At 36.6% G+C, this 576,716-nt stretch overlaps 34 protein-coding genes, 1 long non-coding RNA gene and 1 pseudogene across 41 annotated transcripts in view; 15 read left to right on the top strand and 21 right to left on the bottom strand.

The window, feature by feature from the left end:
- The window catches only part of Xpd (general transcription and DNA repair factor IIH helicase subunit XPD), an 11,087-nt gene extending 5,183 nt beyond the window's left edge, over positions 1 to 5,904 (top strand). Inside the window, exons 11-19 of the mRNA XM_073081756.1 lie at positions 13 to 80; positions 1,122 to 1,225; positions 1,704 to 1,802; positions 2,305 to 2,392; positions 2,476 to 2,567; positions 3,396 to 4,070; positions 4,824 to 4,894; positions 5,201 to 5,339; positions 5,746 to 5,904. Coding sequence (XP_072937857.1) covers positions 13 to 80; positions 1,122 to 1,225; positions 1,704 to 1,802; positions 2,305 to 2,392; positions 2,476 to 2,567; positions 3,396 to 4,070; positions 4,824 to 4,894; positions 5,201 to 5,339; positions 5,746 to 5,883 — 1,474 coding nt within the window. The 3' untranslated portion in view covers positions 5,884 to 5,904. The remainder of the gene's footprint in view (positions 1 to 12; positions 81 to 1,121; positions 1,226 to 1,703; positions 1,803 to 2,304; positions 2,393 to 2,475; positions 2,568 to 3,395; positions 4,071 to 4,823; positions 4,895 to 5,200; positions 5,340 to 5,745) is intronic.
- A 7,458-nt stretch (positions 5,905 to 13,362) lies between these two features.
- Positions 13,363 to 23,250, bottom strand: LOC140749014 (3'-5' RNA helicase YTHDC2). Its single transcript, XM_073082013.1, has 12 exons — positions 22,916 to 23,250; positions 21,776 to 22,002; positions 21,218 to 21,319; positions 20,830 to 20,976; positions 20,054 to 20,201; positions 19,219 to 19,366; positions 18,655 to 18,833; positions 18,257 to 18,381; positions 17,956 to 18,097; positions 15,233 to 17,523; positions 14,269 to 14,399; positions 13,363 to 13,778 (listed from the first exon to the last, which is right to left on the bottom strand). Exons 1-12 carry the CDS (start codon positions 23,127 to 23,129, stop codon positions 13,625 to 13,627), a joined length of 4,008 nt encoding a protein of 1,335 aa, XP_072938114.1. The 5' UTR covers positions 23,130 to 23,250; the 3' UTR covers positions 13,363 to 13,624.
- Positions 23,251 to 30,719: 7,469 nt separating this feature from the next.
- Positions 30,720 to 32,337, top strand: LOC140748893 (RNA-binding protein NOB1). Its single transcript, XM_073081803.1, has one exon. It carries the CDS (start codon positions 30,866 to 30,868, stop codon positions 32,219 to 32,221), a length of 1,356 nt encoding a protein of 451 aa, XP_072937904.1. The 5' UTR covers positions 30,720 to 30,865; the 3' UTR covers positions 32,222 to 32,337.
- LOC140748894 (cotranscriptional regulator ARB2A) lies at positions 32,224 to 36,183 on the bottom strand. Of its 3 annotated transcripts, none has more exons than XM_073081806.1 (6): positions 36,072 to 36,183; positions 35,372 to 35,535; positions 34,580 to 34,880; positions 33,628 to 33,982; positions 33,088 to 33,172; positions 32,224 to 32,522 (listed from the first exon to the last, which is right to left on the bottom strand). In XM_073081806.1, exons 2-6 carry the CDS (start codon positions 35,508 to 35,510, stop codon positions 32,440 to 32,442), a joined length of 963 nt encoding a protein of 320 aa, XP_072937907.1. In that variant the 5' UTR covers positions 35,511 to 35,535; positions 36,072 to 36,183; the 3' UTR covers positions 32,224 to 32,439. The 3 variants fall into 3 exon arrangements, with proteins under 3 accessions (XP_072937907.1, XP_072937905.1, XP_072937906.1); XM_073081804.1 differs by lacking the exon at positions 36,072 to 36,183 and adding an exon at positions 35,621 to 35,853; XM_073081805.1 differs by lacking the exon at positions 36,072 to 36,183 and having other exon boundaries at positions 35,372 to 35,614.
- A 1,948-nt stretch (positions 36,184 to 38,131) lies between these two features.
- Positions 38,132 to 40,531, bottom strand: Syx18 (syntaxin 18). Its single transcript, XM_073081898.1, has 2 exons — positions 39,662 to 40,531; positions 38,132 to 38,339 (listed from the first exon to the last, which is right to left on the bottom strand). Exons 1-2 carry the CDS (start codon positions 40,439 to 40,441, stop codon positions 38,151 to 38,153), a joined length of 969 nt encoding a protein of 322 aa, XP_072937999.1. The 5' UTR covers positions 40,442 to 40,531; the 3' UTR covers positions 38,132 to 38,150.
- A 229-nt stretch (positions 40,532 to 40,760) lies between these two features.
- On the top strand, positions 40,761 to 43,618 carry DCP2 (decapping mRNA 2). Its single transcript, XM_073081897.1, has 4 exons — positions 40,761 to 40,989; positions 41,380 to 41,548; positions 41,973 to 42,191; positions 42,815 to 43,618. Exons 1-4 carry the CDS (start codon positions 40,916 to 40,918, stop codon positions 43,511 to 43,513), a joined length of 1,161 nt encoding a protein of 386 aa, XP_072937998.1. The 5' UTR covers positions 40,761 to 40,915; the 3' UTR covers positions 43,514 to 43,618.
- Positions 43,619 to 46,734: 3,116 nt separating this feature from the next.
- On the bottom strand, positions 46,735 to 56,732 carry LOC140748907 (glycosylated lysosomal membrane protein A). Its single transcript, XM_073081824.1, has 8 exons — positions 56,583 to 56,732; positions 54,569 to 54,820; positions 53,438 to 53,626; positions 51,658 to 51,888; positions 50,447 to 50,580; positions 49,803 to 49,940; positions 49,135 to 49,340; positions 46,735 to 48,529 (listed from the first exon to the last, which is right to left on the bottom strand). The coding sequence occupies exons 1-7, from the start codon at positions 56,640 to 56,642 to the stop codon at positions 49,187 to 49,189; spliced, it is 1,158 nt and encodes a 385-aa protein (XP_072937925.1). The 5' UTR covers positions 56,643 to 56,732; the 3' UTR covers positions 46,735 to 48,529; positions 49,135 to 49,186.
- A 1,832-nt stretch (positions 56,733 to 58,564) lies between these two features.
- Trm1 (tRNA methyltransferase 1) lies at positions 58,565 to 69,162 on the bottom strand. Its single transcript, XM_073082145.1, has 10 exons — positions 68,981 to 69,162; positions 68,014 to 68,283; positions 67,410 to 67,621; positions 66,743 to 66,971; positions 66,109 to 66,257; positions 64,431 to 64,599; positions 63,951 to 64,168; positions 60,541 to 60,678; positions 59,816 to 59,983; positions 58,565 to 58,801 (listed from the first exon to the last, which is right to left on the bottom strand). The coding sequence occupies exons 1-10, from the start codon at positions 69,023 to 69,025 to the stop codon at positions 58,579 to 58,581; spliced, it is 1,821 nt and encodes a 606-aa protein (XP_072938246.1). The 5' UTR covers positions 69,026 to 69,162; the 3' UTR covers positions 58,565 to 58,578.
- Positions 69,163 to 69,416: 254 nt separating this feature from the next.
- Lon (lon protease homolog, mitochondrial) lies at positions 69,417 to 82,043 on the top strand. 3 transcript variants are annotated; one of them, XM_073082141.1, is made up of 15 exons: positions 69,417 to 69,986; positions 70,458 to 70,722; positions 71,315 to 71,591; positions 72,109 to 72,238; positions 72,703 to 72,843; positions 73,232 to 73,395; positions 73,920 to 74,149; positions 74,719 to 74,911; positions 75,409 to 75,596; positions 76,027 to 76,202; positions 76,654 to 76,819; positions 77,928 to 78,114; positions 79,249 to 79,435; positions 79,955 to 80,104; positions 81,934 to 82,043. In XM_073082141.1, exons 1-15 carry the CDS (start codon positions 69,606 to 69,608, stop codon positions 81,973 to 81,975), a joined length of 2,877 nt encoding a protein of 958 aa, XP_072938242.1. In that variant the 5' UTR covers positions 69,417 to 69,605; the 3' UTR covers positions 81,976 to 82,043. The 3 variants fall into 3 exon arrangements, with proteins under 3 accessions (XP_072938242.1, XP_072938243.1, XP_072938244.1); XM_073082143.1 differs by having other exon boundaries at positions 69,423 to 69,986; positions 71,369 to 71,591; XM_073082142.1 differs by lacking the exon at positions 81,934 to 82,043 and having other exon boundaries at positions 69,419 to 69,986; positions 79,955 to 81,383.
- A 401-nt stretch (positions 82,044 to 82,444) lies between these two features.
- Positions 82,445 to 84,930, bottom strand: fws (Conserved oligomeric Golgi complex subunit 5 four way stop). Its single transcript, XM_073082144.1, has one exon. It carries the CDS (start codon positions 84,806 to 84,808, stop codon positions 82,568 to 82,570), a length of 2,241 nt encoding a protein of 746 aa, XP_072938245.1. The 5' UTR covers positions 84,809 to 84,930; the 3' UTR covers positions 82,445 to 82,567.
- A 3,294-nt stretch (positions 84,931 to 88,224) lies between these two features.
- Positions 88,225 to 94,030, bottom strand: Ras85D (ras-like protein 1). Its single transcript, XM_073082342.1, has 2 exons — positions 93,383 to 94,030; positions 88,225 to 90,040 (listed from the first exon to the last, which is right to left on the bottom strand). Exons 1-2 carry the CDS (start codon positions 93,776 to 93,778, stop codon positions 89,861 to 89,863), a joined length of 576 nt encoding a protein of 191 aa, XP_072938443.1. The 5' UTR covers positions 93,779 to 94,030; the 3' UTR covers positions 88,225 to 89,860.
- Positions 94,031 to 94,460: 430 nt separating this feature from the next.
- LOC140749304 (uncharacterized) lies at positions 94,461 to 95,487 on the top strand. The gene is made up of 3 exons (XM_073082384.1): positions 94,461 to 94,655; positions 94,933 to 95,062; positions 95,369 to 95,487. Exons 1-3 carry the CDS (start codon positions 94,570 to 94,572, stop codon positions 95,468 to 95,470), a joined length of 318 nt encoding a protein of 105 aa, XP_072938485.1. The 5' UTR covers positions 94,461 to 94,569; the 3' UTR covers positions 95,471 to 95,487.
- A 3,659-nt stretch (positions 95,488 to 99,146) lies between these two features.
- On the top strand, positions 99,147 to 143,917 carry LOC140749302 (cytochrome P450 4C1-like). The gene is made up of 10 exons (XM_073082382.1): positions 99,147 to 99,297; positions 117,843 to 118,007; positions 123,317 to 123,426; positions 134,255 to 134,345; positions 134,814 to 135,005; positions 136,675 to 137,051; positions 140,279 to 140,347; positions 140,710 to 140,878; positions 141,990 to 142,166; positions 143,736 to 143,917. Exons 2-10 carry the CDS (start codon positions 117,857 to 117,859, stop codon positions 143,891 to 143,893), a joined length of 1,494 nt encoding a protein of 497 aa, XP_072938483.1. The 5' UTR covers positions 99,147 to 99,297; positions 117,843 to 117,856; the 3' UTR covers positions 143,894 to 143,917.
- A 3,514-nt stretch (positions 143,918 to 147,431) lies between these two features.
- LOC140749275 (alpha-(1,3)-fucosyltransferase C-like) lies at positions 147,432 to 150,503 on the bottom strand. Its single transcript, XM_073082326.1, has 2 exons — positions 149,402 to 150,503; positions 147,432 to 148,001 (listed from the first exon to the last, which is right to left on the bottom strand). The coding sequence occupies exons 1-2, from the start codon at positions 150,319 to 150,321 to the stop codon at positions 147,731 to 147,733; spliced, it is 1,191 nt and encodes a 396-aa protein (XP_072938427.1). The 5' UTR covers positions 150,322 to 150,503; the 3' UTR covers positions 147,432 to 147,730.
- Positions 150,504 to 153,686: 3,183 nt separating this feature from the next.
- On the bottom strand, positions 153,687 to 155,108 carry LOC140749205 (alpha-(1,3)-fucosyltransferase C-like; annotated as a pseudogene).
- Positions 155,109 to 159,783: 4,675 nt separating this feature from the next.
- On the bottom strand, positions 159,784 to 168,248 carry LOC140749029 (alpha-(1,3)-fucosyltransferase C-like). The gene is made up of 2 exons (XM_073082032.1): positions 167,325 to 168,248; positions 159,784 to 160,777 (listed from the first exon to the last, which is right to left on the bottom strand). The coding sequence occupies exons 1-2, from the start codon at positions 168,227 to 168,229 to the stop codon at positions 160,513 to 160,515; spliced, it is 1,170 nt and encodes a 389-aa protein (XP_072938133.1). The 5' UTR covers positions 168,230 to 168,248; the 3' UTR covers positions 159,784 to 160,512.
- Positions 168,249 to 181,381: 13,133 nt separating this feature from the next.
- On the bottom strand, positions 181,382 to 280,935 carry NGR-A29 (neuropeptide receptor A29). Its single transcript, XM_073082251.1, has 8 exons — positions 280,648 to 280,935; positions 258,056 to 258,177; positions 255,118 to 255,223; positions 234,098 to 234,302; positions 232,210 to 232,357; positions 215,964 to 216,154; positions 201,140 to 201,207; positions 181,382 to 181,952 (listed from the first exon to the last, which is right to left on the bottom strand). Exons 1-8 carry the CDS (start codon positions 280,933 to 280,935, stop codon positions 181,851 to 181,853), a joined length of 1,230 nt encoding a protein of 409 aa, XP_072938352.1. The 3' UTR covers positions 181,382 to 181,850.
- On the bottom strand, positions 187,977 to 190,520 carry LOC140749013 (uncharacterized). Its single transcript, XM_073082012.1, has 2 exons — positions 189,485 to 190,520; positions 187,977 to 188,632 (listed from the first exon to the last, which is right to left on the bottom strand). Exons 1-2 carry the CDS (start codon positions 190,515 to 190,517, stop codon positions 187,977 to 187,979), a joined length of 1,689 nt encoding a protein of 562 aa, XP_072938113.1. The 5' UTR covers positions 190,518 to 190,520.
- Positions 280,936 to 295,939: 15,004 nt separating the features above from the next.
- Positions 295,940 to 322,367, top strand: rb (adaptor related protein complex 3 subunit ruby). Its single transcript, XM_073082344.1, is given in 22 exon segments — positions 295,940 to 296,154; positions 297,115 to 297,222; positions 300,148 to 300,286; positions 305,143 to 305,303; positions 305,610 to 305,753; positions 305,938 to 306,043; positions 306,779 to 306,977; positions 307,549 to 307,658; positions 308,347 to 308,618; positions 309,657 to 309,791; positions 311,217 to 311,328; positions 312,181 to 312,415; positions 313,574 to 313,737; positions 314,260 to 314,360; positions 314,750 to 314,809; positions 315,238 to 315,352; positions 316,388 to 316,559; positions 317,946 to 318,148; positions 318,470 to 318,608; positions 320,067 to 320,176; positions 321,737 to 321,840; positions 322,232 to 322,367. Coding segments are annotated over 22 exon segments (3,132 nt in total). The 5' UTR covers positions 295,940 to 296,047.
- Positions 322,368 to 335,820: 13,453 nt separating this feature from the next.
- LOC140749164 (ras-specific guanine nucleotide-releasing factor 1) lies at positions 335,821 to 374,430 on the top strand. The gene is made up of 33 exons (XM_073082207.1): positions 335,821 to 335,910; positions 338,480 to 338,548; positions 339,955 to 340,068; positions 342,461 to 342,567; positions 357,658 to 357,805; positions 358,961 to 359,083; positions 359,440 to 359,537; positions 360,038 to 360,095; positions 360,306 to 360,477; positions 360,841 to 361,034; positions 361,524 to 361,649; positions 361,970 to 362,072; positions 362,506 to 362,694; positions 363,047 to 363,148; positions 363,311 to 363,562; positions 363,951 to 364,133; positions 364,636 to 364,698; positions 364,852 to 364,919; positions 365,034 to 365,106; positions 365,201 to 365,505; positions 366,123 to 366,307; positions 366,783 to 366,888; positions 367,642 to 367,712; positions 368,044 to 368,064; positions 369,021 to 369,170; positions 369,384 to 369,582; positions 369,886 to 369,983; positions 370,123 to 370,256; positions 371,219 to 371,367; positions 371,718 to 371,797; positions 372,093 to 372,210; positions 372,289 to 372,357; positions 374,230 to 374,430. The coding sequence occupies exons 1-33, from the start codon at positions 335,821 to 335,823 to the stop codon at positions 374,428 to 374,430; spliced, it is 4,218 nt and encodes a 1,405-aa protein (XP_072938308.1).
- Positions 372,879 to 373,901, bottom strand: LOC140748992 (uncharacterized). Its single transcript, XR_012103013.1, has 2 exons — positions 373,826 to 373,901; positions 372,879 to 373,559 (listed from the first exon to the last, which is right to left on the bottom strand). It is a non-coding gene; the product is annotated as an uncharacterized LOC140748992 (long non-coding RNA).
- Positions 374,431 to 385,101: 10,671 nt separating the features above from the next.
- Positions 385,102 to 392,681, bottom strand: LOC140749081 (monocarboxylate transporter 9-like). Its single transcript, XM_073082104.1, has 6 exons — positions 392,525 to 392,681; positions 388,785 to 389,936; positions 387,970 to 388,515; positions 387,324 to 387,539; positions 386,282 to 386,567; positions 385,102 to 385,344 (listed from the first exon to the last, which is right to left on the bottom strand). Exons 2-6 carry the CDS (start codon positions 389,868 to 389,870, stop codon positions 385,163 to 385,165), a joined length of 2,316 nt encoding a protein of 771 aa, XP_072938205.1. The 5' UTR covers positions 389,871 to 389,936; positions 392,525 to 392,681; the 3' UTR covers positions 385,102 to 385,162.
- Positions 392,682 to 395,027: 2,346 nt separating this feature from the next.
- On the bottom strand, positions 395,028 to 398,772 carry LOC140749163 (monocarboxylate transporter 9-like). Its single transcript, XM_073082206.1, has 5 exons — positions 397,632 to 398,772; positions 397,063 to 397,539; positions 396,588 to 396,803; positions 395,800 to 396,085; positions 395,028 to 395,217 (listed from the first exon to the last, which is right to left on the bottom strand). Exons 1-5 carry the CDS (start codon positions 398,748 to 398,750, stop codon positions 395,033 to 395,035), a joined length of 2,283 nt encoding a protein of 760 aa, XP_072938307.1. The 5' UTR covers positions 398,751 to 398,772; the 3' UTR covers positions 395,028 to 395,032.
- Positions 398,773 to 404,798: 6,026 nt separating this feature from the next.
- LOC140749202 (monocarboxylate transporter 9-like) lies at positions 404,799 to 408,009 on the bottom strand. Its single transcript, XM_073082250.1, has 5 exons — positions 406,894 to 408,009; positions 406,366 to 406,800; positions 405,951 to 406,166; positions 405,448 to 405,733; positions 404,799 to 405,169 (listed from the first exon to the last, which is right to left on the bottom strand). The coding sequence occupies exons 1-5, from the start codon at positions 408,007 to 408,009 to the stop codon at positions 404,985 to 404,987; spliced, it is 2,238 nt and encodes a 745-aa protein (XP_072938351.1). The 3' UTR covers positions 404,799 to 404,984.
- Positions 408,010 to 418,073: 10,064 nt separating this feature from the next.
- Positions 418,074 to 427,277, top strand: LOC140749066 (BTB/POZ domain-containing protein 2). Its single transcript, XM_073082085.1, has 4 exons — positions 418,074 to 419,056; positions 423,447 to 423,900; positions 425,449 to 425,595; positions 426,303 to 427,277. Exons 1-4 carry the CDS (start codon positions 418,293 to 418,295, stop codon positions 426,459 to 426,461), a joined length of 1,524 nt encoding a protein of 507 aa, XP_072938186.1. The 5' UTR covers positions 418,074 to 418,292; the 3' UTR covers positions 426,462 to 427,277.
- An 8,946-nt stretch (positions 427,278 to 436,223) lies between these two features.
- Positions 436,224 to 448,834, bottom strand: LOC140749025 (katanin p60 ATPase-containing subunit A-like 2). The gene is made up of 8 exons (XM_073082028.1): positions 448,589 to 448,834; positions 447,816 to 447,980; positions 439,664 to 439,843; positions 439,022 to 439,239; positions 438,553 to 438,736; positions 437,755 to 437,951; positions 437,108 to 437,355; positions 436,224 to 436,393 (listed from the first exon to the last, which is right to left on the bottom strand). The coding sequence occupies exons 1-8, from the start codon at positions 448,634 to 448,636 to the stop codon at positions 436,272 to 436,274; spliced, it is 1,362 nt and encodes a 453-aa protein (XP_072938129.1). The 5' UTR covers positions 448,637 to 448,834; the 3' UTR covers positions 436,224 to 436,271.
- A 2,757-nt stretch (positions 448,835 to 451,591) lies between these two features.
- LOC140749040 (integral membrane protein DGCR2/IDD) lies at positions 451,592 to 491,859 on the top strand. The gene is made up of 3 exons (XM_073082048.1): positions 451,592 to 451,727; positions 485,660 to 485,808; positions 488,496 to 491,859. Exons 1-3 carry the CDS (start codon positions 451,679 to 451,681, stop codon positions 488,697 to 488,699), a joined length of 402 nt encoding a protein of 133 aa, XP_072938149.1. The 5' UTR covers positions 451,592 to 451,678; the 3' UTR covers positions 488,700 to 491,859.
- A 1,472-nt stretch (positions 491,860 to 493,331) lies between these two features.
- Pi3K59F (phosphatidylinositol 3-kinase 59F) lies at positions 493,332 to 516,799 on the top strand. Its single transcript, XM_073081815.1, has 19 exons — positions 493,332 to 493,566; positions 494,816 to 495,004; positions 496,095 to 496,251; positions 499,622 to 499,759; positions 501,574 to 501,696; positions 501,818 to 501,913; positions 502,667 to 502,836; positions 503,778 to 503,845; positions 503,953 to 504,058; positions 504,401 to 504,507; positions 504,775 to 504,882; positions 505,323 to 505,434; positions 506,021 to 506,220; positions 507,608 to 507,828; positions 508,405 to 508,577; positions 509,389 to 509,627; positions 510,847 to 511,060; positions 514,733 to 514,840; positions 515,324 to 516,799. Exons 1-19 carry the CDS (start codon positions 493,496 to 493,498, stop codon positions 515,445 to 515,447), a joined length of 2,724 nt encoding a protein of 907 aa, XP_072937916.1. The 5' UTR covers positions 493,332 to 493,495; the 3' UTR covers positions 515,448 to 516,799.
- On the bottom strand, positions 516,798 to 519,497 carry Vps33B (vacuolar protein sorting 33B). Its single transcript, XM_073081813.1, has 2 exons — positions 519,165 to 519,497; positions 516,798 to 518,937 (listed from the first exon to the last, which is right to left on the bottom strand). Exons 1-2 carry the CDS (start codon positions 519,320 to 519,322, stop codon positions 517,161 to 517,163), a joined length of 1,935 nt encoding a protein of 644 aa, XP_072937914.1. The 5' UTR covers positions 519,323 to 519,497; the 3' UTR covers positions 516,798 to 517,160.
- Positions 519,498 to 519,783: 286 nt separating this feature from the next.
- On the top strand, positions 519,784 to 538,989 carry Idh3a (isocitrate dehydrogenase [NAD] subunit alpha, mitochondrial). Of its 3 annotated transcripts, none has more exons than XM_073082325.1 (7): positions 519,784 to 519,939; positions 520,266 to 520,433; positions 521,769 to 521,947; positions 526,098 to 526,313; positions 529,596 to 529,731; positions 530,494 to 530,607; positions 538,341 to 538,989. In XM_073082325.1, exons 1-7 carry the CDS (start codon positions 519,913 to 519,915, stop codon positions 538,566 to 538,568), a joined length of 1,068 nt encoding a protein of 355 aa, XP_072938426.1. In that variant the 5' UTR covers positions 519,784 to 519,912; the 3' UTR covers positions 538,569 to 538,989. The 3 variants fall into 3 exon arrangements, with proteins under 3 accessions (XP_072938426.1, XP_072938424.1, XP_072938423.1); XM_073082323.1 differs by lacking the exons at positions 519,784 to 519,939; positions 538,341 to 538,989 and adding exons at positions 519,963 to 520,190; positions 533,538 to 533,936; XM_073082322.1 differs by lacking the exon at positions 519,784 to 519,939 and adding an exon at positions 519,967 to 520,190.
- A 588-nt stretch (positions 538,990 to 539,577) lies between these two features.
- Positions 539,578 to 549,849, top strand: Mat89Ba (nucleolar protein 6 Mat89Ba). Its single transcript, XM_073081890.1, has 14 exons — positions 539,578 to 539,713; positions 539,808 to 540,876; positions 541,406 to 541,670; positions 542,147 to 542,365; positions 542,727 to 542,831; positions 543,073 to 543,215; positions 543,900 to 544,079; positions 544,614 to 544,769; positions 545,156 to 545,456; positions 546,181 to 546,434; positions 548,069 to 548,283; positions 548,694 to 548,879; positions 549,173 to 549,274; positions 549,686 to 549,849. Exons 1-14 carry the CDS (start codon positions 539,702 to 539,704, stop codon positions 549,818 to 549,820), a joined length of 3,342 nt encoding a protein of 1,113 aa, XP_072937991.1. The 5' UTR covers positions 539,578 to 539,701; the 3' UTR covers positions 549,821 to 549,849.
- Positions 549,850 to 550,300: 451 nt separating this feature from the next.
- Positions 550,301 to 557,695, bottom strand: LOC140749170 (myogenesis-regulating glycosidase). Its single transcript, XM_073082211.1, has 9 exons — positions 557,607 to 557,695; positions 555,162 to 555,284; positions 554,367 to 554,576; positions 553,321 to 553,981; positions 552,859 to 553,051; positions 552,347 to 552,456; positions 551,908 to 552,163; positions 551,335 to 551,491; positions 550,301 to 550,595 (listed from the first exon to the last, which is right to left on the bottom strand). Exons 1-9 carry the CDS (start codon positions 557,623 to 557,625, stop codon positions 550,411 to 550,413), a joined length of 1,914 nt encoding a protein of 637 aa, XP_072938312.1. The 5' UTR covers positions 557,626 to 557,695; the 3' UTR covers positions 550,301 to 550,410.
- A 1,249-nt stretch (positions 557,696 to 558,944) lies between these two features.
- LOC140749201 (myogenesis-regulating glycosidase) lies at positions 558,945 to 563,337 on the bottom strand. The gene is made up of 9 exons (XM_073082249.1): positions 563,313 to 563,337; positions 562,846 to 562,962; positions 562,280 to 562,486; positions 561,495 to 562,155; positions 561,104 to 561,296; positions 560,723 to 560,832; positions 560,100 to 560,373; positions 559,548 to 559,704; positions 558,945 to 559,222 (listed from the first exon to the last, which is right to left on the bottom strand). The coding sequence occupies exons 1-9, from the start codon at positions 563,335 to 563,337 to the stop codon at positions 558,945 to 558,947; spliced, it is 2,022 nt and encodes a 673-aa protein (XP_072938350.1).
- A 1,134-nt stretch (positions 563,338 to 564,471) lies between these two features.
- Positions 564,472 to 570,077, bottom strand: LOC140749200 (myogenesis-regulating glycosidase). The gene is made up of 9 exons (XM_073082248.1): positions 570,074 to 570,077; positions 568,649 to 568,750; positions 567,952 to 568,119; positions 567,204 to 567,864; positions 566,776 to 566,968; positions 566,345 to 566,454; positions 565,817 to 566,072; positions 565,260 to 565,416; positions 564,472 to 564,687 (listed from the first exon to the last, which is right to left on the bottom strand). The coding sequence occupies exons 1-9, from the start codon at positions 570,075 to 570,077 to the stop codon at positions 564,500 to 564,502; spliced, it is 1,839 nt and encodes a 612-aa protein (XP_072938349.1). The 3' UTR covers positions 564,472 to 564,499.
- Positions 570,078 to 571,434: 1,357 nt separating this feature from the next.
- Positions 571,435 to 572,519, top strand: Tbca (Tubulin binding cofactor A). Its single transcript, XM_073081789.1, has 2 exons — positions 571,435 to 571,707; positions 572,378 to 572,519. Exons 1-2 carry the CDS (start codon positions 571,499 to 571,501, stop codon positions 572,505 to 572,507), a joined length of 339 nt encoding a protein of 112 aa, XP_072937890.1. The 5' UTR covers positions 571,435 to 571,498; the 3' UTR covers positions 572,508 to 572,519.
- A 53-nt stretch (positions 572,520 to 572,572) lies between these two features.
- On the top strand, positions 572,573 to 575,789 carry LOC140748886 (uncharacterized). The gene is made up of 4 exons (XM_073081788.1): positions 572,573 to 573,184; positions 573,465 to 573,651; positions 574,303 to 574,528; positions 574,829 to 575,789. The coding sequence occupies exons 1-4, from the start codon at positions 572,573 to 572,575 to the stop codon at positions 574,911 to 574,913; spliced, it is 1,110 nt and encodes a 369-aa protein (XP_072937889.1). The 3' UTR covers positions 574,914 to 575,789.
- Positions 575,790 to 576,716: the final 927 nt, after the last annotated feature.

Raw genomic sequence — 576,716 nt, 5'->3', positions numbered from 1 at the left:
TAATTGTTCTAGATGTATGGATTCTTCAATAGCTATGCGGCCTGTATTTGCTAGGTTCCAATCGGTTATCATCACCTCAGGTATAATATATTAACTATAACTATTTGAGTGGTATGGGAAAGATACTTATTTGGGGTGTTCCAACTTATAGTATCTAGGATTGATTATAGATGTCCGTAGGCGACAGCAGTCTCTTACCACCAAGCAGACTGCATGCACATTTGCAACTCTAATATTATTTAAAAAATACCTACCTACCAGCTTGTTGGTGGTTTTCACATTTGCAGCCCCATACTAGCCTTCCCTGTGTCGTGTGTGTAGTTGTTAGACCGGAAAGAGACTATGAACTCACATTTAATAATTATTTTATATCGTCAGACACGTAGTGACACTTGATTACAATATCGAAGTTTTCATACGGATCCCTAACACTTGGAAATATTCTATAGCCTATGTTCATCGCGGATAGTCAAGGATTCTAATAGTAAACGAATATTTCAAATCGGTTCAGTAGTCTCGGAGCCTATTCAGTAAAAACAAACAAACACACCCTCTTTATAATATCGGTATAGATTAAACACCCGAGGCTCCGCCGAGCACGTGGAGTGCGTGCGCGTCAGTCCGAGGCTGCGATCCAACTGAGGTGACCTAGCCGGCCGCTCCATTGCGTTACGTCATGATGACGTCATAGTTTGACATTTGTTCAAATAGGGTAGTGGTAGAAAATCACGTCTACAATGCAAGATGCAAGATGGGACTTCATACCCACCGGTCTCTCGTATGCCGCGTCTGCGTTTGTAATATGGGGGTGGGTGGGGATTATTCGGGTCTAGAGGGTACCCTCTTTGCCCGGGCAAATTCTGAACGGGGTGAGTATAATGAGACAACATTAAAATTATACCAACGTGAAGCGGCCCTCCTGATGGTCGGAGGGCTAGCCGGCCGCTCCATTGCTCGGTTATATTTCATAATGACATAATAGTTTGGCATTCTTTCACATAGGGTGGTGTTAGAAAATCCGTCTACTACACTAGTATTATCACGATGACTTCTACGACATATGATTAATTATGTTTATGAATAATTATTGTACTCATGTATGTTGTTTAATATATTATCAGGAACGCTGTCCCCACTGGACATGTACCCCAAGATCCTGGACTTCAACCCGGTCATCATGAGCTCCTTCACCATGACGCTGGCCAGGCCCTGCATACTGCCCATGGTATTCATATTTATGAAATTTATTTACATTTCATCCACACCTACTATTAACTGGTAACAATGGGGATTATTTGAGAATTACACGTCATATTCATAGATTAGTAAAGATTACTCAATCCTAACAAGAAAATGTAACCAGTTTTGACAATTGAAATTATATAATTATAAGAAAATATTTAAAAAATGTAGTTTTTAGATCATTAACGAATGAAACGATATTTCTTTGCACTTTTTCTTCGATTTCGTGATTTTGCACCACTTAACTGCGTATGTCGGCATTGTTCCGCGTAAATTACACCATGACAGCCATTAAATGGCCGACAGCATTGTCAGTCGTTTAACGCTTCCTTCAATAACAAGACGGTGAGATATCTATACTTATGTAAATCGACGCGTATGTCTAAACTTTTTATTCTTAAATTTTGTTGAAATTATCTTATTTTTAAATCAGTTCAACGTTATATGCTTATAATTACTAGATAGTGTCGAAGGGCAGCGACCAGGTGGCCATATCGTCGAAGTACGAGACTCGAGAGGACGTCGCCGTCATCAGGAACTACGGCCAACTGCTCGTCGAGGTGAGCGAAACTTAGTCACACAACATATTTCACAAAGTTATAATTAGATATCTGTTTATCAGCTTCACTATTTAAATAATCCGGATATTATATTTATTACATTATTATAGTCATTTATTTCAGACAATATAAACAAAGATGCAAAAGTATAATTGAATACGGAAATCCATATCATATGGTCTACATATTAATATACAGGGTCAATTTTTCAAATTAACCCTTCAGGGCCTAATCCAAAACTATAAGGATTAGCGAAAAATGGTGAAAGGAGTTACGAGGCCTATTTTGATAAAAACTAAAACTGCATCATTAGTTTTTTAAAATATCTTTTTCCCTAGCCGGGAATCGAACGAGTTAACTTTGAAAAAAAATACACCCTCAATATCATTCCACTATCTGATAGTGTCACTTATAAGGATTAAATTAAATTACAAGCGCTCTGGATTATTCATACATTAATTTTTTTTACACCCATTTTTAAAGCTAAAAAATTGTATTGCAGATATCGGCGTGTGTGCCCGACGGTGTGGTTTGCTTTTTCACGTCTTATATGTACCTGGAGAGCATTGTGGGCGCGTGGTACGATCAAGGTATGTTTAGAATGATATTCGAAACCCCATAGATATAAACAACTATATTAGTAATTTAAAATTAATTATTACAATTGTTATAGGGGTGGTGGCGAGTCTACAGCGGCATAAGTTGCTCTTCATAGAAACGCAAGACTCAGCAGAAACTAGTTTTGCTCTGATTAATTATATCAAGGTAAGAATAATTCAATTACATGTAAAACTAAAATTAAAAGACACATTGAACAAAAAGGTTCATATTTAAGTATTTTTTCTTTGTAGTTAGTAGAAATTGTTTCATAGTCTGAAATAGTCTGAATGATGTTTACGTTGGCAATATTTATATTACTTGTTTTTTTTTGTAAAACTTATTAGGTTCTAATTTTAATGTTCACCAGAGCATAGGTGAGGGGAAAAAGAAAGAAAGAAAGAAAAGAAAGAAAACATTTATTGTGTAAAAGTGGTTTGCTTAATTTTGCTGACTAGGGAAGGAAGGGTTAAAGATGATTTCCGTTTACGTAAACGTTCTAGCGGCTTAAGGGGGGCGGGGGGGGGGGAGCGGGGGCGGAAGAGGCGGTCCGCCCCGGGCCTCCGACGTCCTTAGTCCGTAAACGGCCTGTAACGCTGTTTATTCACCGCCACCGTCACTGAACCGATACCAATAATTAATGACGGCGCCGAAGTAGCGGACATACATTTACTATAGTCGCTTGTCCACCGCACGTCCGTCAACCGAGCACCGTCATCTCGGCCGCCGATATTTCGTGTAGATCGGTGTGACCGCTAGATCGGCACCGAGTTTGACGGGCCGATGTGCCAGTAATACAAAACGCATTGGAACTTGTCCATACACTGCCGTCACACGCGTGACAGAAGGAACAAAACAAACCGGCGATATCGGTCGCAGTGGACAAACTATCGCCGTCACGACATATTAAAATCGGCCCCAAAATAATCTCGCTCTCGGTATCGGCTCGGTGACGGTGCGGTGGACAAGCGACCTGAGCGTTAATGATGTTCCCAGGCGTGCGAGAGCGGGCGCGGCGCGGTGCTGCTGTCGGTGGCGCGCGGCAAGGTGTCGGAGGGCGTGGACTTCGACCACCACCTCGGCCGCGCCGTGCTCATGTTCGGCATCCCCTACGTCTTCACGCAGAGCCGCATCCTCAAGGCGCGCCTCGACTACCTGCGCGACCAGTTCCAGGTACAGTCCGCGCCTGCTGCTGTCGGTGGCGCGCGGCAAGGTGTCGGAGGGCGTGGACTTCGACCACCACCTCGGCCGCGCCGTGCTCATGTTCGGCATCCCCTACGTCTTCACGCAGAGCCGCATCCTCAAGGCGCGCCTCGACTACCTGCGCGACCAGTTCCAGGTACAGTCCGCGCCTGCTGCTGTCGGTGGCGCGCGGCAAGGTGTCGGAGGGCGTGGACTTCGACCACCACCTCGGCCGCGCCGTGCTCATGTTCGGCATCCCCTACGTCTTCACGCAGAGCCGCATCCTCAAGGCGCGCCTCGACTACCTGCGCGACCAGTTCCAGGTACAGTCCGCGCCTGCTGCTGTCGGTGGCGCGCGGCAAGGTGTCGGAGGGCGTGGACTTCGACCACCACCTCGGCCGCGCCGTGCTCATGTTCGGCATCCCCTACGTCTTCACGCAGAGCCGCATCCTCAAGGCGCGCCTCGACTACCTGCGCGACCAGTTCCAGGTACAGTCCGCGCCTGCTGCTGTCGGTGGCGCGCGGCAAGGTGTCGGAGGGCGTGGACTTCGACCACCACCTCGGCCGCGCCGTGCTCATGTTCGGCATCCCCTACGTCTTCACGCAGAGCCGCATCCTCAAGGCGCGCCTCGACTACCTGCGCGACCAGTTCCAGGTACCGCCCCACTTATAGATAGTTGCCTAAAATATAGGCGGAGCAGACACGCAGCCTGCTCGCTCGTCTGCTATTCCTTCCTTAATTAAGATAAGAGTAAATAAAGAGAAAACTACAAAGATAAGGTAAGATTTGTATAGAACAAAGGTATAGAAGTAACAAAAAAAAACAGTCCACATGATAATAAGTGGCTAGTACCGTTCATGGACACCTGTAATCAAGCCTCAACCGAACGAACGGACTAAGCAGAATGCTTTGAAAAAATACGTTTCCCTGACCACACGTTTCAAAACAGAATACAGCACTGTTTAACTTTGCTGTTATCAAGCAGAAATAGTCAACGACTTAGTACAATTATGATATCGACTTAGACTAATCTTAAAATCACTTTAAATCCTCTGTAAACACTACTCCGAATGGTGCTATTACTGAAGACACTGTAACGATCCATATTAATCAGTAGGCTGTAGGACTGATGCCACTACATGTATCATGTGTGCAATCGAATAATTACCATTATCTAGAACTGAAATATCACGGAACAAGATATAATTATTGTAATTTAGTCTCAATTTATTTTATTACAGATTCGTGAGAATGACTTCCTGACATTCGACGCAATGCGCCACGCCGCCCAGTGCGTGGGCAGAGCCCTCAGGTAATATTCTAATACAACAATAATTGTTTGTTTCAGAAAAAGAACTTGTTTATATTTTAGTGGACTGAGGGGGGGAGGGGTTCTCAAGGGGCGCCCGCCCCGGACCCCGGTCCAGGGTGGACTCCAAAAAATGTAATTAGTTAAAACAAGGTCACCGGAATCGTATTTGTCAAACGCAAATAAGTTTCTAAAATCAAATCACTTTTTACTTTGGGAGATTCCATTCAACTGTCCGCTCCGGGCCTCCAACGACCTTAATCCGCTACTGCGTTTATATGACAGTGTGTGACCTCCTGTGGTGTACAGGGGCAAGACGGACTACGGCATCATGGTGTTCGCGGACAAGCGGTTCAGCCGCGCGGACAAGCGCAGCAAGCTGCCGCGCTGGATCCAGGAACACCTGCGTGACGCGCTCTGCAACCTCAGCACCGAGGAGGCTGTGCAGGTACTGGAACTATTGACTTGCTTATCCCATTGCCACTCTTTATATTCCATCGGCATTAGATCATAACCAGAAGAACCCTAGAATTTATTCCGCCACGGTGCAATATTCAACAGTAGAGACAGAAGTACAGGTTGATGGTTAAACTGTGTTGAATATTTTCAAACTATTCATAAACAAACTCTTCGACAACTTTCGACGACTTTAATTTCTAACCGCGCACGACGTTACTAAGCTTTGCAGATCGGTTACCTAATCAGATTGTTTAACAACGACTAAATTGCCAAATAACCCCATATTTTGACAGATTTTTTTCGTTTCGTGACTTAATTACAAACCTATCCATTGTCTCGTTTAGTTTTTAATAGATTTTTTTTATTAGTTAACCCATTGAGCGTTTTCTCCTTAGATCTGCAAGCGGTGGCTCCGCCAGATGGCGCAGCCGTTCTCGCGCGAGGACCAGCTGGGCGTGGCGCTGCTCACGCTGCAGCAGCTGCAGACACGAGAGCAGCAGGAGAAGCTCGGCCAGCAGGCCATACAGAAGTAGCTCGGCCAGCAGGCGATACAGAAGAAGTAGCTCAACGACCTTGAGAAATAATGCTGCGGAAGTAATAGCTGAAGAACATAAATAAGTGCAGAAGTAATTACTGAACAAATTTAACATGCCGCAGACGTGGTTTTCCAATAAACACATGCAAAAGAAGTGTGGAAGTTATTCTTGTACGAACTTAAGAAGTGAATGCCGCTAAAATAGTTTTCCAATGTGCTCGAATAGTGAAGTACTGCTAAAGTGGCATTGGTTAACAAATGCTGCAGAATTGTGCAAAGAGAACGAAGAGTGGAAACACAAAGCAGTCTGCGCATTAAGAAAATGCTGCAGTAAAAGTAACAGCATATGTGATGTTGTTATAATTACAACTGCTGGTCAGTCAACGCATGTATGCCATTGTTTAGTAAGATTGACATTTTCTACAAAATATTGTCTTTGTAACAGATAGACTTGACACATTGATTTGTACAGACATGGAAGTAAAACGTTTGATTATTTTGAATTAAATATTTATTTTTATTGAAACATCCAACAAATCCTTATCAACCAAATTTAAAGTTATTTGCAACTTTGCACTTAGATTTTTAATATTACAGGTGCTATTTTAAATCAATACTTCTAAGAGAAATAAGAAAACGAATGACCTTAAAAAAGAAATTTAAATGAATTTTATATCACGGCGTGCGTAAATGGACGTTTTACGCACGCTTCGCGTGCGCAAAACCCCCATTTCCGACCCCGTAATATAAAATTTTATACAACACGCGGACGAAAAATGTTTTTCTGACTCGTGTGATTCAACTCACACTTGTCAGAAAAAAATTTTTCGTCCTCGTATTGTAATGTACTATTTTTTTGGAAACTATTTTTCTCACGAGCAATGAAACACATTTCAAATATGAATATTTTATTACACATAAAACTAATCCTGTTTAAGATTCAGACATATGATGTACAAAGGGTATCATTTGCTTCACAGTACAACATTTAGTTTTTGTAGGAAATCATATAAATATTATAGCGTTGCGTGAAAATACTTAGCATCTTATTAAATAAATATAAAATAAAATAAAATGGGATTAAGCCGACCCCATTTAGTAACAACATTCGTAAGTATAATAGCTGCCTCCAATCGGGTATCAAAAAGCGTTTCTTTTGCAAGTGTTACTAGTTATTAAAAAGACTTGTGGACTGTAAAAATTGCATTTCGTTATTTTGGCCATCTTGTAAAACAAAAAAGCTAAGATATTTGCCAGTGATATTATCTTGCTGCAAAGAAATGTGTCATCTAACAACACTACTATTTAGCCGCAGAACATCAAACGCGGTCTGGGTTCATACTATATCTGCAAACCACCAGGCTATACTGGGATTGCAACAATTATTGCGCTACATTGTGCAGTATCTCCTCCACGCTTCCTCCTTTACGATCCCTTTCAAGAAATAAACCATTAAAGATTAAAACAAATGTACTTGGCTGGTGTATTCTTAACTTTGTGGAACAAAATACGTTTGACAATAAAATTATAACATACTACAAAAGCGATCCACATACAAGTAATAAAGTCGAATAATAAGTTTATACGAAGCACATAATAATACATTAGTATGAATTTAACGGTGACACTGCCGTTCTTTAAATTTACAGGTCGCAAAAGGCTACATAACGTAGTAATTGACAAATTTTATGCGAAAAGATTAAAATCTAAAAACTCTAAAAAGTAAAAAGAAAAATAAATATTTTTTTTTATTCTTGAGGCATTTAAAAAATATTCGCCTCTTATTTTATTTACTTAACGAATAAAACAAAACAGAATGATCTTAAAAATAATTAAAACGTATTTATATTCCTACAATTTTGTTTTCAGTGTTAAAAATAAGTACAATAACATCAATTCATTAATAATGTTAATACTTCCACAAACTTAATAGAAATCACACTCGAATTTCAAATTCATTTCGAAGAGTTCTTACCTATAATAAAATAATATACATGACTTAAAAATAACTCATAACCTTATACCAACTAAATCCTATCTTCACACATCGATATCCACCTCAGTACAAGGTAAATAGTTGCACGCAAATAAGTTATTCATCTCATTCTAAATTAATACCGCAAACATTGTTACGCTTTTGAAGACTACAATATCAACCTAATAATCACAACACCTCGATAAAAAAGCTTTGAAATCAATTAGCGGAAATACAACATCGAATCAACTGTACCTAACACAGATTGGTTAAAATAGTTATACGTATTTATACACACTTTTATATTAAAGACAATTAGGCCACCTAATTATGTCAAATTGCGGACACAGCTGCGTTGTTTTGCTTTATGTTTAGCACAATATCTAATAAAATGGTTCAGAAATGGTATAGAAAAGGCTTATAGATGAAAGTGACCAGTCTCTTAATGCAAGATGAAGTTGAATAAGAAGTCGATAAACTTGAAAAGGTTTCAATCGATTTAACTCGATTAAGAAGAGAAAAAAACACCAGTTACAACATATTATTAAGGGTTCTTGCCTAAAAGTACGTTGGTCGTTGTGTTGGTTAGTAAATATTATAAAGATTACCACGATCAACGAAAGTTTCACATGCTTAAAACTAGTTCACATAGTGCCTTTACACAGGCCCGAAGTTCTAATTATTGCCGCAATATCAAATGCGCGGGCAATATTGCCGATATGATTAACTATAAATACTCTCGACAATATTTCAAAAGTATTAACCACGTTTATAAACATTTTTATTTATAAATAGACATTCATTGACTAACCTAGCGGTGTTTAAATACCGCAAGTCCAAAATGCACATAAAAATAAAATTGCCCGATACTTAACACTACACTACCGACGACGTCGGACCATATTGCATCAATTTACATATTGCTAGGTAACTCCCGTCAATATAGTTACACAAATCTATATTGAGTTGCCTTGAGAAATCCAAGTAGGATCTTATGTACGACAATAATTAATTTATATTAATATACAACAATAAAATGTTTTAAACGACGGAAACATATAGAAAACACTATTGCATCTTCCAGTCATTAGAAGAGAACATATTAAGGTAGGCTTTATGCAAACCTTAACAATGAATTTTTTACAATTATTTTTATTATCAGACACATTATATTAATGCTTTAACGAAACACTACATAATGGTTACACATGAAATTAAACAATGTATATTGTTAAGGGGAATATGCATAAAATCTACAAATTTATAAAATATTTTTTTCCTTGTACCTCCATCAGTGCAACACCGGTATTTTATTGCATACACTTTATATTGCGGTGCTGCACTGATATCGTCAATAAATTTAATGCAAATTCCCTAGTAAGATAAATTCAACTTGTTTGACCGAATTACAATCCAACAAAGCCATTTAAGAGACAATCGGGCTCATATTCGTAATCTCGAACAGTCAGTTTTTCTGATATCAAACCGAAACGAACAAGCATTCGAATTCGAATATTAAAACTTTGGCCCCAATCCCTTTCAATTTCGTTAAATAGTAACAAACAAGTTTCCCTAACATTGGACCAAATATTTTTGCCAATGTTTGGTCAAATTTAAAACAAACGTTGACGCCTGTGGCACCGAGGTAGTGTATCACCTACATATCTTAGTAACAATAACAAAATATAACTTAATTATATTAATCACATACTTTTAAGGATATTTATCAATGCATCTTTTGCATTTCACGTATAAATAAGAAATAAATATTAGGCTTTAATACTACACTTACAAGTCAACTACAAGTCACTTACAAGTACAAGTACAAGTACTAAACATCGATATTAAAACACTCATAAAAGTGACAGTAAATAAAAATGAATTTACTTCATTTTCAAATATTTAAGAATTATATTTTTTCTTTTAAATCTAAACACATATCTTATCTAGAAGTAATTATGGTTAGTGGACTCGCCCCTCATTTACATACTTGGGACTTTTAGTCTTTGATTATAGTATATTGGACTTTTTATGAATACTACACATAGATAACATATTATTTGCACCCCCCGACACGCTAATAACACGTAACTTTAAGTACTTAAATACTATATACAAGAAAATTTGTCACATGTAGAAATACATCTAGAATACTCGATACTTCGAGATCTCATAGGCCGGAGAATTATTATATAGATGTACATAATATGTAAAGGTAATTCACGATAAGCTATTTTAATTATAATGTTTGTCTAAAAAATAAAAGTGCATAATAATAAAACCGCGTATCGTGCCTTCCCGTTACAAATAACAATGTCTGAATTCCACCATAATGCAAGTCTTAGAACGTAGATGTACATTCATAAGTGAGCCTTGAACCGATTCATATATTCAGATCTTATGAACGAGTCGCTGAGTTGCAGCTCAATTGCAAACTAAACAGCTCACGGTTCACCTGAATCTGTTCTAAATCTGTCTATTCATATTCATACGACTCGTTTTGGTATTTTAAGCTCTAAATGAGTCCATGTATACAGGTACAAAATTGATCTATGAGCTAGTATGCAGCTACAGTTCAAATAGCAGCTAACTTATAGTCAAGTTGCCCATATTTATATTTGCTTTTATATAAAAAAAAATTAACCTTTTTTATATAAAAAATACAAGCTGTATTTTATATTCTAATCCACCAAATTCGAAGTGATCCTGCCTCTCACGAACAATTAACTGCAAATGGTAAAGAAGGCTTACTAGATATTGATCACTCCGGAGAGAGTACTGCCTTATCAAATATGTTAAAAGTGAATAAATGTTATATTGTGTCTGTACACTATTGTTACCCCATTTGCCATAACATAGTCCTATACATATGTAATAAATAAACATATTTCTTTGACACATAATAGCTTCACATACACAAAGCTTTAACAAATATCAATATTTAGAAAATCACAACACTTATTCACTTTCCTAAAACACTCACTGATGTAATTTTTCACTTCTTCTTAGATTTCCTTCCCTTAGTATTCTTCATGTGCTTCGATTTTCGCCGACCTTTTACTATAACTTCCACTTTCGGTTTTCGAGAAGTCTTTTCTTCAGGATCCACTTTATCATCCGGCTTATTTGGAGTAACGTCTTGGTTAAGTGGTTTTTTATCATACTTTGACGCTTTTGCATTTCTGTTCTTACATGGTATTCCGGCTTGTTTTTTAGTAGGTGTTTTATTGTCGGTCTCTTCAGTATCCGGAGCTTTAATGTTATTTTTGTTTGGCTTAATTTTGATAGGATCTTTTGTAATTTTACTTCGATTTGGATTTGTATAGATATCTTTTTCGCAACTTTTTACAGTTACTTTTTTTGTGGGTTGATATTCCTTTTTTCTGGGAGATGGTTGGGGTACAGTTTTATCTTTTGTGTCGGAAGTCATTTGTTCGAATCCTTTATTCTTCCGGAGATTGTTTTGCGAACTACATTCTTTGCTTTCTACATGTTCTAAAACATCGGGACTAACAACACTTTTTTCTTTAGAATCTTTAACTCTATCGGTAGGCATTAATAGAAACTGAAATTCATTCTCCGGTTCATGTTGACTTCCACTTTTTATAGAATCTTCTTTATTTAAAATATCTAAATTTAATTCTTTTTCACCACAAGGTGGCGTAAGCAATTCATTAGGTTCCACAGATTGTGTATTTTCGTTTCCTATCGTTTTCTCCTCTTTTTTGTAAGACCAAATTGGACTTATTTCAGCCCAATCAATTTCATCAGTGGGATCTAGTTGATACTCGGGTATTTCAATTGTTTCATCAGAAATAGTTAAGGCGTTAATTTCCTCTTCAATTTCTTTGAAGGATATTTGGTCTACCGGATCGGTTGCTTTTGTTTCGTAAAATTTACCGTCACTCACCCAATAGGGAAGGAGAGACCATTTTCTTTGCTTCAGAGATTCATCAATTCCGTGAGTATCCTTCATAAGCTTTTCATCAGGTTTATTATTCTGTGGTAGTTCTGCGTGAAACTGATTTTGATCTACATAGTCAATATCGTGAGGAAAATAGCTAGCCGTAGATTCGAGGAACCTGGATTGCTCATGCTCTAAAATATCGTTTGGATTAGGCTGCGTAGCGAAATCCTTACAAAATATTTCGTAAGGTAACAACTGGGCTGAAGTGTAAGTAAGCGAAGAGTATTGATATGGTGTATGTTCTTGGGTTCGATCCGCTTGAGCTGAAGTTACATCTATATTAAGACTCGCAAAGTTTGATTGCGGTCTCGGTGTTTCTTGCAAAGGTGTGTAAAAAGGCTCTCTAGTAATTGCAAAATTTCTGTCTAAATTCAAAGACGGTGTATTTGGTGGGGTATACGTGTTTCGTTGTACATAGCTATTGTACTGGCTACTTTCTAAGGAAAGTGGATTTACTTCCAATCTATTGTCTTGAGCACAGTATTGATTTGATTCCAAGTTTAGAGTTAACGGTGCGAAGTATTGGTTTTCTTGTGTCTGATAGTGTTGCGTCGTTTCTGCAGATTCAAATATCTCGTTTAATAATTTAAAAGGCAATTCCTCATTGTGTTTCTCATTAGTACTTTCGTCTTCTTGTACAAAAATGGGACTCATTTCCTGCAGCGGTTCATCATTAGCCGGTTCGATAGCTTTGTAATGTTCTGCAAAATTTTTGATGTTCGTTGCGAGAGTGATTATTTCACACGCTTTCTTTATTGCGGAGTCGTCGACCTGTTCTAGAGTTTGACACAAGTCCTCGTAGGTCACGACGGTAGGTGGCGGAGGGGAGTCCGAAAATAAATCTGATGGCAACAAGTGCGCGGGCGGTGAAATGTCCCTCGACTTACTTACTTGGGTCCCGTCGGAGCTCATATGGGAATAGTTAGGATAAGTCGGAGGAGCAAATGGATTCTCATGAGATTGAATCTGCCTCAGTCTATTCAATGTTGGATCGTAGGAGAACTGCTCAGCGGTGTTCTGCGACACACCAATTCGTGACAAAGTTTCTGCGTCGAAAGTATACGGAGCATTGAGGCCGTTTCGTCCCCGCCCGCCGGAGCGCCGCGGGGAGGGCGTCGCATCGGTGTCGGCTCGCTGCGAGATCATCGCTTGCGCTCGCTGCTTCTTCGCGGCTTCCCTGACCGATTTTTTGAGTTGGTCCCGTCTCAGCTGAAATGCCAATTTCAAATATTCCTCGAAGAAGACGCGAAATCGCTTCCAATACTGGACGTTGCGGGCGTAGTCGGGATCGTCGGGCGTCGGCGGGGCGTTCACGGTGGCCACGTTCGTCCGCATGGCCTCGATGTCGTCGTAGTAGTCGTGGACCTTGGACATGTCGATGCGACACCGGCCGGAGCCGATGCGGGGGCTGGACGCGCGCGGGCGGGCGGGCGGCAGCGGGGAGGGCGGCGCACGAGGATGGGTGGGGGGCGGCGGCGAGGGCGGCGCACGGGGGCGGGCGGGGGGCGAGGGCGGCTGGGAGCGGCGGCGCGCGCCCACGCGGCGGAGCTGGCTCTCGAAGGGGTTACGTGGGGGCGGCGAGGAGCGGCGAGCGCCCATGCGGTGCGCCTGCGCGTTTTGCGGGGGTAGATTGGGGGAAGTCGGGGGAGAGCGTCGATCGCTTACCCGGCGCGTCCGAGGATCTCGTGGGGGTAGGTCGGGGGAGGGCAGGGAGGGGCGGCGGCCGCTCGCCCGACGCGCCGGGGGGATGTCCGGGGGGAGGGCGGTGCGCGCGCGGGGCGGGGCGGAGGGCCTGTGCTACTCGGGCTCGTGCTTCTGGATGGCGCGCGGCGGGCGGCGGCGCGCGGCGGCCAGCGCGGCCAGCAGCGCGCGGCCGGCGGTGGCGCACAGCTCCGCGCCGTCCCGCGCGCCCGCCGCCCGCGCGCCGCCCGCCAGCGTGTTGCTGATGTGCCTGACGACATACACACATGTTACTTATGAAACATTTACGAAAAAAATCAAATATAAAGCATAGAGTAATATAAGCGAGTATGCGTATGTAAATTGTCTATTCAGTGTATACATTCATCGGTTCTCAGATACTTATATTTTTTTAAAGCCAATCACGAAAGTCTACAACTGCATTCATTCGCAACGTTAACGTTAACTGTTGCATTTACATTTTTATTGCATGCAACACTCGCGAAAAATCGGCCAAGTAACTCCTCGAACAATAAGGAGTATGTAAACACATCGCACAAATACATACCCATAATCTGTTGGTGCACATTAAATAATAAAGGCAAACACAAAAAACCTATATCCTTTCAAATAACCTAAACTCCATCTAAATTGAATCAATAGATTCTAAGAAACAGGCAAACAGACATACAAATTTACATACATGGCGGTCAAATACAGGACCTTCTATTTAAAAGTTTGTTTATAATGAACATGTGTACCTGATGAGGTGGAAGGGCACGGGCGCGGTGCTGATCCACTCGAGGTTCCCGTTGGCGTCGGCCAGCGCCGCGCAGCCCGTGAACCGCGACGCGCTCGCGCACGAGAAGAACACCACCACGCGGCACCCCTCCTGCGGGAACACGGACATGTACTAAATGTACCTCGAAACAAGAACTATAGTCTGATTCATAATAAGGCGTCCAAAATGTAAACAAGGAAATGTCATTGTCAAAATGAACAAAAAACAAAAACTTTAACAAACTCAACAAAAAACTAAAACTTTAACAACTATACACAATTTAACAAACACGCTCTGAAAACGAGAAAATATTCGAGTTCGATCACAATCACGAAAATGAATGACCTATCAAGAAAACACGTTTCAAATGGTAGTTTCTTATTTCTCCCTTATGATAGTTTCATATTTCTTATTCTCCCTTACAGCACCCTTCAAACCAGAACACAGCAGCGCTTAACACTGCTGTTATGACGCAAAAATAGGTGTGGCGGTGGTACCGCCGGAGTCGAACCACAGAGGGTTCTAAAACTTTCAAAAACGTAAATCGTTTTTGAAAAAAGTCACAAAGATGTAAAATCGTACAATTTGTCTACTAGAAATCGTTAAAATTCGATCTTTTATAGGCGTAAAATAAAAAAAAGGGGCGTAAATCAAATGACATTAAATCACCCCTTCGCGACGCACGCATGAAGAAATCATTACTAATGAAACAAGCTACAGTTTTATAAGCTTTCAAAATATTTTAACAGACTCATAAAAGCAAGAGTTTAAATTCATCTTATCTTTTTCATTGGTGTTACACGATATGCAATAATTATAAATAATTATTTTTGTGACCTACATTATGATATCTTTTTTTTTCTTCCAAACCTATGCCAAATATTATATAAAATTATTAAAAAGGACTGCCCTACTTAATCTTGGTAGAAAAATAAACAACTCACCTGTTTAACTTTCTGCAGTCTCTTCGCAGTGTTCTGCGTGAAGGGGTACGGGGAGCCGCTGCTCTGCGCGTTCTCCACTGTATGGATATCGTCGGCCTTCGCCACGAAGTACCTCGTACTCGTATTACTTTCGTTTTGCTCCCCATACTTCTCTATATTCGCTAGGAGTGTCTTCCCGTTGGGGGACATAGGGCTCTTAGGTCCACTGTACGCTTGCGGTGAAAACCCTTGAGGCATGCCATCGTTCCTCCAACCAGGTCGTTGTCCATTCCTGTAATAATTTTGGTTTCCATAGTAGTTCGTATTGTAGTCGCCTTGGCTATAGTGAGGATAGTGTTGACGGTATTCGTCGTTGTTGTCGACCCTTATCCGCCAGTTTCCTGAGTCGACGGTCAAAGGTTTTGGCCGCTGACCTATTCCGGCCGGTTGGCTTAAACCCACGTTCTTCTCCTCCGCACCCAGCACTTGCACCACAGCGTTTAGGATCTGTTCGTCTAGCGGAGACATGGTCTTCATCGGATTGGACATACGCCGGATGACCAGAGCGCAGAGCTTTTGTCTTAGATAATACACACTGATGGCGTCCGATGCGTCTGCTGTGAAGGCGGTCCAATCGTCGAGGGTGAGGACGGCCGTATCTGGCGACGAGTTATTCTCGTCGGCTTCGCTGTCCGAGTCGCTGGATATTCCGGGCGGGTTCGCCCTTTGCGTCAGGGCTCCGGGCTGCAGCCTCAAGGGCCCGCCGAACAGGGCTATCGTCAACGGCGTCACGAGCGTGTTGCAGCGAATGAAGCAAAATCTTCCCACTCGAGAAATTTCCTCAAACACCACCCAGTCTGTGGGTAGGTTTTGGACAGACTTCTGCGAGCCGGACTGTCCGCCACCGCAGTGCAGGGTGGAACTAGGGTGGAAGGCCACGCGGACCTCCTTGGCAGTGCGGAGGGTTCCGCAGTCGCGGTCCACGCGCGCCACGAAGGGATAGAGGCCGCTCACCAGCACCGCCTTTACCACATGCCACTTCTCAGAGTTGGCATTCACGTCCTTGATATCCCCGGAGCCGCGGGACTTCACCAGGCACAGAGCTCTTAACTGAGCAAGCAGCTGAGAGCGATATCCGACGATCATCTCCATGGTTGCGGAACAGATCAGGTTCTTGGCACAGAAGGCTCTTTCGGTGCCGTTCCCGCGGGCGATCTGCCACGCTTGGAAGGCTCGCAGCAACACCATGTGATCGGAGAAGCTGTCCGCACCGAATTCCTTCCTCGCCGTGCTGCCCTTCTTTCTAAACTCCGGAACTGCCGATATTTGGAAGGGCTCCTTATTGGACAAACTACAGACTATGGTCAGCACAGGGTCGAGACACTTCATTACGCAAGCGTAAAGCAGCATCTTTCCTAATTTGGGTTCTATAGTTAAATCTAGCAAATGCTGACCTATTTCGGTCAAATCCTCGTTAGGTGTTAGCGCTCCGATGGTCTTTAGAAGCGATACGGCGTTCCTGACAGCCAAGAACGATGGAGGTTCCAGAGCCTTTGACAGAAAATCTGCTATGGGTGTATTCCCTGGCGCTAGTAGCTTCGTATGAAGGCAGAGCTCCTGTAGAGGCACTCTGAGGATTTCCGGTATGGAATTGAGTGGGAGGGTTTTAAAGCGACGTTTTGAGCACATATGGAAGCAGTGGCCTGGCTTCGTCCTACCCGCTCGACCGGCTCGCTGCTGGCAACATGCTCTGGACGTCCAAACACACTGCAGCGTGCAGACACCTCCATTCGACTCGTAGTATTTTTCCTTAACCTTGCAGGAGTCGACCACATAGACGACGTCATCAATCGTTATCGACGTTTCTGCTATATTCGTAGATATAATTATCTTTCTAGCATGTGGAAGTGGTATGAACACCTTCTTTTGATCTATTGTTTGCATGTTGCTGTGGAGGGTGAATATTTGATACTTTTGCGCGTTCATTTCTGTGCACGTTTGGATCATGTCTCTGAGGGTCATTATGTCGTCATAGCCCGGTAAGAATATTAGGATGCTGCCCTTCGGTAGGTTCAAATGGATATGTTTGATGAGAGCGAGCATCAGTTCGTGGTCGATGACGTCCTCGGTGTGGGAGTGGTGGTAGACGTCCAGAAGGAAGTTGTCTGCTGCATTGTCTTCTTCTTGAGTGTTCTTGATATCCTCCACAGGGTTGAACGTGGCCAGCAGGTTGGCACATTCCGTGTGTCCATTCTCGACGGCGTAATCGTATGCCGTTTTCCCGTTTTTGTCTTTTAATGTTGGATCGGCACCTATGAAAATAAAGGAGAAAATAATGAAATAAATTATTAATGTTATTTTATGGGATTATAAGAACTTTAAGAAAAAAATTAGACATGCTTTAGCACTCGAGATGCTATTACATATTTGAATGACCTAGAGTCTAGACTTCTTTGCATGGTATTTGCATAGAGTAGTAAATGGTTATTCAGAATTACTCGTTATAATTTACTGTGAACATAACAATGGAAGAAATCTTTTCTTTATTTTAATGTAACAAGGTAATTACGTTAATAATAATAAAGAATGATTATACTTACCCGTTGTGCAAATATATGGTTCATTGATGTGTGTGCCTGCGTAAGTGCATGCGAGCCTGTACGTGTGTATGCGTGTGCGTGCAGCGAATGTACACGTGTTTGTGTGGATGCTTGCCTAACGCGCGCGTGTGTGTGTGTACGTACCGATGCGCAGCACCTGCTGCGCGGTGTGCGTGAGGCCGCGCGCGGCGGCGGCCATCAGCCCGGTGCGGGCGCCGCGCGAGGTGGCCGCGTCGGCCGGCACGCCCTCCGACAGGTACATGTACAGCAGCTGGCTGAACGAGTCCTGACGCAATAACATGGAATTAATAAACCACAATTACGCTATCTGTTCCCATAATCCCAAAAATAAGCAAACCATTAAACAAACTTTCAAATTCAGTTTTATAATATACAATACATTGAATACAAAAATATCACGGATTAGTGCTAATGTGAGACTCACCAAGCTGCCCTCGTTGAAGCATTCCTCAAGGAACTCGTCCATGTCGGCCTGTAGCGCCGGCTCCAAGATAGTTTCCACGCCGTCCTTACTAGTACCCGCGCTATCTTCTACGTTAGATTTTTGTCCTATAAACAAAGGATAATTAACCAAACATAAAACAGTAAAATAAACATACACAGTATGTAGAGCAGTGACCAGTTTATTAAGAAGCCTTGCTGTGTTCTGGTTTGAAGGGTATAACTAAGGGAAGACTAGATAGAACGCTTAGGAAGCAACACGTTTATGATCAACCTCAGCAGTCCAATCCTATCTAAGATAGTGGGAGACACTACTACTAGTACATCAGACTGCACATTAATTTGCTGCAACTATTTCATTAATAATAATAATTTTCTCACCTTCCAGATGCGACCAGTAGCTGTGGCTACCTGTCTTGAGCTTATTCTTGAGGTCCCGCTCCACCTGTACCATCTTCTTTGTTCTGTACTGGGTCAGCTTTAGCACATCTTCCAAGTAGTAGCGCTGCACTTCATGAAGCCGGCCGGGGATCGTGATTACTTGGCAGTTATTGAAATACCTGGTAATAATACAACACAGGGTTAATAGATTTAATTACTGTCTTTATTTTACTTTAAGGGTATCCTGGAGGTTTCTTAATTATTGGTTAGTGCAACTATCGATATAATTTTTTTTAAATTTGTTAGTCTATCACATGCAAATCTATATGTAAAGCATATGTAGTGCCTTAAGAGCATTTTGTAGATATTAGCGGGACGTAGAAAGCGCGGTACCCCCCGGTACCAATCTGTTGCTCGCTCTCACCCACGGGTACATAACTGCGTTAGTGTGCCTTCACTTTTGCTACGGAGTATACGCTTGTGGTTGTGTTCGACCGTATTGGTTCTCTGACTACCTGCGCGCAACAACTTCAGAGCGAACTAGAAGTTTGGCGCGGGTTTTACCTGGAGAATATTTGTGTATCCATAGTGGCGGACATGAGCACGAGGCGCAGGTCGCGCGCGCGCGGCAGGGCGTCCCGCAGCGCCACCAGCAGGAAGTCGCTGAACTTGTCGCGCTCGTGCACCTCGTCCACGAAGATGTGAGTCACACCTGTAGCGACGAACACGAACATGTCACGAGGCTAGATCATCATCAACCCTTTACTGTCCCACTGCAGGGCACGGGACTCCTCTCATAATGAGAAGGATTAGGCCATAGTCCACCGTGCTGGCCAAATGTGTATTGGTAGACTTCACATACCTTTGAGATATTTTTTTTTAAATCTCAGGTATACAGGTATCCAGACTGGTATAGAGTCCAAGTGCATTTGATAACATTAAATCTTAACATGAGTTAAAATAAAAACGACTCCTTGTTGGTTCGAAATGACTTGCGAGAGTAGGCATACTAAATTAAGGCTTAAGACCAGACCCAAACCAAGTCTTGACCCTACTTCCCAGCTGACTAAGGGCCCGTTTACAAATATTAGCATCTCTATGATTTCATACACACACCCACACCCATACACACGCGCACACACACACAACGGACACACATACCCTCTCACACACTTTTCTTTTTATAACATACCTCTGCACCGTAACTCCATTGTGACAATCATATTGTGTTGACTAAAATTAGATTTCAAATTGTTAATATCTCCTTGTTTGGAAATGTGGGATACCATGTAACACAGGTTTTTCATCCCAGTACAGGGGCCCTTGCCACTTGTTTTGTAGACACCATTTGAAAGAAATAAACTATTTTTTTTTCTATGATATGTCAACGCTACGTTACCAGTGAGCGCGCTCTCGCCGGCCATGAGCGTGCGCAGCAGCACGCCGTTGGTGCAGTACGTGAGCACCGTGCGCGGGCTCACGCGCGACTCCAGCCGGATCTGGTAGCCCACTGACTGACCCGCCTTCTCCATGCGCTCGTACGCCACCTATACACAATACATTGCTTTTTTTTTATAATATTTTTTATGATGGTAAGTGGCTACTGCCGCCCATGGACATCTGTAATCAACCCCAGATAGGATTAGATATTCCTACCTGAGGTGGGCCACAGATACGCTGATACCACTGAGCACTAAGCTGGAATGCCTCAGAAAAGTCTGTCTCCCTTACCACACCCTTCAAAACGGAACACAACAGTGCCGAACACTGCTGTTATTAGGTAGAAATAGGTGTGGCGGTGGTGCCGCCGGAGTCGAGCCACAAATGGTTCTACCACCTTCAGAATAGTCCAACTCTTCAGCTAATTGTGGGTTGACTGGAAGACTCAGACTGAAAATTAACAAAGCTCAAATATAAAATGAAGAACTATTTGTACAAATATACTCTCATTTCAACTTAATTATTTTATTCATGAACACTCAAAGGTCATAGTGTGGGCTTTAGATTAGTTTCTAGAAAAATATATGTAAATCAAAGGATTGCAGTCGCAATAAAATGATTCCTGACATGATGAAAATATTTGCTTCAGAAACACTTACCGCTTAGTCAACGAATCAACCAATAAACTAAAAGATTTTTTGTGACATAACCTAAAAAGATAATTAGGTATGTTACCCTCTCTGCAACAGATACAGCTGAAATCCTCCTGGGCTGAGTGCAGTAGATGCGTGCGACCTGGTTGTGCTCCTGGCAGTAGTCCAGCACCAGCTGAGGTAGTTGTGTGGTCTTGCCGCAACCTGTCGCGCCCGCTACTATTATCACCTGCAACATTTAAAACAAATTAATTGTGTAATCAATGAAAAAGAAAAGAAATTAATGTGAAGCAGTAAAATGACTGTTAGGAAAATTATTTTGAGCTATTACTTCAGGATATTTTCGCAATATGTAAACACTAATCAAAATTAAAAACATTGGATATAAGCAAGACGAAGGGCTAACAAAAAGAAATTCTGTTTTTTTTTCTATAACAATGAAATATTTAATGGCATAGAATGTAAGCTACCTGATTATGAGTAATGGCATTAATAAGCTCCTGCCTTTGCTCGTAGACAGGAAGTTTTTCCCTGAATTTCATGCACTCGGGATTATAGGTTGTATTGGGAACCTGGAAAAAATAAAAAGCAATAAATATATTTTTTGTAGCAAAATAAGTCCCTGTTGTATAGTTAAAATAAATGTATTAAAATTACTATATTGATAGTAATTTTAATTTTTATGAATTTATTATTTAGTAGATAGTTTGCTTACACTACATTGTGTCATTCATGTGGAATAAACACAAAACTTGACCTTAAAACCAACAAACAAATGACTGCTGAAATTGGCAACATAACCTAACCTATATCTATGCAGTTCAGACAATGATTGCACCATTTGAATTTTCATTAGCTACTTCAATATCATAAAGATATTTTTTTTCATTATTATTGCAAGCTTACATTGGCATCAATCAAAAGTTTGAGATGTTTATCCATTATATGAGGCAAAAGTCCAAATATATCCGTTATATGAGGCAAAAGTCCAATGGGGACCTCCTAAGCATTTTGATAAGGAAATTTACCAGAGCGATCCCATTATTCAGCTGTCCAAGAGACTTGTGTGCGAGTTGGGGACTCCTCTCCTTATCGCCGTTGACGCTGAGGTCATCCTTCTCCTTGTTAGTGATGGGGAATGCATTGAACAGCTCGGATATCGTGCACCGCATATTGGAGTCCAGGATCAGCTTGGCGTCCGACTGGATGATGGTGGAGCCCACACGCTTGTATATTGTTATGTAGCGGTTGACTCCTGTAAAAGAGAAAGTTACAACACTGCTACTAATGAAATTATACAATACTATTTGTTTTCCTCTCGCATTTAACATTGGCATTTCAGATAACAGAGAAATACTATACACACAATAGCATTTTGTATTTTCACTACCATTGCATTGAATAACAAAAATTAAGAAAAAATACAGTGTTAAATAGAAAGCACAGCAACAGTGTTATCTATATTCTTAAAACTTTAAACTCAGCATTAAATTTCGCTTATCAAATTTGAAATTGCATATGGAGCTACATCTACTAACAATCCTAATGAATAATATGATTGTTTGATGTTATCAGTAACATAACTGATCTATCTTTGTTAACTTAGCATCCTCATCAAAAATGTAAGTTTGTTTCAACAAACTTATCCTTATCCATAATCGCTGATGGCTCTCATTCACATAATATTATGTTACTAAAAGCATATAGGAGTGAACATCAAAACAATTTTTATATGTAGACATGTAGGAAGGCCACAATGGTAGTTCCTACTACTATTAGTACATGACATATGTATAATTGAAAAGGGTGTGAAGTGACCCAAGTCAGCCATGTTTATTAGAAATTTGGGAGGAGAAGTAGCTAGCAGATTTAAATATAACTACAATTTGCTTTTACAAATAAATTAAATACAAAACACAAAAAGACAGTTGCGAAATATCATATAGTTTTGTGCAACAGAAAATGCAATTCATCATCAATTTACAAAGACTTGTGAAATATTTTAAGATCATGTTAACATGAAGCTTTATAATCAACTGCATGTATATTTATATTCAAAAAAAGGAGCAAGAATAATTTGTAATGATTAGAGATTTCATAGGCTAATCCTGTTTCAAATTTCAAAAATCGAATAATTAGTACGCGCAACAAGGGGTTGCAAAAATTACCCTTCCCGCGCGACTTCGATTTGAGCCCCAGCTTCGCGACGGTTTGATGCAGAAATCCGCGTTCTTGGGAAGACAGGAACGACGGGAACGATAATTCCGTATCATTTTCATCGGCAAGAAATTTATCTAACTGGATTTTTAGTGCAATACTAACAGACTCGGCTATTGCAAAATGCTTGCCGCCCGCATGCCGTTTACCTCTTTTAGAACTCATATTTATTTACTTTCTACCGGTTTTACGATCAAACACGAACACCATCTGATTTACACAGACGGTATTTATTGTTTACTTTGATAAAAATCAGTATTGGTAATTATTAAATATGAATCGCCATTTAAATTATTTTAAATAAGATGGATGGATCTGTCAAGGTGACACACAATCAAACAGACATACAAAAGTCAATACTCCTTGCACAGACTGTACACAATTTGGAACTCTTAGAAGTTTCGTCATTTTATAGATTATATTGAATACTTTAAAGCTGTAATGTCTCAACAAATAATACAATGTATTTTTATGAAATTAGTGAAAGAATATAAGCAATTTTGGACCTATTAAAAAACTGTTAACTATTAAGCTAATATGAAAAGAACAAAGAAGAAGCTATTATGGAAAAATGAAATGTATTTAATTATTAAGTGTTATACTTTTAATGTTGGTGAACTTAGCATAGCATTTTCCAGCAGAGCACTAAAAAATGAGAGTTCTATTCGCATGCACATGAGTTCTATAGTTCCTGATAGTTTTCAGGAATAGTTCTGGCGATTTCACGGAGATAAAGCAGAATAAAATAATGCTCTGCTAACTTCACAGAGCAGAGCATTTTCTACAAAATTGAAAAAAAAGCTATTGATTAGTGTAATTAGCTTAATATCTAGAGTTCCTAATAGTTTTCAGTGATAGTTCTCGCGAAATAAACTTAAAAAATAATTTATAGATAAAATAAATAGACAAAAATTTAACCAAAAAAAAAAATATGCAAAAAGGTTATTTAAAAGTGGAAACTCGTCGATTTTGCAAAGCCTAGTAATAAAATGATACATTTGTACAATAACTGACCCAGGAACTCACACTAAAGTGCCAGCACACTACAGCATACTAGAATAGTACAAATCGAAAAGATTTTCGAAAAAACTTTTTTTCATATTATTTTCACGTAACCAGGGGGAAGGAACTCAGCGGTTTTACATAGGCTAGTAATATGGCTACAATTTAACACTCACACTAAAGTGCCAGCAGAGCATACTAGAATAACAAAAATCGGATGGAGTTTCGAGAAATATTTTTTTTTAATTATTTCCACGTAACCAGATAGCGGGAACTCATCAGTTTTATATAGACTAGTAACATAGCTACAATTTAAAAATATAACCAATCCCAGAACTCTCACTAAAGTGCCAGCAGAGCATACTAGAATAACAAAAATCGGATGGATTTTCGACAAATATTTTTTTTTTAAATCATGACCACGTAACCAGATGGCGGGAACTCATCGGTTTTATGTAGATTAGTAACATAGCTACAATTTAAAAATATAACCAATCCCAGAACTCACACTAAAGTGCCAGCAGAGCATACTAGAATAGCAAAAATCGGATGGATTTTCGACAAATATTTTTTTTTCAATCATGTCCACGTAACCAGATGGCTGGAACTCATCGGTTTTATGTAAACTAGTAACATAGTTACAATTAAAAAATACAACCAATCCCAGAACTCACACTAAAGTGCCAGCAGAGCATACTAGAATAACAAAAATCGGATGGATTTTCGACAAATATATTTTTACAATCATGTCCACGTAACCAGATGACGAGAACTCATCGGTTTTATGTAGACTAGTAACAAACCTACAATTTAAAAATATAACCAATCCCAGAACTCACACTAAAGTGCCAGCAGAGCATACTAGAATAGCAAAAATCGGATGGATTTTCGACAAATATTTTTTTTCAATCATGTCCACGTAACCAGATGGCGGGAACTCATCGGTTTTATGTAGACTAGTAACATAGCTACAATTTAAAAATACAACCAATCCCAGAACTCACACTAAAGTGCCAGCAGAGCATACTAGAATAACAAAAAACGGATGGAGTTTCGACAAATATTTTTTTTTAATTATTTCCACGTAACCAGATAGCGGCAACTCATCGGTTTTATATAGACTAGTAACATAGCTACAATTCAAAAATATAACTAATCCCAGAACTCACACTAAAGTGCCAGCAGAGCATACTAGAATAGCAAAAATCGGATGGATTTTCGACAAATATTTTTTTTTCCATCATGTCCACGTAACCAGATGGCGGGAACTCATCGGTTTTATGTAGACTAGTAACATAGCTACAATTTAAAATTACAACCAATCCCAGAACTCACACTAAAGTGCCAGCAGAGCATACTAGAATAGCAAAAATCGGATGGAATTTCGACAAATATTTTTTTTTCAATCATGTCCTGGTAACCAGATGGCGAGAACTCATCGGTTTTATGTAGACTAGTAACATAGCTACAATTTAAAAATACAAACAATCCCCGAACTCACACTAAAGTGCCAGCAGAGCATACTAGAATAACAAAAATTAGATGGATTTTCGACAAATATATTTTAACAATCATATCCACGTAACCAGATAGCGAGAACTCATCGGTTTTACATAGACAAGTAACATAGCTACAATTTAAAAATATAACCAATCCCAGAACTCACACTAAAGTGCCAGCAGAGCATACTAGAATAGCAAAAATCGGATGGATTTTCGACAAATATTTTTTTTTCAATTATGTCCACGTAACCATATGGCGAGAACTCATCGGTTTTATGTAGACTAGTAACATAGCTACAATTTAAAAATACAAACAATCCCAGAACTCATACTAAAGTGCCAGCAGAGCATACTAGAATAGCAAAAATCTGATGGATTTTCGACAAATATTTTTTTGAATCATGTCCACGTAACCAGATGGCGGGAACTAATCGGTTTTATGTAGACTAGTAACATAGCTATAATTTAAAAATATAACCAATCCCAGAACTCACACTAAAGTGCCAGCAGAGCATGCTAGAATAACAAAAATCGGATGGATTTTCGACAAATATTTTTTTCAATCATGTCCACGTAACCAGATGGCGGGAACTCATCGGTTTTATGTAGACTAGTAACATAGCTACAATTTAAAAATACAACCAATCCCAGAACTCACACTAAAGTGCCAGCAGAGCATACTAGAATAGCAAAAATCGGATGGAATTTCGACAAATATTTTTTTTTCAATCATGTCCTGGTAACCAGATGGCGAGAACTCATCGGTTTTATGTAGACTAGTAACATAGCTACAATTTAAAAATACAAACAATCCCCGAACTCACACTAAAGTGCCAGCAGAGCATACTAGAATAACAAAAATTAGATGGATTTTCGACAAATATATTTTAACAATCATATCCACGTAACCAGATAGCGAGAACTCATCGGTTTTACATAGACAAGTAACATAGCTACAATTTAAAAATATAACAAATCCCAGAACTCACACTAAAGTGCCAGCAGAGCATACTAGAATAGCAAAAATCGGATGGATTTTCGACAAATATTTTTTTTTCAATCATGTCCACGTAACCAGATGGCGGGAACTCATCGGTTTTATATAGACTAGTAACATAGCTATAATTTAAAAATATAACCAATCCCAGAACTCACACTAAAGTGCCAGCAGAGCATGCTAGAATAACAAAAATCGGATGGATTTTCGACAAATATATTTTTTCAAACATGTCCACGTAACCAGATGACGAGAACTCATCGGTTTTATGTAGACTAGTAACATAGCTACAATTTAAAAATACAACCAATCCCAGAACTCACACTAAAGTGCCAGCAGAGCATACTAGAATAGCAAAAATCTGATGGATTTTCGACAAATATTTTTTTGAATCATGTCCACGTAACTAGATGGCGAGAACTCATCGGTTTTATGTAGACTAGTAATATAGCTACAATTTAAAAATACAAACAATCCCAGAACTCACACTAAAGTGCCAGCAGAGCATACTAGAATAGCAAAAATCGGATGGATTTTCGACGAATATTTTTTTTTCAATCATGTCCACGTAACCAGATGGCGGGAACTCATCGGTTTTATATAGACTAGTAACATAGCTATAATTTAAAAATATAACCAATCCCAGAACTCACACTAAAGTGCCAGCAGAGCATGCTAGAATAACAAAAATCGGATGGATTTTCGACAAATATATTTTTTCAAACATGTCCACGTAACCAGATAACGGGAACTCATCGGTTTTATGTAGAATAGTAACATAGCTACAATTTAAAAATATAACCAATCCCAGAACTCACACTAAAGTGCCAGCAGAGCATACTAGAATAGCAAAAATCGGATGGATTTTCGACAAATATTTTTTTCAATCATGTTCACGTAACCAGATGAAGGAACTCATCGGTTTTATATACAATAGTAACATAGCTACAATTTAAAATTACAACCAATCCCAGAACTCACACTAAAGTGCCAGCAGAGCATACTAGAATAACAAAAATTGGATGGATTTTCGACAAATATATTTTTACAATCATGTCCACGTAACCAGATGACGGGAACTAATCGGTTTTATGTAGACTAGTAACATAGCTTCAATTTAAAAATACAACCAATCCCAGAACTCACACTAAAGTGCCAGCAGAGCATACTAGAATAACAAAAATTGGATGGATTTTCGACAAATATATTTTTACAATCATGTCCACGTGACCAGATAGCGGGAACTCATCGGTTTTATGTAGACTAGTATCATAGCTAATATTTAAAATTACAACCAATCCCAGAACTCACACTAAAGTGCCAGCAGAGCATACTAGAATAGCAAAAATCGGATGGAATTTCGACAAATATTTTTTTTTCAATCATGTCCACGTAACCAGATGGCGGGACTCATCGGTTTTATGTAGACTAGAAACATAGCTACAATTTAAAATTACAACCAATCCCAGAACTCACACTAAAGTGCCAGCAGAGCATACTAGAATAGCAAAAATCGGATGGATTTTCGACAAATATTTTTTTTTCAATCATGTCCACGTAACCAGATGACGAGAACTCATCGGTTTTATGTAGACTAGTTGTTGTATTTTTAAATTGTAGCTATGTTACTAGTCTACATAAAACCGATTAGTTCCCGTCATCTGGTTACGTGGACATGATTGTAAAAATATATTTGTCGAAAATCCATCCAATTTTAGCTATTCTAGTATGCTCTGCTGGCACTTTAGTGTGAGTTCTGGGATTGGTTGTATTTTTAAATTGTAGCTATGTTACTAGTCTACATAAAACCGATGAGTTCTCGCCATCTGGTTACGTGGACATGATTGAAAAAAATATTTGTTGAAAATCCATCCGATTTTTGCTATTCTAGTATGCTCTGCTGGCACTTTAGTGTGAGTTCTGGGATTGGTTATATTTTTAAATTATAGCTATGTTACTAGTCTACATAAAACCGATTAGTTCCCGCCATCTGGTTACGTGGACATGATTCAAAAAAATATTTGTCGAAAATCCATCAGATTTTTGCTATTCTAGTATGCTCTGCTGGCACTTTAGTGTGAGTTCTGGGATTGGTTATATTTTTAAATTGTAGGTTTGTTACTAGTCTACATAAAACCGATGAGTTCTCGTCATCTGGTTACGTGGACATGATTGTAAAAATATATTTGTCGAAAATCCATCCGATTTTTGCTATTCTAGTATGCTCTGCTGGCACTTTAGTGTGAGTTCTGGGATTGGTTATATTTTTAAATTGTAGCTATGTTACTTGTCTATGTAAAACCGATGAGTTCTCGCTATCTGGTTACGTGGATATGATTGTTAAAATATATTTGTCGAAAATCCATCTAATTTTTGTTATTCTAGTATGCTCTGCTGGCACTTTAGTGTGAGTTCGGGGATTGTTTGTATTTTTAAATTGTAGCTATGTTACTAGTCTACATAAAACCGATGAGTTCCTTCATCTGGTTACGTGAACATGATTGAAAAAAATATTTGTCGAAAATCCATCCGACTTTTGCTATTCTAGTATGCTCTGCTGGCACTTTAGTGTGAGTTCTGGGATTGGTTGTATTTTTAAATTGTAGCTATGTTACTAGTCTACATAAAACCGATGAGTTCTCGTCATCTGGTTACGTGGACATGTTTGAAAAAATATATTTGTCGAAAATCCATCCGATTTTTGTTATTCTAGCATGCTCTGCTGGCACTTTAGTGTGAGTTCTGGGATTGGTTATATTTTTAAATTATAGCTATGTTACTAGTCTATATAAAACCGATGAGTTCCCGCCATCTGGTTACGTGGACATGATTGAAAAAAAAATATTTGTCGAAAATCCATCCGATTTTTGCTATTCTAGTATGCTCTGCTGGCACTTTAGTGTGAGTTCTGGGATTTGTTATATTTTTAAATTGTAGCTATGTTACTTGTCTATGTAAAACCGATGAGTTCTCGCTATCTGGTTACGTGGATATGATTGTTAAAATATATTTGTCGAAAATCCATCTAATTTTTGTTATTCTAGTATGCTCTGCTGGCACTTTAGTGTGAGTTCGGGGATTGTTTGTATTTTTAAATTGTAGCTATGTTACTAGTCTACATAAAACCGATGAGTTCTCGCCATCTGGTTACCAGGACATGATTGAAAAAAAAATATTTGTCGAAATTCCATCCGATTTTTGCTATTCTAGTATGCTCTGCTGGCACTTTAGTGTGAGTTCTGGGATTGGTTGTATTTTTAAATTGTAGCTATGTTACTAGTCTACATAAAACCGATGAGTTCCCGCCATCTGGTTACGTGGACATGATTGAAAAAAATATTTGTCGAAAATCCATCCGATTTTTGCTATTCTAGTATGCTCTGCTGGCACTTTAGTATGAGTTCTGGGATTGGTTATATTTTTAAATTGTAGGTTTGTTACTAGTCTACATAAAACCGATGAGTTCCCGCTATCTGGTTACGTGGAAATAATTAAAAAAAAATATTTCTCGAAACTCCATCCGATTTTTGTTATTCTAGTATGCTCTGCTGGCACTTTAGTGTGAGTGTTAAATTGTAGCCATATTACTAGCCTATGTAAAACCGCTGAGTTCCTTCCCCCTGGTTACGTGAAAATAATATGAAAAAAAGTTTTGTCGAAAATCTTTCCGATTTGTACTATTCTAGTATGCTGTAGTGTGCTGGCACTTTAGTGTGAGTTCCTGGGTCAGGTATTGTACAAATGTATCATTTTATTACTAGGCTTTGCAAAATCGACGAGTTTCCACTTTTAAATAACCTTTTTCCATATTTTTTTTTTGGTTAAATTTTTGTTTATTTATTTTATCTATAAATTATTTTTTAAGTTTATTTCGCGAGAACTATCACTGAAAACTATTAGGAACTCCAGATATTAGCTAATTACACTAATCAATAGCTTTTTTTTCAATTTTGTAGAAAATGCTCTGCTCTGTGAAGTTAGCAGAGCATTATTTCATTCTGCTTTATCTCCGTGAAATCGCCAGAACTATTCCTGAAAACTATCAGGAACTATAGAACTCATGTGCATGCGAATAGAACTCTTATTTTTTAGTGCTCTGCTGGCAAATGCTGTGCTAGTTTCACGGACACATACTTTTATCCTAAAATGAAGTGTTTCTAATATTTAAGATCGGCGACACAGGTGCGTAATGCCATAGTAAAGAAAGCATATCTCAATAATCTGTGGACCTTCATGAAAACACTAATGAAAAATGACAATCTATCAGCTTTTTATTTGACAATTTGCACGTGGAGTTACTGCAATATTTGCATTATTTTGTATAAAACTATAAATATTACGGTTCAATAAATAAAGTTCACATCTCGAACCTTAAATTTCGTTACTTATGTAACTCGAAAATGTCGAAAAAGATCAATCATTTGGTCGTGGACACCACGGCGTTTATAAAGGCAGCAAATCTACAGGAGCTCGCTGAAAACGTGTATACAATCCAGGAAGTAATCGACGAGATCACCAACGATAGGCAGCGACGAAAGCTTGTTGTACTTCCCTACGACTTGAAAGTTAAAGATGTTTTCGCCGAAAACATTAAATTTGTTACCGAATTTTCTAAGAAGACTGGTGATTATACCAGTTTGTCGGCTACCGACATCAAGGTTATGGCTCTTGCGTACCAACTCGAGAAAGAAACCGTAGGCATAGCGCATTTGAAAACGACTCCGACAGTCCAAAAATTCGTTAAAGTGACTGGTATTGGTAACTTTAATTTACATCCAGAAAATGCAAACAATCAAATAAAAGACGACAATGTCGATGAAATAAATACCAATAATGAAAATACTGTTCCTTCAGACTCAAATGTAGATCCAGATAGCCTTACTGATGATAATAGCAATACTACTGAAGAAGGAAATAAACCAGACGGTTTAGAATCTACTAAAGATGAAATAGAAGACCAGAATAACACAATTAACAAAGTTGAATTAGAAATAAAAAGTAGTCAAGATGAAGACAACAAACTAACTGAAGATATTATACAACAGATAGAGAACATAGAACTAAGTAATGAAGAAATAGATAATGTAATGGTCAAAGTGTCTGATGAAGAAGAGTCTGAAAGTGAGGAAGAATCTGACAGTGATGAGGGGGAGTGGATAACACCGAGTAATCTGGCAGCGAAAAAGAAAGAAATGGATGTTGGAGAACTTGAGGACAAAAATGTTGAAGTGGCATGCATTACATCAGACTTTGCTATGCAGAATGTCCTTAAACAGATAGGCTTAAATGTAACTGCAATTGATGGCAGGGTCATCCGGCAGCTGCGGACATTCATTTTCAGATGCACCACTTGCTTCAAAACCACAAGCGTTATGACCAAGCTGTTCTGTCCTAAATGTGGTCATGCTACGTTGAAAAAAGTTGGCGTAAGCATCGACGATGAAGGAAACCAACACATACATATAAACGGGCGGAAACCTCTAACAGCCAGGGGAAAACGCTTCAGTTTACCCACACCAAGAGGTGGGCAACACTTCCAGTACCCAATACTGACTGAAGATCAACATATACACAAAAGATTTGCTACAAAATTGGCCAGGAATAAAACAAACGCTTTAGACCCAGATTATACTGCAGGATTCTCACCATTTGTTATGAAGGATGTCAACTCCAAATCTGCAGTCTTAGGTGTAAGAGCTAACAAACAGGATATAAAGTATTGGATGAAGAATTACTCAAAAGGAAAAAAGAAGTGAACACAATGTAGTACATAGTTTTATTATAAAGATGTATATAAAATATTGTCTCATTAACACAGTGTATCATTTTCCTTAACTTTATTGTTTCGAACTCAATAAACTTCTGACTCTGAGTCATGTTTGTTACTCATACATATATATTTTTGTGCTTACAATAGTTATAAGCTTATAGAAAACATACATTCTTATACAAAATACACTTAGATAAGTAACTGCTAGGTTTTTGTCAACATTTCCTCAACAAATTTGAATACAGATTCAAAGCTAGTGTATGATGTCATTTCATGTTTGGGATGACCTGAAAAAATAGAAAATGATATATGTAGACATTCTTATAATACATTGCACTAATCTTGTAGTGCAGATAATAAATATCTTATATATAAAATTCTCGTATCACAATGTTAGTTACCGTACTCCTATGAAACGGCTTTACTGATTTTCACCAAATTTTATATGCATATTTAGTAGGTCTGAGAACCGGCTACTATGTATTTTTTAAACCCCTAAGTGATAAGGGTTTACCCTTTATCTATATGGCAACAACGTTTGCCGGGTCAGCTAGTAAAGACTATAATATTACTACTAGCCAGCAACACCTTGATTTAATGAGAGAAAATTAATTGAAGCTTCAAATGTATAGAAACTTTCTATAACTTGTGTAAATACCAAGAAAAACATGACAAAGAGAAAAACATGAAAATTACAAATCAGAGTTTAAAAAATATTCTGGTGTACTAATTTGCACTTGTAGAGTGGGTTGGACTACGGCCTAAACCTCTGATTGAAGGTGGTAATGGGTTGGTAAAGATAAAATAATGTATTATGGAATATATAAAGTATTCTACCATTAGAATTGTTACCTGCAGAAACTCTTGTAATATCATAATCTGCCGTTTTTATTGGAGTGTCTAGAGGTGATGTGGTTGCTACCCAGTTTTTTGCTACCTGTAGTTAAAATAACAATGTAAAAATGTAAAATATTGTTTTCCAAGGTAAGAAAACGACTTGAGGCATATTAGCTGGTAGAACCCTTTGTGGTTAGACTCTGGCGGCACCACTATTTCTATGTAGCTGTGTTCCGGTTTGAAGGGTGTGGTAAGGGAGACAGACTTTTCCGAGGCGTTCCAGCTTCGTCCTGAGGGGTAGCGGCGCATCTTTGGCCGACCTCAGTGAGGAATATCTAATCCTATCTGGGGTTGATTACTGATGTCCATGGGCGGCAGTAGCCACTTACCATCAGGTGGACTGCATGCTCATCTGCTACTCTTATATTGTAAAAAAAAAGCTTAAATTCACAGTGAATGTGTTAATTTTGCTTTTTGGTGAGTTTAACACCTAAAAATAATGGGATTTTTTCAAAATGTCATAAATTACATTACAAAAAAAAGAATACTACTAACCTTTTTCATAAAATCGGTTAATGGAATTTCAGAAAAATAATGCACAGAGTCAGTAAATGCTATTGCCTTCACTCGCTTTTCAAAGTCCTCCTTCATTTCATTAGCCAAAGCGACGGTTACCACTCCACCATAGCTGTGAGCTACAATCACTATGCTCGAAGCATTTGTATTTGATATGTATGTGTCCCAAACATAGCATGCATGCTCCTCATTTGTCCCAGTACTCGGTTTTTTCGTGCCATCTTCTTGGTAATTGTCGTTTGTGTTCAAAACCATGACTCCATAGTCCTTCTCTAAAGCTTTTTTAATATACGGTATTTGAGTACCCATGTCAATACACTCATTTATTATTAGACTGCAAAACAATGGCATTTAATCATTGAATAGGATCTGATTGTATATTAAACTAATATTTGAAAGGCGGTAGAATGGCAGTTCTAATGGGGAGGTACCACAGACACACCTATTTTAAGCGTGAAGCAGTTCTATGATCTGGTGCAAAAGTATGGATACTGGATGAAATTAAGATCTCAGGACTGGCAAAGCATCTTTGATCAGCTTCAAATAGAATTTGTTTTTATATAATTATTCTATACTAGCTAACCTGGCAAGCTTTGTACTGCCTCAAAATCTATTTATCAAATATATTTCATATAAAATATAGCCTATGTTATTTGTGGATAATGTAGCTTTCGAATGGTGAAAGAATTTTTGAAATCGGTCCAGTAGTTTTTGAGCCTATTCATTACAACCAAACAAACAAACAAAGTTTTCCTCTTTATAATATTAGTGTAGATAAAGTTGATTACAGATGTCCATGGGTGGCAGTACCCACTTACCATCAATGATTGATTGTGTTTACCATAGTTGATCAACAACCCACAACCGACAAACCATATTCCAATATCTAGGTTTTAGCCAATAACTAGATAGTTATGAGAAAAACACTTACGACCTGGCCCACTGCCCAGCCCTCACAGCACCTAATCCATGAATCAAGACCATAAGAACATCTTTTTTATCATAATCCTCAGACACAAATATGAAGGTTCCCAAATTAGGTTCAGCATCTTTAGGTACAGGTAATCTAGTCAAATTAACTTCAGTTTCCAACAGGTGGTAAATGTGCTTAGTGACGGCATGGCCGAGTTCCTCGTAATGATCCTGGCACTCACGGTGCACATCGCTGATATTGAACTGAAATGGTTCTTCAGTGGGTTGACCATCCTCCCCTATTTTACGGAGCTGGCCATCTGAAAGTCAGTAAATTATTTAGTATATTTTCTTTTAGGTTTTCCCCTTGATTCTTTAACTACAAACCAAATAATATAGCAATAAATTTTCAACCCATGTTTTCTCCTAAAGAATTTATTTTTCAAATAAAAGTTAAAGTTCACAATTCTAAACAAAGCTAAAAACATTAAAAAATAAATATAAAAAGTAACCATTTAAAAAAAAAATCTTATAAACTGAGATAAATAAAATCCTATTTAGTTTATCTAACCTTATTAGCAAACAGAATAATATACCAATATACATTCTTAAAATTAATTATTCATCAAGGAATACTATATGCATAAAATGTAAACATTGGGTTTTCCCAGCGATTACTAAAGACCAACAACATTGGGTTTTTCCAATTTACGGGTTATTATTTGACCTTGCCTTTTGAACATAAAATGATAATAAAATGTCATTACTGTTAACTTCTCAAATCAATAAATTATTGTGATTTAATACTTACTGTCGTTAAAAATATATCCCAATTCTTGAATAGTTTTATTTGACATGGCCTTTGGTTTAAAGTTTTCAAGATCTTTTTTCGGAGAATACCTTTTAGATAATACAGCCCATAATTTATTGGAACGTAGTTTTGATAACATTTGAAAAAATTAGGATAAAATCCGTCTGAAACAAGACATAAACATAGTAATTGTAACCAATGCCATTCTAGAATAACATTGAAATAAAATAAATTTGCAAACACTACAACCGTCAGTAAACAAAATCAAAACAAAACACAACACAAACAGCTCTACAAAGCAAAGCACAGATTACTAATGATATTCGTCAATTGGCGCTAGTTTAGTAATCGTTCTAAAATTTTAATTCAGTGCTATTGCTTATACATAGGCCAAATGTCAATATTATGCGTCCAGTAATTTTATTATCGCAGTAGAAACTGTCTGCTGTCGGTAGTGTCGGCCGACAAAATGTGAACGTGCGAATTTACATTGAACTGGCCTGGCCCGCTTGGCTAGCAGAGTAGGTACAGTCAACTGCAAAAGTACACCAACAGTCACCAACACCAAATTTTCAAACCTCTTATAAACATTTAAATAGCGGAACAGAAATAGCTCAAGAATAAAATGCACAGGGTAAAGTGAAAATATGTGAAAGTAGCTGTAGATTATTTAGTGCGTATCGTACGTTACAAATCTCACCAAACTATTTGTTTATGTCTTACAGCCCTTTGTCTAAATTTTGTTTTTAGAATTCACTATAAATTTTTCTTTTTGTTATTATTACTCAAAAAATCAAAAACACCCTTCGCCATATGTGTTCAGTATAATGTGACAAACGGTAAAGGTAATTTTAATGCTTCTTTTTTATTATAATATAGAAATAGCAGACAAACCTCTAATGGTAAATTATTACTGCCGTCCATGTAATCAACCCCAGATAAGATTAGATTCCTACCTAAGGACACAGATGCGTCGCTATTCCTGAGGACTAAGCTGGAATGTCTCGGAAAAATATGCCTCCCTTACCACACCCTCCAAACCAGAACACTGGCGTTTAACATGCTATTATGCAGAAATAGGTGTGGCGGTGTCGCCGAAGCCGCACCACAGAGCATTCTCCCACTAGCTTTTTAAATCGTTATTTAATCTAACTATCTTCTATTTTTAAGATTAATAACGCACGTTATATTAGGTAAGTAAAAGCATAAAGCTCTAATCGAGTAATCCTCGGCCACGAATCCAGATTTTTATATTATTTAAATACGAGTCTGTTGTGGTATTTTACGATGTTCTTCCGCTTTTGACCCAAACTCGTACCGTACTTTAAGCAAGCTTGCTACAATGTATAGCAGTTTTCGAAAATTGGATCTATTCATGAATTTTTCGTGTTAACTGTACATACTTTACAAAACAATGATTAATTTTATATTTAACAAGAAGCATGACAAGTTTTTATTAACAAATTGACAACTTGATAACACTTTAAATATCATATTAAACGTCCATTTTTTGAACACACGTGGTGCACTTTATTGAAGTTCAATGATAGGTATATAAAAACTATCATTGGTGCACATGTCACATGATCTTAAATAAGACTTGTAAAGTAGTAGATGATTACTTATTTGCTTATATATTTTTAAAACATAGATTACTATTGAAGTAGTAATTACTTTTTAGGGTTCCGTACCCAAAGGGTATAAGCGGAACCCCATTACTAAAACTTGGCTGTCTGTCCGTCTGTCACAGGAGCATATCGCCGGAACCGTAATAGATAGACACATGGATTTTTTTACAGAGGATGCATAACGGTGGCCACTATAACAACAAATACGGCATTTTTCCATCTAACTGTTAAACCGTTCTAGGATTATATATTATAATAAATATAAATAAGAACCAAAAACATATTTTAATAGTTATTTTAATTTTTATACGTTGTTTTCTTATCCATTCATCATCACCCCAACGCCATCTATTGTTGTGTCATAAAACTAAGTATTGTTGAAAATCATAAAATGAATAAAAATAACTGAACATTTGGTGGTACAGAAGACTCCATGTGCGAATTCGACTCGTATTTGGCGATATAATTATTTTTTCCGTAAATTGAGTTATCGAAAAACTTACTTACTTACTCCGCTGGCGCAGCGACCCAAAGTGAGTTGGCCTCCATGCCTCCGACACGAGATTTCGCCACTTGTCCCTGATTTGCGCAGTCTCAAGCCAGTTATTGGCTTTAAGTCTTTAAGTTCGCGCAAAGCGTTACAAATCCGACAATGAGAAAGATAAGACCCGATCGAAAAACAATAAAATAAAAATCATAGATCATACAAACACCTGCAAAAATTTGGCTAATAACCGCTATTTCTGAGATAAAATAAAGTGAACAAGTCGTATTCTAAAAAATATGCATACCTTTACACAAAATCTGTAATGCAAATAGAAGCAGTAGGTATCTAAGAATAATTTCCAGGGTTTGAATTTATGGGGACCTTTTATTAGGTTCTTATTTAAGAGTACTCATGAGTGATTGATGAAATTCCTTACCTCTTCACTCCATAATTAAAGTTTGATATTACACCCACCATTGATATAATAAGTTCATATATTATATACAATAAGTTGTTAGCATGTGGAGCACAAAATAACCAACCATACATCCAAGAACTTTTATTTAACATACAATTTTGATATTAATAGACACTATAACTGACACTGATTATACTTTAAATAAAAAGAAAAGAAAAACAACAGAAAACAAAATAAAAAAGCTATTTAATCATTGTACCAGTCTAAAAATAAGAGTGTGAATGACATGACAAGTAAGAAGAATAACACATAGACTCTGAGGCCGGCATTCCTCTGGATGGCTTGCTTGATCTGCTCGTTGGCATCCCTCACATTCTCTGTCACACCCACTACCGTGTTGGCTATTCTGTCCACGTCTTGTTCTTGTTGGAGGACCTGAAATTGAATGTGTATAATGTAATAGAGGTAAAAAGTTATGATTCTTGAATAGACTTTTTCTTTAGTTTAATTGAAAAAAGATTAGAAAATAATATTTATGGCTATAATATTTATAATTTGATTTAAAATACCAATATATAACTAATGACTATGCAAAGTGATATATTTAAATTGAGATGATGTAGTATTATCCTATGCAAAAAATGCATCAGATTTTTTTATAAAAATAACACTAGCCCATATGTATAGAGAAAAAATAAAAAAGCGATAAAACTTCCTTTGCGCCCTACATAAATCGACGGTCCCTACGTATAAAGCGACATGTCAAAAACGCAGGTTTACAGGAGAGCGTAATTAATGTTCAAACCACTCTAAAAATAATTCACTATACAATTCTAAGAATATTTTTTTTATAATGTTACTCTAGCTTTAGAGAGTTTGTAGTTTTGTACTAGTATTTTTAAATATTGTTTTTTTTTTTTTATATTTACCAGAAAAACTGACAGATGACTGTTTCTATGTGAAAAGGCAAATAAAAGCATGCCAGACAAGTCTGAGATACAACTTTATACGTAGGAAACATGAAAACGGTATTGACATCTTACTCAGATTTTACATTGATATCTTACTTTTGAAGGTTAGAAAAACAATAACATTTTTTTTGTGTTCTTACTTATTATTTAAAGTGGAAAATATGCTTTTTAGATGTGATGTTAAGTTAGACATGAACGCGTTCATGCCGAGTGGCGCGCTTTTTAAGACATCGTACAAAACGATAAGTATAGATATCCGTATTTATGACACCTATTTCCTGTAAATGTTATACTTGTTCTCTTATACAAATGGTAAATCTAGTAAAGTACATCATATTTAAAGAAAAATCTTATATAGGCATAAGCGTACGGACAATCCAAAGCCATATATGCAATAAAAAAAATTGCAATTTTTGACATGTCACTTTATACGTAGGGACCGTCGAAATATATACAAGTTTTCAGTCATTTTTGGATATTTAAATCTTAATTAATTTCATATTTACTTTATGGCTCTATTTTCTAACAACCCACATTATCTAGCAGACATCATAGCAATCTAATACACAAAGGGTTCGATTTCTGGATACATAGACACATTTGAATGATGAACATGGATATCTGTTATAGGTGTGGGTGTTCCTATATTCCTCTTTGTGTGTTCATGGCACCCACGACACAGAGAATCCTAGTATAGGGTTCTGTAGAAAACATCTTTTTTAAGGGGACACCCATGAAGCAGGCAAACCTAAGCCAAATTTTAAAATCGAAATTTAAAGTACACACCTTTTCAGTAAATATTTCTTGTAACTCAGCAATATGGAGAACTTTGCTCTCAATCTGCCTGACTTCCTCAGTGGTGCTGTTCAGCTCATTCAGTAGCTGAATGTTCTCTGACTCGAACATCTGCAGTTCCTCTGCACTCAGCTCCCCCTCATCTGACATGATTGCTATTTCATTCTCCGACAGATCCATTTTTGTTTTGGCGGTATCTGGTTCTTCAGTCTCAACCACTTCTTCTTCTGTGAGACTATTCACAAATGCTTTTGGAATGCTGGTTTTGGATTTGGAATGCCCTAGTTCTAGTCGGGACATTTTACGCATGTCAAGCGCACGCTTCACCCTCAAAGCCTTTAGCTCACTATGGATCTTACATACGGCCTTTAAGTACGAGTCTACGATGTCCATGGAGACGTCCATGTATTCCCTGACCTGTGGCGGCACCGCCAGCTTCCGGTTGTCGTTCCTGAACTCCTTGAGAAGGTGCGAACAGGTATTGATTATTCTCTGCGCACCCATGTCTATCTGGTCTCTCTCCGCCTCCGACATCTCGTCTCCGGTCACAACGTCGTAGAAACTCAGGTATCTCTCCCTGTTTTCTAATAAAAAGTTTCGTAATCTAGTTATTTGTGATGTTATATCCTTTGCAGCTGCCATGAATGGAGTCTTCGGCTTAGTTCGCAATATTCGATTTTTATCATCGTGTTGCGGACTCTGGACGCCGAATGTTTTATTTCTCGTCTTTAACGTTTTAACGTAGGCTCGAAAGAGCGGTGTTATTTCCATTTTTATTAATATAAACGTATAGTACCAGCTGTGTTTTGTTTTTCAACAAATTTTTATAACTTGACATTTGACAGTTGGCACCTGTACACAGAATACCTATACTGCTAACAGAGTATATATTTTAGTCATTTAGTCTATTGTTCGCACTGAGAAACGTGTGAAATTTTAATTAAAAATTAATCTAAATTATCAAGTTCTAGTAAGTATAGTTCTAATGAGGTTTAAATTTTAATGAAGTTAAAAAGTTGAAAATAAGAATATATATAAAACTGGTATTTGTTGCTCATGGCTGTACCATGAAATATTAAAAACGAATATATGTATTGTTTTTTTTTTGTATTGTTATCTGTGACGCATGTTGTGAATCTTTTATTTGTGAGAAATTTGGAAAAATATTAAACTTTCTTTCAGAACTTGTGATTGTTTTTCTTGTGTTAAGTCCAAATTATAGTTATAAATAAGTTAAGCAGCAATATGTCTTCAACAAACGGTAACAGCAATAAGAGTAGGCACTCTATTCCTATAGATATTTTGGATGACTTATGCAGGTAAGCTTTTGTGAAAATATTGTATTTTGTCCTTGTTTAACTAAATTTCCTTAAATTTTGATATAAAGAAAGAAAACGTCGACACTACACTTTTAGGCAAACAAACTAGAGTTTAGAAAAATATATTGGGATAGTTTAGTAGTTTGACGCAACTGTTTGACAAAAAGTGGGACTTCACTGTTCATGATTATTCTGTATTCCTTTTTCAAAAACATACTTCCAGGCCTTCGATCATTGTTGATCGAAGTTCCAGGTGTTATTATATCGAGTTCCCACAATTTCAGGAAGTGACGAAAAGAACATTTAAGTACCAAAAATGATAATATAGTATATTAAAATTGAATTACTATTTTTGACAAAAAGTTGTATTATTCATACATTGTGTTCCAGCCGTTTTATAATAAACTTGCCGCCAGAGGACCGAGGCAACCTGGTCAGGATATGCTTCCAGATAGAGCTGGCACACTGGTTCTACCTCGACTATTATTGTAATGACGAGACCACCAAGACTCCACTGAATCCATGTGGTATTAGGGAGTTTGCAGCACATATATTTCAGGTATAACAAAGCTTTAGAATGAAATAAAATAAAAATAAATAATATTTTTCTTGTTGGCCATTCCTTTCTACCCTCTTATTAACAGTCTTCTTAACTTGTAATAATGCATAAATTAATATTATCCATGGTACGGATTAATTTAATATTACAGCCTTTTGGTTATGAGACTTCTACTTATTATTTAAATCCTCACCATCGCACAGAAAAAGTGACCAATATAAATCTTTCAATGCAGCAAGTACATACCTGTGCCTGATGACCTAATAGTAGTGTAGCTCTGCTGTTTTCAAGATTCAATGTGTGTAGGAAAACGAAATAAATGAGACAATTTAAGTTTCTTTCATAACAACAATACAGTACAATTGGATTCTGATAGGATTTCTTTTAGTCACATTGACGAAAATACTATTTATATACATTCCAGCATGTTCCCCAACTCCGAGAGCATGTGAGCAGTTTGGATGAGGTGTTGGATAACTGGAGGGAGTACAAACTGACTGTACCGACATATGGTGCAATACTGCTGGATGATGATCTATCCCATGTGTTGCTTGTACAATCATATTGGGCAAAGTCGTCATGGGGATTCCCCAAAGGGAAGGTGAATGAAGATGAGGAGCCATGGAAATGTGCTGTCAGAGAGGTAAGTGGTAAAGAGTTTGTTGCAATTTATTGATGAAAATAAATATCCTTTTATTTAAATTTTTCTGCACCCTAAATGTGCCACCCTCAAGCGCAAATTGGTTTTAAAGCTCTTCCTATAAATAATGCACATAATAAGGTTGTAAAGTCTGAAAAATTTTTGGAAGGTGTATTAAAAATCAAAAAGAAAAATTAATTTTAATTTTATAAACATTTAGAAAAGATTAATGATTTCCTACCTTTTTAATAAAATTTGCGTCCTATTATTATTCTTAACTTATACAAACAATATTTTTTTATTTTTTTATAGTATAGGTGTAGCAGATGAGCATACAATCCACCTGATGGTAAGTGGCTACTGCCGTCCATGGACATCTGTAATCAACCCCAGATAGGATTGCTACCTGAGGTTGGCCACAGATGCGCCGCTACCCCTGAGCTAAGCCCCCTGACTAAGCTGGAACTCCTCGGAAAAGTCTGTCCCCCTTACCACACCCTTCAAACCGGAACACAGCAGCGCTTAACACTGCTGTTATTAGGCAGAAATAGGTGTGGCGGTGGTACCGCCGCAGCTGAACCACACCCGCAGGGTTCTATCACCTTCAAATATGATTTCTCTTACAGGTGCTCGAAGAAACTGGCTTCGATATAAGCAAGCTAATAAACAAAAACGAATATATCGAGGCGATAATCCACGACCAAATCGTGAGGCTGTACATCATCTCGCATATCCCGCGAGACACCAAGTTCCAGCCGCGGACGCGCTACGAGATTAAAGCTTGCGAGTGGTTCGCGCTCGCGGACCTCCCCTCCAGCAGAAAGGACATGACGCCCAAACTCAAGATGGGCGTCAGTCCAAACTCGTTCTTCATGGTACTCCCGTTCGTCAAACGAATGCGGCGGTGGGTCGCCGAGCGGAACCCCAAGGTGTTCCACAGCACCAGGCGAACGAGACACAAGTCGATGGGTGATATCGAGTTTTCGACGTGCAAGGCCAAGAACGGGAACAAAACTATATCGCAGGGTCTCCAAAACGAGATCCAGGAGTATCAGGAAAGTTCCGGACACAAGTATACTAAGAATGGTCACGGTAACCAGAGTGCGACGAAAGCGAATGGTAGCAATGGGAACAGGAAGGACAAGAAACTGACGAAGCGGCAACTGTTCACTCCTCAAAGCACTCCGACCAACAACTTCTCTCCTATTCAAAAGGAGGAGAGTCCGAGTGAGGAAACGGATGTAAATTCGTTCCTAAACTTCGTGGCGCCGTCGTGGGCCAACTTCAAGTTCGACCGCCGCGCCATCCTCGACTGTCTCACTTGATAATTATGCAGACGGAGGATTGATCTCAAAATCAATGGAAATTTATTGACTACTTATAAAGATCGGCTTTAAACTCGTTATCGAAAATTACAGATTTTAGATGGATATTGTTGTTTTAATATCGTCGTTTATTTACTTAATACAGTTTATTTCAGGGCTATTACCTATTTAATATTCCAGTCGATTCTTCAGAATTACGTAAATTACTTTGTGATTGTAATCATATCTATCTATCAATTGAATAGCTATCAATTGACGCATGTTTTATCAGTGCCTGCCGAAATTAGATTTCAAAATAGTGAACTGGACGTATGCCAGGCACTTTATAAAAATGTTTTACATTTAAAGACCATCTTATTTAAATTATCAATGCTTTCTAGTCGATTTTTGGAAGTCATATCACTGTACCATAGTATGTGTGTATGTGCAAAGTATTGTACTTTCTATGCTATATGAAAGTTTGTCAGTTCCGTAACTCTTGCTAAATTGACGACATAAATATTACTGATAAATTACTTATTTATATACATGGTTATCAACAAAGGAGTATCATTTTCGCCGTGTTATCGGAAACATGAGTATAATGGTTATTGTTTAATTGATGTGTCTGGCCGGGAGAGGTCGACCTCGCGCGTGCTTCGCAGGCTATCAAGGGCTGTTATTATATAACGGTTTCTTGTTTTAAAAATTGCGTGTTATTTCTATAATTATTCCATTTATGTACTTCTGGTACTTTATAATGAAATAAAAAGTTTTCTCGATGATTTAAAAATAATTGCAATTAATTATAAGTTTTATAGTTCATTCATGTTTATCATAGTACATTTATAGCAGTATAGTTGCGACAGGAGGGTTATGCCCATAGATATATGTACTACTAATAAAGACGTTATAGTAGTATATCTATGGTTATGCCTATTTCTTGAACTGGGGCTGTAGCTTGTAAGACAGAATTTGAAAATAAGAGGTCTTCGAAATTCTTCGCTGTAAAACCGCGCGGGGAACGTAAGGTAAAGCTTGAGGCGGGAGTATTTCAATAGTAAAACGAGATTTTTTTTCAATATCTTTATTTAATACCATCAATATATTTTCCGCACTGGCACAGGCCGTCACAAATATCCACGTTGTATATATAATAATAATTTGTCCAGTGCAAGCTATACGTCTACAAAGAGGATAAAATACGATTTATCTAATTAATATCACATCAAAAAAATACATTTCTAAAACATGGTTCGAACTTATAACTGATGCAAATATACAGTTCAACTTATATTACAAACATGAATAGAATTAAAAGTAATCAATAAAATTAAATTAAGGTTTGTTCATTACACCGTGCAATAAATAATATGACCGTGTTACGAACGCAAAGGATGGTCGCAGACGGAACTGTCTTATAGAAGTTTTATAATATCAAACTGAGTTTGTGATAACACAACACTAGTTTTAGAACTCCTTCAAATAATAATTATACATATAGAAGCACGTATTTTCAATTTGTCAGCCTGTCTGTGTGGATTAATATTAAAATTATTAAATCAATTTAGATGGGATTTCCAGGAAATATTGACAGCTATTAAGTTATAGGGCAAATTGTTACCAAAAAAATACATATACAGGTATCAAGAACCTTCATAGAAATTGCTGTTGCAGCAATAATCTTTTACCGATAAGTTATAAAAGTCACGTTCACACTATGGTGACGGTATAATGAGCAACTCCATTACAATATAACCAATATATAACTTTACAACGTATTTGGCTTAACGTACACCCGAAATTCATACTTAACACCATTACAAAGTAAAATTAAAATAAGTACTTATAGGTATATTACGTAGGAATCGCTTCTATGAAAGTACCATTGGTTATAAGAAAAATTTAAAACTATACATAAACATTTCCTATTAAACAAATCGAAGTCACGTCTACGTGCATACTTGTAAGCACATTGAAGACATACATAGGTAGTACATACAGAAACAATTTTGTTAACACCGACATGAAATACCATTAACATTCAAAAGCACAAGGATTGTAAGAAAAATTTCGAGAAACGCCTATTACATCTTCACGGAGTTCTAAGTAAAATTGTTAGGAAAATTCCACGATAGTCACAGATCACTATTCCGCTTATCTAAGGTCCGATAAACAATATTATGCTAGACCATAGTCATCGTAAGAGTACATAAAACAGTTCAGAAAATACTAAAATTGTTGCAATTTTATTACCTACATTTTGAGCAAGGTTTTTTACATATGGAAAAATGTTAAGAAAGTGAAGTGACAAAATAATCCTTTCTCAATGTCGCCAAATTTGATTGCATAAAATTTAAAAGTTACTTTCATCATCTACATTCTTTAATATTCTACACAGATTTTCTGAGTTCTGAGTCTTGTGTTTTATGGTATCTCAAAATAAGATGTTCTCAAGGTACGAGACGATTGAAACAAATTGTAAGCTCAAGGTGTTCCATTCCATAAAAAATATTTTTATAAATAAATATGCACGCAACAAAAGATAATAAAGCTTAGCACCAAGATTCTTGAAAAAATAGCTAATAAAATATAGTGTAAGATACAACGAGTGATATGGACAATTTTTTATAAAAAATATAAACATCTGCAATCAACAGGCATAGGGACAGGCATACTTTAATAATATATTTTTTTATATAAATTAAAATTATAATTGGTATTCTAGCTCATAGACAAAATAATGGGCCGGTAAAGTTATTTAACATGGGTTTGCGGACGCATGCTAAAGTGACTAAAACTGATAAATTAAAAGAAATATTTACTAATAAACTGTTTTGGGTTGCTTTTTAAATCAAATTGAGGATAAGAATGTTGCCTGCAGATTGTTTAAAAACGTTTAAAAGTTAGACTTTGGACCAAAACGAATATAAAAAATATATCTTAAAATGTTTCATAAAATGAATTCTCATAATTTAGTGGCTTTTAAAAATATGATCCGATGACATGCATAGTAGTATTATATGAAGTGATCAAATGGGGGCTAAGATTCATCAAATCAATTACATTTTGCAGGAAATTACATTTAAATGTAAGATATAGTTTCGATACACAATATCAATATACCTACGACTGTTACACACATAATACTTGTCTATTACGTAGAACTATAATGATAACATTGATAAAATCTGTTACATGAATCTATATTAGTTAAATATTTTTTATTATTCACATAAAGATTATAATTCACATAAAGATTTTCACTTTTAAAGCTACACCTATATTGTCAAATAACATAAATGTTTTTCTAATGAAATGTCCTAGATAGTAGTAGTATGTATTAGTAGTTCCATAAATTCCCAAATCCAGCCAAAAATGCTTTTCAGCCCAACGATACAGCCTCTATATAAACCTACATCACATACGGTTTTAACTTTTCATACAGCAACTGTATTCTTACTTATACATTCTTTATAATTCGATACATTCCCGTAGTCTATATCTTATCAGTCCCTCATTCTTTTTAAAATTTTCTTGTATATTTCTTACCCTACCTATATTTACATCTTTCATTTTTTTTTTGTTTTTTTTTTTAACATCAATCTTAACCATCAAAACATCGAGATTAGTGTAATATTAATATCCATTGTAATCTTTGTCAATATTTCATGCAGATTGCGCACTTTGGCAACAACTCGTATTCGTTTTTTAATCATATCTAATTTTTTTAAATCAAAATGTAAGTACATGGAAACAGGTGATTCTTACATAAAATATATGGAAAGAACTTAAACATATTCGAATGTATTTTAGTTAATTCATATATTTCGTTAATCCAAATGCAATATGGATAATATGAATTATTGTGTCCACTACATCATTGGATGGGATGATGGCTGGGTCGGTCATAAAACTTAATACAAAAAATGCAATGTATAAAAACAGTTAATAGCATTTGTAATATGGATTGATATCAGACATTTTCGTAATTAAAATAACGTCATAAAACTATAATCACATACATATGCAATGTGAATCCGCTTTTACATTGCATAAAAAAGAATGTTATTAAAGTTCTTTGTGTCAAAATGAAATGCAATATGTCATACAGTGCTAAGACCGGCAATCACAAAGACTGCATAAAAGTACTGTTACTTAAAAGTACAAATTGTTTAACTTGATAGTCATACGCATAATAATTATGTCGCCTAATATGACACAGATTATAATTGGAAGATAATTATGAACATCCCTGATCCTGATCTAATAAAATTTAAAGTTTAGTAAAGTTGAATTGCTGGAAAAAGTTTTGATAAAATAAAGATGACTAACATGTAATTTACGCGTTGTCTTCGGCGATCAAAACCCACGCGGTGATGACGTCAAACGTGGTGATCAGTTCGGTCTCAGTGAGGGCATGCTCGGAGGGCGCCAGGTCAGAGAGCTCCACACTCGGCTGCGGAAGTAGACGAACGAGCTCCGGGGCGGAGGGCGTAGAGCCAGGGCTTGGGGCAGGGGATATGGGTTTGAAAAGGTGACGAAGGTCCGGAGCGGAAGGTGTGTAGGTAATCTCGGAGGGGCTGTGGTCCGAGGCGGGGTGGCTTAGGTCCGCGGCGGGTTGGCTGTGTTCCGAGGCGGGGTGGGTTAGGTCCGCGGCGGGTTGGCTGTGTTCCGAGGCGGGGTGGCTTAGGTCCGCGGCGGGTTGGCTGAGGCCCGAGGCGGGGTGGCTTAAGTCCGCGGCAGGTTGGCTGAGGTCCGAGGCGGGGTGGCTGGCTTCCGTGGCGGGGTGACTGGCATCCGAGGCGGGGTGACTGGCATCCGAGGCAGGGTGACTGAGGACCGAGGCGGGGTGGCTTAGGTCCGAGGCGGGTTGGCTTAGATTGGCGGTCTCCATGAGGGCCTGATGCAGCTCCCGCAGCGGCTGGCACACGTAGCGCAGACGACGGCCGGAGCGCGGGCTGACGGTTTCGTAACTTAAGGTCATATCAATCATGTTTTGAATTTCTTCCTCTATGATGGTGCCGCGCCTGTTACCTGAAATAATTCTTGGTATGAAATTTATGGCAATAAGCGAGAAAACTCATTGATTACTTTCACTAGGCAAACTTAGATTTTTATCAGTACGTAACATATTTATAGTATGTGTCTAAGGGTCACGCATACGTAAATTAATTTGTTGCAGTGTTTTGCAATCCGCGTGCGCATGCGCATAGCGTATGCATGCCAAGACAGATAAAAATAAAACAGTGATTAAATGTCAATAATGCAATGTGCAATATTTAGTGGCAAGTAAAATAATAATTCAATGTGAAACGCCAGCACCTGAGCCCCAGGCTACCAAGTGTATAGTTATCGCCAAATTGCTAGTCCGCTCTGAAGTCGTTGCAAACAGGTGTAGTCATACATTTTGCTATGGCGACGAGATTCATTTCTATATTCAGAGCGGTCTAGCAGTTTTACGCGGACCATACAGTAACCCACATTTCCCACAAGTATCGTGCAGCAGTGCGCTTAGTCTACAGACTGTGAGCAACACTGCGCCATGCGACCGCCCCCAATCCCCCTCCGCAGCATTCGCCGTGCCCAGCCGCCAGTGGCGCTCTCCGCGACCTCCCCCGCAGTGGTCGGGAAGCCCTTACCATACTGCAGCTGCAGGTTGCAGCGCAGGCCGGGCGCAGGCGGGGTCGCGGGTCAGTTGCGGCGCGCGCGGCTCACCAGCCACACGGAGACGAAGGTCATCCCCACCAGCACCGCGGACGGCACCACCAGCCCCACCACCAGCGCCCCGGTCAGGAACGACGACGTTCTCTCGGTCTCCGGCAAGCCGTAGCCCATCGTCAGGGTCCTGGTACAACGAGTAACTATAGTCGGATCCATAATTAGGTGTTTGAAATGTCCTGACAAAAGAAAATCAAGAAAATACGTTTCAAATGGTTAGTTAATTGAAGTCTGCTGAATTATCCGAATTTTAATTATTAAGGTCTGGTGGAAAGCGAAGCATACTGTTCCAGCTTAGTCCTCAGGGGTAGCGGCGCATCTGTAGCCGACCTCAGCTAGGAATAGCTAATCCTATTTGGGGTTGATTACAGATGTCCATGGGCGGCAGCAGCCACTTACCATCAGGTGGACTGCATGCTCGTCTGCTACTCCTATATTATAAAAAATATATATTAAAACATTTTTACGATTCCATTCGTTACGTATTCAAAATGATAACAGCACAGTCTCATTTCTATAAATTATAAATTAATTAATAATTTTTCAGATTATGTTTATGATTATTATAATTTAGATATTAGTTTCTCACCAGGCCGTGTAGTTGGTCTGCCGGTAGTAGCCGTCGCCGCGGTCGCCGAAGCTGGCCACCGCCTCCTGCACCAGCAGCGTGCCAGGCTCGAAGCTGCCGAAGTAACGCTTCGCCAGACTGCCCGACGGGATTGATGCCCTGGGTGTGAAGAAGAAAATTTGAAGACAGGATGAACATTTAAATCGTTACACATAGGCGACAGGGTCAATGACATGTGATCGCGATCATTTCACGTTAAAATTTTATATAATAGGCATTATAATTAATATCAGTACATACATAACAGCAATGGCGGATTTACACATTTACTGCCTGCTATTCTATTAATGTATTCCGCGAAAATAGGTCATCATGATCATGATTTAAATTAAATAGTCTTTAAAATTTGTTTCTCAAAGACAAGTGTGCACAATAGTCCCAAATTGCCACCCCTAAAAATCTAGATTGTTTATTGATAATTCCGCTACTGCGATATTATACGAACCATTACGGCCTCGTCGATAATGCATTACTTTGAAAAATAGCATTTTATTTAAGCTATTCAAACATAAATATTTTTAATGGGAGATTCTGCAATAAGAATTTCTGAAAATTTCGAAAACTTTCTGAAATTTGAAAATAACAATAAGGGTAGGAGGCCTCACTTGTTGATAGTGTGCATGGAGGCCTGCACGGAGCTGCCCACGGAGCGCTGGCGGGCGGTGTAGGCCACGGGCCGGTACTGCAGGTACCCGCCGGAAGCATTCCAATTGCTCGACGGTGTCAGTAAGTCGATCATCTGAAAACACGTACAGTTAAGTTTATGAGTGTTAGATATCCAGCCATCAGTTGTAAATTCTTGGAGGTTTTTTTTTTAACAACATAGGAGTAGCAGACGAGCATGCAATTTGGATGATAAGTGGCTACTGCCGCCCATGGACTTCTGTAATCAACCCCATATAAGATTAAATTCCTACTACAGATCGCCTAGAGACACGCCGCTACCTTCGAGGACTATGCTGGAATAAATATGTCTCCCTTACCACATCGTTCAAACCAGAACTCAGTAACTCTGAACATTGATGTTACTAGGCAGAAATAGGTGTTGTCCCTGTAGTACCGGGACCAGAATAGGGCTACGGTAACCCTTGCCTGTCGTAAGAGGCGACTAAAAAGGGCTTCCGGGGTTGCGGGCGGCAAGAGTGGGAGCTCAAACCGTCCAGCAAGCGACCCCGGGAAGGACAGCGGTTTGTGTGGTCGCATATCGCTGTAATCACCAGGGGATATGAGAGGAGCGTAAATTGCTCCCCCCACGGCAGAGCCCGATAAAAGGGCATCGCGTTAGGAGGACTCCGGTTGTGTTCCGTTGGAGATCCCGGAGTTCTCCACCAAACGCTGAGGACGGCCACCTGGGGGGTTTTAGTGTGGTAAAAATCCCACATAACCCGGCGTCACTCCCATGGCGTCGGGTACCTTATGAAGGTTTCCCCCTCGTCAAAAAAAAAAAAAAAAAAAGGCAGAAATAGGTGTGGCCGCCGCCTGACTCGAAACATACTGGTTTCTACATTTTCAATAGAATTGAAAAATGTTTATATACAAATGTTTATATAGGTAAGATTTGTTCTATATGAAATTTTATAATCGCTTACTCTTTATCCGGTACTCTTTATGACAGAATGCCACTCTTATTTGATTACAGAGTATGTTTATGACACACTGGCGAGGTATACGGAGACATTGACGGCAGTGAACTTCTACTATCAGGTGGATAACACGTTCCTTAACTACTTATATCCTTCTCATTATGAGAAGAGACCCGTGCCCAGCCGTGGGGCAGTAAGGAGCTGATGATGATGATTGCTACTTATAAACATACCTCGAACACTCCAGGCGTGTATTCATCATCAATTGTCTTGTGCACCATATATTCGAGTTTCCCAGTGGTGCAGTCCTGGCTGATCACCACGTAGCGGACCGCGTACCTCGCCGCCTCGTACTCGCAGAAGGGCGTGAGCCCCACCAGGCCAACGTCGACGAGAGTGGACCGCGGCGACAGGAATAAGCGGGGAAGCTCCTCCCAGCGGGTTTCGGAAGACATCAGTTGGAACTGTTGATGTGTAGTGTTATTGTAATGATTGTTGTAAGGACACTTGTAGTAGGTGAGAATATGTTTGTTTGTTTGCTTTTCGTTTCATATTTCTATTTTCAAACCTCGGACCTTCTCTCTTTAAATGGGACACAGACATATAAAGAGTAACAAACAAAGCATACTGAATAGTAGGACCTTTTTAGCCAACGTACATACAGACAAGATGATGTTAAACCAGTTTTGTATCCCCTTCCCCCTGAACTATGCCCATTACCAAAGACATGTAAGATTTGTCCAAAAGTAATTCCTTAATTTCATGACTTATTTAATTACAGTAATTACCTATATATCATAGCTCTGCCTACACAATTACTTTGTACATAACTAAATAAATTGATTTATATTTAAAGGAACTTCAACAATTATTGTTATACAAGGCCACGATAAGATTACAAGTGTAAATAAAATAAAACTTTCACCTTTCAACAATAATTGACAACATAATTATCATCCTGTAGTAATCAATATGACAAATTGTTTATCTTAAACGCAGCTGCCTTGAGTGACTCACTATTCTCGTGAATAAAAATTATGTCACGACCCGAGTTCATAACACCCGGGCGTATGCAAGTTTGGTAGAGAAATCAAAGAAGAAGAATAAATCATTAGAAATGGCACACAGACCACAGATGGCCCTTTATGCCTTATTCACATATGTACAATAGTAAAGTTTATTGTTTATTCATATTAGAATATCATATGCTTTAACTGTAAACAAAAGCATCTCGAGGAAATGTATATATGTATACCTGAGAGTGAAAGAATATTTTAAACATGTTGATATGCACTTGGCCAGTGTAGTGGATGATGGTCTCAAATTTTAATTGTTCTATTCTGTTTGGAATTCCTCAATCAAATCATTGAGTTTTTGCCAAATTCATTGCATCTTTTATATATTTATTTCTAAACTTATTTAGATTTATACATAGACACAAATAAAATTTGGTAATAATCGCTTAATACAACAAAATATAAATTTCACTTAATTCTAAGTATATTTCTATGCATAATCAATTCTGTAGCAAGAAGTGTTATTTACAATACAATATGCTTGCGTGGATACTCTTGTTTTGATAATATTTACGTTGCAAGCACTAGATAAACTTGGTACAGTATATAACAACATTCACATTTGACCTAATTATATAAAACTGATGCGTAGCTTCAATTATATTGTGAATAGTTATGAGGTAGAATATATTCTGTTTACTACAAACTTATATTTAACTTGCTTTATTAATTTGTATATAAATCGGTAAATGAGACCCATTTTCCGGAATCTGATTGAGCTGAAATTTTTGATCCAAAATCATAAATATCATAATGCATGATTATATTAAGGATGCCACTGTAAAGTGTAAAAGCAAACCGTTTAGGGGTATCCGACACACCACATAATAATAATTATATATTTGTGAATCCCCATGATCAAACAATTTTTTTAGAAAAATAAGAAGAACAAGATGACATTACAGCCATACAAAATCTTTACGAGTAATGGACTTACATTTATTTCCACGGTTCCATTGGTTCCATTTTTTTCACCATGTAAAGATCCATGAACCACGACGCTTGCCTGAATATCAGTCATTACGCTTTCTTGTAGCACCCATGTTACATGAGTGAGAGAAACGTTTCGGTATGGCTGTTTGTAGTTGAAGAACACCGTGTCATTACAGTCATCATATTCAAATAACTGAAACAAATTATACTTTGATAGAACCAATATCTTGTAATCAGAATGAACAAGGTATATTCATAGAGACTTATTATAAAACATAAAACATGACAGTTTAAAATCATAGCCTATGACAATCCCACAAATTGGTTTAATTGGTATGTGTGGTTATATGACATTTAATGGAACAGATTGTAGGTATATACACATTATTCATTGAATCATAACCAGTCCAGCAAAGTATTATAGATTAACTTATACATGATTCATATTTAAATACTAATTTCTATATTAGATTACTTCAATCATGTCCATATGTTAACTGCAATAATAATAATGAATATTAGTTGATTTAAATTGATTCTGGATTCATGAGAAATAATGTAACTGCAATAGAATAAATGTATTTTTTCTTTTTTATATGAACTTCAATAATTTTCCTATCAGTTTTTGGAATTCATAAAGTTATATGTTTATAATAAAAGAAGTGTTTATGTTATTTTTTCCATACAGCAGATAACATTCCATATATGGCAGACTGTCTCATACTCTACATTATAATTACTTAAATAACATCATTTTATCATATTAATACTTATTTGACATAAGACATCTGGTTTTCCTCAATGAAATAATATAAAAAAGTTATATAAACAAGTATACTTTCTTTTGTGATTTCATTCATTAACAGAAATCAATTTTCAATATATTTTCCTCATAGACTCTAGGTACAATATGAACTAGACATACAGACAAATTTAATTACCTGACAAAACAAGTAGAATTTTGTTACTTTACAAACAGAATAACTATGGATTTGCAATACTATAGCACAATTATATTAAGATATTAAAATGTATCATTTTGCTTTTAAGATAACTGTTGTCTAATGTAATTGTGGAAAAACTGACACTCCAATCCATTTTTTATTTATGAATAAATTTTCATTTTTCTACTTACATTGGTAATGCTTATAGCGAAATTGTATATGGCGGGTGTTGAAGTATTTATGCTGATTGGGATTCTATGATCCCATTCAATTTCCAGTGTGGAGTTCTGGTTAGTAATGATATATATGACTGTTGGGTTTGATCCCGTGAAGTCCCAAATTTGATGTAAATCATATTTGGTGTCACTTTGGGGCACCTTTGTGTATACCAGTACATTTTCATTACTAAGACATTCATTACATCCCGGATTCAACGCTGGTATCTGAAAAATAAATTTATAAGGATGGATGAAGACCTGTATTGTGGATTTTTGCTGCTTTTCCCTCTTAAAGTTCTGAGGAAGTGGAAAATTAGGTACCAAAAGTGTGTTTGGGCTCTCCCAAACACTTTGTAGAGATCTAAAGGAATTCTTTTATGATATAAAAGTGGTATATGAAGATACAGTCCACCTTATCAGGTCAGTGGTCACTGCCTCCCATGGACATGTATAATTAACTCCATATAAATGGTGGTTATTCTACCTTAAGGTCATCATAGATTTTTTTATATGTTAAGAAGCTATTGCAGCCATGGATATCTGCAATCAACCCTCGTCAGGACCAGATTCCTACATTAAAACCATAGATGCACCGCTACCCCTGAGGAATATGTTACAATGCCTTGGAAAAGTAGGTCTCTGTTACCACACCTTTCAAACCCAAACATAATAGGGCTTAACACTGCTGTTAATAGGCAGAAGTAGGTGTGGCGGTGAAGAACCGGTGGGTTCTGCCACCTTTCCATATTTATCACAAATAACAAGACATTTGAAGGTGGTAGAAACTGTGACGGCACCTATTTCTGCCTACTAAAATTAGTGTCAAGCACTGCTATGTTCTAAGGGTTTGCTAAGGGAGACATACTTTTCCTAGGTATCCCATCTTAGTCCTCTTAGGGTAGCGGCGCATCTGTGACCGACCTCGGGTAGAAATATATAATCCAGCTGAGGTAAATTACAGATGTCCACGGGCAGCAGTAGCCGCTTACCATCAGGTGGACTGCATGCTCATCTGCTACTCCTATTATATAATAAAAAGAAAAAAAAAACATTACTAGGCGACCATAATATCTTATATTGGTAGAAATAAGATGGTTGCTTAGTATGCTGTTAACACCCTTCCACGGAGAGAAACTAATTCACATTAGAAATAGGTGTGGCAGTGGTCGTGGCTAACTAGCCAAGGTTAAACTTTTGTCTGGTTTGAAAGGTAGTATAACTATACTACCTTTCAAACCAGACAAAAGTTTGACCATAAGACAGCATTTTGGCTACATTTACTATTTTTTTTTAATAAAAAGCAGTGTTCAGGTAATTGGATAACATCTTCTTATCCATTACACCTAAGAACCTGAATTTGAAATGTGAACAGACTCAAAGTCACTCCGCGAAGCTATGAAGAGAGCTATGCTTAAGCTATTTCCCTACACGAAAGAATCAGTAACAATGATCCATTTATTGATGGATAGATGATATTGAATAAATACTTATATTAATTATTATTACATTACTATCCATATGTTAGTGTTTTATATAATTTATAAGGTAACTTGTTCCTGGTTTATAATAGTAATTTCACTAAATAACAATTAGAAAAAGTATTCTGAACAAAGAAATTTCATTTTCTCTACAGAAATAGTAAAGTGGGCGTAGTCTATGTAATGGTAGCAATCCTGGGTAGTTTAAAATAGAACAGTTTATATATATTTGCTTCCTATCTTAAGTTATATAGGTAATTCAATCTTCATAGGATGAAAATTATTTTAGAGATGTGCAAAGTCATGAATTTATGCATGAATAGTAGAAAAAAAATCGCACCACAATCACTTAATATTTGACAATAAAATTAAAAGGACAATAGGTAAAATTATTCTAATCGAATGAACAGTTTTCTGTTCTGAATAAGTAGGAACTACTTTCATATTGAAATAAAAAAAAATGTACTGATTTTGCAAAATATGGATTATGAAAAATAGAAAATACTTACAATGTCTATACCAGCGACGGACGATATAGCCAAAAACGTTAATAGAAGACCACGATGCATTTTTATCAAAAAAGGAAATTTATTTCCACATGTCCTAGGTTTATCACGTCTAGCTCAGTTCACACGTCAAGCACTAATATTGATTGAGACTGCGACAGGCGACTGCGTGCAATCAAGCGTTATAAACAAAAGCGATCGATAACACGTATCTTAATTTTCGTTTTCTAAACCTATACTCTGTAACTATAAATTATTTGTTTAACCAGCTATTTTTCTTGTCAATAAACACTTTTTCTTGCGTATTCAGTACATAATAACACTCCGACATCTGCAATACAACATAAACTCGCGTTGCGTTATCGCCACAGCCCACAACAGAATCAACAGATATCGATTGATTATTACGATACCAATTTGAGATGGTATATATATTTGTATCTTCGTCAACAACATATATTGCGCATCAATCTAGATGCATGTTTTGTAATTAGTCGCATATTCTCAAATTTTGTCTATATATAATACGGTAGGTTTTCATTCGTTCAGAAATTATATTAGTTTTTAGAAATGGTAGTAAATAAATTACAGATACCATAGAACAATATTTTTAGATGGAAAAATAATATTCTGATTGTTATCTCACTCGATACCTTGTAGGTAATAATCCGATTGCAAGTAATACTTGGTATTTACGTGGAAAAATTACTATGATTTGCAGGAGACGCTCGCCTTAGTGTTAGTACAGGAATTTTTAAAATATTACTATGCATCATTGAGCAATAAAATGAATAATATTCAATGTTCAGTGTATAAGCACTGCGCACGATTACAGAAACGTAATCATTTGAATGATACATCCCGCGGAGAAAAGACGAGCATTTCATTAATATTTTATTTACATACTCGTGTCTATTCGTCTGTACTCGTCAAATATCTAAATCTACTTATTGGTGTGAAAACTAGGGTTGCCGCCTTTTTTTAATTATATTCCTTAAAAACATTACAAAAATAAATTACATAGTAATAAAATAAATGTAGTAGGTATATAATATTTCTTCTAAGAATACTTTTCTTGCCGTCGCCAGGTACCGAACAGCAGATTTGTTTAGTTAGATAAAACCAATTTTGTGCGGTTGAAGCAGCCGTCATGGACTCATGGTCGCAAGCAGAGTATTGAAGGTGGTAGAACCATTTGTGGTTGGACGAGTATAGGTGTTCTGTGGGTTGGACTGCGGCGGCAACAACCGCCACAACTATTTCTGCCTAATCACAGCAGTGTTTAAGCGTTGCTGTGTTCTGATTAAAGTGTGTGGAGACATACTTTTCCGAGGCGTTCCAGCTTAAGTCCTCAGGGGTAGCGACGCACCTGTGGCTGACGTCAGGTAGAAATATCTAATTCTATCTGGGGTTGATTACAGATGTCTACGGTCGGCAGTAGCCACTTACCATCAGGTGGACTGCATGCTCGTCTGCTACTCCCATCTTATATAAAAAAAAATATAGAAACGTATGGTCGCAAGTGCCCAGAAAAACAACGTTTGAATTGAGGTGTCAAGCATGTGGCAAGAAATCGATATTTTTCTCATGCATATATGAAGCTCATACAAATCAGTTCAGAAGACCGCTAAATTATGTATTCATTACAATTTATTATTACTCTAATTTCTATTCGTACGTTGAGCAATAACGGAAATGTATGTTTTATAAATTATTTTACTATTTACTTGGTTCTCATAGCCTAATGGTTAAAACTTAATCGGGAGGTTTGAGGTTCGATTCTCGAGCACGCATCTTTGACTGTTCAAGTTATATGCATATAAATAATGAATTATCATAATGCTATAACAGGAAAGAAGGCCATCGTGAGGAAACTTACACACCTGAAAGTTTGTTAAAAAATCTTGTCAGTGTGGAGGACTATGATCTATCTCTCTAACAGAACAGTAAAGGATTAACAACGAACTTCCAAATAAAACTAGATATTGTAATAAATATTTTATTGATTTTCGTTCTCCTTAACTGTATCGGGCTGTTTTTCCTCTATTTCTTCTTCAGGTTTGCTGTCAGTGTCGTCGTCCGAGCCCACATAGATCCGCAATGTGCTTACAGCAACTTTCTTGGAAGGTGTCTGGCTACCCCACGGTGAATGGTGCCTCTTATTAAAAGGCCCCTTTTTTTTGTTCTGGTTCTTTATAGCTTTAGCCTTCCTTTCACCCACACTGTGAATGAATAACAACTCATTGTAACTTTACAGTATCCCACAAAGAGAAATATTTTTTTTTCTTTTTTTTTTTTAACTCCTTATATCCTGCAATCTGCCTCTCAAGGCATTTAGCTGGAGGTTATGTGGTTACTAGTTGGCAGGCATGGTTTACGCCCAGTGGCGCACCCATTTATAAGTGTATCCTTGTAGGCAATTTCTAAGAAGGGAGAAGGTCCTGGGGAGCTCTCCTTTTAAGAGAAATATATAATACACTTTGTACACTCACAGCCTACACTAGAATTCCCTGTATTGTGTGTGCCATGGACACACACATAGACAAATACACAAACACCTGGACCCAGAACAGATATCTAAATTCATCAATTAGATATCAGCCTGGCCAGGGATCGAACCCGGAACCCTCTGTGCATCAGACCGGTATGGTGGTTGCTCCGCCATGCGGATCGTCAATTCAGAAATTTCTCTAATGTTTTGTGCTCTCATTATCATATAAAGGTTTCTAAGTTTAGTCCATGCAGTATTCAGGTAGGTAGTAGTTTTGAAAGTTGTAGAACCCTTTTTGGTTCGACTCCAGCGGCACCATCGCCACACCTATTTCTACCTTATAACAGCAGCGTTAAGCGCTGCTGTGTTCTGGTTTCAAGGGTGTTGTAAGGGAGACATACTTTTCCGAGGCGTTCCAGCTTAGTCCTCAGGAGTAACAGCGCATCTGTGGCTGACCTCAGGTAGGAATATCTAATCCTAGCTGGGGTTGATTACAGATGTCCATGGGAAGCAGTAGCCACTTACCATTAGGACTGCATGCTCGTCTGCTACTCCAATATCATAAAAAAAGACAATGCATCTGATCTTCATAAATCAAATTGCTGCAGCAATTTTCAGGTGTTGCAAATGTTCATGTAAAATATTGTGTCAAAAAAAGTATTGGCCACATTTAATTAGCCAACTTTATGGTGTTGATGTTACTTGTTGGTGTTGTAAAACACTCTCATCACTGCCTAATACTCACTTGATAGCAGCCCTGCAGCCAGGTCCCCAGTGCGGCGTGGGGTTGAACTGGAACCGCAGTTTACCAACCTTCCTGCTCTCGGGGTTGGCATCAGGCCGCATCGTCAAGTCCACCGTTGATGTGATCTCTTGAGATAGGATGTACTTCGCTACTGGGTCCGCCTCTAACCTGGATGATTCATTTATTTTAGAATTGCCATTAATGTGACAAGTCTGTGATATAGGTTGTATATTATAGATTGGTAGTAATATTATTATGTAAATGATTAGATGACAATTTCCCTTTCTTGATGATCAATAATAACTTTTCAAAATTTGATACTTTAGAGGAGACAATATTAGATGAAGTAATGATACAGGTTTCTTTTTCAATCAATAAGAAAAAAATAAAGCATAGTTACTTAGCGGGTTTTGTCCCTGTAGTCCCGGGACAAGAATAGAAATACAGTATCCCCTGCCTGTCGTAAGAGTCTACCAAAAGGGAACAAACCTCCCAAAGGTCCCAAACCTTCAAAAGGTTTCATGCGGGAGCAGTTTTCGCTCCTCCCACACCATCCTTCCCGGGATCGCTTACTGGACGGTTCGAGCCTCTTTTTAGTCGCCTCTTACTAACAGGAAATACCGTAGCCCTATTCTAGTCCCGAAACTACAGGGACAACCGTTGTAAACACCTGTTGTGATAATGTTTCCTCCTCATGAACAAAAAATGAACAAAAGATAATTTACTTGGCAGGTTTAACAGGGTTCTGTTTCTCCCAGGAGCGCACGATGTCCCACAGGAAGCGCGCGGGCGCGTCCGTCTTCACGGACAGCCGCGACGCGTGCGAATACGACACCTTGTAGCCGCCGTTCAGCAACGCTGACCTGTGGGGGAGCATTTATTTAATTGTTGTTATTATTGTCAAGCCTATGACTAAGCGATATTTCTGTAGCTATTCGTGGTACAAGTTTGGTTGTACCACTGATAGACCAATTTCTGCCTTAATGCAACGAAATAAATAAATAAAAAATAAACGAAATAAAACATTACATAACAATAGTTGGAAGGATGTCACAGTGGTGACATGAAGATGTTCCAGCGTAGTCCTCAGGGGTAGCGGCACATCCGTGGCCGACCTCAGATAAGAATATCTATCTGGTGTTGATTACAGATGTCCATGGGCGGCAGTAGCCACTTACCATCAGATGGACGGCATGTAATCCAGCGTGCAGTAGAGCGGCGCGGGCAGCTCCCCGCTGTCCGGCCACACACCTCACGAGCAGCATGGGCATGGAGCCCAGGTGCACGGCCCCGCACAGCCGGTCCAGCGTGCAGTAGAGCGGCGCGGGCAGCTCCCCGCTGTCCGGCCACATACCTCACGAGCAGCATGGGCATGGAGCCCAGGTGCACGGCCCCGCACAGCCGGTCCAGCGTGCAGTAGAGCGGCGCGGGCAGCTCCCCGCTGTCCGGCCACATACCTCACGAGCAGCATGGGCATGGAGCCCAGGTGCACGGCCCCGCACAGCCGGTCCAGCGTGCAGTAGAGCGGCGCGGGCAGCTCCCCGCTGTCCGGCCACATACCTCACGAGCAGCATGGGCATGGAGCCCAGGTGCACGGCCCCGCACAGCCGGTCCAGCGTGCAGTAGAGCGGCGCGGGCAGCTCCCCGCTGTCCGGCCACATACCTCACGAGCAGCATGGGCATGGAGCCCAGGTGCACGGCCCCGCACAGCCGGTCCAGCGTGCAGTAGAGCGGCGCGGGCAGCTCCCCGCTGTCCGGCCACATACCTCACGAGCAGCATGGGCATGGAGCCCAGGTGCACGGCCCCGCACAGCCGGTCCAGCGTGCAGTAGAGCGGCGCGGGCAGCTCCCCGCTGTCCGGCCACATACCTCACGAGCAGCATGGGCATGGAGCCCAGGTGCACGGCCCCGCACAGCCGGTCCAGCGTGCAGTAGAGCGGCGCGGGCAGCTCCCCGCTGTCCGGCCACATACCTCACGAGCAGCATGGGCATGGAGCCCAGGTGCACGGCCCCGCACAGCCGGTCCAGCGTGCAGTAGAGCGGCGCGGGCAGCTCCCCGCTGTCCGGCCACATACCTCACGAGCAGCATGGGCATGGAGCCCAGGTGCACGGCCCCGCACAGCCGGTCCAGCGTGCAGTAGAGCGGCGCGGGCAGCTCCCCGCTGTCCGGCCACATACCTCACGAGCAGCATGGGCATGGAGCCCAGGTGCACGGCCCCGCACAGCCGGTCCAGCGTGCAGTAGAGCGGCGCGGGCAGCTCCCCGCTGTCCGGCCACATACCTCACGAGCAGCATGGGCATGGAGCCCAGGTGCACGGCCCCGCACAGCCGGTCCAGCGTGCAGTAGAGCGGCGCGGGCAGCTCCCCGCTGTCCGGCCACATACCTCACGAGCAGCATGGGCATGGAGCCCAGGTGCACGGCCCCGCACAGCCGGTCCAGCGTGCAGTAGAGCGGCGCGGGCAGCTCCCCGCTGTCCGGCCACATACCTCACGAGCAGCATGGGCATGGAGCCCAGGTGCACGGCCCCGCACAGCCGGTCCAGCGTGCAGTAGAGCGGCGCGGGCAGCTCCCCGCTGTCCGGCCACATACCTCACGAGCAGCATGGGCATGGAGCCCAGGTGCACGGCCCCGCACAGCCGGTCCAGCGTGCAGTAGAGCGGCGCGGGCAGCTCCCCGCTGTCCGGCCACATACCTCACGAGCAGCATGGGCATGGAGCCCAGGTGCACGGCCCCGCACAGCCGGTCCAGCGTGCAGTAGAGCGGCGCGGGCAGCTCCCCGCTGTCCGGCCACATACCTCACGAGCAGCATGGGCATGGAGCCCAGGTGCACGGCCCCGCACAGCCGGTCCAGCGTGCAGTAGAGCGGCGCGGGCAGCTCCCCGCTGTCCGGCCACATACCTCACGAGCAGCATGGGCATGGAGCCCAGGTGCACGGCCCCGCACAGCCGGTCCAGCGTGCAGTAGAGCGGCGCGGGCAGCTCCCCGCTGTCCGGCCACATACCTCACGAGCAGCATGGGCATGGAGCCCAGGTGCACGGCCCCGCACAGCCGGTCCAGCGTGCAGTAGAGCGGCGCGGGCAGCTCCCCGCTGTCCGGCCACATACCTCACGAGCAGCATGGGCATGGAGCCCAGGTGCACGGCCCCGCACAGCCGGTCCAGCGTGCAGTAGAGCGGCGCGGGCAGCTCCCCGCTGTCCGGCCACATACCTCACGAGCAGCATGGGCATGGAGCCCAGGTGCACGGCCCCGCACAGCCGGTCCAGCGTGCAGTAGAGCGGCGCGGGCAGCTCCCCGCTGTCCGGCCACATACCTCACGAGCAGCATGGGCATGGAGCCCAGGTGCACGGCCCCGCACAGCCGGTCCAGCGTGCAGTAGAGCGGCGCGGGCAGCTCCCCGCTGTCCGGCCACATACCTCACGAGCAGCATGGGCATGGAGCCCAGGTGCACGGCCCCGCACAGCCGGTCCAGCGTGCAGTAGAGCGGCGCGGGCAGCTCCCCGCTGTCCGGCCACATACCTCACGAGCAGCATGGGCATGGAGCCCAGGTGCACGGCCCCGCACAGCCGGTCCAGCGTGCAGTAGAGCGGCGCGGGCAGCTCCCCGCTGTCCGGCCACATACCTCACGAGCAGCATGGGCATGGAGCCCAGGTGCACGGCCCCGCACAGCCGGTCCAGCGTGCAGTAGAGCGGCGCGGGCAGCTCCCCGCTGTCCGGCCACATACCTCACGAGCAGCATGGGCATGGAGCCCAGGTGCACGGCCCCGCACAGCCGGTCCAGCGTGCAGTAGAGCGGCGCGGGCAGCTCCCCGCTGTCCGGCCACATACCTCACGAGCAGCATGGGCATGGAGCCCAGGTGCACGGCCCCGCACAGCCGGTCCAGCGTGCAGTAGAGCGGCGCGGGCAGCTCCCCGCTGTCCGGCCACATACCTCACGAGCAGCATGGGCATGGAGCCCAGGTGCACGGCCCCGCACAGCCGGTCCAGCGTGCAGTAGAGCGGCGCGGGCAGCTCCCCGCTGTCCGGCCACATACCTCACGAGCAGCATGGGCATGGAGCCCAGGTGCACGGCCCCGCACAGCCGGTCCAGCGTGCAGTAGAGCGGCGCGGGCAGCTCCCCGCTGTCCGGCCACATACCTCACGAGCAGCATGGGCATGGAGCCCAGGTGCACGGCGCCGCACAGCCGGTCCAGCGTGCAGTAGAGCGGCGCGGGCAGCTCCTCGCGCACGACAGCCAGCAGGCCCTCTATCCTCCGAGCGGTGCCCAGGACATTGTTGCTTTTCTCCACGTACTTCATCACGTCATCCACGAACTCTTCGTCGTGTATCGGCGCCGACCAGATGGGTCCACCTAGCTGTTGTAAAGGAAAAACTCATTAAAACCATACAATCATGTGTGAATGTTGTTCATAATGTACCTAAAACAATGAAATCTACCCACCCAGGGTCAGTTTGGGGACATAAGACCTTATTAATGACTTTATTCCGACTGTATCATATTTCATTTTCATCTTCATGACTTACTAATCGCAAATTTAAGTTAAAATTAATGATAGATATGATTAAATAGTCGTTTTGCACCATTTTATTCACAACAAACAAAAATACCAAACTCACACGATGTCTCTGGTTACAATGTGTACAGAACTCGCCGACAGGGGGCGCCGGGGGCAGGTACGACTTCTCCTGGTCGGGGTTGGAGGGCGAGGGGTTCGGCTTGAACGCGCTCAGCTGTTGCAGGGTTACAGTGTCGCACCCCACACAGTGGTAGACCATCGACATCTTGCTACATGCGTAGAAGGACGAAACAAATTATGATTACGTTCAATTTATAATTTTTTATTTTGTACTTGAAGAGTAAAGTTCCACAAAAGCTTTAAGATAGCACGCCTATTTCTTCTGCCTTACTTAATTTGTTTATTGATAGTACGGATATAGACACACAATGATTACACACACAAAATGATCATTGACACTCAGAACAGAAATTTTAATTTATCAATCTATTGCTCTGTCATTGGTGATTTGACCTTAGAGCCCTGTGCATTTTAGACTTTTTTTTTTTTTTTTTTGTACCGCCTTGAGAGCGGATTTTATCTAGATTTTACTGTTTTGGAGTCCTCGCTATTTGATACGGGCGACTCCAAACAGGATCGTATTTTAAGATAGTGTTTTTAATTTGCGATTACAATTGTTTAAGATAAGACAGAGAAGTGTCTAAAGTAAGACGTGAGTAAATATAAATGAAATAAAAGCAGGAACATCGAAATCAAGTTGATGGGCAGAAGACAAATAAAGACAGTAATTAAAATTTTAGCAAATATAAAATAAAATTGGACGTATGTTACACAAGAGAGACGGTATTTTAAAATAAGAGGTGGAAAAAGAAATGATACACTCCAATTAATCAAAAATTAGCAAAAATTTTTTTTTTTTTTTTTTTTTAGAAAGTTTATTATTGTTGAAATCATGAGAGATAATTTTAAGTATTTAAGAAACAATGATTGGATGCACACTCTAATGATAAAGAGATTGGACAAGTTTTGTAACTGGATAGCTACAGACCGTAGTCCACTCTTTCCATGACCCTGCATCTCATGGACTCCTTTATGGGGCATGAGTACGAGAAGGCTGAGTGGTTGGTGTTTAATTCTGTTTTGGATTTTTTATTTCTGGCGCAGCAGTTGAAGCAACTTCCCACACCAGCATTGGTTTGGACGGGCATTTGTCAAATGAGTGACCCTCTGCGCCACAATGTGAGCAAAGGGTCTCCTCCTTTAGACAGTGTTTTTTGAGGTGCCCAAACTGCAGGCACTTGTGGCACTGCAGCAGGGGCACGAACTCCTCAACGTGGATCTTTTGATGGTCGATGTTAAGCCTTCCCAACTCTATGATCTTTTTCCAGATGGGGGAGGAGGCCAAGAACACTGCGTTGTAAAGATCGTTATTTTTGTTGCGCCTTTCAAATCTTAATTGCAGGTCCTCGGCGCTTGGCCTCAACAACCCCTGTGCATTTTAGACTGGTGGGGCGATTGTTCCATCACGCGGGTTGTCTATCGAAGTTCATAGAATACATGTTATTATGAATTAAGTAATGTTCAAGACTAAAGCAAATTATTGATTGAATAATTAAAGAATTAAGAAGTTAGCATGTTTCACCAACAACCAACTCCTATAACTTAATAAGATGATGGAGAATAATTTTAACAGTTTTAATTCTTATAAAGTTATAACATACAAAAGGAACAATTAGACCAAAACTAAATTAATCTTAACTTTGGCTAAGATATTGTACCTGGCAGATTTCTTGCAGTGTATCGCACCACTTCGTACTTCCACAAACACTCGTATATAAAAGTCGACAGACATGCTTAACAATGGCACTATATACCGACCATATCGGTTTGCATGTTGTTCAATACATTGCAGCAGTATCCTGAGAGCCTGTGGAATAAAAATAATTGTTTATCGTTATTATTTAAATGGCGTGATATTAAGATAGATGTAATGTCAGGTCAAGGCAATATATAGGACTTAATTGGAGTCATGATGTTATTTTTTTATCTGAAAGTGTATATAATTTTATAAAGATTTTAATGTCGTCCTGTAAACCCAGATGTAATGTGTTCATATCACATTCAGGCTAATAAAAGCAGCAATTTTGACGGGTGTAGTAAGGTACAGGGATATATATATTTTAACTTTGTCTCTAGAGATAGCAACACATCTGTGACTGACTAACTGACAATAACTTACTTGGACTGTAGGACTCTAAATTCTCTATCCTCCATCCATGAACTTACCATAGTGTGGAGTGGCCAATTACCATAAGATGGATTGCATGTTCATCTGCGACTTGTATATCATAAAATAAAGAAATGGTAATGTACAGAAAGTCTCATAACAATGCAGGTACTAAAAAAACCTACCATTTCATGACAGGACTTGGTGCGGAGGCTGATAGCTCCGTACTTGGCATGGCATGTGTCAGGCGAGTTGCCGGCCAGTACGGCCATGTCGGTAGCGGTGACCAGGAGCAGCCCGCCGTCCGCCACGCTCTGCACCGCGGAGTCCAGGAATATGGATGGACAGCCGTATGGGTCCAGGTCGATAGCCGTGAACCGTTTTGATGGATGCTTGTGTTTGTACATCAACATGCTGCAAAAAATCTATACATATAAATAAAATTGGAGTGTATGTTTTGAACATTGAAATAACCGCTTTTTACTACATGCATATGATTATACATACAGTACATTTAACAAAATAACATTTTTTACTATTTTTATCTATCTGCCTGTTTGTTCTGGGTAATCTCAGAAATGGCAGGACCGATTTTAACGGGACATTTATTCGCAGGTAGCTGATGTAATAAGGAGTTTTTATCTTTGTTTTTGTTTTGTATTTGCTTTTTGTTTTTTATACATCACAGGTAAAAATCTTACAGAATAGGTGATTGCGAGGAAACCTACTTTATGTTATAATTCTTGGGATTTTCAGAAACATGTGTGTATTATAATAACTTTGGTAGGTAAAAGTATTTGCTAATATAAATAACAGGATTCAGGGACGAAAGAAATACAAAAAAAAAATTACCATGCATCATCATGGCTGACCTCCACCAAATGTCCTACATAGTTGTATTCAATGTTATCTTTTATTGTTTCCACAGCTTGCGCTGATATGTCATTAGCAATGATTTTTGTCACATTCGGCACCTCCTGTGCGTAACGTATGCTCCTCAGTCCGGTAGCTGACAAGGCTTCTAATATAGTGATTGGCACAGGTGCTTGTTCAACTTTAGGTGCCTTAAATCAAAGATAAAAGTTAAAGCAACACAAAAGTCCTGTATGATTATAAATATAAAAAGAAGCTTGGTACAAAATTTCTGTATCGTCCACACAACTCATAAAATTGATTTTGTCTGCAAAATGTGTTATGTTTACTAGCCAACTTCATGGTGTTGATTTTTACAAATCAAATCACGAATAAGTCTGATAGCATAGCACCACCACACCTAATAGCATACCACACCAGATAGCACCACCTATCAGAAAGGACACATTAATACCTTTGGGCTTAAAAAGAGCTAAAGGGTTAAAGTGTATCAATATCTACATGTCCTTCATGCCCTTTGAACCATTATTTAAACAAAAAACCTACTAATCGACCAAACGTAAAAAAATCCCAAAAAACCTACTCGCTCATGTGTTAACGACTCATCCCCTTCCCTGTCCTCGAAGATCTGCCCTTTTGCCTTTTTCTCAGCCTTTTCGAGCTGTTCCTGTTTGTATTTCTTGGTGAAGACTGCCAGCACTGCGATGCTCATGTCTCGATTGAACTCCTGTACTGGGTTGTAGAACACCCTATCAGTTTTCAACCTCATGATGGCACATCCCTCCTTGATGTTTTTGTACTTCCATCTGTCCGGGTCCACTTCTATATCAATCATCTCCATTTTAAATAGTCGCTGCAATAAGCAGTATTATTATTGTTAAAATGTGTGTTAACTTATATACTTATAATTCAAAAGTTACATTTCAGTAGTAATCCTACTAATATGGTATGGTAGTAATATAGTTTGATGTTAATTACAAAGTCATATACACAAGTTATCTATACTAATATTATAAAGAGGAAACTTTGTTTGTTTGTTTGATTGTAATGAAAAGGCTCAAAAACTACTGGACCGATTTCACCATTCAAAATTCTTTCAACATTCGAAAGCTACATTATCCACGAGTAACAGTCAATATTTTATATGAAAAATATTTGATAAATAGATTTTGAGGCTAAGTTTGCCGGGTCAGCTAGTGTTAAATAAAAATACAACAGAGAAATATATCAGAACACTTCACATGGCGTTTTTCAAAAAAGGCATTGATGACTGTTGCAAATGAGTACTTATTTGAGAAAATACGTCTGTATGTGTATAGATTACTAAATAATGTAAATATTATCAATCGCTGTTGTGGCATAGTTTAATCTAAAATCAACACGATTAATTTAATCAATCGTCCTCCACTTTGCAGGATGGGATGTAGGCTATTTGGAAACGAATGATAGTTTATTTTAACTAACAACATCAGACAAAAAACATTTGTAATATTTGCAGTTAGGTTAATAGCAATAGTGCATGCAAAAATCGATAATAGGATGGCTCTTACCTTAAAACGTGCTGTAAATTGTCTGAATTTAAGGAAATATGTCATTCACACACAAAGAGATTGTATTCGTTTGTTATGTAGAGCACATAAGTAATAATAAAAATATTAGGAAAACCTGAAATGTTCAGAAATTGGCACTATTTCACTTACTTTCATTTCATTACAAAATTATAAATGTATCAAATCAAAAAGCACATAACAGATAACACATTGACGGTAACCACAGACAGACTATCAAAGACAATAGTGTCATATTATATTACTATGGTTTTTATATAATTTTATGGTTTATAAAATAAACACACGCAGTACATATATCCAAGAGTATGGTAACCTATTTAAGAACAGTATATTATTTTGGTTTGGTCAAATGACTAGCTCATTCCTTATAGGTTACTATACTCTATGGCTCATTCTATCTTTACATCAAAGTGATTTTAAAACGAAAATATAATTGTCACTGGCGACGTCTGTCAAATAGAGAATTTCTCTAGAGATAATAAGTTCTCTCGGATGGATCTAAGTTTGAATAATCTGGAAAGATAACCTTTGCACATCAAAACTCTTATTTTATTAAATGAAACTGCCCATGAGGACTAACTTACGTCGCTAATAAGAACAGAAAATGCATACAGCGGGGGTGTTAGTGCGAAACGCGTTATTCAATCCGAAATTAAAACCATCAGTTCGCGTAACTCGTAGTGCCACAAGAGTTGCTTTACAGAAGCCGGGCGAGCGGCGTATTTGTTTGAATTACGACTATGTGTCGAGGAGTCGTGTCTGTGGGTTCGGTAATGGTTTTCTGCCGTCGGAAGTGACTTTTAGGCAATATTCGACTACTAATAAGAATGACCCTCCCGAAGAGGATCCCGAGGTGAAGGACGAGACGCCGCTGTTCACGAGCCAGCTGCCCGCCACGGTGGCCGTGCCGGAGGTGTGGCCGCAAGTCCCAGTCATTGCCATCAACAGGAATCCAGTGTTCCCTAGGTTTATTAAACTAATTGAGGTAACTAACTTCTATGTCCTTGGTTGTTCTGTTTATGATGCAATGTTTTGTTAATTCTTGGCATTATAAATTATGAATTTTGTACACATATCATTTGCATATTTTTTATGTACAATTAATTACTCAAATTAATTTTGTAAACTTTCTATATTATAATGTTAATTTGAATTTTAATTATTCATTTTAATTAATGATAGGTAACCCATATAAACTTCTATATTTTCGAGGTACAGGCTTAAATTAACGCTATTATTTTCTGTACCAAGGTCATAAGTAATGCTTTCCTTGAGGACCGAATGGGAATATGCCCATCTTCTCAGTTACGGTTGGGTTTTCATCTTGTAGGAGTATTAACATAATTTTGTGAGTGACAGGCTTATATAAAAAAATAATACATTTTAATTAATGTAATAGGTTATGTTTTGGTTTGCCTTAAGAACTATAAATACTTTACTGTGCTAAATATTCCAGATCTCAAACCCAGCGCTAATAGATCTAATACGACGCAAGGTGAAGCTCAACCAGCCTTACGTGGGCATCTTCCTCCGCAAGAAGGAAGACGAGGGCAAGTCAGATGTGGTGTCCAGTTTGGACGACCTGCACCAGGTGGGGGTGTTTGCCCAGATCCATGAGATGCAGGACATGGACTATAAGCTGCGGTTGGTGGTGATGGCACATCGGAGGATCAAGATCACCGGACAGTTTATTGAGGATGAAATAGAGACGGGACCAGCTGGTGAGATTATGATTATGTTTTTAAAAGAATAACTAGTTTTGTCCTGCGGTTTCACTCGCTTTTAAAAGTAATGTCTTGTGAAAATTACCAGTGATGTTATATAGCCTAAACTATTCTCAATTAATGGGATCTGATTTTCAAAAAGATTTTTTAAATGTACCAGTTACTTACAGAGATTAGCATAATGAAATAATAAAATAATCTTTAGTTTTTTATTTTTTATATTATTTTTGGAAGTTGTGCATATAGTTTTGTGATAAGTGTTTCATCGTTTTCATATTTAGAAATGGACGTCAGGTTACATGTTGGGTACAATTTTCTTCACCGCACAAAAATCTTGTACAAAAAACTCTTTTGTTTTCCTGTAGCATTGCTTGCATTTTAAGTATATTTAAGCAATCTATTTATTATCTCATTCATTACTTGTTTTTTAATTTTTTAAATCCCATTTAAAACAGTTTGAAATAACATTTATTGTTAAGTGCTACATGCTAACTGAATATAAAAAACAGAACTGATCATTTCCTGGACCATTCCCATTACAAACAATAACTTAGCTTTAATTCTGAAATGATTAACATTATCATTTCAGAAATGAAGCTGAAGTTTCCCGTATTTAATGTGGAATTTAACGTTACGCGTGAAGAGTCGGACGCGGAGCGCCGGAGACGGAAGCACAGGAACACCAGGAAGAAGCCGGAGACAGATAAGGAACCTCCGAAAGAGAGACCGGTACCTGACCAGGTGATGATGGTGAAGGTGGAAAACCTCCAGCATGAGAAGTTCCAGCAGAATGAGGAGGTGAAGGCGCTGACACAGGAGGTTATCAAGACTATTAGGGATATTATCAATATGAATCCATTGTACAGGTGAGTGTCAATAAATGATTTTAAGGACTGAATAATAGCTGTGAGGTATATGGGGCAGATTGATGGTAAACTGTAATTGTCGCTGTTATTGGACATCACTGGTTTTGCAGTTATAGACATTTTTAGTATATAATATTCTGTATAGAATTACATGTAGAACAGGGGTCCTACCTGGATTCTTGGCTTGGTTGCCTTATATGTATGTCATTAAGTACCCACAAGGTGGAAGGTCCACTGAAATGCTAGAACTGTATCACAATAAAAATAGGTTTGGCACTGGTACCTTCTCGTCAAAGTCATGTTTGTTACCCTGTAGCAGCATAAGAAAAAAAAACGTAATTGACTATTATTATGTGCCTCAATAGGCCTAAAAAATAAATACACTACATTCAATCATTCACTCGTGGTCAAACCATATTGTCTCTAGTACCTTTCAAAAAACCATATAAAAACAATTACCTTAATTACCTTAAATAAAAATATTTTAACTTGATTCAGTTTGTAATCCCTCGTCCAGGGAGTCGCTCCATCACATGCTGGCACAGGGGCAGCGCGTGGTGGACAACCCGGTGTACCTCAGCGACCTGGGCGCCGCGCTCACCGGCGCTGAGCCTGCTGACCTTCAGGCTATACTTGAGGAGATGGATGTGAGTGTGTATTGTACTATTGATATAAAAGTGGAATTACAAAGCTGGGTTGATGTGTCGACAATCCGGTGTACCTCAGCAATCTGGGATCCGCGCTAACAGGCACTGAGCCTGCAGACTTTCAGGCTATACTTGAGGAGATGGATGTGAGTGTGTTGTGCGATGTGGTCATAAGATGGCATATGCATAAAAGTTGTCAGCAATAATAAGACGTAGCTAACAATCGGGAGGCATAACAAGCAATAATGGAAGATAGTTAGAAACATCAAGGTATGTCTAGCACGAGCAATAGGGCGCGGGATTTAGCAAGACTTGGGAATTTGGGAAAAGTATTGGGATGAAGGATGTAACAATGTTAAAAGTTATTATCATTGTTAATTTGATATACATATATGAAATAACACAATCTTTTTCTTTTTTACTTAAACAATATAAAATTTATTTGCTTCGATTTTTCATTTCAGATCCCAAAAAGACTTATGATGTCGTTATCATTGCTCAAGAAGGAATACGAATTGTCGAAATTGCAGCAAAAGATAGGCAAGGAGGTGGAGGAAAAAGTAAAACAACAGCATCGGAAATATATCTTACATGAACAATTGAAGGTAAGCTATTGAAAAAATATAGGGTGGCCTAGAGTTTTGAAATTAGGACTGTCCAAAGTCTGTTCAAATTCATGGATGCTTTGTTGAGATTCTCAGTATATGTTAGTATTCAAAACTTATTTTTACTTAGTGTAGGTGAAACAAAGTTTTGTAAGGAAATATATTTCGGAATTCTAAAAGGCGTGTAAAGATGAAATACATCAACCACCGCATTGGGTGCTGGCCCAATATCCAGGCCTACTGTGTAAAGCCTCATCACTCAGTTCTCTAATAAAAGTTTTTAAAAGTGTGTGAAGTCTACTAATGTTTACTGAACTAATATACAGGAGAGTAGCCAGGCCCGAAGCTAAATATTGAAACAGTAAACAAACTTCATAAATTGTTTTAGGTGATAAAGAAAGAGCTAGGTCTAGAAAAGGACGATAAGGACGCGATAGGTGAGAAGTTCCGCGAGCGGCTCGCCGACAAGCAGGTGCCGGCCGCCGTGCAGACCGTCATCGACGAGGAGCTCAACAAGCTCAACTTCCTCGAGAGCCACAGCTCAGAGTTCAAGTGAGTCTTGTGATGCTTTTGTGAGGAGCTAGAGCTCAAGAACATCATATGTGATATTAAAGTATTAAAAAAACGTGCAGTTCACCTGTTGATACATGGTTATATCCGCCATGGACCTCTGTTACCCTAGATATGAGTCCCATCTGAGGTTCGCCACAGATGTATAGCTACTCCTGAGGCCTAAGTTGGCATTGCTCATATTGGTGATTCATGCTCATGTTCATTGCTCATGTCGATTTATTCTCAAAGAAATATAAGTTATAATCTTTAACAATACTTAATATTAAATAAGTAGTGTGAAATGGTTATCATGAACACACATAATGAGTAGGCAAATATCCCAATGCAAAGTAAATTTATCATTTAATCTATAAATTATACAAGAAGTTTTTTTTTGAAGCAAACACATTAAAAATATTTATTTAAGGACTACTTAAGTTATATATTTTAAAGGGTATTGGATTAATCGAAATAGAAGTAAACTAATTTGAAACTTGGAGACTAAAGGAAACTCATCATTCTAGCGTAACCCGGTGTTACCTAGACTGGCTGACATCCCTCCCATGGGGGGTGACATCCGAAGAGAACCTGAAGCTGGAGGAGGCCCAGGTGATCCTGGATGAGGACCACTATGGCATGGAGGATATCAAGAAACGTATCCTGGAGTTCATTGCGGTTTCGCAGCTGAAGGGCTCCACGCAAGGGAAGATACTGTGTTTCCATGGACCGCCTGGTGTCGGAAAGACTAGTATAGGTGAGAGATTTACAGTTATATGATGTAACTGTTAGTGGTTATAAAAAATACTTTTGTTATTAGCTATTAGTTAATATCAATAACCATATTTTTAGAGTAGAAAGTAGTTTTATCATTGTAGTGCATTAAATGTGTTGCCATGATATGCCAGCATTATGGTATTATGCCAGCCACTTTGTAGAATGTTAAATCTTTGAATTTCAGTTTGTAATCAGCTAGCAATTGATTAACATTTTTTACTCCATGTATCTTTTTTCAATTCGTTTTCCATTTTCAAAGAACAGGGTAAAGGTCCTGTTATTTTGTCTGAATTATCCAAATTGCTTGTTTTCCATTTCCATCTTGTTTTTCTTTCCCTTAGTTCGTCCTTTTGCTATCCTCTCCCTCCACTATTGCTCTCCATCTTCCCCATTTAACTCACGTCGCCCTTTTATTTCAACAAACAATTTGCCTACTATCTCATTTTAATTTTCTTTGTTCTCTATATTCTTCCGTCTCCTCTCTGCTTCTTTCGTCTCTTCTGTTTACTCTACTCCATCTATATATAAACCTCACAATTTCCATTCCAGCTCGTTCAATAGCCCGCGCACTGAACCGCCAGTACTTCAGGTTCTCTGTGGGTGGTATGACGGACGTGGCGGAGATCAAGGGCCATCGCCGCACCTACGTGGGCGCGATGCCCGGCAAGCTGGTGCAGTGTCTGAAGAAAACTGCTACGGAGAACCCATTGGTGCTCATCGATGAGGTTGATAAGATTGGCAAGTGAGTGGCTATGCAAGTTTCCATTATATTTCCATTCCAGTATATCAAAACGAGGGAATACATATAAATTCCCTCGTTTTGATATAAGTCTTAGGTTAACTCAGTGTTGCATAGGGTACTTTGTGTATAAAATACAGTAAAAGGATATAATGAAATATAAATTAAGAAATAAAATATAAAGACCTATTGTAAGCATTTAAAGTCTGCTGAAAGTAAGCATAATATTTGCGTCAAATTGACCGTCAAATTGACCTGTGTTTGAATGCAACAACTTCCAGTAGTCTTTCTTTAGGTCGGCATTTTATAGAGTGTAATGGAATTTTGTATTTCCCTTATTTACTTATAAACTTTCGTAATATTTGTAATTGACCTAAATATGCGTTTGATGTCCTCGGATATTTGTAGATTTTCCATTTAATATAATGCATAAGATTAAAATGTTTTACCTTAGATTTTGAAACCTTTTCCCCATGTTGTAATAAATCGTATTCTCACAGAGGCGTGCACGGCGACCCATCCTCGGCGCTGCTGGAGCTGCTGGACCCGGAGCAGAACGCCAACTTCCTGGACCACTACCTGGACGTGCCGGTGGACCTCTCCCGCGTGCTGTTCATCTGCACCGCCAACGTCGTGGAGCACATCCCCGAGCCGCTGCGCGACAGGATGGAGCTGATTGACATGTCAGGTTTGTACAGGGTTAGGTTAGAAAAATGTATAATATTAGTTAGAGAAGCAGACGAGCATGTAGTCCACTTCATGTTAAGCGGCTAATATCGCCCATGGACATCTGTTATCAATCCCAGATAAGATTAGATTCCATTGTAAAAATAAAAGTATGGCGCAGCAATAGAATTCTTTGTTTTAGTTGTTTTGTAATTAATTTATGTACGGAAAAGTGTAAGCAGCACAAGCAGAATTTAGTTATATAAGATCCAAACTGCAATAAAATAATAATCATTGAGTAAAGTATAACAACACGAACACAATAAATTGTCTGTCTTATATGTGTGGTATATTCTGCGAGTCTACATTGTTCGCATGAATATTTTTTACCGAAGTTTTAGGTATTTTGTATTCCAATGTACAGATAAATAGGAAATCCCGTGATTCCCCAGGTTACGTGGCAGAGGAGAAGCTGGCCATAGCGCAGCAGTACTTAGTACCGACGGCGCGGAAGAACTGCGGACTCAGCTCTGAGCAGCTGGACTTAACACCGGACTCCCTGCACACACTCATCAAGTCGTATTGCCGGGAGAGTGGTGTTAGGAACTTACAGAAGCATATTGAGAAGGTGCTTCAAAGTTTATTCTACTTTTTATGAACGATTCATTTATTATTTTTTAAATGAGGGAATAATAAACGTGCATCATTATCTATGTGCACTTTGTATGTACTATAATCTATTTACAAAGTTCAGTAACGTTAAGTATGGTTGGTAGTCAAATAAATGTGTAGTAAATGGAGAAGCAAAAAAAGAATGTAACAAAAAAGGATTAAGAGGTAGGAACAAGGAAAGAGAGAAAGCAGATAGGACGGAGAGGGAAGATTTCCGTATCTGCATGCTTATGTTGGCATGAAGGAGACAAAGGGACTGAAAAAAAAAGAGTTCAAAGGATAGTAAAGTTTAAATTTGTCATATAACTACCTGGAACCAACTATATATCTGATAGGGCAGAAACAGCACGGCTTTGTTCACTCTGTTTTCGAACCATGATTAATTTAAATTTTATCTCTCTGTTCAGATAGCGCGCAAAGTGGCGTACAAGATAGTGAAGCAAGAGGCGGAGGCGATGACGATTACAGAGGAGAACCTCGCCGAGCTGGTCGGCAAGCCCACCTTCAAGCACGACCGCATGTATGACGTCACACCGCCCGGCGTCGTTATGGGGCTCGCCTGGACCGCTATGGGTATGGTGGACTGAACAATGCTGATTAAAGCGTAAACATACTGTTGAAGTGCCACAACATCCTCGCGCAAATATACATAATATTGTCTACACTAATATTATAATGAGGAAAACTTTGTTTGTTTGTTTGGTTTTAATGAATAGGCTCAAAAACTACTGGACCGATTTTAAAAATTCTTTCACCATTCGAAAGCTACATTATCTACGAGTAACATAGGCTATATTTTATATGAAATATATTTGCTAAATAGATTTTGAGGCGGTACAAAGTTTGCCGGGTCAGCTAGTTGGTTATAAAAATATATATAGATTTCATTTGAATCAACACGCGAGGCGCTTCACCGGCTAGTATGGCATTTCAATTGTATGTTGCCTTTGCGTACAGTGCTTACCTGTTTGCATTTTGTTATCAAATGAAATTAGCCAAGAGCATAATAACCGATTGATGAAAAATGATTGCCAGTTGCTCATGGCTATTTTTAATCATTCCAAAATAGGATTGGAAACTGATCAGAGCTACACTTGAGGTGTCAAAGACAATGCATTTTTGATGTGAAACATCTATAGCCGCACGTAAAACCGATTTCTGGCGTGGCGACGCATGCCGTGGCGACGATATACGATGGTATATATATACAGTCTATATGCAGTAGTGTGTACGGTGTGGCGACGCGTCCCCATGCGCAATCGAATTCAATAAATAGTCATCGTTATCTGGAAAAAAATCGTAATATTTTATTTTATCATTATGACATATCTAGTTCCTATCACAATATGTTCTTTTCTGCATATTACTTTTACAAAATAATGTCGATGTTTCACATCTGCCAGGCGTCCCGTGACGGCTCACATTTTTTTTTTTATAAAATAGCGTTTTTAAAATCTCGTTTGAATGTTTTAATTAAGTAAGCTGACTACAACTTTCAAACTAGAACACTTAGCTTAGCAGTTCTTAGCACTGGTATAAGGGAAAACGAAAAAAATGATTGATTTGATTTGAAGATGTAATGGGGTACCAGTGCAGTAAATCTGCAGAGGCAATCCTTAAACTCGAGATTTTTTCATAACAAAAATGGAATAGTTATTAAATTGCTACATTCTCCCACCAGGTGGCAGCACATTGTTCATAGAAACAGCGGTTCGTAACACGCACAAAGACGAGAAGGCTCAAATGGGTTCTCTGGAGCTGACCGGCAACCTCGGTGACGTCATGAAGGAGTCTGTCCGGATAGCATTGACTGTCGCCAGGAATTACTTAGCTAAACACTACCCGGAGAATGATTTTCTTAATACTAGGTAATGTATAACTGTTTGTTATTTGTATTTGTATCATAAGTCTAAGTCTAAACGAATCACATCTCCACGTCAAATTTGGTTTCCATTGGTTTTAATATTTCTCATAATATGATTTCCATAACTGATGCTATCTGATGGTGCAATAACGCAGATTAGGAAAATAGATTTTATAAAATTTAATTATGCAATTTTAGTTTTGTATTAAAATTGATTTCCTAACACTTTGAAGTAGTTGTCTCTATTTATGAAATTTTTCTATATAGTCATCCATGTACACTTGAAAAATTAATTATATTGTTTTCTATGATCTCTCCTGAAATAATCGGTTGAATAATAATTAGAGCTCGTATTCTCTTTTTACGTCATTTAAGTAAATGCGTGCAAAATTCTCAATTCTTGCACTTATCGAATCATTTAAGAGGTATAGTCCGCGCCAAACTTCTATTCAGCTTTGAAGTTGTTGCGCACAGGTGTAGTCAGGGAGCCAATGCGGTCGAACACAACTACATGCATATACAACAGTAAGGGTACACTAACGAAGCTATGTCCCCGCGGACGAGAGCGGGCAGCGGGCGGGTGCCTTGGAAATATCGTGCTGTCTTTGTTCCTCTGATATCTACAATTTGCTGTTGCGACGCGACTCGTGTCTATATTCGGAGCGGACTAGCAGTTTTACGCGGACTTAACTATTCTATAAAGCACTTACTTCTATATTTATTTATTTACTCTTTATTGACCATGTTAAAAACAATGTGGTGCATAAGGCGGATTTAATGCTAAATAGCATTTTCTTCCAGTCAACCTTAGGGATGTGCAGAAAAATTAAAGGCGGTACAACTGTACTAAAAATAATAATAATAAATAGGAAATAAAATAAAATGATACAAAAAGGGGAGAAAGGAGAACATAAAAAAGAAAGAATGAGAGAAAGAAAAAGAAAAAAAAAGAAATAAGATATACATATTATTAAAAAAAAAAAAAAAGATAACAAAGTAAATACATTTAAAATAAATTACTACATGAATATGAAGAAAAATGGTGTAGACACCATATTATTATCTAACGATGAACTAAATTACAATAGGGAGCAAAGACATTCTTTTTAAAAGTGTACTTGTCTATACGGTCTCGCAGCCACCTGCACGTGCACGTGCCGGAGGGCGCGACGCCGAAGGACGGCCCGTCGGCCGGCGTCACGCTCGCCACCGCGCTGCTGTCGCTGGCGCTCAGCCGCCGCGTGCGCGCGCTCGCCATGACGGGAGAGCTCTCCCTCACCGGGAAGGTGTTACCCGTTGGTGGCATCAAGGAGAAGATCATCGCGGTACGTAGCCAATTTAATCGATTAGTAGCTAGGCGGCACGACATCGACGCGCCTAGCCGAGATCGCGGTACGTAGCTAGTTTCCTTAAATATCGTAGTTAGTCGACTCACTAACGTACCGACACGTCCGCCCGAGACGACCGTTGAACGCAGACTGCGTCACAAGCGAAGTTTGTCTTATGAAAATAGTGACGTATGCGCTTGAGATAAATCTACCCACTTTCAAATACAGTACTCAGCGCAATGTAAATATGTTTAATTCTTGAGTAAAGCAGTTCTGAGCTGCAGTGGAAGGGTGTAGATTCTAAGTGATTTACGTTCAACGCAACTATCATAATCCTCTGCTTTATCACATTGTATAAACCAGAATACTATATAATTTAACACTGCTTCAATGACTTCTCAACAGAAATTTGATTAACTTCAGATTTATTTACTAAATTAAAAATTAAATTAAATTATTGTTTTAATTTATAATACACAAGTTCGTTTTATTATTACGTTTTATCACTGTTATCAGGCGAAACGTGTGGGCATGAAATGCGTGATCCTACCCGAGGAGAACAGAAGGGACTTCGACGACCTACCGTCCTTTATAAAGGACGACATCGACATACACTTCGTAAATACTTACGACGACGTTTTCAAGATCGCCTTCGAAGAAGAACAGGTTTAAACTTGCAATTTGATTTCGTAGCACATTGGCATAGATTTCACTTTTCATTGTAGCTGTAATAGTATTTTGAATAGCATACAGTATTTTCATGGAGATAATTATTGATTATTTTTTACCTCTAAAAACCGTCCGAACCACACGTGCTACAAAATGGAAATGAATCGCATCATTTGTCATTTAGTTAAATAACGTATTCCCAATAATTCCTTTACATGTAATAAAATTATGCATAAACTGCAAACACATTCTTGCAAAAAATTCTTAACATTTTTGTCATCAAATTGTTACTAAGACATGACCTTAAAGGGTTACGAAGTCAACGATTGTAGTATAGTGTACAGATTGGATTATAAAAGTTCTACAATTTATATTTTATGCATTCATTGGAATTGTATATATTTATTTTAAAAAAAACAATACAAGGTGCTTAAATTACAAAAATCAGATAATATTGTCAAAGACAAACATGTATTATAATGCAAAGATATTTTAAAATACGACGTAATTATTATTATAAAATCGGATTGGAGGAAAAACCAAAAAGTCTCTTATAACAAAGTTGAAAACGCGTAGGCAACTTGCAGTTGTAAATAGTCATAAGGCTATTGTATGACAAGCTCGTCAGATTTATTAAGTAAGGAAAAGACTTATAGATACTAGACTGGTTTGTGAGCATTTCGTTTGTATTATATTAGCACAATGTCCTATATAAATGACTATTTGAATTTAAGAATAAATTACAAAACAAAAAAAAATCTAATAAATAATGTTATAATTAAGGAATGGATTTTCGTAAAATATTCTAATAATCATAGTATACTTTAAAAACAACGTTACGAAAATCGTTAATCTTGATTCCTGACGATCCTAATGAAAAGAAAGGGATAAAACGGGAATGGGTTCTTGATAATTGTTCGAAATTTAAATTAATCTGACAGTTCAAATTGGGTGAAAATCGAGTTCAAAGATTCCGTTACATGCATACATAGGTACAGGTCAAGCTAATAAAAGCGTGGTAAAACTAGGGAGTGTCTCGAAAAATGTTTTGCAAGCTCGGTAGGTGTTTTAAGTACATAACAATTTTATCAGTAAACATTATATAGGCATGTCTAAAATTGTCATTTATGTAGGACATTATTATTTGTACAATAGTTAGCTAGTAATTATGTTGTAGTTATTGTAAGTTATCTGTTATACATGATTTTGGTTGGTATTTTATACAATGTTTGGTGTATGTTGAATTTAGTTGGATAAAATAAATTGAATTATTTAATTTTGTAGTTTTTTTTTATTATTTACCGTAGCATACGCATCTGTTCTTTTGTATTCATACATATATTTATTTAAGCTTTACATTTATCATTGCACTATATGTGTTGTGAGAATCACATGTATGAGAATCAAGAACCTCTAATTTTATTATTTATCGTCATGGTATACAAAGACAACATTTCTGAATAAATCATCTTAAATCCTCATTGCATGTTAAGTATTTGACATGTGTTCAAAAATGTGTTAATTTACCGATCTTCATCTAGCTTAGTGATGACTAAAGCAAGCAACATTACGAGTGCTTTTTGCTGCACTTTGTTGCAAAGTGGATTACCATTTATTTATATCAGTATATTTATTAAACTGCACTGCACTTTGCACATTCAATTTTGTAACATAAATAAGGATTCACAGGTAGGACTTATTATTTTCGTTATATTGAATTTAATCATTCTGATATTTGTAAGCTTTTGTTTTTCTTTGCTATAAAACCAAAAGGTATTTGATTTTTTATTATAATAGAAGTACATGAAATATTATTTTTGTGGCAGGTTGGAATTGGCGGCGCCATCAGAGCTGCAATGCAAAGGTAGAGCTACAATGAAGAGACAATATAAAGTTTTATTTAAATAAATTTTATTTTTAACTAAATAGTTTTATTGATGTGAAACATTTATAGCCGCACGTAAAACCGATTTCTGGCGTGGCGACGCATGCCGTACGCTACCACGCTATACGATGGTATATATATACAGTCTATATGCAGCAGTGTGTACGCCATGCGCAATCGAATTCAATAAATAGTCATCGTTATCTGGAAAAAAATCGTAATATTTTATTTTATCATTATGACATATTTAGTTCCTATCACAATATGTTCTTTTCTGCATATTACTTTTACAAAATAATGTCGATGTTTCACATCTGCCAGGCGTCCCGTGACGGCTCACATTTTTTTTTTATTTCTAGTCTATTAACAATATTTTAAACAATATTCTCTATAATTATAGATAAACATACAGATTAATATATTATCTGTATAACAGTTAAAAAGAAAAATTATCTGTGTAACATTTAAAAAGAAAAAATAACAGACAAGTTTACTTTAATGTTAGAGAATAATTATATTTATATTATTTAGGATATTTTCTATTGTATACTAGCTACACAAATTAAGGTTGTAATTTATTTCTTCATAATCTTCCTCCCATCTTCGAGCATCTGCAGCAATATTGGGTAAACTTCATCATAAGTGGCTATTTGATTCTGTCTGACATGATTCTGGTATCTCTGTAAGGCGCCCGCAACAAACTCTAGTCTATCCCTCTCATTTTTGTGTGACTCCAGCCACTGCATCAGCTTCTGGACATTCCAGCCAGCACATGTGTGTGGTGCTAGCAGTTGTTGCTCTGCATGACTGAATAAAAACATCATAACTAATGAATACGGCAACGATGCACCTTCATATTGACTTTTAGCAATCTCTTGTGGAGTCTTTTCTAACAGTAAATACAATGCTTTCAGCTGGCGATAATGGTCGCCCAATTCCGAAATATCATTAATCAACGGCGCCAGTGACGTTTCTAAGTGCTTACAATCTGCCTGCAGTTTTGCCCGGCCGTACTTGCTCACAGGCCTCACATTACAAACATGTTGGACGAATCTTTCGATGCAAGCCTTTGATATATCCGTACAACATTCATTAAGTGCAGATTTCTCAGTAAACATTGACAAGTAGATATCCTTACATCTAGACACAAACTGTTGCAGCTCTTTCATGTATGGAGAGCATGAGAGAGCTTTGTTACTTGGCTCATCAACTCTGATCAAATCTGGTTCATCATGCATTGTCATCAGGATAATATAAAGAGAGTTTTTGATTGATTCAGCAAATTGTTGAAGAATTGGCAGACTGCTGATATCTTTAAGGCTATTCTGAACAATCTGTACACTTTCTTGTGGCAACATCGAGTTCATATTCACGAGAACTCTTCTTATTTGTGATGAGAAGTAGTGTAACGAATTGCAAAGCTCTGCATTCTTTTGCTGAGAACTTGTTGGTGGTTCTATGATCTGGGCGACATCACTGTCCATGGAGAGTCTTTGCTCCGCTTCCACATTCATTTGTTTAATGCTTTTGGCCACACTGTTTGCCAAACTTATGCTCAAATGCTTATCCCCAAGTGATATGCTAAGGGCCTCTGCTATGATTCTGACAGCATTGTCAATTTGGTCCATGGTTGGTACTTGGTTCAAATGCCACATACTTCTTACTGGTTCCAACAATTTTCCTAATGATTTGGACAAAAAGGCATTCTCCCATTTTGTTAAATATGACCTGTTCATTTCCAAGTTCTTACATTTTAGCCTTGACAGGAGATCATTGAAGCATTTTAGTAGTTTAGGATAATCAATTTCTACAGATTGGCTGACATTTAAAGGACTCTTTTCTAACTCCACACTGAATATTTTGGATAGGTCTGACCAAAAGTTTTTTGCAATATTCCTAAAGTTTCCGATGGCATGCAGCTCTGTTACAACATTTTGCAACATTATCACCTTCATGCAGCCATTGTAGATGTCAACTTTGAACAACTTTTCAATATTTTCCAACAATTTGATCTTGAAATCATGTGAGTTCATAATATTAGCCTTGCCTGGAGCAATACGACCCGAACTGGATTTCTTTACTTCTATGGATACCATCTGTACATTCAATGCATTATTAATTTCTTTCCTCAAGCTATTCAGAATGTTATCGACAGTAGTTTTAATTTGTTGTTCAGTGCACTGCAAGTTGTGGAATACCTTGAAACATTGTAGGAGTTTTGCCTTGTCTCCGCTTAGTAAACTAGCTTGAAGTAACTCAGTTGAGCTTGATAGTAACTCTTGTCGCCTCTGTACCACTTGTTTGAGGACATCGTCTAGAAGAGTTATACCCTCGAAGTCGTAGTCGCTTATCAGTTCGTTGAGCTCGAAGAGAATCATCGCCTCTTTCGCGGGGTTATCATTCACAGAACTAAGTTTATGCCACAGTGATAATATTTTCGCGGTGTGTCTGAGTAAGTTGCACGTGATTTGAACTCGCTCGAGCATGATTGTTTGGTTTTCCAACGAGTAGTACGGTGTATGAACTCTTTCTTTTAGTTTTTCGGCGCCACGCAATAAACCTTGAACTTGTAATCGGACGGCTTCCAGCATTGCCTCCAGATCGGATATGTGGCTCGCTTGAGTCAGCAGGTCGTTGTGCTTCGCTAACACTTGCACTTCTAAACTTTTCGTGAGTTTCTCAATGCCCTGCGCTAGTCTAGTGACTTGTTCTGACACGGAAATGTTTTCGCCGATGATCGGCTTGACCGAGTCGACGAGGAATTTACTGTAGAATTCATCATTTTCTATCTCTACGCACACGTCTTTTGCATCCATTTTTATTATATCTCTGCTAGCAAATATCCATTTATTTACTATAAAAGGTTTAATTATCGGATTACTACACTTCGATGTTATGACGTGAGTGACGTGACAATCTTTCCAACTGACAGTGACAATGTGATAAGCAACCACAGAACACAGTATGAATAACACAACATCATAATTGCAGACTATATATCCTAAGGGCTGACACACAAAAAAGCGTTGCGTGCCGCTCTGCAAAAGATAGCGTTTACTTGAAAAAAGGTTGAATATTTAGCCGTGTAGCAACTCTTTGATTTATATTGACCATATTCGTTTTTTGAGGGTAGGTATCTAAACTGCTTTAGAATCAGTGCAGTATAGTAAAAGTAATGCAAATCTGAACAATTTGAATTTGTGATAGAAAACATAACAAATTCAAAAGTATTAAAGCCGGTAGAATGCCACAATGACCCTTATTTCTGCACAATAATAGAGGTGTTCCACAATTTTGTCTTTTCATCAACTACATGCTGTCGCTATTTGTATGCAAATTATACAGAAGTGTAAATTTACTTGTTATTTGGCTTATATATTTTATTGAAACAAGTCACATGTAATTAAATTGATTTCACTTTAAGGGTAAAATATAAGTCATAATGTTATGAAAAAAAAACAAAGTATTTTGCCAATTTATTTATTTGATTGATTTGCACACATTGTTGTGCTATTATTACAGAATTAATGAATTACAATAGTAATATATAACTTTGAACAAATTGTGCACTAGCATCAAATCGGATCTTAACCATATAGGTACCATTAGGTACTTTAAACTGTGTATAGAATTGCTAAAATACCTTATTATTTTTATCTAAAACAAAATTATAAAAAATACAAGCTATAATGTATAATGAACAGTAATCCACATGGCAAAATGCTGGGTAGTTTTCGCAAACGAATCACATCGCAGCTCATTTTCTTTATTAATAAAATTAATAGTCTAAACTAAGGTACACAAATATTAATATTAGATACTTAAAACTAAAAAAAAATGTCGAAATTATTCACTTAAACTTGAATGTATAAAAAAATTCGTTTAATGATTTCATTGTACCTATGTATTAACCGTAAAAGAATAAACTGACTGACTATTATATCGATCGATATTTTGCACTAGTTCTCACCAAGTAATTAACTAAGACCGAGGTGTGTGTGTAACACTGAAACTTAGCAAAGAAATATAAAATAATTTTATACACATAATTCCCTGATAAAATGGCCATATTTATTACAATATTAATGTTTATGACATTATTTAACAAATTAATTTTCTTCACAAAAGTTGGGAAAAAGGCGGGATCATTTATATAAAGCACTATTAAAAAATGGCGGACTATTCAAGTGTCATATCAACATTTTAGGGTGAAAGTGATGGTATTTTAGTATGAAAACGGATTGACAATTTAATATTATCTAGCTATAAGAAATTAAGTATAATCATATTTTCAAGGTATTTTAGATGCGATTTATAACTAAAGGCGCGCCATGGCCAGATGCCATCATGCGACTTGACGAAAATTGAACTTAACCATTAGCTACAACAACAGTTCCTCTACTGTGCGCTTTAAAATGATATATTTTGTTTATTTAAGAATAAAAAAACATTCATACGCTCAACTACACCGGGTATTAGACATGTAAAATAAGTTTTTAACATTTTTCTAACTCAGTGTTGACAGTAGAAAATTTAGGAATATTCTCCTATAATATTTCACTACAGTAGAAAACATTCAACAACACTAAATGTACATTTATTATCATTAAGAATAATAAAGATTTAAGTATTTAGTCATAATATATTCCTCTAATATTCAGCAGCAGAAGCAGCATTGCTTCTAAATTGTCGAATTCATATTGTAGCTAATGAATGAATATCTTTATATTTATTTTTTCAAAAATCGTAGTTTATTCAGCTTGAGAACATTATTAAAATTGAAATGTAAGTTTTCGGATTTATTTATTATTTCAGCGTACATATTTACATATTTATATATACATTAGGAGATATAATTTTAGTATAAAATGTAGAAAAAGCTTGAGAGATACATAAGAAAATATAAAATAGTTGCCACTCAATTATGAGTTATAATTTTAATATTGTAAATTATTCACATATCTTTTCCGCTCGGAAAATGTTACTTATGTAAGTATTAATTTCTTTTTGTGACAAATTATCATTATCTGAGAAACAGAATTATCAAAAGAAATTACATAAAAAGGCCTTTTAACATTACGTGCAAAAACAGAATAATATAAAACATCTAAGTTTATTAGCAAATAATGGCAACACAGTGGTTTATATTATCTATAAAATATTTGCATGCCATTGTGACTTAATCTCTACACTGATTAGGAGTCTCGTATGCATATAAACACTATTTTATGCGACATTTTCGTTATTAACTATAATGTATAAAAATGTGTGTAGAAATATATAATGCATAGCTTTAGTAAAATACTTCATATTATAACGATAATGAGCCAAACGTATGTACTGGACCAGGCATGCACCATGTATTATTCTCTTGATATATTTAGTCAAATCATACTGTCAAACAATTACCATTGCACTAGTTTTAAAACAATTTTTGGTTGTCATTCTAATTTTGAACAATTAACACTATTTAAAAGACTTTCTACATATTACTGGTATAACAAACAACATATTATGTTTTAATAGTATTAAAAATAATATGAAAACAAGTGTTCTACTGGAACACTAGTTCTCATCTTATTTTTAAGTTATTTCATATTATGAATGAAATAAAAATACAAAATGAAAATGCTGTAAATAAAATGATCACTACTTACAATGAAAGCTATTTGTAATGTTAACTCTACACACAATAAGTAATTTAAGCTATCAGATACAATAAAGAAAACGTTGCTGACATGATAACATACTGCAATTATAGCTGATTATTCCTGTAGTATGATCCTGTATTCATTTTAGCATATTTTAACTACATAGTTTCGTAATGATGGATATTGATAAAACATGTAATTAATTTTCTTACTTTATAAAGTATTAAATTCAATAATTAATTAAACGAAAATATTTATTTATGATATCAAAAAGCGATCTATAATATGGCAACATGTTTTTATGTGTAAAGCACTTTGTGTCAAAATTGAAGGCAATGATTGGAAGTTCAAAAATACACAGTATATATTATTTATTATATTATTTTGCCTATAAATGTGACATTTTCCAGGTACTTTCCACTCTTTACTTCACATAAGACACTTTGTCCTATCTCATAATAAGCAAAAAGTTTGACATAATGTATTGTATGAAAAATTGAAATGTATTTTAATCATTAATTATTTATGGAAGCTCATAAATATATATTTCCGAAGTAAAGGATGCAGTATTGTGATGACTTTAATGAACTTAAAATCATTTGAAGATATAACTAAGATTATTTTCAGCCATTACTTAAGTCGTCGTAGTGTTGCCACAGAAATATACTGGCCTTGAATATTACACTTTAAAGAAATGTTTTCAAAATATTACAAATGGCAATTTTACAATATATTTAATACATTTCGTAGACAATTTGATTAATTTACAGTGTCACTGAATTAGCATGTTGTTATTAAGATTACAACCTATTTGTATGAAAAGAATATAATATATACTTTGTGCACAATCTCTACGGCAAATTCAAAAAATGTATTTTTATTATGAATACTATTTACATGCACAATGGAAATAAAATTCAACATTAGTTATACGTATTACTAAAAATACTTTGAAATAGTTCATAACAATCGTAATATGATAAAGAACTATAAAAGATTTGGCGTACACATGTGTCCACTATTAAGGGTTCATTTATACAGGCACGAAGCGTGTCAGGCGCGTGCCCTGGCAGACAAAAAGTATTGTCTCATACAGTGTACATTAATTTATTTATCTCTGCCGTGTAGGCACGGGAAGTGACTGAGAAAATATTGTATAGAAACATGGTTTTGTCTGCTAAAACCCGTGCCTGTCACGTTCGAGGTAGGTATACATAAATGGGGTCTAAAACCGCATTGAAAGACTTCATATTTTGCTATTTTAGTTTGACTAAGTGATTTTTAAAATGTATTTCTCAGTTAAATATTCAGTTAGAATCAATTACTGAATTGAGTTCTATTGTGCAAAGTGTGCGAAGGTGTGCAAAAATAAATCTATAGTAATCAGTAATCACTAACATCACGGCTTATATGTTCCTAACTTATTCCTTTTGAACAGTGGACACAGAGAGCCAAGCTATATAGACGATGTTTCGAATGCCATTAATAGTTCGATAAATTGAGATACTCGTATTATTTGTTATAGATATACGACTTTACGTTCATGTTATTTACAATTGCAATTTTTAAATATCGATTGTAATTTTAGCAAGAATAAATTACATAAATCAAGTAGGCATAGTCACATGATGTAGTAGTGTGCATAAAAATAAGGTTACAATATTTTTTGCACTACTACAGCAAGATTGAAAGAAAATCTGCCTGTATATCTAAAACAACATACAGCATACTTGGAGTATGTCCAAGTAGACTCTAGAATTGATCAAGTATAAAGTACGGACGCATTTTCATTAGACGATAACATTGAGAAATCAATTGAGATATATGGAATATTGTGGGATAAACAATTGAAATTGATAGTAATTTGAAATTACTTCCTTAGTCCACTTCTACAGAAACATATTACAGTAGAACACAAAGTCTGACGCTTTTTTTTCACGCGACCGGTAAACTTGCCTTCATAAAAAACAATAAAACTAATCTCACACCTTGAAATTATGACGTCAGAACTACTATTTTGTCTATTGGCAATACAGACCATACACAATAGGTTGGCAGCGCCCCTAGTGAGAAAAACTTGCGACCGATTCCCATTTCAATTCAAATATTCCCGTACGATCGTACAAAACCAAAACCGCATCGCCTAATGAAAATGCGCTCCAAGTATGCATCTCGCACGCACATAAAAGATATGGTTACCACGCCCCCATCCGACGTTTATATGAGCGTACACTTATACTTACGGCGGTCGCCGAGCTTGTTGCCCCGCCTGTACTTCTTGCCGCGGCTTTCCTTGTCCTTGCGGATCTCGCGGACTAGCGTGTAGAACGCGTCGTCGACCCCCATGCGGGTCTTGGCTGACGTCTCCACGAATGGGACGCCGTAACTCCGCGCCACCTGGAATTTTAAGGCAAAACGGTTCATAACATTGTACATACATGAGGACCCGCGTGGCGAAGTTATTACTGGTCTCTCGCGCAAGGGTTCGATCCTCGGCGAGATAGACATCTGAGTCATTAATTTGCATATCTGCTCTGGGACTGGGTGTTTGTGTGTCGTGTGTCCATGGCTCCTACCACACAGAGGATCCAAGTGTGGGGCTATGAGTGTAGACTCCGTACACATCTAATGTATGGACTTGGTCAGATGTCGTCCTGCCACAAAAAAGTCTTGATATCAGTGACATCTGTCAAGTCTAAAAGTATTCTTCAATATACTAGTATCTTTCAATATGAAACAGACTTTACCCAAGTCACAGAAAATCACTGATTCATGAACATCAAACTTTTATTGTCTCACTGCTGGGAATGAGTCTCCTTTCTGCAATGAGAAGGATTAGGTAACCTTAGTAACCCTTCCCATAAAGATAGACCCATGCCCAGCAGTAGGACATACAAGAGAGTGGCAGCCAATCATTGACAAGGACATTAGTGAAGGGCCTAGCATTATATGTATATAAAGAACAAAACAATATATCTAAAGGTCAATGTTTTGTCATACATAATGTTAGTTAATTATTTATAGCTGACACATATTTAAAATGTAACAATAGTGTATTTGTTTAAAACAAGCGCTAATTGATAATAATGTTGACTGTAAACATAAAATTATAAATTGTATGCATAGTACATAGAGAATTCCCTTACACATGAATGAGTAACTAATAAGATCAGTTATAAAATAGAATGTGGGGTAAAACTATTATTGAGATCATAACCTTGGGGGGTTTAGGGGTCTAGACCACCTCCCCCTTAGGGTAGCAGAAACAAATTCTTCAAAAAAAACTTGAATTCCATTTATGAGTTAAAATTAGACCACAATCATCAAAATTTTAGTACATATTTTTTATATTGCTATTGATTATTGATTGTCACTAAAGCTCATCATTAGCAGCCAAAAAAAGTAAAGAAAATTGGTTGTCAAACCAAAGACGAAAATATTCTTAACTATTCTGCCATAGGCTATTTATATATATTACTAGCTGACCCGCCAAACGTTATGTTGCCATATAAATAAAAAAATGTTAAGAGTGAATAACCCTTATCACTTAGGGGTATGAAAAATAGATGTTGGCCGATTCTCATAGATACCGGATAAGCACAAAAAATTTAATCAAAATCGGTCAAGCCGTTTTGGAGGAGTATGGCAATGAAAACTGTGACACGAGAATTTTATATTTATATATATTATATTACTAATACCAACAGATTTTATACTTGTATCTGAGTCATACAGTCACAGTAATTAAGATGAGAAAACATTATAATTAATGTATCTCTGAGATGAGTAAAGTTTTATTAATGGTGTTCTTTATCTACAGCTGTGTGTCATCAATTTAGTAAAGTTGAGTGCGGCATGAGCAATCTTGTATGCATCTGTTTTTATTTACAGAGAGTGTTATCCTATCTTTTTGTATATACATGATATATATATGTGTTTCTATGGATAGAAATATTGAAATTTTCATCTGTCATTATAAAATAACAGGCATTTTTGTGAAGAAGCAAACTACCATGCTACCTGATGGTAAGCTACTGTTGCCCAGGGACATCTAATGCTAAGCTTTGGTTTGTTTGCACTTGGCTAGTGAGGTGGACTACGGCTTAAGCCCAGAATTTGAAAATCAATTCAGCATAACGAGCTGGCTTGGTTCTGTTGTGGAATCAGGAAAGCCTAGATTATAACCAGGAAGGAACAACCCAGTGTACCCAGCTCCTATATTAATAGCTACCATCATATCAACTGCTGATTTACTTAAATTGTTGTAACTCTTTGAGATGTGGAAAAATAAAAGCAAGGAGATAATTTATTTGTTTTGGTGAGTTTTGTTTTTAAAGTTATAGTTCGCAACAAACCTACAAGTGGATCTACATTAATTTTTGTCATTATTGTCAGCGATCATCATATCTTTTTTATTTATATCCTATACTGTCAAACATTTGGTAGTCCAGAGCTTGACAAAAATGTTAATTATAAAATAAATGTTAATAATCTCTGCGATAGGGAGCATTCAAGTATTATGTAATGCAATTTTTGAAGATTTTCGCCCCCCCCTCCCCCCCTTGTAATGCACCGTAATGTTTTTCGGTACACCCTCTCCCCCTCTCTAAACATTACGTAACACTCAAGACTATATGTATAATGAGCTGAACTAGGTCCTGGGTATTCTAAGTTAGTCTAAGTATAGTCAAAGCACTGTATACTGCTATACTGTACTATACTTAGTCTAACTCAGGACTTAGTTCGGCTGAACACAATCAAGGGATTCCCCATAAAACGTAAATGAAAAGGGTTGCCAATTTGGGAGTTTAATTCCCTAATTTTTTTATTTAAAAAAAGAAAACAATGTTATGTAACGTGTTGTAAGAAAGACCCCCTTCCCCCCTGTAACGCATCATAACGTTTAACAAGACCCCCTCCCCCTCAAATTGCATTACATAATACACACAACACCCCCATAGAATGATGTATGGGGTTGATCTTGTATATATTGTTTTAGTATTTGATGCGCCCCTGGCAGGCCATATAGAGGCGACAAAATCATATTGTCACCAGAATGGCTAAAACTCTAACATGCAAAGGGGCTTCTTTACTTGTTAGATTCTTAAGCCTGCCTAGTCATGATATTCTTTTATACTTATAGTTTCTGTGCTATATATCTATGCTTATCCCTACATATCTTATACATTGTTACATATGAAAATATATCTGTGTGTCCAAATAATTTAAATTCAAGTGAGTTAATTTAATTTTGTTCGTAAATATTTCATCTCTTAATCACTCTCATGTTAAGTTTGCTCCATGACCCTTAGTAAGGTTAGCCATTCAAGCTTCAAATAGTATCTGCAAGGCAATGTTTTTGTAGTTATGAGTTCAAATCAAATCAAACTTGTTAACACTCATTGTATAGAAGAATACTGTTTTGTCTGCCACAGCGCACATCTGACACATTGTCACACATATGTAAATATTCTTACTCTTATTTATCATTTACCTTATTTCATTTGGGTAGTGTATATGGAAGTACCATTTGCTTTTAACTCATAAATATTGCACTCTGAATCAAAATGTTCTGTATCTGTAATATTATGACTGAAACTGGACTTTAAACCGAACATTTGACAAGTATATGTTGTAAACAAAGCAACAACATGGTTCATGTCCGGGTCATGTCAAGATAGAACTAACCGTAAATCATGAATGATACTGTGATCAAAATAAACAGGTTAGTGAACTTACTTCGCGCGCTTGTGTCATGTCGACGGCCCACGCCTGCAGGTCGCACTTGTTGCCCACCAGCACCATGGGCACCTCCTCCGCGTCCTTCACCCGCTTGATCTGCTCGCGGTACGACCCAATGTCCTCGAAACTCTTTGCGCTGTTCACCGCGAACACCAGCAGGAACCCTTCCCCGGTCCGCATGTACTGGTCTCTCATCGCGGAGTACTCCTCTTGACCCGCGGTATCCAGAATGTCCAGCAAACACGTCTCCCCGTCGATCACAACTTGCTTCCTATACGAGTCCTCTATCGTGGGGTCGTACTCGTCCACGAAGTGGTTCTGGATCAGCTGGATGGTCAGCGCGGACTTCCCCACGCCGCCCGCCCCTACGACCACCAACTTGTACTCTGTCATCTTGCGAGATAGTAGAAATATTTTTTTGTAACACCAAATGTCACTTGCACAGAAAACGCCCCGCTGCGATCCGCCACACCTCTGATATTACTCACATCGGCATGGCTGTCGCGACCTGTTATGTATGTTATTGCACTCACTGTACCCGTAAAACGGCTAATTAATGTATTATTAGAGGCAAATGCAATAAATAACAATGAGGCAGTTCACTCACCCTACTGTCACAGATTATAAAGGTATTGTTTACACGTGACATTACAGATGATATCGATTGAGCTGGATGACTTTTCACGGTCAGTTTAAAATGTTTCAGCTTTGGGTTACAAATAATAATTTACAAAATCTTAAACGTCTAAAAATATATTATCTTACACCTTATTATTTGTAACCTTGTAAATTGTAGTGAGTTAGCCAAATTATCTTTTCGTACTGTAAGAAGACTACCGCACTAATGTTTTTACTGCGGGCAGGTTTAATGTTTCACAAAAGTAAAGCGACACGCGTTAATTTAATAAATTATACGTGAACTTGCTACATTAATAAATGGGAAAATAATGTTAAAATCTTATATAGCTAAGTGTAGTTTAAAAAATATAATAAATAAATAATATCAATAGGTTGTACATTATATACAACCTCATGTATAATACATTTTAGCACTTTTAATAGCTTGTATATACCTATTTTTTTATTTTCCAATTATTGACATTTTGGTATAATAAAATTGTCACCGTAAAATTTTTAACTCAGCGAACTCTATAATAAAAAGGTAATTTGAAGAGGATAACGACATGTCGAAGGAAGTAGATGATGAAGAAGCTGAACCAGAAACTTTGGAAGAAGCCGGTATATTGGAAGCTGATGTGGGAGCTAGATTGTTAGTTTAATAAAACCTTTATTTAATCCTAATCCTTTGCTAATTCGACGATTAAATATATATTTTAAATGAATTTCTGAAGTACAGGAGCACGTCTTCTCCCCAACTATGATCACCTAAATCTAATGATATATTTTATATATCATTGCTTAAACCCATACTTTATTTTAGTAGCAAAATAATGTAATATTTAAATTTATTTCAGACTCTTTAATATCTTATTAGGTATGTGTATTGTTAAACAAGTGACTACTATTACACTATTTATTTATTTCAGTGACCAACAGTTGGCGGGCATCGACCCTAAATTACAGATTAATATGGATCCCCTGGCGCACCAAGACCTTCGCCCCGAGATGATGTTTATCAGAGAGGAGCTCCGGCAAGCGAAACTTCAGACTCTGGCTGTTAGATTAATATTGTACATAAATATTCGGCTATTTTTCTTGTACGTGGTTTGCATGAAACCACCAAATAAACAAATATTGAAGTGGTTGGGTGAAATTTATTTAATAATGAAGTTTTTGTGGCAATTTTACTTTTATGGATAAATGAACCGGGATTTATATACATGACGTCCCAACGGAGTTCTAGGGATAGCTCCTTTCACTTGAAAAACTCAGATAAGGGTTTTCATATGTGTTTTTTATTTTAAATATTCGTGGTTATTTTGTAATAGACATTTAATTAATGATTTATTTTCATCAAATCAGGTCCGTCGCGCCGCGCTGAAACAACTCTTAATGAAGGACTTTCTACAAGAAGATTGCGAGCTCAAGAATATTGGCCTCTCGTACTCACCTCCGGATCCATAAATTTATGTATTGATATTTTTGTAATAAAAACGTTTGCCAGATTGTTGTATTACTTGTATAGGGCGATGTACCTTATTTATTAATGAATATTTGTACTTAATGACTGATTACTAATGCTTGAGTATTATGCGGTACTCTTCAGTTGTAGGTGTAAAGGCACATACACACTATGTAAATAACCACGCGTTTGATTTTACCGGCAACCGCAGTTACTATCGCAAGCGTGTGATCTGGTTGAAATTGTGTGTAGACTGAGAGAATACATTTAGATTAATTGATTAAAGGTTGCGGAACGACGTTTTCACTACGGCGTTTGGGTGGAAACGTTATTGAATAGGTATAGATAGTTAGTTGCATGTCTCTCAAAGTTCTTACTCATTGTATGTGCAAATTTTCAGGTCAATCGGTTCAAAAAAAACTTGTTCAAAATTCTGTTGCAAGACTTTACTCACATACTTATGACTAACCAAAAGTTTTTGTTGCCCACATGTTGCACAAGAAACCTGTTAACACTAAACTTTTGTTCTTTTTTGTTTATAATTCTAATGAATACTGATTGCTTTACCCTTTACCTGTTCTTTCGGTCAATATCCAAGTTTTTGTTTGAACATCTGTAGTTTAGTTGCACGTACTTACAATTACGTATTTATATATTACTTGTATTGTATGTGCGCTATTAAAATTAAACACTTGCCTAATGTTAAATGTAGAATCGTTGTCTTTTTATTATTGTCCCACTTCTGGGCATGGTCTCTTTTAAGAGTATGAAGGCTTTAGACTATAGTTCACTGCGCTGGCCAAGTGATTGATAGACAACTGTTTAAACTTTTTCTTCCCGACCCTGGAGGGTAATCTTTTGTATGATATGTATGTTTGTATGTCTTATTCTTCGGCACGTCCTGCATCCCAAACAGCTTAACTGATTTCAACGTATGGGGTGTCGTTCGATATATCTAAAGTATGGGAGTGAAATAGGCTATATATTTTACTAGCTCTTGCGTTGTGTATAAATCTCTAATTAAGAAATAGACGTGTGCAGATAGTCTCATAATCTAATAGATAATTAAAAATATGCACATAACATGTTTGGATGTAGAGTTCCAGTAATAACCCTGTGGTATACAGTTTATAGGTAATATGTTGTAGGATTTTTTCCTAAGTATATACTTTATTTGTCCTTTTATAATGTTGTAGGTTCAAGTTCAATGTCTATTATAAGTCAAACCACTCTTAACTCAATTACAACGGCGAACGAATCTTTTTTATGTCTTAGCACCGTTTCCAAGAAGTATGGTTATATGATAGGTAGTAATGATTTGATTAGTATAGCTTTAGAATAATTTGTAGGGAATATAATAGTCGTAGCAATCTAGCGTAATTAGCCGTTCAATTAATAGCTTAGCCTCACCAGACGGCGCCATTCAACAAGTGACCTGAATGTTTCTATTGAAATTCAGTTAATCAGTATAATAGGCAAATGATTTTGATTGACAATGATCACTTGCCTGATTGTACAATTATGTTCCAATATAACCTAATCTAATCTATAGCGGTTCTTATAGCCTAGTCTTCAGTGTATCATAATGGAATTTCTGCGTTGGAATATAAAAGAAAATATAAATATAACTCATCTTAGTGAAATATTTATTAGTTTCCACATTGATAGAAAGATTTGCAAGTATTTAGCTTATATATATTTTTTATAATATAGGAGTAGCAGACGAGCATACAGTCCACCTGATGGTAAGTGGCTACTGCCGCCCATGGACATCTGTAATCAATTCAGATAGGATTAGATATTCCTACCTGAGGTCAGCCACAGATGTGCCGCTACCCCTGAGGACTAAGCTGGAACGCCTCGGAAAAGTCTGTCTCCCTTACCACACCCTTCAAATCGGAACACAGCAGCGCCTAACACTGCTGTTATTAGGTAGAAATAGATGTGGCGGTGGTGCCGCCGGAGTCGAACCTCAAACAGTTCTACTATTCTTATATTTATCTTATTCTTATAAGAATTAAGTTATTAGTAATATAATATAAAATATATGTATATTTAATATGGCCACCCTATTTTATGAACCCTATTGTATTGCATGGACTAGGCATCTGTCAGCTAGTTCATTAGTTGTTGTATTATACGCTAAGGCTAAATATCATTCAGGCCACTTGTTGAGCGGCACTTCTTAGTTAATAGGCTAGGCTTTAATTGAATGACTTATTAAGCTAGTTGGCTGCGACATATACATAGTCTACCGCTGTCTACCTACGTGTAAATTCGTAATACATGCATGTCATGATTATATATCTACAACTGGTCTTGATTATTGACCTTGACAAGATCCAAAGTACAACAGGTAACTATCATAATTATCATCATTGAATCATCGATTAAATTAAAACTCCATATAAGTTAAAACATTTCTAGGGTTCCGTACCCAAGGGGTAAAAACGGAACCCTAGTACTAAGCCTCCGCTGTCTGTCCGTCTGTCCGTCTGTCAAAGAGCTGTATCGCTGGTCCTGTAGTACATAGACACTTGCATTTTTTTTATTATTTCATTGAAGTAATAAACGTCACGGTTGGTCATCGATACGTTGCGAACTCTAAGGATTAAGTTGGAAGGATAAGTATGTATCCCATACCCTTAAAAAAACAGAGAATAGCAATCCTTAACATTGTTGTTAATAGGCAGAAAGCGAGGCGTGCCGATGGTTCCTCTTGATTGTGATCATTACCACCTGTAAACACGTTTGTTTTTATTACATTTTAAATATTTTGGGGAGAATATGTAAATGTAGTGTTGCAACACTTTGTTGAAGTGTTTGTTTGAGTGCGTATGAGTTGTTGTGTGAATCATTCTACCGGTTAATTGATTATAGTCAGCTACACACATTGGTGTTATGATTTTAAAAGTAAAAGAAACAGGTGTGAAGGTTAACTGGTAAAATAAGAAGATATTTTGGTGAGCGTTAGGCTATTTATTTAAACACGCTTTATGTAAGAATTCTCCAAATGACGTGTAGTTTTGGGAAATACAAAATATTATATGGGGAAATACAATAAAGCAACTTTGTGTTTTTTTTATTTTGCTGTGTTTTAAAACTACACACTTCAACTCTACATCTGAAAATCTGTTGAAACCATTCCGATCCTAATTATTTCGACCATTACATACCACTACTAGTTCTAACTTTTTTAGTTAAATATATCGAATTCTAGTACTAAATATCAATTTATAATTACATTATTACTATTAAAAACATTTTGTAGTGGTAACCTTGATAGTGTGTTCCTGTGGCTCTACATTCACGTACATTACGTCCAGAATCAGCCCATTTATTATGTGTAAGGATTAAGTTGGTAAACTTTATATTAAATTAAGTAACACAATCTTCTAAAATTATTATTAAATAATAATGATTTTACCTTTAAAAGTATACGTGTTTTCATTTGAATCTCTGTCCTGTATAGAGTTGGTTGCAGATGGTTGGTTCATGATGGTTCTTTAATCTCATGGAAAATACCCAAGCATTTCTAAAAGATGAAAATTTGACAACTGAAACTTTAACAATGGGTACAATAGACTCATCTGTGTCAATATTTATTCGCTTTAAAACAATTGTAGGTGATTTGACTCAATATTCGTTCAATTCAGCTCCAATGTGTGGTTAGGGTACTTGAAAAGCAGTATTATCTGTTGTTCGCTTCACTTCTCAGTTACTATAAAACAGTTGGAGTGAAGTGTTGTTGCAATAAAGTGCGGTCTTCATATGTTTTATCTATATCGGAGAATTGATACGTGTGATTAAGTATCGCTGTTATAACAAGGTACATTTTTTATTCGTTCATAAATGTTATTTGTTTCATTGTGCTATGCATAGATTAGTAAAGATACTTCGTCGCCTTGAAATTGAATGACGCCACAAACGGCTTATTTTAGTAAGTTCTTTTTTGAATTCTTTACAAATAAAAACATTTTTAGAGAAAATTTACGAATAAATAACTAAGATTGCGTAATAAATAAATAATAATTTCAAATATTTTAGGGACATTTTAGCACGGACACTTATTGAAATAGTTGCGCAAAACTTTTTTACGCAACTATTTCAATTCTCAAGACTGGGTACATTTCCTTGTTAGGAGTGAGTAATCTTTACTAATCTATGGTGCTATGTTATAATAATATGAATGACCTACTGGTATTATCTTTAGTAGTTTCGAATTAGTAGCGACCTTCACCGATCTGTTTAATGAATGAAAAGTATTTTATATTGAATTATTATTAATATCGGTATATCGAGTAGATTGGCTAAAAATCTTGAATTCAAATCCTGGAATTCAAATCCATTAGGTCATTGCAGTTTCAAGGTACTGCAGCTTTTGAAATTTTAAAATAATTTCGAAGCGTAAAATTACCGAATTTAAAATTTGGTCATCATTTCCCCTGTGTGACATATAAATATGCTCTTGTTCCATTATGTTCGATGAGTACGAAATGTTATAATTCCGCCACAATGAAATTCTCTCATTTGGGGTTTCGTGAATGAGAAATGGAATATTGGTTTTTGGTTTACGGTATACGTTGGGATTTAGTGGCAGGAAATTATTTCCGAATTATCGTATTTGGTAATGCGTAATGCTGATAGGTACTTTTTATAATATAGACGTAGAGAACGATTAGGCAGACCACTTGATGGTAACTGAAAACTGCCGTTAATAGATCTATAATCAGTCCCAGATACGTTACTACTCTTGAGGACTAAGTTTGAACGCTTTGGATATCTATATCTCTTTCACTGCTGTTATTAGGTACTATATGTACACTTGAAAGTGCAGGAGGAGAGTAAGTTGCTGAGTAGAACGTTCTTTCTGAACAAAGCCTGACATCAGGGGCATCGTGCTAAATGAAATTGCTCCTCAGAGTTATGTATCTGGCTAGTTCATCATCAACCCATTATTGTCCCACTGCTGGGCACGGATCTTCTCTTAGAATGAGAAGGATAAGGCCGTAGTCTACCACGCTGGCCAAGTGCGTATTGGTAGACTTCACATACCGTTGAGATTTTTTTATAAATCTCTCAGGTGTGCACGTCTCCCCACGATGTTTTCCTTGACCGTTTAAAACCACAATTGATAATTTATTTCTAAACGCACATAACTTTGAAAAATCAGAGGTGCGTGCCTGGGATTTGAACCTCGGACCCCTCGTTCGAGAGGCCGAGTTTCTTAACCATTAGGCTATCACTGCTATTTTTTCTTTTATCTGGATAGTAGCGGCATCTTTGAACTTTATTGTTACCCACTTTGAAAGGTCAGATAAATTCTTATTTTGAATAATTATCAAGAACCGATGACAATACACGATTTTGATAATTTTGTTCTCATTGTCCTCGTCACGATCGCTAGGATCAACAATTTTAGTTAATACAATTTTCGACAAAAAGGGTAGATTCAGAAAAGTACCCTGCGAATTGCAAGGAATAACGAACTTGTTATTGTTACTAATGATACGCCCAACAACTAGCGGATACAAGGTAAACAGCGGACAGAATTATTATACAAAGTATTGAATTATTTTACTGAGTTTTAATTAATATATTGATTGATTTTTGTTTTATTCGATTATAGTATTATTTATATTTATCATTTAAGGTGCGTATATAAGTGTATGACTGTGTATGTGTGTGTTTATGTGTTTAACTGGCATATCACAACGGTTCTCGTCTCACTTTGAGAAGTTCTGGGGTAGTTTATCACACGTATTTTGACGTTTACCAAGAGTGCTTAGGTATTGAAATTCATTCAATGTAACATCAAGGGTTTGCTAATAAAGAATACCTATAACTTTTTGTATTAATTAAACCTGTTAATTAAATTTTATGTCGCAATTTTTGAAGATTTTCATTATTTTCGTTTCAATTATTTAAATTGTGTTTGCGTGGTAAGGCGGTCGCCATACCGGTCTGACGCGAAGAGAGTTCCGGGTTCGATCCCCGGCCACACGAAATTTTTTTTCTGGGTGTTCATATTCATATTCGAACTTTTTTACCCACGTTAACTGTGCATGCATCTACTACACAGGGAATTTCAGTGGGCTGAGAGTGTAGAAAGAATCTTTTAAAATTTGTAGCGACTTTCCGCTACTCGTCAAGAGATGGCGCTGCTGAATCGCGCTATAGAAGTTTTCTAAATATCTTGCATATATATATATATATATATATATATATATATATATATATATATATATATATATATATATATATATATATATATATATATATATAAGTTCCGAAATGAGACTGTCGGAGCGCGGCCGCTCCCTGGGCATGATCACCTGACCCGGCGGGAGATCTCCCTTTACCAAAAGTGGTTACCCCGACGTGATGTCGGTACAAACTTAACAATGAATCCTTATTTGTATTTTAATTGCAAGTTCCACCAATGCTCCTGTAATGATTGAATGCTCTATTACAAAAAAAATTTTAACAAAAAAATAAAACCGACTTCTATGTCACTACAAAGTAAAAAATAATTGAAATAAATTTTGGTTTACTACATATTTCTGAAGTCGGCGCTCATATTGGACACGCTGTTTACGCTGTTACCAATTCAATACGAAACACTATAGGCGAGGCTTTATGAGATACTAATTATTGGCTAGGTTAGGTAGGAACGGATAAGTAAATAAATCAAACTAGGTGGTAAAACTCTGTGAGTGAACCGGTCCAATTTACATTAATTCAATAGTTAAGAAAAGAAAAAGGAGTTGAAGGTCAAATTTTTCATCATATGTCTCTGTCTAGCAACTTCATTACAACAAATGTATATTCTATATACTTTACATGGGAGGCACATCTGCATCATCAGGATTGAAGAATTGAAGGTCATATCTTCCATCATATGTCATTTAAGTAATAAATAAATAATTATTTCAAATATTTTAGGGACATTTTAGCACGGAGACGTGGCAAAACTTTTTACGCAACTATTTCAATTCTCAAGACTGGGTACATTTCCTTGTTAGGAGTGAGTAATCTTTACTCATAGATTAGTAAAGATACTTCGCCGCCTTGAAATGAATGAAGCCACAAACGGCTTATTTTAGTAAGTTCATTTTTTGAATCCTTGACAAATAAAAACATTTTTAGAGAAAATTTACGAATAAATAACTAATTTACGTAATAATTACGTCATTTACATAATAAATAAATAATTATTTCAAATATTTTAGGGACATTTTAGCACGGAGACGTGGCAAAACTTTTTACGCAACTATTTCAATTCTCAAAACTGGGTACATTTTCTTGTTAGGAGTGAGTAATCTTTACTAATCTATGTCTTTACTAATCTATGGTGGTATGTTATAATAATATAAATGACCTACTGGTATTATCTTTAGTAGTTTCGAATTAGTAGCGACCTTCACCGATCTGTTTAATGAATGAAAAGTATTTTATATTGAAATATTATTAATATCGGTATATCGAGTAGATTGGCTAAAAATCTTGAATTAAAATCCTGGAATTCAAATCCATTAGGTCATTGCAGTTTCAAGGTATTAAGGTTCACTTCAGCTATTGAAATTTTAAAATAATTTCGAAGCGTAAAATTACCGAATTTAAAATTTGGTCATCATTTCCCCTGTGTGACATATAAATATGCTCTTGTTCCATTATGTTCGATTGAGTACGAAATGTTATAATTCCGTCACAATTAAATTCTCTCATTTGGGGTTTCGTGAATGAGAAATGGAATATTGGTTTTTGGTTTACGGTATACGTTGGGATTTAGTGGCAGGAAATTATTTCCGAATCATCGTATTTGGTAATGCGTAATGCTGATAGGTACTTTTTATAATATAGATGCAGCAAACGATAAAGTGGTCCACCTGATGGTAACTGACAACTGTCGCTAATAGATCTGTAATCAGCCACAGATAACAATAAACTAACTCCTATTCGAGGTCCATCACAGAAGCGTTACTATTATTGAGGACTAAGTTAGAGTGCTTTGGATAACTATATCTCCTTCATCATCCAAAACACAGTGGCACTTAACATTGTTGTTATTAGGTACTAAATGTACACTTGAACGTGCAGGAGGAGAGTAAGTTGCTGAGTAGAACGTTCTTTCTGAACAAAGCCTGACATCAGTGGCATCAGGAGTATCGTGCTAAATGAAATTGCTCCTCAGAGTTATGTATCTGGGTAGTTCATCATCAACCCATTACTGTCCCACTGCTGGGCACGGGTCCCCTCTCAGAATGAGAAGGATAAGGCCATAGTCCACCGCGCTGGCCAAGTGCGTATTGGTAGACTTCACATACCGTTGAGATTTTTTTTTATAAATCTCTCAGGTGTGCAGGTTTCCCCACGATGTTTTCCTTGACCGTTTAAAACCGCAATTGATAATTTATTTCTAAACGCACATAACTTTGACAAATCAGAGGTGCGTGCCTGGGATTTGAACCTCGGACCCCTCGATTGAGAGGCCGAGTATCTTAACCATTAGGCTATCACTGCTATTTTTTCTTTTATCTGGGTAGTAACGGTATCTTTGAACTGTATTGTTATCCACTTTGAAAGGTCAGATAAATTCTCATTTTGAACAATTATGAAGAACCGATGACGATACACGATTTTAATAATTTTGTTCTCATTGTCCTCATCAGGATTGTTAGGATCAACGATTTTCTTTCTGCGATTTAAGCGTGGTATTTAATTTTACAAAGTAACTTTTAGGTAATATTATTACTTATTACGATTAGGTAGCTATATTTTCCTACCATTTAGTTTAACTGACATATCACAACGGCTCTCGTCTCACTTGAGAAGTTCTGATAGGCTATCATACGTTTTGGAGTCCACCAAGAGTGCTTAGGTATTGAAATTCATTAAGTATAACATCAAGGGTTTGCTAATAACGAGTATCTATAACTTTTTGTATTAAAAAACCTGTTAATTAAATTTTATGTCGCAATTTTTGAAGATTATCATTATTTTTATATGGGGAAATACAAATAAATAAACTTTGTGTTTTTGATGTGAAACATCTATAGCCGCACGTAAAACCGATTTCTGGCGTGGCGACGCATGCCGCGTCGCCACGCTATACGATGGTATATATATACAGTCTATATGCATTAGTGTGTACGGTGTGGCGACGCGTCGCCATGCGCAATCGACTGTGCGATTCTCTCCCACTCGATCTGGCGTTAAGCCATCTTTCTCGCTACACTGAGCTCGAATACCTATAGTGTATACTCCGTAGTGTACACAATGTTGTTTACTACAGTAAACATAACCTGTGTTTTACTTGAAAACAAATTATTTTTCTGATAATAAAATGTCTGACCGTGATAATTTAGAGAGTGAAAGTGATCAGTTTGAATTTAATGAAAATAAATGTTTATTCAATAAATAGTCATCGTTATCTGGAAAAAATCGTAATATCTGGAGGCACGGCAGTGCCTCCGCCAAGTCGAGCCAAAAGAAGCGGCACGGCCGTACCATACTTTTCCCGAAGCAATTCGGCCCATTTTTGACCCCCTGTAACTTCGTTGCATATGAAGCTAGAAGCCTGAATTTTCAGGAGCCAAGCAAGCATTGTATAGACACGGTGTATTACCAATTTCATTTAATTTGAACCAGTAGTTTAAGAATTACAAGTAGTCAAAGTTCGTAATTTTGTCACTCACTGACTGACCGATCATCAAAATGTTAAGGCACTTCTAGCAGACATAGAAGGTTAAGATTGAGAATACAATTAGTGTTTAGTATATAACTCACGGAAAAACTATAATATTTTGCAATTTCTTTCCGGTTATCTAGATACACCAACTACATAAAATAACTTTGTATCCTATATAAGTATATAGGATTACAAAGTTACATTTGCAGTTAATGAATCTGTGTTCCTGTTCGCGAAATGTACGAGTAGTAGGGGAGCCCATGATGCTTAATGGGAAGAAACTCGAGCGTCGTTTGGACCTATACGATTGTATGGATTACACTTTAGTGAGTGAAGAAAAGTTTGTATGATATTTTTCGATTCACGGTGGGAATAGCTTCTAGAGGATTCGAAAGATGTAAAAAAAATGAGTCAGACGGACATACTCAAGGCGCAGCAGAAATATGTTTATCTGCTGGTTTGCAGCCATACGAGAGGTAAAAATGGAGAAAAAAATTACACCAGTGCATTAGATTTAAAGGGGATATTAAGTTACCCCAGATGAGTCGCCCATTGAGTCGACTGACGATTCGATTCGACTCTTCGAAAATGCAAAAAAAAAAATCGTTATCTTGACACACTCGAGGGCGTAAGATTATTATACAGGAAATTCCAGCTGATGTTTTTCTTCTCATAACCCTTCATCTGACGATTTAGTGGAGGGGTCTTTTTATACCGACGATTTGAAAAAAAAATGTATTTTCAGTGACGCTATCAGATAGTGTATGTACATATTCTCTTTTTAAATGACTGTTTTTTCACTACATAAACGTGTGGTATGATTATGATGTTACCCGTTTTCTAGCATTATTTCCTTTATATTAAAAAAAATACCGCGCTCAAGTATGTCCAGGTAACGATTTTTTTGCAACCTTATTACGCCACTCTCAAATCGTCAGATTGTTATAAATTTATTGTTTTCAGCATGTAATTAAGCTACTATAGATTACACGATGTTTTCCCCGTGCGAACCCTCCAAATGGATGGTTTAAGATACTCTATAGGATGTAAGGTATCTTCCATATCTTAATCTGCCGCGTTCGAGTCACTCTCGAAATCCCCTCTTGGGCTCCCCTACTATTATAGGCGACGTCAATTGTTTTTATTCTCGAGACAAAAGAAGTATTCAATTCCAACTTCAATTTAACTTCAATACAAATAATGGGTGAAGTGCGAATCGAACTCGTACACCGAGGGTTCCGTACCAAAAAACATGTGTTTTTTATATTTACTAATTGATATTATAGCAGCCATAGAATGCATTGTGAAAATGTCAACTGTAACATCTATTACGGTTCAATAGATAAAAAAAAAACGATAAAATGAAAAACGCCAAAAAATAGCAGGTCCTTATATGTTTGTCCCTGTAGTTCCTGGACTAAAATAGGGCTACGATATCCCCTGCCTGTCGTAAGAGGCGACTAAAAGAGGGCTTCCGGAGTTGGGCGTGGCAAGAGTGGGAGCTCGAACCGTCCTATAAGTGTCCCCGGGAAGGACGGCGGTATGTGTGGTCGCATACCGTCGTGAACACCGGATAGTTTGGGAGGAGCGAAACCTGCTCCCCCAGGGCAGAGCTCGATCGGGGTATCGCGCTTGGAGGACTTCGGTTGCGTTCCGTCGGAGATCCCAGGGTTCTCCAACAAACATTGAGGACGGCCACCGGGGGGTTTTAGTGCGGTAAAAGTCCCACATAACCCCGCGTCACTTCCACGTCATCGGGTACCTTTTGAAGATTTCCCCCTCATAAAGAAAAAAAAACTCTCCTTTATTGGAAAGTTTTTATTTTTATTTTTAGTACTTGTTAAAGTGGCCATCATTATACATATTCCGTAAAAAAATTAAGTTTATATCTATTAAGGTTCCAGAAATAGAGCTCTATGTCAGACAGAAAAACGGACAGCTTAGTAATAGGTTCCGTTTTTACCCTTTAGGTACGGAACCCTAAAAAGTAATATAATATCAAAAACATTCCAAATTTCTGACAAATGTCATGAGATTAAAAATAATATGTTACGGCTAATGTGCCTAATCAGATAAAACGCAGATTAGCTTGCCCATTACCTAAAGTACAAAACGAAGATTGTATCAATTTTCACCCCTTGACGTCGTTTCGTGCATGCCATGATGCCTCGTCGTGTCATGAATTTACGACAAACATTGCATATTTTCAAGAAACAATATCGCTTTGCGGCATGATGTCGCTATGTGTCACGATACGTCGTTATGTCGTAAAAAGGCATATGTTTTAGCCCTAAGAACGAAAGTCGAAACGAACGAAAGAAAGTCTGAAAAGATGTTTCGAATTTTAATACATAGTTAATCTGCATATTATTATCTTCTAGCTAATCTTGAGACTAACTAGTTAATGTATATGCGAACGTATTCTGCAATCTAACGGTAACATACACAAAATACAATAACTGTCGTGAGGTAAAGCAACTGTCACCGTATTATAAAATAATAATAAGTTTGTTTCCAAGGAAACAAATGTTTAGGCAAATTTCGCCCTTGTTGCGCTTAAATAAATGTCTGTATGAAAATAAGCATACATAATTATAAAATTTTACGAAGTTCACAATGTAAAATCCTTAATAACTTTTAAACGGATTACCCTAATTACACAATTCCTTTTGCCCTATCCGTTTTAGACCTAAACCTACCAAATGGCATTAAAGACAAACCAATATCTACACAAACAAAAAATCATGTTTTCAACTTACGTAATATTTGAAAAAAAATACACCCTCTATATTATTCCACTACCTCATAGTGTTGCTTATAAGGATAAAATTCTTGAAAGTAATAATTAAAGACAAAGTAAAGGAAAAGCCTCATTTTTAAGAAAATTTAATTTTTTTCATAATAATTTGGCAGTTAAGTTACCGCCATTCATTAATTTAAACGCGAAAGCGAAAAGCATATTAACAATTTTTTGGCCTTATGTTTTAAATCTTTCGAAAGCGGACGTTTTGTTCTCCAAGAATTTATATTTTTATGTTCGACTTAGTTAAGGTTATTTTTAGGACCATTATAATAGATTTGTAAATTGCTATGCGTTTGTAACTTGCTATGCGTATGCGGAGTTTACATACAGATGTAAAGTTGACAATTTACGAGAATGACTTTTTCGAGTCAAATCCGAGTGATTACTTAACAAAGTGATATTGAAAATCATATTCAACGTTATTACGAAGTTGTAAACAACGAAAAATAAGAATTTACTAATTAATCAGTTATCTATTTTTATTAAAAAATAAATCCTCGGCGGGAACTTAGTTGCCAACCTATTACTTTCTCATACTAAGCCGTAAGTCATGGCCATAACATCGAAGAATTAGTTGATTAACCAACAAATTCTTCAATTTTATGACTTATGTATAGTCCTAAAGAATTAAACATAAGTCATATGTTATGTATAATCCTTAAGGATTAGTATGCCAAGGTATGAAAATATACGATTTTCTTCAAAATTTTCCTTTTACTTTAATTTGTCATAACATAACATTACTTTCCAGAATTGTATCCTTATAAGCGACACTATCATATAGTGGAATAATATAGAGGGTGTATTTTTTTAAAACTGAACTCATTCGATTCCCGGCTAAGGAAAAAGATATTTTAAAAACTAATGATGCAGTTATAGTTTTTATCAAAATCGGCCTCGTAACACCTTTCAGCACTTTTCGCTAATGCACTTTTCGATATTGTTCGGTGAAAAATATGGTCTAGCTGAAAATATTTATTATTAATATACTTTGCAAGTAATAATTTTAAAAATAACTACAGGTTGAATGCAGAACACAAATACAGACTAATAATTTAAGTATGATTTCGTTATTGGTGAGTAAACTTACTGAAAAAGGATTTACTGTTAATTTCCTGAAAAACGGTTGCACTATTAGTAACTCTATGGATAATATCATCGCAACTGGCCACAACGTACATGGTATACATAAATTTGAACAATTTGTCAAATCACTGATATGTGATTTGACAATGTCAAATAAATATTGGCATAGAAGACTAGCCCGTACTAATCCGGAATATATGCGCATTTTAAAGAATATTGTGACTCGTCTTGATGATGTGAACATTACGACGGATATGTCGACTAGTAAGAAACCATTTCCAAAACTCTGAACGGGAGCGAACGATATACTGGAGATCGTACATACAGGTTTATGTGGTCCCATGGAAGCTACTTCATTCAACGGTTCAAGGTACATGTTATTATTTATCGACGATTATACTCGAATGACATATGTTAATTTTCTCAAACATAAGAGTGAGACTTTACAAAATTTAAAAAATATAAAGTTCGCGTTAAAAAGGCAACTAGCAAGTCGAACAAGTGTATGAGATCAGATAGTGGAACGAAGTTTTGTAATAGAGCTTACGATATTTTTTTGTCAACAAATAAAATTCTACATCAGAAGGCGATATATAGTATATACCACCAAACAGAATGGTATAGTTGAAAGAGCTAACAGAACTATTATCGATAAATAAATTGAAGCAAATTTGAGCAAGAGCGTTAAATATTGTGATTTATATCAAAAACCGGAGTCCGACTAAGGCAGTGAAAGACTACGTGCCACTAAAAAAATGGTCTGGGAAACGAGTAGATGTTACCCATTTATGCTTATTTGGATGTGCAGCGTATACTCTTATACCAAACAGAAAAGACGAAAATAGGATGCAAAGTCAAAACCAATGATATTTGTCGGATATTCATAAGAAGATATCGATTATTTAATACGAAGACACGTGAAATCACAATCAGTCGAGGTGTTAAGTTTTTAGACGATGTTTTTCCTGAGGATAACGGGAGTAATTCCAGTTGTCAAAATATTAACTTTTTCGATTTAATTTATTGTCATGTTCGAATGAAAGTGATGATGAATGAAAAGAGTGCATGACTGATGCTGGTGTTACAGGTGATATAGGTGTACGTGTGCCTGCGGTTACAGATACAATTGATGTAAGTAATGTGACTAATGCTATGACGGATGTAAGCGAGTCTGAAGTAATGGAACGTGAATCTGTTGATATAAGTAATGATAGTAATAGGCGTTATCCTGTTAGAGAGAGGAAATAAACTAAATTTTACAACTTTTTAACATGTGATTTAATTTCAGAGAGTGGTCCTGTAACGGCCTGAGTGTAGGCCTGATCGTAATTTGTGCTAAAATAAAATCAAACTTGAGTTCTTGTTGGACCTGCGCGTGATAACATGCTTATAGATGACTGAGTGATTATTTGAGACCAAAAACAATGTATTTTAAAATTATTGCAAGCGTTTGGTATGTCCGTTTGTAAGTCCGTGTCAACTTCAATGGAGGTTGATTTGAAATAAACAAAAGGTAACTCAGATAGTAACAGTAGTCTACCGTGTCAGAGTTTAGTGGAGATTCAACTATTTAGCCAGTTCCACGAAAGAGTTATGTTTGGTAGTATTTATGTAGAGTTTTGTTATAGGTGGGTAATATAGATAAAGGGGGCGTATTGTAAGAACCTTTTTAATATAAATTGTAATCTATATTACTGGTTGTGTATAAAATGATATTGTTCGGTGACTCAAGATTAAAATAGAAATGAATAAAAACGTGGTGTAGCGGAAAATATGTTTTATTAATATACTCTTCAAATAATAATTCTTACAATAACTACAAATATTACCTACAAAAAAGAACGCTCATTCTCGTAAGACAGTGAGAGGGCTTTAAAAAAATCTGTTGTTGACATTTAAGTAATAGAAGGTCCCGGAAAAGAAAAGAAGTAGGCATACCTACAAAAAGGAATGAGATGCCATCAAAAACACTGCTTGTAAAAAAATCCAAGCCTCGCCATTCAGCTCTTCCACCGTAAAAAGTCGTGAGATCCATGCAATCCAAGTCTGTTGATGCAGTCTCTACTTAAGAGACCTTCTGTCTTAAGGTATTATCTCACTATCTAACCTAACAACATCTATGGGACCATATCAATATTAAAAATATTTTATGTTTCAAATAAATAGATTGGACTTGGCAATCGTAGCAATGTTACTCATGTGCTGCGATATGATGCGATTAAAACACAATGTGAACTGTTTGTGGTATCACCGCTTCCAGCACCGGCACCACCGATAGATCATTTTTTGCGTCTTAAGCGCTGCTATGTTCTAGTTTCAAGAGTGCGGTAAGGAATATATACTTTTCCGTGGCGCTCCAGCTCAGTCTGTTTCCTCTATATTATAAAAAAAACAATGTATCTCACAAGTATATGTATATTAAATTAAATTAGTTTGTTTAGTACGATTGCCAAATCCAATCTATTTATTTGAAACATAAAATATTTTAATATTGATATGGTCCCATAGATGTTGTTAGGTTAGATAGTGAGATAATACCTTAAGACAGAAGGTCTCTTAAGTAGAGACTGCATCAACAGACTTGGATTGCATGGATCTCACGACTTTTTACGGTGGAAGAGCTGAATGGCGAGGCTTGGATTTTTTTACAAGCAGTGTTTTTGATGGCATTTTTTTGTTTTGTTGTGTTTTAAAACTACGACCCCTATTTATTTCGACTATTAAGTACCACTACTAGTTCTTATAATCTTTTACTTAAAGACATCGAATTCAAGTACGAAATATCAATCTTTTATTACATTTTCACTATTAAAAAACATTTTGTAGTGTTAACCGTAATAGTGTGTTCCTACCTCTATATTGAACAAGAGTCCAGAATCAGCCCATTTATAATGTGCAAGTATTAACATCAAGGGTTTGCTAACGAGTACCTATAACTTTTTGTATTAATTAAACCTGTTAATTAAATTATAAGTCGCAATTTTTGAAGATTTTCATTATTTTCGTTTTAATTATTTAAATTGTGTTTGCGTGGCAAGGCGGTCGCCATACCGGTCTGACGCGAAGAGAGTTCCGGGTTCGATCCCCGGCCGCACGGAATTTTTATTCTGGGTGTTCATATTCATATTCGACCTTTTTTACCCACGTTAACTGTGCATGCATCTACTACACAGGGAATTTCAGTGGGCTGAGAGTGTAGAAAGAATCTTTTAAAATTTGTAGCGACTTTCCGCTACTCGTCAAGAGATGGCTCTGCTGAATCGCGCTATAGAAGTTTTCTAAATATCTTGCATATAATTATACAAGTTCCGAAATGAGACTGTCGGAGCGCGACCGCTCCCTGGGCATGATCACCTGACCCGGCGGGAGATCTCCCTTTACCAAAAGTGGTTACCCCGACGTGATGTCGGTACAAACTTAACAATGAATCCTTATTTGTATTTTAATTGCAAGTTCCACCAATGCTCCTGTAATGATTGAATGCTCAATTACAAAATAGAGCGTTTAATGACAGCCATTGATGTGGATTGTTCAGCTCGGTTATAATAGAAATAATAATCGTTTCCGACCGAACATTTGATGCTTGAAATAAAAATGGGTCGAATATAGGAAAATTAAATATTTGTTTCAAAATCAAAATCCAAATGTTTATTTGAACTCAAAATGTTTGTTTGCATAACAAAATCTTCTTATCCGCATTTGGCTAGTGGAATACGGCCTAAATCCTTCTTATGGGAAAAGCCCCATGAAGAATTGTGTTGAAGGTGCCAGACATAGGCCATGGCGAATAAAATCATGTTCTTCTATAGAATACTTTGATACTTAGAACCTATATCGGCTGTGTACGGATTGATATAAAGATGTACACATATAGAAAACTACTATTTTGCTTGCTACGGTACGTGTGTGAAACGCTCTAAGTCTGAAGATAAGGGAGACAGACTTTTTCGAGGCGTTCCAGCTTAGTCCTCAGGGGTAGCGGCGCATCTGTGGCCGACCTCAGGTAGGAATATCTAATCCTATCTGGGGTTGATTACAGATGTCCATGGGCGGCAGTAGGCACTTACCATCAGTTGGACTGCATGCTCGTCTGCTACTTCTATATTATATAAAAAAAGATATAATATATAAATCCAAAGGGTTAATGACATTTAGCAAAATTATGTAAGAACTGAAAGAAATGTAACAGAGAGAGGTTTATGTTATCGCTGCGGACACACTCAATAACAAGATATGCTAATGAGACACGAGCGATAATAATATATTAATTTCCATAATTTGCACTTAATAATCGATTAAGTACATGTAATAGTGCGTTATTATTGTGCGTCAATGATTAGGAAACAGTTCATCATTATCATCATCAACCCATTTCTTTCCCACTGCTGGGCATAGGTCGCCTCTCAGAATGAGAAGTATTAGGCCATAGTCTACAGCGCTGGCCAAGTGCGTATTGGCAGACCACACATACCTTTGAAAACTTTTTTTTCTCAGGTATGCAGTTATCCTCACGATGATTTCTTTCACCTCGACCTGAACCTCGGACCCTTCGATCAAGAGGCCGAGTTTCTTAACTAGTGGCTATCACTGCTTCTCAGAAACAATTAGTCAAATTAAAGAGGAAATTATATTGAATTCCCTCTTGGTTTTAGGGTTCCACAAACTCCCATTTAAATAATTTTACCTACGTTAACTGTCAGTTTATTATTTTTTATTTACGTGGACAAAATCTGAATGGGTTCCTCTTAGCCACGGGGCAGCGGAGAGGATATATAAACTTATCGTATATATAAAAACACACACCTAAACACTACTGAATTACAATAAAAATTTTTTTTACGCAGATTTCTATTGGAGTTTAGGCAATAGGTAGTCATTTATAAAATTTCGACATGCATTTAATTCTGTTCCTGCTATGATATCAAATACTAAAAATTAAAATAAATAAATGAAAATTTGTTGAAACGGAACCCTCTGTGTGTGAGTTCAACTCTCACTAGATTCAATCATTGACAGAGCTTTTGTGATGCCCAGCGTCGTGACTCACACATTGAATAAATAATAGTTAAAAACTAAAAAAACACGCTTTTATCGCTAATCGAACTAAAAACTATAAAATAATTTAATTTATTAAAATAATAATTCAATTCAGAGTAAAAATCGAGGGGTGCTTGATAAATGTTACAATCATTCTATTGGCAATAATCTATGAGAGAATAGTTATGAACCGCAGTAAAATGCACCCCACGCTTTTTACTATAAAAAGTGTATTAAAAATACAAGGATATCCAACTAGTAATTTGTCTTATCTATGGGTGCCTCAATTGTGTATCTATGGTTACGATAAAACAAAAACTTATACTCTATGATTATAGAGTTCACAACATTGACTTACTCATATCTATTCACGTAACCTGTTTAGAAGACCTTGATCTAAACGATCCATTTCAATAGGAAAAACAACTTCGTAATACTTATACCTATCTACTATATTAACTATTAAAACCACATAGTAACTATAGAATTTAGCAGAACTACTAACAACTAATCTTACACTCTAACACATATTTCCCTCTAACATAAATGTAGCGCTATTTTCCCGTTCCCGTGGCAGGTACCACACCCTGTTGCCTAATTGTAACTCTGCAGCATACCTATGCAGAGTTATCTAATGATTACAAATTGTATGTCGTCAAATAAGCTTGAAGATGGTAGAGCACTTTGTGGTTCGACTCCGGCGGCACCACCGCCACACCTATTTCTACCTTATAACAGCAATGTTAAGCGCTGCTGCGTTCTAGTTTGAAGGGTAAGGGAGACATACTTATCCGAGGCGTTCTAGCTTAGTCCTCAGGGGTAGCGGTGTATCTGTGGCCGACCTCAGGTAGGAATATCTAATCCTATATGGGGTTAATTATAGATGCCATGTCCAGTAGCCACTTACCATCAGGTGGACTGCATGCTCGTCTGCTACTCCTATATTATAAAAAAGCTTAATATATGTGTATTGTAACCACAGACAGATAGTTCAATATCATTAATTTCACCCATGAAAGTTCTATGTAATGAAAGATGCAAGTTTAAAGGTCCTTGAGGGTTTCACCCTTACAAAGGTTACTCAAAGGGTTTCGCGTTATTGAAGTAACTTCACATAACTTTCTGTATTCAATGTAAAACTTATTAGGAAGTTCAATGGTAACATATATCTTAACGATATTCATATCCACGACTCGAATGTCAATGTATTTAATGATGAATTAAATTCCCATTTACTATGATTTTATTAGCTTCACTTATATAAATATATGTATTTGGGTATGTAACGGAATCTTTGAACTCGGTTTTTACTCACTTTGAACGGTCCAATTAATTCAAAATTTCATTTATTCAAATTTAACAATTAACAAGAACCGATGATAATACACGGATTTAATAATTTTGTATTTTCCTCATTAGGGTTGTCAGGATTAATGATTTTCCTTATGCGATAGTTGTTTTTACTATTTCAAATTTTATTTATAAAATATTATTATAACTTTCATGGTCAATAAATAATACGTAATTATAGTTTTATTATGGATACTTATTCGTTTTTATTTTAACGTTTTATTAGCTTATAAGATTATTTATTATATTTTCTTTTTTATTGTTGTTTGAGACCTTGGCGCAAGTTGCAAACCCGAAAACTTATAATTGTTATTAAACTACGCGAAGTAATACGAAATATACATAAAACCGTTGATGCCTAGGGAAATTGTTTCAACGAAAATCTATATTAAAATGAAAACAACTTCAAAATACAAATACGAGTAAACAATCAAGAATTAATAATGCTTCCTTAAACCTTAAAGTTCACAGTGAGCTGTTCTCCGCAGATCTGTTATTAATCATTTTACATGTGCCTTTGGGGCGGCTAATCGTCCGTTCACGAGTTATTAGTAAAGGTTGTTTAGGTTAAGAAATATAGCTTTGATAGTGTAGGGGTTGAAACATGGCCATCGGAGTGGTCCGAGTTTTGAGTCCCAGGCACCTCTGCTTTTTCAGAGTTATGTGCGTATTAGAAATGCATTGTCAATTGGTTTAACGGTCAAGGAACACATTGTGAAGCAACCTATTTACCTGAGAGATCTTTAAAAAAGTTTCTACAAGTAAGTTTATCAATTCACATTTTGTCTAATCTTGGTGCGGTGTGGTGTACCTAGTGCGGTGGACTATGGGCTAATCCTTGTTTCTAAGAAAAGACCCGTGCTCAGAAATGATAGAGTAAGGGGTTGAAGACGAGGTTAACGAATATTGATAAGTATAGGTAGTATAATAGAGATTAGAACCATGTAGATATTTGGTTAAAGTTATTACTATATTTTATCTATGACTGAGTCGGAACTCTTAGAATTTTCAGTACCTATTCATTCCAGTAAAGAACACTTCGTAGTCTGATTCTGGTGGCAATGTTACAGTTAAAACCAGTTTTTTAGAACGCTTTTTTCCTAGTTAGAACTAGTTTTTACTAAATACGTTTGTTAAAACTAGAAATACTTAGTCGAAACTAGAATTTAGATTTAAACTATAAACCACGTAGTTCAAATGTTTTATATATTACTAATGTCCGTTTTTAATAATCTATCTCTTCAATATTTGACTATGGAGAGATCGACAATCAATAAGGGACGATAGAGATTGCATATATACCTGTACAAATACGAGTATGTATTTTATATCTACATATATACCCACAAAACGTACGTAATATGGAATTTCATAGTTGTAGTGCACTTTAGCCTATTATCTCGCGCTCAAAGCGGATCAAGCAAGCTTTGTATTGCAGGCCATTTCGAATGTTAACTCTATGTAACTTGTAGATATATCGTGTATTGTCTAAAGCTGTGTTCCTAGAGTGTTAGAAACACAGCTTAGGCAAGTTTGTGGCATTATTTTAGGTTTGCATTTGTCAAACTTCGAGGAAATATCGAAAACAATGAGATTGTCTATTCGCTCATTAGCTACTATCGCTTGAGTGAATTGTTAACGTCCGTGATTAATAATCAATCTATCCAATTTTGCCTATCAAAGAATGAAAATTGACAATTGTATAGTCCGCGCCAAACTTCCAGTCCGCTCCGATGTTGCGCGCGTTGGTGTGTGCATACAACTACAAGCATACATATACTCCATAGCAAGAGTAAGGGCACGGTTGTCAAATTTGTTGCTTGATCAACAGTGGCACGTGTTTGATTTAATTGAAAACAACTTCTAACAGGTAATTGTTTACGGGTATGAGAAAACATAAGGTACTAAGTAGTCGCCGAATAGTTTAACAGGAGTTTTAGGACGGATTAACCACTAATACTAAATACCAAATTATTAACCAAAACACTACAACATTAAATGGTTCATTTAATTAGTGACGTGCGTCACTCATGCCACAAGGGAGCATTATTTTCTATTGGCTTTTCCTTAATTTCCTTATTTGGTTACGATTTTGTTTTTCACTTCTATTGGTTATTTTAACATTAGGTATTTAATCGGTTTTAATTACTTTCCTTTTTAATTTGATTTTCCTTTCCGTTTTGATTATAAATGTAGGTTTATTTATTGAATAAATTCACTCCGATTTTACGGTTCTAAGAAGCAACAAGTGATTTTGACTCTACTTATTCAGCTGTCCTTATCAGTGCTCCCGTCCCCAAAAAGGTGACTGCACCATCACTACGTGACACCTGGAATAAGCTAAAATATCTGTGATTGAAAATGAGGATTTTTGAATCGTTTATAACTTAACGATCGTTCTTCACAGGTACAAATGAGAAGATGTTGTGGCAGATCGCGCTACTAGTCGTAGCCCTGACGTGGATATGGAGCCATTTCAGAAACCGTGGAGACAATCCTCTAGACAAGCTCCCTGGACCAAAACGGTTACCGATTATTGGAAATTCGTACGCGTTTATCGGTTTATCGAACCGTGAGTATAAGGTTTTGTTTAATTTAAGATACTTCTTCATTTTGCTTTTTAAACAGCAAAGAAGCGCTTGTAGAGCTAAGCAACCAGAGAATTTTATATTGAATTGTTGTCTATCATAGATAAGTATACAATACAATACAATACAAAAATGCTTTATTGTACACCAACTAATAAATGACAAATATTTACATACATATAATGAAGAGTACAATAGGCGGCCTTATCACTTAAAAGCGATCTCTTCCAGACAACCATAGAGTAATTGAAAGAGAAACATATTAGACACAAGAAACACAGGGTAGGGGTGTACAAATGTAAAAACATACCAACTAGAATTTATCTTTGGACATATCAGCAGCTAGCGTAGAAGGTGAAGAAAGTAAGGGATAGAGATATTACAGAGAATAGGAAAAAAAAAGATAGGATAAATAAATACAAATAATAATAATATTTTAAATATATATCAGGTTAAAGTGCTAGGTAAAATTCCTTCACTTGTCTTTTAAAAGAATCTAGTGACTGTGCGCGACGGATAACAGATGGTAAGGAATTCCATAGGCGCACAGCCACTGCAGTAAAGGATCTGCCGAAGAAGGATGAGGAACAAGGAGTTGAAAGGGAAAGATTTTCATTAGAACGAAGAAAGCGTGTATCGTGAGAAAGATGTAGGTAATGAAATCGTTCTCTTAAGTAATTGGGACTGTTTGAATTAAACAGGACGCAGTATAAAGCAGAAAGAATATGAGTATTCCGACGAAGACGAATAGGGAGCCACTTGAGTTTCTTTCGATACTCTGAAATGTGATCATATTTACGAATTCCAAATATGAACCTGATAAACAAATTTTGAATACGCTCAAGCTTATTAAGTTGCTCCTCAGTTAGATCTAGATAGCAAACATCTGCATAGTCAAGGATGGGATGCAATAATGACATTGACAGGGAGATTTTGGTCGAAACTGGTAAAAAGTTGCGGAGCCTCCGGAGTGATCCCAAAGACAAGAATACTTTCCTGCTGACCTCGTTGATCTGAGGAGTCCAAGACAGACAGCTGTCTAAGTAAATACCCAAGTTTTTTACTGTCTCCTTTAGGGGCACTTGAACACCATCGAGCAAGATCACAGGTAAGGTAGTAAATTCAATTTTATTTAATAATCTTGAGCTTTCGATGATAATAGCTTGGGTTTTTTGAGCATTTACTTGCAATCCGTGCAACTGGCACCAGTTTGAGACAGAAGTCAGATCCGCATTTATAACACCGATGGCTTTCGGTAAGTCCTGAGGTGGGCATTTATAATATATTTGGAGATCACCGGCATAAAGGTGGTAGAGTGAAGATAAGTGAAGGGTTATCGAATTGATATAAATAGAAAAGAGAAGAGGAGACAACACGCCACCTTGCGGTACGCCAGCAGCAACGTTCGACCATGCTGAGTGGTCGTCATTAATCATTGTACGCTGACGGCGCCCATACAAGTAACTCTGAAACCAGTCAATTGCAGTCGGAGATATGTTAAGAGAACGCAAAGTAGCAAGCAACACGTCGAAATTGACAGTGTTAAACGCATTGCTGAAGTCAAGCAACGTCAACACTGTCACCTCCCTGTTATCCATTCCTAAACGGATGTCATCCGTGACTTTCAGTAAGGCAGTAGTCGTACTATGACCAGGTCGGAAACCGGATTGGTAGGGATTTAGAATATTATGTGCGGAGAGAAAGGAACTAAGCTGATGATATATGAGACGCTCAAATACTTTAGATAGGAATGGGAGAATGGATATAGGACGAAAATCGGAACAACAAACAGGACTAGACTTTTTGGGTAAGGGAATAATTTGAGCATCTTTCCACGCTGAGGGGAATGTGCGACAGGAAATAGAAAAGTTAAGGATATGTGTAATGACTGGAGCTAAAAGATCAAGGACGGGAATAATCATATTACGACTAATGCCATCACTGCCCACGGAATCTGAATGGATCGAGAGGATGCTTCTCTCAACATCACAACTGTCGAATAGACTAAATGAAAAAGTAGGATAGTCAGGAGTGGGACACATAGAGAGAGAATTTAAAGTAATTTGTTTTAAATTGCTATCCATGCAAGAAAGATTTGTGAAAAACTGATTCAAACAGTTGAGGCTAATATTAGAAGGAACAGAATTATTACGCGCCTTCCCAACTCCTAGGGACCTAAGAAATTTCCAGACCTTTGCAGGATCTGTATCTTGAACAGATTTGTGAATATAGCGTCGTTGTGCATCTCTACACACCTTTTTGCACCGGTTCCTGATGATTTTGAACTTAAGGTGGTTTTTATTGCTGGGATCTGGGATGGATGGGATGGGATATTTTGATTTAGCGTTGTTTTTCTTCGTAATCAATGCTTTAATTTCCTCAGTCAACCAGGGAGCAGGAAGATGGCGGACACGAACAGGAGCATGCAAATCAAGAATCTGCACTAAAAGAGAGTTAAAAATGGCCACCTGTTCGTCGACGGTGTCAGCGCTATAAATGGAACTCCAATCGGCTTTAGCAACATCAGACCGAAAAGCATTGATATCCATATTTTTGAAATTACGTCGAAGAAGTATCCTTGACTTAGCTTTGGGAGGTTTTAATTTATAAGACAAGTAAATAAGATCATGATATGAGAAGGCATCAGCAGCACATTGACCATGCTTAAAAACATGATCAGTAGAGGATACAAATATCAAGTCAAGAAGTGACGGAATAGAATTGGGAAAAGAGTGAGTCGCAGAGAGAGGAAGAATATGTAAATTAGCTGCATCCGCTAAAGATTTCAATCGAGTAGCTCTTATGTCATTCTTAAGAAGGCATGTATTAAAATCTCCCATAAGTATGGTGTGAGAATAGATGGGACAGAGGTCTTCAAGATTTTTTTCCAGAGTGGAGAAGTAGTCTACGTTTAAAGAAGGACTATAAAAAACTCCTAAGAGTAACTTAGTATTGGAAAACAGAACTTCGACAAAGAGATACTCCGCTTCACTTCCAGATTGAGCTAACGTTGACATACGTAGAATGGAAAATGGGATGTGTGATCGTAAGTATATAGCAACACCGCCACCGCCCCGGTCAGTGCGATCATTGCGAATCAAGTGAAATCCTGGAAGTGAGAAAGATGTAGATGGAAGGCATGGTTTTAACCAAGATTCTGAAACCAGAACTGCATGAATATTTTTGCTATCAAAAGTATAGTATATATCTCACCGCCTTGTAATTGAAGGAAGCCATTAAATGGCTTAAACGGCTGACATTTCTGTCAGCCATTTAATGGCTGTCATGGTGTAATTAACGCGGAACAATGCCGACATGTGCAGTTAAGACACGAAATCGAAGAAAAAGTGCGTAGAAATATCGTTTCATTCGTAAATGATCTAAAAATTACATTTTTTAATATTTTTCAAACACGAAAATAGATGACAGTGACAATTTCAATTGTCAAAACTGGTTACATTGTCTTGTTACGAGTGAGTGATCTTTACTAATCTATGATTATAATATAGAATATATAAATGCACATACATTCCACCTGATGGTAAGTGGGTACTGCCGCCCATGGAGACCGATGCGTTGCTACCTCGACTAAGTTAGAACGTCGTGGATTGCTCGTATATCTTCCTTACACTTTGCAACCCAGAACACAACATCACCTAACAAAAGTTATTAAGCAGAAATAGGTGTGGTAGTGCTGCCTGCGGAATTGACCAACAAACCGTTCCAATCTGCAGCTTCACTGGCTTTTCTTAACTTACCTATGATTTTACGGCAAAAGTTCAATAAATGTTAAAACAGGTTTTTTGATGGAAAATAGTTATCATCACTGCTTATTTTCAACACAATCATCGTTGATTCATCCTCAATTTTATTTTAATAGTCAGCCCACGATCTGTTAAACATAAAATAAAATGAGTAAATAGCATTACACCACGAAATAAATCATCTGAGATCATAACAGGGTGGTAATGGAAACTCGAAGGTCGTTAAACAATGGTGTGTGAGATAACGGATTTATGCTCCATCACCATGATTCTTATTTATAATCATAGGGGAGCGTAATTGATACGTTAACAAAGGAATTGCTGTGTAATTGTGATTTGAGTGCGACGCGAGTTACAAAGGTTTTCTGCGAGAAAACTGTTGTTTTTGATATAATTAATCAAGTTCTACCGAAAATGGCTGAACGTTTCGGCGTTTCTGTGGATAAATTTATTTTGTTTCGATTAATATGTATGTTACATTTACGTCAACACGTTGGAGCGATTAACAGGTCGATGTGATATGAGGGTACTGGGTTCAATCCCCGGTCAGACTTTACATTCTGGTTTGTGTATTCGTTTTTGTACACATGACATCCACGACACAAAAATGTGTATAGAAACTTAAATTATAAAAAAAAAAAAATTGCAATAAAATATCGAATATGTGGCTTTAGACCAGAATTATTTTTATTTATTTCCATTTAATTCAGACCTCAGTAAGTAAGTAAGACATCAGTAAGTATGGAAAATGTATAGTATTTACATTGCACTTAAACACCTATGTTAGTACAATTTATCATAATTAAAAAGAAACAAAAAAAAATAACTAAGAGAACAATAAAACTAAAATTATTCTCTACGCGACATTCCCATGGAGGTATTATAATGGGAAAAATATATAACGGAGTAACAGTTTAAAAAAGCGTGACGTCAGCACCGCTGACGTACATACAATTGAGGCGATATTCTTTATAAGTCAGCCGTATAATGATTTTAGTAAAATAAAGTTAGTTTCAATTCAACATGAAAATATAAGTCGCTTGATTAAAATAGAATGGGGACTCAATTTTTCTGAAGTATTCATTTTGTAAAACTTGATCGTATTTCTCGATTACGACCTATTTCAATGTCGAAGTCTTCATTTTTCTTATTACGAAGTTAACTTACTTCGGAGACAATTTGTGGTGTTGAATTTTCAGGGTATCTCCACACTTACTGACGCGAAGTCGGTATAATCAGAGAAACATAAAAATATTTTTATAATAATTATTTAACTAGCGTATAGTCCGCCTTATGTCAATGTGCAGTTGCACGGCTTTCTTTGGGAACTGAGATGTCCTTCTTTTGAGTCTGCACGTTACCATACACTTCGAACCAGAGCATATAGCGCACGTGATATAGCGTTTAACAATATTTTATAAGGCGTACATATTGTAGTGTGGATGCAGAGCTACTGTAATGGAACCATAGAGTGACTGTACCATTTATAAAGAGTTAAAACTGTATATTTAATGTTTGTTTGATTTCAGGTGAACTTTTTGAGAAGCTCATGGACATGCCTAAACAGTACGGGCACCGTTACGTCATCAACGTCTTCAACCGCTACATCCTTCATATTGCCAATATTAACGATGTTGAGGTAACTACTTTTTATGGATCTGCTATATATGATAGAACGACTGGTCTGACATGGGTCCCGGGTTCGATCGCCGGCAGGATATTTATTTGAATTACGATATCTGTTCAGTACGTTTTGAAAATATGACTGTTTTGGTATTTGTTTACGTATTAGCGCCCCTAGCGGATTGTGTCAGAACTTGGAAATTGTATGGGCCAATACGTAAACAAATACCAAAACAGTCATTTTTGTCAAAACGTAAAAACTCATGGTAAGGGTACTGGGTCTGGGTGTTTGTGTTCTCACCTTTATATGTGTTCCTGGCACCCACGTAACAGGGAATCCTACTGTGGGGAGTGCAGAAAGCGTGAACTAAGCAGCTAATAATCATATCATTTACCTGTTGATAAATGATCATTACTATCAAGGCCTACCGAGCTTAAATATATAGCATTTAGTATGTTACGGCAGCTTTAACCCGGAGACCTATATAACGAGATGTTATGTGCATAGGCACATATAGCATATATAGATAATATGCTTATAGCTTCTGAATATCTGTGATTTACAGTTAGAATTTCAGTTTTTTTTTTTTTTATAATGTAAGAGTAGCAGACGAGCATGCAGTCCACCTGATGGTAAGTGGCTACTGCCGCCCATGGACAGCAGCGCTACACTACTGTTATTAGGTAGAAATAGGTGTGGCGGTGGTGCCGCCGGAGTCGAACCACAATGGGTTCTACCACCTTTATATTTGGAGTTACCTTTATAGTTATATTTGGAGACTCCCTACAGAAGTACGAAACTTATGACTATATCATTACATCTTCTTTAAGGCTACCCGCTCATTGGCAACTATCGTTTGCTACAGCTTATAGATATCTGTGGTTAACGCCACTGTCGGAAGTTGCTCGACGACTATTTAGTAGCTTATGCAGCTATAGAGATGCGTAGACAAGCGATTGTAAACAGATTTCTCGAATTAAAGCAAACATGAGCCGTTCAAACAATAAATCTCGTCCGTTGTTCAAATAATAAATTGGACGACCGAGTGATAGCGGTTGGACGACCGAGTGATAGCGGCTTAAGGAACTGATCAGCTTAACACCTCTCACGCACTAGCGGTTAACCGCGTGAACCTAACCGCGCGTTTAAACCGCTTTTTCAGTTCAATGTGCAACCGCTTGTGATTGTGTGCACTTAATTGCAAGTTGCAACGCTACTGTACTGTTAGCCGACCCTAAGACAAGACCGGTAATACAAGATATGCAACAGGCCCTTGCGTGACTCGCGTCGTCGTCACACATTAACTGTGCCACTGCTGGCCATAGGTCTCCCCCTAGATCGAGAGGGATTGAGGCCATAGTCTACTGCGACTTTGCATATTTTTGAAAACGTTTTTTTAAGATCTCTAAGTTGTTTAGGTTTCCTTCCAATGTTTGATTTCACCGTTGTACTAAGTGATAATCTTATATATAAAATTCTCGTGTCACAATGTTAGTTACCGTACTCCTCCGAAACGGCTTTACCGATTTTCACCAAATGTTATATGCATATTCAGTAGGACTGAGAATCGGCTACTATCTATTTTTCATACCCCCTAAGTGATAAGGGTTGTTCACCTTTAACATTTTTTTATTTATATGGCAACACAACGTTTGCTGGGTCAGCTAGTTAAGTCATAAGTGCCAAAAATTAGAGGTGAGGTGGGTTGAAACTTGGACCTCCCGATCGAGAGGTCGAGTTTTCAATCATTATGTTATCACTGCTTCAATCATACCATAGCACCTAATAGACAGTCAGCCTGAGCGTCACATGAGAAACTTCACACATCATTGTATAAGTTATCGGAAAACTGTCGGAGTTGAAATATTTTCGCGATATTGTTGTTGTTGCTTTCCAAACTTCGACTCGACAACTTTGACTACCGTATTACAGAATTTTTCCTTTTTCTTTCAGGCAACAATCATGTCAATCTTCAGTTATTATTTTTCAATTTGCTCTCTTTTATCATAAATCTTTTCCTATTTCTGTCTTTTATCTATCTTGTCCCCTTCCATTCATAAATCTGTAAAGGTAACTTGAAAGGAAATATTCTAAAGACTTTCCATGGAAATTTTACTTTATACGACTGACGAGGGTATATATTCGAGCGTTTGTCTCATTCTTTGGACGACCGCCCTACAGCCATAACGGCTTGACGGATTATAACATAAGTTTCATAGGATTCTAAGAGTCATATAAGCTGCACTACTTCCTTTTTCTATTGATTTTTTTCAGCAGTTGTTTTTTTGTTTTTATAGTAATTAGAATAGAATGGAATAGAATAGAATAATAATATATTAACGGTAAATAAATAACATGTATATTTACATCTAATAAAAAGCACAACACACTTTTTCATGTAGAAACCATACAATTGCTGGTTATTTATATATTTTTTGGAACATTCAGTCTTGCTCGAGGTGTGATTAATTAGTGGATAAAGAGTTCTTATTAGTGATCGAAGATAAAGATGTATTATTGTAAATGCTGATGTTTATGGAGGAGTATATTATATTTCTGAAATCCCTTCTGAGCGTTTCCATACTAATTATTATTCTTATCTCCCTATATATTTTTCTTTCCTTGCCCCTTCAATACAAATACCCTTGTTTAGTTATTTGTATAGTATATATATTATTCAATTATTCACCTCTTACCCACCGACCATTCGTCTAAAGATGTCCTTATTTTGTTGTTGTTTGGAAGAAATCTCTATTAAGTAATAACATCTCGAGTTGTTTGTGTATTTTCCCTCCGCCTCGTTTTTCATTATTGTTCGTTATTTGTAATAAACACACAGTGAATAGGTTTTCCTATCATACCTTTTTGTACTTTATATTTTTTTACGCCCAATGAGATAGGACTTCGTAGTTTCTCCTTCTCCCTACTAAGGAGTAGGGAAGGCCTTGTAACGCCAAATTTCAATTAAAACTAGTGATGTGTGACGTACTTTCAACTTAAAATATATAGCTTGAATATATTCGATACTGTGTACAATGTTAGCTTAGCCTACTATTATTAATTACTGTTATCGAATACCCATACTCATTTGTAACCATCTTTTACTATCAATTTTATTTCAAACTCATAATTTGTGATTACCTTTTGTTCCGTTACCGTAAAGTGTTTGTTTACAATCAAATACAAATCCTAATTCGATGTTCTAATCTCGCCTATGGTCATGACAGTGACGGATGACAGATAATTTCACCTGTCATACACGGCCGTCACAAACGTCACATTCGTATTAACGTCTCCTTTTTTTTTTTTTTTTTTTTTTTTTTTTTTTTTTTTTTTTTTTTTTTGTTGACGAGGGGGAAACCTCCAAAAGGTACCCGATGCCTTGGGAGCGACACAGGGTTATGTGGGACTCTTACCGCACTAAAACCCCCCCGGTGGCCGTCCTCAGCGCTGCGTAGAGGACTCCGGGATCTCCAAAGGAACGCAACCGGAGTCCTCTTAGCGCATTGCCCCGTCGGGCTCCGCCCAGGTGAGCTTATCGCTCACCGCACCGTCTGGTGCATACGACGGTATGCGACCACACATACCGCCGTCCTTCCCGGGGCCGTTGGCTGGGTGGTTCGAGCTCCCACTCTTGCCACCCACGACCCCAGAAGCCCCCTTTTAGTCGCCTCTTACGACAGGCAGGGGATACCGTATCGTATTAACGTCTCCTAACCGAACACCGATCGGACGCGCGCGCGCTGCTAACGAATCCGTTATTCTTCAAAATTTCGAACCCCATCATCCCAGAACCCGACATCATCAACCATCGAGCTTGTGAACTATCGCCGGTGGGAGTCATCGAGGCTGTATGCAGATTTAAGGTACGTGCCGTGTATGTGCCTGATCTGTTTGGCCTACAGCTAGTGCGAACATCGTCTTTAGATTTTCGATCGTTCAGACTCCTGTCTGTCCCAGCTGTGGGATTAAAGCCATCCGCCCGTCTGGTGGATGCGTATCCTACATCTTTATGGTGCCGAAACCCGGGACCCCACCTAATCTAATTGTGTAATTAACATTGAATACGTGGTATTTCTGGTCATATCGCTAGCTTAGAATTTTATAATCGAACTATCGTTTTAAACTGTACTTATCCATCACATTCTAGGCTATTCCATCCCGTCAGAAGTACATATCAAGTGTTTTGTGTAGTAATATCGTACTTAGTTACACTATAATATGTTCACAAACTAATTATCACCATCGATCAGGTTCTTAAATCGTATTAATCGTAGTTATACACGTAGTAATTATAGTTAATTATTGTGAGATCAAATTAGGCAATCACTTTTCACTTTAACGGTGCTTAATTTAACATCGGCTCGCAATAATATCACTTTTACATACGTTGTTCATCATCATTCTCGTAGCATAACCATTCTTACAAAGAATATTCTCGAAATTAGAATAATAGAATCGAAGTTTTTGTAATTTGCACAATCATCTAGTTTTAACATTTTTGTCACAAAGTGGACGGTATCTCGATATTCTTACGCGTCGGCGCTGCGAAGCGCGTTCGGATACTTGAACTTGCATTCGCACCGTTTGAATAATTGTACTAGCATCCGTTGGTAAACGATTGAATTAATCAAATACTCGTTTATATGTGGAATTATTTTATCGATTTTTTCTTTTGTGTTTAAATAATTTCCGTTATACCAACTGCTTTCGTGAGTCATCGTGAATTATCTTTTATAAAATTAAAATTGTTTTAATATATATTTTTCTATTTTTTTACGAGATCTTTTTCTTTATTTATTAATTCTTAAAATGTCGATTTTAAGAAAACATTCGGCTCGTAAATTAAGTACATTTAAACGATCTAAATCAAAATCGGTTGATATCGATTATACCCATCAAGATTTGCCTTCATTGCGTAGGAAACGAACTATCGCTTATAAACGGTTAACCAAGGCTTTAGAAATAGGTATCTTGGCCACAGATGACTCATCGCAGCGAGATTTGTTTTTATCGTATCATCAGGAAGTTAAACAAATTGCCGCTAATTTCGAAGATGCTCATTTTACAATTTTAGAAATTTTAAATGATCCTGAAAATGAGGATAATGAAATTCAGGAACGTTTTGATGATATGTATTTTCGAGTTTTATCTATTTATCGTAATTTAACTAAAATCGAATCGTCTCAAACTTGTAATAATACGTCATCAAATATTCGGTTACCTAAAATTGCACTTCCGAATTTTTGTGGTAACATCAAAAAATGGCCTGAATATTTCGATACTTTTAACGCATTAATACACAACTCGAATTCGCTTACCGATACCGAGAAGTTTCATTATCTCATTTCTTCGCTCAGCGGCGATGCACTATCGATTGTTAAAACATTTCCTATGACTCACGAACACTACCGTGATGCGTATGAAGCGCTTATCGCGCGTTATAAGAATAAACGCGATCTAGCATTTACTTGTTGGCGCGATATTTTAAACATTGAATTTAAATGCAATAACGCTTATGAATTTCGTAAATCACTTGATCTTTTTGAAGAAAACTTATGCATTCTGAAAACAATTAACTTACCGATTAATCAATGGGATTTCGTTCTTGTGTATCATATTCTATCGAAACTTGACACGGGTCTCCGTCGTAACTTCGAAGAAAAATATTCAGAATGTGAATTGCCTTCATATCAACAATTAAAAGAATTTTTACAATCTAAGTGTGAAGCTTTATTACGCGATAAACATTTTTCTGAGTCAAATAAAATAAATAAATCTTCGCAAAATTTATTACCTACGCAAACTAAACGCAATCATATGTCGCATGTACTTGTTGCTGCGAATAATCAACCTCAAGGCGCGAGTACATCGATATCAAATACGGTTCCGTACACAACAAGCAAGTGTCCGTTCTGTAACAACTTACACTCAATATTAGCATGCTCTGACTTTATCAATAAATCGATCGATGAACGTATGAAGATCGCCAGTGATAAGCGTTGGTGTTTTAATTGTTTGAAGCCTTCTCATCAATTAAAAGACTGCAAATCGGTATTTTCGTGTCGTACGTGCAAACGTAAGCATCATACCTTACTCCATCGCGATAAAATCGAATCAAATCAATCCTCATCGTCTTTGGTTTTAAGGTCCCCTAATCACACAACCGTTTTGCTTGCAACTGCGATCGTACAAGTCAGGGATGCGTCAGGTGTTATGCAATCGTTCCGTGCTTTGTTCGACACAGGTAGCCAAAGTAACTTTATAACGGAATCAGCTGTTAAACGTTTAAATCTTATACCTAATCGGGCTACTTCCAACGTAAGCGGTCTCGGTGATGTACCGACTTCACTTGTTGGTGACGTCACTTGCTGTGTAGGTACTAACGATAAAATTATTTATACTTTAGATATGCATGTCATTTCAAAAATATGTGGTGACCAACCTATCGCTAAATTAAACACTTCTGGTTGGTCACATATCAAATCGTTACCGTTAGCGGACCCCGGCTTCGACGTGCCCGGTTCCATCGATCTATTGTTCGCCGCAGATGTTTTTGCGGAATCGCTTCTTAATCAACGCATAAAGGGAACCTCCAATCAACCCGCTGCCTTTAATTCTGTGTTCGGCTGGCTCCTTTTAGGTAAAATAGGTTTACATTCTACCACTTTAGTGCATACTTCGTCGGATTACAATCCGAGACTGTCATCCTTAATTTCAAATGAAATAAAATCCGAACAACATGTCGTATCCACACATCACTCACGTGACTCATCTGACCATTCAGTTGTTCCCGATTCTGATTGTTTTAAGGGGTCTGTGTCTCTTGACAATTCCGAACTCTCAACCTTAAAGGTTCTTGGACTAAAGTGGGATTCTTCATCAGATTCATTTATTTTTGAATTTAAACCTTTAAATCGGCCTTGTACTAAGCGTTCAATTCTGAGTGAACTCGCTCGAATCTTCGACCCATTGGGATTTTTAGCGCCTATTACAATACAAATCAAATCGTATATCCAAAGGCTTTGGATTCTCGGTATTGGATGGGATCAAACTCCTCCCAATGACGTCATTAGTACTTGGAACTCATATCAAAATCAGTTACCGGAATTAGTTCAACTTCAAATACCGCGTAAATTAACATGTGATAATACTAATTCGTGTGAGCTGCACGGCTTCTGTGACAGCTCAGAGACAGCATACGGCGCTGTTATCTATTTACGCGTTACTAGTAACACCGGTGCAGTTAAAGTTTTCCTTGTGTGTGCGAAGGCTCGAGTAGCCCCGCTTAAACGTATCCAATTGACTTGGTTGGAACTATGCGCGGCCGTGCTTCTCTCCGATTTATATAAATTTGTGCGTGAAACCTACCTTAATCGTATACAAATCGATGCTGTCTATCTGTGGTCGGATTCAACAGTCGTACTGTCCTGGTTACGCTCCCATTCATCACGTTGGGCCACATTCGTTGCAAATCGCGTAAGCCATATCCAAGACCTTACACCTCCTGAATGTTGGCATCATGTATCCTCTGGCGATAACCCAGCCGATATCTGCTCGCGTGGACAGTTTCCTAATCAACTTCTTCATAATTCCTTATGGTGGGCGGGTCCCCGCTGGCTCGCTGAAGATCATAAATATTGGCCTTTAAATACAGACAGCATAACTAATACGACTGATGACGAGGTAATTATTACTTCGGAGGAACGCAAATCAGTGACACTAGTTTCAGGTAACATCAACGAACCCTTAAAAACTGAAGGTAACATTATCGACACATTATTAAATCGTTTTTCTTCGTTGTGTAAAATTGTTAATACTCTAACTTTTCTCAACCGTTTTATTCACAATTCACGACATCCAAAGCAGGCAAACCGTAGTTATTTTCTTAATAATGTTGAACGTCATAAATCATTAATGCAAATCGTTAAACACGTTCAAAATTATTCATTTTCAGTTGAAATATGTAACTTGCAAAATAATAAACCGTTATCTAAACCGTTTCGTAAACTCAATCCGTTTCTCGATGAGCAGGGTGTGCTCAGGGTCGGCGGCAGGATTTCTCGATCAGGATTAGAATATGAACATAAACATCCTGCCTTCCTACCTTCGAATCACGTTCTTACCGACTTAATCATTGATCACATTCATCGAAATTATTTACATCCGGGTATAAACACTACCCATTTCTTACTCCTTCAACGGTTTTGGATCATCGCCGCTAAACGCACTATTCGTCGTCGCCTTTCTAAGTGCATTAAATGTTTCCGAACGAACCCACACCCATTGCAACCTTTCATGAGCGATCTTCCATCATTTCGTCTGAATCAAGTTAAGCCGTTTTCTATAGTAGGAGTGGACTTCGGCGGGCCGTTTCGTATCAAACTCGGTTCTCATCGCGGTGCCAAGTTAGACAAGGCCTATTTGTGTTTATTCGTATGCTTAGCAACAAAGGCGGTCCACTTAGAAGTCGTATCCACATTATCAACCGAAGGCTTAATCGCTGCGTTACGGCGTTTTGTGGGACGCCGCGGTCGTTGTAATGTTATTCATGCGGATTGCGGCACTAACTTTGTCGGCGCTAGAAACCAACTGTCGTCTTTCATGCATCACGCTTCTAGCGCCGAGAATATTGAGTTTAAATTCAACCCTCCGGGTGCCCCCCATTTCGGTGGCGTGTGGGAAATACAAATAAAGGCGGCAAAATCACATTTATATCGAGTGGTCGGTGATCAGGTTCTAACGTTTGAAGAGCTTACAACTCTTTTCGTTCAAATCGAAGCGGTATTAAACTCGCGGCCTTTATGTCCTATCAGTTCTGATCCTAACGATCTCTCCTGTTTAACGCCAGGTCATTTTCTCACTTTAGAGCCTCTAACTGCTGTCCCTGATGAGGATCTCTCTAACATAAATATAAATCGGCTTCATCGGTGGCAGCTGTTACAAGCTTTTCAACAGAACTTTTGGTCCAGATGGAAAAACGAATACTTAAACTCATTAACGCAACGCGCCAAATGGACCAAGGATTCTCAACCGTTATCGATAGGTTCGATGGTGATAATTGAAGATGACAATCGCGGCCCCTTGCAATGGGCTCTCGCCAGAGTGGTGAAGCTCCACTTCGGTGCGGATGGGATAGCCAGAAGTGCTGTGGTTAAAACCGCAAACAATCATCTCCTTCAAAGACCGTTGGTTAAGCTCTGTCTTCTTCCCATAGAAGACTAGCTTAAATCGTTTTAAATCGTATCGTTTTCTTAGCTTAAATCTTTTCACATCGTATTCTAACTTTAGTAATCACATCGCATTAAATCACATTGTAACTTTAGTAATTTAAAAGTAAATCGTATCTATTCTTATCGTATCCTAATTTATCGTTTATTAGTATCGTTTATCATTATCTATATCGTATGTTATCGATTGACCAGAAAATACCATAGGTATTTTGGTGGGCGGGATGTTCCGTTACCGTAAAGTGTTTGTTTACAATCAAATACAAATCCTAATTCGATGTTCTAATCTCGCCTATGGTCATGACAGTGACGGATGACAGATAATTTCACCTGTCATACACGGCCGTCACAAACGTCACATTCGTATTAACGTCTCCTTTTTTTTTTTTTTTTTTTTTTTTGTTGACGAGGGGGAAACCTCCAAAAGGTACCCGATGCCTTGGGAGCGACACAGGGTTATGTGGGACTCTTACCGCACTAAAACCCCCCCGGTGGCCGTCCTCAGCGCTGCGTAGAGGACTCCGGGATCTCCAAAGGAACGCAACCGGAGTCCTCTTAGCGCATTGCCCCGTCGGGCTCCGCCCAGGTGAGCTTATCGCTCACCGCACCGTCTGGTGCATACGACGGTATGCGACCACACATACCGCCGTCCTTCCCGGGGCCGTTGGCTGGGTGGTTCGAGCTCCCACTCTTGCCACCCACGACCCCAGAAGCCCCCTTTTAGTCGCCTCTTACGACAGGCAGGGGATACCGTATCGTATTAACGTCTCCTAACCGAACACCGATCGGACGCGCGCGCGCTGCTAACGAATCCGTTATTCTTCAAAATTTCGAACCCCATCATCCCAGAACCCGACATCATCAACCATCGAGCTTGTGAACTATCGCCGGTGGGAGTCATCGAGGCTGTATGCAGATTTAAGGTACGTGCCGTGTATGTGCCTGATCTGTTTGGCCTACAGCTAGTGCGAACATCGTCTTTAGATTTTCGATCGTTCAGACTCCTGTCTGTCCCAGCTGTGGGATTAAAGCCATCCGCCCGTCTGGTGGATGCGTATCCTACACCTTTAATTATAAGAACAGTTACCTATGCCAAAAAGATTCGATGTAAGTATACCTTATAATTGTGTCATCTGTGTCTTATGTTGGTAATCCATAAATAAATAAATAAAATAAATAAATAACCGAATACATTTAGTATGTAACACTTGAATTTAGGCCTTTATAGTTACTTTTACATGTTGCAATTTTAGAAATTCTAACCAGAAAAAAACTTCAACATTGACAGTCTTCGAATTTTTAGTAAAGTTTGTACTAACTTCGCAAAGGGGATGTCTTGAATAAATAGCATCTAGAATTTCTGATAACAAAAATAGGATCTCCTGTTTAAAAGATTTTCATCACGCTTACGCCAAGGTCTGGCTAGGTTGAGTTACGAGTATATACGCCTCGGGCTGACATTCAGCAAGTATCAACGCCCACGCAGCCAGCCTAATTAACTATTCTGAGAAGGAATCTGTTAGAAACGTCGGTTGTTTGTCCGCTGGTATTAAATATCTTGTGTACCTAACATCGTTGCTACTTTTACTTTTTGACTTAATGAATTTCTGCAGGTGGTACTGTCACACTCGAGGAATATTACGAAGAACAAGCCGTATAAGTTCCTGGAACCGTGGCTTGGAACTGGATTGTTACTCAGCACAGGTAAATGCGATGCACAATTCTGTTTTTCAAATTTATGTAGATATTATTAGAAGATGGTAGAATCCTTTGTGGTTCGACTTCCGTGGTACCACCGCCACACCTATTCCTGCCTTATAATAGCAGTTTTAAGCGCTGCTGTGTCTTGGTTTGACGGGTGTGGAAAGGGCGACATACTTAGGTATATATACCTAAGGTAATTAATTTAGGTATATATGCGTTATAAGGCATTTTAACTTAGTCCTCGGTGGTAGCAACGTGTAAGTGACCATCCTCAGGTAGAGCTCTTATCATATCTGGCATTGATTACATTTGTCCATGGGCGGCAGTAGCCACTTACCAACAGATGGACTGCATGACCCCTTGTTACTAATTATTGTAAAAAATATGTTTTATTTTAGTTCAAATAGAAAGTCATGTTAAAACTATTGTTAAATATATTTTTAAATGTTTTGCCAAAATTGTATTTAGGAAGCAAATGGCACAAACGTCGCAAGATTCTGACGCCATCATTCCATTTCAACATCCTGAAAAACTTCTCCAAAGTGATGGAAGAGAACAGTCAACACATGGTGGAGAAACTTATGGAGAAGGTGAAGAATGGATCGGAGGTGGTCGAGCTGATGCCGTTCATAAGTGACTGCACTTTATGCACTATTTGCGGTAAGTTTTATCTTATTTACATTCTATTATATGTTACAAAGCAATTAATTGCAGTGATAGCCTAGTGGTTAAACTCAGCCGAGGTCCGAGGTTCAAATCCCAGGCACGCACCTCAAACGCTATGTGCGTATTATAAGTTATAATATAACGGTTAAGGAAAACTTCTTGAGGAAACCTGCACCTCCTTAAAGTTCGAAAAAAGTTCTCATTGTTCTCAAGGATATGTGACGTCTACCAATACGCACTTCGCTAGCGCGTTGGAAAATGGCCTAAATTCCTCATTCTGAGAGAAGACGCATGCCCAGCAGTAGGACTGTAATGGGTTGACGACGGTATGGTACAAAGGGAGGACATCCTAGTGGTTTGTAATTCGGACTCTCAATCTGGGAGTCTGAAATTCAAATCAACTCGGATTTTTCAAACCTATGTGCGTATTAGAAATTAATTATAACTTGCTATATAACATTTCATATATATAGTTCTCAAAGATATGTCAAGCCTAGCTATTCACATTTGATCTTTCTTGGTGATCAGATTTCTCTCTCACTGTAAGAGGTTGAGTTGGACATGGGTTGCCTCCACAATGAGAAAGGTTTACGTCATAGTCCATCACCATAACTTTTATACATGTAGATTCTTTAAAATAGTACTACCACAGTACTAAACAGTATAAGGATATATCCTTATACTGTGGTACTACTGATTGAATTGCGGCAGTTCTATTTCTGCCTCAAAGCAGAGGAATTTTCGTGGTACTCTGGTTCAACGAAATGATAGTAATCGGGTTTCAGGCGATATTCGATTTATTCCTTATTTTCGTAGCGATAGGTCTCAGGTAAAATTCTCGTATTATTTGGAACTACTTACAAGTATACATGATTCCATATTAAAAGTGGTAAAACCCGTGTGATTTGACTCCGGCGTGCTAAGCGTTGTTGTGTTCTGGTTTGAAGGGTGTGTAAAGGAAGATATTTCCGAGGTATTCCACCTTAATCCTCAGGGGTAGTGGCGCATGTGTGACCGATTTCTGATAGGAATCGAGTCTTATTTGGACAGATGTTAATGGGTGGCAGTAGCCACTTACCATCAGGTGGATGCACGCTCACCTACTACTCCTAGTATAAAAAAATATATGCTGTGCAGCTGTTTGCCGTGTGACAATGCATTTCTTCACGGTAGTTATTCGTATATTTATCTAATCGATGCTTTGTATCACGCTTTTAAGTACGTAAGCACTTGAGATTTATCTGCTAGATAGATGTTAAGATAGTACACGATATATTTAATTACACCTAACTAATTATACTTACGATAATATGATTATTTTTCCGGTATTAATACCTTTATAACAACAAAAAAAATATAAACAACTTCTAGAATTGGTCTATATATGTGAATGCATTGACACATATTTGAAAATATTTTTTAAAAATAGCTTTGGGGTGTGGTTAGATTTCCTCACGATGTTTTCTTTCACGGTTTAAAAGTTATGTGCACATTAAAAATAAGTATCTTTATTTTTAATGTGCACATAACTTTGAAAACCAGAGGTACCTGGGATTGGTATATCAGACCCTTCGGATGAGATGCGGAGTATCAAACCCTTACGTTATCTCTACTTCAAAAATACTTACTTATACAGAATGCATTTCTTTATAATTCCTTACAGAAACTGCTATGGGTACACAGCTGGGGTCAGACAAATCGAACGCCACTGTAAAGTATAAGGAGGAAATCTTAAACATTGGCATAATTACGATGCAAAGACTGACTAGAATGTGGCTACACACAAACTTCGTGTTCAAAATGTCGACTCTTGGCAAACGATTCGCCAAATGCTTGGATATAGTCCACTCCTTCTCCGACAATGTGATTCTTGAGAGGAAAATGGCGAAACAGAAAGAAGATAAACCGTTTAGTGTAGAAGATGATTCCATTGGTGGGAAAAGAAGATTGGCTCTACTCGATTTACTTCTAGAATCAGAGAGTAAGGGAGAGATAGATCTAGAGGGTATAAGGGAAGAAGTAAACACGTTTATGTTTGAGGTAAGTTTTGGTTTTTAACCGACTTCAAAAAGGAGGTGGTTATCAATTCGGCCGGTATCTTTTTTTTTATGTATGTACACGAATTACTCCGCCGTTAGTGAACCGATTTCAATAATTCTTTTTTTATTGTATAGAGACGAGCTGGAAGTTGGTCCCATTTAAATATGGTTAGGATCCATCGATGGGTTCTGGAGAAAATGAGGGGAACTCCTCCACCCATGTAAATATAACAGCCATAACTTCGCCGTTTATGAACCTATTTTAATGCCTTTAATTTCGTGTGTGTACAATTGCTACAAGTTGGTCCCATTTAAATATGATGAGGATCAGAGTGGGTTCTGGAGACAAAATATGTAACTCCTCAACGGATGGGTTTAATTGAGTTTTGTTTGAAGATATTTGGTGTAGGTTCTAATGAAAATGCAAAACCAGTTTATCATTGACTATTTAAGGGTCTGATAATGTGGCTCGGAGTCAAAATATGTAACTCCTCAACCGATGGGAATAATTGAGTTGTGTTTGAAGATATTTGGTGCAGGTTCATATTGGACACGCTGTTTACATCGTTATCCAACGAAATATATTGAGCGCCGACTTCAGAAATATGTACTAAACCAACATTTATTTCAATTATTTTTTACTTTGTAGTGACATAGAAGTCGGTTGTATTTTTTTGTTAAATTTTTTTTAATCATTTGTATTGTATCAAGTATGTGGATCTAAAACATGAGATCCAAGGCCGGACATCGAGGTTTGGAGGCCCTGGGGCAACAACAGTGCGGAGGTCCCTAATTATTTACCGAATAAAAGGAATAATATTTTTCCGCGAAGTCTCAAAAAAAATATTGCCAACCAATACAATGATTTTAACAAAGAATGTAGTAATTATTTATATGCATGATTTGTCGGTAAATGCGGAAAAAGGGTATTTCGAAAAAAAGCACGTTCAAGTTGCTGTAATTTCAAAATTTGGATACTTTTTATGTTCATGGTCCTATTAAGTATTCCTATTAAGTAGGAGTCGCTCCTCTAAATAAGGATAAGATTATACAGATATTAGCATGGTTAGAAATCGATAACTTCCTACAGATATATGGGTTCATACAATTTAAAAAGTTTCCAAGACAGTAATATAGAGCGTATTATGAATTAAAACGAGTAAATTTTATTAATAGTACTAGTAGTGCCCGCGGCTCTGCCCGCATTTTAAAAAATAACTTGACATACATATAATTGAAAATTTGTACCTTCATTGGAATGACAGTGGCGCCATCTGTCGAAAATTGGTCGTACCAACTCAGAAACTTACTTGGGCTCATGCACAACAACTTTGCTAAAGATCATCACGTAAACAAATTAATAATTAACGCTTCTATAAAGGACATACAGACAAACATTCATTTTTATATATACAGATAGATTGAAATGAAATGTCTTTAAGGAAAGAACAAACGTTTCTCAAACTCAAAGGAAAGAAAGAGGAACAGTATCATATTACGAGAGTCTGAAAATACTAAATGAGAAATCTTTGGATTCCGAGAATCCAGGCTAGATCGGGCTATTAAAGCGACGAGCGAATAGAATAGAAAAAAAGAAAGGTACTTTATTCTAGACAATTGCAACACGATACAATTGCAAGTAAACTAATTCTTTACTAAAAACAAACTGCACGATAAAAAAATATATACAACAATGTGATACAAAAAATAAGGTAAAATATTTTAAGGAATTGAAAACATGGTTTTATGTATAATTTATATAAGTAAAACTACTTATATCGTGTTCAACACTCATAGTTTATTTAGTTTGTATATCTGTTATAGTCAAAGTCCGATACACAGGCTCTTCGCAGAAGGACTGGTTTATCCTAGGTTTGGCCAAAGCCATCAGGCAATCCCCGAAATACATTTCAATTTCGCCCTTTGCCTGAAGTATTTTTAGTCAAACCCAGGAGCTCCTAACTTTTCAGTCAAACGTCGACAGTAAATTATTCTGTTTCGGTTTTGGCCTAGTCAATCCTAGAAGCGACTGCAAAACTCGGTCAAACGTTGATCAGAACATGTTTAAACAGGTTCATAATGTCTCTCGCGGTGTTCCGACCGATAGTTTTGTCATTTCATGTTCGTTCATTGAGCGTGTGGGCTTGTAATTGTGTAAAATTGAAGATGAGTGAGGTTAGGTTAGGTTAGGTTAGGTTTTTTTAAATTATTAAAACAATAAACATCAAAATTTTAAAAATGTTATTTTTTTATTCCTAATCTTACAAAGTAACCTCCGTATATTCCGAAGCATTTATTTATTTATTTTATACTTTATTGCACATCGTACAAAAGGTGGGCCTAATGCCACACGGCATTCTGTCAAAGCATCTCAAATATAAAAGTGAAAATCACGTAAGCTGACCAATCAGGTGTCAGAACTGGCAGAGTTAAGCGGTTCTTAAGACTTGAAAGCTGCTTAAATGATAAAATGCTTCCAAATATACGAAGATAAGACACTTCATACCTATATCGGAGTTTGACTCGTCAAACCCCGATTTAATAAAATTGTGTTTTGACGTTTGCCTGACCAAATTAGTCTCTCCCAGGTTTGACGAAAATTGTTTAGTCAAAGGCCGAAAATTTACATTTGTTTGGGCTTTGACTAAGTCATTCAGTCTGACCTGAGGATTGACCAGTCCAACCTAGGAGCGCCGGAGCTTCGGAGTTTGCCTATAACATATCGATAAAACACGATTAGTGTCAAATTGTTTCTATCGAAAATAGGGGATGAGACAAATAAACCTATTTATGTTACTGTAAGATTCAAAGAGTAATAAAGTTTGATCTGGATCTACGGGAGATATATTCGGATTACCTTAATTCTGCCTTACCTTGAGCCTGGATGTAATAAGGATTAATAGCAAAGCTGTCGCGCCTCTAATTGTTCGGAACAGACACCTGCTCCCTAAACATGTTGATCAGTTTTGCTCTCGGGTAATCTCCATAGGAAATAAAATGACGTAACAATGAGATTCTTATCTCTTGGCAAATTATGTACATTATGCTTACACAGGAATCATCAATTTTAATAGGTCATTGGCGGACATAGGTTTCCTTCAAACAAGTTAGATTTCTTTCTCATACCAAACCACACCATAATAAAATTTAAGGCACCTTTATACCATCTTAAGGATATTATATAGGATAAATCGAGTGTTTAATACGTGTTTTGCAATATGATTTTAGGGTCACGATACAACAGCAATGGCGCTTACATTTGGATTGATGTTGTTAGCAGACCACGAGGAAGTGCAGGTAAATATGTTATTTCTTACAAAATAGTGAAAAGAAATAGCCCTACATTTTGGTTGCGTGTCGATTAGTTCCTGTACTCCATATAAATGCGTGGCGTATTGAAATTAGAAGATAAGTAACATCCTCTTCATCATCATAGGCTTTGTAGAAAAGCATTTGTTATAAACTTAATTGTCACAACTTCATTTTTGTATGGAGTAAAAGTATTCCACGTGTTCATGTACACTTCCGCAAACCACAACTAGACATTTTTTTTTCTAGAAACGACAATTTTTGACGCATTTTGAGTACTCATTTTTTTAATTTATATGAGATCCACGGAAAGAAAGTCCACTCGACTAAATTTTGCATTCTTCATTTAGGAGCGAATCTTTGAGGAGTGCACAACGATTTTTGGTGACTCGAAGCGTACCCCGGGCCTGACTGACCAAGCAGAGATGAAGTACCTGGAGGCTGTGATCAAGGAGATACTGAGGCTGTATCCTAGCGTGCCTTTCGTCGGGAGAGAGCTCACAGAAGACCTCACCTTAGGTAAGATACAAAAAAATCTAATAAACTACATAGAACAGTAGCATTACCATGAGTTGGCATAGAAACGCCACTATAGAAATGGTAAATAGAAAACTATTGTCATTTTGCTAGTGAATAACATAACTACTATCGTTACGGTATTTCTTGACAACGTCTGTCAAATTAATGACTCATGGGACCGAATTTGTATGGCAATAGATCATAATGACATTCGCTAGCGATTTGATTTCGATAGGTTTTTTACGTATCGAGTTACGTCACTACGGATTTTAGTTCTACGAGTAACCACCAGAGGCGCTGTACAATTTTTCATACATTTATTTTACGCAGTCGCTAGCGAGTAATACTTTTGTAAACTCATGGTAGTCCTACTGAGGTCGGCAAACTTGACATTTAAAAAAGCCAAATATAAAGAATACAAAATTAAAATGTCTGACAACTGAAAAGAGACATTTTATTAACGTTAGATTTGAGTTAGTAGAGACATTATTACAAGCTTTTATTTAAATTGCAATGTATGTATGTATGTATGTTAGTTCGTGTCAAATGTTGTTACAAATGTGCATGGGTGGTCCTGACCATATCATAGGGAGGATAAAAAGTTCATTTCACTATGTAAATTTCATAACAACGACATAATCACTTTTTCAGAGGGTAATCTTGTGGTAAAAAAGGGAACAGAAATAGTCGTGCATATTCGCTATGTCAATTTCATAACTAAATTTTACCTAAATCTTTTTCAGAGGGTAATCTTGTGGTAAAAAAGGGAACAGAAATAGTCGTGCATATTCGCTATATCAATTTCATAACTAAATTTTACCTAAATCTTTTTCAGAGGGTAATCTTGTGGTAAAAAAGGGAACAGAAATAGTCGTGCATATTCGCTATGTCAATTTCATAACTAAATTTTACCTAAATCTTTTTCAGAGGGTAATCTTGTGGTAAAAAAGGGAACAGAAATAGTCGTGCATATTCGCTATGTCAATTTCATAACTAAATTTTACCTAAATCTTTTTCAGAGGGTAATCTTGTGGTAAAAAAGGGAACAGAAATAGTCGTGCATATTCGCTATGTCAATTTCATAACTAAATTTTACCTAAATCTTTTTCAGAGGGTAATCTTGTGGTAAAAAAGGGAACAGAAATAGTCGTGCATATTTACGACCTGCACCGACGTGCTGACGTCTATCCTGATCCGGAAGCATTTAAGCCGGAACGATTTTTCGGATCCGAGAATAGGCATCCTTATGCCTTTGTGCCCTTCAGCGCTGGCCCTAGGAACTGCATAGGTGAGTCACGGACCGCGACAAGAAATTTCAATTTCAAAATAATTAAATATTAATTGAAGGTGGTAGAACCCTTTGTGGTTCGACTCCGGCGGCACCACCGCCACACCTATTTCTGCCTAATAACAGCAGTGTTAGGCGCTGCTGTATTGCGTTTTGAAGGGTGTGGTATACTTTTCCGAGGCGTTCCAGCTTAGTCCTCGGGGTAGCGGCGCATCTGTGGCGGACCTCGGGTAGGAATATCTAATCCTATCTGGGGTTGATTACAGTCCATGGACGGCAGTAGCCACTTACCATCAGGTGGACTGCAAGCTCGTCTGCTACTCCTATATTATAAAAAAAAATCTGACGTTGAGTGTGAAGGCTAATAAACGTAAATTAATACACTATAACTAGGTACCACTCTCTTCTTCAGTAAGTTTAAGAAAACTTAGAGGGAATTAACTAGAATTAACTGAATATTATGCATAGTTTATGATAGTTGGTAGCTATAGGTCGGTACTGTAATTAATTAAATTCTTTCAGTAGTATATTTCGTTATGAGTACATTTTATTGTAATTTGAATTAAAAATGTACCTATTTAATATTTTTTATCAATGTAATGTAATTTAATATTTTTTATCATTATCGTCGCCTTGTAAGATGTTTTTCTAAGGAGAAAAAAACCGCGCAAAAATTAAGTAAATACGAGTACAATATCTACAATACTTCATCATCAACCCATTACTGTCCCACTGCTGGGCACGGGTCTCCTCTCAGAATGAGAAGGATTAGGCCATAGTCCACCGCGCCGGCCAAGTGCGTATTGGTAGACTTCACATACCGTTGTGTTTATTTTTTTTTTCTCTACAATACTTACTTGTTTTATATGTCAGGGTTTTATTCATTTATTCTTCTTATTAGTTTTTATATATTTATTTTTATTCCATTTTCTTCGTGTATTTAATTTAAGATTCCATTTATTTATACTCGTAGTTCCTCTAGTGATCGAAATTTGAAATTGTTTTTTTAAAGTTTTATTAAAAAAAATTAATAACCATAGGTCATCACTAACTACGAACTGAAGATATGTTTTGTATTATCCAATGTATACATCATCATCATCATCATCAACCCATTACTGTCCCACTGCTGGGCACGGGTCTCCTCTCAGAATGAGAAGGATCAGGCCATAGTCCACCGCGCTGGCCAAGTGCGTATTGGTAGACTTCACATACCTTTAAGATTTTTTTTTTTTTTTTTTTTATAAATCTCTTAGGTATGCAGGTTTCCTCACGATGTTTTCCTTCACCGTTTAAGCAAGTGATGTATACACTAAACACCAATGTATACACTAAATTGTAAATACTTTTGTGACTCTTAGATATACCTATGTGCATAAAATAATACCTATGGCCTAAGGAGAACTTCAGAAAGTTTTCTTTTTCGCCCTCGTTTCAACTTTTATAAAAGAAATACAAATAAAAATAACGCAGCAACGTTGAAGTAAGGAACCTCCTACTTTTTGAAAAGAATTTGTAAGAAACTTTGAAAATAATTTTCTGTCTTACTTTAAATATTTTTTATTTCAGGCCAGCGCTTCGCAATGCAAGAGATGAAATGTATCCTGTCTCAGGTGATCAGAAACTTTAAATTGGCACCCATCAAGAAGGGAGCAAGACCCGCGCTCATCGCCGACTTGGTTCTGAGGCCCTATGAACCCATTTACGTCAAATTCATTCCACGATAAATATAAATATATTTTTAATTAATTGATTTTAGTTTCAATTTCGTTTTTGAGGGTATTCGTTTGTGAAACCTAGGAAGCCTATACATTACCATTACCCAAGGTATTAATTATAAATAATAATCAATCTACCCGTGTTTTTTTTTCAAATTGCAAAACTTATTAATGTTATCTATTTAAGTTTTGGCTATGAAAGATCGGCGTTTGTGATTTTCATACTACATATTATGTTATAAATGTTCATCTTTGGTCGGCAAATTACTGGATAGGTTGATTCTTGATAACGGGCTCACTTAATCGATAAGACACTTACAGACAGTATTTATGTGAAACTAACTTGTATGTTTAACACAGAAAACGTACCTAATGACGAATAAAATTAATTTAGCATAAGTAATCTTATCAAAGATTTCTAAGGAATACCTTTTCTAGTCATTTCTGATTCGCATACAAACAATTTCGATGTTCGGAGACATAATTATAGTTTAAAAACTAAAGACCACGCTAAAATCGCACAAGAAAAATCGGTAATCCTGATTTCTGACGATCCGGATAAGGAGAATGGGATAAAATTATTACAATCGTGAATTGTCATTGGTTTTTGATAATTGTTCAAAATTTTGAACTAATCGAACGGTGTAAAAACCGAGTTCAAAGATTCAATTACATACATACATACATACAGGTCAAGCTAATAAAAGCGCGGAAATAAAGAACAAAAATTAATCATTAATCTAATATTATTACACTATTGATGTTCAGTAGCACTACCACGAGTTTACAAAAGTATTACTCGCTAGCGACTGCGTAAAATAAATGTATGAAAAATTGTACAGCGCCTCTGGTGGTTACTCGTAGAACTAAAATCCGTAGTGGCGTAACTCGATACGTAAAAAACCTATCGAAATCAAATCGCTAGCGAATGTCATTATGACCTATTGCCATACAAATTCGGTCCCATGAGTCATTAATTTGACAGACGTTGTCAAGAAATACCGTAACGATAGTAGTTATGTTATTCACTAGCAAAATGACAATAGTTTTCTATTTACAATTTCTATAGTGGCGTTTCTATGCCAACTCATGGTAGTGCTACAGAGTTAAATAAGTTATAGTTCTAGAAATTATAGTTGAATCATTGTAGACTTATCATATTTTAAAGATCCCTGAATGAAATAGGAGGACGCATATCATTAATTAAAATTGTTAATCTTATATCAGGAGTTACTTTGCAGAAACCCATGCTATTAAGGATTAAAACTACTTCGCAACAATCCGCTACCAATATGTCGGATGGTAGGTATATATTTGAAACTTGATTTTAAAATTGATTACTCTATCATTTGATTATCCAAATGATATGCGTCCAGCAATTTATTAATTGTCGGCTTTATGTACACACCGGAAGATTCCTTCCGAGCGAGCAAAATAAAGATAACATTATTTAAAGCAGCAAGTTTATTAAGTCGCTTGCAGCCAATATTCTTAATAGCAAAAACAAAAGAGCAGGACACAAACTTGAAGTTCCTGAGCGGAGAAATTCCATAAGATTGAAAGCCTTCAGGCTGTATTAAACATTGCGAACAATGTCTTTGAAATATAAGTATTTGCTTAAGATTAATCACATAAATGAGCTCTTTGCTTCATACAAATGCTATTTCATGTTTAAATCTGTGCTCTCTTTTTATGTCTTTGAAGTTATACTTCTTTTGGAGCTTTTGGGAAACACGCGATTGTTGTTTTACAAAATTAATTGATTATAAGTCGGAACCATAAGGAAAAATTGGTATGTATATAATATGATACGATACGATTTGATACGCGGTCACGATCGATATGTTACGTCACAAATAATTGGGTAATATTTTTTTGTTTTGTATTGTATTGGATCAATTAATTTCTAAAACGCGCATAACAAAGGTATGTGCCTGAGATTTGAACCCCAGACCCTTCGATCAAGAGGCCGAGTTTCTTAAACACTAGGCTATGACGGCTAGCCAGTACTAGCTAGCTGTATACAGGAGTGGCTAGCTGTACGGACCTATAAGCTACTAAAAATAGCCTAGCATATTTTAATAGTCGCCTTAAACAGCACTTTAATCGCCAAATTGACTAGTTGCTCCAGCGATAGTAGCCAATCGACGTTAACTAGATACGCCCAAAATATGAAAAATGGTTTACCAGGCTTGCTTTTTAAAAGCTTTCGTATATTTATTAGTCCAGTCGACGACCGATAGTTAGCTATTGACGCAATCTCCCGGTTTGATGTGTGTTCCGTATCAGATAGATAGGTATCAGAATATTGATTTGTTAGATTACGAGTATTTCCAATCGGCGTGCTGCAGATTACCTATAAATTCAATTAAATTCACTATTACTCCTACTTATTTTATGAAAGTATTTGAATTTTTCATAATAATTCATCGAGGCGTTTTCTAAGTTTACTTTACAAAATGTTCTGAGTTCAAATAAATAATAGTTTAAAAAAACTAAAAAACACGTTTTTTATAGAAAACCGAACTAAAAAATAGAAAATAAATTTAAATGAATTTAAATTAAGAAAATAGTGTTAAAAATTTCAATGAATATAAATTAATAATAGTGTGAATAAAAAAAATATATTTTATTTTAAAAAAAGCGTGGGGTGCATGGTGTCAATGGTTATATTTAACACTATTTTCTTAATTTAAATTTATTTTCTATTTTTTAGTTCGGTTTTCTATAAAAAGCGTGTTTTTTATTTTTTTTAAACTATTATTTATTAATTTTTACGTTTTCATAAAATTTTACCTGTCTTACGACTTAACAAATTATTTATATTCTTTATATATCTCATACACGTTTTCGGTTACTGAGCACCAATAGTCTACTCCCCTACATAAATATGAGCAACGGACGAACGTAGACACGGCAAAATAATTAAACTCAGTCACAGAGACGGTGGCGGACTCTTCGTGGCTCGTGAAATCTAAGTTACATGCGCAGACACTGTTGCAAACTCTAATGCGCATACCTAGTCGGGTGCCGCGGTAGAAGCACGGAACCACCCATATAGGAAAGAACAACGGGCCCAGGCTTGCCCCAGGCTTGGCCCAACTCTGTTAAACTCTGGCCCAAGCTTGCCTTTTTTTTCTAATTTTTTTTAATTCAAATTAATTAAAATTTATTTTCTATTTTTTAGTTTGGTTTTTTATAAAAAAAAGTAGTTTTAGTTTTTTTAAAACTATTATTTATTTTTTACTTTTTACTTTGGTTTCTTTATAAAAGCGTGATTTTTTAATTTTTTTAAACTATTATTTGTTTTGTAGAATTAAAATTCTTTTTAGTATACAAAAATTTGTCAATATTAGAGAAAACGGCTAAAGATAATTATTGGAAATAAAAATTAACATCGAGTCCTGCCTTATCGACTGTAGAGAAAAATTATAGAAAATTTTAATTAATTTTCTTACCTTATCGACTATAGATGAAAATTATATAAATTAACAAAAATCATATTTTGCAAATTAAAAAATGGAATAATTTTATCAAATTAGTGTATTGTCATCGGTCCTCAATAAATCTGCAAAGTTTGAACGAAATCTGGCCGTTTAAAGTGGGTCAAAATCGCGCCCAAAGAAGTCGGTTACAAACAAACATACAAACAAACATACAAACAAACATACAGGTGAAGCTAATAAAAAGCGTGTAAAAAATGTTATTTGTGATTCCACTGTCTTGAAAATCGGCACATTCCACTATTCCTCACTTGGTGTTCACTTTCACCATTTTCGTCATAGCCATGACTATGGAACTGTACAAGCTTGACACAAAAACCCTTTAGCCAAGTTCATAGCGGCGTCACGGACAGTTCTCTTTATACTGCGCGCCGTTCCACCATTCCCTGAAGTTCTGCCAGACGCTGACGGTATTCACCATCTGGTCATCATTGAGGACCTCGCAGAGCTTGCATACATCGGCGTTGTCGGACGTCTCGTTGTACGAGAAGTGGTTCCTCCACCTGAAGAAGTCGTAGTACCTGGTCTTGTTCGCGATGACGTCACTCATGACGCGAGCTAAGTTCTTTGCTCCGAGCTCCCGTGCGTCTAAGTAACTGCCGGGAGGGAGGAACCTGGAACGCAAAAACAAAGTTGTAAGTGAATCGAAGAGACCTGTTTAAAATTTAGTTAATGTCGGAGGAAGTAAGTGAGTTAGTTAAGACTATTGTCCCATTTAACTATGATGCTCATCTGTTATGCCGACCATTCCGTATTTGGATTTCGGATACGGAGTTTTATGGCAAAAATATATAAGCCAAAACAAAACGTATTACACATCTCAATGTGTGTGTGTGTATTACAACATAAATAAATATGTTATCGTTTTCTGAATATTTACCAATCATCACTTGTTTCGTAGATATTTATAATTATGGAAGAATTACCTTGTAAAATAAGTCTCCTTCTAACTAGTCTTTGATACATCACGTTAGCAAGAAAATAATCCACAAATGTATAATTGTTATTGGGCGAAGTCAAATTAACAGTTGAGTCAACGCCGCATGTAAACGGAATGATTAGATAAGCCAAACCAGTTGAAGATAAGGTTAAAAAACACTTTGTAAGAACTTCAAACTAGGAATATGATAAGAAATTTGGAAGACAAACAAGGTATAATGCAAATGCGAATTACTTTTGTCGTTCTAAACATGTTAATATGAAAATGAAAATGAAAATGAAAAAATGATTTATTGATTCACAGATACATAACAAAACGTTGCCAGGGCCCCTGTACTGAGTACAACTCGTATTACTGGGTACCCCGCTCAAACCTCCTAGAATACAATTGAATCAACTTATAATATATTATGTAGAAAACAATAACAAAGTTTGATATATCCACTGTGCGTTTGTGATGTTTGAATGTGCGTGTGTGTATGTGTGGTGTGTGTGTGTGTGTGTGTGAGGATGTGTGTTTGAGTGATGTGCTTTGTGTGTATGGGTGTGTGTGTGTAAGATTGTGTACCTAACGTTAACTAATTTGTTGCCGTTTCTTATTAGTAGATAGTGATTATTTTATTTTATCTTATCAATCAATATAAATAGGAATGCATTTATTTTATTTTATCAATCAATATAAATAGGAATGCAAAATTCAGTACACAAAAACGTCATTAATTAACTATTTATTTGCTAGGAACCTCTTGAGTAGTCAACGTAAGCCTTGTCGGAGACGTCAAACATTGTCAAACAGTATGGAGACATGTAGGTAAATTTTCGATGCTCTTTCTTCGCATAATGTAAATTAGAAATTATATAGTGAAGTTAATAATGAAATCACTCACGTTTCATAATTTTATCAAGACCTTAACCTCTATCATTTATTATACCTTCCGGATATATCTTATGAAAAAAAGTATCGAATTGCAAACTTTCACTTTTTATATCTCTTGAAATAACTTAATTGTATTATTACTTGAATTCTGTACTCGTACCTCTTTGTATTGAAATATTATATAATAAAAATACCTACCTAGAGTAATTCGCGAAACCAAACACAACTGGGACCGCATAGTTATTCAGCGCTGTCAACAGCTTCTCTGTCACATAGTCCTCTGAGAAAGAATTTTCTAACGAGAAATAAAAGTAATAGTCACTTTCCACTTTTTTGAAACAATAATCCGAGTTACTTCTAGGACACGAAAATTCACCACAAGATCCATAAATGTCTATTTTATGTCCATACTGCTCTAGTTCCTTACTCACTTCGTCTACAAAATCTTCTCTTTGGCGTTTTGTTTTACAATGAGAGACGAACCACGCGGCCGCTTTCGATTTACGAGACAATTTCTTCTTTAGATAATTAGTTACAGGTTTCATTTCTTCTGGCCATTTCATATCAACTGCAGGTCCAACTACATTCCCTTCTATATCGTATATCGTAATATATCCCCATCGGAAATCTGAGTCCAATCTATAAGTCCACGTCCAATTGAAGAAATTGTCCAGCGATTCATCACATGCAGGAAAATTGTCAGCGGACTCCATGGCTCCAAATATGTATTTCTGTTTCGGTGACCGATGCGCGGGCATTTGAAAGGGCCATAAATGAATAACATCTCTTCCGTTAAACGCGATAGCATCGAACTCTGTTTGGTCGAGGAAGTAATTGGCGTCGTCTGTCACGAAACAGTTTGTGTACTTGCATTTCTGTTTGACGAAAGCTGAGTTGCCCGAGCCCATGAAGTCGAAGGGCGCACTGAACCTTCTTGTCCATTGAAGGATGTACTTAATTTTTTGATGAATCACGTAAGGCACTTCTTTTCTAGCGGCTCTAATTTCTTGGAGTCGCGAGTTGTACACGTACATAAGGGATAATCCATAGATGACGAAGATCGCTAAAAAGAGCTTGATGAACACATTGGTGCACTCGGTGATACACTTGTCCGACATGGCGGCCTAGCACTACGGATAATAACTGAACGTTTTCCCCATCAAACCACACATTTTAACGTCCTGTCGATATCGCGCCATGATTATCTGTAAGTTTTATCAGGTACGCATGACGTATTGATATAGGTATTTTGTCGTTAAATTTGGAAGTAATGGCTTGCTTTTATGCATTTACGTACGACTTTGGGTAATTCATTCGAAATTAAACAATGACTTCATAATTAATTATACAATGTGACTATTTGTACAGGTACTGGACTAATAAATTATATTTATTCGTACATTTATTCAATTTTTTTTTAAATATATTTATTCGTACATTTGTTCAATTGGTTAGGTTAGGTTAGGTTAGATTAGGTTTTTTTTTTTTAATATATTTATTCGTACATTTATTCAATTGGTTAGGTTAGGTTAGGTTAGGTTTTTTTTTAAAATTGATTTCGAACGGGCTGATGGCGATCGACGTCATTTTTTGATGTTAAGAGCTTAGTTTCTAAAATCGATCGGTAGAGCCGTTTAAAAGTTATTAAAAAAAAAACATTTCAAAAAAAATTTTTTTGTAGTTTTTTTGAGATTTCTCAAAATCTACCGGTTCGAATCGGATAATAATAAATTGTTTGTCCAGTACCAGTATTATTAATTATAAATTATTCGTACGGTAACCGTATTAATAGACTCAGCCTAATTATACACAATGTTTATTCATGTTTTTTTCCTCGTGAAATATTGCCATGATGATCGAATGCTCATAAATTGCTATGCTTATAAATCGATCAAATCAATTTCAATAGACTGGCGATTAAGGTTGAGAACTTTTTTTTGCGCACTCTTCTTATGATTTAACAACAACATGGCCATGGGCCATGATGTCCACTTATCACCAGGTCGATTGCATGCTCGTTGGCTACTTCAAACTTATATAAAACTAGCTGACCCGGCAAACGTTGTGTTGCCATATAAATAAAAAAAAAAATGTTAAGGGTGAACAACCCTTATCACTAAGGGGTATGAAAAATAGATAGTAGCCGATTCTCAGACCTACTGAATATGCATATAAAATTTGGTGAAAATCGGTAAAGCCGTTTCGGAGGAGTACGGCAACTAACATTGTACACGAGTATTTTATATATAAGATACAAAACACGGAATAATGAGGAAAATAAATTTTTACTTATCTTTTTTTTTTTTTTTTTTTTTTTTTTATAATATAAGAGTAGCAGACGAGCATGCAGTCCACCTGATGGTAAGTGAGTACTGCTGCCCATGGACACCTGTAATCAACCCCAGATAGGATTAGATATTCCTACCTGAGGTCGGCCACAGATGCGCCGCTACTCCTGAGGACTAAGCTGGAACGCCTCGATAAAGTCTGTCTCCCTTACCACACCCTTCAAACCGGAACACAGCAGCGCTTAACACTGCTGTTATTTAAAAGATTTAAAGATTTAAAGATTTTTATTGAACATAAAACAATAATTCACAAATAGTAATTGTTCGTAAACGACTGCTATAGTTAAGAACTGTGACGCAGCCATTTACGCCCACCTCTGGACAATGAGGAAGTATGTTCTGCTTACTGAACTAATACAATTTTCTTTTACAACTATAATAAATATATATGATTACAAATACATTTAGTAAATTACGTAATTATAGTTACAATTTTAAGAAGAGAATAGCCAATAACTTTAATATATGTATGTGCATGTGTGCGCGTGTGTGTGTGTGTGTTTGTGTGCGTGTGTGTTTGTGTTTGTGTGTGTGTGTGTGTTTGTGTGTGTGTGTGTGTGTGTGTGTGCATGTGCGTATGTTTGGATGTATGTGTACTGTCATTTTCCTACTATAAGTGTTTCACACTCATTATATGTGAGAGTTTTAAGATATTTTGTAATTTTTGATTTTACTTCCCAGTACGTGAGCGGATAAATATTGATTATTTTGTTAACTGTATTATAAACTCTAGATGCAATATAGTTACAGTTAAAACGTTGGCAATTTTATAAAGTTCTGTGGTAGAAAATAAAATAGGTTTCGATAACATCACTTTTAGCACTGCTCTTTGAGCTCTTTCCAAACGAAGGAAGCTAGTTTTAACAGAGCCACCCCAGGCCGCTATACAGTAAGTGAGAACGGACTGAGTCAAAGAGAAGTATACAGTCATTAGAGTTTTCTGGTCCGCAACTGCTCTTAGGTTTTTAAAGACATATATTAATTTCCTGACTCTAGACGTTGTTGTTTCGATCTGGTTCTTCCATGTCATCAGGCTGTCAACATATACTCCTAAATATTTAACACAAGATGTGAAAGTTATTTCGGGGCAGGAGCAAGGAGTATAACCACTCGTGCACTGATGGGCCACCACAGGAAATGGTTGTTTCGGCAGATTTGAAGAATTAATAGCAAAGGTAGTGAATACAGTTTTAGTTAAATTAATAGTTAGTAAGTTACTATCTAACCATGAAATTACTGCCCTCATTGCAGCTTCAGCATGAAAGCGAGCTTCTTAGGTATTCTATTAGGTAGAAATAGGTGTGGCGGTGGTGCCACCGGAGTCGAACCACAAAGGGTTCTACCACCTTTAAACATACATTTATCATTAACATAGTATACTTATTTGTAATGTTTTAAGTTTTAAAGGTTATGGTAATAATATATCGATTTTTATGGTCGTCTCGTGTTTCTTTACAATACGACCATCATAGTTAACCAGAATACAATATACTTTTATTATATTATTTTGAAGGTGGTAGAACCCTTTGTGGTTCGACTTCGGCGGCACCACCGCCACACCCATTCCTACCTAATAACAGCAGTGTTAGGCGCTGCTGTGTTCCAGTTTGAAGGGTGTGGTAAGGGAGACAGACATTTCCGAGGCGGTCCAGCTTAGTCCTCAGGGGTAGCGGCGCATCTGTGGCCGATCTCAGGTAGGAATATCTAATCCTATCTGGGGTTGATTACAGATGTCCATGGGCGGCAGTAGCCACTTACCATTAGGTGGACTGCATGCTCGTCTACTACTCTTATATTATAAAAGAAAATCAGCTCTACACCAAAATTCATGAAATTACCTGTATCTTTTAAATAGAAGGCAAAACGGTAACGCTACTGGGGAATAAATTCACAGCTGTCACCACCAAATTCATTCATATTGGTGAGGTTGACAGTGTTAATGCACCCTTCAGATCAAAAACACATTAGCTTTACACCACTGAAGCAGGCAGAAATCGGTAAGGAGCTGCAGTAACCAAACGAAAATTTGTTTTAACCAACCACCTTTGCACATGTTTATCGTCCTTATCCACATTTTCCACTGAGGATCAGTTGAGCCGAAGTGATTGAAAAAAATCGTCAAAGTCCACTCATCATTAATATAAGTTTTTACAGATGACGTCAACGTTAGGACTCGCGCCATTCCACCACTTCCTGAAGTCTTTCCAGACGCTGATGGTGTTCACCATTTGCTCGTTGTTAGTACTTCGCAGAGCTTGCATATGTCCTGGTTGTTCGTGGTATCGACGTAGGTGAAATGGTTTCTCCACCTGAAGAACTCGTAGTAACGCGGCTTGCCGGTGATCAGCTAGTTCATCACGCGAGCCAACTTCTTGACACCGAGTTTCCGACCATCCAAGTAGCTGCCGTCGGGAAGGAACCTGGAAATTAACGTGTTTCCTCATATGTATAATAAGTAATATTAAAGTGCTGGCCTACGATTTTTAAAATTAAGTGTTCCTTCACTTGTTCAAATAATTTTAATGTAATTTTGGTTTATCTATAGAGATATGTTGATTTAAACATCATGTCAGCTGAATCATCGATTGTAGTTTCAATTATGTTCCCTAAATGCTTGTATTGTTGTTGATTTGTTACCTTATATTTTACCTTGTGTAATTCGCAGATCCAAATACAACTGGTAAGGCATAATTATTCAACGCTGTTAATAATTTCTCAGTTACATAATCCTCTGAAAAAGAGTTTTCAAATGAAAAATAAAAAAGTAGTCGTTTTCCACGAGCTTAGCGCATTCGCTGTGGTTACTTCTAGGACAGTGTAATTGACCACAAGAGCCATAAATGTCAACTTTCCATCCATATTTCTTGAGTTCTTTATTTACATCAGCTACAAAATGTTCTTTTTTACTATTTGTTTTACAATGGGAGACGAACCACGCTGCTGCTTTTGATTTATGAGAGAGTTTTAATTTTAGTTCCTCACTTACAGGATCCATTCTTTCGGGCCACTTTATATCAATGGCAGGACCTACTTCCTGTCCTTCTTTATTATATATCGTTATGTATCCCGATCAAAAATTGGAATCCAGTTTATATGTCCAGGTCCAATTGAAGAAACTGTCCAACATTTCGTTGCATACAGGAAATCTATCAGCTGATTCTGTGGCTGCGAATATGTACTTCTGTTTAGGCGATCGACTTTTCGGAATTTGTGATATATTCATTTTAATGACGTCTCTACCATTAAAAGCAATAGCGTCGAAGTCTGTTACGTTTAGGAAGTTGACATCATCTGTGACGAAACAGTTTGTATATTTACACTTATTCTTGATAAAAGCAGAGGTGCCTTCGCCCATGAAGTCAAATGGTGCTGGTGTTTTCCCTGTCCATTGAAGGATGTATTTAATGTTTCTCAGCACTCCGTGCGTCTGTTTTTTTGGTCTTATATCCTGGACTCGCATGTTGTACAATACACAGCATAGAAGTCCCGTAAATCAAGAACATTACTAAGAATAGTTTCACGATGTTAGAGTAGTCAGAAGTGCATAGTCCTCGCATTGTCGCGACTTACTAGTCTGTCGTAGCGCTAGTTATTTTAACATACCTTGAATATGAAGTCATTCAGTGAATACAGGTTACACTTCTGTTGACTTACGTAAAAATAAAATTTTGGTATTTGTATGATTATCTGTATGTCCTTTATATAAATGGCTTATTCAATGTTCCTCAAGGTTCCTTAGAAGCTTAATGATAACAAACCGGAATTGATGGATTATAGAACCCTCTGTTGCACGAATTTTCGATCACTTAAGCAACTCCCGATCACGACGTAATTGAATGTTAATATTTCAGCAATGTTAAACACGCTTAATACATTGCGGAGTTTCATGGGTTTCAGTCTACATACTAATTGATCTAAAATTACTTACATTTTATTCGTTTGCTTGTTCAATTACCATTTACAAATGTTACCAACGAGTTAGAAGCGAATACCAGTATCGAAGTTTTGAAACCTGTTTTTTTAACAATTAATTTAAATTGTTTTAAGCGTCTTTATTGGTTCTACTTTTTTATTAAAATTCTTGTGCATGTAATTTTAACATATACTTTTACGCAAAGCCATGACAATTTTTGTCGGTATGTTTGGGTAAAACCCCTTGTGATCTGGAGGCATCATCGTGAAATATAGAAATAGATTTGGGTAGAAACCTAACAACAGTAGTGTTAAGCGCTGGTGTATTCCGGTTTGAAAGGTGTGATGGAGGAGACGTACTTATGCGAGGCTTTCTAAATTAGTCCTCAGAGGTAACAACGCATTTTTGGCCGACCTGAGGTAAGTCTCATAACTTATCTGGGATTGATTATATATGTCCATGGCCAGCAGTGGCTATTAGCAAATACGCTCGTAAAATATGAGGTACCAATTGACATAAGATTTATCAAGTTATTTAAGGCCATACACTTTTTTATAGGTTTTCTCTAGGTAATCTATAAATAAAAAACAATTTTTTACTATTTGTATATTTTCAATATTTTAAGGTTCAATATTTTATGTTTAAGTTTCGGCGATAAAAGGGGAGCAAAGGTATATTTTGTCTTTTTAAAGAAGTTTATATTTATTATAATTATGTAAAATAATATTAAGAAAAAAATATTTTAGACTATCACAATAAGATCGGGGTACAGTCTAAAAATATAACCGTTTAATTCCCCCCTTGATAGCCACTTGTAGATTGAAGAATTTATTTACATTTTATTTATTTAATTTTTGAAACAGCTTAAAATAAGGGTAACAATAACTTAATGCCCAATGGCATTTTATGTGTGCATCTAGGTTACAAAAATGCGTACAACAAACGCTTTCTACACTCACAGCCCCACACTAGGATTCCCTGTATCGTGGGTGCCATGGACACACACATAGACAAATACGCAAATACCCAGACCCAGAAACAGAAATCTAAATTCATCATTTAGATATCCGTCTGGCCGGGGATCGAACCCGGGACCCTCTGCGTGTCAGACCGGTATGGTGACCGCTCCGCCACGCGGGTCGTCAAAATCTCAAATTAATCTGTCCATAAAAAGATCCTATATTATAAAAAAATCTACCTTAATATTGCGAATTTTTATGGTAATTTGGGATAATGAAATGTCTTCAGTATATAATATCGTATAATATAGTCTGAAGCCTGTCATTCATATAATCGATCTATTTAATGTTTCGCTACCAAATACCTAAATTTGACAGTTCTGTTTACTAATAGTTAAAAGTTTAATTATTAATTAAAAGTTTCAACACAATCTGTCTAGGTTCTTACTTCTGCCAAAATGGAATTTAACATAACTTATAATGACTTATTTTTATATAATAGATAATGTACATAAAGTAGCGAATTAAATAAACATAAAGTTGTTTATTGTATTTAGCAATGGACGATCTCGCCGGGCTAGATGACCATGGCCGGAGAGCGGCAGTGCTCCAACAGTCTCAGTACCCTTATCATGAGTTTTCAATTATTCTGTCCCGTTTGCTTAGTAGACTGAGTAAACGTAACAATAAGTAAGTGCTCAAGTCTGTTTGTCTGCCTCACATGTTCGCAAAAAAGAGAGACATTTAATGTTATGTTACTGACACTATAGTTCTGATATAATCCGCTAGGGGCTCTGATTAGAATTTGTATGGGCAAATACGTAAACAAATACTAAAACAGTCATATTTGTAAAAACGTAAAAACTTATGGTAAGGGTACAGTTCGGAGCATGTAAATGTATAAGGTGTTGAGAAAACTTCGATAGCGTGCTTTATATTATACTAGTGGCGCCATCTGTTGACGACTTGATGTTAAGTCGTCACAAGTCTTTTATTATTATTATCTTAATGGCGGTGGAGCCCTTTTTTGTGCCATTCCTGAGGCACTACCACCACATTTATTTCTACCCAATAAGAGCATCGTTAAAAAATTGCCCTAGTTTGAAGGGCGTGGAAAGAGACATACTTATTGAAGGCGTTGATTGCAGATGTCCATACGCCGTCGTAGCTACTTATCATCATGTTGACTACTTGTATACTATAATATACTATACTATACTATACTATACTATACTATACTATACTATACTATACTATACTTCTGCTACTTCTATACTATACTATATCTTGGCCTTATACAAAATACTGATTGATAAGAGTACTTAATCTTTAATGGAGTAAAAAATAAGGTTATTTATTACAAAATAACAGTACTAAGTAAATAGTATGAGTATCTACTTAAAAATTAAATGAATCGTGTAGCTTATTTCTTTGAAATTATGAGTTTTAAAGTTGTTTGAACAGAATTATGTTTAGTAGTCTCGTTTACTTTGAAGTTTACATCTGTGCCTAAACTTATTAATTAATTTAAGGAATTTAGAAAATATAAACATTTTATTAATGTTTAAGACGCTTAATGGACAGATATGTCAATATGTCAGACACAGATTGTTATACATATTTTATTTTATATATAAAAATATTTATATTATTTGTGTACGAACTCGGAGAGAGGTGAGGGGGATTGACCGGTTGTTAGTAACCATACTTGAATAAAACCACACTTTATGTCCCACTGAATATATCTTAATAAATTTACAAGGGGCCTCTTATAGTATCTACGAAAGGTTGTTTTAGCAGCGCCATCTAGTTTAATGTTACGGAACTATAATATACAAATTATTTGAATATTGAACTCAAATTTGAATATTGAACAATTTACCTGTCATATTTGTAAAATGGCAGGGAAGTGGTATCGTTCTTTATTGAAAATTATTCCCAATATTAAGATATTTTCGTTAATAACTCTCTAAATCTTATTTAAAACAAAAGGTATAGAACAAAAATTGTAGAATTCAATTTATGACCATATTTGTTCTTACAAATTTTCTGTGCGAAATAGGTATAGTTTGCCTGATGTAACGTGAAAACGCTTCGCATCCCTTATTCAGGAATGCGGGCGAGGGATAAGAGTTACGTTCCCACAATCTTTAATTTAGCTTCACACAAATTCCTTCTTGACATCCAAAAAGTAAAATGCGTTCTTTGACTTTTGCGCGGTAAGGACCAAAAGTAATAACATTTGAATGGACTATCCCACAGTTACAAAGATTTGTATCATTCACCAATATGTTGTCGTCGTCAACTTATTACTCTGCTCTCAGGATGCGAAGGGTTACGACGTAATCCACCATATAAATCACACATTTGATCCAGGATGCAAAGAATTACGACTTAGAATTCAAACACATTTAAGAAACTCTAAAAACCTCCCAAGTGTGTAGCTTCCTCACGATGTTTTACTTAACCATTATAGTGAGTGATAATAATCTTTAATAGGCACAAAACTATGAAAAAGCGGAACGAGCTGGGGATTCGAACCTCGGACCCCGATTGAGAGAAAAGTTCAACCACTAGGCTATCACTACACTGCGGTAGTTATTTTTGTGACACTTTCATTTTTACCTATAAGTACATAAATAAACCATTGCATTTGTACGTTTTCAAATACATTACGAAGAATATCATTAGCTTTATGTTTCATTTATACTTTTTTTTCTTTTTTGACGTGACAACGTCTTAAATTAGGTTGCGGCTGGGAGTCACTTATGAAAAAGTGTAACGCCCGGTAACGTTACGATGAGTCACCGAACGAGAGAGAGGCCCGCCGAATGCCTTGCGTCTCTCTCCCACTCAACTATGATCGGTCTGCCGCGCGCGCAGCACTAGAGAATTAGGCGCATTGAATCGGCGCATGCTTGTGTCTCTGTCTTTGTCTTTCTCGAACGTTCTTGGCGTTGGAAAAACAAGAAAGCGTCACAATACAAGTTCACACGTGTGGTTAAAGTATCGTCAGCTGTGTCTGTAGTGAAAATATGGAGTGCTTAGATTCGTCATTTATCATTTACAACAACTACAACAATAAAGGTAAATAATTGTACACTGATATTTCATTATCGTAAACTATGATTGATTGATTAATTGTTAGATTGACACAAAAGTTGAGAAACTGAGTTTATAGGTTATGTCATACTATTGATAAATGTTGATAGTGTTAAGTAAATTATTAGTTTAAAATTAATTAATTAATTATTATTATTTTACAAATTTCTTTTGAAAAATGCAACCATTCCATCAGTATTTTCATATGACGTTGTCACGTTCAACTATCGTCAGTAAACCGACTTTACAGACAACCGATTTTTTGTTTTTTTTTTTTGTTTCCGAGGGGGAAACCTTCAAAAGGTGCCCTGTGCTATATGGGATTACCGCACTAAAACCCCCCTGGTGGCCGTACTCAGCGTTTGGTGGAGAACTCCGGGATCTCCAACGGAACTCAACCGGAGTCCTCCTAACGCGATGCCCTTCTATCGTACTCTGCCTTGGGGGAGCAATTTATGCTCCTCTCACATCCCCTGATGATTACAGCGATATGGGACCACACAAACTGCTGTCCTTTCCGGGGTCGCTTGCTGGACGGTTTGAGCTCCCACTCTTGCCGCCCGCAACCCCGGAAGCCCCTTTTAGTCGTCTCTTACGATAGGCAGGGGATACCGTAGCCCTATTCTGGTCCCGGAACTACAGGGACAAAGTTTCATTTATACCTACATACATAAAACGTGCCAGCCACATGCTATAGCAGACAAAATAATATTTTTCTATACAATATTTTGACAGAAATTGCCCATTTCTGTGCGGCTACGCTTAATAAATACATTAATACACATTGTTTAAGAGTTATATTGTCTGTCACGACACGTGTCTGACACGTTTTATGTCTGTAGATATAAATGTAACTTAATCGTTGTGTTTACCCGTTTTAAAATATATCATAAAGATTAACGTTACTTTTAATTGTAAAGGAAATTCTGATACTTTCATTTCCATTTCTTAAAAGTAGAAATTATATTAAAATTTGACTAAATTTGGTTACGAACATCGTATATGACTCTCTCCATTCCACCACTTCCTAAAGTCTTTCCACACACTGGCAGTGTTCACCATTTGTTCATCGTTGAGGACTTCGCATAACGTGCACACATCCGTTCTGTGTGTGTCGGCGTAGGTGAAGTGGTTCCTCCACCTGAAGAACTCGTAGTAGCGGGGCTTGTCGGCGATCAGCTCGTTCATCACGAGAGCCAACTTCTTAGGACCGAGCTTCCGACCGTCCAAGTAGCTGCCGTCGGGGAGGAACCTGGAAATTGATATATATATATATTATAATATAGGAGTAGCAGATGCGCATGCAGTCCACCTAATGGTAAGTGGCTACTGCCGCCTATGGTCATCTGTAATGAACCCCAGACCTGATAATCTTATCAAGTCTGGAGTTGATTACAGATAAGATTATCAGACTTGATAAGATTATCAGGTCTGGGGTTGATTACAGACAGATATCTAATCTGGGTGAGGTCGGCCACTGATGTGCGCTGTGATGAGGACTAAGCTGGAACGCCCAGAAAAGTATTTCTCCCTTACCACACCCTTCAAACCAGAACAGCAGCGCTTACCACTACTGTTATAAGGCAGATATAGGAGTGGCAGTGTTGCCGCCGGAGTTGAACCATAGAGGATCCTGTCACCTTTAAAACTTTAGGTATTTCTGGGGATTAGGGATGCAGTGATATATCGAAAATTCGCTAATATTTACCTCAAAATATCAAAACATCTTAGGGGAAAGCGATTGATAGCGAATTCGAAATTTTCAAATATTTTTGCAATACAACTAAGTTGGCAAACCATGTTGAAAATTTCCCCAATAGGTGCTACGGTTTAGGTAAGGGCTGACCACAACCTTCAAACTAGGTCATACTGAAAATCAGTTAATAGGGTAGGAAGGGAAGTACGGCCCCTTTCGGTTTAAATGCTAATAATGCTGGTACCTGATAATTCAGTGAAACTTTTCATTTCTCATAGTTTGGGATATTGTGAGCGTTCTGACCCAGTTAAAGGAACTAGTTTGTGAGTTCTGAAATGAACGATTGCCGGAATTTGAACGAGTGTCGCACGGTCATTTAAAAAAAATCCGACGTTCGTACATTTTATACGGAAAATCATGCTATTTCTGAAGGCTCATCTGTGATCATTCTGCGGTATTGTACATATCGCGATGAATCACATATTCTACAAATTTGTATTGTTATACGAAATTAACGATATACATAATTATGTTTCATTGCGATACGTGGAAAACTATGAGCATACGATAAGGAACTCAACAACAAACAACAACAACAACTCAATGTGTATTAAAATATTAATCCAGAAGCCGTGGAATTTTAAATATAAAACTATACATGAAGATAGATAATATTAACATAGATCTGCCTGCTCTCCAGTCTAAACATAGGTATGAATAGCTGACATGATATTGTCTGCTGCTCATGGTCATCTGTAATCAACCCTAGATAAGATTAGACAATCCTACCTGAGAACGGTTACAGATGCGCCTGAGGACTAAGTTGGAATGCCTCGGAAAAGTATGTCTCCCTTACCACACTTTTCAAACCAGACGACAGCCGCACATAACGCTGCTGTTATAAAGCATAAATAGGTGTGGCGGTGGTGCCGCCGGAGACGAACCACAAAGGGTTCAACGACTATGAACCACCTTCAAAACAATAAATAAATTATAAAACATATAGAATAATAGAAAGCACTAAAGTAGTTTAAGCCTAGGATTTATATCAATAAACGGCAGTAATAATAAATAATAATAGCTACTTATTATCAGATGACATCAGATGGACTGCTTGCTCGTTTGCTACTTCTATATTATAAAAAAATATTCACGATTTAAAGCTAGTAGCTTCCATATATGAAATATGGAATACTTTTTCATCGACCTACTTCCTACGCGGAATATCTCTACTCATGCGTGAAACGGCGCGTTTTAGGCAGCCTATATGAGCGGAGGTTTATTACTTTTAATTCCGTACTCAAAGGGTAAAAACGGAATCCTATTACTAAGCCTCTACCAACAAATACCAAAAATAAAAATAGCTTACAAATAAATGGGGGTCTCTATGCAAGACACCGATATTTTTCGGCTAAATTCGATTTCGAAAAAAAATATAATTTTAATTAACCGTCGGTATTTTCATTTCGCCTAAAACAGGGAAGCTTTCGTCTTGGCTGACACACGGTAGTGTCGCAGTCAAGTTGGGAATTGTTCCTTCTATGCTTCGAGTGGATACTAAATTAATAAAGACACGGACCAATGGTGAACATTCTCCATAGAAAAACTAGGTGACCCGGCAAACGTTGTACTGACATATAAATAAAAAAATGTTAAGGGTGAACAACTCCTATCACTTAGGGGTATGAAAAATAGATAGTAGCCGATTCTCAGACCTACCGAATATGCATATAAAATTTGGTGAAAATCGGTAAAGAACTTTCGGAGGAGTACGGTAACTAACATTGTGACACGAGAATTTTATATATAAGATATAATAGGTTTGACGTTGAAAGTCTATAGATATAAATGGGTAGTTTGTATGATAAGACCATACTTATACAGGTGTTCCAAACTATTCCGCGGCATTACCTCAATTGCGATCCATTAGATTTGATAAGATAATCTCATTAGCAGCGATGCTATCAATTCAGGGAGCACAAATATCCTATTACTGGTAGCTTATTCATTACTATTTGATTCGCAATGTTTTACCCGCGATAAAAAAATCAATGTTCGATATGGTACGATCGTTTTGGTACCATCGATTTACCACTAGTAAATAATTGGCCAAGTACAACTCCAATTCGCATATGAGGAGTTCCGTACCACCAATATTTTCATTATTTTTTAAAATACTTTTAGTCTTCGTTATTATAATAACAATTGAAATAAATGCATTGTTGAAAATTTGAACTGTGAATTCTTATATTATGGTTATATTTTGCTTTTTAGTTTGTTTGATTAACTATAAAAGCGTGGTTTTTAGTTTTTTAAACTATAATTTATTTTTTATCCAGAGTACGAAACATTTAACAATCATCATAAAGATAACTTGATTTTCACACCTGATGGAACGTATATGGAACCAAGGGAATGAAATATTTTTCCCTTTCATATGGGAATATAACTAAATTTGAAGAAATATTTCCGATTGAGTCACCGAAATAAAAAGATCTTCCTTGAAGGAGGAATAGAAAATGAAGTATCCGGTCCTTCTGCCTATTTTTTCCGTATTTCGTTTTCGTAAATCTCGAAAATAACTGTTGTTGTAACACGGGTCTCGTCTCTGAAAGAGAAGGATTAGCACATAGTCCACCGCGGTGGCCAAGTGTGTATTGGTAGACTTTTCATACCTTTGAAAACTTTTTTTAGATTTCTCAGGTATGCAGGTTTCCTCACGAAGTGTTCCTTCACCGTTTATGTAATCACATGTAAACTCACTTCGATATTCTAACGAGCAAGAAAACTATATATACTTTCCTAATATCCATATCACACAAGACCCACACCCAAGCGTCTTGGGAACCTTACCCAGAGATGTTGCCCAAAGCGATGGTGCAATTTTATATGGTAGTGAATTTGTTTATATATTTTTGTTCTTCGTTTTCGTATATCTATATGTAAAATTTGAAAATAAGTTCTTTTTTTTAGTTAATAGTTTATTTTTCACCAGATATTTTTTTTATATTTTATTTTATTAAGACTATATTAAATACTAATTAAAATAAATTGAACTATATACAAATAATTAAATTACCTAAACATAACCATTTTAAATTAAAATATAAATAATAACAAGTTAATAGTTTATTATATTTTTTGCTTGAATTTTTAAGCGATTAGTAATCGTAACTATAGAAGTAGACCCAGACACAATAATAATTGCAACTTTAGATTAATGTAATCAGATACAATATTACAAATTATAAAATTTGTAAGACAGCTGATAAGATCGTAGATTATAAGCACGTACATGGAATTGTCGGTTCAATTTATTGTAGATAGCTCTTAAGCAAGCTTTATACGAAATGTTTACATTAATTCTGTATTTCGGAATCAAATTAATAAAATATCATAGCAATTGATATCAAGGACCTTACGCTTTTAGAACAGTATAGTTCTCGCCAAACTGCTAGTCCACTCTGAAATTGTTGCGAGCAGGTGTAGTCATACAATTTGCTAAATGGCGACGCGATTCATTTCTGTATTCAGAGCGGGCTGGCAATTTTACGCGGACTGTAACATTGATCATCAATCTCAATCATTTTATTCTTACATTAAAAATTAATCTTTACTTTTTAGTTTGAATACGATAAAAGCGTGGTTTGTAGTTTTTTAAACTAATATTTATTTTTTACTTTCTAGTTGTTTTAGGATTAATGTTTCTCAGGTCACGTTCCCGGAGGAAAATTGGTAATCCTGATGATCCTGATGACGGCAATGGGATAAAATTATTAAAATCGTGTAATGTCAGTGATTCTTAATAATTATGTAAAATTTCTAAATTTTATCTGACCGTCCAAAGTGGATAAAAATCGAGTTTAAAGATTCCTTTGCATATCCACATACATACATACATACATACATAGAGATCAAGTTAGTAAAAGTGTGGTGAAAAGACAAGCAATTGACTCATATTTATAAATGAAAAAATGAATGAGATTGAACAAATATAACGGTAACGACACCTCGGCACAGTTGAGTTAACAACACTTTGTCTGAACCATAGATATATTATACTAATAGATTGGCAATCCGAAAGAGTCAGAGCATAGTATACGTGTGTGTTAGAGCGAGATAGACAGGCGAGACCATTCACGTATAGGCTATCAGCCTGTATCAGCCTGGCGTCTGTTATCGTAAAAATAAATCGCGCTTATTTTTAAAGATTTCTAATCAAAAACAGTTAAAACAGTGCTTGGTAAAAGTGTTTGGCCATGGTTACGTGTGCTATACTTGGATGTAACTCATCCAAGAAAGAAAACCCACAAAAAAACTCATTTCACATGTAAGTACGAGGAGTACAATAATTGTTTAGCTGTTTGAATGCAATATTTTACATTTATTACGAAAGTGTTATATACCAAAAGATAGAAAAAATCTTCAAATTTTATCACATAATCACTAGAAATGCACAGAAATACAAATAAAAAAAATAATAAATACGTGAATAGTCGCTATTTCTTACCAAATTTTTGGTGTTGCGTATTGACAATATCGATAAAAAATTATCGATATTTCTAATTCTAAAGTATGTATATATATTAAATAGGTTGCGTGCAACTTATATAACATCTTATCCGACCTCACTTTTTATTATTGTTCGATTAATATTTTTGGGTGATTTTATCTATGTAAATTTTGATAACGTCTTGTTAAACTTATTTTTATTTAAATTATATCATAGGGCAATCTATACTAGTAGGATAATATATCTATGGTCTGAACAACGCTTTGACAATGACATCTAAGGAAATTATAATTACGTTCACACAACACAATTTATTGTAAACATCACGCTCATGTCACAGTACAATGTGCTCATGTGTTTCGTGTAACCGCACGTCCACATACTCGTCGCATGACGAAGGAAACAGCAAGGGAAGTGGGCGTGGACGTTGTGTGGCCGGGCTCTGTTATCCCGCTCGTCATGCCGAATTTTGTCGGATTTTTAAGGTTGCCACTGGTTCGAAAATATAAAGTATTGTATTACATTAAAGTCAATTGTACCATATTGTAGAGAAATAATTATACCATAAATCATTTTGTACCAAATATACTATAGTATCATTGATAATCCAGATGTCGTAGTCATCCCCTAAATTCGTTTCATGATAATATTTTCAAAAAGAGGTCATCTGAAAAACATAATATACGTCTTCTTGGTGTATATTATTAGAAAGAGATTATCAGAAAAATATAAAATATGTCTTCTTAGCGTATATTATAGAAAATAGTTATCAAAAAATGTATGTACTCATAGTTACGAGTACTTTAAAATTGATCGGCGAAAACTAAAGGTGCACCGCACCTACTATATTTTTTCCTAAAGAACTTATTATATTTTTGTAAAAAATACTATTTCTTCAGAAGTGGCAGCCCTACCGACGCGAGCAGAGCAGTGTGTGGCCACGAGGAAAATAATTGCGGCAACACGAGGAGCACCAAAAATAGTGGCCCCCACCATCTCAGGCTAGTTTGACCTCGGTACTGAATAAATTAAACTGATGAGGCGCCCTTGGGTGGCACGAAGAGATAAATAACATATTCCTTTCTAGATTTGGATTGAAAATTATAATTGGTATATATGGGAGTCTTAGTACATAATATAATATGCTCAAAATTCATATATTGTGTATGAAACAGTTGTATATTATTGACGTTCGAAAATAACTCTGGAAATAATTTAATTTTAATAACTGCAGCGTTTAATGATGTCAATTAATAAATCAATATTTTAGTAAGTACCATTGTATAGATAGTATCTATTAGATAGCCAATATTCGTGACAACAAAATCGTTGCAATAAACGAAAAATAATATGAAAACAATAAAGGTGCAAAACATGTAGATTGTAGAGTAGATTATATTTCTAAGAAGTATTATAACCCTACAATACTTATACAAACGGACAGAAGCTAAAAGGATTATTGCGGTTCCATCTGTCTGTCTGTAAAATAATAAGATAGTGATAGCGAAAAGAAAGCATATTCAACGAACATGCGAATAAAACGGATTACTATAATTTAAATTATTGGTATTAGCATCGATAACAAAATACCTTGAATAATTCGCGGATCCATACACCACCGGCACAGCATAATTATTCAAAGCTGTCAATAACTTCTCAGTCACATAATCCTCCGAAAATGAGTTTTCAAGGGAAAAATAGAAAAAATATTCATTCTTCAACATTTTATCGCACTCGCGCCAATTACTCCTAGGACATTTGAAGGTACCACAAGCACCATACACATCAATATCCCATCCATATTTCTTCAATTCTTTAGAGACATTTGCAACAAATTCTTCTCTCTTGCTATTAGTGTTGCAATGTGACACGAACCACGCTGCCGCTTTCGATTTACGTGATAAGTTTAATTTAAGATCATCACTAACAGGATCCATTTTTTCAGGCCATTTCATATCAATGGCAGGCCCAACTTTCTTTCCTGACATATCATGTATCGTTATGTATCCCCATCGTAAATCTGATTCCAGTTTGTATGTCCACGTCCAATTGAAAAAGTTATCGTACATTTCGTTGCATACTGGAAATCTATCAGCTGACTCCGTGGCCGCGAAAATATACTTCTGTTTCGACGCGCGACTCGTGGGAATCTGTGACGATTCTAATTTAACGACGTCTCGGCCATTAAAAACGATTGCGTCGAACTCTGATTCGTGAACGAAGGTGACATTATCTGTGACGAAACAGTTCGTGTGTTTACACAAATTTTTGACGAAAGCGGCATTGCCCGATTCCATGTAACTAAACGGTGCTAATGTCTTTTTTGTCCATTGTAGAATGTACTTTTTATTTCGTTGAACTTCGTAACGTTTTCTCGGTTTTATTTCTTGGAGTTTGTTGTTGTACAGGATCATTATAGAAATTCCGCAGATTAAGAATATTGCTAAGAATACTTTGTGCGTGTTGTGACATTGAGCGGCGCACGCGGCCCTCATGGTCGCGAGTGCGCGGACGTAGCGCGCGTTTTCGACTGCTGTCTCGACATTTTTATTTGTAACGCGTAACTAGCACTTTGTCTTATCTTTTATTATATTCAATATCAGGCGTCTAGTTGATACATTAATATTTGAAGTGGTCCGTTTTGACACATATTATCTTTAAAGTTTTGAACTAACTTCGTATGAACATATCACACGTAATTGAAGCGTCAAATACGTGTAAATATACAATTACGTTATGATTTGTAAACAAGATTAATTAGTAAAATTTATAAATTGTATTACACATTTTACTTCAGTAAAAAGGTGTCCAGAAAATAATTTATCGTACATTAAAAAGTATATTATAGGGCGTCGTTGCAACATAATAGCTAGGCTAGAGCTTGCGGCTTCAAACCATTCGAAAGAAAGCATAATCGATTAACTTTGAAATAATGGAAACTTAGAAGTACCAATAATTAATACCTTTTTCATCATAACAACTATGAAACAAATAAATGAGACTTTGTTCCTTAGTGAATGATAAAATGAAAAAATACACATTACGATAGCACGAGCGATGCTTTATTTAATTTTCTGAAAATGTTTAAATTTTTAAATTACGACATAATTTATTTTCTTTTCTCCTTTTTATTAATTCTTTAGATGATTTAGAAGAATATTAAACAAATATTCTGTTTACGAAATATTAAGTAATCTATGGGGTTGTAATAGAATTGTCGTAAAAATCGGTTTCCCATTAAATTGCGACGACTATAGCTGTTACTTACAATGTTAGTATTGTTCTGAGACAATGGCCTTATTTTTCGAATCGTTGTTGTTAGTGTACTGTTTGTGTCCTGGTATTATCGAAGTGACGAAGATGGGTGACGAGCGAGCCGCTAAACGGAACGCAACTAACTTGTGCACGTCTTGTGGAAAAAAAACGAAAAGTGTAAAAAAATCGCATCTATCGATATACAATTTACACAAATCGAAAGCCTATCATCCAAAGAACAAAGTGATATAAAACAGTGGAAAATTCATCGAATAATATTTAAATTATAAAGTGTCAAAAACTACAACCGACGTTAACTTAAAAGATCAACGTAACACGTCACAAAGTTCATCGAGCAAGAGTTCAGCGACCCCAATCCCCACTACAACGCACAAGACCAGCGAAGCGCTGCGGCGAGAAATAACATCGAACGTCAAAATCAAGTAACTTTACCCTAAAATTTGCTCTAAAATGGATTGTGCAGCATGTAAACAAAAGATTTTACATAAAATGGACATATTAAAATGTACACTATGTCAACAAACATACCATTACTTATGTTTAAATATCACACAAGCAGACTACTTAAGTAATAAAACAAAGCTAAAGAAATGTTGGCACTGCCCCCTGTGTGAAAATTTTACCCGGCGCATTAGGAACGACAATACACCAATTAGAAATCATCAGTCATCAAACGCCGAAAGTATAGCTACGTTAATTAACGACTCCGTAGAATCAATTGAAAATAATAACACAACCCCAGAACCAAAATCACCCATAACTATTAACACGAGCAGTCCCCATGCAAAGACAACCCTATACTAGAAAAGATTACCTTCTTATTGGATAAAAAACTTGAGGAAAATAAACAATTAATTTTAAGCGAAATAAAATACACTATACAAAATGAAATACAGCTAACCACTGATAAAATACTTCAAGATGTAAATAAAAAGACGAATACAATATTAAAGGAACAGTCAAATATCAATAAACAAATAAACACTATAAATACAATGATCAAAAACTTTGACGAAGAAAAACAAAGATTAGAAGAAGAAGTAGCGCGATGGCAGGGGCAGCGGGGGGCACTGCTCGCGTACATGTGAAGTGCCTGGAGCTGGCGGATGTGCGTCGCGCGCTTGCGCGACTCCCGCCGAAGCGTTCGGTAGGGCCCGACGGCATCCCGCCTTTTATTTTCAAGGACTGCCGTTCCGCATTGGAGGAGCCTCTGCTGCACGTCTTTAACGTCTGCCTAGAGTCTGCGACCTTTCCAGACTGTTGGAAACTCACCCGGGTGGTGCCGGTGCCGAAGGGAAGGGGGGGTCCAGAGCCGGGCGATTACAGACCGGTCGCACTTCTATGTACTCCAGCCAAGGTATTCGAGTCCGCCATTCATAACTCATTGCAAGCTCAAGTTAGATCCCAGTTGTCCGACGCTCAGCACGGCTTCCGTCCGGGGCGGGGGACCGCTGGGAACTTGTTACAGTTAATGTCGCGGGTGGTGCCGGTGGTCGATGCCGGACGGCAGGTGGATGTCGCCTACTTCGACTTCAGGAAGGCATTCGATACAGTCGATGGCGACGTCCTGCTCGCAAAGCTGGCCGGCGTGGGCTGTACGCCACACACGCTATCATTCTTCGCCAGCTACTTGCGGGACCGACGTCAGTATGTCGACTGTGGCGGATGTCATTCGGACGAGTACCTAACAAGATCAGGCGTCAGCCAAGGCAGTAATTTGGGCCCCCTCCAGTTTGTCATTATGATCAATGACTTGCCGGAGGTGATCCATGAGTCAACATGCCTCCTATTTGCTGACGACCTGAAATTGTTTCGTGAAGTGGGTGATATTTCCGACCACGCTAGCTTACAGCGTGACATAGATAGGATAGTGGAATGGAGTCACGAGAACAAGCTGTACTTCAACGTGGCCAAGTGCTCCGTTTTATCATTCAGCCGAGCGCGCGCTCCACGGCACCATCTGTACCACATCGATGGTGAGCCGCTGCAGCGCGTTACAGAGGTTAAGGATCTGGGCGTCCGATTTACCGCTGATCTTCACTTCCGAGACCATATAGCCGAAGTATGCAAAAAAGCGTACAAAAACCTTGGCTTCATATTAAGGCAATCAAGCGCCTTTACCAACTTTAGTGCTCTGCGTGCCTTATATGAAGCTTTGGTAAAAAGTCACTTGGAGTATAATTCGGTTATATGGGCTCCTTGTGAGATCAAGTACAAATCGATGCTGGAACGCATCCAAAACAAATTCTGTCGGTTCCTGTACTCAAAATTATATGGTGTGTATCCTGGGTATCCACTTCTGTATCCAACGTTGTTCGTGCTCGGCATGGTGGGATACAGTAAACTGGACACGAGGCGTGAAGTTTTCCTTGCCAAGTACCTCTTCAAGGTATTACGGGGGAAAATTGAAAGTCCAGCCATCCTGGAAGAGATTAAGCTGTGTGTGTTGGATGACGCAGCAGGACAGCGTCGGCGGCCACAGCTGCTGGCGTTGCCGCGCGCACGCACTAACTTGCTGCGCGAGGCGCCGCTCACGCGAGCGCTGCGCACGCTAAACACGGTTGCAGACCGTATTGACATCTTTAGCTGTACACTGAATGAGTTCACGAGGGTTGCGTATAGTGTTGCATCAAATTAATTGTATTTAATTATATTTAATTCTATTTGTGACTTGTAACGATATTCAATTTATTTCCTTATTTATTTTATTATTGTTGACATGGAATTATGTATTGATTTTATTTTTATTTTTGTTTGACATTGTTATAAATGAATTGTTATTATAATTGCAATTAATTAATTTATTATTTCTCGGTGATTATTTTTTTACGATAACCATTTAATATATTTAATAGTTATTATGACATTGAATTATTGTTTTTATAGTTGATTGAATTTGTGAAATTGTTTTTTTGGATTAATTGTATAATTTGAAATTAGGAGAACTAACGACTTGGGGTTACCTGTAATGTTAGTTTTAAGCCTATGTATGTATAAATAAATAAATAAATAAATAAATAAATAAAGTAAGACAACTACAAAATAAATTGAATAATATCAATATAAATACATCGGATAAAGAAAAATCTATCATTATGGACAACTCAAAGAGATTTGTATTATATGGCCTATCGGAATATGATCACGAAACAGAAAATCACCTAATGTACAGAATAGTCAATATCTTTCAAGATTTATTTTACGTAGACCTGACCGGCTACATTGAAGAAGTAAGCCGAATTGGTAGAAAATCTCTATGTAGACCGATTATAGTTGAGCTTCTCAGTAAGAAAATGACCAAATTTATTTTACAAAACGGACGATACCTTAAAAATACTGGACTGTATATATCAGAATACCTCGACGAAAACGCATTACATCACAGAAGGAACCTACAGGAACATTTACGAGAAGCAAGAAAAAATGGACATCACGCAATTATAAAAAATAATAAATTAATCATAAATGGTAAAATTGACAATTCAACTCACCTTCATTCAATTCAACCGCTTCAACAAAATCAACCCGGGTCTTCAACAATCCACAGCCCTGCCAGCCACAATAATAACTCCGTACACATCACAACCGAACAAAACACGACTCTAAAACGGCATACATTTCGCTCACAAAGAAAATAACTTTAACATATTATACCAAAATATGCAAAGTATGTACAATAAAGTTCCTACAATAAAGGCATTTCTTGAAGAAAAACCTACGAAACACGCGTTATGTATTACGGAAACATGGTTATCTTCGGAAAAATTGAAACTCATAAATTGTCACGGCTACAACATCGCCTCATCCTTCTGTAGACTAAACCACGCAGGAGGTGGGGTATGCATATTATTGAGAGACGACTTTGAATTTACCGAAAGAAAAGATATAGAGGATATGACAATCGAATATATAATTGAAGTTAGTGCAACCAGTGTCCCTAAACTGAATTTACTAATAATTGTTATATACTGGAATAGCAGAGAGACCGATTTATTTTATAGCCAATTGATAAAAATATTAGAATTACTAAATAAAAAATATAATCATATGAATATCGTTATCGGCGGCGACTTCAACGTAAATATATTACAAAATAATCAGCAATCAACTGCATTACTACAATTAATGTTAGAGTACAATTTTAAACAATATGTAAATGAACCAACCCGTGTAACAAAAGACAAATCCTCTTGCATAGATTTATTATTTACAAATATACATGAAAATAATTTGCACACATACGTCTACGATTATGGGTTCTCAGACCATAAAGGAGTAATCGTAAAAATAAAAAGCTTATTTGATACAGAAATTAAATATGTACAATGGGAAATAGAAAAAAGAATATTTAACCAACAAAATATAAACAAATTTAAAAATTGCCTAAAATCTATAGATTGGCCAACTGTATTAGATAATAAAAAAACAGTAAACGAGAATTACACTATTTTTAATAAAATTTTACAAGAAATACTAAACAAATGTATTCCGAGAAAACGACTAATATTAAAACAAAATAAAAAATATACATGGCTAACCCGTGGTAAAAAAATCTCATGTAAAAATAAACGGCTACTAAAATCAATAGTTAATCATTGCAAACATCCCGTTCTTATTAACTATTACAACCAATACACAAAAATATTAAAAAAAACAGTTATAAATTCAAAACGTAATCAATATATAGCTGAAATGGAAAAATATCGTAACAAAACCAAGACCATGTGGAAAATAATTAAATAACGTACAAATAAGAATATAAAAAAAACAAAGAATAACATTTTTTTTTTTTATAATTTAAGAATAGTAGACGAGCATGCAGTCCACCTGACGGGGCTACTACCGCCCATGGACATCTGTAATCAACTCCAGATAGGATTGGATATTCCTACCTGAGGTCGGCCACAGATGCGCCGCTACCCCTGAGGACTAAGCTGGAACGCCTCGGAAAAGTCTGTCTCCCTTACCACACCCTTCAAACCGGAACACAGCAGCGCCTAACACTGCTGTTATTAGGTAGAAATAGGTGTGGCGGTGGTGCCGCCGGAGTCGAACCACAAAGGGTTCTACCACCTTCAACATAAAACTAAAAATCCATAACGATATAACGTCGGACCCTTGTATAGTGGCGAATCATTTTAACGAGTTCTTCGCGTCGGTAGGAGGTGCCGACAGTGCAGTAGGCGCACGCGCACCTACCGGACGCCCGCAGATGCACCGTGTTGAAAATACGATGTTTCTGAGCCCAGTCGAACCGCGCGAAGTACTTCACATAATTAAAAATCTTAAAAGTAAATATAGCTATGGTGTGGATGAGCTGCCACCTATTCTAATTAAAAACTGTGCGGATGAGCTAACCCTACCTTATCATTTATTGATCAACCAATCATTATCACAGGGGACTTTTCCAGACTTACTTAAAATTTCTCTGATAAAGCCAGTACACAAAAAATTATCCAAAACAGACCCTAATAACTACAGACCAATAGCCCTACTACCCACATCTTCAAAATTTTTTGAAAAAGCAATGCAAAAACGGCTCAATCTATTTTGTGAAAAATATAATATTTATGACGAGTCTCAAAACGGATTTCGGAAAAATCGTTCAACAATATTGACCATCTACAAATATATGCAACAAGTGCTTGACATAATAAATAATAAAAAATACGCTATAGGAATATTATTAGACATGACGAAAGCATATGATAAAGTACAATTTAAAATACTATTAAACAAACTGTTCCATTTAGGTATACGAGGAATATCGTATGATTGGTTCAAATCTTACCTGCACAACCGAAAACAGATTGTAGAAATAGAGTAGGTACTTCGAACCTAATATCGGGAAAATCCATAATATTAAATCAAAAATTATACAAACAAAAAATTCAATCCCGCAGGGAAGTGTCCTTGGATGTATTGTATTTTTATTATATATAAATGACCTTCCAAAAGTATTAAATAACTTTTGTGTACTATTTGCTTATGACATTTCACTATTAACATCTTGTAATAACAATATTAATTTAAATAATAATCTTACTGACATTCTAAATAATATAATTGACTGGATGAATGACCATAATCTTGACATAAACTTCCAAAAGACTAAAATAATGCAATTTAGACCATATCAAAAACCTCTTGACATAAATTTTACATTTAATAATTCAATAATACAATCTACTGACATATTTACTCTATTAGGATTACAAATTGATTCAAATATTAACTGGAAACAGCACGTAAAATTAATTCGATCTAAATTATCAAATTTTATATATGCACTCAGAGAATTAAGAAAAGCAACAAACTTGAAAACCACCCTGTCCGCATACTATGCGTACGCACATGCATGGCTCAAATGCGGCATTCTACTTTGGGGAAATAGTGTGGATGCCCATCATGTTTTCACCCTACAAAAAAATGCGTACGTATCCTAGAAAATATTAAGGAACCCGTCAGTTGTAAACCTTATTTTATTAAAAATCGAATACTCACACTGACAGCAGTATACATTATAGAAGTATGCAAATTTGTAAAGCAGTATCCGCAGTTTTTTCAAAAACGAGAAGAGTGCCTTCAACGTTATCAGAGTCGACAGAAAAACAAATTGTTATTTCCAACTGCCAAACTTAAAATTTATAGCACTGGTCCCAATTTCATGTGCGTAAAAATTTATAATAAATTGCCCGAAAAAATAAGATCAGCCAAAAACGACAAGGAGTTCTACGTCAACCTAAAGGATTTTTTAATAAAAAATGCATATTACAAATTAAGCGAATATTTGGAAAACTAATATATGAAAAATAAAATAAAAATAATAATAATTAACAAAGAAATAAATGCTAATCAAATTAAATAATTTTGTAAATCTGATATCAATGTTTAATTGTTAATATAAATCGGCCGCTCTCATATTCATTGCTACACCCATTGTGGGTTCATGTGTTCCTAGAATTGTAAATGATTTTTATAGATCAATTGTAAACCATGATTGCAATAAAGAATTGAGTATTGAGTATTGAGTATAAGTATCGGCTCACTGCTGTATACACCACACGCGCACGTCTGTCCTGTCTGGCAGCTCCGAGCAGAATGAATAAATGTGTGAGGGAGAGGGGGTATGCCCCGCTCCCTCTCTATGCTACAGTGTGCGGCGTATAAGCATGACACGACAGACCATTCACATACACTATAGTCCGATTCATAATTAGGTGTCCAAAATGAAAACAAAGGTGTTGACCTATCAAGAAAATATGTTTCAAATGATAGTTTCTTATTTTTGACAATATTAAACTAATACAACAATAATAAAATAATAATCTAAATAAATTAAAATCAATTCACATTTTCCAATATTTATATTACCTGAATTTCATTTCATACCGTAATAATAATAAAAAACAAGATTTATGGTAGAAAATTAAATTGTGACAATGGCAACACAATCGGGATCCAAAACATTTTTTGTGCCGCCATTTTTTAGTTTCGTAGATGATATTATTCATATTCGTGATCGTGGTCGAACTCTAATATTTTCTAGTTTTCATAGCGCGTTTTTTTTAAATTGTGTGCAGTTATTAAAATTTTGTCTTTTGTTGAGTTTGTGAAAGTTTTCGTTTCTTGTTAATTTGTAAGGGTTTGCAATACCTGTAATCTTATTTTGACAGTGACATTTCTTTGTTTACATTTTGGACACCTAATTATGAATCAGACTATACATAACTGTAGTTTAGTATTTAGTATTATAAGTGAAAATTAGACTAGAGTTGTGCTTAAGATTTACCCATGACGGTAAATCATCTGACTCGTACATCCGACACTTTGTATCGTCACCTAGTAAAAATATACGTCGTAATGCTAATTTTATATCGTTTATTACACAGTTTTATAGAGCTGATACTTATAATGAATGGTGTTAGAAACAAATTGGCATTTCACATTGAATATAATTTTTATATTTTTTCTTCTTTTTCTTTAAATTAAAATTTCAAGTAGGTATCTGGTTTTTAGTATAGGTATGGGGTGAATTCCAATGCCAAGGGCGCGTGGATAGCCAAATTTTATCATTTTAAAGATTTCCTTTATAAAGATCTAATTTTCAAAAGAAATGGGAAATTTATTATAGCTTTGTACATAGATTAGTACTACTGCTAGTAGTATACTACTGATCTATTGCTTTGTATTGTTAACTATCTATTTTGAAAGTAATCGACATACGACGACAGATATCGAAAAAACATTTAGATAAGGTTTTTTAATAGGTCTAGTTTGTCTTGTTTTATTATATTATTTCCCAGAATCGAGAAATAGATTATAAACACCTAAATATGCAGATTTTTTCATCATAATTCTTTCAGCATTTATCGCTATTGCATAAACTTAGTTTTGGATTTAGACATTCACGCACACTTGAAAAATTAATCCCTGTATACACTACAAACGAAGGCTTAACTTTAAATCTTAAATCAGGTAAATAAAACAAAAAAGTTCTGTTTTAATTTCTTTTATTTCGATGTTAACATTGAACATTTAATTTTATTATTAACTTTCTTCTGTTATTTTTCTATATTTTTGCGATGAAATGAAATAGTAACAGTATATCGTCACTTAATTACAATTTTACACAAATATGTATAGATTTAAATAGCTTACTTCACATTGAATATAACAATAAGCACAGGTAACATCTCTTACCCGTAGTAATCATCAATTTTAACTAATTTTTGCCTACCAAAGTTCAGAAAAAAACTTTAAAATTTTGAACTTTAGTAAGCCAAAATAAGTTAGACTTGATACAATACTGACGGGTGTTAGATTAGAGAAGAGACCCAGGTAGATTACAATTAAGATTTAAAGACAATAAAGCATAAAGGCTAAGGAAATGTTATATTTGATTTAGTTAAAACTTACTAACTGACAAGAAAAGAAGTATTCAATTGTCTGTATTTTTCTTCTGTTCATGTTTTATTCATGTTTTGTTTTGTTCCCTTACCATGAGTTTTTACGTTTTGACAAATATAACGGTATTTGTTTACGTATTTGCCCATACAATTTCCAATCAGCGCCCCTAGCGGATTGTATCAGAACTATAGTGTCAGTAACGTAACATTAAATGTCTAAATTGACAAATGGCGCTTTATGGTTTGTTTCTCTTTTTTTGCGAACATGTGAGGTAGATAAAAAGACTTGAGCACTTACTTATTGTTATGTTTACTCAGTCTACTGAACAAACAAAACAGAATAATGCATTGAGTAAACGTAATGTAAAATTAAATTGTGGGATGTTTTGAAAACTCATGGTAAGGGTACTGACCCTTACCATGAGTTTTCATAGTGTACCATGAGTTTCACTGTTATGTTATGAAAATTCATATGAGTTTTCTAACATAACAGTTTATGTTCATGTTTTAACGCGATATCTTCGCCGATTGTAGGGTTATCTTAAAGAAACAATACACTCCCAAAAGTGGATATACATAATGTGAATATTTTTAGAAGTTGTTGTTTTTAAATTAGTACTTTAGGTGTTGGGTATAACGTGAATTCCAACAAATAAATGGAGTTTGTATGTTGTATTGTAAAATTTAGTTATACACAATTACTTAGGAATTTTTATATCACAATTAACTAATATGAGGTTGGTTGTATAAACTAGTAAAAATTTTTTTTTATGATCTTCACAGTAAAAAAGTATTTTTCAATATGTTGTGACATTTTAAGCTTTTATCGCGGGCTTTGAGCGCGGCGACCGAATCGAGAAATTCCGTAATGTATAGATGGCAGTAATACATATTTTTTTATAATCTGTGCGGAAATCTTAAAAAATTGTTTAGTATTTTTTTATATTCCTATTAAATTGTATTCAAAAATATATTACTACATTATCCAAATAATATGTTTTATCAACATAAGTTATGTTTAAATTCTGGATTGATAAAAATGTAAAAGAGTGTTTGTAATTTTTAAACGTACAATTACAACTGACAGATTTGGCAGTAAAAAATCTTTTTGTTTGTTCTTTCGTGGTGTTTACTTGTGTGTGTGTGCTTTGTGTATTGTGGAATTATTAAAAAAAATATGACTTTTGGCTTTCTCCTAACTCCGATTTGACTCTGCTATATACATTGTGACCTTGGCTTCGTTTGGACTCCGATTACTTTCGTATATCTGTTAAATAAATGCCGAACGTTTTTTTTTATATCACTTGAGTTTGCATCTGCATTCATTTCTATATGTCTGTTATTCATAACCATTCTATCCGATTTTTGGCTACTAAAGATCGAACTACCAATCTTTGATAATTCTCTACCTCTCGTATTAGTCAAATTTCGATAATTGGCAGTCAAAACATTGGATAAATTGTTTATTAATAACCGACAACCATCTGTTCTAACATTTGTAATTTAGTAAAGTTATAACATACATTTAATACAATACAAAACTTGGACCATTCCCTGTATGGATTCACACGTATACTTCACAAACTACATACAGACATACCTACATACATACATTAAACTTCAGTCCTCCTTAATTGTTATATAACCAAGCTGGTAGTGCCACTAATTGATTTTCAGAGTGACGCGTAGTTTTCTCTTAAGACTAATTAAGGAACAAGCCTCTATAGTCTGATTCATAATTAGGTGTCCAAAATGTAAACAAAGAAATGTCATTGTCAAAATTCGATTACAGGCATTGCAAACCTTAACAAATTAACAAGAAACGAAAAATTTCACAAAATAGAACATAAAACAAAAACTTAATAACTGTACACAATTAAAAAAACGCGCTAAGAAAACTAGAAAAAAATCGAGTTCGATCACGATCACGAAAATGAATAATATCAACTACGAAACTTAAAAATGGCGGCACAAAAAATGTTTTGGATGCCGATTGTGTGACCATTATCAAATTTAATTTTCTCTCATAAATGTTGTTTTTTATTATTATTACTGTATGAAATGAAATTGAGTTAATATAAATATTGGAAAATGTGAATTGATTTTAATTTATTTAGATTATTATTTTATTATCGATGTATTAATTTAATATTGTCAAAAATAAGAAACTGCCATTTGACACATATTTTCAACACCTTTGTTTACATTTTGGACACCTAATTATGAATCGGACTATATCTATATATACAAAGTGAAAGACAAACAGTTTAGTTCTTTGTATTTTGTAAGTCCAGCGATTTTCTTTCCTTTTGTTTGGTAGCGACGTGCTAGTGTTAGGTATTTTTTTAATATTCAGATGTCCTAGTGGGCAAAATTCGATCATTATCATGTGGAATCTTTGACTAATATGAAATAGAGTACAACTAAATTGGAAGTTAATAGTGTTATCTTCGTTAATAAGAAGCTTGGATGACGATATCGCATTTTTATAACATTACATTAAAGTAATAAGTGTCTCATTTGATACTACAGTCTAAGTCGAATAACGGAGATACTTGTGTAGTTATAATACTACTAATCACTAGTGTGAACTTACTTACGTATAGTTGTTATATCGTAACTCTGTATCTTTTATGTGACTATATTATTACATAACTTCAGGACCTTCAAGATGACTCTCATTTGATAAGATTACAGATATAGAGGACGTCCCGTAAGTACCAAAACAAACGTGGGGAAAATATAGGTTAGAGCGGACCTCTCAAAGAAAAAAAATATCGATAGTTCAAAAACAGTGACACTTTTACTAATATAACTTTTTCTCTGAGAGTCAGCCTCTAGCCTATGTTCTCCCTAAGTTTGTCGTGTTACTTACGGGACTTCCTGTACATCTGTAAACTATAAAATTCCAATTTAGTTCTGCTCCATTTCATTGTAGAGTTGATATCTGTATTTATCCATCCATCCATCAACCTTTAACAGTCCACTGCTGGACATAGACCCCCAAATCTGTATTTATATTTGTGTGTAAAACACTAAAGTTATCATCTTTATTGTTAACACGAGACTTTCCTACGGTTAAATGTTTAGAATGATAAATAGGTCACAGTCCATTACGTCGACTTTGAACAGACTTCACACTTTGAGAACTTTCGGGTAAACTTTCACGCTTCCGTTCACCGCAATCTTGAAGCAATTATAGCTACTTAAAGCTATTAAAGCAAGTTATTATTATTTCTTATGTATGTACAAATGTATGGGCGCATGTAAGGAAGGAGAAATTAACAGAAGCCTCTCTCCTATTAGCATAGGTAAGAAAAAGAAGATAGGATACCTTTTTGTATGCGCAAGTGTAATTAGTATTTATGTATGATCTATGTATTCATACACATAGATATTCCTAACACACACAGATTAATATTTACAGATTAACTGTAATATGATAATTATAATGCTCTTAGATAATTATATTATATAGCTTAGAGCTTTATAATTATCATATTAAAGTAATAAATCTACACAGTTTATAAACTGAAAATATTTCGTTCAATACTCCGTCACATTAATAGTCATAACTTATAGTATTCTGACAATTTCTGCACCACTTACATAGTCGTAACATTTTATTTACAAAATATTTAAAATTTTAAGTACATGCCGTTAAATTATTACAGAATCACATCGTTTTCTATTACTTTGTAAGCTTTAAAAATTATCTGCCAATGAAGAAAGAAAGAAAGCTTTCTTAGCTTTCACTAATAAAGAACAGAACATGTTTGTCAATAGAGAACTTTTGTCCGTGTACACAGTTCGTATAACGCCATAGTAACCAGTGTAATCCGGTTCACACCGGCGTGGCGCGGCTCTTGTAATACTCGCTGAGCACCCGGCAGCGCTCGTGGCGGGCGCAGTGGAGGCGCGCGGGCGGCTGTCAGGCGGGCGCACGTGGCCGGGGCACCTCCAGCCGGTCGGCTGCCACCGTCAGCGACGTCTCCGCGAAACGGACGCCTAAACGGGGACGCACGCGACCGTTCTGAAACAGATGTCCGGTTAAAGTTGGTATAGTGCGCGTAAAACTGCTAGTCCGCTCTGAATATAGAAATGAATCGCGTCGCTATATCAAATTGTATGACTACACCTGCTCGGAACAACTTCAGAGCGGACTTGCATTTTCACGATAATCTTCGTCCAACATTTGTCACTTGTCTAATATCTTTGTCCAAGATTTCTTTATAATTTCCAAAGTTGAGAAAATTTAAGATCCTGGAGCGACTGTTCTTGGCGTTTTTTTTAACCTGGAACCGTGTTCTACCTGAAAAAATCTTTGATCAAATATCGTTGCTGCTAGTAAATTGGATGAAGTCATCCAATTTATTTGATCAAATGTACATTGGACAAAGATATTTGACGAGTGGAATATCACCCTTATACCGCCTAGATATAGGACCTCAAAATACACAATGTCAGATTTAAATCATGACTAATGCTTATCTGCGTATGTGTGCTGTAATAGTAAAATCATCGATATACTACTAATAAAAGTAAAATTGATATATTTCAATTTAATCATTTTACATCTATCTATGAAATATATGTATTTATAACAAGAAAAATGAATATATAAACGTAACAAATATGTAGGTGCCAATAAATACGATATTTTGTGCAAATATTGCTTAAGCGTTGTGGTGAGAAAAATATTTTTTATATAGGTTCACATATCTCTTTCTCACGCTTTATTGGTCTTTGGCGTAGTGAAAATAAAATCAGTGTATGTTTATATTTCAAAGGAGTGGCTTTTTCGTGATGAGAAGTTGCGAACAAGATTTCTTTAACACTCATATAGGGTTTGACATTGGCATCATTCACATAGAAACGTCTTTGTATCGGCTGTAGATAAAATTGTTGGATTTCTAAAGAATTAAAGTTTTAGGGCTATTTGGTTATTGTATTATAAATCTTGAACAACTAATTAATATTCAATATTTATGATTGTTCATAAACAAATTTAAATTTAAGATTAAAAGCCTCACAATGTCTAAGCAAAGTTTATTGGTCTGGGGGATTACTACCATCTCTTAACATAATATTACTTTAATCATTTTCCCTTTTTTCCAGAAAACTTAACTTTTAAGCAAAATATGACAATTTCAGTTGGTTTTATACAATGGATAAGCGAACAATTAATAAGGGTTTAAGTTTGTTTACCTGTGTATACACGCTTTCTACACTCACAGCCACACATTGTGTATGACGGAATATTTTACTGTTTTAAGCAGGAAATAAAACTTTCCTGAACTATAATGGTTTTAAAAAGATGGTGGTAAGCCCCCTGAACACTTAGGGTTCAAATCATTAGTATGCGCGTGAACCTCTGATTTTTCGAAGTGCGCAAAAATTAATAATCAAATAAATGACTATTGACAAGGTTTAAGGAATTTTACACGACTAAGATTTCGGAGAAAAGGTCTTAAATATGTGTAATTTTATTTCATGGTGATCTGAAATAAAATTGAGAATTACAATGTAGTATCCTTCTTCCCACTCGTCGGCATCGCGATTGTTTAGCCTTTAAAAACAAAAAAGTTTTAAGACCACTGACACTGCGTATGACAGTGACACTATATTGACAGCTACCTCACTTCTTTTTCGCGCTTCCAAGGCATCGTGATATTATTTTTACCCGGCTGTCAAGGAAGGGTTATGTTTTTCGCGCGTATCTTGTATGTTTGTCTTTCTTTATTTGATCCGATCTAACAAAAGGCTGGATGAATTTCAACAGTTAAGGTGTCATTATATTTGTCTCAATGACCCGAGTGTCCTTAGATAGGTATTAGTAAAAAAAAATCAAAATGGCGGATTTTTGGCGCGAAATAGTAACACATTTAAAAAAAAAGTTAACCGAACCTATCGAGTAGGGTATCAAATGAAAGGAAATTAAACGGAGATTGTAAAAAACATATTTGTATATATATAAAACAGCAAGGTGACTGACTGACTGACTAAGTAATGACTTTTTCATTTTTCATAAATCAACGTAAAGCCTAAACCAAGGACCTTACAGTTCTGAAATTTTGCTCATAGGTTCACTATATAGCGTGAATAAGTACTTAGAAAGGCCTTTTGGAAATTCTTCCCTTAAGGGGGTAAAATAGGGGAAAACAGTTCTTTTGAAATCCTTTAATTTTGAAACAACTACTATAAAATATTGTATTTGGCTTTCTGGATAAGAACAAGGACGCACTTATGTATCCCCCTCCGAAAAATCAACCCCATAGAGGGTAAAATAAGGGTTAAAAGTTCATTTGAACAATCGTCAATTTTGAAGCAAACATTATGAAATTTTGTATTAGGCTTGTTGGATAAAAATAATGAAATTCTAGCTATAACGAGGTAAAATAATGACCGAAACTTTGATTTACTGAAGTTATATATTTTATAGACCGTAAATGGTGGATTTTGTCACGAAATAGCAACACGTTTTAAAAAAAGTTTTAACTAAACCTATCGAGTAGGGTGTCAAAATAAAGGAATTTAAGAGGAGATTACACATACATTATATAATATATCTTATATATAAAATTCTCGTGTTAGTAACCGTACTCCTCTGAAACGGCTTCACCAATTTTCACCAAATTTTATATACGAGTACATATTCAATAGGTCTGAGAATCGGCCACTATCTATTTTTTACCCGTAAGTGATAAGGGTTGTTCACCCTTAACATTTTTTATTTATATCGCAACACAACGTTTGCCGGGTCAGCTAGTACATATATACTCGTATATACACATCGAGATGACATTCTGACTAAATGAATGAGTTGCTGTGCCAGAGATCAACGCAAAGGGAAACCGCTGAAATTAAGCGTGCTGGAATTTTACACATAGGTTCTTTATATAGCGTAAATGAGCACTACGAGGATAAAATAGGATAATATCTTTTGTTTTTGAAACAGACACCTACTACGAAACCTTGTATTTGGCTTTCTGGATAAAAACAATGAAATGCCTATTTCACTGCTTTTGGAAATTCTTCTTCATCACTTTTTGGTGCAGTCGGGTTTTTGATTTTTTTAAATTAATTACTTGTTTCAAAGTTTTGTTAAACGTGTATAGTGAAGCAAAACTAGTGAAAAAATGGAAACTAGGAATGAAGAATCACGTCCGCGTAGTTGTGGTCGCAGTAGCAAGAATTTACGAAGCAATTCCTCGGATTGGATCACCGGTTCATAGGTTATGTACAAATCACTTACCAGGTATGTAAGAAAATAATGTATTCATTTTTTACAGTTATGTGTGCACAACTATAAAAATGCCTAAATAACTAACATATGCTTAGAAAGAAACTATATTGTTTGAAAAACTTTCTCGTATCTACAACTTCAAAACTATTCACGCACGCCAATCTCGCTCTTGCACGTTACAGACACCAAACGGTGCTCATATTCGCCATTAACCGTAAGATGCTTGCATTTTTATGCATATAACTTAGCAATTAATGGTCCAAATATAAAATGCACCCGAGCCACGAGTACCACCCACCCGAGTACGAGATACTCGTGGCGTCGCTTTGTCGACACTAAATGGTTCCCATGTTCACCATTAAGCACGAGATGCTGGCCCTAACATTTATATGTGACAAATGTTCGAATATTCAAAGAGTCACAACCGTCTAGTACGAGATACTCCTAGTTTTACTTTGTTGACACTAAACGGTTCACTCATTCGCCATTGAGTACGAGATACTCGCGCTAACATTTCTATGTGGCAAGTGGTCGAATATACAAAGCATCAGAACCGTCGAGTACAAGATACTCCAAGTGTTACTTTGTTGACACTAAACCTTTCACTCATTCGCCATTGAGTACGAGATACCTGCGCTAACATTTATATGTGGCAAATGGCTTGAATGCTCCCATCACTAGCTATTGCACTAACAATACACAGTATAAAGCATGAATGATTTATAAGCACCAAGCTAGAGCTGCTACAACACAAGGTTATGCCAACCCTGTTATACCAACTCTGACAAAATAATTTTCAGAACCAGCTATAATTTCAGGAATCATTCATGGAGTTATTGCAAATAGCAAAACATATTTGTAACTATATGACAAAACAGTGTCCTAACAGAAATGGAAAATATTATGTCAACATACTGGGACAACGAGTGAATACAATAATATCATCAGAGTTCTCTAAAATTGGGAGGTATGTGTGAAGCAACTGGATGGATGACATATTCCAATGAGAACTGAGGAAATCAACCTGGTACATTTTGATGCTCTTCTCAGAATAACACTTTAACTAGTGCTACCTATAAAGGTCATAATAGGTCATTTATGCTCCACCACAATACACACGATAAAAATATATGTAATACATGGTGGAGAACAGAAATCATCACATTGCTGGTGCGCTAACCCAAAACAAATATAACCCCGTGCATATAAGAATCTTATCAGGATTCACTGCACAGCATGATGCTCATGAGCTCATGTAACGGAATCATACTGAAGACATTGAAACTCACTTAGCTGCATTACAAATGATAGAAGACTAGCTATCTTATCAGAAAACAATGTCTAAAATAGACATTTGTGACATAAATGTTTTATGCAGCACCCCGTTGCCAATTTGAAATTGGTTGAGATCGGTTGTTGCACACAAATCAATTGTGTTATATGATATTAAAATTGATTATATGTCATCAAGATAAAAATCTTACAACATTGATGACAAAATTATTTTTGTATACTAGTTAATCCAATGCTCGATCTCAAATGGTAATAGATGTGCTCTTCACATTATCACATACACACTGGCGTATATACATGACAACTGTTTCATGTTAACCTGATATAGAACAGAAGGCATGCTCTCTCAAAAGAACCACCTCAGGAGGACAATGATTAAGCAAACAAGACTCCGGCTTATTGATACTGACACATATCTGTCCAATATATTTTTAGTCACATGAAGAAAGAATACTATAAGTATCCCATATATTGGATCCAGCGTCTGAAGTCCTAGCTTTGATAGTAGCATTCTGTGTTAATACCTCAACACAATTGAGCAGAGTTCATTGATTTGTTATGGATACCCTATAGTTCCTACTCAATTTCAGCTGTTTTATAAGCAAATAACAGGTACCTATACATGGCTCAAAGTAAACAATATTACATGGGTTATATTGTAGTACCTCTTACTCACATATATACAAATTATGTATAATAAAATTTAATCAGTTACCAGCTATATAAAGCTGTTTGATTTGATATCTTGTGGGCTAGGTATATGAATATCCTAACATCCAGATTAGGTGTATTTCAAGATATTGCGGATTTCAGGAAATACTCGTATTATTAAGGTATAACTCTAAGGAGATTTGTATCAAGGAGTACAATCAGAACTATAATGCACCACTTAACTACTGGTACAGAGTACCTACTTAAAGTCATTGAGCTTACATAATATATATAACTCTATTATATATAGATGTAACTTGAAGTTTTTAAATTATCTATTTAATACACTGGTTTACAGTGATAATCAATCCAGAAGTCTGGAGTTGTCTTTGGACACAAATACCTTTATGATTTATTCTAAGGCCAGGTACTATAACAATACCTGTAATACTATAACATTACAAATGTGCTAAATAATAAATGTCCATACTTGTAAATAATTCAAAAACCTTGTTTAGTATTACTTATTTATGTGGCATATGTGACATAAATGCAAATATGTGAATGTCAAGAGTGAACTTTATGTACAAATGTGAGAATTTATACAAAATTAACATTTGTAAATGATTCAACTGAGGGCGGGAGACACGGAATGATAGTCGGTTGGTACTTGCACAAAAGCGTGTATTCATAAAGACGGCGTAAAGCGGACTGGCGCGGCGAACGGGGGAACGGTCGAACGCGACTCGCGGCGCCGGAGACGTTAGGTAAAGGCGCGAGCGAACCGATGCAATATAAAGCCGCGCTACAATCTCCCCCTTTTGACCTAGTCAAGTGCCCTCACGACAGGTCAAACACCAGTAAAACTTACGCGACAGGATTACGACGACGACAGCGCGGTCTTTTCGGACCTACAGGCTCCGGCTGATCGTCCTGACGAGCGTGGTAGCGTCGCAGATCCCTGGTGTGGTACTTCCCCAGAATTTCGTCGGAACTACCACAACGAGACAAGATGTATGTAGTTGAACTAACCTTTTTAGTGATAACATACGGACCATCTTGCCGTGGGGCGAGTTTGGAACTGAACCCCTTACTACTTAACATATGACCGCGTAACAAGACTAAGTCACCTGGAACATAACCCTCGGCGTTTTGACGAGCCTTGTTCTGAACGCGTTTCCTCTTTTCTTGCTCGTACTCGACGCTTCCTTTAGGAGCTATGAGTGGACCGGCTAGCTTGAGCAAATGAGGTGTAATCTGAGGGACGTAATTCTCGGTCTTAGGACCTCCCCCTTCCTTAAAAACGTCTTCATACTCCTGACGTTGTTCAGCGAGGATTGTACGTTCATGTGGTTCCAGCATCGTACCCTTGAATGCCCTCTGAAAATCCGCGGAAGCACACACCATAGGGCTGCGGGACCTCTCCCAGTGCAAGCGGTGAGTGACATGAGGTCGATCAGCCGTGAACCATGTATTACGATGCATGTTAATAGTAATGCGTGCTTTGCGCAAGAAATCTATGCCTAGAAGAGTTTCATTGTTGACGGCGTGCGGAAAGATAACGAAGGTGGTAGGTATTACTGCATCAGTTCGATCGAGCCCTACCTTTACATCTACGAGTTTGACATCCCGTGTTTGAACGACTCCGTCCGCGAGCTTGACTGACATGACACTATCGCGAAAAGGTAAGTTGAGCCTTTGGAATAGTGCATAAAGTGAGGCTCCGGCAACGCAACGCTTGGCAGCCGTGTCAACTAAACCCGTACCGGTGTTACCACAAATCTCGATATAAAGAATGGGACGGCCCTTACTAGAATCTGAAACACGCGATTCGGTCGGTCGCCCCGTCCGCAAAACCGTTCCGCTCATAGGCAAACATGCATAAGTAGGTACAACATCATTCTTAGATACATTATTATTATTACCGTTGAAAGGTAACTTGTCTTCCAGAGGCAAAAGTTCGCGAGTAGGTATGTTATCACACATTGAAGACTCAAAATCATTAGCCTTGGACGCTGTCGGCATGCGTTTGAGTTTCGACTCGGGCCGTGAAGACAAGTGTCCTTGAACCTTACACTTTTTCAAATTTCTTTTACACATTTTATCTTTTGTAACATTACGTACATAAACAGAATCATGATTTAAACGATTACAAACAGAAACATCACTCAAACATTTGCAACCCGAGTTAGAGTTCTGTAAAACATTAAAGGACGCGAAAGAGTTACATTTTACGCAGTTAGAACGGATAACACCAATTCGACCGCAACCGTAACACGAAATTTGAGAACCGGACACTTCACTCTTACTTTTAATTTTCGGACACAAATCGCGCGAATGTCCCGATTTACGACAATAAACACAGAAAAGTTTACCTGCACTCGACGAAAGTCTTACTACTTTAGTCGTGTCGTCACTCGTAGAAGTAGCGGTCAGCACCGGCGCGTTTGATGCGTTTCCCGCGCTTCTAACCGACGCGACGGCCGGCGGCGGCGGCACGCTCGCACAAAGGGCGGGCGACGGCGCGGCGGCGATCAAAGTCGGCGGCGGCGCGCTACAAAGGGCTGGCGGCGGCACGCTTGTATTCAAAGCGGGCGCCGCAAAGCCGCGCGCGGCGAACGAAGGGAGCGTTTTCTTTTGATACACATGAAAACCGCGCAAAGTACCGACAGTACTTGGATACGCTGGCGCTTCATTGATGGTGTCCTCTATGTGTCTGGCTTTACTTATCAAATCTTCGATGCTGTGAACGGATTCTCTACTGACACGTTCACGAATTATGTTGTTGAGTAAACCGTAAATCATATCTAACTGTATTCTTTCTTCGATGGTATAGGGTAGTTTCGCCATCAGAGCACGGAGGCGAGTCACGAAGACCTCTGCACGTTCGGAGCGCTGGTCTGACGCGAAGATGTCCCTAAAAATCTTATGCGGAGGCCTAGGAGCTCCATACATTGAACGTAGGCGCTTGAGTGCGTCGTCCCACGATGCGATCGACGCTTTAACTCCCCTGAACCAAACAGCGGCCTCTCCCTCTAGGAGCATCGGAAGGCCACGTAGTGCATGGTCGTCACTGATGTTAGTGCACTCCTTGTACACACATATAGCGTCGACGAATGCTTCTACGACTTCTGAGTCCTGCTTTGATCCATTGAAACGAGCGGTACAATTCGCGAAGTTTCCAGTCTGAACCATTGATGACATGCCTGGAGACGTAGGGCTGGTAGAGCTCTGGTTGAGCGTGTGCGAGTTCAGAATAGATTCAATAAGCTCACGATTCGACTGAGCTTGAGCTCTGGCGAACGCTGACAACAACGGCTCCAGCCGATCCTCGTATGACGAGTCCAAGTTCTTGTCAGTGCCCTCTGCACTGTCCAAGGATTGTCTCCTACGACGTGGTCGAGGCATGTTTAAAACTAACACTTAACACAAGTACACGAACACGATAAACTATAGTCACAGACGTGTCAACACAGTTGAACACGATCGTTAACACTAATTAATTTACGAATGTGCGTTCGAAAAATTAGATGCCACGAGTTGGGACGCCACTGTAAATGATTCAACTGAGGGCGGGAGACACGGAATGATAGTCGGTTGGTACTTGTACAAAAGCGTGTATTCATAAAGACGGCGTAAAGCGGACTGGCGCGGCGAACGGGGGAACGGTCGAACGCGACTCGCGGCGCCGGAGACGTTAGGTAAAGGCGCGAGCGAACCGATGCAATATAAAGCCGCGCTACACATTTTGAATTTCGTTACACTCATCTTTCAGTGACTCAATAGGAATAAATACAGTAATAATTAAAGGTTTGGAAGTTCAGTCCACAAACATACGGATAATTATTAAATATCTGCACATATTTTTTTCACTTTTACTGTACATAACTGCTTAAAATATGAGGTTGATCATCATGAAAAAATTTACTAAAGATTGGTAGTACCTATGTAATGTTCTACAACAGAAGCCTGGTACTCCCAACATTACAAAAAGCAATCAAATAATAATATATTATTTATATTGTTGCTTAAACATTTCCTTCAGCAACACCGGGTTTATATAGAAACATGCATCATACATTTATACACCAGTCATCAGGTCAACAAATAACACAGCAGTCCATTAATCCTGGAATAAAGACAAGCATAATATGAGAATTGCTATTGCACTTAAGCCTTCATAATGTCTATGTTAGTTACACTAAAGCTGAAATTGTTATCATTTCATAATGAAGCTTAGGCTAAGGGTAAATAATGTCCACCATGGTAATATGTGACACATTAATGATATAAAATTAATAACAATAATATTATATCGTGTGAATGACCAGCCATTAATATGATATCTTCTTTGGGTTTTTTATGCCTAGTGTGTATACCTAGATGCTCTTATAAAACATAAAACAACAAAGAAAGTAAGCTGCATGTCCAATCAATTTTCAAATGTAAATCTAGCATCCCTAGAATTAATAGGAATTCCTTAGGGGTATGTGTGATGAACGTTACTATATAGGACTCTAACATTACTATATAGGACACACATGACAGACATCTTGCCTGGAACAAAGAAAACTATATTATATATATAAATTATTATTATAATTATAATATATAGAAGATTTATCTACTTTCCTGTTCTTAAAGAATTAAGATGGAGAAAAATGTGGGTAACTTAACTTAACTTGTGGGTAAAATAACTTTATAATTTATCACTGTCAGAGCTGTAACTAGAACCAGTTGTGTTAGTAATCATTACAGGCTAAGTAAGCCAGAACCCCATGGAAGTTAAAAAATATTTGACTTATTAAAACTGAATTAATCCTGGGAATGCTCAGCATAAATACTTTTGAGTAAAGATAAGCTTTTCTGCTCTAGTCATGAATGGGGTTTGAAATAATCATATACATAAATACTGTTATGAAAACTGATATCAACTTATACATACACATAACTGATAGTTACACACATTTTTAGGAAAAGATGTTAGATCGAAAGTCAGATTGGATTTCAAAAGGAAACGCATCATAAGCTTTCCAACCAACCATATAGATATGTAACTTTACTGAGGGCATGCATAAGCATGGTACAGCATAAAGTATAAGTAACTTTTGCAAATCCGATACATACCTACAAAAACAGGAAGTCATATAAAACTAAAATGTTTCATTGATCTAAGAATGATCATGTCCCTCTTGAACATGAATACTAATATAATGAAACAAAGTAGGTATAACACCCAATATTATACCGAGTATACCTACAACATAAAATATAAATTGATCTCACATGGGGCATATATCCTCCCAAGATCAAATCAAATACCCAATCATAATTTGTCAATAAATAATGGTATTAATTCCTTAATATTCAACATGGGATGGCTTCCTATTTTAATAATATTGGAATACATACAATGTACCTACTGGTACATATAAGTATAGTATTATATAAAAGTACATTATTATATAGTGCACATCACATATGAAACATATTTATACATATATTGCTTTATAGCAAAGGAAATAGTATTATTTGTGTCAATAAAATTGACCAAGTAATTCATTCTACACATAATTATGACATACTATGGAGGGTAGAAAACATATTTTCGACCTTGTATGTATTTATTTTTTGCAAGGTGCAAAAGCTTGAATTGAATAATCATTAATACTGACTAAATTACAATATTACTATTATTATTATTGTTGGCCAATTTTAGTAATAATATATTTAGAGAAAAATATTGCATTATTATTGCACTGAATATTATTTCATCTAATTCAGAGGGAATCTCACTTAGTACTATGTGTTTCAGAACATTTCATCCATATTATACAGTAAGAGTAAATATTCAGTTAGCAATCCTAATAATTACATATATTTTATAATTATACCTAATTAAGAGAAAAAAATCTTATTAATATGATATTTTCATATTGTATTTTTATATATATTTTTCTTATTATTGAGAATAAATCTCACTAAGCACTATGGATTTCACAACATCTCATCCATATGATGCAGAACGAATAAATATTCAGCAATGTAATTAAATCCATATAATAATATATATGTATGGTAATAAATCTTTAATTTAATTACATGTCCCATTGTTGCAGTTGTCTCTAAACATCTACATTGTAATTCTCAATTATATTTCAGATCACCATGAAATAAAATTGAAAATTAGACGAGCTTACCTGTAAGCGAAGTCTGATTATAATTTTATGAATGGTGATCTGAAATATAATTACCCACCCTCCCAAAATCAAAACCCATACTGCAACAATAAGAACAAAAGAGTCTCCTAGATATAGACAGCATGCATATTATCAAGGAGACTAAGTTGGAAATGATAGACTCTAAATTAAGTGAGGTAGCTGTCAATATAGTGTCACTGTCATACGCAGTGTCAGTGGTCTTAAAACTTTTTTGTTTTTAAAGGCTAAACAATCGCGATGCCGACGAGTGGGAAGAAGGATACTACATTGTAATTCTCAATTATATTTCAGATCACCATTCATAAAATTATAATCAGACTTCGCTTACAGGTAAGCTCGTCTAATTTTCAATTAAACATAATTAAACTTAATGTAACACTTATTACTAAACAAATAAATGCATTGGACGATTCAATACAATAGCAAATTAATGAATGTATAGTAAATCTTCTTATATATAAAATTCTCGTGTCACAATGCTAGTTACCGTACTCCTCCGAAACGGCTTTACCGATTTTTACCAAATTTTATATGCATATTCAGTAGGTCTGAGAATCGGCTACTGTCTATTTTTAATACCCCTAAGTGATAAGGGTTGTTCACCCTTAACATTTTTTTATTTATATGGCTACACAACGTTTGCCGGGTCAGCTAGTATTTTATATTAATGTTTGTTACTATTCTCATATAAGTACATTAATTTTTTTGAGAATAAAGTTCTTTAAACATATACATCTTAAACATGTCTTGGCTAGCGTATTAGACTACCAATGAATTTACCCTTTTCACTGAAAAGACTCGTGCCCAACAGTGGAACAAACCTAAGTTGATCATGGTAAAGGTAAAAGGTAAATGGTAAAGTCAAAGAATAAATGCTGTTTCATAATCTTGAACAAGAAATTCAAGCGTCAATCAATTTATCCAATAATTTTGTTAAGTAAGTTTATTTTTAACATTGTGGAAAAGAAGCTTGTTCTAGATAATCTATAATATCTTCGTCGTTCTACGTATATATACACTCCAGTGCATAAAGTTTTTATATAAATAATAAATAAATAATAAACGCTTTCTACACTTACAGCCCACACTAGGATTCCCTGTGTCGTGGGTGCCATGGGCACGCACATTGACAAATACACAAACACCCAGACCCAGAAACAGAAATCTAAATTCATGATTTAGATATCTGTCTGGCCGGGGATCGAATCCGGGACCCTTTGCGCGTCAGACCGGTATGGTGGCCGCTCCGCCACGCGGGGTATATGTAAAATCTAACCGTTTTATAAAAAACAAAAAAGTCTGCGGTTGCTAAAATGGCCAATAACTGCACCCGTGTCCCTAAATATTTGATTATCCTTCGAATATAATATCTACGTTTCGATATTAAGTAAGCGACGTATCCGCGAATTGGACGTACCGGACCGTTCTGGTATAAATATTACAAAGTTTATTCCTAGAAGAACGTCATTTAAATATTCGTTTAATCCTCGAAGACGTCATTACGTACTTTCGGACGCCTTATTACGATTGCAAATGACCATGCTGCTAAGAACAAACCCCGTGGACATCCAAATCCATCAGAGCACAGCAACAAATGAGTAAGTGCCGCCAATTTATAATTACTCTGAAACCACGTGTTTTATTCTTAGGCTTGTTGTAACTGATGAAGTATTATTATTATTTTTTAATATTTGTGTGGCGAATGGCGATACTTGATTTACCCATGTTCGTTGACGACGACAAGTAGCGCTATGTCATGGGGCTCTTCAAAAAAGGTGCAAAAAGAGCTCTCCTTCAAAGCCGGCGATGCATTGGCGACTCCTCTGGTGTTGCAAATGTCCATAGGCGACGTTGACTACTTTCCATCAGGTAGCACGTCTGCTTTATCGTCAGGTTCAAATATAAAAAAAAAAGAAAAAAAAAAAAAAGTAGATAACATTATCACAAAGTCACGGAAAACATAATCTATATATATATAAGAGATTTCCACGTATATAGTCACTCATCACGATATCTCTGGAACCATTAGAGCTAAAGACTTGAAATTTGGTAGGAATATTCTTTTCACCGAGTAGAGGTCAGCTAAGAACGGATTTTTTGATATTCCACCGTTAAGGGGGTTAAATGGGGGTTGGAAGTTAATATGAAAGTCCGTCAGATTTAAAGCAAACTAGATGAAAATTGGTATTTAGCTTTCTGATTTAAAGTAATAAAAATCTAATCTAAGGGTTTTTCCAAAATCAACCCTAAAGGTGGTTAAATAGGGGTTGACAGGTTATTTTAAATTTTGCCATTTTGGAAGCCAGCACTATGAAAGTTAGCCATTGCTTTGCTGGTTAGATATAAAATAACTTTAGTTCTACCGTTTTTGGAAAATCAACCCCTATGTGGGTTAAATAAGGGTTGTAAGTTTGTATAGAATTCCCCCAGTTTTGATGTAAACGCTATCAAAATCGGTATTTAGGTTTTCGATTAAAAATAATTAAATACCTATTTCACCATTTTTGGAAAATCAACCCTTAAGTTGGTAAAATAAGGGTTAACAGCTTATTTTAAAATTTGCCAATTTGAAAGCCAGCACTATGTAAGTTAGCCATTGGCTCACTGGTTAGATACAGTGGAACTATAATTCTACCGTTTAGAAAATGAACCCTCATTTGGGTTAAATAAGGGTTGTAAGTTTGTATGAGAGTCCCCCAGTTTTGATGTAAACTGTATACAAATCGGTATCTGGGTTTCGATAGAAAATAATTAATCATCTATTTCATTGTTTTTGGAAAATCATCCCTTAAGTTCGTTAAATGGGGGTTGGAATTTTATTTCAAACTCCGTTAATTCGGAAGCAAGGACTATAAAAACTTGCATTTGGCTTCCTGTTGGAAATAATAGAACTTTTTTAACACCATTTATGGAAAATCTATCCTCAAGAGGGTAAAATAGGGGTTGTAAGTTTGTATGAAAGTCCACCAGTTTTGAAGTAAACTGTATAAAAATCGGTATTTGGGTTTTCAATAGAAAATAATTAAACACTTATTTCATTTTTTTTTGGAAAATCATCCCTTAAGGTCGTTAATTGGGGGTTGGAATTTTATTCCAAACTCCGTTAATTCGGAAGCAAGGACTATAAAAACTTGCATTTGGTTTTCCTGTTAGAAATAATAGAACTTTTTAACACCATTTATGGAAAATCTACCCTCAAGAGGGTAAAAAAGGGGATGTAAGTTTGTATGAAAGTCCTCCAGTTTTAATGTAAACTGTATAAAAATCGGTATTTGGGTTTTCGATAGAAAATAATTAAACACCTATACCATTATTTTTGGAAAATCATCCCTTAAGGTCGTTAAATGGGGGTTGGAATTTTATTTCAAACTCCGTTAATGCGGGAGCGACCACTATGAAAAATTATCATTACAATCAATGAAGCATCTGAGTCACAGTTTTTTTTAGATTTTTACATCAACCCTTAAGACTGCTATAGAAGGGTGTATGCATTATGCCTTTCTGTTTACACATCTGTTTCAGCATTTTAGCAACTCAACAATCAACCACCATTAGGGTACTATTTTTTTTATACTATAGAAGTAGAAGACGAGCATGCAGTCCACCTGATGGTAAGTGGCTACTGCCGCCCATGGACATCTGTAATCAACCCCAGATAGGATTAGATATTCCTACCTGAGGTCAGCCACAGATGCGCCGCTACCCCTGAGGACTAAGTTGGAACGCCTCGGAAAAGTCTGTCTCCCTTACCACACCCTTAAAAACGGAACACAGCAGCGCCTAACACTGCTGTTATTAGGTAGAAATAGGTGTGGCGGTGGTGCCGCCGGAGTCGAACCACAAAGGGTTCTACCACCTTTAGAAACCTATAAGTAAAGGAAGATTCTTTAAAAACCGTTGTTGAAGTTACTTCCTTTGGCGTGTCTGGAAAAAGAACAGAGTGCAGAGAGGTTTAGTGTAGGGTGAAATTCCACGGGCCATCGTAACATATATTTTTAACATGGGAATGTATTACGCGTGTTGAAGTGCACATCGAAGGTTTTTTAGGGTTCCGTACATAAAGGATAAAAACGGAACTCTATTACTAAGACTTCACTGTCTGTCCGTCTGTCCGTGTGTCACAGGGCTCTATCTCTGAAACCGTAATAGATAGACATTTGAAATTCTTACAGAGGATGCATAACGGTGGCCGCTATAACAACAAATACTAAAAATAAAAAAGTTGAAAACAAAAAGGGGTCCCCATACAACAAACTGCTATTCGATATATTTCCAACTAACTTTTAAACCGTTAGAGGTAGACAGTTGAAATTTTCACAAAATGTGTAAATAAAAATTTTAGTTGTACGGAATGCTCAAGGTGCGGGTTGGACTTGCACTTGGTAAATTATTAGTAACGCGCAGACCCGCGGGCCACAAGGAAAAGTCGCGGGCCATACACCACCCGTGGGTGTCGGCTTGCCGACCGCAGGTGTTGAATTAGCTTTCAGAAATTTGATGATAAAGTATTTATTGATACATATGTACATAGGAATGTTTTTGAAATTCTACTAAGGAGGTAAAAGAAGTGTTATATGTATATATACGGGAATCTTTTAGGTTCGAAGTTAGAAACGTAAAATTTCAGATAACGTCTATTCAGACAAATACACGACAACGTGGACGGGTGCAAATTTCATATATGATAATGCGTAATTTTGGTATACTGATTAGGTACATCGCAACTACTTTGGACACACTGCGTGCCAACATTTTGTCCTGCCGTGGGGTATGGTTGTGGTTATGCGTGGATTAGTGATGGTTATGTGATAGACACATAGGCCTTGGATTAAAATTTTGGGCTAGAACAGGGCTACAGTATCCCCTGCCTGTCGTACGAGACTAAAGGGGGACTTCAGGATTTGCGGGCAGCAAGAATGGGAGCTCTAACCGCCCAGCCAGCTACCCTGGAAAGAACCACTGTATGTAAGGCCACATATAACATGGACGGTTCCTATAGAATAGAGTAAATAATAATTATTGTATCCTACATGAAACTTATATTTTAAAGAAAGTTTCATTACAGTCCACTAATTAGAATTTTAGTGTATGTTTCTGAAGAAAGCTTGACCAATTTAGTTACACAGTGAAGAAAAAAAGCTTTTATTAATTAAATATTAATGCTATTTTATCGTTAAAATTGTTAAAGGTACAAATTTACGATTACAGTTACGAGTATTTGTCTGTTATATCATATTTTTTTTACGCGGGCGAAGCCGCGGGGTTCTGCTAGTATTATTATATAGGAGTAATGTATTTGTATTCGAATAACATTATTATACGTCCCTACTTGTTGGAAATCAATGAGGAATTCCTCAATCCTTATCTTTATCCTTACTAATATTATTAATCCGAAAGTAACTCTGTCTGTCTGCTTGGATGTCTCTTCTTCACGCCTAAACCACTGAACCGATTTTAATGAAATTTTGTACAAGGAGAGTCTGAGACCCGAAAAAGGACATAGGATAGTTTTTATCCCTGAAATCCCACGGGTACTAGGGATGGCGATCTAAAATCGATTAAGCAGAGAATCGGTCTGTTGGACCCAAAACATCGATTATTTTAATCGATATTAGTAAGGATTGAATCGTAAACTATGCATTTGTTCAAGTGATGATCTTTAGCTAAGTTGAAGGTACGAATTTTCAGTTTTATGTATGTTAGTATGTCATATTATTTTCTTTTAAACGCGGGCGAAGCCGCGGGCAGAAACTAGTTTCTTATATGTGGATACGAATATGATTACGTTATAGATATTTTCATAAAAGCATTTGTCGCCATACACGTTCTATATATAAGCATATACTTTAATTGATAGAGTGTCGTTCGATAAACGGTTTAATGAGAGTTATGAGGTAAAAATATACAGCAAATTAATTCTAAAAATAGGAACTTAGCAGGAAAGCTACTAGGAGGTAATTCACTAACATAATTATTGGCTATGCTCGATATCAGCCAGCCTTTAATTCGTCGTCATTATTTTTGCTTAGTGAATACCATACTGAAGGTGGTAGAACCCTTTGTGGTTCGACTCCGGCATTTTTAATAACAGCAGTGTTAGGCGCTGCTGTGTTCCGGTTTGAAGGGTGTGGTAAGGGAGACAGACTTTTCCGAGGTGTTCCAGCTTAGTCCTCAGGGGTAGCGGCGCATCTGTGGCCGACCTCAGGTAGGAATATCTAATCCTATCTGGGGTTAATTACAGATGTCCATGGGCGGCAGTAACCACTTACCATCAGGGGGACTGCATGCTCGTCTGCTACTCTTATATTATATTATATAAAAAAAACTTTTTCATATAGAAATTCTCAAATAGTGTCAAACTATTCCGACCGTGAGTAGTTCTACTAAAAACCGTAAATTCTTGTGTTGCTTGTGGTGCATAATAGTAATTAGTAGAGATGCGCCGAATAGTGGTTTCACCGAATAACCGAATACCGAATAATATTCGGTTTAACCTTTACCGAACCGAATATTCAGCCAAATTATTCGGTTTACCCTTTGTTTATTGTCAATTTGCCAGTTATGTGTGTTCATTCACACTTTAAAATGTTGATTTGAGTTTAAAAAATGAATACTGATTTAAGATTTAAAATAAATGTTGACTATACTAACCATAGATTAAATAATAAATGTGTTACTTGAGGTATCAAAATAAATGTTAGTTTGAAGTGTAATTGCTTTATTTTATTAGCCTTATTCAACACATTCTTCATACGATTTGAGTTTGACTTATAATATAACATAAATCTTACATAAGAAATTTTGTGTTTTAGTCTTGTACCATGTCGTGTACGCAAGAAAATAGAAATACTCGAACCGAATATATTCGGCACCAAAACCGAATAATTCGGCCGAATACAAATAGCAAAAAAGATGCCGAATACGCCGAATACCGAAAACCAAACGAATATTCGGCGCATCTCTAGTAATTAGTGAAGACGAAAACGTTACTCCATGTTGGCGGGGCGTTGAACTCAACGCTGTTTTCCTTACGGAATTGCCTAGCTGAAAAGTTAATTAGGCCATCGCAAAATGTTGTTTACTGTTTACAAAATGGCAGCACCACCGCCACACCTACTTCTGCCTAACAACAGCAGTGTTAGGCGCGGCTACCCTTAGTACAAGTGCTCGAAAACGTTTACCGTTTACGTATTACACTATAACGGTAATAAAAAGAAAAGTACACACTCTTCACACCAGTACCCTTACCACGAGTTTTTACGTTTTGACAAATATAGGTTTTGGTATTTGTTTACGTATTTGCCCATACAATTTCCATTCAGCGCCCCTAGCGGATTGTATCAGAATTATAGTGTCAGTAACATTAAATGTCTAAAGTGACAAAATGTGCTTTATGTTTTGTCTCTGTTTTTTTGCGAACATGTGAGGCAGTAAAAAGACTTGAGTTTGCACTTATTTATTGTTACTTTTACTCAGTCTACTAAGCAAACGGAACAGAATAATGGATTGAGTAAACGTAACGTAAGATTGTGGGATATTTTGAAAATTCATGGTAAGGGAACAGAACACAGCAGTGTTTAACACTGTTTTTATTAGGCAGAAATAAGTGGGGTGGTGGTGCCGCCGGAGTCGAACCACAGAAGGTTTAAACCTTCAAAATTATGTCTGTGTGCAAAATTTTAAATTATTCTATTGGCGACTTAGGTTAAAGTGGATTATAATTAATTTTAAAGACTTAAATAGTTAAATACAAATTAACAAAGCAAGTAAAACAAAAGCTTGTACAATTACAATAGTTTTCTTATTTACCTTAACAGGTTTCATCAAAGACGCTTCCAGATTAAGGTTTCTGTTTTTCAGAGAACTTGACGAGTTGCCTGCGAACAATGAAATTATTATTAAACAAAGCCTTATACAAATTGATTAATAATGTATAAAATTTATTAAAATGTACCATAGAGTAAAGAGTTCATAGAAAAGTCGTTTTCACATAATCATAAACGGTATAAATATAAAGATCTTTTATGTAATTGTTATATATATTTATCTCCAAACAGTGAACGCATCAGACACGTGTCGTGGCAAGCAATATAATATTATTTTGCAAATTGCTAACGTATTTATATGTATCGTTACCCGGCCGCGCAAACAAGCCGTACCTGACAAAATAGTCTATAGAATAATCGGCCAAGTGTAAGTCGAACTCGCACTTAGACGGTTCCGTACCATCAAAATCGTCTTAATTTTTTATTTTTAGTATTTGTTATAATAGCTGCCATTGAAGTTTGCATTGTAAAAGTTTGAACTGTCTACGGTACTACGGTTCCGGATTCAATACATAAAGCGAAAAAGGCCGAAAAATAGGTTATTTTTTTGAATGGCGACCCCCATTTACTTTCAATATTAATTTTTATTTTTAGTCATAGATTAGTAAATAAATATATAAAAACATTTTTAGAGAAAATTAACGAATAAATAAATAATACTGCGTAATTTACGTAATAAATAAATAATTATTTCAAATATTTTAGGGACATTTTAGCACGGAGACGTGGCAAAACTTTTTACGCAACTATTTCAATTCTCACAACTGTAGGACTACCATGAGTTTACAAAAGTATTACTCGCTAGCGACTGCGTAAAATAAATGTATGAAAAATTGTACAGCGCCTCTGGTGGTTACTCGTAGAACTAAAATCCGTAGTGACGTAACTCGATACGTAAAAAACCTATCGAAATCAAATCGCTAGCGAATGTCATTATGATCTATTGCCATACAAATTCGGTCCCATGAGTCATTAATTTGACAGACGTTGTCAAGAAATACCGTAACGATAGTAGTTATGTTATTCACTAGCAAAATGACAATAGTTTTCTATTTACCATTTCTATAGTGGCGTTTCTATGCCAACTCATGGTAATGCTACTGGGTACATTTTCTTGTTAGGAGTGAGTAATCTTTACTCATCTATGTTTTAGTATGTGTTGTTATAGCGGCCACCATTATACATATTATGTTAAAATTTCAAGTGCTTATCTATTACGGTTCCAGAGATGAGCCCTGTGACAGACTGACAGAAGGGGCTTAGTGTTTTCTGATTTTACCCTGTGGGTACGTAACCCTAAAAATAGCATTTTTAGTACACGGTACCCGTCTAATACACTGATGTATACTCTGTAAGTGAACCGTAATTAATTAAAAAAGTTAGCGGAAACTGTATATTTAATACCTACAAAATGCCTTGGAAATCTTATAACAAATATAACTACAAGATTATTAGCTATAGTTTACTTATAATGGATTCAATTGATGCTTCTGTAAATTTTCTTTAAAACTTTGGAAATATGGAACTAAGTACTATTACTATTATGTATTACGAGACGTACGTCAACCTTACTGTCCCCCTGCCGGGACCGGGTCTTCTCTCAGAATGAGACGGGTTAGGTCATAGTCCACGCAAGTCCACCGCGCTGGTCAAGTTCGGATTTGTAGACTTCACACACCTTTAAGAACTTTTTAGTCTCTTATCTTAGAATATCTTAGAATCTTAGTCCAGAAGAGACAATGCATGCTTGATCGGCTTTAGGTAGGCCCTGTTCTTGTCCCTGTAGTTTCGGAACCAGAGTAGGGCTACGGTATCCCCTGCCTGTCGTAGGAGGCGACTAAAAGGGGGCTTCCGGGGTTGCGGCAAGAGTGGGAGCTCGAACCGTCCAGCAAGCGACCCCGGGAAGGACGGCGGTATGTGTGGTCGCATACCGTCGTAAACACCAGACGGTGTGGAGAGCGCCTGGGCTCACCTGGGCGGAGCCTGTTGGGGCAATACGTTCAGAGGGCTCCGGTTGCGTTTCGTTGGAGATCCCGGAGTCCCCTTCGCAGCGCTGAGGATGATCACCGGGGGGGTTTTAGTGCGGTAAAAATCCCACATAACCCCGTGTCGCTCCCACAACGTGTCCCTCCCACTGGGTACCTTTTGAAGGTTTGCCCCTCGTCAAAAAAAAAAGACTGTAGATCAAGATCTAGTACAGCCGTGGGCTTATTATTAGATATTTCTCCGTAATTCTAAGTTTCTCAGGTCTTACTAATATGTACATTTTCAAAACTATCACAAACATAATTACTCAGCGACTTCGTTCGCGTAATTATGAACATAAATATAATACAAATTTAAAATCCCAGAATGCAGAAAGCTTGCTTCAAAATTGGCAGATTTTCGAAGAAGCTGTATAATCCCCTTAGGGGTGGAGTGTCAAAAAATCCTTCCATAGTGGGTATGTCATAACAGGACATACATTTCATGCTTAATCTGCGGTAGTTTAGGCTTGAGATGATAAATCAGTCGGTCTGAACTAATAAAGTTTTCTTATTTTTGTAAGTATAGGCAATTAAATATTTTTTCTCAGAATCGTGTTCAAGGTATTGAAACAATAAAGGCTTTTCGCTCCTGTTCCTAAACATTTCTGGAGCCTGCCGTGTTAACCATGTTATCTTAGTATTAATTAGCATAAACATCTCGAAACTTTTGCTCCCAACGTTAATATAAAGATTATATTAATAATTATAATAATGGTACCATATGGCAACATTATTTACATTTTTTTTGGGATATAAGTAAAAAATAAATAAAGTGATGAAGATATAAAGATAATGTATTTAGTAATAGGGTACAGATAAAGATAATAAGGTTAAAAAACTGCGTAAGTGAGACTCGCAAACGAAGGGTTCTGTTCATAAAATTTGTAACTGGTGATATGAACTGGAATGGTTCAACTTAAATTACTTTAAAAATATTACTTTCAATATTAACAAAATATATAATTATAACCGCCACATCAAGATCTATCATTTTATATATCACTATACAAAGTTTCATTTATATACATTATTAGTACATTAGTTTATTACTATCATAGAGATACATATGAAGGTGGTAGAACCCTTTGTGGTTCGACTCCGGCGGCACCACCGCCACACCTATTTCTGACAATAACAGCAATGTTTAACACTGCTGTTATTGCCAGAAATAGGTTAAACACTGCTGTGTTCCGTTTTGAAGGGTGTGGTAAGGGAGACATACTTTTCCTAGGCATTCCAGCTTAGTCCTCAGGGGTAGCAGGGCATTTGTGGCCCACCTTAGGTAGGAATATCTAATCCTATCTGGGGTTGATTACAGATGTCCATAGGCGGCAGTAGTCACTTACCATCAGGTGGACTGCATGCTCGTCTGCTACTCCATTATTATTAAAAAAAAACATATGGACACTAAATTTCAACTTAATCGGTGCTGCCAATCTACTGGCAGCAAATCGGACGGGATGAATGGACAGACAGACACACGAGTAATCATAGGGTTTTTAGGGTTTTTTATGTCATCGTTTTGAAGCACATAGCCCTAAAAAGTAGATACAAAAAGTTATAAAACAAATCAAATATTACTAAAAATGACACTGAAAACATACATATGAGGAAAAATGTAATATATTTTATTTTAACACTCATAGCATTTAAGAGATCTAAATCCCTCATCATACTACGAGCTACTTTTGTGCTATTAAGCTTTCTCTATCTATTTATGGAGTATAAAGCAACATACGTTTTCATTTTATGCACAATAAACGGTGGAATGGAAACACCCACATTGAGCTAGATTTAAACTGAGCTGAGTTGAGCTATTGGTTCTAACTTTTTATGAAGTTGCAAATAACAACAATGCAGTCCATCTGATAGCGTACAAATTCTGCAAACTACAATGACTTCAAATAGGATCGAAAACCTACTAAAGTTCGATCATAAATGCATTTGACCTTTGAGAACTAAGATCGCATCGTATAAATATAACTCGGGTTGCTAGAAAGTATTTAGGCCCCTTATTATTGTACTTTATCCACATTTTATTCATCCACGATCGTAAATTTGTCAATTTTAGTATTGCCGTATGAAAAATATGCCGAATATATGCCGAAAGAAACTCCGTATGTGCGCAATTTAAAATCTTTTAAAAGTATGTACTCGTTTTATACAATGTTATGAGATGAATTGCTTAATAGTTTGTTTGTACGGGATGATGTGTTCGCCCAGCGAAAAAATTCCAATCTTAATTAAAAATAAATAAATAGTATTGCCGTATTAATAATCAATCTATCTAATGTTTAGACTACTAAAGATTTCTTTGTACTTTTGAAAATTTCTTCATACGATATTTTTCATACGAATTTTGATCTTAAGTAGGTAAAAGTTGGATACCAATTTATTAATAACTAATAGCGTATGAAGATTTACAAATGGCTATTTTAAGAAAGAAAAACCTTAAGAGAAACCAGGGCCGGATTTAGAGGTATAGAGGCCTTGGGGCAACAAAGGAGTGGAGGCCCCCTGGCCCCAAATTATTTTCCGAATAAAATGATAATTTTTTTGAGTTGAGTTTTTCAACAAATATTTTATTGTGAAGCGCAGGTAGATTCTTCTAGTATTCAGGTTTGTACAAAGTACTGTAGATAAAGGTAAAACAGCGGAAAAAGGAAAATATTACTTTTTTTTACTAGTGTTTACTAGTCGGAATTAAAAAAAAATCCGACGTCTCTATTGTGGGGGCCCCTCTTTTGTGGGGGCCCCGGGGCTGCCGCCCCGTTTGCCCTCCCTTAAATCCGGCCCTGAGAGAAACCGAAAGAGATATATTATATAATAATTGCCGATAGTGAACTAAGAATCTGAAATTGGCATTTAATATGTCGTTCAATATACGGTACCCGAAATGTTCGTCTATTTTTGTAACAAATATAAATTGAAACGTCGTCATCGCTTCACTAGACATTGTGTTCGACGGCCCAGCAAATAATGAAGAAATATTAGTAATCGAATTTTGATCAGGGCCACATATGGTAACCGAATTGATAGAGCACATGAGGCGACCTATGATTGGCATGTAGTCATGTGAACATGTGCGTGGGAGGCCTAAGTGTCTCTGCGTGTTTTAGGGTTCCGTGCGAAAAAACAAAAACTGAACCCTTTTTTATTTGAACACTCATAGCATTTAAGAGATGAGAGCTAATTCCCTTATCTTATAGCTACTTCTGCTATTAAACTTTCTATTTATGGAGTATAAAGTGTGTCACTCGTGTGTTTGTCCTTCTGTCAATTTGTTTCGAAATGACTGGAAAAAATGAATGAATTTGAAAACAATTGTATTGAATTGAAATGCGACTTTTAGGGCGAGAAATAAAAAATGTAAAAAAAAATATTTTACGAACTCCATTGAGTGGCATATCTAATGAAATGCCTCTTGCTATATTTTTGCGTAATTACTACGCTTTTATTAGCTAAACCTATATGTATGTACGAGTATGTATCTGGGTAGATATATAAGAGAATCTTGGAAATAATTTTTACCCACTTTGAACGGTCAGATTCATTCAAAATTTTGAACAATTATCAAGTACCGATGACATACACAACTTTAATAATTTTGTACCATTTTCCTCAACGGTAGTCATGATTAACGATTTTCCTTGTGCTATTTTAGCGTGGGTTTTAAACTATATTTACCTACTATAATATAGAAAGCAACATACATGCAATGCACCTGATGGTAAGTATGACCTACATAGCTACGAGCATGGCGTAGTTTTTTTTTTATAATATAGGAGCAGCAGACGAGCATGCAGTCCACCTGATGGTAAGTGGCTACTGCCGCCCATGGACATCTGTAATCAACCCCGGATAGGATTAGGTATACCTACCTGAGGTCGGCCACAGATGCGCCGCTACCCCTGAGGACTAAGCTGGAACGCCTCGAAAAAGTATGTCTCCCTTACCACACCCTTCAAACCGGAACACAGCAGCGCCTAACACTGCGGTTATTAGGTATTAATAGGTGTGGCGGTGGTGCCGCCGGAGTCGAACCACAAAGGGTTCTACCACCTTCAAAAAGTAGTTATAGGGTACACCACGTTACATAATGTGATATCATTTAATAACTTCCTCGTGTATATAATTTCTATAATGAAGTTCATTAAACTTCTAAGTTATCACGTTGGAATTAATATAGTAAAGTTTATCAATTAAAGTAAACGGAGGATGGCGACAGATGTTATTAATAATGTAGTCATGGAAGCAGTAGACTATTGGTTAAAGCTTTGCCTCTCGATCATAGACCGGTTCGATTCCAGGCGAGCACCGTTGAATTTTCAAAAATTTGTCGCCGGTAAAGGAGCTTCCTGCACACCTGAGAGATTTATATAAAAAAACCTCAAAGATATGTGAAGTTTACCAATATACACTTGGCCAGCGCGGTGGACTACGGCCCAATCCTCATTTTGAGAAGAGACCTGTGCCCAGCAGTGGGACAATAACGGGTTGATGATGATGATGAAGTCTACTAATAAGCATTTGGTTTGCGCAGGAGGCTACGAACATCTTTCTCTCTTTGAGAGCAAGCCCGTGTATTGTGGCGATGAAGTATCTAAAGACAAAGTATTATAAATAATTATTATAACACTACAAATCCGGACTTGGCCGCCGTGGTAGATTGTTATGACCTAAATCCCTGTGACTCATAGTTAGTTAGGGATATGCGTGGTACCTAAGCCACGAATGTGTGTTAAACTCACCAGTATGATTGCCTGAGTTTGAACATAATTTCAACCGGAGTCCTAAGTGCGTTGCCCCGTCGGTCTCCGCCTAGGTATAGCCCAGCATAAGCTCGCTACACCACTTGTTGTGTACGACCATGATGGTGTATGCGGCCACACATGCCACCGTCCGTCCCGGGGACCTGGCCGTGTGGTTGGAGCTCCTACTTTTGCCGCCGGCTGTCCCGGAAGTCCCCTTTTAATCGCCTCTTACAAGCAGGGGATGCCGTAACCATATTCTAGTCCCGGAACTACAGAGACAATAGCTTAGTATCTTGCACATCTTTGGTGAAAAGGCACCCTTATGGGTTGACGACGATCACAAGGAAATAATATTTTTCACGTTATTTTGAATCTAGACCGGAGCTAAGGTTGTTAAAGCGAGGAATCCTTACTTCCTTACTAATATTATAAATTCGAAAGTAACTCTGTCTGTCTGTCTGTCTGTCTGTCTGGTTGTCTCTTCTTCCCGCCTAAACCACTGAACCGATTTTAATGAAATTTTGTACAAAGATAGTCTGAGACCCGAGAGAGGACATAGGATAGTTTTATGCCGGAAATCCCACGGGACCTAGGGATGGCGATCTAAGATCGATTAATCGGAGAAACGATCTTTTGGACCAAATAATCGATTATTTTTCATATCATAATCGATTATAATATGTCATATTATTTTCTATTAAACGCAGGCGAAGCCACGGGAAAAAACTAGTTCAATATAAATAGCTGGAGGAAAATAATTTTACGGTCAAGTGACACCCTTTATTCATTCCCAACTGCGGAAGCAAGAAATAAAAGCCCTTTTTAGATATTTATACAAGACTTCTATAAAAGACTTGTAACTGCGACTTTGATTTTACAATTTCAAAAGAAGGAACCTTTAGATCCAATTTATTCAGTTACTTCACTTTTAGTGACTAATTATGAGCGTTGTTATTCATCTCATTCATTCATTTGATTTTAAGGAGATTTTAAAAAGTTTACTATTGTTGTTTTTTGTTAGATATACAGGTATTTTATACAATAATTTAAACAGATGTTCTTCCCTTTATTTAAAAACATAGTAGGAAGTGCCGGTTACCAATCCTTACGTCATAACTATATTGATTACTGTACTTTTAGAATAAGCGTATTTTTTATACTTAATAATAAATATAGTTCAAAAAACTAAAAAAACACGCTTTTATAATAAAATCAACTAAAAAGTAGATAATAATTTTCAATCTAAGAATCAATTAAGGAACAGTAATTAGTATAATGGTGAAAAAAACGTGGGGTGCTCCATTTACGAGTATCAGGTTCGAAAAGCGCCCCATACTTTTTAAGGTGCTAGTAAGGCTTAGTAAGTTGCTAGTAGTTGCATAGTAAGGCGCTTGAACAATCTCGCCTCGAAAATCGTTAATCCTGAGGATGTTGATAAGGACAATGGTACAAAATTATTAAAATCGTGTATTGTCATCGGTTTTTGGTCATAATTCTTCAAAATTTTGAATTAAACTGAACGTTCAAAGTGGATAGAAATCGGGTTCAAAGATTCCGTTACTTGTTACTTACATACATACAAACATACATACATACAAACATACATACATACAAACATACAACCCAAGCTAATAAAAGCGTGTTAAAAATAGGTCTTCTCTTTGTTTGATCTCAATACTTGTATTCCTATTGCAACGCTCATTACTTCTACGAAAGTCGCTTGGAGAATAGTCTCTTCCTTTGAAATTCTCTTGAAGAAAAGGACTCTTCAAGTCTTCAAGAAAGTAGTGAAAAGACCAATCCTGCTCGTATTAAAGAACTAATATTGTTTCCGAATAAATAAATTTTACTGTATATCCAATTCGCTCTCTTAATTAATTTTGGATTACGAATTCGTTTTCGTTGAAAAATCATTCAAATATAATTTCCCAGATCTTCAATAAAACATGTTTATTGTTTATTTTAAACGTGTGTTCGTTTCATTAAATCAAGCTGGTTCGGCGCCGAAATAATATATGACGTCACTGTAAACAAAATCAAATGTTACAGTTGTACAATTAAATTGATACAGTGAAATTGATCAAATGTAATTTGTATATGTTTTTTTATTACATTGATATACCAAACTCACTTGAACTCACTTGATGGTAAGTGGCTACTGTAACATGGATATCTGTGATCAATCCCTGATAAGTTTAAACTCCTACCTGAAGTTTGCAACCAATGATACTACCCCTACCTTTGAATACAGCAACGCTAAACATTGTTGTTGTTAGGTTAGGTGAGCTTGAACTCACTTGATGGTAAGTGGCTACTGTAACCCATGGATATCTGTAATTAACCCCTGATAAGATTAAACTCCTACCTGAAGTTTGCAACCAATGATACTACCCCTACCTTTTAAACCAGAATACAGCAACTTAAACATTATTGTTGTTAGGTAGAAATAGTCGTGGCGGTGGTGCCGCCGGAGTCTAACCATAGAAGGTTTTACCACCTTCAAATATCCTGGTGAGTTGAAATTTGGGCCCTCATGTGTGGTGACATTTTTGAACTCATTGTTGTCTGTGATCTGCACTCAGCTTCATATATAACTTACAGAACAAAGGCTCTACCTAAAGCCGATCACAGACTGACATTCTGAAGACTACGATATGTCATGCATCAAACCGATCCACCCAAACCCAAACCCCTACACCCGGTAGGGGTTATACCTCCCCAGTCGAACCACCTGTCAGTTAAGGCAGAAACTGAAATGACAATATCAATATGTATCTCATGACCGAAGTCGTGACTGAAAGATCTCTATGTGATTTCAAAGAACTGGTTTTTATTAACACTGCACTTCCCATACAAGGTTCATATGACAAATGAGCTTTATGTTTACAGCTATTTACGTATTTTACTAACTTTGCTCTTCTTATACATATTTACCTACTTAAAGATATACTTTATTCTCTTTACCTACTCCGCCCACAATAAAGATTTATGGTTGTTCTTTTAAAAGTTTTTACAACGTAAATACAGGCCTATTTAGTAAGTTTACTTAGCTTGGCTAGCAAGCTCTTCGGTCTGTTTAGTTCGTTATTTGTATTGGATGTTTTTAAAGTTTTACTTCTTTTGGAGCGCTTGGAAAAAATAAGAATATTTTTTTAAACTAAAATAGGCACTGTAAAATTGGCTAGTGAATGTCGAAAGTTTTAGAGAAATACCTTTTTTTTTTTTGTTTACGAGGGGGAAACCTTCAAAAGGTACCCAGTGTCGTAGGAGCGACACGGGGTTATGTGGGATATATCTAGCAGCAAAGTAGTTTAAAATGTTTTATTTTAAGTATGACCATATGATATAAGATAGGATGCGATTCGATATGATACGAAGCGTACCAATCCTTTCGTAAAACTTTTGTTTGTAATCCTTCACCATTAAGCAAGTAATAATTGATTTCTAATTCGCACGTAAATTATAAAATCAGAGTGACGTACATACATGTGTAAATAAATAAATATAACAGAGCTTGCCAATTCAGTTATTAGGAAGAATTTACATAGGTGACACCTTGGTTCCAAGAAATATCTAGTTTTCTCGTTGGGTTTGTGAAACTTTACGAGTACGGCGGCGACGCGGGGAATCTACTCGTGCCTCATATTTCATCTCTCGATTTCCGCAGACAATCTAGCAAGTGAAGCCTTTCAGCGATCAATTTTGCGAACATGCCCATAGTTTATAGTACAAGATCCATGAATAATAAATTTTTGGCTTCCAAATATTAAATTTCAAAATGCCCGCTTAACATCTGAGGGACAAGGATGTGGCTGAAAAACAGCGCTGCACGGAACCCTGACTCTGTGTCAGCAAACGCTGAGCCACCTCCTTTTGCCTCTACAATCTTATGTTTGTTTCTTTTTTTGTAAATCTTAATTGTAATTCTTATTGTTTTGTATATTGAGGCAATAAAGTATTATATTATTATTATTATTATTAAATAATAATGAGGAATGTTTGACTGAAAGATCTTTGGTGTAAGACATTAGAAAGTTTCATTATTAACGAGCGTAAATGATTTTTAAGTCCATTCGATTTTATGATTCAAAATATAATTGTTATGAAATATTATTTTATAGATAATGATTTTTTGTTTGATGTTTTATGGATGTCTCTTTATATTTTTTTGTAGTGTAAATAAAATATCTAAGTAGTAAGTTTCGTCGCTTGTATTACAAGTCTAAGCTCTTTAGTTTGTTTTTTCAAGTTTATATTCGTGTATTTTATAATATTGAAGTAGCAGATGAATATGCAGTACACGTAATGGCCTTACCATTCTTCTGCCATCGGCTTCTGCCATCCATGGACATCTGCAGTCAGCCTTTGATAACCCTGAGGTCTAAGATGGAACGCCTCGAAAACGTCTCTCTTACCACATTCTTCAAACCGGAACATGGTAGCAGAAATAGGTATATATATGACAACACTGTTGTCCCAGAAACTACCTATCTATTATAATTATCATGTTGGTATTGAGAAACTGTACACAGGTTGCACGTGGGAATAATCCCTCATGTTTTGTCGATTTCCGCCTGTCAAACTGTCTTGTAAGTGAAGTTACCGATCATTTTATGAACATGTCTAGGGTACAATTATAGTACAGGAGGCGACTACGTTATTTCAATTTCAATTTTTAGGGTTTTGCAGCCCAAAGTTATAGCCTGACTTTTTAGGTAGAACATTTTAGGGTAAATGACCTCGGGTGGCAGGAGCCACATAACGGACGATAGACGGACTGCATTCCCGTTTTGCTAGGAGTAGTATAAATTTAAACTACTAAGAAAGCTTAGTATTTTATACTCGGCCTCTCAGTTGGGGGTCCGAGGTTATCCCACCTCTGAACCTGCATGCACCTCTGACTGGTAAATCGGGACTCTATTACTAAGCCTCCACTTTCTCTCTATCCGTCCGTCTGTCTATTTGTCTCAGAGCTCTATTTCTTGATACATAATAGATTGCGCTTGTAAAAGTGCCACATTGTGTGTAAATTGTTTCTAATAAATAATTTTATATATTGTTGGGGGTATCTCCAATGAAAGACTTGAATCCAGCTAGTTATTTTTAATTAATTCCATGACCTCCACACACATCGTCCTTGACATCTGCCGTTTCCCGCCATAATCCACTTTTGTTTTTTTAAATCACGAATACAGCGTTACAGCCAATTTAAATATGTGGCCAGCATTATTTTTCGAGTGAAAGGTTTTAAACTTATTTTAATTTTATTTATTTTTATAATGTTAAACTAATGCAATAAGGTATAATAATAAATGTAACCTTACAATCGTAACTTAATATTATAAATGTGTTTGTTTCTTTACTTGTTTCTTTGCTACGTTTACTACGTTTGCTACGCTTGCCTTAACTACGAAACCGATTGTCATAAAATTTTGTACACACGTTGTCAGGGGTCCAGAAAAGGACATAGGGTAACTTTTATACTGAAATTACTGTTCACGTGGAATGAAAAACCAACTATGGTCATCAACCTGTGATGGTGAGCGAAACCGCTTGTAAAAGCTAGTCGAGTATAAATACTAGTTACTTGTGAAATAACATTATTTAGGTATGAACGACTCTATAAACGTACGAGTATTTAAATTAAAATCAGATGGGTGTACAAATCATGCAGTCGGCTCTTAGACTATGCCACGGTACACGTACGCCTATGTCAGTATTGGCACGTGCCCGTGAGTAGGTACAACGATGCTGATGTGTGTTTATCATTCGTTCGTTCAACTTGTTTACGGAAACTAGCGTTCAACAGATGATTTTGATAAAACATACCGTGTTGTTAGCACGCTACGCCCACACATGTTATGTAGTTACATGTTAACTAACTGTCATGTCATGTCATGCCACATCACATCACATCACATCACATCACATCACATCACATCACATCACATCACATCACATCACATCACATCACATCACATCACATCACATCACATCACATCACATCACATCACATCACATCACATCACATCACATCACATCACATCACATCACATCACATCACATCACATCTCATCACATCACATCACATCACATGACATCACATCACATCACATCACTACTACAAAAATTCTGTGTGGGTGGTGTCTAAAATTGACGAAACATCAATATAGATTACATAGTCAAATAATAGAGAATATGTCTCTGAGTCGTAACTAATCACGAATTGGTAATAAGATGTCCTCAAATATATGTACACCTATTTCTACCTAATAACAGCAGTGTTAGGCGCTGCTGTGTTCCGGTTTGTAAGGGTGTGGTAAGGGAGACAGACTTTTCCGAGGCGTTCCAGCTCAGTCCTCAGGGGTAGCGGCGCATCTGTGGCCGACCTCAGGTAGGAATATCTAATCCTATCTGGGGTTGATTACAGATGTGCATGGGCGGCAGTAGCCACTTACCATCAGGTGGCCTGCATGCTCGTCTGCTACTCTCATATTATAAAAAAAAAAAAAAATGTCACGCGTCAATCAATCAGAATTAAGTAGTGTGTGAACTGGGATGAAAGTTTCTATAATATAATATATAATAACTAAAGATCCCATAATCAGACTATATTCATGTCAAGGTACGAAAGTATCGCAATGAAACACCCTTTCAAATAAAAAAAAGAAAATTGCAATTGGTCCAAGAATACTCGAGTTATATAAGTTTATAAGACACCATGTTTTTTTCCGATTTTCCGGGAAAACTAACAAACATTTTCCAATTTCCACGTAATGGGATCATTTGAAACTAGTCCCATACAATGGCGTTTGAATCATGTCTATCGGTTGCAGTATCGCAAAACAATCGCTGAACATGCGTAAAAAATATACGCAACGAATAGATAACCTTGGAATTTACTTTGGAAAGTCGGTTAAAAAGATTCGTGCTATAAAAAATAGGTATACGTTAATATGTTATGTGCTAGGATATAATTACCGAACGATCATGAAGTCCAGCTAATGGTACTGGACTACTGCCATCCTTGGACAATTGTAATCAAACCCAGATAAGGTCTGGAAGGACTGAAGTCAGGTAAACCCTAACCTTTGTACCCCTGAGGATGCATCAATGAAATCAAATCAAGTCAAATCAAAATCACTAAAACTTGATTTGACACGCAAGGAAATCATACTAAGGAGACTTTACGCTTGAAAAAAATTGAATGTGTGTGAAGTCTACCAGTAGACTATGTTTTTTTTTTATAATATAAGAGTAGCAGACGAGCATGCAGTCCACCTGATGGTAAGTGGCTACTGCCGCCCATGGAACTCTGTAATCAACCCCAGATAGGATTAGATATTCCTACCTGAGGTCGGCCACAGTTGCGCTGCTACCCCTGAGGACTAAGCTGGAACGCCTCGGAATAGTCTGTCTCCCTTACCACACCCTTCAAACCGGAACACAGCAGCGCCTAACACTGCTGTTATTAGGTAGAAATAGGTGTGGCGGTGGTGCCGCCGGAGTCGAACCACAAAGGGTTTTACCACCTTCAAGTATGTCCTAAACTTTCACTCTGAGAGGAGACCCGTGCCCAGCAGTGGGACAGTAATTAATGACAAGGTACGTAGATCAAACCACAAAGTTACCACCTAATTATCTTTCTCATTTAATGTGCGGTTAAATGTTAACATACCTATAACTCCGGTAATATGCAAGTAATATAAGAGTTATCTCATGAGCTTTATTTAATCAACTTTTTTTTGAATGAGACTTGAATAATTAATGAGAATTGTATAATTACTTTCTCTTTGAGTCGGTTCGTATTTAATCATGTATCGGATAATTTAATTTATCATTGTAGATATGTATATAATATATATAAATATGTCGTGTCAAGGACAGACGCAAAGACGAATACGCAAACACCCAGACCCAGAACAAAAATCTAAATTTATTTGGCCGGGAATCGAACCCGAAGCTCATTACGTGTCAGTCAAGTACGGTGATCGCGCGGTCACGCTGGTTGGCTAAAGTTACTTACCCAATGTCTCTGATGCAGCTGTGGACCTGCAGCACAGATTCCTGAGGATCCTCTTCAGGACGCCCCTCAGTCTCAGGGTGTAGGAGCCGTACACCAGCGGGTTCATGCAGGAGTTGGAGACGGCCATCGCGAACAGCAGGTCCTGGACCTGGGGCGAGACCCGTGACGCTGAGTCACGGTCTACCATGTACCTGGGAATCAAATTAGAATTTGAATTCGACTTTAGTGCTAGCCATACATTGGTAGTGCATATAGCGGTATAGTGATAGCCTAAAGTAGTTATCACTTCCTTTAATATACATAGAACATAGATTTTGAAGGTGGTAGAACCCTTTGTGGTTCGACTCCGGTGGCACCACCGCCACACCTATTTCTACCTAATAACAACAGTGTTAGGCGCTGTTGTGTTCCGGTTTGAAGGGTGTGGTAAGGGAGACAGACTTTTCCGAGGCGTTCCAGCTTAGTCCTCAGGGGTAGCGGCGCATCTGTTGCCGACCTCAGGTAGGAATATCTAATCCTGTCTGGGGTTGATAACAGATGTCCATGGGCGGCAGTAGCCACTTACCATCAGGTGGACTGCATGCTCGTTTGCTACTCTTATATTGTAAAAAAAAAAAAACATAGAACATATGGGCAGCGAGGCATTTTATAATATATAATATTAATTTTTATCATGTTAATTTTGATTGTCAATGTGGAATTAATATTTAGATTAAAATATGGACGACTTCCGGTAGTACTTCAAAACACTTTGTTAGTTATACCAAATAAATTATAATAATATTAAAATATTTATCCTCGTATTTTTAAAAAAATATTTCCAATATAATGTTATTTCATGAATAGTTAAATTTATTGTGAATCACGTCACTTGTTACAACAAAACAAGTGATATGAGAGGGTAGTTTTTAGGCTGTTTGTCACTTAAGTATTTAAGTCCACGCGCTGGTAGGGCGTGGCTCATTCGCATTTAATCAGTCGTGTAAGCCGTTACTCTGCCCAAATTGTAAATAAAAGTGATTCTCATATTAAACTCGTTTCGTTCATTTTATTAATATGGAACCAAATAAGTGCGGTAGTGGGAACTCGCCGACAAACACAGCGAAGAATACATCGCGAGGAAACCTACTCTACCGAAGTCTGAAATCTACTAATCAGAACTTGGGCAGTGCGGTCGACTATGGATTTGTTCGTTTCACTCTGGGAGGAGACCCGTGCCCAACAGCGGGACAGTTATGTTGAGAACATTGGTTCGGACATCGAGTTGGTTTCTCAGTCATGTCCATATTTCAAACTAGTTTTTGCCCGCGGCTTCGCCCGCGTTTTGAAAGAAAATAATATGATATACTAACATACATAAAACTAAAAGTTCGTACCTTCATTGGAATACCAGTGGCGCCATCTGGCGAAAATTTGTCGTACCAACTCAGAAACCTTCGTGGGCTCATGGACAACAACTTTGTTAAAGATCATCACTTAATCAAATGCAAAGTTTACGATTCGATCTTTACTAATATCGATTAAAATAATCGAGTTTTTTGGTCCAAAAGATCGATTCTCCCATTAATCGATCTTAGATCGCCATTCCTAGTTCCCGTGGGATTTCCGGGATAAAAACTATCCTATGTCCTTCCTCGGGTCTTAGACTATCTTTGTACAAAATTTCATTAAAATCGGTTCAGTGGTTTAGGCGTGAAGAAAAGACAACCAGACAGACAGACAGAGTTACATTCGGTTTTATAATATTAGTAAGGATAAGGATAATAACGAGAATGATATAAAAAAAATAAGTTATAACTTCTTGTCAAAATATTGAGAGATAAAAAAGTAAAAAAAAAATTAAGTTAATAGGTTTTATATTGCAGATAAATGTACTAAAAGCTAAAAAATAATTTCATGGATACAGTCATGGGTACCGATATGTATACATTGTTATATTTTCAAAATAAAGTAACTCGTAACCTACTCACTTTCTGGAAATATCTATGGTCACATAAATTCCTAAAAATGCAAAATACATTTATGTAAACACCTATAACAAAAGATGTCATTTTTGAAATATACAAATTTTAAACATATGCATTGATTAAACTAAAATAAAATCGTGGGGCACGTTTAGCGTATACTTATACGACGGCGTGATCCACAGTGCTGCCCTGCATTTTATGCACCGTGGAAGCCCATGACAATATTAAGGGCAACATTCGTCTTTCAGCCGTCCCGTAATTAAATTTGGCTGGAAACTGTATGGCTTTCGGGTGTATAAGATGTACGCCGTCTCTTGCAAAGTCGATTCGAACCGAAGGTACGTCTGTTGCGTATATCTGAGTTCGACGAAATAGGGGCCAAACGATTTCGTTGATATATTCTATAGCGCCATTAACTAATCCCTTTGAAACGTCAATATTGGACCGCAACATGACTTTTGCTCCCACAAATATTTCTAATTCTGCTGGTAAGCCCCCAGTCTTATTGATATCAGCTGGTATTATAGTAGGTATATCCACATTGTGGGAGATTCTTATTGTAATTTTGTATAGTATACTGTATTATACCTACCAAGCACTTTATTTTGATACCCATATTGATGGGATTGAAAACTACATTATCCGCCATTTTGTAGCAGTGGCCATCTTTGATTTTGATTTTGTATAGTGCACTGAATTCTACTTGACAAGCCCTTTCAAATGAAATCAAATGATACCCTTATTGATGGTATTGAAAAAAACTAAGTTCTCCGCCATCTTGTAGCGGCGGCCATCTTGGATTCACAATAATATTGAATATGGATAATTGTATTGTCACCAGAATCAAAGGCAAACAAATTTCAGATCAATCGGTTAACGGAAAGAGGGTTAAATTTCAATTACTAAATTTGACCCAAACAAACAAACGGGGTGAGCTAAATAAAACCGTTTAATAATAATTAATAAAAAATGCGGCCAGTGCCGTAGCTTTTAGTACATGAGATATACGAGTACATTGCGTACTAAAAGCATAGACATAGAAATCATGTAGCCGTAACTGAGACTATAAGAGCAATACCAGCCCACTCAGCTATTCTGATTAATCAGAGATGGCACAGGCTGAAACTTGGACGTAAGTAATAGTGCAGCTGAGTGTAGCGTAGCAGTAGTGATGCACGTTTATGAAATTATCGATATCGATGTCGATATTTATATCGAAGACATTAAAATTACTGTAAACGATAACATCGGAAATTGCATGCGATATTATCTATACTTATATGAATTAACAAAAAAAAAAAAAAAATTCTTTTTTCACCGACCTTTTTTTCTATAATATGGCAGTAGCAGACGAGCATGCAGTCCACCTGATGGTAAGTGTCTACTGCCGCCCATGGACATCTGTAATAAACCCCAGATAGGATTAGATATTCCTACCTGAGGTCGGCCACAGATGCGCCGCTACCCCTGAGGACTAAGCTGGAATGCCTCGGAAAAGTCTTTCTCCCTTTCCACACCCTTCAAACCGGAACACAGCAGCACCTAACACTTCAGTTATTAGGTAGAAATAGGTGTGGCGGTGGTGCCGCCGGAGTCGAACCACAAAGGGTTCTACCACCTTCAAACTACCGTATGTCACCCTTACCACACCATACACAGATAAATTTCGTGTATCTATAATGAGTCTACATATATTAAACTATCGATCGAATCGCCACCCGAAGCCTCGCTAGGGAGTTGTGCGGCAAACATACAGTTAATTGGTATTTTCCAAATGAATTTGCTGAAAATAGAACTGAAGTATATACCTATGTTTGCGACATTTAATAATTTCCTTCCTAGAGTTGTTTATTAGCAAGAAACAAAATATATAATTATGTCATTTTAAGACATTTTCTGTTCGATTCTTCGGTATTTTAATTTCTAGTAAAATGTGCAAGAAAATCTTAGAAATAACCAGACACATTAAACTTTATAATGTAAATAGCCCACGTACAGCGAAGAAGGGTCGTTCACGACTTATTACCAATTGGTTTTAAGTTGTTCTGAAATGTATGTAAACATCAATCAACCGAAGTTGGTATAAGTGAATGTGGATGTTATAGTGCGAATAACTGTTGTCATTCACTAATGTTAGTTACATCACTAGTATGTGGCCAGCTTTGTGGAAAGCATGTAAAATAATAGTGATGGGTGGCCATATCGAAAATTTGATAATAATGATCTTAAAATATGGATATTAATATAGATATTGAACCATCGCCGATACTATATCATCGTATTGAAAATGAAATCACATCGATATTTCTCTATTATTCTTCGGTATCGATATACCGAAGATTGTAAATATTTTACGTAATGTATTATGTTACGAAAAAGGTTTCTGATATTTTATTATTTTGTATTTAATCTATATATATATAAGAGATTTCCACGTATATAGTCACTCATCACGATATCTCTGGAACCATTAGAGCTAAAGACTTGAAATTTGGTAGGAATATTCTTTTCACCGAGTAGAGGTCAGCTAAGAACGGATTTGACGAAATTCCACCCCCAAGAAGGGTTGCGGGGGTGTTAATTAAAAAAATTCACATTTTAAAACTACAGCTCTTATAGGTATGAAACTTAGTCAGGATATTCTTTTTGGCATGTTTGAATTTACTAAAAACTAATTTTATGACATTCCTCCCCCAGAGGGGAGTGCGGGGGCGTTGAAAATTAAAAAAAAAAAAATATCTTCCAATCTATCGCTTTTAAAACTCTGAAACTTGACCAAAAAAATTTTTTAAGCATCTATGAGTTTACTAAGAACAAATTTTATCATGTTTCACCCCCAGAGGGCTGTGCGGGGGCGTTAAAAATTTAAAAAAAAATGTTTTTTCCAATCTATAGCTTTTGGAACTCTGAAACTTGGCCAGAATATTTCTTTTGGCATGTTTGAATGACCAGAGAGCTGGCACTCACCTCGGACAGCGAATTAGCCTCGCTATCCAACGAGCGAATGTTGCCAGCATTCTGGGAACACATCCCAGGGACAGCAATTTAGATGTAGCTTTAATTTGATGTATATTTGATTTAAAATATGCTTGTATTATTTATTCTCTTTTTTATATTATTTTGATTATTATATTGTTTTTGTAGTATTTATTATTGTACCAAGTCTTGAAAATAAAAATTCCCATATATACGGATAATATCGCGTGATTTGTTTTCATGATGTCGGTATACCTATCGATAATTAGGCCGTTATTACCTACATATATCGACAGTTACATCCATAACTTGCATCTCTATTCCTTATGCTGAAATTACACGGTGCCTAGATATATAGAAACCTTTGTGCAAGGAAGCATTTAGCTGTCGCAGCGAGTCACAGAAAACTATATAATATATACATACGTAGCATGTAACGTATACATATACACACATGGATGTATATTGTATGTGCATGTTGTATGTTTTATGTGTATCATGGGCATTGGGAATGACACACATACAAATACAATGAAATAAGCGCATTCGCCGCAAAAAGCAGTGATACCCTAGTGGTTAAGAAACTGTGCCTTATGATCGAGGGGTCCGAGGTTCAAATCTCAGGCACGCACCTCTGATTTTTCAAAATTATGTGCGTATTAGAAATTAATTATCGCTTGATTAACGGTGAAGGAAAACATCGTGAGGAAACCTGCATACCTGAGAGATTTATAAAAAAAATAAATCTCAAAGCTATGTGAAGTCTACCAATACGCACGTGGCTAGCTCGTTGGACTATGGCTTAATCCTTCTGAGATGAGACCCGTGCTCAGCAGTGGGACAATAATGGGTTGATGATGATGAAGCGCATTCGCTGGGAATACATTCTAAGTACAAGTATTAATATGTGATGAATACACTGTAATCTGCGTAATGTTATTAGGTCTATTGAATTCTGTAGTCTCGGGACCAGAATAGAGCTACGGTACTACCCGCCTGTCCTTGAAGGCGACTAAAAGTGCTACTGTATTCTGATATGAATGTAAGGGTTACCCTTACCTTCAGATTTTAGGCGATCCAACTTAGTCCGCAGGGCTACCCCTGAGAACTAAGCTGGAAAGCTTCGTATTGGAACGCATTTGTTGTCAACTTCAGGTAGGACTTTAATCTTATTGTGTGTCGATTACAGATGTCCATGGGTTGCAGTAATCAACTACAAATAACATATGAATCCTTCCTGAGGTCGGCTAAAGGTAACTTAGAACCCCTAAGAAGCACAGATGACCTTGTAGAAAAAGTTTAGAATATTTAAAACTAATTATGAATAGACTTTGTTTAAACCCAAAACCCTTTGAAAGGAGTAGAACCAGTATGGTTCGACCGGGACACGTACCGTCACAACTAAGTCTATACCATCTTTGAGCTATGTTTACAGCGCAAAGTCTCAGTATATTGCATCGGAAAAGTGGGAAATTGATTGTAAAATTCCGGCTTGATTGTAAAAACGAACGACAAAACGGAAAGTTTATGAGAACGGGGAAAAAATAAATCGGAATTGAAGCGGCGAAATGGACAAAAGCATTCCAAAATCAAGCACAGAAATACGATGGTTTCATTAAATTAAAATTATGAATCCATAACAGAACGGTATATTACTTGTGTGGGTTACATCCATAAATGCCAAACGGTAAATGAAAATGCGTAAAAACTTAATTGTAATTGTAAAAACAAAAATCTTGACACCTTAAATCTAAACACATGAAAAAGCATATGGTCTATGTTACTACTACAGTGTAGAAGGATCAAAGATCAAACGACACCTTATATATTAAAATTTGTTGCACTTTAAAGCTAAGTCAAAGAATGAGATACACATACATACAATCGGAAACATTACCATTCCTTTGCATTCCCAGTGAAATATCAAATGATAAACGATTATCAACAACGATAATATACCAATTAACAGAAGAACAAAACAACAGAAAATAAAAGGCTATCTTATCGCTAAATCAGTTATCTGTCGCAGACAAGCGTAGGCTAGAGTCTAGAGGAAATTAATAATGTGCCAAGTGCGTGTTGAACTCGCTTCCGGAGGGTTCTGTATCACCAAAATTTAATTTAATTTTCATTTTTAGTATAGCAGCTATAGAAGTCAATATTACCTTAGAAATGTGCCGAGTCAGGTACTCGAGTACTTAAACTCGCATACTCGAGTAGTAATAAGTGATACTCGAGTACCAGTGATACCAGTCTTATGTACCTTATATAGGCAAACGAGTGAATACAGCAGCAATTGTGCAAGTAACAACTTGTTTAATATTGTTTAGTTGACGGCCTTTTTTTTGGTCTTCGTGCTATTGGACTGTGTTACAAAGTACTCGAGTACTTCGTAACTAACTCGAGTACATTGTGAATACTCTGGACTCGAGTATTGACTCGATTCTTTTTTATATGAGTACTAAAGTATTCGAATACCAAAAATGGCCGACTCGGCATTATATTACATCGGCTACAGACTCATGCCGAGAACCCCTGAGAAAACCCGAGAAGCGGAATGTGATCACATTCTTGCCTACTCGTTTTCGCTCTCGCCTGTTCTTCGATTGGTGTCGGTATTTTGCCCGCTTCAAAAATCTGTGAGTCTGTAGCCGGCTTTACGGTTTAATAGAAAAAGATTTCGAAAAATTCAGAAAAATAGTGGCTTCGTGTGGCCGAAAATCGAAAATGGAGTGTTTTCCGAAAACCATAAAATTTTCCTTTTTTTACTTTAGTATTAGTTGTACAGTAGTCGTTTGTAGACACGGTTCAAAAGATACACCTGAAAACGCCGAAAAATAGCGGTTTCTTGTATGACGACCCCTATTTATTTTTATTTTTTAGTATTAGTTGTTATAACGGTTTTGGATTTACCATAGGTTTGACGGTTAGGCTTTTGTGGACGTTAAAGTTACTTGATACAATCCACCCTGAGAAACATTTACTTTATGGTAAAGTTACAATAACCAAATTGTCTGTTTGGTCCTTATACATAGGTCACATCGAAATAAGTTACCCAATCATAACAATGTAATCATATCAATAACTTTGGGAGGTACATAATGATATCGCTTAGGGGCACGATATAATTGAGTGGGTCATTGATATAATATTTGGTCATTTATATTTATATATCTATTTGAATCTCACAGAAAAAAAAGTTCAAACATGTCGTTAAACAAACGCTATGTAAAAAAACTGACTATAAACTAAGTGATTATTTGACTGACAAAACGGTGTGGTCTGCAGTAGTTCCAGCTCCACGTGTACTATTAGGTTAAGTTTAACATTGTAAAAAACATTTTTTAAAAAGATGTGTGTTATGGAGTTTCTTTCGCCGCTTCTTCTCCATAACGAAACACCTTGTGAAGAGGTGGTAGTTTTATTGACATTCAAAAAGTGCTGTGTAAAGAACCTATTTTGAACAAAAAAAATTGATTTGATTTATTATCGTCACTACACCTTATTGGCCCTCTGCAGGATACGGGTCTTATAGTGGAAAAGATTAGGCCATAATATACCACCCTGGTCGAGCGGGCTTGTAATTTGTTGGAGTGGTCACCATAACAGTCAGACACGTAGGGTTCCGGGTTCGATTCCCGGTCAGACAGTGATCTACGTGATAAAATTAAATATATGTTCTAGGTGTGAGTGTTTGTGTATTCATCTTTGTATATGTACATGGCATCCATTCATGAAATCCTAATGTGAGGCAGTAAGTGTAGAAAGCGTCTTATGTTCGAAATATCATACATGCCCGGGATGTGAACCCCGGACCTCAGGCGTAAGAGGTGAAAGTTCACACCACTAAAGTATAACTGTTATTATAAAGGATATACTATTATGTACGTGTTAATACACGTACATTATGTATCCTGACTTCGGATACATTATGACCATTCTGATCCATTATATATGTTATATGATATTCCATTATGATCATTGACCTGTTTTACACGGCACCTGCTGTGTTTCTTAGAACAGCTAGCGACTATGTTCAATTACTTGTTAATTCTTGTAAAACTAATTGAACGCATTAGGTTAAGAATATCTATAATGTTTAGTTAGTATTTCGATGCAAAAAATATAAATAAATAAATAATAGCATATTCGTACATACTAATGTATGTAATGGAACCGAAGATAAAAACTTCGCTTTTATAATATTGTCAGCTTTCAATTACAATCTAATCTTGTAGGCTCCTGAAGCGGTTTTATAAAACTTTACCGATGTAATCCTCGGGGCTTTAAGGAAATTAATGTATTTCCTTTTTATTTAAACGGTGTTTGCCTAAAAAGACTTAAATTCAGAAACAAGTGAGCAGAATATTGTTAGGTTGCTTTACATAAATACTTGGGTAAGTGATAGTCGAACTCGCACGGTGGGTTCTATATCAAAGAAAGGAGAATGCCCATTCTTGGTACTGAGTTTTCTCATGCGTCAAAATGAAAGTAATATTAAAATATTTTTTTTTTGTTTATTTTACATAATTTGTCGATCAGAATAGTTTCTTTGAACAGGGGATTCCATTTAAGATAAAATAAGACGAAATGTTGATTGTTGTTCTTAAAAATTAAAATGGCGGTATTTTATACTCGGAATTCATTTTTTAGGTTTTTAGGATTATTTTAGGTTTTTTTACCTACCACCTTTAAAAGTAAATGGAATATGTTAATCGAACTACATTATAGGTACCTACTATCAGTTAAAATCGACCATCAATCTATCGTCGGATATTTTCGATTTTGAGGTTATGTAACATTTCGGTAAATAACTTCAAAACCCGGGTGCTGATCTAAAAAATAAGTATTTGTTAATTATATATCGTCCACAACAAGTTTCAATTTGAAGCAACTCTGAATGGCGGTCCATACTTTCATGGGCATTGTCCTTTCATTTGTTTTTTATTTTTTGTATTTGTTGTCACAGCAACTATAGAAATTGAATGTATTGTGAGAATTAGCATTGTCTGCCTGTTACGGCTTAATCGATAAAACGAAAAAGCTGAAAAATAGTGACTTTTGGATTTATTTTGGAGATTTTTTTTTATTTTTAGTATTTTTAGTTATAGCGGTTATCATTATACATATTCTGTAAAAAATAAGTGTAGTTTTCTTTTTAACCTTTTGGGTACGGATCCCTAAAACGTTTTTCATGTCATAGAAATATAAAACGCTCCATTTCTATATACGGAAAACCACAAACCGTTTGATGGTTATTTAATTTCGAAAGTATTTTCGGCTTACATTTTCAAAGCGAACGAAAGTAAAGAATCCACACAAAATATTTTGTGTATTCGCACATGACAGACGTCCGGAGAAAAAAAAGACAAACGAAAACGATTGAAATCGTTCACTCGAATTTTTAAAACAACTCGGTTAGACTTCGTGGTCATGTTAAAAGTAAAAAACAATAGCGATTTGTTGTATGGCAAACCCTGTCTATTTTTAGGATTATTTTATTTTTTGTATTTGTCGTTACAACAACTAGTTTAGAAATAGAGCCCTGTGACAGTCTGACAGACGGACAAACGGCCAAACGGACAGACAACGGAGGCGTAGTTATAGGGCTCCGTTTTAACCCTTTGCGTACAGAACCCTAAAAATACAACCGACTTCAGTATCACTACAAAGTGTAAAATAATTTAAATTTAAGTAAGACACACACACTTTTGTGGCCTTTTTAAAGATTCCTCAGGTGCATAGGTTTCACGATGTATTTATTTACTATTAAAGCATGTGATAATCTCAGATTGTTTGTAAAAGTTATTACATAAAGCAAACGAGCAAGAACCCTACATCATGTTTAATTTCCATGCTCTTTGAAGTTTAACATTTAACCAAATTCAAAAGGTGTCATCTGAATTCGTATAATTTTAAGGGCGAATTAAGGGGGAAGGGGCGTGCGAAAGAGGGAGAGGGACCTCCTATCCAAGGGGGGCCCTGAAACACAGTTGCTAATCCATCCGAACTAAATAGCAGTTGGGTGAAATGTTCATATAAATGTCATGTCTATATATGTAATGTGTTATTAGCTAAAAAAAGGTGGTCAGGATCGAATTATCCGTGACATACGAGTAGGTATATGTTAGCAATGTCCCTGTAGTCCCGGGACTAGAATAGGGCTACGGTATCCCCTGTCTGTCGTAGGAGGCGATTAAAAAGGGGCTTCCGGGGTTGCGGGCGGCAAGAGTGGGAGCTTGAACCGTCCAGCCAGCGACCCTGGGAAGGCCTGCGGTATGTGTGGTCGCATACCGTCGTAAACACTACATGGTGTGGGAGGAGCGAAAACTGCTCCCCCAGGGCTTTGAGGGCTCCGGTTGTGTCCCGTCGGAGATCCCGGAGTTCTCCAACAAGCGTTGAGGACGGCCACCGGGGGGGTTTTAGTGCGGTAAAAATCCCACATAACCCGGCGTCGCTCCCACGTCGTCGGATACCTTTTGAAGATTCCCCCTCGAGAAAAAAAAAAAGAAAAAAAAGGTATATATCAGCAAAAAAAAGGTCGCCCGAATGAAACCAACATTGAAATACTGGGAGGAGGCCCCATTCAACTTTTCGCCCTTCCTTCCCAGGCCTCATTGAACATTTCCGAGCCGGGCATCAGACAACCACAGTTCGCCAGTGCTAAGTGCTAAGGAGCTTAAGCCTCAAAATCGGCATATATAAGTACACCTGGGACCAATCTTAATTTAAACTTGATACTACTTTACCACAGCGGCTCGCTTCGGGCGGCAGGGCGGAAAAATTGTGACATATTTGGCCCTACGACCTATTTCCACGGACAGCGGTAAATTCAATTTCTGCCCCGGATTAAAAGCCACTCTTTACGGATCAATTTTTATTAGTTTTTTGTCGAACTAAAGTATATTATTTTTTACTGTGAGAGTTTTTTTATAATATAGGAGTAGCAGACGAGAATGCAGTCCACCTGATAACTAGTGGCTACTGCCGCCCAGTATCCAGATAGGATTAGATATTCCTACGGAAGCAGGCCACAGATTCGCCGCTACTCCTGAAGACTAAGGTGGAACGCCTCGAAAAATGTCTTACCGCACTTTTCAAACCAGAACACAGCAGCGTTTTCCACTGCTGTTATGAGGCAGAAATAAGTGTGGCAGTGGTACCGCCGGAGTTGAACCACAAAGGGTTCTACCAGCTTCTAAGTGTCTTGATAAATCCTGGATTCACCAATGATTATGTAACAATCCCAAAATAGGGAACACTAGTGCCGCTATAAGAAAAATATATAACTGGGTGTGGACAGCCCTAGTCAATCCATTAAAACTTCTACCTTAGTTAATAAAGTTTTCAGATTCAGTTCCTTTTAACCAACTTCCTCGAGAAAAGATGTTATCTGTTCGTCGTGTCTATACTTTCTGCGATGTCTTAATGAATACGGCAATTCTTTTTATAAGATTGATGACTAGTCTATATGGTTGCAAGTGATAACTGGCACCCATATCTGTACCCTTAGTATTAGTTATTATGTTTTTACAAAAATTACTGATGAATAGATATTTTTTATTTATTTGTTTACGTATTTGCCCATACATTTGCAAACAGGGCCCCTGGCGGACTGTAGTAGTGTTGGTAATATATGGTATGTTCATCATCAACCCATTACTGTTCCACTGCTTGGCACGGGTCTCCCCTCGGAATGAGAAGGATTAAGCCATAGTCCACCGCGCTGGCCAAGTGTGTATTGGTAGACTTCACATACCTTTGAGATTTTTTTTTATAAATCTCTCAGGTATGCAGGTTTCCTCACGATGTTTTCCTTCACCGTTTAAGCAAGTGATAATTAATTTCTAAGGTATGTTGTCAGTTGTTTTTTATGGAACATTTCTATTTCAAAGTTTCATGCTTTTTTGGGATACGTTTTTACGTGGGGAAATTTATTTTCAAAGTATAATGATAATACTTTTTGTATTTCAGAGGATCATGTTCAATAATTAAGCTTTTTGCTGGAATCATAATGTCGTTTAGATTGGTCAGTGGATTGGTTGACACAAAACTCCTCATTGATGAGTTGACTAATTTCTTCTTTCTTCATCAACACTACTACAGGACTGTATCAACTCGATTGGAAATATATGGGAAATACGTAAACAAATACAAAAACAGTCATTTTCGTAAAAACGTAAAAAGTCATACTAAGGGTAGATACTGTAATAAACTCCATATAGAACTATGGTTCTACCTGAAGCCTATTAAAGGTGCATTACCACTTCCCAGAAATATAGTAATTTCTTTCTAAAGTCGCTTCATATGTAAATTAGCTGGTATTACATGTGACTTGTTTTATAAATATAGAGGTAGCAGACGAGCATGCAGTTCATCTGAAGTTAAATAGCTTCATCGACCATCGAACCAACCCCAGACAAGGCAAGATTCACAACTAACCTCGGCCACAGATGCGCCGCTACTCCTGAGGACTAAGCTGGAAAGCCTCGGAACAGTATGAGTCCCTTACTACATCCTTGAAACCAGAACACAGCACAGTTATTTCCCTATAACTCAAATGTACTGAAACATATGCCATCTTGTAGAATGATGTTTAGGATTCCGTACTCAAAGGGTAAAACGAAACCGCTGTCTGTTCGTGAGTCACGGGGCTTTATCTTAAGCCGTAATAGATAGACACTTGATTTTTTTACAGACGGTGCATAATGATGGTCGCTATAACAACAAATACTAAAAATTAATAAAATAAATATAGTTAAAAAAAACATGCTTTTATGATAAAATCAACTAAAAAGTAGAAAATAATTTTCAATGTAGGAATCAATTAAGGAACAGTAAATAGTATAATTGTGAAAATATTTAGTTGATTTTATTATAAAAGCGGTATTTTTAGTTTTTTGAACTATATTTATTAAATCTGATCTTATTTCGTGAAACGTTCAAACGTAGCAGCATTTCTAGAAAATACAATATTACTTCTAGTGGACGTTTACATTCGATCGGATTTCAATATCGTTTGAAGTTGGTTGATGAAACGCTACCAGCTACCGACTTCTATTGACAGAGCAATCGAACCAGTGACCATAGAATAATAAATATACTGTGTACAGCCAGCTCCAAAAGTAGATGAAAATATCAAGGTTCCAAAAATACGTATTCACTCAAGCCTTCATTAGTAACTGAACACAACTAGCACCATAATTAGATGAACACAATAAAGTTTCTAAAGTAGATTAATACTACAGTGAACAATGACATATCATGAAAGTAGCTGATCAATGACATATCATATTAGGGACCTTATACGGTGTCCAAATACTTTTGACGCGTTAGCGTTCATCTAATTTTGACACTTTATGATGTTCATTTAATTATGATGTTAGGGGTGTTTAGCTTGTCCCTGTAGTTCCGGGACTAGGATAGGGCTACGGTAGCCCCTGCCTGTCGTAAGATGCGACGAAATGGGGGCTTCCGGGGTTGGTGGTGGTTAGAGTGGGAGCTCGAACCGCCCGGACAGCGACCCCGGGAAGGACGGCGGTATGTGTGGTCGCATACCGTCGTAATCACCAGATGTTGTGGGAGGAGCGAACACTTCCCCAGGGCAGAGCCCGATCGGGGCATCGCGCTTGGAAGACTCCGGTTGTGTTCCGTCGGCGAACCCAGAGTTCTCCAACAAGCGTTGAGGAAGGCCACCGAGGGTTTTAGTGCGGTAAAAATACCACATAACCCGGCGTCGCTTCCACGTGGTTAGGGTACCTTTTGAAGGTTTCCCCTCGAAAAAAAGGGGTGTTCAGCTGTTTATGGACGCTTGGGTGTATAGTTATTTTTGAAACCTTAGTTTGTTCATCTACTTTTGAAGCTGACTGTACATGACGAACAATTTCGATTTGTCGTTAACTACAAATTGTTATCATTGGGACTTACTAAGAAATACGTTTAGTTATTTTCGGATATTCTGACTGGGATAATGAAAACTATTCGATTTGATTTGGAATATTTTACAGATCGCTGATTTTAGATTTTATCAGTAATATTTAATAACTCAAGTAACTTATTCCCAAAGTATAATGATCAATTAATTTATATGATAGATAAACGTGTAAATCACATTGAAAATGTGAAAATATGCACTTTAATAATTTATCCTTTATTTTTGCTACAATTGTTCTGAGTACTGATGAGTCGCAGTTTGATAAACACAGAAAGGATGTGAGAATAAATACCTACATAAAACATAGAACTTCCTCCTTTTTGAAGTTGGTTAAAAAGTATACGTTGGGGGACCCTCGTCAAGAAACTTCCTTAATTATTAATGTTGCAACGGAAAAACCATAGAAAATTTAAAAACAAATAAGTTTTAATAATTCAGTAATTAAGGTTATACTCGTACAAGCAGCCGCGCATGATGCTCATGCTCGAATTTTGCTACACTCTACATACATACATATAACAGGAAAAGAGATAGGGAATTTTATTGTAACCACAAGAAAATAATCATTTAGGTTATTTATTGAAAAGGTTCCTGCATGACTTGTTTACCATCAAAATCTAGAATAGATCTATGGACAGTTATTAAACTTTCGTAGAGTCCGCGCCAAACTGCTAGTCCGCTCCGAATATAGAAACGAGTGGCGTCGCAATAGCAAATTGTAGATATTAGCGGGACGAGGACAGCGCGGGACCCCTCGCGACCGTCCACTGCCTGTTCTTACCCACGAGTAAATAGCTGTTAGTGTATACTTACGTTGCAACGGAGTATATGCTTGTAGTTGTGTTCACCGCATTGGCTCTCTGACTGACACCTGCGCGCATTAACTTCAGAGCGGACTTGAAGTTTGGCGCGGACTATACTGTACTTTATTGTATCGTATCATATCCCATCACATCATCTTATATTTATATGTCGTGGATATCGATATCGTTGTTTGATAAGATTGCTAATTTTATTATTTGTACCTCAGGTAGATGCCATGACGTCACTTTTATTTAAAAAAGGAGCGCCATGCGGACAGTCGTATTCGAGAACGAGGGTAGTTTACCGTGAGACACGGACCCGGTCACATCTCCAATGCGAAACTGTCGGTTTACCTAACTAACGCATTTGATCGCTATTGTTATTTAGCTATATTCTTGACCGACTGACTATGATAACTTATTTTATTATTACTGAATTACTGACTGACGTTTCCCTTTGATGTCTGTATTTTCCCCGATATATGTATTTTTTTATTAATATGGCAACACAACGTTTGCCGGGTCAGCTAGTATTGTATCGTATCACGCAAATGGTGGTTACTCACCACATAGCCATGGTAGCGTACGGTAGCCAGCAGAGCGCGAACACGCATACGATGGTAACGGTCATGCGCAGTGTGCGGCGACGGGCACGCTCCAACACCCGCCGGTCCGACCTGCGCAGGCGCATCTCGTTGTGGTGCACGCATTTCTCTGTCAGAACAATTAATTATGGTTGATGTATAGTCTGATTCATAATTAGGTGTCCAAAATGTAAACAAACAAATGTCACTGTCAAAATTAACAAGAAATAAAAACTTTAACAAACTCAACAAGAAACGAAAACTTTACAATTATTCCCAATTTAACAAACGCGCTATAAAAACGATAATACATTCGAGTTTGATTACAATCACGAAAATTAATAACATCAGCTACGAAACTTAAAAATGACGGCACAAGAAATGTTTTGGGTTCCATTTGTGTTACCACTATCACATTTTAATTTTCTACCATAAACCTTGTTTTTTATTATTATTACTGTATGGAACGAAATTGAGTTAATATAAATATTAGAAAATGTGAATTGATCTTAATTTATTTAGATTATTATTTTATTTTTGTTGTATTAATTTAATATTGTCAAAAATAAGAAACTACCATTTGAAACGTATTTTCTTGATAGGTCAACACCTTTGTTTACATTTTGAACACCTAATTATGAATCAGACTATAGTGTATTAGTAAGTACGCTCATAATTAGACACTAAACATAGATACGAGTACTGGTTTGGCGTGCGGTAGTGGTGCGCATCTGGCGACATCGAGTTAGCTGTCAGTTGATCTGGTACGTCACTCTTAGTGTGGACGGCGTGCGGGTAGGACGGTAGTGAACCGATTTGCATTATATTTCAACTAACCGAACCAGTACAGTTGATAATTATGCTTCTGTAGGACTTTGTAATCATTTATCATGATCAAGCCATCAATGTCACACTGCTGGGCACAGGTTTCGTCTCAGAATGAGAAGGCCATAGTCCACCGCGCTGGCCAAGTGCGAATTGGTAGACTTCACATCTTCACCTTGAAAAACATTCTCAGGTATGCAGGTTCCCTTACGATGTTTTCCTTCACCGTTAAGCAAGTGATAATTAATTTCTATTACGCACATATATTTGAAAAAATAGAGGTCTGGGATTTGCACCTCGGACCCCTTGATCAAGAGGCCAAGTGTCTTAACCACTATTAATGAATACACCCAATTAAGTTAAATATTTGTTTACGCATATTTTTATGCATAAGAATATTTGTTTTATAAACGTTTTATTATTGACTTATTCGGTTATATACATTATCGCTTAAATAATTGCTTAAAAGCTGGAGTGTCAAAAATTAAAAATCCATTCACATGATGCAATTTTTAAGCGCAATTATTGACTTTTGTTTTAAAGAGAATCAAGTTGTACATAAGAATTTCATACATTTTGAATAGAACAATTGCCCAGTAGACCAAGAAAGTGACGTTTTGTTTCAAAAATGCTACAAAAAAAAACTTTAATAGGTATTATTTTATACAACAGGCAAAAATCTTGCAATATGTAGTTTATTATAATCCAAGAGTAACAGACGAGCATGCAGCCAACCATGGAAAGTAGATATTGACGCCAATGGACGTTTATAACCAACTAGATAAGAATATTTTTGTACCTGCGGGCGGCTACAGATCCGGCGCCACTCTTGAAGATTAAGCTGGAATGTGTTGGAAAGGTATGTCTTCCTTATTTATTTTTATTTCTCTATATTTAAACACCTTAAGGTTACAAGGGTTACAAAGAGTAAACTTAATATCTAATGGTTTTAAGTTTCAGTCAACCCTGGGTGATAGCGATAACTGGTGGCATATACAGTAAGAATAAAATAACCTTAAATGAGCACTATTAAGTATTAACTTACCATCCAGCTCGTGGCTGCTGCGGCGGATCTCGCAAAAGATGCACACGTAGCAGACAGTGATGACCAGTAAGGGCACGAAGTACATAGCACACAAACAGAACACGTTGTAGGCGACCTCAAGCCTCGCGCTCGGGAACGCGTCGAAAGCCACGCACTGTTCGAAGCCGGCGACGTAAGGGTGACGCATCACGCGGAACACGGCACTCTGTTGACAACGAATTTTCAATTAGAACAATTTTCAAAATTGTCATTTTAATAATAATGTCATATTTCAAAACAGGTGCAATTTTCAAAACAAACGCATTAAAAATATGTGCGTTTTTGAAATTAGTTTTTTTTTTTTTTATTTTAATAATCTCATTCTTATTAGTGGTCGAAGCATTTTAAAGAAAAACACCTGTTTTAAACTCTGCTATTCTTAAAACAATAATTATAATAGAATTACATTTCAAATACTTACAAAACATTTTTCATACTTATTGCAATTTTGAAATCAGATATACAGTTATCATAGATTAGTAAAGATTAATCACTCCTAACAAGAAAATGTACCCAGTTTTGAGAATTGAAATAGTTGCGTAAAAAAGTTTTGCCACGTCTCCGTGCTAAAATGTCCCTTAAATATTTGAAATAATTATTTATTTATTATGTAAATTACGCAGTATTAGTTATTTGTTCGTAATTTTTCTCTAAAAATGTTTTTATTTGTCAAGAATTCAAAAAAAATAACTTACTAATAAGCCGTTTGTGGCTTCATTCAATTTCAAGGCGGCGAAGTATCTTTACTAATCTATGACAGTTCCAATAAAAAATTCAAATTTTAACACAACTGCAAGTAAAAATAATATCAATTCGGAAAGTAACCGAAACTATTGAAACAAATGCTATTTTTTATTTTCGTAACAGTCATATTCCAAATAACTGTAGTTTAAAAAGTACTTTCACAATATAAGGGGGCTAGCCACGTTGACATTCTTCAATCGCTTGCGCTTGTTGGGAGTTAGTGATATACCCAGGGGCACCAGCTATCATGCGAAGCATTTTCGATTAGAAGCGTTTTTTTTATAATATAGGAGTAGCAGACGAGCATGCAGTCCGCCTGATGGTAAGTGGCTACTGCCGCCCATGGACATCTGTGATAAACCCCAGATAGGATTAGATATTCCTACCTGAGGTCGGCCACAGATGCGCCGCTACCCCTGAGGACTAAGTTGCAACTCCTCGGAAAAGTATGTCTTCCTTACCACACCCTTCAAACCAGAACACAGCAGTGCTTAACACTGCTGTTATAAGGCAGAAATAGGTGTGGCGGTGGTGCCGCCGGAGTCGAACCACAAAGGGTTCTACCACCTTCACCTACAATACATATGTTATATTTTTTATGTATATTATGATGTTATATTGTAATATTACTATTAAATAATTAATCATTATCATGTAAGTATTTTGGCTGGTGTAGAAACCTGACGATATTGTATTTAAGGGCTAATTGATATTAAATGTGATCGCTAAACCATAGACTTATCGTATATGTAGAATGACATTTGCGAACCAATAGAATAGAAAACGAATAGAATGCAAAGTTTGTAACATGACTAGCCCCCCAGTTATTTACGTAACTCAGATGCTTATTTGTACGGAAGTAAGACATAAAACTCCGTTTACAAATGATTGTTCTTCTAACTCTATTTGTCTCTTTGCGACGCCCTATTATTTTTAAAAGTTTGAATCACGATACTTAAGCTACGGTATCATTATATAACTTTACTGAGCACTAAATAACTTATATGGGCTACTAAGTCAACTAAATGACTTGCATAGATACTGATAAGGATACGATATCAAATAGAATATCGATACTGTATTTGTTCTGCATATGCCCTATCGAAAAATGTATTGTACTCTTAAAACTAGAATTAGAAGGTGGTAGAACCCTTTGTGGTTCGACTCCGGTGGCACCACCGCCATACCTATTTCTACCTTTTTTTTTTTTTTTCTCTCGAGGGGGAAACCTTCAAAAGGTACCCGACGACGTGGGAGCAACGCCGGGTTATGTGGGATTTTTACCGCACTAAAACCCCCCCGGTGGCCGTCCTCAACGCTTGTTGGAGAACTCCGGGATCTCCAACGGAACACAACCGGAGCCCTCCAAGCGCGATGCCCAACGGGCTCTACCCTGGGGGAGCAGTTTTCGCTCCTCCCACACCATGTATGTTTACGACGGTATGCGACCACACATACCGCCGTCCTTCCCGGGGTCACTTGCTGGGCGGTTCGAGCTCCCACTCTTGCCGTCCGCAACCCCGGAAGCCCCCTTTTAGTCGCCTCCTACGACAGGCAGGGGATACCGTAGCCCTATTCTAGTCCCGGAACTACAGGGACAATACCTATTTCTACCTAATAACAGCAGTGTTAGACGCTGCTGTGTTCCGGTTTGAAGGGTGTGGTAAGGGAGATAGACTTTTCCGAGGCGTTCCAGCTAAGTCCTCAGGGGTAGCGGCGCATCTGTGGCCGACCTCAGGTAGGAATATCTAATCCTATCTGGGGTTGATTACAGATGTCCATGGGCGGCAGTAGCCACTTACCATCAGGTGGACTGCATGCTCGTCTGCTACTCTCATATTATAAAAAAAAAAAAAAACTTTTGAAAGTGGTAGAAGCCTTTGTGGTTCGACTCCGGCGGCAACACCGCTACACCTTTTCTGCCTATTAAGTAGCGTTAAGCGCTGATGTGTAGTGGTTTGAATGGTGTGGTAAGTTCTCAGGGGTAGCGGCGCATCTGTGGCTGACATCTTAATCCTATCTGAGGTTGATTACAGAAGTCTATGGGCGGCAGCCACTTAACTTTAGGTAAACTGCATGCTCGTCTACTACTAACATAGTATATAAGAAAAACTACAAAAAAAAGTATCGATACTTGTTGTTAGAGCCCAATGCCCACACATATAAATGAAATATGTAGATTGTGATGAAAAAATACCGTCAGCGTTTACTAGGACTACTTACTTTTAGAATAATGCCGATTCTAAATATGCCCCGAATACAGTGATGTCAACTTCAGTTTTCCCCTAAATTTCGTGACGACCTTGTTTTCGCTTTTAAATTTCAGGGACTATTTGTGTTTCTGCCTTCAGGGCCCGTTTCGCTGCCCAATTCAGAATACGGCCCGCTATTATTCGAGTAGCTATACTGTGTTCAAAACTAAATAACGAAACTTGCCAGCTAGGTTTTAATTAAGTACGTCATTTCTATAATTTATTCGAAACAATACTTGACGAAGAAGTACTCGTTGATTACAAGTATCGAATACAAAGTATTGAGTATAAAAGTATCGGTATCGAAGTACTTGATACCATAAGGTATCCAATCTACAGTATATAGATTTTTTTTCGTGCCTTTCTTACCTACGGTATAATTTGTATTAATGTTTAACAGTAAATTGTTAATAAAAATGTTGTAATAATGGGTTACTTAGGAGTGTAATTTCTAAAAATAATTAAATGAAATTCTTGTAAAAATACATTATGTTAAAGTATCGAAGTATGCGTATTGCAGTACTCAATACTACAAAGTATCCATACTACAAAGCATATCGATATTTGGCTGTGCCTTGATTTAGCTATAGCTATATTTGGCATATGTCTAACAGTATATCGTCATTCAGATTTGATGTACTAATGGGTTCCGTAGGAGCTTCATGTATAACTATTGTGCTGAAGTATTCCTTTGTGTATTTGAATTCTGAAATCTTGATAATATCAAGCGACAGGACCTAATACAACTTTAATTGCATTGAATGTTGCATAGTGTTCCTATTAGTGCTACCATCTCAATAATTAAAGAGGACTTTGTTGACTGTTCGTAATAATAACGCTTTGTTCCTTTAAGCTGATATTAGTTCTGTGCAGTGTAGTGTCAGGCCTTTGAACTGTGACTGAAAACATAGTGTGGAAGCCTGAGAATTATTTTTTAAAAAAATCCTAAAGATGTGTAAACTCTATCAATCCAAGTATTAAAAATGACGGTATTAGGGTAGCCACGAATATAAACAAACACTTAGGTACCCAGAACAGGCGCATTAATTTGAAATTTAGACAGCCTGGGAATCGAACGTGAAACTGCAAAAATACGGACATTTATTACTCCAATAAAATAAATGTTGAAAGGATGAGCTTTTCGTCGTTTATATATTCACTCTAGAGTTTATCATGTTTTTAGGGTTCCTTACCCAAAGGGTAAAACGGAACCCTATTACTAAGACTTCGCTGTCTGTCCGTCTGTCACAGGGCTATATCTCCGGAACCGTATTAAATAGGTACATGAAATTGTTACAGAGGATGCATAACGGTGGTCGCTATAACAACAAATACTAAAAATAAAATAAAGTTGAATATTAATGGGGGTCTCCATACAACAAACCGGTATTTTTCGGCATTTTTCGATCTAACTATTAAACCGTGAAATTTTTACTAATCTCTAACTGGTATTATAATAAATACAAATAAGAACCATAAAACATATTTTAATATAGTTATTTTCATTTGATTATACGTTGTTTAAACAATGATACGTAACACGTATTATTCATCATCACCACAACGCCGTCTATTGTTGTGTCATATATCTAAGTATTGTTGAAAATAATAATAAAATTAATAAAAATAAGTAAAAGATAATGAACATTTGGTGGTACGGAAGCCTCCAAGTGCGAGTTCGACTCGTACTTGGCGAATTATTATTTTTTTTTTTTGATGTGAAACATCTATAGCCGCACGTAAAACCGATTTCTGGCGTGGCGTCACCACCGCGCGTCGCCACGCTATACGATGGTATATATATACAGTCTATATGCAGTAGTGTGTATGGTGTGGCGACGCGTCGCCATGCGCAATCGACTGTGCGATAATTAAGTAGTCACGATTTGAAATAAATTCGTAAATTTTTGTATTTAATGAAAATAAATGTTTATTCAATAAATAGTCATCGTTATCTGGAAAAAAATCGTAATATTTTATTTTATCATTATGACATATTTAGTTCCTATCACAATATGTTCTTTTCTGCATATAACTTTTACAAAATAATGTCGATGTTTCACATCTGCCAGGCGTCCCGTGACGGCTCACATTTTTTTTTTTTTTTTTATAATATAGGAGTAGCAGACGAGCATGCACTCCACCTGACGGTAAGTGGCTACTGCCGCCTGCCTGAGGTTGGCACAGAGATGGCCGCTACCCCTGAGGACTAAGCTGGAACGCCTCGGAAAAGTCTGTCTCCCTTACCACACCCTTGAAAACGGAACACAGCAGCGCTTAACACTGTTGTTATTAGGTAGAAATAGGTGTGGCGGTGGTGCCGCCGGAGTCGAACCGCAAGGGTTCTACCACCTTCAGAATATATTCACTTGAAATTACTTTTTATGTATCTCTTTGATCATCAACAATCAGAATATATAATTATAAATATATAGATTTATAAAGGTAAATATCTTGATGAGCCGTTAAATAAGTAAATAATAAATACTATTTTTTTGAACAAAAAGTTCGATTCTGAAAATATATCACATTTTCTTACAATGTGTTACATGAGCTATAGTTAATTTAGGAACAGCTTTTATTTTTATTAAGGCTCAATGAGTAGCTGATCTCTAAATAATTAGGTAATTGGATAACATAAAAATGAAATATTCTTTACCTTGGTGATAGCAAAATTAGATAAAGCGAGTGTCGAAATCTCTCTCAGTTTTATTGTCTCAAATTGACCTCAAGCCAGTCTCGTCTTACTAACCTCAGGGTACATTTGATTGGGTATTTTTGGACGTACTCATAATTATATCATTTTCTTAGTATTTCACCAATGTAGGTCGTCGTCAAGTCATTATTGTAGGGCTCGGGTTTCCTCTCAGTTGTAGGCCATGGTCCAACGCCAAGTGCGAATTGGTAGACTTCATACAACATTGAAAATTTTCTTTTAAAGAACTTTCAGGCACGTAAGTTTCCTCAAGATGTTTTCCGTCACTGTTTAAGCAAGTGATCACTATTATTTTCTTATATTAAATTTTAATTTATTCATGATATGAAAGTACTCGTAATTCTTCCGGAAACTATTTTTTATTATATACCATATATCTCCCTTACGACATTGGATTTGAACCACGGAGGGTTCTATCACCTCTCAAATCTTATAAATGGTCCTGTAATATAATTTTTCGAACAAAGAGTTATTAGAAGATATTTGAAGTTCAGTGAGCTAACACTAAAACTTTAAATAACTATAGGGCTTATATAAATAATAGTCTTTAGATTGTAAAGCTCACTAAAATTTAATTAAATTTTACAGAAACCTAACTTTTTGTTGCTGATAATAAGTAGCAATGAAAAGGGAATGAAACAGGGGACAAAGTTGAGATAATAGTGACAAGATTTGACAACGTAAACGTTTTTGCTATAAAATCGTGCAGCTCTAAATATTACGACGGAAAATCTAGACCCTAATTAAGGCTTACAAAAAACGTAATAAGTTTAATTAGTTTTGAACAAGACGTCATTAGCTTTGACATTATACATGATGACCATTTTTATATTATTTTCAAATAGGACTCATTTTCTTTATTACCTATTTTGGATAGAAAGTCGATTATGTATGAAACATTTTATTTCAGTTGCGTTGATATGCGCTGGCCGGGCTAAAAGTAAAAACGTCGATCTTTATAAGGATTTAGTCAAAAGTAGTATTTATTATAAGAATTCTGAAATACCTAAAATAAAGTACTTTAAGAAAAAATTATTTAGTATAGTCACGCCCATAAACAAAACGAATCAAACGCCACCTAACATGTTGAAATCCCCGAAGCGGTTTGGGCTATATGGTATGCAAAGACTGAGAGACATACGTACATATATCGCTTCATATTCGCACACTCTCGAAACATATTGCGCTTCGCAGTACGGTTACGATAGGAAGAGTGAATAAATTGTCTCGGAAATGTGTACCTCTGCAATTTGTCGGGGAATAAAAAGTCCTCCTATATTTACAATTTTGTGACGAACCTCCGCTATTTTCATTTTTCCTGACACGGGACTTTTCACGTCCGTGTATTGTGCTTTGGGATTGGGACAGAGTAGCTGAAAACAGGATAGTCCTGTTTAAAAGGGAACGTATGGTCACGTTAAGTACCAATAAAAAAGCGAAGTAAAAAAATAGAAAATACTAAATAAATATAAATTATTCCTTGAGTTATCGTGGTGACAGTATATCGTATTTTGTTTTTGATTTTCTGTGGAATAAAGTGAAGTGAGGCGCGCAGCTCTATTCCTATTAATAGATAACTCATTTTGAGTCCCCGAGGCTGGAACGTGGGTGTAATCATTTTGAATCCTGTGTGTGTGTTAACTTCAATGTAAAACGTTTCAATTTTTCTGCGAAATAAGGATCGCTTGTTGAAAGATTTTCTTTTGTCTATGTTTAAGAGAAAGGGGTCTGGGCATACCCTTCCCTTTATATTTGACTATGATAACATCGTATCTGTGACTGATTTCAGGTAGAAAACATAATACCTTTTTAGCCGACTTAAAAAGGAAGTTATGTATTCGACCGCTATGTATGTTTATACACTTGTATGTCCGCCATTTTCTCATAACCTACTGATCAAATTTGGATGGAGTTTAGGTTATTACGTAATTATACATTTGAGACACATTTTTTAACTAAGCGATATAGTCCGCATAAAACTGCTAGTCCGCTCTGAATATAGAAATGAATCGCGTCGCCATAGCTAATTGTATGACTACACCTACTCGCAACAACTTCAAAGCGGACTAGCAGTTTGGCGCATACTATACAAAAATAATTATAAAATCAAATAATGAATTTATATGTCTTTTAAATACAAAAATCTTAATTTATTTATATACAATACTTATGGATTTTATATTCTTAACACAATAAAAAATAAGTTTACAAATAGCGGAGAATAGGGGGTCGGGAAAGGCTTTTACACTAAGGGTGTCGAGACTTATGTTCACATAATAAAAGGGTCGTAACATGAAAATGATTGAAAAACACTGAATTAAGGGATTGCCTTTTACATGCGTTTAAGCTCGTCTGAGCATTTGATGTGGGGATGACACACAATAATGGATGGCCTAGCAGTGGCGTAACTATACCGTTCGAGGCCCGTGGCAAATTCATCGGATGGGCCCCTCCCCCCAATTTAAAAAAAATGAACCAACAATAATAATATTTTTTTATTTTATAATACTTATTTATACACTTTTACTTGTAAGAGTACAATAATAAATCACTACGTTAAGTAGGTACATACAAACTTTATAATTATACTTAGGTACTTGATTTTCTAATAATTCACTTTAAAATAAAAATACCTAATTATAACCCTGGGTGTTTCAAAAGTAACGTGAATAGGCATCTTCTGGGTAAGCTCGCTCCATCGTAGACCACATCATAGCTTAGACATGATTGTGGTCAAGAGCAAGCCCATTTCAAATAAAAAAAAAAAAAAAAAAAGTACAGTCAGCATCTTATTGATATGGGCACATAGAGTAGTCAAAATGATTTGAACAACAAAAAAAGCAATTTGATATACGCAGTCCGAATAATCATATTGTTAAAAGCACACAAGTTGTTCAAAATATAAAATGTTAATTATTAAAATTCCTTCCTTCGGACTTTCTGTTCAGCAAAAGTGGTAATGATATCATCAAAGTTCAAATTTCGGGCCATAGAATTTTCGATGGATAGAATAGCTAAGTTGCTTAACCTGTCTTGTCCCATAGAATTTCTTAAATAAGTTTTTATCAATTTCAGTTTTGAAAACGATCGCTCGGCACTAGCCGTAGTCACAGGAATGGTGAGAAATAATAGAAATGCAGTGCACACTTCAGGAAAGCTTGAAGATATAAAATGATTTTTTATTATTAATAAGTCAGCAAGTTCTCTTATAGAAGATGATGTTTCTATTTCGTGTCTAAAAGAGGATCGAAAACTGAGAATTTCCTTGCAAAACGAGATGGATATATCTTCTTTATATAGATGGACAAATGCTAAAGCCTTCTCCAACAAATCAGTATCGTTCAAATTTTGTAAAGTGGCAGGTTGCAAGACACTGAAATTGGAAACAATTTCATTCATTCCAAGGAAACGCGATCTCAGTTGATTAATGATTATGTCTAATACACGATAGAATACGTTCACTTTAAACAAGCTTTCAGGATCTTGGAGACGTTCATCCTCACAAATTTCATCAAAATGACGTTTCACTTTTCTCTGACGAGTTTTAGGAAATTCAGGGTTTATAGACCATTTCGTTGCAATACTATTTGCCTCCATTTTTAAATCTTCAAATTCATTTCGATACTTTTCAAGTTGTTCTAGACATACTTGTAAACGCTTTGAAGCATTTGAAAGATCGATGGCTTTAGACTGAAGTGCTTTAGAAGCCGCGTCTATAGTTTGCAAGACTTTGCAATGGAAAACTAACAACATAATAAAATTGTAGTTTTCTATCTTCTTCTTCAGCAAGATAGCTTCATTTCTCTCATCTGTTTTGGAATTTAATAAAATAGTTTTTGTAAGCGCTTTTTGAACATCAACAAACCGAACTTTTAAAGCAAACATGGCATCGAAGCGTCCTGCCCATCTAGTTGGATTCATTGTTTTTAATGTTACTGAATTTGATGATACCCGGGTCTCTCCTTTATTGTCAGATATAAAACTAGATAATATATTCCATCGTTTAATACTATGGCCAAAAAAATTATAAATTTGTTGCACAGTTTCGAATAATGTTTGTATTTCTATGACCTCTTTTACTGCATCATTTACCACCAAATTTAAATTATGAGCAGCACAATGGACATAAACTGCATTTGGCTCTACATCTCTTATGAGTTTTTGAACTCCGCCATAAGTGCCTTTCATGGTATTAGCTCCGTCGTATCCTTGTCCACGGCACTTATTGAGAGAAATACTTTTGTCATTTATGGATTTTATTATCTGCTTGGACATTGCTAAGGCAGTTTGATCCTTAACCTCATGAAATCCTAAAAATGACTCTTTAATTACAAGAGTCTTTGGAGTTCCATTTTCATCTTTCTCGATTATACAGTAACGGTAAAGTTCACACAATTGATCTGTTTTGGAAATATCTTGAGTAGTATCAAATAAAATGGAATAAAATGGTGCGGTTACTATTTCATTTACCAGAGCATTTTCCACTTTTTGAACCAGAACAGCAATGAGCTCATTTTGTATTTTTGGACTTAAGTATTTAATCTGGCCCTTAGGTTTGCTTAGCAACTCTTGTAAAATAGGATCGTATTTGGCTAATAACTCAACAATACTCAAAAAATTTCCTTTTGGACCTGAATCGTGGGCATATACCAGTTCTCTATGGCCACGAAAAGCTAAATTACAAGTTGAAAGTGTTAGAGTAACATCAAGGAGTCTAGTGAGTACCTGGCGCCAAAAATTTTTTTCTCTCTTGATAATGGACTCTTGCTCTTCATCTAGTGTTCCATGTAATTGCCACTGTCGATGTACAAAGCATGAATGCAAATGTTCTTTCGATGTCTCATGTCTTTCTATGGCTTCCACAATATGTTTCCAATCATCATAGCCTTCCATCCAAATATTTTGTATATTTTTAGATGCCCTACTTGTGAATAACCAACATGGTTCACAATATGCTTTTTGCAGCAATAGGGAATAGCACAGCCACGTACGTTCTAACTTTACGCCAGATTTAGAAATACTGTAATAATATCTATCCAAGAAAGATCTTTTGTTACTATCCCTTAAAAAGGAGCCTTTTGGTTTACAGGGTCCGTTTTCGATCACAAACCGTTTTACTTGATCATTGAGTTCTTTGAAGTTACCTTTATCAGTAACGTACGGTAAAGATTTTAATTTTTCTATATTTAAAAATGATTCGTTTGAAGATTTGCTCGTACCGGGTTGTGGTTGCTCTGAATCTAAATATTCACTGTTATCGGGCTCTGCGATATTACCACTTATGACGACATCATTTTCTGCCCTTCTGACGCACTGTTCATTTGATTGTTCTTCTATACTATCTTCATTCTTAAAGTACTGACTTATTTTAGGTAACTTTTTGTTTTGTTCTTCAGACTCCTTCTTTCGCTTTCGTTTTTCGCTTCCACTCTGATACTTTCTAAAACAACACCGTAAAAAGTTTGTAATAATACTATAGTTTTTATAAAATGAAAAATCTGATTGCTAAGAAATGCCAAAAAAGCGACCGTACAAATGTATGTAACGAGAGTCCACCAGTTTGTTCAATGCTTAATTCAAGCGTGCAATTTTATAATTATTGAAAGAACGATGAACATAGGTAAATAGTTTCGGTAGTTACGAAATATCAAAATAGTGATTTGTGCTTTTATAGGTAGATTAAAAATTAAAATGATTGTTATCTTATAAATTATTTTAAATATTAGAATAAAATTCTTACCGCGTAGACATAGTCAACCTATTTTCCCAATTGACTTATTAAATATATTCTCACTTGCAATAAACACCCAATTCTTACAATAATAAACAGCTAACTGCTTGAGAGCTTGCGTAATAATAGAATAGTGGACTCTTTCTTATATACAAACTTGATTCCCCGAGAGCGTCAAATTGTCGGGACGCGTAGGTAAGTATACTCAAAGCGCTGTTGACCGAAACTTACAGCGGGAATTCCCCGAACATCCGCAGTAATACCAACACGCGTGGCATCGGATACGTTCTAAAACTGGGTTACAACTTTTTTTTTACAAATCCTTTGAATTTTTAATACATTTTTGAACTTGCTTATGCAACTCAGTAGGTAAAAAAAAAATCAAAGACGAAACTTTTTTTACTAAACATGTATGATAAATAATAAATGCTGGGAGTTGGGGTTCTCCTCTGACCGGGGGCCCCTTCCAGCTGGGGGCCCGTGGCATTTTGCCGACTTGCCACCCTGTAGTTACGCCACTGTGGCCTAGCCAAACGAGAAATACACGATCAAATTTCGTCATGAATATGGCAGGGAATTATGGGGACGAAAATTATTTACCTTTTTATGTCTACTGTTATTCGAAGTATTATTGTACAAAACTGGAAACTATCAAATATTTATGCTTTTATCTTAAAGAAATGACAACTTTCAACCGGAACCACTACTGACGTCTATTTTAAAAGGTGGTACGGTGGTAGTTTTTTTTATAATATAAGAGTAGCAGACGAGCATGCAGTCCACCTGATGGTAAATGGCTACTGCCGCCCATGGACATCTGTTATCAACCCCAGTTAGGATTAGATATTCCTACATGAGGTCGGCTACAAATGCGCCGCTGCCTCTGAGGACTAAGCTGCAACGCCTCGGAAACGTATGTCTCCCTTACCACACCCTGCTGTGTTCTGGACACAGCAGCGCTTAATTACTGTTATGAGGCAGAAATAGCTGTAGCGGTGGTGCCGACGGAGTCGAACCACAAAGGGTTCTACCACAGTATATGAATTTTATAAAAGAAATTATAGATCACATTCACGAAATAATTTGTAATGAAATATAAATGGAAGAGTAAACGGCGGAGATTTATAATAGGAATCCTAAAAGGAATGTTGTACAAAGCTAATCCCTTTGCTTAACATGTTTTCAATTTACATAATATTATGATATCCACAAGTTTCTTTTACATGGTAAAATATTAACATATTTTGTATAATAAAAGGGTTCTTCCTATTGAGGCATGAACATATGTTGTTTCATATAGCACATATGTTACGTCGTATGTACAGTCAGCTTCAAAAGTAGATCAACAGATTAAGGTTTCTAAAATACCCCAAGCGTTCTTAAATAGCTGAACACCCAAGCATCATAATAAAAAATAAAAAAAACGCTTTCTGCACTCACGGTCCACTCTAGGATTCCCTGTGTAGTGGGTGCCATGGACACACACATAGACAAATACACAAACACCCAGACCCAGAAACAGAAATCTAAATTCATTATTTAGATGTCTGGCCGGGGATCGAACCCGGGACCCTGTGGGCGTCAGACCGGTATGGTGACCGCTCTGCCACGCGGGTCGTCGTAATTAGAACACTAACGGGTCAAAAGTAGCTGAACACCGTACTTCCCTTATGCAGCGATCATCTTAGTTCACAAGAGTGCTATCACATCTGCGTTTGGTTTCATTTGTTATCCGTGTTGTATAGAAGTACAGTCACGAGCATAAATATATGACTACGGGCAGATCAGCAAAAATATCTGACCCAAGAACGAGTTCAGTAATATTTGCCTGCAAGAACGCAGCAAAAATATCTGACATTAATAGGCAGCAAAAATATGTGATGATAAGGTTGATCAAATAATTGTGACATGTGACGTCAACTAAGGTGTATCTGACATAATTTATGCTCGTGACTGAACATGGGTGGCCACTCAATGAACTGCATGCGAGTTTGCTTCTTTAAAGTTATAAAAAAAAGTCTAGACGTTCGCAGCTAAATTACTCGTATAGGGCTAATGTTTATCTATGCGGCATAAATAGTGGTATATCTCTCATTATGAGTTAGGAAACAGGTCGGAGCCCGCTTATAAAGTTGACTGCGAACACAGCGCTTAATTTGCTCACGTTATAATAACTATGTCGACGTGATAAACCTGGTGTCATAGGTATTTGACACACTAATAGCGGTAAGCGATGAGTTAACTTTCAATAACATTTTTTGTGTGATTGAAGTACATGATCTGTCTACCTGATGATAAGTGGTGTCTGCCTCCCATAGAAATCTGTAACCAACTCCATATACAACATCTTGAAGGTAGAACCCTTTGTGATTCGACTCCGGCGGCACCACCGCCACACCTATTTCTGTCTTATAACAGCAGTGTTAGGCGCTGCTGTGTTCCGGTTTGAAGGGTGTGGTAAGGGAGACATACTTTTCCGAGGCGTTCCAGCTTAGTCCTCAGGGGTAGCGGCGCATCTGTGGCCAACCTCAGGAATATCTAATCCTATCTGGGGTTGATTACAGATGTCCATGGGTGGCAGTAGCCATTTACCATCAGGTGCATGCTCGTCTGCTACTCCTATATTATAAAAAAAATGTTGTTCTTGAAGTTCTTGTTACGCGTTGCTACTTCTGAGGACTAAATCGCCTCATATGTAATTTAGACGGCATCCATAACATTCCACTGAAATTCAGAACTCCGTCATGTTAGATATAGGTACCACTCCGGTCGCAATATATTTCTACCACCTTATAAAAAATAATCGTCAAACTAAAAAAATATGATCACAGGTGAGGTGAAAGAGAACAATATATTATCAGAGGTCCGTTAGGAAGGAGGTTATTACTCTTCATGACAAAATTACAATAATAAAGCTCACGTATTACTAAAACAAAATAAATATAGTTCAAAAAACTAAAAAACATGGTACTCCATTTATCAGGTTCGAAAAGCGCCCCACACTTTTTCCACAATTATACTATATTTACTGTTCCTTAATTGATTCTTAGATTGAAAATTATTTTCTACTTTTTAGTTGATTTTGTCATAAAAGCGTATTTTTTAGTTTTTTGAACTATATTTATTTTATGAATTTTTAGTATTTGTTGTTATAGCGACCACCATTATGCATTGTTTGTAAAAAAAAATCAAGTGTCTATCTATTACGGTTTAAGAGATAAAGCCCAGTGACACACGAACAGACAGCGGAGGGTTTCGTTTTACCCTTTCAGTACGGAATCCTAAAAATCATTATACAAGATGGCATTATAGATATGTTTCAGTACATTTGAGTTATAGGGAAATAACATTATTATTTTTCAAAACTAAAAATCAATCTAGTAACTTTGCGACGAACTTTCTCTAAGGTGCTTGAACAATCTCGCCTCGAAAATCGTTAATCCTGAGGATGTTGATAAGTACCCTTTGAGTACGGAATCCTAAAAATCATTCTACAAGAGGGTATTATAGATATGTTTCAGAACATTTGAGTTTTAGGGAAATAACATTATTATTTTCTAAACTAAAAATCACGTTATAACAGTTACGCCTTATTGATACTAAAAAAACAATAATTATTTGCAATCTAGTAACTTGCGATGAACTTTCTCTAAGGCGCATGAATAATCTCGCATCGAAAATCGTTAATCCTGAGGATGTTGATAAGGACAAAGGTACAAAATTATTAAAATCGTGTATTGCATCGGTTTTTGATAATTCTTCAAAATTTTAAATTAAACTGAACTTTCAAAGTGGATAGAAATCGGGTTAAAAGATTCCGTTACTTGTTACTTACATACATACCTACATACATAAACACATACAACCCAAGCTAATAAAAGCGTGTTAAAAATAAGAATAAGTTTAACGAAATTATGCTCTCAGTATTGAGGTTACAAGCCGGCTGCGAGCCGAATCTTGATTCACACATGCACGTACAAACTTACAAACACACTCGTACATTAGAATAGAATTAGAAAGAGTGGGCGAGAGATCTCTCTCGAAAGAAAGGCATGAAAGAGGCATAAAAACGCTTTTTCTTTACGTGATTGCCATTCAACGCCTACTGCAATCCCCATTAAATAACTTCGTTCCATTATAAAGACGAAACAACATTTGATTTGAAAAACAGACCTGTATTTGTACCCAATATAGGTCTGTGGATTTAAAGCAATCAAAGTTCTAACTCGCTTTCTAAATAAAAAAGAAGTTTGTCGGCACGTGAATTTTATACAGTGCTTTGATAGGGGACTCTCACACTTGTTGTTGATCTAGCTAAAGTTTGTTCGTGTTTGATTATAAGGACTCGTTCTCCCTTAACTATACCACTGCAGGGCAAAGGATTTTATGAGAATGAGAACAAATTAGAGTACTATACTGACCTAGTGATTATTATAGAAAGAGACGGAGAAAAAGAGAAGAAGGTATAAAGCTTATTCCTTACGTGACGATTCCTACCACCCAACTCCAACCACAATATTTATTTATTTTTGCATTAAATAAAAAAAATCTACATTACATTATAAAAAAAAACAATTTAAATCAATCAAAGTTCTAAATCAGTTTCTAGATACAATAGAAATTTCTCGGCTTCCATCTGAATAGCTGCACGTAAACTTTATGTAGAGCTTTTGATCGGCTAAAGTTTGTTCATGTTTGATTACAAGGACTTATAATTCGTCCTCGTCCCTTTATTGTCCCACTGCTGGGCACAGGTCTTCTCTTAAAATGAGAGTGAGTTTGGATTGTTAGACTTCACACACCTTTGCAATTATTTTAATGATTCTCACGTGTCATATAACAAGAAATATAAACTTTAAAACATATTTTTGCGAAGATTCTAATTAAAAGGGATTTGATGGCATAATCTAGAAAAATAAAATTTTCGATACATATCTGTAATTTATTTAACCGATACACAAATTATGAAAATAAATAAAAATATGGTACGTATGTCACGTATTACGCAAAATAATAAAATAAATTAGTATGTCTCCCTTACCACACCCTGCAAACCAGGACACATCAGCGCTTAACACTGCTGTTATTAGGTAGATATAGTTGTGGCGGTAGTGCCGCCGGAGTCGAACCACAAAGAGTTCTACCACTTTCAGTTGGTAAACACTGGACTAACAAGCTACCTTCAATTGGTAAACTCTAAACTAAGCTCTTAGGTCCGGATGCTTGGCAGTTGTTTAAACAGCTGTCAACTCGTTTGATCGACGTCTCTGGGGACCCGAGAGCTGGCATGCATTTTGCTCAAAGAATTGGTATAGCAATTCAGAGAGGAAATGCTGCCAGCGTCTTGGGAACCTTGCCCAAAGACAGTGATGGTGACAATTTTTTATGGTAGTGTTTTTGTTTTTATATTTTTGTTTTTCATTTTTGTATATATGTAAATTTTGTAAATAAGTTGTTTTATATTTACTTATAGTTTGTTTTATTATATTTAATCTTCTATAAATTTAATTATAATCGTAAATAAATAAATTAAGTAATTATAAGTAATTAAAATAACTATATTAAAATATGTTTTAGCTCTTACTAATTCTCTCCTAGCCTACGAATATTGTGTATAGCTACTACACCGCTACGCTACTAGAACAAGAGACTAAAGTCTGTGGCATCTTACGATGGGAAACGGTTCGCTTGGTACTGAGCACTTAATCTTGTGCTCAGTACCAAGCGAACCACAGTGTTGTGGTTTATTATATTTAGCTTTGGAAGCTGGTTGAATCAATATATAATAGTATGTGTACGATTGGGGAGATACGACCTCTATTTCTGGCTACTTCTAATGAAATGCAATTCTGATTTTCGGTAAACGCTTTTGAATGACTTACATTTGAGGACGGTCGTCTTGTATATAAGTAGTTGACTGGACTATCGCAAAGCAGGAGTAGCTCATCAGTGACTTCAGATAGAAGCCTTGTACTTAAAGGAGATGCTTAGAAATGTCCTCGGGCAGCGATGACACTTACCATTAGATAGATAGATAGATTATTTATTTCAAAAACATAAGCAACAACAACAAATTATAATAAACCACTCATAATAAACCATGAAATCCAAAACATACCTATAAAAACACAAACGAAACTTATGAACTAAATTTTCTTAAGAAATAAAGTTACATAAATATAAACACTAAAAATAAAAACTAAATACATAATCGAGTGCTACAGCTAAATTAATGAAAAAAGGGTTCCGGAGCTCAGAAAAAACCGAGATTGGATCACGGAAACTGATTAGCAAATCGGAACATATGCGAACGTAGCTCGGAAGGCTCTACATCATACGAACACGTGTCATGAGTCGTTTTCGATCTAACTAAACCGTACTAGGAAGACGGTTGAAATTTTTACTATCCATTTACTACTATAACTGGTATTATAATAAATAAGAAGGTAACAAATAAGAACCATAAAACATATTTTAATACTATCTGTATTATATTTTAATCTTATTATACGTTGTTTGCGTAACATTCATCATCACCCCAACGCCATCTATTTTTGTATCATATAACTAAGTATTGTTGAAAATAATAAAAGGAATTAAAATAATGAATATTTGGTGGTACGGAAGCCTCCATGTGCGAGTTCGACTCGTACTTGGCGAATTAAAAAAAAAACGAGTATACGAGTATTATAAAACGAAATGTTAGTATATTTATATTCTTTCCTTATTCGAGTAACTCAGTATTAGGCAAATTGCAAGCTCGTTCGCTCTTATAGCTTGATGATTTATTACGATTTCCTGGTAAGCTAACACGTTGTTGTTAACCGTTTTATTTTTGGTGACGAGTGCGAAACCTTCAAAAGGTTCCCAACGCCGCGGGAGCGGTGACAGGTTGTGTGGGACTTTTACGGCACTAAAACCCCCCCGGTGACCGTCCTCGGCGCTGCGAGGAGGACTCCGGGTTCTCCAAAGGAATGCAACCGGAGTTCTCTTAGCGCGTTGCCCCGTTGCTCCGCCCAGATGATCATGAAGCTCGCCCCTCCTTGTCGAGCGTACGACGGTATGCGGTCACACATACCATCGTTCTTCCTAGGGTCGCTAGTCGGGCGGTTAGAGCTCCCACTCTTGCCGCCTGCAATCCCAGAAGCCCACTTTTAGTCGCCTCTTACGAGAGGCAGGGGATACCGTAGCCCTATTCTGGTCCCGGAATTACAGTCGATCATCGTGGAAATTTTCCATTTGTCATTTTCCATTTTTCATTTACAACGCGAGTACTGTCAGAATGAAATGGTAAACTGCTTCTTTTCATATTCTGTTAGAAGTCAGCTTATATTCCATAAGATTTCCATTTATATAACACCACAATACTAGTGTCCTGCTTTGTACGTTAGTTCAAAACTATGTAGCTACTGCATTTGTCATAGAAACCCAATCTGAAACGCAGTCATGAATATGCAAGTAGGGTTCCCACGTGGGCTCAGAAATAGATGCTAAGTATTCCTGTGTATTTCGCAACTATATATTGTATTGTTACTGGGAATACAAATGTAACATAATTCTGTGTCATCATGGTCCTATTGTCTGTGCTCTGTTTAAGCTGAAACAAACTTTTTACATGTGATGTATAAAGGGTAATTAGAACTAACGGACTTAATAATGTTTCACTAGTAATTCGACGACGCGCGTGGCGGAGCGGTCACCATACCGGTCTAACGCGCAAAGAGTTCCGGGTTCAATCCCCGGCCAGACATATCTCAATGAGGAATTTAGATACCTGTTTTGGGTCTGGGTGTTTGTGTCCATGGCACCCACGATACAGGGAATGCTAGTGTGACTGTGAGTGTAGAATTCGTTTATTTATTTATTATTTATATCTTAAACATAAGCTTCTTTGTAAACATCGCTTGTACGTTACTATTTTAATTCTGAGCATCGATGCCCTTTAGAATAAAAAATAATTATTTCATAATCTAGGTATTATTTATCTGCTGAGCATAAATTCTTTGTAAGAATAAAAATAAAATCATAATCGACTTTATATTGTAGGAGTAGCAAACGAGAATGCGAGGTAAGTGGCAACTGCCGCCCATGAACACGTAGAGGGGTAACTTGGTACGCTTCATTAAATGTATCTATTCTTTAACTCCTCATTCGGTTGTCTGGAAGAGATCGCTGTTTTAGCGATAAGACCGCCTTTTGTATCGTCCAAAATTGTATGTTTTATTTTGTGTTCTTCTTTTGGGAACAATAAAAAATATATTATTATTATTATCTCCCTTAACATTTTTAAGGACTTACCTACTGTTTATCTAGGAGTATTGAAGTATTTATTTTTTACTTATTGTTAGTTACAACAGTATAGGACTTTAATATAACCAAAGAATCCGTCAAACTACAAATGCAGTTTGTAAATTGATTGATGTACATTAAGAAAGTCTGATATGTAAGGTTTCGTGCCTCTCTACCATACCCTTCAAACCGAAATATACCAGCGCTTTATACTGTTATTAGACAGAAATAGGTAGCGTTGGCGCCTTCGGAGTACAACCATAAGGTTATTTGCCATTTTCAAAAAGTACTTATTGTATTCGTTAGAACAAGTAAATACGCCAACTCGAGAGATTTACTAGTCGACCTTAAAGGTAATAAATATTGTTAGGAACGTCAATAGAACATTTTTTTTTTTTAATTTTTATTCTGCCACTAAGTGGCTTACAAATATACATGTTATCTAAAAACTGTTAATATAATTTTAATTCTAACAATTATGACATTCAATTGACTTGATAACAAATTGGATTACTTATTTTTATCGCTCAAAAAGGATAGGATATAGAAGGAAGGAAAAAATTTAATTATCAATTGAGGGTATTAACTAAAAATGGGTATGTGAGGGCACTTCAGCTCGCCTTCCAAGTAGCTATTTTCCGATTTTTGTAAAAAACGTTATTCTGCCACTTTTGCTGTCGAATCTACAATTTTTATGCTTACTTGTTATTTTGTTAACTTTGTAAAGTAAAAATGTTCTCGGTTTATAAAGGTTGTTTTTAAATAATTTCCTAATGAGTTTTTCCTGACAATAGTAACACAATAACTTAGGTAAAACGGACATTGTCCCTGTAGTTACGGGACTAGAATAGGGCTACGGTATCCCCTGCCTGTCGTAGGAGGCGACTAAAAGGGGGCTGCGGGCGGCAAGAGTGGGAGCTCGAACCGTCCAGCAAGCGACCCCGGGAAGGACGGCAGTATGTGTGGTCGCATACCGTCGTAAACACTACATGGTGTGGGAGTGACGAAAACTGCTTCCCCAGGGTAGAGCCCGTTGGGCATAGCGCTTGGAGGGCTCCGGTTGTATTCCGTCGGAGATCCCGGAGTTCAACAAGCGTTGAGGACGGCCACCGGGGTGGTTTTAGTGCGGTAAGAATCCCACATAACCTGGCGTCGCTCCCACGTCGTCGGGTACCTTTTGAAGGTTTCCCCCCTCGAGAAAAAAAAGGTAAAACGGACATTGTAATACTGTTTTAATGACGTAACAAACCTGCGGTAAACTGCATCCCAAGGCGACCACCCAGGCACACCAGAGCATTTGCTTGCTTCTTCTTCTTGCTACGGGCAGCCGTAGAGGGTATAGTACTGCAAAGAACCTGAAATAAAATGTATGTGATTACTTTCGAATGATACTTTGCTTAGTTCTGGGATGTAGATTGCAAATTTAGGCAACGCTAAGCAATCGATAAGATAGATTTTTTTAATAATACAGATAAGCATGCAGTTCACCTGTACCCTTACCAGGAGTTTTTACGTTTCGACAAATATGACTGTTTTGTTATTTGTTTAGGTATGGGCCAATACGATTTCCTAGTTCTGACACAATCCGCTAGGGGCGCTGATTGGAATTTGTATGGGCAAATACGTAAACAAATACCAAAACAGTCATATTTGTCGAAACGTAAAATCTCCTGGTAAGGGTACTGATCTTGCTACTGCCACCCATAGACATCTGCAATTACTCGAGACGGATTGCGTTGCCCAAAAAATGCGCCGCTACGACTGAGGACTAAGTTTATTCGCCTCGGATCTGTATTAAACCCCTCAAACTAGAATACAGCAGGGCAACACAACATAGTTTAAAAACTAAAAACCACGCTAAAATCGGGCAAGGAAAATCGTTAATCCTGATGATCCTGATGATGAGAATTACAAGTGACAGGGACAACAATATTCAAATCGTGTATTACCACCGGTTCTTGATAAGAGTTCAAAATTTTAAATTAATCCGACCATTAAGAAAATCGAGTTTAAAAATTCCGTTACATACAGGTCAAGCTAATAAAAGCCTGGAAAAAGATGTGGTGCCTCCACTCAATTTTCAAAATTAGATTTAACAGGCAAATTTTATGCGCAGAAGAGCAAATACGTAGGAAGGCGAGGGACCCGGTTGTTATCTTTATTCCGCCTTTGAAACTTGCCAGAGGCTTGTGGGCGGTTCGACAACATTCGATACTGGTTGGCAATTAACGTATTGCTCCCAATTCACGTTGGAGTAACGTCGAGGAGAATGCCTCATACCTCGTCTATTTGTAGAGACAGACCGTATTTGTAGAGATGCCCCACTGTGGGATATAAATACTAAGAAACTTGGCCTCTCGGTCCGAGGTTCAAATCCCAGGCACGCACCTGTGATTTTTCAAAATTATGTGTGTATTAGAAGTTAATTATCACTTGCTTAATCAGCGAAGGAAAACATATATACCTGTGAGACTTATAAAAAAAAACTCAAAGGTATGTAAAGTCTAATAATACGAACTTGGCCAGCGCGGTGGACTATGGCCTAATCTTCATTCTGAGAGGAGACCCGTGCCCAGGAGTGGGACAATAAATAGTTGGTGATGATGACGATGGGATATAAATTAAGGATGGCAGCTAAAAGGCACGTATATTTTCCTTGAAACGCTATTGATAGTTTGCACAAAATTGTGTATAAAATTACTTCTATACAAGTTTCCGCTGGACTTTAGATTACGGGGCAAGTAAGTGCTCGTAAATTGCCCGGTTAAAGTAAAGTGGATTACGTAAAAGCCTTTTCCATGAAAAATACTTACATACCTACTTTGTTTTATGGTGACCGGTTAAACGGTGTTGGAATTTACCGATCTCAAATATTCTTTTAACATATTATTATGTAGATCAAATCAATTCAAATTGAACTATTGTTTTCAGAAATAAATTTCAACCTCCGCAGACAAAACATGCTCGCTTTAATTTAAAAAAGTTATGTTAAAGAAATTATTATAATAAAACTTTTGAATTGAGTTAATTCATAAAGTGTGATATATGGGAAACTGGGGACACTTGATCCCCCCTTTTGTTGACTTGATCCATATATATGTCTGACTTGATCCCCCCCCCCCTCTGGAACACTTGATCCTGAGGGAAATAAGTCTCCTATATTTTCATATGATACCAAAATGATAAAAAAATATGTTTAGATTGATTTATCATTGATTTATTTGCTTAGTAGATAAAGTAGAAACAACAACAACAACAACATATCCACTGTTTTGATAAATCACATATATGAGTAACTATGTTTTCAGCTAACATTACTGAATGTTCCTATTATCACAGAATCTTATGGTTGATATTTTTTTTCTTGCACCTTCTATTGTTTTATATACTCTAGGCATATTGAACCCTGAAATTATTCAAAACTAAACATTAGTGGATGCTTGATGCGGGGGGATCATATCTCCCATAAGAAAGTGTACCAAGTGTACCCTAGCTATACTGTGGTTATAAAAAGATATTGTAAAAAAATCGACTACTATTAACACTATTCTATGAAACAGACGTTTAAAAACATAGATAATGAATAGTTTAAAAATGTTACTTACCCAAAATAAGTTTACTAACCAATTATTTAATCAAAATGAAAACTTACGAAAATAATTTTCCTGCGACACGAAACACACAATCATCCGCCATCTGCTTAAATATCAAATTGGACAAGACTACCAAGTTTAGAAAGTTATAACGTATCACAGACAACCAATGTTGCCACACTAAAATCATATAGCGTTCACAGAAGCTCTGTAAATCCAGTGTACCAAGTCTCCCGTAAGGATCAAGTGTCCCCAGTTTCCCCTGTACACATGAAGGGTATGATAACATAATTTTCCGAGGCATTTCAGTTTAGTCCTCAGGGAACACCTGTGGGCGAACTCAAGCAGTAATCTAATCTTATCTGGGGTTGATCACCGATGTCCATGGGCGGCAGTAGACCCTAAGCATCAGGTAGACTCATGCTCATCTGCTTCTCTTGTGTTATAAAAAAATATGATATTTTTGCTCACTGATCAACAGATATGTAGGCCAGCACGTTAGAGTACAGGTACAAGCCAAACGCTCTCATCACAAACAGCACTTTTACTCTTATACGAATATTATAAACAAGAAATATGTGATATTTTACTCACCGATCAACAGATATGCAGACCAGCACGTTAGAGGAGAGGTACAAGCCAAATGCTCTCATCACAAGTAGCACTTTGCACGGCAGGTTGCCTGCTAGCCACGCGTTGGTGTACTTCCAACCAATCTGTAGGAAAAATAACGAAATTTATATTCATTTTATTATGCATTCATAATGATTTTAATAATTATTATTGTTTAAAAACTAAAAACTACGCTAAAATCGCACAAGGAAAAGCGTAAATCCTGATTTCTGACGATCTTGATGAGGTGAACGGGATAAAATTATTTAAATCGTGTATTGGCATCGGTTTTTGATAATTGTTCAAAATTTTAAATAAATTGGACCGTTCAAAATGGGTCCAAAACGAATTCAAAGATTCCATTACATACATATATACAGGTCAAGCTAATAAAAGCGATTTCTAGGGGTGTAAGGTTCGAGTCCCAGACACAAATTTCAGAATTTTGAAAACAATAGTTTCGTCTGAGGGTCGTCGAAAAAAAAGTCGACTTGTGTGTTTAATTGTCATAATTAAAGTCCGCTGATTTTCAAAACTTTACCGCCCTCGTACAATTTGTTTATTTTTTCTTTCAAAAATGTAACTCCTTCTCATTTATATTAACCCATTAATAGGATTTTTATAACTTATTACAATGGAACTTATAATAAAATGGACCGTTTCTAAATATAGTAATGCGTGGGACAAAGATTAATATGATTCTTACGTAACAAGCTTTATATTGTATCGTCTATAAATATACACTTTTCAATTTATTTTGATGAAAAGCATTGTGATCACGTTGATTCATCCTCTAAGAGAACGAAGGTGGTAGAACCCATTGTGGTTCGACTCCGGCGGCACCACCGCCACATCTTTTTCTACCTAATAACAGCAGTGTTAGGCGCTGCTGTGTTCCGGTTTGAAGGGTGTGGTAAGGGAGACAGACTTTTCCGAGGCTTTCCAGCTTAGTCCTCAGGGGTAGCAGCGCATCTGTGGCTGACCTCAGGTAGGAATATCTAATCCTATCTGGAGTTGATTACAGATGTCCATGGGCGGCAGTAGCCACTTACCATCAGGTGGACTGCATGCTCGTCTGCTACTCCTATAATATATATAAAAAAAAAGAGGGTGGGATTAGGCACTTAACGTACATCCGTGTTTTAACGACTTAGGAACGTAATACATTTGCGTCTTTGAGCGTGATAAACGAGCGTTAGTAGTCAGCGATCGTGGCTGACTGTCGTTCATTGTCGCTGCTTGTCGTCAATGAAAGTCGACGACAGTCTGCAAGTGGCGGCGGAAGTCGGCGACAGTTTGCAACTTGCGGTGTAAGCCGACGACAGTTTGCAACTGACGTGCGTTTTCACAACTTTACAGTAGAGCGATTTGAATGTTCTAATGCGTGTAACTTTAACATTATTCAATGTACATAGTTAAAATTTTAAAATATTATAATTGAATCCTTTTGAAAAAAAACTGCATTTATAATTCTTAATAAATTCTGAAACTTTGGAAAATAGCTTAACTTGCATTTGTGAAGCTTGTTTTTCTTAAAGTGCCCCAACGCGTATACTGGTATAAGATGCACTTACACCAGTTCACACTGTTGCATAATTTGTTTAAAATTATGACTTTAAAATAATAAATCATTACTTAAACTATTTTATGCTTCATCGTGTTAACGTAGTTATGGCCTAAAAATTAGAAACAAAAATATTATTAAATATACTATTTCTTTGAATATAGAATAAAAATAACGCAAGCTATTTCCACTTACAGCAGTGTGACGCGTGGGCGCGGTAGCGTCGCAAGCGTGTTACCTGGTGTTACTGGTGTAACCTTCACTTGCACTCGGGCGTCGCGCAGTTCGGGACCACGTAGACTAGTATAAGGGACTTACACCAGTATTCACAGTCCTTTAGCGCAAAATAGTATTATTTGCACCAGTTTTCACATTTTTATCTCCGAAACCTTATTGATTTTTGGAAAATATTTTTTCAGGATATTAAAGAATGGGTTATTTAAGCGCGAATGATGCAATAAAAACGTTTTTGACATTTTGCTACTTGTACCAGTATACGTAGGACCCGACGATATATGTCACGCAGAAAAAAAAAATTTAGAAAGAAAGATTAATAAAGACCCATTCTATTTGTTGATTTCTTAAGGTACCCAAATCACTCTCGTTACCAAGCGAATCAAACGACATCTCATATATAAAAATCCATCGAGCGATGTAGGCAACAACATACACGTAAATATACTTAGGTCGCAGTTCGTCGCATCAATCGACTAACATATATATAATCGTCGTGGTTCGACTTCGGAGACACCACGGCCACACCTATTTCTACATAATGCCAGTAGTGTTAAGTGCTTCTGTGTTTTGGTTTAAAAGCTTCGTTAGGGACACTATACAGGGGTAAAAGTGCATCTGTGGCCAACTTCAGACAAGAATCAAGGGGTTGATCAGACATCATGGGCGGCAATAGCCACTTACTATTAGGTGGACGGCATGCTCGTCTGCTACTTCTATATCATAAACAAAAACTGTAATCCTACCTGAGGTTAATTATAGATGTCTATAATCAGCACGGCCATGTACCATTATTTAGTTACTACATCTATAACGTAATAAAAAATTGTGAGTGACAACTCACTACATTAAAACTTACTACAATAAGACTAAAAATTTAATGATAATAATAATAATAATAAACGTTTATTGTCATAATAACACAGTTTACATAAAGAATAAATGTACATTTTACAGTAATATTAATATGACAAAAGGAATTCGGCTCAGCATTGCTGTTTCAGAATCAGGGATTCGAGTAGCGCTGTTTTTCAGCCTACATTGATACATTGTCATTGGTAATTGCATACCCATTAATTTTATTACACATATCCCGAGGTGTTTTTTTATATAGCATCATACGACAAAAACATTTTTGTTCAAAAATATTAATATCGTTCTGTTGAAAAATTGAAAAAAAAACGAGTCTTTTTAAGTAATGATATTTTTCACAACTGAAATATTGTGTAACAAAGGGGTTTTTTCGGAATTCTCTGTCCAATTTCGCAAATTGATAAACGTTATATAAAAATAAGCGAGAGAACCTTTAAAATTTTCACCGGAAAATGCATTGTAACATTTCTAAGGTTAAATATTATTACGGTTCCGTACATAAAGGAATTATAAACGGTTTGTATGTTTCGCCGTCTTACTTGGACGAGTACCTTAATATTTCATTTATATTTTAATACATGAGGCGAAAACTTCAAAGCCTTTATACGCATTTGCTCGGAGGAGTTTAGACTCCTTTGGCCCTGTTCAAGTTTATGTGGAAGATTTGTGCAGAAAGCCAATATGTATACATAATATATAATATGTTTCACAAGACCTCAAATTAACTAGTTAAATGTATCAGGCGTTACTTTGCGGAAATCCGTGCTATTAATAAGTTATATATAAGTTAACTTAACGATTAACCGTCGTAGAGTCAACTTACCCTGATGATGCTCCGTTTTGGAGTGAAACACGGTTTGGTGGTGGTATGTATTGTGGCGTATATTTTTATTTTTTTGCATCTACACGTATCCTTTGTGGGAGGCAGGGTGGTACATACTGCATGGTTTAAAATATATACCATCATACATATTTGTAGCGGATTGTTGCGAAGTAGTTTTAATATTAACTTAATACTTAAATTAACTACAATAAAACATTTTTTTACTAACATACTACCAATTTAACAATAGTAAAATATTAACATTGCCAAACGTGATTAATATAGCTTACTACGGTGGACCATGACGTAATCCTTCTCATTCTGAGAGGGGACCCGTGCCCAGCAGTGGGACATTATTGGGTGGGTGAGCCCAAGTATAAGTCGAACTCTCATATTGAGGGTTTCGTACCACAAGGGCTTTTATTAATTTTTATAATTAATTTTAGTATTTGTTATCATAGCAGCCGTAGAAGTAAAGCACTTACTTTATTAGAGTCCAGTGACAGACGGACAGACAGCGGAGGCTTAGTAATAGGGTTCAGTTTTTACCGTTTGGGTAAGGAAACCTAAAAACGGATTTACTTTCAAATACTTTTCTAATTTCAAACACTGCAACAGGTTTTTTTTTGTTCACAAGGGGGAAACCTTGAAAAGGTAGCCGATGCCGTGGGAGAGACACAGGGTTATGTGGAACTCTTACCGCACTAAAACCCCCCCGGTGGCCGTCCGCAGCGCTGCGTAGAGGACTCCGGAATCTCCAAAGGAATGCAACCGGAGTCCTCTTAGCGCATTGCCCCGTCGGGCTCCGCCCAGGTGAGCTTATCGCTCACCGCACCGTCTGGTGCGTACGACGGTATGCGACCACACATACCGCCGTCCTTCCCGGTGCCGTTGGCCGGGCACTGCAACAGGTCTAGTAATACCTAAAGTGGTTTCGTAAATACGCTTCGTTGTGGCTGTCTAATAACATTTATTAAGGAAATAGATGGAAGTTTCGTTCCCATTTTCGTAAGAAATGAAAACACTAAAACGTTGCATTTCTATATACGAGATTTTTCGTTTTATACACACATTACAACACATCCTTTGGAGACAACGGCAGCTGAGTGTGTGTGTTTTTGTTGCATTATTTGTGTGAGTTTATTTGTATAACTGTTGAGACGTACGTAGCAAATTTGCATTGCAGAATAAATGCAAATCTAAATATCACCGTGCGAACTTGTTCCTTTGTATGTCTTAAAATATATACTCGTATGTCCTGAGAGAATATCGTCGAGAAATTCCTTAATGTCACATGCAATATTACAATAATTAAGTATAGAACTTTTGTGTGCTTTAAAATTAAAATACATACTTTTTACCGCAATGTCCACACGTTTGGTATTTAGGTTAGGTTATACGAGTATAATCGACTGTGCCCGATGCTTGTCTACCCGAAGTTCAACACTAGCACCCACAAATATAAAGAGACACAGCGAAAGAGGAAAAGAAATAATCCAAAGAGTTAATAAATGTAGGTAATAGAATCCGTTGTGGTTTGACTCCAAAGGCTCCACCGCCACACCTATTTCAGCTTAATAACAGCAGTGTTCCTGTCTAGTTTGAAAGGTGTGGTGCCTAAGGCATATTTATTGGAGGCGTTCCAACCTAGACCTCAAAAGCAGCAACGTATCTGTGCCCAATCTATCAGGGGTTGATTATAAATTTTCATGGAAGGTAGCCACTTACCATCACGTGGCATGGTCGTTTGCTATTTCTATCATATAGAAAAAAAAACACAAATACTTTTTCTTTATTAACCTCTTACCGTGGTTGTAGGTACAAAAACAATAATACAGAAATTATTTACCCAACTTTCTTGTACTTATTTCAGTGGTGTAACTGACATCTACGTTAATATAAATTCTTTTCAGCGGCAGATTATCGAGGGCTTCCTCCCCTTTTCATGTTGGAACCAAATAATGGAAATGTTTAATGTAAATCAGTAACGTATGGAAATTGTCATTTACGAAGTTCACTTAAGGTAAATTTATTTGTATGTTATATTTACGTTTATATTTTTAAACTTACTATAATATGACAGATTCAGATATATTTTATTATATAACGGGTACTCACGGTATGCGTTTTTTACCGATATTTCGACCTAGTTGCATGGATCGTGGTCACGGCGAAACTGAGGTGTGGTGGTGTGAGGTGGCATTTCGTGAGTACCCGTTACATAATAAAATGTCTCAATTCCGCGATAATTTCAGTGTAAAATCATAGATTCAGATATATTAATAATATCCAAATCAACACTTACTAGAAGGTAAACCCGTGTTTTAATAAATGTACGAGTAAGATTTTCTCTTAAAAATGAATCCTTTCTTATAGGTTCTTATGTATCATTATTTTCTAGAATTTGATGTTTATGAACGACACTATCAGATGGATACAGAATTTTGTTTCTTTCCAAAATTAATTTGATCAACAATACTTAGATAAAGATATAGGTTTTGCAGAAATCTAAGCATTTAGTTTTAGATTTTGTTAAATTGTCTTCAATGAGTATGATCTTTGAAATATTGCACGCCTCATAAGCGAAGCGTTGAGGTTGTGCTCTACTCTCGACATTTCAAAAAAAGCAGTTTTCTCGAAACTGAAATTGATTTTTTGTTATTTATATTGCACTTATAGGTTAATTTGAGTGCACTGATATTAAGTCAAATAATTAATCAGGCACATAAAATATATTTTAATAACAATTTTTTTGTTTAACATAGTAAATAATAATATTAAACATAATCTTTTCTGGACGTCCGTGTATGGACGGGTTTATGTGGCATCAAAATTGGTCGAAAAAATGATCGTATCGGAATATATTTTTTTTAATTATCTAAAGTAACACACGAAATAATTTCTTAGTCAATATGAGCGTTTAATTCACTGTCATTAAATTATTATTTATAAAAAACTAATACAACAACAATAAAAAAAAAAAAAATTGCTAAACTTCTTTAAAATCATTTTTTTTATTTGTTTATATTTATATAATATACACTTTTACAAATAATCAATTTCATTGTAAAAAAAAAAATAGATTATGAGGCGTGCACTTTTGGATTTTCCAAACTTTCTTGTTATCCTTTATAGTTTTCGATTTAGCAATCTACCCACATGAGACCCGGAGCTTTTTTGTTGACGAGGAAGAAACCTTCAAAAGCTACTTAGTGCCGTGGTAGCGATACTGGATTATGTGAGATTTTTACTAGGTCGCCTGTATGGCGGTTCCAAAACCCACTCTTGCCGCCCACAACCCCGAAAGCTCCCTTTTAGTCACCTTATACGATACCATAGCTCTTTTTTGATCCCAAAAATACAGGGACAATTACTCTGTATATCTTTTTGTGTTAACGAGGGGGAAACCTTCAAAAGGTACCGATGCCGTCGGATTCCCGGTGGCCGTCCTCGGAGGGTACGTGACTACACATACTGCCGTCTTTCCCGGGGTCGCTTACCGGGCGGTTCGAGCTTCCACTCTTGCCGTCCAGAAGCGTCCTTTTAGTCACCTCTTACGACAGGCAGCGGATACCGCAGCCCTATTCTAGTCCCGGAACTACAGGGACATTCTCTATATACCTAACCGTCCCATAATCCGGTAATACCCCTACACTTGTAGTTGAAATAAGAAATCCGTGAAAGCACACGAAGGGAGAGATTTCATTAGCGTTATCAATGTATCAATACAGCGTACAATAGGGGTTGAAAGGAACTCATTAAGTGTTTCGCTTCCGGGATTATTAGGTTTATCCTGTAGTCACAGCCTGTATACGTCTTTGATATATTTGTTGTATATACAGGGTGTCCTGGAAGTACCACGACAAACTTGGGGAGAAGATAGACTGAGAATAAAAATACCTTAGGAAAAGTGTCACCGGTTTTGCACTATCGATTGTTTTATATTTTTTGAAAAATTCAGCCCTCTTCATAATCTTTCGTTAACTGCGTGTACAGATTTGAGACTGATTGTGAGTAAAGAATAATTAGAGATTAATACTGTTCGGGTAGTGGTTCAAATTCAATTATAATCATTATTAGAATTTAAGGCTTTTAAATGATAACATTAAGGGTTAATACATAGAAGTTTGAAACGGTGCGATATGAATTCGACCCATAGAAAACTTTGATGCAAATCGCAACGGTGGGATTTATTGCAGCAAGGTTCTCCCCCCTGTCTCTGTAGGGCTACTACAGGGGATACCGTCCCCTGTCCTGTGGTAAGAGGAGACTAAAAGGGGGGTTCCACCAGCTCTGAACGCCCGGTCAGCTACTTGGGGTTGGTTGTAGCATGATAAAATTGATATATGAGTTTAAGTTCTATTACAAGCCTTTTTGTATAGTTTTTTTTAAGTAAATTGATGGTTTAGTAAAATCAAAATAAATTATTTCCTGCATCCTGCTAAGCTGTGTCAGGATTTTCAATTTATTCTATTTTTCTAAACATTTTCAAGATAAAAAATAGCCAATTAAATTCTGTAAGTTCCGCTCAAATTGGTTCCAGATCTCAAATAAGACAAATAAATCCGTAATAGTGGATAGATAAACATTTTTAAAAATAATGTTACATTCGTAGTGCAAATGAGCAAAGAAAATAAAACGAGAAAAACTTAGTAAGCGAAGCGTTGGAAATGGCATGTTTGTACTTTAACGTTGAGTAAAGAGTAAATACATATGACAGAGTAAATAAAGAGTAAATACGTATGACAGTTGTACTTAGGTATATACGCGTTTGTTTTGTTTTTGAAAATATTGAAATAGCAAACGAGCATGCAGGGCATTTGATGGTGGCTTTTTTGCAGGAAATTTAACTTTTTAAGTAAAATATGACAATTTCAGTTGGTTCTATACAATGGATAAGCGAAAAATTAATAAGGATTTAAGTTTGTTCAACTGTGTATGAAGGAATATTTTACTGTTTTAAGGCCGACCTCAGGTAGGAATATCTAATTCTATCTGGGGTTGATTACAGACGTCCATGGGCGGCAGTAGCCACTTACCATCAGGTGGACTGCATGCTCGTCTGCTACTCTTATATTATAAAAAAAGGAGGAAATAAAACTTTCCTGAACTATGATGGTATTAAAAGCTGGTGGTAGGCCTCGTGTAATAAACTCTATATAAGATTAGAGTCTTAGAGTTTGCCCACAGGAATGTTGCTATCTCTGAGGACTAAGTTGGAATGCCTCGGATAAATAAGTCTCTATTACCACACCCCTTAAATTGAAAGACAGCGGAGCTTAACTTTCATATTGCTTGCTTGAAATAGCCAGATTTTATCAAACAAATGTTTTACCCCTTTAGGGGTGGCTTATCACAAAATCCTTTCTTTGTGGTCTAAATAATAAAATGAACCCCTTGCTCAAAGGTGGTTCTAGCTTTTATAGTTCAGGCTTTGCGGTGATTTGTAAGTGAATACAGTGCAGAGTGAGTATGTTCGCTTTATTTTTACACATACAGGATGATTTTTTCTAGTGTGTTTAGCGATATCCTACACAATAAGGATTAGCGAAAATGATGAATGGAGTTTTGAAGCCGATTTCTATAAAAAGTAAATAAATGTTTAAAAAAAGGTGATACAATTTGAGTTTTGATCGAATTCAGAATCGAAAATAATTCAGAATTTATCGCTAATCCTTATAAGGGTAGTTTCGGATTTTACAATTCACTCACACTTAAAAAATATACAGGATGTCTCGTGATACACGTCGGAGCGTTTAATGGGAAAAATACACTCAATGTTATCCAGGAAACAATAAAAAAGATTTTATCAACAGATCAGCAGTTATTTTATAACCCTTTATAACCATATAATCATTCCACTGTATAGTTCCACGGTTCTGTTTGCACGGTCATTTACGTCGCGTACATGGAAAATGTGGAATGAATTTCTTCCCGAAGTATTCTCTGAGTGCTATGACATGGGAATATTTAAGAAAGGTGCAAAAAGAGCTCTTCTACAAAGCCGGCGATGCATTGGCGACTTCTCTGGTGTTGTGAATGTACGTACATAGGCGACGGTAGCTGCTTTCCATTATGTAAAGGTTTGAAGGTGATAGAACCCTTTGTGATTCGACTCTGACGGCACCACGATTGCACCTATCTCTGCATAATAACAGCAGTGTTAAGCGCTGTGTTCTGGTTTGAAGGGTGTGGTAAAAGAGACATACTTTTCCGTGGCGTTCCAGTCCGTCCGCCTTATCGTTAGGTATACAGTTATATATACAAACAAGTATACATTGATGAATAAAAAATTGACTCCTACCATCCATTAGGACGCACCTCATTAAATACTTGTCTTAACCTTTCAGAATCGCGTCATGCCTTTGATGTCTTCATTAAATTTGTGATACGTACTTTTAGTACGAGCTTATGAAAACAGAAAGTACCTTTATTAATTTCAGTGAAAATTTGAATATAATATTTATTATCTTAGTATTCTTAAAAGATGGTCAGGTCATATCAGGTTGTCGTCTGGGGAATGAATGTCCTTGAGAATATTATTAAATTCATTCTCTTAAATAAGAAGAAAACAGAAAATATATTTTTCATTTTAATAGGCTTATCAAACATTGGTCTTTAGGAGCAACTTGGATTAATTCAATATAAGAATGAAAAGATAGTTCATTTGTTTGTGATTTACAGTTTCATGCAGATAAATAGACGGATACATAATATGTTATAGAGCAGTGTTCCACAAACTTTTTGTGTTCAAGATACATCTAGGAAAACTAAATTTTTTGGAAGTACACCACAAATTAAAAATTAGTTTTTAAGTAATATTAATCAACATTTATTGAAACCAAAGAATTATATGAACGAATCAAACCTCGCTCGTGCGCTCGCGTGATTTGTGTAGGTATTTTACTTACCCTTACTTACTAAAATAATTTTATAAGATAACCTTATTTTTCCGCGGCACACCAACCAATTATCCCAATTATCCGATTGTGGTGTGATTGGGGATGTTACACATATTTTGATGGAATGTGTTCGAAATGAAACATTTCGGAATTTATATTTGGGAGTAAAGTCTGCACATGTTGGCTATCTGAATAGCATTCTGGCTTCCCCGATGTCGGAGGAAGCTAGGGTGCTATTTAGGTTAGCTGACTTAGGTTTAGCAAAAAAATAATTTGGGTTCTATTCTATTTTTTTATTATTATTTTATCTAAAATCATATTCAAATTTGGTTTATTCAAAATTGATTAATATTGATTTTTTTTCGAACATTAACAAAATACCACCGCTTTGGATAGTGGTTCGTTATGGAGAGGAAGTGGCGAAAGAAACTCCGTATGTGCGCAATTGAAAATCTTTCAAAAGTATGTACTCGTTTTATACAATGTTATAAGAATTGCTTAATAGTTTGTTTGTACGGGATGATGTGTTCGCCCAGCGAAAAAATCCCACTTTTAATTAAAAATAAATAAATAAATTATCCCGGTACACCAGTGTGCCACGGTACACGCTTTGCGGAACACTGTTTTAGAGCACTTTTCTAAAACATCGACAGAGATGCACAACTATCTACTTACATGAGGTCGACCACAGATGCGTTACTACCCCTGAGAATTAAGTTAGAATGCATCAGGAAAGTATATCTCTCTTACCACACACTTCAATCCAGAACATAGCGCTTAACATTGCTGTCATTGCTGTCATAGGTGAGGCGGTCGTGTCTCCGCAGACGAACCAGAAAGAGTTCTACCACCTTCAGAGTTAACAAGTCTGACAGTGATAGACTAGTGGTTAAGAAACTCGGACTCTTGATCGAAGGGTTCGAGGTTCAAATCCCAGGCCAAACCTCTGATTTTTCAAAGATATGTGCGTATTAAAAATATCACTTGCTTAAACAGTGAAGGAAAACATCGTGACGAAACTTTCATACCTGAGAAATAAAAAAAACTTTTGAAAGGTATGGTACCAATACGCACTTGGCCAGCGCGGTGGCCGATGGCCTTATCTTTCTCACACTGAGAGGAGACCCGTGCCCACCAGTGGGATAGTAATCGGTTGATGATGATGATTATGTAAAGGTTCATATTTTTAAACCCTACCCGACGTACATTATGTAGCGATAAATAAACGTTTCAAACATAAATAAAGTTCTCGTTGTTGAGGATAGCTAAACTAGTGAGATGAGGGAGATCGATTATTGCATCGCTTAATATATATGTATAGCTAATCAGAATTTTATTGGCGTCCAACAAAGGTGTCAACAGCAGCGCATTATTTCAAGCTTATTGCGTTCGTGCTACTTTGTTTATTAATCATTTTCAAAATGAACTTTGACTAAGTAATTAAAGGTAGAACCTTCTGTGGTTCGAGTCCAGCGGCACCACCGCTACACCTTATTCTGCCTCATAACAGCAGTGTTACGCGCTGCTGCGTTCTGGTTTGAAGGGTTTGGTAAGGGAGACATACTTTTCCGAGGTATTCCAGCTTAGTCTCTCATTCTCAACTAGGAAACTAATCTAATCTGACGTTGTCCATAGGCGGCAGTGCCCCCTTACCATCATCTTGTCAGCTACTCCTATATAAGTTGGTTCAAACTCGGCCTCTGAGTCTCACACTTAGTACGTGTTCGAATCTCAGATATGCAACACTGCTTTTTCAAAATCATTTGGGTATTAAAAATTACTTATTATTTGCTATTATAGCAACAGCAAGTGAAGAAAACATCGTGAGGGATCCTTTGCTAGAGAGTTCTATAAAAAATGTTCTATAAAGTGAGTGAAATCTACCAATTGATATCTATCAACACAGCAACGCTTAAAATTGTTGTTTTACGAAAATAAGTGAGGCGTTGATACTTCCGGGATCAAACTTCGAAGGGATCTAACCTTTTCATTCATTATTATTTATTATAATTGATTTGAATAACACTTTCTAAAAACAATATTGTGTCTAACAAATTGTAATTGCCTTCGTAATTTGTTTATACAATATAAATGAATTTCATTATTTATTCCTTGCCCAAATTATTAAGAATAGCATTTATAAGTAGCTCGAAATGTTTTACGAAACAATATATTTCCGGACCCTGTCATCTGTTATTGTAAAGCCGAACAAAGGCACAAGAAAAATTGTGAATTACGTCATAATAATAATCAGTGAGGCCAATCTGAATGCCTTCGAATTTTGTTATTTCTGAAATTATGTTAATTATGTAGCTACTTAGTGCAAAAATAACCTTTTGGTACTTAGACGCTTCTTACACTCACAGCCCTACACTGGGATATGTCCCAGTAAGCTGTCGTCGACACAGTAAGCTGTGTCGTGGTTGCTATGGACACACACAAAGACGAATACACTAACACCCAGACCAGAAGAGAAATCTAAATTCATCATTCAGACAACAGTCTAGCCGGGGATCGAACCCGGAACCCTTTGCGCGTCAGACTGGTATGGTGATCCGCACCGCTATGCGGGTCTCCAGTTGCTCTTTTTTTTTGCCAACCGATTTAGTTTTGTGGTTTCAATGACTTTCACTAAAAAAAATAGTAACACATTTCTGTATGATTATTGAATTTTGACAACGGGGTTTACTTAAGAATAAACAGTACCCTTAGTATGAGTTTTTACGTTTTACAAAAATGTCTGTTTTTGTATTTGTTTACGTATTTCTTATATATTTCCAATCAGTTCTGATATAGTCCGTTCCTTCCATTCAATAACTATGTGTGAACCAATACTTTGTAAGTACATCTCATGTACTTGACTAGATTTGGAGGCTTATCCGATGTTAACCATCAATGTAGCCTTCCCCGGGGATTATACTGAAACGTATAGAACATAACTTGTCCCTTTAGTTTAGATAACTAGGGTACTATTAGTGAGGGTCTGTTAAATACGTGTAAACTTCGAAACTTACTCAATTGTATTTGATGTTATAATTGAGGTAACGTTAATAACTATTCGTTTATTTATGTATTGCAAACATATTTATTATTATATAAACGCTTAAACGCTTTCTACACTCACAGCCCCACACTAGGATTCCCTGTGTCGTCCACACATAGACAAATACACAAACACCCAGACCCAGAAACAGAAATCTAAATTCACCATTTAGATATCTGTCGGGCCAGGGATCGAAACTATTTGCGCGTCAGACCGGCATGGTGACCGCTCCGCCACGCGGGTCGTCAAGTCACATCTCAATAATAATATTTTAATATGTTAAGTACAACGTTATGCACATTTGTTAAATAAATAGTTTTTTCCACAAACGAAATAAAAAATCTTTATTAAATTAAATTTATTTCAATCGATATTTGCCTACGACAGTTCAAAGTTTGTCAATTTAGTTAAACCAGAACCCTTTGTGGTGCGACTTCGGCGGCACCACCTACACACCTACAGTGTTAAGCGTTGTGTTCCCATTTGAAGGGATTTTCCCTTATGGTAAGGGAGTCATAGTTATCCGCTTGATTTGGCTTTCCAATTTAGTCTTATGATGAAGCAACGCGTTTCGCGTCAACTTCAGGTAGGAATTTAATCTGGGGTTGATACAGATGTCTATGGGCGGCAGTAGCCATTTACTATGTGTGGACGATGGACTGCATGCTAGTTTGCTCCTGCTACCTATAATATCTGCATAAACTGACAAATTCCGACCTCTGGTAGACTAATAAAATGATTTAAGTCATAGACTTCGACTTTTTTCGCTACGCTATATGACATCCTATATCTATGATTTAAGTTGATCATTATTACTATTTATAAGTATAGATATCTCACCGCCTTGTAATTGAAGGAAGCCATTAAATGGCTTAAACGGCTGACAATTCTATCAGCCATTTATTGGCTGTCATGGTGTAATTTACGCGAAACTATGCCGACATGCGCAGTTAAGTAGTGCAAAAACACGAAATCGAAGAAAAAGTGCAAATAAATATCGTTTCAATCGTAAATGATCTAAAAACCACATTTTTTAATATTTTTCAAAGACCAAAATAGATGACAGAGACAATTTCAATTGACAAAACTGGTTAAATTTTTTTTGTAAGGGAGTGAGTAATCTTTACTAATCTATGACTATTACTATTTTTATTTATTTATTTATTTATTTTGACCATATTAAAAATAATGTGGTGCAAAACGGCAAAATGGCGGACTTAATGCTAAATAACATTTTCTCCCAGTCAACCTTAGGGATGTGCAGAAAAATTAAAGGCGGTACATCTATTCCAAAAAAGAAAACTACTATTATCTGACGGGCGTAGCATTAGTAATTGGATATGTGACAATATTGATGTTTTGTCGGACAATATATGTGGCCGGTGATGAAATGTAAATATAAATTTGGAATTCATGAGAGCGTAGTGCAATACAATTACAGTAGCAAAAATGATGGAAACAAGTGAAATTTTATTTTTCGATGAAAATTTATTCTCTTTGTTAAAATTATTGATGTTGACATTCATTTTAAAGAACATTAAGATGAATGTACGAAATGTAATTGTGTTATAATTACTTTTAGTTCGAGAGGAGTGGAGAGGATAATTATTTTAATTAACAGTTCGAGAGGAGAGGATTGGAGAGGATAATTATAAGAAATTTATAATAACAAAAACCCGCTGGTATTAAAAAATAACTAAAAGGGAAATACAAGAAGTGCAGTAATTTGTATATTTAAATAGAAATTAAATATTAAAAGATAATGGATGCGGACAAAATTTTTGTAGTAGTTTTTTCTACAATTGTTGTTAATCGAAAAAGTACTTAGTGTAAAATCTAAATATAATATAACTCAAAGGTGACTGACTGACATAGTGATCTATCAACGCACAGCCCAAACCTCTGGACGGAAGGGCTGAAATTTGGCATCCAGGTAGATGTTATGACGTAGGCATCCGTTAAGAAAGGATTTTGATCAATTCTACCCCCAAGGGGGAAAAATAGGGGATGAAAATATTACTTCGTAACGCGAACGAAGCCGCGGGCAAACGCTCGTTTATTATAAAATTACAGCCGAACAGACAAGATTGAAATCAAGATAATAAAAGCGTTGATAATACTTCGCAGAATTACACTGATGCCTATCTCCTGAATTTAATCTTTTAAGACGACTAAAGGATTAAGTGATTAAATCTAGCGATTAAATCCGATGATATTTTTGGGCAACGGACGGGTGTTCTAAGCTAAGGGTCAACGACACGCGGCCCGCGGGCTGTATGTGGTCCGCGACCCTCCTCCTTGCGGTCCGCGGAACTCGAAGGCTCGTTGCATATTTCTCAACTACCTTTTGCGAGTGACTTCGTAAGCGTAAAACCTTTCTTTAAACCCCAATTGGGTTATCCCTTAGTGTTGATTTTCCAAAAGTGAAATATGTATTATTTCTAAAGAATCTTACTAAGTTTTACAAATTTTTCTTCAGAATTGACGGACTTTACCAACTTTTAACCACTTTTTCACACGTTAAAGATTAATTTAATAAATAAAATAAAATGTAAATTCTTTCTTAATTCTCGTCTTCGTCCTCAACAACTTCTGTGAATAAAGACAGATTTCTTGGTCCATGGGTTTATTCTGGGCGTTGATAAGTCAGTCAGTGAGTGAGTAAGGACCATTTAAATTATGTGATTCCCCGCCCATATCCCTTATGAACATTAAAACCGAAATTTACAAATAGGACTAGTTAATTTTAGAGACAACTTAAATTCTTCTGACAAACCTTTTCTATTTTTCGCCAAAACGCTCTTCATTACCTCCTTTAGCTATCACGTGGCCATTGTAATATATCATGAAGCTGTTATCATTAATTTGCTTTTGTTTATGTTATCCTTATTTCGCTTATTTCAACATTTTTTGCGTACAATAATGATTGACCTTTAGTCAATCATTATTATAAGCAAAAATAAATATTTAGTAAAGAGATATTTTTGCTCCTAAGTTCTCAAAGATTTTCTAATAATAATTATTTCTACCCACGCGTGGAAATATGATCCTATGTTCGATGTATTACTTAATTAGTTCTTTATTGAAAATTAAAAGGAAACCTTTGAAGCGTTCTCTTATATAAAAATGTTATTAGAAAAGGTGTATTAAGTGTAACGTAATTCTTTCGTATACGGTGTATATTTCATGGTGATAATATTTTAAATTGCTGATTATTGGCAACAGTAGTTAATAGATTTTATTGCGTTATTATCATCATCAACCCATTACTGTCCCACTGCTGGGCACGGGTCTTCTCTCCGAATGAGAAGGATTAGGCCATAGTCCACTGCGCTGGCCAAGTGCGTATTGGTAGACTTCACATACCTTTAAGATTTTTTTATAAATCTCTTAGGTATGCAGGTTTCCTCACGATGTTTTCCTTCACCGTTTAAGCAAGTGATAATTAATTTCTAATACGCACGTAAATTTGAAAATCAGAGGTGCGTGCCTGGGATTTGAACCTCGGACCCCTTGATCGAGAGGCTGCGCTTCTTAACCACTAGGCTATCACTGCTTTTAATATTATTAGACAAAAAAGTAAAATAAGAATCTTAATGAAGTCAAGAATCACACACAAAAGTCTAGAAAGACTTTTTTTATAATTTAGAAGTAGGCACTTAGCACACGCGTCTACCAGGTAAGGCTACTGCCGCCCGAAGACATCTGTAATCAACCTCTGTTAAGATTCGATCCCTATCTGTGGTTGGCAACAGATGCGTTGCTACCCCTGAGAACTAAGTTCAAAAGCCTCGGAGTACATATCTACTTTACCAGAAAAACCAGCAGCGCTTAACACTACTACTAACTTACTATAAGTGTAAGCATTTTTTTTATAATATAGGAGTAGCAGACGAGCATGCAGTCCACCTGATGGTAAGTGGCTACAGCCGCCCATGGACATCTGTAATCAATCTCAGATAGGATCGGATATTCCTACCTGAGGTCGGCCACAAAATATTAATATTTGATTAAATTTTGTTGGCATATACCTATAAACGTATACATAATTATAATAGAGACGCAACTAATATGTTCGGTAATGACGCGTTCCTCGAAATAATTATGTGTGACATACAGTGAGGCAATAACGCAAAATGGAAATTTGAATTTCGATGTTATTGACGAATTTCAGAGTAAAAAGCGGTTAAAATTGAGTGGAATTAATGCTGCCATAGAATTTCAATATGCGGTGACCAAAAATAGTGGTTTCATTGAAGTGGCATGTATTCAAAAAGTTATTACATATTTCATTTTCATTTCATTTCATTTTAATGCCAAAAGGAATGCATGTATCAGATTGTTACAAAGCCCTTATTGTATGAGCCCGAGCCAGATTTCAAAGGGCTTATTGATTGAAATATTATAAAGGAACTTTGTCTCATTAAGATGAAAACATCAATATACTTATACAAGATATTTTTAGAACAGTAGATAGAGCCTTTATTTGATTCGGTGGATATGTTTATTATATATGGTTATTTTTATACTTCGTTTATAATATAAAAGTAGCGAACGAGTATGATAATTGGCTACTGCTGTCCATGGAGAAATGAAATATATTTATTTTCTATAGGCCAACGACGGCACTTACAAATTGTCAGTTACAATATTTTTCTTAAACTACTACCGGATCGGAACGCGACCTCAGAAGATCCGGTAAGAAACTCAGTGGGTTTGTCTATTTTTTTTAATAATATTTTTTTTTTGTAATCAACCCTAGAAAAGATCAGTGTCCTTACCATGACTTTTAAAAAAATCCCACAATTTTGATTGGATTTGATTTGATTTGAATTTTACGTTACGTTTACTCAATCCATTATTCTGTTCCGTTTGCTTCAGTAAAATGAGTTATCGAAAGCGCACCGCTGAGTAAACGTAACAATAAGTAAGTGCTTAAGTGACGATGAACTTTTTGTCTCCCTCACATGTTTGCAAAAAAGAGAGACAAAACATAAAGCGCCATTTTGTCAATTTAGACATTTAATGTTACGTTACTGACACTATAGTTCTGATACAATCCGCTAGGGGCGCGGATTGGAAATTGTATGGGGCAATACGTAAAAAAATACCAAAACAGTCATATTTATCAAAACGTAAAAACTCGTGGTAAGGGTACAGAGTCTTACAGGTCAGCTAAAGATGCGTTGCCGCCCTTGAAGACTAAGCTGGAAAGCCTCGGATATTAGACAGAAATGGTAGTGGTGGTAGTGTTTCTGATTGAACCTTACCATTCCTACTCCAAACATTTCTACCTAAAAAGTAATTCAAATACCCTTTAACTCGCATATTGTTGAGACCCTATTAGGCAGACGGATAATTAAATTTCATCTCAATTACACGAATGACAGGAAATAAAGGCTTCGACGGTCTTTGTGGTTTGGGAACATTAGTGCCGAGCCTATTTCGATTAGAAATGATTGCTTTACTGTTGTTCGGATATCCTGAAGCTTATTAAATATTAATATGGGGGTTTTACTTGGAATAAGTTAAATCTATTACAGATGATCTATAGCAGTAGGTATGAAGGTGGTAGAACCCTTTGTGGTCGACTCCGACGGCATCCCCGCCACACCTATTCCTGCCTAATAACAGCAATGGTAAGCGCTGCTGTGTTCTGGTTTTGAAGGGTATGGTAAGGGAGATGTACGTTCCGGGGTATGTCCGCTCAGTCTTCTGGCATAGTGGCTGCTACTCTTATAATATAAAAGGGGTATCAAGCCGTTTGCTCCTTTTCTTACAAAAAGAATTACTGATACGACTAAAGGTGCTGTGACTGGGCAACAACGAAATAATATTTTACTAAAATGTTTAAATTTAATTATATGTACGAACCTACCCCTATCACTGTAGACATATCGTCTGATCAATAAATAAATGTATGAAAAAATAACGTTTTGAACATTTCTTTTGAAAAAGAGTTCTGTATATTAAATAAGTAAAGATGTTTTTGAAATCAAACTCAGACTCGACTCAAAATCTCAGCGTAGAGTACAGGGTACATCCCTATGAATTACAACTGTCTCGTGTAATATAATGTATATTTCTAATAGTAGGACTTGTCAAACTCATCTTGCGCCCTTTTCAAATGGGGGGACCTTTTTACCGACACTTAGTGACTATTTATTCTTGGCAATCATCCTTTTTTCGCATACCTATATAAGGGTCGTTAAATTGAACTTCCGTTCTGGGTGTAGCACCCCCCACGCTACACCAAAGCTGATTTTATACATTTTACTCTCTTATGGATTCTTTGGTGGCATTTAGAAAAATCATGAGAGTTTTCCGATAGCTAAAATCGAGACCATAAAGTTAGCTAGTGAGGTTTAATCTTATATATAAAATTTTCGTGTCACAATGTTAGTTACCGTACTCCTCCGAAACGGCATAACCGATTTTCACCAAATTTTATATGCATATTCAGTAGGTCTGAGAATCGGCTACTATTTATTTTTCATACCCCTAATTGATAAAGGTTGTTTACCGTGTAACATTTATTTATTTATATGGCAACACAACGTTTGCCGGGTCAGCTAGTATTAATGAATATGATACGATACGTAGTACGTACCAACAATCTTGTAGCATTATTTTGTACTTGTTTTTGCCCGCGGCTTCGCCCACGTTTAAAAGAAACGAATATAAGATACTAACATACATAAAACTGAAAATTCGTACCTTCAACTTTGCTAAAGATCATCACTTGATCAAATGCATAGTTTACGATTCAATCCTAATTCAATACTAATATCGATTTAAATAATCGATGTTTTGGGTCCAAAAGATCGATTCTCCTATTAATCGATCTTAGATCGCCATCGCTAGTTCCCGTGGGATTTCCGGGATAAAAACTATCCTATGTCCTTTCTAGGGTCTCAGAATATCTTTATAAAAAAAACATTAAAATCGGTTCAGTGGTTTGGGCGTGAAGAAGAGACAACCAGACAGACATACAGACAGACAGACAGAGTTACTTTCGGATTTATAATATTAGTATAGTAAGGACTCAAAGACGGTATAACATAAACAACAGAATTTTGAAATGAGAGGTGACTTTTGGGGGGCGAAATGAAAGATGTAAAAAAATGAAAGCTGTATCGAGTGGCATATCACATGAAAGTACTTGTTGTAGAGAAGTCAAATATATGTTTGTTATAGTTTTACAAAATCCCCCTCTCCCATTATCTCCGAAACTACTGTGGTTACAGTTTTTATAAAATGCAGAAAATAATTTACTTATTACTAAAAACTTTACTTATATATTTTATTAAACCCAAAGAGTACATTTATTTTTCTCGCAAACATTGTACATACACGAGAAATTCAAGAAAGAACGGTGAAAAGGAATCCGTTAACCACGAACAAAATGCGGCCGCAAATTATCCAGTTCAAAACGAATCAAATGAAACAAAGTTAATTTCACCTTTGAGAGCTGTGTGGTTTTGTGTGCCTGTAATGTTTAGAATGTTGTTTATGTATATAAGTTTTACAAAATGTAAATATTTATGTGTTATCCCAATAAAGACATAAACGTTAGTAATTATATCATCAACGCGAGACATACGAGTACTTCCGAGACGTTCCAGCTTAGTCAGGGGAAGCGGCGTATTTGACCGACCTCAGGTAGAAATCTTATTAAAAGGTAGTGGAGCCAATATAATATGATCGTGTAGTTACCATTTCTAGCGTGAAACGTTCTGTGATCGACTATAAGAAGAACCTGTTTTATATGAAGGTGATCACAGATTTTCTTAAACATTGATCTCAGATGTCTTGTAAAAAAGAAAATCTTTTTGAACGTCAATAATATTAAAACGAGACGCGATGGCGATTTGATATAGACCAGTGAGCAGGAAGAGAAAAATGTTCTGAGTTGCCACAAATAAAATTAAAAACATAATTTTAATTTCTGCTGCCCTCCTATAATTATTAATTTGAAATTACAAATCTGTGTCATTCGAATTGGGATTACGTAATTCTGAATGACTCTATTACTTATTCATACGATGCTAATGAAGTATAAATTGTAATAACATTATTACACATAAATATTACATATTTTAACTATTATAATATTATAAATAGTTAAAATATGTAATATTTCTACCTATTAACACTATTGTTAAGCGCTGCTATGTTTTGGTTTGAAGGGTGTGGCAAGGGAGACATTCTTTAGTACTCAGGGGTAGCGGCGCATCTGTGGCCGACCTTAGGTAGGAATATCTAATCTTATCTGGGGTTGATTACAACGTCCATGGGCGGCAGTAGCCACTTATCATCAGGTGGTCTGCATGCTCGTCTGCCATTCCTATATAATAGAAAAACCTTCGTACGTTGAAGTTCCGGGATCGAATCGTAGACAAACACCACATGTACAGTGTACACAGAACTCAATTAACTTCTTGTTATGGTTGCGGTGTGCTCGCGTACATAAATTTACCCCGATAATTGGGTTGATATTATAAAGCCGGAGGGAATGTCGACACATCAAAATGATTTATCTTTATACAAGGTGTTCAAGCGATAATAGCACAGTGGTCTGAGTTTCGGTCTCTCAATCTAATGGTACGGGGTTCAAGTACTTTTGATTTTGATTTTTCAGTTATATGCATATTAGAAATTAATTATCGCATGTTTTAACGGTACAGAAAAACATCCTGAAAGTGAGAGTTTAAAAGTATTTTTAATATTTAAGTAGCAGGCGAGCATGCAGTCCGTCTGATGTTAGGTAGCTAAAGCCGCCCATGAACATCTGAAACCCCAGCTGAGAACGGATTTCCACCTAAGGTCCACCATAGATATGGCGCTATCCCTGAGGTCTAAGTTGGAATGTCTCGGAAAAGTATGTCTCCCTTGCCACATCCTTCAAACCAGAACACTTGATCCACAGAAGGTGGTACGTGGTGGACCGTGGTAGAAACCACGTATATATTTATATCTCAAAGGTATGTAAAGTCTTCCAATCCTCAATTGGCTATGGCTAACTCAGTTGACTATGAACTAAGTAAACCCTTCTAATTCTGAGAAGATACCCTTCCTGGGTGGTGGTAAAATAAACGACAACTAACACTAACAATCAAACATAAAATAACTTACTTCTAGAGGTATAACACCACACGTAACGCAGACATCAGCTACCGCTAGATGTGTCATCAGCAAATCCACTCTAGATCTTCTCCTTCTGGATTTAGCTAGAGTGGCGAGCACCGCCAAGTTGCCAATAGCTCCCACGGTCATCAACACTCCGTAGGTGGCTAATACAGCTCCTTGATCCCGAGGCATTATGTCCTCGAACGTGATGTTGAAGCTAGGAGACTCTTCGAAGTAGTCCCAGAATTGTTTGTCGATGTAAAGTGTAGATGTTTCGAGTGTTAGATTAGACATTTTTATTTTTGACTTAAAATTTCCTTTAATATAGTGGTTATCATTGACATGATTTGTATGTACCAAAAGGGTAGCTTTCAATAATTTTTGATTAAAAAATAAATTTCACAAAAAATCACTCATTGTTTTTTCCCCGAGGTTTTTTCTAGAAATTGTGATTGTTTTAGTGTCAAACTTCCTTGTCATCAACAAAATCCATTTAACGTAACTTTTTTCGTTTTCTCGTAATAAGTTAAAGATTACATTGTCCTCATTCGTGACAATTAAAAGTTGGAAAGTTATTTCAAGTTCAAAACACCATTTGGGTCAGCTTCATTCATCTTTTAATTTCAGCTTTTTATGTTATTCACTACTTTGTAATTGGAAGTTTATGTAAAATGCATAATAAACTTTGAAAACAATTTTTAACGATTTTTATGAATGTTATAAAAAACGAAGTTAATTAAAACAAATAAACCAATTATTTTTTAACTTCGAAAATTGTTAAATATGTTTTACACTACACAAACACACAAATAAATTAATATATAACAACAACATCACAACACAATTGCACTATTATTTATAATTCAAACACAGTTTTAAAATGTATAATCCAAGTTTACTTTTGCCGTGTTTCGCGGAGGACAGTGCTACGAGCCTACGTCCACGTCCTCTACGCGTCGTAGCGGCTACGAACTGCCGCGTAGCATGAATGATATTCCTATCAAGCTATCTACGTTACGTAGCACAGATTTTAGCTACGTGAAACAATGTTCTTTAAGAACTACCAATATCAAAGAGACCTGTGACTATCGAATCGAATGAATGGTAGAATGTACGAGTAGTTAGCAAATGAATTGGACGAAGATTTTTATATCGTTGTGTATTGTATATGGAATGGCTGCAACCTTTTTTATTTGTAATTGAATGCGGATTTGTTCCTATAAGTAGAGAGCATATTTGAAGTTTAATAGAAATCTATGGTCGATACGTTTCGCAACTTTTAAACAACCATTCACAAATATTTTATATAAATATATATATAACTCAAAGGTGACTGACATAGTAATCTATCAACGCACAGCCCAAACTACTGGACGGATCGGGCTGAAATTTGGCATGCAGGTATATGTTATGACGTAGGCATCTGCTAAGAAAGGATTTTGATCAATTCTACCCTCAAGGGGATAAAATAGGGGATGAAAATATTACTTTGTAACGCGAGCGAAGCCGCGGGCAAAAGCTCGTATAACATACGATTACATTTTATGAAAGTGTTTTTTATGTTTTACTAATATCTAAGGTATATTCGACCGGGCGTCAGTGGGTAGACTTATGTGTTACAACCAGGTCATAGAGTTGCTAAGATTACAAATATTGATAACGTTTTCTCCAAGCCCATAAGATTTTCAATGTCGTGGGGCCCAGATACATAAGGACAGGTGTATACTCACAAAAAGAATCGAATCCGGAGCTTCTTGTTACAGAAAGAGATCCTTACATCACGCGATTCTCTGTAATTATGTAATGTGGATGTCTGTAAGTATGTAGTTACTTATTCATAGCGACGCTCGTGTTAACATTTCAACCCTTAAGTTTGAAATCAACGCAAAAATGTGACATTCCCATCCACAATTATTATTTGTCTTAAAGTTTCCTAGAAGTGAAACTTTGATAATAATTTATCAAGGAAACAAACAATTTAGAGGCTAAATGATATCAGGAGAACTATTTCAGAGAGGAAATTGTGCATGAATTGTTTAAAGGTGGTAGAACCCTTTGTGGTTCGACTTGATGTCACCGCCACACCTATTTCTGCCTAAAAACAGCAGTGTTATGCCCTGCTGTGTTCTGGTTTGAAGGGTGTGGTAAAGGAAACTTACTTTTCCGGGCATTTCAATTTCGTCCTCAGATGTAGTAACACATATGTGGTTTATCCGGGTTTAAAAAATGCGCATGGGCGGCGGCTTGTATGCTACTTCTATATTATAATACACAGTTTACACTTTATAAAATATACAGTTAGTATATTGTTATCATACAGGTACAGTGCTAGGTTTAAAATAAAATTCTGAACGAGGAGTCCGAGGTTCGAATCTGATGCTCACATTTGATTTTTGAAAATTATGTGCGTATGAGAAATAAATTATAACTTCTACCCACGTGCACGGCTACCTACACTCCCGAACCCGCGACAAAATGAACCACGGAAGCTTATTATAGAAAATATTAATGAGTAAAAGGTGCGAGAAATTAATTTTCAATAATGCCTTTGTACAACGACTGATTGAAACAATAATAAGTAAACAATGATTAGGCACGTTCAATGGTTTCTGTTTGACACAAATACAAATAAATGCGAAGCCTACCAAAGGTAATAATTGGTCAGGTGCAAGTCGAACTCGTATACGGTGGGTTCCGTACCACCAACATTTTTATATATTTTTTATTTTTAAGTAGTAGTAGTAGTGTTAATTATTATAGCAGCCATTGAAGTAAATGCATTGTGAAAATTTGAACTGTCCACCTATTACGGTTCAATAGGTAAAGCGGAAAACGTTAAAATATGGTTTATTGTATGAAGACGCTCCTTTATTTTGAACTTTTTTATTTTTAGTATGTGTTGTTATATACTCTTTAAAAATTAAAAGTGTCTATCTATTACAGTTCAGGAGATAAAGCCCTGTGACGGACGGACAAACGGCGGAGCTGTCTAATAGGATTCCGGTTTTATCCTTTGGGTACGGAACCCTAAAAATCGATTGACGTTGCCATTTACTATATTACAATCTTTTATTTAACTTGCCTTGTTAGTGTGTGTGAGGATGAAATGTAACAATTGAATTTTAAACCCAGTTAATCCCAACCGAGTGAGCTGAAATTTTGCATTTATACATTTAGTTTTAAGGACTAGCAAAAAGCGAAGCTTTATAAGGGCTCGCGTATCGTGCATGGAATATTCAGTTAGAGATCCTATATTTGGTCACTTATTAATTAACAATAAATTTATTAAATCTACCTTTCGTCAGAAGGCATACGAAGAGCAAAGCTACTTTTGATCCAGAACCATGGCCACTTTAAATGCTTATTTTATTTTTATTTTATTTATTTATTTAGACATACCAACAGCAAAACATATAAACACATTTACATTGAACATACAACCAGACAGATAATACTTATATGTAAGCCAATTATAGGCATGTACAGCAATCTAAGAGATTGCTGTACATGTAATCTAGTATTACTGTTAAAGCAGTTACAATTTAGTTATTAATAGTATATAATATAAGTAAAATATAAAGAAAAAATTGTATGTAAATGTAGAGATACTATTTATAAATGCTTGTGGTGGATAACTTACATTAGATTCATTTTTTTGGGATTGGATTTATCCTTGGTATCTTTATACTCTTACATTTAAACTCCGTTATACGATATAAAATCATTGCATCTGATTTGTAAAAAATATTTTTAAGTATATACAGTACGAGTATAATAAGCTATTGTGGATGTCTGAAACGCAGTACATTTTAAGATAATCTGGAGTCTGTTACCAATCACCAATTATTATTATTCTCTTCATGTCGATTTTGGTCATTTATCACTGAATGTTGAATTCGCCATAACGACTTCCTTAATTAACTAAAGCTCCGAGGAATACATTCCGTAAAGCCACGAATGAGCTGCTAATTAATTCTATTAAATAACATGTTTATCAATTGTCAATTTAACTATTGAATTTATGAATTATGTGTGTGGCCTACTCGATTCGTTTTGTATTTTCTTTTATGTTTCGACCTAACATAACCAATTCTATATAATACGGGAACGTACTCCCGGAAAACACAATGTGTTAGTCGCTAAATTGTAAAATTTATCACTGGCCTTTTTGTCACGATCAAAGTATTTTTTGACCATGGAAATGAAATTTGCGGATAGATTCTAAACAAAAGCTTAGATAAATCGGACACGTGGAGTTTTTGAAACTGCACCGCATCAAAACCTTAATAATATCCATCGAATATTAAAAAGTCGAAAGTTTGTGAGTATGGATGGATGTTTGTGCGTTATATTAATCGGATTTGAATGATACTTTACAATTACAATATACAAGAATTCAATTCATAAAGATGTGTTTTGGCTGTACTATACTTAGCTGTCAGAGCAATCTTTATGTACGGTACGATGATACGTACATTTTATATGGAAGCCACATAGCCAAAATAATCATGCATAAATTACTATTAATAAAGATACATTTTCGCTACGCATATTGTAATTATATTAACTTTTTCTTTGACACTAAATAAATCGGACGGATAGTTTAAGTTAAAGTGGTAGAACCCTATGTGGTGCGACTTCGGCGGCATCACCGCCACACCTATTTCTGCCTCATAACTGCAGCGTTAAGCGCTGCTGTGTTCTGTACCCTTTAATTTAACAAATTCCAATTAGCGCCCCTAGTGGATTATGTCAGAACTAGGAAATCGTATGGGCCAATACGTAAACAAATACCAAAACAGTCATATTGATCGAAACGTAAAAACTCCTGGTAAGGGCAATAGTTTGAAGGGTGTGGTAATGGAGATATACTTTTCCGAGGCGTTCCAGCGTAGTCCAGGGGTAGCGGCGTATCTGTGGTCGACCTCAGGTAGGAATATGTAATCCTTCATGCTCGTCTGCTTCTTATATATTATTAAATAATTCTCCACTTATCAATTTTCGAAAAGCACCCCACACTTTTTCCACAATTATACAATTTACTGTTCCTTAATTGATTCCTAGATTGAAAATTATTTTCTACTTTTTAGTTGATTTTATCATAAAAGCGTGTTTTTTAGTTTTTTGAACTATAATTATTTTATTAATTTTTTGTATTTGTTATTATAGCGACCATCATTATGCATCGTTTGTAAAAAAATCAAGTGTATATCTATTACGGTTTAAGAGATAAAGCACTGTGACTCACGAACAGACAGCGGAAGGTTTCGTTTTATCCTTTGAGTACGGAATTCTAAAAATCATTCTACAAGATGGCATTATAGATATGTTTCAGTACATTTGAGTTATAGGGAAATAACATTATTATTTTTCAAAACTAAAAATCAATCTAGTAACTCTGGCTGAAGTCTCCCTAAGGCGCCGCGCGAAAATCGTTAATCCTGAGGATGTTGATAAGGACAATGGTACAAAATTATTAAAATCGTGTATTGTCATCGGTTTTTGATAATTCTTCAAAATTTTGAATTAAACTGAACGTTCAAAGTGGATAGAAATCGGGTTCAGGAAATCGGTAAAGCTTGCAAGATTTTCGAATTATAGAGGACTCGCTTCGCTCGCCCTAACAATGTATGATTAGATTAGTGACGTCATTCTAAATCGAATTTGGCGGACCAATTATATTTTTTTTCACCCGTTTAATAAGGATACCAAATAAAAGCGATTTTTTGAAAAGTATACGATAAACAAAGTGAAGTTACCAAAAAGTTGGTTTTTAAATGTTACTTCTATATTTTTATATGTAATTAAACGTTATATAACTAGTAACATAGCAAATTATAAATATAGCAAAAAGAAGATTCGCACTACAAATTAATTCTCATTAGCTATCACAGTGAAAGAATACATGGTGAGAAAACCTACATTCCATGAGTTACATAAAACGTTCTCCAAAGTGTGTGAAGCCTGCTACCGTTTTGGAAAGTGGTTCGTTATAGAGAGGAAGTTGCGAAAGAAACTCCGTATGTGCGCAATTTAAAATCTTTTAAAAGAAAATGTACTCGTATTATACAATCTTATGAGATGAATTGCTTAATAGTTTGTTTGTACGGGATGATGTGTTCTCACAGCTAAAAAATACCACTTTAAATTAAAAATAAATAAATAAAGGTGTGTGAAGTCTACAGATTACTAAGTAAAGATTTAGTGAGTATAGATGACTTTATGGAAAGATCCGTGCCTAGCAGTGGGATAGTAATGCATTGAGAATACTAGCCAATTACAAATTTGCAAACTTAATTCACTGTCAAGAACGTTGAAGCATGTCTGTAATGTAACGATGTATTCCTTCACTGTTAAAATAAGTGTTTATTTGTATGAAAACGTAACTCCGAAAATCTGTTGTGCTAACTTGACAGGAAACATATTGCGTATTTTAAAGATGACATGCATGGTATTTTAATGGTTTTTCCGAGCCATATACAGAAAAAGACACAGTAAAAGCTTTAGAAGGTCGCAACACGATATAATAAAGTAACAATTAATTTACTCATAATTAATTCACTCACGCACATTTTATCTTTTTATTTTAGCGTTTAATGATGATGTGGTGAAATAAAAACCTTACATTTCCTTCGTTATAAATCTAGGTATGTTCTTTAGAAAGTTATAAACCAAGGCTGTAAAGAGCAAAAGTAAAAATAAAACAAAATAAAAATATGCGTATTGTACTGGACAGGTTGACATTTATAGTAATTGTAAAATGTGAAGTAAACGTTTATTTAAATTCAAAGGCATATGTTAGGTCATAATCTCATTATGACAACATGATTAAAACAAAAGATGACTAAAACGAAATATAGAGAGATGTGACATTTGGGCAAAAAAGATATTTATGTGTGGATAAAACATGATGTATGAGAATGACAAGATGGAGGAATTGTGCCATACATTTTCAGAAAGGAAAAATATTACACGAAAAGAGCGCGCGGACAGACCCTTAATTTATTTGATTACTTTAGGGAGAGTAGATGCGAAAGCTCAATATCAAAAGAAAATCAAAAGATGATTAATAAATATTAGTGAAGTACTTAAGTAGAAAGATAAATTATTAACTTTCATAAAAGCTAGGAGAGGTGGATTGACTTTGTGCTTTATTCTATTACATAATTTATACTTATATTAAAATTTTAATGGACTACAAAACAAAGGTGTTAAGTGCAAAAATGGTACTTTTGCCAATAAGGAGGGTTGAGGGGATAAGCAAATAAAAGGTACAGTTAACTTTGGCCTTAACTTCTAAAACCACAATAACTATACAAACATATATTATTGTGGTTTTAGAAGTTACAGCCCTTTGTACCACCTAATTACAGCAGTGTTAGGCGCTGCTGTGTTCCGTTTTGAAGGGTGTGGTAAGGGAGACAGACTTTTCCGAGGCGTTCCAGCTTAGTCTTCAGGGGTAGCGGCGCATCTGTGGCCGACCTTAGGTAGGAATATTTAATCCTATCTGGGGTTGATTACAGATGTCCATGGGCGGCAGTACTTACCATCAGGTGGACTGCATGCTCGTCTGCTACTCCTATATTATAAAGAAAATAAAGTATATCATTTTATGGTGGGTTATATGGTATTGTGGAGTTTACTTTACGATTTAACGTCATAAAAAGTAATTTATTAGGAAAAAGTTAAAAAGTTTAAAGACCATTCGAAAATGTCTCAAAACCACGGAAACCAAACGCAATTATTGGATGCGAATCTCTCAATGATAGTTCATAAAAAGCTTGTATGTTGCAGTCGCAGCAAAATTAATTAAATCAAATGTAATAAAAGAGCATAAAAGCCGAATGCTTAAAATTAATTAACTTAGTGAAAAGGGAATAATAAGTATTACGATTAATTTAATTATCAATTAATTTATAACCATTAAAGATAACGTAGTTTTGGTCGGTTTTTCTGTAATTGTTGTTTGCCCCACTTTTTTTGGTAATTGGGGAGAAATTTGAAGGTAGAACCCTTTGTGGTTCGACTCCGGCGGCACCACCGCCACACCTATTTCTACCTAATAACAGCAGTGTTAGGCGCTGCTGTGTTCCGGTTCGAAGGAGACAGACTTTTCCGAGGCGTTCCAGCTTAGTCCTCAGGGGTAGCGGCGCATCTGTGGCCGACCTCAGGTAGGTATATCTAATCCTATCTGGGATTGATTACAGACGTCCATGGGGGGCAGTAGTCACTTACCATCAGGTGGACTGCATGCTCGTCTGCTACTCCTATATTATAAAAAAAAATCTTCTAAACATACTCGACCTTTTGGGGTGACTAACGATCTTTACTGACCCTGCCTTGGCGTCCCTTCTTCATCGTTAACTCGTAGTTTCTTGAAGTTTGGCAAACGTCAGACTTTTTGTTATAAAACTCTTCTTTCCGTGTAAAAAAGTTATGAAATTTATCATCAATCTGGTATAAAAAGTGTAACTTGCTTCAGTAAAAAAATCTGTCATGGCGGCTTTTGCTTTGTGTTTGTTTATAAGAATGTCGTAGCAAACGAGAATAGGTGGTCACTGTTGTGTGGACATGTGTAACCAACTCCATATGTCAGAGGCTCTTCGAAGTAAGTTACAGGCGCATCGCTAACTGAGGACTGAGATGGTCAAATATAAGCAAGTCAATCGGTATCTACTCATCCATCGAATGGGTGAAGTTAGAATTACTTAGCGCTAGAAATAGAATACTAATGTATCAGTGCAACCACAATGGTCCTACCTCTTATAGAACACATCTATACATATAAATAAAATTGGAGTGTCTGTTTTTAATATTGAAATAACCGCTTTTACTACATGCATATGAATATACATACGGTACATACACCAAAATAATATTTTTTTAAATTTTTGTCTGTCTGTCTGTTTGTTCTGAGTAGTCTCTGAAATGGCTGAATCGATTATGACTTTTATTGGCAGGTAGCAATAAGGAGTAACTTAGGTTACTTATATCTTAGAACTAGCTGTGCCCCGCGATTTCATCCGCGCTATTTTCTTTTAACGCGGGTGAAACCGCGGGGCACAGGTAGTGTAAGATATAAACATATACGTTTTGGGGGAGCAATCTTCGGAGTCGTGACTTTTTGATTCTATAATATAGGTGTAGCAAGGCGAGCATGCAAAACTGTACTGTAGCCCATTGATATCTGTAATTAAATACACTTGAGATAGGCCACAGATGCGCCGCTGTTCCTGAGGACTAAGGTGGAACGCCTCGAAAAAGTATTTATTTTGATATTTGTAAATGTAAGTCATTGCAAACTTAGATTAAAAATTAATTGAGAAGATGTAATAATAATTCATCATAATAATTCTCCTCTCGGAATATAACAAATCAAATATTGGTACAATAAACTCGAGCAATATAATGAATTTCAATTTCCGAGCTTCCATTCCCGTCGTAAGCTGCTTTACTACTAATATTCTCATGCAATCAAATACAATCATGATCTATTATTAATATACGACCTATGCTCTGACTAATCCGCATATAAAAGTGTTAAACAGTCCGGAAGTTTCATGAGCGTAATGTTTATGCGTGGCTTATTTTTAATCCTAATTATTTTTATAAAATAAAAGTAGCCCAAGTTATAGTCCGCGCCAAACTGCTAGTCCACTCTGAAGTTGTTGCGCGCAGGTTTAGTTAGCATATAGGTACTCCGTAACGTAAGGGCACACTAACGCAGAATGTATCTGTGGGCGAGAGCGGGCAGCGGACGGGCGCCGAGGGGGTAGCCGCGCTGTCTTCGTCCCGCTAATATCTACAATTTTATATTGTGACGCGACTCGTTTCTATATTCGGAGCGGACTAGTAGCTTGGCGTAAACTCTACTCGTTATAACATCGGCTTACAGTCAGTGACAGTACTGATAAAAGTGATCCAGCGGTGTAGGAGATTACCCTCAACAATCAGACCGACAGTCAGACAGAAGTGATCACTTACCATCTGATGGACTGCACGCGCGTTTGCAACTTCAATTTCATAAAAACAAATCAAACTCTCTTAACATGCTCTGCATGGCTACCTACGGTATTTTGCTCCGAAACTCTTAACAATTCGATAGCAAAAAATGGTTGTTTGATAAGCACTTTTAAATTACGTTATATTTAGCTCAGGGCACATCAGGATAAATAAGAAAAGGAAGTGCTGCGGGCAGTGACGTAAATAATCTTGTATAATATAAATGAAGATAAGAGTTTAATGAAATGGACTATTTTCGTCCCAAGGAGGTAAATTCTTGATACATTTTCTTTCAACCGGAAATTTCATTAGATATTGATTTTTAATCATATATATTAAAATTTCTCGTGTCACAATGTTAGTTACCGTACTCCTCCGAAACGGCTTTACCGTTTTTGACGAAATTTTATATGCAAATTCAGTAGGTCGGAGAATCGGCTACTATCTATTTTTCATACCCCGATGTGATAAGGGTTGTTTAGTAAAATAAAGCTCGACCTGTATGTAAATGGGTATTTATATAAAATTCAAATTTTTGAACAATTATTAAGAACCGAGGACATTGCACGATATTAATAATTTTGTCCCATTGTCTTACCCGTTTTATCTTCTTAATTTTTTCAAAGTATCGGACAGTTTTATAGCTTCAGTATTTTTACACGACGACGAAGAATCTTTCTATTTTTAGCATACTTTTATGCACAAATCCCTTAGAAAAATATAAATAAAAGTGATTATTTAAAGTGGATTTTTAAGAAAATTGTCTTTGAAGAGAAATTTGAATTTTTTAATTAACGCTTTCTACACTTTTTAATTATTCATTTAATGACCATTTTATTTTAAGAGTGTGTGTATTTTATTGTTAAAGTGTGTATATCTCTATTTTTAAGCAGTTTAGCAGTATAGTATAGCAGATAGTTTTATATTTGTAAATCGGTCTCTCAATCCTGGTTTCAAGGCTTGAACCTAGGTACTTACGCATTTCTGATAACACGCACCTCTTTTTCAAATAAATGATAACACGTTTAACTGCAAAAAAAATGTGAGAAAATATAAACAAACTGAGACTTTCTTCTAGAAAGTTGTCAAGAGTGTGTGAAGTCTACCAATCCACACTTGGTTATCCTGATGGATGGCCCAAGTCCCTCGGAGAAGAGACCCGTGTCCAGCAGTGAAAGCAATGCTTTGGTGACTTAATCTCTTATTACTTCTAAATTATGAAGGTGGTAGAACCCTTTGTGGTTCGACTCCGGCGGCACCACCGCCACACCTATTTCTACCTAATAATAGCAGTGTTAGGCGCTGCTGTGTTCCGTTTTGAAGGGTGTGGTAAGGGAGTCAGACTTTTCCGAGGCGTTCCAGATTAGTCCTCAGGGGTACGGTCGCATCTGTGCCCGATCACAGGTAGGAATATCTAATACTATCTGGGGTTGATTACAGATGTCCATAGGCGGCAGTAGCCACTTACCGTCAGATGGACTGCATGCTCGTCTGCTACTCCTATATTAAAAAATAAAAATATATTATGCAACCACCTTCCTTTAATTAAGTTTATCGGTTTATCCCGTATCAGAAACCCCATTGAATGTATAAATTTAGTAGCATAATTAACATGAACTTTTAGGTGAAATTTAATTCGAGAACCCTTAATTATTTATTCCGGAAGCACCCACTGATAAATCGTATCAAAAACCCAAGATTAATATACATTGCCTTGCGTGAATCTGTTAAGGAATTAATTAAATTTAAGTATAAGGTTTAAATGAAACAGGTTAAGATATATCAGTTATATTTTAGGGTAAATTTAGAGAAAACAAAATATATTTTTAACTAGTTTTTACCCGCGGCTTCGCCCGCGTTTAAAAGAAATAATATGACGTACTAACATACATAAAACTGAAAATAGGTACCTTCATTGGAATGACAGTGGCGCCATCTGGAGAAAATTGGTTGTACCATCTCTGAAACCTTCGTGGGCTCATAGACAACAACTTTGCTAAAGATCATCACTTGATCTAATATCGATTAAAATAATCGATTTTTTTGGTCCAAAAGATCGATTCTCCGATTAATCGATTTTAGATCGCCATCCCTAGTTCCCGTGGGATTTCCAGGATAAAAACTATCCTATGTCCTTTCTCGGGTCTTAGACTATCTTTGTACAAAATTTCATTAAAATCGGTTCAGTGGTTTAGGCGTGAAGAAGAGACAACCAGACAGACAGTTACTTTCGGATTTATAATATTAGTAAGGATAAAAAGTTATGTATATATAACTTGTATCAAGAAAAAAATATGCGTTCGTTATTCTATTATTTAGAACACAATATTGATGCAAATAAAAGGTAATTAATTAATCAAAAAATACATGAGAATTATATTATTGTATCGAACCAAATCAAAACACTTTAAGTACCTAAATAATAGTTGAAAAAGTCAGCGCCTCTCCCGGAGCTATACATGCATAGAACACCTATACTCCTAACGGAGCTCCTTTGAAACCGGCGATCCAATGACAACTTCTCTGATGTTGCAAATGTCTGGCAACGTTGACTACTTTCCATCAGGTAGCACGTCTGTTTTATCGTTAGACTCAAATATAAAAAGTCAAGTAGTCCACAAACATTTTACCTAAATTGAAAAATCCTTCATGAAGCTGATAACAAACGAGTTTTTTCGAAAATCACCACTTGCACGCGAAACGTTTGTCAGGCTATATGTATATTATTCTATTTTTTTTGCATATATAAAGTACCGAATATAGAAACAAGTCGCGTCGAATAGCAAATTGTAGATATTAGCGGGACGAAAACAGCGCGGGTCCCCTGTGAGAGTGAGCAGCGGCAGCACCCACGGGAACATAGCTGCGTTAGTATGCCCTTACGTTACTATGGAATATATGCATGTAGTTGTGCGCAACAACTTCAGAACGGACTAGCAGCTTAGCGCGGACTATACTTTATATTAATTACAATGTAGCCTAATAATATTATCCTATATCTTATTATTTTATATGGATAAGGTCTATAAAATTACTTGAATATAGCAATTCCCAAAGGATATAAAATTTATATTGGGTAGCTAATTACAGGTAAGTTTAATGAGTTCAATCAAATAAGTCCAAAGGCAGAAATAAATATCTGATTTTCATTTTGCGTCCTCTTGTAATTTAGTTCTAGCTACGGCGCAGATGTCATAATACCTAGATATGACACGTTGACCTTAATAAGAGCGTATTGCCACGGCTTTCACACAGATCTTAATGAGCACTAATTATATTCTGAGCCTGCGCTATGGTATAAGGAACCGTTTTCAATCTGAATAGGTACTAATGCCGCGTTGATTGCGTCGTAATAAACAAGCAAAACGTATCTCTGATGATTGGATTCGAACCGGCTCCTTTTATGAGGGACACCAAAATTAGTGTAATATTTTTTAGGTACCTATTGCTTAAAAGTCGGTTAAAAACGCTATCCAAGTTGAATATGTAGTTTCTGATAAATCCGCAGACATACATGTTTACTTACTATTTATATAGCGAACAGAACCTCCTTTTATGAAGTCAATTAAAAATATTAGCATAATGAGTAGTAGGACTTCAGAAGTGCGGCTTCTGTACGCTTAGTAATTTATACCTACTATTTACTGAATTCATTTCTACGTGTCCTAAGTTCTGTAGCTTAAGAGAAGATGACAGACATTCCATAGATATGAAAATTGTGATAAGGGTACCTACATACCTAAAACTTCCTAATGTTGACCCAAATTTCTTTACGCTTTTACGTCAAGATTTGGGGTCTGATTAACGGTCTTTGATACAGGGTTAGTGATAATCTATAATGTGCGTTCGAGAAATCGTAACTCTGTTGTGTATATCGGAATCCATATTATTGCATTAACACGTGTTTAGGACGGTAGAAATCTTCGTGATTCCACTCCGAAGGCACCACTGTTACACCTATTTCTGCCTAACAATAGCAGTGTTAAGGGTGTGGTAAGGGAGACATACTTTACCGAGGCATTCCACCTGAGTCCTCAGGGGTAGCGGCGCATCTGTGGCCCACCTCCGGTAGGAATCAAATTTTATCTGGGGTAGATTATAGATGTCCATGGACGGCAGTATCCACTTACCATTAGGTGGACTGCATGCTACTTCTATATTATTTATAAAAAAACATTGGTTGACATTAAACATTCTCAATCTATGGTTGATACACGTACTATCGAACACAGTTATGTAGGTACTTTAGGTATCAAAAGATTGAAGAAGTAACTAGTTCGGAAATGTTTGACCTTTAAAAGCACTTAAGATGCCATGATCCATCATTATTTAGGTTCTGCCGAACGAAGTGAATAACTTGATCCACTTACTTAACCTAACTTTAGTTTCTGACTTAATTAGTATTGTAGTGTTAGAAGTTCACGCTTCGTGTTCACTAGAATATTATTAGGACCGGATTTGAAAGTTTAGAGGCTCTGAGGATTTGGTAAAGTAGCGCGGTCCCTAATTATTTTCCGAATGAAAGAAAAAATATTTCCGTCAAGTATTTCAAAATTGTACTTATTTTATTTTTAAAGCATAATTAAACAGTCTAAATTACGGTAATTAAGTAGAATACAAACCTAATAAAAACATACATAATTGGTAAAAATGTGATAAAATACTATTTGGAAAAAAATCTATTGTGGAAGTTCTCTCTTGTGAAAGTGCCGGAGCAATAGAACAAATCCGGCCCTTGAAATAAGTATTTCTGCAGGTTCCATCTGTAATCTTTAGTTAGGAATCGTTATACTTTGTAGGAAATTCCTAAAAACGTTCCTAGAAATATTCCATATATTAAGTAATTGGTTACTAATTCAATTAGCTGCTAATACATTTTCCTTATTACGATAAAAGTCGAATATAGAAACAAAAGCATTAGAGCACTAAGGGTATTAAGCTGTGTATTGTACATAACATAATCATTCATTTATTACAGAATTGTTTTAATAAAAATACATACATCATTTCTAAATTATTTTTATTTGCAAGTCACACGTGATACAAGTACGCAGTGCGGACGACTTTGTTTTTTGACTTATATACTGTGTGCGTGTGTTTACACCAAGTATTAATAATAACTTGCTGACTCAATTTGTAAAGATTGCTGAAAATATTCTGCAGTTTTCTTTTTCAGATCAATTAAATAGCGCAGTTTATTGTTAAAACAGGTTACTATACTCTTTGGTAAAAACATTTCTAAACGATTACATATCTGTCAGATATGTCAACGTCACGAAAAGTCGCCAACAAATAGATCTTTATGTCATCTGTCAAGTGTCAGTAAGAAAACTACGATTTCTCTCGTGAGCCGTATAGTTTTCAAATGTTAAAATATTATCGATTAGACTAGTGAAATAGCAAAATGAGTGGGAATTCATCATATAACAATGATAAGGTGGTCACGGGTGAGGTGGAGTACCCAGCCAACGACCCGGCTTCCGGCGCTTTCTTCCAATCGGATTATAAGAAGTTTGTTACCGTTTTAGTCTTAATACTTCTGTTTTAATCCTCAAATTAATTACAAAATGTTCTTTATATAGCGGCAAGAGTATTATAGCTTATTTAAGACTCATAAAGATTACAAAACAATAGCTTTGGTCACCTAAAGATGGCCACATACGTGTTGATTTATTTTTCACCCCCTCTCATAATTTACACCCTTATTTACATTGAATACATCATTATATTGATCATCCTTTCTAAATTATGATGGCCCTGATTTTATCTCCATCACTTTTAGCGCTTTATGCTTCCAGAAACCTGTTTCTGATGTATTTTACATATATACTCCATTAGTTTGCTACAAGAATGAATTTATTTATCAACTAACAACTAGCAATAATTATCACAATAGAAAACTTGATTGCTTAAAAATATAGTCTATGTTTCTTCCACATTTTAGACAAACTCAATGAAACCTCATATGTTAAAATCCATTGACCCGTTTGGGCTGTACCGTGTGTCAAAGTATGATATATATACATGTCGGGGACAGATCTAAAAACTTTGAAAATGAACTAAGCTCCTACCTACCAATTTCCTTTACCTGCTCTTGCTATAAAAATGTTTGTAACATTTGATCATTACGCATTTAATTTGAATGCGACTTAGTGCATGGGTTGCTGTCTGTTTCAATAGACTGCCCGAGCCCTCTCTATGGTTATCTTGACAGACTGACTATGGTAACTAATTTTATTATTACAGAATTACTGATTGACGTGTCACTTTTGATTTACAGAATTCCCCTTTGCCTAAATACATATACTGAATAACATTACTCTCCATTGACAGCCCATATTACAGCCATCTCCTTTCCTTTTGCAATGATCCCTGGCCAGCCAGATTAAGTATCCTTTATCAAAGGTTCCCTTAGTTTTAGCAACAAATTAGCGTGACCTATCCTAACTACCTTAAATTATATTTTTTTAGGAATGAAGATCTCAAGATGATGCTGGATGGTTCAAAGGACTCACTGAAGCTGGAGGCCATGAAGAGGATAATAGGGATGATTGCAAAAGGTCGAGATGCATCCGACTTGTAAGGGTTCCATATTATATCAGTTTTTTTATAATATATAAATAGTAAACAAGCATGGTTGATAGTAAATAGGGACAGCAGACTATGGACGTCTATATTCAATCTCAGATAAAATTAGTCTTAACTAAGGTCGGCTATACTCATAGGAAACTCCTCTCCTTGATAGAAGGGTCTAAGGTTCAAATTCCAGGCATGCTCCTCTGATTTGCCAAAGTTTGCTGGGCACGGGTCTCCTGTCATAATGAGAAGGATTAGGCCTATATTTATTAATTTATTTAAGTTTTGTGCATACTAGACATTTATTGTCACTTGTTTAAACGGCGAAAGAATACCTTGTGGGGAAACCTGCATACCTGACAAATCTAAAAAAAAAGTTTCAAAGGCAAGTGAAATCTACCAATACGTACTTGACCAGTGCGGTGGACAGTGGCCTGATCCTTCTCTTTCAGAGGGGATATTGGTTTCATGATGATCAAGGTTCGCTATAGATTTCTACTTCTGAGGACTTAGTTGGCAAGTCTCGGATATTATTAAGCACTTGTATATTCTAGTTTGAAGATTGTGGCAAGATATATATCCCTGAGGTGTTCCCACTTAGTCGTCAGAAGTAGCAATGCATCATACACTGGCCCCAGGTCGGAGTCTAATTTTACCTCAAATCAAATCAAATCAAATCAAAATTTTTTATTCAAAATAGGTTCTTTACAGATTACTTTTTGAATGTCAAAGCAACTACCACCACTTCAAAAGGTGTTTCGTTATGGAGAAGAAGCGGCGAAAGAAACTCCATAACACACATCTTTTAAAAAAAAAAATGTTTTTGACAATGTTAACTTAACGTAATGGTACATGTGGAGCTGGAGCTAATTCAGACCACACCGTTTTGTCAGTCAAATAATCACTTACTTTATAGTACGCTTTTTTACATAGCGTTAGTTTAACGACATGTTTAAACTTTTTTTCTGTGAGATTCAAAATGTGGTCGGGTATTTTATTGTAGTAGCGAATACAGTTGCCCACGAAAGATCTAGCCACCTTACATAATCTATGTTTAGGAATTGCTAATTTATTTCTATTTCTGGTATTAAAGTTATGGTGGTTACTATTTTTTTCAAACATATCAGTGTGTTTTCTTACATACATAATATTTTCATAAATGTATTGACTATGCACCGTCAATATATTAATAGTGGGAAACAGTTCTCTTAGGGACTCACCACGCCGCAGACTATATATTGACCTTATTGCTCTTTTTTGAATAGTAAATATAGAGTCTATGTCAGCAGCACTGCCCCACAGTAGAATGCCATAAGACATAATGCTGTGAAAGTAACTGAAATAGACAAGTCTGGCAGTGGGTATGTCTGTTAACTGTCTAATTCTTCTGACTGCAAAAGCTGCAGTACTAAGTCTGCTGGACAAAGCAGAGATGTGGGGACCCCACTGGAGTTTAGAATCAATGGTAATCCCCAAGAAAACAGTTTCATTGACGAATTGCAAAGTCTCACCATTTAGAGCGACATTCATCCCCGTACTCCTTACATTTGGTAGCATAAATTTAATACATTTAGTTTTATTAGAATTTAAGAGTAGGTTGTTTGCATCAAACCAGTTCTGAATCCAGCAAAGAGTTTCATTAATATCGTTCGTATCCTGTGATTGTCGTTTTACTCTAAACACCAAGGAAGTGTCATCAGCAAACAAAACAACCTCAGATAAATCCTTTACTACATTTGGCAAATCATTTATATAAACTAAAAATAGAAACGGACCTAGGATGGAGCCCTGAGGTACACCTATTTTAATATTAGAACCTGCTGATAATGCTCCATTTACTTGCACTCGTTGGACTCTATTGTTTAAATAAGAATTTATCAACTTTAGAGAATTTCCCTGAATACCATAATATTGTAATTTTAACAATAAGGTTTTATGATCAACACAATCAAAAGCTTTAGACAAGTCACAAAAAAATACCTATAGCATCATGTGCTTGTTCCCAACAATCAAAAATATGTCGCAGCAATTGAACACCAGCATCTGTGGTAGAACGGCCTTTAGTAAAGCCAAATTGCTTTTGATGTAAAAGATTATTTCGTTTAAAATGAAGCAACATTTGGTGTAAGAGGATCTTTTCAAAAATTTTACTTAGAACAGGCAGTACTGAGATGGGTCTATAATTGTTGGGATCTTTAGTATCACCTGCCTTAAACAATGGAATTATTTTGCTATGTTTCATTAAATCAGGGAAACAGCCCTGATCAACACACATATTAAAAATAGTGACTAAGTAGGGAGCTAAAGTTTTAATGATTGATATACAAACTTTTACTGACATTCCCCAAATGTCCTCTGTATTTTTAACAGTTAATTCTTTAAAAGCTTTTAATATGTCATTAATTGAAATATGTCTAAATTTAAATTTAATGTGACACTGACTTAAATTCTCTTTAAGGATGGTCACTGCTTTAATTGGGGATGATTTTAAAAATTTAGTAGTATTAAATGGTATATTCGAGAAAAAAGTTTCAAATTCTTGTGCAATTTCTTTATCTGAGGTAATCTGACCACGTTCAGTAGTAAGAGATACTTTACTGATACTTAATCTACAAGTTCGTGTTTCGGCATTAATTATTTTCCAAATTGTTTTAATTTTATTATCAGCATTTTTTATTTTATTATGTATGAACTTAGATTTAGCTGTCATACAAACTGATTTAAATATTTTAGAATATTTACGAACATATTCATTGAAGTGAGGGCTACAGTTATTCTCTCTTTCACTATAATTACTACCTGGGTTTGACTACAGGTATCCATGGGTGGCTGTAGTCACTTACCAACATGCAAACGGCATGCTTGTCTGCTACTTCTATACCATAAGAAAAAAATATATAAATTTATACACCTCTTTTGTCTGTTAAGGTTTCCAGCAGTAGTAAAGAATGTGGTGTCTAAGAACATAGAGGTGAAGAAGCTGGTCTACGTATACCTGGTGCGGTATGCTGAGGAGCAGCAGGACCTAGCTCTGCTGTCCATTAGCACCTTCCAGAGGGCTTTGAAGGTAATTTTTCTTCTATAATAATAACTTCAATAGTAAAAAATTTACCTATAAAAATACAATAAGTTAGAGTAGATTTATTCATTTGTCTTTATCATTCCTATTAGGTTAAATTGTAATTAAAATAAAGTATAATCCGCGCACAACTGCTAGTTCCCTCTGAATAAAGAAACTAGTAGTGTCGCAATAGCAAATTCTACGTATTAGCTGAACGAAGACAGAGGGGGAACCCCACAGCACCCGTTTGTTGCCTGCTCTCTCGCTCACGTTCATAGCTGCGTTAGCGTGCCCTTACGTTGGTATGGAGTATATGCTTGTAGTTGTGTTCGAACGCATTGGCTCTCTGACTCATAGATTAGTAAAGATACTTCGCCGCCTTGAAATTGAATGAAGCCACAAATGGCTTATTTTAGTAAGTTCTTTTTTTGAATCCTTGACAAATAAAAACATTTTTAGAGAAAATTTACGAATAAATAAGTCATTTACGTAATAATTACGTAATTTACGTAATAAATAAATAATTATTTCAAATATTTTAGGGACATTTTAGCACGGAGACGTGGCAAAACTTTTTTACGCAACTATTTCAATTCTCAAAACTGGGTTCATTTTCTTGTTAGGCGTGAGTAATCTTTACTAATCTATGCTCTGACTACACCTGCACGCATTAACTTCAGAGCGGACTTGAAGTTTTGTGCGGACTATACCTTATTACTTATTCCGTACTTCCTACATGCAAAAAAAGGACTCTTGTGATGTGATGTTGTGATGCTTTAATGCTATAAATGCAATAAGCAAATGAAATAAATTGCTTATTTTTATACATTTTTATGCAATGTTAAATGACTTTACATTAACTGACATAGTAGAAAGTGTCCGTATTGCAATGTGAAGAATATTTAGTATAGTAAATATGAAAATGTAATATGACTTCTACAGTATAGTGAATACTTACTTATCTATGAATCTTATTTAATAGGCAAGTTTAGAAATACTGATTTATATGTATTAGTGGCCTCGTTTGACTGTTAAATACGGAAATAAAACTTGACAATTGTTGTTCAGTGTTGCCCTAAAATTGAGCTTAAATTTTGCATACAAATTTGGTTTGAATGTCACTACATGATTAATTTATGTGTAAATCAAATATGTTGCACATCTTACCTCTCTAAAATTATGGACAAACTAGCAGAACCCGCGGCTTCGCCCGCGTAAAAAAATATGATATGACATACAAATAACTGTAATCGTAAATTTGTACCTTTAACAATTTTAACGATAAAGTAGCATTAATATTTAATTAATAAAAGCTTTTTTTTCGTCACTGTGTACCTAAATTGGTTAAGCTTTCTTCAGAAATATACACTAAAACTCTAATTAGTGGACTGTAATGAAACTTCTTTAAAATATAAGTTTCATGTAGAATACAATAATTATCATTTACACATAGGAACCGTCCATGTTATATGCGGCCTTACATACAGTGATTATTTCCAAGGTCGCTGGCTGGGCGGTTAGAGCTCCCATTCTTGCCGCCCGCAACTCCAGAAGTCCCCCTATAGTCCCGTACAACAGGCAGGTGATACTGTAGCCCTGTTCTAGCCCAAAATTTTAATCCAAGGTCTATATGTCTAGAAAATCACCATCACTAATCCACGCATAACCACAACCATATGCCACATGGCACGCAGTGTGTCCAAAGTAGTAGCGATGTCCCTAATCAGTATACCAAAATGTAGGCCAATTTGAATAAAATTACGCATTATCACATATGAAATTTGCACCCGTCCACGTTGTCGTGTATTTGTCTGAATAGACGTTATTTGAAATTTCACGTTTTTAACTTCGAACCTAAAAGATTCCCGTATACATACACATAACACTGCTTTTACCTCCTTAGTAGAATTTCAAAAACATTCCTATGTACATATACATCAATAAATACTTTATCAGCAAATTTCTGAAAGATAATATTCAACACCAGCGGTGGGCAACCCGACATCCACAACTGGTGTGTGGCCCGCGACTTTCCCTTGTGGCCCGCGGGTCTGCGCGTTACTAATAATTGGCCAAGTGCAAGTCAAACCTGCACCTGCAGGGTTCCGTACAACCAACATTTTCATTTTTTTTTAATTTATAGTATTTACTATTGCAGCAGGCATTAAAGTACACACATTGTGAAAAATTGAATTGTCTACCTCCAACGGTTCAAAAGTTAGTTGGAAAAATATCGAATAGCAGTTTGTTGTATGGGGACCCCTTTTTGTTTTCAACTTTTTTTTATTTTTAGTATTTGTTGTTATAGCGGCCACAGTTGTGCATCCTCTGTACGAATTTCAAATGTCTATCTATTACAGTTCCAGAGATAGAGCCCTGTGACACACGGACAGAAGGACAAACAGCGAAGTCTTAGTAATAGGGTTCCGTTTTTATCCTTTAGGTACGGAACCTTAAAAAACCGCTGTTCTGCAGTTCAGCACGCGCAATACATTCCCATGTTAAAAATATATGTTACATCGGCCCGTGGAATTTCGCCCTACACTAAACTTCTCTGCTTTTTTCTTCTATGTTCTTTTTTTCAGACACGCCAAAGGAAGTAACTTCAATAACGGTTTTTAAAGAAACTTTCTTTACTAATAGTACCCTAATGGGGTTGATTGTTGAGTTGCTAAAAATGCTGAAACAGATGTGTAAACAGAAAGGCATAATGCATACACACTTTTATAGCCGTCCTAAGGGTTTATCTAAAAAAACAGTGACTCAGATGCTTTATTGAGTCTAATGATAATTTTTCATAGTGGTTGCTTCCAAATTAACGGATTATAAAATAAAGTTCCAACCCCTATTTAACGACCTTAAGGGTTGATTTTCAAAAAATGGAAAAATAAGTAATTTATTATATTCAACCAGAAAGCAAAATACCAATTTTCATAGACTTTGCTTCAAAATCTGCGGACTTCTAAACGAAGTTTCCACCCCTATTTAACCTTCTTAAGGGTAGATTCTCCATAAAGGGTGTTAAAGAAGCTCTATTATTTTGAACCAGAAAGCTAAATGCTATTTTTACAATCCTTGTTTCCAAATTAACGGATTTTAAAATAAATTTATATTCCCTATTAATCGAACTTAAGGGTTGATTTTCCAAAAACGGTAAAATAGGTATTCTATTATTTTCAATCAAAAAGCTGAATACCAATTTTCATAGACTTTGTTTCAAAATCTGCGGACTTCCCAACAAACTTTCAACCCCTATTTAACCCACATTAGGGTTGATTTTCCAAAGACGGTAGAATTAAAGTTCCACTATATCTAACCAGTAAGGCAATGACTAACTTTCGTAGTGCTAGCTTTCAAATTGGCAAATTTTAAAATAAGCTCTCAACCCTTATTTTACCAACTTAAGGGTTGATTTTCCAAAAATGATGAAATAGGTGTTTAATTATTTTCTCTCGAAAACCCAAATACCGATTTTCATACAGTTTACATCAAAACTGGGGGACTTTCATACAAACTTAAAACCCTTATTGAACCCATATAAGGGTTGATTTTCCAAAAACGGTATAATTAAAGTTCCACTATATCTAATCAGTAAAGCAATGACTAACTTTCGTAGTGCTGGCTTTCAAATTGGCAAATTTTAAAATAAGCTCTCAACCCTACTTTACCAACTTAAGGGTAGATTTTCCAAAAACAATGAAATAGGTGTTTAATTATTTTCTATCGAAAACCCAAATACCGATTTTCATACAGTTTACATCAAAACTGGAGGACTTTCATACAAACTTACAACCCTTATTTAACCCACCAAATCAACCCTTATGATTTTCCAAAAACGGTACAATTAAAGTTCCACTATATCTTACCAGCGGCAGTGATAGCCTAGTGGTTAAGAAACGCGGCCTCTCGATCGAGGGGTCCGAGGTTCAAATCCCAGGCACGCACCTCTGATTTTCAAATTTATCTGCGTATTAGAAATTAATTATCACTTGCTTAAACGGTGAAGGAAAACATCGTGAGGAAACCTGCATACCTGAGAGATTTATAAAAAATCTTAAAGGTATGTGAAGTCTACCAATACGCACTTGGCCAGCGCGGTGGACTATGGCCTAATCCTTCTCATTCTGAGAGGAGACCCGTGCCCAGCAGTGGGACAGTAATGGGTTGATGATGATGATGATGATATCTTACCAGTATAACAATGGCTGACTTTCATAGTGCTAGCTTTCAAATTGGCAAATTTTAAAATAAGCTGTCAACCCTTATTTTACCAACTTAAGGGTTGATTTTCCAAAAATGGTGAAATAGGTGTTTAATTATTTTTAATCAAAAACCCAAATACCGATTTTCATAGAGTTTACATCAAAACTGGGGGAATTCCATACAAACTTACAACCCTTATTTTACCCACATAGGGGTTGATTTTCCAAAAACGGTAGAACTAAAGTTCTATTATATCTAACCAGTAAAGCAATGGCTAACTTTCATAGTGCTGGCTTCCAAAATGGAAAAATTAAAAAAAAGCTGCCAACCCCTATTTAACCACCTTTAGGGTTGATTTTGGAAAAACCCTCAGATTAGATTTTTATTACTTTAAATCGGAAAGCTAAATACCAATTTTCATCCAGTTTGCTTTAAAACTGACGGACTTTCATACTAACTTTCGACCCCCATTTAACCCCCTTAACGACGGAATATCAAAAAATCCGTTCTTAGTGCGCATCTACATTATAAAATGAAACTATGTTTCAAATTTCATGATTGTAGCTTCAGCAGTTTAGTCAAAACCTTGATTAATACGTTTTGAACGTGAGTATCTTTTCGCTTTTATATATATAGATAATATTTAATAATTTCTCTAGGATCCAAACCAGCTGATCCGGGCCAGTGCTCTCCGTGTCCTCTCATCCATCAGGGTGACAATGATCGTACCTATTGTGATGTTGGCCATACGTGACTCCGCGTCTGATATGAGCCCATATGTCAGGAAGACCGCTGCTCATGCGATACCTAAACTTTACAGGTAATATGCTTGTGACGAAAAACTCATTCTTATTTAATTAACAGTAGAAGGAACACATAGGATTTGCTTTCAGCTGCATTTGTCTTTTTGTTAGGTTTAGATAATGAATGTATGGACATTTTTATGGAACTTGATATTCAAAAACTTATTTTTGGTGTGTTAAGTCTTAAAAGAAATAAGTCCTGCATGTGATGAGTTTGTAAGTGTGTTATATGGGATTTTTGTAAATGAAAAATATTTTACAGATGGCCCGTTATTTATTTTATTTTTATTAATCACATGTACTCATTGCATATGTTTTAACAGTCTCGATCCAGAGCAGAAAGAAGAGCTAGTGTCAATAATAGACAAGTTACTGTCGGACAAGGCGCCTCTAGTCGTCGGGTCGGCGGCGATGGCGTTCTCTGAAGTCTGCGGGGATAGAATGAGTCTCATACACAGGAGTTACAGGTAATCTTTACCCATATCTATATTTACCAATACTACTTCTATGTAATCAATATTGGCCAATGGAAATATTGTCCAGTGTTGACCAAAACCATTAATTACGTGAGATTTTTTAGCGGGTTCTCCCTACCTAATCTCATTTATTATGTTTTTGTTGTTTTCAAAAAAATGTTTTTATTTTTTTTAGGAAATTGTGCTCTCTATTGGCCGATGTAGATGAATGGGGTCAACTAGCGTTACTAAACGTACTCACTGTGTACGCTAAGACGTGCTTCCCGGACCCCAATAGTGAAGTAAGTACAAAAAAGTTTATAGGCCTGCTTTTTAATACCATTACGACATTTTTATTACGAATGTACAGGGCATGTCACAGGACTTGTGGCGCGCATAAATCTATAATTTAGTTTAGATATTGCTGAATGCCCATATATGGACAGATTATTCGCTTATCAGCAATAACATCTGGTGGGAAAAAAAATATTTTGAAGTATTTTATTTCTATTATTTTATATAGTAGCGTTAGTGCTGCTGTGGAAGGTTTGGTAAGAGAGAAATATTTGTATGAGATTTTATTAGCTTAATCTTAGCTTAGTGACCTCTACTAAGATTCTAATTCTATTTTGGGGTAATTAGATGTCTAAGGCCGGCATTGACCACTTACTTTAGATAGTACCTCAACACTATTCGAGAGTGGAATAATACACGGTGTGTTTTTTTTTTCAAAATGAACTCGTCCGATTCCCGGCTAGAAAAATATATTAAAATACAATCTAATAATGCAGTTATAGTTTTATCAAAATCGGCCTCATAACTTTTTATAGATTTTTTTTTTTACTTGTACTTTCGGATTTAGCCCTAAAGGCCCATTTGAAATATTCACCCTGCATACAACCCTATCAACAATAAACCTATCAACCTACCAACAATAAATTAGCGTGGAGTGCGTTACCAAATGTTGGCAATGCATGCAGCACTGTGCACGAAAGCAACCTGTTATTTCCTGTATTATTACTCCCTTCATCCCCTAGAGCTACTCCAGCGAGAGCGAGGGTGAGAAGCCGTTCTACGACTCTGACAGCGAGAGCAGCAACCCTCGCAAGTCGTCCACGTCGCCCAGCCTCGACCCTGACCTCCGGCTGCTGCTCCGCGCTGCTAAACCCCTGCTGCAGAGCAGGAACGCTGGGGTGGTCATGGCGGTTGCGCAGCTGTTCTATCATTGTGGGCCTTGTGAGTGCAATGTGTTTATCCTTTGAAAGTGGTAGAACCCTCTGAGGTTCGACTCCGGCAGGATCCCCGCCATACCTATTTCTGCCTCATAACGCTGTGTGTTCTGGTTTGAAGGGTGTGGTAAGGGAGACATACTTTTCCGAAGCGTTTCAGCTTAGTTCTCAGGAGTAGCGAAACAGAACAAAGATAACAGAGGGAGTAGCTCCAGCTCCAACCTGGGCCCGGACGCAGACAAACGCCGTCAGAACTGCGGATGATTGTTATTAGCGTACCAGTGGTTTCGACAAAGGGCGTCCTAAAGAACACTATGGGGTTTTAGTCTCTACGAGTCTGATATATTGTCTCTACTCTAATGTTAAAAAAAACGGTCTCTAATCTTTTCCAAAATAAAATTATATGTAACACACCCTTACAAAGATTACTATTTTCGTTTCACTTGTACTCGAACCTCAGCCCCATTCACCACTGTCAGTATACTTAGAAGTTGATACCCTACCCCTACTATACTATACTACTACCCCTGATATATTAACACCCCCTTTGCCGCGCTCTAAACAGTAATTTATTTCAGCACAAGAGCTCCCGCCCGTGGCCAAGGCGATGATTCGTTTGCTGCGCGCACCGATAGAAGTACAGAGTGTTGTTCTCAACTCCATCGCAGCTCTCACTGTTACTAAGCGCGTGAGTACTCCTAAATCCCTTTTATTTTCTCTTGACTAGGGTCCTTCTTGGCCTTTAAATGGTATAGGTACGGTACGGTAGGAGCTACAACAGGATATGTGCAATTTTTACCTACTAAAACTTTCCGGTGGGCAACCTCAACGTTGTGTAGGGGACTTCGAGATCTCCAGAAAACAGCTGGAGTCCTCCGAGCGCAGTTCGTTTCAGATGATTACGATGATATGCGACTACACAAACACATACATTAAAACGTGGTTCAACTAGCGCCATCATATTCATTTCTCCCTAATAACAGCAGTGTTAAGCTCTGCTGTGTTCTACTTTAAAAATGTGGTAAGGGAGACATATTTATCCGGGGCTTTCCAACTTAGTCCTCAGGCTTAGGAACGCAATTACTACCATAGTAGAGTACCATAGTAACATAGATAATGAAGATTCAATGCGAATTATTAGACCATTAGATTACCATAGTAACATAGATAATGAAGATTCAATGCAAATATATTATATTTTTTTGCATACATGAAAACATATTGTAGTGTACTAAGGCGTCCTAATATAAGATATAGTCTGCACCAAACTTCTAGTCCGCTCTGAAGTTGTTGCGAGCAGGTGTAGTCAAACAATTTGCTATGGCGACGTGATTCATTTCTATATTATATACAATACTATGTAATGTTGGTTGCAGTCTCTCTTCGAACCGTTCCTCAAGTCTTTCTTCGTCCGCAACTCCGACCCCACTCACATCAAACTCCTCAAGCTGGAGATACTAACGAACCTGGCCACTGAGGCCAGTGCGCCCGTGGTCCTTCGGGAGTACCAGACCTATGTGACGTCTAGTGATAAGGCCTTCGCAGGAGCCACTATCCAGGCTATCGGCAGATTGGCAGTGGCCATACAGACTGAAACGGAGACTTGTTTGAATGGCTTGTTGCATCTGCTGTCGAGCAAAGATGGTTAGTATATGAAACGTTAATGAACTTATTAAATAGACTTTATTTATAATAGACCTTTTTGTACGTTATCATTAGAATAAATATTTTTTTTCATTTATTTAATAAAGAAGACTTAAAATGAACAACATTTAAAATCTGCCGAACTGTAGGCCAGTTTGTCGGCAGTACACACCTAGTTCTCGTGGTCCTCATTTACACTTAGGTACATACTTATATTTACTATTACAATATAACAAGTTTTACACACAATTACAATATCTTACGCCAACAGAAATCTTACACAAAGTATAAAGGATATAAATACTCATAATACTCAAAAAGATATAAAGAATCATAAATATCAAAGTCGAAGTCAAAAATATTTAAATCTTGACCAACCTGGCCACTGAGGCCAGTGCGCCCGTGGTGCTCCGCTAGTACCAGACCTATGTGACGTCTAGTGATAAGGCCTTCGCCGGAGCCACTATCCAGGCTATCAGCAGATTGGCAGTGGCCATACAGACTGAAACGGAGACCTGTTTGAATGGGTTGTTGCATCTGCTGTCGAGCAAGGATGGTTAGTATATGAAACGTAATGAAGTTATTGAATAGATTTCTATTATATGTCAGATGTTTGTATGTTAATCAGTAGAATAAATTATCCTTTTAATGCAGAATCCTTTTATGTAGAACTAAGAAATACTACTTTTCTTTTTTGGTCTGTACTTTTTGGTATTTGCAATTGGTGCTCATATTTACATCACGAATTACGAACATTTACATCACATTGTTCTGTTCTATTGCGGGCATGAATCTCTCACAGATGAGACAAGGGTAGAAAATAAAGTGCAACTACCAGGCAACAAAAAGTGAAATGGGGATAGGAATAAATGTGAATTTAGGGGTAGAAATGGTATTTCAAGATTTCCATCGATATTTCCATAATTATTTTCAGTATAAGTATCATTAATATTTCCTTAAATTGCATTTATGGAATGTTGTATCCAGTTTATCAGATACAAACATTTGCCAGCTGATTTTTGATTGGTTGATTTACATAGAGACATATTACATATATTTGTGGTGCAGAATGGGTGGTGTGCGAGGCGGTGGTGGTGGTGAAGAGAGTGGTCGGCGGTGGCGCCAGCTCTGCAAGGGCTGCAGTCTGTCGAGCTGCTAAACTGCTACGGTCTGATAGGTAAGTGAACTTCAAGTATTACAATACGTGTAGCGACTTCCCGCTACTCGTCTAGAGATGGCGCTGCTGAATCACGCTATAGACGTGTTCGAATCATCTTTTATATATACAAGCATATATACGAGGTATTCCCGGAGCGCTACGACTAATGATACTTACTTACTACTTACTTACTTACATATTTTAGTACTCATATAAAAAAGAATCGAGTCAGTACTCGAGTCCAAAGTATTCATAAAGTACTCCAGTATTTTATATTTTGCACAACATAGTCCAATAGCACGGAAGAGCAAAAAAAAAAAAACGCCACTCACTACACAAAATTAATCAAGTTTTTACTTGTACGAGTCGTAGTTGTAGTGTACGAGTATCGTCAGTATTCGAGTATTACTGGTACTCTAGTATCACTATTGGTACTCGAGTATGCGAGTTTATGTAAGTACTCAAGTACTGACTCGAGTCGACCTGACTCGGCACATCTCTAGCTACGACATGGGGCTCTTCAAAAAAGGTGCCAAAAGAGCTCTCCTTCCAAGCCGGCGATGCATTGGCGACTCCTCTGGTGTTGCAAATGTTGATAGGCGACGTTAACTACTTTCCATCAGGAAGCACGTCTGCTTTATCGTCCTTGAGTTCCGAACTGAGACTGTTGGGGCACGGCCGCTCCCTGGGCATGATCACCTAGCCCGGCAGGAGATCTCCCTTGGCCAAAACACGTTTTTTTAGTTCCTCTGTTGGTCGTTTGTCAGCTAATAAAAATTGAATGAATAATATTTGTTACGCTAGAGAATGCTTATGGGCGTAAATATATTTTTATATGGAGGTGTAAATGAGCATGTAGTCTATTTGATGTTAAGTGATAACTGACGCTTATTGATATTTATATTGTACAATTGTACAACATAGATAACCAACCAGTTTTTATACTGGAGATCTATCTGAAATTGATCAAAGATTCACTGCTGCCCTTGTGGACAATCTCACTCAGGACTAAGTAGGAGATCGCCTCGCAAAATTATGTCTCCATTATCACAATTTCTGTGTATAAGCGTATAAGCGTGGCGGTGTTTTCGCCAGAGTGGAACCACAAAAGATTTAATGGGTTCTAATATCTAAACATTAGTTAGTAATATCTTAGAATTAGTTTGTACGTTCGCTCGAAAACGATTATTTTTTACGTTTTCGCTTATACAGCTCCTCGTTAACCGTGTCGGTACGAAAATTTCGCTGTAATAGATTCAAAAACGGAACAATCAACCATTACGTTTTCGAGCAAACGTAAAAAGGCATACTAAGGGTACAGAATACAGTAGCGCTTAACATGTCTGTTATTAGGCAAGTATAGGCGTAGCGGTGTTGCCACCGGAGTGGAACCCACAAAGGCTTTAAAAGGTTCTACCGCCTGTTCTCTTTGTGTATGTGTAGACTGGCGGGCAACGCTCGCGCGGCGGCGGTGTGGCTGGTGGCCGAGCACGGCGCCAAGCACCCGCGAGCCGCCGCCATACTGGCGCACATGGCTGCCAACTTCGCTGACCAGGTGACTTACATTGCGGACTTAGTGACAGCACTGTATAACATTTGATTTACATTGCGTACTTAGCTTTAGCACTGTATAACATTTGAGTTACATTGCGGACTTAGCTTTAACACTGTATAACATTTGAGTTATATTGCGGACTTAGCTTTAACACTGTATAACATTTGAGTTATATTGCGGACTTAGCTTTAACACTGTATAACATTTGAGTTATATTGCGGACTTGCTTTAACACTGTATACGATTGATGTGTAAGGATGTTCCAAAACACTGATTTAGAATGTCTTTTAATACTAGCTCACATGGCTGCCAACTTTGCTGATCAGGTGACCATTTACATTGCAGACACATTTGAGTTATATTGCGGACTTGCTTTAACACTATACGATTGAGGTGTAAGGATGTTGCGAAATATCGATTTAGAATGTCTTTTATCATCATTTTGTGATTTAATAATTTCTACTGTGTTACGAAATTCCATTTATTCGTTTGTATGAAAATATGCATTTTTTACGTTAAATCGAATTCTTTATCGGTTTTTAACAATATTTTTTTTTTAATAAAAAAGCTGATATGGACTTATACAAACGATAGTATCTATTAAATAGCTTGCTGTTAAAAATGCTAGTATAAACATTATTTATTAAACCTTGTTGTTCGCCTTGTTGTTGTTAATTTAAATTAAACGCCAAGTCTCCATTTACAAGTACATAGTAACTTACAAGTGGTGATAAAAGTAATTTATTAATATTCTCTCTCGTTCTAGTGGCAGGACAGTGACATAAAATTGCAGTTCACCTAGTATATAAAATATGTAACAATTAACCTTAACCTTTTTCTTACCATTACTAGGACGAGCTGGTAAAACTGCAGCTGCTATCCTTAGCAGCGAAGTTAGCAGTAACCCAACCGAGCACGGAGCCGCTGTGTCGCTACACAATGTCCCTAGCGCGCTACGATAGCAGCTACGACGTACGAGACCGTGCGAGACTGCTACGCCGCATGGCGGAACGCCCCGCTCTACGAACCGCCGCTGGGCTATTTTGTGCTGAGAAACCTAAGCCGGCTGTGCGAAGCGCATATAGAGGTAAGAGCTATGAAAACTGCAGTGACACAATCGAGTACGGAGCCGCTGTGTCGCTACACAATGTCCCTAGCGCGCTACGACAGCAGCTACGACGTACGAGACCGTGCGAGACTGCTATGCCGGCTTGCAGAACGCCCCGCTCTACGAACCGCCGCTGGGCTATTTTGTGCTGAGAAACCTAAGCCGGCTGTGCGAAGCGCATATAGAGGTAAGAGCTATGAAAACTGCAGTGACACAATCGAGTACGGAGCCGCTGTGTCGCTACACAATGTCCCTAGCCCGCTACCATAATAGCTACGACGTACGAGACCGAGCGAGACTGCTACGCCGCTTGGCGCAACGCCCTACGTACTGCTGCTGGGCTCTTCTGCGCTGAGAAACCTAAGCCTGCTGTGCGTAGCGCTTACAGAGGTAAGTTATTTTTTATTGTTGAATGGGGCGGGGCTATATATCTTAGGTTATGCACTACGTCAGGAGGATCATAGGTTATGGCGAAACGCCTACTTGCGTAGCGCGTACAGAGGTTAGTGATGTCTTTGTTGAGGGGGGTCGGGCGATAGTTCATACAATCATGCTACGACAGCAACTTCATGCAGGACCGCGCCCATTTGCTACGTTGCGTGACTGAACGCTCCGCCCTATACAGTGTTTTGACAATGGTGTTTTCAAATCTACCGTACGTATCGCGTACTTGATGAAGTAAAAAATAAAAAGAAATAAACCTGAATACAACGTTTGTTTATTCGTTGTTATCCTTACTAATATTATAAATCCGAAAGTAACTCTGTCTGTCTGTCTATCTGGTTGTCTCTTATTCACGCCTAAACCACTGAACCGATTTTAATGAAATTTTGTACAAAGATAGTTTGAGACCCGAGAAAGGACATAGGATAGTTTTTATCCCGGAAATCCCACAGGAACTAAGAATGGCGATCTAAGATCGATTAATCGGAGAATCGATCTTTTGGACCAAAAAGTCGATTATTTTATTCGATATGAGTAAGGATTGAATCGTAAACTATGCATTTGATCAAGTGATGATTTTTAGCAAAGTTGAAGGTACTAATTTTCAGTTTTATGTATGTTAGTATGTTATGTTTATTAAAGCGGGCGAAGCCGCGGGCAAAAACTAGTAATTAATAATATTGTTACATCCAGATCGCCAGCAGTACACAGTGGGCTCGCTGTCCCAGTACATCGGCTCCGCGGCGGTCGGCTACCGCCCTCTGCCCGTCGCGCCCAAGACAGTGTTCGATAGCACCTTGCGAGACACGCCCACGCAAACCACACAAGCGACCACGCAAGGGAGCGATGAAGTACAGGTGTGTTAGATTTAGCAGTTTGTGTACTGCATAGGTAGGTCTTTTGCTGAAGCCGCCTTAAAAAATACAGAAATTCATTATTTACTTACTTTCTTGCTGATAAATAATCAAAGACTAAATACAGATTGGTATAATGACTACTGTGCCATGTGGGTAGCATAATTTAGCTACATATTTTTTTTAATTAGTAAGCCCGGAAAAACAAAAGTATTTAAGAAACATGATTAGTAAACCCGAAAATACAACAATACTGTTTAAGAAACATTATGTCAACCCATTATTCTCCCACTGGGCATGGTCCCTGTCTTAGAGTGAAGGCATAGGCCATAATCCATTACGCTAACCAAGTGATAAACTTCACATAACTGCGAAAACATTAAAATATAAAATTAAGATTTTATCTCAAGGTCTTTGCCTACTCATATTTCTGTGTATTCAGAAATACACGACACAAGATATACAATGTAGAGTCAGTAACAACAGGAGTATAGAACATGTTATTAACTTTATTGTGTATTACAGAAAAACAAGAGTTTCTATTCGGAACCGGAAAGCGACGGGTCGGAGAGTTCCTCCTCTGGTTCATCGGGCTCCTCCAGCGGCTCGGAGGACCAATCTGATGAGTGAGTGTTTATTTAATTATATATTGATTAACAATACTAAAACTGCTTTAATATAGCTGAGCCGCTAAAATACGCGATTAGAAGTAAAGATATTTTTTTTTTGTGAAAATTATGAAATATAATGATTAAAATACTTAAAAATAACATTTAGTAAAGGGCTTTACTGTACGCTATTTTGTGTAATTATTTCAAAATAGTTATATCAAATTTTGCATTTTTAAACAATATGTTGCTATGCCTTGCTTATAGGTACATGTTTGGTATTTGGACATTTTAGCGTTTGTACTCTTATATATTTTTAATTTCGTATATTATGCAATGTGTAGTGTGAATATTATGTAAAATATATAAATAGTGTAAAGATTTTTAATCAATCTTCTTTGTATTAGGGAGGAGAGCAACGTCAAGCCCACTAAGCAGGAGAAACCGAAGGAAACCAATAATTACAAGTATGTATAGGACATTTTAATACTTAAAATATACATTGTAAGAAAGATAGATATGTAATAATATGTATCCTTTTCCAGTATGGATAAAGCCATGTATTGTGTTTTAAGTTAATTAATTTCTGCCTTATAGTGCTATGAATGGAGCCAAAATTATGTGTATTTTTTATATTTAAAAGAAGCAAACTTTTTTGAAATAAAATCAGATTTTCTTGACGAAAATTAAAAAAATTAAAATAAACTACCTTTAATAGAATCAGAATTTTATAAAAAATTTATACATTTTAATTCGCATAAATAGACTATTTTAAATAAATTCAAAACCAGCTAAAAATCTTTTTCAAATAAATTCAAAATCGCACAAAGCATCAACTTTGAACAAAAACAGAATAGAACAGAATAAACTTCGATGATTAAATGTGTCCAACCAGATCATCGAACTCGGGAACGTCCGACAGCGAGTCGGACAGCGCGAGCTCCAGCTCCGAGAGCTCCGACAGCTCCGACGAGAGCTCGGATGATGAGCCACAGCAGAAGAATGAGAAGGTTTGATTTTTATAATATAAGAGTAGCAGACGAGCATGCAGTCCACCTGATGGTAAGTGGCTACTGCCGCCCATGGACATCTGTAATCAACCCCAGATAGGATTAGATATTCCTACCTGAGGTCGGCCACAGATGCGCCGCTACCACTGAGAACTAAGCTGGAACGCCTCGGAAAAGTATGTCTCCGTTATATACCACACCCTTCAAACCAGAACCCAGGAGCGCTTTACGCTGCTGTTATAAAGCAGAAAAAGGTATGGCGGTGGTGCCGCCGGAGTCGAACCACAAAGAGTTCTACCTCCTTTAAAAATAGAGTTTATAAATAGAATCTATTAATGTTTGTAAGAAGTGAAACTATGACAAGACAAACAAAGTGTAAACTGATGGTACATATCATATCGCGGCATATAATCATATAACTGTATGAATTATATGATATATAGAATATCATATTCAGTGTTCAGGTTTTGTTAAAAATTTAAAACTAACCTTATTTTCTTTTTCCTTGCTCCATTTTATATCTATAATAGTATAAAAAGAAGAAAAGAGGATCAAGTACAATATTTATACACCAAAGACAAGATCTTCTAAACGGTAACGTAATTATATTTGGGTTTATTTAAGTATTATTTTAGATATTTGACATAATAACGTATACTTATTTTATACTATGTAGGTAGGAATTGTTAAGTAGGATATTGTTAAATATAATGATTGACGACCCGTGTGGCGGAGCGGCCACCATACCGGTATGACGCGCAAAGGGTCCCGGGTTCGATCCCCGGCCAGACAGAAATCTAAATGATGAATTTAGATTTCTGTTTCTGGGTCTGGGTGTTTCTGGGTGGGTGTGTATTTGTCTATGTGTGTGTCCATGGCACCCATGACACAGGGAATCCTAGTGTGGGGCTGTGAGTGTAGAAAGCGTTTTATTTTATTTAATGTAAAAGGTTATGCTGAAAATTTTATATTATAGACAACAGAAGAAAATTTTATTTATTTGTATAGATTTATTCATTTTCTTTATCTATATAGCCAGTGCCAAAAGAGCCGACACCGGAAGTAGAACAAAAGAAGAACGAGAAATCAAATTTGGAACTGCTTTTGGAATTGGACGAAGTTGCCAACTCGTTGCCCACGATGACGCCTACTTGTGGGGGATTCCTCTCCCCACAAACCAATTCAACTTCATATGGCTTCAGTGACGGTAAGATTTGGTTTGATTTTATTATAAATTTTCATGGCACAGTCCGTAATTAATAATTATATTTATGTATTTAAGAGATTATGAACAGAAAGATTATATCTAAGTCTACGAGAATAGAATATTGAACGGCAATAATTGGGTTTATGAGTCATGGTGGTATAAATTTAATAAATGAAGGAACTAATAATAGAATATTAGAATCATAGATTAAGTTGAATTAATGTAGAATCAACCTACTTTTTATACTATTAGATTGGGTATTCAAGTATTACGTAAGCAGATTTCTTACAAATATTTACCCCCATCCCCCTTCTCAGCAAAAGTAAGCAAAGTTCTTACCCCCCTCCCCCATGCTTACGTAAACATTTTTCAATTAATGTTTTTTTTTTTAAATATTATAATTATAATTTTAAAAATGTCTAAACTTATGCATTACTTGCGGATATCTCCGAAAATGCGTTTCGTTTTCAAGCAAAGACCATTGTCTTTGCTCTAAGGTTGAGGGTTGCCATTCGTGTAAACAACTACCGATGACGTAATCATCATCTAGACTCCCCTACCCCCCATGTCATCCAAAATAAGCAAAGCAAAGAAATAGTGCTCACGTAATACTTGAATGGCCCCATTAGCAAATGACCTTACAGTTCTGATGGTAAGTGGTCGTCGCTGCCTATGGGCGTATCTAACTTAATATTATCATAGATCTATCACAAGCCGCGCGTAGCGGAGCGGTTATCATACCGGTCTGAAGCGCAGACTGTTCTGGGTTCGAGTCCCGGCCAGACAAATACTTAATTGATGAATTTAGATATCTGTACTGGGTCTGAGTGTTTGTCCATACGTCTATGTGTTTGCCCATAGCACTCACGGCACAGGGAATCGTTGTATGAGGCTGTGAGTGTACAAAATGTATTTATGATGGTCGCCTTATGTATATTATATTAATGGGCATGATGACAAATTTTGATGTCCCCTTCTATAATGTAGGTACATGTCTACTGATTCCAAAAATCGTATTATTTCGGCAATAAATACAGTATTAACGGAAATATTAGCATTTTTAAAACAAATTTTTAATTAAGCGCGAAATCGCTCACGGGTGTCATGGCGTTCGCGAGTGACGTCACGCTTCAATATCCCATAGAAAAGTTCAAGCAATACGGTGACACGCCAAAAAAATGACGTCATTTCGCCCCGATTAGCGCTTTAGACAAGATAGCCGACTGCATTATTTTGTACTATTATTCTATTGAAAATATAATTAATCCTAATTTTTTTATTAAAACTGGGCTATTTTTGAGAATGTTTTCAACATATTGTTTTTAAGTAAATCATTTATTATTCGATTTTTTAATACTGCCATCATGCCCATTCTCTTATCTCCAGTGGACGCGATAACCCCAGTGGGTCCGTGCTTCTCCCCGTCCACGTGTATGGACCTGCTGTCCCGCGGGCGCGGCGGCGGCCTCTCCGCCACGCGGCGCTGGACGCGGACACCGCACCTGTTCTCGCACACCATGGCCACCATAGAGATCGTGTTCAGCAACCACACGCAGCAGGACATCACCAACATACACCTCAGCAAGAAGGTTGGTGAGCTTCACCTCATAGGTTCTGTCGTGACGTCACCAACATACACCTCAGCAAGAAGGTTGGTAAGCTTCATCTCATAGGTTCTGCCGTGACGTCACCAATATCCACCTCAACATGAGGCTCTGTAATATCTACGCAGCGAGATGTACCCATGTAACGATTTGTCATGATGTCACCAATATTCCATATCTTGATTTTTTTATTATTTATATACACCTGATCGATAAGGAAAGATGTATTGGTCGTGACGTCACAAATTTACACCTTAACTAGAGAAAGATTTGGATTTATATTAAATACTATCTCCGCTTGTACAGACACTGACGGGCAAGCGAGCGGTGCATGACTTCGCACGCGTCGCTCAGCTGGCTCCCGGGGCGAACGCAACCGCCGTGCTCGGTGTAGACTTCGCGGACTCCATCCAGCCTATCGAGTTCACCATCGCCAGCTCGCTGGGTAAGCAACGCACATGTGTATAACATCTCATACATGTATATAACCGTACACAGTTGTGCGTATACACGTGCAAAATCACGCATGCACATACTCATGCATGCACACAAAGACACACTAGCACGCGCACACACACCCACGAATGTGCTTACTAATCTCACATAATATTATAATCATTACGCTCACCCACGCAATGACCCACACGCAAAAACGTGTAAGCATGCGCGCGTCACTCAACTTGCGTCCGGAGTGAACGCGCGCGTGGTTCTCGGAGTTGACTTCGCGGACTCCATCCAGCCTGTCGAGTTCACCGTCGCCAGCTCACTGGGTAAATAAGTCACACAAACGCACCTACACACATACACACACGCACGCACACACAGACAGACACACACACACACACAAACACACACACACACAAAAGCGCACACGCGCGCGCGTGCCCGAGTATATAGATAGACGCGCACACACACACACACACACACACACACACACACACACACACACACACACACACACACACATGCATACACGCACGAGTGCGCATGTTAATGACGCTCACCAAACATGCTAACACATACAAGCGTATGCACGCACGCGACAATCAATTCGCGCCCGGAAAGAATGCGGTTTTCGCTCGGCGTTGACTTCGAGAACTTGATCCATCCTGTCGAGTTCACCGTTGCCAACTTGCGTGGTCGGCCACAACAGATGCATACATTCATACACACGCTCACACGAACCGGTGTACACGCGCACGATCACAGGTACACACACACGTAAAAACAATCATATATACACACGTGTGTATGATATTTATTGTACAAATACATATCGTCATAGTCGTAGAAAAAGTCGGATTTAACAAATACCAAACTTTACAGGGCAGCCATTTCAAGTAATTCACAAAAATAATTTTACTATGAGCGCATTTCAAATCCGTCGTTATATCGACTGATTAATTTGAAAACTAAAATAAATAGATTTTTTTCTGTAATACAGTAATAATATTTAGACAATATGTTATCAAAATATGATAAAAAGTGAATTTCGCATTTTTGTCAAATCCGTCTTTGTTCTATGACTATGGCGATATATCCGTACGCACGAGTACATACATTTACACGTACACACCCAATAACACTACTTGCAGAGGAAAAGAAATAAAGAGAAAATGAGAAAGGGTGAGAGTTGTTCAGAAAGACACACATATACCTACCTACCCTAAACGCAAGCTTACTTACCAACGCAATCACACAAGAAGGACCTTTTTTCTTTTAAGACTACTACATGAAAATATGAGATGGAGTATGAAATACGAGAACGTATGATATTGAAATACACACAGACATAAACCCGCGTGACATGAAAAACGCCCAGAGACATGAGAGAATGAAGAAAGAAAACACGCACGCAGGGACTATCTCAATAACAATAACAACTAACAATTTTATTTAACAGGCGAAGTGGCGGTGTCGATAACCCCATCAGTGGGCGAGCTGATGCGTGCGGTGACGATGTCGGAGGCGCGCTGGGAGGCCGAGCGGAACAAACTGAGAGGGTTGAATGAGGTAACGCCTAAATGAATGAATGAATGAATGAACGGTAGTGGTTCAGCTGTATGGACTTTCCATATTTGGTTTCTTTTAGCAACACTAAAATATAAACTAATGAGAGATATTTGTTGTTATGGTCCAGTAAGTTTGTAAACTAGCTCACACATATAATAGTGTGATTTTGATAAGTGATTTTAGCAAAAACCCGTTTCAAAAAAGATATGCGATTCGCTATGGTGTTCTTTCGTGGAGGATATTTTACGAGGTTTTTATTTTTCTGTAATTTGTTAATATTTTTTGATGATTTCTTTCCACTTAATTACCCGCTTAAGCATAAATTATCAGCCTACATACGATTTTCAATGAACCTTTTGCACAGTATATGTATGTGATTTGATTTACATATACAGGGTGAATTTTTCAAATAGGCCTTCAGGACCAAATCCGAAACTATAAGGATTACCGAAAAATGCTGAAAGGAGTTACGAGGCCGATTTTGGTAAAAACTAAAACCACATCATCAGTTTTTTAAAATATCTTTTTACCTAGCCTGGAATCGAACGAGTTCATTTTGAAAAAAAATTATATCTGATAGTGTCGCTTATAAGGATCAATTTCTGGGAAGTAATGTTATGTGACAAATTAAAGGAAAAGAAACATTTTGAAAAAATTCATATTTTTCGATATATTGGCATACTAATCCTTAAGGATTATACAAAACAAATGATTTATGTATAATTATTTGGAGACATACATAAGTCATACCATTGAAGAATTTGTTGGTTAATCAACTAATTATTCGATGTTATGACCATGACATATGGCTGAGTATGAGAAAGTAATAGTTTGGCAAATAAGTTACCGCTGTTGTTAGGATTTATTTTTTAATAAAAATAGATAACTGATTAAATAGTAAATTCTTATTGTTTGTTGTTTACAACTTCGTTTCAACGTTAAATATTATTTTCTATATTTCTTTGTTAAGTAATCACTCGGATTTGACCCCAAAAAGTCATTCTCGCAAATTGTCAACTTTACATCTGTATTAAACGAAACTCCGTTCATAGCAAGTTAAATCTATTATAATGGTCCTAAAAATAACCTTAACGAAGTTGGACATAAAAATATAAATTCTTGCGAGATCAAAGTGTCCGTTTCGAATGATTTGAAACATTGAGCAAAAAAAAATGTTAATACGCGAAATATTTAAATTGATGAATGGCGGGAACTTAACTGCCAAATGAATATGAAAAAATATGTATTTTCTTAAAATTGCGGCTTTTCCTTTAGTTTGCCATTTATCATTACTTCCCAGATTTTGATCCTTATAAGCAACACTATCAGATAGTTGAATAATATAGAGGGTGTATTTTTTTTCAAAATGAACTCGTTCGATTCCCGGCTAGGGAAAAAGTTATTTTAAAAAAGTAATGATGCAGTTTTAGTTGTTATCAAAATCGGCCTCGTAACTCCTTTCAGCATTTTTCGCTAATCCTTATAGTTTCGGATTTGGTCCTGAAGGCCCGTTTGAAAAATTCAGCCTGTATACAAACATTTATTATTGTGTTATTTTAGTGTGAGAAGAGAGCAGCGGTGGTTGAGGATGATAAGGAAGTCTGCCGACGAATCTATGAAGCTGCGAATGTGTACCCCATCACCTCGAGCGGGAGTTTCCTAAGGTATGTACAATATTTATTTGCCTTTTGCTAGAAGGTGGTAGAACCCTTTGTGGTTCGACTCTGGCGGTACCACCGCCATACCTATGTCTATCTCATAACAGTAGTGTTAAACGCTGCTGTGTTCTGGTTTGAAGGGTATGGTAAGGGAGATATACTTATTCGAGGCGTTCCAGTTTAGTCCTCAGGGGCAGCGGCGCATCTGTGGCCAACCTCAGGTAGGAATATCTAATCCTATCAGGGGTTGATTATGGATGTCCATGGGCGGCAGTAGCAACTTATCATCAGGTGGACTGCATGCTCGTCTGCTACTAGAAGTGTTTTGTCGTAGGTTCGCGGGTCGCATGCTCTCCTCCCAGCAGCTGGTGTACTAACAAGAAGTGTTTTGTCGCAGGTTCGCGGCTCGCATGCTGTCCTCGCAGCAGCTGGTGCTGTTGTCGGTCCGGCGGGGGATAGTAGCGGGCAGTTGCAGCAACCCGGCGGTGGCGGCGCTGCTGGCGGCGGAGGCGGCGGCCGCGCTCGCCAGCTAGGCCACGCCCCGCTCGCCCGACCACACTCTGCACCTCGTGGATATGGACCAACCGCTCTCCGTGCACGGGTTTCAGCGTGATGGCTTCGGGTGGGGTGATGAGTGGGATGTGGAGCTGGGAGCAGACGGGTTTGAGCTCGGTGATGGCGAGCTCGAGTGTAGTGATGTGGAGCTGAGAGCAGACGGATATGAGCTCGGTGATGGCGAGTTCGAGTGTAGTGATATTGACGAGTTTTTTGAAGACTGTATTGTGGACCAGGAGTTTGGTGGAGACTTTGATGAGTGTCGTGATGTGGGCCAAGAGTTGGTTGGTGAAGGCTTTGAAAAAGAATGTAGTGATGTGGATCAGGAGTTTGTAGATGAAGACGAAGAGTGTATTGATGTGGATCAGGAGTTGGTTGGTGAAGACTTTGAAGAGGAAGAATATAATGATGTGGACCAGGAGTTCGTCAGTGAAGGCTTCGAAGAGGAAGAGTGTAGTGATGTGGATCAGGAGTTTGTCGGTGAAGGCTTCGAAGAGGAAGAGTGTAGTGATGTGGATCAGGAGTTTGTCGGTGAAGGCTTCGAAGAGGAAGAGTGTAGTGATGTAGACGAAGAGTTCATCGGTGAAGCCATTGACGAGGAAGAATGTATTGATGTGGACTTGGAGCGCATCGGTAAAAAGCTTTGAAGAGTCTTGTGATTAGAGGTTATGGACCAGTGGAAGAAAACAAGGAAATAGTAGAGTATAGCAGTATATTAAGTGCAGAGCAAGAATCAACACAAATTCTTAATTCAAAGCAGAGTTTGTCTACAGAATTATATTTATGGTTTAGAAAACAGTATGATATCAATATCCAACAAGGTGCTTGTCGGTGAGGGATTTGACAAGTGTAGCAATTAGTGGAGTGATGGCATATGACATGTTGAAGAGGTGTTAGTAAGTATCGGGTGTTTGGGATTGTTTTTAGGTGATGATCCTTGAATACATAAAAAAAGGTTCAAATTGAAAATGAACAAAGTAATGTAACATACTGTACCGTACATTTTATATGACAGACAAAAAAATTCTACTTTTACTTTGTACTTTTTTGTCATATAAAAAAATTATAATAATAATATGGTTCTAACAAAATATGCACCGATTAATGCGCGCGGCGTGTCAGTGAATTGTTTAAATAGAAAATGTCGTTTTATAAATATAAAGGGGAATAAAGTATGTCAATTTGCAACCTTTATAACAAAATAATATAAATACTCTATTTCTATTGTACATAAATTAAAGTTTCAAGTTTCTTTTAACATTTTTTATGGATTATATAATATGTTTATTTAGTTACTACAAAGTATAGAAAAAAGTTATTTCACAATTTAAAAATTGTTTACCCAATTTCGTTATAATCAACTATTATTTAAATGTTTTATTGTTGATTGTTTCATGTTTTAAGTTTTGTAGTACCTATATATTTTGTAGGTAATTCTAATATTAATATGCATAAAGGAATAATGTCACATTATCTCGTATTATAAATGTATAATTAAAATTAAATAATTAGTTAATTACCTAAGAAGATAAGGATTTAGGTATATAAAATGAAAATTTACTTTTCCTCAAATGAGAGAAAAAATAGAATATTATTCTAAATAAATATAGTAAATAAATGCTCATATTATGTAATATAAAATGTTTGAACTACTTTGTTAGTATAACATTGCTTCAATATTATATAGTTTTAAGTATATTATACCCTTTATTATCTTCCAATTTATAGAACTTAAGATAGTTAAATTAATATTTGTAAATTTATGGAAACTTTAACTTACCCTCATTAGAAAAATGTTGTCTAACGAAAACAATGGTTCATACTATATTTGTGGTGTTCTGGACCTTCAATTGTATATAAAACCATAAAATATATACTGATAAAACAAAATAAAAAATTACCAACCCCACTGTCCAATATAGGGTACTCTTTTCAGTTGTGAAGTCGAATAAATAACTCATGATTGACTTTGGGTTAGTTTCACAATATTTTTCTGATGAGGTGGTACTATCTCAATTACATGTATGAACAATTAATGTGTAGTTAGGAATTAAATTGTAAACTTACGCATAAATAAAATTGATGTCTCAAGAAATCTTGTTTCTTTTAATTCTATTTGCTTTATAAAAAACTTATTTATTTCACATGTATGATATAGAATCATAATATTGTGTTCATTTCGCCTTTAGTTCGTTCTGTATAATGTATGAGCGAGAAACATATATCGGACTTCACGGAGACACTGCCATTTTGATTTCATTTTTAATTGCAACAAGTTATATACCACTTCTTTCCTCGCACATTGTAGCTGTGCTTCTAAAGTACAATTAAAATAAAATAAACTGCAATAAATTCTTAAATATTTTAATAATTAATCTCTTAACACATTGTGCGTTAGAAAAATAAAGTAAAATATAACCTACATTTAAATATAAAAATGACATAAACGTCGTTAGTGCGTATATAAGTAATATCAAGAAGGAACAAAAGATCACAATCAATTACTAGTTTTTTTTTAATTTATGCCCATAATAAAAAAATACATAGACATATACATGAAAACATCCTTCTTGATAAAAAGTACACAAAAAAAAAGTATATTTTTAATTATACATACTGTATAATATATTTTTGATAAAAGTTCATTTACACTTAATAAAGATTCACATATAAACAAATTAGAACACAACCACACTCAATACATAATACTGATTACACGATTGTACTTCAAAATGGCGACATTTAAGCTTACAACCGCACAGACCATTCAGTTCTACTTGAATGTGTATGGGGGTACTTATTAGGCTTTAAAAATAAAGTTCCTCCTTAACCCCTGCGGTTAACTTTCACAATTTGAGAAACATTGTTCTGTAATGTGGAAATGAATAAGTCGCCATTTTGGATTACATTTTCATCGAAACAAATAGTCGTTTTTAAGACACTAATAAGATACATATTTTATAATAAATTTTGTACAATTGTTAGATTGTTTTGAAATTGATCACATAGTCTAATAGATAATATGCATGTCTAATATATATTTTTTATTACAATTATCGTACTTCTAATAGTTAAGACATTAGTTTTAGGTCTAAATTTAAAGAATACAAAAATATTTTAAAGTCCTGATAGCTTTTAATTGTTCTTTGATCGACAAGGACTTGAATGTCATGGTGTAGTCTACTCCCAACAGCCTCTTATGATCAATTCATACATGCTCCAACCACATCACACAACAACCACATATAATATGCAGTTGCAGTGAGGTTATGGTATGGTACTTGTGAAGTACAATTTGATTCATAGACTATTCAGATGTCAACATAATTATAAATTTTAATTTAAATCTGTAGCCTATATTGTCATGGATAATATTGACAGTACTAAGATTAATATAATCTTTATTATTATTTCATTTTCTAGATAGTATCTTCTTATAGTAGTTCTTAATTTATTTACATCTCTAGGAGCTACCAACCAATGTAGCTGCTAAGATCGCTATAAATGTGATGTCATGTAAACGGTTTTATGTTTTTCTTGACTACTTTGTTTTTTTTTCATATTTTTATATCAAAATTAGGGTTATTAATATCTTCAAACATTGAATATGTACTGTCAGAGAAAATTTATATTTTTCTTTATAATATTATTTGACAGGTATAGTCATCGTCAAATTGCTAGTCCGCTCTGAAGTTGTTGCGAGCAGGTGTAGTCATACAATTTGCTATGGCGACGCGATTCATTTCTATATTCAGAGCGGACTAGCAGTTTTACGCAGACAGTATTATGCAACATATAAGTACGACTAAAGACATTGTATCAAATGAAAATGATTTTACCACACAGTGTCTGTCGTGTATGATCCTTGTATATTACTGAAATGTAAAGCTGGGACTTTTATCTAAAGGTGAAGAATGTGCGTTTGAGATCGTTTTAGTATACAGAAATAATAATTGAACGCTCTTATTAGTTTCAATGTTGTGGATAGTGTCCCCAGCCCGGTGCAACTCCTAATCCGTACGGGTTTGTATTCATCACTATTCGTGGCCTCTTTGGGTCCTCGTGTAGACTGTGGGTCGGTGCAACTGGCATTAGAGGTTGCAGTTGTGGTTGGTGAGTTTCTAGGATCCTGTCTTTCTTTGTCACCCGTTTCTTTGGAGCATTAGCTCCTGATTCGGGGGCAACCCGTCGTTCACTCCACAACCTCTCTATTAGGAGCGCTCTGGATTGGATACCATTCGGATCTTCCTCTTGTTTCCTTGAAATCGGGCCATTGGCTACACGCTGTTTCATCTCCTCTAGCCTTTCTTCAGCCGGAGTCATTTGGACCACCGCAAGCCCGTTCCTATTACAAATATTATGCAATATACAGCAAGCTACGATTATTCTTGAGACCGTCGCGGCGTCGAATTGTCGGTTGCAGGTCGCCTGTAAGCATTTCCACCTCGCCTTTAAATGTTTCATGACATCTGCGACCGCTGCGTGTGTTTGTGAGTGCATGGTCGTGTAATGTTTTTCAGGAGAAATAGGACTCTTCTTTGTGATTTTCGGCACCGGTGTCATTAGGTACGGCTTTTGTGTGTAGTATGAACTACCTGTAAGAACAATTAAAATTCATTGCTACACCCACTTGCATTTTGAAGATTTTTCATTATTAACAGCAACAAAATTGGCATCACTCTCACATCTCATCAATGAATATCACAAAATAACAAAAACTAGTTTTTACTTTTTATAAATACAAATCTAATTATTTAAAAACAATGCTAGTGCTATACACAAAAATTATTACCATGTGTACTATGTTACAACCAAAACACAAACTTTTACCATTCTCTTTATTCGTGACAGTTTTAGATATAACACAATATATAAAACCTTGAATCTGAAATTCTCACCAATAAGCCAACACAGCTCCCTGTCATGATTGAGACTCTCCAGGTCTATCCTGACTGCGTGCCTGTTCAGGATGGCGTCGTGCGAGTTCGACCCGCCAGGGGTAGCCTCTACACTTAATATGTTAAGATCACTGTCACATATCTGGAAAGGTAAGTATTAGAATTACTAACACTAACACATTAGAATAACTACTTCATAAAGATGCAATGCATTCACACAATAAGTACTACTAATGTCTGTCTAGTCTCTGTTTATTATTGTTGTTGTACCTAATATTGGGTAATATTTTATTATTTTTCTTTTCTTGTGTCGTGATATGGAACCTAGAAAAGAAAAACGAACTAGACGTAGGGTAGATAGATTAATCAACCACTAGTACTTGTCAACGGTTTCTCCCCACCACTGCAGTTTCGCTGCGACCATGATCCATGCAACTGGGTCAAAATATCAGCAATAAAGAAATTAAAAAATGCATATTGTGAGTACCCACTTCATAATAAAATGTCTCAATTCCGTTTTTTTTTCTTCTTAACAAGTTAAATATTGGACATACTTACAATCTGTGCCTTTTTAGAGTGATAAGACTTGTTGTAATATTTCTTTTGGTCCTCCTCTGGCCGCATGATAGGCACATGGGTGCAGTCAATGCAACCGACTACATTTGGTATACCATACTTCATATAGAACCTTGAAAAATGTAATAAATCTCTTATATAATTAACAAAAAATGTGGTGCTTTATTTTGATAGGGGTTTGAAATTCCATCTGAAGGTCTGGGGTTCAAGGAATCCTATATGCTTGAAAATGATTTAAAAAAGTTCCAAAAAGTGTGAGAAATATACCAATCTGCACTATGAAGTTGTTAGAACCCTGTGGTTTGACTTTGGTGGTACTACTGCCACACCTATTTATACCTAATAAAATCAGTGTTAAAGACTGCTGTATTCTGGTTTGAAGGATGGTAAGAAAAAAGGTAAGAAAGACATACTTTTTTGAGGCATTCTAGTGAAATCTTCAGAGGTAGCGGCACATCTGAACTGACGGCACATCTGGCTGTTTTTAGGTATAAATCTAATTTTATCTGCAAATATTCATGGGCAGCAGTATCATCTTACCATCAGGTTGATTGCAAACTCATCTGCTAGTTCTATATTAAATAATTTAAATTATATCATTCACATACATAAATATGTCAGAAATTTTTACAGCATAAGTGGATACATACCTAGCCTTTATAACATCCCTCTCACCCCTTAAATGTGGGAAGTGTATGTACTTCTTGACGATGTTGGGGTGGTTCATAGCCTCGGTCACCTGTATCACAGCAGTGGATACGAAGTACTGTGTTATACTCGGGTCAGTCTTGCCTGCTATCGACTTTTGGTACTTGCCTGTTGCGAAGAATGATAGGGTTGCCAGAACCTAAAAATAGAAATCTAAAGTAATTATTACGACGACGATGGTATGTGAGACCAGTATGGTGATTGTTCCACCATGTGAATGCGAAAAATAAATAAATAGCAGTCGCAAATGATTCAATAATATACAATGTTAAGAGGTTACTCTAGCCCATTCTTATGATACACCATGATATTTTATTATATGACATTTTGTAATAAGTATGTCATTCATAAAAGCACTTATAATAACTATTTAAGCTGTAAATGAATCATATTTTGAGAATTATGACCAATTTTTATAATACTTTATATAGGTCCACAATATGAAAAAATATAATTTAAATTTGCCTGATTCAGGATTAAACCAGGGTCATTCGCACATCTAACTGGCATGTTAACTACTGTGTTATTTGGGCCATAATAATAAAGAAGTAGAAATAAAAGGAAACCAAATCTTGGGCATGAAAAATAGAACATTTTAAAAATAAATGTTAAAAAAGAATCTTAAAAAGTAACACAAAGATAAAGCAAAACGTTCAACAATAACAAGTAAACATACCTTTGTCTCGACAGGAAATTCAATAGATTTGGTAGAATCTGGCATAGTAGGCGTAATTTCTTCGATCAAGTTTCGCGCTAAATCCTTGGTGATCCGGTACGTGTCTATGAACGCCTGGTCTGTCAAATTGAACGGATCCGAGTCCTCCCGAGGCTTCGGAACTTTTTTCTCCGGACTCTTTGCTTTTTCCAAATTCCTAATCTCAAATCTCTTTTGTGTTTGCGACGCATCCCACTTGAGTAGCTCGAAAATTTCCGGTTCCTCGTCAACTACTGATATATAGCCTTCCTCTGGCGGCTTATCAGCCATTTTTGTGGCGTTCTTCAATATTTATTTTAACACAATAAATTGATTTACAATTACAGCAAGCGCAGCTTGGGTTTGACGAAATTTGACATTTTGTTTACAGTGTTGTCAGTACGCATTATTAAATTGAATCAATATTTTTGATTTATTTTAGTACAGGCAACAATGCTTTACTCTAAAAATATTATTTATGTCTAGAACTCTAGAATATGATTATTTATTTAAAAATGGGAGCCTTATTATCTTAGATTAAATTCTAGTAAACAGATACATTCATGGTAAGTACACAAATGTATGCATGAATTTAGATGATAATGTAGACGAAGATGATATCATAATAAGTACAAGGTATTCTAGGGGCTCATTTACACCGGGTAGTAAGTACGCAAAAACTATTTCGTCTCCTTAAGGTGATAGATTTCTTATATCAAGTGAATTCGGCGAGTGACTTCGCCTTATCGTGATCGCAATGGACTGACTGCTGCCTTCAAAGAAATTCGGTTGACAATCGCTTACTAAAGACGCTCGTATAGTCAAATGTTAACTAAAGACTGCCAAATTAAACAAAGTCGTCAAATGCTGAGATGTTTACACTTGGTCTGAATCTGCAGATTGTCCTGGTATATAAGAAGGAGGGAGGGCAAAGACGTTTTAGCGTGGAGTAGCGTGGCCCAGGGCGAAAATGGAACTTTTTGATACTTATACAAGAATAGATCAGGGGGGTTATTACCATCTCTTAAAACGATATTATTTTTTGCAGGAAATTTAACTCTTTAAGCAAAATATGACAATTTGAATTGGTTTTATACAATGGATAAGCCAAAAATTAATAAGGGTTTAAGTTTGTTCAACTGTGTATGACGGAATATTTTACTGTTTTAAGGAGGAAATAAAACTTTCCTGAACTATGATGGTTTTTAAAGATGGTGGCAGTCCCCCAGCGTTAAACAGTTCCTCGTTATTGATATTTTATCGCCTTCTAAAATTCCGCGATTTTTTTTCACCTACGTTTTTCTGTCACGGAAAGTAAAAAAAATCTTAGAATAATTGTTTATCACTATACCTAATTATATTTTATGTTAGGACATATCTGTGAATAATACATAATGCGAGTATATATATAATAATCTTGACTAATAATACGAAAATAAATTTTCTAAAACATTCTTGAAGTTTGTAAAAGGTATCTATAACAGAGCGTATATTTAGTTATTCTCGGCTCATGCTCATGTTACCTATTAAAATGTTATGTAAATCTCATGTACCTAAACTTACTGGAGGTATACCTAAGGTAACAATTTTCTATGCAAGGGCTTTCTGCAATGGAATGCCTGGTATCCAGTATCGTATGCTGTTATTAAACGAGCTTCAGTGTGCTAACGAGCACGTGTAGCGAAAATTGTAACATAGAATTTTACTATGAAAATAGCTAATTTTTTTAGAATTTAAGTTATTTTAACGTAAGATCGGTATACTTTTCTACAGGGTTGTTTATACAAATGTTTGTAATGTTTACCCAGTCATCTTATGGACGATACGTGCATATTGTTCTGCATTATAAAATTTCTGATTATACTAATGACAAAACACTGATGGGACTGATCAATAACAAAATTGTTAGTTAATGAAGGAAATGTCAAAGTGTAGCGTATCTTGCTGAACAAACTTCTTTTTTTAGGTAAATGAAAAGCAAGATACTGTAGCTAATGCTTTATTAATTATATGTAAAAATAATGACATTTATAGAAAAGGGAAAAAGAGAAAAATAATTATTAAAAAAAAGACAACCCCACTGAGTTTCTTACCGGATCTTCTCAGTAGAGGTCGCGTTCCGATCCGGTAGTAGTTTAAGAAAATATTGCAACTGACAATTTGTAAGTGCCGTCGTTGCATATACAAAAATAAATATATTTCATTTCATTTCATTTCATCTCATCTCATCTCATCTCATTTCATTTCGTTTCATAACTTTGACCAAAGGAAGTGTTGTTTTAAAAGTATTACTAATTATATTGCTGAAATGTATATATAGCCTATGTTACACCCCAGGACTAAGACTACAAAAAAATGTGTTTATGTAGCCTATGTTACTCTTACAACTCAGACTACTAAAACAGTGATAATAAGGGGAAAGGAGTCACAAGGTACGAAATCCAGAACCCCTTCATAGCATAAGCGAGTAAAGAAAAAAGATTGAAATAGGAGGACCTTTTTGTTAACATGCTTTTAATGTATTTCCTTAACAAAATTCAGTAACTATTTCTCTTTTAGGCTGGAGAGAAGAAACCTTAATAGATTGTTAACCTTTTTTCGCCAACTTCGACTATGCCACTGATTTTGGTCCCCCTTAAAAAGCGTAAGCTACGCTCATGAACATGTTATATTCAAATTGGAGTTAATGAGATCATGCGTTGCTACTGCAAAATTGTGGTAACGTGTCATCTGTAAAATAGAAAGAATCTGCTAATCGAAACAAAAAACCGCTGCAAACCAATGATTTTAAGTAGAAAAATGCGACCTACTCGACATATGCGACATATTATCGACATACTGTCTCACTTACTATAGACATACAAAACTTAAGTATATTGTGTATAAAGCGCCTACTTACTAGATTCGCTTACGGAGTGTGTAAAACAAAGATACCCTAGCTTGGGAGTTTTATTGCCGCGGAAACTGTGTCTCGCTGAGCACAAGCAGACTTATGTATGAATAGAATTGAACCTTTGGGCCATTGTTTATTCAAACCTTTTTTGGCAAAGGGAGATCTCCCTACGGCCTGGGTGATCAACCCTGGGGAGCGGCCGTGCTCCGACTGAATTAGTTTGGAGCTTGTATATGTACAAGATATCGAGAAAACTTCGATAGCGTGATTCAGAACACTCGTGACGCTATCTCTGGATGAGTAGCGGGAAGTCCCTACATGTTTATCATTGTTCTCGTCATCAGCCCACCAATCCACATGGGTTTTGTTTTTGGGAACTTCAAACAGTGCACTAAAACCGTGTGTGCGTACTGAGTGGCTGTCTGCTGCGTACAGACTGGCACTAATGGCGTGCGAACGCTGCGTGCGATCCGCGGTAAAAACTGATCGCATACGCGCGCGTCGAATGCGCCAATATTTTTCAATACTTAGACACGCGAGCTTGCATTCACTCCTTGTCATTCTGAGAGGAACCCGTGCCCAGCAGTGGGACAATAATAAGTTGATCATGAAGCTGAATTTTAGCTGGCGCACTACAAATAAGATTAATTTATTTTTTTGCTCCGATCCCCAAAAATATTAATATTATTTTTAATTGAAGTTGAAATAAGTATACGTAACAGCACAGAGACAGTAACAGAGTTAGATCCAAACAGAATAAGTTCAGTTTGAACGTCTGTTGTCTCTTCGTCACTAGTCATTATACTCGTCAAACCAGGGCAGTGCAACGCTTAACACTGCTTTAATTAAATAGAAATAAATGCCGCAACTGGCAAACCACGAAGAGAGTACCTTTAAATTTACTTGTTATTGGGAGAGGTATCCTTTATTTCGTCTAACCTTGCAATTGCCTTGAAATTGTCTTTTCATCAGTTCATTTCTGGTATCCCGTAGGCCTGTAGCATATTTCGTACGTCATCAGGTGCACGCACGCGCGTGACGGTCGATCCAGCTAACAGGTGCGGGCCCGGCAGTCGAACTGTCGCCTTCGACAGGGAAACATCACAGTCCTCGTTAAGCAATAAGTAAATACCGAGGCGATGCCTTTCATGACAGACTGATGTGTCTTAGTTCTTATCATACGAAACCAGTATTCTAAATCACTTCAGACTACCCGTTGCGCCTGTAATTAATGTACGAGCAATAATTTATCTCGAGCTCAAGCTGCGTTGAGTTTACAATTCAACAGGCGCGCATAATTGTTCCAAGTTTCAAGCTTATGACTAGTGTAAATAAATCTTTGAGGCTGCATTTTAACGTTGTCTATTTCTATACTGTTGTTGATAATTCTTATGTGTTGTCTATTGATTCTAAAAGTGTGATATACAAGTATATAGAGCATGTTGAATAAAATATTAATCAATTGATGGCTGGTAAATGGTACTGCGCGGCGGAGCGCTAAAAACAGAAGATTATTAAGAAAATGAAGACTTAAATTAACAGTAAGTAGACTTATTACAGTCCTTTTCTTTAGAAAAAATTGATTCTGGTAGTAATAAGACCCTATAATACAACATTTTGGCTGGTTTATTGTACAGGGTACTATTATAACACGCGCAAAGCAACACATTCTGGAATGTTGTATTTACGGTTGAAATATCAGGATTGTGAATAAAATAGTAAGTTTAAAAGGTATTTACAAAATATCAAGGCATTATTTAACGATTTTGGTGCTTCAAGTCATACATTTTGGTACTTTAGCTTTTAGAACGATTCAGGTTTATAAAATAACATCGTTATAAACAATATGGAGATGTTTTAAAGTCTTAATAAATGACAGGATGGTTTTAAAGATACATTGAGCCTAAAATTTGTCTCCATCATCATTTTAGAATTGATGTTTTCAAATAATATACATATTTTTAAATTATTTGCTTTAATTATAAGAAGGCGCGTTATAGCTTTCTCGATGTACGAAGATCTAATTATATTGAAGCAGGATCGGTTGCAGCTTCTCTCTGACAGATTTAGCTATGGTTATTGGCTTGAACAAGTAATTCGTGTAATAATAGACACCAATAATATTTGTAGGCGTGGTCTTACATAAGATCTATTTAACTGATGTATGATTTAACAGTTTGGATGACTAAAAATGAGAATGGGTTTTAATGACAAAGTAAATTAAATCTAATGACTTGATTCTGTTCCAATACAGAATTTACCAGCGGTCTGCCCCGTGCGGCACTTTTTACTCGGGGCGGCAAAATCTTATAAACACCAGATTTTTTTGGTGGTGAATTAAACTTGCATTTCTGGTCAGCATGTTTAAGGGGCGGCAAAACTTTATATCAGTGAAATTCTTAGTCACAGATTTATAATATAAAATCATTGAAATATAATACAAGTATTTTACCTTGCATTAAAAAATTGAGGTTCAGTACCACCAAATCTTATTTGTTCTTTTACTATTTATATTGTTATTGTAACCGCTATAGAATAGTATGGAGACATGACAGACAGACAGACGAGATGTCCAGACGGACAGATACCGGAGGCTTAGTGACATGGTTCTGTTCTTACCCTTTCTGTATAGAACCCTAAAATATTACAAAACCTAATAAATTGTTATTGTCCCATCACTTATGATCTTACACAATTTCACTTCATTGCCTATACAATAATACCTCCAGGGTTTTGGTACTAGGTACTTAGTAAATTAAACTTTCAATGATCAAATGGTAACCTTGATTACCTAGGTACAGGTACGTTGACGATCGATCAGCTACCGACACTGAATTTAAATATTGATAGTGATTGCCTTTAACTTTTACAACCCCGTGTTTTATTTAGTATCGATAGGTACAAGAAATATTATTTTTAATTTTGGAGCTATACTAGCTGACCCGGCAAACGTTGTGTTGCCATATAAATAAAAAAAATTAAGGGTGAAAAATAGATAGTGGCTGATTCTCAGACTTACTGAATATGCATATAAAATTTGATGAAAACCGGTAAAGCCGTTTCGGAGGAGTACGGTAACTAACATTGTGACATGAGATTTTTATATATGAGATAAATATTTTATTGTTGCTGCTAACTTACCTACATATGAGGTGGTAATCTTATCTCAGTCGTTAGGGTGGTTACTGTTGGTTACAAAAGCCTATAGGTCATCGCAACCATCTTATGAGGATATAAAATACATGACGACTAAGTTGAAATGCCTTGGACCTAAGTAGGTACATATTATGTCTCCCTTACCATATCCATCAAACAGTTGGAGTTATAAAACATAAGCAGGTGTTCTATTTCTGCCTAACAACAGCAGAGTTAAGCGCTGCTATGTTGTGGTTTGAAGGGTGTGGTAAGGGAGACAGACTTTTCCGAGGCGTTCCAGCTTAGTCCTCAGGGGTAGAGGCGCATCTATGGCTTACCTCAGGTGGGAATATTTAATCCTATCTAGGGTTGATTACAGATATCATTGGGCGCCAGTTGCCTCTTACCAATGTGGACTGCTCGTCTGCTAGTCCTATATTATAAAAAAGGTATGACGGTCCTGCCTCCGGAGTACCACTTGACTTGACATTTTATTAAGTATATATGTTGTTGCAGCCGTCGTAATGATGCTGAGCCCGAAGATCCAGCGCTCGATCCGAGTTAACGACGCTCAGCTGATCGCGCTATCTGATCGAGCGCAGTATGATCACTCTCAGGTATGGTCTATATATGGTCATTTATATAAAACTAGCTGACCCGGCAAACGTTGTGTTGCCATATAAATAAAAAAAATGTTAAAGGTGAACAACCCTTATCTTACGGGTTTGAAAAATAGATAGAATATTTGAAACTGCGATAGTAGCGAAGTCTGTCGAATCCAATGTGAAACTTTCTAATCGACAACTACTTACGAATTAAAAATTAATTAAAAAAACCTTTTCCCACGGACTAAATTGTGAATCTAAACCATTCTCAAGTTCCCTTGAACACACACAACAAATTTCATCAAAATCAGTCCAGTCGTTTAGGAGGAGTTCAGTGACATACACACGCACATAAGAAATATAAATATATAAAGATTAGCCAAAACGATATCAGTAGTCAAATCATTTAAATGTAATAATTAATAAAACTTGCGCCCGTCATTGATAATCAATCTCACCAATTCATACCAACCTGAGATCGAAATTTCACAAAGTTAGTATTATTAGTATGAAGAGATCGTTACATGTTAATCTTTCGTGGTTTGTGTAAATATAATCAGTTAAAACGATTAAAATTAAGAACTTGAACACATACGTACATCATATTTTTATTCAGCTGCTGGACACTGACTACAGACTTAGAAGAGTTTAGGCTGCAATGGACATCTGTAATCAACCTCAGATAAAATTAGATTCCTACCTGTGGTCAGCCACAGGCCGCTACACGTACACACATCCTGCCTCCCGTCCCATTTAGTTTGAGAGCATGCGTCACTATGCCTCTCGCTGACACGAGGGAAGCATTTAATTTCCCCTTTGTCGGATGTTGAACGTCGGGTGACAGACATAAACCTACAAACGACTATAGTCTACTCATTCTAGTGAAGCCTAGTGCAGGGGCTATAAAGGAAATTTGGTTCGACTCTAGTGGCACTGACGCCACACTTGTTTTGTTGTATAGTAAGTGTTAAGCAAGACAGCAGCGCAAAACACAGGTTTTGGTTTAAAGAGGTGGTAAAGGAAAATATATTTACTTTTATATTCCTCGCAAGTTCTCAAGGGTACAACGCATTTGTAGCTCTCAAGTAGGACTAAACTATTCTTTATAAGCATTATAAGCGACGAGCATGCCGTCCACCTGATGGTAAGGGGCTACTGCCGTTTATGGATATCTATAATCAACCCAGATAAGATTAAATTCCTACTCGTGGCCACAGATGTACCGCTACCTCTGAGAACTAAGCTGATATATCCCGGAAAAGTCTCCCTTACCACACAAAATTTACATTTCACAATTATATACATCCTGCCTCCCGTCCTATTAGTTTGAGAGCATGCGTCACTATGCCTCTCGCTGACACGAGGAAAGCATTTAATTTCCCCTTTGTCGGATGTTGAACGTTGGGTGACAGACGCCGGCTTTTACTCGACATAAACCTACGACTATAGTCTAGTCATTCTAATGAAGTCTAGTGTGAGGGCTATAAAGGAAATGTGGTTCGACTCTAGTGGCTTTGTTGACACACCTGGTTTGTTGTATAATAAGTTAAGCGCTACTATTTTGGTTTGAAGAAGTGATAAAGTTAAATATATTTACTCGTATATCCCGTCTAAGTCTTTAAGATTCCTATTTGGATTGATTACAGATCTTCTTCATTAGGACTTGGGTTGCAATTTAGTTTATTACTTCAATTTCAAAGTTTCATACGAAACTGAGAGTCCTAGCTAGGGGCTGTAAGTGTGGAAAGTGTTACTTAACTATTATGATTAAAGAGAAAAATATTTCCGTTTTACCTTTTAAACCCGTTGTCGTTCAGTTTTTGAACATGAAACCTTGTTGAATCCAAGGACGATGTAGAAATAAATCGAATGATGTTGTTCGTTTTAGTTCGAATTTCATTCAGAAGTTCGAAATTCCGTACGGATCCATATGAAATAAGAAAAGCAATATCACTTTCACTACTTTCCCGATCCTGAAGCATCCAACATTTTCTTCACTTACGATATATGAGCGACTTGATCGAATATCAAACGGTGCTGAATTAAATTCTCCAGCCTTTCATTTTAAGGGTATTTCTATCAAGATGCCTAACACGAGCAATAACGTATTTGTGGCTTAGGATTCCAATCCTACTCAGGGTTCATTACAGGGATGCATGAGCGACATTGATCACTTAATGTCATATGGACGGCAAGTTAATTGCTTATTAGTTTTATAATAATTAAAAAAATATTTTTAATCAATTTGAATTCAACAATGTGTCGTCGTCCTCAACACATTATTGTCCCACTTTGCACAGGTCACACACCTGAGAGAAGCCTCAAGTGTAAGAGTTTTATATTGTATTGCCTGATACAATTAACTATCTAAGAGTTTTATATTATAGTTTGTCCAATTCCTTCTATGAGACCGAGTTTCAACCTTAGGCTATCACTGCCTGCTAAAATAAAACCAAATACACGTATAGGCAACCTATTACAATTCGTTTCTGTGGGTTTATGAACATCAGGGTAAGGGCTGAGGGACAGTAGATACACGCCTTAATCTTTGGTGTATTTTTTAACATAATGTTTGTTTCAGGCCGGATATTTGCATAAACGCAGCGCGGACAACTCAAAATGGCAACTCCGATGGTTCATACTGTACCAGGTTAGTAGTCAGCACAAAGTAAACAAAATAACTTGATATTTAATGCAAGAAAACCTTGTCAGTTTAAATGTACGTTCAAGTCTTTTATAACTTTTTAACCGACTTGAAATTTAAAAGCAGATTCTGTACTTGACCATTTTGTGTGTATGTATGGATTCTTATATATGTAGATCTGTGAAAATATAATATGTTATTTTACTTCTAGTAAATAGTTAATTTAGAATAGTTTTTTTTTGCAATGGGGGAACGATCTGATGGGATTTTAAGCAAAAAGTTATATTAATACATATGTATTATGTAAATATTTGATTTCTTGACAATTAAATTTTAAAATTTGATTATGTCGGAGTTTAACTTGGATACTTAAATTTTAAAAGATTATCCAGTATAATATGGTGTTTAAGATGAGATTTGGTAGGTATTTTTGCTTCAACAATGAGATTTATTGAATGTTTTTAACTTATTAGTCGCAGTCGATTTCAATCCGATGCTTATTAACAAGATCTTGAAATATTCATTTTTAAACGCCTCAAATTTCATAATTATCTTTATATTGGTTTTTAGTCATTGCATATCACAGAAATGTTTAAAATAGGTTCGAGAATAACAACATTTAACAGCCATTTATGCTTTCCTTTACATTTAAAATATCCTTCAGTTTAATGGAAACCTCTAAAGTTATTTGCCGAGTAATTCCGCTCCAATATCGTAGCAATTTTCATTAGAGTAGCTTCGAATACCAAAATAACAGTTGCTAGACGTAGTTCGCTTCAAATTAGCTCGAATTGCAAATATCTACGGAGAAATTACTAAAATGTTGAGAGCATTATTTGTATTAAATGTTGAGTTGAATGATATCTTCAAATGTTTATAGCTTTTTACATCTGGGTATCTCTTTGTGAATAAAAAGAGATGAAGCCTAAAAATCATAATCAATATTAATCATTGAATATAATTCCAGAATTAGTGATATTATATCTACATTCAACGGTCAGACAAAATCATATTCTCCGTACAATATCTAGACAGGCACGGCCCATATGAGCAGTTTCATTATAAGATACATGTAAATACATTCTTATACACTTTTCAAATTATATAATGTCGTCTTGCCCTACAGTGTTTGACATGTACCCTCGACATCCAGCCACGAGCCACATACCTTAGTAATTGATGAGGATTCAGTTGGTTTCCCACGATATCTTGATATTCAAAGCATACTATGCAAATTATTTTCATACTTATTCGTCTCTGATCTTGATATATAACTAAACTTTGCTATAATATAACGTCATGGAAAGCCTTCTACGTTTATTTATTGTAGAAGTATTACATTCGAAGAAGGTGTATATCGGCAGAGTTTTTGAAGATCGGTACCGGAATTAACGTTTATTTCTTTGTCATAGAACATCCTGTTCTACTACGAGTCGGAGAACAATACGCGGCCCACTGGAGTCCTTCTACTAGAAGGCTCCTACTGCGAGAGACTCAGCAAGACTCCCATGGAACGAAACGCTTCGGTAAGTTCTTAAGTATTGAAGTAGTTCTTTTATATAGGAGTAGCAGAGGAGCATGCAGTTCACTTAATGGTAAGAGGCCACTGCTGCCCAAGAACATCTATAATCAACGCCAGATAAGTTTTCTAACTGAGTTCGCCCACAGATGCGCCAATAAACCTATGGACTAAGCTCCTCACATAGTGTTAAGTGTTCTGAACACAGCAGCACTTAAGACTGCTTTTTCAGGCAGAAATAGGTGTGGTGGTGGTGTCGTAGTCGAAGAATAATTCAAACACTGGATCCCAAGTATAATAGGATTTTCAAACCATTATACTATCACTCCTAATCACTTGTTATGGAAGTGAAAACTAATTGTAAATTTAGTCAACGGAAAATCTCAGTTATTCCCGACATAACGAGAAGTTTCCGACACTACACTAAAAATCGATAGGCTAATACAAAAGCCTCGATTTAGTGTTACTGCTGGCTTATTGGCTCTTGGGCGCAATGAGCATGAAGGTAAATTGTGCTAATGCTCGTTAAACCTGGCTTAAACACGATGTAGCGTTATGGCTGTACCGTAGGGTTTTTGTTGAACTATACATGTATAATGTGTTACAGACTTAACGTATGTGTTACAGTTACAAATGTTACCGTAAAATCATTGTTGTTTCACTGCTTGTCATGGGTTTCCCCACATAATAAAAAGAGGTTAGTTCACTATGCTAGCTAAGTATCGTAAATGCTAGAAGTATCATTACGGAGGTAATCATGAAATTCATAATAACAGTGATAGTATTGAATCCTCAATCTAGTGATCTAAGATTATAGTACCTTTGATTTTTCTAAATTATGTATCAGAATTTTTAACAGCAAAGAAAAATATCGTGAGTAAACCTCTACTTCTGAAAGATCTTAAAGTTTTCAAAAGTCTATCAGTAAATCAGCATTCAGACAACGGTTGGCACTTGGGGGGATGCCATCTAAGCTTTTCCTTTAAGAGGAGACCCGTGCCCAGTAGTGGGACAGTAATGGTTTGAAGACGAGAAATAACATTCCTCAAAATGTTTGACGACCCGCGTGGCGGAGCGATCACCGTACCGGTCTGACGCGCAGAGGGTCCCGGGTTCGATCCCCGGCCAGACAGATATCTACATAATTAACTTAGACTTTTGTTTCTGGATCTGGGTGTTTGTGTATTTGTCTATGTGTGTGTTCATAGCACCTACACAGGGGATCCTAGTGTGCGGCTGTGAGTGTAGAAAGCGTCATAGAAGACCCCAAGATAATTCGTAGGTGGAAAGAGTCTTATTAACATATGACCTTTAATTCAGTTAATAACTAATAATCCACAGTAGATACCGACTAGATAGCATACAGCATTAACTTGTACTTTGAACGCCCGCGCTACTTTCTACTACTCTCCCTGACGCCCGTGGGAGTTGTATAGGACAAGGACTTAGGATCAACTTGACAATAATTAAAAACTTAAAGGTTAAGCTTATGTAGGTTTCACGTCATGTGAATCCGTCAGTTTTATTTACTAAAGGGCTTGTATTTGAAATTAGTGAAAGTGTACTTCGGTTGTGTTCTGTACCCTTACCATGAGTTTTCAAAACATCCCACAATTTTACGTTACGTTTACTCAAGCCATTATTCTGTTCCGTTTGCCTCAGAAGACTGAGTAAACGTAATAATAAGTAAGTGCTCAAGTAACTTGAACTTTTGTCAAAAGAGAGACATAAAGAAAACATAAAGCGCCATTTTGTCAATTTAGACATTTAATGTTACGTTACTGACACTATAGTTCTGATACAATCCGCTAGGGGCGCTGATTGGAAATTGTATGGGCAAATACGAAAACAAATACCACAACAGTGATATTTGTCAAAACGTAAAAACTCACGATAAGGGTACTGGTTTGAAGGATAATGACGATATACTTTGGTGTGGTAAGGCTTTAAATGTCATTCCAGCTTAGTCCTCAAAGGTAACGGCGCATCTGTGACCTTAGGTGGGAATCTCGTTTTGTTTAGGTTGTTTGCAGATGTCCATGAGCTATTTACCATCAGGCGGAATGCACGCTCGTCTGCTACTTTTCTATTATTTAAATAAATACTTACACAAGGCTTTTCGATAGTCCTAAGGGTCCTAAGGGTCCCATCTGTATTAGTCTTCAGAGTCCTAAGTTAAGAAAAGCTAGATGCATATTTAGAACTGATTACAGCTGTTCACAATCATCAATTGAACTGCATTGTCACTTGCTATTGCAATTTTCATCGAATTGATTTCATAAGCCCAGGTCAGGTTTCCAACACGCCAACTATAACTTCAAACTTCATTGAAATTTGCTATAATCCACATATAATGTTTTCTTTGACCAAAAATTGACCAAGTTTCCATTTGTACCCAGTTCTGCTTCACAATATCGTACCGTCGGGAGAGTCAGCGGTCGTACGAGTTGCGAGCGGCTTCCGAAGTGGACTGCGTGCATTGGGTCGACGCCATCCGTGAAGCCAGGTGAGTACATCTTGTAAGGTAAGCTAAGCAATACGAGTTTATGCCTTTGGAATGTGGTACTAGAAAGTGTTGTTGAATAGCTTGGAGAGCTCACAAAATTAATGCTTCCAACCTACAAGAACTTAAAATAATGAGACTACATGTAGATGTCAAGTTGTCCACCATCTGCCGCCAAAGGATTAGATATATAATATGTTCTTTCGTCATATCGCTACACGTAGAGGGTATACTTTAGGAATTGTTCTGGTAATCGACAAAATTGAGTACAAAAGACCTCTGAGGCATAGTTCAATGGGTAGACTCATATTATTTTTTTTTATGGTATGGTAATGCGATGGTTGGATCATATCAGCACAAATTAGGATATTTCTATATGCGAGGTTTCTAGTATCTGAAAATAGTGATACGAGTACATAACAAGGAATAAGAAACTGAAAGGACAATTAATAAAGGCTACTATCAGCATCATCTACCTAATATCAGTATTGAGCATACGCTGACTGATTTGTCAAAGTTATTTGCGTATTAAAAATAACTTATCATTTGCCGTAACGATGAAGGAAAACATCATGATGAAACTTACACGCCTGAGAAAAAAATCTAAAAGATGTGTGAATTTTTCTAATCCGCACTTGGCCTACGAGGTGGACTATGGCCTAACCCCTTTGACTTCGAGAGAAGCATGCCCAGCAGTGGGACATAAATGGGTTGACAACGATACTACTCCCACGGGAGCCTTACTAAGCGGAATTGTACAAATGGGAACAAAGGACCCATTTCCTTATTCTCCCTGAAAAGTAAGTAATAAATACTGATATTATATCCTGTGAGAATATAGCAGTGCCTTTAATATTTTTTATTATTCCTCAGATAAGGAAGAAACTCGAGGCCCATATTTTATATTTACCTTTATGTGTTTCTTCATAACATATTCTTTCGTTATACACATGATCGTTATCGTGATAAGTGATACAGACCAAATATAGATACGTATCCGTTTTGTGGCTAAGACTGATATTGATATTACGTAATTAAAATAGTATTTTAGTCCCACAGATAAACAAATAAAGCGGACATTGTCAAGATATGCATAAAATACTTTCAACCCGCTTCATATTGATAGCACCTCGGATTATTTAATTATTCATTTATTGTCAAACAGAACGGGTTTTCAGAACCAAGTACACTATTCGATATACACAAATAAAATAAAATTATTAAAACATTTCGATGTACACATAATAATAATAATATTAAATCAAGTCGAATGAAAAGTATATTAATAATTTCAAAATAAAAAGAATCTTTGGAACGTAATAATAATAGTAAGAATAGTGACGAATTTAATATTATTATGATTATTTAGTAGGCTTCACGTGAACACAAGACAAAGTCAAGACGAAGTTAGGAAAGGCTTTTCCAGAAGTGCTTGTATTTTATGTTTGACCTATATTTCAACTTGTAATCAATTAGTACTTTAAAAAATCTTCGCAAAGATATGCGAAGTCTACCAATACGTACTTGACCAGCGTGGTAGACTATGGCCTATTGCTTCTCATTCTGAAAGGAGCATATGTCCAACAGTGAGACAGTAATGGTTTGATGGGGGTAGCCTTTTAGCCCCGTCTTTGATTTGATCACTTCGTACACAATCTAAATATATATACCTAACTCAAAGGTGACTGACTGACATAGTGATCTATCAACGCACAGCCCAAACCACTGGACGGATCGGGCTGAAATTTGGCATGCAGGTAGATGTTATAACGCAGGCATCCGCTAAGAAAGGATTTTGATCAATTCTACCCCCAAGTGTATAAATTAGGGGATGAAATTATTACTTCGAAACGCGAGCGAAGCCGCGGGCAAAATCTCGCATTAAATACCTCTACAACATTTAACAACCAAAAAGTATTGCAAGGTTCAGATGAATAAAATTTTCATATGCTCATTCGATTGGCTTCACGGCCCACGGAGGCATGATGCATGAAATATTCAGTTCAGGTTGCACTGGACGTTACAAAAACGTGTACCCCTAAATGTCAACGTTTGACATTTATAGCGTTTAGTGTTTTGTGAAGTTGCCGGCAATTAATTAAATTAAATTGACAGCCGAGTGGATTGAAAGTTGGTTGTGCAATGGATTGCTCTCGTGATGTTATTAATATTCATTCCGATATTTTAATAAACATCGAAATTTAACATTTATAAAGGTTTCGATCTTTGGTAGCAAACATTGGATAGATTGGTTATTAAAAACGTGTGTCAATGAAAGGGTTTGTGCCTCGAACTTCATGCCCTTAACCTTCCCTAGGGCTCTGTCTTTCCAGAAGAATTAGATTGTAAATATGGTAGAAAAACCACTGAACACCACCGCCCTTCCCTTCTGTTTTTGTCGTGTTAAGCGTCCTGTGTTCTGCTTTGAAAGGTGTGATAAAATAGAGTCGTTTTGACTTATCCTTGGGGTAGCATCACATCCTCCGTCTTTAGGTAGTAATACAATCCTATTTGGAATATAAAGTCGGCAGTGACCACCAGAGTTGGGCGAAGTTAACTACAATTTGTAATCTGGTTACTAACTACGATTAAAGTAGTTAACTTTACAATGTATTTAACTACTTTTAGTAGATTACAATGTATTTAACTACTTTTAATCGTAACATAACTTAACTACAGTAATCAAACTACACGATGTAGTTATTAATTTGATTGCTGCAATCTAGTAGTTATAACTACTGATTATTTGAATTCTATGGACTTATATTTTGTAATTAAATAAAACGGAATAAGAGTACAGCCTGTACAACTACCCGAGTTAAAACCCGAAGGTGTGGGTTCGATTCCCGCCTATGGTCTGTTTGATAGTTAATTGTATCAGGCGTTACTTTGCGGAAATCCATGCTATTAAGTTAAGATTAAAACTACTTCGCAACAATTCGCTACAAATATGTATGATGGTATATATTTTAAACCATGCAGTATGTACCACCCTCCCTCCCTCAAAGGATGCATGCAGATGCAAAAATTAAAAATATACACCACCATACATACCACCACCAACACGTGTTTCGCTCCAAAACGGAGCATCATCAGGGTAAGTTGACTCTACGACGGTTAATCGCTAAGTGACGCTGTCAACCTAATGCATGCCTTTTATAATGGTATCCAGCCCTCCCCTCCACAATGAAATGTAAACAACTGATGACAGTTGTGTTGTATGGTCTGTTTGGTGGTAGGACTTAGCGCTGCACTCTCGCTCTAACAGGCTCTTAACTAACTACCTAGCAAACGACCAGTACATGAACGACTCGCACGTGTGTATGCGATTTTTAAAGGCCCAACGTCATTTTAAATATGTAGTTATGAAAAGTAATCATGTAATCGTGATTGCAACTACAATTATAAGTTAGTAATCAAAATCTTAACAACTTTTTATGATTACTTTTTGTAATCGGTAGTTATAATTATGATTACTATATGTAATCGTGGTTAGTAATCAGTAGTTAGATTACATATTGCCCAACACTGGTGACCACATACAACAAGGCCTACTGTTTGTTCGTTTACTTGAATATCATCAAAAATGTTTAAGTATTTTTGGAAAGATTTCCCCGTAACATAATGAAAGGATGAAAACACCGTCGTAACATGTTTTAAACTTAACCGTTTCATATATCGAGCGGTGGATAGTACGCCACACGCGATATAACAATTTGTGACATTGGATACCTGTAATTGTTGTCATGTTGTCACGATGATATGGAATGACACTAACTCTTTGTTTCTTTGTATTTCTAAGTAATTCGTTATATAATTTTATGTTATTTTATAATTTAGGAGTCGCAGACAAGCAATCAGTCCACCTGATGGTAAGTGGCTACTGCCGCTCATGGACATCTGTAATCAACCTCAGATAGGATTAGATATTCCTACCTAGGATCGGTCACAGGTCCACCGCTACCCCTGAGGACTAAGCTGGAACGCCTCGGAAAAGTATGTCTCCCTTTCCACACCCTTCAAACCCGAATACAGCAGCGTTTAACACTGCTGTTATGATGCAGAAATAGGTGTGGCGGTGGTGCCGCCAGAGTCAAACATCAAAACCGTTCTTTTTCTTTTTTATGTTAACTGATACAATCGTACCCGCCAGTGATTAAATAAATAAGAACTTAATATTATGAAAATATCACATCATGAAAATAATAATTAAAATAATACTACTTAATAATAAAATAATATAAATAGACTTCTAACAGGTGTAGAGTGATTATTTCATTAAGCTGTTAGTATTTATTAAAATTTCTTTTATTAAATTTTATCATTATCAAATTCGCGTGTAGATCTGTTTAATACATCTAAAATATGTTTGTATTTACTTCAACGGTTGTAGAAAATAAATGAGACCATTATTAATTTACGATCGCATAATTTTTTTCTCTTACGTTGTAAATTTTAATAAGTAAGTGCTATAGAAAATAATTTTGTTTACTTAACAACATTAAATGCTACTTATTTTGTACTTTTTAATATATATTTAAAATGCTATCTTTTATATTTTATTGTTTACCTCGTTCTTATTAGTGATCGAAGTTTACCTCGGTTCCTTATTTATATATTTGATGTTTAAATGAATTTTTAGTTCAAAATGGCGACTTTTCTATTATTTTCATTCTCATGTCCTTTCCCTCGCTCGCTGGTTTTCAATCTTATTTAAACAAATTAACCATTAAACTACTTGAATATACTAAACTACTAAACTACTAGAAAAAAACACATGCAATTTAGATTTCTAAATGTACAATAAAAAATAATAACAAAATAAACTGGCATATCGTATTAAATTCATTTTTAATTGTTGTACGTACAAAAATAACAACATAACATAAAATTTCCGAACCTTTCACCAGAAGAAGCTTGCAAAACAATTTACATTTCCGAGTGTTATTGTAAAGTTAGCCAGAACTCGACACGAAATACTTTTCCCGTACTTTCAATCAATAACAAGCAACAATTGGCAAGCTGGAAACGGATCCAAATAGAAATTTAACGACGCTTCAATGGTTGCTCCCGTTGTCATGGTAACGGATTAGGGTCACTCCGGCCGTGACCCGGGAGGCTGCAAGGTCCTGACGCGCTCTTAAGATCGCTGCTGAAAGTGATACTAATAGTAGTGTATTTAAGTACAATACAAATGATTACCAAGCTACTATTTATGTACATCTGTACATCTAATATACTCAGTTGTAAAGAGAAAAACGACGCTTCTATGGTAACCATTGCCTAAGTACAGGTTTTGGGTCACTCCGGCCTTGACCCGGGAGGCTGCTTGATCCTGACATGTTCTTAATATCACTAGTAGAAATAATATTAACAGAAGTTGAGTATAGAAGTGCACACAAGTTACTGTTACTGTTACAATGATTGCATATAGAAAAGGAGGCTTCTACAGTTGCTCACGTTGCTATAGCAACGGATTAAGGACACTCCGGCCGTGACCCGGGAGGCTGCAAGATCCTGTAAGCGTCATAACATAAAGTTGTATTTATAGAGCTAGGTGATCTATGGATTTATACCATATAATAACAATTAATAAATAAATATACTAATTTAGGGCATAGGATATAGTAGTAATTTATTATAATAATTTTAATAGTCGTTTTATGATAATGTTATAAAATGATTAGGATGCATATCTATTGTATCGTCGTAAGTTTAACTTATTAAAAACTTTAATCACAAGAACTTTGAATGGCGCGACATTCAAATTTGGAATTTGGAACAGGCTTGGAATACTATAGACCAGGGCCGAAGCCTTTAAAAATGGTAAAAAATGAAAAAAAATTACAATAGAATGAAACCCATTGGAAAAGGAAGGGAATATGATCGAATAGAAAGGAAAAATAAATTACGGTCGATCCGAGTTCGGGAAGTGGGAGGGGGTGGGTTTTAAGGGTAAAAAATGGTTTATCTTGATTTCCGGCTAAACTACACGTCCTATGCGAAAATGTTAAATGGCAAAGTTGTAGGTAATAAAAAGATCTACAACTTTTGTATTAGCAATTTTTTCACATAACCTCAAAATTTGGGTGAAAAATTCAAAAAACCAAGTTATTGGTTTTTTATTTATATCTTTTTCAAAAATTTATTTTTTTTTACGAAATTTGGTGAAAACTTACCTTATTATGTCCCAAATACACTGTAATTTATTTGATTAAAAATATTTATTTTTTCGCCTTATTTTCACTTAATATCAAAAAAGCACCCTAATTTTTAATCGAAAATTCTGACGTCAAAATATCAGCTTTTTTCAAAAAGTTTGGGGGCTTTTTGTTCGTTGAAATATCTACTTTCTGATGGTGTAAAAAAAATATACATTACCATAGGAAATGTTCTCAGAAAATGCAAAAAATTGAAAAAAACCCAAATTCGAAAAAATTTTTTTTATCATTATGTACAATTGTTTGTCATCTGACTTATTGCAGATTATACAAACAGATCCATCCATACTGATAATCTGAAAAGACAAAATTAAATTAATAATGCCTTCAAAGTTTTATCATGAGTATAACTAAATTTGTTTGTATAAAATAAACGAAATTACTATTTTTTATTCTTGTACTAAAATATCATTCAATTTTAATTTTTTAGGTTATGTTATGTTAAACATACTATTTATGAAAGAAAATATTACTATTTTTATTCTAAAGTTGATTAATATAGATTAAAATACAGATTGTATTTACCTTGCTATGTAGATTCCAAACGATTTTTTGAATAAAGTAAATTTCTCACAAGTCACTTAGAGTAACTGAGCCTGCACGTGTATTTTTAAAAACGATGTTGTACACTGCTCTGTATCTCGAATACTGGCTAACGGTTTTTACAGCTGCTACGAAATAGCAGGTATGTAGTACGGCCCAGACCCTCCTAGGTCCGTCCCCACTTCTCTATGAAATAACTTACAATGGGCTAAAATTTACCGAAGGTCACTCAGGTATATAAATTATCTTAAAACAGCAGTAAATAGACATCTACAAATATTATTTAAATAAGATTCTACAACTTTTTCAAAATATTGTAGATGTCTTATTAAATATTAACTTTATTAACTTATTTGTTTGTTAATTATTGAAGTATATTTTAATTTGCAACTTTTTTATTTATCAATAAAACATGAAATCTTACGTTTTTTGAGTAATTAAAGTGTAAATTTTAATAAATACCTCAACATTGTACATAATGATAAACATTTTTCGAATTTGGGTTTTTTTCAATTTTTTGCATTTTCTGAGAACATTTCCTATAGTAATGTATATTTTTTTACACCATCAGAAAGTAGATTGTTCAACGAACAAAAAGCCCCCAAACTTTTTGAAAAAAACTGATATTTTGACGTCAGAATTTTCGATTGAAAATTAGGGTGCTTTTTTGATATTAAGTGAAAATAAGGCGAAAAAATAAATATTTTTAATCAAATAAATTACAGTGTATTTGGGACATAATAAGGTAAGTTTTCACCAAATTTCGTAAAAAAAAAATTTTTTTTGAAGAAGATATAAATAAAAAACCAAAAACTTGGTTTTTTGAATTTTTCACCCAAATTTTGAGGTTATGTGAAAAAATTGCAAATACAAAAGTTGTAGATCTTTTTATTACCTACAACTTTGCCATTTAACTTTTTCGCATAGGACGTGTAGTTTAGCCGGAAATCAAGATAAACCATTTTTTACCCTTAAAACCCACCCCCTCCCACTTCCCGAACTCGGATCGACCGTAATTTATTTTTCCTTTCTATTTGATCATATTCCCCTCCTTTTCCAATGGGTTTCATTCTATTGTAATTTTTTTTGGTTTCAAAAATTATCGACACTGGTCTACTACGCAATTACGCATGATAGAAAAATAATGGTTGATAAATTAATATTGTGGAAAATAGACAAATAAATAGAGAAAATATTATTGATACATGTGACAATTATGATAAATAAATTATTTATTAATGGATTTTGTTTGAACATTTGTCCGTCGATAAAAAATCTAACATGCTCTTAACATCACTAGTAGTGAATATCAACAGTAGTAGTGTAATGAAGTACAATACAAATTATTACCGAGGTACTACTTATGTACTTCTAAGATACTTTGTCGTAAATAGAAAATGACGTCTCAACGGTTGTTCCTGTTGCCATGGTAACGGATTAGGGTCGCTCCGGCCGTGACCCGGGAGGCTGCAAGGTCCAGACGTGCTCTTAAGATCGCTGCTGACAGGAATACTAGTAGTAGTAGCGTATTGAAGTACAATACAAATTTATAATTTGTTATAATGATTGCAAATAAAAATATAACGCTTCGACTGTTCCTCTCGTTGCCATGGTAACGGATTAAGGTCACTCTGGCCGTGGGCCGGGAGGCTGCAGGTTCCCAACCGACTCTAAACATTACCAGTAGTTAGAATATTAACAGTAGTTGTGTATTGAAGTACAATACAAATTACTGTTACTGTTAAAATGGTTGTAAATAGAAAACGATATCTGGACGGTTGTTTCCATTGCCATGGTAACGGATTAGGGTCACTCTGGCCGTGACCCAGGATGCTGCAAGGTCCCAACCTGCTCCTTACATCATTAGTCAAGTGGTGAACATCAACAGTCCTAGTGTATTGAAGTACAAATACATACTTATCAGAGGGGTTCCAACTTAGTCCTTAGCCTTTTGTGGCCAATCTCAAGTGGGTATTTTATATTATTATCTGCGGTTGATTACAGATGGCCATTGGTGGCAGCAGCCACTAACCAGTACCCTTACCAGGAGTTTTTTCGTTTCGACAAATATGACTGTTTCGGTATTTGTTTGCGTATTGGCCCATACGATTTCCTAGTTCTGACACGATCCGCTAGGGGCGCTGATTGGAATTTTTATGCGCAAATACGTAAACAAATACCAAAACAGTCATATTTGTCGAAACGTAAAAACTCCTGGTAAGGGTACAGGTGGACTATATGGTCGTTTGCTACTTCGATATTGTAAATAAGAAGTCGGCATGAAGTGCTTTACAAGCATTCTATTGTATTCATATAAACCCTTTTATATTAGAGATAAATAGAAGGTGCCTTTAGTTGAGCTTGTCAAAGAGAAACTGTATAAGAACTCCACGTAGTTATTTATACTTGGCCGTATCTATAAATATCTATTCACTGAGAATTTTATGACGCATTGGATTCTATCTGGTAGAAACTTACAAGCACACACTTTTAGTATAATATGAAATGTCATAATATGAAAATCCATATTAACTCACTTGGTGAAATTAAGACGCTTTAGAGCAACTAGTTAGTAGTTTTCGGATATATAATTCTATTTGATGATAACTGAGAACATATTGCACTAATAATAATATCTAAATGAAATATATGTAATTTTTATCTTCGACATTGATTAAATTTTGTATTTCTTACCTATAATTAAATTTATGTAATTTTAATTAAATTTATGTACATCATTTTTATCATTCACATTGTAATTTTTTTTCTTTTTTTGTATATATTTTTTGTATTTCTTATAATTATTATATGTCCGCTTGCGGGAATGTAGAGGCATATTATTTTATGACTGTACATGTACCTAGTTTACCTACATTCCATAATAAACGAATTTGATTTGATTAGTATTATCTTAAACTATTTGTATCGTGTGCTACGTATAGACTACGGCTACGACGCTACGGCGTAACTAAATAACTCATAGGAAAACATATTCAGTAAATTATGATGCTTTAAAACACATATTTTAATAAGAAATTATTTAATTTTGTTTCGTGCGCTACGTAAATGCTACGGCTATTATGCTACGGCGTAGCTACTTGTAATTAACTCACATGACAACATATTGGTTAAAGTATAGCTAGTTATGTTTTGCGTCGAGATGCAGCCGCCAGGATACAGAAAAACCGAATTACTTATTATATATGTATTTAATCAAAACTGAATGTTACAAATTTTGATTAAATCTAACCTAAATTATATCTAACTAGCCTAAGTGACTTGCCTGGGCTATATTAGAACCCAGTACCCTTACCATGAGTTTTCAAAACATCCCACAATTTTACGTTTACTCAATCCATTATTCTGTTCCGTTTGCTTCAGTACACTGAGTAAACGAAACAATAAGTGCTCAAGTCTTTTTGTCTGTCTCACATGTTCGCAAAAAAGAGAGACAAAACATAAAGCGCCATTTTGTTCATTTAGACATTTAATGTTACGTTACTGACACTATAGTTCTGATACAATCCGCTAGGGACGCTAATTGGAATTTGTATGGGCAAAGACGTAAACAAATACCAAAACAGTCATAACTGTCAAAACGTTAAAACTCATGGTAAGGGTACACAACAAGTTCCCACGTTCGGGACTATATGGTGGAAATGGGAGCGGTGGTACAGGATCGGATGTATTTCTGATAATTTGTTTAAAGCGAATGCCCAACAATCTTGGTTAAGGCCGATATATAAGACGCTTAAAACAGTTTTTTTAATATATTTTTTTTGTATCGTGTGTTACGTATAGACTACGGCTACGACGCTACGGCGTAGCTTCTGTTAACAAATAACTTGATTGTTTATTGCTATTTACGAGTCCTTGAGGACTGATTATTTCCCATAAGCAGTGCAATAAGCGTAGATTGGTGGTTCGAATCTGGAGGCAGCAACGTCACTCCTTGCCTTGTAACGTGGTAATATACTCCTTGCATTGTGCTAATATACACTTACACAAGGCATATAAATATCCTCAGGCCTCAGGGAGGAACTTCTATTTTTTTAAGATGTAGTGCCAAAAGAACTTGCAGTCCACCTGAGTAAGTCTGTAAATATACAGGACGATGTTCTCCCTAAAGTTAAACAAAGATGCTTATGCAAGTTAGCTGACATCCACGTCCTCCCATCAAAACGTAAAAACTGCTTCACATCAGAAATAGTTGTGGTAGTAGCACCCCTGGTTGAACCATACTGGTTCTATTTGAGTTAGATTACTATGACAATTACTACAAAATTAATAATTAGGTGTTACTAGTACATAGGACTACAATACCTTTAGTTATTTCAATATAACAGACCACACACATACATAATTAATACATAGAACACAATAATAAAGCAGAGTAAGATTAATCAATCGTCAGAATAATGGATTTGTGCGGCAGAGTACTGCGGATGTGTTTGTACCGTTGCGGTTACCCCTAATCTAAAAATACTTGCGGTTTGCGTACAGAGTGAACTAAAACAATGGTTGACTTGTAGAATGTGTTTGCGGTTTTGTGCCTTTGATTTGTAGCGTTATACAAATAGAGTAATAGAAACTCCGGCAGCACCACCGCCACACTGTCTTCATAATAACAGCAGTGTTAAACGTAGTGTTTTAGTCCTTAGGAATAGCGGCGCTTCTCTGGCCGACCTCAGGTAGTAATCTCATCTTACCTGGGGTTGATTACAGAAGTCCATGGGCTATGGTAACCACTTACCATCAGATGGAATGTATAGAAGACGAGCGCTACTCCTATATTACATAAAAAATCTTAAAAAAAGTCAATATTCAAGGCATTTCTAGTAATTATTCAGACTGTGGTCTTCATAAGAGTCTGGCAGCTGTGGACCGCTAATCACCGGGAAATGGAAGTGCGTGGCGTGGTTACAGCTTTGCGGCTACTTCATGTAAGCACCTTGCTAATAAGTACAAGAAATTCGTTTTAGTGCCGTACTTTCAAAACGAAATGAGTTTTTCCATGTATGCGGAATATATGGAAAGACACATTTTCTCGCATTCATGGTCTTTGTCTCGACATGAGGTTGCTTTAAAGAGGTCAAAATAATTTTATTTGTAATTGAAACTAACCGACTTCTTTGACTATCGGGTATGTATCGGGTATGTAAAACAATTTAGAATACTATTATTTTACACTTTGTGTCAGCGTGTAAGTACTGTGTTAAATGTGTTCTCTAAATATGTATTCATATTTGTGTTTTTTTTTTCATATATATATGTATATGTTTGGACATGGATATGTGTATCTAACTAAAGAGTTAGAAAAAGCAGGCCACACCATCTTATTTAATTTATCCCATAGATGGATAAGGGTTTCCAAAAACGAGAAGGTTCAGATCAAAGATCAAAACAAACCATTGAAAAATCTAAATATATATAACTCAAAGGTGACTGACTGACATCTATCAACGCACAGCCCAAACCACTAGACGGATCAGGCTGAAATTAGGCATGCAGGTAGATGTTATGACGTAGGCATCCACTAAGTAGGGATTTTGATCAATTCTACCCCCAAGGGGATACAATAGGGGATGAAAATATTACTTCGTAACGCGAGCGAAGCCGCGGGCAAAAGCTCGTAGGGGAGATATTGTGCGGAGAGCGAGTGAAAGAGGCTAGACGCAAACAAAGCCGCGGGGAGAAACTAGCAAGGAATAAATGAACGAAGAAAGGACCGCGTTTGTCTAGCTGCATTCATATTAAAACCCGCCAATGCAAGTCGGGCCGCACAAGGGTGGTTCCATAACTTTTTTATTAATACCATTCGGAGGATAATCTAATATATAAAATTCTCGTGAGACAATGTTAGTTACCATACTCCTCCGAAACGGCTTCACCGATTTTCACCAAATTTTATATGCATATTAAGTAGGTCTGAGAATCGGCTACTATCTATTTTTCATGCCCCTAACTGATAAGGGTTGTTCATCCTTAACATTTTATTATTTATACGGCAACACAACTATTTTCAGCTAGCGTTATTGTATATTCTTTGCTCATTCTTTTATAGATAGGTATGAGGTGCTGTTGGTTTTTTTTTATTATTTTGTTATTATAGTAGTTTTGATTATTAGTGCCTATTTGTTATTACGGTAGCATGCAGTCCACCCTATGGTAAGAATGACATCTGGAATCAACCCCAGATAGGATTAGATATTCCTACCTGAGGTCGGCCACAGACGCGCCGCTGCTCCGGCGCTGGTGTGTTCCGTTTTGAAGGGTGTGATAAGGGAGACATGCTTTTCCGAGGCGTTCCAGCTTAGTCCTCAGAGGTAACGGCGCATCTGTCGCCGACCTCAGGTAGGAATATCTAATCCTATCTGGGATTGATTACAAATGTCCATGGGCGGCAGTAACCACTTACCATCAGGTGGACTGCTTGCTCGTCTGCTACTCCTATATTATAAAAAAAAACCTTATCCAGTCCGTTCCGTTTACCCTTAGGGCACGGAACCCTAAAGTATACATGTCAACCATTGCAGCGTCGCCATCTGCAGCCGAATATCAAACAAACAATGGAGTTGTTTGTTTGCTTTGTCATCTACGCTGAAACCTATTGTTTGAAATTCATCGAATTTTTCATCTATTTATAAAGCCTTTATTTAGCTTTCAGCGTTTGGCAGTGCAGAATAATACGTTTTGTTTGTTTGTTTTATTTATTTATTCGTTTTGTACCTTTAAACAATACAGGAACGGTACATAAAAGTTAATTATCAATTATCAACTGCTGGGCACGGGTATCCTCTGAGAATGAGAAGGATTAGACCATAGTCCACCACGCTGGCCAAGTGAAAATTGGTAGACTTCACAATTCACATACCTTTGAAAGCTTTTTTTACGATTTCTCAAGTGTGCAGGCTTCCTCACGATGGTTTCCTCAACCGTCTAAGAAAGTTATAATTAATTACTTATACGTAAATAACGTTGAAAAATCAGTGCGTGCCTGGAATTTGAACTTCGGACCCCTCGATCAAAAGGTTGAGTTTCTTAACCACTAAGCTGTCATTGCTATTTACCGCTACTACACCTATTTCTGCCTAATAACAGCAGAGTTAAGCGGTGCTATTTCTATGAAGAAAGGGTGTGTTAACATTCAATTTTCTGTCACATATTAAGAATAGCAGAACAGAATAGAATAAGTAGTGATAGCCTAGTGGTTAAGAAACTCGGCCTTTTGATCGAGGGGTCCGATGTTCAAATCCCAGGCACGCACCTCTGATTTTTCGAAATTATGTGCGTATTGGAAATTAATTATCACTTGCCAAAACGGTGAAGGAAAACATCGTGAGGAAACCTGCATACCAGAGAGATTTATAAAAAAAAATTCAAAAGGTATGTGAAGTCTACCAATACGCACTTGGCCAGCGCGGTGGACTATGACCTAATCCTTCTCATTCTGAGAGGAGACCCGTGCCCAGCAGTGGGACAATAATGGGTTGATGATGATTAAGAATAGAGGACTTAAGTCCTCTGAATTGGACCTGAAGAATGAAGTTTGAATCGGACCTGAATAGATGCAACCGTATTAGTTCGATAGTTAAAGATTTTTAGTAAAGGGAGATCTCTTATTAAATTAGAGTTTTGGATTGCGAGCGCATATTTTTTGTAACATGTTCCAAAACCTGAAAACCTGAGATTCAAGACCATGTGGCGCCATCTATTACCCAATAGCGAAAAGCCACTAGTTAACAATGATATATGAGTATACTGCATAATAACATCAGGAGAATTGTAACATGACGCTCCAATTTGTACGCTAATCACACCGAAATGAATAGGCAGGATTGTATTGTAGGGAGTGGATGTGGTTAGACGCCATATGTTTTGTCATAGTGACTTTGAATTTATTAATTCAAAATTACAGATTTATTAAAAAATTAAATAGGGTTTTGTAATTGATATGAAAAATTGTCGTTGAGAATAAATATATATTTTGCCTACGTAATTTTAAGGTGCGTAATAAGGGAAAACGTATTCTTGTCAATATACGAGTAAATAAACCATTTGGTTGTTTTATAAAAAAAATCAAACGTTTTCAAATTGCTCGATACTGAAAGATAACATAATTCAAAACGAGCATGCAGTCTACCTGATGCTACGTGGTCACCGTCGCTCATTGACATCTGATATCAACTCCAAATAAAGGTGGGTCATACCTGAGATTAGCCATAGTGGCCTTACTAATTCAAGATCACTAGGATACAGCAGCGCCAATGCCGTAGCATGGTATCGCTGTCGAACCACGAAGAGTATAACTATCTCTAATTATTTCCAGTTTCAACAAGCTCCTGCTCCAGAAAGAGGAGTTGGAGCAGAAGCAGCTCCACCTGCTCCAGATAGTGGAGAGCGAGCGCACGTCCCGTTGGCAGTACGCGCAGCAATGCGACGAGCTCAGCAGCGAAGTGAAGAAGCTCAGGACCGAGGTATACGAAAAACTGAAATACTTTGCTTAAAGTAGAATCTGTGTTTTAGGTATTTTAGGTAATTTTAATAATACACTGCTTAACGTAGACATCTGTATAAGTAAAGACAACCCCAGATATCATTAGGGTTCTACGAGTGACTACTGACGAATTAGCTAAAATGTCTCGGATATAACGCTTTCTATACTAACAGCCTCACACTAGGATTCCCTGTATCGTGGGTGCCATGGACACACACAGAGACAAATACACAAACACCCAGACCCAGAAACAGAACTCTAAATTCATCACTTAGAAATCTGTCTGGCCGGGGATCGAACCCGGGACCATCTGCGCGTCAGACCGGCATGGTTACCGCTCCGCCACGCGGGTCGTCTATATCTTCCTTACTCCTTCAAATCAGAATACAGTAGGGATTAAAATAGGTATGGCGATGCAAAGCATAAATAAGTATGGCGATGGTGCCATTAGAGTCAAACCACAGAGAGTTCTACGAGTACCACCTTCAAAGAACTTTAGAATATCAGCCAGCTGTAAGCACTTTGCATGATTGTAGAGAGGAGTAACGCAAGGTTACAGGTAATATTGTGTATATGTTCTCTGAAACGTTGAAATGACGTTGCTGACCTAAATTTGAAAAAGGTAAGTAGATACCTGATTACAAGTAGAACTGTGATTACTACTTAATGTCATGTAATCCTGCAGGCTGTAAAAGCTATGCTCCAAAAGCCAGTTGTTTAATTTTTATTTAAACGTATGATTCGGTAAATCTTTAAGAAACACTGGTAATTTGTTATATATTCTTATTATGCAATACTGGGCATTCTTTTTAAGCGTTTGTGCCGACATTTGGGTATTAACAATTTGTGCCTGTCCATATGTCCCTTTAACCTTTGTGAGTGGGGTTGTGCTTTTAATGTAAAGTATCCGGGATTTTCTTTAACAAACATGCATGATGCTTCATATGAGTAAGTTGGATACTAAGTTTCCAAGCCAGATTTACCAGAGCTAGCTGAATATTCCTGATAAGCAAATGGATTGGTGGTGGTGCTACCGTTGGACCAAAATGACCTGCTACCTGACCTTGACCTGCTTCTGACCTTCACTAGCTGACAGTACCTAGTTACCTTCTTTATGACGGATAATATGTTTTAGCTGTGCGCATATAAGAAGGAGCATGAGCCCACGAACACCAGAGCGAACTCTACAACCAGTCTATCCCCGAGTGACTCCGAAGATATTGATCCTGCTGAGTTGCGGAAGATCAAGAAAGTCCAGGTATGATCGCATTACATTATAAATGTAACTCATCACATTTATTTTATTGTGGTTGACACATTTGCTCAAAACGGTGAATAGTTGCAAATACACTTCAAACTTTGAATATTACGAATCAAGGATCACTCAAGTTTTCTCAAAATGTGCAGATATGAATGAAGAAATAATTTATTTCTTATACCATATAATGTTTTTCTACTGTAAAATACTTTTGAGTTTTGAGTGGTCGATATGAAACCAAAGTAGAAAACATTTTGTGACCTTACCTATTTTGTAAAGTTTCTCTTGTTAAAACATTAGGTAAAAGCGTTTGTATATAGAAAATGAAGTAGGTACTATCAATTTTATTTTAATAGAGTTTCTTCCGCGGTTGGTTATGTCGACGGCGCTGGAAGCAAATCGTGGACCAGTACATCAAGAGCCCTCACGCTGAGAGCATGAGGAAGAGAAACAGGTACGGTGAACGTTCAGAACACTTTTATCAAACTTTTACTTTACGTTGAAGTAAGCTTCACGGAAGTTAACAAGGTAGTTAACAATTTATAAAACTTTTTACAATTCCTAAGTTGGCCCTTTTCAATAGAAGCTTTATGCCATAGGGGTCTTAATTCAGTACCATTGTTACAATACCTTAAAGGTACAAATACCAGGATTGTAGTGTTATTAAGTTGCTGTGAGTATTTATTTATATCTGGTTTGTTGGCTGCCGTAAGATAGATATACAAACGCGTTGCGTTGTGCCTCAAGTAATTCAGGTATATTTTTGTTAAAGTTCACTTATTCCTTTTCTATTTGAAGTTGTTTTCAAATAATAATAAGCTACAGAAAGTACTCAAAATCTACACTCATAGTAAGGCCTGTACCTACTCAATGTACTTACTATGAACAACACTTCAAATTACTGTTTATTCTACATTTATTCTACATATACATTTAGCTGTTTTTGTATTGCAGTTTGGTATTCAAAATGGTGGAAGCTGAGGAAGAATACCTCGAACAAATGGAAATATTGGTAAGACAATAGTCAACTCAAATAATAAATAATCTTTACTTACTTAAGTAAGTAAATTAAAAAAAGAAATGTAATTGTAGCTGCAGTTGCAGTGGCTAGCTAATACTTAAATTCATTCCTGATCTAAAAGTCTCGGATGAACCGCATAAGAGAACAACTTTGGTCTGAGCTGTAATATTGATATCATTTGAATATTTTTCTCATTCAAAGGTAACTTGCTTTCTACGCCCGTTCAAAATGGCGGCCAGCTCAAAGAAGCCACCGTGCACCCATGAAGATGTGAACTCCATCTTCTTGAACAGCGAGACTGTTCTGTTTCTGCACCAGATATTCTTCAAAGGCCTCACTTCCCGTATGGAGTCCTGGCCCACACTTGTATTAGGTGAGAATCTTGACTGCCTTAATGGTAACATGCTGCACTACATTAATTATTATGTCATTTTTGTTTTTTTTTTTACTTAAGATTAAATGCTAGATCAGAAACCTCTTTTCTTCATTAACACTGAAGTATTTCTTTATAATCTTAACTATTACAATGTCTCCTAAAGACTCTTTTATTTCAATATTCTTTATTCTTTACAAACTGTAGAGTTCTACGGCGTAAACCCCAGGTGCATTCCAACACTTAAGATAAAACAATTCAACGACTCTTAGAGAATTTTAGCTGAAAATAAGTGTAATCGTAGCAATTCCGCAGGGAATCGCACCAATTCTAAACATATACTTAGTAGTTGGTTGCATACAGGAGACCTATTCGACATGCTGCTGCCGATGCTGACCATCTACCAGGAGTACGTGCGGAACCACCACTACTCGCTGCAAGTGTTGACTGAGTGCAAGCAGACCCAGCCCTTCGCGCAACTCCTCACGCGGCTGGAAAGCAAGCCGGCCTGCCAGAGTCGGTCACTGGAGACTTTTTTGACATATCCTATGCATCAGGTAAGAAATGTAAAACAGACACTTGTAAAAATAATTGCATGAAATCGGAAGCTCAGAGTGCTTGGGCTGGATTTCTTGACCTGATCTCCTGATTTTAGGATTGTACTCATTAGGCAAAATCTTATGCGACTACCTTATGAAAGGTGCTAATATAAATAACAAATATTATTGATGTCCACCGATCTTAAGTGGTCTATGAAAATGTTCACTAGCGATCTAATCTAAATAAAATGAAAACCATAGATACATTAATACCTTTGAAAACAAAGGACCACATCTTGTAAGCAAGTGTACACCCTATAAACCAGAATACAGCAGTGCTACGCTGCTTCTCATGCTAGCTCTTCATCAGAACCTACGTGGATCATGAATAAAATTGTTTAAATAATAATATTAAATATTTTAATTTCTTTACAATGGCCACGTTCTTCCTATTGGTCTTCCGGAATGTTATGTCCTATTCTTTCAACAATACAATTATTCCAATAGATCCCACGCTACATAATAACGCTACACGAGCTGTTGGCGCATACACCACACGACCACGTGGAGCGACGCAGTCTGCAACATGCGCGGGCGCAGCTTGAAGAATTATCACGACAAATGCACGACGAGGTAATATTTAAGGATCTTCTCTCAGTCTATGAAAGATACCCATAGTCATCATTATGTTAAATATGAACCTCCCGCCAAAGTGAGAATCTTAGGGAGGTAAAACAACAGTTCATGTAGACGAAAGTCGCCAACAGTCGCTGACGGTCAACGATATCGACGGTCACTCGTGTATATTATAGATATTTAGAAATATGCCTTAAAGAAATTAAGCTACTTAATTAAGTTTGATTGACTTCAAACATTTGAACTTCACTTAACTTAGTTCTTAATACAAGTAAGTAATGTATTTTTCTATGAATGTTTCTATTTATGTTTTTAAGGTGAGCGAGACAGAAAATCTGAGAAAAAATCTGGCCGTGGAACGAATGATTATCGAAGGCTGCGACATCCTTCTTGATGTCAACCAAGTCTTTATACGTCAAGGTATGGTGTCTCAGTTCTTGTGAGGATGTTTTAGTATATACGCATCATTATTATCAACCGACTATTAGCAGCTACATATTGCCTGAGATCTAGAGTTCTATATTCATAAAATCCAGAGCAGAGAGATCTCAACTATTTTAATTTACTACTGTTGGTGTGTACATTCGAACCTGGAAAATTCTTATAACACTTGGTTTTTAGTCCTTACTTGCCTGATATACGCTATAGACGCCACTAACCCTTAAAACTATTCATTTCCATAACCTTGTGCCACATCTGTGTCGGTATCCATCCCTAGTTCGATTTCATCTTGATCTTCAGATTCTTCGGATTTCTCATCTGTTCCCGTATCTATATTTATTTCATTAAATACAGCTATTACCAGGGTTTATTTATAGAATTCACTTATTATTCTCCAACAATTTCCGTCCAGGAACTCTATCCCAAGTGGTGGGCAAGGGCCGTCGCGCGTCCCCGCAGGCGCGGCAGGCGTTCCTGTTCAGCAACCACCTGCTGCTGACGACGCGCGCGGCGGGCGGCCGCCTGCACCTGCCCGCGGCGGGCCGCCTGCCGCTGCACGACGCGCTGCTTGTCGAGGACCCCTCGAACCATGATGATGATGGTATTGGTCTTTTCCCAGCTTTTATAAAGCAGGTTCTCGTTAAAAATCCTGTCCTGGTTGCCTGTCTATGGACTGAAAATTTGAATCTGTCTGTAAGTACAAAATAATACCATTAAGAAGGAGGTAGGTATACGTTTCTTTAATAATGTGAATAGTGTGTACTGTATCTATGTGGGTAATTTGAAAATGATTGAAGGGGTTTTTCGTATTTTCTCTAAAGGACGATTGAAGAAGTGTTATGGACTACTTTTTACCCAAAGATCCATCGGATTCAATGTTAAAAAGCCTAAAATTAGAGATATATTGATTAATATTACTGAGTTTTGTCTTGACAAAACTAATATTCTTTCAGATTCTACATCAGTCTGTTCGTCACCTGGTGGAGACATATATCAAGGAAAAGACTTCAAAATACTAGTCGAAGTCAAGGGCGAACAGATTTGTGCTCATTTGGGTAAGTTTAATTATACATACAACTAAAAACTTATAAAATTTACTTCTAAACGTATTACTACTTAAATAACATTCAAGAAATTATTCTGCTGTAAGTACTTATTCAAACTTACTAGCCATTTAATTAAATAACTTAAGTGTACTTCATATTACCTTGCTATAGTGGCAGCAACATTAGAAGAGAAAGCCGCTTGGACCAGTGAGCTGGCTCAATGCATGGAGAGCGCAGCGCTAACAGAACTGCTCCGTGCCTGTGGTTCCTGTGGTGCAGCATCAGCTAGCCTTCCCGCCTGCCGGTCAGACAGGGCGCTCTTCACCGATGACGTGGATATACGCTTCAGTAGGACCTTGAACTCTTGTAAGGTGCCGCAGATCAGATCGGCAACACCGCAACGTTTATTACAGAGACTTACTGGTAAGATAACCAAGGATCAATATTTTATGAGTCTATATTCAAGTATTCTTGACATCATTCTAAATGTTTCCTGCAAGATATGGACATATCTTACATTTTAATTTAAAGTATAAGCAGAAAATTATGCGCAAACGGATGCATTATCCATAAAGTGCCGTCGATAGGTCTTAATTAACTCTATTTAGAAAAGGAGTTCTGACATTGATCACACATCCATTTTAATATTTGTGAACCGACATAGAACGACAGAAAGTTGTGATTCTGCATTATTTGTGATAAACCATAACAATTAAAGTTTATATTTATGCTTATAAAGTATTTATATAACCCTTCCAGAACAGTCTGGTAAAAATCAAGTACTTCGTATTCTTATTTTTTGTTTCTGTAGATCTCCGATTCCTGTCAGTCGATTTTCTGAACACCTTCTTGCTGACATACCGCGTGTTTACCGACGGTGTAACAGTGCTGGAGGCTTTGAAGCAAGTCTTCTACGAACAGTCCCAGCAAGAGTTTGATCTGGCTCCTCCACCTGACGCCACTAGAAAGACCAGCGCTGCGAGCACAGTATCAGGTACCGTACTTAGATACTAGTCGAAAATCAAATTTTAAAAATCATCAAAACAGCTTTCATTTGGTTTTATATGGCCATTGAAATGATGGTCTGTTATAGTTCTGTTTGCCATTTGTTTTTGTGATGTTCGGAATTACAGTAGTAGAGTCCGCGCCAAACTTCTAGTCCGCTCTAAATATAGAAACAAGTCGCGTCGCAACACCATATTGACCCCCCCGGCACCCTCCGCTGCCCGCTCTCGCCCACGGGTACATAGCTGCGTTAGTGTGCCCTTACGTTGCTACGGAGTATATGCTTGTGGTTGTGTTCGATAGCATTGGCTCTCTGACTACACCTGCGCGAAACAACTTCAGAGCGGATTACAAGTTCGGCGCGGACTATAATACATTTTACTGTACCCTGGATGTTCTGCATTCAAATGAACAGTTATATTCCCGGCAAAATTTACTTCCTGAAATTTAAATTAAGATTCTGCATTTGTCTAACTCTATCATTGTTTCAGGTTATGGATCAGAATACAGCGATAGAGATTGGCAAGCAAGGTTTTGGAGGGCATCCAGGAAAAGTGAGACCTATACGATCTTCTTCTATCTTTCCTCTCATATCTTCTTCTCTTCTTAGTTCATTAAGTAATCTATACTTTTGTAATTTAATAGCATTATGAGACTTTTATAAAAAGTGTTTATACATTTTTACGTATTTGTTAAAATACTTTTAGGTGAGGAGGATGATAAATTATCACCATACTTGATCGCACCGTCGCGCCGTCAATCTTCTGTGTCTAAGGTAATATGGGTTTTAGTTATTTTATAGCTTGTCTCTTCAAAAGTCAATAATTTAAAATTAAGGCGCTGATTAACTTGTAATTGTCACTTGTTTATCCCATGCTTACTAACAAAGGTGGAGGAAGATAGTAGTCATTTGACTATACCTAAAATAATGGCAACATCTTCGAGCAACGAGACTTTAAAAGGTAATAATTCTAAATCCAATTTATGATTCTAACCTGTACCAAATCCCTTTACTAAAATGTACATTTCTATATCTAATACAATATAATCTACCAGGTACATCCCCATCTTCCCCTGGCGCCCTCAGCTCAGTAACTCTTGTCGGTAGTCCTAAGAGAGCGAGTCCTGAAAATCGGGTGGACAAAACGGATGACGATAAGAGATCTCCAGCAAGAGATAATGACAAAGAAAACGCAAAGATAATGAAGAATATAAGAGATAATAATGCTGCTATGATGAAAGATGAAAGCATTGAGTTGGTTGATCAGAGTGACGAAGATATCAAGTACAAGGAGGAGGAACAAGAAAAGAATAAGTTTAAAGTGGATGAAAAGTTTAAAATTTCGCAAAGGTTTTCAGAGGTATTTCATTCATTTCTTATTCTCCGTACATTGTGTTCTCACTTACCTATATTTTTTACTATGTTGCTTTTACGTGAATTTTACTAATAAAAACATACATATAATTATTGTCTACCTTACAGACATGTCAGGTCTGTGGTCTACGTATTATAATTTCTAAGCAATTATTTTACTATATTTTCTTTCTAAATATTGTCTAGAAGAAATCATCTTCCAGTGATAAAACGTTTCTCCTGGTTTTTTCTTTCTCTGCATTATCGTGCCCTTTGCAGTAATGTATACAATAAGTACCAATCACATCGTGTTTATTTCTTTATTTATTGGATTATCGACATAAGAAGCAGTGACTACAATCTAGTATTTAAAATTATTTAAATAGGTACATTTTACTGTTCATACAATATGGCTAATCACTTCATGCCTTAATTTGTTAAAGTTTACACATTTTACAAATATTCTAGAACATTTTAAATATCTAGAAATAAGAAATATAAAAGGTGGAATTTAATAATTAAAATTATTTTAATTTTCAATATACGATACATTGTCGATATTACATTAATTATTCAATAAGGAGTATTGCGTCACTATTGTGTTGGATGTTAAAGTACAACAAGATGCAACGCAACCGCACGATGTCGGAGAGCCCGCGGCGTCTGCACCCGTCCGCGGGGGCGGCGGCCGAGGCCCGTCGGCGCTCGGAGGGCGCGCGCGAGGCCGCTGAGCGCGCCGCGGCGGAGGCCGAGCCGCGCAGGGCTTCGGACTCGGGTGCTACGCGCTGTGTACCGAGACGATCTGTGAGGTAACTGTTAAACAAAGCACGAAAATAGAATTATGCATAATATTCTATTCTATTCTATTTTTCATATTAATAGCACAGTACTTTAGGCTCTTCTTAAGTAAGTATATTTGCGTGTGTGTCGTTAAAATCCATCTACCCACTTGAATTTTTTTTTTTCAAAAATAAAAAGAAGGTTTAGATATCTATTTAAATCACCAGAACAATAGTGGTTATTCCATTACTACGAGTCTCCTTTTAAAGTGAGCTAAGGCAATAGTTCACCATTCTGATCAATTGCTCATTGGCAGACGTCAATCACCCTTAAAAATATTTTTACAGGATTCTTAAAGTTCTCGTATCTTACGATATTTATATTTAAGAATTAAACAAACTTAGGTCCGATATTGAGAGACTGTCGTCGTCGTCGACATGTCGATGGCATTAGGCTGCTGAAAAATGACAAGAAAATATAAAAGCTAAAATTGGTTTACTACAGCGAGAGACGATGCACCAGTTCTTCGATCAACAGCGAACGGCGTCGCTACTGGGGCGGATCCGAGCCTCGAACTTCAGTCACATCTCAAGCCTCTCAGATGGCTCAGGTAATTTACCGAATAATATTATCTTTATGAGCCAAAAAGCCCCTGCAAGATGTTACACAAACTTGTGTTCTTCATTGTTCACAAGAAAAACAAGCAGGAAGATCAGGATTTTACTTTTAGTCGCAGCATCGTAATATTACGAGTATGATGCTGTAATTAAGTAACATACATTTAATCTCATATTTTAAGAAAACCTTACCGAATGGCTCTTTCGCTTTGCATAAACCTTGCTGATCCATCGTATATATTTATAGCTTAAGTACATAGATTAGTAAAGATTCCTCACTCCTAACAAGAAAATGTAACCAGTTTTGACAATTGAAATTGTCACTGTCATCTATTTCGTGTTTGAAAAATATTAAAGAAATGTCGTTTTTAGATCATTTACGAATGAAATGATATTTCTTCGCACTTTGCTTCGATTTAGTGTTTTTGCACCACTTAACTGCGCATGTAGGAATTGTTCCGCGAAAATTACACTATGACAGCCATCAAATGGCTGACAGAATTGTTAGCCGTTTAAGCCATTCAATGGCTTCCTTCAATTTCAAGGCGGTGACATATCTATACTTATCTATGCTTAAGTTAACAATATTATTTTTATTGTATTCTACTTTGAAGTAACGACTCGCTGCTTTAATACTATATAGATTTTAGATTTTTACACCTTAGTCATATGATGTATTTGTAGTGCCAATAGACCATTCCGTTGATCCACAATTGCGGCAATTTATATATGTAATATTATTTTAGACGTATCGTCGTGACACTGGACAGCCGAAAGCCGGAGTGGTCATCACATCCTTCAGACAATCTCATAGGAGGTAAGACACGTCCAATAATTTGAAATATTTCCAAAATATTATCCGTACAGTCCATTTTGTTAATAATACGTTTCAATTCATAACATCATATGTTACTATTTTAGCACAAACTGGGAGCTCACAATTCACTCTAAGTGTTGTGGCATGTAACTTTTCTTTGAACTCATTCTACAATTTACCAAAGTGTCATGAAAGCTTTGCACGATGTTCCATACGACTTTCAAATGACTCTAGAATTTCAACTTTACTTCTTTCATGGTTCATAAATTATTTTATGCTTAGATTCGGCGGTGTTTGAAAATGATAAGTAATTGACTAATTCATTTAACAGCTTTGGAAAAGACCTGTTGTGGTGAGTGCTCGGTGGAGGTAAAGAAGTAGCGAGCGCAGTTTGTAGAGCTGCCGTAGAGGAGTACTTTGGATAATTTGCTTCACCTAGAGTATTTGCAATTTACCCTTTTTATCAAAATTTTTATGTATTCGATTGGATTGTAGTTGCTAACTCCCGAGGGTCACGGTTTATGTCACCAAAAATCACTTTGGATTCTGGATATCTCCTCCACAGTTAATTGTAACGAATTTTGAACCAGCACACGAATGTGTTTCATCCTATGAAATCACCTCCTGACACATTCCCTAATACCTGATCTGAAGCATCGTTCTACGAGTTTGTTTACTACTATAATGTTTCATGCTTCAAGTGTATTTTTATTTATCTGAATTCTACGAGGACGATTTTGGGGAATACAGACTCAAGGCGTTGGGTTTGAGCTTAATATGTAATATTTTGGATTATGTAGTCATTAATTACGCTTAAACTTGGCGTGTAGGTGCCCTGAAGTAGCTTAGGCAGGGCAAATACACGCGCATTTTTTCTCTCACGGTATTGATGTTAGACATAAAATTTAAGTACACGATAAATTTTGATTATTGTAGAACTATATCAAAGCTACGTATAAATTATTAGTTTGAATTAAAATTACTGATAGATTAGGTAGTAACGTCCTATTAAATAAATCGTTTTCAAAATTTGCATGCAACTCACCTTTTATTTTCGAAATAACTTTCTTTTCCTCTCACTCTTGTACCTTATTTTTATCTGTCTTGTAAATGTCTTTATTACGCATGATAATATTTCTAATATTCTTCACATTTATTTCTTTTCACCTTCCAATTGGCTGACAACAAAATAAATCGTGAAATAATAACCTCATCAAATTATAAAGCATCTAAATAAATATCAATAAATAAAACTGCACTTTTGTATTCTTGCTTAGTTCTGATTGATAGCTGTTTGTTTTGGTGTAGGAGCAGTACTTCGACCGCAGCGGTTGCGTTTGCGGTGGCGACGTCTGCTTCGTCTAACCCGAGGTCTCCTCCGCCAACCTCACCACCTCACGCTCGACGAGACTCCGTTATATCTACGGCTGCCACCATGAGAGTACTAAACGTTTTGAGGTACGATAAATCATTGTTTTCCGTATCTTCTGCTATATCTAAATTATTACGTATGAGTATGAGTTATTTATGAAAATGATGAAAATCTCTGTTGTATTTACAATGCTGCTATCAAAATATTTTGTGACGATATTCTTACAATCTGAATTATTAATTTCCTGAATATTCTCAAATTCTTCAATTACACGTTATTACTAATGTGTTATTTACCAGGCATTGGATATCGAAGCATTCCTCGGACTTTTGGTCGGACGAGCGTCTTCGTGGGCTCACCATGGACTTCCTGAAGGAGATCGAAGGGAGTCCGGGGCTACTGCCAGCTGAACACAAGGCAGCCGCGCAGTTGCTGCGTCTGCTAGAACGAGCTCCTGACAGAAATGTTGATTTGCAAGCTCTCTTTTCTCCACCTTATGTAAGCTATATAAAATTATATAATACTAAGGTATTTTATAAGTAAAACGAGATTGTTGTACAGTTTTCTAATATACTTAGTTAATTAAGAGATTACCTAAAATTAAGAGATAGGCAGTAGTATCTTTCTTTAATGTAATCTGCTGTGTCATTAGTTGTATTTATTAACAGTGTGAATAAGGAGGTTTCATTTATTATTTAAAAACTAATGAAATAGAAATTTATTAAATTATTTGGAGGTTTATTGGGACAAAGCTAATACTTAGGTTGAACTGGGGGACTTATATGAGTATTATGTTTGCAGGTACCAACAAAGGAGAATGTAGAAACGCTCTCGGCTTTGGAAATAGCGGAACAAATGACGTATCTGGATTATCAGATATTTAGCGCAATCCACAGCGAGTAAGTCAAAAAACTTTTTATTAACTAAAATAACTTGAATTACTTAAGAAACTAAAAAGAAATACAGTTACTACAGAGATAACTAAAGACATACTTCAATACCAAAATATATAGGTTAATAAAATCTTTATAAATTTAGGGAATTTCTGGGGCAAGCGTGGACAAAAAGCGACAAAGCGGAACGAGCTCCCCACATCCTGATGATGACGGCTCATTTCAACCACATCTCCAATCTCGTCATCTCGGAGATTTTGAGAAAATACACTTTGATGGGTAAGTTAAAAAAATATATGTGTCTTATAAGTCAAGATTCACTTGTTTGAACACGCTCATATGCTAATAATCATAAATTTTCATGAGGTTAGTTTTTTACCCGATAATTAGCGCAGTCGTCGAAACCTAGACCCGGAAACACTAGTATTACTATATGAACGAATACAATGGGCATGATGACAAATTTTGAAAACCCGTCTATAAATGTATGTACAGATTTTTGGAATCTGTACTTACATGTCTACAGATTCCAAAAATCGTATTATTTCTGCAAACAAATTCAGTATTAACAAAATTAAAGCAAATTTTTACACTTATTTTGAATTAAGCGCGCAATCGCTCGCGGGTGTCATGGCGTCCGTTGGTATTTGACATTAGAAAATCCCATACAAAAGTTCAAGCAATGCAATGACATACCCATTCGCGCCCCGATTAGCGTTTCAGAGATGTCCGACTGCAGTATTTTATATTTTCATCTTATTGAAAATATAATAAATCTTAAAGTTATCTTTTTAAACTTTTAAATTTTTGAGAATCCTTTCAATATATTGTTTTACTTAAATCATTTATTCTTTGAATTTTGAATACTGTCATCATGCATGTCTATAATTTCAAAATTATTGATTTACATGTACGATTGTGTGTCTACTAACAGCGTCTACATAATCAGGGATCCCTGATTATGGGATAAATTATTATTCAGGGACATATTGATATATCATAGGCTCTTTATTCCGTAAACAATTATTTAGATTCTACTGCATCTTACAGCTATCGAAATAAATTAAACAGACATGACAATTAAAACATGTTTTATTTAAAATCCTATACTTCTTTTAAAGACTTTTACAGAGTAAAATTGAAGAAATATCAGAGGTTTTACGTGTTTCTTTTAACTATTTATATTTAGTTATCCTTTAATTATTTAAGTAATTATGACATTATACCTACTTTTCGTACAGGTCGCGTAGCAACTATAGAGAAGTGGGCAGCAGTGGCCGACATTGCTCGTTGCTTACACAACTTCAACGGAGTGTTGCAAGTGTGTGCAGCTCTCTCCAACGCATCCATATATCGCCTGAAGAAAACTTGGGACAAAGTTTCTAAGACCGTAAGTGTTTTGGTTATGAGTCCCTAAAAAATAAAATATTTAATTTAATTTATTTTATTTGATTAATAATTGATCCATCCGTTTAATTATTTCCTCAACTATTTTTAATAAAATGATAGAAAATTATTCATTAAATTTAATTATTGAAAGAATTATTAATTTAATGAATCACTTACAATTTTTAATGGTAATTTAAAAGTTATTAATATAATTAATACTAATAATACATTGATGTAATTACGTAATAAGTTTTTTAATTTAACTAGAAAAAAGGCAGTAAATAAAAAAAAAATAAGAATTCGTAAATGAGGATTAATTATTCAGTGTACAAATGTCATTGTAAATTGCAGAGCAAGTCCACGATTGAGAAGATGCAGACTATCACGTCATCGGAGTGTCGATTCAGAATTCTGAGGGATGCATTACACAGGTATACTATCTGGATTTTTATGATACTATTTTGCTAGCTTTGTAGATTGGCAAACTGAGGGAAATTGGAAATAGCGAGAAAATCTTGAGGTAACGGTAAAAATAATTGTAGATGAACATACTGTGTATTTATTAAATGAATATTCCATAAAAAACTTTACGGAGGTGCAACAACCGCGCCTATGACCTTATTTATTTTAGTTACAAGTTTTTGTACACGGAAAAATAATAATAGTAAACATTATAGCAAACATTATTTCGAAACAATTCTGTTTGAAATTGTCATTGTCTTTCAGATGTGACCCGCCATGCATCCCATACCTAGGGATGTACCTCTCGGATTTGTCCTTCATCGAAGAAGGCACATCAAACTACACACCGGATGGTCTCCTCAATTTTTCAAAGATGAGAATGGTAAATTCTTTTTATAACTTAGATACATATTTGGTAAGGAATAATGATGATATTGATATTGGTATTGATTTCTTGTAGATTGCTCACGTGATTCGAGAGATACGGAACTTCCAACAAACACCATACAAAATTGATCATATTCCGAAGGTAAGCAAGGTTTTAAAAACTTTTAAGAACGTAAAGGACAAAGGTCCTATTCATATTATTTCTATTTTATAATGCAGTTAGGTTGTAATCACGAGAGGTTTTGGGAGCTTCATAATTCTGTTATTTTTTCATTAATTCAAATTCGTAGAGCGACATGGATGATACTTTAGATACCCGATTTTTTATAAAATAATTCTGGAGGTAATATAAACATAGTTATTAACAATGCTAATCAAGTAATAGCAAAATAAATAATTTTGCTCAATGGCAATAGCCCTTTACACCCGAAGATTTTTTTTCGCAATTTCCGATTCAAAACGTTTATTACGGCTTTTTATATAGCTTAAGGGATCCACAAAAAATAGGAAAAAAAATCCACAGTTTATACCTAATCCAGAAATCGACCCGCACGATCGTGAAACCGGTGATCTCCGGTGGGAACTGTCACACTCACGATCGTGAAAATTGCAAAAAAAAATAGTTTTTTATCAAAAAATATTACAAAATTAAAACAATTTAGAGATATTTAACATCACTGTCTTTATTTTCATTAGTCTTTATAAAAAATCTGTCTTGGCAATGAAACCTAAACTACGTAATTCTATGAAAATCAACATTCTTCTTTCTTCCGTTATTGCCTCCGTCTTCAATCCAGGTCTCCAAGGCGTAGGTATTCTTGGCTAGGGAATGCATCCAATGATAATGCAGAAAGAGAAAACTTTAGCCATATCTATTGCAATTAAATTAAGTTTTCGACCGGTTCTTCTTAGATAATATAAATTTGTGCATCTGGTTACATATCAAGAGCCTCACAATTAAAATATTAATAAAAATATTTCTTTGTAAACTTTACTGGAGATGTTGGTAGGGATGTATAGACCTTTTCAAGACAGAAAACGTATTCTTTTCCAAGCTATTTTTCGATGTGTTGGACGTGAAGATGCTCGGCGGCGAGAAATTTCTAGGGATGATTTTGAAGTAGATGGTTGAGGTTCAGGCTCAAGTTCCAGATCCAATTCTAGGTTAGTTTCTATTTGAGGGTCTGCATGTGCTTCTGGATCTGTTTCAGGGCACAATTCTTCAAATTGAAACTCTTCTAATCTATTTGGATGAAGCTCTTCACTTTCATGAAGATCTTCAATGTCCGATATATTTCTCCTCACCCCGCACTTGCAAAATCTGATCGTCATTTAAATGTACCCCTAAAATTGAAACAAACAAAATTGTTATTGACGAAACTTACACATAACTGGTAATAGCAATAAAAACATTTTCATCAAACGTTATTCTGCACCAACAACCGTAGGCACACGATCGTAACAGTTGAGATTTGCAACCTAATTGTATCTAAATTGCAAGTTAATCGAATAAACTACTAAAGTCCACGTATTTAGTGTTCTTTTATCTTTTAAATTAGCAATAATTAATAATTGATACTTAACATTTAATACCAAAAATAATTATATACCTGTGACAGTGCGCGGGTCGAAAAAATCTGCCATCTTTGGACGAGTCCCTAGCACAACTGACCGCCTGCACCCCGCTCACTTAGCTGGTAACACGTGCGATACTCTCCTCACGATCGATCGGCATCGGTTGCGTTTCGAAAAATAAGAAGCTATCACGTGGGATTTTTTTTAAAGTGAAACTCACGCTCATATCATCTCGGGTGTAAAGGGATAGTAACGTGTTGCACATAATTATGCCACATTATAACCTTACCGTAGTATACCGTTAGTACGGAAATAATAATTGTGCTAAATGGCAACACTAAGATGTTGGACATAATTATGCTAAATTACAACTTTACCGTTTACACCGTAAGTAAAACATTACCGGACTAACATATCGTTTTAAATGCCACCTCACCAGGTATGCGACTTCCTCCTGGACCGGTCGCTGGTAATCCCCGAGGAGCGTCAGTACACGCTTTCGTTGGAGTTAGAGCCGCGCTGCTCCCGCGGCTCGGCGGGCGGGCTGCCGGCCGCGCCCGCGTCGCCCGCCTCGCCCGCCGCGCAGCGCCGCCGCCGCGCCTCCCTCGCCGCGCTCGCGCCGCTGCGCGCTGACCGCTAGACACCGTAACAACAACCCTAATGAACTGTGACGTCACTGCTTAGTAATACAATGCGACGGCCGCGCGCTGACCGCTAGACAACATAACACTGAGACAGTGCAGTGTGACGTCATTGTATTGTAACATATTGCGACAACTGCACACTGACTAATTGACCCAACACAACGTGGCGCAATATGCCGTCACCGCATTTTAACTGCATATCGATTGCTAAAAACTGGGAGATATCGCAACATCAAGACGACATAGAGCACTGTCACGTCACGGCATAGTAACACGTTATGACAGATGTACACTTACTACTAGACACTGTGAGACACCGTTACATCAAGACAAGAGCACTGTGACGTCACGGCATAGTAACATATTACGACTGCTCGACACTGTGAGACACCGTAACACCGAGACAGTGAACTGTGATATCACCGCATTGTAACACATTGCACTAGCTACAAACCGAGATACCGTAAGACCGCGACAACTCTGCGTACTATACTGTGACGTCACTATACCACAATATTAGACACTGACTTTACTACGTCGCAATTCCGCCACTACTTCCCAGGCTGTTACACATTCTTAAATGTAGGTACACCTTCTTGCATACTGTTATTTCGCTATACAACAACATCGTTATACCAAATATTACAATAATACTACTCAGCAATAACACGTTATAGTTACATCGTAATGACACGACTCTACGTCGTATACTTTAGCATCATATCACCGCAATACCGCAAAATCACTACAAAAATGATATAATACCTCTATTTCTCAACATATTTACACTGAAACATTCCTAAACTGCTCTGCTACACCGCTATGTGACGGCTATACGGCTTACTACATCACATCACACAAAGAACATAGAAAACAATGCATTGACATAAAACACGGTATAATTTTCACAAGTTGTGACTTGTGAATGAGTAAAAACTAAATTATTCAAATTAATAATATAATTATTGTTCATCTACATGTAACATGGCTTGTAGTCCTTAACAAAATATATAATGAAATTTATAATTATTCAATTCGTATATTACGAAATATTATACAATTTTGAGGTTTCCGCATTTCGGAAAATTGCAATTTCATATTTTATTTTCATTTCAATATAATTTTCCGGCCTTCATCCTATCGCGCGGACTCCGCTTAAAAACAAAATTTGGTTGGTTAGTAGTTAACAAAACTCACATAATAAACTTCATAAAATATTTTTACATACCATAACATTTATAAATACATAACTGAAATAACATATTACTAATACTAAAATCATAAAGCAATAAAGGAATTCATTCTATACACAAAGAAATAAATATTTACATTAATTATAAGACTTGAAATGTACTACTTAATTATTCAAATTTAATTATAAAGCGAACATATTTATGAACACATCCTTTGAGCTTAATCGTATATTCTAAAATAAGTATTTCCCTTGCCTTACATCAAGTATTAATCTGGTTGTTCTAAGATAGGTCGTTCACATAAACAATTAATAATTTAATTATATAACTCTTCTAAATATGAAGATTATTGATATTACTATTAAATAATAATTATTAAAAAATAACAAAAAAATATATTTTTGTTGGTAGAAAAATCAGAAGATAATTAGCTGTTAATTAAATAATTAATCAAATTATATGAAGTGCACCCTATTTACCGCGACACGGCTTCTATTTTTGTAAATATTACTTCTACTTCTATGTCAATTACCTTGAAAACAATATTAAACACATATCACTTGAATTCAAGTACGGTGAATATTTAATAAAAAAATACACACCTATATTCCATATAAAATACACAATAACCCACAGACAAAATATAAAATAATAATCCTTAAACTTTACATCAAATAATACATTAAAAATTATATTTAATAATAATAATAATAAAAGATCTTATTAATTAATATACCGTCAATTTGTTTCGCACAAAACTTAGGAATTTCAAGACATTTCCCACGTGACGCTTCCAAAACTTTTACAAACTAGTTAGGTACTCTATTCCTTTATGATTAAAATCAGTGTAACTAATGTAGAACTGAGAATTGTAAGATACATTGAATTTAGCAAAGTATAGAGGCAATAAGATTCCTACAAACGTGCTACTAATGACAGTCATAAATTAGTAGCGACTGAAAAAATGACTCTAATAAAAGCTATCGCAAGAAGCACGTGTGTAGGAAACTTAACGTTTGTCTGGGCACGCAATACTCAATGCTGTAATCACAAATTTAGTAAATTATACACTTCCATTTACATATTACAAAACTGAAAGTGGATATCATTCTATTTCTATTATAAGGCGGTCGTCTGCTATCCATACACCTGGACGTGAAAATGGCTGCAATGTTGAAGTACTTTCTTTATACGACACTTCAATATAAATTAATGAGTGGATAGAGTTGTTACTGCTGAATTCGTGTAATTATATCATTTTAATGATATTATGTGAGCATAACGAGACTTGACAACGATATCTGGATAAATGTTCCCTACGGCGTTAGACCTACTGTACGTTCGATTTTAGCAGCCAGCATGCCGTCCTGCAAGCTGGATAGTGGGCGTTCTGCCTAACTGTTGAAACATCGCCTGTTACCCGTTGCGATGATTGTTATCTTATATTTCGATAACTTTTATACAATCCTGTACATTTCCTGTTATTCCAAAATGCTTGTTAATATAAAAATGTTGAACACGTTAAATTTTCTATGACAATTAACTAAGAAGTATTAAATGTTCTAAATTTTAGATTCTAATTCCCTGTTTACCTTCTTAAATAGGTCTTAGTATTAAAACCTTTAATAAAATTATGTTAGTAAATAAGTGTTAATGTGTAACGGAGAATAATTTAATGAACGTCTTTGCTTGTCAATCTTTCATTAAAAGATATTTTTGGCCAAAAGATAAAGATAAAATTACAGAAAACAAAATCAAAATTCGTAAATTAAAGAACTAGAAAACAAGTTCATCTTAATTACCATTGCCTAGAAGATCTAACCAAGAATGTCTACAAAATGTGCTAGATGGGTTGTGGTGTACTTTTTGAGAACTTTATATTTTGGTCAGAAAAACAAAATTATTGTCCGAAGTAACCTAAGGTGATTTCCAGTGAGAGTAGGCTCGTCTAAGTCTTTTCTACGTCCTTTTCTATGTGGTTTAATGTTAGCGTTACTGAGGGAGGCCTATCACACAGTCACTGGAGCTTAATGAGGCCTAGTTTTATATACAGTTAACTAAGTAGTTTAACAATTCTCTCCGAAAACATACTTCTCTGGGGCCGTGATATAGATTTTGCCGTCAATTTAACTTTTACTGGAATAGTTAGCTAATATTCTGAATAATACTATGTAATGCTTGAGTATGTACTCAAACAGCTGGGGTAGATAACAGACTAGTTCGAGGGAGCATTGTCTATTTAGAAGCAGCTTGGCATGTGTTCAAGTCGCCCGGGGCACTAATTGAAGTTGCCGCCCTTTAGGAACAGGTTGGCAAAAAAATACGTACAGCCGCACATAGTACTTCTTCCTTTTTGAAGTCGTTTAAAAAATATATTCTTGTTCTATGTAAAACGAATATAAATTTAATTGGTTGAATGATGTCTTCGAAATAAGTTGACATAAAATGTGGTAATAGAAGAAATGTGACAATATTTTGCCGCCCTTAACGCAAGATTCTTATGCCACCCAATCTCCATAATTACACCCATGGGAAGCATACTTCCTAATAATTCACTGATTAAATAATTAACTGAATTAACGTTAAGTTTATAGTTATAGCGAACCGAAGACAATTATAGTACATCTCCATGTAACCATGTCTGCCTTATAGTTAAGTAGTATAATATTCCTGTATATAAGACTAGGCCTTCATTATTTTTGTACTGAAAGGGTCAGTTATTACAAACTGGTTGTGTCAAAGGCTAAGATTAAAATTAAGGTATTAATAAAATCTTAAGCTCTATTCAAATTTACAGACACTGTGGTGGACACGTATAAGTGTATGTTATAATACTGGTTTCATTATCGGAGATGATTTGACTGTTGCTATTTGCAAGTTCTTGTATAAAAATTGGGTCGCAATTGAATAACGCAAATTAATTGCAAATAATGAATTGTCTGATTGCAGTCTATGATTGTCAGTCGGCCTTGTAAGAGCCTATGTCCGCATATAGTCTGTATGTGTGCCATTCGCATCGGGTCATAAATATTTTTCCTGTTGACGAGGATACATTTCAGCGGGTTAATTCATGAATGCGGTGAGACGTGTGTCTCACACGCACATAAACCCGCGTAATAAGAAAGTGGTTTTTTCTTATTAATCAATAGAGACAAAACATTCATTTGTGTAACGCTACGTGTCTGTAAATATGAATAGAGCTTTATGCGTGTAGTAAGTAGTAAGAACCTGTTGCGTATTGTAAAACGGTTGTTTTCAAATTTGACTATTACTAGTATTATAAAAACACTTGCAATTTTTGATTCAACTTTTCCACTCATTTTCAAATGTGCGCACTTTTTTGGAGTTAAGCACTAAGCTATTTACATATCTTTGAAGGGCTCGACTCAAATGTTAGTGAGTGAAATTTTGTATATAATAATTTGTTTCCATTAAAAAATCGTCTTCCCTTGTACTATCTTCACCTTTTGATATGGCATTGTAGTGACAAAATAATTAAAATATTAATTAAACATTGAAAATAAAGTTATAATTGTGAGTTAATTAAATAATTCATTTATAATTATAATAATGTTTTTGTAAATTAATTATTAATTATTTTTACTAATTGTGATTGGTAGCTTATATTTCATGGAAATTATTAAATATACTTGCATTAAGATATCTTTTAGAGGTCATGAGTGGTTGAATAGGTAATAGGTATCTAAATAAGTGACGAATGCGTAGTAATAATTTTATTTTGACCTTAATTCCCGTGAGTTTAAATTATATTTTGGTGATAAAAGTGTATATGTTAACCCATTTTATCTGCTTTCTTTTTATGCTGTCTTAGTACATTTTCTTATTTAAACAATAAAAATACCTAAATAAAAATGTTATTTTTGAAAAAAAAAACTACTATGAAACTTTACATCTGTAATGTTTACAACTTTAAGGAAATAAATATATTATTTGTGTAAAGAAATTGTGAGTACTTGTAAGCGAATCTTAAAAATGCTCTATTTTCTAGACAATATTTTTTTATTCATTAACACAGACTTATTATAAACCTGTAAACGAATGACGAGGATATAGCAAAAAGATATAACAATAGCAAAATGAAATAGCAATAGCAAAATCGATATAGTGAATTTATTGTACATGTCAAATTAAAAAGCTCATTTCCATGAAGTTGGTTAAATAGATTAATGTAATTCGCAGCAAATTAATAATTACATTCTTCACAGAAGTACTACCGTTTATGTTAAATTGCGAGATAAATAACAAATCTTCTTACCTATATTATTCCAGACGTAAAATACCAATAGTATTGCTCTATAATCTAAAAACAACAGTTAATCTTTACATCCGTTTCTGATTTATGGTATGGTATAGAGCCGCGTTTCCCAACTGTGGTCCGTGGACCCCTGGGGATCCGCGAGTATATGTAAAGGGGTCCGCGGTGTCATCTCCGGACCATACATAAATTGCGCATTAAATGCAAAATAGTCGCTAAACGAAAAATCAGCAAACCAGTTTTATTAGAGAAAACGTGATATGATGAAGAGCAAAAAAAAAAACAAGAACAACATACATAAATTGGTCTTTCAAATCATGTTTTGGTTCGGATTGTTTTTTTTGCTCTTCATTTTATTAAGGGGGTCCGTGAAAATGTGCTTGATTTCCTAAGGGTCCGTGGACTGAAAAAGGTTGGGAAACGCTGGTATAGAGCAAAGTTATGTGTTCTGGTATGAAGGCCAGACAAAGTACAAGAGAGTAAATATTATTGATATGTCCTCGTCAATTGCCTACTCGTATTTATTAACGGAAGCAATTTTTATGGGAAAAAGTATTTCATTGAAAATACGTGGTTTTATGAAAGTTGACTCATATTGTTTGAGATCCAATTATTATTGGTGCCGTTTTGAGCTCTCTAGCCCTAGCACTTTGCATTCAAGATATTTTAGCACGAGTGCTATAATTTTTTATTCCGATCCTTATAAATTTATATTCCGATCTTAAATTTAAAGTATAGAGTTTGACTGCACTTATCCTATTTTATTCAAAATGAAATACGTAACAAAACAAAAGTAATCTGAAGCGCTAGGGTCTTTTGAGTTTACCTGTTATAATCAAAGTTATTTCCGAAGTAACCGTATATTATAAAATAGGGTATTTACAAGGTAAAATACGTGTCACCAGCTTGTAAACATAAACACGCTTAAACATTTCGTGTAATATACACAATAATACACTTAGCGTGTATTTCTTAGAAAACTTCCGAGAATTTGGTGGACGCACTGCCGTGCGTCGAGATAAGTTTTCATTTGCAGATAAGCTAGGGATAGCCGATCTCTACGGATCGCTTGCAATATGAATCAACTTTAACAAACTCTTTATTAAAACTTTTCTTGTAGTAATTATTCTTTGAACTAAAAACAACTCATGTGTAGAAAATCGAATCCAAGAAATACGCTTCAAAAATAAATCTCTTATGAATACTCATGTAAGACGTTTTAATACGTAATTATATGAAATATAATTAATAATTAATAGTAGTGACTATGTCTCTTCTGAATCTACCTCTTCGCTCATATTCTAAATATTATATTTATAACACAAATTATGTAAATAATAAATATACTTATACCGTTCGTTGGATGTTATTTAACTATATAATGCTCAATATATCTTGTTTATTAATGTTTTAAATTATTAATATAATACAATTATTAAATATACCTAAAGGTGTTGTGACACTGCAGTTATAACATGTTAGAAAGCATTATTGATAAATGATGAAGTCATTTAATATTTTGGCGTTTCGGTAAACGGTGTGGATGCCACCATGCTTTTGAGATGGCTACATTACACGGTAGTGGCAACTCATCTGCGAGCAATTTCAGGTGGAACTCTTCTGAACCATGTGCGGCAGTAATTACATTCCACCAGGTGGACTATATGCTCGTTTGCTACTTAAATCTTACGGCCAATGAAGGTATTTTCATACAAACATTTTATAAGTGCAGTGTGGTAGCACCTTCATACTTTGGTTATAATATTTAGCCTTTGTTAATTAATTCAAATGTCACATTATTATAATTGAAAAAATGTATTATATTTATATATCATTATTATTATTAATCAAAATAAAAGTTTCATTTATGAATTCTGTAGGGGTCTTAACATACTAATTACTTTTAGCATCGATGATTTAGCTGTTTTTCGGAAACTGGATGCAGCGATCAAATGCTGAACTCGCGCTTTTGAAACGGCGGTCGCAACTAATTTTGAACGCTCAATGCATTAACTGAACACCATGAACGCTATGCACCACCTAGTCGCGAAAACACATGTTATCGATACCGCTACCTAACTCAGCTAGTAGCCGAAACGCAAGACGCCGATGCTAAAAGTAATTGAGAAGTCTGTTACCCCTCCTACGTAATAGCGTTAACCGCGCATCTTTCATCACCATCATTTTGTGGCGGTTAAGTGCGTACTATCAAGCTGTTGCCTATTAAACTGGAAAAACGGTTAGCCGTCCCCACGGTTAATCGCTAGTGTGTAGGGGTAAGACCCGTAATTTCTCAAGCAATGTTTTTTGATATTATTAACAATGGAAACTAATACAGCAGCATTATACAAAAATCCTCATATTTATGAAATCTAGTATAAGTAAATTCGTGTTATGTAGTTTACAGAATTATTATATGTATTATATTTAATGTCTATATGTTATTATTGTTTTCTTGCTGTTAGTATAGATAGAATTTCAGTGAAGTTTAAAATATAAATCAAAACATATTCGAAAATTGCTAAAGCAAAGTATAAAACTAGTTGATTTTTTTCTACAAGAGTATAATTTTAATACTTCACTTTAAATCTATTTTTCAATAACCTGAAGTCCATGTTACAATGTTATTAATACCCTGAATTTGGCGGACGCATAGCCATGCGATAGGTTTTGTAATTTTACAAAAATTTAGAAAACTGTTGTGCCAAAATAATTCAATACAAAATGATTTACTGTTTTATGTCGGAACGTCAAAAACAATTGGTTTACAATTACCAATTTCCATTGTTATTATGAGTAAAAGATAAATTTTAACTGGATTCTGATTAAATGTATTTTAATTGCATAAGAATCTGTTAGCTTTTACGTATCTATGGGATATTATTAATTTGGCCAACATGAAAATTTGAAGGAGGAATTTTAGTTATTTTTAATAGCTCTACATCTATTCCTTTAAATTGGTTTGTCGACCTTTTTTTAATCAAATCATAACATTTTTTTTTATTTAAAATATGTTTTTTACAGAGCACTTTTTGAATGTCATTACATCTACTCGTACCACCACTTCACTAGGTGTTTCGTTATGGAGAAGAAGTTAATAATCTATCTAATTATCCATTTTATTCGACCAAAGATTAAAATTTTACATTTTAAAGACTATAAAAATGATTTGAATATTATTAAATGACATCGTGACATGGACTTAACTTAAACCTTAAATTAAACCTAAATCTGTACTGTAGAACTCGCTATACTGTGGTTGTTGAAAGTCTGACCTCATCATATTGTTGTTCTCTTCACAATAAAGTTGTCATTGTGTAAAGTTTATGGTTATTTTATTATATCTTTGATTAAGATATCTTTTGTTGTTGTTAATAATCATTATAAATCAAATCATATTTTTTATTCAAAATAGGTTCTTTACAGAGCACTTTTTTAATGTCAATACAACTACCACCACTTCACAAGGTGTTTTGTTATGGAAAAGAAGCGGCGAAAGAAACTCCATAACACACATCTTTTAAAAAAAATGTTTTTTACAATGTCAAACTTAACCTAATGGTACATGTAGAGCTGGAACTACTTCAGACCACACCGTTTTGTCAGTCAAATAATCTCTTAGTTTATAGTACGCTATAAATAATTGTAACATCTATTTCTGTCTTAGAACAATAGTTTCGTCACTGTTGTGTCTTTTTTTATAATATAGAAATAGCGTACAGTCCCCTGATTGTAATAATTAGGCAGAGATAGGTGTGGCGGTGGTGCCGTCGGAGCCGAACCACAAAGGGTTCTACAACCATCACTTCCTCCTATCTGGCATACTTATCATGAGGTTGACTGTTTGCTCGTTTGCTACTTAGGTATATACAACAGACAACTTCCTACCTAAGGGCTCGTACACAAAACTGCGATGCGACGTCGCGTCGTAAAAATCGGCGAGCTCCCTCGACGCATCGCACGGACTTGCGAATTAATTCGCATCGCACATTCCTGCGATGTTTCGTCACACTTGTTGACGCCATTTTTAGTTCGTTCTGAGACAGCGTGTGGGGAAGACGTATACTTTAATGTAAAAAAATTACAAATTACGTCGTTGACTTTTTTATTACTGATTGAGGAACGCCCTGTTCTTTGGGAAACTAAATATAAAATAAATTATATATGATCAATGGATGAACCCAACATTTTCTTTGTTACTCTTTCCTGTATCTCTTAAGCAATAACAAAAGTGCACACTTCTTTTTACGATCCATGTCACGACCTAATTTTCCAAATACGTTCCGTGCGGTTGACGGTTGTCGAAAGAATGGTCACCCTGGGAGACGCTATGCCGCACGATATCGCATCGCAGCAATTCGTGTCGCAATTTTCTGTGTTGCGAATTCGCATCGCGTCGCGTCGCAGTTTTGTGTACGAGCCCTAACTAAATATAGATGAAAGAAAAGGTTCTATTCTAGGCCGGTACACAAGGCAACTCGTTTTATTAATATAAACAGTTCAAAGATTACACAATATATATTTAGGTCAAGAATACAAAATCAGGTAACTACCGTCATAATGATAAAGTTTATTTGAATTCGATCTGACTGTCTGATAAGTTATTTATATAAAACAATAAGGATTTACAGTGTTTATTGTGACAATCGCGACCTTAATGATGTGTCGTATAGGGCTTAGGCTATTTATGATTTAGTTAACGTTTATTTTCTTAGGAATTTCCTTTTTGATTCAAACATTCGTACGCTTTCTTACATTTTGTATAGCGAATCGTAGTTTCAATTCCCCATAAATTTAAGTTACGAATCCAAGTTCAAATTAGGCTAGATAGTTATATCTAAAGAATTTTGACTAAAATAAGAACGGTATACTTTCTTCAGTCCGTATCCAACTTTTTAGTCTATTCTTATAAACATATATATCTAACAATAGGTATACAAAGAAATGATATGGAATTATGAAACGTATTTTGTATTGGCCTACTAACGAAACACTGTATACATAGTTATAATAATTATTTCATTCCTAAACAAAGACCGCATTTCTTTGCAACTGCTTAACCTTACTGTAGAGACGGGTACAGATTTTTTCTAGCGTTAAGGCGGAATCACAAAAGACGGTTTGTACCAATTTCTAAGGTATAATACTTAAAGTTTTAGATAATAAATACTGGGATAAGAGAAAAAAAACAACAAAAATCAACCAAAACACAATATATTTATGTTTATTTATTTAAATTAGTTACAAAAATTTGGCAATTTAAACAAGAGATTCTGTGCGGCTTTTTGCCTCCTCAGCTTCCTTCAAGAGTGGTGATTTGCCACACAAGCGCATGTTGTTCGTGTACGGTATGATACCCACACAGCCTCCCGAGATGATGATCCAGAGGCCTCCTATGTGGAATGTGAGGTCCCAACTACCGGAGACATCGTACATAAGACCTAGAAACAAAAAAGTTGTATGATGCATTTTTATTAAAGAAATATTTTTTATTTTTTTCTTCTTTATTTTACTTAATTTTAGTAAGAAAATAAATTTTATGAATATTTGTATTGAATTCATTTTAATCCTCTTTTAAGATATAATTGGTGGAAATGAGTTTCGGCCATCATTTTATAAGCAACCTAAATTAGTATAATCTCTATATTGTTATGAGTAAAAAACGCTTTCGCTTTCTACACTCACAGCCCCACACTAGGATTCCCTGTATCGTGGGTGCTATGGACACACACAGAGACAAATACACAAACACCCAGACCCAGAAACAGAAATCTAAATTCATCATTTAGAAATCTGTCTTGGCCGGGGATCGAACCCGGGACCCTCTGCGCGTCAGACCGGCATGGTGACCGCTCCGCCACTCGGGTCGTCAACTAACGCGGGTCGTAAAAAACTATTATAATTTTTGCTGCGTTGCAATCTAAGTGAGGTATTTATGACTCCTTTAAGTCTATCTCTATCCCGTACCATAGTATAATTAAGGAACAAGAATCTGATACTATTATTATAAAATCTTGTGATATCACGGCGCCAAAACACAAACAATTATATACTATGGTGTTAACATAATTCATGTAAACATATTTCATTTGCATAAGCATTACAGTGTTTATCATAAACTAAGTGAGGTAATATCTAAATATGTTACAGCAATAAAACATAATATTTATATATACCTACTTACTACGTAAAATTTAAACAGAAAATATGATTTGGTAGATTTTTTTTAGACAATTAATACTTAAACATGTTAATAAAAATAATTTCCGTCTTTTTATGGTCTATGAATAGTATCTATAGCAAAAATTTAGTCTACTGTATTGCATGTTCGTTTGCTTCTATATTATATAAAAACATCCTATATAACAGAGAACGTACCGCCCAAAGGTGGTCCAATCAGATGCCCAATTCCTTGGCTCAGCAAAATCATTCCATAGCCCATGGTAAAGTAATCAATTGGCACTAATTCCATTAAAATCGCCGGAGTGTAGGAGTAGGAGCTGGCGAAGGATAGCCCAAAGACAGCTGACACGATGATCAGTGGCCAATAGTTGGTGATGACGAATGGCATCACGGCGACAGACAGACCGCATATTAGAAGACATATGGCATACGCTTTGGTAACGTTGAACCAGGGTTGGTCGCCCGCCCAGCCAAGAAGTATCTGAGAAGGATAATAAAATAATAATTACAACAGTTGGTCATTAAGGGCTCTATTTGGCACTTTGATACAAATCGAATAGGCAGATTGACATCTGACTTTAGTTAGTTTTAGACAACTAAATGACTGTAGTTGTCTAGAACTAACTTAGTAGTTGAGCAAAAATATACTGCAGAAGTAAGTGGCACGCTTTATACTTTCTAATTAGTTAGAACTCTTAGTTATTCTATTCCGGAGATACCACCGCAACAAGTATGTCTGCCTAATGACTACAGTGTCAAGCGCTAATGTATATTGGAAGGATGTATAAAGAAGACATACTTGAAGGTGGTAGAACCCTTTGTGGTTTGACTCCGGTGGCACCACCGCCACACCTATTTCTGCCTAATAACAGCAGTGTTACGCGCTGCTGTGTTCCCTTTTGAAGGGTGTGGTAAGGGAGACAGACTTTTCCGAGGCGTTTCAGCTTAGTCCTCAGGGGTAGCGGCGCATCTGTGGCCGACCTCAGGTAGAAATATTTATCCTATCTGAGGTTGATTACAGATGTCCATGGGCGGCAGGAGCCACTTACCATCAGGTGGACTGCACGCTCGTCTGCTACTCCAATATAATAAAAAAAAAACTTATCCGAGGCTTTCCCACTCAGGTATCAGGGACAGCAACATCAGTGACCGACTTCAGGTAGAAATCTAATTTTAATGGGTTTGTGCTTGTGTCGGTGGCCACATTTACAGCAATAATGGAAAAATAAACACTTACGATTCCAAAACCACTTGCAATTCCAATCACACTGATCATGACGGCACTGCCCTCCATTTTATTCTCCACCATGAAGGACGCGAGGAAGAAGTACGGGATGATGGACCAGAGCGACATGAGCAGTGACGCTATGTTTATCACCAAGAAATGTAGCTCCGTGAACACTTTGAAATCAAAAGTTTCTTTCAAAACCTCTATTACTCGGTCGTACCATTTCTGAAAAACGAAGTATGCTACATTATAATTAGGAATTTATATGAATTACCTAATCTATAAAAGAAACTCGAAAAGTTTTCTCTAAAACCGGGCAGCATTGTTATGTTCTGTTGTTGCAAATGTCTACTCGTATACGCGACGGCGACTGATAAAACCAACTTCAGGATTAACAATAAAATAAATAATAAAAATAGAATAAACCTCTTGGTTAAGGTTTTCTTAAAGTCCTCAAAGGTTTTATTAAAGACTTAAAAATATGTTGAATGATTTTCTCATTTTATTTGAGGTACTTTAATGAAGTAATTAAGATAAGGAGGTTAGACATATTTCATCACTTCATCTACACTCATAACCCTGTATTAGGATTCACTGTGCCCTGAGGGCCGTCAAAGATATGTTTAAAACATCTAGATAAATGTAAGATACATACCCTTTCATCATCAGAGTCTGACCATACAGACCAATAGGAATTTTTATATATATTTGGCAAAGAAGAAGCTCTAAGCTTATATCTTGGTATATTCAGCATAGCACCACGATGTACAATCGTATTCTTGTATATAGGAACATCTCGTAAGTAATGATGACCAGTACTTAACCTCCTCGTAGTCCAGTTGGCATTTAAAGCTTTGTTCTGATTTTTATTCAAAACTTCAATTTTACTTTCCTTGACTGGTTCAATTATATTTTCTGGTTTTTGTGCTATTTCCACGTCTACTTTAGGAGTTGGTTCAACATTAACTTTTAGTATTCCTTCTATTTCTTTAGTTTCTAAGAGCTTTTCAACTTTATTAACAGGCTTCTTAGCTTTGACTGTGACTGGCAGCTGTGCTGGATTGTTTTTGTGTTGTGGCGCTTCTTCTACGTTCAAATTGACATCGGACTTTCTTCGTTGTATAACATGTGGGTAAGCTTGCACCAGTATGTTATAAATTCGCTTATTAGACATCAGTTTCTCTATAACTTCGGCAGGTACCTGAAAAACGATATTGAAGTGATTGTTATGCTTAATCTAGAAACAAATTCCTAAACAGTATCTGAGTTAAGAAAATTACTTGTTCGTAAACATTGAAAAATGAAGTTCTAATAAAGTATTTTGTTTATGATTTGTGCATTTAAGTGGCATTCGAGTATTGAAAATTTAATAAGGTAAAGTGACTACATTAGGTAAGCATGTCCTTTTTAGTACATAAAGACTTTAAGCCTAAAAAATCAATAAAAAGATTTACACATTCTAATAATTACCTGTTCATTTCCTTGAATAAATGTGGGCAACGCAACATCAGAATGTACTCTTTTATGAGTTATTTCTGCGTTCATTTGTGTAGTTGCTTCCAATTGTTCGGCTTCAGCTAAAGTAGACGTTAAAGTTGCAAGAATGAATTCTGGACTTTTTCCACTTTTCACCAAGTCATTTAATTCATCTGCCGATAAAAACATTGACTCGCCACCAATTGATTTAGAAGAAATAGATCCAGCACTTGATGATTTTCTAGATCTTGTTTTAGCAACTTTCTTCTCACGTTGCTCCTTTAAAATTATCCAGTCTGGATCTCTCAACAACGCTCCGCAAACGCTTACATTTAAAATAGTACCAGCTAACAAAATTAAGGTACTTCTCCAGGCGTACTCTTTAACGAAAAATTCGGTCATCGGAGAATAAATAAAAGTTCCAAACCCGATCCCACATGAAGCGAGAGAGACTGCTAAGGTTCTTCTTTTATCAAACCAAAACGCCACCGCAACTACTGATGTCACATATAAGACACCCATCGACAGACCACTAATTACGCCTAGAGTCAAGCACATAATTTCAACTGAATTGCTTACAGCTGCTAGTAAAAAACCAAAAGTTGATATAACACTAGCGGTAATTGTCATAATCCTGCATCCATATCTATCAACCAAAGCGCTCATTATCGGTCCTGACAATAACGGAATTGACACGAAAAGGCTGCCGATTAAGGAAGTCTTTGATTGTGACTCTGCGAAGTAAATAATGAATTCTTGGTGGAGTATACCAAATGAATATGCTAATCCATCGGCACAGGTGGCAGTCATAAACGCAGCAAAAACAACAACCCATCCCCATCCTCCATCAGGAATAGGTGGCAGTTCCTCAGAACAAATACTGTCTTTGTCGCTAATACCTTCAAACTTTACTCTGTCCTCCGTAACTGATTTACTATCATTACTCTTGTTATCATATTGAACACGATATTCTGCTATTTCTTTGTTTTCTAATTTCAGTGCATTAACTTTGTTTAAGTCTTCGTTTCCTTTATCACCAATTACGTTTTTAACTGACCCGTTCTGCTCATTTCCTTCCATGCTGTGTCTGCTGTTACGGTATAAGCTTTAATTATACCACTTAATCTTACCATGTGACGGTGATTACTGAAATGTAAATAGTTGTTTGTTAATGACGCTAAATATATACATATAACCTTACACAAATATTGTAGATTAAATGGTGATGACTTAGATAATTAAATTCTTATGGTAGACATCTGTAGTTAAATGCGTAAAATTTAACAATTTATCTTGTTCTTCTATCTGTTTGTACGTCCATTTATCACATTCTTATTTAGACTAGAAATGCTTATATTACAGCTATGTAGTGAAATTAAACAAAAACTAATAATTAGCCAAGTGCGAGTCGATCTTGCACACGGAGGGTTCTGTTCCGTGTAATTTTCATTTATTATTACTTTCAGGATTTTATTTCATAGAAGTCATAGAACTAAAGGGTTTGTGATAATTTAATTCGTCTACCTATTACATAAAGAGAAAAACGTCGAATAATAGAAGATTTTTGTATGGCGAGCACTATTAATTTTTAAGCTTTTTTATTTTTAGTAATTGTCATTATAACTGCCACCGTTACCTACACATATACCTACTGTAAGAAATCTTATGTCTATCAATTATGGTTCAAGTGATAGAACCCTGTGTCAGACGGACAAACAGCTAGGCTAAGCCTAGTAAGTAGGGTCCATTTCGGCAGTTTGGGTACGGAACCCTAAAAACATCTTAGTTTTTCACAGAGTCTTGAAAAAATATTGCGAAATACCCGCTTATGTGTGACGCCAGCAAAAACCTTCCATATTCCCTGAGACCTAAAGTAGGCCAAAATCATACTCACTTTACTACATTGGTATGCTAACAAATCATATGTTAAGTAAATACTGCGAGTTCACTTGTATTTACCTACACATCTTCACAGTGTACATGTCTGTGTGTACAACTAATTAGCATGTTTACAAAATTATTTCCGATCCGCTCTATGTGTTCGATGGATTTTGATATAATATAATAAGTGATTTATAAAAGATGGATTTTACTATCATAATTGTAATAAACTTTATATAATTAGTAAAGTATACTGTCCCTATAGCTCAGGAGTAAAATACGTGCTATGGTATTCCCTGCCTGCCGTAAGAGGTGACAAAAAGGGTCTTTCAGTGTTGCGGGTCGGAAGAGTAGGAACTCGAACCGACCAGCGACCTCGGAAAGGACAATTGTATATATCGCAATCGCTGACACCTGAAGGTGCAAATCAACATTAGTTCTTGCCCGGGTTGAGTCCAAAAATGGTGTTGCGATAAGACGATTCTAATGCATTCGGTTGAGGATCCCTTGTACATTGTTAAGCGCTACGCCACAAAGGGATTTTAGTGCAGTAAGGATCCTGCATATCGCAGAGTATTTCTTGAAATGACGTCATATATTGCGTCAAATAACATAATATATAGGATATTTCGTATTCCTATCCTGTTTTGTGGTCTAAAATAAATTATTACTCAGCTCATAAACATTGACTTGATGAACAGGAAATTTTACAGTAAATTAAATACAAACGCGAATGGATCCTGCAATGCATTTCTACCCCACTGCGGGGCACGGTCTCTTCTCACGATCAACAGTGTACCATAGTTCACCACGCTCATTAAAGATATTGGTAAACTTTACATGACTTGGATTACTTTGAGAATTTGAATAGTATTTTTTTCTTACATCGTTTTTCTTTTTTTCAGCATAGCCTAGTGGCTATTACTCGGCCTCTCGATCAGGGAGTTTAAGAGTCAAATCCGATTTTTCAAAGACAAAAAGTTATTAAAGGTATGTGAACCAATACGCAAGTGGCCAGCGCGGCATCCTAATCCTGCTCACTCTGAGAGGAGACCCGTACCCAGTAGTGGGGCACAAATAGGTTACTTAGGAACTAACAGTTTCTAATAAGCATATAACTTCTAAATCAAAGGGACTCGACCCTGAAGCCTCAGTGAGACGTCCCCATTTTTCAAACCACTAGGCTACCGCGACAAGCATAATCTATTTATTAACTTTGAACTCAAAAGGAACCACAAATGGAATTTTTTCATGACCAATCCTGTATATTTCCTATAAGTCAATCGCAGTTATTACTATTAGGCTATAGGCGAATCGTGATGAGGTCATACTAAGCTGACACTCGAGGGATACAGGTACGATGCCAGGTCAGAAATATACATAATGATTTTGGATTTGTCATTTCAGTACTCTCTTTAGAGTGAGTCTCATCTTTCAGGAAACTTATTGTAGGGTCATCATCATCATTACAAAAAGGGCTTAGCATAACTTACTTTCTAATCAAAGTTTCAGTACACTTATCTTAAAATGAGAGAAATATTTAAGAATACACTCGTATCGTTTCAGATATATTAACTGATAGACAATAATTAATAATATACACAAAAACGGGACTCTATTACTAAGCCTCAGCGTAATAAAATAATACTAATACAGCGTAATATAATAATAGATACTCAAAAAAATCACAATGCGTGTTCTTCTATAATAACAAATTGTAAAAATATTATTGTTAACTATATAGTGTTAAATATTCCATACGGAACCCTAAGTGTGCATGTTCGACACGCACTTAGCTGATTATTTCTAAGACAAAGTATACTTAAAATACAAATAGCTAAAAATTAACATACCTTAATTCACAGTCGTCCCTAACAGCTTCCGATGATTTATTTGTACCTGAATCCTTTTAATCGAATGTGAATGTTCAATAATCTGTTAATTGGAAAAGTAGTAGTGAAGGCGTGGGAATACAGCCTCATATTGCCCGAACACCTCTGCTCGTGCCGTTTGCTGAAACCCGACTGAAATTCATGGGTTTATATATTGGCGCCTCCGTCTGACTCATCGTAGGGTGACTATGATGGTTATTATAATAGGAAAATGTAAGGACACATGTGAACAAAATTTTATCAGAATTTAATTAAAAGATATTTAAATTACAGGCATAAAATAAGAAAAGTATAATTAAAGTAAGTAAATCAAAAATAAATAAAAGTATTAAAATGTTAAAAGTATAATAGTACATTACGGTACGCGTGGCCAAAGAAGCCTATTTTTGCACGGCGTGAAGTTAGCGCCCGAGCGCAGCGAGGGTAGTGTATTGATATTCGCACGGTGTAAAAATCGGCTACTTTGGGCACGGAAAAGCGTGGCTAAAATGCGGGTTTAGGTCACAGAGTGCTATAAAATAAATTGAAATGTAGTAAAAACTACAGTAAAAAAAACAATTATACGGTTATGATACTTATGAGTAGTATGCCCACGTTTTATTTTTATGAAAAACATAGTGGAAATGCTTACATTAGTAACATCACTCACATTATAAGTTAGATTTATAATCTCCTCTAATTTTGAAATCAATTAAATATACAAATTTAATCCTACCTGATATAATAGCTTATACTCATTATCCATTTGAACGGTTGATCCAGCATACTTAAGCCGAGGAGGCACCGCCACCACACCTATTTCTAGCGTGATGTAGTTTGTCGTTTAGATGCAAGGGTGTGGATGACAGCTGACTTAAATATTAGACAATCATCATAGTCCTTAAAAATGTCGATGCATCAGTGATCGGATTTAAATAAAAGTAGTTTTTTTATAATATAGACTCCTATATTATAAAAAATAAAAACTACTAGCAGACGAGCACGCAGTCCACCTGATGGTAAGTGGCTACTGCCGCCCATGGACATTTGTAATCAACCCCAAATAGAATTAGATATTCCTACCTGAGGTCGGCCACAGATGCGCCGCTACCCCTGAAGACTAAGCTGGAACGCCTCCGAAAAGTCTGTCTCCCTTACCACCGGAACACAGCAGCGCCTAACACTGCTGTTATTAGGTAAAAATAGGTGTGGCGGTGGTGCCGCCGGAGTCGAACCGCAAAGGGTTCTACCACCTTTAAAAGAATTAGAATTAGTTAGTTACAGATGACGACTACTGAAGTACTGAAGCCTCTTTGTGCGAGTTCGACACGTTCTTGGCGAATTATTATTAATCTCCAATATTGCAAGGCTGTGGTTATCTGGCAACCGATATTATAAACAGTTAATTGCTGAGTGGAAAGATCTGTAGTGCTAATTTTATACCCACACTACACTCATGGCGACCAGAGTGTTTTATTGCTCCAGACGATCATATTACCGCCTGATTTCAGTTATAATGTAAATATGATTAGTTCATCCGTTCATAAATAATGGGTTTAGATATTTATTTCTCATTAAGAATTAATGACATTCACTTACATGAGAAAGTTTACAAAAATGTACTATGCTATTACAATTCATTAGAGAGCGTACAAACAAACAAAAGCGGTAGTAATAAAAACACACATATCGGGTACCCACAAAGTTTGCATGCATGCATAATACAAGTAATATTAGTTACTTAATTAGGTAAAAATTATAACAGCGAATTATAACACCGATAGATTTTGGATATAGATCAATATTAGATCTCGCAACTTTTTGTCTTTTTATGCATTTCCTACATTTTATATTATTTTTTATGGGATTATGTTCTGTGGTGAGAATTTGTCATTGTTTTTTTCGCTGGCCAAGGGCAAAGTAGACTTCGCACTCTTTTGACATCCCCTACAAAAAATATTCAATTAATGATTTATCCTACAAGAGCTCTTCGGGATAAAATCGCGCAAATAAATAAAGGCAATTTACTATTATTATTCGTAAATAAAAAAACAAAATCAGTTGTACGTACGTTTTATTTATATATCCAGCTTACATTAGTATAGTATCACAATTGGTTTGTGCCTATTTACCTCTATGATATTAAAGTAACTTTACATACCTAGTTATTAGTCATAGCATTAGTGTTCGATACGTAACATTTAACATATTTTAGATCTTTCGTTATTGTTGAGTAACACGATAACATGATTCCACAAATGTTTCTACTTTGGCATCTATTACCATGGAACCGTTTTATTTAAATTAAAGTACCTAAGTTATGTTAATTAAACACAATACGAGGATAAGTATTTATATTTACAATTATAAATCGACTGTCTTATTAAATTGTATCTTTTAATCACCTTAAAAATTATAATAATTTGTTTCCTTCTTTCATATGTTCTTAACCTCTTACATCAAATAAATAACTCCTATATTATTGTAATTTTAAACATTGTTCCCTGCATCCTGATTCTTCAGTTTCTCCGCATCCAGTAGTAGAGTCTCCTTGCCAATGATCCGTACATTCTTTATATACGCGATGGTAGCCACACACAGTCCAGAGATTACCAGAAATCCTCCTCCCACGTAAAAAGTTAGATCCCAGCTTTCCGATATATCGAAGAGGAGACCTGGAGAGAAAGTAAAAATATTTTTTCAGTTGTATTCAGATCTATTCGATTTATTTTTAATTAATCTACACTAATATTATAAAGAGGAAAACTTTGTTTGTTTGTTTGGTTCTAATGAATAGGCTCAAAAACTATTTGACCGATTTTAAAAATTCTTTCACCATTCGAAAGCTACATTATCTACGAGTAACATAGGCTATATTTTATATAAAATATATTTGATAAATAGATTTTGAGGCGGTAAAAAGTTTGCCGGGTCAACTAGTACTATATAATACTGTTATGAATATATACAGGATGTTGTGGTTCGACAGGACACCACCACCTTATAAATTTCTTCGTAATATCAGGAGCGTTAAGTGCTACTGTTTTCTGCTTTGAAGAGTGTGGTACTTGTCCAAGGCGTTTCAACTTAGTCTTCAGAAGTAGCATCAGTAGGCAACTCTAAGAAGGAACGTAATCCTATCTGGGGTAGAATACAAATGTCCATGGGCGGTGGTTACCACTGCTTACCAGTGGACTGCATTCTCGTTCATTATTTTAATGTTAATAAAATATAACTCTATAGACACAAAGGCTTACCACCAATAGGAGGTCCAATCAGATTGCCAACGCCTTGACAAAGCAAGACCATTCCGTACCCCGAAGTGAAGTGATCAATTGGCACGAGTTCTATGAGGATAGCTGGCGTGTAGGAGTAGGTACTGGCGAAGGACACACCGAAGACTATGGACACAGCGATCAATAGTGGGAAGTTGTTTATCACGAAGGGATAGACAGCCACCGCGACCCCACATAGGGCAAGAAGAACGGCATATGCCTTGGTCACATTAAACCAGGGTCTATCACCGAACCAACCAAGGACGATCTGAAAATTGAAATTATGGAATTAGACTTATTCAGTCGTAGAGTGACTGTTAAGTGTTCAATTTTTTATCACTTGAAATTGGTGACGGTGATGGTGACGGTGCATGGAAGTCTCATTAGATCTACCGAATACCTATTTTGCCCACATCAGCTACAGCAGCGTTAAGCGCTGTGGTAAGAATGGTGTGAGTGTGGTGTGGCTTCTGAGGTGTCTGATCTCTGAGTATTAAGTTGGATACTCAGAAGTAGCAACATATCTATTGCCGATGTCAGATAGTAATCTAATATTATCAGGCGTTGATTAAAAATATCCATGAGCGGCAGTAGCCACTTATCATCAGATGCTTAACTTAACAAAACTTAAGAACAGCATGTACGTTCCTTACTTCTAGCTTATAAAAAATACTGCTTTTTAGTAACTTTTCGCATCTGCATCTTAGTAAATTTTAACGGCAAGGATAATTAATAAGGAAGTTAAGATAATAATCAATCTCAACACTTACAATACCAATTCCATTGGCTATCCCAATGATACTCATGACTGTTGGAGCGCCTTCGATCGCAAGGTCCGTCATGTAAGACTTGAGGAAGAAGAAGGGAATAATGGACCACACCGACATGAGCAGCGATGTGATACTGAACATCAAGAAATGGAATTCGGTGAACAAATTGAAGTTGAAGTTTTTCTTTAGCACCTTCACCACAGGATCGTACCATTTCTGAAAATGAAAAATGAAATATAGAATATTTCTCAGTATTCATAAATCTGAATCATCGCATCTAATTTAACTTTATTCCCGTCTTTGTATGTTTTTATCTATATAAGGATATTTCTATAAAGGTAGATATTTATGTTCTAGATTTACAACAATTTGTGAATAACAAAAATTTTAATTACTTACGTAATTATTTGTCAATTTCTCTTTGTCTAATTTTAAAATATAAGAGCTATAAAGTAACAAAATAATATTAAAATACCTTTTCATCTTCAGATTTTGACCAAATTGACGCGGCAGAATTTTTGTAAATATCAGGTAATGAGGCAGACCGTAATTTGTGCTGGGGAATGTCCATCAGCGCACGTCGATTCACGACAGGATTTCTGTATAGCGCTAAGCCTTTAGTAACTAACTGATCAACTTTTTTATCTTTAGGATGCACCATATTGTTGTTCAAGTCTATATCTACATTCTTTAATTTGTTTTCTAATTTTGGAATAACTCCAACAGATTTCAGATCTAACTCTTCACTTTTATGTTTTAGAGTTGATTGTGGACTTATAGCTTTTAATGACGACGGGTGAAGACCAGAATCGTTTGAACTCTTACGTGATGCACCTCCAATACCAAAATTTACTTCAGATGGTTTACGAGTGATTCGATGCGGATAGTTTTGCAGTATGATACTGTAAAGATTCCTATTTTCCATTATGTTTGCCATAACTTCAGGAGGGACCTATAAACACATGTGAACTCATTAATTAGTACATATTCAAATAAAATATTATTTGTCCAATTTACAAAATATTCGTAAAACGAGATACATACCGGTTCATTCTGATGAATAAATGTAGGCAAATCTACTACTGAATGATTCCTTTTATGAGTCATTTCAGCATTCATTTGAGTGATTTCTTCCAGCTCTTTAGATTCAGCTAAAGCTGATGTCAAAATTGATAATACGTACTCAGGACTATGCCCACTTTTTACTAATTCATTAAGCTCATTTAATCCTAAAACTATTGATTCACCACCCACAGATTTAACCGAAATTGATCCTAGACTTGATGACTTCTTTAGTTTGGCTTTTTTCGCCTTCTTCTGTTGCGCTTCCCGTTTGTCTTTAATTATTACCCAGTCTGGTTCTCTCATTAGAGCTCCACAAACACACATATTTAAAACAGTTCCTGAGAGTAAAACTAAAGTGTTCCTCCAATCATAATTTTGCAAAAAGAAGTTAGTTAAAGGTGAGTATATGAGTGTTCCAAAACCGATTCCACAAGATGCGATTGAAACTGCTAATGTTCTTTTTTTATCGAACCAAAAGGCTACTGAAACCACAGAGGTCACGTACAGAATACCCATGGAGAGACCGCTGATAATGCCCAAAGTTACGCATAAAAGTTCAACTGAGTTACTTATTGCTGCTAGCAGGAAGCCGCCTGTTGATACAACGCTAGCAACCATTGTCGTGGTTCTGCATCCAAATCTTTCTATTAAAGCACTCATAATCGGGCCAGATATTAAGGGGACTGCTATAAAAAGACTGCCGATCCACGACGTCTTCGCTTGTGATTCTCCGAAATATCGGATAAATTCGTCATGCAAAATTCCAAATGAATATGCTAAGCCGTCAGAGCATACTGATGTTAGGAACGCAGCGAATACGACCACCCAGCCCCATCCACCATCAGGAATCGGAGGCAGCTTCTTCTCTGGTAGTTCCGAATCTATACTATCCTTATCATCTACACCCTTAAACTTAACTTGCATTGAATCTTGACTATTTCTCCTATTGTTTTTTTCATTTACATTTACATGTTGAGGTAGTTCATTATTCGAGATGGTTTCTGATTTTAGTGCGTTAAATTTGTTGCTATCTTCTCTTAAATGATCACCTTCGGTCTGGCTCTTCCCTCGAATGATATTACATTCATTTCCGTCCATTTTTTTTTTCTTAATTTACTTTTCTGATATACTTATTTAATATTAATATAATTAAAATCTGAAAAGAAAGATAATAGCACCAATTAAACAGTTATTAGTACTGCAATATCTATGATTTAATATTAAGTAAAAATATTAAACATTGTGCATTATCTTAGATTAATAAATTTTGTGAAGATAGGTAATCAGATATAATCTTCATTTTACAATCTATCTTTCGATAAACGTTTCATCTTATCATTAAATTTATGTACATATATTAGAAAAAAAAAATATAAAGTGATTTCATTGAACATAATTTTGCAACTAAAAGCATAAAGTATTAATTATTGAACTTTTAAAGATCTTATTTTTTAGTTTTACTTATCTTTATGGACATATATTTTATTTTTTATTAATAAGGCTGTAGAATAATTATAAAACTGAAAAGTAGACTGCGAAAAATTAACTCTTTTGATTCCTGCGCCTCTTTGAAACCTAACCGAATTATACATTTTTCGTTTTAATCAATATCGGCTACAGGATTTCCTATTTCTGCTGTTCCTTTTACTTTTAGATTTTGCAGTCCGCGCCCAGATTAATAATTCACGATTTTAAGGACCTGTTTCCTGTCACGCGAATTAATGTAATTAACTTAATCACGTATGCGTGTGTCAGCCGCACGCGTGAATCAAGTTTCTTTAAGCTCCCCGCGTCCTGCGTGTGACTTATATGACTGTAAAAATATGTATGAAACACTTTCATCACTTGGGTAATCATTTTTCACTCATTAGTGCACTTTGATCACCTGGCACATCACCTGGGTGATCATAGGACGCTTCAACTTCAGGTGATCAAAGGGGACTATGAAACAATAGGATGCGTGGCATGCGTGCCTAGATCCGTGATAAGAAAAAGCCCCTTAAAGATAATATTTCTGATAGATATCTCATTATTTATTAATATATGACATTTTTTATCAACGCGATGGTCATGATATAAATCTAATGTATATTACCTATCTCTAATGGAATATTTCTCGATAAAGTGCTATATTTATCGGACAAAACTATCTGTTCACTGATTTCCGTATGTCTTTTGCTTTGACGGCAAAATATTTGATAATATTATTTTATCTTTTTGTATTTTAGCCGCATCATTGAAACAAAATCCAAAACCACTAGAATAAATTATAATATAAACAACCTCTTAATGAATCTTAAATTGCAACAAATTACAATGGGGATATACGGAGAATATACGCTAGAGGTCGCTAGCTATAGAATACACTACAGGAATACATCAAGTATAAGAAAAGTTTTAGAGTTCAGACTGAATTTAGTCCTGAAAAGCGCTAGGACTTTTAAATAAGCAAATTGGACATACCTCTCTCTTTCAGGCCGAATTTTCCTCATACAGTCTACAGGTGTATCCTCCTAATAATACGTTCTATACACAGAAGTCGGATATCAAAAACGGTATTACGTAAGTTGTTAGTTAAACCCAACTTCATATCGTACACGGTTGCCGTGTCCATATATGTGAAAACGTAAATGAGAAAGCATTGGGCAATGGACAGTTTATATACCCGTATCGCTGATGTGATTTGTCGATATGATGTACGTTTACTGTCTATTATTGATAACGATTTTTTCAAACTGAAACGTAATTTTTATTATTGTAAGTTAAAGGTGGTAGAACCCCTTATAGTTCAACTCCGGCGGCACCATCGCCTCACCTATTTCTGCCTATTAACAGAAGTGTTAAGCGCTACTGTGTTCTGGTTTGAAGGATGTGGTAAAAAGACATACTTTTCAAGAGATATTCCAAGTCCTCAGGGATAGCGGCTCATTTGTGGCCGACCACAGGTAGGCTAATCTTGTCTGAGGTTGATTACAGATGTCTGTGGGCGGCAGTAGCCACTTATCATCAGGTGGTCTGCATGCTCGTCTGCTACTCCTATATTATAAAAATGTAGGGAGGGTTAGTAACCCCTAATCCACAAAATGTCTATAACTTATGGTACGTATGGAAATTAACATTGTTGCGATTTTTATTGCGTACAGATTCTTGCTTGTACGTTGGGAAAATAGTTCATGAATTGCGTAATACGGGGAAAAATTATATCGGAAAATGTTTTATTTTGTATTTATTTGGTTTGTAGGATTTACAAAATTTATTTTAATACTTATAGGTAGTGAAAAAATGTCGTGCGTTTAATGAAGTACCTATCACATACCTTTGATTATTTAGGTATGAAAACTTAATCGCAAGTATGTATTTTCGTATATAAAACGTTGAAAACACTTCTGTTAGATTTAATCCTTTATCAGTTTGGGTAACGTGACCGATTGACTGACGTACAATAAACTTAGTACCTACATCGAAAAAACACTTCTTATGTAACTATAATTTTTATGTTGTGCTTTCAAAGTACCCATTATTATAACGAGAATGCGTAGGACTAAGCTCTTTAAATAAGATTGAACTGCAAACGACCTTTACAGTCCACCTATTCATGGTAAGTAGTCCATGTTAAATATATAGTTAGACTTCGGTATCCAACTCCATATAGAGCAGGGGTCCCCGGTTGAAGCATATTTGTTCTGCGACCTTAAAGGGTCTTCGCTTACCTAACCAATTCAATTATGGTTTAATACTTGGTGGTTTAATGATACAAGAAAGATAGAAACTGAGGGAAAAATATACTTCAAACACGATATAAGATATTTTAAAATATTGCACAAAAAGTTTTTTTTAATATTTTACATAATGTCAGCTTGTATTTCGGCATATGCAAATAACATAGGTACATAACAGTAGTGGATTGTCTTATACAGTAGTTAAGACCTTTTTTGAAAACGAGCGTAAGTCAAAGACATCGCATTGATTTAAGATAATCCACGTAAGGGAAACATTAAGTATATTTTTGGTTTAATTAAAAATAGCTATCAATTAGACAATACAAGTGCATCATATCGCTGAATCACATCAGCGATACGGGTATATATACTGTCCGTCTCCCGATACTTTCTCATACGTTCATGGACACGGCAATCGTGTACGACATGAAGTTAGGTTCAACCGACGTCTTATGTATTACCGTTTTTATTATCCGGCTCCTGTCTATATACATTATATTAGGAGATACGTCTATACAGAATATGTGTCAGTAAGAGGAAGATTCCGCCTTAAAAAGGTATGTCTCATTTGCTTGTTAAAAGTTCTTTCGTTTTTTAGGATTGTATCAATTGAACACAGAAGTTTTTTTTTTATTGTATGTAATTAAATTCAAAATATATTTAATCGTGGTATAAGAAAATTGACTATTTTAAGTACAATAATAAACGATATTTTGAAAAGTCACCTCCTCACTTTTTTTTTTTTTTTTTTTTTTTTTTTATAATATAAGAGTAGCAGACGAGCATGCAGTCCACCTGATGGTAAGTGGCTACTGCCGCCCATGGACATCTGTAATCAACCCCAGATAGGATTAGATATTCCTACCTGAGGTCGGCCACAGATGCGCCGCTACCCCTGAGGACTAAGCTGGAACGCCTCGGAAAAGTCTGTCTCCCTTACCACACCCTTCAAACCGGAACACAGCAGCGCTTAACACTGCTATTATTAGGTAGAAATAGGTGTGGCGGTGGTGCCGCCGGAGTCGAACCACAAAGAGTTCTACCACCTTTAATAAACTTTACTTATAGATCTTGCCATCAAATGCCACCAAAAAACGGAAGTACTCCAATAGAACATACTTTCAAATAAAGCAGAGAATGGATATCAGCTTATAAACAGTGGACTTATTGCTGATAATACGAATCTGTTTTATCAGTTTTCTAGGAAAGATGGCAATTGTCGGATTTGAATAGATCGTATCTTTTGACAATAGTCAATAGAAGAATATTTCTTCATAATATACGCATCGAATAGATAAACACATTCCATTGAGTCCAATTAATATTATTTAAGTAAAGCTAATGCTTTATATATTATTTAAGTAATAACTAATATGTAAGTAATAACTAATGATTTACTTAAAAAATATTAATTGGACTCAACAACTCATTCTTGGATTTATAAATACAAGAATGTTCCAATGGTATATAATTAAAACAAAGCATAACAACTTTTAGCAAAAGACCATTAAAATACAACCCACTAATACTACAAAATAAAGTAAAACAAATGTACATGTGTATGAAATATTTATTTCAAGCATGGAACAGAAATTAAAGTTATTCTAAAGTTAAAACGTAAATTTTAATTATTAACAAATATTTAAATATTATTAATAGATCAATTTTTATTTTTGCGCAATAATATACTCAAATTATAGTTTAATTATATAATAATATACTGTCAGAAATTTATCAAAATTAACTTACTATTAGCATTATTTTAATTAATCTTTCTTATATATAAAACTCGTGTCACAATGTTAGTTACCGTACTCCTTCGAAACGGCTTTATCGATTTTCACCAAATTTTATATGCGTATTCAGTAGATCTGAGAATCGGCTACTATCTATTTTTCATACCCCTAAGTGATAAGGGATGTTTACCCTTAACATTTTTTTATATATATGGCAACACAACGTTTGCCGGGTCAGCTAGTTATTTTATATTATTTTCATGATGTGTTATTTTTATAAGTTATGTTCTTATTTATATACTCACTGGCTGGTACGATTGTATGAGTAGCAAAAAAAAGAAAAAGAACACTCTTGACGTTTGATTTGTATATTGCGCGGGAATAATAAAAGTTATAGTTTTGTTCTTTCAATATTTACAACATTTTAAAAATGCATTTCATATAATACACGGGTGATTATCTAGTCGCATGCAAACTTCTTCTGTGCTTTAAATTTGTCTGCCCATATTGTACAATTCCACCAATACTGCTGTAAGGCAAAAAAGTGTAGAGCACATAAAACAGCTATACACTGTAAGTAATACTTTTACTTTACCATATTAGATACGATATACGAAATCTGATTAAGCTTTTTGAAAATGTAGTCTCAACTTAACTTTTTCATTTTATATCACAGTCAATATATGCCAAGGAATATAGAGGTTTTAATTTTGTTTAGTTAATTGAATTTGTTGAACATTCACACGGACGGAAATGCATAATTGTTTTCGAAAGATTTGTAGCATATATTATAGCATAGTGAATGCCATTACGTAACCCTTTTACGTAAATAATATTACGGTTCAAGAGGTGACAGAGCCCTGTGACGGACGGATAGACAGCGGAGTCGTAGTAATAGGGTTCCGTATTTAACCTTTGTATGACAAGGTGTAGATAATATAATTATTAATTATATATGTATCCGGGATGTATGGAATACACGATGAGGTTTGGGTGATCTGGATCTTGGGCGATAGTAAGCCTTTTATTTACTTCAATACCTTGACTCTTATCTTATCCTATACTTTAATAATTTACGTAGTTACTTCACTAATTGTACGTAATACCTATGCGTACGTAATACCTATAAAATATATGAGGCACTACCTCATATATTTTTCGTCACTTTTTGAAATTATTCCTTAGTTTGTAGCAACACAGACATCAGTGGATTTTTTTATATTAAATGTTTTTCCTGTAAGTGAAGAGTTATAAAACCTTTTATTGTTTATTTATCGTATATAAGTCTACGTGACAGAAAATAAATTTTATCACAGACGACTCTACCGAAAACCTTTCTCGAGTACCTACATCCTCGTTATGATAAAGAAGACACAGATTTTTCTTATAAAATTTTATTGAAATATTTAACTTAAATAATACAATAATTACCAAAATTCTTACAAAATACCTTAACTTATTATAATATTATTATTGTAGATCTTTCGGAACTAGTCTTGAGATGAGTGACACGATAACATGATTCCATAAGCGTGCAATAATGTTTGATCTTCTACTTTGCAAATGTTTACTTAACTATTGTATTTTAATTAAATGCATGTATTATATTTATCAGATGATGAAAATCATGACATATATCTATAGCTTCTATTTTACGGACTTCATTTATATTTTGTCACAATCGCTAAGTAATGGACATTTCATGTTATAAAATTCTTAGCAAAGTTATCATTATTATCTTTTGGTATCATTGATATCATTGTGCCATAAAAATGAGAATGTTCAAATTATCATTTTCCTCCGTCCTTCTTATAACCATATAATTGTCTTATCTTATATATCAAATAAATAACTGCTATGTCATGTTATTGCGAATTTCACACATTGTTGGCTGCGCCCTGATTTTTTAGTTTTTCCACCTCCAACAGCAAGGGTTCCTTGCCAATTATCCTTACATTCTTTATATACGCGATGGTAGCCACACACAGTCCAGAGATTACCAGAAATCCTCCTCCCACGTAAAATGTTAAATCCCAGCTTTCAGATATGTCGAAGAGAAGACCTGCAGAGAAAGAAGGATAATTAGCTTAAAATTGTTTCTAGAATTATTAAAATCTATGTAGTTTAACATTTCAAGAGAGTTCAAATTGATCAAACTAACACTAATAAAACTAATGAAACAATTTAAGTAATATTCATTTGTAATTAACAGATTAAAAGGAAAAAGATTTGAACAGTTATTTTTTCACTGCTGTGCACTTATCTCTCCACATTATGGTGAAGACCTTTTTCAGAACTTCGTTTGTCAAAAAATAACTGTTATATTCTACAAAAACTTACCACCAATCGGAGGTCCAATCAGATTGCCGATGCCTTGACTCAGCAAGACCATCCCATAGCCTGTTGTAAAGTGATCAATTGGCACCAGCTCGATCAGAATCGCTGGCGTGTAGGAGTATGAACTGGCAAAGGTTACGCCGAAGCCTATAGACACGACGATCAATAGTGGGAAGTTGGTGATCACGAAGGGATAGGCAGCCACCGACACTCCACATAAGACTAGACAAACAGCATAAGCTTTGGTCACATTGTACCAGGGTTTGTCCCCGAACCAACCAAGAGCTACCTGCAAATTAAAATTATTGGATTAGACTTATTCATTCATAAAATTAATAATATTTAAAAGGATCAATGTAGAGGACAAACTAGAACCCATAAAATTAATTTCAAATTGATGGTACATTCATTTTCATAATTTTGTTCTATGTATTTGCAACGAACACTTAATTATTTATTAATTTATGTCATTCACATTTAAAATGATTAATTAAATCAAAACTTACAATTCCAACGCCGCTAGCTATACCAATGATGCTGATGACTAAAGCGCCACCTTCCATCTCAAGGTCTGACATGTAAGACTTGAGGAAGAAGAAAGGTATGATGGACCACACCGACATGAGAACCGCCGTAATATTGAACATTAGGAAATGGAATTCGGTAAACAACTTGAAGTTGAAATTTTTCTTCAGCATTTTCACCACCGGATCATACCATTTCTAAAAATAACGTAAGAACATTAAATAGTATTCTAATAAATATAATTTTGTGGTTTATCTCTGTAATATTATTATCAATCTTGTTATACTTAGCATTTATTATTTTTTTCAATTACTTACAAACTCGAAGTTAGTAATAAACTGATTAAAATGAAAGTAAAATATACAATGAATATGAATATTAATAATAAAAACATACCTTTTCTTCATCAGATTTTGACCATACTGATGCGGTAGAGTTCTTGTAAATGTCAGGTAACGAGTTAGATCGTAATCTGTTCTGAGGAATATTCATCAAAGCTCGTCTGTGTACGACCGGATTTCTATATACAGGTAAATCTATTATACCCATCTTATCAATTTTATTCTCTTCAAGGCATACCAAATTGTTGTTTAAATCTCTAGGAATAGATTTTTGGTCAAAGTCTAAGTTTTTATACTTGAGTGTTGATTGTGGGCTTATAGTTTCTAGTGATGGCGGGTATATACCAGAATCATTTGAATTTCTACTCGATGTACCAATACCAAAATTCACATCAGATGTTCTACGAGAGATTAAATGAGGATAGTTTTGCAGTATGATACTGTAAAGGGTCTTATTTGCCATTATATTTTCCATTACTTCTGGATGGATCTGTAAAAAATAAATTTAACAATTACTTAGTTTTGATTTAAAATACAATTGAGTGATATTTATAAAATAGTTTTAAAGATGCAAGATAAATACCTCTTCTTTTTGATTTATAAATGTGGGCAAATCGACATTTGAATTATTCCTTTTGTGTGAAAGTTCAGCATTCATTTGCGTAGTTGCCTCGAGCTCTTTCGATTCAGCCACAGCCGATGTTAAAATAGATAAAATATATTCAGGACTGTGCCCACTTTTCACTAATTCATTAAGTTCATTTAATCCTAAGACGATCGATTCACCACCCATAGATTTAACCGAAATTGTTCCAATACTTGATGACTTCCTTAGTTTGGATTTTTTCGCCTTCTTCCTTTTCTTTTCTCGTTTATCCTTAATTATTACCCAGTCTGGATCTCTCATTAAAGCTCCACAAATACACATATTTAAAATAGTTCCCGAGAGTAAAACTAAGGTGTTTCTCCAATCAAAAATTTGAAGAAAGAAATTAGTTAAAGGTGAGTATACGACTGTTCCAAATCCGATTCCACAAGATGCGAGCGATACTGCTAACGTTCTTCTTTTATCGAACCAAAAGGCCACTGCAACTACAGAGGTCACATACAGGACGCCCATCGCGAGACCGCTAATGATGCCCAATGTTACGCATAAAAGTTCAACTGAGTTACTTATAGCAGCTAACAAGAAACCGCATGTTGATACGAGGCTAGCTAACATTGTCATTTTTCTGCATCCAAATCTGTCTACTAAGGCACTCATAATAGGCCCAGATATTAAAGGTACTGCTATAAAAAGACTGCCGATCCATGATGTCTTCGCTTGTGATTCTCCAAAATAGTTAATAAATTCTTCATGCAAGATACCAAATGAATATGCTAAGCCGTCAGAACATGCTGACGTTAGGAATGCAGCGAATACCACAACCCAACCCCATCCACCATCAGGAATTGGAGGCAGCTTCTTCTCTGGTACTTCTGAACATATTCTATCCTTATCATCTACACCCTTGAACTTAACTACTAGCGTTGAGTCTTGACTATTACTCCTATTTTTTTCATTTACACTAAAATATAGTGCTAGATCATTATTTAAATTCTTTTCCGATTTGAGTGTGTTAAATTTGTTGCTATCTTCTCTTAAATGATCTTCGATCTGCCTGTCGCTTTGAACATTGTTACATTCATTTCCAACCATTTTCCTAAATTTATTTTCTGATATACTTTCTTTCACCGCTGTACGTAATATTACACAACTTTATCTCTAGGTATAATGAAAATCTGTAAAGAAAAATAATAAAATCAATTAAACAATTATTAACATTCAAGCAATCTAATAATTTTAATCCTTAATTGCATTTGTTAAATATTTCCTATTATCTAAGTTTATATAATTTTTGTTTTCAGATATTATCTTGATTTTATAATCTAGCTTCCGATAGAAGTTGTATCTCATGATAATATTTATAGTGTAAATGAAAAAAACAAACTTTTTGCTATTGCATAAATTTGAGCTGAAAACTAAAAATACAAAACGAAATTAATTAAGCGATTGAACCCTATTTATACTCGTGTTTATTCACCTATAATTCTTTCAATCAAAATAAATAATATATATACATATCTCTTAATTATGTAGGTATTACCTCATTATATAGATTATCTTATTTATCAAAGTCAGACGAATATACCTACTTATATGTTATCAGCTGATGATTTTAAATATTAACGTTATCGCTAAATCCTATCACATTTATAAAAGGATAATCGTAAAGAATAATCCATGCAAAAGTTTATTATATTTAGGTATGACTTATTCAAATATTGGATAACTGTCGGAAATGCAGTATGGAATGGAATGTTATAAGCTATGTTAAATTCCCTGAACTCTAAAAATGTTTGTCTAGTTTACGCATTATGTATTAGCTAAATCTGATCGCACGCCAGTACAGCCTAGAATTATAGGAATTCCCAGTCCCTTGGGCACTTTGCTATCAAACGTATACAAAATTTTGATAAAAATATATATTTTTTTAATTCAAGTCTATCTATTGACTACTTTTGAATCTTACAAACATACTTACATACATACAGAAATATATATACAGTATCTGATTTTTTATTATACATAAAATGACTTTATCATTTTATCTCTTTCCAAAATGTTTATATTTCGACCACTAGACTAAAAGTAGTATAGATAAAATTTCGATCGAATATCTCATTATGAATAAATACATGACAGATATTATCAGTGGTAGTTACATAAATCTAATATATATTACCATTATTGTGATATAGAGTATTAAGGTCGATAACAGTGTTATCTTTATATTTATTTACTAAACAAACCAATCTAAGCTGTTTCGGTTTGCAGTTTGTTTTGATTTTTGACGTCATTCAAAAAATCATCATCACATAAAAAAGGGCTTATAATAATATTTTATCTTGTAATTAAGTTGCATTATTAAAAAAACCATAAGCTATTTTTATAAATTAAAACTATTAAATTCTTATAAAGCTGTATTGTATCAAAAATATTAATAAAATTAAGTTAAATAATAACAAGATATGTTTTATCTTGTTATTCTTTAACGTTTGTATAAGTATTTAACGTTTATATAGTATTGAAATATATAATGCTGATAAAAATATGACGTAACATAAAAGACAATATGTAATAAATAAATGATCTAAAGTTCCCGTCACAGAAAAACTGTAATGGCTGCCGCGCAGACATCAGAAAATGTACGCTAGATGGCGGTAGTTGATATGGAGTTCATCAAACATAGGAAAAGTTTTCAGGATTTAAAATGGAGTCAATTATGAAAAGTGCCAGGACTTTTTAATAAACAAATCAGACATACCTTTCCCTTTCAGGATGGATCTTCGTCCTACAGTCTACCTATAGGTGTATCCCCTTAATATAATGTATATAGACAGGAGGCGGATAACAAAAACGGTATTACATAAGTCGTCGGTTGAACCAAACTTCATATCGTACACGATTGCCGTGTCCATGAACGTATGAGAAAGTATCGGGAGACCGACAGTATATATACCCGTATCGCTGATATGATTCAGCGATATAAAGTAGGTATACTGTCTAATATTGATAGCGGTTTTTATTTCAGCCATAAATCCATTTCATAGGTAATTTTAGAGGGACTTATTTATTGCAATCCTTAATCCCCGTAATGTCCATGACTTAATGGATAAAATTGTCGATGCATATGTTGTTTACGTATGGGAAAATACAAGCTAAAGATGTAATAATCAAAAACGCTACGTAATTTTGATCATAACACGGTCAAATTATTTACTGCGCAATAAATTAATTTAGTTCAACACGTGGGGACTATTTCTTAATCTGTGGTACAGCGTAGGTAGACATCGGGTAAACTTGGTAGAACTCTTTGTGATTCGACTACGAAAGCACTACAGCCACGCCTATTGTTGTTATAACAAAGAAGCCTTATAACAACGGTGTCCAGTACCCTTACCATGAGTTTTCAAAACATCCCACAACTTTACGTTACGTTTACTCAATACATTATTCTGTTCCGTTTGCTTCAGTGGACTGAGTAAACGTAACAATAAATAAGTGCTCAAGTCATTTTGACTGCCTCATATGTTCGCAAAAAAGAGAGACAAAACGTAAAGCGCCATTTTGTCAATTTAGACATTTAATGTCACGTTACTGACACTACAGTTCTGATACAATCCGCTAGGGGCGCTGATTGGAAATTGTATGAGCAAATACATAAACAAATACCAAAACAGTCATATTTGTCAAAACGTAAAAACTCATGGTAAGATGGTTCATGTTCATGGTGGTCATGGTAAGAAGATTGATATGTGTGGAATTTATTTCTCTAGGATAGCAACGCAGCCGTGTCCATACCACCGGTGGTAGGTACTGTAATTTAATATGGAGTTGATTACAGGTGTCCATGGGTGGACGCGTTACTACCACCCTGAAATTAAAACTCAACAGCTTTTAAAACTATGTCAGCTATTACCTACGTGTTGATGATTATCAAATCAAATCAAATCAAATCAAATCAGTTTAGATGTGAATAAGGTGGTAACATATAATGGCTGTTGGATGTGAAAACAATTTTGGATGATCGCTTATTCTACCACTGAGTGGCTTACAAAAATATATATGTAGGTTAAACAATCTAATTTTTAAATTCAAAATTCATATTTTCATTATAACAAATTCAAAATAATTAAAATATTTATAATACATTATAACCTCTACGTAATTCATAGGAAGTAAGAAAAAGTTGTTATTCTAGTCTCATGGTACATGCAACATCAGAGCGAATTATGAGTGCCCTTAGCTTAAATTTTAAGGGAGGAGTACTTTTCCGAGGTATTTCAGCTTAATCCTCAGATGAAGCTTCATCTTCAATTCTTCAGCTTAAGCCTCAGTGCCCGACCTCAGGCAGGAATCTCATCTTAACTGGGGTTGATTACATGTCCATGGGAAACTGTAGCCACTTCATCAGATGAACTGCATGCTAGTCTACTATTTTCATATTATAAAAAAAAGAAAACATAATTTATTTATCTTATGTTTTCAGCAACATTTGCCCTCTGAACAACGCCCTTTTCAGCCGCCCTTGCGGCCAACCCTTACTACGTGTAAGCTTATATAGTAAAGATACTAAATGTACAATTTCGTCGCCATGTGTATTTTTTTACCATGGCCATATAGCACGACGGGAAGACGACTGCCTGGAGAAGATCATGATTGTTGGGAAAGTGGAAGGTAAAAGACCTCGAGGCAGATCGCCAACAAGATGGTCTGACCAGATCAAGGACTTCACTAAGATGTCTGTCACAGAATGCCTAAGAGAAGCAGAAGACCGAGCACTTTGGCGAAATTTGCAGCTCACCTGCTCAGTAGACCACCACAGACGACACGACATTCAGCAATGAAGAAGCGACTCAGAAGATAAAAATACGATTAAGAGTTCTAATGTCCACCACGCTAAGTACACTTTGGTATACATCATGCAGGTTTAATAGAATTAACTTTTTTTTTAAATATAGGAGTAGCAGACGAGCATGCAGTCCACCTGATGGTAAGTACTGCCGCCCATGGGCATTTGTAATCAACCCCAGATAAGATTAGATATTCCTACCTGAGGTCGGCTACAGATGCGCCGCTACCCCTGAGGACTAAGCTGGAACACCTCAGAAAACTCTGTCTCCCTTACCTACAGCAGCGGCTAACACTGCTGTTATTAGGTAGAAATAGGTGTGGCGGTGGTGCCGCCGGAGTCGAACCACAAAGTGTTCTACCACCTTCAAACAATTAACTCTGAGTTCTTCGCGATTTATGACGTTATTATGTATTTTTTGGACATAGGTCATTTTAATGTGCGACAGTCGACCGGTCACGTAGTCCATATTGATAAAGGATTAAGAAAGGACATAATAAAATATTTTTTCATTGTAAATTACCTACTTATATTAAGGCGATTATGTCGTATCTATCTAATTAAGGACACGTGTAAGTAAGGACGAGTGTCCTTACGCTTCTAAGGACACTTGGTAGCAGGGCTGCCACCTTTTGGGAAATGAAAATCTTGAAAATATCCACAGAGAATTTCACAATTATATTCAAACGAGCATTTGCCCGCGGCTTCGCTCGTGTTACGAAGTAATTTTTTCATCCCCTATTTTATCCCCTTGCGGGTAGAATTGATCAAAATCCTTTCTTAGCGGATGCCTACGTCATAACATGTATCTGCTTGCCAAATTTCAGCCCGATCCGTCCAGTGGTTAAGGCTGTGCGTTGATAGATCACTATGTCAGTCAGTCATCTTTGAGTTATATATATTTAGATTTAAGTCATCAAAAAGGCTGCAGGATTATTTTTTAGGTTATTCTTAATTTGGCACATTTCGCAAAAATGAGGAACTTGAATAATTATAACACCAAGAACTTAAAGCGATACCATAAAGTTAGCTAGTAGGTAAATGACACAATTTTTATAATTTCAAGGAATTATGAAATGCAGATTTTTGTTACAATTTCAATATCTACAATATCGATATAAATACAGAAGTGATATAGTCACTAAATTACTTTATCAAATAAAATTAAAAGAAAAAGTTATATAATAGTTATTTTCTTTGATGATATTTTATTATGCGTCAGTCAGGTCACGTGGTCCAATTCGATAAAGGATTTAAAACAGGACATAGATAAAATAATCCTTCGTACGTAATAATACCTTAATGTTATTGAGATTATATTTTCGTATCTATATAATTAATCAAGGACACGTGTAAGTGTAAAGACAAAGGTCCTTACTTCTTAGGTACACTTTTAAGGTTTTTTTTTATAATATAGAAGTAGCAGACGGGCATGCAGTCCACCTGATGGTAAATGGCTACTGCCGCCCATGGACATCTGTAATCAACCCCAGATGGGATTAGATATTCCTACCTGCCTACATAATAGATATATGGTACATATTCTACAAATTACTGTTACTAATTTATTAATAATCAATCTTTCCCTATAAAATATCAAATTTTTGCCAATTTCCATATGCAACAATTGGGAGCCAAGCATGTACGATGTAAACTCCAACAATGTTCTACGAACACAGTAACAGCGCCATCTATTATTAAGTAGCTAATATTAATGCGTGTGCATTGTAGAGTGTAAAGTTTTTTCTGTTCCGTGATTGTAGCATTTAGCGTGATATGAGATGTTTTAGCGAATTATTATATACTTTTAGGTATCGTCAGCATCTACGTATTAGTTATAAATTATAGAAATTGGTAGGGTCAGTGATAGAGTCACATTATGACGGCCCAGCAATTTTACAGGACGACGAAGGAGTCGATGATTACATTTTTTTATAATATTGAAATAGCGAACGAGCATGCAAGTAAACATAATGTAAAATTGTGGGATGTTTTGAAAACTCATGGTAAGGGTACTGATCACTGATGTTGGCGACAGATGCATTTAAAATAGCAAAACCATGCAAACCAAACACTTTTAATTACTGACGACTATTATTTCTAGTACATATTTAAGAGACAGAGTGTCAGCAGCCAGAGTCAAGCCTCGAAGGAAGAGTTCTGCCAGCCTACCATAATTATACACTTAAAAAAGTGTCTTAAAAAACCAAAAGGGGAAGCCACTAAAATCCAATCCATAATTACTTATGAGCAAGTATTAAAGGATTATACATTCGTTATTAGTTCAGATTTATTAATACGAAGTAGAGGGACTTTCCTTAAAGCTGATAAGAGCTCGATAATTAATTAAAGGACATTAAAATAATCGCAATGATACAAGCATATACACTACGCCACAACTTAGAAGACACATTGATGGCTAATAATAAATTATGATTAATAGGATAACAAATTTCGATAAAATTTGTTATCCTATTAATCATAATCGAATAAATTATATAAATAATATTCGATAAATATTGTTAATCAAGTAATATATAATTTATGAGTAGCAGACGAGCATGCAGTCCACCTGATGGTAAGTGGCTACTGTCGCCCATAAACATCTGTAATCAACAAATATGATTAGGTTCCTACCTGAGATCAGCTATAGATGCGCCGCTACCCCTGAGGGCTAAGCTGATATGCATCCCAAAAGTATGTCTCCCTTACCACACCCTTCAAACCATAATACAGCAGCACTCAACACTCCTTTTTTGGGCAGAAATAGGAGTAGCGGTGGTGCCGCTGGAGTCGAACCACAGGGTTCCTACCACCTTTAAAATATACAATCAAATTTTGGCATGTCGTAGATTAACATAGATAAGTTATTAATAAGGGACAAAAAATAGTCTAAGGACAAAAAGGAAATATAATGATTAACGGCCTGCAATGGAAATCTCAAGGTGAACCTTGACTAAAGTTGGCTAATCGATAAATGAATTCTTTTCTTATCTTAGACAGGTGAAACCCCGCGACGTTTCGGCAAAGTTATTTGACTAATCTCCAAAACCCAGCTGTCACTCAATATGTCTAGAGCGACTAACCGGAATTCCCCGATTTTGATCAAATCAAAACTTTGTATTCAAAGTCAAAACTTGGAATACGAAAAATGTTTTTTTTAATATTTTTTATAAGATTTGCAGTAAGTCACGGGGTTGTAAATACACCTGTTACCAACTCCTTAGGAACAGAAGTACCTGAAGCCGATCACAAGTACATTACCACTCCTGAGATTGTACATTTAATAGTTCTTTATAAGTTGCACTAGTAATATTTTACTAGGTAATTGTAAGTATACCTACTAAAACAGAAGTTACTGAAATAGGTTTTTAGAAAGCAGTACATTTATCTGTATAATTGGCTGTACTGGTTGAATTTGATAATTAAAAACAAATCAGAAAACAATTATATGGACCAAAAAGTACTCAATCACTTCATGCATCATTAGATGGAAATCACATCTTATCGTTTCAGCTGCTTTATATTATTTATCGCCACAAAATCTTAAGCATTCGAAACTAATTACCCACAGATTTTTATTTATAAGATTGAACGAACAACTGAGCATATGCTATGGACATCTAACCAACTCACATGGAACAGGAGTAAACTAAAGTCGCTCACAGATGCGTCAGTGCCAAACTAAGATCGTCGGAGGGAAATTTTGGGGCGGAAAAATTAAATGAGGCCCTCGGTTATAACAACTTGATTTCATTCAATGATTAGACGTTACAAAAAAAAAAAAAAAAGATACCGGCCGAATTGATAACCTCCTCCTTTTTGAAGTCGGTTAAAAATGACAAATGTGTACAAATGACTTTATCGCCGACAAATACGTATTACAGTGATTGTATGACTCCGGCGACTTTTGTTTTCGCTGACGATCTTTGGGGGCCTCCCAGGATCAGGAGCGATAGTCCGCTAGAGAGATGCTTTGCCATTTCTGAAAACCAGGATGACCGCCTCATATCAAACTTAACCGGAATCCACACCCATCTACCAAAAGGCAAAAAGTCTTCGCATTAAGAATAGGCGTCATAGTTTCTCCTCGATCAAACCCTGAGCTGGTGGGGTTGCCACTTTCTAGAATCTTTTCTAGAATCTCATAACTCCGTTATTGCGGCTATTAAGTCACATTATTTATGCATACGTATCACTCACTATCAATTTTGATAATCTGGTCAGTCAAGTGCGATTCGCGAAATCCGAGGTCGATTTAGATTAGGCGAATTATCTGATGTCTGCGCTTACCGATTGATGTCTAGGGAATGCACAAACACTGATAATCCTCAGACGGGACTTATTATTTTGTATTTATAACCTAGTTTACTACCCATACGCCATCATCACTTACCAATTACTGCTGGACACGGGTCTCCTCTTAGCCCGACAGATTTAGGCAATAGTCCACCCTCTGGCCAAGAGACAATTGAAAGACTTCACGCATTATTGAGATTATTTTCTTTATTTCTCAGACATGCAGCGTTTCTCATGATGTTTACGTTCGCCATTTAAACAAGTGATAATTAATTTGTAATACACACATAACTTTAAAAATCAAGGGCCTGTCTAGCGAGGTGTAAGTTTCTAATGACTCATTCATATCAATGTATTATCCATGCATGATCTTCAACAGCCAATTATTGTCCAATTATTGCCTTACTGCATCAGCAACGCTACATTAAAAAGGTGATGCGCAGAGCACCAAGACGTCTACTGGTGGAAAGATGAACCTTGAAGATAACAGAGTCGAGATGGTGGCGAGAAGAGGTTAGATAAAAACAGCGCAAGACTTAGTGTGGAATAGTGGTGAAAAGAACTTCATCCAGGTATGGATGGCGACGGGCTAAAGAAGAGAAGAGATTGGTATACACCTTTTATAACGGTATGTTTTAGGGATCTTAATAATGTAAAGAATGTTACGATATTTTTCTTTCATCGTTAAAACATGTCTTATTTAAAATTCTCGTGTCACAATGTTAGTTACCGTACTCCTCCGAAACGGCTTTACCGATTTTCACCAAATTTTTATATGCATATACAATAGGTTTGAGAATCGGCTAACCCTAAGTGATTAGGGTTATTCACCCTTAACGTTTTTATTTATATGGCAACACAACGTTTGCCGGGTCAGCTAGTAATTAGACATTTTTTAATAAGTACGCAACTACGCAACATAACTTTGAAAAGAAGGGTAACGTCGATACGCGAGTTGCGAATCACAAATGCAGCATAAGAAACCGAATTTAATAACGATAATTAGATCATATACACTACATTAATACATCGCAGTCTGAAAAGTCTGACACGTTGAAGTTAGGTCATAGGGAATTAAATAGGTATGTAGTTCAACCGGAATATATGCGTTCCCACCCTTGGCAAATTTGTTTTTATATCCAAACTGCATATATATATTATTTGCTCTACTGTATCCTGTTATCTGTCTGAAGCCTGGACTAAATATAGATATGGTCGCCAATACTGTTGTTATATTTGTAAAGTGAGATTGCAATTTATTTATTTTCATAACAGATTTCAATGCAATAAAGATGTTATTGAAATATAGGGTTGGTACCAACGTTAGAAGCCTATATATTTATTAAAGATCTCTGTAATAAAATAAGTTGATGTTATTTTACTACATACAAAACCATGTTTTAGGTACGTGAAAAGGCCAAAGGGTTATTTGGACACATAATATAATATTACTGAAAGTAAAATAAAAATCAGTTGCATTGTTTACTATGTATGCAATTTTATGTATGCTATTATGCAACAGCGCCTGCAACTTTCTTAAAACCGATTTTACCTGATGATAAAAGTACCTATCATCCATATATTATGAAATACATGAAGTGTACTACTTATCTTACTTTATGATTTAAAAGGTATACGCATGTAATCAGAATTATTAAAATCGATCATATTAAATAGAACGAAGCGTGGCAGCTCTCTAAAGTCGCCTAACATCAAAAAAATACATACTTTTACTATCACTTGCTTTTGCGATTATGGAAAATATTATGAGATACATGTTTAAAGCACTAGCCAACACGATGGTCAGTAATTGGTCAAATAAACTGGCTAGCGTGGTGAACCATGAGCTGAAGTCGATTTATTCTGAGAAGATATCCTTGCTTAACAGTGCATAGTAATCGATGACGATAAAACGAATGCAATAATTTTCGATATATATAACATTTAAGTTGGCAGAACAGATATTATCTTTTGCTAATTAAAAAAGCACGAATGTCACAATTATAATTTGTCAAACAGAGTTGTCAGTGTCACGTCAAAAGAAAACTTAAAGAAGCGAGATTTGGTAAAATCAAAAGATCGTTTCGGTCAATAAACAAATTCGGGCTTCGTCTAGTTAAGTAATCGAGTGCCATTCACAAATATCGGTGTTAAATAGTGTACATTGGAATAAATTTAGCGCGCTGTGAGTTCTGTGCCGGCAATCGTGTGATGTTCTATTAGAAAAATGGCTTCAGGTTCCAAGAACGACATTGTAAACAGACTGCTTAACGTTAGGATGGACGAGGCGTCGAGTACGGATGATACGCCGCCGCAAAACATGCTTCCTAGTAACCAATTGGCACGACAAAACGCGAATATTCAAGACGAGGAAAACGGTCAGCCGAGCGAGCCTATGCCTTCGTCGTCTGCTATAGAGAATCTCCAGCCTAGTAACAACTCGGGCGGCCGTTTACATAACTGGCAGGCCACGAAGACGACAGTCAAGGAGCGTTTGTCGTTTTTATTCAACAACGAAATACTTTGCGATGTCCATTTTATCGTGGGTAAAGACGCGAATCAGCAAGTGATCCCCGCGCACAAGTTCGTGCTGTCTGTCGGGAGCGCGGTCTTCGATGCCATGTTCAATGGGGTGCTGGCGACGAAGTCCCACGAAGTCGAGCTTCCTGATGTGGAGCCGGCAGCTTTTCTACATCTACTCAAGTTCCTGTATTCAGACGAAGTTAGAATTGGGCCGGAGAGCGTGATGACGACGTTGTACACAGCTAAGAAGTACGCTGTCGCGGCATTGGAAGAGCATTGCGTTGATTTTCTCAAGAGGAATTTAGGAACGGACAATGCTTTCCTGTTGTTGACGCAAGCGAGGTTGTTTGATGAGCCGCAGCTTGCTGCGTTGTGCTTGGAGATGATAGATAAGAACACAGCTGATGCACTGAACGCTGAAGGCTTTACAGATATCGATCAGGACACTTTGAATGCTGTACTCGAAAGGTATGTAATATGTTTGTTTTTTAATTGATAAATGTGTTATACTTCTGCCATAGTTATTTTAGCAGAAATGTAATGCTTGTTCTCATTTGAAGGGTCTGGTAAAGGAGTGACACAGGGCTTCTATTATTTGTCAAGGATTGAGGCATATGTGTATGAGTTTGTAAGGAACTCCTCTACAATTGTGGTTGGTTACAGATGTTCAAGAGTGACAGTTTACTATCGGTGGATTGCATGCTTAATTTCTACTTTGAAGTTGGTTAAGTATAGGGTTGAAGAGTTGTTTTCAATACTTCATACTTCTCCATGTATACTAAAGTGTTAGTCTCAGTTCAGTTATGTTTATATTAGCATTAAATTGGTTATTTTGAAACATTTTTCATTTTTAGAGGATAAATAAATAAAGAAATTCTTACCTACTACTATAAATTCTATTAATTACTAATATTGAAGTTTTTTAAAATGGTATTAATTATAATACTAATTCCTTTATTTTATGTTTTCATTTTTTATTAGTCTAGAATTTCATAAATATTTTAAATGTTATTTTTATTGATATTAAATTAAAAATATTGTGATGGCTGTAATATCCCATAGCAAGAACAATAATAAATTATAGGCGAAATTATTTACTTTTTTATGCACATTGGATGAAAACATATTTTTTACTTAGTTTTATGTACTTAACTTAGTACTAAAAATAAAACATATTTATAAATAAATTGGAACTGCAACTGAAACTCTTATAATAAATTCCAATAAACAAGAATATAAATATTAATAAAATAGCAATAATATTTAATTTTATACGATGTTTTTAAGTAGACCACAAAAATATACTTACATTATTCATTTATGATAAGGAAATAAATTAATTAAATTTATAATAAAATATTCATATTTGAATAAATTCATATTTGATTTCACTAAACTCATTAAATAATACATACTTAAATTCATTGAATATTCTACATTTATTGCATTGAATAATAGAATTTATTTTTATTCAATTATCCTTTTCTATGCTTAAATAAATAATTCTAACACCAATTAAATAAAAAGGACGCACCAATTCAATGTATGCACTGCAGCTCCCAATATGAACACTAACTTGTTATGGGTCATATAACACAACACTAGACTAGTATTGAATGTATTTATTGCTTTTTAATTAATGATAACAGTCCATAAGCTTCAGACAGACAGTTGGAATCATAGGGTTGTCAAAATGATAATATGATAAATGTCTAATAATAAATATCTATTCTTAAGATAACGAAATAGGTTACAATCAGTATGCTTTTATATCCCTAAGAATAAATTTAGTATGTTTTATCTTTATTATATATAATATACGGTTAGCATACGGGCAACCTGTCCAACTGATGGTAAGTGACTACTGCCGCCCGTGGACATCTGTAATCAACCTCAGATAAGATTAGACTACTACCTGAGGTTGGCCATAGATGCGCTGCTACCCGAAAGCGCTAAGCTGGAACACCATGGAAAAATATGTCTCCCTTACCACACCCTTCAAACTTAACACAGCAACATTTAACAATTAGAGGGATAAATTCTGATATAGTATTATAAATTGATAATCACATACTTTTCCAGGTAAGGATAACTTTGTATTAAGAACTCCATTTAAGGTAAAACTGAAAGTTCTCAAAAGTGTGTAAAGTCCATTAATTTGCACTTGGCAACTGCGGTGAGTTATGCCCTTAATCCCTCTTTGAGAGGAAAGCCGTGCCCTAAAGTGGGTCTATAATGGCAATATATTTTGTATCTTATTTTGTGTTCAATAATTTGCTAGCATTTTTTTATCACATAAAATATTAGTTTAGGAATAGTCAACCCTGACACTTCAAATCAAAAATTGTAATCTTTTACACAGAATGAGTAATATTATCAAAATAGCAATATACAATTATTGTTGACAATAAAGACATTTTACAATTTTATTTCAAGTTTAAATATTGACTAAGATGAGGAATCTCAGTCCTCAGAGTGGCGATATATCTTTTTTTTTTTTTTAATAATATAGGAGTAGCAGACGAGCATGCCTACCTAGTGTCTACTGCCACCCATGAACTTCTGGAATCAACCCCAGTTAAGATTAATATTCATTAACATTAAATATAATCAATTAATCATGTGATAAGGACAACAAAAAATGTTGTCGTCCTATAAAACCTATATGTCGTCGTCAACCCACTATTGCCCCAATGCTGGGCACGAGTCCCATCTCAGAGTGAGAGAGGCTTAAGCTATACTCCATCGCATTGGTCAAATGCAGATTGGTAGACTTCAGTGTTTTCCTTCGCCGTTTCAGTAACTTCTAATTCATTTTTAATATGCATCTACATATGCACATACACAGACATATATACATATACAGAGGGTCCCGGGTTCGATCCCCGGCCAGACGGATATCTAAATGATGAATTTAGATTTCTGTTTCTGGGTCTGGGTGTTTGTGTATTTGTCTATGTGTGTGTCCATGGCACCCACGATACAGGGAATCCTAGTGTGGGGCTGTGAGTGTAGAAAGCGTTTGTTTGTTTGTTTGTTTGTATGCTGAAATTTAGTATTCTATACCATGGGTTAATAACTTGAAATAAATCATTAAAGGAGTTGCAAGGTTCCTTACTAAACTTTTTGCCTTTGCCAAGATTGAGATATAAAAACAAAAATGAAAATTAACAACCTATGTTATTCTACTCACAAGTAGATATAAAAATAAAGAGTTTTCTGATATTATAATACATGAAATCTGACCATGACGTCACTACTTCGATAACAGTATTTGGTCAGCTATTTCCGCCGCTAATGCAAAAATATTTATCTACATTCGATAACTAAAAACATTAGAGACAATCTTCAAATGGTACTTCACAAAATATCTGTATGCAAATAAATTACGAGTAAATTGAGATATCTGCCTGTGATTCTAAAAGAAACTGCTATTTCCTAATATATATATTTTTTTATATGTAACCTAACGATAAGGCAGACGGGCTACCTGATGGAAAGCAGTCACCGTCGCCCATGGACATTTGCAACACCAGAGGAGTCGCCAATGCATCGCCGGCTTTATTATTTCGAATTATTTATTATTTCGAAATTAAAATAAAACAAGGATTGATTTTATATTGATGATTGATTGATAGGATTGATTATGGAAATTAAAATAAAATAATTGATTTTATGAAATCGAAATAGAAAACCCATGCACTCCTTCCGATTGTAAGTAATTCTGAAAATGGGTAACTAGCTTCGTATAAAACTTTAACAGATGTGTTGCCATTCTTGAAGACTAAGATAGTGGCTTCATATGTAAGTCTACACACCCTTCCTCTGAAATACATAAATTGTTATAAGCTAGAAATAAGTGTGGCGGCAGTAAATCCCTGGTCGAATCATAGGACCTTTTGAAATTGCGACAAAAGTGCTATAGGATTCAAACCCGGGAAGGACAACGGTATGTGTGGCCTTCCGACTGTAAACACTCGAAGAAAACAGAGGACTTTGATAGTGTTTTATCGGAGATCCCAGAGTCCTCCACGTAGCGCTTAGGACTGCCACCGGAGGGTTTTGTGGGTAATAATCCCAAATAACCCAATGTCACTCCCACGGCTCCGGTACCTTTTGAAGATTCCTCACTTGTCAAAAAAAGGATTCAAACTCGAGCTTCTGGTACTTCATACCTAATTAAGATTTATTTTGCTGATAAAACGATTCGAGATTTCCTATGATGTAAAAATTATATAAAAAATTGATGAAAAAAGAAATATCATCTATTGATCAAAAGCTTTTAAGTACCCTTATCTGGGAATTCCCTGAGCCAAAGATACAATTACCTTCCGTACAATTAAATATATTACTTTAAAAATAATTCGCTATCACTTTTATCTTGAAGTAATTAGCATTTGATAACACTGAACGAAAATACATTTTTAGATTTTGAAATTAAATATTGTTTATTTATGGAAGGGTGTGGTCCCCGCGTGACACTGCCATCACCATACTCGGTGTAATGAGCTGAGAGATCCGGGTTCGATCCCTGACCATACATATGAATGTTGAATTTAAGTTTTTGTTGCTATTTTTGTGCTAATACTAATGTATCCTAGGCACTTTCGTTTATATTATAAATGTTGCATTATTCAAGTGTGCGTGGATTGCCAAATTCTGAACTAACTATAATTATAAGAGTTAATGTTTAAAGGAGAAAACTGCTTAATTACATTCCAAAAAAATGTATTTAAACCAGGCCAGAATCGAATATTTTTGAAAAAAAATTGGAATGTGTTGCATGAAGTCTCAATAAAACGATTATTCTCAAAGTTGTGTAAACTTAATCTAACTTCAGTCTTCTTCTTCTTTCTAGGGACACACTTCGCATACGAGAAGCAAAGATATTCGCAGCAGTCCTCCGGTGGTCGGAGGCGGAGTGCATACGCCGGCAGCTTCCAGTCACACCGACTCACCAGCGCATGGTGTTGGGTCGAGCGTTCCACGCCATCCGATTCCCCTTGATGTCCGTCGAGGAATTCGCGATGGGACCAGCGCAAAGCGGTCTTCTCGACGACCGGGAGATCGTGCAACTGTTCCTCTACTTCACGGTTAATCCAAAGCCGAACGTGGGGTTTCTGGACACGCCGCGGTGCTGCATGACCGGCAAGGAGCTGACGGTGAACAGGTTCTCGCAGACGGAGTCGAGGTGGGGCTACAGTGGGACTACGGATAGGATCAGGTTCACGGTGGATCAGCGGATCTTTGTCGTCGGCTTCGGGCTATATGGATCGTATTTCGGACCAACGGAGTATGAAGTTCATTTGCAGGTATGTGGGAATTTATTTTTTAATTGTAATAGGATAAAGTTTGGCCGTACATTTGGTGGAAAGCGATAATGCACATAAAGACTAGGTACATGCTTGAAAAATACACTTTTAGGTGGATGTAGTGGCACCACCGTCACATCTAAAGTTTCATTTATATCCAAAGACATCGGTCGTGCCAGACATACCATCTCAGACACCGACAATCATCATTGATCTAATATAGAAGTAGCAGACGAACAAGTAATCTACCTGATGTTATGTAGTTACTGCCGCCCATGGATATATGCGATCAACCCCAGACGAAACCAAGAGAACGAGAAAGACGAAACCCACCTCACGACGTACAAATAATATATAAATAAATGCGCCGCTATCCCTGAGGACTGAACCGGAATGACTCGGCAAAGTGTGTTTCCCTTACGACACCCTTCAAACTAGAACACAAGAGTGTTTAACACTGCTGATATTAGACAGAAATAGGCGTGGCGTGGCGGTGTTGCCGCCAGAGTCGATTCACAGAGGGTTCTACCACCTTCAAAACTACGCAAAAAATATTTTACTGCCCGAGCACTGCCTATCAGTACAAAAGATATAAACGGGCCCTTATTCTGCCTTATAGCAACATAATATGTAGTTTGCATGTGTGTGCATAAATATGCAAACAGATGACGCATGCCAACTTCACAGGGTAGCAACGATCTGCGATCGATCGATTGATATTTGATGTAAGTTATTGACGTCAATGTGTTGCACTAATCTATGATATGTACCTACATTACGTTGAGTCAGGGCTGCGTTGTTGCCATTAAACCTACATGATTCAGCTGTCATCGGCCTTATATCACTGTCATCGGCCCTGTATCATTCTTCTGCGCCGTGGCTTAGGTCTGACGTCATTTTAACGACTTACTCTTGAGGTCCTTAAAATAGTAGTTTAGGGTTGAAGCAAAAACACATGCAGTGCACCTAATATTAAGTGGCAGAATGCACTTAATAGTGGCAGAAGAAGCCACTTAATATTAGGCGCACCTACATGTGGCAACGTTTCCACGTCTGAGGACTAAAATCCGAGGAGGCCGAGACGCAAACACTGAAACTGAAACTGCTACATATCACTGATTTAGGGGGAACAAGTTGGGTAATTGCTCAGAGCGGCAAAAGTGGGGGGCGGCAAAATACTACACCTATTTCTATAAAGAGCAACACCAACCTCCACTCTCCGGCACTAATGACTTATAAAGTCTCAGTGTGACGATCCCCATGGTGGAACGGTCACCATACAGTACTAACACGCAAAAGGTTCCGGGTTCAATCCTCGGCCAGACTTACATCTAAATGATGAATTGCGATATCTGTTCTGAGTCTGGATTCTACTTTACTAATATTTGTGTGTGTGGTACCCGCCACTTGTGACACACTTACAACCCCACTAAGTTAGGATAGGAAAGTGTCCTGTAAAGGGTGGCTAAGGACTTTTTGCCCGGGGCGGCTACATAGCTACAATGAGCTCTGAACAATTACACTTATATTACTATTTAATGGTCACAGATCATCCACCTGGCGACGAAGAAGGTGTGCGGCTCGAACACGACGACGTTCTGCTGCGACGGCACCGACGACACCTTCCGCGCGATGTTCAAGGAGCCGGTGGAGATACTGCCCAACACTTCATACATCGCCAGTGCTAAACTCAAGGTATGGTTCACGGTCTAAGGAGGTAGAGTCTGCGCAAAACTTCTAGTCCGCTCTGAATATAGAAACGAGTCGCGTCGCAACAGCAAATTGTAGTTATTAGCGGGATGAAGACAACGCGGGACCCCCCGGCACCCTCCACTGCCCGGTCTCGCTCACGGGTACATAGCTGCGTTAGTGTGCCCTTACTATTGCTACGGAGAATATACTTTTAGTTGTGTTCAACCGCATTGGCTTTCTGACTGACACCTGCGCGCAACAACATCAGAGCGGACTAGAAGTTTGACGCGGACTATATGCTACTTTGCGACAGTGATTCACGCTTTGTTGTTGTTGAGCATTCTGCATAATGTTTTGAAAACTTGTTTTGTTCGGTCGCGGTATAGAAAACGCTTGTTTTAGCGACTGCGTTGCTACTGCATCGAGCGGCCAAATATAGCTGCGGGCACTCAAACTTGTGCGGGGTGTAGCGTTTAATCATTCTATCTAGCTTCCAAAAAATCTACCCAAGTCAGCAATGTTATGTTTAAATCGGTCCAAATTCGTGGAATCCAATTTTGCACAGTATATTAAAAAATAAATATTTTGTCTTAGCCTATTTATGTACAGATAAAATATTGTGTCAATATAGTATGTTAAATGCTAATTCGACAAGTTCGAATACTTTCAAATTATTTCACATAATATCACAATAATTTCTCTGATTTCAGGGCACAGATTCGTACTACGGCACAAAAGGACTAAGGCGCGTTTCAGTGGACTGCAACAATGGCGAAAGGGTAGTATTCCAGTTCTCGTACGCGGCAGGTAACAATAACGGTACTTCGGTTGAAGATGGCCAAATACCAGCCATCATATTCTACATATAGGATGAACAAATCTGTAACATTTAAACTGAACGCATCCTAAAATCACACCAATGTGTTAAGGTTTTTGAAAATAGAACGGCCAAAATATAAGCATCCAAAATATAAATCTCTATAACCGTGCTCCACTTGATAAAAAATGCATCGTCACTATTAGTTTCATGTTCCACTTGTTCACCGGAAATATCACTGATCACATATGATGATATATGTGATATATGAATAAAAGTTTCGGGTTCGTTTGCGTCATTAAGTGGAACGCGGCGAAATGTCACTTTAAGCTACTGTCACTGTCACATAGGTTAGTTATGATCAATAAAATTATACAGGCTTATCGCTAGGGTTTTTATGCAACGTATCAAAGGTTATAGGTTTAAAAATTTGTAGTTAGTAGTAAATTTAATAATTAGAAACTTTAAATGAAAATTAAATTTAAGACGCTGGCAACATTGTCGGCATAATAATTGAGAGTTCCCTGTTTAAAAATACAAATGGTTCTGCTTTAATTATTATGAAACAAAATCTGATGAGCGGTGTTTTCTAGTATTTTTCTATTTATTTTATTTTAAATTCCTTTAAATGTTTCATATAATGTTCCTACAAAAGGCGAAATGATTGTAAAAAATTGACTGATTTTTATCAAGAATGGATGTTGAACATCGAAGTTATTTCTTTGTTTATTTAAATTTTGTGTGCCTTAAATCTTAAGAATAAACAAATTTTATTTAAATCGATAATATTATTTATTTCGTCTTCATTTTTTATGTTATTAGTGATCCTTATGTAAGTTATTTGTATATTAAAATCAGTTTCAAATCATGCGTATGTTTATAATTTTTATTTTAGTCTCAGACCAAAAAAGTTAGACAAACTCTCGAATAAAGTATAGAAGGGTTTAAAAATTATATATAATACCCACGAAAACCTAGAATTGAGCACTTACAGATAGAATGCAAATTATAACCATTGCGTTCAGTACAAAAAATAATTAACTTACATTGTATTACGATCAAATGCTTATAAAAATACCATAATGTATCAAACAATTCAATACACACCGTGATTTAATAAATTTACGGGCGCTCTAAGTCACAAAAATGCAATTTATGTTTCAAACCAAAGTTCGTCGAGGCGTTGTCTTTCTTTTTTGGTCTCAGTCTATGATCATTTCTTATACATATAATAAAATTTCACATCTTGCACAAATATTACCAAAATAGGTTTAGAAAATAACAGCTTCCCTTTAAAATGTACTTTACATCTTTTGTTAACACTTTAATAAACTAATAAAATAACCCAAAACCAGGACATTGGGTACGTATTTAATTTTTATGTTGTCCGTAAAAGACATAGATTAGTAAAGATACTCCGCCGCCTTGAAATTGAATGACGCCACAAACGGCTTATTAGTAAGTTCTTTTTTTGAATTCTTGACAAATAAAAACATTTTTAGAGAAAATTTACGAATAAATTTTAGCACGGAGACGTGGCATAACTTTTTTACGCAACTATTTCAAATCTCAAAACTGGGTACATTTTCTTGTTAGGAGTGAGTAATCTTTACCAATCTATGGTAAAAGATATCATATTTATTAATTAATAAATGAGGACACTAATTAATATAGGTGATCCATAATCACTCTTAGCTTCAAAGTTTAAATATTTAAATTACACCCGTTATTATTAATCTACTCATTCTTCCCCATAGATTAGTAAAGATAACTCACTCCTAACAAGAAAATTAGTTACCAGTACCACCAGTTTTGACAATTGAATGTAGAAAATGTAGTTTTTACATCATTTACGAATGAAACTATATTTCTTCGCACTTTTTCTTCGACTTCGTGTCTTAACTGCGCATGTTGGCATCGTTCTGTGTAAATTACACCATGGCAGCCATTAAATGGCTGACAGAATTGTCAGCCGTTTAAGTCATTTAGTGGCTTCCTTTAATTACAAGGCGGTGAGATATCTATACTTATCTGTTCCTAACAAAGATCTAAATTTAACAACGTCTAGTATGAAGAAATTGTCCAATATCTTATTTGGGATACAAAACGGCTGTGAATCAACAAGATGCCACTATAGATACCTATATTTTGTCTATCAATCTTAAGTTTATGCAAATGGGCATTATGACAAATTTTGAAGTTCCCACCTATAATGTAGGTACATGTCTACTGATTCTAAAAATCGTATTATTTCGGCAATAAATTTAGTATTGACGGAAATATTAGCATTTTTAAAACAAATTTTGAATTAAGCGCGAAAACACTCACGGGTTTCATGGCGTCCGCGAGTGACGTCACGCTTCAATATCCCATAGAAAAGTTCAAGCAATACGGTAACACGCCAAAAATATGACGTCATATCGCCCCGATTAGCGTTTTACACAAGATGGCCGACTGCATTATTTTATACTTTTATTTTATTGAAAATATAATGAATCCTAAAGCTTTTATTAAAACTGGGCTATTTTTGAGAATGCTTTCAAGATATTGTTTTTAAGTAAATCATTTATTCTTGGATTTTTTAATACTGTCATCATGCCCACTGTATTGTACAAACTTTAAAACTTATCGTTTTCCATAGCTAACCACTTTTTTACATCATTCATGGATTTCGATATTCATATCACAGCGTATTTCTAATTGGTCGAAAATGTATCTTTTCATTCTTTCATTCATTAATTTATCCATTCTAATAATCGAGACATTATTTCTGAAAGTATGTACTATTTAAACTTTAAAATTTCAATAAAATTTCAAAAATAGTGTTTCATCTTGGTGTTTAACAATATCAAAATTAAAACAAGTGATGTCATTTTGTATATTATATAAACAAAATTCCTTAAATAAGTGTTTAAAACAAGTTCCTCAAACAATATTCGTAGATATATGTAACATATCAGATCTGCTTAAATAATTATGTTGCATATATAAGACATATAAATTATTTAAATATAACACTTGTAGGAGGCGTTCCAACTTAGTCCTCAGGAGTAGCAAGGCATCTGTGGCCGACCTCAGGTAGGAATCTAATCCTATCTGAGATTGATTACAGATGTCCATACGACAGTAGCTTGTCATCAGTTGGACTGCATGCTCGTCAGCTACTTTTGTAAATAAATATAAAATTTAAGCAGTTTTTTTGAAATATCAATCTGTAATATCAAAACAACTGCTTAGTTTAATGATACCAAAACATAAAAAACAACTATTTTGCTTTTCACCTAATTATTTTTATTTTTCAACTATTTGTATTGAACTTCAATCAAAAATGGAGTATATTACAGAGAGTAATAAGAACTGTTTAACTCTGATTAAATTTGATTCAAGTTCTCTACACGGAATGATTAGAACATCTTAGACTCGCTATTTGATAAGATCCATCCCTATCAGTGGCGGATTGAGGGGGCATCCATTAATTACGTTCTTAGCGAATTTTCGATCCCCTCGCCCCTGGTCAGAAGTCGTGAGATTTGGCACAACACCCTCCCCCAACCCCTAATCTCACGTAATATTTTTCAAGACGTGTGTTTCTTGTGTTAGGCTCGTTATAGATAAGTGATAATTAATTTGTAATGACTTCGAAAAATGAGATGCGTGCCTGGGATTCGAACCTCAGACTCATCGATCGAGAGGCCGTGTTTCAACCTCCATCACTGCTCCACAATATTCTTTTTACGCAAATATACACCGTGTCGATATCGCTTTATAGGTACAGGCAGTCCTCGACTTACGTCGTTTCGTGATTTCAAGTTACGTCGAACAATGTTTTGATACCTCCTCGAGGTCAATATAATTATTTTAGAATTTTATAGGTACAATTATTTTAATTTAGAGTCCGTGTGGATCCCAGCGTTCGTCCACCGCCGCCGTCACCGAGAACGAGATGACGGCGCCCAAGTAGCGGTACATACATTTACTATAGCCACCTGTCCACCGCACGTCCGTCACCCGAGCACCGTTATCTCGGCCGCCGATATTTCGGGTAGATCGGCGTGACCGCTAGATCGGCACCGAGATTTTGACAACGGTGGACAAACAGCCTTAGGCCGTTTGTCCACCGCAACCATCACCGAGCCGATACCGAGAACGACGTTATTTTGGGGCCGATTTTAATATGTCGTTACGGCGATAGTTTGTCCACCGCGACCGATATCGGCGGTTTATTTTGTTCCAGCTGCCACGCGTGGGACGGAAGTGTATGGACAAGTTATAACGTGTTTTATATTGTCGGCACATCGGCCCGTCAAAATCTCGGTGCCGATTTATCGGTCACGCCGATCTAGAAATATCGGCGGCCGGGATGACGGTGCTCGGGTGACGGACGTTCGGTGGACAAGCTGCTATAGTAAATGTATGTACGCTACTTCGGCGTCGTCATTAATTATCGGTATCGGCTCGATGACGGTTGCGGTGGACAAACACGTAACCCTTGAGTTTACATTTAAACGTAATATGAAAAAATATGTCTCGATTTACGTCGCGCATTTCGAGAACCTAACATGCCGTAAGAGAACTGCTTGTATATGATTAATAGATAAGTAACTTATTTAATTGGTTCATCAGACTGACAAAGTTGTAATTTTTGTTTATCTCGTAAATAATTGTAAATTTGGTGGATTATTTGGCGAATTGATCTGTGATATAGCATGGATGGTACCCATAGATTAGTAAAGATTACTCGTTCCTAACAAGAAAATGTAACCTTTTGACAATTTTCACTGTCAATTATTTGTTTGTTTAAAAAATATTAAAAAAAATAGTTTTAGATCGTTTACGGATGAAACGATATTTCTTTGCACTTATTCTTCGATTTCGTGTCTTAACTGCGCATGTCGGCATTATTCCGCGTAAATTACACCATGACAGCCATCGGCTGACAGAATTGTCAGCTGTTTAAGTCATTTAATGGCTTCCTTCAATTACAAGGCGATGAGATATCTATACTTATCTATGATGGTACCTGGGGGAATACCCAAAAACGATAGACATGGTGTAAACTGAACACACGCAATAATATTGTATAGATGATTAATATTGACTTAAAGTAAAAAAAGAAACATGTAGCGTTTTGTAAGCTTTTTAATAGTTACTTTTTTAGGTATTTGGACACCAAATATGTAGAAATTCTATTCACTCCAATTAGACTAGATTTCCAAAAATAAAAATTGAGAACAAAATTGATTTATCCTGTGATCTTTTTGATGGTAGCCAATTGATATATTTTTTTTGAGATTTTCTATAATTTTACTATAAAGCATAGAAATGTCTTCATTTGAGTCAAACACATGCATACTATACGTTGTTGACACGTTGTTACATCATGTCGTGGAAATGTACGACGCGCATCGTGAAATATTACGACACGACATCAGATCGTATGATACTCGGCTTGACATCGTATCGTACAATAAGTAAACAAATAAAATCGTGGCAAATCGTAATTTGTTTCTGTACCTTCTTCAAAAGTATTTTTAATATCAGCCGGAGAAAAATACGACTAGAACTGTCTATATCTTCCAATCAACTGTGATATTTTATTCACTAAACTATTATTCTTTAAACAATTATATCGTATTGACAATATTGCAAATGTTTTTAACGACGCACATCGTAAAATTCCACGACACGACATCGCATCGCTACACGACGTTTCAAAGTGTCAAGGTGCGACTTCGCATCTTATGTATAAGGTAGGATTATCCTCTATCAATTTGTTAATATTTTAACATGTTTTTATTTTTGTATTAAAATCCTCATTAAACATTGAGACATTAAACATTGAGACATTGCATACCTTCCTATGACTAACCGCAGATTCGACCATCATTTGCTACTACTTATTGGAGGAGCGTATTTTCGTTATAAGTATAACCTCCAAGACTTAAATAATATATTCATTCGCGCCAAGGCTCATATCGTGTAGAAAAAGAACTATTACCGAATGTACCCGAATAATATGTTTACATAACCGTATTTGTGCCTATTCCTCCATTCTCGGCGAGTAGTCAAATATGGCATATGGCTTTAAGCTGTTCCGGGAAATTTAATATGACAGTTGCTTCATCATCAATAGATGTAACAAATCTTTAGATCAGATTGGAAACTTCTTTGATGCACCTTATTCTTCCATTTTTCTTAACAGTAAGTACGTGCAAAATTAAACTATTTTGAATTCCCTTTGTTTTTACAAACACAAGACCTGAAAGTTATATTTATAAATAAAAAAAAAAACAATTCCTTCGGGTAGAGAACTGATATATGATTATTTCGAAAATATGTTTCTTCGAATAAATAAGGGGTTAGTATGAAATTATCCTGAACCGTTAGATCTAGTATTAGTATATAGTGATGTAATTGTTGTTTCTACCCTTCTTGTATTGTATTAGCTTTTGCTTGTGTAGGTATTTTAATAATAATTCTGTGATAGATGTGTGAGAACCGTGTGAGAGTAAGGAATAATCTGAGCTTCATTTATACATCTTTATTATAAGGCTGACTTTCCACTGGCTACTATTGCTTAAGCGATAGTTGCGTAGGCAACTATCATGTCGCAAAAATTACTGATAAGTTGCTTAAGATGCGACCGCTCGTTTATTTTTTTTTTTGTTTGAGCGAACGAAGAGATTGTTGATTGATTTTGTTAAAAAAATCTGTGAACTATCGATTATCTAGATGCATAAGCTACTAAAGTCGCCAAAACAATCGACAGTTATGTTAACCACAGTAAATTACTTCCACTATTCGCTCTAGCGATGGTACCCAATGATTGGTCAGTCTAAAAGTAGACGCCCACAGTGCATTGTATAATCCGCTTAAAACTGCTAGTCCGCTCTAAATATAGAAATGCTCTACCTGCTCGCATCAACTTCAGAGCGGACTAGCAGTTTGGCGCGGACTGTTCGCATCGTAACAAACGTAAAGCCATATACCACAAAAAATCTCGAAAGATACATGTGATCCGTCGTTATCCGTGCGGATCAGTAAATGCAAACGAATTTCAATGTCCGAATAATAAGATCAGCTTCGATGCTTACAATGCGAGCCTGTGGACGACTACCTTTAATATATTCTATACTTATAAATCGTTAATTAGAACATTGTTTAACATTTCCTTAAAGTTTTCTGTACCTGTACCTTTCAATTTAACAAATTAACAGATACATTGTTATATTATGTAAACTTTTGATAAAACTAAATTATAACTGAAACTGTGATGTAAACAGAAACAGAAGTGTCGGAAATAATTTATTGTTATAAAAATATTAAATACATTTTTTGTTTATAATTGATCGGTCCTTATACCAAGCAGTAACTGTTATTTTGTTTTCAATAATCAGTAAATAGTTTTCTAAACTTAATTTAATGTGTCGACAAAATCTTTTTTTTTTCTAAAAAAAATATTGATAGGTCCGGACCGCAGGCCGTGTTCCAATAAATATATAAAATTATATGATACTCATTCGATTTAATTTGATCAAAAATAATAACCTACCGTTCAAGAGGTTGTCAATGAGTTACCTAAGGAAATAAATAAAAAATCGTAAATTAAAGTATAAAAACAATGAATACTATTGATATTATCCACGTAACGCAAAATTGTATTAAGCTGATTTTAAATGTTATTTTATTTAATGACGTCATAATATAGACTAAAAATAAATAGACACAATTGATGAATTAACGTGCCAAAAATATCTCACCACCGGTTTATCGTTTCCTTTCAAATTGTTGTCATTATTACAAAATTCTTTGTTGATAATTTATATATATTTTTTTAAATAAATTGAATAGAAATTTAATCGAACTAAATGTTATAAAGTTTAATTTAAAGTTCATGGGTCGTATAAGTTTTATTATTTTTGATCAAGGGCTGCTTTTAATGGTACGATTATTGGTTTTAAAAATATTTTTATTTAGAATTGGACCATTCTTTCGTGAATCGATTAGTAGTCTAGTCAAATAAGTCAAAAGATACTTACGTTATGTCTAAATATTTTTCTTTATTTTATTTAAATCATTATTTTTATCGAAATATAGCTGTTAATATTATTTAACGTATAAATTAAACATAGCTTTGTACTAACGAATTAAAAGCCATGCAATAACTGTATACAATATGATTAACAGGCAAATTAAAAATCGAATTTATACGTTATAGTGAAGTGATTAGCCATAATTTTAAACACAAAACGGTTTTATCTCTGTTTTACAGTTTTCTTATAATCTCAGATCAAAAAAGAGAGACATAGTTTCAAAGAAAATATTGAAGCGTATCAATTTTAATAATTTGACAGCATATAAAAAGTTCAAATTTGCAACATTTTCCAAATCCAATATGGCGCTGGGTGCACACAACAAAATGCAAATTATGCTTCTATACAATGTTTTATGAGGCGCTATCGTCTTTTTTTTGGTCTGAGCTAACAATAATCTTTGAAGAAAATTAATGTATGTAACATATTATGTATTGGATTGGAATTGATGTAAGTATGTGTATGTATGTAAGAAATGGTGAAATGTGTATTTTTAAATATTTTGTATAGAGGAATCTTAGATGTCTTTAATAAATGATAAATAATTACATTTTTGTTTTATTTGTAGAGTAATAATAAAAGTAACAAAAGTAGGTAAATAATAAACTTAGATAAAGTAAATTAAGATAAATTACTAATAAAATGTTGTTTAGGACATAATATTATATACACAATATATATACATTTCTTAATTTATCTGATGGATAAATGAGTAAATCAACGGGTGTTACGAATAACTGCCCTGAAGTGATTTCCGATTTATTAACTTATTCACGTTTCGTATGAAATTATTATTGTATCATAGTAATATATATAGTATACTAGCTGACCCGGCAAACGTTGTGTTGCCATATAAATAAAAAAAATTAAGGGTGAACAACCCTTATCACTTACGTGTTTGAAAAATAGATAGAATATTTGAAACTGCGATGGTAGCGAAGTCTGTCAAATCCAATGTGAAACATTCCAAAATCAACAACTACTTACGAATTATAAATTAATTAAAAAAACCTCTTACCACGGACTAAATTGTGAATCTAAACCATTCTCAAGTCCCCTTGAACACACAAAACAAATTTCATTAAAATCAGTCCAGTCGTTTAGGAGGAGTTCAGTGACATACACACGCACATAAGAAATATATATATAAAGATTTTAACCAAATCATATATACCTGCATTAAATTTATGAATGAATTCTCATATTTTATTGGATATTTTATTTGTGTTACCTCCAAAATATCAAATATATTTCGTTACTTTTAGTAATATTTATGTTTCGAAAAACTAAAGACCGCGAGACACAAAGAGCCATTAATATTGCGAACAACAAAATAATACAAAGACAAAGAAATTATAAATATATGTATAGGGTCATGAAGCAGACATTGTCAAGACTTCCATATACAAACTTTCATCCCACTTCATATTGACACACATTATAGTAGACATTCGGATGACTGTTCCCGCATGTCCGATTTTTTTTTTATAATATAAGGGTAACAGACGAGCATGCAGTCCACCTGATGGTAAGTGGCTACTGCCGCCCATGGACATCTGTAATCAACCCCAGATAGGATTAGATATTCCTACCTGAGGTCGGCCACAGATGCGCCGCTACCCCTGAGGACTAAGCTGGAACGCCTCGGAAAAGTATGTCTCCCTTACCACACCCTTCAAACCGGAACACAGCAGCGCCTAACACTGCTGTTATTAGGTAGAAATAGGTGTAGGTAGAAATGTCCGATTTATTACTACTTTATAGTTATACTAAGACGATCCCATCTCATTCTGCCACTCCGCGTGTTTTCTTGCTGAATTCTTGGATACCGGTTTCGTTTTTTCTACCGCTATCAATATATCTTGGAAAGACAGCTTGTCCTTGCGGGTACCTGGAAAATAAATTGATAAATGTTTTCCTAGCTACTCTATCTAAGATTATTGTAAAGTAAATGCTTTTTAACGACTAAGGCTGTTTGTCCATTGCACCGTCACCGAGTCGATACCGAGAACGACATTTATTTCGGGCCGATTTGAATATGTCGTGACGGCGATTGTTTGTCCACCACAACCGATATCGGCGGTTTATTTTGTTCCAGCTGCCACGCGTGTAACGGCAGTGGATGGACCCGAGCACCGTCATCCCGGCCGCCGATATTTCGAGTAGATCGGCGTGACCGCTAGATCGGCACCAAGATTTTGACGGACCGATGTCACGACATATTAAAATCGGCCCCAAAATAATCTCGGTATCGGCTCGGTGTCGGTGCGGTGGACAAACAGCCTTAAGTTAGTAGGACCTTGTTTCGTTGCAGAAGGGGCGTAAATTACAGCAATTTTTACGCAACCATCATGGTCCTAAAGAGTTGCAAGGTCAGGCTTCAGATAGAGTCTATTCTATAAAGAGTTGGTCACAGATCCACGTGCGGTAGTGACCAATTACCATTAAGTCGACTGCAATCGTTTAAAAAATACATGATTACTTAAATTAATTAAATTCGCCTGCTTTCGTTCATTTACCTTTAGTTTAAAAGTAGTTACAGTAGGTAGAACGAAATCAGGTCCTATCTTTATCTTCTTAATTATATTGTTTTTTATATTAATACCTTTTCCTCCCATATTGGGCAGCATCTTCCTCACTGTCGCCATCAGAGCCTCCTTGCAAACCAGCTTGATATCGCTCCCGGAGTACCCTTCCGTCCTCCGTGCTAACTCCTCAAAGTCTACCGGAGGAACCAGTTCTATGTTCTTCGTACTGAGAAGGGTCTCGAAGAGTGCTGCCCTTGTCTTAACGTCTGGTAATGGAATGTAGATTCTTTTCTCTAGTCTTCTGAGCATAGCTGCATCGATTTCCCTGGAATATCGGTTTTAGTTATTGTATTCCTGCTGCTGTTCTAATAGAGTAGGTATTAGATATAAAACAAGTTATGTATAACAAGTAGTTTCAGTCTGTAAAATCAGGGAGGTAGACATGTAAATAAGTAATTTAGATATTATGTAGTAAATATTAATGTGTGGATGTAACTATTTGTGTATTCCTATAACTCATTACACAGAGATTTGTAATTTGTAGTGTTATAAATATGGAAAACGAAATTTTTAAATGTTGTTTTCAATTTTCGCCTGAAATCGCTTAATGCATATTCTATGAGCTTCAGGTAAGTGTCTTTTCCTTAGATTTCCTTTCAGATGCCTATATGCCGCTTGCTACTTCGTATATACACTACTAAGATCCTTCAAGTTAGTCACTCACCAGGGCATGTTGGAATTAGCCAACAAGAACACGACGCCATCCCGTTGCGTGATTCCATCCAGCTCGGTGAGCAACTGCGACTTCAAGCGTCGTGAGGCCTCATGCTCGCCCGGCGCTGACCGGTCTGATGCCAGCGTCTCCACCTCATCGATGAAGATTATCGAGGGAGAATAATAGGATGCCATTTCAAATAGTACCTATGAAGAATAGTTACAAGTGTTCAGAAGTAAACTACCCAATTAAAACTTTGCTTCCTCTAATGGGTTGGGGTAGTTTAATGTATAAAAATCAATTGCTGTTCGTTAGTCTCACTAAACTCGGGAACAGTTGGACCGATTTGGCTAATTTTAGTTTAGAATAATTTGCGGAAGTCCAGGGAAGGTTTAAAGGTTGAGTAAATATGAAATATATTTCATAAATAGATTCTGAGGCGGTATAAAATTTGCCGGGTCAGCTAGTCATAAATAGAAACAAGGGTAGTGGATGCAAGTATGATTTATATAACATCCCATTTTAAAAAGTAAAGATTTATCTTCAATCGCAGCCATATACCTATTATGGACAAGTGCACAGTATCCACAGAAGAGACAAGAGAAAGCTATACTCTGCACCTAACTCGTGTGGTGTCCACTGCGCACATAACGTACGGATGTAACAAACTACAACGTAGTATTTTTTTTATTACAGCACTATCATGTAGGTATCATCTAGACTCTCCTAATTCCCTAACCTGCTAATTTTACCATTTAAACTGATAAAAAAGCTCCAAACTCCAATCTCCCTCTCTACAAACATTACCTTCACAATCTTCTCAGAATCGCCTCTCCACTTATTAACAACAGTGCTGCACGTGATATTGAAGAAGGTGCAGCCGCTTTCACTGGCCACGGCGCGAGCCAGCATCGTCTTCCCTGTACCCGGGGGCCCGTGGAGCAGCACGCCGCGCCAGGGCTCCAGCAAACCGGTGAAGACCTCTGGATATCTGCGAAAATCCAATTATCAATAACAAATTTCTTCCCACAACATCATCTAGTTATAATATTTTAGGGCAAAAAACCTTTATGTGAAGCCTTCAATATTTACATGAATCTTCGTAATTGGTTCAACTGTTTGCCAAATAGCTTAGAAAGAATTAATTATTTTGCAGGTTTTTACTGCACATATGTTCCAAAAATGGTACAGTTTCACGCATAATTTCAGTGTTTTTTATGAAAACCTATAAAAGTTACGCCGGAGCCTACAAAAAATTAAATATCTCTCAGATTACCTTACGGGATAAACAACAGACTCCATCAATATGGTCTTAGCGGTCGTTAAGCCCTTGATATCGTCCCAGGTGGCACCGGTCGGCCGTATGATGTCCTGGTACAGAAATTCTGCTAACTGCTTAGCCTCTGAAGATACGTTGCGGAGAAATCCTGCCAGAGGCTTCCGTTCTATGGTTGGTATGCTGTCGATATTATCCACATTTTCTTGGAGATTGTCCTAGAAACATATTTATGTTTGTTAGCTATTATTGATGTATACTCAAGTAAGTAAATTGTCTATGTTTGTTTTTCTTAGACATGCGGTCTACCTGGTCCTAAGTTATGTCGTCGATGGGCATTTTCAATAACCGAGGCATAGAATCGAGGAGCCGACATTTATAACCAATTTTAAAGTGGGTTCTTATCACTACTTTTGAAAAACTTCAACGCTTAGATCGAATTTTTCAAACAGTTGTATTTTGAGAATATCTCGAAATAAAATACGTTTATCGATTGATGTAGATGTAGCCAATTGATGGAGATTTAGTACCATTCTTCGGCGAGTAAAGATGCCATAGGCACCAACTCAAACCTTGGAAACTCACAATTCATTCAGTCATTCAAAGAGTTCAATCAGTTTAGATCTTTAACCATTATCTTACCTTTAACAACTTAGTAACGGTGAAGCTGGAAGGTAGATCTGGTTCTTCCTCCTTCACTGGCAGCACCATATCAGGTCTACTGCGCCTGGTCTGCGGACGCCTCACCGGCTGCGTGGCCTCCACCTTGCGGCAGAACTGCGGCTGCTTGTTGAACCGTATTAGATAGTAGCTGCAGTAGTCCTGCAATTGAAGAATAGGTATATATTTCCCATATTTTCTTTGGAAGAAACTTGAAACTAAGAAATATGTTTATCTTATATATAAAATTCTTTTTTCACAATGTTAGTTACCGTACTCCTCCGAAACGGCTTTACCGATGTTCACCAAATTTTATATGCATATTCAGTAGGTCTGAGAATCGGCTACTATCTATGTATTTTTCATACCCTTAAGTGATAAGAGTTGTTCACCCTTAACATTTTTTTTATTTATATGGCAACACGACGTTTGCCGGGTCAACTAGTTTACTATAAAAAATATTAATTCTCGATGTATTTTCAGAATTAAAGCAATTTGTATTTTTTATATACTTTAGAGAGAAATGTTTTGATCAAAACTAACATAATAATTGTTATTACCTGGGCCTAGAGATAGGCAGAGGGTTTAAACCCATCGGGAATAAACCCGGTTTTTACCCGGTCGTTGGGAAGAAATATGGTTGAAACCGAAAATGGGTTTTTATTCGGGTATTTACTATTTTCATGCATATCTTTACTTTTTTAAACGCAATTATTACTTTGATAATGATACTGTGCTAAATATGCACTGTAAAAAGACATTTACAGCGCCAAAATGCCATTTTATCACGCCATTATAGAAACCCTTCTGTGGCAGTCTGGTTAAAAAGTAGGTAAAACCTCAAAAATATAACATTAAAAGACGTTGAAAATACCATAGAAACTTCTAGTATATCTATTCAATAAATATTTGAACTATTTTAAAAACTGTCTACAGATTTTATGAAATCATTTTTAAATACCCCGTGGGAGGGTATAAACGGGTCTTTATCGGGTTTAAACCCAGTACTGGGTTTAAACCGGGTGTTTTGCCCATCACTACCTGGACCTGACATGCGGAGAGTCCCAGATTCGAAGTGAAACATTTGTGGGAAGCTACATTTTTATGTATGTGATCATAACTTTTATTTATGGATCACATCAAAATCTCATTGACGCAACAACTACTTACTATAGAATGAATGAAAATAGTTTATTTATCTCACAATTATGTTAAATTACATGATTACAACATACTCGTATTAATATCTTAAATATTACGTAATGAGAGACTGGTGCCTATTGTAGGTAAAAAATACCTGAATTACAGGTCACCAGTTTTCTCCCGCAGAAGACTAAACGATAAACATTTGTGTGAATTCGACTATTTTACTTGTTTTGTACCCACCTTCTTGCAAGGAAAATAAAATACTACCCACATACTCCCCTATCGATGTAAAATACTACAAAAAGAACTCAAACAGCAATAAATAAAGTAGTGTAACTTATCTGGAAACATACCTCAATGCCCTGGAAAGATAGAACTATAAAATAGGTTATACTTATTCAGTGGTAAGAAATCTGGAACCGAGCTGACGTCAATATCTTGGCAAATGCTATATTTCGGATGCGATGGTAAGTTTAATTCGTTATATCGTCTTCATATAGGCAAAATATTTGTGTTAAAGTAAATGGAGCACTATGGATACAGTCATGGGACGAAGTTCTGGAATAGTTTTGGACTCAATGGGGATAACCATCGTCTCATTAGCTTTGGGCTATATTTTTGGCAAGTTTGCACGTTATGGAAATGTTTGCGCCTTTATTCCGAAGGTCTACTCTACGCATCAGGAGATACAAACATACGGGTCGGTCGGTTGTAGGTGCCCATGGCACGTGTCTTGATAGTATGTGTCCATGACACACATAGACAAATACACAAACACCCAGACCCAGAAACTGATATATAAATTCATCATTTAGATGTCTGTTTGTGCTAATTCATCATTTAGATATCTGTCTGGCCGTGAATCGAATCCGGGACCCTCTATGAGTCAAATCGGTATGGTGACCGCTCCGCCACGCGGTTCACGGGTTTTAACGCGCGCTTCCATGTTCTGGCTTTTCTATCCATTAACGTATGTAACCGTCTTTTCAAATTTTCTAACGGATCTCTCATCAGCCTCATCAACTACTAAGTATTTGAGTACAAGTTCATTATTACATTTGTTAAAGAAAATGACGTCACCAATCACTCCCAATTAAATACTTCTCCCAGAAGCAAAAATAAACAGATGACTTCTAAATGTAATAAATGTAAGAATCGAAAGCAGCATTGGCCAGTGCATTTCCACGTGGGCCTGGCGTCCGGGAGTCTCTCCAGCGACGTGGCAACCGTCCAAACTCGCGCACAGTCACCACAAATATTGCTGAAGTTGGGACATTTTAAATGTCTCTTGTGCCAAGTGCATTGAGGTAATGTGGCATAACTTACGGTACGGGTACTTAAATATTTAATGAATTAAACTTATTAATATATATTAAAAAAATAATAATAATTTAAATGGCTTGTTAGTTATATAGTTAGTTATTAAAATCGATCAAAGTCAGTAAGCTCCGGCCGCCAAAATGGCGGTTGATTCGAAACGATGACTAGGAATAAAGAGACTTTTGTCCCTGTAGTTCCGGGACTAGAATAGGGCTACGGTATCCCCTGCCTGTCGTAGGAGGCGACTAAAAGGGGGCTTCCGGGGTTGCGGACGGCAAGAGTGGGAGCTCGAACCGTCCAGCAAGCGACCCCGGGAAGGACGGCGGTATGTGTGGTCGCTTACCGTCGTAAACATACATGGTGTGGGAGGAGCGAAGACTGCTCCCCAGGGTAGAGCCCGTTGGGCATCGCGCTTGGAGGGCTCCGGTTGTGTTCCGTTGGAGATCCCGGAGTTCTCCAACAAGCGTTGAGGACGGCCACCGGGGGGGTTTTAGTGCGGTAAAAATCCCACATAACCCGGCGTCGCTCCCACGTCGTCGGGTACCTTTTGAAGGTTTCCCCCTCGAAAAAAAAAAAAAAAAAGGAATAAAGAGACTTCAGAAGAAATTCAGACTATCTCTCAAATCTGTAAATAATAATTGTGTAATATTATATTACATATTACATAGCGTATATTTTTACAGGATAGCTTTAGTTATACGCTTAATTCACGATTACGAAACTGCTTTTACATACTCCCGCAAAAATCATATAATGTTGTATTAAGTATTGGGCGCGGGTCTCTATTTAAATTAAGAAGTGGCTACATTCGACTATAGTAGATGTAGTTGGCCAAAACCACTAAACCCGAATTAGAAGCCGAACACTATCCTATTTTTATCTGTTATCATGGCCACACTCCCAGTTTTAGACGAAATGAGCTATATTTCCAGTGTAATCGTAAATAGACCGCTAAAATTTCATCTGTCTGTCGCGCAATATGTTCCACTTACGTTACAATAAAATCTTTATGAGGTTGTTAGGTGTCAAGTAGACTGGCTACTTGAAATTTTCATTTTAAATGATCATCATCAATCCACTACTGTCCCACTGCTGGGCACGGGTCTCCTCTCAGAGTAAGAAGGATAAGCCCGCCGCGCTGGCCAAGTGCGAATCGATAGACATCACATACCTTTGATAACATTTTAAGCAGCATACTTAAGGTATCTCAAGTATGCAGATTTCCTCACGACTTTTTTCTTCACCGTTAAAGCAGTGATAATTATTTTGAAATACGCACAAAATTTCGAAAAATCATAGATACGTGTCTGGAATTCGAAGCTCGGACCTTTCGATCGAAAGGCTATGTTTCAACTATTAGGCTATCACATTGATGTCCCTGTAGTTCCGGGACTAGAATAGAGCTACGGTATCCCCTGCCTGTCGTAAGAGGCGACTAAAAGGGGGCTTCCGGGGTTGCGCGCGGCAAGAGTGGGAGCTCGAATCGTCCAGTATGCTACCCCGGAAAGAACGGCGGTATGTGTGATCGCATACCGTCGAAATCACCAGATGTTGTGGGAGGAGCGAACGCTCCCCCAGGGCAGAGCCCGATGCGGGCATCGCGCTTGGAGGACTCCGATTGTGTTCCGTTGGAGATCCCGGAGTTCTCCAACAAGCGCTGAGGACGGCCGCCGGGGGGTTTTTAGTGCGGTAAAAATCCCACATAACCCGGCGTCGCTCCCACGTCGTTGGGTACCTTTTGAAGGTTTCCCCTCGAAACGAAAAAAAAAGGCTATCACATTGAAATTATAGATGAATGTTAAAAACTAATTCACAACGAACCGTTACCAACATGTATGATGGCATGTATCCTTTTCCGAGGCATTCCAGCTCAGTCCTCAGGGGTAGCGGCGCAGCTGTGGCCGACCTCGGCTAAGAGTCTATCTGGAGTAATTGCAGATATCCATGGGCGACAGAAACCACTTACCATCTTGTGGACTACACGTTCCTTTTATGTTCCTAAATCATAAATTAAAAATGGCCACATAGATGTAAGGAGTGAGGAGGCTCATGCACAGAAGCGGGACACTAACGGCTTTATAATGACACGTGTCGCTTAAACAAATTGTTCTTTCACTTCACATGTGTTTCTGTTCTTGTTTTGACATTTAAAACAGAACGTCACTTCAGGTGCATTTGGCAAATTGTTAGAGAATTGTTAAGACATGCTCACACTAAACCTGACGTAAAAAAATATCTGCATATAAGTTCATGAATTTCTTTTTCTTATATTTGTATACGCCGTTCTCATGTAATATACCATAGAGTTATGACAAGAACAGATGCCCTATGAGTCAGGTTATGTGGATGACCGCCTGCAGCATGTGGCTGACTGCACATTGGCAACTATCGACGACCCGCGTGGCCGAGCGGTCACCACACCGGTCTGACGCGCAGAGGGTCCCGGGTTCGATCCCCGGCCAGACAGATATCTAAATGATGAACTTAGGTCTCTGTTTCTGGGTCTGGGTGTTTGTGTATTTGTCACTGTGTGTGTCAATGGCACCCACGAGTGTAACAAGCGTTTATTTTTATCGTACAAGCGAGCTGCATAGGCGACAATCTTGTCACATACGCTACAGTTGCTTAATACTCTATGGCTCGATCGTCCAATTTGTTGTTTACTCAACCGATGAGCGGTACATGTTGAATTTAGAGAATGAGTGAATGGATTTATTTATTTGTAAAAGCATATACTACCTATATAAGCGTCGGTATATTCGCTAATCAATAGTCGCCGAACAACTTTTAACAGTGTTCGGCAGTACAGCAACTTTAAACATTCATCACTGTTTAATCGCTGAATAATAAAAATATTTAAATTATATAATACAGAACAATTTATTAGTAATTGGTAATAATTTATAAATTTCACTTTTCTTCCTCGTGTCTGGTCTATTTCTGTATAGCTAATTTTCTAGTGTTGATTACTGAATTAAGTGTTTAAGCTATACCAATATTACATCTGCAGGGTTTTATTAAATTTGTTTTAATTATCATTTGAATCAAGATAAAATAAACTCAATGGAGTGTGAGAGTGGAATTAAAGAGAAACTGAGTCGCGCTATGGACGCCATAGCCAAGAGTCGTCTCGTACCCCAACCTTGACTTCTTGCCCTCTTTCCGTGGAACGAGAACATTTCTCCATAACGTAGAAAGTTTGCCAGTTTTCAATGACCAATATTTTTGATATATTTTACAAGCTTTTTATTAACTTGCAATTTTGTGTGCATTGCAAATGTTGCAAGTAAAATTAACGATTTTCACTTAGCAATGGGGCTGAAGTTTGGAAATCTTATGTGACTACGATTATAATGTCATGTTGTTGTTATTGAGCTAATGTAATGTTAGACACAATGACATATGCTAGCAATAGAAGATGTCACAACTTCTTTACTTTTGTATCAGGTTGGAGTTGTACAAAAGGTTGCAGTCCACTTGATGGTAATTGATATAGAGCAGATTCTACCTGAAGCCTATTACAGATGGCTTTTCTTGAGGACTAAAATCATCCACCCATATTTACGTCAACATACATCCACACTTTTCCATTGAATCGCAGAACTGAGTGGTTGTGGCAAAAATGAGTGAGATTCCCCGGATGAATCATACCGACTCTATCACCTTTCATCTGTTACACGTTTCCCTGGAATACTTATTCTATATTATATGGTAAACTGATATGGACAACATTTTGGACAACTTTTGTGAATATTAATTCGTACATAAATTATTACCATGAATATTTATAACCCAACGTCAAACATAATAGTTGAACCATTATAGCGGGAACACATCAGCTGAAACGCCTGAAACTCATTTAAGCGAGCGTTTCCGCTATATGAGCGCAGATTGAGGCTTGGGAACGCTCGTGAGGCAAGCGAGCGCACCCTGCTGAATATGTAAACACTGCGCTGTACAGAAATAGGGGTGTCAACGATTTATGAAAGGGTTGAACTTAACTGTTTATGAAAACTACACTCCCGTCTGATAAAGATATTTTCTACGTCACAGCGCTACATTAGGATTCTCTGTCTGTGGGTGTCATGGACATACACAAAGACTAATACATTATCATCATGACCCAGAACAGATTTCATTTTTTGGGTATAGTCCGCGTAAAACTGCTAGTCCACTCTGAATATAGAAATAAACCGCGTCGCCATAGCAAATTGTATGACCTACACCTTCGCGCAACAACTTCAGAGCGGACTAGCAGTTTGGCGCGGAGTATATCTATCTCTGGGATTGAATGTGGAACTCCGTGCGCGTCATAGTTTGAGCAAAAAATTTAAGTAATGCAATTATATTTTTCATGAAGTTTGCACCCCTGTAGAAAATCGTAAACGACTCCAAATATTGAGCTTTGCACGCTAAGATGATAATTGAACTTAAGATTTCATCACGTAAACTCGGATGTGATGTAAAATATGGATTCCTTCTCTCTGAACAAATATAAAACAAACATGTAGAATCCAAACCATGGTTAGATTTTTCGATACTCTTGGGATTTTTTTATATAATTATTATATACCTAGTCGAATAAGTGAAGGATGCAGAAAGATGGTTATATTAGTGGTGACTGTTTACTTATTAATGATCAGCTTATATCAATTATTTTTAAACTGCTCCTATGGCCTCAGACAAGTTTTAATTAGTGCTCTCCAATACTTATCATGTGTCCTCCAAAGCGAGCGTGAAAAGCCGCTATTGGTCCACCCATCTTACTACCAACCAAAACCGATGTTTAACTTCATAGATCGGTTAAGATTAGTAAAAACCGCAGTACTACGCTACGTGAATTTTTCAAATGGCCCTTGAGGACCAAATCGGAAACTATAAGATAAAAATTAAAATTGCATCATACGTCTGTACTTTGAAATTCACCCCATATACAATTGTACAATATACATATTTTTATATACCTACGTTTTGAACGCTTATTTCCGCCAGAGAGAATCATTGGACTGCAAAACTTAATGAAATGAAACATTCCACTCAATGAACTCGAATTAAATGACGAGCAAAGCCGCAAGATTCGTTCTTACCCATGATGAATAATTAGAACGTCTTGTGCATTACCTGTACAATGTGACTTTAGTATCTTTAGAAAAAATAAAAAAGGTACCAAATAATTGGCCAAATGCGATTTGCACTCGGATATGGAAGGTTCCGTATCACCAAATTCTCATTTAAGTATATTTAATTTTAAGTATTTGTTAGCAGCCATAGAAGGAAATGTATTTAATAAAAATTAACTGTCTACCTCTATTGAATACCTTTTCAATAATTAAAAGAAAAAACGCCGAAAAATAGCGGTTTTTTCAATGGCGGCCCCATTTATTAACAGACTTCAAAAACGTAGGTTCTGTATTCGACCGCCATGTATCTAAACTTGTAGTCTTTTCGCGATTTTCTCAGAAACGACTGATCCAATTTAGACGAAGTTTTGGTTATTTTAAACCTATTTTTACTTTTAGTATTATAGCGGCCACCAAATTTCAAGAGTCTATATATTAGAGATAGAGCCCTGTGACAGACGGACAGACAGCGGAGGCTTAGCATTAGGGTTCTATTTTTACCCTTTGTGTACGGAATCCTAAAATTAACAATAATGTTAAAATCAAACCTGCAAGATAATATCCAGATCGATGTTATCACAAAGCTCGTATTCGCTGGTGAGCGCCGCCTCCGCCGCGAAGGTATCTGCGGAGTGGAGCAGCCCCTCCTGCTTCATGAAGCCGTGCACCAGGTACTTCAGGATACGCTTACGGGTACGGAAGAGGGCTTCTTTCTGGAAGAATATGCCCATTAGGTAATGGGTGGTAGAACTATTAACGAAAATACGGAAGAACTTTTATAATTGAAAAGTAATAAACGAGCAATCCCCTGATGGTAAGTAGCTACTGCCACCCATGGAATACAGATTATGGGCAAACCACTTATACCTACCACCTGTACTAGCCTATCTACCACCGCCTGAACTGTAAACGAGGGTGGTAGAACTATTTTTGTAATAAAAAAGTAGAAAACAAGCAGTCCATCTGATGGTAAGTGGCTTCTGTCGCTCATGGATATCTGTAATCAACCCCATATAAGATAAGAGGCCTAGGTGAGTTTGGCAACAGATGAGATGCATTCCTGAGGACTGAGTTACAACGCTTCGGATAAGTATAATTGTGTGACGTTTGGTCGATAGATCGCAGAGCCAGTATGATACCACCGGGAAGGCACCACTATACATGTTTTTAGCGAAAAGCAATTTTTTCAGAAGGGTGTCGATGACTAACTTACTTATGAGGCGAGATGTAGAGATATGTGGTGCTACAAACAAAAAAGTTCAAATATATTTTATATATTCAGTCTCTTTGGCTATAAAGAAAAATAGACTGAGATACCTACCGTTTCCATTTTCCTCGTCTGACTCATAGGTCGATTGCTTCCTGACATTTTGATAATTTAAATGCTTTAATAAATAAATTGATATCGTTTTGTAGTATATTTTAATACATAAGTTATACACAACAAACTGTAAACAATGATGATAAACGTTGCACAGAGCACTTTATTTTGTTGAAACTCAAAAAACGCAATGATTATATTCTCTTTGAAACTCAATTGCATATCAAATTGGTTGCTAAGGGTTGTTTGTTGCTATGTTACGGCTAAAATGTCAAGGGTGTCATTGCTTGAGAGGTCACAAGGGCAGTGATGTGAATGAACTGGATTGCCGTAATATTGTAATGGTAGGTTTAGACACTCGAGTGCAGACGAATAGACGCGAGTACGAGTATGTAAATGACCCACTTGGAATCACGCCCTCAACAGGGGGATGATAGATATTTTTAATATTTGTTCATTATTCTATTATGTTTTAAATAAAATTATATTATTATGAATAAATATCAAGAATCCGGGGGGTATTCACCACCTGAGAATCTGCCCGGGCAAAGAGGGTATCCTCGAGACCCGAAATTCCATGCCCACCGCCCTTATGTTAACATTGCCTTAGCATATGAGAGACCCGGAGGGTATGACGTCCCACTACTGACTGACTGACCCACTTGGTAACCTCGGTTGCTCGTCTGTTTCAGCGTGATTTTTCAACGCGTTCAAAGAATCGGGTGATGCATGACGCCTGTCACCATGCGTAGTTTATACTCGTCAATGTTCGGCAACTTATTTGGCCGATTATTCACGACTTTATACAATTCATATTATTCGGCAATTGCTGTCAATAACCTGAGTATCCCGATATGGGTTGTACAAAGAATGACCGACAAATTAACAATTTTACATTAAAAATGTAATAAAGTAAGTAGTGCTTAATTCCTTAAAGAAACGTTACAACGCATCTTTCACACCGTAAGTAAAACTTCTATTACGTATACGTAGTTGGTTCCAGATGTCTATAATCTAACTAAAGATTAGACCAAATGGCTTAAAAGAAGCTTAAAAAATACGGATTTATGGTAATTTTAGTTAACCCTAGAGTGCTCGCGCTATGAGCATTTTGCCGTCCGCGGTGAAAAAATCCTAATATTATAAATACGGTGCATTTGTCAAGATCAAGCTTCCTAGTAGCTGCCCCCTCGTGCCTAACCTACTTATTTTAGAAATTAGAAGAAGTTTAGGGCGCGGGCCACCGCAGGAGGAAGCGATTATTGGTGGTGTGTCGCGTTTGGCGGCAAAATGCTAACTGCGCGACTACTCACGTCGGTAAAATTAATGTGCCTGGTTTTTAGTGCAGTTCAAATATTATTAGTTTTAATTCTATTTATTTTAATATATAACGTTATTTCGTGTAAATATCGTAACACCATTGATATTTATTATGTTTTTGTGAATTATGGGCGATTTTTTATATTTTATTTTTATCTACTAAATAATATTTTTTAGGTAAGTGACACCGGTAAACTACAAGAAAATGAACAAGTAACACTTACAAATATAAACCATCGGGTAAAGAAGGTATATGCGCAGTATGTCCATCAAAAACAAAAAAAGAAGAACCAAAAAAAGGGTGCAATAGATGTGGAAAGTTACTGTGCAACAAACATTGTATGTTTATCTTTCAGGATTGTTTTGCTACAGTACATATCGAAGATACTGAAAACGTTTAATTTTGTTATCTAGTTTAATTTTTTTATGTGTAAGGTAAACATATTGCAAAAAGTTAAAAAAGTACCCAAGATATCCTAAAACATTTTTTTAAAATAATTTCTAAGTACAAAAATTTAGTAAAAGATAATTTATGAAAGCTTATGTTTTATTCTATTCCTTTAAAAATATTATTAATTTATTAAACTAAAATTAGCAAACATAAACATGTGCGGCAAAATGCTCACCACGCGAGCACTCCCGTTACATGGAAAGGCGCGACTACTCTAGGGTTAAGTAATGATCTAAAACGCCACTAAGGTGCAATACTAAAGCCACGCGTGTTAATTGAATGCGGGGAGAGACCAACTATGAGTGCGTATGTCCATTTGTACATGGATTAATTGATTTATAAATATTTTTTTTATTTTATAGAAGTAGCAAACTAGCATGCATTTACCTGGTGGTAAGTGACATGTATTCAACCCTGAATAAAATTAGCGTCCTACGTGAGGTCATAGATGCGTTGTTAACCTTGAGGACTAAGTTGGAACGCCTCGGATAAGAATGTCTTTCAAAGCGGAACACAGCAGCGATTATCACTGCTGCTGCTGCAGAAATTGGTTTGGTGCCTATGCTATACTATCGTGCTTTTCTGACTTAAAAAGTAGTAGCGCAAAGTAGACCGAAGTTCTTATGCGTAATTCAGTGATTCTAAGCTGTGTCGAAGCCAATGGTAAACGCTAAGTGCAGTGAAATTGGAAGTGCGTTTCACGCGTAGTTTACACTTTACAGATGTAATTCAGTGCGTGTGAGCAGTATCGGAGCCAATGATTAATGCAGTAAAATACGACTTTAGCCGTATCCCAAAAATTAATAGAAGTGTATTTCATATGTGGTTTACTGGTTTAGTTCAGTATGTAAGTCGTGTCAGAGCCAACGGTAAATACTAGGTGCAGCGAAAACTTTAACTGTACACTGAAAATTACAAGAAGTGCGTTTCAGGCATACTTTACACTTCACAGGTGTAATTCACTGAGTGTGAGCTGTGTCGGAGCCGAAAAATTAATGGAAGTTTTTTTATAGTCAACAAGTAAGCAGTCACCGTCGCCTATGGACATTTGCAACACCAGAGGGGTCGCCAATGCAGCGACTTTGAAGGAGAGCTTTTTTTGCACTCCTTTTAAAGAGCTCTATGTCATAGCGATCAGGGAATACTCAGGAAGAAGTTCATTCCACAAGTTCGCAGAAAATGCGTTTCATGGGTGGTTTACAGGTGTAGTTCAGTATATGAGCTGTGTCGGAGCCAATGGTAAATTAGAGCGAGCGCAATGCCGCATTCGGGGGCGCGGGGCGGCCCTCAGCCAGTCGTGTTGCGGCCGAGCTCGCGAGATGGCGCGCGCGGCGGCCGCCGTACTCGCGCTCCTTGCTTCATTCGTCGGTGAGTTCTTGTTTTGTTTTCAAGTGATATATTCTAGCTTTATATTGTGTTTATTTATAAAAAAGATTGGAGAAATTATACATTAAGTTTTTTTTGTATACGTTAGGTAGATTATTTGAATTGAACAGATTTATTGTTTTGTTGTTGCGAAGTGTAACTGATTAAATTAGTGTTATAACAAAAGTAATAGCATTAAAATTGATAAAACGTTACGAAATATTATAAAGAAGAGGTCTGAATACTTTTTATTGGAAAATTTTCATGTAGTATGATGAAAATAGTACGCTTAAAGCTGAATATTTATGTACAAATGAAAAACGTGCGAAAAACATGGATTGTGTAATATTTATGATCAACTCAATAACTATTTTTGTAGTTAATGCCATACAATACTGTTACAATAATAATAAAGGTATCAGTAAAGGTAGTTTATGAATTCTTTTGAGAATAAAATATTCTTATTCAAATTCTCTAAATTGAAATTCTTAAAAAGATATAACCGCTGATTTGGCTTTAACATTTTTCTTGATTAACTGATTGGTAAACACACTTTCATTAACTTTTTTAATACTTCCTCAATAATCGAAATCATCCATACACAATAATAAATTTAACAGCGTAATAATTGCAACGATTCGTTACTTCATTTACTTCATATTTTGTAAGGCAATACCGTTATTATCTCGATAAATTATGAACTCTGTTTAATAATATTAATAACCTATATATCACAACATAATTATAGTGATTAAGTTATCGTAAACATTGAAGTAACCGACATAAATATTTGAAAAATATGATAAAGAACTCAGTATTCACCATTTTAACAATCTAGAAAAAATATATTAGATGAAATTTTAAAATTTTGGTAAGAACTACTTAAATTAAAAAAATCTCAATGCTAATGTACACAATATAACAGTTGTCTGAATTCTTAACGAATTACAAACTATTATAAATTATCTGTTGTATGCAGTACAGAAATAAACAAAATTACATACCGAAATTAAATTATCTGCATTTTTAAATAGGCAAGTAATTTTCCAAAAACAAAAGAGCTGACGGAGTTAACGGATATGGGTCGGATATTTCATTCTCTTTATTTTCCGTGATCGTCGCCGAAAGTTGTTAATCAATTTTTCACCCATTCGGTCAAGATTTTAATCATCATAGCATTTTATTTCATTTCATAATTTTCAGCGTCCAGCTTCACTATCCTTATACTTCTTCAAGTCTATGACCTCTGGCAAAGTTTGCCAAAATGCTACAAAATTAATGACCTTATAAGTTTCTGTATGCGTAGGTTGTCCGGATAACATACAAAGAATTGCCTTTATTAATGTAAGTTTCCTACGGAACCTTACTTTAGTTATATTAGTAGTCTTGTCTGCAACGCGTCGTTAGGTCCAGGGTAACATATGTGAAAACTACAAGTACATAATAATGTATAGAAATTAGCTGACCCGGCAAACGTTGTGTTGCCATATAAATAAAAATGTTAAGGGTGAACAACCCTTATCACTTAGGGGTATGAAAAATAGATAGTAGCCGATTCTCAGACCTACTGAATATGCATATAAAATTTGGTGAAAATCGGTAAAGCCATTTCGGAGGAGTACGGTAACTAACATTGTGACACGAGAATTTTATATATAAGATTTAAAAAATTAAAGTGTTTGTTTTTTTCCTCAAAATAACTTTTTTACTAATTGCATATGAAGACTTATTTCGTTTGATATGAAAGATCTCTCTATATGGGGGTACCTATAACAAATCAACAATTATTAAAATGTTTGTCTGTCCATTTGTTTGTTCTGGCTAATCTCTGAAACATCTGGAGCGATTTTGACGAGACTTTCATTGGCAGTTAGCTGATGTTATAAGGAGTAACTTAGGCTATGTATTTTAGAAAAAGAAATAATATGAAGCGCAATAAAATCAAATTTCATAAAATCTCCAGAGTATTTAAACACGGGTGAAACTGCGGGGCAAGACTCGTTCTTACTTAGTAAGGCAGTAGTCTTGTGTTTAGCCTGCAAATTTGTAGCCCCAGTAGTAGTCCCAGCATGTTACCGACAATCCGAATAGCTACTTAGATGCATAATACATGTTTTCTCTGGATTTTGCGACATTTCTGCCGCATAGGTTCCCCGGTCGTAAGGAATCTTCTATGATACGTGTTCTATTTTTGGTCCGTTGACCAATATACCAATATTCTTTGAATATCTTAGTAGTTGTTTCATCTTACCGACTTACCGAGAACTGAATAAATCTGCATAGCGCGAGATAAAAAACTTAAAAGAGAGTTCCCAGGGATTTAAGAAGACTAATCCGCTCTTTGTCAGCGTGGCGGACTATAGTCTAATTCTTCTCTTTCTGAGAGGAGATCCATTAGCACCAGCAAGACAGGAAAAGGTTGGAGACGATGGTGTATAGGATATGTCTATCAGATATTTTTCGGTACTAGTTCAAATATATTTTGGATTATTATAGGTTTCAGGAAGAGATCCTAACGTATTTTGACAAAGATACCTAAATTTGTATCAGTATTTTGGCATAGCAATGACCATTTAGCATCATATAAGCTGTATTTTCGTTTATTAAAAAATAAAAATGTTTGCAATAGATGTTCCTTTTTTTTAACGAGAGGAACACCTTCCAAAGGTACAAAGCCGTGGGAGCGACACATCCTCCTTTTAGTTGCCTCTTACGACAGACAAGGGATACCGTAGCGCTATTCTGGTCCTGGAACTACAGAGACTAACGGTGATGGTTCTACCTGCAAAATCCTATGAACATAAGCAAAAGGATCCTCGAATATGATGGATAGACGTGACCCAATTTATTGGCTATCATCAACAGACCATTATCGGTTAAAACAAAGGATAAGTCCTTTGTTGTAAACGACAATAGCCAATACAGCCATAGCCACGTCTGAGGACAAAAAGGGCGATAATATAATGTGAACCGAAAAACAAACATAAACACTGTCTTTGATATTACGAATTTTTAGAAAAGTGTTTGTATGTGTATCTGTACTTGCCGTTTTGACTTCCTGCATGTTGGTCTGCATTATTGTGCTCTTATTTAATTGGCCTTATTCTAGTTTTTTTTTTTTTTATAAAACTTCAAGTAACATATGGGCATGCAGTCAAGTGGTAAGTTGTCACTGCCTATAATTGTACCCATTACCCAAAAACTTACCAAGAACCAGTGAACATAGAACCTGAACCCGATTACAGATGCGTTGTCACTCCTGAAGGCTAAGATGGCTGTATGTCCCCATTCACACTCTTACACTAAAACGCAAGAAGTGCTTGACGTGGTAAATAACTCTCCTGTTAATAATAATAACAATAATGTAGCGACTTCCCGCTACTCGTCAAGAGACGGCGCTGCTGAATCACGCTATCGAAGTTTTCTAAATATCTTGCATATAAACAAGCTCCGAACTGAGACTGTTGGAGCACGACCGCTCCCCGGGCATGATCACCTAGCCCGGCGGGAGATCTCCCTTTGCCAAAATAATGTTTTTATTCCAGATCACATGTGTTATGTCCATAAAATAGTGTTAGTACAGAGTGACTTGTCCTTTTTTTCTCGAGGGGGAAACCTTCAAAAGGTACCCGACGACGTGGGAGCGACGCCGGGTTATGTGGGATTTTTACCGCACTAAAACCTCCCCGGTGGCCGTCCTCAACGCTTGTTGGAGAACTCCGGGATCTCCGACCGAACACAACCGGAGCCCTCCAAGCGCTATTCCCCGATCGGGCTCTACCCTGGGGGAGCAGTTTTCGCTCCTCCCACACCATGTAGTGTTTACGACGGTATGCGACGACACATACCGCCGTCCTTCCCGAGGTCGCTTACTGGACGGTTCGAGCTCCCACTCTTGCCGCCCGCAACCCCGGAAGCCCCCTTTTAGTCGCCTCTTAGGGATACATGTTAATAATACTTTTAGTGGTGACAATGCTGATGATTATAATGATTTAATAAAGGTACTCTATACATAAACATATGATAGTGGAAGCTTAAAAATAATGTTTCACATATAACAGAGTCATTTCAAATACCCTCATTACTATGCATAGATTAATTATACAGCACCATTCATCGATATGAATACATTGGAAAAATATCTTTAAAATAAATGAGGGCGAGATAAAATGGAATAAAAGTAGGTATTAGTTTCCAACGAGGACTGATCGAATGCAACTCAATGGTCATTGAAATTCGAGCGGGAGGAATTAATTGGAACCAATTTGTAGGTAACCACTATGTTTACGAGTAGAGCATAATAAATTATAATAGTGTTGAGTGTGTACTCTAATGAAGTAACAAATCCTTAATTAATGACTTCCTCATTTTCTATACTTAAAACTGAAATAGTAAACTAACATGCTATTATACGTGATAGCAAATTAGTAGTCATAGCGTCATAGAGGTTTTTAATTTCAGAAGTAGCAAACGAGCACGCAGTCCACCTGTAATCTTACCATGAGTTTTCAAAACATCCCACAATTTTACGTTACGTTTACTCAACCCATTATTCTGTTCCGTTTACTCAGTAGACTGAGTAAACGTAAAAATTAGTAAGTACTCAAGTCTTTTTCTCTGGATCACATGTTCGCAAAAAAGAGAGACGAAACATAATGCGCCATTTTGTCAAACATTTAATGTTACGTTACTGAAACTATAGTTCTGATACAATCCGCTAGGGGCGCTGATTGGAATTTGTATGGGCAAATACGTAAACAAATACCAATACAGGAGTTGTGGTGGTGCCTGCGGAGACGACCAACAAAAGGTTTCCACCACATACAATTCTGAATCTGAGTGCTTATATACACCAGGTGTCTCTATAGCAGGGCACAGGCAATCACAATATATATCTGTGAAGGTGTAAACTTTACGATATTGGTTATTTCCGTAAACATTTGGCAACAAACAAATGAGTCATTATCATGGTGTTTGTGTGATGTGACGGAGATACCGTGGCTATGGGAAAACATATCTTCTTGTAAATATCCACATGAATTCTTTCTCGAAGTACTGATAACCGAGAAAAAAGTCTTGGAGTGGTGATCATGCCTAAGTAACAAAGCACTGACAACCGGAGGAAAATCTCGTTGATTGGCGATCATTTCACAGCAGAGGAGGTTGAAAAATAGTAGGAAGTGGTACGTTACTAACACCGTTGTCAATACATAATTACGAGTATGATATTCCGTAGACATTCACACTTTGATAAGTAAAATAGAAAGATAGTTCACCACCTTAAAATTGAATAAAGCCACAAGAGGATAATTTTATTATTTGTAGAGAAAATTTACGTATAAATGTAATACTACGTAATTTATGTAATAAATAAATAAGTATTTCTAACACTTTAGGGACATTTTAGAACGGAGACGTGGCAAAACTTTATTTACGCAACAATGTCAATCAAAACTGATTACATTTTTTTAATAGGAGTGATCAATCTATGTATTTTACTCATCTAAGCATGCACAATAAAATATTCAAGTCTACGCAATCACTTCGAAATCTTAGACATTACGTACCTGACATATAAAATATTTATATAGAGGTTTGTCTCGGAAACTACGAAGATGCAGAGTTCTACAAAGCAACGACCTGCTTTCCATTTCCGGAAAATGGCGCTAGCTTTCAAGCTCTCAGCTTTGTTTCAGTGCATGTCAGATGCCCTCGGGAATGTTCGAAAGGGTTTTAGGTTACAGTTGCTTACCGTCTCACGTAGGTACTTAAAAGGGAAATAAAACTGGAGAAGTGCGAGTCGGATGCATAGGAAGGGTTCCGTAGTACTATGTAGCAGATGAATAGCAAACCCTTAATAATAGGATAGGAGGATAATAGGAGGATTCTGATTGATAAAATAAAGTGGTCCCTTAAGTGTTCCGTTTTATCCTTTCGAGGTATGGAACCCCAAAAAATTAAAAAACCTTAGGTAAAAACATTAACATGATTTACTTGGTAGAAATAGCATACAAGAATTTGATCCACTTGACAAAGGGGTCAGTATTATGTATGGATATCTATAATTACGTGAAATAGGTCAAGACTCCGACACGAAGATGATAGATGCTCTGCCAACTTGAAAACTAAGATGGAACATTACGAAAAAGTTAATCTTACGTACCGCACTCTTCAAATTGAGCAGCAACACATTGCTTCATCGTCATCAATATTACTGTCCCACTGCTGGGCACGGATATCTTTCTAAGTGAGAGGTATTTATGCCACCTTGCTTAAGGAATTCTGGTAGACTATTGTAACTACGATACGTACTTCACACAACATTGAAATTTTATAAGGCTTTGGAGTTTTTCATGTGTCTTGATGGTATTTTTATTTTATAATGTAGAAGTAGCAGACGAGCATGCAGTCCACCTGATGGTAAGTGGCTACTGCCGCCCATGGACATCTGTAATCAACCCTAAATAGGATTCCTACCTGAGGTCGGCCACAGATGCGCCGCTACCCCTGAGGACTAAGCTGGAACGCCTCGGAAAAGTCTGTCTCCCTTACTACATCCTTCAAACCGGAACACAACAGCGCCTAACACTGCTGTTATTAGGTAGAAATAGGTGTGGCGGTGGTGCCGCCGCAGTCGAACCGCAAAGGGTTCTACCACCTTCAAAATTTCATTCGCCATTATAACGAATGCTAATTTATTCTTATTACGGAAATAACTTTGCAAAATCGAAGAATGTGCCTGAGATTCAAACTCCGACCCTAGATTAAAAAGCAAAGTTTTTAACCACTACGCTATCAATACATTGCTGTTATTAAGCAAAAATACTTGGTACAAACATTAACACTTTTACGGCATCTATCACTAATAAATGTGTTCAGTATCTCATAATATCGCCTTGAAGAAACTAGTTTTATTGGATTATGAAGTATCTATCATTATTTAATCTTATTGTGGATAGGTGCGACAGAATACGCTTAGTTGCAACTTATTTGTCACCGATATTTTATGTAGGTACTCGTATTTGTGTCATAAAAGCTGTGGCGGATTTATCAGCAGGCTGAGTAGGCTTCAGCCTGGGGCGGCAGATTTTTGAGGCGGCAAATTTGGGGACCGAAATTTTTTTTCGTTCATGCCTTAAACATGCCATGAACTGGCGTGACGAGCAAAAAAAAAAGGAACTGTGTCCTGAGCCGGCGCGGTGAGCAATAAAAAAAATAAACGGGAACCGTATCATAAGACAGCGCGACGAGCAAAAAACAACGGGAAACTGTTCTGAGCCGACGTGGCGAGCAAAAAAAAAAAACAGGAGCGCAAACTACCTAATCCGATATAGCAATATACTACCTAGTCCGATAAACTACCTACTCCAGAAACTACCTAGTCCGATAAACTACCTAGTCCAGAAACTACCTAGTCCGATAAACTACCTAGTCCAGAAACTACCTAGTCCGATAAACTACCTAGTCCAGAAACTACCTAGTCCGATAAACTACCTAGTCCAGAAACTACCTAGTCCGATAAACTACCTAGTCCAGAAACTACCTAGTCCAGAAACTACCTAGTCCGATAAACTACCTAGTCCAGAAACTACCTAGTCCGATAAACTACCTAGTCCAGAAACTACCTAGTCCGATAAACTACCTAGTCCAGAAACTACCTAGTCCGATAAACTACCTAGTCCAGAAACTACCTAGTCCGATAAACTACCTAGTCCAGAAACTACCTAGTCCGATAAACTACCTAGTCCAGAAACTACCTAGTCCGATAAACTACCTAGTCCAGAAACTACCTAGTCCGATAAACTACCTAGTCCAGAAACTACCTAGTCCGATAAACTACCTAGTCCAGAAACTACCTAGTCCGATAAACTACCTAGTCCAGAAACTACCTAGTCCGATAAACTACCTAGTCCAGAAACTACCTAGTCCGATAAACTACCTAGTCCAGAAACTACCTAGTCCGATAAACTACCTAGTCCAGAAACTACCTAGTCCGATAAACTACCTAGTCCAGAAACTACCTAGTCCGATAAACTACCTAGTCCAGAAACTACCTAGTCCAGAAACTACCTAGTCCGATAAACCACCTAGTCCAGAAACTACCTAGTCCGATAAACTACCTAGTCCAGAAACTACCTAGTCCGATAAACTACCTAGTCCAGAAACTACCTAGTCCGATAAACTACCTAGTCCAGAAACTACCTAGTCCGATAAACTACCTAGTCCAGAAACTACCTAGTCCAGAAACTACCTAGTCCAGAAACTACCTAGTCCAGAAACTACCTAGTCCGATAAACTACCTAGTCCAGAAACTACCTAGTCCGATAAACTACCTAGTCCAGAAACTACCTAGTCCGATAAACTACCTAGTCCAGAAACTACCTAGTCCGATAAACTACCTAGTCCAGAAACTACCTAGTCCGGGAAACTACCTAGTCCAGAAACTACCTAGTCCGATAAACTACCTAGTCCAGAAACTACCTAGTCCGATAAACTACCTAGTCCAGAAACTACCTAGTCCGGGAAACTACCTAGTCCAGAAACTACCTAGTCCGGGAAACTACCTAGTCCAGAAACTACCTAGTCCGATAAACTACCTAGTCCAGAAACTACCTAGTCCGATAAACTACCTAGTCCAGAAACTACCTAGTCCGATAAACTACCTAGTCCAGAAACTACCTAGTCCGATAAACTACCTAGTCCAGAAACTACCTAGTCCGATAAACTACCTAGTCCAGAAACTACCTAGTCCGATAAACTACCTAGTCCAGAAACTACCTAGTCCGATAAACTACCTAGTCCAGAAACTACCTAGTCCGATAAACTACCTAGTCCAGAAACTACCTAGTCCGATAAACTACCTAGTCCAGAAACTACCTAGTCCGATAAACTACCTAGTCCAGAAACTACCTAGTCCGATAAACTACCTAGTCCAGAAACTACCTAGTCCGATAAACTACCTAGTCCAGAAACTACCTAGTCCGATAAACTACCTAGTCCAGAAACTACCTAGTCCGATAAACTACCTAGTCCAGAAACTGCCTAGTCCGGAAAACTACCTAGTCCCTGAACCTGTTCCAGTATATACTCCTCACCTCTAGTAAGACATGACAATTGTAGAAGCAGGGGCACCAAAAACTATACAGCCTAGACCTTAATTTTTTTTTAATTCACCACTGCATAAAAGTCAACACTGAATATTATGTAAGAAAAAGGGATTACTATACTAGTTTACTACTCAAAATTATAAAAATCTCCCTTCAATGCAACTCTAAAAAACCTCACTTTTATCGTAACAACATTTTATAATAAAACATTTTCATAACTATTTACGTTATATATTTTTTCGAGTCGAGCTATTTTCTTCAGCATCTATTTAGACACAATCCAATAATAGCTACAACGTAAACATTTTTCAATGCTATTATATTCCATAATTTCGACTATTCCCGGACACAGCGTGAAATAATTTATTGAAGTTATTTTAGATATTTTAGTTTCTGACGCCAAAATCACCCGTGAACAGGTGTGTTTGAAATTATACTGGTTAAAATTAGTAATTTACAGACGGTTATATTGAGAGAATTATGCTTTGAATTTTCTTCAATGTCCTCCACTTAGGGATCTCCAATGGGATACAATGATGCGACCATACATACTGTAGGTTTCCGGGAGGGACAGTTAGATGGACGGTTCCAGTTCCCACTCTTGACGCGCACAACCCTGAAAGTCCCCTTTAGCCAGGCATGCCGTTCGTAGCTGGTCTACTTATGATCTGGTCTGGTCTCGAGACTACACCAAGCTCCATAAATCCATTGATAGCATGAAATTCGGTCGCAGTGTCTTCCAGACGTTGCAAACAAGAAACCGCTTCCATATATATTCCTTTATATAAGCAAAAGCTTTAGTTTACTAAAGCTACTCTGTTTATTCGCTCTATGTCAAGCTTAGAGCTTTGAGCGCCAATATTTGCGGAACATAACCGTTATTTTTGTTTATACGATATTTCGACGATAACTCGCGAAATCTATCTATGCTATGACTTTGAAATAACTTTTTTTTTCTTTTTAAGTTTGTAATAGCAAGTGAGCAGGCTGTAGGCCTGATGGTTACTGACCGCTGCCATCCACAAACATCTGTTATATCTGAATAGAACAGGGATCCTATCTAAAACCGATCACAAACGCTTTGCCACTTCTGGAAACCGAGATGATTAAAGATTGATGTAAGTTATTGCCTGTAAAATAATGTAAGGTTTTTGAAAATTCATCTCCTAAAGAACCCAAATATGAATATTTTATAAAAATAATTGAACTCCTGAGCGAGATTTTAATAAACTTAACTGCCGATTTTCAATGCTACGTTTTTTCATATAAATACTAGCTGACCCATCAAACGTTGTGTTGCCAAATAAATAAAAAAATGTTAAGGGTGAAGAACCCCTTATCACTTAGATAGATAGAAAGAAAATAGATAGTAGCCGATTCTCAGACCTACTGAATATGCATATAAAATTTGGTGAAAATCGGTCAAGCCGTTTCGGAGGACTACGGTAACTAACATTGTGACACGAGAATTTTATATATAAGATGTTAACCTTAAAATCTGAAACACCGCATCGCACTACTGCAGTTATAAAGCAGAAATAACTCTCAACTTACGAGTTAACTATACTAGTTAAATAACTTAAAAATCGGCGAAGGCATAAATGTAAATTTCAAGGTTTCGTATACATAAGTACTTATAGGTACATTTCTACATTCCAATTCGTTAGAAGGTTTGCGAGACGCCTAAAATGTCTCAAGGCTGACCTCAGACCGGGGTGGAATGAAAAACAGCTTGAGCCCCCAAATACACTCTGAAACATTTATATACTACTAAAATACTAACGTGTTAGAAGCCAAAGCTAAAATAAGGGTAACATTTAGTTACACTTATTAGATGCAGTGAAATATTTACTAAAGCTATAGGTATAACCAGCTATAGGTATGACGACCCGCGTGGCGGAGCGGCCACCATACCGGTCTGACGCGCAAAGGGTCCCGGGTTCGATCCCCGGCCAGACAGATATCTAAATGATGAATTTAGATTTCTGTTTCTGGGTCTGGGTGTTTGTGTATTTGTCTATGTGTGTGTCCATGGCACCCACGACACAGGGAATCCTAGTGTGGGGCTGTGAGTGTAGAAAGCGTTTAATAAGTACTGTATTTTAGTACAATTGTTTTAAGAGTAATAAATATTTGTGTAAACACTGCATACTAAGTAAGAAGGGATTTTAATAGCAAGTATAGTGGTAGAACCCCCTGTGGTTCAACTCCGGCGGCACCATTTCCATACTTATTTCTGCCTATTAATGCAGTGTTAAACGCTTATGGAGGGACAATGTAGATTATATTTTAGGTAACGTAAATTATTTTTCTAAAGTTTAACAAAACAAGCTTTTTAGCAACGTTATAATAATCTTCAATATTTATAGTAATGGCTCTTAGCGTAGCTCTTTCCACAATTCACGTGCATAAGTGCAAGCCAATCATCATCTTTGACACGTTTATACGTAATAAATTAATTAAGAATATACGAAAATACTTAAGTATTATATAGTGACGTTTAAGTAAAGCTATGAACTCATTTTAACAAAGAAACGGTTACAGAAAGACTATCTGGGAAGTTTGAATTGCTAATATTCGATAACATCGTGTATGTACAGTAGTGTAAAGTTGTATGTAATTGCGTAATACATTTTCATTTATTATTCTAAGGAAGTACAAAAGTTTATAGTAAACATGTAACTATCTTTATTATATACATACACGATAAAACAAAATACATATAAATAATCTGAAGAATTATATTTTTACTGTTAAAAAAGCTGTAAGAGTAACTTAATAAAAATAAATAACGCCAGTAGTTTCTAGAGAAATATAAGTTATGTATTTTGTAATAAATTTGCGAAAGCGGTGAAAAAATATTCATAAGTAAAATAAAAATTATTCTTAATGACTGGCACCTTGAATTTAAATTACCTGTAGAACAGTCAAAATATATTTAATAACTTCGAAAGTATTTTATTTTTAGTTTTTGCACGCAAAAAAACTGTTTTTAGTAAACAAGAGCTTTTCTGTTCCCAACTTCCCGGCACCTGGGCAGCTAAGTGAGCTTTCCGCACTTGAAAATTGAATGGAAAGCGAATTTGCACTTTTTCGAACCAAAGTTTTAATAGTTACCACTATGTAGTTCGATTGCTTTTAAAGTTAAGCATGACATTATTCAAGTTTGTCCGGGAAATCTAGATATTTTTCATAATATAAAACGTACAAGAAAAAGATACTGATACTTAAACATATAAAATTCCCGTATATAATGCGAAAAGACTGTAACAAAACGTTATTCAAAAGACGGAAAAGTCTTTCATCGCCGATAGAGGCACTACAGCGGCACCAAAACCTTTTTACATTATAACAGCAACGTTAAAGTTGTTACCTTATAGAATACTTTAAACTATTACTACTAAACAAACATACACAGCGCAATCCAGCTAGTCTTCAAAAGTATTTATGACTGACCTATGTACAGATCTCTAATTATTGTTTGGGATGGATATAATCACTTACCACTTATAATCTTACTTATATATTTTTTTCTTATAATATAAGAGTAGCAGACGAGCATGCAGTCCACCTGATGGTAAGTGGCTACTGCCGCCCATGGACATCTGTAATCAACCCCAGATAGTATTAGATATTCCTACCTGAGGTCTGCCACAGATGCGCCGCTACCCCTGAGGACTAAGCTGGAATGCCTCGGCAAAGTCTGTCTCCCTTACCACACCCTTCAAACCGGAACACAGCAGCGCCTGACACTGCTGTTATTAGGTAGAAATAGGTGTGGCGGTGGTGCCGCAGGAGTTGAACCACAAAGGATTCTACCACCAAACTAGGGTTTAGATTGTATATTCTTTTGAATGTTTATTTTCAAGACTTGTAACACTAAAAATTACAGCAAAAACATTATAACAATTAAAATAATATAAAAAAGAGAATCAAAAAATATAACTATTGATTCCATTTAATCAATAACATTCCTTTGATATTTAAGTGTCTTAAAAATACGTACAACGTTATATTTATTTAAATTAATAGGGGAAATAAGATCAAGGAAAGAAATAAAAATACATTTAATATTAAGTGTTGACTTAACAGTGACGTAAGGATAATGGAGGATGTCTTGGGAATTGTCGGGAAGGCGGGAATTAAGTTATTTCCTCGATAAAAGTGACAAGCGTCCTGATAGAACGGCTCTCCGACTCTAATTGTAACTTTCATTCGTGGGAAATTGAAATTCCCGGGAATTGTAGAGCAATATTATTTCTCCTTCAAAATTTCAGTTTCCGTGACTGTTTTCGTTTCAATGTATGTTTCAGCTGAAAACAGAGTTGTTTTAACTGAAATTCTGCTACACTTTGCTCATTTGCATTATGTGTCTGAAATAGATTGAAATGTCCATAATTTCAAAATATGCACATCAATCTATTTCAGACACCTAACAATGCAAATGAGATAAAATATTAATAATTCTTTTTATTCCTTTAATTTTCTATTCGTCCATAAAAGTTTTAATGTGTTTTAGTTGTTGCATTTCATTAAAGATAGTATAGCTGACTTTGGAGACCTAACACAAAGGGCTACCACCTTATAATCTACCACTGTATCATTACTTATTCTACCATATTTTCAAAGAAAAATAAACGCTTTCTACACTCACAGCCACTAGTATTCCCTACATCGTGAATACTATGGACACACATAAAGACGAATACACAAACACCAGGCGTGGATCGAATCAGGAACCCTTTGCGCGTCAGACCGATAGGACGACCGCTCCGCCACGTGAGTTGCCAAACTGTGATTGTAGCAAAACATTGTCATTACCACGCTTTTATTAGCTTGGGTTGTATATATGTATGTTTGTATGTATGTATGTAACGGAATCTTTGAACTCAAATTTAACCCACTTTGAACGGTCTGATTAATTTAAAATTTTGAACAATCATCAAGAACCTATGACAATACACTATTTTAATAATTTTATCCCATTCTCCTCATCAAAATCGTCAGGAATCACCATTAACGATTTTCCTTGCGCGATTTTAGCGTGGTTTTTAGTTTTTAAACTATAATTATTTTTAATAATTCATTCAGACTCCAAAACTCACCATGACGTAAATTTTAAACGAGGCAACAGATTTAAAATCTTTATAAAGCTGAAAGTTCTCGTCTCAACTGGAATCGGTTATGAGCAAGTTGTTTATTTTGCGACCGCATTATAAAAGTTTTCGTTGCGAAGTGGCTTCCATTGTTCCACGTCCGTTATCTTTTAACTAGAGAAATCTAATGCAACCTTTAAAAACTTTAAATAAAATAAAAGTTTAAATAAAAATAACAGTGTTAAGCGTAACTACAACTACTTCTGTACTTTTTTTTTGTTATCGAAAAGGTACCCGGTGCCGTAGGAGCGACACAGAGTTATTTGGGATTCTTGCCGCACTAAAACCCCCGGTGGCCGTCCTCGGCGCTGCATAGAGGGCTCCGGGATCTCCAAAGGAACGCAACCGGAGCCCTCTTAGCGCGGTGCCCCGTCGGGCTCCGCCCAGGTGAGCTTGACGCTCGTCACACCGTTTGGTGTGCACGACGGTATGCGACCACACATACCGACGTCCTTCCCGGGGCCGCTGGCCGGGCGGTTCGAGCTACCACTCTTTCCGCCCGCAATCTTTGCAATCTTTTTTGAAGGTGGTAGAACCCTTTGTGGTTCGACTCCGGTGGCACCACCGCCACACCTATTTCTGCCTAATAACAGCAGTGTTAGGCGCTGCTGTGTTCCGGTTTGAAGGGTGTGGTAAGGGAGACAGACTTTTCCGAGGCGTACCACCTTTGTCCTCATGGGTAGCAGCGCATCTGTGGCCGACCTCAGGTAGGAATATCTAATCCTATCTGGGGTTGATTACAGATGTCCATGGGCGGTAGTAGCCACTTACCATCAGGTGGACTGCATGCTCGTCTGCTAATCCCATACTATAAAAAAAAAAAAAACCTGCCGGAAGCGACCTTTTAGTCGCCTCTTACGACAGGCAGGGGATACCGTAGCCCTATTCTAGTCCCGGAACAACTACTTCTGTACTGTCCTACGTTCTGAGTTGAAGTAAAGGAACAGGTAACGAAGGTAGTAGAACGCTATGCCTATTTCTGCCCAATAAGTGTTAAACACTGTGTTCTGCTCTTAAGGCTGTGGTAAGAGACATACCTACCCGAAGCTTTCGAACTTACTTCTCAGGATTAGCAAAGCATCCAAGGCCAACCTTAGGTAGAAATATTATTATATCCGGGATTGATTACAGATCCACGGGCGGTAGTATCTACTTTCCATCAGGTGGACTGCATGCTCGTTACTTTCTATCACAACCCGCGTGGCAGCGGCCGTTCTAATTGGATTAATAAAATAAATAAATAAATCATATCGGTCTGATGCGCTGATAGTCCTGAATTCGATCCCCGGCCAGACACATTTCTGAATGGTGAATGTAGATTCTGAGTCTGGATGTTTGTGTATTCTTAACTTTATAACTTTGTGTGTGTCCATGGCATCTCATTACACAGGAAATCCTAGTGTGGGGCTGTGAGTATAGAAAGAGTCTTTTTAAACGTCTTTTATATCATAAAAAAATCCAAATCTGCCAAATTAACGGTTAACCCCATATAAAAGGCTCTTTGCCATTTTAATATCGGTCCAAAGTTACCAACAATATGCTGGAGCGTCATTACGCTATTTCCATATTAGAAATTCTTGGAAGTCTCAAACTTTGCTCTTAAATCATATTCACCTCATACCTGTCAGCCTGGGCCATTTCTCTCAAAGTCAAATTTGACTTGTAGAGGTAATGGGACATATTACCATTAAGTATTATTACTAAGTGATGTCAACCTAAGCCGCGATTTTGAACGCCTCGGCTAAGTATGTCATTACCGAGTGCAACAAACCACAACACAGTAGCGTAAAACACTGCTGTTAAAAGGCAGATTGTGTGGCTGTGGTGCCGTAGATGAACTACAAAGAATTCTAGCACCTTCAAATCCCAGGCAGTTTATGTGAGTGTTAAAATTGACCACTCGCTTTGACAGTGAAGGAAAACGTGGTAGATTTCCTTCGCGCTTGATTTTTTTTTTTAAATATAAGGAGCCTATGCACCAGCGTGGACTTCACCTTGGCTCCATTTGAATTTGAGAGCAGAGCCGTGCCCGGCAGTGGGGCATTAATGATTTTTTATTTATAAACTCTAACACCGTTTGACCGAATTGTATGAAAAATGACGAATACAAATAGAAATAAAAAAAATACAAATCTTTTTTATGGAGAAGTTTTATGCCGTTCAGTTTGTTTTAACTTTCATCGCTACTAAAATATCGCTACATTAGTACATGAACACAAGTGGCTCTGTTAGCAGAATATAGTGCCTGGTAGTAGATTTTCTTAAAGGGATTTCCTTAACTATTTATTCCGTAAGCTCACATAGAATTTAATGTAAAAAAAGCTTATTTGCTAATAACTCGATAACAAACACAAAAAAATCAAGGGTAATATTACGGATAAGTACTTGTGATTTTAATATTTTTTTTACAGCAAATGGGGCTAAGATTAATTAATTGCTCGCTATCTAGTTGGAGGGGCCATTAATCACTATTTGACGGGAGGGACCAGCGACAGAAAAACTGAGATTTAATATCCCTCGAGCGATAAGTCTAAGGTATAAAATTACAATAATATTATGGTTATCCTTACGGGTAATTTATTTTGTTATTACCCGACTGCCCAGGAAGGGTTATGTTTTTTGCGCGAATCTTGTATGTTTGTCTTTCTTTATTCGGTTGGATCTATAAAACAGCTGGATGAATTTCGACAGTTAAGGTGTCATTATATTCGTCTTAATGACCCGAGTGTCCTTAGATAGGTGTTAGATATACAAATTCAAAATGGTGATTTTTTTATTACTGTTCTTACTAATAGTCTCTATAATGAGAAGATAGGCTACCATAATGTCCAAGTCCTAATGGATAGAATTTTCACGATTTTGATAATAGTGGGACAAGTGTGAGTTGAACTCGCAAATAAAAGGTTCTGTACCAACAAATTTTCATTTATTTTTTATTTTTAGTATCTGTTGTTATTATGGCCATCGTTATAAGTAGGTACATACTCGGAAAATATCTATATTTTATCTATTACGGTTCAAGAGAGAGCCCTGTGACAGACGGAGAGACAGCGGAGGCTTAGTATAGGGTTCCGTTTACTCTTCAGTACGAAACCGTAAAAAGTATCTATGACCCGAAACTGAAAAGGAAAACATTCTCTCAAAGTTACATATTAAGTGATATTTCTAAAATTTATTCCGGGAAAGCAAATTATTACTCTCATAGATTTGACATTAATTTATTCTAATTTAAGGAACCTATTTCCACACAAAATTGTAATTAAACTACTGACACGGCAATTAATTATTCCTGTGATTCGTAAGTAAATATCATTAGTACACATCAGCTTTTGTTTACTTGACCAAACAGATTATATATGCAAACGTCAAAATGTTTAATTAATTGCGTGTGTGTTTGTAGAATACATTGGTCATTCACACAGAAGTATCATTGTGAAAGTGGAAGGAATTGTCGAAATAGTGGTTGTAATTAGGGGAGCATCCATTTATGGAAAATTCAATAATACCGACCCTAAAATATCGATATTTTTATCGATATAGTATTACTGCAGATATAAGATAATTATGTAAGAACGAAATAATATAAGAAATGAAATGAATACCCATTTTAGAAATATTATATAGTAAAACAACTGTTCGGCGAAAAAATTTAATTAGAATTAAAGCTAGTTAAATCTTATGAATATAGACGAGTTATATAAACGAAAGAATATTTTTTTCATTATTTATAGTATCGTGAGAAATTTTCGATGTGATGGATATGTTAGATCTTCGCCATAATTATGGATATTAGTGTCGCTAATTTCACCAATTGGTTATAATTGTAATAACAGCAAGAGGTGTAATCAATTTTCAACAATACCTAAAACAATAACACAACCATATTTTTATAATTCATATATCTATGCCTACACCGGGATTAAACCCGGATTAAACCCTTGGCAGACTGACTGACTGCCGGGAACGCCGTGCCTGATAAACCTACACACCTTCGTTTAAGGAAAATAAAGTCTAAAAACTTCACTGTCGCCAGCAGACGCTATTCCCACAGTTTTAACTAGAGTCATTACTCGAGAGGATTTTTAGTTTTAAGTACAAGTAATTACAGGAAAGCAAGAACGTCTGGGTAAGCTCTGGGGAACAACTATAAAACTGAAAGGAATAAAAATCTTTGCGAGAAAAGTACTATAACGAATAAAACTGGTTTCTCAAGCTGGTGCATTTATTTTAAGAATAGATTCTACGTTTTACAAAATATTGTTAGGCATGAAGAGGATAAGAAAGTATATAATTATAGTTCAAAAAACTAAAAAACACGCTTTTATGATAAAATCAACTAAAAAGTAGAAAATAATTTTCAATCTAAGAATCAATTAAGGAACAGTAAATAGTATAATTGTGGAAAAAGTGTGGGGTGCTTTTCGAACCTGATAAATGGAGCACCCCACACTTTTTCCACAATTATACTATTTACTGTTCCTTAATTGATTCTTAGATTGAAAATTATTTTCTACTTTTTAGTTGATTTTATCATAAAAGCGTGTTTTTTAGTTTTTTGAACTATAATTATTTATTAATTTTTAGTATTTCTCGTTATAGCGACCACCATTATTCATCGTTTGTAAAAAAATGAAGTGTCTATCTATTACGATTTAAGAGATAAAGCCCAACGACAGACGAACAGACCGCAGAGGGTTTCGTTTTAACCTTTGAGTACGGAATCCTAAAAATCATTCTACAAGAGGGCATTATAGATATGTTTCAGAACATTTGAGTTATAGGGAAATAACATTATTATTTTCTAAACTAAAAATCACGATATAAAAGTTACGCCTATTGAAACTAAATAGCAATAATTATTTGCAATCTAAACTTGCGATGAACTTTGCTGAAGGTGTTTGAAAAATCTCGCCTCGAAAATCGTTAATCCAGAGGATGTTGATAACGACAATGGTACAAAACTATTAATTAATGTTTAAAATATTGAATTGTCATCGGTCCTTAATAAGTATGCCAAATTTCGAGTTAATCCGACGTTTTGAAAGGGGTTAAATCATGTTGAAAGATTCCGTTACATACTAACATACTAACATACCAACATACCAACATACATACGTCTGAAGCTAATAAAAGCGTGTTAAAAAAGCTTAAGGCTAATAATTTTCTTACAATCAATCAACAAATTTGGTAAACGAATGCTGGTGTAAGAATAAAACCAACATACGATTTTTCCATATTACTTAAACTAGTAAATGAGCATAAAGTCCACCAGATAGTACCTAAGTGGCTACTGTCACCCATTTACATCTTAAATACCCACCTAAGGTTGCGTTGTTACCCGTGACAACTAAGTTGGAAAGCTTCTTATAAGTATGTCTCCTTTCCCTTCAAAGTTGAATACAGCACCGCTTGACATTGCTGTTATTAAGCAGAAATTAATAGGATTTACCACCTCTAAATATGCAAACATTTATATTTACTTACTGGTACCAATCGTTCAATATGTTAATTGAATGCAGTCAGTAGACTTAAGTATTTTTATCGGTAGCAATAAAACCTCGCTACTAAGTTTTGAACATTTAACTTTCAATGACTTGTGTTATAAATTCATTATTTGCCTGCATTGCAGAACCGACGATAAAACATTGCCAATAAGGAAAATAAAAGTAATGTATACTTGCGAGTTACATAGTTTGATTTGGGTGGATTTCATGGTTAGCAACCTGCCCGCGGTAGGGTTGACAAGCTTGCATAAAACCCAATTAATACTCAAAGATGACGTCATACTCATTCATATGCATGCACGTGTAACTGCACGCATCGAGCGTACTCTTCCATATGCACACACGTTAAAATGCAATGTGTCTGATACAATTTACATGCGTAGACATTATTCAAAGCTTCTATCCAATTTGAATATCCAATGGGCGGCTCCGACCATTCAACAAGAGAAACAGTAGTTCAAAAGGGGATAACTCCCCGCCACGGAGGACAGGATACCTCCATCGAAGTAGTACTGCTTTTTGGTAGAAAAGCATGCATACTGTCTGACCTACATATAAGGCACCATCTGAATCCTCCGCAGAGGAAAAACATCTGTCTGAGGTTTTACATGGTCCGCTTCATGTAAAACCTCATGTATTTGGTCATAGATGTCCATGGGTGGCAGTGACTACTTACCATCAGATGGACTACAAGAATGCCACGCCAATCTTATAAAAAATGCACTGCATGCAAACTGCTTCCATTACAAAAATTACATAATATTATGCTAACCCTAATTTGTGTTGACATTTCGTTATGAGTAAATTGGCCCCGCGTGTACCACGGTTCACTGGAACTGCCGACGTATTGAATATAGTACTCAGTCATGCGATACTGTCACTGCCTGCATTAACTGGGCCGATAGTTTTATCTACTGTAATAACTTTTATACCTAAACCAGCAATGTTGAGAGTACCAAAGGTAGATGAGTTAGCGGATTTAACAATTCTTAACTTTCTACACTCACATTCTTCATAAAGTTTTAAAAAGTATTAAATTTATTAATTCAAAATTAGCCAATGTGATTATATTTCAAACCTGATATTCTTATAAGACGCGGAATGATAACAGCTTGATAACTATGAAAACTACTAGAACTCCTCTATCTCCAAAGGGTGCAAGACAATGTGGATGAAAACTTAATGATTAAGATTAAAGGTCTCCTATGAACTTTGGAAAATTTGAGCACTTTCAATTTAATCATAGAGACTTCAACTTTTTCCACCACTTTTCTGCATATTCTTAAAGAAATTGTGCACTATCGAAAGAAATAATTAAAGAAAAATCTTAAAATACTTAGTTTTTCTCTCCTAAAGTGATGCCAATTTGATAGTAACTTTGCATCATTATAAGACAGCAGCGTCTACTGCGTAGTTAACTTTAAGTACAATTACTCATGTTTTGAACTATTATTGAAGACTACTTTTTACTTCCAATAGACTCTGCAGGAAGTACAATGTTTGCTAATGCTCCGCGCGTCAATCGCGTAATTTGTATTAGTAGAAGTTCTCCACGCGTCAACGGCGTAATCTAAACACAAATATCGTATACCCGGTATACCTTCTAAATTTGTTAGACGATTATTATAAAACAGAATCAAACTACAACAGACAAACTCGCCGACTGCGTCAGAGGTGCCTGTTAAATAAAATGCTCCTTTTTATTTTAGTTATCCGGAGACCGGGCGTCTCTGCCAAGTGCTATTAAAAATGATTTAGTGCGCACGAAGCTAACCCAGTGCCCTACGCCTTAGATACGAAAGACTCGGATGACGTTTTTCGCACGCTTAATCATTAGAATTAAATAAAATTATATTATACGGGTAATTCTCGAACAGTAATTATAAGGAAGGTTAAACATTTTCGAGATAAAAATTGAGTTTGAGATAAGATGATGAGAAAGTCTTAATTGCCTGTTAGTTATAATTAATCTTAAGCAATTATTGCCTAGACAAAGCTCGAAATTTGTGAGTGTTTACAGAATAAATTATGTAGTTATGGCGTAAAATCGTTGCAAACAAACAAACTCACTTTCGCAATTATAATATTAGTTAGGATGGTGATATGATAAATCGACATCAACCCATTACTGCCTCATTGCTGGACACGAGTTTCTTCTCAAAATGAGAAGGATTAGCCCGTAGTCCACCGTACTGGCCAATTGCGTATAGGTAGACCTGTAAGATTTTTTTTCATATCTCTCAGGTATGCAGGTTTTCTCACGATGTTTTCCTTAACCGTTAAAGCAAGTGAAAAATAATTTCTAAAACGCAACTTTGATAAATCAGAGGTGCCTGATATCGTAAATACTTTTTAATAATTATCTACTATTCAGTAATAATATTGAACCATACTAATTAATCAGTATGTCAGTCATTTTCTTACACTAAAACCTTCTACCAAAACTGACGGCCTTACCAGTAATGGAATCCAAATTTAATAACGCATTTAGGTGATTAAATTACAGCCATCTCGGGACCGAGGTACTTGAGCTGTAAAACCGTGCCGGAATATCATATTAGTTAAATTAATGAGGATTGCCGACATGCTAAAGTGATACTTAGATGCCTTAGATGACATACATATCATACTCACATGAGTACATTAATATGTAAATGGGTTGCTATAACTAAGATACAAATGGGATTTTCGTGGTTTTACCAGACGAGTATGATTCTAATTGTTCAGTGGTCATGCTGCCAATCTATTACTGTCCATTGCAGGCTATGGATGGCCTCTCAGAGTGTGAGACGCAAAGCAAATTGATGGAAGGAAGATGAAAGGACTTCACAGATCTCTCAGACATGTTTCACAACTTTTTTCTGAATAACAAGTGATAATTGGTTTCAATATGCACTTTAATTCGAAAAAATAGACGTGCATTCCTGGGATTTAAACTTCGGACTCCAAGATTGAATTACCGGATTTCAAAACACTAGGCTATCACTATTTACAAATATTGATACTATAAAACAAAAATGACCAGAGTCGAACCGCAAAGGGTTCTGCAATCTTGTAGAGCCATTTACGATATAACAACCATTTGACGACCCGCGTGGCGGAGCGGTCACCATACCGGTCTGACGCGCTGAGGGTGCCGGGTTCGATCCCGAGCTAGACAGATTCTAAATGATGAATTTAGATTTCTGGATCTGGGTGTTTGTGTATATGTCTGCGTGTGTGTCCATGGCACCCACGACACAGGGAATCCTAGAGTGGAGCTGTGAGTGTAGAAAGCGTAAAAACAGTTAACCCTTATCAGGGGTCTTCCATACCGCAGCTGAAGTAGTTGTGGTGAACATACATCCGGCACGATGGCCAAAAATGTTGTGAATTCGGCTCCGAGACCGAAAATATTAAGATTTCCGCGGCCGTTAGAACAAATAAGGAACCGAATGTTCCTCTCTTCGATGGACAGGATGACCGTGTCCCGAAGAAGGTTAAGTGGACTGTATATACGAAAATACGATGCAAAGTGCTATAGGGTCACGCACTCACCTGCTGCTGATGGGCGCAGCCTCTTGTACTAGGTATAAGGCACCTTCAACTCACCCTAAGCTCGAGCTAGCTAGTCTTACCTCGGAATGGTCTACCGGTTACCTCTACCTTCTTCCTCTTCTCACGTGGCGTCGATCTTACAGCACGTTGCACCGCGAACAATGAAGTTAACGCGAATTTAAAGGAAACGCTACGAATACGAATAGTGGCTTCTACTTCGGAGTATAACTAAAACGACAAATATGCGCGAGAGCGACCGACGACTCCGAAGCTTCTCGAACAAGTTTTATCCCGGTGGCGGCATACACCACCGCGAACGACACGACGACAACGACACTACAACGAACTATTTCAAACTATAAATCTCTATGCTTTTAAACCTACAGATTAAAATTAATACCAACGACAGATAATTAATACGTAGAACCATAGACAAAACTGAACATACCGCCCACCTAAATACTACGTATTTACGAAAACAAATAGACATTACTTAACCTACAACAAGAAAGAGTTACGTTGAAACGTAACTAGTTCACGAAAACGACAAGAAAGACTTCTAAATTCTCACACCACGCTCACGAAAGAGAGCAACAACTGCAGAACAAATAGCTCGTTTAGGCGAGAGAATCCAAAAATCTTGCGAAAGTAAATTTTGTAGAGTTTGAGCACCAGGATGCATAAATTTCTTATGGTACTCATCGATAATAAGAAATGTTAATCTATGATTACGAGGTAAAAGAATAGGATGTCTAACGGTAAACTCTACATTAGCGTTAGCTAACCGACCGCCCACCCTCAAAATACCCGCGTCATCAACGAAAGGAGACAATTTACGCAAGGCTTTGGGTAGCGAATTAGGCGAACCTTTACTTAGACAATCCAATTCAAACGAAAACGACTCTACTTGTGCTTGCTTTATGAGCAACTCAAAAGCTTGACGTAGCTCACAAGGCTGTAATGCACCGACAAATTTATTTTTATAATCTCTCAAATTATGAGCGAAACGAAAACAAAATGACAAAACACGCTTTACTTTCGAAAGCGACGAAAAACGATTTAACAAATCGCTAACGAGATTCACCTTTTCCGGTGACAGAAGGCTAAGAATCCTTTGTTCTTCTGCGATAGAGTCTGTGTCCTGTTCTACCAATAATGAAGAAGGCCAATCATTCTCTGGCTCTACAAGCCATGAAGGGCCCTTCCACCACATGGAACAGTCAACGAGGTCAGCTGGAAGCGTACCACGAGAACCAATATCAGCAGCATTCGAACTAGAGCTCACGTGACGCCAATGGTCAGGAGCTACTCTACTCTGAATGTGGCTGACTCTATTCGCCACAAACGTTTTCCACTTGGATGGACAAGATTTAATCCAAGCCAAAGTGACAGTAGAGTCAGACCATGCGTAAAGTTCTTGAACTGCATGAAATGGTTTTAAAGCCTCTACCACTGATTCCATTAAAGTAGATAACAAGACAGCAGCTAAAAGTTCCAATCTTGGAATCGACAATTTTCGCAAAGGCGCGACTTTCGACTTTGCGCAACAAAAATGAACGGATGTAGAGCCATCCGCCTCAACGACACGAAAGAATGTGACAGCACAATAGCCACGTTCTGAAGCGTCACAGAAGCCATGCAACTGTAACGACACGAAAGAATTTACCATACGCCGAGGAATGGTAATCGAAACTAACGACGACAATTGAGACTTAAATCGCAACCACTCGTGTGCAATGTGAGGTGGCACATTATCGTCCCATGAAACTCCCGAAGTCCAAAGAAGTTGCATAAGATATTTAGCATAAAACGTAATCGGCGCTAGAAATCCCAAAGGGTCATAAATCCGCGCAATATGGGAGAGTATGGTACGTTTGGTGCACCTAGAGTCATCGGGGTTGATGACACGAAATCTAAAATCATCCGATTGCGGATGCCATAAAAGTCCCAAAATTTTTAAGGAGAGGTCTGACATCTCTTCGAAATGTTTAAATTCTTCTGAGTATAAGTCAGAAGATGGAAGATCAACGAAAAACTCACTACAATTAGATGTCCACTTTCTTAAATGGAAACCACCAGACGACAAAATTTTGGTGAGTTCCGAGCGCAATTGTAGAGCTTGCTCTACCGAGTCAGCGCCCGACACGATATCATCGACATAAATGTCTCTACTAAGAACTGTAGAAGCAGCCGGAAGTTCTTGGGTAGAGTCTTCTGCTAGTTGAGCGATCGCACGAAGAGCCTGAAACGGTGCAGATGATACGCCATAAGTGACCGTGCGAAGCCTATAGTCACGTATAGGACCGTCAGCAGATGGGCGCCACAGAATGCGTAGGTACTCGGTGTCATCTCTACAAACCAAGATTTGTCTATACATCTGTTTGACATCACCAGTAAAAACGACAGCATGCCAACGGAACCGAATAAGTAAATCGAAAATATTAGTTTGCAGTTTAGGCCCAGCAAGTAGCGTATCATTCAAAGACAATCCATTAGCATCTCTACAACTTGCATCGAACACAGTACGAAGTGGGGTGCTAACAGAATCTGGTCGCAATACTCCGTGATGAGGGATATAATAAAACTTCCCAACGCTTGAAGTCGGGGGATCCACCTGCTCCATATGACCGGCAACCTCATACTCATTCATGAACCGAACGTAGGCATCTCTAAATTCAACATTTATATTAAGTCTTCGCTCGAGAGAGAGAAATCTTTTTAAAGCAATTTCACGGGAATGTGAGAACGATGGCTTTACTGCAGGATTCATGAATGGAAGAGGCACCACAAATCTACCATCATCGTTACGACTATAATTATTAGTAAAATAATTTTCACAGGCTTGATCCTCCTTCGAAAGGATTTTACAGACAGGAGTGCGAACCTCTTCTGTTTCCCAGAATCTTTTTAAAGTGTTATCTAATTTTATATTTGATAAATAAGAGTTATCGACGAAAAAACAATCACTCTGTTTACCATTACGACAGTTGTGTGTGTGATCTACCTCACACTCACCCATTAGAATCCAACCAAATATAGTATTTAGAGCCTTTGGTTGTCCCGGCCTCCCTCGTCTCAGACCAGGTATGAGAGATGAAGCAAATATATCCGCATTCAATAGCATGTCAATAGCCCCTGGACGAGCGAAGTCTGGATCAGCCAAAGGTAAATTCCTAATATGTGACCAACCACAAAAATCAACAAAATGTGCAGGTTGGTCACTACATATCGACGACAAAACAAAAGCTTCAAACTTAAAATCGATTTTATTTGAGTTATAGGATTTTATTTCACAACATAGTGAACCACGAGACTCAGCAACAGAAGATCCGATTCCATTTATTGATTGTTTAGTGTTTTTAATACATAACCCGAGGCGCTTTGCACATGGTACCGAAATAAAGTTGCAAGCGCTTGCACAATCCAACAACACCCTTACAGGTTGAAAGTTTCCCCAACTATCTTTTATAAGAACCTTAGCTGTAGAAAACAAGATTGTACTTTTACCACCGACAGAAGTTAAAACAATATTACTCGGTTGTGCATTATTATTAATGGAACTAACAACTTCAGTATCAGGTTGGGAATTGCTATCAGCGGACGGTGTAAACGATTTTTTAAAATGTAACAATGTGTTATGTGAACACCCACATACACCACAACTTATAGGGACTCGACAAGTTTTTACCCTATGAGTTTTCGAAAAGCAACGGATACAAAGATTTTTATTTTTAATGAATTTAAATCGAGAATCTATATCTAAATATAGAAAATTCTTACATGATGAAAGACTATTTTGGCCAGTACAAAAGTCACAAGTCACTCCCGACACGACAAATGAGGATTTGGACTTTTTAAAGTTACTTGGTTTCGGTTCTTTTGATATTCCTACATTACTTAATATTGGGTTCGGAGTTACCTCACTTAATGCCCTAACTTGTTTCTCAACAAAATCCTGAACTTGAGTGAACTCTGGTATCTCATCTGAATTAAATTCTAATTGAAATGATTCTTTTGTGGCCCGATCTAATTTTGACCAAAATAAATGGAACAACATGAAGTTCTTATCTGGTAATCCAAACTTTTCCAAAACACTTAAATTCTCCACAAAAGTTCTATGAACACGCTCAAGTTCTACAGCTGATTTTGTTTTCACTGGCTCACATGACAACAACTTTTGATAATAGGAGGCCGTTATATAGCGCTTCTTATTATAATATTTATTAAGTGTTTCATATGCGTCTATATAATTCTCATCCGTGAGTGGAAAGTTCCTGATTAAATCATACGCTTTATTTTCGACACAAGTTAACAAGTAATGTAACTTTTCCACATTAGGAATATTTCTATTATGGATCAACGACTCAAATAATTGTTTAAAAGATAACCAATTTTCTAGCTTACCATCGAATGGCTTAATGTTAATTTTAGGCAGCTTAGCAAAACCCGAAACTACTTCTTGTTTAATCTGACGGTCACTATTTAAATGCCGCAGACGGGCCAAAACACTTCTAAATTTTGTATCAAATGATGCAGTTACACCAATTTCAGACTGGCGTTGGGCAGCACTTAATGAACGCAATAAATTTATTTGCGCTTTATGGAATTCATTTGAAAGTTCCCTAAGGTCCTCCTCAACGCAGCCTGTCATATCCGATCCCGCGATATACTCCAATCGCATCATACTGTAATCCCGGGCAATCCTATTAACGTCCCCATCACTTGCGCCACTTTCGTTGCTCCCAGTAGACATTGTCATTAATTGATATAAGTTTATAAACTTAACGAAATCGACAACAATAGCAAATAATTGCAATGTCACTGACAGCTGACTTCGACACAATAATACGTCAAAGTCTAATACAATTTGACAGTATTGACAATATGACCAACGACAAATAAATATGGCGCAATGCAATACTGACAACCAACGACTGTTAATAAAAATAGCGCAAAGATGGCGGGACCTAAGTACAACTAACAAAGTGATGAGTTGTAAAGAATCACACCCACCCTCAACATAAAATGTTAATCGACAAAACGAAAATTACGAAATTTTATAGAAATGCAATACAAAATAGCAAATCTAATACGAAATACGACACGAAACGACAAATTTAGAAGCCACTTTACGTAAATGTTCGTTCCTTTAGCGAAATACGACACGATAAAATTAATTTCAATGTTCGTTATGTTCGGTCGACGGAAAATAGCAAAAATGGTGTTTAGGACGATGGAACAATTAAGATCCGCCGAAGTGACCAAAAATGTGGTGAACATACATCCGGCACGATGGCCAAAAATGTTGTGAATTCGGCTCCGAGACCGAAAATATTAAGATTTCCGCGGCCGTTAGAACAAATAAGGAACCGAATGTTCCTCTCTTCGATGGACAGGATGACCGTGTCCCGAAGAAGGTTAAGTGGACTGTATATACGAAAATACGATGCAAAGTGCTATAGGGTCACGCACTCACCTGCTGCTGATGGGCGCAGCCTCTTGTACTAGGTATAAGGCACCTTCAACTCACCCTAAGCTCGAGCTAGCTAGTCTTACCTCGGAATGGTCTACCGGTTACCTCTACCTTCTTCCTCTTCTCACGTGGCGTCGATCTTACAGCACGTTGCACCGCGAACAATGAAGTTAACGCGAATTTAAAGGAAACGCTACGAATACGAATAGTGGCTTCTACTTCGGAGTATAACTAAAACGACAAATATGCGCGAGAGCGACCGACGACTCCGAAGCTTCTCGAACAAGTTTTATCCCGGTGGCGGCATACACCACCGCGAACGACACGACGACAACGACACTACAACGAACTATTTCAAACTATAAATCTCTATGCTTTTAAACCTACAGATTAAAATTAATACCAACGACAGATAATTAATACGTAGAACCATAGACAAAACTGAACAGTAGTAGACTGCCGTATCAAGCATACTCGACTAAACCGTTCCATAACTTACAGTATAATTATCTACCTGCACGTAATAATAATTTCTACACTCATAACTTCACTACTCAGGTAGTGTTGCCTTATATAGCCAATAAAACAAATACTCAAACCCAGGATACATATATTTAACTCCATGAACCTTAGCCCTTTTCCCGGAAATCCTTAACTTTCGAGAACATATAGTGACTACTCAACCACAGATTCATTTAATTTTAAACAATTTTATAGCATAAAAGAAGAGAACATATGCTAAAAAATATAAAATATTCAGAATTTTGTATTTCAAGTTAAATTTACATAGCGAATTTTCACTTTAGTAATGGAAGTCCGTAAGAATAATTTTTCGTTTTGCATGTGGGATGAAGTTGAGCCATAGGCCGTTTGTCCACCGCCACCGTCACCGAACCGATACCGAGAACGAGATTATTTCGGGCCGATTTTAATATGACGTGACGGCGATTGTTTGTCTACCGCGACTCATATTGCCGGTTTAATTTCTTCCAGCTGTCACGCGTGTAACGGCAGTGTATGGACAAGTTCGAACGTGTTTTATATTGCCGGCACATAGGCCCGTCAAAATCTTGGTGCCGATCTAGCGGACACGTTGATCTACTCGAAATCTCGATGGCTGCGATGACGGTGCTCGGATGACGGACATGCGGTGGACAGGCGGCTATAGTAAATGTATGTACCGCTACTTCGGCGCCGTCATCTCGTTGTCAGTATCGGTTCGGTGACGGTGGCGGTGGACAAACGGCCATACACTTATGACACAGACGGCGTAGGTATAAATGTGGAGACGAAAGTTTTGCATAATGACCCTCTTTATGTTTCGGTCTCTCACGTGTGGCTACGTCTGCAACATTTGTGTTTTTACTGATTCCTGAAATAATGTAGTTGTTGTTTTAATACTGATGTTTTAGAGATTGAGTTCGTGGTTAGATTTTGATGGCACATTACATTTAGCAAAAGTCGTAATTACATTTATAGTCTGTTTACTGTCTACTTCAGTACTAAAAAACATGTAACTTTTCCACTCTGGACCCAATTCTTTGAGTTGTGAGGTGCCATGAAATTGCAATAAAAATAAACATACAAAAATCCACACACATACATAGCAAAGCTGAGTACACAAATATCCAGAACAAAAAATCGTACTTCATTTTTTTAAATTGGTTGGTCTAAGGTGAAACTCGGAACCGTCTTCTTGGCATACCGGTATAGGGATCGCTAGGTCAAGTTTGTGATATTTTGTTTTCTTGCATTAAGGAAATCCGTGCAAAACAGTATAATAAAGAACATGATGTATATCTACGGTGCCCAGAAGATCCTTGTAGCTCTGAACATTTTTTCACAAAACAGTCATCACTTTACTTACAACTAATACTTGTCACTGACGGGAATTTATATCGTCCTAGATCCTGGGAGGATCCTCCAAATCCCACGTAAGCTCTAAGAAAAATGCCGGGTAACTGAAACATTCGTCAACCGAAGATTTGACCTGTCGGTGAATTCCGCAAATAAATTTATTCGCGATGTCCGAGGTAACATTTATTAGTGCCCAAGTAACATTTCATTTTCATGAAATTATATTTTACGGTAACATTGCGCGTATGCGGCAAATTACAGTTCTTCGTTTGATATGGTTTTTGTTCGAAGTACGAAGTTGAGATTGCGGCAACGGCAAAATATGCTTTTGGCTTTTGATACAGTGATTTTTTACTCTGTTACTGAGCATAATATTGTGGATATGCAGGATATGCGGCAAATTATATATTATTATAGTAATATCGTAAGTGTTTTTCCGCCCTATTGCTGACGTGTTTTTATACGGCAAAATATTTAATCTACATGTAATGCCATGTTTTATTATTTCGATTTTTCAGAGATATAGCGCGTATACACCCAAGAATGGTATTTGCTTTTGATAAGTTATAACGTAGTTATATGATTTCAGCGCGTTGTATGATTCCTCCGTGCTGAAATGAAAATATGAATTTAGTAAGAGTTTGCCACTTGAGTGATTAAATATTAATTATCACTTGCTCTTACGACGAAGGAATCGGTACATAATAAATTATAATATCACTTGATAGTTTTACATGGCCTCAAATATATAAGGCTATACCCATCGATATACTACTAATTAAGTATAAAATGTCATTGGCTATACCACGATAATAACTTAATAATCTGCGAAAAGAATCGTGCCCTAAAATTGGTTTAATGGGTTAAGATGACAACTTCGTAGCAATCGTAGCACTTATTCACCATCTTATTCACCAAACGAATTAGCACATCAATAATACATAGTGCCGACTAACCCAATTTCACATTCAAATAACAAGATAATTGTACTTGGTAACCCTCAGGCGCTTCGCTACGAACTAAATTGAGTTACCATGATGCTAACATAAATTGTAGGGGAAGTGGAAATTGTGGAATTGGCTTCTATCAACATTTAGACTTGACGAGTGATTTTGACACTATAATTGCGTAGCGCGTAGCATGATGCAAGGTCTCTACGAAATACGTAGATGGTCCTCTACGCCGTAGGCTAACTTACCAATTAAGGTCTACGTACTGTGCGTAACTATGACTGGTATAAAATATATGTACTTTTGCTAACTTTCATAAAAATAAATATTTGTACCAAAATGGAGTAATATTTTCGAGACGTTTTTCACTAATATGTACAGCGTTATTGTAACAAAGTTGAAGTAGCTTTTAAGATATCTACAAAGTGACATAAGATTTATTTATTGCATATACTCCTTAGATCTTTATCCCGCTAAAAATGTAATTATTATTTTACGAAATAAAAAGATTTATTCTAGCTATAATATCTAAGTAACTGTATTTTATTTATGGGACAACTCTTTGTTATATGTTTGCGAAATAAAATATATAAATGATGTTTCCGTCTCCTTTTCCATTATTAATGTATTTTATATATAACTCGCGAGTAGTGCGAGACGCCGCAATGCGCCGCGTTAACATTTAAGAATGCGCTAAATAAAGTGTTCAAAGTGTGAATAGAATAACAAACGGCCTGTCAAGTTATCTTATATGTTATCACAGTCAAATAGGGATTTTCATTGTTTTAAAACAAATGTTCTTAGCGTAACGGTTTCTAGTTTTTAATAGTCTTTATATATCCTATTTATTACGCGACTGGCATTCTTTATACGATTGCATTAATAAACAACATGAAGTCCGCCTTATCATAAGTGGCTAGCGCCGCCTATGGACGTCTGTCATCAACCCTAAATACAATTGGGATTGTACCTACAGTCGGTCACACATACGTTCCTGTACCTGCTATGCCTAAAATCTAAATCCAACACGGCGTTTAAGTATGTATCCCTTACCACAATCATCAAATCAGAATACAGCAGCGCTAAACACTGCTGTTAAAGGACATAAATAAGTGTGGTGATGGTGCCATCGAAATAAAACCACGAAGGGTCCTACCACCTTCATGTATAATCTTAAAACATCTCATAGTTAAGAGGATTATTCTCTGACCTAATACCGTTTTACTTTAGACAAATTACTTAGATAGCGCTAGGTAGGTACGTTAAATATAATGACCGTCAGAGAATTTAATAGAGCAATTAAGTAAACCACTACGGCGTTAGTTAACCACAAACACACCAGAATGGTGGACCATAATTTACTGTTCGGACAATTTAATTAATGTTCGATTACGTTACCTACATTATGAATGCAAATATTCTGAATAATGTGCTTTGCGCAATGCATAACCTAATGGTGATTAAAGTTGATATTATATGCCCTTTGATTGATATAACTATATGTTTTTTGTAATATATGAGTAGCAGACGAGCATGCAGTCTACCTGATGAAGTGGCTACTGCTGACCATGGACATCTGTAATCAACTCCAGATAACATCAGAGTCCTACCTGAGGGCGCCCACAAATGTGTCGCTATCTCTGAAGACTAAGTTGGAACTCCTCAGTTATCCCTCACCACACCATATTCCCTCTTCATCACAATACACTTTCTCTTTCAAAGGGACACAGCAGCTTTGTACCCTGCTGTTATTAGAAATTAAATATTCTTAATAAAATAAAAGGTGGTAAAGATAAAGATAAAGATAAAGATAATTTATTTGCTTTGAACAGTTAGAAAAGTTGTTACATACAATATTAATAGTCTCTTATTCAGCCTTTTCAAGCATGCAAATTGAATTAAATGAAATGAAATTAAATGTGTAATGGTAGAACCCTTTGTGGTTCGACTCCGGCGGCACCACCGCCACACCTATTTCTACCTAATAACAGCAGTGTTAAGCGCTGCTGTGTTCCAGTTTGAAGGGTGTGGTAAGGGAGACAGACTTTTCCGAGGCGTTCCAGCTTAGTCCTCAGGGGTAGCGGCGCATCTGTGGCCGACCTCAGGTAGGAATATCTAATCCTATCTGGGGTTGATTACAGATGTCCATGGGCGGCAGTAGCCACTTACCATCAGGTGGACTGCATGCTCGTCTGCTACTCTTATATTATTAAAAAAAAAAAAAAGTATGGTCATGCCTCCGTCTAATCACAAATGTTTCTACCATCTTCAACTACTTCTACTGTCGGAGCTGTGTGAAAAACTACTAAGTATATTACTATATCTAAAATGTAAATTATTATTGCTTCCAGCGTGCGTCGAAGAAGAGTGTATAGACTGGGAGGGCAAGTCGGTTCCACATGGCTTGCTGTACGTCCCCGGGCCGGGGGTGTGTTCCCTCTGCGTGTGCTACCACGCCGAGCCCAAGTGGTGCAAAGCGATATACTGCGATCCACCTTATGTAAGTAAATACAATACATATATCTAAATGTAACATAATTATCTAAATATAACCTTTCTCACTTGTCTTTGGCCTCTTAGAATGATTTGCACTATTTCAATTTTGGCCTATTACAAGGCACGGTATAAGCCGTGATAGCCTAGTGGTTGAGTTGGTCTGTAAATCGGCAGTTCGAGGTTCGAATCCTAGGCACTTACCACTGATTTTTCAAAGTTATATGCACATTAAAAAGTAATTATACCTCGTTTTAACGGTGCAGGAAACATCGTGTGGACACCTACAGGCCTGAGAGTTGTTTAATGAAAGTTCCCTAAGTTATGTGAAGTACTAATTGGCACTTTACCAGCGTGGTGAAGTATGATATGGCCTAATCCTTCCAATTCTGAAAGGAGGCCCGGCTGAGCCCGTGCCCAGCAATGGGATCATAATGGGTCGACGACGACCAGTCACGGGTACCCGCCACGCTAGCTAAGTGTCAAGTAGTCGAGTTCATCATTATTAATTCATCATTTTCCCACAGCTAGGCTGGGGTTTCACACGATGAAATAACCTCGTAAAATCAGAGGTGCGATACTACTATATGACCCTCAGAACTCCAACCTGAGAGGCCGTATTTTACACGACTAGATTATAACTTCTTTCATAATATACGATGGTTATAAGCGGTAGCACTTACTCTTAAGTGAAGTGTACCTACGCTGCTGCTTCAGTTTTATGAAACATACATAAACCTATTATATACATGTACTTACTTACTTACAATATCGATAAGGCTAATTCCGTAATATTGCGACCAAGGTTCACATATCAAGGTATTACATGATCGTATTAAAGAGATCTTTTACACGCAAACATTTATACATTCTAGAAATATAAGTATGTGGTTACTAATCTATGTATGTGATGTACATATTGTTAGAAATATATTCAAATTATTTAAATATAGTTCTAGTTAATTAATAATTTTGTATTACATTTTCATGATGTGTTTTTTTTTAAATAATAAGTGCCCATTTGTTTAGTCACTGGCTGGTACGATTGTATGAGTTAGAATAAAAAAGAAAAAGAATGCTCGTGACGTTTGAGTTGTATTTTGCGCGGGAATAATAAAATGTTGTAAATTGGTTCAAGAAATAGTTTTATTCTATTAATACTTATAATTTATTATACTGTGCGTTATTTTTTACCGTTTATTTGTCTGGGCTAATCTTAGACACAACAGAATCGATTTAGACAGGTCTTACACAAAAACATAGTGGATAGAAAGTGACATTCGCCATTCGCCTATCTGCACCAGCTAATCTTAGCACTAAAGTGTTATTGAAATACGTAATATGCTATTATGCACCACACATTTATCGTCCTAGGAAAAGACGGTCCGACCAAATTTACCTGAACCTTACGCTTGTGATTAGACATTCGATCCATATTTTGCCTACTATATGGATAGATTGGTTATTAAAAATGGGCGTTAGATATGTCAAACAATTTTAACAGAAAATATAGATTTCACGGAGGTTGTCAAAACTTACTTTTCCCCCTAAAACACCTTTAAAACCGTTAAAAATCGCGCAGTTCTTAACAAGAACGGATACAAGTTATTTAACATACATACAAGTTATTAAAGAACCTAGTTATACATATTTTAAATAACAGAAATTTATTAAATTAAACACGAGAAGCTCTGCAAGAAGTCATTAGTTTTATTGGATTATTCACGTAACGGTAATTATAAACATACTTGCAGTATGAATCAACTAGGATTCTTTGCTTATTGCAGTTAATCTGTTGTGACGTAACTAAACTTTTCTTACATATTATAGAAAAAGCAAACGAGCATGCAGTCCATCTAATATAAAGTGGTAATGTCGGCGCCAAACTGCTAGTCCGCTATGTAGTCATACAATTTGTTACGGCGTCGCGATTCATTTATATATTCAGAACGGACTAGCAGTTTGACGCGGACTATAACTGTCGCCCACGGACAATTCAATATTACAGATAAGATTAGAGTGCTACCTGAGGTAGGTACGATCTTACAAGAGACACCCTTACTTCTTTGAATAAAAAAAAGCAGTCCTACACTGCTGATGTACCACAAACCACAAAGAGATCCACCACTTTCCATAACTCGGAATATTATACATAGAACTACATTTCTTCTTTACTTTCTCATAAGAAATACATAAATAAAATCACAAAATTGGATTATATTATTGAATTGAATGAAATCATACGATTTCATTTACATAAGAAAATTAAATTAATCAATTCGATTGAACTTTATGATTTCATTCATGCTATCAGCTAGTTCAAATATTTTCAGATGAAGGAAATTTTTACTAGTTCAACAGTTGAACTTCAGAGAACCTTACTTGCCGCTGGCCCTTTCAGAATGAAAAGGGTTAAAGGTCAATAGTTCATCATGTATAGCAAAGTAAGGGTTGATAGACTTCACACGCCCCAGAATAATCTGAAGTAGGTTTCAAGATAAAGTTTTCCTTGAAGCAAGCAAATTACTTACCTATATATTATAAGGAGTGTGTCTGTTTCATGCTTGTTTATCTGTTCCATGGTTTAATGTGCGAAATGTCATGTAAAAACAATAATTTCTATTGAGGTACTGTTATAAAGTATGTACATTTACTTAGCACATTCTCACTAATATTATATCTACTTATCCACAGTTTTGCAAGAATTTCCGAGTCGGGGAGCGCTGCTGTGAATTCGAATGTTTGGACCCTCCAGGCGAAGACACCAGGTACAGAGAGCGGCAGCGTCTACGGGCTCTGATCCTCGCCGGGAACTCCTCAGCACCACAAGTGGCTCCCTCTATGAAACTTAAAGCTAGCATCTCCTTGCTAGCCGTCGCAGTGGCCAGATTCGTATGAAACATGATTGAGTTGTCAATCTGTTCCTGTGTTTATGCGCGCAAGTTGAGCAGTAGGTATTGTATGATTGTAAATGCCGGTAAATGGGTAGAAAGAATGTGTTTTGATAAAGCCCCTATGTAAAAGTAGATCCGATGTATTGTAAATGAATAATTGCTAAAGACATGAGATGGATTGTTATAATCAATCCTCATTTGGGTTTAGAGAAAGCCGTCAGATACGGATAAGGTAAATTGTAATTACAATGTAAAGTAGCGAATGAAGGTTTTCGAAAAATGCATGTACCAAGTAACTTTTCAAATAATTCAATTGCCAAATACTACACCACTGTACCTCTCGCTAGATATTCTAAAGATAAATTTGACTTCTATAATTCACACAAGTCACTAGTTATAAGAATATTATTTATGGAATCTTCCCCAAAAAAATATAGCTAAATATTACACCCATGGAATATTAATCCTAATAATATCGATAATGATAAGTATAAGCACCTAATTTATTTATCTAAAATAATAATTCTCCCATAATAAATGTTTTATTGTTGTTTTTTCATTTATACAATGTAAAAAATATATTATATACAGTTACAGACCTTCATATTTACAGTTAAGTGTACTAATGTACTTGACGCTTGCGTTTTATTGTATATATTTTTAGTGCGAAAAGAATCAAATAATACTACGTATTTGAGAAACAAATTCAAATTCTCTGCAACTCTTATGAATCCCCATGTTATACTTATTTTAAGTTTCAGATAATAATTAGATACGAATAACATTTCGGACCAATTTTATGTAACCGAGTAGCATCGTGTCGTTCATATTTGTTTCCATAACTTCAGTGTTATATGTATTGTGATTGGTAGAATAATTTGATGTGTAGCTGTCATCTGATAACGTATTCTTATCAGATAAGCAATCGCCAATGTTGCTGTCGACTGAAATTGTACCAAAGTTGTGTCTGGTCTAAACACAAGTTACCCTGCGTAGATTATAAAGTCCTGTGCCTTAAAAATGGGATCTAATTGTAGAATCGTCGGCCAGCACCACTACACTCGATATTGACCCGTTACTATGAAAGAATGTATTGAGTATTAAATATAAGAGGTTCATTCTTTATTACCATTACATGTATTTCTTACGTTCTTAATATTTAAACCATCATTCTCATCTTAATTTGTGGATTAACAATGTTAAACGTTGCATTAAAACAATTATGGAAGTAGTAGCTTATTAAATATGGATAATATCTACACTTCTTAATACCTCACGTAGTTAGGCACATTTCAAAATTGTAGCTTTAAAATAACTCACGTCATATCATCAGCTACTTAGAATTAATCTAGAGAAGTACCAGTCACAAGGTAGAAAATATAGGTAGTGTATTTAACTAGTAATTGCTCAATATGAGAAAATCAACAAGCTCAACGGACAGAGCAATTCGATTAGCACTAATAGCTAGTAATTCTTAGAATCACGATTATGAGTAAATTAAATATCCTATAAAATATTTGCCTAAAAAAGATCATTGTTGTAAATCTGTTTCGACCATTAATAGACTCCAAGAAGCAGATAACCTGTGCAGTCAACACATATTTGTGGGGCCTATTTAATCAACAAAAGCTAAAAGAAGCTAAGTATTTCTTACGTTTTGTTTTTTTTTCGTATTAACACCTTTTTTTTTCTATTTCTAGCTAGATGTGAAACAAATGTTTTCAGCAGTTAGACCTATTCTGGTTTAATAGATCCCTTTTCCTAAAAGTAGAGCTAAGACCCATATCATACCAAATTTTACGTAATATACAGGTACTAAGGATATTGTTAAGGCCTAGATGGAGTGTCGGGCTTAGAAATCCAAAAACATCGTAGTTATAGGTATTCCTACTGCGCCTATATTTTTTGTAGGAAGCTCTAAAAACTTAAAGAATGAGCAAAAAATATATAAAGCAACCTATTTTTTGTTATTCATTTATTCGTAAATGGAATGTGCCCATAAATAATATCCTTGACCTGAACATACCTAGGATAATTACTCCATTTTGCGTGTCATACGCTAATCAAACTTTTAACGAATTTTAAATAGCTTCGACAATAAAAGCACGACTTTAGGTGCATATTTAAATGTATGCTACACCACTTTCAATATTACTTCTAAATCGTAAGCGACTTTTAATTTAATTTCACATGAAGTAAATTCACGCCATTAGTAAAATTCATAAATATAAAAAATAATAAATCCTAAATTAATCAAAACAATAAATTATCTTTGTACTTTTGTGTAGCTACTTTAAAAATAGCATGTCTATAATTAGAGACCAATAATAATATTTAGTATTTTTTAAATACTTATGTGCACTCACAATAGTCGCAATGCTTTTGATTTATTTAGATTTTTTTAAATACATAGAAGTGGTAAAATAGAAAAATATTAACAATGTATTGCTATAAATAAAATTTGAGGCACATGTTAATTTAATTATTATAATTTCACACATTATATAAACTTATCACATTATTTAAACACTAATATTCTACCATTTTTTCTGATTTTACAAGATATCTGCCCATTATTCTTCCATGTTATTCTTCTTCCAGCCATATTATTCTTCTTATACCTCCTGGTAATTTTAAATAATTGTATGTGATATAATGTCGGTTGTTATACTTTGCGTAATTAATTAGGAAAACAGCTTTAAAGTTAGATTTAAGGCACCATGAATGTGGTGAGAAAATACAAAAAAAAACCTTTTCATTTAATTAAGTTAAAAATTGTCCAAATTTAAGTTAGTATACTTATCTGCATAAGTAAAAATATCGAAGTATGTGTAATATATTTGAAATACTTAAGAAATTTTATGACAACTTTTAATATCAATGCAACATAATGCAAGCTTATAAAGTTGTATTTACTGCTATATTGATGATATTTAGTTATTAAATCTTCCATTATACACATATTTTTTATGCACTGAATTACAACCATCAATATCATATTGTACCTTGAAAGAGAAATATGTACCTACACCATATTGTTTAATGAATACCAATCAAAATATTTATGTGGTCAAAGAATTGTATTTTTTAAATAATTACAACTGTAAATACTTATTATATGCAATTACTTTTATTTAGCTCAAATAAATCTAGTTATAATGTGATTCTGACTTTTATTTCACACTTTAAAAACATTACCTAATATGTGTATTTGATAAAAACCTCTTTATTGCTTGGTACCAAGCAAGCAGTGCTACAGTCCGCGCCACACTGCTAGTCCGCTCTGAAATTGTTGCAAGCAGGTGTAGTTATACAATTTGTTAAGGTGACGCAATTCATTTCTATATTTAGACCAGACTAGCAGTTTTACGCAGACTATACCAAAGTATGAAACATGAAATAGTTAAAAAAATACAAAGTAAAGGAACAATATATAATTTATTGACTATTTATTATAGTACAAAACATATGATAAATTATAACTTAACCTATATTGGAATGTTCACTACCAACGCAGCCCTTTATCATGCAGGTCCCGTTTAGCTTCTAATATCTCCTCGTGGAGCTCTTTAGCTGCCTCTTCACAGTTATTGAAAGTAAATACTCTGTACAGTACAATAAATACAGCGTACAATCCAAAAAGAATGACAAAGAAGATTGGTGAGAGTAGAATGATGGTCATGTTGGTTTCAATTAGTGGGTGCTTCACGTAGCCACCGACTAGACAGTACCAGACTGCGAAAGCAGCTGATAGGACTGACAACCATTCTAGAAGCTTTGTCATTTTCTGGAAATAAAAAAATAATTTAGTATTAAAAAAACAGTTCAATAATTATGGAATAGTAATAATAAGGATGTTCAAAGGTTACAATGCCACAAATATACCATAATGTATAAGTCCGAGCCAAACTGCGCGCCAAAACTTCATTTCCATATTCAGAGCGGACTAGCAGTTTGGTGCGGACTATACTTAACGATATATTTTTATTCTACGGCATTCCTATAGCCACAAAATAAACATGAGCAAAATGGTACATAAATTTCATGCACATAAATAAGGGCTTTACGAACAGCCAATTATATAAAAACAATGCATTGCGACATGATTCTTACATCAATATATCTGTCGCAACGTAACGCGATAGTTAAGCACTCCTAGAGAAATGTATCTACAAGAATATTTTTACATACCTTACTTTTGTATTTATACCACGAAATGAATCACTCTTTATAAATATACTATATATTTTCCACAGTTTACAAGAAAATAATACTTTTACGAAAGATTTCCAAGCCCGAAAAAACACCGCTATATAATACAAAACAAATTTATGTCAAAATAAAATATCAATAGGTTGTCAATATTGTCATTAGTCACTACGTCACCTTGACTAATCCGTTTCGTTCGAAAATAATAAAATTTATAATACTATTTTATTTCATTATTTTATTTATTTTAAAAATAGATTTACACCGAAACTTAAATTGGTGTTTTTACTAAATACTTACTTAAACTTATCTGAAAAATATACTTAAAGTACTTACTTTTTTATATACTAATCAGGTCAAGTGCTGCAATTTATTAAAAAATAAAATGTCACTGTCATTTGTTGTGTCAATAAATGTTTGATGATTGTCAAGTTGTTATTGTCAGAATTGCAGCAGCTGGTATTTGACAGGATAAGAAACAATACGATATACAGTAAATTATTGTTTAAATTTAAAGGAAGCAAATCTATAATCGTTTCTGAGTTAATTTCGGTGTAAAATTGTCATTCGAAAGGAGGTGCAACAGTTGCAATGAACGAGATCGACGATAAGTTTTACTATGTTTACAGTTCGTCTCTCGATCACAAAGTCGAGATAAAAATGTAAGTAAAATTATCTTTTTCCGTTACATTAATTGCGTTTAAATATATTACAAGCTACTTACGCACCACATAATACTTTCTAGTCATGTTATATCTTTCATACTCTTTTCGAATCTAAACAGTTATGAAAAAGTACAATTACGATAATTTTACCTAAAAAAATATATATTTTCTACTAGACTTTTATATTATGTGTATATCAAACTAGCGTAACTAATCGGTTACATATTATTAGAAGGCACTGAATGCACAATACTAAATATATTTACTGTACACCACCTCTACTTAATAACTTGAAACAAAATAGTTTTGTACAGTTTAAACAAAGGAAAATCATCACCGAGACAGTCTTACATCCTAATTATAAAAAATAAATATGTAAATCCCAACATGAAAAATATAACTCCATTTTCATAGTAAAATAGAAAATACAGTTTCACAACCATTTAGTATCTTGAAGGTTAGCATGTTTCTTAACTTGATTTCAAATATTGCTTAACCTCATCTAAATTCAAACTGTTATATTTTTTATGTAATTGCCTCTATAGTAGATTGGTTTAAAAATGAACAAAAACAACATTGCTTTTAAAATTTAAAATTATAACACATGCCTAATATCAATGTGTAATTCTATATTTTTTATTTTGCTCTTTTGTTATGAAAGGCATAAATATGCAGAATAAAAATTAAGCATGGAGTCAATCTGATTTTAAGTAGTCACTGCTAACCATTAATATCTGTTAGCAAACTTGCGAGGATGGGAATCCCACACAAGGTCGACCATGCATTGCTAAGCCTTGAGAACCAAGTTAGAACATGTCATGTAATTTATCTCTATTTCACATCCTCAAATAATAAAAAACAGCAATACTAAGGACACCTATGCTACCCTCTTATAGTAACACAAAAATAATCACCTATTTTAGCCTTTGCAATTCGCGGTGTAAGAGTCAGATGAACGTATCTACATTTTGTCAATTTTACAGGAGAGCAAAAATAGTGTGAAAATTCACCACTGCAAACTTTACCAGATTATTAATAGAGATAATCTACAGTATTTGAATTAAAAATATTGAATATAAGCGTTACGTCGTTTTGCCATTTCATAAAAGACTACATTGTGGACTGTTTTGTTAAAAAGAAACCATTTTTTATTTTTTTGTACATATGTTCATCTGACTATTACACCGCGAATTAAACCATGGGTAAACTATCTACCACTTAAAGAAAAATAACAATTTACTTTCAGTGGCACACTAGAAGGCAAGCGCACCAAGCCAGAATATGACAAGCTCCTCTCGGACCCAATGCTCAAGTTCTCCGGCCTTTACCAGGAGGGCTGCTCAGACCTGTATGTCACGTGCCAGGTCCTCTGCGATGGGCTACCCCTGGCACTACCAGTTACTACTTCTTACAAGGCATTCACTAATAGATGGAAGTGAGTTAAAATGTCTTTTGTATAATATAGGAGAAGCAGACGAGTATGAGGCCCACCTGATGGTAAGTGGCAGACTGTCGCCCTTGGACATTCGTAATCAACTCCAGATACGATTAGATATTCCTACCTGAGGTCGGCCACAGATGCGCCACTACCCCTGAGGACTAGGCTGGAACGCCTCAGATAAGTATGTCTGCCTTACAAAACCCTTCAAACCAGAAAACAGTAGCGCTTAACTCTGCTGTTATAAGGTAGAAATAGGTGTGGCAGTGGTACTGCTGGAGTTGAACCATAAAAGGTTCTACAACCTTCAAAAATGTATCTAAAAATCCAAAGATTTTTTAAAAAGTAATGATGCAGTTTTAGTTTTATCCGAATCGTCCTCACAACACCTTTCAGCATTTTCCGCTAATTCTTATAGTTTGGTATTTGGCCCGAAGGCACATTTAAAAAATTCACTCTATATAGTATTAGTGTTCTATTCTATTCTATTCTATTCTATTCTATTCTATTCTATTCTATTCTAAGCCTATATTTAATTTACAAAAATAAAATTAAATCTATATATAATATAAGTTAATTTTAAGAGTAAGAAGAATTTCAAGACTCATTTTTATGACCCTAAATAACAAATGAAACATGTATAGCAGTAGTAAAAAGTCAGAAGTTATGGTCAATTAAAGAAGTCATAAAAGTAGTTGACAGTTGTTCACAGATACTTTATTACCCAATAATATTGGAATGGAATGCATTAAAATCCAGAGTGAATTGAAATAGTGTACCAGACAAAAACACAGCAAATAAAAGTATTTGGCTTGCTGAGTTTCCATAAAATATATACTTTTTTAATGCTAGAGTAACAGACAACAGTCCACCTAATGGTAAGTGGCTACTGGCGCCGATGGATATCTGTAATCAATGCCAAATAACATTAGATTAGGAACTGGAATGTCTCGGAAGAGTATATCTCCCCAAACACACTCTTATAGTACTATTAGCCAGAAATAGGTGTTGCCGTGGTACCATCGGAGACGAACCACATAGGTTTCTACCACAAAGATACATATTCTGAACTATTAATATATTTCAGCTGGAATGAATGGGTGACCCTCCCGGTATACTTCAGTGACCTCCCTCGTAACGCGATACTGGCGATGACCATCTACGACTGCGCAGGACCCGGCAAGGTCATGGTGGTTGGTGGTACCACCATATCACTCTTCGGGAAACATGGCATGCTTAGACAGGTATGTATTAAACCCTTACCAATGTCTTAACTTAACATTTACTTAAATACTGAATGTGGCATAGTCCGTGCTCAAAAACGTCCGAACTGAAAGAGCTACAGAACTGAAAATGCGCATTAGTTGTTCTCAAACAACAGAGCCAAAGTTGCTAAAATTATATAATGTAAAATTAATACAAAAAATATTATTCTTGCTGTGTTCGAGTTTGAATCGTGTGACTTAATATAAATAGAAATAATAAAATAATGACTCAAATGTAGCGTAAAAATGTTTCCGCATTTTTCCACTTAACACAGTTACGTTTGTTAGGTTTGTTACTTCGTATAGTCACGCAATATTTCGCCTGCGAATAAAAAACGTATTTTAAACTTGGCATAGTTTTTCTGTATTTGTGCGAGAATATTACATTCACCTTGGGAATAAATGATTGGTGTATTTGCGTATTGTAAAAAAATATGTAAATATCGACCGTTTAAATGTTTTTTCTAAGATTAAGTTATGAAACAGGCAGTATGACCGTTTCTCTTTATGTTTTAATTATATTACTGTGATGCTATTGGTAAAATGTTTTTTTTTTATCAAATAGAAGTAGCAGACGAGCATGCAATCCACCACATAGTAAGTGGATACTCCCGCGCGTGGACATCCGTAATCAACTTCAGATAAGATTCGATTCCTACCTAAGGTGGGCCATAGATGCGCTGCTATCCCTGTGGACTAAGCTCGAATGCTTTAGAAAAGTATGTCTCCCTTACCACACCCTTCAAACCAGAACATAGCAACTCTGAACATTGCTGATATTGGGCAGAAAAAGGTGTGGCGATGCTGCTTCCTGGGTTGACCCGCAGAAGCTTCTACCTTTGGTAATTACTAATATAAAGGCATATTATAAAATATGCAACTATAAAATGATTCGTAACGGTTTCCTTTTTAACTGATAGTGTATTATACTGTGAGTACTTTACTGATATCTTATCTAACAACTTCTAACAAAGAAACCGTTGGAAAATACTTGATGGTACTTGAAAAATATCCCTAAAATAAACACAAGAGTCTGATTATGTAAGTATATGTGAATGTCTTCTTTATTACGATTATAACTGAGATCGGCACTTATGTCATGTATACGTTTATTATCTTTAAACATAAACACATATACAGAATGACCAATTTTAATTATAAAATTATTATAAAACAAAAAACTGGTTTAAAGACTGGTTTTAAAATATACCCTAAGCCACTCTTGTTTCTTTATGTTTTTGTTATAGCACAAACGGTTTGACGCATTTTAATATATAAGGTGTCGTAAAATCCCTCAAAATTTTAAGAAGGAATTAAAACAGGAATATTTTTAAGCAGACCGGTTTTCTTAATTTTATATAGAGTCTTGATTTTTAATTTAGGACAATAATAGAATTATTGTTATAATAAAAGCTAAAATGCAAAAGACAGTCGTCTTATGAAGATTGGAGTCTATTATAACAACATTCAAAAATGTGACCCTATTAAAGTTTATTCTTGTCTCTTAAATGTCTCTAAATTATACCCTAATTGATGTGACTAATTAGGTAATATTAGGTAGACCCAATGTTCCGTTTTTGGTCCCTACAGAATTGATTGCTAGTAAATAGGAGTGTTTTGTAATCGCTACATGAAATAATTCCGATTAAGTGCTCATTTCATATGTATTTTTTTCAAAAATTTATATAAACATTTTTTTTATTCTGTTCGTGTACCTGTAAGTGTTGATCTTTGAACTACTAGACAAAGGTAAGTTTAAAGGTAAAATTTTACTATGAAAATGTTGTAAAATACCTTCATAAGTTACCCATTGATTGGATGGAAGCGGACGGAGCCTATCTGATATTTTATATACATCAAATATGTGTTATATAAATATAATTCATCGGCGACATATTCTCTTGACATTTTCCTAAGTCGTAATTATTTCCTGAACATTTACAGTGCGTAGACTATAGATTTATACATGTGTAGACTACAGATTTATTTATTTATAAACACGAATGCTTAATTCAGTTAAACTTAAGACTCATAAATAAATCTATTAATATTTCTCCTTTTTTTAAAATAACGTTAAGTGGTCATCAACGTTTGTCTAGACATCCGAGGTAAATTAAAAACATTTCCATAATTTATTCCACTGCGATCTTTTATCCTTCTAATAATAAAATTATATTAATTATCTGATACGAGTATGTTAATTTATAATCATAGACTGTGTTCGAAATTTCATAAAAACTCATAGAGAAGTTTTGCGTGATTAAATAACAAACATACGAACATTTCCATTATAATATTATTCTAAGTAGGATGACATAACATGGCATACATATGTATATATTTTTGTATACATTAAATACAAAGTATAGAAAGTCTTACAAAGTATGTTTAATTAATGGCATATAGCAACAATTTATGCAAACAACAAAGTTATTTATATCGTAAACTGTTTATTGCTGTTTCGCTGGAAACTGCCACTGGTCGATTTAGTCCACCGTGCTCTCTCTACCGGTTATATACTCTGTGTATAATAATTTCGTACAAATAAGAATTTATTCAGAAATCGTGCTTTTGTTAGTAGTGCAAGTTATGTGAAATAAGTAGATGGTTGTGTTGATTTTTAGAAGTGTACCTACGAATAAATGTCTGTTTTCTTGGTGTTATTTAAGTGTTTAGTAAAATAATTTTACATTTACAATTAATATGAATAATATATTATGATCCAAAATAGTAATATATGTGAAGCGTAAAATAGTATAAGATCTAATATATCTCTATATAATCATGGGTGCCTCTGTGAGTACTTTAGGGTTGTACAAAGTGTTATATTTGTACCTAGTCGGTCGCCTAAAGAGAGTGCATTTCGGTTTTAATAGATTTCGCAAGAGGCCCCCTAAATCCGTACGTATATTGATTATATTTTAACACCTAAGGAGGGATAAATCCTTGTCTTCAAAATTCCACAGATGGACGCAAGTCTCCTCTAAAACAGAAGGCTGAGTTTGGATTTTTTTGGTTACATTTAATTCAATGAAAATTCCACTTTTCATCTTTTACTCGCCCCTTGCGATATACGAGTAACATTATTGAATAATTTTAAATAGCGGTAGTCTTGTCTAGTAATTTGAATTTAAATCTTAAGGTGTCGATTTTCATGTTGTCTTTTGGAAAATTAATCACCTTTTAATGGTGAACGGAAACATCTTGTGGAAACCACACCCTAAAATGCGAACAAATGTTTATTAAGGTTTTGTGAACTAAACCATTTTACCCTGGAATAAACTCCCTGGACGGAGGCTTCAAAGTAGGACCGAAATGTTGTGACTATGATGATGATTCTTCTTTCCAGGGCATGTTCGACCTGCGCGTGTGGCCAGGAGTGGAAGGTAGTGAGAAGACACCCGGCAAGGCGCCCGACCGCGGCAAGGAACAAATGCAGAGACTCGCCAAACTCGCTAAGAAGCATCGAAACGGACATATACCTAAGGTAGGCAATATTACGTATCATATTTTAAATAACATCATATCAACAACTTAATTCATTGCGCTCCTCCGCGGTTTGAAATTTGAATATTCTTACCATGTCGAAGTACTCCTAGTGTTATGATATGGGGAATTAAAAAAAAATTCTTCAAAACTGACAAAGCGGATGCGACTCCACTGTGTTCTTTTACTTGTCGGCCATTGGTCCAATGTCGACGGCGGCCACTTTCCATCAGGCAGCCAATCTGCCTTTTTCTTCATTCTTAATATATTTAATAATAATAATAATAATAATTTAGCCTTTTTATTTCCTTAATAACATTAAATTTTACAATTGATAATTTAATACGTCATGCAATTTATGAATTAATATAATATAATAAATAAATAAAGAAAAATTGTACATATTTAAATTAAAAATTTGACTACATTATTATTAATAGAAAATTGATTTAAAAAATTATGTTTATCTTTATAATATTTAAATTAATGTTTATATATCTTCTTATTTATTTATTTCTTTATTTATTAAGGACCTCTCTGTAGAGTAAAGGCCTCCTCCATTTTGCTCCACTCAATTCTGTCACTCGCTTTTGTAATCCAATATTTTCCCGCTGCTTTTAAAATTACATCGAGCCATCTCTCCGCCGGTCTTCCTCTGGTTCTCTTTCCGACAGGTCCCTTCCATAGAGTTATCTTTTTAGCCCACCTGTCCTCGCTCATACGTGCAATATGGCCGGCCCACTTCCATTTATTCATTATTCTTAATAATATTTTTATGTAAATATAAATGACAAGACAATGTCTTCGTACACGCTAATCTCCGGAATGGCCTAGAAATGGATTTCAATGAAATTTTATGGCTCTGTATGGTTGATCGCAGCTGAAAAGATTGGAGTCTTTTAGATTCAATAGATTTCGCTATATTCGATCTTTTTTGTGATAGGTATTTGCCTGGGCTTTCTAGTATACCTAAAAAAGCACCTTATAACAGTATATAAATAAGAATTACGGACATTCTTGTTATCTATATTTTATTGCAAGCTTTTATCTACCTCCTGTTGTCATTCGGAGGCGTTGCTTACTGATAAATGACGTCACGGTGTCACCCGATAACAAAGTTCTAGGCGGTTGCCAGATACAAAGTAGAAAGTACTTCGAGGAATACATATACTAATGTGTATGGTAACTATAATCGGTGGGTTTGTCAGACTTCGTCTTACGACATCGTTATTGTTGGCTACTGGCTTTAACTATATAGGTTTAGGTTCATTCATTAGTATACGATTCACGATTAACCGTCGTATAGTCAACTTATCCTGATGATGCTCCGTTTTGGAGCGAAACACGTGTTGGTGGTGGTATAGATGGTGGTGTATATTTTTATTTTTGCATCTGCACGTATCCTTTGTGGGAGGCAGGGTGGTACATACTGCATGGTTTAAAATATATACCTTCATACATATTTGTAGCGGATTGTTGCGAAGTAGTTTTAATCTTAACTTAATAAATCGTCATTCATAGATATAAATTCATTCAAAGTAACAACATTCTGAAATATCTAAATAAGTGAAATTGGAGTATTCTCTTTTAGTTTTTAGCCATTTATGAAATTATTCCTGATTTTTACGCTTGAATAAGGTATTTATATTTTTTTAAGATGCTAAGCGTGGTTAGCAATTACGATCAAGTGAAATTTATGCTCGATTTCTATCATCATCAATCCCTTATTGTCTCCCTACTGGGCATGGAGCTTTTCTCAGAATGAGAAACACTCGTTCCATACTTGAAATCAATGAAAATACGCTTCTTGTTCAGGTGGATTGGCTCGACAGACTGACCTTCAGGGAAATAGAGATGATCAATGAAAAAGAGAAAAGGAGCTCCGACTACATGTACCTCATGATTGAGTTCCCCACAGTGCAGATAGACGGCATTAATGTAAGTACACTTAGTACAAATATACAAATTTGGAGGAAATCTTTTAGGTTTGACATTTTTTTGATTCATTTATAGATAATAAAGAGTGTAATTTTAAATTGAAACGTGTCTTTGTTTGTAGCACGCAGTTGTATATTATGAACAAGATGGCGACGAAATGTACCAATTCAGAGCTCAAGCGGAAATTGTGACTGTACCCGACTATGAAATCCTACAGGTACTGTTATCTATATAATTTTAAATACTAATTATTTAGAAATAAAAACTTACATCTATAGGTTATTACATTTAAAAAAATACATGTGACAAAATTTTACTAATTTAAAAATAACACTTATGAATTAACGCTTTACTGTGCGAGACGGCATGGTCACGCATTTTTTTTTATAATATAGGAGTAGCAGACGAGCATGCAGTCCACCTGATGGTAAGTGGCTACTGCCGCCCATGAACATCTGTAATCAACCCCAGATGGGATTAGATATTCCTACTTGAGTCGAACCACAAAGGTTCTACCACCTTGTAAAATATGCTTAATATGTTCTAATATGCCTTTATTGCATACTTTACCTGTCCCAAGATCTCAACTATACTTTATTTTTTATTGTGAATTTAGTAGTCGAGTAGGGCCGAATGGACATCTTTTATTACTAAATATTTTTTCATACATTTAATATTAGAGTCCAAACCTTGTATCCACTGGTCGACAACGAACTGGGACGTCCGACCCTCCGGGTTTCTCCGGGCAGATTATTGGTTGGTGAATACCCTCCGAATTCTTGATATTTATTCATAATAATATAATGTTATTTAATACATTATAAAATAATGACGAAATACAAATAATATATGATCCCACTGTTAAGCGGGCGATTTACTTATGCGTCGTTATCGAGCGGACGGTCGGCCTCCTGATGGTCGGAGGTATATCGTCTATCCACTGGTCACTAAATCACGTGTCTCTCCCCAGGAAAACCTAGTGGAGAGCAAGCAGCACCGTCTCGCGCGATCGCTCCGCTGCGCGCCGCCCGGGCGCGACGCCAAGCCGTCCGCGGCGGAGCGCGACCAGCTCGCCGCCGTCGTGGCCGCGCCCGCCCGCCCGCTCGCCGCCGACGAACAGGACCTGCTCTGGAAGTTCCGGTACGGAGGGGGGTCACGCTGAGCAAACGACTGAGAGAGAAGGAAGGAAAGGACATGCATACAGAGGAAAAGAGCGAAAACCGCATATAAACACACGGACACACATAGTACACGCATAAACTAACATACAAACAATTATGGGAAAAATAAAAAAATGAGAAATAAAATTAAAAAGACACAGATTAAATGACAAATAAACACCCTTACACCCACACACACACACACTCACACACACGCATGCACGCACGCATGCACACACATGTATACAAATAGAAAAGAAAAGATAAATACCTACAAATGCACAAAAAAATAATATAAATAAAATGAGTACACACGTGCGCATGCTCAAATCCATTTACATATACACTCACGCATACAGATCATGACTCACTCACTGCTCTGGTAGTTCCGGTAAGGGGGAGATCTCTCCAGAGTGTGTGTGTTTACACACACTGAGCAAAGAAATAAGAAAAAGAGAAAAAATGTATACACAGGAAAAGCGAAAAGACGCATTTAACGACACACGTACATACATAATACACGCATGAAACATTAGACATATGAAATAGACACATAAAAATAGAGAAAGAGAAATAAAACTGGCAGAAAGTAAATAACAAAGAAACGTACATACAAACAAACATACATACAAATACAAAAAAATATCAAGAAAAATAAAATGAATTACATACACACTGAAATAAAGAAAAAAAAAGAACCACGCTTATACACGTTCAAGAACACGCACATTCGAAGACACACAAATTTACATACACATACACGTGAACTTATTCAACTTAAAACAAAAACACAAACTACACTCAATATCATTTTAAATTGCTTCAATTTAAATGTTGAATTTTCCATTCATAATTTTGAAATTAGTATATTTTTAATAAAAGTAGAAAGTCAGTATTATTTATCGTCATATATTTTTTCAGATTCTATTTATCCTCGCATCGTCGGGCACTCACAAAGTTCTTGGAATGCGTTAATTGGAACCGTCCAGGTAAAAAAATATAATATAATGTTTTATCTACAATGTTCTTATAAAACATGTAAATAACATAGACAAATAACTTATTGATCTTAATGTAATTTTTTTTTGGTACACAGGTGAGGTACGGCAAGCATTGTCTATGATGAAGCAATGGGCACCAATGGATGTAGAGGACGCTTTGGAACTATTAACGCCGAAGTTCACACATCCCGCTGTTAGGAAGTAAGTATGACGACGAAAATGTATAGAAAACTTCGATAGCGTGATTCAGAGTACATGTAGCCATCTCTTGGGGAGTTGAGACATTTTCATGAACGGTTGTGATTTTTTTAATAATATAACAGTAGCAGACGAGCATGCAGTCCACCAAAATGGCAAGTGGTTACTGCCACCCATTACCACCTGTAATCAACACCAGATAGCATTACATTTCTACCTGAGAAATACTCTGAAATGCCTCGGAAAAGTCTCCCTTGCCACATCCTTCAAACCAGAAATAGGTGTGGCGGTGGTGCCGCTGGAGTCGATACACAAGGGGTTCTACCGCCTTCAATTTCCTTTCAGATACGCCATATCAAGACTAAAACAAGCACCAGATGAAGATCTGCTACTATATTTGTTGCAACTAGTCCAAGCTTTGAAATATGAAGATTTTGCTGAAATTCACGAAGGTATGTACAATATTACAAAATTTCTCCTTTTTGCTTTTAAAACTTTTTAAACCCCATTTTTTTATGAAAAAAAAATAATTTGGAAGATTAAATGTATAACTATCTCTCAATTTAAAATGTTTTATTAGTTATGTTATGAGATATGTAATGTCCAAGAACGGATACGTTACTATGCAATCTCACATTTTGAGTAGATATTTTCGTGGCTTAATCCACGAAAATATATTTTCTTGTGATATTTTATTGATATGTTCCATTATATTACAGAGTACGCAAGAATATGTGGTAAAGAAGTACCGGTGTATTCAGATGCCGATGGTAAACTAGTCCCGGGTGGCTCACGGGGCAGTCAAGCGAGCCTTCTGTCTGCTTCAGGTAAGGTATATGAGGGTAGAAAGGGGGCATGCCTCTCATAGAAATTAAAAAGAGTCTTGTGGTTAGAGACCATTTATTCTCAAAATAATCGGTTACAATTCACTTATATGAGAACTTATAATAAATAAATTACATTCATAAGTAATGTGCATGAGGGTAGACTGCAAATAAACATTGTATTTCTACCGTCAAACGTCGCTAAGAGGGACGCAAGTGCTCCGTCCCTTCCTCTCCCTTAGTAATGCAAAAATATTCCATTCACTAACTACTCTCCCCTAGATTATCGGTGAGCGACGCTCTTTTTTCTAAATTGATTTTCAAAAGTGACTAGTCGGATGTAAATAAACTTTTGTCGAAAAGTGCTTTTGTGCAAACTTTTCGAAACTTTCGAACTTTTGCGGGATTTTCGAAAGGATAAGGACGTAATTTGTTAATTACAGTGATAACGGCAAGTGAAATGACGACATCTACAATAAGCCGACACTCCGACGTGGAAGAGGGCGCCGCGGCCGACAGCGTCGGGGGCGCTAACATCGATAATAATGACTATGGGTAAGTTTCCCAAATAATGAGTTTTAGATACAATTTTTGATTTTTGGTATCCGTTAACATCAGTCAATCAATCCACCTAACCATCAGTATATTCTTCCATTCATCCATTAATTTTATTCCATCCATACATTCAAATCTTTCCATGTAATCAATTCTTTATTCATTCATGCAAAATGTGTGTGTGTGCGTGCGCTAGTATGGTTGCGCGGGTGTATATGTGCGCGTGCCCTCAAATGTGTATTTGCATGTGTGTGTGTATGTATATGTACACACATATGTATGTGGGGGCGCGCGCGCGCTTATGAGTGAGTGAGTGAATGACATAAGTTTTTGAGAAACAACGCTGGATTTTTTGTCATTCTTAATTCTTCGACTATACAGTCGAATCCCTGTTCACACTATACACTATACAGTGTGAACAGGGATTCGGTTGCGATTAGTGGTGCCTGCATCTGTATCACAGCTTTTGTTCGACTTTTTCTTTCAAATTAATGTCGAGAGAAATAAATATGATTTTAGAGAAACACCTCTCAAACATTCGGCATATGATGTGGATGTAAAGCAATGAAATGACACTCTTTTATAGGGACAACGACCCGACCGAAGAGCAGCTGAACCTCGCGAGCTTCCTGATCGCGCGTGCGTGTGGCAACAGCGTGGTCGGCAACTACCTGTACTGGTACCTGCTGATAGAGTGCGAGCAGCCCGCCGCCGCGCCGCGCGAGCTGGCCGCCCGGAACATGTACCTCGCCGTCATGCGCCGCTTCTCGCACCAGCTGGCGCACGGTGAGCCGCCACCCCCACACGTGCGCAGTGGCCACTGTCCAGTGCGAGCTGGCCGCCCGGAACATGTACCTCGCCGTCATGCGCCGCTTCTCGCACCAGCTGGCGCACGGTGAGCCGCCACCCCCACACGTGCGCAGTGGCCACTGTCCAGTGCGAGCTGGCCGCCCGGAACATGTACCTCGCCGTCATGCGCCGCTTCTCGCACCAGCTGGCGCACGGTGAGCCGCCACCCCCACACGTGCGCAGTGGCCACTGTCCAGTGCGAGCTGGCCGCCCGGAACATGTACCTCGCCGTCATGCGCCGCTTCTCGCACCAGCTGGCGCACGGTGAGCCGCCACCCCCACACGTGCGCAGTGGCCACTGTCCAGTGCGAGCTGGCCGCCCGGAACATGTACCTCGCCGTCATGCGCCGCTTCTCGCACCAGCTGGCGCACGGTGAGCCGCCACCCCCACACGTGCGCAGTGGCCACTGTCCAGTGCGAGCTGGCCGCCCGGAACATGTACCTCGCCGTCATGCGCCGCTTCTCGCACCAGCTGGCGCACGGTGAGCCGCCACCCCCACACGTGCGCAGTGGCCACTGTCCAGTGCGAGCTGGCCGCCCGGAACATGTACCTCGCCGTCATGCGCCGCTTCTCGCACCAGCTGGCGCACGGTGAGCCGCCACCCCCACACGTGCGCAGTGGCCACTGTCCAGTGCGAGCTGGCCGCCCGGAACATGTACCTCGCCGTCATGCGCCGCTTCTCGCACCAGCTGGCGCACGGTGAGCCGCCACCCCCACACGTGCGCAGTGGCCACTGTCCAGTGCGAGCTGGCCGCCCGGAACATGTGCCTCGCCGTCATGCGCCGCTTCTCGCACCAGCTGGCGCACGGTGAGCCGCCACCCCCACACGTGCGCAGTGGCCACTGTCCAGTGCGAGCTGGCCGCCCGGAACATGTACCTCGCCGTCATGCGCCGCTTCTCGCACCAGCTGGCGCACGGTGAGCCGCCACCCCCACACGTGCGCAGTGGCCACTGTCCAGTGCGAGCAGCCTTAGCACCACCGTCACACCTACTTCTGTTATAATAGCAATGTTGATTACAGATGTCCATGGGCGGTAGTAGCCACTTACGATCAAGTTGACTGCACGCTCGTCTGCTACTGTTGTAATATAAACAGAAAACCCTGCACGCGTGTACGACTATGATAATCCATATAATCATCATCATCATCAATCTATTATCGTCCCACTGCTAGGCATAGGTCTCCTCTCAGAATGAGATGAATGAAGACTTCACATAGCTTATGAGATTTTTATATAAATCGCAGGTGTAATCTTACTATTTTTACATCCAGGTAACGCGAACCTCCGAATTATTACTGACGGATTATATATTTATACCCAGGTAACGCAGACCTCCAACGCACGCGGTCCTTCCTCGCCCGGCAACAAGTGTTCATCGACAAGCTGGTGAAGTTGGTGAAGAGCGTGGCGCGCGAGAGCGGCAACCGCAACAAGAAGGCGGAGCGGCTGCAGCAGCTGCTGGCCGACCCGGACGCCTTCAAGTTCAACTTCGCCAACTTCGAGCCCATGCCCTTCCCGCTCGACCCCAACGTCAACATCAAGGTGAGTCGCGAGGAACACGACCGGGGTGATAGTGCTACAGAACAGTAGATAGTGTTTTATTCCCCAATTGACTTGCTTTTCAAGCTGAGGGGGAATTCCCCAACAACTGAGCGTTTGACATCAAAACTGTCTCCGGAGTAAAAGTACTACAAAACAAAAAACGTGCTACTATTTTTTCAAAATTAAATTCTTCTTAATTACATGTTATATTACGTTAGGAAAACGTCCGGGATAAAAGTGCTCCAAATCAAATAAAGTACTACAATCTCGCGCTAACATTACACTACACACGCGCTACATTTTTGACACCATCGACAAACTAGTATACGTTGGCGCTTGACGTTGAAAATGTCCTGAATAAAAGTACTACATAACAATAAAAAATCGATGAATGAATAAAAAAAAATATCTTATTAATAAATGAAATAAATTAAATATTATGTTTTTTATTATGATGGTGGCACTTCAACCTTTCAGAGATTGCTACCAATCTTATCAGATAGATTGCTACCAAGTTACCACCATACTATTTTTTAACATTGATTTCTTTAAATAAATATTGTGTTTTACGTTCAGGGTATAGTTGCGAAGAAGGCGCACCTGTTCAAGTCAGCGTTGATGCCGTCCAAGCTGACGTTCCTCACGACGGGCGGCGCGGAGTACGAGGCCATCTTCAAGCACGGGGACGATCTGCGGCAGGACCAGCTCATCCTGCAGATGATCACGCTCATGGACAAGCTGCTCAGGAGGTGGGTATCGTACCAGGAGGTAGAAGTTGTTTTAATCGAAACCGGGCAAAAGCCATAGGAAAGAGGTGGTAGAACTCCCAGTGCTTCGACTCTTGCGGCACTACCGCCCCAATTATTTATAATAACACCTAATAATAACAGTGTTAAGTCCTGCTTTGTTCTGGTTTGAATGGTGTGGTGAGGAATGCATACTTTTCCTAGGCGTTCCAGCTTAGTTCTTAGGGGTAGCGGCGCATCTGTGGTCGACTTCGGGTAGGAATTTAAAAAAAAAAAAGGATATCGTAGTAGAAAATAATTTATATCACGGCGTGCGTAAATTGACGTTTTACGCACGCTTCGCGTGCGCAAAACCCCCATTTCCGACCCCGTAATATAAAATTTTAATACAACACGCGGACGAAAAATGTTTTTCTGACTCGTGTGATTGCAGTCCTCGCCTGCGGCTCGGCCTGCAAACTCACACTTGTCAGAAAAAAATTTTTCGTCCTCGTATTGTAATGTACTATTTTCATTAACAGTTCAACTCAAAAACAAAATTATTTTTACCTTATTTCATGCAGTGCATAAGAATATCTTAAATGTATAAGAGAAATTTTAGAAGTTTTTTGCCCACCAAAATATGCCGCCCTTGCTCAAGGTACGCCCTGTGACACTATTGGTATTTTTCCTTATTTAAATATTCGTAATTAGGCATGCAACTCAAAAGACAATATTTATGAATCATGTGAAAAAATTACACTATGATCGTTATAATCCTAATCTAGGATGGATGGATGGATGAATAAATTTAGAAATTAACTCTTTTTTTCAGAGAAAACCTCGACCTTAAACTGACACCCTACAAGGTCCTAGCGACCAGTTCGAAGCACGGCTTCCTTCAGTTCATCGAGTCTGTGACAGTGGCAGAGGCGCTGGCCACTGAAGGCAGTATCCAGAACTTCTTCAGAAAGCACAATCCCTGTGAGGGCGCGCCCTACGGGATCCGGCCGGAGACTATGGACACGTATATCAGGAGCTGTGCGGGATACTGTGTTATCACGTATTTGTTAGGTAAGTGTATACTGCTTTATATTCTCATAGATACTCACTGCTGTATTTCTATGTACGGTGCCAGTGTGACCAACTGGCGTCTACGCTTACTTCTTTTGTTTATTTTTCATAGCCCGACTAAATTCTTATATTTTTAAAATATGTGTCTATGTATTTATCTCTGACTGCTTACATAAGACTGCTTAATCTCATGCTGTTAGTACGTATAGTCTGCGCCAAATTACTAGTCCGCTCTGGATATACAGGGTGTCCCGTAAGTACCACGACAAACTTGGGGAGAACATAGGTGAGGGTCTGACCTCTCTGAGAAAAAAAAAATAACCTTAGTAAAACTGTCACCGTTTTTGCACTATCGATTGTTTTATATTTTTTGAAAAATTCAGTACTCATCATCTTCTTTCGTTAACTGCGTGTACAAATTTGATGACGCAGTGTTTATTTTTTCTGTTAAATACTATCAGATAGTTGGTCTACCATTAAAAAATATAAATTGGTTAAAGGATGTAAAGGAACCATGACAAAAAATGGGGGTATTTTTAGATTTTGAATTTTTCACTATTTTTTCCTCAACTTTGACTATTCGCCGTGAAAAAAAATGTACTGAACTATAAGTGCACATTGCCCAAAAAATATGTCTAGTTAATAGAGATTTCAAAAAGGTACCTCACATACTATTTAAAGTTGAAGAAAAAAAGTTAAGGCTGTTTTTGCATGAAAGGGACTGAAACCAACTAAAACGTAATGATCGAGTTTTTATTTAAATTACACTTACTACCAACTCAAAACGTGTCAAACAGTATGAAATAACATCATTGACTAGTAAGACACCTAAAAATATCCTTCTTCAGTTGTAAAAAAACAAGTAAGTAACTAACTAGCAAACAAAGTAATACAATTTTTCAAGTGAATTTTTACCTACTTTTAACTGTCATGTTGAAGTGAAACTTCATATTTGTATGTGATTTGAATGACAATTCCATAATTTGGTATCTTGGAATTGACCTGATGATAGAGCTAAGACATGGATGGTAGATCTCCTACCAGTTTTTACCCTTAGGCGCTGAAGAGTTGGAGTATCACCCCTGGCTCCATCATCAGATCAGTATATGCTTGTAGTCGTGTTCGACGTCATTGGCTCGCTGATTACACTTGCGCGCAACAACTTCAGAGCGGACTATCAGTTTGGTGCGGACTATACTTATCCTCTACTCGTACGCAGGTGTAGGCGACCGTCACCTGGACAACCTGCTGCTGACGCGCGCGGGCGCGCTGTTCCACATCGACTTCGGCTACATCCTCGGCCGCGACCCCAAGCCGCTGCCGCCGCCCATGAAGCTCAGCCGCGAGATGCTGGACGCCATGGGCGGGCCCCACTCCGACCACTACCACGAGTTCCGCAAGCAGTGCTACACCGCCTTCCTGCACCTCCGGCGGTACGTAGCACCCCATACTGTCCTCGCCCTAAGCTCGGCCGCGAGATGCTGGACGCCATGGGCGGGCCCCACTCCGACCACTACCACGAGTTCCGCAAGCAGTGCTACACCGCCTTCCTGCACCTCCGGCGGTACGTAGCACCCCATACTGTCCTCGCCCTAAGCTCGGCCGCGAGATGCTGGACGCCATGGGCGGGCCCCACTCCGACCACTACCACGAGTTCCGCAAGCAGTGCTACACCGCCTTCCTGCACCTCCGGCGGTACGTAGCACCCCATACTGTCCTCGCCCTAAGCTCGGCCGCGAGATGCTGGACGCCATGGGCGGGCCCCACTCCGACCACTACCACGAGTTCCGCAAGCAGTGCTACACCGCCTTCCTGCACCTCCGGCGGTACGTAGCACCCCATACTGTCCTCGCCCTAAGCTCGGCCGCGAGATGCTGGACGCCATGGGCGGGCCCCACTCCGACCACTACCACGAGTTCCGCAAGCAGTGCTACACCGCCTTCCTGCACCTCCGGCGGTACGTAGCACCCCATACTGTCCTCGCCCTAAGCTCGGCCGCGAGATGCTGGACGCCATGGGCGGGCCCCACTCCGACCACTACCACGAGTTCCGCAAGCAGTGCTACACCGCCTTCCTGCACCTCCGGCGGTACGTAGCACCCCATACTGTCCTCGCCCTAAGCTCGGCCGCGAGATGCTGGACGCCATGGGCGGGCCCCACTCCGACCACTACCACGAGTTCCGCAAGCAGTGCTACACCGCCTTCCTGCACCTCCGGCGGTACGTAGCACCCCATACTGTCCTCGCCCTAAGCTCGGCCGCGAGATGCTGGACGCCATGGGCGGGCCCCACTCCGACCACTACCACGAGTTCCGCAAGCAGTGCTACACCGCCTTCCTGCACCTCCGGCGGTACGTAGCACCCCATACTGTCCTCGCCCTAAGCTCGGCCGCGAGATGCTGGACGCCATGGGCGGGCCCCACTCCGACCACTACCACGAGTTCCGCAAGCAGTGCTACACCGCCTTCCTGCACCTCCGGCGGTACGTAGCACCCCATACTGTCCTCGCCCTAAGCTCGGCCGCGAGATGCTGGACGCCATGGGCGGGCCCCACTCCGACCACTACCACGAGTTCCGCAAGCAGTGCTACACCGCCTTCCTGCACCTCCGGCGGTACGTAGCACCCCATACTGTCCTCGCCCTAAGCTCGGCCGCGAGATGCTGGACGCCATGGGCGGGCCCCACTCCGACCACTACCACGAGTTCCGCAAGCAGTGCTACACCGCCTTCCTGCACCTCCGGCGGTACGTAGCACCCCATACTGTCCTCGCCCTAAGCTCGGCCGCGAGATGCTGGACGCCATGGGCGGGCCCCACTCCGACCACTACCACGAGTTCCGCAAGCAGTGCTACACCGCCTTCCTGCACCTCCGGCGGTACGTAGCACCCCATACTGTCCTCGCCCTAAGCTCGGCCGCGAGATGCTGGACGCCATGGGCGGGCCCCACTCCGACCACTACCACGAGTTCCGCAAGCAGTGCTACACCGCCTTCCTGCACCTCCGGCGGTACGTAGCACCCCATACTGTCCTCGCCCTAAGCTCGGCCGCGAGATGCTGGACGCCATGGGCGGGCCCCACTCCGACCACTACCACGAGTTCCGCAAGCAGTGCTACACCGCCTTCCTGCACCTCCGGCGGTACGTAGCACCCCATACTGTCCTCGCCCTAAGCTCGGCCGCGAGATGCTGGACGCCATGGGCGGGCCCCACTCCGACCACTACCACGAGTTCCGCAAGCAGTGCTACACCGCCTTCCTGCACCTCCGGCGGTACGTAGCACCCCATACTGTCCTCGCCCTAAGCTCGGCCGCGAGATGCTGGACGCCATGGGCGGGCCCCACTCCGACCACTACCACGAGTTCCGCAAGCAGTGCTACACCGCCTTCCTGCACCTCCGGCGGTACGTAGCACCCCATACTGTCCTCGCCCTAAGCTCGGCCGCGAGATGCTGGACGCCATGGGCGGGCCCCACTCCGACCACTACCACGAGTTCCGCAAGCAGTGCTACACCGCCTTCCTGCACCTCCGGCGGTACGTAGCACCCCATACTGTCCTCGCCCTAAGCTCGGCCGCGAGATGCTGGACGCCATGGGCGGGCCCCACTCCGACCACTACCACGAGTTCCGCAAGCAGTGCTACACCGCCTTCCTGCACCTCCGGCGGTACGTAGCACCCCATACTGTCCTCGCCCTAAGCTCGGCCGCGAGATGCTGGACGCCATGGGCGGGCCCCACTCCGACCACTACCACGAGTTCCGCAAGCAGTGCTACACCGCCTTCCTGCACCTCCGGCGGTACGTAGCACCCCATACTGTCCTCGCCCTAAGCTCGGCCGCGAGATGCTGGACGCCATGGGCGGGCCCCACTCCGACCACTACCACGAGTTCCGCAAGCAGTGCTACACCGCCTTCCTGCACCTCCGGCGGTACGTAGCACCCCATACTGTCCTCGCCCTAAGCTCGGCCGCGAGATGCTGGACGCCATGGGCGGGCCCCACTCCGACCACTACCACGAGTTCCGCAAGCAGTGCTACACCGCCTTCCTGCACCTCCGGCGGTACGTAGCACCCCATACTGTCCTCGCCCTAAGCTCGGCCGCGAGATGCTGGACGCCATGGGCGGGCCCCACTCCGACCACTACCACGAGTTCCGCAAGCAGTGCTACACCGCCTTCCTGCACCTCCGGCGGTACGTAGCACCCCATACTGTCCTCGCCCTAAGCTCGGCCGCGAGATGCTGGACGCCATGGGCGGGCCCCACTCCGACCACTACCACGAGTTCCGCAAGCAGTGCTACACCGCCTTCCTGCACCTCCGGCGGTACGTAGCACCCCATACTGTCCTCGCCCTAAGCTCGGCCGCGAGATGCTGGACGCCATGGGCGGGCCCCACTCCGACCACTACCACGAGTTCCGCAAGCAGTGCTACACCGCCTTCCTGCACCTCCGGCGGTATGTTGTACTGCATCCGTCGTTCGGTGATCAGCACCTGCGACAATATGTCTCCTTATCCTAAGCAACTTACATTAATTTTTCTTTATAGACAAAAAGCCCTACCCTATCTTGTCTTACCCTATCTATCTTGTGCATTTTACCCTAATTGCTGTGGACGATGGTAGGGCCCTTATAATTGAATTCCAACGACACCACCCCCACAGCTATTCCTGCTTAATAATAGCAATGTTAAGTGCTGTATTCTGGTTAGAAGGGTATAAGGTAAGAAAGATTTTTCAGAGGCGGTCCAACGTAATAAACAAAGGTAATGGTGCTTTACGGCCAAATTAAGGTAAGAAACTAATCTTATCTGAGATTGACTAAAGATGGCGACACTAGCTACTTACTACTGGTGAACTACATGCTCGTTTGCTACTCCTAAAAAAACATTTAAAACGTATATAACTCGAACTCGAATGTTTTCTCGTTTACTTAAAGTTTGTTTAATTAAAAGTTTTCGTTTTTTGTTGAGTTTGTTAAAGTTTCTTGTTAATTTTGACAGTGACATTTCTTTGTTTACATTTTGGACACCTAATTATGAATCAGACTATACACGTCTTAACTTACAAAGTTACTCCCGTGTGGCCGTAATCTTATTATGTATTATGTTATTGCAGCCACGCCAACCTGATGCTGAACCTGTTCTCGTTGATGGCGGATGCCTCCGTGCCAGACATCGCGCTGGAGCCCGACAAGGCCGTCAAGAAAGTGCAGGACAAACTACGGTAAATATATTTATATCTCTATATACTTTTGTATACACTTCTTTAAGTCTTTAATCAGTGTAATTGGTTGGCAGTTGTAAAGTCTATCAGTCAGTTTAATTGGCAACTGATTGTAATATTTATTACTTGTCAGATACATTGTGTTTTCATCGCATCACATTGCATTACAGAAGTAAGATATTATATTGTTTAGTACGATTGCCAAGGCAAAGAATTTGAATATTGATATGGTCTCATAAGATGTTGTTAAATTAGCTAATTACGAAATAATTTAAGACAGAAGGTCCCCTAAAAAGGGACGGAAGGAATTAACCGAATTGGAATGTAATACATGGATCGCACAACTTTTTACGGTAGAAGAATCAAATTGTGAGACTTGGTTCTTTTTACAAGTTATATTTTTGATGGCATTTAAAGAGAACTGTACCCAAGACTGGATTGATAGTGATCAATCTACAATTTTAACCAAGTTATCAATTGCAGGTTAGACCTCGGCGACGAGGAGGCAGTTCACTACCTGCAGAACCTGCTGGACATGTCGGTGACGGCCGTCATGGCGGTGCTCGTGGAGCAGTTCCACAAGTTCGCGCAGTACTGGCGCAAGTAGCTCGGGTTATCACTGGCTGGTATATCAACTAGTGTCCATTATTAATAATGAATCTGTCAAATTTTACCTACTAAAAATAAATTTGACAGTTATAGTAGGCAGAAACTGTCAAATTTCGATCTTTGGTAGGAAAACATAGATAGATTGATAATTAATAACAGACCTACGTAAGCAGGGAGTTATCTCATGGATATCTCGATCTGTTGTTTCTTAAATTGAATATTATGTAATTGTTTTAAAAGTGCCTGTGACATCCTCGATAAGTTAACTGAGGGTTTCTATCCTCGCTTATATATTTTATTCTTATCAAATTTATGTTCTAAAATTTGTATATGCTGTACTCGTTTTTGAGGTTGTATGTGCCACCTTCAATACAATGTACAGTGAATTAAAGTTTATGAATTTTATTGTTTTCATATAAACAGTCGACTAGAGTAACGATGAATTCCAAAAATAAGCTTTCGCTTTGGGAAGCTTTGATCAATAAATGACTTTTATATATAAACATTTTTGTGAAATTCTAAATACTTCTAGTTAGCATAATCAATAATCGTTTGCTTTCAGTTTTTTATCATATAAATGATATGAAAGACTTATGCTAATAATACTTATCTTAAACGTTTAATTATAAATAAATATAATAGGTGTTCAAAGTGTTCTTGTACTATTATATACTGTATAAAATATATTTAAACTTTAATAGTATATTTTGTTGCATTCAAATGTTACTTTTGTTAAAAATCTCTATTTTTCATCTTTATTTACTTGTTATTTAAATGTGAAGGATTATTTTTATATTAATTTAATATTCTTTTTTGCAACTCATTTATTTTAGATAGAAAGAAAATGGAATCATTGATACAGAAAGTACAATGGTTGCTCTTGTTAACAAAAATAAAAGGCTTATACCTGTGAAAAATCCACATTTGACAATTTTTGCCCACTTGAAATTGGGTAGTTAATGATTAATCAAAGGCGGTAGCAAATAAACTGTTGCAATAATTGTGAGACACTGTGCTATATATGCACCTAAGGGGTCATCCATATAGCCATTTTATTAAAAAAAAATGTAAAATTCATTCAATGTTCAAATTAATTTAATTTGATATTGTCAAGAATCTTTGACCCTATCATGCTTTATGAAATTTCACATATTTTGGACTCCGAAAATGTGGAATTGTAGACCATATAATGCTTATATTTTCCTATAATAATTGTTTTACTTATTTTATCAGCTGCTACCCTTCAATTTGTATGCCAATAAAAACCTTATAAATATAGTCATAAGATACATTTGTAATTTTCTACTGTGATATTTTATGTATTGGTAAAATAAAATATTTTCACAAATATGTATAATTTTTTATTTAACAGTTATTTTATTTTAAATAATTCGTATAAATATGGTATAAATAATACGCTTAATAATTACTTTTATGTCATCTACATACTTAGTTCAGGTTGTGATATACTTGGCTCTCTTTTGGTGGTGACAGGCATCCTAAAGTGGCAATGCATCAGCTGGAATATATGCTCAATTACTACTTCATACAAATATACTTTATGAATGCAGTAAAAACCCTTTCGATCAAGCAAATGTATATAAAATATGTACATAATCATTGTTGATGTAGCAAATGTCACAAATAGCAATAAAAATTGCAGAAAAAAAACATAGTTCCGTATAAAATATACATATTGTGATACTTGTCTTCAAGTAGTGGCTGCCATCAAGTCGCTGCCACTTGCGATACAATCACTAGCAATATAAATCTTTCCGCCGGTCATAGTTTGGACAACATCGCACGCTGCTATCTCTGCATATGTCACACCACCAACCACATACACCAACACTGACTGTGGTTTTAATGGAAAACCAAATGTCTTGTTATCATTCTTCAGAACTTTTAGCAAACTCTTTGCATCTCTACAACCATATGCTGTATCCGATAGTTTCAGATTTGACAACTTGTCTAGTGTATCTATACTATCCTTGAATTTGTCTATTATCTTACCTCCCACTTTCAATTCGGATAGGGGCGACAATTTTGTTAGAAGTTCCATCAACGATTCTGAAGTAAGCATAGCACTACATAACGCAGCTATTAAAGGAACATAGCCACCATTAAAGACATAACTTGGAGATTTACCCGTATCTGTTTGAGACGGTAGTTGTTTCAACTTATTTGCTGTAGTTTGGAATGTAGTCTGCCATTTGGGTAGCCTCTCACTCAAAGTGCCAAGGTTCGAGATATTTAATGAGAGCTTAGGACTAGAAGGTTGTACTAACAACCCAGCGTTTACCAAATTATTAAATACATACAAGTATTTATAACCAAAGGCTAATAAGTATTTGCTAACTAGAGAATTATATTCCTCGTAACTCAAACCCTGTGTTAAACTTAACAAGCACATAAGACGCAAGCTATTGTAAATATGAACATCGGTGCCAAAATTCTCATCTACATATGTGAAGTTTGATTTCTTATTTCTATTATTTAGCATGTCACTCTCAGTCAGTGTCAGATTCTCAAATTTATTATTCATTTCTGATATAATAGTCTCACAGGCCAAAACATGGTTGACTAGGTTCTGTTTAAATAACGAAATTTGTTGAAGCTTGGTCGCAACAAAGTGCTTCATTTCCTGTATTCCGAGAGCTTTAATATCTTCATTCTTTAGCAATTTGGCTTTTGAGCTCAAAACACTGAGCACTTCTGAGAAATGCCTGTGTTTGATCTCTCCATACAAGCTGTCTAGTGAACTATCTAAAGTTATGACGGTATTCTTTGTGGATTTTGTGTCTTCAGGCACCAACATTAATTTTCCTTTTTTCAGTTTAGTTTCCTTAACATTCAGATCTAGATGTCCACAGTTGATATTGAAGATTTCACTCAACAGCCCACTATATGTGGCCGGTGTTAACAAACTGGAGGCATAGTCCTGATCTCTGTCAACTATTATCAGTGCCCCAATGTCTTCTGAATTTTCAGTGCTAACAAAATCTCTTACATACGTCTCCTCTTGTACTTCTAAAATATCCAATACGCTCGCAGATATTTTACCAACAGATAGTATAGCTTTAGGGCGTCCAGTCACATGAAATAGACTCCACAGAGACATTGAAACACTTGACAGTAAGGAATGGTTATGTTCTACATATAGCTGCTTGAATAAAAATGGTAATTCGAGACTCAGTAGCTGCTCATCCAGGCTCATCAGCTCCCAAGCAAAGGAATGTAACTTTACAATTCCATACAATCCTCTATTTTCTAAGAGGGAATCATATAAGCAGAGAACTTTAGGTACTATTATTATGTTGAAGCAGTTTGCATCGGCCAGTGATGGATTTTGGCTCAGGAGGGATGATATCTGGTCGAGAACACATTTGTACTTCTGAATGCAGGCCGGGATGAAGTATGTTCTGATAGTGTTAGCTGTAGCACCGAGATGGGGATCCATCTTATATATCTTATCAATGCCATTTTGTCTGTAATGATATAAAATTTACTTCTGTTTAAACTTAAATTACAATAAAAATTTACTTAAATTTTAACAATACAATTTTAACTGACAATAGTCATCTAGTAATCTAAAATTATGTTTTTCCAGGACTTATCCTTATCGCGTAATTAAATTAACATAATTAAAATAAGGATAAAATTTAAATATTAATTACATTTTAACATAATACATAATCATGATATGTTTCCTTACCTCAGCCAACTAATCCCACATATCCTCTCTAAAGGTTTAATTAAAGCAGGGTCTATGATAAAATCCATCTTATCACCGCATTGTGATAAAATATTCTCCAATTTATGTTGTGAAATTAGACCAAGTGATGATAATTTCGCTGACAGTGGAAAATCCATAATTTTTATATTAACTTACTTAATTACTTTAGTTATCAGCCTTATATCGGTAAGGTATATAATATAAGCCTTTTAAAGGTTATTATTTTAATGAGAGATTCTTTATAAAGACAAAAATACAAAACATATTGGAAACATCAGTATGTCCAGTAAACATCAAACAGAACATAAAAGTTTGACGGCTGAATGACGTATATTGACAAAAATACCAATTGTCAAAACATTGACGTTTGCATTCAAACAAAAATTATCACAATCTTGGAGCCCTGAACGAATATCCGTTAGACTTCTAATATTTTTTAATTAAAAATATTAATATTTTGTACTGAAAAAATATGACTCTACTAGTTATTATTACAAACAATAATAAAAGAAGGTTATGAATCATTTCAATTCAGAAAATAAACTTTGTTTCGTTCCGTTTCAGGTAATATTCATTGCATAATGTTTTGCGCATAATTGACAGTAGTGTCCTTGGCGCAATGTTTCCGGTCATGCGTCGTTGTCGGATTCGCCACTTCCTCCCCTCTCCGCCTCCTCGCCGCGGAGAATCGCTCGTCCCGTATAGCGTATAGTCAAAAATTTGTGAAATGGCAGCGAGATTAATAAGGAAAATTGTAAGTTTGTAGATCAGTGTAAAAAATTGCAGTTTGTGTTGCATTGCATGTACATCCCACCCTTTTAACCCTCGCAGGCTGCTAGCTAATTTCTTTTGCCATCCAAAAATAGCCCTATAGTTATGTCGAAGAATTACATAAAAGCGCTGTTGAAGCCTTTTCGTGAGAGTAAAGTTGTCGAAAGCTTGCTGAAACTGTTCGAGTCGGGGGCGAATAGGGGCGTCGGAGGGGTTGAGGTCGTGAAAAATGAGGTTAACATGGTTTTTTGTGGATTTTGCATTGTTATATGAGTTGAGGTTATAAGTCTGGTATTCTGTTGGTACCAGGTGCCAGCGGGCAGGGCGGGCGCGGCGCAGTACAGCACGGGGGTGCGGAGGGTGACCCTCATCCCCGGGCACGGCATCGGCCCCGAGATCACGGTGGCCGTACAGAAAATCTTCGAGGCCGCCAAAGTGCCTATCGAATGGGATGAGGTGGACGTCACAGCTGTTCGGGTAAGTACCGCGATGTTTGATGATTTCATGTTTTAGAACATAACTTTATCCCTTTTACATATTTTGTTTATATTTGTAGTTTGTAAAGTATAACTTGATCGATTTTTTTAACATTAGGTCAGTAAAGTATTGTCATGTTTTGTGACACATGTTCTTGAATTAAAAAGTTATACCACATTGTGTTACTGCTGTTTAAATAAATATTTATATATTTCACTATGAAATAAAAGTAATTATTTAATTTTACAATTTACAAGAAATTATTTACATGCCTTTATTTTCATACGACATTTTACATGCATACCATAGCATAATGTTACTTTATTATAATTATTAATTTAAATTGAAATCTTTGTGCAAGTAATGTCATTTATAAGTATTTAAATACAGAGTGAAATAAATTAATTTCTATAAAAAACCTATAAAAAATATATATATTTTTTTAATTAAAAGCTTGGTTAAGATATTTTCCTATAATGAGTCTCTATTATGTACCTAACATAAAAATTTAACAATATTTATCATACAAATTACTTGAATATTTCATTTTCCTTTTACTCCATTGCAAACACTCATGCCTTAATTGGAATGGGAAAATCCATTCTTTTATAGCTTTACGGCATTATTCAAATTGCAGTTTTTTCTAGTTAAGTCTCATTTCATTACAATGACATATAAGATTATAGTTTGCAGTTAAGTGAGTCATAAAATATGATATCTCATTAATAATATAATAGATGCGTCGTTATTCATATAACTTTATATCTAATGCGAATGAATAATAGTAATTATATCTCATTTACAGACAACTACAAATGTATCAATAAAATTGTGTGATTAATTGCTCCACTTAGATTATTTTATGAAATTTTAATGTTACTTTAATTATGTGAATGAAAATTAGTCTCAATTTTCATTCTCATAAAAACCTAAAATGTAAAAACCAGCCTAAAATTCTTGTCTGTCCATTACATAGTAATAGTAATGGGATTAACACAATAGGTTAAGGCAAGCAAAAGGTTTCTTATTAGTATAGTAATACATTCCATTTATACCAAAAGAAAACCAAACATTCAAGAACTTCATCTTCATTTATTTATTTACTTCAATATATTAAGATTTCTGAAATTTTAACAACTTTTAAAAAAAGAAAGCAAACCTTTATTTTCGAAATGCATAATAAATATGACAGCCACAGCTGTAACATAAAACCGTGAAAACAAACTAGGAAAACTTACTTTTCTGTGCTGGTTAACAAAGAAGTCACATACAAAAGAAAAATATAATAGGTCTTCACAATATTTCCTTGTTTTTGACTGTGCCTAATTATTCTAGGGTCCAGATGGCAAGTTTGGCATCCCACAGAAGGCCATAGACTCGGTCAATGCCAACAAGATAGGCCTGAAGGGGCCACTCATGACTCCCGTCGGCAAGGGCTACAGGTCACTCAACTTGGCCCTGAGGAAGGAATTCGATCTATACGCTAATGTCAGGCCTTGCAAGAGCTTGGATGGGTATGTATTTTACACCGTTTATTATTGATTATTATTTATTTATATATTTATTGTAAAAGTAACACAAAGTTATATTATTACAACAGGGCAGACTTAATGCCTAATGGCATTCTTTACCAGTCAACCAATGGTGCTTGGAGAGAATTTGCGGCAGGTGTTAAATAAATAAACAATATAATACATTAAGGATAAATAAATAAATATACATATAAGTTTTAAAAGAGCAAAAAAAAAGAAGCTTTATTTGTCAGATGAGGTGCTCAGATGGTCTCGGACAAGTTTTTTAATACATTTAAATACTATATATTGCACTAATTTTCTACCTGCTGATAAAATTATATTGAATTTCAAATGTTGCTAGTATGGTAAGGGGATGTATCACTGCCAAACTATTCCTATCGTAAAACAGGTCTGTGTTTTTGTGGATGACATTGAATGCCGTTTAAATTGCTTACAATGCGACTATCTCAATTCTCAGAAGGTGCAACACATTTTTGATCGGCTTCAGGTAGATCACTATTCTATACAGAGTTGGTTACATATGTCTATGGGCAGCAGTGAAAACTTAATAGACTGCACACTCATTTGCTACTGCGATCATATAAAAAAACAATTCTGTTAGCTTGTCCCATTTGAAAATGTTATATCCATAGCTTAAACAACCACTTCATATCTGATAGTATACATTTAATATTGCTATTATCTATTACAATGTATGAAATATATTTGCTTTGTGATTGAACCTGTCATACTAAGTCCATTGTCATGTGATATTTGAATTGATTCCAATAAATCCTAACAATGTATTCAAGTCTTATTTGAATTCAAAGGAGGAATCTTTGTTCTTATTTCTTTGTTACTTTTGTTCAAATAAGTATTCTGTTATTTACTTTCAACGTCAATCCTGTATTTTACGACTGCCAAGCACAGGTTTTCCATGAATAAGAAAGGATGAAGCAATAATAACTATGGAAAATTGATGTGCTTACTTGAGGCTTGAGGAATTGCAGGCCACGAATGTGAGAAACCCTAATTCATAGTAGCAGACGAGCATGCAGTCCACCTGATGGTAAGTGGCTACTGCCGCTCATGGACATGTGTAATCAACCCCAGATAGGACTAGATTCCTATGTGAGGTCGGCCACAGATGTGCCTGTACCCCTGAGGACTAAGCTGGAACGCTTATGAAAAGTATGTCTCCATACCATAACACAACAGCGCTTAACACTGCTGTTAGTAGGTAGAAAGAAATATGTTCTAAAGCCACTCAAAAATTGAGAACAAAGCAAATTTGTATTTTGTAAGCATTTGACATACATCTGGGCCACTACATTAAATTGTAACAGCATATGTGACATTCTTTCTTGTATTTTCCTTGTTGCTCGCAAGTAGATCAAGCGTGTGTTTGATTAAGGTTAAGAAGATTAGTAATTTAACATACGGTTTTACTACATGTATATTGTATGTATGATAATCTGATTTAAATAAGACTTTTATCAGCTTGTTTTTTACTTTTTAGTAGTGGTCAATTTGTGGTAATTTCTAGTTGATTTGCAGAAATAGTATGACTGTTAATTTACTATCTGTATCTCGCAATATAATGTAATACTTCCTACAGTAGCAATCGTCACTTGATATTGCATCTATAGTTTGAGGTTGCCATACTGCAATCAATGTCCAATGAACTAAAATTGGTAAATTTTACACAATAACATAAAATACATTGCAGCAACAGAGTATCGTTGGGAGATTTTTTAGTTAATTTGTTAAGTTGAGTTGAGTTAATAGTTAAGTTAAGTTAATAGTTAAGTTAAGTTGAGTTAATAGTTAAGTTGTTAAGTTGAGTTAATAGTTAAGTTGGGAGATTTTTCAGTATGATGTTTTTTTTTATGACCTTTCGATCGTCATAAATATTTTCTTTAAATGTATATTTATTAAAATAAGGTTGTGTAAAGTTTTAAGGTTTTAACTTTTTACACTGTTATTTGTTTGTAAATTCTTGAAAATATCATCAAAATCGGTTCAGTCAAGATAGAGGTTTTAATGTCTAAAATTTTAGACCATAATTTATTAATAATATTTAGACTATGATAAGAAGTTCAATATTATTAACTTCACCATATTTTATGTAAGTATTATAAAAATCAATATCAAGGACTGATTTGATTATAATAAATCACAGGCCTACAAGTATAAGTCATGTGATACGCGAAATGATTATGTCAATACATTATCAGAAACATGCGAAATATAACCGATTGGTAGTTTATCAGTTATATCCATCATTTCTGATTTAGTTATATCTAGATTGATGCGATATTCCACTGAACATTCCTCGAATATATGAGATTAGTTGAGATATGATTATTAAGGTGTGTTATCCTGGATTAAATTAAATTATGTTATCAATCCAAGATTGTTTTCACATATTTATTTTTAATTTTTCAAGTACAGTTTATGTATTGGAATACTTTATGTTATATAATCGAAATCGTAATCGAACATTTACATAATCGTTGTTGCTTTCTATGGAGATGTGTAGTCCCTAACAATATCTATTGTCTAACTGAGTTCGACTACAGGTGCGTTACTACCCGGATATCCTATGGTTTTTTTACTTCATGGTTACCAGGCGCAGGCAGGTCATTCCAAACCGGGCTCGCATATAAACGGTTCCGGGATAGATTCTCGGCGACGCAGACATTATAAAACCGTGAATTTAAATTTCTGCTCGATCTAAATTACGATACAGAATCGTCTTGAACGTGTCATAGAGAGCGTGTAAGTGGGAATTATCATAATTATTATGCCATTACCGTTGTATTGTAGAGGTCTCCCTTCAAGGGTCATATTAGCGTAATATTATCTACTAGCCGACCCGTGCCCACTTCAATGGCGGTAATTATATTTTTGCGAAGCAATTATGTTGTGAGAACTAATAGAGAACCACATTTTTGATGAACATTATGTTCGTGTACACCGAACCGATTAGTTAGCGCACGCCGGTATTTTTATCTAGACTTCTTATTTAATCGTAATAAAATATAGCGTATAGCAGTCCTGAATAGTGTAGCTTTCTGATTGTGAAAGAACTTTCATGATCGGTTCAGAATTTCCGAAGATTAGCCCTTACAAACAAACAAACAATCAAAGTAACAAAATTTACTCCTTTATAATATTAGTATAGATAGTATAGATGAAATGTGTCACCACATTATATAAGTGTTATCTATATAATGCGTACAGTTGCGTGCAAAATTCGGTTATTGATATCCTATCTAATACGTGACGAAGTGGCGAGACGTGATAAAAAAATATTTCGGTGAATATCGAATGTCAATGTCATGTAGATCAATAGATAGATAATACATATAATACAATATTTTATCTTTTTATTGAAATTGATGAAACTCCTTCCTATTTGAAGGAATTGAATGGTAATTTATGAGCTGTTTTATATGGATGTTACGCTATTTGAATTTGTATGTTTATGCATCTTAGCTCTGAAATAGAACGAGCGATTCAGTTACGACAATACGGTTTTTATTTTATTTTAAAGCAGGATTCATTTTGGTGGTTCCAAACTATATTAGATTAAAATCTGTTGAGTCATTTGAACATTTATCAGCACTATTCCAAGATGATTCATATTGTAAAATTTCTATTTTTGGTAGGAATAACATTAGCAAACTACCCTATACTTGTTGCTAAAGGTCGTGTATCCAGCTTCCGTATCATCAGTACACAAGTTCAAAATAATTTTTATCACATGCTTTTACTCATATTTCAATTGTGTGTACAAAATTTCACTATAGAGACTAAGTATCTTTTTTAATATTGGAGTAGCAGACGAGCATGCAGTCCACCTGATGGTAAGTGGCTACTACCGCCCATGGACATTTGTAATGAACCCCAGATAAGATTAGATATTCCTAGCTGAGTTCGGCCACAACAGACGCGCCGCTACCCATGACAACTAGTTAGAACACCTCGGGAAAGTATATCTCCGTTACCACACCCTTCAAACCAGAACTCAGCAGCGCTTAACACTGCTGTTATAACCCAAAAATAGGTGTGGCGATGGTGCCGCCGGATTCGAATCACAGAGAGTTCTGCGTTCAAATTACTATAAAACCTTCATTGTCAACAGCATTAAGACACTGTACGACAGCGTGGACGTGGTGACGATCCGCGAGAACACTGAGGGCGAGTACTCGGGCATCGAGCACGAGATCGTGGACGGCGTGGTGCAGTCCATCAAGCTGATCACCGAGGAGGCCAGCAAGAGGGTCGCCGAGTTCGCGTTCCAGTTCGCCAGGGACAACAAGAGGAAGAAGGTCACCGCTGTGCACAAGGCTAACATCATGTGAGTTGGGTTGGGTTGGGTTTGTTCCTAAAATCCCGGTACCAGAATAGGGTTACGGTATCCCCTGCCTGTCGTAAGAGGCGACTAAAAGGGGCTTCTGGGGTTGCAGGCAAGAGTACAGGCTTAAAGTGTCCAGCAAGCGACCCCGGGAAGGACAGCGGTTTGTGTGGTCGCATATCGCTGTAATCACCAGGGGATGTGAGAGGAGCGTAAATTGCTCCCCCCAGGGCAGAGCCAGATAGAAAGGCATCGCGTTAGGACTCCGGTTGTGTTCCGTTGGAAATCCCGGTGTTCTCTACCAAACACCGTGGATGGCCACCGGGGGGATTTAAGTGCGGTGAAAGCCCCACATAACACGGCGTCGCTCCCACGGCGTCGGGTACAGGTTTTGAAAGTTTCCCCCTCGTCAAAAAAAAAGGTTAGATCGTCGTAAAAAAATACGTTCGCATGTAAGATTTTATATTGCTTTGGAGTATATGTAAAATAAAACAGTATTGCTAAATTATAGGACCCGAACGCGGCACATCGCATCGTATATACCTACAATTATTTCTGCAAAACTAGCAATGTCGTATTTCGTAAAAAAAATAAACCATTCCTAAAGTATACCTTCAAAAAATTAAGGTTGCATATCAGCTGGAAAACCGGTCCTAGGAAAAGGGGTCTACACACCCATCTACAGTCCTAATATCAGAAGCACTGACGTAGTATTCGGGAGTGTCCTGTGCCAAACCAAAAAGTTTCGAGATAAAGCCAGTGAGACAATATAATCCAAATATAGAAACGCCTCCAAAACAAATTCCCAAATAAGATTTCAATTACCCAATTAGACAGCTGATGTCTAGATCTAGAAGGTTATTGTTGTATTCAATGTCAACACAATGTGAATTGGGACGGACTTACGAATGTGACACTATTGGTAGTTAGTTATATACAGGATAAGGTCACCGCTGCGCACAATTACTTTAAATTGCAACGAATAAATTTACATATGTAATGTATGTTTGATACACAAAATGTATGCCAGGAACGTGATTTCCAAGAATTTATCGTAAGCAAGACATTTTTGGATACATAATGGCACTGTATAAGAGGTACTCATTCTATCGTTTTGAATACTTCATATTTTATTTTATTAAGGAATTTAATTTTTATTAAAGCGTAACGTATAACTATCGATTTGGTCCATGTGAGATCAACCCTTTCAAAAACGTCTCCTATTACCAGCTTAGCTAGGGTTTAGGGCACCCCTAACAAGCTTTAAAATTTTGCGTTCGAAACGTTTTCTAAAAGATCCTATCTTACTCAATCCGATTCGAAAATCTTGACGGCGTTTTTTGCCGACTCGTGACATGGAGATATATCGATAAAATATACATAATTTATTGTTGGCCAAATCCACCTCTGAAGGTAGCTGAAAAACAGAGCCCACTATGTCAACATTATATAAAGAACTCCTTTCCAAAATTTCTTGCTTGGAGTTAAGTTTGTGTCAGTTTCAACGTTAAAAAATACAATTGAACAATGTCAAAAGGCGCCTGTGAATAGCTTCAATTTGCATCGTTGCAACATCCTAAGTGGGCAAAGTCGGTCCATTAGCGCTAACGACGGTGTCATCTGACGCCCGTAACCTGAACCGTCCTCCATTCTGTTATTGTAATTGGCTTTGACTTACTAAGTAGCTTGGCCCGTATTATGCACACTTTTTAATTAGTTATGTCTCTTTCTGTATGTTCATATGGATCTAGCAACATTTTTTTTACTACTCTTCCACTTAACTAATTTAAAATACTTGTGTACCTTTTATATTATGGAAGTGGCACAAGAGCATATGGTCCACCTTGTAGTAACTTGCTACTTCCGCTCTTAGACATCTTAAATTAACGTCACATAAGATTATAGTCCCATCTGAGGCCACAGATGCGCCGCTACCCCTGAGGACTAAGCTGGAACGCCTCGGAAAAGTATTTCTCCCTTACCCTTCAAACCAGTACACAGCAGCGCTTAACACTACTATTTATAGGCAGAAATAGGTGTGGCGGTGGTGCCGCCGGGTTCGAACTACAAAGGATACTACCACCTTCAAATTAAGTCACTCACGACATGCGGTGTTTTAATGTCTTTAAGAGTTTTGTCGTGACTACGATCCATACAATTGGGTCGAAATATCTGCAATAAAGATATTAAAAAACGTATATCGTGAGTATGTTAGATAGTAAAAATCTAATCTCCATTGACCGCCGTCTGTACGTGGCACGTGACAACCATGCGTCAATGAACTCTGACGCATTTAAAAAATACTGCCATACATACATTTTTAGGGTGTAATGCATATTTGAGATTTAAATCTTTGATACAAGGTATGCCTGACATGATATGTATAACAATGTTACAGACCGCGTAAACTGCTAGTCCGCTCTGTATATAGAAATGAATCGCGTCGCCATAGAAAATTGTATGACTACACCTGCTCGCAACAACTTGAGAGCGGACTAGCAGTTTGGCGCGGACTGTACTATGATAACATTTTTTGAAACCACTAGATATAAAACAGATTTTTTTAAGATTGCCGTAAAGTAAATTCTATCACATAAACTTTTTATAAACGATATTATATTTAAGAAAATAATTATAAATTCGAATTTTGACAGAGATCAAAAACTTTAAAACAGTTCCGTAATTTTTTCTCTTTAGTTTGTTATCTGATCTACCTTTTTTGCTTCGTAGCTATCGACGGTATTTAATTTTATTCAATAAAACTTTTTTTACAATGATAATGATTCAATTTCTACCACTGGGCATATTCGACCACGTTACATAAATGAAATGAAATATATTTATTTTGTGAAGGCCAACGGCGGCACTTACAAATTATCAGTTACAATATTTTTCTTAAACTACAAACGGATCGGGACGCGACCTCTCATGGATTTCTTTTTTTTATAATAAAGGAGTAGCAGACGAGCATGCACTCCACATGATGGTAAGTGGCTACTGCCGCCCATGGACATCGGTAATCAACCCCGGATAGGATTATATATTCCTACCTGAGGTCAGCCACAGATGCGCCGCTACTCCTGAGGACTAAGCTCAGGAACTCAGACAGACTTTTCTGAGGAACGCCTCAGAAAAGTCTGTCTCCTTTACCACACCCTTCAAAACGGAACACAGCAGCGCCTAACACTGCTGTTATTAGGTAGAAATAAGTGTGGCGGTGTTGCCGCCGGAGTCGAAACACAAAGGGTTCTTCCACCTTCAAAATATAATTATTAATTCTTCCAGGCGTATGTCCGACGGCCTGTTCCTGCGGTGTTGCCGCGACCTGGCCACCAAATACCCCGACATCAAATTCGAGGAGCGCTACCTCGACACCGTCTGCCTCAACATGGTGCAGGACCCCTCCAAGTTCGACGTGTTGGTCAGTATGCGACACTTTGGATTAGTTTTTTTTTATATAATATAGGAGCAGCAGACGAGCATGCAGTCCACGGTCTACCTGATGTTAAGTGGCTATTGCCGCCCATAGACATCTGTAATCAACTCCAGATAGGTTTAGATATTCCTACCTGAGGTCGGCCACAGATGCACCGCTACCCCTGAGGACTAAGCTGGAACGCCTCGGAAAAGTATGTCTCCCTTACCGCACCCTTCAAAACGGAACACAGTAGCGCTTAAATCTGCACTATTTAAGTCACAGAAAAGCAGCAATTCGAACACTTGTATAAATATAGTCCACTCATATGTCTATGTAGTTGTAATTAATACCTTTATAATTAATTCCGAATAGGATTAGAGTTTCACTTGGGATTGAGTTAAATAAAATTTACATGAATGTAAACAATTATAACTTCATAATATTATGTTTATTATACAATACTTTTGGCATACGCCAAATGATGCTTGGCAGACGGCCATAACGACGAATTGTTGTTCTTTTTGTACGGTTCGAATTTCCCTCACGTATCTAAATGAAATGAATGAATATAGCTGTTATGTTTGCTTGTATACTTTACTTTGCCTCTAAGGTATGTGAAGTCTACCAATACGCACTTGGCCAGCGCGGTGGACTATGGCCTAATCCTTCTCATTCTGAGAGGAGACCCGTGCTCAGCAGTGGGACAGTAATGGGTTGATGATGATGATTTTCCTTTGATGTAATATATATTGTTTGGTGTTACAGGTGATGCCCAACTTGTACGGTGACATCATGTCGGACATGTGTTCCGGTCTGGTGGGCGGGCTCGGCCTCACCCCCTCCGGTAACATCGGCAAGAACGGTGCGCTGTTCGAATCTGTGAGTATTCAACTTAATTGTTGGTCTAATGTTGGTTATTTTAATTATTTTGAACTTTAACGCAGGTTCGTAGCCTTATGCGGGCTATGAAAGGTCAAGATATAATATTTTTTATAGGTACATTATATCAAGGTAGACATTTAAATAATATAATATTATATTTAGGGTTTTATAGGGTATAGGGTATACCCTAAGATGTGTATATCTGATGTGCTCCACTATGTTCCGGCATAAAACATGAATGAATGAAAGTTGTATATGGAAATATTTGAAGTTGTTAAATCACAGACATCGAATTTCTGGGAGGTGTGGAAACGTGACCATTGTGATGCTGCTATAATTGCCTTGTAGCAACTATAGTAAGTAGTCAGTGTGACTATTTATTTATTCATTAATTTATTTATCACTTAGATACTCCTATGGATTATCATAAATGTATACGTGTTGCAGTGATCACATAACGTCGAGTAAACTGCGTTTAAATTTTTATTATGACACGCTATACAAATGATTCAAAAATATAAAAAAAATCAAGTAATAAACTAACCAATTTGAAAGTATACTCTTATAGTTATAGCCTTATATTCTCTTCGCATACAAATGCTAAATAATACTTTTAAAGTAAAACATCTTCTAAACTAGGAAACAACTCATAAACCACGTTAAAAGGCCTTCAAACTGGTATATAAACTTAACCTAGAAGTAATATCAAATTCTGTTATCACGACATTATCAGCTATCGCCGCAGTATCGGTTCAAGGTTTATCGCCTTGTCTCGTGAGGAATACCGCAGTGACTCATTAGTATTTACTATGTATTATACGATTTAATTGTTTTGTATATTTATATATTTCATGAGGTTTGTTGAACTGTCATGACTGAACTGTTTGCTGAATTATGTAAATTAAATATTCGATATGATTACAGTAGAAACTTTAATATATCTCTGCCTCATAACAGCAGTGTTAAACGTTGATGTTTTCTGGTTTGAGGGTGTGGGAAGGGAGACATATTTTTCCGAGGCGTTTCAGTTCGGTTCCATTTTCGGTACGTATATCAGACTTTATATAAGTCAAAGTAAAAAATACTGTATATTTAAGTTTTGTTACAAATGTAAAGTAAACTTCATTTCGCTTAAAAAAAAATGAATAGAGTCCATGAGTTGAGTCCCTTCGCCTGTGGCGACACATACTATCTTTCAATTATCGAGCGAGCATATCTATAATCTACAAAAGGTTCAATCTACTTGCATGGTTCAAGTTAAGTATAAGGACGAAAGTGGTAAAAAAAAGTGTTAAGTTTTCCAAAATTTTCTGGCAAAAAATTGTGATCAGTTGAAATACGAGATTAATCTTTAATATGTAAGTATTAACAAAATAGAATATATATACGAATACGTGGCGTTGACGGAGGAAGAAGTGACGTAAGTCTGTCTCAAGTATATTTGGTTCGAGTGTGAGACTAACGGGTGTCGGTTGCGGAACGAAACGCATTCATCCAAATAACCGCATGGATTGTATGTTTTTGTGTTGTACTCAATCACCAATCGTTAATCTGTACATTACTTTTTGTAAAATAATAGAAATTACGGATGCCCATAGCAAAATAACTTTAAAGAAAGAATTGTGAAAAGTTTTTCGAATCCTATTAATATTTGTCTAAATACAAAACTTAGACAAATTGCATTACATTACATTTTGAAAAAAAATACTGGATTCCAATAATAATTTTGTATAAGTTATCAAATCAACTAAAATAAAATATTTTTTTTTTCAAATGGCAATATCTCTAACAATGAATATTTTTATTTATTTATTGACGTGATGACAAATGACGTGTCTTGTGTTTTTCATACAACTCTTCTGTCCTTTCTGTTCGTAAAACAGAAACACTTAACTGTCTTTTATCTATTTCATAAAATCTATTATATTCCATTTTAAAATAATCATTGTGAATAATTGTGTATGTGATTGTCTTGTTATCATAATTACCATGTCTATCAATGTATAGAAATAATGTATTAATATAAACCTGTCTTGTGTTGCCATCTCACACTGTATCACAAACATTTACTCTAAATACATGAAGTAAATAATTCCTTTCTTGTATGTTTATATACATTTTCGCGTTTGAGGACGTACGAATAATAAGTTTTGTTGGTTTGTTCTATGATACAGTAATAATCCTGTCTAATTTGTATCTAAGAGATTGTTCTCTATTTTTAAACTTTTATCTCCACACTAGGATTTACTGTGCCGTATCTATAGCTACAAATATACAGACAATAATATTATACAAATGCCAGAACGGAACAGAAAAATATTTAAGGCAATCAGAGATCAAACCCACAACTGTGGCACAGGCTGGTGTGGTAACTGCTACACCAAGCGGTCAAAAATATTATTTATCGTATTTTATTCCATTATTTCTTGAATACAAATCAATTCCTATTCGCAAGTACTTTTTTGCATGTATTTTAAGTAGGTACTATAGTCTACTTGTAACAATCATGCAAAACTATTCTTTACATAATTACAACGCTCACGCATGTCAAGTGCACATGAGCAACATATCCGTTCTCCACATATCTAACTTACGAATGTAACACTGTGAACGTGTAACATCTCTAACCGAGCATTTGTGTTCAAGTTCTAACACTAGAACCATGTCATCTGGTGGTCTACTCTGTACATCCGTCGACGAAATTTTGGAACCGAAACGTAGGATATACTCGAAACTTTGGACGAAATTTATAATGTATCCGAATCTTTGGACGAAACTTAGGATACATCCGAAACTTAGGACATATCCGAAACTTCGGCCGAAATTTACGATACATCCGAAACTTCGGTCAAAACTTAGAGTATACCGAAACTACGGATTACAGAGCGGACCTCCTAGCTTCAAATACTAATCCAACGGCCTTCCAGGTGCACGGAACCGCCCCAGCGATCGCCGGCCAAGACAAAGCCAATCCCACCGCGTTGCTCCTCTCCGGCGTCATGATGCTGCGCCACATGCACCACTTCGACTTCGCCGACAAGATCGAGAGCGCTTGCTTCTCTGTCCTACGTGATGGCAGGGTCCTTACCGAAGATTTGGGAGGCAAGAGCACCTGTACCGACTACACCAATGAAATCATAAGGAATTTACGTTAGAGAAGTCGTTAGGGCGTACGGTTGAACTGGCGCATGTGTACGGAGCGGACGTTCGTCGTTTGCAATGTACAGTATGTAGCCGCGACGCTCGATTGATTTTAAGAAATAGTATGCGAGCGGGAGACCGCCGCGTGTGAACGCACCCTACGTCCGCCCCGTGTGTAAAAACTAGGGCTGTAAAATTTAACCGGCCAAGCCGGCTAAAAAAGTTAGCTAAATTAATTAGCTAGCTAACCGATAGGCTTAGCTAATTTAACCGGTTAACTTAATTAGCTCAGCTAATTAGCTAACGGCTAACCGGCTAACCGGCTAATTCTTTTTTCAGCTATTCACTGATTCCTTTTCTATAGAAAGGTTCAAAAAATAATATTAAGGCTCTTTTTTTTTCTTTAAAGAAACGATAGTCGCGAAATTTACTTATTTAATATTTTATCAATTATTTAAATAATTATGTTGAATTGTGATTTTCAGTTGTATGAGATATATATCTTCAATTGTATGAGAAATATCAAATATGAAATTTGTGTCACATTTTTTTTTATTTTTTTTTATATTTAACCTAACGATAAGGCAGACGGGCTACCTGATGGAAAGCAGTCACCGTCACCTATGGACATTTGCAACACCAGAGGAGTCGCCAATGCATCGCCGGCTTTGGAATATCACATATGATAACTACTAGAAAATTATAACAGCGCACCAAAAAACATCGGCTAAAAAACGAACTACTGTACAAATTAACGTCACCATTAAAAAAAATCAAAAAACGCGTGCAATTTAAATCTTGTATTAAAACAAATTTTATGGTAATAATTTGCTGTAGTATTTATCAAAGACTATCATTTTCAATTATATTATTTTCTAAAAACTATTATTTATATAATTATTTAAATTATTGATAAAATATTAAATAAGTAAATTTCGCGACTATCCTTTCTTTAAACAAAAAAAAAGAGCCTTAATATTATTTTTTGAACCTTTCTATAGAAAAGGAATCAGTGAATAGCTGAAAAAAAAATTAGCCGGTTAGCCGGTTAGCCGTTAGCTAATTAGCTGAGCTAATTAAGTTAACCGGTTAAATTAGCTAAGCCTATCGGTTAGCTAGCTAACTTTTTTAGCCGGCTTGGCCGGTTAAATTGTACAGCCCTAGTAAAAACCCTACGCCTAGGGTACTACACATACTATCTTTCAATATGCGCGAGTGAGCACCCGCGTCAGTTTAAGTGGACGCCCTTAGAAGAGATGCTGCGGTAGTATCACACCCGTTTCAAGTGGGTATCTGAATCTATAATTTTGTTTTAGTTAATTTATTAAATCCGTCTCAGTAGTGTACGCCAAACAAAGTTTGGGAGCGGCTGTGAGGCTAATCAATTAAAAAAGACTTGTTATTAAATGTTTTTTTTATGAAAATGTTGCTAATTTTCATAGTTGGTTTGATTATTTTGCATTTTTTTTAAATGTGGCTATTATATTGGTTTCTATGAATTTTCATTTTCACTTAAAGTTTTTTCAAATGTACTTAATTGAAAGCACCATTTATTTTTTAAATATTACTTAATAATATACTACCCCGCAGCATTGCGCTTTCTCTAATACAATGACATTTTCCACTTGAGTATAACGACGACGTAATATGTTTAATTCAAATACATCGAAAGGTGAACAATATTACCGTCGCTTATTGCAAGTGGAACATAACAAATAGATAATGTAGATACTGTTGATACATACTTGTAGTTTTATATTGACGAATGTTCACGTGCTGTCTTATATACAGGTGCCTACCAAAGAAGTATTAAAAGATAATTATCTTATAATGATTTTGTTGTTGACCTGATAACTAATGGACTTAGGTCTGAGTTTGAAAATGTCCCAACTAAATGTACTATAAAATTAAAAAGTGCTACCATTACATTGCTAGTAATTTAGGCAATGGTAATAAAAATGTTTGTTGATTTCAAGATTGCTAAAATGGTGGCGTTGTCAAACAAAATCAAATTTTTATTTCATTTTGTTGTCAACGGACATTTTTTTTTTTTTTGTTTATAAATTTAGACCTATGTCCATTTCTGTTTGAGTCAATGAGTTGTGTAAAAAAGATCTGCCGTTCGCCGAAAGTACTCAGGAATAAAACAGATTATAAGTTTTAACTTTTTTGCATTTTAAAAATATTTTTTTTACTCTTTTTGTGGTAAATAGACTTATAATGTTAATATTGTAGGGAATTAAACAGAATGAATGATTTACACGAAGTTCTTTCAAAAATATACAATAATATTTCTAAATATCATGGCATAAAAAATTACTTTTAAAAAATAAAATATGTTCTTTCAGACATTATTTCACATTGATGACTTTGAAAAAAAAAAAGGTATTTATTGCCACAATTTTTTCCCATTACGGTCTCTATTTGTCTCCTTACAATATTTTTCCAATTGAGAAAGAAATGAATATGTTAGGAAGAACATTTTCATTAAATGTTCCTCATTTCAATTCTTTCAGAAGTGATGTTGGCTTAATATTGTGATTTTAATTATATTTCTTAATTCAATTGAGATTCAATATTTCAAATGAGATTTACAAATAATACTATTAATTCGTATTATCGAGAGAAAAGTATTACATACGGGTACAAAGTAATATTAAAATCAAGCAAATTGAACCACTGACAAAAGCTTCAATATTTCGTAGTTATTTGTAAGATAATTTATTCTACGATCTTTGTTACCATTAGGTATTTATTTGTAGTGATATTTGGCTGTTTTGCGTGTAGTAAAATTAGTATTTCAATTGGGAATGTTGATATAAACCGATTTTTTATCTGTGCTCTTAGAACTGCCAAAATGCTTTAGTAGTTTTGGGTTTAGTAATTTACTTCAAAATAACATAATAAAAATGGCGACTTTTGTATGGATTTCTCGCTCGCACATAGGGAATGTACGAGAGATAAATAGAAATTTTGACATTTTGGATTATTAAGTTGAAAGCTACTAATATTTTGGCGCGCAGATAAAAATTTCTGGATATAATGTAAATATACAACCAGTATAAGAAATAACGTGTATTCAATGCTTATAGGAATAGTTTGTACTTAAAATCTTTTTATTCGCAATAACTGCGTGACAATGTGTAAGCATAGCTCGTAAACTTTACACTGCCATTGTGGAGGAATTAGAATTGACGATATTTTCTCCTAATAGTCTCCCAAAAAAAGATATTAAATCCGTGTCTAGATTTTCTATTGACTCAGAAAGAATGGAGAAAAGACGAATACACAAGTAGCATTTTAATTGAGTATGCAGTTCTCTATAAAAACGATTAGCTGGTTGTATATTAATTAAACATTCTAGAATTCATGATATTGACCACGATTATGTTAAATGTTTAGTTCCTTAGTTTGTGATGCAATTTAGTTTATGTATAACGATTATGTTTTATATAAACACACGTGCAGTATTTGTTATGAATGCATTTTTATTTTTAATTTAGCCACGAGAGTGTTGCCAATTTACATTGTATTTGTATTTAATTTATTTTTATTCTAAGTACAACAGTGTTCAGATACAATCTGACAATAATTTTTAAAATATATATTTATGTAGAATCATTCTTGTAAGAGATTGCGTGACTATGTGCTTATCCATTCAGTTGATATAAGTAAATAGGAAATAAAAGTTTTAATTGAACACGTGTTTTATTTGTGAAACGTCGTCAAAAATAAATATTTGAATTAAAAACTACTTTTATTTCTATCCAACACCATTGTTCCTCTTATTTCTTGTATACTTCCGTACATAGTTATATTAGGACGTCCGCTAAAATTGAGGCGTGTTCACAAAGCGTATGTCCGCTTCGGACTTCTTCGGATAGGACTCTCCGTGGGAGTCTGGTCGTTTGTAATGCAAGATTTTGTGACTCCTGGCGCGTATCAACTGATTTTGAGAAACGATTTATCAGTGAACGCTCGCCGCTATGCGTTTAAAAATCTGTCACACTTGCCAATTTTAGCGTTTATTGTGAGCTCGATAAAAGTACGTGTAGGGAGATTAACAAAGGTTTTTGTCTACCGCCATAAAATAATTACTAATAATAGCAATAATATGATTAATCATTATATGAACTTTATAGCCACTCCGTTTCTGTAAGTCAAAGAGTATAAGAACCTGCTGTAAGCCCTCTAGCATCTGCATGACGTTAATATCTGGATTGGACTGGATTATTATCCACATATCGGGTAAAAGAATGCAATATCGAAAAAATCTACGTATATCTTAGAATCAATATCTTGTGGAAATGTCCAGTCTTATTATCTAAAATCATATCATCAATAAAAGATGATAGTAGATATAGTAAATCGAACATACATAAAGTTATTGCTATGCTATAAAACTTGTTTTTATCATTTTTTTGCTGGATATGGCAATTTTTGTTTAATAAACACTAATAGCATTTTAAATATTATGAGAATTACTTTCTAGTAATCTTACAAATATATTTCAATATGCCAGTACTTGTACATGCCCACTATAAATGACTTGTAGTTTATTGATGCTAGTGATATTAATTACTTTACAGGTTCACGGCACAGCTCCAGATATCGCTGGCAAGGATATGGCCAACCCCACTGCGCTCTTGCTATCCGCCATCATGATGTTAAGGCATTTGCAGCTCAACGACCACGCCGACAGGGTACAGAATGCTTGCTACGAGGTATTGCGCGAGGGTAAGAGCCTCACTGGTGACCTCGGTGGTACCGGAAAATGCAGCGAATACACCAACGCTATTATCTCAAAATTGAAGTAGGCTGTATGTGTTCAAGTCTTGGACTGCCTGAAGATCAACCCCAAACTTCATTGTAGTCTATTGACATTTTGAATTTGCCGCTGAAAGTATGAACTACAAAATTATTTATTATTTCGATTGTGTGGATGTAAGAAAGTATTATTTATTTAAATGTCGAATACCAAAGTTCAATGTAGTTCAGTATCGAATAAATAAATCTATGAATCGACCCTCTCCACTGCAATAATCTTATGACGGTAATGATAAGTATTTAGACAAGAATATTTTAGTAGGAAATAACACTGTAAATATTGTTAAAATATTTCCGAAGATTTTATACAGATGTAAGAAATATCTTATATCATCTTTGTTATTTATTTGACATATAAGATGAACATGTTACATAACATTGGATTACATCTTTATTAAAAATGTTGACATACTTTGTTGTTTCATTTATATGTATTTATAATTATGTATAATGGTCTTGAAGAACTCCTTGTTGAGTGGCTGAGCACCGTAGTAATCGTATAGTATCAAGATAATCGTGAATATGGCTTATTTGTGCGTAATTTTTTGAAGCATTTAATATTTTATATCAACGCAGGTTTATCCGTGTTTCCTTGCACAAATAATCAAATTATTTTTTAGCAAGTTACTATATGAGCCGTTGCAAAGTGCTTGGATGAACTTACGCACGGAGAGACTAAAAATGACTATATTGACCTTACCTGTCCCATGGGTTTATCTTATCGTCAATCAGAAGCCGCAATCATCGTCAACCCATTACTATCTCTCAGCTGGGCTTGGTCTCTCCTCAGAGTAAGTGAATTCATCATATTCAAACACACTGGCCAAGTGCTATTTATATAGGACGACTGCTCTATAAAAGTATATAGTCCGTAAACTGTTTGCCACGGATTAACAAAACTAATAAATTGTTAAAAATATTAATGGCCTTTAATAATGTATTATCATGATGCAACATTTTTAATGGTCCGATATCAGCCTAATGTCATTGTCAATGAAATGTCATTCGAACTTCAGCCAGCATGTTGTTTACAATTTTATAACCTATGAGAATTGAAATCTGTGTTGAGAAATGTTAACATATTAACTGATTTTATAATATAATATCAAGGATATTTTGTACAATGGTTGAAAAGGTAAGTGCGTGATATATTATGCATTAACAATATCTTCCTTAAGTTATATAATTAATACTTTGTCTAAATTTTCACAACACGCTCATGTTTTAAGGAGTTAAAAACTTCGATGTCCGAAGATGATGAGGCCAACGTTAATGAGAACGGCAAAAGACCGGCAGAGGATACGAAAGACGGTAAAAAGCGCATCAAAACCAAGAGCCTGTACCGTCAGCCCACGGTGAACGAGCTGAATAGACTCCAAGAGACGGAGAGTTTATTTAATTCTAATTTATTCCGCTTACAAATAGAGGAAATACTCCAAGAAGTGAAGGTGAAGGAAAAAACGGTTAAACGGTTCCAAGAATGGTTCACTAATTTCAAAAGTCATTTATTTGAAATTCCTGAAGATGACACTGAGTATGACTTAACTGAAAAAACATTATCCAAGCATTTGAAAGTCAAAATACCGGTCAGCAGTAGTTTAATTAAAACAAAGACAATGTTTAAGTTCCACAAATTTACAGATGTTGAAATTGTCGGTTCATATGCTTTGGGTACTGCGATAAGTTCTAAACTTGTTATAGATGTACTAATAACAGTGCCAGCGGAGACTTACACTAAAAACGACTCAATAAATTATCGGTATCACAACAAACGCGCTGCTTACTTAGCATTTATAGCGTCACATTTAAATAAATTTGATGCTATTGAAGACTTAAAGTATGTGTCGTTAAACGGCTGTGAATCCAAACCATTACTGCAATTAAAACCTATTGGGAAGCTTGGAAATCATTTGTCAGTGCGCATCAATCTGGCTTGTGAAGAAGAAACATACAAATTACACAGATTCAGTCCCACTCGTAATAACTTGAGAGAATCGTGGTTATTTCCTGACGATAACATAGATAGTACTGAAGTTGGTCCACCAACACCGTACTACAATAGTAGCATCTTAAGTGACTTAACGGCATCAATAAATCAACAATTTTTGAGAGACACGTTTGAAAATTCTGAGAATTTAAGGCAAGCGGTGGTCCTGTTGAAGATCTGGTTACGACAACGTAAGCTACAGGTGTCTGGGCATGTTGTCAGTCTGTTTGTAGCGTACTTGGTTCAGGCGAAGAGGATTAATAATATCATGAGCAGTTATCAGATTGTCAGGAATGTGTGGATAGCATTGAGTAAGTATTATACATAACTGTAGTGATTTTGAAATTTTTATTTTGTGTTCTGGTTGTCATTTTGTTAGTGTTTAGTATGCTTAGGCTTGTGTCGCCTCTCAGAGTCATGGTTCAAGGCTATGGTCCACTGCATAGCCAATTTTGGATTGGGAGACATCACCTACCTTTGAGAACTTTTTAAAAAACTCTCCGCTGCATAGCTGGGAAGTAATAATTAAATTCTTATGCACACATAACTTCAAATGGAGGACCTCCCAGATGGCCAGGTTTCTACCACTAGGCTATATTACTGCTAATTCTTATTGCAATTGGACCATTCCTACCTCAATCACTTTAAAATTACATAAAATATGCTTTATATTTCATTATTACACTTTTCAATGCTTTACGCAATAATAATGCAATGCAATAATAAGCCTATGTTTCCTGAACTTATTTGATGTTATTAGTATTTTTTAATTATTTGTAAATCTGGACAGTATTGAGCAGTCACAACAGATAATTCATTAATAGATATCTTTACATTCAGAATCATCCGAATGGGACACAAAAGGCATATCTCTCCACACGGGTAAAACCACACTAGAGGAATACTTACAACACTTCCCAGTTGTATTCCTAGATCGTACAGGAGCATACAATGTGTGCTGGCAGATGTGCAAAGGGACCTACTGTGCATTGAGGAGGGAGTGTGATCTGGCAGTTGATATGCTGGATAATGGCAAGATTAACAGCTTTATACCGCTGTTTATGACGCCTGTGCTGCCGTTGATGCAGTTTGATCATATCTTGAGGTGAGGCTACAGGAATTTAGTATTTTAATAATAAGATGTAGTCAATTTTAGTTCTAGAATTCTGTGTAGCGTACATATGAATAAATACTATGTTTTACATCTTAAAGAATCATAAAATTCTTTAATTTAGCCATTTTTAAGTTTAGCTTATAGAGAAATACAAAATTAAGCGTCAATAATAATATTTTATATACAATGCTATGAGATGAACAGAGCTACTGTTATTATTTCTCAAAATTTTCACCAAAAAGGTTTACAAACAATGAAAGCTGCTAGCTGTGATTAGAGCTCTTTCATATTATTATCACTAGAAAGGCTGAAAGTCTTACACACAAAGTGGCCTCTTTGTACTTATTCAAAATGGCCTCAAATTCATGGCAAAATTGACTAATAACCAACTATGTACTTTGTATTTTAATTATTTTTTCAATTATACTTATATATGCATTAGATACTAAATGAATATTATTTTTCAGGTTCAAAAACTTATCCAATATCATAGAGTCAGTTCTAGATAAATCTCCAAGACCATCCAGGGTAAACTATGGGGTGGATCAACTGGCCCTGGTAACTGATGTTATATATGCTTTGCTAGGAAGAGGGTTGGGTGATAGGGTGGACTTAATCTTGCAAGCTGTGGAGGCTGACTTCTCGTGGTCGGTTAAGAAGACTCCGGATAAAGCGAAGAAGGATGGGTAAGAAATATTTATTTACTTAAAATGGTAAAGCAACTAAATACTGTAGTGTGGAGCTAAGGCTTCCTAATATAAGATAGGTTTAGAGTAATGTTAAGTTAGTTACAATAAAGCCTTCATGCAAGCAACACGACAACACGTGGCCAACCTTTTGTTCTTTAATTTTTGTTTAATTGTACACAGCTTTGAAAGTCAACTAGCCAGTAACAACCACTAATAAATGAAGATGGATTAAAAATTGTGACAATCTTGTTTTTAACCGACTTCAAAAAGGAGGTGGTTATCAATTCGGCTGGTATCTTTTTTTGTTTTTTTTTTTATAGTAATAAATTTTAAAGTAATAAAATTGTTATTGTTTTAGTTATGAACCGAAGCTGTCATTTGGTTTCATACTGAATCCAGAAAATGCGATGAATATTGTAGACAAAGGACCACCAGCCAATCTACCAGAAGCAGAGGAATTTAGGTAATACTTATTGTTATTATTATAAAGTCTACGTCTATCTTTATAATTTTTTTGTATGAAAATATTTGTGTTACCAAGGGATTCCATATTTTTATTTCTTGTATTTAGTACTATACCTGATCTAATGAACATTCAAATCGCTCTACTGTAAAGTTGTGAAAACGCACTTGCACCAGTTTACGTAGGACCCGTCGATTGTGTGTGTTGTGTTGTCTTAAAATTATATTACTTTGTATTCCAGAGCGTTTTGGGGCGATAAATCTGAGCTTCGTCGATTCCAAGACGGCTCTATCACGGAGGCGTGTGTGTGGTCCGCGGAAGGCGCTAGTGATCGTCGTGCCATTTGCAAGCAGATAGTCGACTATCTATTTCAACTTAAATACGGTTAATATTATCGCTATTATCAAAAATTTACTTATATGATAGAATGATTTTAATCATTTATGTTTATCAGATTCTGTTAAAACAGATTTATATTTCAACAACATGTACGGAGCGAGTTACATAAGTTTTCTTTAAAAAATGTATTTATGATTTATTTTATTTCAATGTGAATTTGAAGTTAAAACGAAAGTTCGTACATGTTTAAACTAAACATCTATAAAACATTTTTTTAAATAATTTAATATGTTTTTATATTTTATATTTAAACAAACTTTGTAAAATATTATAATAGTAATATCCAATTCTTCTTGAGTCTTATAATACATTAAATGTTTATAAATATTTTATTTGTTCAGTTAAAATGTTTATCATACAGTGAAATATTTTTTATTTCGATTGATCATACATGAATTACCATTAATTATTAATTATAATTTATTAATTATAATGAATACCATTTAATGCATATCATAATCATAATCTTTGTTTGCTAAATAAGGTACAATGGGTGTTAACACAAAGTATTATTTCCTCTTATTTTACCTTTAAGGCGTGCAAATATACAGTCAGGTATGACCAAAATATTTCCAATATTATTTATAATATTAAATAACAAATTGTCAGATTAATACATACGCACATCATAATAATTATTTTTATATTTTTAAATATCTATTCATCCAGGAATCCCTTCTACCCAGCTGTTCCACATCTGCGACCAAGTGGACAGCGTGACGGCCCGTAAGGGCTATAGCGGTGAGCAGGGGGAAGAGGCAGCCCTTAGAGTGTTAAGGGCTTTCGACGAGCTGAGACGAGATGTGAGGGCGTTGGCGGAAATGCCGCTAGATGTCAGCGCTGTGTATGGTATGTAAATTGTACACTTTACAATGCTAAACATTTTTAGTAGATTAAATGGATAATTCGTGGAATGTTTAACAGTTTCATTACTTTTCACTGTTCCTAAAGCAGCACTGTATATTTAGTTGTCAGTGTATATAACTACTATTGGGATATTTTTATTAAATGATAATAATTAAATCAAAGCCAATACCCATTGTAAATTGACGTTCAATATGTCACCTGCTTATTTATTCAAATTAAATTTCATATCTTAAGTTGAAGAAAATAAGTTATGTTAATTATACTCTATGTAGCAAATCATTCATTCATCCATTCATGTCATCATTCATTCTTCTTTCAATATGTCACATGCTCTTATTAAAATTAAATTGAATATTCCTCAAATTAATTTGAAGCAAATGAGTTATAGCAAGTCTAATCTATGTAGCAAACCATTCGTTCATTCATTCATGTAACTACTCATTCTGTCTTTAATCCATTCACCCACACACCTACCTGTACATAGTGTAAAAAATAACGTAATGTTGTTATCTCCAGGAGTGTCTCCAGTGTTCAGCTACTGCGAGCCGTGCCCAGCGGTGGGCAGTCCGGCTGACGCGAAGGTGTGGCGGAGGGGGGCAGCTGCTCTGATCAAGGATAAGGATGTCCGAATACCCCAGTATACTCCTGTTAACCATGCTGTCGTGGAGTTGGGTGAGTATATTATTAATCATTTGTTTATTTGGATATGTATGAAAAAACACAAATTAGATATTTTTTGAATAGCAAACATCCTAAAAATAAAAGATAACATAGGAAGGATAAATCATAAAATAATTAAATCCAAAATTACGACTTGAGAATAATTTTGCTTACTTATTATTGACCATTTCAAATCGGATATTTATTGTAAAAAGTTATATACAATGTTTACATTACTATAAAAATTGACACGGTCTCACTTGCAACACACATATGTTTGTGCGTGTGCTAGTATATGTGTGTTTATGTGCTTGCGAATATATGTATTTAACTATGTCCATGTTATCCAACTTTATATACAAAAATACAAAAAATAATGTACCACCTTTCTCCCAAAGGTCACAGCGGCAAATGGCCGGGCGACATCGAAGCCTTCCGCTGTTTGAAAGCAGCTTTCAACCTACAAATCGCCGATCGCCTCACAAAACAATACTCTTTACCCGCCCAACCCTATCCTGCTCATATCGACGTTTTGAAGAACGGCTTAGTGTTCAGACTGCAGATAACACACCCCAAGGAGGTAACCCTGCTGCGGCGCGAGGTGCAAAAGGGTGTGGTGAAGTTTAAAGAGAGTGAGGATAGTGTTAAGCTGCAGTGTGATACGGTGCTGATGCCGCGACTAAGGGGCGCTTTGCACGGGTTAGTTTCATTTTTCATATACCATTTCTATTTTTAAAGGTAACAAGGATTTGTATTTTACTATAATTATTCGATATTTAAGTCTGATATTATATTGGAAGGGAACAAAAGTTTATTAGTCGCTAAATCTGTCTGGGGTATCTGGAATCAATCTCAGATAAGTTAAAGTCTTACTTGAGTTCTGCCACAGATACCTTGCTACCACTGAGAATTAAATTGGGATGCTCAAATAAGGATATCTTCTTTGAAAATTCGCAATGAAAATGCTGTGATAATAAAGAAAAAGTCTTATGATGGTGCTCCAGAATCGAACCACAAAATGTTCTAACCACCATTAAAATGTCATGTCATTGTAATAACAAAAAAATAATTGGCTGTAGTGACTCATATTACGTGACTGCCATACACGAATTAGACCTCACAATAAAACTTTTATGTTTTTATAATATAGGAGTAGTATGATTAAGTATTTCTACCTGAGGTCGGCCACAGATGCGCCACTACCCCTGAGGACTAAGCTGTAATGCCTCGGAAAAGTCTGTCTCCCTTACCACACTCCAAACAAGAACACAGCAGCGCTTAACACTGCTGTTATAAGCAGAAATAGGTGTGGCAATGGAGCTGCCGGTGTCGAACTACAAATGGTTCTACCACCTTCAAAATCACAAAGTTCATAATAGGATTAATGTTACACTCTTATAAAGTATAATGTTAAATATTTCAGTTTACACACAAAGTACCCAGCCTACGGGCCAACAGTGTGTGTGTTCAAACGTTGGTTGTCAGCTCACCTGCTATCACCGCCGCACTTCCCGCCCGCTGTAGCTGAGCTACTCGTAGCTACCACTTTTGTCCACTGTAGCCCACTCTCCCCCCCACACCAGCCCACTGCTGGGCTACTGAGGGTGTTGAAGAAGCTGGTTGATACAGATTGGGGGAAGGAGATGATCGTGTTGGACTTTAATGAGGATATGACTCGTAAGATATTTGTGACATGTATTATACAGGGTGAATCTCCATAAAGTGCACATATTGAAACAGGTAAAGTTAAACCGCATTTTGTCGACAAAAAAAATATAAAAAAAAATTAAAAAAAATTTTTTTGGGTTTTACGACCTTTTGAATTTTTTTTTGGGAATTGTGCACCTGAAGTAAATAAATCGCTATAACTTTTAAACTAAGAGGGTTATCAGGTTCAAACAAAAATAACAATGATTGCCAATGATAGGCCGTACTGATCCATGAAAAAAGAAAACAAAAAAAAATCATCTTCCCAGGTAAAAAATGTCAGATTAGTGCAAAAAAGCACTTTTTTTAGGTAAAATTTTCAGTAATCATCAATTTCCTCAAAATAATCTAGGCATTTTATTTTTTTATTATTATTTAATGCAATTCTACGTCGTATTAGCTTTCAAACACTAAAAAAACCACGCCTCTAACTCAAGTATAAAGTTTGCTAGGAACGTTAAAAAAAGACGCGACGCACGTGCGCCCTAATAAAACTGGTATAGTCCGACCCATAATTAGATGTCCAAAATATAAACAAAGGAAACTATCAAAAATATGTTTCAATGGTAAATTCATGGTAGTTTCTTATTTTTGACGATATTAAAGTGATAAAACAGTAATAAAATAAATCTTTAATAATTAAAGAAAAACACTAGTTTGTATTAAAAATGTTATTTATTACCAACACCCTTAAGAACTGCCTTTGTTTAAGCGCTCGTAGGAAACTTTATACTTAAGTTAGAGGCATGCTTTTTTTAGTGTTTGAAAGCTAATACGACGTAGAATTGCATTAAATAATAAAAATAAAATAAAATGCCTAGATTATTTTGAGGAAATTCACGATTACTGAAATTTAACCTAAAAAAATAGCTTTCTTCACACTAATCTGACTATTTTTTTCTGGGAAGATAAACTTTTTTGTTTTTTTTTTCATGGATCAGTACGGCCTATAATTGGCATTCATTGAAATTTTTGTTTGAACATGATAACTCTTTTAGTTCAAAAGTTATAGCGATGTATTTACTTTAGGTGCACAATTCCAAAAAAAAACTTCAAAAGGTCGTAAAACCCAAAAAAATTTTTTTTTATTATTTTTTTAATTTTTTTTGTCGACAAAATGCGGTTTAATTTTACCTGTTTCAATATGTGCACTTTATGGAGATTCACCCTGTATTTGATATAATATTTATTGTTTTGTTTGTGAGTGTTTAATGTTGGGTTCTTAGTGGTTTGACTGAGAAGACATTACCATCTCATGTTAATTTTGTCTTATAATATTAGATATTATGATTTTCATTGTAAGTTATAGCACATAGGATGTTATTGCATATTTAGGTAACCTTAGGTTAAATTTCAATCCTATTTACGAATGAGTTTTTAAGTCTATAACCAATGTTCATTCCTTGTGATCTACATTTTTGCATTCGAGATTTTCTCCACATAAATGCTTTATAAATCAGGGCCAAGTATTCTTTTATACCCTATTTTATACATTCACTTCGAAAATTGGAAGAAGGGGCAAGATAATTTAATTATAGTGCAAATTACGTAGATTTTACCCCCAATGCCAATACTAGTTACACAACAAATCATCTCGATTCCAGGCGAGGAGATAACCCAACTAGAACGCAAGTTTTCCGAACGCGAGCCCCAAACACCATGCATCCATATCGTAACAGCGTATGACGGGGAGCTCCCCGGCATATGGGGGCGCTCCGCCCCCACACCCAACGTACTGGCGAGGGCGCAGACCCTGGCGAAAGCTACACTGGAGTACGTAGAACGGGCTTTGCTGGAGGATTACACGGACAATATACTGGTAAGGGTTGTTTAGGTTACAAGGTTAGGTTGTAAAAGGTATTTAGTTTTAAGATGATATCGACTTTTGAACTATGGGAGTACATTTAATGTCGGGTAATATATTTATATTTATTTTAGTAGTCATATCGAGTTCTCTTGTTGATCTGATTTCTGGTAGCATTGTGATCTGTTTTCTGTTGACATTTCAATTATATTTATGTCTTGTGTAAGCATAAAAAACCGAAAAAGCAAATTTTAATATCGATTTAAAATTTTATACTCGTTATCACATCGCATGTGTTGTTATTCAAAATGTATGATACTATCGATAATATTTTAAAATTCGATATGTAAGATTCTTCTCTTAAAATGTAATCTGGTAAAGCTCTCGATGATTAACTTCTACAATACGTTATTATATAATTTCAGGGAGCATTCGTGCCATCTCTAACGGGGTACGACGTGCTAATATACCTGTCCCGCTTGCTCGTACCGCACGTGACAGAGAGGGTGGATATGCGGCCGCAGCTCAGGGGTTCGCCGGACAAGCTCGCCGATGACGTCATACCCGTTGTCGGGTTCAATCCCGTCGAAAAGTATTTGGAGGAGTTAAGGGTAAGTTAGACATGGTTATTTCTGAAGAGATGTTGTGAAGGTGTTAGTACCATCGGTGTTTCGACTCCGGCAGCACCACCGCCATACCTATTTCAGCCTAATAAGAGTGGTGTTAAGCGCTGTGATCGACTAAAAGACTAATCTTATGGCTGATTACTGATGTCAATCTTATATAGTGGACTGCATGCTCCTTTATTATTTCTATATTAAGTATAGGTTGAAAAAACATCGTGAATCAGAATCCCGAATTGCATTGTACATTGCAGTATATAATTATATATTTTTATTTACAGAATGCGTACAGCGAGTTTGCGGTGTTCTTTCATGATGCGTACGGCGGTGACGTCATCGCGGTCTTGTGGAAACCTGACATCCATGAAGAAAAGGAACTACAGGTAATTGTTTTTCTCTGAACTGGTTAATATTTGAAATGCTATTTTAGTGTAATATATATATTTTTATTACTGGTAATACTTTGAAGGTGGTAGAACCCTTTGTGGTTCGACTCCGGCGGCACCACCGCCACACCTATATCAAGCTAATAAAAGCAGTGTTAAGCGCTGCTGTGTTCTGGTTTGAAGTGTGTGGTAAGGGAGATATACTTTTCTGAGGCGTTCCAACTTAGTCCTCAGGGGTAGCAGCGCGTCTCTCTGACCTCATATATCTTATCTGGGGTTTATTACAGATGTCCATGGGCGGCAGTAGCCACTTACCATCAGGTAGACTGCATTCCGTCTGCTACTCTTATATTTAAAAAAGCCGGTCTGATTTGCACTTATTTTACTCAAAAATATTTTTTGTTATAGATCGGAGCTACGAATGCCCTAAAACCAGTGAAAGTGGATGGTGAGATAAAGTACAAAGTGAATATCGAGGCCCTACTGGAGGACTTTAGAACCCTCGGCGCCGGTCTAGTGCAAGCCGTCGTCCTTAACACGTGAAACATAAATAAACTTATGCTATTATTGTATTGATGTGGTTTTATTCATTTTGGTAGTAAATATTACGTAGGGGGTAATTACAAAACTTATATTAAATTTAAGGCAAACAAAGTTAATAATAGCGCCATCTACAGTTATATAATCATCATCATCATCAACCCATTACTGTCTCACTGCTGGGCATGGGTCCCCTCTCAGAATATTGTTATATAGACGTAAATAAATAAGATTGATACGGCTTTTATATACAGAAAATATCTGCCTTTATCGTTGTTAGTTATGTATTTGAAAATTATAATATAAATCAACAATTTCGATAATACCGATCGACAAACCTAAACCAATCGTTTTATGTTACCATCGTAAATATTAAAACAAAATCAAAATACCTTGATAAAACATAAAAAAACGAAATTCAGAGTTAACTTAAAGAGTTGAGATTTTCGTCGTTTTCAGTCGATTAGCAAAAAAACAATCAAATCATGTTTTCATATTTACTGATATTTCGTATACATTTTTCTTATGCGAAATCTTCGGTTCTTTCTTCGTTGCTTCGATGCGCTCTTCGTTGGTTCTCAAAGCCTTGGAACTCAGACCCTAACAAAGTATGGGAGGGTATCTAAGGGTGCGGGGTACCGTCTAAGCCAGTCTCCTCCCTGGTGTATCTTGGTTCCCTCTCCCTCCCGCCACGTGCCTTTTGGGAGGTATACGTCACGCTCCCGAGCGCTGTGCTCTACCACCGGTGCTACTAGGATATCCTCACCCAGGAGATACTCTGAAATGTAAGCAGTGTTGTTATTGGTGTTAGTGAAGATAAAATAATAGACTTCTGGATGAACGTACTTGGGTTTTGAGCCCAAAGAGAAAAGGGGACATTATATGGTACATAGTCAATAATCTAATATAATGTACGTAAGAAAACACTGATATGTTCCAAAAAAATAGTAGCCACCATAACTATAATACTAGAAGTAGAAATAAACTATCCATACCTAAACATAAAATATGTAAGGTGGCCCAATCCTTCATGGGTAACTTATTCGCTATTACAATAAAAACCCCGACTACATCTTGAATCTCACAGAAAAAACTTTAAATATGTCGTTAAACAAACGCTATGTTGAAGTTGTTGCGTGCAGGTGTAGTTCGCAGGTGTCGAACACAGCTACAAACATGTACTCCGTAGCAACGTAAACGTTTTAAAGAACTTGTGCAAGTGAACAACTTGCGCAATTATCTTCCAACACACGTTACAGTATACTTGCGCAGTCCAAGCTTGCGCAAGTATACTGTATCGTGTGTGGCTGCCATAAGGGCACACTATCTGCGCTATGTCCCCGCGGGCGAGAGCAGACAGCGGAGGGTGCCGGGGGATCCTGTGCTGTCCTTGTCCCGCTGATACTTACAAATTGCTGTTACGACGCGACTCGTTTCTATATTCAGAGCCGACTAGAAGTTTGGCACAGACTTTACATACAGTACACTTTATAATAAATATAAAAGCAAGTACATACGGTCCCATATATCGTGTGCGGCGGTGTCGCTAGGGTCGGCCCACCACACGGGCGGGTTGACGGGCGCGCCCGCTGCCACAGCGCGCTGACACGCCGCGATGATCGCGGGCGCGTACTGAGCGTGCAGGGATACGTATTTCTTGCTTATTGCTATTGTCTGCGGAGAAAATAAGTTTTTTATGACATTGCAATGGGGTTTATATTGCTCTTTTAAGGCGTCGTGAAACAAATTTAGTCGTTTATTATAGATATTTAATTGAGGTGTTTTAATCCTCTGTGCACTGGCAGAAGTGACGCAAATTAAACGATTGGCTGTTAATATGTATTTCAATAGGATGTTTTACTGTTTTTATCCTTGAAATAGTAGAAGAGCTGGAGAAATTTAAGGAATACAAAAGTAACAGGAATTACAAAGACATCAAGTACATCTCCAATAATACTGACTGTTGTAAGTTGTAAAAAAAAAAAAAAAATGTCCACACATTTTATGAGAATATACATTTTAGAAACTTCAAGAAAATCACACGTTAAGGGCAAAAGTATGTATTTTAAATTGTTTTTAGTAAGCCTTACCTCATTGTCAAAATCCCATGGCACATAAGAGAACTGCATGCTCGGCATGAACGTATTGGCCTGGAGCCATCTGATGAAGAGCTCCTTGTTCGGGGGCTCATTATACCCGTTACCACCGATCATATCAGGCAGGACCAACGGGTAGCCGTTCATGTTCATCTGGAGTAAAGTGGTGATGAGGGTCGGGAGACCGTTCTCGAATGTCCAGTACGAGTCCTTGTCTATCATACGGACGAAGATCGGCAGATCTTGGGTTCTGGGAAATTTTTGATGTGTGTTGAAATTTTACTTTTACAAAAATGAAATAAATAAAAATTCTAAGAGAAGACATCAATATGTATTCTGTAAGTGTTCTTTTTCTTTATTAGACTTTATTGCAACATGTTTAATTATTTAGAGAACAAACGGTAATTTTATCTCAAAATACTTCTATCCTTACCTATATCCAGTTCTGACCTCAACCATGGGTCCAAATAAGGCAACATCTCTCACGTAGTCTGCCGTTATTACTCCCGGCTGATCCATGATGTCTCCTCGAAGTTGTGGAATCTGAATAAATTAAATATAGGTACATCATACATGAATCAACTATTATCAAAATAGATCTTAATTTTACTTTTATGATTATTACATAAAAATGAACTCGACAGAAAAACCCCGCCACCTGGCATCAAGCAATTCCAAAATTTTGAATATAAATTAGTTACAATGGGGTGTAATGTAAAAATTCATGCCGGTAAACGGCGAGGAATATTTGGATCCGAACTTCCATGACGGATGTTCGAATGAATCTTTCATTCATCTTCAATCTGTCATTCGCTTCTTTCGTAGATTTCTTTAAGAAGTTTATGACTATTTCAGAAAAATAGGTATCAGATAAATTTAAGATCGGGTTAAGATCAGAGACAGACAGACATCAGACAGAGATCAAATCACCTATGAGTATCTTACCTGCGGAGTCCAACTGGACTCTCCTCCATCAAACTTAAAGCTGTCAATTCCGTACAGTGTCTGTAGATTTCTCAAACGGTTCGCGTACCATTGGCGAGCTTCGGGCTGGGTGAAGTCTATGTACGCTGTCGTGGTTTCGTTGTCATTCCACCAGCTGGTTTCTACCGAGTTGTATTCGGAGGGGACTAAATATCTGAAAACGTGATATATTTTTTAATATACTTCCTCTGAGGGAGCTAATAGAGCTAATCTAATATACGAGCGAGAATCAACTAATACGTGAATGACAGTTTATTTTGACGACGGTCGCCTTTTGCTGCCGCCTGTCGACGGCAACTGTCGTCGCATGCCGTCAGGGATCCTGGTCGATCGTCACATATATAATCGAGCTTCACACATAAATAATCTGTATGTACTTTTTTAAAAACCTGTTGAAAAACGTGGAATATTATGTTTACGAACCCTTTTTCCAAAGCTTCAGAATACCAAGGCTCACAGCCTTTGTTAATAAACGGATGCGTCCATAGCGTCACTCTGAAGTCTTTAGCTTTCAGCATGTCAATAGTTGTCTTCATATCAGGAAACTTTGTTTCATCGACAGTTTGAGACCCGTAGCAGACTTCCCAAAGATCGTCAATCTCCAGTTGGCTGTTAGGGAACCCGTTGCTCACGATTTCATCAGCAAACTTCAGTACTACATCATGATTGACGTCACGTTTGTATCTTGCCCATGTGGACCAAATCGGGTACGTGATCATTCTCTCATCGGGTATACCAGTGGGTTTCTTCAGATATCGCTCAACGGCATACTCGTGAGCTGTCCTCACATCGTCAAATATTCCTACAGCATACACCAAGTCGTTTCGTTCTCTCTTCTTGGAGTAAGGTGGCTTTATTTCCGCTATGAAGCAAGCTGCGTTCTTTTCCAAGTAATTCTGATCGATGAACAGCGGGACCTTCTTGTCGAAGTAATAAAATATGCCATCGGAGTTCAGCCAGTAGGGTTCAGCGATGGCGCTGTTGTCCGCTTCCTTGGTGACGTAGGAATAGTCCTGGAGAACAAGTCGTTCGATGGGCCAGTATTGGCGTTTTTGTTCAGGACCTCCATACCAATGACTTGTACCTGTAAAAATTATTTCAGAATTTACCGTCTGAAATACTTTCAATGTTTTGCATTGGTTTTATGTTCTTCCACATTGTGCTTTAGTAAACTACATACAAATTTAAGAATATTATGGCGAACTATTGGTGAAAATGGATTGGACGAAGACCGCAGCGCCTACTGGCCGTTATCGATCCATCGATCCATTATTTACCTACCGAAGATCGAATTTGAAAATTTCCACTACAAATTTCGCGCAATCATGTAGGTATTATAAATACGGCCACATTTGCAGATACTATAGTTTCTCCTATTTAACATTGCTTTTCTGGTTGACCACACTTGCCTCAGTTACAACGCTATCTTATCTAGATAAGCTAAAATTCCCTCAACTCTGATTCCATACCTAGATTAACACAATCCTCCAATCGCGTGGTCTTAGGAGCTTCCCAAGTGATGGTGAGCACGTGACCGGCCTTGTCCCCAGCGATCTCGTCAGCTGATACCCTCAGGGTGGTGTCGTTACCGAATTGGATGACCACATCCCCGTCCTCAACGAAATCCTTTATCTCCCCGGTTGTACGTCCGATTACTGATATTACTGTCGATATGCTTTCTGAAAATTAGGTAGATACAGTGAGATGGTATGTGTGATAGTCAGTGTTTCGTGGAATTATGAGTTAGAGTTTTTTTTATAATATAGGAGTAGCAGACGAGCTTACAGTCCACCTGATGGTAAGTGGCTACTGCTGCCCATCGACATCTGTAATCAACCCCAGATAGGATTAGATATTCGAGATAAGAGTCGAACCACAAAGGGTTCTACCACCTTCAAAGTTAGATCTTCGAAGTTAGATCTTGAGATTTATCTGAAATAGCGATAAAATGGAAGTAGAAAAGAAATTTAATAGGTTAAATCCATAGTTTTCTAACTTTACTAATATCACGTCAGCTATTACCTACTAATTATATTATTTTGTGAAAAATGTGTATTTTTGGACTTTTTTATTATTATTAGGCCTCAATTTTTGTAGATTATTTATTTTGAAGAACATTTTTCGCCAAACTATCCATATAAGCAGCGGCAATTTCAACCTCTGCCCAGGGCTTTTTCCAAACCCATTCTTCTCACTGCTTTGGAGCCCCTCGATATAACAGAATATTAGGTTACTTACCACTTATTATAATTAAGTATACTTACTGCGATCACATACAACGTTTAGGCCGCCCAAAGGGTTGTTTTCTAAACGTATCTTAAGTTCCGGCTTATCAATGACCTTTATATCGACGGCGTGGGCATACGCGATTAGTGACGTCACTAGAACTAAAGAAGTAAAGGTTAACTAATAGCTAAGTATAAACAAATCTTGTCTTAAAATAGTCTTGTACGTAATTTTATCATTTTTATTTTTTGTTGTTCCTGTGCGCATATAAAACATATGGAGTAGGTATCTCTAAGTCTATCCCGAATAGAGCCTTAAGAAGAGAAGACGGTATCGGGTCCGCAGTCCCGGCATATTATTATAGTAGGTCCATTTCTAAGTAGAGTCCGGCTTATCATTTCACCCGTCCATTGCCTCCGCGACTAAGAGAAATCCATGCAGAGTTTTTCACGCAAAAAAAGGTGTTTTGGCAACGGTGGTCACTTAAAATTTGGGAATCATAACGTCCATTTGTTACTAGAATTTTATTCAATAAGAGCTAGTCACTTCAGTCACTAGACTCCAGGATGCTGAAAATTTCCGTTTCACCTTACAAGATGTTATGTTTTTTAATTACATGCGTGTGAATCTATAACGATGTCAAACAATACATTGCGATATAACAATTACAATGTAATCGTTCATTATTGTACATTAGAAAATACGCCAGGCGCAAATTCGCTTTTTTCTAACAATTATGACAACAATCGAGTCATTATTACGGCAATGCGTTTATAAGAATAATAACAAAAGTGTTTTATTAGTATCAATTTCAGTAATTGCATTAATCAAGTAAATTAGAAAGGAAATGTCTTGATGCACTTAATACAATTTTATTAACTACAACATATACACAAAACTTACATACATACTCATAGACAAAATACTTTAATACAAAATTTTGTATTTTCAACACTGTCATGTATTTCTTTTTTTTGGGATAATATATTTTTAACAAACAAAATAATAGTTAGAAATCAACTTTAGATTTGAAAATTTGAAGTTGATATTCTGAATGAAACCATACAATATATTTATTTTTAATAAATAATAATATTCATTTTGATATAGAGTTATTGGACTCATACTCGTAATACCGCATAAAATATTTTATATCAATTTAAGTATATGAAGTATGCTTACATATATTGAAATTCGTGAATGAAAAAATGTGCACTGTCCCGTTTAACAGTGTTATCAGGAAAGTGGTAAACCCCTTCCTTTATAGATCTGAATTTTCTCTTAAAGATACAATTAATTTCGTGAAGAATTTCATTTCAGTTTGTAGGAATAGCAGCGTTTTGGTAACTTATTTTCGATTCGAAAACTTTTGTTAGTACTGATAAGAGTACGATTTACTGTTTACTTAAGAGAGTACCACTTCACGTCATTTTAATTAGGAGATAGTAACATTCTACTGCTGCTTTGAAGCGTCCCATGATCGCAGCCGAGATTTAGTAAGATCATCTATCGTATCTTGTGCGTTTACTGCATCAATTTTTAAGATTTTAATCACCAGTCCCTACCTATGGTTTCAAGACTTAAAATATTTATCCATCATCATCTTCATCATCATCATCATCATCATCATCACCCTTATTAACATTAACCCATTATTATCCCACTGCTGGGCACGGATCTCCTCTTAGAATGAGAAGGATTAGGCTATAGTCCATCGCGCTGGCCAACTGTGACTTCACATACCTTTACGATTTTTTGTATAAATCTCTCAGGTGTGCAGATTTCGTCACGATGTTTTCCTTCACCGTTTAAGCATGTGATAATTAATATCTAATACGCACATAACTTTGAAAAGTCAGAGTTGCGTGCCTGGGATTTGAACCTTGGACCCCTAGAGGCCGAGTTTCTTAACCACTAGGCTACCACTGCTATTTATTCATCAGTATTTATTACTTAATTTAATTTTGCATACTCATATATTCCTTATTTCGTTATTTATTTTATTTTATTATTTCTTAAAAAAGGGACACGTTGTTCTGTAATTGACAAACAGCTTGCGATTGCAGAAGATGAATACGTAAATTCACTCAATAACGCTGCTGCTATCTGGTTCAAGCCTTGTGTCAACTTTTTTGAAGCACACTAGGTTGCTATCCATCTGATACTAAATGGTCACAGCCGTCGAAAGACAGCAGTAACCATCTTTATATAGACCAGTGGTTTTACCTGAAGCTGACAGGTGCGTCGCTACCCTGGAGGACTAAAAGGGTCCCCTTATATGTAAGTCAGCCAGCATCTACAATTTACACCTCTCAATGCAACATAGAATTGCTTCTCGCCAGAAATAGGTGTCGTTTTGCACCTCTCCTGTCTAAACATACTACTTCTACCCCCTCCACGTTAAGAAGGTTTCTCTATTTTATACTGAAGCCACAGTATTTAAAGACAACATTACTAGACAAACAATAGTAAGTTTTACTTACATATGATTGCGCCACCCATGCTGGTGTCACTCCATCAGATCTGCGACTGATCTCGCTTAGAGTGCGGTCGTCGTTTTGTGTCTGTTCAACTTCAAATCATGTTATTAATATCATTACCATTACATTATTAATTGCTCTGTTGATAAGGCTGTGTTCGCGTTGGATTTGTTATTAATCATTATTATATTTATACGTAAATTTTATTTCGAAGTTACGTAGCATATATTATCAACGAAATATTTAAAATCAATAGGCATTGTGCCCATTGGTAATTTTGAAATGATATTTCTTCGCACCTCGATAGCATATGAGAAAAACAAATCGTTTATATAGGAGGAACTCAAAATTTCAAAGACATATATTTATTTATTCCAGACCCCTCTTCCCTCTCAGAAGATTTTTCTTCTGCCGACTTCGAACTTATGCTACTCTACTGTTTCTGACCCCTTCTTAATAAAGTTTTAGCCCATGCTGCCGGATTTTGTCATCCAGGTTTACATAAACTGTCGGATTTACTTTACGTACATAAAGGCTGTAAAATTATTCGTGGTTCCTTTTTGTAGGCAACACGGAGAGTCCCTTACACAAGGAGTTCCAAGTTAATTTAGAGGGAGCAACGCATTTACAATCGACATCTGGGAGAACATTAGGTAGAAGTAAAAAAGCTATGCTGACCGTACCTTTAACTTCACTCTCATGTCCCATCGTAGATTTCATTCATTAGTTGAGACATTGCGGATGCAGTGTAACTAGATAATCACCGTATTTTAGTTTCAATATTAATTACATATTACATTGAAATGTCAGTAAGTTAGTAGAATTACAGTTCTCATGTAATTCTCTCACATTTTTCTATTCACTTGTCTGTTTTCTGTCCTGTTTTTAACATAACATATTATTTGTGCTGTATAAAACACGCGATGACAAAGAATTTATAAGTAAGATTTATTTTCGTATAACAATTAGTAATCTATCTAACTTAGTGAAAATAATGTGGGTATGTGTACGAAGAATAGACATGGTGCTACTTTGGGTTATTGTCTTTAATGAAAAAAGTTTAATGTTATATGTACCTATGTAGAAATTCAAAGAGAATTATTGTAAAAATAAAAGAATGTCTGCCTAAACATATATTCTGTCACCCACAAAGAGAGACTAATGACACCCTCATCTATTAAAATCCGTGTAGCTGTGGGCTGCAGGAAATGACAAAGAATGTGATAATAGTACATCGCTCGAAAAACATTATCCTCCACAATCGGGTAATAAAAACAAAATGTATTTTAACACTATGTTTATTTAATTCTTATAATTGGCCTTAATAACGTTTAAAGTTTCTTAAAACCGATTAATTATATTCGCGATTAATCCTAAAAGTACCAGGGTAGCAGCAACGCTAGGTGATACAGATGAGTTATCTTCGTTGTCTCTTTCTCGCACGAAGTAGGGTAATACGTCTAAGGGAGCCGGATAGTTCTTTATCCAAATGGGTCCGATGTGGATGCGTTCGGGATCGCCCTCTTCAAGCCACGTGCCTTCTGGTAGATAGATGTCGCGGCTTCTAGCACCTTCTTCTAAAACTGGTGCCACCAGTATGTCTTCTCCAAGCAGGTATTCTAGAAGCAAAGAAAATTAAATTCAACTATTTCAAAGAAAAATGATAACTGACAAAAGGCGTGGAATGTAAAGAAGACAGACAGACAGACAGAAGAATGTGTCAGTTTTGTACAGGTAAAGACTTAGGAGTATAAGACTTAACCATAAATTTATCGGTAGAATTATTTTAGCTTGGAGAACATTATGAATATCACTCAGGTGTCATGAGGTGATCTATTTGGAGGTCTTCATGATGTTTTCTTTTAAAGCAAAATATGTATTTTATGATACACACAGTTCCAACAAACTAGAAATTTAATTTTTGTCCATCACATCTTATCTTACCATCCCATATAGCCAAAGCGTCATCATCATCAGGCGCTATCCACCAGAGCGGCGGGTTGACGGGCTTCCCTTCATCCACCGAGGCTTGCATGGCTGCGTAGATGAGCTCCGCATAAGCAGCATGGAGTTCTGTGTACTTTTTGCTGATTTCCACTGTCTGAAAAGACCGAGTTTTTGTGGAAACGCAATCACAGCTAGCATACTTAAAAAATATGACTAATAGGTCTAGAAGCGAGAAAATTTGTAGTTATTATTTTAATATAGTAATTATTTAATTTATCAGGATCTAGTATCCGGGATGATTGTACTACAGACGTTAAATCTCCTTTTGATTATTATCTTTTTATTAAAATCAGCCAGTCGGTATAAGCGGAAAACTACTATTTCTATTGTTCTTATAGATTTTACGCCAGGTTCGAAATTACCTATCGACGTGTACCTGCCTACCTATTTATTTCTTTAGTTTCACAATATATGTTGCAGGAAAAGCCATCTTTCAAATAAAATAACAACTCTAGCTTGCGTAGGTAGATAAGTAATTGGTATATTTACCTGATTGTCAAAGTTCCAAGGCGCAAACGAGTACTGCATAACAGGCAAGAACGTGTTGGCTTGGACCCATCTGATGAACAGCTCCTTTGTGGGCAGGTCAGCTTGCTCGTGGTTCAAGTTATAGCCGTTACCACCGATCATGTCGGGTAGCACCAGGGTGTAGCCGTTCAGGTTCATTTGGAAGGTGGTGGTCAGTAAAGTTGGCAACCCGTTGTTGAGTCCCCAGATTGAATCACGGTCGACCATTCGCACGAAGATTGGTAAGTCTTGTGTCCTGAAATTGGTCCCATTACCAGTGAAACTTTAAGTGAAGCTGACTTTATAGTACGTAGAATACGTGCTATAAAGTTAGTTTATTTAACTTTCCGTTTTAAAACTACAGCGGTGACAATTTAAGGAAACGCTTCAATTAAGTACTTTAGAAAATGTTTCGTTAATATGCAAAGGTATTTTGCTTATCATACGACTTCAGAAAGATTGGATCAATTTGGAATATTCTTTTGAAAATGATTTATTTCTTTTCTTGTTTTGGACTTCTTAAGAGTTTGATACACAAAATTATCGAATACTTTGAAGTATTCTGAAGTTAACTTGAATATATTAGTTCTAAATTATGTGCTTACATGAACCCTGCGCGTACTTCGACCATGTCGCCGAACCTTGCGCAAGTCCTGGCATACTTCTGAACTATATGGTGAGGCTGCAAGTCTATGTCTCCTGTCTGTACTGCAATCTGAAAATATATGAAATTTTGTAAAACTTCACAGATTACTGAATATTTCAATACCTTTAAATGTAAGCAGCGTATTTAATGGATGTATAGAAGATACATCGATGTATAGAAGTTTATTTGAAAGAGTGACGTTCTCAAAAAAAAGACCCTAAAAATATACAGATTGAAGCTTTAACCAAAAACCTTCATAATCACACATTTTCATAAAAACTGATAGTCCCTAGCACAGACGTTTTAAACGACCGACCAGATAAATATCTCTTATTTGTACCTGAGGTGTAAAACTGCTCTCTCCAGCGTCAAACTTAGCGCTATTGATGCCATATGTATTGAGAAGACTCTTCACTCGCTCGTACCACCACTCTGCTGCTGCTGGGTTGGTGAAATCTACGAACCCTGCTGACGTGCCGTTGTTGTTCCACCAGGAGCCTGCAGGGCTTCCGCTCTCACCCAGAACCAGATAACTGTAATATTTTTATGTTGTATAGTTAAAAAGTCCGTGTTGTTCATATGGTGCTCAATGGTAATGGTAATGGTGTTTAATGGTAATTTCAATACATTAAAGGTGCTCTTTTTTAGTTGATTATGGAGACTATTTTTTCAGTAATTTAGAGATTACTGACAATGATGTTATTCATATAACAAAGTTTTAGGATATTTACCCTTTATTTAAAGCTTCAGAGTACCACGGCTCACAGTTGTCATTTATCAACGGATGTACCCAAATAGTCACTCGAAAACCTTGATCTTTCAATTCTTGAACAGTGTCGGTGAAGTTAGGAAATTTCGTCTCGTTAATAGTTAGGGAACCGTAACAGGTTTCCCATAAGTCATCAATTTCTAGTTGAGAGTTGTTGAAACCGTATGCTTTGATCTGACGAGCGAACTCCAAAACCTTTTTTCTATCAACATCTTGGGAATATTGGGCCCAAGTGGACCATATGGGATGCTGGACCATTTTGAAATCTGGGACGCCTGTAGGCTTGCCCAAGTATGTTTCCACTGCATGCTTATGAGCTGCCTTAACGTCAGATAGCAACCAGAAATCGTATGAAAGTTCTGTGTGATTTCTTTTTGAAGAGTAAGGATCGGCTATTTGAGCGCCGAAACAAATGTGGTTCGGTGAAATGTTGTTATAGTCGACGAAGAGTGGGACCTGAGGGTGGACATAAACATATTCTCCGGCAGAGTTAAGCCAGTAGCGCTCCACGATGGCCCCATTATCCTGTTCCTTGGAGATGTAAGGCGAGTAGGTCTGTTGGGCATTCTCTATCGGGTAAAGTTGATCTACTTGCATAGGACCTCCGTACCAATGATTTTTGCCTTGAAATTGAATACTTATTAGTATTAACTTTATGCATAATCATAAATATATTGGTTTAAGTGTGGATTATCTAACGTTTACGTTAGATATGTAACTGAATAAACTATTCAAAAGTAATCTTACCAAAATCTAAGCAATCCTCTAGTCTGATCGGAGCGAATGAATTCCACCTGATCTTGATTCCTCTAGCGTCATGAATGTAGTCATACAAGGTGTGCACTGTCAGATTCACGTTACCCATATGCACCTCTATACCACCTTCGATCTCTTCAATCGTGAACGGTGAAATAAGGGTTCGGCCTATGTGACCGTATACATATTTATCATCGCCTGGAAGTAAAGTTTTATTTAACACTTTTAACCCAGCAAAGGAAAGGGATGAATGGATGGTCACCAAACCAACGGTCCTCAACATCACCACCGTCATCATCGTATATACTTTGTTAAGTTTGTATGATCGTCCACATGGAACGGAGTGTTACATGGGTAATGAGCTCTCAAGTCTTACAAGATCAATGCTCACATTATACATTCTTTCCATTCCGGAATTTTATTGTTTTGTCAGTGGACTACTGTCAATAGTATGTAGGTCATTAGACTTTTAGATCAATCTTATAATTTAATCTAAAATAATCAGAAGTTTAGTATTTTTTGTAAAGATATAATAAGTAAGAGAAAGAGAGAATTACCTTTTATGAGGGTTAATTGGAACCCTCCAATCACTTGAGGCTCCAGGGATAAGGTGATATCATCAGAACGAATAGACAGCGGGGATGGGCGCGCCCGCGCTCCCAGCATTAGTATACCTTGAGAAGTTATGCATATTTGTTAAGAAGGTACCTACTTAATTTCTTACTTTATATTTTTTTTTTTGGATTTTGGTGTCTTATAAATCTATGAACAATGAAAATATAAAATTGAAGCGTCTTGTGATATTAATGTCACTGTTAGTTTCAAAGACATTAAGTATACGATGCACAATGCATACATACCACGCCTATAAAAAGTAAAGATTTTTATTTGGCGGTGTCGGGTAATCTTGGGAATATTTAAACTTTTCTATTCCAAAAATTGTTAAGGAGTCACAAGGCTAATATAAACGGTAATACGTGGAGCCATATGCAGAAACTCGAAAAAAAATATAAAAGTCTCTTACCCAAAATTATTCTTAAAGCCGCCATCCTTCCTTAAAACCGACTGTCACATCTGGATAAACCATCTGTTATCGAGATAAATAAGGTACTCCAACGTTGCATGATCCCTTTATCAATCTCAAGCCAAAGTTGCGAAGATAAGATGATAACTAGATTTTTGCTGCCGTCCAGATTATTCTGGCTTACAATAGGAAAATGTATTTCCTATGTACAATACAATTTATATCGCAATTAAAGTTGAAGAACCCTGAAGAACTTTGTAATCATAGTTAAAGTTCTTACTTAATAGATAATAACAATTTTGCATACGTAAAAATCTAAGAAGGAGCAGTTGTGTACGGATTAGAGGATCATACTATGATTAGCTCAAAGTCATTCCAATTTAAATGGCGTTATTTCAAAATATAGTGGGACTCAAAACAACATTTATGTGTATTCAGCGAACGATGAAAGTTACAAATCTAACGTTTGTATGACGAGTACACCAATCCAGGTTACTACGAAAATTCCTTACTTCGTTGTTATATGGAAATCTAGTAAGTAGGTATTAAAACATTTATTTAAATGTAACTATATGGATGCGTTGTTAAATAGTTCTGCGATTCCTTTGGTATTTAATCTTTTCACTCATGCCTTACGGTTGAGTAAAGGAAAGTTGGGAAATAATTTCTCCAGAAATTGTTGTCATGTATAAAATATATGCAATATCAGTTAACATTTAGGTTTGTCGAGTATGGTCATGTGAGATGTATCTACATACTATGGTTAGGCTTAGAGGCTTATCACACTATCTCTTCAATACGCTAACAATAGCAACTGTCAGACTCTTAACTTCCTGTCAAATTTCCACAGAAAACTGCTTGACTTTTCCGAGAAAACTCCGTGAGATATGCATAATATACTTTCAAGGGACTGCTACTTATATAAAATGTTTGCATCAAAAATGATACCCAAAATTGTGGGAAGGACATAGATTTTGGGGAGCGTATAGTTCATCTGGCTATTATACTCAAGCCAATGTCGGTGATCGAGTGAGAATTGTTGAATTTTCGTATTTATTGGCCATTTACTAGTAAGAAGCTTTAATGAAAAATCATGTTCAATAAATAAAAAAGTTTTTATTCATAATGTTTTACATAAAATAACAATAATATTCGATTTTAGGTTTTAACTTGGCACCAATTTTTATTTAGTCTTCTAATGTGAAGTAGGGTAGTGTGTCGAGCGGTGCAGGGTAGTCGTATATCCACATAGGTCCCTGGTACGAGTCCCCGGTCATGCCATCCTTCCAGTTACCACGGGGTAAGTAGATGTCCCGGGTTACAGCGCCTTCTACGAGTACAGGAGCAGCCAGGATGCGTTCGCCGAGGAGGAATTCTGGAAGAAAATGAGTTAATGGGATAAATTAAGTTAAGAAGATTTTAGTTTTAGGTTAGAAGTTTTTTGAAAGCACATAAAAATACCACCAACATCAATATAGACTTAAGTGAAGTTGGAGAATAAAGCAGAAGTACTGAATGAAGAAGAATTAGTGGAATAAATTCAAATGATTTTAGTTTTGGAATAACAACTTTAAGCGCTGTTGTGTTATGTTTAGAAGGATGCAGTAAAGACACAATAATATAAGGTGTTCTTGAATGTAGTACTCAGGGCTAGCACCAGCAACACATCTGTGATCACTGATCAATATCAGGTAATACTTTATTAGGAATGTTTTGGGACTGATTAGGCTGTAAGCTTGTTTGCTCCTTATACATTAAAAACAAAAAACAAAATTTACCATCTCCGTATGTGCGCAATTTAAAATCTTTTATTTAAAAGTATGTACTCGTTTTATACAATGTTATGAGATGAATTGCTTAAGAGTTTGTTTGTACGGGATGTTGTGTTCGCCCAGCGAAAAAATCCCACTTTTATCTAAAAATAATAAATAAATAAATAAAATTTACCATCTCCAACAGTTAGAGCGACTTGATCAGTGGGATCGAGCCACCAGATGGGCGGGTTGACGGGCGTGCCGTCGCGGACGGAGGCCTCCATAGCAGCCACAATTTCATCCGCGAAGTCCGCGTGTAACTGGGTGTAGCGGCGACAGATTTCCACCGCCTGGAGGTAATTGGAGCATGATGGATTAAGATTGAAGATGATAGTGAACTTTCTATTATTCCTTATGTTGACAAGGTTGTTGATGATGATGGCGATAGTAAAGATGTTAGTAGAGATAACACTGAGGTTAATGGTAATGAAAATGAAAATCATGGTGATAGACATATTAAATTGGTGATGATGGTTTGACGCTGATGATAGTGTTGATTATGATGAAGATGATGTCCGTTAAAATATCGGGGATGATGTTGTTGAGTATGCAAAAACACAAAATAAATTAACAAACTGCACGGTTTAAATAAGAATTAATACTAAATAAGACAATCAGTCAGATGATAGCTATAATGATGATAGTTGTGTCAGTGATGATGATGATGAACGCATATAAAATATTAATTACCTCGTCATCATGGTCCCAAGGCACGAACGAGTATTGCAGTGTAGGCATGAACACATTAGCCTGAAGCCACCTCACGAACAGCTCCTTGCTGGGCGCCTCGTTGTAACCGTTACCGCCGATCATGTCGGGCAACACCAGCGTGTAGCCGTTCAGGTTCATAGCCAGTAATGTGGTCACGAGCGTCACTAGGCCGTTGTTGTAGCCCCAATACGTGTCCTTGTCCACCATGCGGATGAATACCGGCAGATCTTGTGTCCTGTAATATGGTCACTTAAGTATTTTTTTGGGTCGACGATGACTCTAATCTAACGTGGTCAGTAATAGGTTCAATAATAAGGGTGCGTTTACCAGAGAAGTGCGAGTCATCTTAGTTACAAATGTGTGTTAAATCCCTCAATAGAATTGCTAAAATGAATCTATAAAATGTTGTTCAGTCAAACAATCAAGTAATCCTATTGGCAGATTTGACACTCATTAATTGCCTCATATCTGTAGTAGAAATTTACCTATCTAGTCTAAAGTACATACCTAATTCCAGATCTGATTTCGATCATGGGACCGAAAGTGGCGACAGCCCTCACGTACGACTGCACGATGTGACCTGGGTGCAAGTCAATATCTCCATTTTGTACGGGGATCTGAAAAAATGTTTATTTGTATAATTGGTAATATCGTTGTAATTACTTTGTTACATAATAAATGGAGTAGACGTGCAATCCATTTGGTCTTCAGTGGTTACAGCGGTACATTAATGTTAATTTTCAACCAAGTCCATATCGTTCAAAATCCCACCTATGTCAGTACTCATTCAACAATCAAGAAAAATAAATAGCTATTGATAAACAATCACCAATCAAGTAATGATAAGCTTGTAGTATAATTACTGAAGCCCAACCACGAAAAGTTTCATTAATTTTGATTTCAAAATAGATTTGTATAGCTGTTTCTATTGAAATTACCTGAGGAGACCAGCTGGATTCACCAGCGTCAAACTTCACGCTATCGATATCGTAAGTTTCGATAAGGTTGCGGGCGCGGGTGGTGTACCAGTCGGAGGCCTCAGGGTTGGTGAAGTCGATGTAGCCGGGCGTCGAGCCGTTGTTGTTCCACCAGCTCGTGTCTGGGCTGCCTTCTTCGTTGAGCACTAGGTATCTGCAAGATATTAGGTTCCAAGGGTTGTATTAACCAGAAGAGTTAAGGATAAGTTCATAATAAGTGACACAATACTTTAACTAACTTTCACTTTGTAGGAGAAAACTTTACCTATAAACATGCACTTACTTTTAAATGAAAAGGTATTCAAAATGGAATATTACATTCGAATAAGATGTCGAAATAGGTTAGCACATGTTCTTTTTTTTAATGTGTGGTATTAATTTATATGTACCCTTTTTCTAGAGCTTCTGAGTACCATGGTTCGCAGTCCTGATTGATGAATGGATGCATCCAAATAGTAACCCTGAAGCCAAGTGCTTTGATGTCTTGAACGAGCTGCTTCAAGTCAGGTAACTTTCTTTCGTCCACAGTGAGTGAGCCGTAGCAGATCTCCCAAAGATCATCGATTTCAAATTGTGCATTGGGGAACCCACTATCGTTGATCTCATTCGCAAAGGCCCAGAGACTGTTTTGGTCGATGCCTCGGGAGTACCTCGCCCAAGTGGACCAGACTGGATATTGAATCATTCTGTAGTCAGGAATTCCTGAAGGCTTGCCAAGATAGTTATCGACGGCATGCTGATGAGCGACTTTGGCGTTTTCAAACACCCAAATATCGTATTTCAAAACATTATGGGTCCTTCTCGTTGAGTATGGGTCAGCAACATCAGCGATGAGGCAGAGGTGGTTGTCTGCAACATTGTGATAATCAACGAATAGAGGGACTTCTGGGTGGACGATAATGTACTGGCCAGCGGAGTTAAGCCAGTATCTCTCGGATACGGCAGAGTTATCATCCTCCTTTGATATGATGGAGTATTTTTGTATTTTGCTTTGTTGGATCGGCCAGTACTGTTCCTTTTGTTCCGGGCCGGCAAACCATTGCTTGTTGCCTGGAAAGTAGTAAATCTCGTTATAGATTACGCAAGTATTACGAGTATGGTCAGTTATAGACAAAAAGTTTACCAAGTAATTCTTACCAAAGTCAAAGCAGTCTTCAAACACCCTGTCGCTGGGACCATCCCAGTAAACAGTAAGTTTGTGACCGCCACTTGCCTCATCGTATGAGGAGCTGACTTCGAACTTCACCTCGCTGTCATCAGCAGAACCCTTGCGGCCGATGTGACCGATGTCTTCGGAGCCGTCATCTATATACAGAGATATTAAGTAAAACCTTAATGAGTAACCCAAGATGATAAGGTGGTAAAAGGTAAAAGTTTGCTACACTTAAAAAATAAGTTTGTGTACTTTTATGTAACTTTTTTAGATAACATTTCCTTTATCAATACGAGAAGTACTTGAGATAATAGAATTGAAAATATTTCTCTTGTAAGCGTTAAGCTAATGTTTGGTGTCCTTAGTTATTTAAAAAAATATTGCCGAGAATATATGCTTATGTTACGTATACGCTTTCATATACTTTTTATAACTTTTTAATGTCCATCTTAAAAAATATTCATAATTTGTTTTTTTTTCTCTATTAAAAATATTTTACTCAAATTAAAATGGCATTTTCATTTCGCTTTTATTATAAAATAAAGTTGTGTTTGTCTGAATTTCACAAGAGTTATCTTAGTTAGTATACTGTACCGACTATCGTGAATCCGCGTTGGATCAAAGAATGAGCAATATGTATGATTACTATATCGTTTCAACTATTAAAATTATTCTTCTTACCACTAACGAATGTGATGACAAAGCCTCCATCGTCGTGTTCGTCGACGAGGAATCCCAAGTTCCTGGGTGACCTGGGCGCAGCGCCCAGCGCCACCGCCACACCTGTATTAAGGGTACATTATTATTCATTAATTTATTAACCTATTGTATATATCAACCAATTTCTCGTAGAATTATATCCTCGATTTAAAATTCAATGTCGTTCTAAATTAACTGATACTAGAGGATCACTCGCGTAGCATAAAGATTTACCATGCAAATCCTTAGTTCTAGAAAAGAAGGGTTCTGTTTACGGCCAGAGATAATTAAAATTAATTTAATAAATGTAGTCTTAGGTTTGGACGTTTGTTTCATAGATTATCCTGGAATACAGTAGGTATATGTATTTTGAACTTTACAAAAATAGACGGTAGGTACGTAGTTGCTTTGTCCCTGTAGTTCCGGGACTAGAATAGGGCTACGGTATCCCCTGCCTGTCGTCGGAGGCGACTAAAAGGGGGCTTCCGGGGTGTTGCGGGCGGCAAGAGTGGGAGCTCAAACCGTCCAGCAAGCGACCCCGGGAAGGACGGCGGTATGTGTGGTCGCATACCGTCGTAAACACTACATGGTGTAGGAGGAGCGAAAACTGCTCCCCCAGGGTAGAGCCCGTTGGGCGTCGCGCTTGGAGGGCTCCGGTCGTGTTCCGTTGGAGATCCCGGAGTTCTCCAACAAGCGTTGAGGACGGCCACCGGGGGGGTTTTAGTGCGGTAAAAATCCCACATAACCCGGCGTCGCTCCCACGTCGTCGGGTACCTTTTGAAGGTTTCCCCCTCGAGAAAAAAAAATAAAAAGGTACGTAGTTGCTTGCGTACTTCTTGATGTGGGAATTTTAATATTATTTTCAATGAATAATAATTAATCTACATCGATGGCATAATTATTAAAACTCAAAAACTTACCCGCTAGTAAAACCAACCACCTCATTTCGCACACCTACAGAGAATTAGATGTGCGAAACTCGTATCAAAGTGTATCAATTTATTATTTCCCATATCAACACTTATCAAAGAATACTTCTCTGTATTTCTGCGGATAAGAGATGTCAGATAAAAATATCTGAGACCTCTCCCTAGATTGTACAGGTTGGTGTAATTTTATTTAACCTGCCGGAAAATGGTAAATGCTGGTAAATACAGCCCTGCAACACAGGCTACAGTTCATTTAACTAAATTTGATTATTGCAGCCCATTCTGTGATAAATAAACCCCATACTGAACAAAATTTCTTAAATATTTTGATGGGCAATTCATTCATTGGGAGTATTTAGGAGAATTTTAAAGCATTTACATTGCTTGGTAAATATGTAGCAACTTTTACGAATGGATCGGAGAAAAAATAAAGAGTCTTCCTATTATTTTTGCTGCCTACGCCAGATTTTTTTCTCACCCATTTTTAAGAGGTGGCGGGAGATCCGCTAGACCAACCGTTTTATAGGCCTGTCAAAGGTTTTATAAAAGAGAGTAAGTAGGTTACTTATATACCTTTATTTTTTTTTGTTTACGCAGGGGAAACCTTCAAAAGGTGCCCGATGTCGTGGGAGCGACGCCGGGTTATGTGGGATTTTTACCGCACTAAAACCCCCCCGGTGGCCGTCCTCGGCGCTTGGTGGAGAACTCCGGGATCTCCGATGGAACACAACCGGAGTCGTCCGAGCGCGATGCCCTAATCGGGCTCTTCCCTGGGGGAGCAGTTTACGCTCCTCCCACACACCTAGTGTTTACAACGGTATGCGGCCACACACACCGTCGTCCTTCCCGGGGTTACTTGCTGGACGGTTCGAGCTCCCACTCTTGCCGCCCGCAATCCCAGAAGCCTCCTTTTAGTCGCCTCATACGACAGGCAGGGGATACCGTAGCCCTATTCTAGTCCCGAGACTATAGGGACAAGGTAACTTATATACCTACACGTGTGCAATCGCTAGGGTGAGTTTGTACTACGTGATAACGCGACAAAGCCAAACTGGCATTGGCATATTGGCAGGTATAATAGATTTCATCATAAAGTACATTGGTTACAGGAGTGATTTTCCGAGCCTCCTGTATATTTAGCTGACGATGTACCTATATTATTTATATTTATTATTTTGCTCATCCTAACACCTTAGTAATAAGTAGGTACTTATGGATCAAACTAGACTGTTATCGACACAGCAGATTAGATTATCAGGCTTATTGAGTATTTTGTTTGCTATATACATATTTATCTATTACTTCCCATTTATTTAAATTCATATATTTTTCTTCCTTGTAATATTTATATTGTAGTTACTTCGCTTTTTTCTTTGATAATAAATTGTTTGTGTTTACGTAATACTTGAACGCCCCCTTATGTCTGTTTGTTTGCGTGTTTTCCCTTTGATTTTTAGTTCTCTATGTGTACATTAAATCCAAAATAATTTATAACTTCACGCTAATTGCCTTCTCCAAGGCCGAGAAAGAAATTTAAAAAGCCTTTTTCGCATCTTCTATATTACTATCATAGATATATGATCCTACTGAATGGTTACTATAATCTTTGTTCTATGTGAATGTACATTATTTCGTTTTTGTTTAAAACCTAATTTATTTATAGATATTTAGTTGTTACTTTGTATCTTTATTTAACAAGATAATATTATCATTACTCTTACTTAAAATGATATGAAAAATATAACATGACGCATAGTTGGCCAAAAGATTGGAATTCGTCGCTAAATATGCTAAAAATAAAACGTCAAATCAATTCAAGGGCAATCCGTTCATTGTCATTGTCCTGTCCTGTCCGTCAGAAAAAACAAAAGCCTTTTTTTATTCCGCGAGCGTGCTTTCAATAATGGCAGATCCTCGAATTCGGCAAATTAAGATAAAGACCGGCGTTGTAAAACGCATCGCTAAGGAGAAAGTAATTTACGAAAAGGAGGCAGAACAGCAGAAAAACTTTATCCAGAAGATAAAAGACGAGGGTCAAGACGAACATAACATTAGAAAGCAAGAAGAGGTCCTCCAAGAATCGCTTATGATGGTCCCTGACTGTCAGAGAAGGTGAGTCACGTTCGAAAATTAAAATTTGCAGCTTGACCAACTTTGGTTCAAAAGATTTTGTTCCTATATTTTGTAATAACATTGTAACGCAATTTGTTAATACCAGTTGTTGAGAGGTTAATTCCAAATTTGACTTAATGTGCTTGAGTTAAATTCGCTACAGTTTCATAAAGAAGGACATTTTTCAAGCATTTACTTGAACATGGCATGTGATGACTAATAGTTTTGCATCTGCATTGTATTGAAATTATTAAGGTTGGCCTTCAGAGAGGTCTTGGTCTTTGCGGCGACCTAGAACGAATGTAGCTGGCATTAAGAATTAGCCTTAAAATCATTTGCTGGTGGATTGGTAGACATTTCACATCACAGGCTAAGTTATAGTCTATTTTAGAGAATTATATTACTTGTAACGCCTTGATAAGTAGAAGGTAGTGATCATTATGTTTAACAATAGGTAAAACGTGAATATTAGTTTTAAGACACTGTTTAATATGCAGTTTTTAATGTACCCCTTGTATATGTAGTTAGTTACAGATGTCCTTGGGTGGCAGTGATCATCATCCATCCATCCATCCATCCATCAGATACAAAACATAGATACATAGTATATTTTTCGCCATATCTATAACTTGTGTAGATCAGCTATTTATTGTAAAATTTATGTTCACAGGTTATTAAAAGCATATGCTGATCTCAAAAACGTCCTAGACACGGAGCAAGACTTAAAAGAAAATGAGGACTATGTGACAGCAGAGCAAGTATTGAAAGACGCGGAGTGCCAGCTCCCTGAAAGCACCTAAGCCCTAGTTTAGCTATTTATAATAATTTCTACTATTATTTTTATACATTTGTAAAATTAACAATCATGACACATAATCGTAATGTTAACAATTTTCGTGGAAGCAATTTTACATTCCGTTTCGTTCCTGATTTTCCCCCGCCACCCTTACCTCCCCCTCTTCTAGCTCCCTTAAGGCCACCTCCCTTCGCCCGTCAACCTTTCTATCCACAAAACCCTGTGAGATCCCAGGAAGATGCTGATCACGAATTTATTAGAAATATTGAAAGTAGAATACAAGAAATACCTAAAAGAAATAAACTCAACACAACAACTATCATACAAGTAAGAGAAGAAATGCAGAGCCTAGTGACATCATTGAAAAATATAGAGACTCAAGTTAAAGACTTAAGAGAGAACATGAAACAGTATTCAGAAGAAGACTGGAAAGTAAGAATGGATGAAATTGAAGTCAATAAAAAGATAATGGCTGACAAGTTGAAAAAATTATCTGGATCATACCTGGATATGTCGAGGAGACTCTTAGCTAAGAGGACTGCTAAGAGACTGCGCTTAAAGAGACTCAATGAGGAGAGAAAATTAGCTAAGAAGGAGAGAATGAAGCAAATGGAAGAGAGATCTCGGAAAATTGATGAGAATTTGCAAAAGATTAAGGATGACATCCTAAGAGCAAAACAGGTATGTTTCTATTTTAAATGCCTCTTACTATTATTCTTCATTAAAATGTTATAAGCTGTATGAAATTACATGAAAGAACTGTTTATATTAAAGAACTATCTATAAGGTAAGAACTGTGAAGTTAGTTACAGATAATTGAGATTGTTATGAGTAATAGTAACATCAGGTGGTTTATTTGTCTCCTTACCAAAATAACATAGCAACTATGCCTTACAACATCCCTTGAAATTTGGGGTAGCTCAAGTAATTCTATGTTTTTTCAAACTATCATTATATCTAGGAAGAAGAAGCTAAGCTCGAAGCAGATGAGATTCTCAGAGAAGTCAGAAGAAAGAAACAGAATGCTAAGAAGTGTATGGTCAAGCTTGAAGCTCTCATGAAACTGCGTAAGGCGAGAGAAAACACCGCTAAGGGCAGAGGGGAATATGTCTCTGAGAAGGAGGCTGCTTCCTTTGCCAAAAATATTGGTATGTTTCTAACATGTAAACCGTGTACTTTATATAAGGCTGTTAGAACCAGAATGGCCTAACTGCATTTTAATGATTTTTGACCTATCTGTATTTTCGGTATTTAAAAATGTTGTATAGTCCGTGTAAAGCGGCTAGTCTGCTCTGAATATAGAAATGATTCTCTCTGAATATAGAAATTGTATGTTTAGACCTCCTCGTAACAACTTCAGAGCGGATTATCCACTTACTTTTCTCCATATTGTAAATTTTTTTTGGTAGTTAGGCTACTCTGGTTCTAACAGCCTCATATCATATTTAACCGATTTTGAATTTGTGACATATAAACTGTAAATTTTATATAATTATTATCTGACTTGAAAAAATAAGGTTCGTATTCTACTGGTAAAAACTACTGATTCAAGTGGATTGGGTTTGGGTTTTGTGGAAGCTCCTATCTCATTATGAACTAGTGCATTTTTTTAAAATAATTATTTGGAATAGACAAATAATTTGAATAAACAATTTGAAACTGGGTGAAAAGTAATAATGTACTCAAATAAATAATCTTTGTTATCACCACTTACCACTTTTTTTATTAAGATTCTGATAGCAAAAGATAATAATAATTTTATGTAGAAAATACCATAATGTTTGTGTTGTTTCCACCAGAAAAAGTAATATCATTTTGGAAACTAAAGCTATTGGTTTATGAGAAGGAAGAAGCTGAATTACAAGCAAAGCTATCTGTACACGGAGAAGATACAAGCAAGAGTTTCAACGATACAGAGAAGGAAGTTGTGGTGAATCTTGCTAAGTGGCGAGAGTTTCTGTTTGGGAGTACTGCAAACCCACAAGTGGATTTCCAAGGGGATCTACATAGATTTGTTGTTGTGAGGTAAATCAATAATTAATACAAGTACCAATTATAATACCAAGCATACTGTGTATTTTTAGAATATAAAAGAAAAATAATACTATTTTTTTATTTTAGTATTAATGTCAGTGTTAATTATATTAACTGGTATTAATATTGCTTTTTATCTGATACAAATATTTTTTAAGTTATCTTGTTTGAGGAGCATTGAAACAGTGCTTATTAGATATTATGTAGCATACATCTCCTTTGATCAATTCAATATTTTTTATGGACCGAATTTAGTGCAGGTTGTCTTCTAATGATATTTTTTCTTCACAGATCTCAATGGGATCAGTATCTAAACGACGATGGATCGCCAATACCAGTTGGTTGGGTGGTACCTCCTATGGATTATGGACCTTAGTGAAAAAAAAATTTAAAGATGATATATTTTTAAAATTGTATCAGAAAATGTAATTCAGTAGACGCGAATTATTACAGAATTATACCACGTGACGACATACCGTGCGACGATGAATGCCGCGTGACGACATACCGCGCAGCGATTAGTGCCGGCTGACTTTAAATACCGTGTGACGACAATTACCTCGTGACGAAATACCGCGCGACGATCAATACCACGTGACGATATACCACGCGACGATCAATACCGCGTGACGACATACCGCGAGACGATTAATACCGCATGAAGACATACCCGTGACGAATAATTCCGGCCGACGATAAATAAAATACCACGTGACGTTATACCACGCGACGGTCAATACCGCGTGATGACATATCGTGCGACGATCAATACCGCGTGACGACATACCGTGCGACGATCAATACCGCGTGACGACATACCGTGCGACGATCAATACCGCGCGACGATCAATACCACGTGACGACATACCTCGCTACGAATAACTCCGGCCGACGATAATTAAAATACCACGTGACGACATACCGTGCGACGATGAATATCGCGTGACGACATACCGCGCGACGATAAATACCTCACATTTCTAAATACCGCGTGACGACACATCATGATCATGGCTTGTAATTTTCTCTATACAATTAAAAAATAATCACTAAAGTTGCTAAGTAACTCATGTTATAATAAATTATACATCTCTTCTCTGTCTTTCATATGATAAATATAGTTGATAATTAACGTTTGATACATTTGTATGTCCACGGAAACATTTTGAAAATGATTATTTTGCTATTTTAGGTTATATGTGGCCTTCTTTATATTGCATTTAATGCTTCTGAGTAAATTGGTTTATACACACTTTGGCTTTTATTTCAACTAATCCTGTACTGAGAACTATACCCTCAAGAGTCCTAGAGCATTTCTAATACGTGTTTTATTTTGGTTTGGTAATGATGTGAATCGGTGGAATCATCGTGTATAAAGCTCTGAGACTTGTTTGCTACTATTCATTAAGATGTAGTGTTGAGTGGGTAAACTGCGCCTCTCTGAAACCGCTCATCGGACCGACCTAATATCCGACGGTGGAACCCGTAAGAGTAGTCCGTGCCAAACTTCTAGTCCGCTCTGAATAGAAACGAGTCGCGTCGCAACAGCAAATTGTAGATATTATCAGAAAGCTGCCCGCTCTCGCCCACGGGTACGGGTATAGCTGCGTTAGTGTGCCCTTATTATTACTACGTAGCATATTTGTACTTTACATTACTTGTAGTTGTGTTCGATCGCATTGGCGCTCTGACTACACCTGTGCGCAACAACTCCAGAGAGGACTAGAAGATTGGTGCGGACTATACCTGTCTACTAATCCGCTCTTGGTTAGTGTAATGGACCTAAAGTAAGCCCTCCTCGTCTCTTCTAAAGGAGATCCTTGCCTAGCTGTTATATAAAGGGTTGGTGATAGATAGGATAGTACTTGGTAAGTAGTGTAAGGAGAAATAAAGCATACAATGGTTCACTTATATGTATTTTCAAGTTACAAAAGATTTTACCATACAATTTACATATGGCAAGTATTACAATAATTATAAGGAAGTTAAACATGAAATAAAAGAAAAAGGCGGCAAAATAATTTTACTGATCATAAATCCTATATCAAATACAAGTAATGGCAATATAATTTCAAAAATACAAATAATATTTTTACTTTTTATTTTACCTTTAAATGCGATGTTTAAAGTTTTAACAATATTGTTTGTAACATATATTACTTGATCTTGCTCAGCCTGG

The sequence above is a fragment of the Epargyreus clarus genome, unplaced genomic scaffold (genome assembly GCF_041222505.1).
Source record: "Epargyreus clarus isolate Ecla_fem2 unplaced genomic scaffold, WU_Ecla_fem_2.2 ptg000017l, whole genome shotgun sequence".
Classification (NCBI taxonomy): Eukaryota; Metazoa; Arthropoda; class Insecta; order Lepidoptera; family Hesperiidae; genus Epargyreus; species Epargyreus clarus.
The sequence above is the reverse complement of the archived record's forward strand: the minus strand, read 5'-3'. Positions and strand labels throughout refer to the sequence as shown.

What these genes read in the sequence shown, in the direction of transcription:
- LOC140749014 (XM_073082013.1), bottom strand. Translation starts at nt 23,129, where the DNA reads ATGAGTTCTAAAAGAGGTAAACGGCATGCGGGCGGCAAGCATTTTGCA. An exon ending in ATCGAAGTCGCGCGGGAAGG is followed by an intron (nt 22,003 to 22,915) that starts GTAATTTTTGCA and finishes TCTCTTTTACAG; the next exon opens with GAGTCAACCGCTACATAACA. An exon ending in ATGCCATTACTCATAATCAG is followed by an intron (nt 20,977 to 21,217) that starts GTAGCTTACATT and finishes TAAATGTTGCAG; the next exon opens with GTGATAATAGTAGCGGGCGC.
- LOC140748893 (XM_073081803.1), top strand. Translation starts at nt 30,866, where the DNA reads ATGTCGAAAAAGATCAATCATTTGGTCGTGGACACCACGGCGTTTATA.
- LOC140748894 (XM_073081806.1), bottom strand. Translation starts at nt 35,510, where the DNA reads ATGTTATCAAAACTACGTTCCAATAAATTATGGGCTGTATTATCTAAA. An exon ending in GCTGGGCAGTGGGCCAGGTC is followed by an intron (nt 33,983 to 34,579) that starts GTAAGTGTTTTT and finishes ATTGTTTTGCAG; the next exon opens with TCTAATAATAAATGAGTGTA. An exon ending in TATTACAAGAGTTTCTGCAG is followed by an intron (nt 32,523 to 33,087) that starts GTAACAATTCTA and finishes CTATTTTTTCAG; the next exon opens with GTCATCCCAAACATGAAATG.
- Syx18 (XM_073081898.1), bottom strand. Translation starts at nt 40,441, where the DNA reads ATGGAAATAACACCGCTCTTTCGAGCCTACGTTAAAACGTTAAAGACG. An exon ending in AAGAAATATTTACTGAAAAG is followed by an intron (nt 38,340 to 39,661) that starts GTGTGTACTTTA and finishes ATTCAATTTCAG; the next exon opens with GTCCTCCAACAAGAACAAGA.
- DCP2 (XM_073081897.1), top strand. Translation starts at nt 40,916, where the DNA reads ATGTCTTCAACAAACGGTAACAGCAATAAGAGTAGGCACTCTATTCCT. An exon ending in ATTTTGGATGACTTATGCAG is followed by an intron (nt 40,990 to 41,379) that starts GTAAGCTTTTGT and finishes ATTGTGTTCCAG; the next exon opens with CCGTTTTATAATAAACTTGC. An exon ending in GGAAATGTGCTGTCAGAGAG is followed by an intron (nt 42,192 to 42,814) that starts GTAAGTGGTAAA and finishes TTTCTCTTACAG; the next exon opens with GTGCTCGAAGAAACTGGCTT.
- LOC140748907 (XM_073081824.1), bottom strand. Translation starts at nt 56,642, where the DNA reads ATGCATCGTGGTCTTCTATTAACGTTTTTGGCTATATCGTCCGTCGCT. An exon ending in TCGCTATAAGCATTACCAAT is followed by an intron (nt 53,627 to 54,568) that starts GTAAGTAGAAAA and finishes AATTTGTTTCAG; the next exon opens with TTATTTGAATATGATGACTG. An exon ending in TCCATGCACACTATCAACAA is followed by an intron (nt 49,941 to 50,446) that starts GTGAGGCCTCCT and finishes CTTCACACCCAG; the next exon opens with GGCATCAATCCCGTCGGGCA.
- Trm1 (XM_073082145.1), bottom strand. Translation starts at nt 69,025, where the DNA reads ATGACATATTTCCTTAAATTCAGACAATTTACAGCACGTTTTAAG. An exon ending in CCAAGTCCTGTCATGAAATG is followed by an intron (nt 66,258 to 66,742) that starts GTAGGTTTTTTT and finishes TTTATTCCACAG; the next exon opens with GCTCTCAGGATACTGCTGCA. An exon ending in ATGCCCATGCTGCTCGTGAG is followed by an intron (nt 60,679 to 63,950) that starts GTATGTGGCCGG and finishes GCTCCCCCACAG; the next exon opens with GTCAGCGTTGCTGAACGGCG.
- Lon (XM_073082141.1), top strand. Translation starts at nt 69,606, where the DNA reads ATGCATACAGCGGGGGTGTTAGTGCGAAACGCGTTATTCAATCCGAAA. An exon ending in AATATGAATCCATTGTACAG is followed by an intron (nt 71,592 to 72,108) that starts GTGAGTGTCAAT and finishes TCCCTCGTCCAG; the next exon opens with GGAGTCGCTCCATCACATGC. An exon ending in TACAGAAGCATATTGAGAAG is followed by an intron (nt 76,203 to 76,653) that starts GTGCTTCAAAGT and finishes CTCTCTGTTCAG; the next exon opens with ATAGCGCGCAAAGTGGCGTA.
- fws (XM_073082144.1), bottom strand. Translation starts at nt 84,808, where the DNA reads ATGGATGCAAAAGACGTGTGCGTAGAGATAGAAAATGATGAATTCTAC.
- Ras85D (XM_073082342.1), bottom strand. Translation starts at nt 93,778, where the DNA reads ATGACAGAGTACAAGTTGGTGGTCGTAGGGGCGGGCGGCGTGGGGAAG. An exon ending in ACATGACACAAGCGCGCGAA is followed by an intron (nt 90,041 to 93,382) that starts GTAAGTTCACTA and finishes TTAAAATTCCAG; the next exon opens with GTGGCGCGGAGTTACGGCGT.
- LOC140749304 (XM_073082384.1), top strand. Translation starts at nt 94,570, where the DNA reads ATGTCGAAGGAAGTAGATGATGAAGAAGCTGAACCAGAAACTTTGGAA. An exon ending in GCTGATGTGGGAGCTAGATT is followed by an intron (nt 94,656 to 94,932) that starts GTTAGTTTAATA and finishes TATTTATTTCAG; the next exon opens with TGACCAACAGTTGGCGGGCA. An exon ending in CGAAACTTCAGACTCTGGCT is followed by an intron (nt 95,063 to 95,368) that starts GTTAGATTAATA and finishes TCATCAAATCAG; the next exon opens with GTCCGTCGCGCCGCGCTGAA.
- LOC140749302 (XM_073082382.1), top strand. Translation starts at nt 117,857, where the DNA reads ATGTTGTGGCAGATCGCGCTACTAGTCGTAGCCCTGACGTGGATATGG. An exon ending in CACTTTATGCACTATTTGCG is followed by an intron (nt 135,006 to 136,674) that starts GTAAGTTTTATC and finishes AATTCCTTACAG; the next exon opens with AAACTGCTATGGGTACACAG. An exon ending in CAGACCACGAGGAAGTGCAG is followed by an intron (nt 140,348 to 140,709) that starts GTAAATATGTTA and finishes TTCTTCATTTAG; the next exon opens with GAGCGAATCTTTGAGGAGTG.
- LOC140749275 (XM_073082326.1), bottom strand. Translation starts at nt 150,321, where the DNA reads ATGTCGGACAAGTGTATCACCGAGTGCACCAATGTGTTCATCAAGCTC. An exon ending in GGTTTCGCGAATTACTCTAG is followed by an intron (nt 148,002 to 149,401) that starts GTAGGTATTTTT and finishes TTTGCGTTCCAG; the next exon opens with GTTCCTCCCTCCCGGCAGTT.
- LOC140749029 (XM_073082032.1), bottom strand. Translation starts at nt 168,229, where the DNA reads ATGAGGGCCGCGTGCGCCGCTCAATGTCACAACACGCACAAAGTATTC. An exon ending in GGATCCGCGAATTATTCAAG is followed by an intron (nt 160,778 to 167,324) that starts GTATTTTGTTAT and finishes ATCAATTTCCAG; the next exon opens with GTTCCTCCCCGACGGCAGCT.
- LOC140749013 (XM_073082012.1), bottom strand. Translation starts at nt 190,517, where the DNA reads ATGCCTCGACCACGTCGTAGGAGACAATCCTTGGACAGTGCAGAGGGC. An exon ending in AAGACTTTCGTCGAGTGCAG is followed by an intron (nt 188,633 to 189,484) that starts GTAAACTTTTCT and finishes AAACTCTTCTAG; the next exon opens with GCATAGATTTCTTGCGCAAA.
- NGR-A29 (XM_073082251.1), bottom strand. Translation starts at nt 280,935, where the DNA reads ATGTCTAATCTAACACTCGAAACATCTACACTTTACATCGACAAACAA. An exon ending in TACGCTACCATGGCTATGTG is followed by an intron (nt 216,155 to 232,209) that starts GTGAGTAACCAC and finishes TTTGATTCCCAG; the next exon opens with GTACATGGTAGACCGTGACT. An exon ending in AGCTGCATCAGAGACATTGG is followed by an intron (nt 201,208 to 215,963) that starts GTAAGTAACTTT and finishes CATTGTTCGCAG; the next exon opens with GCAACTCGTCAAGTTCTCTG.
- LOC140749164 (XM_073082207.1), top strand. Translation starts at nt 335,821, where the DNA reads ATGCTGAGCCCGAAGATCCAGCGCTCGATCCGAGTTAACGACGCTCAG. An exon ending in TTTCGCAAAGGTTTTCAGAG is followed by an intron (nt 365,506 to 366,122) that starts GTATTTCATTCA and finishes AAGTACAACAAG; the next exon opens with ATGCAACGCAACCGCACGAT. An exon ending in ATTTTTCAAAGATGAGAATG is followed by an intron (nt 372,211 to 372,288) that starts GTAAATTCTTTT and finishes GATTTCTTGTAG; the next exon opens with ATTGCTCACGTGATTCGAGA.
- LOC140749081 (XM_073082104.1), bottom strand. Translation starts at nt 389,870, where the DNA reads ATGGAAGGAAATGAGCAGAACGGGTCAGTTAAAAACGTAATTGGTGAT. An exon ending in TTATTCAAGGAAATGAACAG is followed by an intron (nt 388,516 to 388,784) that starts GTAATTATTAGA and finishes ATCGTTTTTCAG; the next exon opens with GTACCTGCCGAAGTTATAGA. An exon ending in GATTGGACCACCTTTGGGCG is followed by an intron (nt 385,345 to 386,281) that starts GTACGTTCTCTG and finishes TTTTGTTTCTAG; the next exon opens with GTCTTATGTACGATGTCTCC.
- LOC140749163 (XM_073082206.1), bottom strand. Translation starts at nt 398,750, where the DNA reads ATGGACGGAAATGAATGTAATATCATTCGAGGGAAGAGCCAGACCGAA. An exon ending in CAAAATCTGAAGATGAAAAG is followed by an intron (nt 396,804 to 397,062) that starts GTATTTTAATAT and finishes TTTCATTTTCAG; the next exon opens with AAATGGTACGATCCTGTGGT. An exon ending in TAGCCAATGGAATTGGTATT is followed by an intron (nt 396,086 to 396,587) that starts GTAAGTGTTGAG and finishes TTCAATTTTCAG; the next exon opens with ATCGTCCTTGGTTGGTTCGG.
- LOC140749202 (XM_073082250.1), bottom strand. Translation starts at nt 408,009, where the DNA reads ATGGTTGGAAATGAATGTAACAATGTTCAAAGCGACAGGCAGATCGAA. An exon ending in CAAAATCTGATGAAGAAAAG is followed by an intron (nt 406,167 to 406,365) that starts GTATGTTTTTAT and finishes CGTTATTTTTAG; the next exon opens with AAATGGTATGATCCGGTGGT. An exon ending in TAGCTAGCGGCGTTGGAATT is followed by an intron (nt 405,734 to 405,950) that starts GTAAGTTTTGAT and finishes TTTAATTTGCAG; the next exon opens with GTAGCTCTTGGTTGGTTCGG.
- LOC140749066 (XM_073082085.1), top strand. Translation starts at nt 418,293, where the DNA reads ATGGCTTCAGGTTCCAAGAACGACATTGTAAACAGACTGCTTAACGTT. An exon ending in TTGAATGCTGTACTCGAAAG is followed by an intron (nt 419,057 to 423,446) that starts GTATGTAATATG and finishes TCTTCTTTCTAG; the next exon opens with GGACACACTTCGCATACGAG. An exon ending in AGTATGAAGTTCATTTGCAG is followed by an intron (nt 423,901 to 425,448) that starts GTATGTGGGAAT and finishes TAATGGTCACAG; the next exon opens with ATCATCCACCTGGCGACGAA.
- LOC140749025 (XM_073082028.1), bottom strand. Translation starts at nt 448,636, where the DNA reads ATGTCAGGAAGCAATCGACCTATGAGTCAGACGAGGAAAATGGAAACG. An exon ending in AGACGAGGAAAATGGAAACG is followed by an intron (nt 447,981 to 448,588) that starts GTAGGTATCTCA and finishes ATATTCTTCCAG; the next exon opens with AAAGAAGCCCTCTTCCGTAC. An exon ending in CCGTTACTAAGTTGTTAAAG is followed by an intron (nt 439,240 to 439,663) that starts GTAAGATAATGG and finishes ATATGTTTCTAG; the next exon opens with GACAATCTCCAAGAAAATGT.
- LOC140749040 (XM_073082048.1), top strand. Translation starts at nt 451,679, where the DNA reads ATGGCGCGCGCGGCGGCCGCCGTACTCGCGCTCCTTGCTTCATTCGTC. An exon ending in GCTCCTTGCTTCATTCGTCG is followed by an intron (nt 451,728 to 485,659) that starts GTGAGTTCTTGT and finishes TATTGCTTCCAG; the next exon opens with CGTGCGTCGAAGAAGAGTGT. An exon ending in TATACTGCGATCCACCTTAT is followed by an intron (nt 485,809 to 488,495) that starts GTAAGTAAATAC and finishes ACTTATCCACAG; the next exon opens with TTTTGCAAGAATTTCCGAGT.
- Pi3K59F (XM_073081815.1), top strand. Translation starts at nt 493,496, where the DNA reads ATGAACGAGATCGACGATAAGTTTTACTATGTTTACAGTTCGTCTCTC. An exon ending in ACACATCCCGCTGTTAGGAA is followed by an intron (nt 504,059 to 504,400) that starts GTAAGTATGACG and finishes ATTTCCTTTCAG; the next exon opens with ATACGCCATATCAAGACTAA. An exon ending in TTTTGCTGAAATTCACGAAG is followed by an intron (nt 504,508 to 504,774) that starts GTATGTACAATA and finishes ATTATATTACAG; the next exon opens with AGTACGCAAGAATATGTGGT.
- Vps33B (XM_073081813.1), bottom strand. Translation starts at nt 519,322, where the DNA reads ATGGATTTTCCACTGTCAGCGAAATTATCATCACTTGGTCTAATTTCA. An exon ending in TGTGGGATTAGTTGGCTGAG is followed by an intron (nt 518,938 to 519,164) that starts GTAAGGAAACAT and finishes ATATCATTACAG; the next exon opens with ACAAAATGGCATTGATAAGA.
- Idh3a (XM_073082322.1), top strand. Translation starts at nt 520,062, where the DNA reads ATGTCGAAGAATTACATAAAAGCGCTGTTGAAGCCTTTTCGTGAGAGT. An exon ending in TGGACGTCACAGCTGTTCGG is followed by an intron (nt 520,434 to 521,768) that starts GTAAGTACCGCG and finishes TAATTATTCTAG; the next exon opens with GGTCCAGATGGCAAGTTTGG. An exon ending in CCTTGCAAGAGCTTGGATGG is followed by an intron (nt 521,948 to 526,097) that starts GTATGTATTTTA and finishes CATTGTCAACAG; the next exon opens with CATTAAGACACTGTACGACA.
- Mat89Ba (XM_073081890.1), top strand. An exon ending in TCTATTTCAACTTAAATACG is followed by an intron (nt 543,216 to 543,899) that starts GTTAATATTATC and finishes CTATTCATCCAG; the next exon opens with GAATCCCTTCTACCCAGCTG. An exon ending in CTTTAATGAGGATATGACTC is followed by an intron (nt 546,435 to 548,068) that starts GTAAGATATTTG and finishes TCTCGATTCCAG; the next exon opens with GCGAGGAGATAACCCAACTA.
- LOC140749170 (XM_073082211.1), bottom strand. An exon ending in AAACGTTGTATGTGATCGCA is followed by an intron (nt 554,577 to 555,161) that starts GTAAGTATACTT and finishes CCTAATTTTCAG; the next exon opens with AAAGCATATCGACAGTAATA. An exon ending in GAGGTCAGAACTGGATATAG is followed by an intron (nt 552,164 to 552,346) that starts GTAAGGATAGAA and finishes AAAATTTCCCAG; the next exon opens with AACCCAAGATCTGCCGATCT.
- LOC140749201 (XM_073082249.1), bottom strand. Translation starts at nt 563,337, where the DNA reads ATGGCGGCTTTAAGAATAATTTTGG. An exon ending in TCTGAAGCTTTAAATAAAGG is followed by an intron (nt 561,297 to 561,494) that starts GTAAATATCCTA and finishes AAAATATTACAG; the next exon opens with TTATCTGGTTCTGGGTGAGA. An exon ending in CGCTTTGGCTATATGGGATG is followed by an intron (nt 559,223 to 559,547) that starts GTAAGATAAGAT and finishes CTTTGCTTCTAG; the next exon opens with AATACCTGCTTGGAGAAGAC.
- LOC140749200 (XM_073082248.1), bottom strand. An exon ending in AATCCAGCTGGTCTCCTCAG is followed by an intron (nt 566,455 to 566,775) that starts GTAATTTCAATA and finishes ACATTTTTTCAG; the next exon opens with ATCCCCGTACAAAATGGAGA. An exon ending in GAAATCAGATCTGGAATTAG is followed by an intron (nt 566,073 to 566,344) that starts GTATGTACTTTA and finishes ACCATATTACAG; the next exon opens with GACACAAGATCTGCCGGTAT.
- Tbca (XM_073081789.1), top strand. Translation starts at nt 571,499, where the DNA reads ATGGCAGATCCTCGAATTCGGCAAATTAAGATAAAGACCGGCGTTGTA. An exon ending in GTCCCTGACTGTCAGAGAAG is followed by an intron (nt 571,708 to 572,377) that starts GTGAGTCACGTT and finishes TTATGTTCACAG; the next exon opens with GTTATTAAAAGCATATGCTG.
- LOC140748886 (XM_073081788.1), top strand. Translation starts at nt 572,573, where the DNA reads ATGACACATAATCGTAATGTTAACAATTTTCGTGGAAGCAATTTTACA. An exon ending in ACATCCTAAGAGCAAAACAG is followed by an intron (nt 573,185 to 573,464) that starts GTATGTTTCTAT and finishes CATTATATCTAG; the next exon opens with GAAGAAGAAGCTAAGCTCGA. An exon ending in CATAGATTTGTTGTTGTGAG is followed by an intron (nt 574,529 to 574,828) that starts GTAAATCAATAA and finishes TTTTCTTCACAG; the next exon opens with ATCTCAATGGGATCAGTATC.